The sequence below is a fragment of the Phacochoerus africanus genome, chromosome 5 (genome assembly GCF_016906955.1).
Source record: "Phacochoerus africanus isolate WHEZ1 chromosome 5, ROS_Pafr_v1, whole genome shotgun sequence".
Lineage (NCBI taxonomy): Eukaryota > Metazoa > Chordata > Mammalia > Artiodactyla > Suidae > Phacochoerus > Phacochoerus africanus.
The window spans coordinates 102,096,491-102,673,206 of NC_062548.1; the positions used below are offsets into that span (position 1 = coordinate 102,096,491).

At 41.1% G+C, this 576,716-nt stretch overlaps 5 protein-coding genes and 2 pseudogenes across 21 annotated transcripts in view; 4 read left to right on the forward strand and 3 right to left on the reverse strand.

The window, feature by feature from the left end:
* Positions 1-9,456: 9,456 nt before the first annotated feature.
* On the forward strand, positions 9,457-23,712 carry HAAO (3-hydroxyanthranilate 3,4-dioxygenase). 3 transcript variants are annotated; one of them, XM_047782183.1, is made up of 11 exons: positions 9,459-9,605; positions 11,604-11,682; positions 16,741-16,824; positions 17,081-17,187; positions 19,815-19,904; positions 20,238-20,281; positions 20,547-20,692; positions 22,339-22,407; positions 22,595-22,677; positions 22,787-22,897; positions 23,167-23,712. In XM_047782183.1, exons 1-10 carry the CDS (start codon positions 9,526-9,528, stop codon positions 22,863-22,865), a joined length of 861 nt encoding a protein of 286 aa, XP_047638139.1. In that variant the 5' UTR covers positions 9,459-9,525; the 3' UTR covers positions 22,866-22,897; positions 23,167-23,712. The 3 variants fall into 3 exon arrangements, with proteins under 3 accessions (XP_047638140.1, XP_047638139.1, XP_047638138.1); XM_047782184.1 differs by lacking the exon at positions 22,787-22,897 and having other exon boundaries at positions 9,457-9,605; XM_047782182.1 differs by having other exon boundaries at positions 22,787-23,712.
* A 6,683-nt stretch (positions 23,713-30,395) lies between these two features.
* Positions 30,396-259,523, reverse strand: MTA3 (metastasis associated 1 family member 3). 8 transcript variants are annotated; one of them, XM_047782187.1, is made up of 18 exons: positions 211,745-211,811; positions 210,042-210,109; positions 200,391-200,484; positions 151,100-151,226; positions 123,639-123,702; positions 120,268-120,385; positions 106,602-106,704; positions 102,422-102,521; positions 84,945-85,133; positions 70,200-70,274; positions 68,069-68,127; positions 62,554-62,678; positions 58,920-59,071; positions 57,734-57,956; positions 50,090-50,176; positions 46,900-47,046; positions 34,764-34,837; positions 30,396-33,762 (listed from the first exon to the last, which is right to left on the reverse strand). In XM_047782187.1, exons 1-17 carry the CDS (start codon positions 211,770-211,772, stop codon positions 34,821-34,823), a joined length of 1,776 nt encoding a protein of 591 aa, XP_047638143.1. In that variant the 5' UTR covers positions 211,773-211,811; the 3' UTR covers positions 30,396-33,762; positions 34,764-34,820. The 8 variants fall into 8 exon arrangements, with proteins under 8 accessions (XP_047638143.1, XP_047638145.1, XP_047638144.1 ...); XM_047782189.1 differs by lacking the exons at positions 34,764-34,837; positions 211,745-211,811 and adding an exon at positions 258,705-259,523; XM_047782188.1 differs by lacking the exons at positions 34,764-34,837; positions 211,745-211,811 and adding an exon at positions 214,027-214,051.
* Positions 259,524-259,642: 119 nt separating this feature from the next.
* On the forward strand, positions 259,643-314,485 carry KCNG3 (potassium voltage-gated channel modifier subfamily G member 3). 2 transcript variants are annotated; one of them, XM_047782193.1, is made up of 2 exons: positions 259,643-260,911; positions 313,557-314,485. In XM_047782193.1, exons 1-2 carry the CDS (start codon positions 260,247-260,249, stop codon positions 314,200-314,202), a joined length of 1,311 nt encoding a protein of 436 aa, XP_047638149.1. In that variant the 5' UTR covers positions 259,643-260,246; the 3' UTR covers positions 314,203-314,485. The 2 variants fall into 2 exon arrangements, with proteins under 2 accessions (XP_047638149.1, XP_047638151.1); XM_047782195.1 differs by having other exon boundaries at positions 260,102-260,878.
* Positions 314,486-334,654: 20,169 nt separating this feature from the next.
* On the forward strand, positions 334,655-335,107 carry LOC125126850 (40S ribosomal protein S13-like; annotated as a pseudogene).
* Positions 335,108-380,876: 45,769 nt separating this feature from the next.
* On the forward strand, positions 380,877-444,593 carry LOC125128129 (cytochrome c oxidase subunit 7A-related protein, mitochondrial). Of its 4 annotated transcripts, none has more exons than XM_047782203.1 (4): positions 380,877-381,025; positions 407,831-407,962; positions 408,584-408,746; positions 409,321-409,515. In XM_047782203.1, exons 1-3 carry the CDS (start codon positions 380,954-380,956, stop codon positions 408,707-408,709), a joined length of 330 nt encoding a protein of 109 aa, XP_047638159.1. In that variant the 5' UTR covers positions 380,877-380,953; the 3' UTR covers positions 408,710-408,746; positions 409,321-409,515. The 4 variants fall into 4 exon arrangements, with proteins under 4 accessions (XP_047638159.1, XP_047638157.1, XP_047638160.1 ...); XM_047782201.1 differs by having other exon boundaries at positions 380,879-381,025; positions 408,584-408,661; positions 409,321-410,222; XM_047782204.1 differs by lacking the exons at positions 408,584-408,746; positions 409,321-409,515 and adding an exon at positions 444,364-444,593 and having other exon boundaries at positions 380,880-381,025.
* On the reverse strand, positions 406,655-407,833 carry LOC125128128 (GTP-binding nuclear protein Ran-like; annotated as a pseudogene).
* Positions 436,229-576,716, reverse strand: part of EML4 (EMAP like 4) — a 147,904-nt gene continuing 7,416 nt past the window's right edge. The window contains exons 1-24 of one of the 4 annotated variants that reach the window (XM_047782196.1): positions 535,939-536,276; positions 526,078-526,260; positions 507,603-507,732; positions 503,793-503,966; positions 501,806-501,934; positions 501,019-501,044; positions 500,791-500,823; positions 494,069-494,192; positions 492,426-492,575; positions 489,290-489,359; positions 488,153-488,263; positions 486,294-486,389; positions 476,973-477,107; positions 476,723-476,858; positions 464,326-464,477; positions 462,863-462,988; positions 462,646-462,777; positions 461,878-461,945; positions 450,462-450,550; positions 448,394-448,491; positions 441,239-441,326; positions 440,657-440,755; positions 439,613-439,743; positions 436,229-438,986 (exon numbers count right to left, since the gene is read on the reverse strand). In XM_047782196.1, the coding sequence (XP_047638152.1) occupies positions 438,513-438,986; positions 439,613-439,743; positions 440,657-440,755; positions 441,239-441,326; positions 448,394-448,491; positions 450,462-450,550; positions 461,878-461,945; positions 462,646-462,777; positions 462,863-462,988; positions 464,326-464,477; positions 476,723-476,858; positions 476,973-477,107; positions 486,294-486,389; positions 488,153-488,263; positions 489,290-489,359; positions 492,426-492,575; positions 494,069-494,192; positions 500,791-500,823; positions 501,019-501,044; positions 501,806-501,934; positions 503,793-503,966; positions 507,603-507,732; positions 526,078-526,260; positions 535,939-536,005 (3,021 nt within the window). In that variant the 5' untranslated portion in view covers positions 536,006-536,276 and the 3' untranslated portion in view covers positions 436,229-438,512. Of the gene's footprint in view, positions 438,987-439,612; positions 439,744-440,656; positions 440,756-441,238; positions 441,327-448,393; positions 448,492-450,461; positions 450,551-461,877; positions 461,946-462,645; positions 462,778-462,862; positions 462,989-464,325; positions 464,478-476,722; positions 476,859-476,972; positions 477,108-486,293; positions 486,390-488,152; positions 488,264-489,289; positions 489,360-492,425; positions 492,576-494,068; positions 494,193-500,790; positions 500,824-501,018; positions 501,045-501,805; positions 501,935-503,792; positions 503,967-507,602; positions 507,733-526,077; positions 526,261-535,938; positions 536,277-576,716 lie in introns of those variants that run through there. The other 3 variants (XM_047782198.1, XM_047782197.1, XM_047782199.1) reach the window with 3 other exon arrangements.

Genomic DNA, 576,716 nt, shown 5'->3' on the forward strand with positions numbered 1-576,716 from the left:
AAATAGACACAAACTGCTTTCCTAAATGAATGTTTAGAATTTATGCTTTTTGCACTTTAAAATGGTTTATTTTTACTACTTTCATGGTTTTGTGTCTAAATTATGAGCTAAAACAGAAGGGTTCTGAATGCTTTATGCAAGTGCCATTCTGCAAATAACATGAAGTGGGTATGGCTAGTCTTTATTCCTAATAATAAAAGGCCAAATTGGAGATAATGATCACTATATTTTCTCTTTTTGATTTTTGTTTCTGACATAGAAGATAAACATTTTGATCAGCCGAAGGCAATTTGCACATCTAGTGAATGAAGATCATCTTGAGCCAAATTTGTAGAATTTTCAATTTATGGTCTTCTTTTACTTTATTTCAGCAAAATTTTTATATTGCCTATTTTTAGCCAATGTTCCATTTTGATTATACATGAAGGAGTATATGATTTTAAAAAGTCACTGTAGAGGAGTCAAAACACACCTGGGACCCACCTCTGCAACTGAGTCGTACGCACACCTCTGGTGTTCAAGGACCACTGCAGGTGCTGGGCAACAGGCATTCAGAGGCTCCCAGAGTGATCCATGTTCATGGGGCAAGAGGTTGTCTGAAGAACTATTTTAATTATTCTTCTTCTAAGCAGAAAGTGAAAAGATCCTCTGCCCCTGTAACAGTGAGGACCATCTCGAACAGCTTTCAGAACCCCTAGGATGTGGCAGCGTCTAAGATCCCTTCCTATCCAAAGAGTCCGTGACCCTCGCCAGAAAGGACCCTCTGTTTTTCCCTTCGGAGGAGAAAGCTCTAGGAAAGGGTGATGCAGATTTGAAGCAATTCTACATGAGCGTGGAGCTTGATGATAATTTGGGGAAACACAGACTCCCTTCACTCTGAATTGAAGCTTAAATATAGACACGGTGAGAGCCTGTCAGAAGAGAAAAAATTTTTAAAGATCGGCCGCACCCAATGTAGGGAATCGTGTGAGGAAATGGACATTGTTCAGTTTTGTTCAGTTTTGTTTTGAAGACAGTTTAGCAGAATCTATCGAATATATGTCATTTGACCCAACAGTTCCACTTCTAGGAATCTCCTATAGAGACACTCATGTGTGTGAACAAATATATAGTATTTCATCAACTCTAAGTTGCTCTAACCTGTAAAATGTATCATTATTTTGTGCAGCATTTTAAAAGTGTGCTTTCATGTCAGACGTTTTATTCTATACTTGTTAAAAGAGCTCTTTTAGATAGACTCCGACATACATTTTTAAAATTATATGTTGCTCTTGAGAACTACTGCTTTCAGCTCAGCTTTTCAGCCTCTTACTTTCTCCCACCTACGAACCGGCCAACGCTTCAAGAAGGAAGCAGCTCAGGCTGCCTCGCTCGTCTTAGTGCACTTCTCTTCTCCCCAAATCTTGGCCCCCCAACACCTGGCCTGCCTTCAAGCAGACCTGTGTGTTGTTGTGTTTCTAGCTACTATGGGTGGGAGGATTTGGATAGAAAATGATGTCAAGAGTTAGTGTGACCACGTACTGTATCCTCCGAACAGGGACGTGTTTGCGAGAGAAAGGGGGCGCTGTTCGTCACAGTGGATCCACGGGCAACCAGGAGTACAGGGCTGCCCTCACCACATCCCGCTTGGTAGCGCTCTGCTCTAAGTGCATAAATACGTAAATAGGAACGAGTCCCTGTTAAAACTTATTTAATTATGAGAACGACGCTGGGGTGTGTGCCAGCTGTTGGTGCTGGTCTGCTCTCCGTACACCGACTCTGCGCTGCTCTGTGACCCCGCCAGCCAGAGCCATGCTTTGGCCTCCCCGGGGAGGGGGCGGGAGGAACACTGCAGGGCCTTCCCCGCTGCTGCGCTTTTCTTGTGGCTCGTACAGCACAGCTGCCAGTGGGCGGCTTCCAGTCAGATTTTGTCATCACCCAGCACAGTCTCCTGCTTGCCAACCCCAGCTTGCAGCACCTCAGCAAACCTCTCTGCCATCCAGCAAGCCCCCACCACGCCCCTACCAATGAGTTGCGAGCCTCAGCTTTGGCGGGGAGGGAGCGCCTTTTCCAAGTTTATCCTTCCGTGGGTTCTTCTGTCATCTCTGGAGGTAGCTGCTGCTCCCTTTATCCCTTATTTCTGTATCCTTTAGGGTTCCACTTACCTCTCTTAACAGTTAGCCTCCACGTACTAGTTAGCTGTTCTTTATATTGAATTTTCCTTGTTCAAATTACTGGTGTGGTTTCTGCCTCCTGACTCGATCCTGGCTGGATCCAAAGTCTTTCTTTCACTTGCCATATAAGAACAAAACCTTTCGAGGAATAGAGAACATAGCAGTAGGTGAGTAAGAATTACACACTTACACAGTGCTTACCCTGTGCCAGGCACTGGTCTAAGAACTTTACACCTTATGGACTAATTGAATCCTCATGCCCACCCTATGGAGTAAGCAGTAGTAATATTTTCTACTACACATGAGGAAACTGAGGCACAACTACCCAAGTAAGTTGTAGAGCCAGGATTCAAATATAGATTGTGGTACTTAAGAGTCCAGGCCCTGGAGACCCGTGAAGGGTCACCCTCAGGAGAGGCACTGATCCCAGCTCACAGAGACACTGCATGATGATGGTCAACGGGTTCCAACTTGAACTATGGGAAAGATCGGACAGAATAAGGACCTCTAGAGAGATGACAATAGGATCCAGGTATGCTGGGGCACACAAACAAATGTCCAAACCCTCGTGTTGAGATGCAGTAGTTCCTCTGTCAGTTCTGGCAACAGCTGAATCCAAACCTATTGGACCAGGTACAGCATGGCAGGTCTTAGAGACGAAGCACTGATAATGATGGGGTTCTTCTCTTTGAAAGGAGGAAGAGTCTTAGCAGAGGCAGCCAGGGAACTCTGGTGTTCCAGTAACATTCAGGACTGTCCTTAGGTCAAAATTTTGGAGTAAGAAAACACACCCTGTGGGACTGAAGGAAGATAATGAACTGGAACCTTTGTTCATGTCTCTCTTTAGCCAACAACTGACTGAGTGGCTTCAATAATATTTCTTTACATGTATACACCACAGTTGGTTAGCCATTCCCCTGTTAATACGTCTTGGGTTATGTTCAGAGTTATTAGAAACAAAGCTGCTGAGAGCACCCTTGCACAAGTCCTCTGTTTTCATTTCTTTTCAATCAATACAGGAGCGGGATTCCTGGGTCATAAGGTAGGGTTTTGTATAGCTTTTTAAAAGCATTTTTTAATTGTAAAATATACTTCCGTTAAATTCACCATTTTAAATGTACAATTCAGTGGCATGAGGTTCATTTACATTATTGTGCAACTGTCACCACCATCCATCTCCAGAACTGTTTCGTCATCCCAAATGAAAATCTGTACAGATTAAACAATAAACTCTCCATCGCCCTTCCTTTAGGCCCCGGTAACCATTCTGCTTTCTGTCTCTACAAGTTTGACTATTCTAGGTAACTCATATAAGTGGAATCGCCACAGCATTTGTCCTCTTGTGTCTGGCTTATTTCACTTAGCATAGTGTTTTCAAGTGTTTCAATGTTACAGCCTGTGTCAAAATTTCGTTCCCTTTCCATTGTATGTACAGACCATATGTTGCGTATCCACTCATCAAGCAGTAGACACTTAGGTTGCTTTCATCTTTTGGCTATTGGGCATTATACTGCTATGAAGACAAGTGCACAAATATCTGCTCAACGTCCTGCTTTTGCATCTTTTGAATATATATCTGAAAGTGGAATTGCTGGATCAGGTAGTAATTCTGTTTACTTTTTTGAGGAACTATCCTACGTCTTTCACAGCAGCGACACATCTTTTACACTCCCACAAGTAGTGTACAAGGACTCCGATTTCTCCACATCTTTACCAAGACTTATTTTCTGTTTGTTGGGGGGTTTCTTTTTAGTAATAGTCATCCAATTGGGTGTGAAGTAGTATCTCATTGTGGTTTTACTTTGCATTTCCTTAATTATTAGTGCTGCTGAGCATCTTTTCATGTGCTTATTGACCATTTGTGTATCTTCTTTGGGGAAATGTCTATTCAGATCCTTTGCCCATTTTTAACTAGGTTGTTTGGTTTTTGTTGTTGAGTTTTGTGTTCTTTATATATTCTGAATATGAATCCCTTACTAGATATATTATTTACAAATGTTCTATCCATTTGTGGGTTCCCTTTTCATTCCCTTGATAGTGTCCTTTGATGCACAAAAGTTTTTAATTGTGATGAATTTCTATGTTTAGTTTTACAAGGAACTGTCAGATCCTTATTTCCAAAGTAGTTGTGCCATTTTATACTCCCACCAGCAACACTGAGCATTCCAATTACTCTACATCCTTGTCAGCGCTTGGTGTTGGCAGTCTTTTTCATTTTAGCCATTCTACTGGGTGTGTAATAGTATCTCCCTGTAGATTTAATTTGTATATCCCTGATGACTAATGGTATTGAGCGTTTTTTGACGTGCTTATTGGCTATTTGTAAATCTTTTTTTTTTCTTTCTTTCTTTTTTGTCTTTTCTAGGGCCGCTCCTGCGGCATATGGAGGTTCCCAGGCTAGGGGTCAAATTGGAGATGTAGCCACCGGCCTACGCCAGAGCCACAGCAACGCGGGATCCGAGCCGCATCTGCAACCTACACCACAGCTCATGGCAACACAGGATCCACCTTAACCCACTGAGCAAGGCCAGGGATCGAATCCACAACCTCATGGTTCCTAGCCGGATTCGTTTATCACTGAGCCACGACAGGAACTCTGAAAATCTTTGTGAAATGTTTGTTCAAATCATTTTGTTGGGGTTTTTTTCCAGTTCATTTTGCCTTTTTTGACTTTTGGGTTTTGATCATCCTTGAAATTAAGCTGTAGAAGTGGCTGATAATTCCTCAATTTCCTCACCTATAAGTAGCAAGTATGAATTCCCCCATGATACCTGGGCCACAAGAAATGCTAAGCTCAGCCACTGTCCACAGTGCCCTGGACTCTTAAATGCCTACATATGTCCACGCCCATCCAGGGCATGTGGGATCCATCAGGGGGATGCTGTGGGATGATGGGGGGAATGGGCCATGGGATGTTGGGGGGAAGGGGCAGTGGGATGGCTAACACTGAGTGATTTGAAGGGAGGTAGCATTCGTGGCCCCCAGCAAAGGGAGGAAAGAGACCTGTGATCTGTAGAATATTATCTCTACAGGAGGAAGGAGGGAGGAGAGGGAGGTGGAAGAGCCCCCGGCCCTGCAGCCAGAACAGTGGAAATGTAGCAGATATATAACCCAAACTGAAAGCTCCTAGCAGAGCTGGTCTGTGAATGTCTCCCCAAGGACTTTCTGCCCCGTGAGACGACAGAGAGACGTAAACTTCCAGCTCTATTTGCAGAGAGCCCTGAAAAGCGGACATCCCAGGGCCAACAGCCAACTTGGATCGCACTAAAGAGGCAGGATGTTGGAGAGTTAACCCCTTTTACTATTTGATGACCAAGTTTAGAACCTAACCCTCTTTGACTTGCAAATCACCACCACAAAGAAATCTCTTAATAAAGAGAATGAAGCTTATAAAAACATATCAGTCAGGAGACAGAAACCAAGCCATTATGTAACAGAGAACTGTTCACTACATTTAAAGTTGTAGTAAAGTCCAAAAAAAAAAAATCTGTAGTATCACAGAAGCGGTAAATGTAAGAAGCAATTACTGCCCACCTAGGGCTGAGGGAACTGAAAAAGTTGAATTACGAAAATCTGGAAGACGGAGGAACACGTCTGCAGAACTGAAACTCGGACCTCTGAGAGGACACACCAGCTGCTGGAACTGGTATCTCTGATGGGGTCACTTTTAAAGGGGATTCTGCCAGGAACTGGAAAAACTGCAAATTGGATTTGAAGGAGCCAAGGTGATGAGCCCAGAAGCCAAGGGAGACAGGGGACAGACAGGAAGGAGCAAGTCCCTTCTCCCTTCTCAGCCCTGCAGTCTCTCTCTGTTACCTCCACTTTGCAAGGCCTGATGGAACCATCTGGCAAAGCGTTAATGAAGTTTGCAGAATCCCAGCCCCTGCATCACAACGCAGAATACAGAAAGTGAGTTAGGAGCTGAGAGACAACAACTTAATAACTGGTTAATATGTTCAGAAACACATTGAGACATCTAGGTATTGCCTGGATAAAACTTTTAAATAATAATCTAAACAACATCGACATAGGAGTCGCGAGTAGGGAATTCAGTCTTGCCCAGATTCCTTTGTTCTTGACTTGGTCTTGGGGTGGATATAGGTGCTGATTAACAAGACACATTATTAGAAATCTATAAATCTAAATATATGTGTGTATTTAAAGACTAACTACTAGATACACAGATATAGAATGCAGAGGTGAGAAATGGGTCAAAAAAACTTGGTCAAGGAGTTCTTGTCATGGCTCAGTGGCTAACGAATCTGACTGGCATCCATGAGGATGCAGGTCTGATCCCTGGCCTTGCTCAGTGGGTTGAGGAATCCGCATTGCCGTGAGCTGTGGTGTAGGTGGCACACACGGCTCAGATCCTGCATTGCTGTGGCTGTGGCACAGGCCAGTGGCTGCAGCTCCGATTTGACCCCTAGCCTGGGAAATTCCATATGCCTCAGGTGTAGCCCTTTAAAAAAAAAAAGCAAAAAAACTTGGTCAAAAGCCAGGTGTAGTGGACCTGGCTCACTACCTCCCAAGCATCATTTGCAGCCTCCCAGTCATGAGCCAGTTTTGTGTGACTATCTCACCCCTCCCCCATGAACACACACTTTGGGGGAAGCCAACTCCACCTCTAGCTTCAAATACAGACTTTAATTTGACTAAATCAATCTGAGTATCCCTCTCTCTTCATTCCAGTAACTGCTGCAGGGGTGGGCATTTGAACCTTGTATTGCCAGTAACACATCTGGTTGTCACCTGGGGGCCATTCAGCTCCCCCTAGAGACATTTGGCAATGTCTGAAGACATTTTTGGTTGTCCCAACTAGGGGAGAGCTGATGGCATCTAGTGGAGAGAAGCCACAGATATGCTAAACATCCTGCAATGCAAAGGCCATTCCCGTAACAGATATTCACCCAAAGGGTCAATGGCGCCAAGGTTTGAGAACCCCTAGTCTAAAGGAAAAGCTGTGGCTAGTTTACATCCCTTGTCCCCTCGGGGCACTAGACTTGGGATGAAGCTGATGCTGCAGGGAGCAGATGTGAAGAATGGAAAGAACCAGGGTCCATGATGACACCGCTAGGTCACGGGCTCATTCTCTCTCCGGGTATCCAGTCACATATGCCTTTAACTTTCAACTGGTTAAGCCACTGGTTTAACTGGGGTCTTTATTATTTGCACCCATGAGCATCCAGATAAACTAGGAAAGAGAGAATGCTTGTATAACACAACAGGTTAAACTAATAGAAACCTTTAGAACTACATTCTAGGAGTTCCCATTGCGACTCAGCTGTAACAAACCTAACTAGTATCCATGAGGATGGGTCTGGCCTTGCTGTGGCTCTGGTGTGGGCCGGCAGCTGCAGCTTGGATTCAACCACTAGCCTGGGAACCTCCATATGCTGCAGGTGCAGCCCTAAAAAGAAAAAAAATAAAATAGAACTACATTCAAAGCAGAGACTATACATTCACAAAAATTGACGAAGCTGCAAAGGAAATTGTAACACCCCCCCCCAAATAATATGCAAACCATCTTCACTCACCACCATGCAATAAAATGAGAAATAAAAACCAAAACAAAATGATAGCCAAACCAAAAAAAAAAAAGTTCTAAATAAATAACTCAAAAAAAAATAAAAAAGGATCCTTCTGTGTAGCACTGGGAACTATGTCTAGTCACTTATGATGGAGCATGATAATGGGAGAAAATAGAATATGTACATGTATGCGTAACGGGGGTCACCATGCTGTACAGCAGGAAAAAAAAATTGCATTGGGAAAATAGCTATTCCAAAAAAAAAAAAGAAAAAAGAAAAAAGGAAAAAAAGGAGGGAGAAAGGAGGAGAAAAAGGGAAGTGCATGTGGAGAGGAAACAGAGCGGGCTCAGCAGCAGAGGGAGGTGTCGATTTGCCCCTGTATCTGAGGGTGCTGAGACACCCCACCCACCCCAGGCATCAGGGAGGGGCAAGATGAGATGAGAGCGAGGATCAGAGGAATTTCCATTTTTCTTTTTTTTGGTCTTTTTAGGGCTGTCCTCCAGCATATAGAGATTCCCAGGCTAGGGGTCTAATCAGAGCTGTAGCACCAGCCTGCACCACAGCCACAGCCACAGCCACAGCCATAGAAGCACCAGATCTGAACCTCGGCTGCGACCTACACCACAGCTCATGGCAATGCTGCATCCTTAACCCACAGAGGGAGGCCAAGGATGGAACTTGTGTCCTCATGGTTGTTAGTCAGATTCATTTCTGCTGAGCCATGACAGGGAACTCCCCAATTTCTCAAACTCTGCCGTCTGGATTCTGGTGCCAGAGCCTGAGCTCTGTTCCTTCTCCCCTGCCTCTCCCCTACTACCTCCACACTCCACCCTCTTCACACACACGCACACGCACACACACGCACACAGTTTTCCTAGGAATTGTGAGTCAGGAAGAAAGAAGAAAGTAGGGGAAGAAGAACTTAGGGGTCTGTGGTCCTTTCCCCCATTACGGCCTCTCACCCTGGGTTGGAATCATAGCTCAGGTTTGTTTGCCCTCCCCACTCTGAACTCCAGACTCCTGAGGTCCTAGTGTTCGGTTCTTCCTCTGTAAAACTCATCATAAATTGTCGTGTGCTTTGAGTCTGTCCCCAAGACATGGAAGGACATCAGTACAGTGCCGGGCACCTCGTCGGTGCTCCACCTGCCACTTGCGAGCGTGGGTGTGGGGACCGCGCCCTCCAGCCCGACCGGCCGGTCCCTACTGTGCATCCCCCAGGCTCCCAGCTTTGCTCCCACTGCTGCTCCTTGCGTCTTCTCCCAAACTAGTCACAGGCAGAGCAGAGGGAGCGGCACCTAAAAAATCTTCGGGCTTTGACAGATCCTCGTGAGAGGAAAGGGAACTAACATCAATCGGGGCCTATGGTGGCCGCTATGCAACCCTGAGATGGCTGTGTAGACGCTCCCAGTTTTCAGATGAGAAAACTGAGGCCTCAACCCAGCGCCATCCCCCTGTACTTTGGCGCTTGGGTTTCCAAACCCACCTTCTCCCTCTTACAGGTTTTCTTTGGGATCTTTCTGGGGCCAGGCGGAAGTCTGGAGACAGGGGACCAGGAAGGTTCTGAATCCTGTGTCTTACGCCTGGATCTGGCGCCCAACTCCCGCGCGGGAGGGCAGGGCGCCGGGTCCGTGCGGCAGGGAAGCAGGGCGCATGGGCCACGGGGCCTGGCAGGGGCAGACTGGGCGGGCCGGAGGACAGAGGGCTCTAGACCGAAGTCCAGAGAGGCCACAGCGGGTCCGGGGGCGTTGTCCCGCCCTTTAACCCCCGGGACACTGATTAACCAAGCGGCCAATAGGCGGCTGCGCGGAGCCGCGCCCCTCCAACTGCGCGGAGGACACAGCTCCATGGAGCGCCCCGTGAGAGTGAAGGCTTGGGTGGAGGAGAACCGGGCCTCCTTCCTGCCCCCGGTCTGCAACAAGCTCCTGTGAGTCCTATGCACGCCCCCATCCTCCTGCCCTCTGTCCTCACCTCCTCCATCTGCACCCCTCAACTCCAGCCCGGACTTCCTTGACCCAGACGCTTGCAGAAAGGGGAGATGTCATCCTCGTGGTATTCAGGGGAGGGTGAGGGCGGGCTGTTCCGGGTTTCACCGCCGTCGTCTGTTCCTCTTTCTGGTGACTGCTTGGAGATTGTGGCCTTGAGGATGGCTTGGTGACTGAGACCAGTAGAGATGCAGATGGCAGGTCGCAGCTCTGCGCCCCACCCTACCCCCCACCCCGCCCCGGGCTGAGAAACAGCTCTTCAACCCCCATTGACTCTCAGAAATTGGGGGGAGGGCAGGATTGATACCGCAGAATGGCAGTGGAACCCCAATCCCGCATCCCGACTCTGTCCAGGAAGCTGCAGGCCCAGGGAGACGTCAGAGATCAGCTCCCGTAGGAGGGTCTTGATTTGATTCTTTTCCCAGGCTCCCTTTTCCGAAGGCGAGCACATACTCCCACCCCGCCCCCCTAGCGCCTCTGCCCACAGCTCCCGGCAGGGTTGACCATGCACCAGCCTCCCTCTTCCTCCAGCCCACCTCTCAGTCCCTCCCGGGTGGCCCCTTCACCCACCGGGTGGCCTGGCCTCATGGGCTCCCCAAGCCTCATGGGTTCACAGGCTTGTGTTTGCCGTGCCCACAGAACCTCCCCAACCAGGCTCCCACCTCAGGGCTCCAGTCACTAACACCTTGTCAAGCCCGGGACTGCCAAGTGTTTTCACATCATCTCAAATAATTCTCACAGTCGCCCCTGAGGTGGGATTTTAACAAGTAACTTGCCCACAGTCATAGAGCTAGTGCAGGACAGGGTCCCAGGGTCCAGACCCAAGCTCATGCAGCAATTTGACTCCAAAGTCCACACTCTTGTCACTGCGCAATACCACCATGGCTAGTGGTCAGCGTTCCCCCCAAAAAACCTGGTCTCTTCTACTGTTCTTGTCGCCCCCACCTTTCCTCCACTTCATCCTCGTCCACAGTCTCACCCTCAGCCTTCCACTCCTTCCCCCTGATTATGTCTCACATCCGACTGCTCCTCTCCAGCCCCGAGGGCCACGGCTCTGGTTCCACCCCATCCCCCGTGGGCACTTCCAGGCTGCCTTGCCTCCAGGCCCCCCGTCCAGCCCTCCAGCACTGCCCCAATATTAGTACCCACAAAATGCAGGCCCTCCCTTTTCTCATTCAGCAGATACTCACTGAGCACCTGCTCCATGGCCAGGCACCATTCTGGACCCTGGAGGTACACAGGAAACAAACTGACAGCGTCCTTTCTGGTGGAGCTGACATTCTGGTGGGAGGAGGATGCCAATAAACATAAGCAAATGAGGGGTGCGGGCGGGCATGAGGGGGCCACAGGGTAGCATGGGGTCCAGCCTGCTGGGGCGGTGACAGAGGAGCTCTCCAGGCTTCTCCCAGCTCCTGGTGGTTGGGCTGTCATTTGCAGGCCGCTGCTGCATCACCCCAATCTCTGCCTTTATCCTCACATGGCTTTCTCCCCGAGAGCATGTCTGTGTCTAAACCTCGCCTTTTAATAAGGACACCAGTCCCAGTGGATTAGAGGCCCACCCTACTCCAATATGACCACCTCACGGCTTAACTAATTACACCTGCAGCTACCGTAGGTCCAGATTAGATCCTCTTCTGAGATCCTGGGGTTAGGACTTCAACACATGAATTTGAGGCAGGTGGAGGGTGTCTGTGACGCTGCCAGAGGGTTTTGAGCAGAGAAGGGGCCCAGGCACACGCAGTCACAGACACTCACACGTTCTCTGGGTTGCACATGGGCACCCTGGGAGGAGAAAGGCGACTGACACGGACTGTGATTCAGAAACAGCCCTTTCCCTCTCCCCACTGTCCCCAGGCTCCCTCCAGGCCCCCACAGGCCCCTGCACCTCTCCTGCCCTCGGAGCGGGTTCAGGACTCTCTCCCCCCTGCCATCCATTGCAGGCACCAGAAGCAGCTCAAAATCATGTTCGTGGGAGGCCCCAACACCAGGAAGGACTACCACATCGAGGAGGGCGAGGAGGTAGGCCTGCCCTGACCAGCCCCAGGGGAAGGGGACACTTCCCAGGCCAGAGCCGGAGCCTGTGGGCAGGAGAGAGGGGTGGTCAGATGGGCGATGGATGAAGGGGGCACAGCAGAAACCACAGGGCAAAACTGCTGCCCGAAGTTGCAGGAGCCCAGTGACACCCTTGACAGCGCCATCCTTGAAGGGACCCTGCAGGGAAGCCCCGGGGAAGAGCCCAGCCCCTGCAGGTGTGAGAGGCTCCAGCGGTTGGGCATCAGTCCATGGACACAGGGGCCGTCCCCGCTCCAGGGCCATGCCCTGTTCCCCGTGCCCCTAAACCTGAATATGCGAGATTGGCCTCTAAAATGAGGCCCAAAGGCTGAGAGGGACCTGGGTGCTCCACTCTGGTCCCAGGAGCCAAGTTCTCCGTGAAAGACTGGGCTGGGAGGCCCTCTCCTCATTTAGGGGGCAAAAGACACATCATTGCTAGGAGCTGTTTGACGGTGGGAGGGCGGGCAGGTGGGAGGGGAATTTGTACTTAATCCCTTTTGTACCTTGAATTTTGAACTGTATTTCTGCACTACTTACCCCAAAGTAAATAAACAAAAGTAAAATTAGGAGTTCCTGTTGTGGCTCGGCAGGTTAAGAACCCAACATAGTATCTATGTGGATGCAGGTTCGATCCCTGGCCTTGCTCAGTGGGTTAAGCTGTGAGCTGCGGCGTAAGTCTCAGATGTGGCTTGGATCCTGCGTTGCTGTGGCTGTGGCATAGGCTGGCAGCTGTAGCTCCAATTTGACTTCTAGCCTGGGCACCTCCATATGCTACAGGTGTGGCTGCAAAAAGAAAAAATAAAATTAAAAGAAAAAAGGTGGGCCCCCTTGAGAGACACAAGTGGGTTCCCAGCTATCAGAGTCTCTGGTGGCAAAAGATCAGAATGGGGCCCCATCTATCATCCTGGGGGTCCTGATGCTAGGGTTCGAGGTCCGGAGTCCAGCTTGGTCCCCAGCCTCCACCCCCACCACTGAAGTCTCTGCCACAGCTGGGGACGGGAGGGAACACAGGACGGTCACTCACTCAACAAGCATTTATTGAGCACCTAATGTGTCAGGGGCAGAGGGGTGAGGACCCCGGAGCCGCAGGGGCAGGCTGGGCAGAGCAGAGCCAGAACCAGCCAACCCCTCACCTCTCCCACGTCCCAGGCCCCGCACCGCTCCCGCCATCTACTTCTCACAACACACCTCGCTGGAGACCATTTTCCTTTGTGGAAAAAAATCAGCGGGAAAATGCAAAACTGCCGAGAAAGGATGAGATTAGATTGGGAGAGGTCACGGTGGGAGAGATGAGGCCAGTTACAGGGTCTTTCCTGTCTGTCTCAGTCAGCTTCAGGCCCATCACCTTGTGTTCTAGAGGCTTCCACTCTGTTAGCCCAGGTCTTCCTCCCCCCCTTCCTGCCCCCCTCCACCTCTGTCCCAGCCCCACCTCAGGGTCTCCCCAAGCTGCTCTGGTGGATGGTTATTCACTTAGGGGCCCAGCCAAGCCCTGACTTAGCTGGGTCACTGGCAGGTGAGGAGGGCTGGCTTGAGCAGGTGTCCCCACTCTGGAGGGACACTCAAGTGGCCAGGAGGAATTTGGCTAGAGGTGGGTTTCTGGCAGCCTGGTCCCACCTGAGGCAGGGGAGAGTGCCAACCACAGGCCCTGGGAGCCACAGGGCTGAGGGTCAGCGTCCTCTCTGTCCAGGCTCCTCCCCGGTGAGTGGACGGAGCCCACTTTTCCTCCTTGCTGAGCTCAGGCCTCTGCAACACCTTCGGGTGCCCAGGCTCCAGCTGCCAGCTTCTTACCAAGCATGTGATCTTGGAAGGTCCATCATGTTACCTCTCTGAGCCTGTTTCCTGGCAGCTCATGGGGGACAGCAGCCCCCGCCTGTAGAAAGATACACTGTGGGCAGAGTGTGTGGGCAGAGCCTGGCACAGAGGTTAGGTGCTTAGCACACATGAGTTCTCTGCAGCCCTGGCCCCGCTCTGACCTTGCCTGCCTGCAAGGCCTTTCCAGGCTGCGGAGGCCAGATTCAATTCAACAGCTGCCTGAGCGGGGACAGTTAATATTCTAGTTAGCCCTGGGCCCCAAACCTCCTTACTTCCAAACAGAGCATCATTCTTTTTGGATTGCCCACGGCTGTTTGGGATTTTCTGCTGTTCAGGATCTGCACCTCTGCTCCAAGCTAGGCCTGTCCGTCCTCATAGGGTGGGCCTCTAAAATCCCACTTCCTCTCTAAGCTTTTGTTTAATGGCCACTAACACCCTGCAGCCTCCCCAGAAAGGGCTTGAATTTGGCCCAGACCATCACTCCAACCCAGCCCTTGACCTTTCCCTGATACTCACAGCGTCTAAGGGCTATGGCCCCTCCCTAGAACTCTCTAGGCCCTTCATCCTCTCCTCTCACCATGGGCACCCCCCACATACACACCAGGGGCTTCCTCCCAGCTGAGAAGGGGGTTGGGGGAGTTGCAGAATTGCCCCCCAAGATGGCCTGGTAAACTTGCAGGAATTACTTTTGTTTATTTGTCTTTTTAGGGCCACACCAGCGGCCTATGGAGGGTCCCAGGCTGGGAGTCCCATCCGAGCTGTTGCCGCCAGCCTCCGCCAGAGCCACAGCAACACCAGATCCAAACTGCATCCTCGACGTACACCACAGTTCATGGCAACGCCAGATCCTTAACCCACAGAGCGAGGCCAGGGATCAAACCCACAACCTCATGGCTCCTAGTCAGATTCGTTTCTGCTACACCACAACAGGAACTCCTTGTATGAATTACTTTTAATAGTAAAAGTACCTATGGTTTATTGTAGAAAATGTGCAGAATATCAAAAGACAAATGTAAATATATACCTTATTCATAATCCCACCACTCAGGGGAGCCACTGTGAACGCTGCCTGGTTTATACATGTCTCACATAATTAGAATCCTGCCGGGTATAGTTTTGAATCTTGCTTTAGCATCGTAACTTTAACATTTTCCCATTTTATTAATAGCTATTCAAAAACAGTTTGGGGAGGGTTTTTTTGTTTGTTTTTTTGTTTTTTGTTTTTTTTGGCTGCACCTGAGGCATGTGGAGTTTTGGAGGTTCCTGGGGCCAAGGATCAGCCTGAGTCAAAACAGTGACAACACTGAATCCTTAACCCCTAGGCTACCAGGGAACTCCATAAGACACAGTTTTTAATGGCTGCCTAGTGTCCCCTATTCTGACTCCATCACAAAACAGTTACCTTTCCCCTAGTGTTATTAGCATCATTTCTGCTCCTCCTGCCTTCTCTAATATTAACAGAGGCTTATAGAGTGCTGACTGGGTGCTGGATACATTTGTGTACAGCATCCCAGGCAGACTTCACAGCAACCTTCTCAGTAGATACTGTCATTTTCTGGATGAGGAAACGGAGGCACAGAAGGGCTGAGGTGCCCAAAGGCACACAGCAACCTGGCTGAGCTGAGGGCCAAGTGATGCTGGATGCTGGGCTTTTAACTCCCTTGCCCCGTGATAAAACAGCTGTGTGTGTCTACCACGAGGCAGGGGCCTTTCTGAAGCCACTTTCCTAGAAATGAAATGACCAGATCAAGGTGTAAGGTGGCCAGCTGTCCTGGTTTGCCCTGGATTTTCCCTACTTCAGCACCAAAGGTCCTGCATCCCAAGAAACCTCTCAGGCCACCCCTCAGGGATGTGAGCTGGGAAGGCTCTTCCTGCCCTTTGCCCTTCAGAGCTGTCGTGTCCACTTACCCCTCGTGTCAGACGGTAACACACATCTGCAGTTTCCCTGCGCTTGGCTTGATGTCTCCTAGTAGATGCTGTGACAAGAACCTCTATCTCTTCTAACTCCTTACATGATAATAATAATTATTACTATTAATAACACCCCTTCAACTATTTGGCTGGTCCTTTTAACACCCTTGCAATGTGTGACTGGTAGGGGGAAAATGTGTCTGCCTCCTCCTCCTCCCAGTGCTGTGGGTGCTCTCAGTAAACACATTAATTAGGGACTTAGGATGGAATCAGAAAAATGCAATAGGAGCCCCGCAACCCCCTGCCTCAGGGAGAGAGCAGGAGGCAAGTGTTCCCATCCCCAAAGCCCCCAATTCATCCCAGCTTCCAGCATCGCGTCTACCATTCACCTGGCCATTTTCATGGAGGGATTTGGACCAGCACAGCTCACGCCACACAAGCGCCTCACTGTGTGGTCAGGGGAGCCAGCCCTGGCTCCAGAGCTACACACAGACGCAGGTCCAAACTGCTGCTCCAGAACTGTGACCTTTGGCAAGTTGCTTTATTCTCTGAGCCTCGGTTTTCTTTTTTCTTTTCTGCAGAATGGGGCTAATAATGTTTTTGGAGGTTGCGATAAAGATTTCTGCTAATGTGTAGGCATAGCTCAGAGATATTGCAGGTTTCAGTTCCAGACCACTGAAACGGAGCAAATAGCGCAATAAAGTGAGAGTCATATGAATGTTTTGGTTTCCCACTGCTGCGAAAGTTATATTTATTCTATACTGTAATCTATTAAGTGTGCAATGTATGTACTTTAATTTAGAAAAAAAAAATACTGTTGGAAAAAATGGCACTGATAGATTTGCCCGATGCAGGGTTGCCACAAACCTTCAATTTGTTTAAAAAAAAAAAAAAAAAAAACCCATGACATCTGGGAAGCACCATGAAGCAAAGGTCTGTCTGTACAGGAAAGTGCTTGCAGAGCCCTTGGGACACAGTAAATGGGGGATTCTCCTTGTCTGGCTGATGGGCCTCTGAATTCTCCAGTGAGCGTCTCAGCCAGCCTCCTGCCCCCAAGCCAGACATGAACTGTTGTGTCCTGGGCACTTTGGTCATCACTTTAGGGTCAAGATGTGATCCCCATGTGTCCCCAGCACTGTGTCAGGGGAAGCTGGGGCCTCAGAGCAGGAGTGAGAGTGATGGAGCTGCTCATAAACTCCTAGGCCTTCAGGAAGTTTCTTAGGTTTCCTGGTCAGAACGCAGGCCCAGGACCTGGAGGAGGAAGTGGGAGGGGCCCGAGCCTGAGCCTGTCCCGTTCCACAGGTGTTTTACCAGCTGGAGGGCGACATGCTTCTCCGGGTCCTGGAGCGAGGCGAACACCGCGATGTGGTCATTCGGCAGGGCGAGGTGAGAACGGGAACCCACCGTGTCCCCTCATCCTGGCTTTGGTGGGGGTCTTGTCCTCCCAGCATGCGCCTGCCCGACCTCCCCAGCCCCCTCTTCAAGGCTGCACATCTCGGCACAGCCCACATGCCCTGGGGTTCTGGGGTAGAGGCTGGGCAGAGAGGGGGCTGGGCTGGACCATGGGTCAGCTGGGGACGTCGGCCCACGAGGTCTCCGTGGGAACTGCAGCCTTACCGGCACCTTGTCCCCACCCCTGCAGATCTTCCTCCTGCCTGCTGGCGTCCCCCACTCTCCACAGAGGTTTGCCAACACCGTGGGGCTGGTGATTGAGCGGAGGCGGCTGAAAACCGAGCTAGATGGGCTCAGGTAAATGGGCCAGGTCTGGGGCAGAGATGGGGGGGTGGGCAGGAAGTAGAGGAAAGGATCCTAGGTGGACCCAAGAAAGCCACTCAGCCACTGGGGAGAGGGATGGCGGCCGTGAAGAGCCTGCATTTGCGGGCTGATGGGGAGGGGGTGGGGGTGCTGGCGGGGGGCGGGGGGGTGATGATTGGCAGAGACCAGAACCTGCGCTTTCCGCAATGACGTCTGCTGGGGAAGGGCGGGGGTGCGGAGTTAGATGCCACAGTCAGCCCCACCTGGCCCAGGGCGGCTGAAACACTGCTGCTTCCCCATCACCGACCCCAGAGTTCAGTCAGTCTCCACCAGCGCACCCGTCTGCTTGTTTCTCACCGCAGCTCGTTCCACATCCAGCACTAATATTTGCTGTGTGCCGGCACCAGGCGGGCTAAACCCTTTGTGTGTGTTTAGTCCTTTAATCCTCACAATGACCTACGGGGTAGGTACTGTTTGTTATCATCTGTACTTTACAGATGAAGAAGCTGGACCCAGGGAAGTTGAGTTTGCTAAGAAGCCGCTGAGCGGGTGTTAGAGAGAAATACGAAGTTATCTAGGCCAGCCTAGATGGGAACGTGAGCCAGCACCAGGGAGAGGACAAACATGGTGCAGAGATGGGCGTTCTGACTCCATAGCTGAATTGCCATCTGGTTCCCACTAGCCACCAATTATCATCCTCTGAGAGGAGAACTCAGCCTGTGGCTCAGGGGACCACAGATTTTTCCAAAAGCTATGGTTTTGGTGGGGTTTTTTTGTTTTTTGTTTTTTGTATTTTTTAACTAAGAAAATTTTACTTTCCCAATACGCTGTTGAAATCAGGACACTTGGCCCCACATTTTGGGTTTTAATGGACTTTTTTAAAAAGCTTCCCTTTTTCCTTATTACCAAAGTCATACACATTTGGTCTTGAAAGCTAGAAAAGAACAAGATAGCAAATTGAACAAGATTAAAATTGCTTTTCAAGAAAAGGGCAAATTTTATAGTACGTAAATGGTATCTCAATAAAAAAATAAAAATAGAAAACCCCCCAAAAAAGTCAACCCCCCAATTAAACCTAACAAAGCACTTAAATTTCCATCTCATCTTCTTTCTTGCGTATCAACACCTTGTCACATTGCAGTCTTATTGCAAGCATTGGTTTGTTTTGCTTTTTTATATTAAAAATTCATGAGTATTTCTCATACTACTAAATGATAAAAATCCCCCACAATGTTAATGATTGCATACTAATCTACTGCAGAATAATCTGTTGTAGAAATAGATGGCCTTAAATTCTAAAAGACATTTTTCTCAAGGGGATTTATATGGGGATCTTTATATGAGGAGAAGACGCATCTTCAGTAACATTTTTACAGCAAATTCAATAACAGATTTCATCTGGCTGCTTTTGACCTTTAATAAAAGCCAAGGGCTCAACATTAAAATGCCACTCTGAAGGCAATTCCTGGAGGACATCAGCCTCCAGATGTGAGGTTTTCTGGTGGCCAGCTCCATCCCAGCACAGAACGAAGGGTCTCAGGTGGGGTGGGTGCACTCTGCGTCAATAAACCATAAGTAGGACCACTTTTTTTTGCAGGAGAGGTGCTGAAGAGCAGGTGCTTGGGAGCTGAGTCTGGGGATTAGGCATTCAGTCAGTAGAGTGTCGCCCGCATGGGGGCCCAAGGCCAGGCCCCAGTCTGCCAGGCACTCCTCAAGCCAGTGGAGCTGCAGGCTGAGCCCAGCTGAGGGCCTGGCTGGGCTTCAGGGAGTCTACTAGAGGTTATGTGTACAGTCATATGGACCTTCCTACGGAGAAGAGAGGCCCACTGATTTGGTCCTTTTTTTTTTTTTTTTTTGCTTTTTAGGGCCATATCCACAGCATATGGAGGTTCCAAGGCTAGGGGTCAAATCGGAGCTGCAGCCACTGGCCTACACTACAGCCACAGCAACATCAGATCCAAGCTGTGTCTGACCTACACCACAGATCATGGCAACGCCAGATCCTTAACCCACTGAATGAGGCCAAGGATCAAACCTGCGTCCTCATGGATGCTAGTCACATTCGTTTCTGCTGAGCCATGATGGAAATGCCTGGCATCCATGATTCCAAAAGGAGACTGACTCCCTCATCTGGGGGGTGGGGGGTATCTTCTGTTATCTTCTGCATGTTGGTTCCTTCTGGTCCCGTGTGCCTGGAGTTCCTGCAGGCAGGAGGAGGTGCAGCTGCATGTCTGGATCAGGCTTAGCCTCGGCTGCTTCTTTTGGAAAAACACTTGTCACTGATGCTCTCTATGCTTCTAAGACTGTCTCGGGTCTGTCCTGCTTCTGCCACTTACAGGCTGTTGTAACCCCTGCCCAGCTGCCCAGCTTCTTTCTGAGCCTCAGAGTTCTAGCTACAAGCTTTGGGAACCAGGAAGCATGGGGTCGGTTGCCCTCCCACGATCGGGCGGCACAGGGAGAGCCAGGTGTGGGTAAGCACGCAGTGGCCACTAGGTTGCACTAAGGGTCAGCTGTGCAGGGCCAGCAGGGGCCCTGACATCCACAAGCACATCCAGGCCTGAGGGAGGCTGCCCTGAGTCTGCCCAGGTGGGGAGCTGGGTGCTCGTCCTTTGTTCTGGCAGGTACTACATCGGGGACACTACGGATGTCCTGTTTGAGAAGTGGTTCTACTGCGAGGACCTCGGCACACAGTTGGCCCCCATCATCCAAGAGTGAGCCCCCAGCCCAGCCCCTACCCCTTGCTTTCCTGAGGCGCCACACTCTGACCCAGAGAGCAGACCCAGCTCAGCAGTGCTTCAAGGCAGCAGCTGCCAGCCCGAAGCCATCACACCCAGGATTAAGGGAGAAAGTCTACCACTCTGGGGGGGGGGGGCGGGAAGGGGGGCTGAAAAGCCCCCTGGGAAGGAAAGGCTGGCAGATATACAGCCAATCCTGTGAGGACCCTGTGGGTGTGTTATGGGCTAGAATATATGAGTGTGTGTGTGTGTGTGTGTGTGTTCCTTTGTGCCTCACTAGCCTCTCCTCCTCCCCATTTGTCCCTGTAGGTTCTTCAGCTCTGAGCAGCACAGAACAGGAAAGCCCAACCCTGGTGAGGCCACTGGAACCACCCTCCCTCTCCCTCCCTCTTTTCCAGAGAAGGGTGGGTCTTGGCCCAGGGTACCGAGGAGTCTCCTTTGAAGTCCTCTGTCCAGTACTCAAGGCACAAGAAGATGGCACCAAATAGTGCCCCCACATGGCTGCTCAGTCCCAGAGCCCATTTCCACAATCGGGAGCTGGGACCCCTGGGAACTGGGCCCCCTGGGGTTGGGGGTCGGGGCCAGAGGACACTGACGGCAGCTGTGCTGTGGGTGCAGACCAGCTGCTCAAGGAACCGCCATTCCCCCTGAGCACACGGTCCGTCATGGAGCCCATGTCCCTGGAGGCCTGGCTGGCTGGCCACCGCAAGGAACTGCAGGCTGGCACACCACTCAGCCTGTTTGGGGACACCTATGAGACCCAGGTAATGCAGCCCTGGGCCACACAGGAACTAATCACATGGAGATACACGCACGCACACGCACACGCCAGTTTTGGAGATTGTAGACACAAGAACAGGCCTTCCTATTTCCTCCCTGATTCAGAGAATGAATGGCTTTGCTGTGAGTGGAAGCCCCTGGAGGCTACCTGGCCCCTAGCGATCTTTCTTTGCCTTCAGAGTGGGGGTTGCCCCATCCACAGATAGGTTCCTGGGGGTTAGGAGTCACCCCCCTGCCAGGACTTCTTGGGCCTTTGGCTAATCATAGCCTTAGAAAGAGATATTTGGGGGTGAGGGTTGGGTGGAAAGTCACACAGAGACCCAAAACAAGCTGGCCTCCTTTCATTCCAGTTAGTGAGTGCCTATTATGTTTCAGGCTTTGGTAGCAAAAGACGGTAGAGTCACTGACTCAGAACGTACAGTGTGGTAAATGGACAAGTTAATCAGCAGCTGCCACAATCATGTGATAATGTTCTTTGGTAGAGAAACTATAGGAAGCCATTGGAGGATAGAGGAACCCAGCTGTGAGGAAAGTCAGGGAAGGCTTCCTGGAAGAGGCGATGTATGAGCTGAGTTTTAAAGCTCTTGTAGGAGTTTGCAAAGGGAAGAAAGAGAGAGAAAGCATTTTAGGTGAAGGAAAAGCCTGAGCAAAGGCCCACAGGCTTGAAACAGACTGACAATACAAATAGCTGAGGTTGGGAAACCAGAACAGGGGCAATGAGGCAGTGGGGGCAATGGCTAGATGGCCATAGTAGCAGACAGTGCCCAGGCACTGGCAGCTCTCCTGGGCTGGATGAGGTGCAAGGGCTTATCCTTAAGACAGGAGTGCTTCACCCAAGTGACCAGGCTAGAGTGGTGTCTCACTGTAGCCCATGTGAGGACTGGATTAGGAGGGCCAGGGCCAGTGTGGTGATGAGGAGACTCGCTCAGGGCTCAGTTCACCTGCAGTTTGCAGTTTGAGTTAGAGGCCCCAACGGAGGCGTGCTCACAGGATGCAGACCTGCCCCAAGAGGCCCTCACACCCCAGAGCTTACGCAGGGCTGTGAGAGCTGGCGGACCCACTCAGCAAGTCCCTCCCACCCCATGGCCCTGCCTGCCTCTTTTTTCACACCCCTCCTCCTCCCTGCTTCCGTTTACTCCAGAAATATCTACTGAGTCCCACAGGCTCTGGGCCTGTGGAAGCGTGGCCTGCATAACAGCTGTGGGCTTCTGGGCTGGCACAGGTCAGAGCCGCTCAGCCTCCCTCTCCCTTCTCCCTCATCCCCTCCCATCTCCCTCTTTAGGCCAGACTCCTACCATCTCACGGAAGAAGGGAGGGGGGCATCCTCTGGGGGAGTTAATGTGTGTGCTGCACGGGTCTGCACAGTGCTGTGCACACACTCGTGCCTGTGTCCCTCCTCATGGGTCATCAGAGGGGCCGAGTACACTCTGTGATCCTGAATAACAGGTGGCCGGAGTGTGTGTGGGGTGGGGGGCTGTGTCCTGGGCAGCCTTCTTCTCCCAGACCTAGTCTCTGCTCTGCACATGGCAATGAGGCTGTCCCACACAGGCCTGGTGTCGGGGGCCAGGTTCAAGGCCATCTGCTGTGTGGGGCAGGATGCACCAGAGAGATTTGTGTCACTTCCCACCAGGTAATCGTCCATGGACAAGGCAGCAGCAAAGGCCCGAGACAGGATGTGGATGTGTGGCTGTGGCAGCTGGTAAGTGGGGTCCTGGGAGAGTGGCACAGCCCCCTGCCTGCCCACGGAGACTGGGCTGCTCCTGGGCCTTGGATGCCCACAGCCTGGACCAGCTCCCAGGCCTCCTGACCAAGGCCAACCCAGGGACCCTTGAGCAGGTGTTGAGGCCCAAGAGCATCCATTCGCTTCCCCTGCTCCTCTCTCCTAGGAGGGCTCCTCAGTGGTGACAATGGAAGGACAGCACCTGAGCCTGACCCCCGGTGACAGCCTCCTGGTGCCAGCCGGGACTGCGTGAGTACCGGGGCGGGGGGGGGGGACGGTTTACCCCCAGCTATGGGACTGCCCTCGTTTCGCTGGAATCCCAGGCTTGGCTGACCACTGCCCACCTGTGAATCCACAGGTATGGCTGGGAGCGAGGGCAAGGTTCTGCTGCACTGTCTGTGACCCAGGACCCCACCCGCAAAAAGCCCCTGGGGTGATCCTTGCACTGTGGGCCCAAAGCAGCCACAGGGTATGTCCAAATGCCACCCCTGCCAAATAACTCTCCCAGCCCCACCATTTCTACGTGTGCTGCTGCCAAGTGACTCAGCGTGCCCCGGGCTGGGTCCTGGACGTCACGGTCATCCGTCCTCCTCCTGCCCTCTTGGCCAGGATGCCAGGCTCCTGGGGACCAAGGCTCCCCTTCCCCCATCACAGCCCTCATCCCACTGCCTCTCATGGTCCTGCCAGGTGGACTGCTCCCCGAGGCCCCGCTGCCTCTCCATCCCTCTGTCCCCACAGGCTCAGCACTTGCCTGTGCCCAGAAGGTTCTTCATAAAGGCTTCCTGGTGGACCAGCGCCTGCCGGTCTGCACACACACAGGCTGTGGTCCATGGCAGACACCGAATGTTCCCGTGACTGTGTATATGTTGGGGGAGGGGTGTCTGGGGCACTGGTGACCATGGACGTGTGGGGGACCTGTTATGAGGTACCCCCGTTTGTAGAGAAGCACTCATGCTGTGTGGCCCCTCCATGCGTGCCCCTGTGTCTGTCCTGGGGGCACAGATGAGGTCATCCCTCTGCCTCTCTTTCTCACTTATTCAAGTAACTTAAAAAAAAAAAAATAGCACCTATCAAGGTTTTTCTCCTTAATAACAGAAGTGAAAATGTAGAAATACATGAAAACACAAAATCCCCCAGCCAGGGTTAACCAGTTAACCGCAGCCCTGGGCCAGAGCCTGACCACTGGGGGAAGAGAAGTCTTGCTTTAGAAATTGGACAGTTGCTTCTTCTGTAATCTCTAGTTTGTCTTTTTCAACACTAATAAACTTCCTTTTGAAAAGGCAAGGCTCCCTCAGCTGTTCTAAGGAAAACTGAATAAACGCTTTTGGGTCCATCTGGCCCTGGCATCAGTAAGGTTCAAAGTGAGTCCCCAAGATGAAAGGACACGCTGGGGACAGAGTGGGGAAGCTGTCCAGGGCGCTGTCCTCCAACATTGTTCCCGCAGCCCCAGTGTGTCCTTAAAGTCAGACCGCTTCCCTGGGAGAGGCCCTCGGGCTCGCGGGCTGGGTGGCCCTCCTGGTTCCCAGGAGGCCCTGCTCCTCTCCAGCTTCAGGTCCCTCTGCAACCCTCAAGTCCTACCCAAGGCCCCAAGGGCCTTGCCCTGCTCTCTTCTGGGATGACATGAGCCAGCTCCCCACCCTCCCCCAGGACCAAAGCCATTTGCCCACCTCTCCCCTTTTCTATCCTATTCCATATGCCTGGGTCAGGGTCTGAGACCACCTGGGCTAACCTATCTGTTGACCTGGGGCTTCCAGGTACAAGGCTTGTGCCTGGAATAAATTAGGGGTTTCTTTATGGGGGGAGGTGTTGGCCCTACTATCCACTGTGCAAGTCATGCGGGGGGAGGTACATGGCCTTCAAGGCTTCCAAAGGGCTATATGAAGGTCACTAAAGCCCCAAATCTGCACGTCCTGAATCCTCTGTCTCCAGCCCTGGCCACCTCACCTCAGGAGAATGAACTCCCCCTGACACACACACCCCTGCCTGCCTGGGGGGACAGAGGGCCTGGGACTGTTCTCCACTCGTGGCCCCAGCCTCAGATACAGGGTCTGATGATGGACCCCATCCTCTCCCTGGCCGTTTCTATCCTCTTAGTCCATCTCTCTCAGGGATGCCCCCCTCTGTGACGAGTCCTCAGGAATGGAGAGTGACCCATATCCCAGGAGCCGTGTGCGCATTGGGGTGGAAACAGAACGTGTCAGGCAGAGGGAGGTGGCTGGGGACCGAGTTGGAGGGGAATTAAAACCCATCTCCCTGTGGGTCTCCAGCCCTCTGCCCTTCTCCAAAAACTCATAAGCTGCTGTCAGAAACCACAGAGATACCTCAGAACCCAAGCTACGTGACGTGCTGCCTCCCCCCCCACAGGGACTCCTCGTGTCTCCCTGCTCCATTCCTCTGCTCTGCTGCTGCTTTTTCTCGCCTGCAGAGCCACTCATGGGAACTCCCCGCCTCCCCGACCTCTGCCACCACAGGGCCAGCCCAACCTCAGCCTGAGATTTGGATTTTTTTCCTTTTCTTTTAGGGCCGCACCGGCAGCATGTGGAGGTTCCCGGGCTAGGAGTCCAATTGGAGCTACGGGTGCGGGCCTACACCACAGCCACAGCAATGCCGGATCCTTAACCCACTGAGCAAGGCCAGGGATCGAACCCATATCCTCATGGATACCAGTGGGTTCGTAACCCGCTGAGCCACAGTGAGAACTCCTCCAAGTCAGACTTTTTTTTTTTGTCTTTTTGTCTTTTTGCTATTTCTTTGGGCCACTCCCGCGGCATATGGAGGCTCCCAGGCTAGAGGTCTAATCGGAGCTGTAGCCACCGGCCTACGCCAGAGCCACAGCAACGCGGGATCCGAGCCACGTCTGCAACCTACACCACAGCTCACGGCAACGCCGGATCCTTAACCCACTGAGCGAGGGCAGGGACCGAACCTGCAACCTCATGGTTCCTAGTCGGATTCGTTAACCACTGCGCCACGACAGGAACTCCCAAGTCAGACATTTTAATTAGAGGCCTGAACACCCCTGGAACCTGGGGATGGAGCCCTTTCTCATGGAGACCCTGACCCCCACCCCCACCGAGGGGCACTAACATGTTGCGTGTTGAAGGAACACCAGGCACCATCCCTCTCCACGTTTGTACTTGCCTGGCTTCAGAGCAGCTCTGGGGGTAGATGGGGCTCCATGTGCCACTTCCTCGGTCCTCTCCTCCCCGGACCCTCCCCCTCAACACCACCGCCACATCCTCCCACCCTCTCGGCTGCTGGCCTCATCCTCTCGACTGGAGTCAGAGACGTGACCTGTATGCACGGCTGTCTCTGCCCCTTGAGTCCCGGGGTAGATTGCTGGTCACAGGGACTGGCTCCTAATCTGCCCTGGATCCTCCTTGTCCTTCACTTTGGAGTTGAGGCCTGCTCTTCCCCCTGACAAGGCACTTTCCAAAAAGGGGTCTGGGTGTCCCCTCATGGGAAGGACGCAGGGCTTGGGGCTGCCTCCACTCCCCTGCCTGGAGGGACCCCCATGGTCCTAACCCACTGTACCTCTCTCCAGACTTAGTTCTCCATCTGCGAAATGGGAACAGTGATCCTGGCCCTTGTCCACATCCAGGAGTTGGAGGTGGAACTAACAGCTATGCCAGAGCGCTGAGCAAGGAAAGTAGTTATGATGGGGTGAGGCGGGGAGGAGGAGTGAGAGTGGGGCAGGGACAGAGCAAACTGCGTTGAAGTGCAGGGTTTTCTACAGATGGGAGGGTAATGGCTGAGGTGGTATAAGGTGAGCTAGAGGCAGGAGGCAGGCTGAGTAAAGACCCTATTTCTAAATAGCATTTTGGGAGTTCCCATCGTGGCTCAATGGTTAACAAACCCAACTGGTATCCATGAGGATATGGGTTCAATCCCTGGCCTTGCTCAGTGGCTTAAGGCTCCGGCACTGCTGTGAGCTGTGGTGTAGGTCACAGACATGGCTGAGATCTGGTGTTGCTATGGCTGTGGTGTAGGCCAGCAGCTACATCTCTGATTCGACCCCTAGCCTGGGAACCTCCATATGCCACAGGTGCGGCTCTAAAAAAAAAGAAAAAAAAAAGAAAAAGACAAAACAATTTAAAAATAAATAAATAGCATGTTTGTCCTAGGGCAGGCTTGCCCTGCTCAGTGTAAATGTTGGCCAGCACCTTCTCTCTGCTCTTTCTTATATGACTCACCTGCTGTCATCTTGAGGGACAAATGGCCCCCATGACTTTATCCCAGGGACTTGTGTACAGGGGACAAGCAGGCATGGCTGGCCTGATAGGCCCATAGCCACTAAGCCACAAAGGTGGACAGTACAACTCTGACCTTGAGCCCCTCCAGGCCACACCTGGGAGAGACAGATCTGCAAATGGATCAAATGTAACCCAAGCCAGTATAATCTAAGGATTTTCAGGTACTGACACACTGATGAAATCACAGGGTACAGAAGAGCTTAACTCTGCCCTGAGGGGGTGGTGACGCCTGAATGCTAAATCTTGCAGGATAAGTAAAGTAGTGATGGGAACGGCATCCCTGGCACAGGGAAGGGCATGAACAAGGGCACAGAGCTTTGAGAAGACTCAGTGTGCAAGGGAAGGCTGAAGAAGTCGCTGAGGCCAGAGAGGGAGAAGCCTAGGGACAGAGTTAGGAGACAGGCAGGCCCCTGCAGGCTCAGGAGCCTGGGGTGGTCCTGCAGACAACCCAGTATGGCGGGAAAGGGAGTGTGTGTGAGGTTCTTAAGAAGTCAAGGATGATCAGTCTGACGTTTTGATCAGTATATTCTGGCACTAGGGTGGACAGACTGATGAGGGGCGTGGGAGACAATCTGAGCAGGAAACAGTCTGTATTCCAAGCAAGGGCTTGAATGAAGGTGGCAGCAGAATGCAAAGGTGCAGATAGAGTGGTACAGCCCAGCTGAAGAAGAGGGGTGACTTTGTGGATGATGGATGGACAGTGACATACTGAAGTTACAGATGGAGGAGCAGATTCAGAGGAGGAGATTCAGAGTTAAGACAAGTTGCAGGGCTTGGTGGACCTGCAGGTAAACAGGTACATAGCACACCTAGGGTTGGAGACAGGACTTCAGAGTCTTCCTCAAACTGATGGGAGTAGAGCTTATGGGTATGGATGGGGTCACCTGGGAGGAGAGTGAAGAGGACAAAGAACCATCCTTTTAAAAATCCTCATAAGTAAGGGACACACAAAGGCAGACCCAGTGAAATGCCCAGAAGAAACCTTTAAGTAGGGAGAAAACCAGGAATATAGCATTAAAAAGGATCATGAAAGAAGTAACAAAAAAAAATTTTTAAGTATAGACTAGAGCTATCTTTGTGAGGGTGAAAGCCAAACATAAAATACCCAGACAGGCTGCAAAGTGCCTCATGCAAGAATGAAGCATTTTCAAAATTCCTAATTGCATGCTGAAGAAAGTTGATGTGAGAACTGAAATATGTGTCTGACGCTGTCTGGTCAAGCATCCTGGACTGACACCCCATGTAAATGCTGCGTGGTCTGTGCTATTAAAAATAGCTTTCCAATAAGTGATAAAGTGTCGGGGTTTCCACCATGGCTCAGTGGTTAATGAATCTAACATCCACGAGGACACAGGTTCGATCCCTGGCCTTGCTCAGTGGATTAAGGATCCAGCGTTGTCGTAAGCTGTGGTGTAGGTTGCAGACGTGGCTTGGATCCTGCTTTGCTGTGGCTGTGGCGTAGGCTGGCGGCTATAGTTCCAATTTGACCCCTAGCCTGGGAACCTCCATGTGCCTCGGGTACATTCTTAGGAAAAAAAAAAAAAAGACCAAAAAAAAGTAATAAACTGTCATTTGTGTAAAATTTAATTATATGTATGCAAAACATGTTCCATATTGGTTATGGATTCCTACATATGTACTAACTGTACAAAATCATGCATTGGGCTGAGAAATACCAAATTAAGGAAAGCGCTTGCTTCTGAAGTGGAGGAGCAGGGGAAGGGGTACATATGTGACTACCACTATGTCTGCAATTTATCTTTGTAAAAAAAAAAAATCTGAAAGAATGACTATGAGTAACATCTGAATGTTACTTAGCATTGCTCTGGGGGGAGAAGAGAGGGGTCAATGTAATGGAAAGGACAAAGAAAAGTACCATGAGGACAACAGCATCAAATGCTCAGGAAAGCTGGATACTAAAAATTGTAAATGGGGTCCCTGGTGACCTTATCAATGGCAGTTACAGTGAGTAGCTGGGGTGGGGGCAGAATAGAAGTCATAATGTACTACAACAGGTTGAGGAATTAATGACATTTCAAGGCATGGAGACAATTCTTCCTTTTTCCAACAAATTTGCTAGAAAAGGGAGAGAAGACAACAGCTTTGAATGATGCTAAGTACAGAACTTATGTGTTGGTGGTTTGACTGGTTTGTCAACTGACTGTTTTGTTGACTGGCTGGAGAAATTTAAATGTAGCAGTATGGGAGTTCCCTGGTGGCCTAGGGGTGAAGGGTTTGGTGTCACTGCAGCAGCTCAGGTTTGACCCCTGGCCCAGGAATTTTAGATGCTGTGGGTTAGCAAAAAAAAAAAAAAAAAAAAAAAGGAGCAGTATGAGGAGAAGGGAGAGGGGATGCAGATGAGGGGAGAGGGGAGAGAATGATGACAGAGTGATAGTACACACCCCATCCTGGGCCCCTGGCTGAGCACTCTTACACACACTAATTTATTTAGTCCTGCTTCCATCTTACAGAGGAAAAACTCAGGCACAGACATGTTGAATGACTTGCCCAAGGTCATCCAGCTGGTAAGTGGCAGTTTGGATTGAGTCAGGACACTCTCCTGCAAGGCCCTAAGCAGGGCTGGAGGAGGAATGGATCCAACTTGTGGGTGCCAGGAGGGTCCTCTAGAGGCCACAGGCTGGTGGAAGGTTTTGGAGCAGAGGGGAAGACAGATGAAGGGATTCTTAGAAGGCCTGGCTGTCAAGGGGGTGACAAAGGACTGGAAGAGTAGGTTCTGGGAATAAGAAAACAAGCACCTGAAGACATATAAATGGGCCAATTAGCAAGCAGCCCAGAGAGGCCTGGGGCTGGGCACTCACAGCTCTGGGGTAGCAGCAGTCCCTGAAGACTGAATGGTTTCTTCCAGTGACCCCCCAGCAGTCTAGGAGCAAGATCAGAACAACTGGAAGATAAAACTTTATTAGGAAAATACCTCTTAAGAAGTCTAACCAGAAAAACCCTGTCCTGGCAATAGAACTTAAGGCTGTTACACCCTGAGGGGCAGGGCACTCAACACTCTGCAGGTGAGCTTCCAGAAGGATAGAGGTTTTGAGTCAGGATTAAAAAATCTTAATAAAAAGACACACACACCCTCGGCTCACCGTGTGTATGGCCCAGCACACATCCCCACCACCCAGTTTAGGCACAGCCGTGCCAGAATGATGGATGGGGAAAGGTCTGACTGTTGATCCAGGCCTAGGGGACACAGCATCAAAAACCACAAAGTGGGAGTTCCCGTGGCTCAGTGGTTAACAAACCTGACTAGTATCCATCAGGACGCGGGTTCGATCCCTGGCCTCGATCCCTGGCCTCGATCAATGGGTTAAAGATCTGGCATTTGCTGTGGCTGTGGTGTAGGCCAGCAGTGAGAGCTCCGATTTGACCCCTATCCTGGGAACTTCCATACGCTTTGTGAGGCCCTAAAAAAGACAAAAGACAAACGACAACAACAACAACAAAACCCACAAAGTGGAGCAGTGTGGCTTCACGTCCTCAGGAGGTGACATGAGGCAGCAGAAGAAAGCACAGACCCTAGGAAAAGCCCTCTGAGCATCTCTGTGTGGCTGGCGGGGACATCAGACGAACCGGCCTGGCATCAGAGCTGTGGAGTGGGGGGTGGGGGAGGAAGCCCCCGAGGCTGAGGCTGGGGGCATGCCCCTGCTCGCGGCCTTACAGCTGAGCCACGGTCCCAGCCAAGGGCAGCATAAAACCAGGCAGAATTTGCAGAAATTTATTGGGAACACGATACAAATGGATTAGTAGAGGGCATCTACTTACAGACAGACGGTCCACACTGTAATATCACGCTCTGAATGAGTTATCCTGGGGAAACACTCATGAGCACGGATGCATGGTCTGGGCTGGTGCTCTCTGGCAGGGAAAACCAGAGACTGGGGGAAGAGGTATGGGGGGGGGGTCAGAAAATGGGGACACAGCTTTCCTGAGCGGAACACTAAGGTGGGGCTGCTAAATGGGTAAAATCCCCCAAAGGAAGACTGGGACAACTGTTCAGAATAACCCCCCCACCCCCGCCCTCTCACCATCACCTCCCCAAAGCACTTTCCTCTAGGCAGAGCCAAAGGGAATCCTCAAAAACCCAAGAGCGCAACTCCTCCATCTACCCTTACCAGGGGCTTAGGCCAGCATGGGGCCAAAATGCCAGGACTGGACATGACACAGCAGATGAAGGCCACGCATTTCCTCGGCTGCTTGCTTTCTGACCCGCTCCTCGCCCTCCCCCGCTCTTCTCTGAATAGTGGGGGGCTGATCGCTGCAGGCTGCCTGTCTCAGGCTCCTAAGTGGGCTGGCTTCCAGCTGGGTTTAGCTAACCAGAGGCACCTGCAGGAATCTGGCAGGCACGAGGAAGGGAGAAGCCTGGCTAGTTCTGCCCCCTCTCTGCCCCAGCGTTGGGAGATGTTTCTGGCAAGGCCCTTGCCCCCTTATGGCTCCAGCTCCCGCCACAGAGGCCCTTTGTGGTCCCAGGCCCCGCCCAGTGGCCCTGACCCCCAGGATCTGGTAACACAGCCTCTCCCCTGTGTCCCACCAGCTGCGGTTCCCCACCTCCAGACTGCCCCTCGCTCCCCTGTTTGGCATCTCAGCTCTTCTCGTTTCTGTGTAAAATGATTCCCTAGACTAAAACCCCTCTGTTTTAAATACACAGACGGGATCTGTTTTCCTGGTTGGACACTGATTTGGGAGCTGTGCGTGCAGGCTCTGGGTGTCACCCCACAAGCTCCCTGCTCCCAGTGGTGACACACCACTGACACCCACAATGGTGACACAGTGGCCCCAAGAAAGGGGGTGACTGGCAAGCCCTCTCGGCACCAACTGCTTAGACGGCAAAGGCCAACATAAGAAGCTCTTTGGCATCCTTCCCTGGAGCCTCGATGCTGGGGACTTTGCAGAGGTGAAGCGAGAGCATAAGATCTTTGTCAGCATCCTCTCCGGAGGAGGATGGGCCTGCAGACCCGGGAGCTTTTACTACCCAGTGAAGCAAATGCTGTCTGGGTGCACGTGGCTCAAAACAAGCTGCACCTGTCCCACTGCTGGATGTGCACGGGAACTGGGCTGGGTCTCCCTGTTCTCCCTTCATGCCCAGCCTGGCCCCAGTCACCAAGTCTCCTGGCATTGGAGTTGCAGGTGGCTGTTTCCATAACTGTGGTCCATAACCATGAGGGTCAGGAGAGGGAAGAGAGGGCGAGGGCACCAATCCACCTTCTGGGCCCATGTGCACAGCAAATCCAGGGCAGGGCACAGGGAAACGGCTTTGCTGGGTCTTTTTCTTTAGAGAAGAACGTGGCACGTGGCATGTGATGTGAGAGCCAGTTCCCTTCTCTCCTTGGGTATTTTCAGGAGCTTCTCTGCAGGACCCTGAGGGCAATGCCTGCCACCCTGCCCGTCTCAGGACCTCTGACACAGGCCCGCCCATGGGGCCCCAAGCCAAGACCCGAAAGAGCTCCAAGAGTTGGCAGTGGTGAGAAGGTCCCTGGGGTCACCCCGTAAGAGCCTAAGATGAGAACCAATACCTCCTGGGAAGAGAAGCTATGATGATGCCAAACTGGAAAGGGAAAAGGCAGCTCAAGCCCCAAGCGTCACCTTCAGCCATCACACATCACATGCTCTCTGCAGTCTCCAAGGATGTAGACACGAAGGGTGTCATCGTCATTCTGGGGATACCTCATTCTGCTGGGTTGGGGGGGTTCGACTCAATTGCAGCCACTCTGCCCCACAACCACCTGGCCATTTAGGGCACCTACTCTCAGCCACCCAGCTGCCTCCTGGCTGCAGGCTCCAGGGATGGCTGGGAGGCCAGACTCTGTCTTTCACACTGCCGTGACCCTGTGCCCTGCAGCCTGGCCCTGCCAACAGAGGCAGAGGAGTGGCCAGAGTCACATCTGCTTGGGCAGCCGGTGGGGGGATAAGTTATTCCTATCCCTGCAGCTGTGTCCACAGAGCGGCAGAGCAGCCTGCCTGTGATGCCAGCAAGGGTCGAGGGCGGACAGGAGGAGCCCAGGCCAGTGGAAACGGTGTCACAGGCAGGTTCCCTGAGGCACATGTGCTCACAGAAATGTGGGCTGGAGGGGTGGCAGGGCTCATGGTGTCGTACACAAACTCACCTGCAAACACAATGCTCTCACCTCACCCTTCTAGGCCAAACAGACTCCATCTGCTTAAAATCAACCTGTGTGAATGAGACTCACAGAAGGACCAACCTGGCTGCAGCTCCTTGTCAGCTGGCGGGGCTGTGAAGGAACAGGTACACGATGCTGGTCACAGTGACACACATGCCCTGCTCTTGCTGGAGCTCTAGGGGACCAAGCAGAGCTAGGCAGAATGCCAGCCTCTCTCCAATGACAAAATACAGATGCTATGAAGAGTTTACAGGTTTCCCAAAGACAACTTTCTTATCTTTTGTCAGAACCATGGGTAATTCTGTCCCTTGGAGGGGTGGAGGTGGGGGGTCAAATACAGGATGCAGGGGGTGAAGGACAAAATTTACACGTTAAAAAAAATAAGTATGGAGCCTACTGAGAAAAAGCTGAGTAACAGTGACAGCACGGGGCGGGGGGGGGGGGGGGGATAATAGCATGAACTGCATAAACACTGCCACATTGCTTAAGAAAAATCCATTCAGAAAGATGCCATGTCCCTCGTGTACACACTCATACAGCTGACGACAGAGCGGAGCTGACACATGCAGGGCAGCAGTGGCTCTGAGCCCACAGCAGCCGTGGTGCCTGGGGTGCAGAGCGTTGGAGAGGGGGTGATGCGGAGTGGCTCCCCCACCCCCTCGGTTCCCCAGGCAGGTCCCACCCTGGGACAGCGAGGTCTCTGAGAGGAAAGCGAGGTTACACTGATTCACACGTGGAGACGCAGCTTTGGGGACGTGCACTCCTACAGTTTCTTCCCCCGCCCCATCGAGTCTCCATGGGGCGCACGCGGAGGTCTCCCACTGAAAAGCACTGGGAACGGGGCTGCCTCCTTCCCAGGCATGGCTGTGAACATCAGCAGGACAGTGTAGCAAGTCTTGGATTATAGGATTAAACAGAGAGAGCTCAGTCTGACACGCAGCATGTGAGTTCTGGAAAAGGAAAGAAACAGGATCGAAGTTAAAGGAGTTCCCATGGTGGAGGCAAAGTGAGAGGAAGGATGGATCAGACCTCCCACCACCACCATCACAACCTTCAAGGAAAGGAGGTCGGGAGTTAATTCAAAAAAAGGCTTGCAATATAGTTTAAGGTTGGAACAAAGGAAAGTTTAATTGAGGCCAAGAAAACGGGCGAATGACACCAAAGTATCTTAAAAGTTGGCAGGTTTTGTGGTCACTGGCAAATGCTGACCCTTATCAGAGCAACATCACCCAGCATCTCTGACCGGATGCTGAGGCATGGGGAACATCACTGGCTGGGAGGAGGCACAGCTTGATCTGAGGGGACTATAACTCATCATAAAGACGTGAGCACTCTGAGGCTAGGGACACACTTTTCTCTTTTTTTTGTCTTTTTGCGGCTGCACCCTCAGCATATGGAGGTTCCCAGACTAGGGGTCTAATCAGAGCTGTAGCCAGCAGTCTATGCCAGAGTCACAGCAATGGGAGATCCAAGCCGCTTCTGTGACCTACATCACAGCTCACGTCAATGCCGGATCCTTAACCCACCAAGCAAAGCCAGGGATCAAACCTGCAACCTCATGGTTCCTAGTCGGATTCATTAACCACTGAGCCACGACAGGAACTCCGGGACACACTTTTCTGCAGGACCTCAAACACCCACGGTGTCACAGGGTCCCTCATTTCCACCCCCTTGACTGCCCCCCCAAAACTTCCACTCCCCTGACCCAGAGCTGGGCATCTAGAGACTCCTGAGAGAAACAAGTAAATGAAAAGCAGAAGTAGCTGGCAAAGTACTGGTGTTGCACAGTAGGTTGTGAAAACTTCACTCGGTTATGAGGACAGTGGCTAGGAGGGACGCGGGGGCTGCCTGCCAAGCTGGGATCAGGGGCTCGGCCGGCCGAGGCTGTGCTCAGATACTCCCCCCATCACACACGCCGCTCTGCCCCCAGGAGAGGATCAGGCACGCTCACCTTGACAGCTGCCCGCCATCCTGAGGAAGGTCTGCGGGATAGAGCAGAGCTGCGCCTTCACTTCATGAGCCTTTCTAGAATCGGGGAGATATATGCATACAGTCTGGTGTTTGACAGGGCTCAGCAGATACGTGTTAAATTAAAACCCAGACAATTCGTTTGAGGGCTGGGTTAGTAACTTGCTTTATTGGCAGGTCATGTGACTGTCTTAGTTAACTTTCACCGGAACCTTGTGAGAGTCAGAAAGGTTAGGAACTTGCTCAACGGCTCAGGGTGGGTAAGCTGAGGAATCAGGATCTGAACCCAGATCTTAATCCAGGTAAAGTTCCTACTATGCCAAGCTGCCCCCTTCTCCATCCATCCCAGTAAGAGCATACCGTCCTCTTCGGTGTCTAGGTTGAGGCTTATGTGTGCGTGTCAGCACCTCCAATATCTCTCAGAAGCCTCTCTTTTGGGGGTTAGGAGGGACCACTCTGCCATTCATTTGTCTAACCCATCATGGAATCACGCCACCTGCCAGAATCCTAAATAGTTTCCCAAGTTTCAGACCTGCCATAGTAAGTTTTGCTTCCTTCTATTTGCACTAAACTTACCTGCTCCAGATTCAAAAGCAATCCTCTCCTCCCAGAAGCATGGAATCTGGCATCCAGGTTCATACCTGCCTTCCCCACACTGGCCATGGCTTTAAGTTGCATTTGAATTTCCTTTCCGCATTCCAGCCTGAAGAAGCCCAGTGCTCACCCCCTGCCCTTGCACCACCTTCCTGTTTCCTGGCTCAAAGCTTTCTCAGCTCTGCTGTATCTCCTTGAAGCAGAGGACCAAAGCCACATGCAGGGTCCCAGACACAGAGGCCCCCAGCATGGCAGAGGACCCCAGGAAAAGGCCTACTCCCATTCTCAGGTCTCCTTCCTGGATAATGTACCAGTCATTTTCCGTTATGGTTATAAATAAATTCTCAAATGCATCAGTCTACATTCGCTACTTTTGTCTATACTAACCCTGATTCACAAGCACTTGTTTTGGTTTTTTGGGGATTTGAGGTTGTTTTTTTGTTTGTTTTGTTTTGGTTTTTTGGTTTGACTACTCAGAAGTACTTGGACTTGGAGACCCTGAAGTCTAATTTTTTTATGGTTTCCAGCTACTGGTGTCTGAGTTAATTTCCCTCCCTTCTGAAACCCAGAGGAGAAACCACTGTTAGGATTTGGGAGCCGGGAAAGCAGATAAACGAGTGATAATAGACCATATGCTCAAGAAAGCCAAACCTGAAGCTGGCAGTGTGAAAGCTGAGAATCCAATTTGTACAAAGGATCTTCAGATGGCTCAGGAATTGACACTAGACACTTCTGGAAGTGGAGGAAGGAGACTGAAGCAAAGATTAGTTGAAAGCTGTTCGAGAAGCTACTGCTCTCCTAGAAGCCCTCCTGACTCCATACCCCTAGGCAACTGCCCACCTCCCACAAGTCTGGATGTTTGTTCTCTGAAGAGGACTAAACAGAGGGTCTCAGGCCTAGGGTACACGGTCACCAAGCACAGTTGAAAACAGGGCTACCAGTCCCCAGACTGAGAGATCGAGTGGACATATGCCTATTGAATGGTGACACCTCCAGCCTTCTTCCCCTGGAGCTCCCAGAAAGCAGGTAGCCAAAACTTTATCCTCCGGAAAAGCAATTACACTGTGGTCTAAATGTCTATGTCCCCACAAAATTCATATGCTGAAATCCTAATGCCCAATATGCTATAACCCTCATGAATGGGATTAATGCTTTTATAAAAGAGACCCCACATGCTCCCTAACCCCTTCCACCATGTGGTGACACAGCAGGAAGACAGCAGTCTGCAAACTTCTCCAGCAAACATGGCCTTCATTGGGACCCAATCATGCCAGCCACCCCAATCTCAGACTCCCTGCCTCTAGAACTGTGACAAATTTCTGTTGCTTATAAGCCACCCATCTGTAGTATTTTGTTACAGCAGCCTAATGGACTTAGGTGGGAAGAATTTTTTCTGGGATATCCGACCATCCAAGGGAAAAGACTTAAAGATATTGGCATTTGGTGCCCCCAACAAACATCCCAGCTTGATCACCACACTGTGAAGTGCTCCACAGGCTCCAGCACAGAGCTTTCATCTGATTTTAGTCTCCTACTCTTAAATATTATTACACAACCGAAGGTCATCAGGAAAAGAAAACCTCTAACACAAATGTTGGAGACCAAAACAAATAAATAAGAATGCAAACTGGAAGAAAGAGATTATTCATGGAGAAGAAACCTCAAGAAACAAAAAGTACTCATTAATATCCTCAGAGAAGTAAAGAAAGATACAGTATCCATGAAACACAAACAGTATGCTATTAAAAAATAAACTGAGATAACCAAGGGAGTTGGCAGAAAGCCCATAGAAGGATTAAAGAGTTCTGCTTCCTATAATGGTGGGATAATTTATCACGGACTAACCCCCCCACCCCAGCCAAAAACAGTATTCAACTCTGTATAAAATATAAAAAGCAAGTTTTTGATGGTACTGGAGACCAACCAAAATTAGGCAAAAACTGGAAGAGATATGACTCTAAAAAAAGGTGAGACTAGATGAGATCCTCTCTTAATTGGTACCCCTGAGTGCCCTTCCATGCAGTACAAGAGAAATACAGTTCAAGCAGAAAGCTGCAGTCTGGGCTAAGGAATTAGAGAGCGATCAGAGTTCAGGGTTGCCCATGCAGCTGGAAATTGAGGAGGAGATCCTGGGAAGGGGGAGCTCCCAAATCTACATACATACTCCCCTCAAATCACTGGCTGATTTTGGAACCATGATGAGCTCCAACCAAGGAGCTCATCAACTAAAAGATTAAAAAAGGCTAAGTGGCAACCTCAGCAGCTGTCCAGTGCTGGGAAGATAAGAGTTTGGAATTCAAGTTCTGCAAAGTTAGAAGGATGGACAAACAACTTAGCCTTTCCATTGAAAGCTCATGGAACTAGGAGCAAAATTGAAAAAGACCAGCCCTAACAAATATTTAAAGTATATCCACAGAACTCACGTGATCTACCAATTTAACTGCTTGCAAGAGCAAAACTCAACACTGTACAGAGAAAAATAACAGAATCCAGAGTGTCTCTACAATTTATCATCCACACTGATCAGGATTCATTAAAAATTATGAGACCTGGAAAATAGGAATATACAATCTACAATCAACAGAAAAAATAGTCAGTAGAAGATGATTAGCAAATGATTCAGATGGTAGAATTAGCAGATATGGGCTTAAATATTTACTGTTAAGTACATTAAAGAATATAGAGAAAAAGGTGTGCATAATGGGGACTATATGGTATATTTTAGGAGAAATATAAAAGAACCAAATGAGGATTTTAAAACTGAAAAATACAATATCTGAAATGAAAATTTTATTGGATGGGATTAATAGCAGATTCAATACTGCAGAAGAAAGAATCAGTGGACTTGTAGAAATCTAAAGATTATCAAATTGACAAAGAGTACATACTGCATGACTCCATTTATATAAAATTCTAGAAAATGTAACCTTTTTTGTTTTGTTTTGTCTTTTTTAGGGCTGCACCCACAGCATATAGAGGTTCCCAGGCTAGGGGTCTAATCGGAGCTGTAGCTGCCGGCCTACGCCACAGCCACGGCAATGCTAGATCCAGGCCATTGTCTGCCACCTACACCAGCGCTCATGGCAATGCTGGATCCTTAACCCACTGAGTGAGGGCAGGGATTGAACTGGCATCCTCGTGGATACTAGTCAGATTCGTTTCCACTGAGCCACAATGGGAACTCCAAAATGTAACAATTTATGGTGCTCTAAAGCAGGTCAGTGGTCACTTGGGATGAGGTAGGGGTGACAAGATGGTGGATTATAGAGGGGTGCAAGAAAATTTTTGAGGGTGAAAGATAAGTGCATTATTTTGGTTATGGTATGGTTTCCTGGTGTACACCTATGTTAAACTTATCGAATTGCATATTTTAAATATGTATAGTTTCCAGAATGTCAATTATGCCTCAATAAAGCTGTTTTTAAAACAAACGATAATGGAAAAAAGCTTCACAAGATTTTCGAAATCTGTACTGGAACACCACATGCTGGCTTTGGAGATGCTATAAGAGTCATTCTGTTTTGAGTTTTATAAAATTAGGAAAAATTCATTTAAAAAACTAAAAACAGTTCCCATCACAGCTCAGTGATTAACGAATCCAACTAGGAACCATGAGGTTGCAGGTTCAATCCCTGGCCTTGCTCAGTGGGTTAAGGATCTGGTGTTGCCATGAGTTGTGGTGTAGGTCACAGGCCCAGCTTGGATCTGGCGTTGCTGTGGCTCTGGTGTAGGCCGGCAGCTATACCTCCAATTAGACCCCTAGCCTGGGAATCTCCATATGCCATGGGAGCGGCCCCAGAAAAAAAAAAAAAAAAGACAAAAATACAAAACAAACAAAACCTAAAAACAAGAGGAAAGGAAAAGTGGTGTGGTCATATTAACATCAGACAAAATAGCTGAATACTGACAGAAATGAAAAGGATCGTTTCATAGTGATAAGAAGGTCAAAAAGACCTAAAAATTCAAACTACGTATATACCCAATGACAGAATTTCAAAATTACATGGAGTAAAAGTTGTAAGACCAAAAGGGAGAAATTAGACAAATCTAGTTGGAACATAAAGTTGAGAAAAGTCTGCCAGAAAGTAAAGAGATATAGGGAAAGAAAACTGGAGAGAAATAAGAAGGAAATTATAGAGGAACTGTGCAGGAGGTCCATTATTCAACACCTGGATCCCTTTTTCTGTGGATTGTCTGGTCCCAAATCCTTACATGTAATCAGCCCTATTTCCCCAGGACTCACTCTTGGCCTAGCTCACTAACTGCAGCTCCAGGTGAAGCTCCATCAGACCACCCTGGAAAGAGTCTGCCCAGATATCTTTCTTAGGAAGCTCCATCTAGCAATTTTGCCTTCAAGCTTGCTCCTCAGTTTTTGGGTTTTGTTTTGTTTTTTGGGTTTTTTTTTTTTTTGCCTTTTCTGGGGCCGCTTTCCGCAGCATATGGAGGTTCCCAGGCTAGGAGTCGAATCAGAGCTGTAGCCTCTGGCCTACACCACAGCCACAGCAAGGCGGGATCCAAGCCGTGTCTGCGACCCACACCACAGCTCCCGGCAATGCCAGATCCCTAACCCACTGAGCAAGGCCAGGGATCAAATCCGATACCTAACCACTGAGCCACAGCGGGAACTCCATCAGTTTTATATGTCTAATAATTCAGGTATATGTAAAAACTCGCTGATAAATATTTGGTTGAGGGAAAAGAATGAATAGAATATAACTCCCTCGTTTTCTGAGCTTAAAGAGTACTCAGTCATCTGGAAGGGAAAACAGGAAACACTGAATGAAAATAATGAGCAGGGTTAGGAAGCTTAAAATGAACCCAATGGGAGTCCCCAGATCAACTAGGCTGTGACAAATCCTTCCATTTCGATGGCCCAGGGGGCTCTGCAGATTCAGAAGACATCACCTCATTTCCTCACTGGGATCCACAGAGAATGTGGGGAGGGGGAGCCTAAATCAGTTGGTTTCTGGAGTGGGTCTTGACTTCCCTGGGGCATCCAGATCTAATAGTGATGTCCCCAGGGCTTTCTCAGGTATCTGTGCCTGCTCTTGGGAAGAAAGAGTCAAATCTCTGCTGAGGAAGAGTTGTTCCTCAGAGACCCAATTCCCTCCCTCTGCAGTCTTCTTGCCTTTCCCTTCTCAAGCATCTACCCTCCACCCCAAAAAACTTGGGGCCCAGTTCTCAAGTCAGAGGTTCCCTTCCTTTCTCAGAGGTTCACCTTCTCTGTGTCACTGTGAACAGAGGTACATGAGGATAGGTTGGTAAATAAGGTTTCCTGTAATGACTCTTGCGAGTAAACAGAGACACTTACTGAGGAGGCCGGAATAGGCTCTCACAGTGAGGACCCTGGACCTCAGTCACTCTTCTAAGACCGTCATACTGCTAAGAGGGTCTCAAATTATGCCTCTTACAGGCTTGCGCCCTAGTATTTTCCTCAGGGACAGGATATAAGTACCCTCTGGGAGAACCTGTGAGATTTATTAGTACACCTAGCCATGGTCTCAGGGGTGGCTAATTTGGCATCCTTCCAGAATATGCCAAAACGCCAAGGTGTTGATTATTCATGCCTAATGTACTTTGGGCCTAATTCCTCTTCAGCCCCCACTCCTATGGCTTCAGTGTGAGAGAATCTCCACCACCCTCAGCCAATGCTTCAACAGTCCTTAAGCTCTGCAGACACATTTGGTCTGCTTCACATTCAACAATCTCTGGGGCCATCACGATCCATTCTAAAAACTGAAAAAAAGAAAAAAAGAAAAAAGAAAAAATCCTGGAAGGCACTTGATATACTTAACCAGGTTATAACATTACACTTTGAGACAAGGAGACAAGAGGTGAGTCTCAGGACACTCAATGTTCTTCCAAAAAAAATGTTCTGGGAGATTAAAAAAAAAAACAAACAAACCAAAACCAAAAACCATAGGCTTTTGAAATAACATAAAAATTTTGACAGAAGGCAGCCTGGGCCTAAGCATGCCTAGAACTGCCATCAGCTGCTCTTGGCAGTCTATTTTTACTGGGATTTGTGAAGACAGCAGATGCATTCCCAGAGCTCTCCCACTGGTATAATGGCCCTCACCACCACCCATTTCCCGGGGTTGGATGCAAACAGTTGGAGCTGTTGAATCACTGATTCAGAAAAAAAAAAAGTCATCAAAAGAAGAGTCTTCACACTCCAGATCATAATATTATACTTAGAGGGATCCACTTTAGATAGCCTCTGCCTGGAATCAAGACACTGAGAAATGATATTACTCCATGCAGAAAACAAATAAGAAAAATACCTAGATTTGCAGTATACTCACATAACCCAGGGGAAATAAGCCAGAGGAGAGCAGATTAAACAGAAGTTTATTGTACAATTCATCAATTTCCTCGGCTCAGATGACTCCATCCCACTGAAAACTCACCTCTCTTCTGAGCCTGCTGCTTTGGTTTTCCCGACACAATGAGTCCTACCTTCAGGAGTACCCCTGGGACAAAAGCCATGTCATCTCAGAGAAAGGTTAAGAGCACCTCCAGTGGATGTATCAACATATAGCAGCAGCTGTTCTCAAGGGTCCCCACTGGATAAAGATGGAGACATAGCAGGAAGTCCCCTCGTCCCTGTGCAGTGCAATGCAAGATCTGCTGCTTGACCTAAACTCAAGCATTTGACACTTGGTGGGAGGTGGGGGAGGATCCCAGGACATCTTCTTAGGGGGTCAGGAGAGGATGAGAGAGGCCTGTACAGCCCATCTGCTCCTCCCCTCCCTGGAGTCTTTTCTGATTCAGCTTTCACTTTGAAAAAGATTTTGCTGTCCCAGGATGATGATGTTCCGTCCCCTTTGCTGTAAGGTCTCTAATCACAGGCCTACAGGAAGCTAAATGAGGCCTCTTTACAAATCTAATTTTGTCTTTAACACTCTTATAAATAACTGAAACAAGGGCAATTTCTCTTTATAGATACTCGGCCCTTCTAATGTGCAAATATATACTGGAACATACTCATTTACCTTCAAGCAAATCCATGAGTCTTTTTTTTTTTTTTTTTTTTGAGAACCATACCTTTGGGTAAGAAATAAACGTAGTTATGAGGAAAATATTGACATTTTATTTACATACAATTCATGCAGGGCTACAAAAACTTTGGTTGATATCAATAATTTTCAAAATAAAACTTTAATAATAGCTATTCTTTAAAGGAGGGGATGGAATTTTAACACTTAAAGAACACCTACAATGGGTAAGAGTCAAAGCTGGAAACATCATATTAGTTAAACATATCTCACCTTTAGGTGATTGTGGTTTTTCTCTCTCTCTTCTCCCCTTTCTCGGACACTAACATAGCTCATGTACTAAGTTCCAGAAAACGGAGGGGATATGATATGGGTCAAGGGGCTTCCCAGAGGCAGGAGATGGAGATGATGGCTTTCATTAGACAAAATGGCTTATACTTCATGGTCTGAGCAAAGAAAAATACCCTCTACATTCCTCTCTATGTTTACAAACACAAAGCTATGTCTAATACACAGAAAACAGAAACATCTCTTGGGTACATGCGGCACTCAGCACACAGATCTGGGGTCCTTATTCACCCAGTAGAAACAACCCTGTATTCGGAGTTTAAATTTCATTTCTGCTACTTGCTAGCAAGTGTAACTTTGGGCATATCCCTTCACTTCTTTGAGCTTCGATTTTTTCATTATTAAAATGTAGGTTATAACACCTACCTCATAAAGTGGAAAACCAAGTGTTATAAAGTAGGTGAAAGATTTTAATCACTGTAACAACTCTGTTACGGCAAATGAAATCTATAATTTTCGGGCGGGGGGGGGGGGTGGCGCTGGGGCTGGGGTGGAGGTTAAAGAAACCAAGTGATTCACCCAAAACTAGAAAAGTCAGCAATTAATCCCATCTGACTCCAAACAGTCAGATGTGCTTTTTTCCATGGCACCGACAAATTCCACCTCCCTGCTGCCCTCCCTTTGGGGCTCACAGACAAAGAAAGTAATGCCTCTTCTATCCCCACTGATCTCCAGGCCTTCTCTCTTCACAGCCACTTGGGGTTAACCAAGTCAGCCAAATGTGGTAGCTATGAGGTTTGCTGGCAATAAGAATGTTATCCCAGTACCTGTAAGTCAGAAAAGGAGCCAGGCTTTGGAAAGCACCACAAGGGCACATGCACCACCGGACCAACTGCCTGACGGGCAAGACTGAAGTGCAGAGGGATGGATGCAGACTCCAAAAAGTAAGGCTTTTTGTGTAATAAGCAGATTGTTTTCACCCTTGGAATTTAAGCTCCATTAGGACAGTCACAGAGGCCTGCGTATGGCCTGGTGCCACAGGACTAAGAGAAACAGAGTATTGATTCCCAACCACCAGTCACACCAGGGCCTTTAAAGGGCCAGGGCCAGGGCCAGGGCCAGGGCCAGGTGAAAGACAGTGACTTTCAGAAGGTAATAAAACACTGTTCATTTTTTTGTTTTTTTCTTTTTTAAATGTCACATAAAATCCTTCCTTCCAGGAGAAATTCAGAGACTCTTTTCCCATCATGAAGAACTTCTAACTGAAGGTGGAGGCGGAAGCAGGGTTGGGGCGGGGGGTGGCGCTGAGCAGGGGACAAGAAGCCTTAAAGCTGAGAGGCCTGGATATTTCAGGACAATCAGGTTTTGTTTCCAGTTAAATTAGTTCTGTCCATCAACATCCTGTTTGGTGTGCTCATCTGTCTGACATGCTGATAATTATGTAGCAATGCTAATTAACTTTATTATTGGATCACAAATGGCAAGGCTTTTCCATGAATTTGTATCTATCAATTCCAGTGTATAATGGCATTAATTCTCCCCTGAAAACTCACTATTAGCCTAACATTTTTTCTTGTACTTTAGGTTCACCTTGGAAACTCCATTTACTTCAAGATTTCATATCCCGAGGAAATAAGAAACAGACCATTATCCCAAGGAAAGGTCCACTGGGAATACAAAAATGGGGCCACTTTCTACAATATTTTCTGTTATACTCTTGTCTCTCAGCTCCACATCTATCCACCTAAAATCAATTTTGTGACACTGGGTGGGGCTGGGACTCTACAAACGCATTTCTCCTTTGCCATCTCGCTCCCTGTTACACCAGCAGGGGGTGCTAGAGGGCGTCTGCAAGACTGGAAGATGGCAAGAGACTTGCTCCTTCCAGTTCCTGTCAGCGGCGCCCCAAGAAGCAGCAGCAGGTTTTTTCAGTTCCTATTTACTTCTCACTACCAGAACCAGCTTCATCACACTGCCCTAGAAATGCCAGCACCAAAAGAGCAGCGCCTTTTCCTCAAGGGTCTGAGGTCTAGCTCCTTGGGCTTCTAGCTGTGATTATCCCAACTTCTTCCCTTTGCTCTCCCAGCTCTAGTGATGGTGGCTGTTTCCTGTCCCCCACCCACCCCTTTACCTATTCTGTCCTCCAACATCTGTCATATTGTTTTCTTATATTAAATGAGCTATTAAAATAACTTATGTAGTATCTACTTTGCCAACTAATAAAGTGTATTTGAGAGCCACAACTTCATTTATAACAGTAGTTAAAAGAGCAGACTCTGAAATCAGTCACACCCGAATGGAAACCACTTATACAGTACCTAGTAACTTTGGAACAAGGAAAGAGACCTGTCTAGGTCTCTTTCTCAATCCCTTTCATTTATTCAGCTAACATTTACTGAGAACCTACCAAGCCCCTGGCACTGTACCAGGCAGTAGAGATACACTGTTACACAAAATAGTTAAATCTCCTGACCTGGAACTTTTGATCACCTGAATCAGATGAGATAATGCAGGGAAAGGACATGTCATCAGCCTTCCTCTCCCTACCATGACAGGAGAGCAGAGACAAATGGGTCTTGAAGAAAAAAGAGTAACAGCTAAATCTCTTCAGAAAATGAAACAAGGCCGAAGGTTTCAGTCAACATAACACCAGCGACTCTGTGTGCTCTGTCCATTCCTCCTGTTCAGAGCAGAGAAGTAATGACCTTGACGCAGCATTTGTTTAGAGGGAAATAGGACAGACAGCCCTTGGGAGGGAACTCTACATAGTGGCATGTTTTAGGAATTCCAGAGAGACAGGGACCTGCAATGCAAGGAAAGAATACCAGGAGCTGCAATGCGGGAGCAGGACTGGGGCCCAGAATGACCGTGACCATCGGGTGTGCCTAGAGAAAGATACTATAAAGTTGATAGTCCAATATCAGTGACAATGAGAGTCTTTTTACCATAAAGAATATATAAATATCAAATGAATAGGAACTTACTTTCTACTTTTGCATTAGGACTATACACGTAAACAGTCTAGGGAGGTGATACAAAGAAAAAGAGATTCCCGATTCCATTTAAGCCTAAATTTAAAGGCCCTAAGTTATAGGCAAGAAATCCAAACTCCACATTTTGACACAATCCTTCCTTGCACTTCTGCTGACTAAACATCAGGCATATTGCAGCAAGGATGGCCGATATTCTCATTAGCAAGGAAGCATTTCTGCAAGACTATTGTGTAGCTAAATTCTTGAAAGCCATGTCTACAAAACACTGATGTACTAAAAATGCAAACTAAACTCTTCACCCTCAATTTTTTATTAATTTTGACATCACTATGACCATCAAATTCACACTGAAGGAAAACAACCATGGGAAATTATTACTAGAAGGTTTATTCCACATCCTTGCTCTAGGGCCTCATTATAAATAATTTACTGTCACTGAAGGAACTTAGAGTCCCATAAGACATGAAAAGCCTGGAGAGAGTTTTATTCATAAATAAATGTCAGCATTTAAACAATCAAGACAGCTTCAAACTCCAGGACGATTGAAATGAACAATATATACTGCCTGGATGATTTATTATGCTTGTGTTTATAGTCCGAGTGGGAGGATGATTCAATTCAACCTGAAGAGTCATTACATGGCCAAGCCCAAGAGAAGTACTTTGGATAAGAGGTGATATTTCTCAGTTTTTCCATTTCAAACAAATTATCGTTTCTGTATTTAGGACATCACCCAGGCAATTCTTTTCATGACTTGTAGTACTCTTGAGCAATTAAGAAAATTTATAAGGTAAAAGCGGTAAGGGACAACTGCCAAATTCAAAATGCTCCACAGAACATTGAAGAACCCCCAGAGAGCACTGCTGTCTCAGCCATAAGGCAAAGTAAGGCCTTTGCTCAGGAAAACATAAATGAGCAGTGAGTGCGCGTCACAGCAAGAGCATTATTACCCAGCAGAGGCAACCTGCTAAATACAGACTTCATTTCCAAACAAGCCTCCTAACGGGATATGTCAGCACAAAGGTCCCTTCTGAGGAGATGCAGAGATAATCACTTGGCAAAATGTCTTCACTGTGGCACATGGCAGTCTTCCCTCGAATCCCCCTTTCCACACAGTGAGTTCAGTCAGGGGGTAGAGAACCTCTTTGTTATACTCCTGGACATGGCAGGTGACACTCTGGAGCAGCCAAGGGCAGAGAGGCCCTGGCCTATGGGATCAGCCCCCAGAATTCCTGGGCTTACATACCATCCAGGCCATTGTGATGACTGTAGTTTCTTTTCCCCAAAATGCTCAGAGACGTGTGATTCGGGGTGGTTAGCATCCGCTTGGTAGCTGGGGTTTGCATGCTTGGTGTAGATCGAATTACATTAGGTTTCTTCGAAGGATGGATCTCTGACAGGGGGAAAAAAGGTTTCTCAACTCAGAACATGCTATTAAAAAATCTGTGTGCACTTACATTGGCTAATAGGCACACATCTTATTTCTTAATGAGCTGAGGGCCAGTTCCTTATGAACCAGCCTGTTTTCCCAAGGACTTGCATAATGAATCAACTTCAAGTGCTGTTACCATGGCTTTATTTATCAAAAGGGAGCTGGTTCTTCCCCCTGCTAGCTGGAGCTCTGAGCTTCATATTGTGAGAACAAGGGGCCGGGGGGAGTCACTTCCGAAGGTCACTTAAAGATGAGATTTACTAAGGGAATAAGATATCTGACTCTTCGGGGAATTAGAAATCTGGAGAGGGAGCCCCAGAGAAAACTACCACTCTGCTCTCTCACACCAGATATAGCATGCCAGATACCTGGTATATGAGAGCTTTCTGAAGAAGCAGGATTCCTTCTCTAGCTCTGCAACCAGGATATAGGACCAGGGTCAGTCACTCCCAGCCCAGAACAGTTTGATACAGATGGAGTCTGACACCAAACCCCAAATACTAGAATTAAGAGGTGGCAGAAGAAAAGCTTTGACCAAGGACATATCACAAAACTGTAATGAGAGTGTGGTGTGTGTGTTTGTGTGAAGTATGTGGTGGTCAGTCACAAAGCCCAGAACTATTTGTGCTTTTTGGATGGGGTAGACAGACAGAAATTGCAGCACTGTAGAAACTGGATTTAAGAATCTCAGTCTATTGCTAATACTAGGCAATCTCTTCTCTACAGCTAAACCTGTTCCGATTCTGATTCAGCAGCCAGGATGTCGACCATGCACAAGCCGCTGTCTTCCCTGATGAGGGCCAGGAGAGCAGTCTTATTTACTGAAATTTAAGAAGAGCAATTAGGAGTGTGACTACATCTTGGTCTGATCAACATCCTCACACTTGCCAGAATTTAGGAATGGATCAGGTGCTAACCAAAATATAGTACTGGTTTTGTTTTGTTTTTTTCAACATGGTATCGAAGGTTTGCCACCTTACATTTCATTACAACCTCCACACTCCATGCTCCATCAGGAGCAGACAAACTGCCTTCCCTAATCCTGTTTTCAGGTCCTTGGACTCATGGAGTCTTTGTTCATCTAGTTCTCTTGGCCTTATAGAGGGAAAAAGATTCTTTTCCTATATTTCTATCTATTTGAACAGTACATGTATTTCAGTATTGAGATCAAATATTAATTGCCCTGCCATCAGAAATAACTACGCCATGGGAGTTCCTTGGTGGCCTAGGAATTAGGGATCCAGTGTTGTCATTGCTGTGGCAAAGGTTCAGCCCCTGGCCTGGGAACTTTTGCATGCCATGGGCGCAGTCAAAAAAACAAACGAACAAAAAACGGATAATGGATGCTTAAGATGACATTCAACTCTAGCAATAATAAATAATAATTAAAATAAGAAGTTAAAAAAAGAATTACCCTTCCTCCAAGTATCCAAGGCTTATTACCTGTAATTTTTTCATAAAAACCTAATCCTTTGCTCAATTGATCTTACCTGTGTACCTTCCCCACTAGACTAAGATTTTTGAGGGCAAGGTCATATTTATCTTGGTGTTCCCCAAATCACTTAGTGTCGTGTCCTGTACATAGAAAATACTCAGAAATACGCTGTACAGGGAAGTGGTTCAGTTAGTAAGGACCGCACAGCTTTGGGCTTATCTGGTAGGGACCCATTTGCCCACAGGAGGAGCACATAACTGCCTATGGAAATGCTGACTAATGTGCAGTGTTACATTCTATCTTTTATGATCGGAAACTATCCTTTGCAAGGCGGAGGGGCTTTAAGGATTAGCCTCTGCTAGGAAATACAGAGAGCGAACTTCAAGGACACGATCACCGTGACCTAGGTCACGCCTGTGTTAACCATGTGCCATTTTCAGAGATATCAAAGCAACTCTTGGGGCCCTTGGGACTGAAAGAGGAAATAAGGTGGCAAAGTAACATCAAAGAGGGAGCTAAGAGATTCTGACTCCAAGGATGCTCTGATGAGGAGCAGATAATATACCACGTTTAAGACTATACTTTGATTTTTAAAAGATTGGATGTCTAAAGTCTGAACGCTTCATAAGTACATATCTTTCTGACAGAGTAATAAGGTTCAAGGCAACTCTGAGAACATATTTCACTTCTACTGAGAAGATGAAAAGGCAAGAATATCAGAAGCACAAAAACATGCCATTATAGCTTCAAGGTATAGTAAGAACCATTTTAGAAAGCATTATTTTGTGAATTATTTATCCTGAAACATTGCAAAAAAAAAAAAGAGGTGATTGCCTAGTAATTTTATACTTTTTAATTATGATAGTTCAAAATGTAAATGGAACTATCCATTTTTTGGTGACTTCCAAGTTAAATAACATGATAAAAACCAGAAAGCAATACTAAAGCTCCCCTTTCAAAGTAACCTTAATTGGCACATCAAAACTATAATTATTTTTTAAAGAGTTTTATCTCTTTTACTCAAAAAAAGTAAATAAACCAGTTTTTCTCTACGGGAAGGGGTAAGATAGGTTTGAAATAGTAGGAGGATCTAAATGAAAATATTAAGAATATTCATCCTTAATTTTTTAATTACTTAGAGTGGTGAGAGATGGTAATTATTATGGTGATCGTCCCATAATGTCTATAAATGTTGATCACTACACAGTACACCTGAAATTAATATAACATTGTGAGTCAACTATACTTCAATTAAAAAAAAAGAATATTCATCCGCTAATAATGTAGTGACTCTTATTTTCCTCTTTCTGCTTAACTTGTATTTATATCCATTAATATACCTTTTTATTCAATGTTTTGGAAAAAAAGTAAATATATCTCCAACTCTGCATGTTTTGCATGTATATGTTTTTGTAATAAAAAGTTTCTGAAATAAAAAAATTGACTATACATATGAAGTTACCCAAGTTTAGCTACTTGAAAGGCTTGCAGTTAACTCAGGCATGTCAATTCTGAATAGCCAATTATAAGATACAGAAATTGTTGAGTCTTTCCTAAATTAATACCCACCTAAATACCCAATGATACATGCCAAAGGTTTCCTAGTGCTTTTGCTTTTCAGTGGACTTCCAGAAAGTTCCGCATGTCTGTCTGCATCTGAGGAGAGAGAAACATGGAGACATCCAGTGAGGCTGATTTCTCTGCCTATGCCACACACACACACTGCAGAAATAAAATATGCAAGTGGAAAACAATGCAAAATATCTGCCAGACGCCTCCATAACTTCCTGTGGAGCTTGAGAAAAACGTTTTCAGTTCTGGTTCCAAATTACCCAATGGGGTTTTACCTGGAGAGGTCTCACTTTAAAGTCCCTCATGAATGTAGCTAACACACATCTCACACACACGTGCTTTCTCTCTGTGTGTGCCTATCTGTAAGACCGGAAATATGCTTCTTTACTAGCCAAGGTATTTCTATATGAGAGTAGAAAAACTTCCTTAAAGTACGAGGTGGAAGCAGTCCCAATGTAAGATAAATCTGGCATGGAAGATGAAAATGACAGCCAACAAAGGCAGCACAGCTGACCATCCCCGAACTAGGATTGGGTCTCTACTGAGGAGTCTTCATCTATCTTAACTGAACTCAATTCCATTAGTTTCCCAAGGGTGAAAATGGGCCGTTTGGTTTTATCACTAGTTTTGTATCCCTTCGCATCCTGTCATGATGTCATCAGTGCTGAGATTTAAGAGGTTAGTTACCTGTATGCAGACAAGAGTACTTCATCCAACAGTCAGAACAGTAAAGTACTGTGATGGGTATTAGTTCCTAAAAGTTCACATCATGTTCCTCATAGCCTACCATATACATTTCACACAGAGAAAAATAAAGCACACAGCACAAACACAATCCACATTTTAATTAGCTGTCATTAGGATGGAAGAATAGATGTGGAACACGGCTGCCTCTCTTACCAAAGAGTTAAGTTATAGAGTTTGAAGCAACAACAAAAACATGTGTATTGAAATGTTTTTTTAAATTTGCAGATATTGTCATAAATCTTAACAGAATAGCTTTAGCAGAAATGATTCTGCTAAGTTGATGCATTTTCTTCACCTTCAAATTTTTGACAAAAATGTCCTACAGATTCTCTGTGGCTCAAACCATTTTTCTAGGCTACATAGAGGAAATTTCCTTTGACATGAGTAGGGATTCTCTGCGCTCTTAGTGTCAAAATGTATAATTCAATCTGGAACCTCAAATAATTTAAAATTAAAAATTAACTTTTTCATAAGCTCTAGCCCTTTCATCAAGGAAATTCTCATCTATTAACTATTAAACAGAAAAACATGGGAAAGTAGCATTTTAAGATATTGAAATAGACAAAAGCACATACAGTAGAGAGCCTGGAATGTGAACATGTATCCCAAGCACTGGCTAATTACAATGCAACCACTGGCAACTATAAGTGGCCAATTTCTTTTCTTCCTATTCAGCTGATTTCCTCTGCGGGGGAAAAAAAATTACTAAGCTATGAAACTTTTCACCTGTTGTTGAATAATAGTGAAGATACTGGCAGAAATAGAATAAGCATATTTTAGAGGGGTAATCTAAACAAACATTAAAAAGCAGCCCAAACCCTGTAAGGATCGAACACCTGTCACATCACTGTGAGTTAACACTAAATAACTCCTGATATTTCTAATTCACCTAAAATTCAAGTTCTATTTGGGAAGAGGACAAGAGAAAAAAATTTCTTTCCTATTGATAAAATAAAGCTTGAATGAACCATCTTAGTGTTTCCTCAATATTTTGGACAAAATCCATTACTACATTACTAGTAATAAGTTTAACTGTTCTTTGTTCCAGTCTATAAGTCCCAAAGAAAAAGTGCCAATGTGACTTCGAGTGATGAACTCCCACGTGACTGTCACCTTGATGATAATCAACAAACCCATCAGAGGAGTCACCAACACAATACCCAAAGACATTTCACTTTACCATACTAATCTGCTTTTAATTTCTCACTAAATTAGTAGGATTAATTATGCAATGTTCCAAGTGACAATTTACAGAGCACTTGAGTGGGAGATCAAAGCTCTTTAGAAGGATCCATGTTTCATCAATCCTCATTATATTTTAAAGGAAGCAGTTGGTGGCAAGAATTATCAGTCTCAACTATGAATAAATTAGGATGAAAGGTGGGTGTTAAGACTACCTCGTCACTGTTTAACATAAAAACTGCATCCATTCAGTGATTATACTGAATACAAACAGAAAAAAATAGCTTCTGTTCCTAGGGGATGGTCATCAACATAGGATGAGCAGGTCTGTACTTCAGTTGGTTAAAAAGAATCTTGGTCTGCACTCAAGACCAGGCCAGTGGTACCTTGTTTTCAAATTATTCATCTAACTCTATTTAAAGAGATAATTAATTAGTATGCATTTAAAAGCACACAGATAAAGAAAGCAACCTGAGAAATGCCCAAAGAAACCAGAATATATCAAAATCCACCCAGAGGGAGAGCATTTTCATCTCACTCCAGTCACCTGACTGAGCATGAGACACATTTCCCTGACTTCCTAGAGGATGATTGATCTGTATCTCTTTGAGGTAAATCTGGAAAAACTTATTATTTATTTATTTTGCAACTCATCGGCCAGCTTTCTACAGTAGTTTGGAAATATTAGGGGAATAAAACAGAAAACTTGCAAAATGTACACACTACATTAAAATTCACAAAAATATCTCACATGGGCCTTCAAAATTGCTATTAAAGGAGAACCATCCATAGAATTTTTTTTTCTTTTTTTGGCTGCACCCACGGCTTGTGGATGTTCCCAGGCCAGTGACTGAACCTGTGCCGCAGCTGCAGCCTGCACCATTGCTGCAGCAATGTGGATCCTTAACCTGCTCTGCCACAAAGGAACTTCCCATAGAATTTTCTTATGGGAATTACAAAGTCATTTCTAAACAAGACACAAAACTCATGTGCCATAAAAAAAAAAAAAAAAAGGATAAATTCAACTCCTTAAAAAAATCTGCTTGGTAAATACAACATGAACAGAATTTAAAACAAAATGGGGGAAATATCTGCATTAGAAATCAAACCTAACTTCCTTAAAATTAAAAAGTTTAAACAAGTCAGTAAGACTTTTTTTTTTTTTTTTTGGTCTTTTTGTCTTTTTACGGCCACACCCGTGGCATATGAAGGTTCCCAAGCTAGGGGTCCAATCGGAGCTGTAGCTCTAGCCTATGCCACAGCCACAGCAACATCAATGCCAGCAGCATCTGCAACCTACACCACAGCGCATGGCAACACCGGATTCTTAACCCACTGAGTGCGAGGCCAGGGATTGAATTCATGTCCTCATGGATGCTAGTTGGGTTTGCTAAGTGCTGAGGCACGATGGGAACTCCAGTCAGCAAGACTTTTAATAGAAAACATGCCAGGGGCAAAAACATTAGACAAAAAAGGCAATACAAACGTTTTTCAAACATATGCAAAAATTCCTACTTCATTCAAATGAGAAATGAAAGCTGATATAATTCACATGTCACCTGTCAACTAGTTAAGGGTTTCAGAGATGAATAACATTGCCGGTGAGGTTCTAGAAAAATAGGCACTCTCTAGACACTGGGGGGAGTATAAATCATAGTTTTTCTGAGCGCAACTGGGTAGTGACTATGAGAATTCAAAATGCACGTTACTTGACCCAGATGTTTGACTTTTAGGGAATCTATCCTGTAAGCTACATGCACATCTCACACATTAGTCTTAAATGATATCTGTACAAAGATTTTTGTTGCACACAATACGAATGGCGTTAAGATCTGTAAACATTTTCGTACCTTTAGGAAAATTTAAAGTATCCAAAGACAACTTATTATTAAAATAATAAACTACCAAAATAAGCTAAGACTTCTCTCCTAATGTTGGAACTTAAAAGTTTGCAAAATTTTATACAATTATTAGAAGTAACTTCTGTGGAGAAACTTTTGGAAAAACCTCATAAAATATATAACAAGTTTCTTTTGAATATGAGCCCTTGGGATGCTTCTGAAGTTGAATTAGCATCTTCAAACAGAAGAAAGGGGAGTTCCTGGTGCCTCAGCAGGTTAAAACGTTGTCACTGCTCTGGTGCAGGTTTGATTCCTGACCTGGGAATTCCAGCATGCTGCCAGGCCAAAACAAACAAACAAACAAAAAGCAGAAAAGGGGGCTCCAAGTTCCTCTTGAAGTTCATTCTGGGAAAGGGTGCTGCGATTCAAGTCTGGAGTGTTGTCAACTCAGAATCTGCTTAATTTTGCGTGAAAGCAACAGAAGAAGTAGCTTGGCCACTTCTCTAAGCACATTTCCTTCAACTATGCAATGCTGTTAATGTATACCTACTTCTATTTAACCTCAGTCTCTGGTCCCTAAGCACAGAAACCCTGTGCTCATGAAAAGATGGGCGATTTTACAGATCTTTGACGAGTCATCCAGTAACTCAGCAGTAATGTCTGATGACAAGAACAAGTGCATCATGGTTTTTTGTTTGTTTGTTTTACTGAGGGGAGGGGTGTCAAGGGGGAGAAGAGATGGGCTGTCTGAAACTTGATGCTGTGTTACAGCCATTCTACTGGTCTGCGAATCTTATCAAGGACTTTTCTTTATGCAATGTTTTGGTTTTTTGGTTTAGCAGTCCATTATTAATAATCACTATCTACATGGTAGAACCAGCTCAGGCACTGTACTGTTAGCAATTTTTAGCATGGACGTATATATTCACATATAAAGATATTTTTAAAATAAATAGGTATTTTGAGATTTGGTACATATATAGTGGGGTAAAACTAAGTAGACATATAAGTGTGTGTGTGTGTATATATATATAATATATATATAATTATAGTTTTTAACACAGGTTGGTCATACTACATACTTATCTTAGTTTTTAAATCACTTTTTTTTTTTGGCCACACTCACAGCATGCCCATATTTTGGGGCTGGGGATCAAACCCACACCACAGCAGCAACCCTAGCCACAGCAGAGACAACACTGGATCCTTAACCTGCTGAGCCACCAGGGAACTTCTTAAGTTACTTTTTAATAGGAAACATATTCCCATGACTCAAAATTGAAAAAGTTTAAAAGGATGAAGATTGTGAAATCTTCCCCACTCCTTTCTCTCAGCCTCTCAGCTTCTCTTTCCAGAGATTCTACTTCTTATACTTCCCTTGGAATACTTTATAAGTATGCAAACAAAGACTCCCTTTCTCACTAAACTGTATTCCTTAACACCAGTTTCTTAATGAAAATAAAGACCAAACTGCTGCCATAACAAATTAAAACCTCTAAACAAGAATTTGCAAGAACTCAAAGTTTTGACTATGCTCTCCCCTGTGTAAGAATTTACCTCCTCAGCTCCCCACTCCTTCACTCTCATGCACCTCACAAACTTTGGCTACGATATTGGACGTGATGGTGCTGCCAAGGCCAGAAGCCTTGGAAGGGGTCAACTTCTACTGTTCTTACAAGAGGATGAGTCTCAAGTTCACAGGGAAAAACTATTTCCCTCTTCCAATACTATGAAGAGTTACTCTAAATGCATTCATTGGAGCTCTTGATCCACCAATGTCTTTAGAATTAGGAATTTTCACCCGATCTGAAAGTGCATTCATTCTGCATCATAGTGATTCTTAACTTTTCAGGGGAGGTACGGGGCCACCAACGCCTTTGAAAAACCAAGGAAAGCTTACTTAAAAAAAAAAAAAAGAAAGAAAGAAAATATAGCTTTACCCTCCCAGTGGACCAAACATAGTTGAATATGGACATCAGATTATTAACACCTAGCTTCTTGCTAAAAAGCCAAGATAAAGGAATTTGCTAAAGAGGCTGTAACAAGGTAAGTATATAAGAAGGGAGAAGATAATGTAAGAAGCAATTAGATGCTAGGGAAAGAGTTCATTGTTTGTTTGTATGGCGGTGGCGGGGGGGGGGGGGGGGGGGGGAACTGGGTAGGGTGCTAAAACTTTATAATTTTAAATTTCAAGGTAAAATTATTCTGAAAATCTGATTATATGTTTAGCTTGATGAATGAAGTTAAATATAAAATATCCTCCTTTAATCTCACCACAAAAAATTACTCTGTTCTTCTATCATCATCATCATTACAGCTGTATGTTTATAGAAATAAAATACAGGTAATTTAATCTTGACCCATTTTTTTAGTAGCACAGCCTTTCAACTGAGAAAAATTAAAACGAGGTTACAAAAATATACATCATTGAAAGATAATCAAAATAAAGACAATCTGCAAATTAAGAAATTAACAGATGCTTAATGGAAACAGATGCTTCCTCAGAAGCCAATTTAGTTAGTGATGGTTTCTTTTCCATTCACAGGAACAAAGATGATCCTGGATCCTGGCCAATTTTAATGGAAGAATTTCATTCATTTTCTTAATTTTATTCTTCTCTAATATTTAAGAAATTTAAGTGTCTTAAATCAGCTAGGCAGTTTAGATGGATATAAATATTTTCCAGTTCCTTAAAATTATAAGAAAGTGACAACCACATAAACCCATCAACTCAGAAACGCTAGCAGAAAACCTCAATCTATTCCTAAATTCTCAAATACACATGAGTCTAGTGTAGCTAAATTTCCCCTCCACAGGACACAGAGATTACTTCCAATTTCTACTCCCTTGACAAAACACTTTTCTTCTTATAAAGCATTTACCTGTAGGTTTTAAAGGCTTTCAACTGTTCTGCTGGTAAATTATCTTTAGGAACAAAACATGGCATAATAAGAAACTCCTTATCTCACAGAAAAGTGTCTACTGAGTATCTTTAAGATTTCCTATCTGTTAAACCAGATAGCAAATTCTCTTATCCTTTAGGCGAAAGAAAGATTGCCCGGCTCTAACATGCTAACCAGGAATGTAACTAAAAGTAGCAAGATTAGAATCAGAGCTCACACACAAATTATAAACACATTTAGGTTGTTCATAACAACAGCCTGAAATTCACTGGTACATGTGACCTTTGTTCTAACAATAACAACAAAACATAAGCAAGACTGAATGTGTTGAAAATGAGAGTAATAAAGTCATGTAAATGGTGTGGTATTATATATGGTATATGATTATGAAATGGAAACCAAATTGGACAAATAGAAAGAATGCTCAACCACAAATTCAGACATTTAGCTTGAAAAAATTAAATGTGTGTTTTCAGAAAATTCACCCAAAAGACTTTAAAAGTTCATTTGTAATTTGCTAAATCTTCTAATTTGTTATGAAACACTGTGAATTTCCAGAATATGGTATGATAATTGTCAAAAATTTGTGGGAAATTGAGAGGTTTATAACAACATACAATTTCTCATTAGTGTACACTGGCAAATTTTATTCTACCTTATAGGTAAAAGTGGCTCCACAATAAGGGCTTCTAGGCCAATTCCATCACGAAACCCCACTGTATAGAATCACCTCCCACCAATCTTTTGCTGAGCACTGCTTTCTCATAAAGGCTGCAGAAGTTTCAATGTTTTCAAGTTGGTATGATACAAATGGCAGCAGACAAAACAATGTTAAAAAAAAATAAACCAAATAAAAGGCTGTACACAAGAACTTATGTTTATTGCAAACAAAAACAGAGAGAGAGAGAGAGAGAAAAAAAATGGTCAGAAGCACAACATAGAAGGTTAAGAATTTAAAAGCATCTTACATTCTGCCCTAATGGCAGCATAATTAATAGGAACAAACGGCCGTCTTGCTGCCTGCCGCAGCCGAAGGGTATTTTTGCAGACCTGACGAGCAAATTTTGTGAAATATGTAGTGTGAAGGAAGAAAGCTTGGCGGGTCTTCACTGCAGACTTTGGACTCCCAGTGTTTCGGACTGGCATCCCCTGCATGGCCTGGCGAGACATGTGACTTCTAACTCGAGGATCCTGCAAAATCAGACACCAGCAAACATGTGAAGAATAGAACTTGTCAAATACAGTACAACTTGCTTCCTGTCAAAGTGCAGTTTTTATGTCTTTCACTGGAATGTCTATAACTTAATACAGTGGGAGAGAATTTAAAAGTAAATACTTTTGAGAAGTAGAGAAGGAAATGGGGTGGAAGTGGGGGGTCCTATACTTTTTTCTTCTAAATTGACCTTAACAATCCAAAATCATATTCACAATAGTTTAAAAAAAAAAAAAATGGCCAGGGGTTAATTAGATTACTTTTAAAAAATTCTGAAGGGGGTCCTTAAATCTTATTAGCTCTCCAAAAGAATGTTCTCTCCCCCATAGACAAAGGTGCTTGATATTTGCCATCTGTGAGAATGTCACCAAAATTACACCTTAACTATTGCAAACTGTTTCCACAAAAGCCATTTAAACATTTAATTGGTAAACTCTCCACTCATGCTGACACCCCCCCCACACACATTGTTCTTCTTTTTTCTGAGTAATCTCACAAGCCAATATATATATTTTGGCTTTTCAGGGCTGCACTTGAAGGAGGTTCCCAGGCCAGGGGTCGAATTGGAGCTGCAGCTGCCAGCCTACACCACAGCCACAGCAATGCAGGATCCAGGCTGCGTCTGTGACCTACCCCACAGCTCATGGCCAAAGCTGGATTCTTAACCCACTGAGCAAGGCCAGGGATGGAACCTGCATCCTCATGGATACTCGTTGGGTTTGTTAACCACTGAGCCATGCCCGGGACTCCTGACCAATATTTTGAATACCTGAAAAAATTGGATTTGTCCCTACCCTCTCCATACCCACCCTAGACATTTCAGTACTATTAGTTTTATTTGTTTTTAAGTTATCCTATACTATACTTCTGTTTCCAAGGAGTGATCCAGCCGCTGAAAACCATGACATTTCTCAGCACTATAAAGATTACTGCTTGTGTACCTCTGTAGTTGGGCTGGGAGATAACTTCTCCTCTTCTGATTGGGTGGGCATTTTCAGGCCTCCATACTTCTTCCAATAGAGCCAACAGGTTGCACATAATCTACACTGCATATTGGGTGGGCCCCAAGAATACCACTGATGAGACTGTGTAGCTAAAGGTGGAGAAAAAATAAGAAAAAAACAAAAAATGCAATACAATTATAACATCATTATACATACAATCGAGTATTTCAAAAACATTCCAAAGCCATCTTTAGTTTTCAATGGTATTTTTCTTATCCTGATTTACCCAGCACACATGAAAGTCTAATATATACATGGATTTTTCAAGTCAGAATTCATTAAACCATTTATTCATGTATTCATTTATTAAGAGGGGCTATTAAACCATTTATTCATGTATTCATTTATTAAGAGGGGCTATTAGGTGAAGTGCCCTATATTATGTGTCCTGCTGCTGAAGAAGTTTTTGTTAGCTAAAAATATCCTCTATTGTGTATATTTGTGGAAATAAGTTATCAGAACAGTATTATTAAACTATTTCCAGGGGAGTTCCCGTCGTGGTGCAGTGGTTAACGAATCCGACTAGGAACCATGAGGTTTCGGGTTCGATCCCTGCCCTTGCTCAGTGGGTTAATGATCTGGCGTTGCCGTGAGCTGTGGTGTAGGTCGCAGACGCGGCTCGGATCCTGCGTTGCTGTGGCTCTGGCGTAGGCTACAGCTCTGATTAGATCCCTAGCCTGGGAATCTCCATATGCCGCGGGAGCAGCCCAAGAAATGGCAAAAAGACAAAAAAAAAAAAACTATTTCCAGGTTTCCAAACTTATGGTTCAGAAACTCCTTCAGGGTTTAAAGTGTTTAGATGGGATCTCACTGATAAAAGTAGAAGTCTGAAAGAAATAGTACCTGTTTTCCATTCCTTTATTTTAATCAATAGATAAAATAAATTTTTTCCCTTTTTCAGCTGTACCCATGGCCTATGGAAGTTCCCAAGCCAGGGACTGAATCTGAGCCCCAGCTGCAACCTAGATCTACACCACAGCTGTGGCAATGCCAGGACCTTATCAACCCACTATGCCCAGCAGGAACTCATAAAATAATGATGTTACTATTTTTCCTTTTAAAAACAGAATCCTGTTCCAGACTGTAAGTCCCTATCAAGTGAGCATGTACAGTGAGATGACAGCATGCTTAAGACCTGATAACTTGGTTGATTTATTCCTTAAACACTAAAACCTGTTATTTTACTCTGCAGTTTAAATTACTGCTATGTAACATTTAAAGTATTCCCACAATTGATCTGAAGTTTAAGACAGAAAACACAGACAATGAACATTAAGTTGATGAGGTACATAAAAATTACTGGAATCTGTGAGCATACCTAGGAATGAATATTCTTCTCTCCATCTGTAAATTACCTTCAAGTCAAGATGTTCAAATAGCACATCAAGGTGTCAACACACTTCACAAACCAGTTGTCAAGTGTCAAGAGGCAAAATAGTGATCATTATAATAAAACTGTTTCTTAGTTTATTGAAAATAATACTGTGAACCGATCATGTCTTATGGGGTGGGGGGAGATGGGACAGACACAACTCTTTGCAAATCACAGCTTTCCTCTTGTAATTTAAAACATATAGTAAAGATGATGAGTCAAGATGATTTCATTTTTAAACATCAATTTTAAGAATCCTAAATATTAGGCATGGACATATTTTGGATTCTGAATATAAAATTTCACTCATATTTAAATATACATTTTTACCCAAATTAGTCATGACACATCATTTTAATAATTTGTCAACAAATGCCTCTTTTATTTTTTCTTTTTACAGCCACACTTATGGCATGTGGAAGTTCCCGGGTCAGGGATCGAATTGGAGCTGCAGCTGGGGCCTATGATACAGCCATAGAACACTCAGCCGCATCTGAGGTCTATGCCATAGCTCATGGCAACATCGGATCCTGAACCCACTGAGCAAGGCCAGGGATCGAACCCCGTCCTCAGAGAGACAACATCAGGTCCTTAACCTGCTGAGCCACAATAGGAACTCCTCTCTCTCCCTCTCTCTTTTTTTTTTAAGTTTTCTTTTTCTTTCAAAGTTTAGGTTTTTTTGTTTGTTTTTGGCCATACTCTCCATGTGGAAGGTTAAGTTCCTGGACCAGGGACAAACCCACACTACAGCAGCAAACTCGAGCCACTACAGGGACAAAACTGGATCCTTAATCTGCTGTGCCATAGGAGAACTCCCAAACGACTTTCTCTTATATATAATTAACTCAAATTCAATTAAAGAGTGATAAATAGAAAACACCAAATTCAATCATTCTATAAAGATAATTTTTCTATGTATATTAAGATACAGTTTATGATAGATTATTTAATATATGGACCTAAAATAAATACTATAAAATTAAAATCACTTGTCATGCACATGTAAAAATGATGGAATAACTATTTAAAAGGATCTATGAGACTACATATAATGTGAAGGGGTTTGTAAGGCAAAAATAAGACACATTAAACCACCACCACCTGTCTTGCAGGATTCTTTTTATTTTCATTTAAATATAAATGAAATTCAAAATCTAAGAATTCCCAATTCAGAAACAGTTATACAATCTATGTAAAATTTCGACCAAAAGAATCTAATTTTCCATAAAGTGTTTCCCTTTGTTCCTCATAGGGTAGAAAATGGTTAGACATGTGCTATTTTTATGAAAATAGCAATCTGTCTAGCTCACATCTTCCTTGGTTGCAGGAAAGATAATTACATGATTTGGTTTTAAAGCCTTTTCTAAAGCCAAAGCCTGGTGTGGGATATGGAGCACAGTCACAAATGTCCTAAGTACAGCAGGCTACCTACCCCACCTCCCAAAGAGCTGCCAAGAGGGAAAAACTGGGCACCAAGTAGACTATTAATAAATATTAGTGTCCCTCCCTCTTCTACCCGGGGCCACTTTGCTTGGAAAGAAACAGATGAGTGTGTCACCAATGCCCCACTTAAGAGATTACATTGTTGTTTCAGGTTTTAAATAAATACAAAAAAAGTGTATTGACTACCTAACAGCTCATCTCAGCAACCCAGTTTAACATCCAGGGCAAGTATAATACTGCTGGCATCGGAAACATTTTTTATATGGATAAATGCTGGTAAACATACTGGGCCCCTGAGGCCAAAAGTATCATAAAACACTACCTTCCAAACCAGTACTCTAAGGGAACCAGGTATGAGGATTATAAACAGCAGTTTATCCACACATAGATCCTTCCTACAGAATTATTTCTAGCCTTTAATGCATCAAAATATACTGAGGAACTCCCAAAAGGGGGTTGGTTTATTTCCATGGGACCTTGGTTTGCACAAAGCTAGTAATAGCTCTGCACACAGCCTGGCACATACTACTGAGGAATAATCAACAGAGGACGCCATAGAAGCCAATCAAAGGAAACCCACTACTTAAATTTTGTCCAGGCAGAAGGGAAGCATGGGCACCTTTTCACTCTGAAACTGCGTTATTGTGAACTCTGCGTGGTTACTAACCTGCTTCACCTCCATACCTCCCACCCCACAGAGACAGCACAGATCCCCACCTTCGCCAACGACAGGCCATCCTGCTGGAGAAAACTTACCATAGCAGCTCTCACAGGCTCGCCCTAGGAGAGGATTCTGCGGCTGGAACGTGGTTCCCACGGCTCCATTCACAGCGCCAGGTTTGCCATTGCTGGTGGATATTTGGTTGGGATTTGGTTTGCTGCTTTCAATGAAATATAAAGTGAAGATTCGTTTAACAAGGCAAAAGCCTCTACATTTCATTACTGATTTATCTTAACTACACATAAACATTTGAATGTTCGGTGAAGAAGAAATACACTGGTCAAAGTAAGGGTTAAAATGAACCCAAACCATTTATCTTTACAAACCAAATCTATGTAAAAACCAATCTCTTAAGCATGACATTTACAAAATAAATACAGCCCTATCTCTTCTCCACCCAAGCAAAATTTCCTTAGGACACCCTCTAATGCTTTTGAAAGATACAAGTTATTAAGCTTTACCATTTATCATAAAATTCTCCTGAGAAAATAAAGTAATTTTCAGAGCAGATAAATTAGGCCAAAGGCTATGTGGTTGTATTTGTTTAGAGAAAACCACGGTCCCATTCTTGCTGCTGGTGTGACAGCTGTTGACTCCACGCACTGACTCTCAAGGGGACTGCACAAAAGCCACATGTTTAACAGTGACACCATGCATATCAACAGGGCAGGTCTCTCAGTCAGCACTTCAGGAGACTGACCAATCATAATTCCTACTACGTATGAATTTTTATGAGGAAGATTACACAGCACTTGAAATTAGAAAAATTAATACATGCATTTTGAGGTATTCCTTTTTAAGAGGAAAAAGGTAACATCTATCAGATTTCCAGAGGCCATAATTCCTCACTAACATGCAGCCCAGATTATCTTGGTATTTACTGTGCAAATATGGCTAACTTCTTCCCCTCTAGGGTAGGCTAACCCTCCTGCTTATCAGCCATGTCCAAGAACACTGCACAGGTGTACACAGTATGTCCTCAATACACTAATTCATTTAACATATATTTATACAGTGCCTAGCAAACAAAAGTGCCAGCATTAAACAGTTTTCATCCTAGAGGAGCTTTCGTGTGTGTTTCTTGGGCAGACGATTAAGCAAAGTAAATTAGTAAAGCATTTGTTAGAAATGAATGCTAAATGACTAAATGCAGACCATATTCTATCTTCCCATGGCCAGTGAAATAACAAGAATTCAGAACTACCAGGACGCTTGCAGTTTCAGCATGGAGTAGGCTCGTGGGTTTGATTTTTGCTGTTTTTCATTCTCACACTTACACTTACCAGTGAAGTCTAATATGTAAACTTGACCTGACTGCAAAATAAGATTTCTTTCTGGTGCTGTTAATGTAATTCTAAGGTGATACTCATCACACCAGAAGAAATTACTGTGCACTGAGGGTCCTATTGTATAAACAGGACTATTGTTTAGACTTCTATTCTGTGCCAGCAATGTTTTTTGAAGACAAATAGGCTTTTTTTTTTTTTTTTAATGGCCGCACCCATGGCATATGGATCCCAGGCTAGGGGTCTAATCGGAACTACAGCTGCTGCCAGCCTACACCACAGCCACAGCAACACGGGATCTGAGCCACATCTTCGACCTACACCACAGCTCACAGCAATCCCAGATCCTGAACCCACTGAGCAAGGCCAGGGATTGAACCTTTGTCCTCATGGATCCTAGTCAGGTTTGTCAACTGCTGAGCCATGAAGGGAATTCCCAAATTGGCTTCAAAAGCACATTTTAAAACAGAGATAATGTACTGGTCCTCTTACAGTTTTCATTTGGAAACACACAAAATTAAAAGTGGTGATTCAGAAAGACTACGATTTCCAAGGGTATGTAAAAAATATTTTTGATTTTTAAAAATCTCCTAACAGAAACGATGGCTCCTTAAAGTCAAATGGATGACAATGTCAGAAGGCCTTGTCCAAATATGAAAATTTCTAACAATTAACCTAGGGGCCAAATATATGTGTTAAAAGAGAGCTAATACAAATTTATAGTTGAGCTGCCTAAAAAAAGAAAGAGAGTAAAAACAACTTTAGTTGTTCAACTTAATCTAGAATGTTATTTGACTGAATAAACCACTGGCCTTAATTATAATAATCACAAAAGGAAAATGAGTGGGAAAATGAGTGCAAAGACTGAATACAGACAAGTGAACCACTTAAAATATGTTTTGCAAAACCAAATACCTACAGATTAATCCTCAGGAAACAAATGGTTGGTGTCAAAGTGACCATTTGAATAAACTTTTACTGTTAAGACAAACATTTTTTTAAAGTTTTCAAAGCTGCATTATATGATAAACATCAAGATCTTACTGTATAGCACAGGGAACTATATTCAGTATCTTATGATAAACCAAAATGGGAGAGAATATTTTAAGAAAAACAATGTGTGTGTGTGTGTGTGTGTATTGGATCAGTTTGCTGTACAATTTAACACAACAATGTAAATCAACTATTCTTCAATTAAAAAAAAATTCTGGCCCTATAAAAGGCAAAAAGACAAAAAAAAAGAAAAAAGAAATCTCATTTATAGTTTCAAACACAACACTCTATTCTGATGAAGCTCAAATTTGTACATCTAGCCCAGAACTTTCCCCTGAGCTTAAGACCAATATATTTGACAGTATATTTAACACTTCTTTTTGGAGAAAGCAAACTCAAAATAACCCAACCTGGGTCTCTGCCACAGCTTCTCACCATGGTGAATAGCCAGCAATCCACCTAGTTAGCTGTGCTAGCCAGAAACCTGGGACTCAATCTAAATCTTCCCTCTGCCCCTCCATACAAGTCAACCGCCTCCAAGTCGTGTACCATTTCCAGGCCACAACTCTAGGTCAAGTTACTATCATCTTTCTTCTCTAGGAACTTCGTAATTGGTCCCCTTACATCCATTCCCCAATTCCTGATACCGTTTTCCAAAATATAGTCAGGAATCTGAAAGTACACACAAACTTGATCATGATACTTTCTGGTTTAAAATCCATTTCCACTGTTCATCAGATGGGTAACTCTTGGCCCTCGCCCACCATGCTGGCCTCCCACAGCTCACCACTCTCTCCTCACAGCAGCCACATTGCCTGCCTCTCATAACTATGCTCCTCAACCATGTTCTGCCCCATCCCATCTCACCATCCCATTAGCCTGGAAAGCCTCCATCACCCGGTTAACCCTTCCTCTAGAGTTCACTCATACTCACTGCCACAATGTATCTTTCCTGACAGCATCAACTGAGTGTGATAACTCTCCCCCAGTATAAACTCTCACGAAAACTCTCCTCCATCAGAGTACTCATCCCACTGGGTGATTAGCTGTTTGGCACCTCTCTCCCACACAATAGAAGGTGGGCTCCAGAATGTCTTTTTAGGGCTGCATCCATAGCATATCCAAGTTCCCAGGCTAGGGGTCAAATTGGAGTGACATCTGCAAGCCTACACCACAGCCACAGCCACATGAGGTCTGAACTGCATCTGTGACCTACACCACAGCTCATAGCAACACCAGATCCTTAACCCACTGGGTGAGGCCAGGAATCAAACCTGCATCTTCATGGATACTAGTTGGGTTTGTTACCACTGAGCCACAACAGGAATTCCCAGAGTGTTTTTCTTTTTTTTTAATGAAGGGCTTGAGTCTAGGAGGAAGTTTTCTAGAATGTCTTAACTGATCTACCTCTAGTAGTGAACAGAGTGCTTTGCATATAGGAGACTGCCAGGCTCAAAAAGATAGCAGCATATAATAATTCTTAATCTATTATTTTAAAATAGCATTTCAGAGTTAATTGGGAAATTCTTCAAAGAACTCATATTCTTACCCAACTCAACAATACTGATTCAAACTTCTATTTACATATATGATTCATATAAATTTTGTAAAAGTATGATTAGAAACTCTATCCTAATCTCCAAAAATCATTCACTTGGATCAAGGGTTGGCAGAGTAAATATTTTAAGCTTCATGGGTATTATAATTTCTGTCACAACCACTGAACGCTGCCACTGCAGCACAAAAGCAGATGTACACAACATATAAATGAATGAACATGTCTGTATTCCAGTAATGGTTTATTTATAAAAACAGGTGGCAGGTCAGATCTAGCCCACAGATTGGTCTTTGATTTAGTCTTTGACTTAGATCAAGACTCCAAAGTCAATACAAAACAGAATAGAAACAATTGTCTGGGTTACTTGGTGAAAACTGGTTAAATGTGTTTTTCCTTTGATGTGACAACAATGCAAAGTATAAGAAAGCTGTTTTGCTTGCTTTTGAAAATCTAAGACACATGAATCACAACACTGTTTTCTTTGGGGAGTTGCTCTTTTATAAATTTAGTCAAATAAAATATATAATTTCCTAAAATATTAGAAATCACTCTGCAGAAGGGACAATTCAGCTCTGAATAAAAATTATGGACCCTATAAATTACATGCTCTCTCACTTGAGATAAAAGATTAATAAGAAATATCACAATTCATTGTCAATAAGGCCTGCTATATATAAGAATATGTATGAATATATCAAAATTCAGTAAACAAAAAGGCTAGGTATAAAACAACTGTACTGAGATCAAAAAGTGAAAAATCTTGAATTAATACACAGAATTTTGTAGCAGATTTCATTTTTATCCCCAAAGAAGCTAGGATAGCTCTATATACACGGGGCTCAATAAACTAAATTTTCCTAAACAAATGAACTGTCAAACTCAAGACTGTAAAAAAAGATAATTCATTTAAAATGTAACAAATGAAAAGAAAACTGGCATTCATTTTGATATGACAATGATATCGAAACCCAAAGGATAATAATGATAGAATGCTAGGCATATGAAACAATCAAAACCTATTAATTTCTTATCCAACATTTCAAAGTTTGGCTTTAATTACTTTTCCTAACCCCTTCCCCAAGCAACCAGTGTAAAATGCTCAACAAATAAACAACACACCTACAAATGGCAATGTACATTACCCAAACAAAAATTATACAATACAGAAGTTTCAAAATTTGTCAGCCTTCTGAAATACATGTGCTTCAAGTAACATTTTCATAGGTTAGCTTTCTAACAGTTTTCCTTCAGCTTTGATAGAAATTATGGTACATGGCATTTTTCATCTGGTCCTACGGTTACTTGGGGTTTTCTCCCACCAACTATTTTTCTTTCTTAAAAAATCCTTGTGGAGTTCTCACTGTTGTGCAATGGGGTCGGTGGCGTCTCTGGAGCCCTGGGACACAGGTTCGATCCCTGGCCGGGCACAATGGGTTAACGAACCAGCATTGCTGTAGCTGTGGCTTAGATGCAACTACGCCTTGGATTTGGTCCCTAGCCCTGGAACTCCATATGCCTCCCTAGCCCTGGAGGCCAAAAAAAAAAAAAATCATTGTAGTAGCCTTATAATGGAAAGCAAACTGTGCTATGTAGTGGAAGAAAATAAGATGTACAAAGAAATTCAAATTTGACTGAAACTGACCAAAATATACATATTTTATTTTTGACAGAATTAATACCATGGCAAAAACTGAAAAGATTTCCATTACTTACTAAGTTGGGATATACACTTGTTTCAGTTTACTCTCAGCTTCTGCTGCTTTTAGACGTTTCTAATTCAAAAGACAGATAAGATATTTTACACACAATGTCCACTAATTATTACCACTTCATTTATCTTAAAAATTCACAAGAAAACAAAAATATTAAAGCATAATTCAATAACTGCCTTTTTAAGATGAGCTTTTATTTCACGCACATATTCTTAAACTCCAGTAATTTGTAAGAAAAAGTCACTAGATTGTGAGGTATAGCACAAGTATTAATAACATTTTATACGTAAATTTAAAAAAATAAAGCATGAACAACATTTCCCATTTCTCCATGAGATGAGAGACAGAACTTATAATCATTTTTACTTTTCAAATTTAGCTTCTATTTTATTTCTTTTCTGCCTTTCTGGGAGAAAATGCATATAATCTTTGCTTTTAGAAAATTTGATTCAGAGATGATTCGTTTCCACAGTCCATGCAAAAAAAAGACAGTAACTACTCTAAGTCCAACTAAATAAGCATTTACCCTTAAATGTTGGGAAATATCCAGTGAACTTTAAAACTTGGCTGAACTCATGTCTCATTTTTAGGAACCAAAGAGGAGCCAAATACAGGGCAAGGAATGGGGGAAAGATTATATAATCAAAAACAGAGTCTGATCAACACAATGATGCAAATAGGGAGGGAAAATAATGAGTGGTAGATACTCAAAATGAAGACATGAGAATGCAAGGCAATCCCCCACCTTCTTAAATGAGAAGGAAACAAAAACATTTAAGGAAACAAAACTTTTAAAGGAGGAGCTGAAAGTTTGGAAATAATTTTATCCAAACATGTTTTCAACCTTCATTAATGCCATCATCGCCACTCTCTTCAGAGACTCTTTTTACTTCGAGTAACACAGCTTTCCAAGAGCACATGGTCTTCACATCTACCTAAGTTGTTTGAAACAAACACTTTGGGGGGGATGGGGGTGGGCAGGAATAGCAACTTTATTCTGAAAGCCATCAAAAGAGAGATGGTGCACTAACGTCCTAAAGAACCGTCTTGCCCAGGGTTTGAAACAAGCACTTTCTGAATTACACATGACGTTGACACTGGAAATTTTTCAACAAGCCATGGGCTATCTATTCATATCTATTCACCATCTCAATAACTCAATGTGCTAATATTTAAAGTGATCCTTAAACTGTATTTTTATAGCATCCAACACTTGCCACTGGGTGATCACATACTTAGGAAAAATAATGTCTGTGTTAAATATACTTGCATATTTACTTTCTTTACCAGTTCTAACATGTGACTAGAAAAATACAAAAACAAGTACTGACTGAGGTCACTTGAGAAAAATGTACTTTCCCCCCAAAAGTAATATTACTCAAAATAGATTAATTGAGAGATTACCTCAGTTTGGGACATTTGGGAAGGATTTTTAAAAATAAGTGGTTTCTTATTTTTAGAGATAATTTTGGGAAAAAGGTTATGTATCTACGTACAAAGCATCAAATTAGTAAAGACTAACTACTACAAGCAGATGTAAACTATTATCTATAGAAGGGATAAACAACAAGGTCCTACTGTACAGCCCAGGGAACTCTAGTCAACATCTTGTAATAAACCTTAACGGAAAAGAATATGAAAGAAGGAAAAAAAATATAAAACTGAATCATTCTGCCGTACACCAGAAACTAACACAGCATTGTAAATCAACTATACTTCAGTTTAAAAATTAATTAATTAACTACTACAGTTAAAGTCAAAGATTTAGGAGGTACAACCCCACAAATGTCACAGGAGGTTTCGGAAGACCTTTAACACATCCTAAGTCATTCCCATCAACCGTACTCACAAAGAGATGAATCACCAGGCACCTGCAAAGAAAATAATACCTCTCTAGTGGCATCTTTCCCTGCTGTCTTTCCAAAATATTTATCCTAATGGGTTCTAAAGTAAAGAAAATATTAAGACTAAAATCTTTATACGTTAAAGATATGAAATCATGTAGTTTAAAATGGTCTAGAAAAAATAAAGCAAACAAAAAATTTACACTAAGTATATTCTAAGAAACATTAATGTATAAATAGAAAGTTCATTTTGATGAAACTGTATTGACAGCAATATGAAAAAATTACCTGCTGCACGTATCTGTCAGTAGTTTTCCACATGTAATAATATTCAATGATGCTAGTCAATGATTTCCAAGGGAGCTGAAAAAATATTTAATATGATAATGAAAACAAGCTACTGAGAGAAACTGCTTTCCTTTAAAACCAGTTCTCTAAAATATCAAGGCAAATATCTACATGGAAGCTGCATTCTAGAAATGTTTGAGAAAACTGAAATTAATGACATTAACTCTTAGCAAAGGGTCCCCAAACATGTTCTATTCAGCTAGAGATGCTGATACAACACAGTCCATCTCTCAACTGCCATCCCATTAAAAATTATAAACCTTATGACTTATAATTGATGACTTATAGAAGTTTTTCTTGGGCTATAGGTAGAATTGAAGTACAATTTTTAGAAATGATATTTAAATCAATCTGGCCTGAGTTCTTTAACTTTCAAAGTTGCCACCTACAACTGAGTGTCATATGGTCTCTGCCATAATATTTCTCATTCTTTTCAAAACTGCACTATTTTGATCTTTCTGTTGTAAATAAAATGAAAACCTAAATATCTGAAAAAGAACATAAGTGTGGTACCTATTAGAAAAATAGGAAGCTTGCCTGCTATATTTCATAATTATTCAAAAAATGACCAAAAGAGCTTCTACCTACGAGACCTACAACCACAGTATATATTCATTCCCTCTGTGAAAGAGATCTGCTGGGCATCTAAGATGCAAATCAGGGCAGATCAAAATAGTGGCTGATAATATTCACGATTTTTAGCTATTGAGGCAAATTTTACAGATAGGTGACTCAGCAGCACTCTTTGACTCCTACCTGATCTGCCCTAATGCACCAGTGGGGCTGCAGTTAAAACAGTACTTCCCAGACCCCAGGGCAGCTAGGGGTCTGTTTATGACCCATATGTACAAAATCTATGCCATTCCCATCACCTCCACATTTAACTCACCTGTTTGGTTTAAAGAGAAAATAAATGGAGTTTAGAAAAAAGAAATTATTTTAAACTTAATTGGGTGGCAACTTCAACAAATGTAGTCTCCTTACAGGAACAGATTGGCACAGCTGGCATTTGGACTGCAGTTAAAGTAAATACAATTTTCTCCAATTTAACAAGCAATCTAATGGAGCTGAAAGTGTCAGAGGGATAGTGTGAGGAAATCAGCAAGACCTCACAGGACATCTGGGGCACAGTCTCTTAGGGTTTTAAGCAGGCCAAGATCTCTTTATTGCCTGACTATTATTCCTTTGGGAAAGAGCCCCTAGCATGCAATTTACCTAGAAGCCTGAGAAAGAAAACCAAGTGACCGTGTAACCCAAGCTTCCTCATAAGCCAGATTTTATCTAAGCCCTAAAGTCCTAATCAGCTATACCCCTGGCCTCTCATCAAGAAGTGTAGGTCAGGTCTCAGTGTGCCCACTCCTGATGCAGTATCATTTCTCCCTCAATCCTCACTCTGACCTTATGGGAGTTCCCTATGACACATCAATTGAGAAGGAAAAAATCTGAATGTGGCAGATGGCTCTGCATGCTGTACTGGCACCAACCAAAATTATCCTGCTGCAGCATTTTAGCCCCAAGCAGGAGTGACTCTGAAACACAGCAAAGGGAGATCCTTTCAGAGGGCAGAACATCAGAACGGACATGTGGTTTTCTACTAGGGTTTGAGTTGCAGAAGAGATGGCCAGAGGTACTGACCATACCCATGTAGTGACAATGGCTATTTACTTGTTACAGTTACCAGGGACTTGAAAGGACTGGTAACAATGAGTCTTAGAAAAGCAGCTGCGGGACAAACACCTGAATGTAGGCCTGGGTGTGAGAATTTCTGTGCCCCCATGCCCACAAAGGCGCCTCTGCAAAGGAGATTCTCACTTATCAGTTGCCTAAGATGGTCTCCTCTACGGCTATCAGCCACCCTCTTCCCCTGGCCGCCTAAAGATTGCTCAAAGGACACATAAAGTGGATGCCACCACAGGGATGTCCCCTCACAAATCTTGTCTGATCACCCCAAGTGTCTCATCTGCAAGGAACAGTGTACACTGGGCCTCCATCATGGCACCTTTCCTGGGAACATGTCAGTTAGACTAAACTCTCAGCATCCCAGAATAGCAGCTATCTATTCTCATTGAACAGACAATTATTCTAAATATGATTTGCCTTTTCTGGCTGAAATGCATTGGCTAGCAATACCACACACAGACTTACGAATGACTTATTTCCACAGAACACTGCTTCTAACCCAACCCAGGGCTCAGAAGGAGTAAAAGTTTGGGTCACTCCACCAGACTACAAACTCCGATCATCTAAGATACCAAGGGGGTGAGGGTGGGGTCTGTTTTGAATGACAAGCGAGGCCTCAGGAGGAGTTTCACAAATGGAGAAAGGAAGACTAAAGAAGCTATACTTCCTTCCTTGCTCTGTGTAACTATTTTTCTTCTGCACCCAATTCACTTTCTATTTTTATACAAGGTCTGTTGGTGGTGGGTTTTTTTTTTTACCTTTACAACTTAATGTAGAAGTTACAAGCTATAAAGACAGGGTTTTGACTAAAACCAAAAGAGGAAGAAATATCAACTAGAAATAAATGCTGTGATATTAAATTGAAGCCTCCCCATTTGAGGAAAGAGTACCATATTTTCTCATGATTCAGGGTAGTTACTACTGTTTAAAGGTTGACATATGGAAAGGAAGCATGTATAGAAAACAAGGATAGATGTTAAGTAGTCAAAGAAGCAGGTGATGGCAGAAACTATACACCCATTTTGAATCCACTTCTAGCTTATCTTCCTTGAAGCTTTAACCACATTCCCTGCCCCACCCCCTCCAAAAAATAAAACAAAACAAAACACCCTTTTAAACAAGACACAGACATATGGGTCAGGTTTATCCAGGCTGACAAACATGAATGACATTTAGATACAGAAGTGAGCAACATCAGTGCCATGTGATCCAGCAATCGCACTCCTAGGCATATATCCGAAGAAACTCTAATTTGAAAAGATACATGCACTCCAATGTTCACAGCAGCACTATTTACAATAGGCAAGACATAGATGAAACCTAATTGTCCACTGACAGGTGAATGGATAAACAAAATGTGGTGTATATCTACAATGGACTATTAGTCACAAAAAAGAATGCAACAATGCCATTTGCAGCACATGGATAGACCTAGAGATTATCATACCAAGTGAAGGAAGTCAGAAAGAGAAAGACAAATACCATATGACATCACTTATATGTGGAATCTAACATATGATACAAGTGAACATATTTACAAAACAGAGACTCACTAACTTTGGGAAAAAAAAAAAAAAAAAAAAAACAAACTTACGGTTACCAAAGAGGAAAAGGAGTGGAGGAGGGATAAATTAGGAGTTTGGGATTAGCAGATACAAATCATCATACATAAAACAGAACAACAAGGTGCTACCGTATAGCACAAGGAACTAGATTCAATACCCTATAATAATGGAAAAGAACATGAAAAAGTATATTCGGATTTTCTATATGTATATATAAAATACATATATCTGAATCACTTTGCTGTGCACCAGAAACTAATAATTATAAATCAACTATACTCTGATTATCAAGAAAGAAAGTCGGGAGTTCCCGTCGTGGCGCAGTGGTTAACGAATCCGACTAGGAACCATGAGGTTATGGGTTCGGTCCCTGCCCTTGCTCAGTGGGTTAACGATCCGGTGTTGCCGTGAGCTGTGGTGTAGGTTGCAGACGCGGCTCGGATCCCGCGTTGCTGTGGCTCTGGCGTAGGCCGGTGGCTACAGCTCCGATTCAACCCCTAGCCTGGGAACCTCCATATGCCGCGGGAGCGGCCCAAGAAATAGCAACAACAACAACAACAAAAAAGACAAAAAGACAAAAAAAAAAAGGAAAGAAAGTCGGGGGGGGGGGGGGAGAGAGAGAAACAATGGGCAACATCAGGATAAAGCTGCAAGACGGGAATCTGGACAGTGTGGCAAGAACTCTGGTAGAGATATCATGTTCTGAGGGCCCATGCACTGACTGTTCTGGCACCCACGTTTGACATGGATTCCAAGCACCAGAGGGAATGGGTGTTTGCACTGTTTCTATGGCATCCAAAGGCCTGGTTCTCTAGTCTTACCACAGATTTTATGAGAACCTAATAGCCTACATGCCTTTGGCTTAAATTAGATATAGTAAATTCCATACTTAGCAAATAAGAACCCTAACACATATAACCAAAACAAATATTCTTTATTCTAAAGTAGGTGAAGTTTCTTTCACTTATACTCCAATGTACTCTAAGACAAAAATTGGTAACAAGTGGAGTGTTCTAAGAATAGACCCTAAATACACGACACTTACTGATAGAGTCAGGGTAGAACAGAATCAAGCAAGATTTGTGGTAGAGACAGCAGAACTTGTATGCCAGAGTACTGCCATTTTGGGGTCAGTTGCTGTTCTCAGCTTCCCAAGTCCTGGCTGTGAAGCATCAAAACTTGGATCCCCAGCCCTCCTGGAGGTCTGGAGTCTTCTGATACACTTTAGAACTCTCTTCCTCTTCAAACTAGCTCACTCTGGGAGTTCTCTTGTGGCAACTCCACCAGGTTAAGGATCTGGCGTTGTCACTCCAGAGGCTTGGGTCTGATTCCCCCACCCAGGAACTTCCACATGCTGTAGGCAGAGCCAAAAACAAAAAAAAAACCCTCCCCCTAGTTCACAAAAATGGATTCTGTTGTCTCTAATTATGCCTTGCTCAGTATTCTTTCCAACTTCCTCCTAGTTTACTTTCTTATACTGCAAAGGCTAGAAATCCAAACATTGTTATTTCCAAGACTCTCTTGTGATTTATTTCTGCCAACCAGATGTATGTGTATAAGACCTAAATTCAGAAGCGAATTAAGCAGGCGTAGAGCTGATGGTGCACCAGGGATCCATTTTGCTGCAGTAGAAGTAGGAGGTGCAAAACTGTCCTAGAGCCAAAGGCTCTGCTAGAGTTTTCCTGATCTAAAAATCATGGCTAAAATAGTATGATCCTGGCTCATAAGTTAATCCAGCACCTTCTCAGTTTCCATATGGTGCAGAGGTAAGAGTTCAATTGTGGAACCATTTCTGTGGAACTGTTCTGAGGTCCAGCTTGAGCCTACTTCTCCAACCCTATTAATGATTTTAAGCGTCTAATTTCTAAAATTCAACCCTATTCTGTTTAAAATAGCTCCTACAATTTTGTTACCTGCAACTGAAGTCTAAATGATACAACAGCCAGGAAATAACCATTGCTGAAAGGAGTTTCTATGGCAAAGGACTCCATTGCATGAAGGGAGAAGAAAGACTGCTATTTTACACTTTGGATTTTTCAGGTTCCTCTGCATATTTCAGGTCCTGCTTAGGAAGAAGAAATTCACAAGAGAAGTCATCCCCATTCTAAAAATGGGGGGTGGGGGGGGGACACAACAACAGATAATTTACAAAACCACACCCACTATTTAGTACATCAGAGAGCTAAGATTACAAGACAACCAGATGAACTAAATACCTAAGTTGCTAAGCAAAGACAAGACTCATTAACTACTTTTACTTTGGCAGGGCATAGAAGAAACAGGTAAAATAAAGGCAGTAACAACAAAAAATTTACCAAATCATTAATGGCCAACAGTGGGCTGGGAAAACTGTTTAGGATCCCTGGAAGTTCTAGACATAAGGGGAATCCAAATACATTTGCCACAAGTTTCCATCAGAAAGAACTGAGCCAGAGCAGGAAACCTGAGAAATCCCCCACTGGCGATGAAAACTTGAATTTACACAAAGAGATGAAGAAGGGCAGAAATGAAAAAAATTTAAATAAATAAACTAACAATAATAAATATGGGGGAGGGGCGCAATCTTTAAAAGAGCATTGATTGCCTAAAGCAAGAAGTAAAAATACTGCACTGTGGGATTTCGAACATGGACATAAATAAAACGTATGACAACAAAAGCAAGTACAAGAACAGGGAGAACTACAAGTATATTGTTTCATGGTTCTTAAAATCTTTGTGATCTAAGTGGTATCAGATTTGAAGGTAAACTGTGGTACGTTAAAGCATAAATCACGAAACAAAACAAAACAAGTTTAATTAGTCAGCCACTACTAGAGATAAAAAAAATTGATCAAAAGGGTCAAAGAACAAGAGTTCCCATTGTGGCTCAGTGGTTAATGAACCTGACTAGTACCCATGAGGACAAGGGTTTGATCTCTGGCCTCGCTCAGTGGGTTAAGGATCTGGTGTTGCAGTGAGCTGTGGTATAGGTTGCAGGCTTGGCTCAGATCCCATGTTGCTGTGGCTGTGGTCCAGGCCGGCAGCTGTAGCTCCAATTCAACCCCAAGCCTGGGAACTTCCATATGTAGCGAGTATGGTTCCAAAAAGAAAAAGGAAAAAGAAAGGGAGGGCAAAGAACAATGGGATAAATGGAAAATTCATGATGATAATGGATTTAAACTGAGAAATATACGGTTAAATAATTAAAGATAAGTGGTCTAAATACACCAAGTATAAGGCAGAGATTGTCAGACTGTCTTAAAAAAAGAAAAAAAGATCCAAAGTTCCTGTTGTGGCTCAGCAGTAAAGAACATGACTAGTATCCATGAGGACACAGGTTTGATCCCTAGCCTCTCTCAATGGGTTAAGGATCCGGCATTGCCATGAAATGTGATGTAGATAACAGACTCGGCTCAACCTGGCAGTGCTGTGGCTGTGGAGTACGCTAGCAGCTACAGCTCTAATTCGACTCTAGCCTGGGAACTTCCATATGCCACAGGTATGGCCCTAAAAAGCACGTGCACGCGTGCACACACAAACGCACACGAAGATCCAACTGTATTCCGCCTATAAAAAGACCATTCTGAACATAATAAAAGGATGGAAACAAGATATATCATGTAAACAATAAAATAAATCTGGGTTGGAGTTATATTAATAGGAAAAAAATTAGATTCTGCCACAAGGAAGCTGCATAAATAAGTGTGACACAAAGATTAAAAGGGTTGGTTTATCATGAGAACACGACTAATCCTAAATGTGTATGTACCTAATAACAGTCAATGTATTTAAAGCAAAAACCTAATATAATTGAGAAGAAAAACAGAAAAATCTACAATTATAGCTAAAGTTCTTTTTTCTTTCAGCCATGCCTGTAGCACGTGGAAATTCCTGGGCCAGGGACTGAATTCACAACACAGTGACAATGCCAGATCATTAACCTGCTGTGCCACCAGGGAAGTCCTAGCTAGAGACTTTTAATACCACTCTCTCAACAATAGAACTGGACAGAAAATCAGTAAGGCTCCAGAAGACAACACTATCAATAAACTTGACCCAAGCAGGATTTATAGAACATTATACCTAACAGCAAAATCTGTTCTTTTAAAGAGTACATGGCCCATTCGCCATAACAAACCATATACTGGGGTCAGCGCCAATCAAATCTTCAAAATGTAAAATTTGTGTCTTTTTTTTTTTAAAAAAAACAAAGTATGTTTTCTGAATACAACAGAATTAAAGTGAAATTCACAAGAGAAAAATATATGGAGAGTTTCCTTGTGGCACAGTGGGTTAAGGATTTGGTGCTGTCACTACAGCGGCTTGGGTTGCTGCTATGGTGCAGGCTTGATCCTCAGCCTGGGAACTTCCATATGCCATGGGTGCGGCTGACAAGAAAAAAAAAGGGAGAGGAGGGGAGGAGAGGGGAGGGGCAAAGGGCAGTGGAGACTGACTGGAAATTTTTCACACTCAAGAAACCTACTGATCAAAGGCTACACAAGACAGAGACTGGTTGTGACAAGAGAGTTCTTCCCAGACCAGAACTGCTGTGGGAGCTCCAATGCTTAGGCTCAGGCACATAAAGCCTACCTAAGACTGGACTGGAGCAGGACAAATAAGAACCCCCATGTGCCCTCACCATGGACGTGCCACACTATTCTATCACAGGGGGAAGGGCAAAATGTGGAGAGAGGCTCTGTGGTGCATGGGAATTGTGAGCCCAGTAGGGGCTGTGGAAGTGCAGCTTGGTGTAACAAGAGGATAAGGTGTGCCCTGGTTCTGGAAGAAGGTTCCCATGGGAGGATGTGATTGGCTTGTGTGAATAAACTGTGTGCTGGCAGGGAAGTGCAATTCGTTAGGTTGAAGACTGGGTGGGGTGCTTGGCGAATTAGCCAAGTGGGGAGCCTTTCCTGATGGGTGAAGGATTTTATCTGGCAAAAAAAGGGAAACTCAGTTAAGCCTTTGCAGTCCTGTGAGGCTCAAAGTTTTGAAGGCAATACATGAAATATTAGGCCTTCCAATACAGTGGTACACTGAAGGTAGCCAGAACAATGAAATCCAAACCTGACCAACTAGAGACCATATTAATATACTAAAAGATCTAGTTGAACAGGCAGATGACACGCACAAATAGACAGGGAACTTAAATAGAAGTAAAAGCATAAAAATAGGAGTTCCTGTCGTGGCTCAGTGGTTAACGAACCCGAGTAGTATTCATGAGGACGTGGGTTCAATCCCTGGCCTCGCTCAGTGGGTTAAGGATCCGGTGTTCCCATGAGCTGTGGTGTAGGTCACAGACATGGTTCAGATCCCACGTTGCTGTGGCTGTAGCTGTGCCCGGCAGCTACAGCTCCAATTTGACCCCTAGTCTGGGAACCTCCATATACCATGGGTATGGCCCTAGAAAGACAAAAAAAAAAAAAAAAGGAGACATGGTACATTTTTAAAAAGCGTAAAAATAAAAGATGAATGTTAGAAAAAATGCTATCATATTTAAAGAATTCCTTTAACAAGTTTATCAGTTTACTGAACATAGCCCAGAAAAGAATTAGTATACTAGAAGATAAATACAAATTGTACAAATTAACACACAAACAACAAATCACAGTCCTAGAAAACTCAGTGAACTACAAGTAGATAATTACAAAGAAAATCCTATGGGACGTTTCCTTGTGGCACAGCAGGTTAAGAATTCGATGCTGTCACTACAGTGGCCTGGCCAGAGAACCTCCACGTGCCCAGGGTGCAGAAAAAAAAAAAGAAAGAAAGATAAGAAAAGCCTACTAAAGTACACTATAGTAGTATAAGCGCTAACAACCAAAAGTAAAGAGGAAATCTTGAGCACAAAGAAAAAGAAACATTTACATACATAGGAACTTCTCATCAGACACTACATAAGCCAGACAGAGTGACATCTTGGTAGAATACTGAAAGGGGGAAAACTGTTACGTCAATTCTATAAGAATGAAATATCTCTCCAAAGAGGGCAGTAAAGTTTTTCAGGCAAAAAACACAGGTCATTCTCAGCCAAAAGCTGAATTCATTGTCAGCCAAATGTATATTACCAATAAATGATGACACCTGAAGTAAAGTTTCAAATTAATGATCTGAACGCCAACCTTAAAAAAATACTAGGAAAAGACAAAGCACATAAGCCCAAAACAAGCTGAAGGAAATAAATAATAAACATAAAAGCAGAAATCAATGAATAAGCAAACAAAACAAAAAAATCAATTAAATCAAAAATTGGTTCTTTGCAAAGATCAATAAAATTGATAAACCCCAAGCCAGACTAATGAGGACAAAAAGAAGAGCTACATTAGCAGTATTAGAAATGTGAGAGGGGACATCACTATAGCTCCATCCCATAGAACTTAAAAGGATAATGAGATTATAAAAAACTTTACGACAACAACCTAGACAAAATGGACAGTGTCACCAGCAAGATAAAGGAGGACAAGCCAGATTTTTTAACCCCACAAGAAACAATAATTAGACAGCTATCAATAGATTAAAGTTCCCCTGGGAGGACTGCAAGAGTCAAATAGGAACTTACAGCAACACAGTGCAGAAAAAACTGGAGGATAACTGTACAGAAACGATCACTGAGGAGATGAGCATTAGCTGAGACATCTGAGAATGACTAAGAAGAGAGAAGGGGGGAGGCCATTAGTATAAGCCACATGGTGGACACCAGTGCGGTCATCGGTGGCCTGCTCTGCAGAGAAGCCTGGCAGTTCTGGTCACTGATGACTTCAGCAGCCCCCAAGACAGTGTGGAATCCCTTCATCTTGCACAGTAGAGGACTGTGTCGTGTTTGTTGACATGGACCTCAGCAGCCTCCTCCGCAGAAGAAATCCGCAGCTTCTGCCACCAAGGTAACCAAGAGCCATCGCTATTGCTGGCCTCCCAGGGAGGGAGATACTGCTGCACTGCTCCCAAAAGACATGCACACCTGGACCCCAGAGCCCTAGCTGCTCCACAGCGCTCACATCCCAGGCAACAGATCACAGGCTGCAGTCACCCTCTGAGCGCACACACTTCCCTCCTGGCTTTAAGGTTGATCCACACATACCCACACCTCAGGCATCACTGCCACCAACTGAGCAGTTCAAAGCAAGACCCAGCAACAAAAGAGACCCTTCACCAACGACAAATGCTGTGGGAGAAAAAGAATCCAGAAGGTTCCCCAGCAGCCTTTGCCACTGAAGATCCCAAAAGTCCTCTCTGCTGCTGCAGACCCCTGCAGCCCTGGTCATGGAGACCTCTGCAATCTTTACCAACACTGGCTTTGGCTGATACAGCTGAACATGCAAAGCCAATGGGCCTTCCCAGGAGCTACAACCATCACACCCCACTTAGCTGGCACCCTTGTACCCACTTGCAGGTAAAGGTCTTTCTCCGATAAAAGCAGTCTGTAAAGTCTGATAGAAGTGAGCGCTCAATCAAATGCACAGACACCAACACAAGGCTATGAGAAACATAAAAAACTAAGAAACATAACACCCTCAAAGGAACACAGTAATTTTCCAGGAACTGACCCCAAAGAAATAGAGATCTAGGATTTGCCTGGTAAAGAATTTAGAAGAATTGTTTTAAAGAAGTTGAGTAAGCTACAAGAAAACGCAGATAGACAATGAAATCAGGAAAACAATATACAAACAAAACAAGTTCAACAGAGAGAGGAAAAAAAATCACTTAGAAAACCCAAATTCTAAAGCTAAAGAATACAATGAATTAAATGAAATACAGAATACAGAACATCGGCAACAGACTTGATCAAGCAGAAAAATCTGTGAACTCAACAACAGGTCATTAGAGGAGTTCCCGCTGTGATGCAACAGAATTGGTGGCTTCTGTAGCACCAGGACACAGGTTCAGTCCCCAGCCAGGCACAGTAGATTAAGGGATCTGGCACTGCCACACTGCAGTGTGGGTCGCAACTGTGGCTAGGATCTGATCCCTGGACCAGGAAGTCCATATACTGTGAGGCAGCCAAAAAAGAAAAAAAAAGAACAATAACAAAAAAGATAGGTCAAGAGTTCCTGTCATGGCTCAGTGGTTAACAAACCCAACTAACATCCATGAAGACTCAGGTTCGATCCCTGGTCTTGATCATCAGGTTAAGGATCTGGCGGTGCTGTTAGCTGTGGTACAGGTTGCAGACGTGGCATGGATCCTGCATTGCTGTGGCTGTGGCTGTGGCTGGCAGCTATAGCACTGATTCCACCCCTAGCCTGGGGCCCTCCACATGCTGCAGGTTCAGCCCTAAAAAGCAAAAGACCAAAAAAAAAAAAAAAAGTCATTAGAAATTACCCTGTCAGAGGAAAAAATAAAAAAAGAATGAAAAGAGGGGCTCCTTGGTGGCCTAGTGGGTTAAGGGTCTGGCGTTGTCACTGCTGTGGCTTGGGTTACTGCTGTGGCATGGGTTTAATCTCTAGCCTGGGAACTTTGGCATGAGGCAGATGCAGCCAAAAAAATAAATAAGTAATGAAAAGACAGTGATCCCACTTAGCAAAAGAAAGGAAACAACAAAGACCAGAACAGAAATAAATGAAGTGGAAACAAGGAAATCAACAGAAAAGATCTATGGACTGAGTGCTGGTTTTTTTGAAAAGACAAACAAAATTGACAAGTCATTAGCTAAACTAAGAAAAAAAAAGAGAGAAGACTGAAATAAATAAAATCAGAACTGAAAGAAGAGACATTACAAATGATACCACAGAAACACAAAGGATCATAGGAGATTACTATGAACAATTAAACACCAACAAATTGGATAATCTAGAAATAAATGGATAAATTCCAATAAACAACCTATCCAGACTGAATCATGAAGAAACAGAAAATATGAGTAGAATACTGAATCAGTAATCAAAAACCTTCTAACAAAGAAAAGCCCAGGACCAGATGGCTTCACCAAAGATTTAAAGAAGAATTAACGCTAACTCTTACCAACATTTTAAAAAAACAATAGCCATCCTAACAGGTATCAGGCAATGTCTCACTGAATTTTGATTTGTATTTCCCTGATGATTAGTGATGCTGAACACTTTTTTGTGTACTTGCTTTTCACCAATGGGTGGAGGAGGGGAAATGTAAGTTTAAAAACACCCCAAACCCAAAGTTTAAAAACACAAACCCTTGGAATAGTTAGGCTCTTGATGTTCTATCTTCTTTAAGCTTTTTGACACTAATGATGAATTCCAATCTTCAAAGCACAACAAACCTAATGTGGATTGGCTCATCAACAAGCCCTCTAAACAACTTCAGAAAAAACTAATATACGTTGTGCTACAAATTACTAAGAATTTTGTTAGATCATAATCCTACAGCATTACTGCTGTTATACCAATATCCACAGTTATTTTACCTCCTATGAATGCCAGCTACTACCAAGGTACTGTGCAGCTTTTCCTAGTCCTTTATTAAGTGCCCAGAGTGCTGTGTACAAGATCCACACTTCAGTGTATACCGGTCAATTTGCTGCTCTCTCCCTTTGCCATCAAAGGTCCAGCTGCAATGCCAGTTAACTCTGTGAAGACAATCCTGGGTTGATCACCACAACTAATAGTTCCCTTCCCACCGCCTCCATAAAACTTGTTCTTATTACTGACAGAAATAATTACATTATTTTTTACTTGAAAGAATGTCTTTCAATCTCTTGATCTTGATTATGAAATAAGGATACATTAAACTTCTGTTGCATGCCGAGTGCAAACCTAAGGGCCTGGTATGTTGCAGGTGCTTAATAAACATTTGTTGAATTGAACCAAGTCGAAATGATTACTGGAACATAAAATGAGCATGTCACACTCAGTGCAGGGAAAAGTAGTATCACCTTAGTATTTCTCACCTTCTACTGGTTTATCAGACCTACAGACTTTGTTTTTTAGAGGGTTGTGTTTTTGCAGTTTCTATTTAGTGGTGGAGCTACACTATATCAATAACACTGTGCTGCTGTGATATTCTGACCACCTGAAGCTAAATGCTATCAATGCATTTTAAATTCTCAACTGGGAGTTCCCGTCGTGGCGCAGTGGTTAACGAATCCGACTAGGAACCATGAGGTTGCGGGTTCGGTCCCTGCGCTTGCTCAGTGGGTTAACAATCTGGCGTTGCTGTGAGCTGTGGTGTAGGTTGCAGACGTGGCTCGGATCCCGAGTTGCTGTGGCTCTGGCGCAGGCCGGTGGCCACAGCTCCGATTCGACCCCTAGCCTGGGAACCTCCATATGCCGCGGGAGTGGCCCAAAAAATAGCAAAAGGACAAAAAAAAAAAAAAAAATTCTCAACTGCATGTCTTATAAATTGACACCATGAAATATAACAATCTGGATATGAGTGACGTTTTGCCAGAGCAAATGCCAGTGACACTAATAGCTTTAATTATCATGTTTGGCATTTAATATATCAACACGTATTAATAAGTAAAATTTTGGGAGTTCCCATTGTGGCTCAGTGGTTAACAAATCCAACCAGGAACCATGAGGTTGCGGGTTTGATCCCCGGCCTCACTCAGTGAGTTGGGGATGCAGCGTTGCCATGAGCTGTGGTGTAGATAGAAGACGCAGCTCAGATCTGGCATAGCAATGGCTGTCGCGTAGGCTGGTGGCTACAGGTCCTATTAGACCCTTAGCCTGGGAACTTCCACATGCCACGGGAGAGACCTTAGAAAAGGCAAAAAGACCAAAAAAAAAAAAGTAAAATTTTCCTTCAGAAAAAAATTCGAAAAAGATGCAACAACATAAAAGGCAGGATATTAGCTCACATTAGATACTTCATAGTCTATAAAGAGTCTATTTTCATAATTTCTTATAGCAATGGCAGCTCTAGAAAGCTACTTCTCAAATAGAAATTTTTTCTCATTTCAAAGAGATTGTAAGCTTAATTACGGAGAGTGACTCCATAAATACAAAGGAAGCATATAATAGTAGACAAGATGACCTAGTATTTAAAATGCAAGTAAGGTCCTGCATATCATCAAGAAGAGTCAAAGACTGAAAACCCATAAAACAAATTCTCCTACTCTGCTTGGTACAGGTCGTTTCTATATTAGAGGTCTGCATCAATTCAGGCTCAAAGATTAGTAAGATAACTAGAAAAATCCTGAAGGTCTAAAGGAGAACAATAAGCTTAAAAAGCAGAGATCAGAAATATTTAGTGCAAGTGGTTAGAAAAGCTGAGCATATTTTAAACTTGGAACTCAGAGAGAGGCAACTCATACTGCCAAGGTTTACGGCAAGAACTCAGGGCCTCCTGACCCTGGGTCTTACTCACAATTACTTCTCAGGACAAATGTCAATGTCTCCCTCCACAAGACTGGCCTTCATTCTATGTTGAGCAGATAAAAATTACTAAGTCACAGGCTTGCTAGACGAATAGTGTAAGCTTTACTAAATTTTTAAAACAGATAAAATATTCCCACCCCAACACTTTATTTAATTCACAATTTTCTACTTACAAAATCTTGACGTATGTCATTGAAGTCTTTGCCATATTTTTCCAGTGCCTCTTCAAATAAACTAGCTTCAGAGGCTGACCATTCTTCCATTTCATCTCTGCATAAAACAGGTCCCCCAAGTGGTACTAAGACACTAATTGCACTGCTTAAATCATAGCTGTGCCTATACAACGTATCCATAGCATGAAACTACAAAAAAAGAGGAGAGAAAAGATCAGCCAGAAATGCAAACTTGCTAAATTATTTAAGAACAGAAATACTAAAATGCATAATGCACTAAATTAGCAATATACTAAGTATTTGATTTTAGGTAACACAATTAAGAAAAAAATTAGGGAGTTCCCATCATGGCATAGAGAAAATGAATCCAACTAGGAACCATGAGATTGTGGGTTCGATCCCTGGCCTTGCTCCGTGGGCTAAGGATCCAGCATTGCCGTGAGTTGTGGTGTAGGTTGCAGATGCAGCTTGGATCTGGTGTTGCTGTGGCTGTGGCCTAGGCCGGCAGCAACAGCTCCGACTGGACCCCTAGCCTGGGAACCTCCATATGCCTTGGGTGCAGCCCTAAAAAGGACAAAAGACAAAAAAGAAAAAAATTAAACAACAAATTACTTAATTACTTAAAATACCATTTATTGCTTTTAGGAATATGTTGATCTGTACCTTTTAAGGTCTTTTGGGTGTTTTTTGTTTGTTTTTGCCATGCCTGCAGCATGCAAAACTTCCCAGGCAAAGGATCCAACCCATGTTACAGCAGCAACCTGAGGCACAGCAGTGACAATGCCGGGTCCTTAACACAATGAGCCACCAAGAAACAAGGTGTGCATTTTTTAAAATGCATTTATTTGTTATAGCAACCCAGCCATGAAGACCTAAGACCTCCAGCTATTAAAATTAGAATCCAGTAAGTTTTACTATCCTTTTGATTAAAAATATCAGATTCAGAGTTCCCGTTGTGGTTCGGCATTTTAAGAACCCAACTAGCATCCATGAGGATGTGGGGTTTGATCCCTGGCCCTGCTCAGTGGGTTAAAGATTCAGCATTGCCATAAGTTGTGGCACAGGTTGAGGATGCAGCTTGGATCCCGAGTTGCTATGGCTGTGGCATAGGCTAGTGGCTATGGCTCTGATTCAACCCTTAATCTAGGAACTTCCATATGTCATGGGTGCGGCCCTAAAAAGACCAAAAAAAAAAAAAAAAGCCAGAGTTACTTCACTTCAGCTATTGTACAAGGTTGGCATAGCCTTCCTTAACAAGGGGAAAATATGAGTACATATCAAAGAGTAAGAAAAAAAATATTCTCATGTTGAATTAAGAGAATTATACACTAAGGAGAGATGAGAAAACAATGAAACTGAGAATGATGATTAAGACAAAATTACACATCCATGCTAAACATAACAAAAGAAACAAAACTACATATTCCCATAAAAATAGTAACTTGGCTTAAATTTTCTAAGACCAAGAATAGATGACTAGGCTTGCTTGGAATAGGCTAGGCCAGTGGGGGTACATAAATATTTTAAGGGCGAGTGATACGAAGAGTAATTTGAAAGGGGGAAAGATAGATTAGGATAATATAACTGGCTTTTTACAAAGTACCTTGGATCTAGCTTATTTTTTAAAAAATCCATTCATAATATGCATGCACATTTGCATGTGTAGCAGGAAACATGCAAAACAGGATGGTCAGCTCTGTGTTGGGGTAAGTATCTGGTGTGAGGCAACTTTGGTTGATGGGAAAATTTTGCCAAGTGAGAATTAGTTCTGTTTAAATTTTCTAACATGTGAAGTCTTACACCTTTTACACAAAGTATCTTTTAACAATTATTAAAATTTCATAAATGAGGTTAGAGTCCCATCTATGTGACAGAATGTTGCTTAAAAATTTAGCTTAAAAGCTATCCATCCCTAAATATCTGATAGGGACAGGGGACAGTTCCCTACAGGTACAAAAGCATAAAATAAGCTCTGATATCAGCTAAACTCTATTAAAGAGAAAAATTTATTAGCTAAAATACATATTAAAATATTTACACTGTGATACATTAAGATGCTGAATAAGGGTACAGAATATGAATTTGTTGACAGAGCTAAAAGCAGGGTTTGGGACAAGTTTATTAACAGTAACTCACTAACGGCTTTAACAAGGGTTGACATCTCACCTAAAATAAATCACTGGATTCCATAAAACAAAAGCAAACTAATTTCATAATCAATTTCCTAATTATAATCACAGCTAGGACTACACTGATCACATGTAGTCTCTTGCTGTATGTGTCACAATCATGGACGAATAACTTCAACTTTCAAGTGAATTTCTTCTTACTCTTCTGCAGCAGAGGTCACAAAAATGTTAGAATTGATCTTTATTCTTCCCTTGTGCTCTACAAACTTCAGAATCAACTAAATTTCGCTTTTCTAGCTAACCTCTCACTTCACAGGTTCTGTCATACACTCTTACGCCATCATCCCTGAAACTAAATAACTATTTAGATAACTGATCTATGAAAATGTAAAGATCAACAGCACTTAGGGATCCCTTCAATTAATAATATATTTCCATAAATGACTATTTTTAAAACTCCTAAAATTATAGTGGATAACTTAAAAAAATTAAATGATATTCTAAATCAACAATTATACAAATTTACTGTGCTGCTGAGATTGTTCAGGAGGTACAAGTAATTTTTATAATTAGCAGATGTGCTCTGAAATCAAAAATCACAAGTTTAAATGAGCTTTTTCTCAGTGGATATTATACCAACCACTCAACGTGTGAATGGATTTTCAGTCTTTTGTTCATGTTATATGAATAAAAATGTCTTACAGGCACTTTTAAAAATGATGATGGGCTTTAACTAACAAGGCTTCAAAGTACCAAAGTAGTATCCCAGGCTTCATTAAGTGACTGTGACCAAAATCCAAAGTGATCAGGTTGTTTTAAAGGTTCTGTTACTGGAGTTCTGTTGTGGTGCAATGGATTAATGATATGGCGTTGATGTGGTGGCGCCGGTTTGATCCCTGGCCTGGCACAGTGGGTTAAGGATCAGGTGTTGCTTCAATAGTGACGTAGTTGCAGTTGTGGCTTGGATGTGACCCCCGGTCCAGGAACTTCCATATGCTGTGGGTGTAGACAAAAATGGAAATAAATAAATAAAGGTTCTGTTGTGGGTGGGTGGTTGTTTGCTTCTGGCTGTACCTGCGGCATGCAGACGTTCTGGGGCCAGGGATCCAATCTGAGCCACAGCAGTGAAAATGCTGGAACTTTAACCTGCTGAGCCACCAGGGAACTCCCTCAAAGTTCTGTTCTTTACAGAGTATGTTTGTGTTGCTGAACACTGAAATAATAAGCATTTGCTTTTGGAAGACTAACTCCTGCGTTCTGTCACAAATCAGATGGAAAGAATGGGTCAGACTTAGGCTGAGTGCAGGCTATGAAACCTCCAAAGCCCACATTTACTACCACAGCCTAGAGGAGAGTGCAGTAATGATTAGTATGTAGAAAATAAAAATCCCATTAGACACAGGCATTGTGGAATGCCTAAGGAATAATTCTGTTAAAAATCAATGACCACCTTCACAAAAGAGGATCACATTATTTGCAAGGAGTCTGTATTAACTCCATCTCTCTAATACACATAGAAGATTCTTCTGAACAAACTTTTGTACAGTCCAATCCTACTGTAAAAAGCTACATAAGTAAAACACAAAATATACTTTCTAAAACAGAAAGACTCCAGTGGAGACTCACAGAAATAGGCTAAGAAAAGACATAGGAGTCTGACCTATAACCAACAACTTACTATTTATCAGTTAAGATTAAAGCCTCAAAGAGCTAGACATATAAGATAACATGAATTTTTATATGAATTTTGAGAAAAGTAACAATTTATGATAAGAGAAGTCAGAAATAATGAATGTTTTAGAAGGGGGTATCATTGACTGGGAAGGAAGATGAGGGAATCTTGTTTGTCATCTAGGTCTGAGCAATGGTTTATATGAACGTAAAAATTTTAAAGCTGTGCACCTACTTATAGGTATACCTCAATTTAAAATAAGATAAAGAACTTGAAAATGAAAGTCTCCAGATACTTTGCAAAGATACCATCTTTTCAATAGAAATACAGATACACACAAGATCCATTCAAATCTAAATTTTTAAAATCATAAGAACTCAGCACAAACTGTTCCTTCTGCCAAATAGTGGTGAAGGTGTTGTCACATTTCATCTCATCAAAACAGATGGAGATGACAAACAGAAATATTTTAGGAGAAAGACTGACAATGAAATCTTGGCAGTGGACTTCTCATCTTTTGTTCACTAAGCAGAATTACACCACGGTGAACTAGACTATTGTTCGGCAAGTGTTCACTCCCTCCCCGGGACTTCTGAGGGAGAGTATTCTTCCACTCCGTAGAGATTGTGACTGGCCATGTGACTCGGGTGGCCAACTGGATGTGTGACATTACAGAGCCTGGACATTATTTTGTGCATCTGGACTTGTGCTATTGACTTTTGTCAACAGAAGACAAGAGAGAAACAGACGAGATTTGGACCCAACCTGCAGCTTCACCCCTAAATCAGCCCAGTATAGTTTAATAGAACCCTAGACAATCTATAGAAATTAATGCTTGTTGTTATAAGCCAGTGAAATTCTGGGCAGTATAACAGATACTGTGTTTTCCTTTTTGAGAATTACAAGCTTATTCACCCAGTGCTAGAACAGCCTTCAGCTGTTGCTCCTCTCTAGACTGTCCTCAATTTAAGAAAGATTCATCCCCCAAGGTCACGCCCTCTTTTGGGGGCAGCCTGCATCCGATGATGCATGAATGTAAAGGCTGAGGCCTTTGTTCACACAGTGTCACAGCCCCCTTCTCCCTCTGTCCAATCCTGCCTCCTTCCCTTCCCTTCCACTGGTGTTGATCCCAAGGATACTCTCTAGTAAATTTCCAGCATGTAAATCTCCACCTCAGAATCTGTTTCCCTGGACCCAACCTGTAACATGTAACATTATTTTGGCAATGGCTAACTGATATGCACAAATACTCACTACTACTGACCTGCTCAGAATTCTATAAAAACTTTATATGTATAACTCCAGCACAAATTATAGCATTCGGAACAACAAATCTATTTTAAAATTAATGAGTGTGGAGTTCCTGTGGTGGCGCGGTGGTTACCGAATCCGACTAGGAACCATGAGGTTGCGGGTTTGGTCCCTGCCCTTGCTCAGTGGGTTAACGATCCGGTGTTGCCGTGAGCTGTGGTGTAGGTTGCAGACGCGGCTCAGATCCTGCGTTGCTGTGGCTCTGGCGTAGGCCAGTGGCTACAGCTCCGATTGGACCCCTAGCCTGGGAACCTCCATATGCCGCAGGAGTGGCCTAAAGAAATAGCAAAAAGACAAAAAAATAAAATAAAATTAAATTAAATTAAATTAATGAGTGTATGTTTTCTCAAGCAGAAATTTAAATTCTCATAAGTAAATCTCAAACCATGATCAAGGCAAAAAAAAGTTTATATAAAATAAGTATGCCATCCACTGTCGATTTTTGCTTCAATGCATAGTACCCCAAGCAAAATCCCCCATTCCTAATCAAATTTGTTAAGATTTACTGGTCCTTCACTCAAATCAACCTATAAAATACCCAGACCCGTGTTCTTATGTGTACTCATAGCTTCTGATTATTACCACCAGCAAGCTACAGGGGAGGCAGCCCTAATATCAGGTAACCCCATGGCCCTCTTATCATGAATATAATATATATTCTATTATATATATTATATAATTATTATAATTTTGCATATTTATGTTATATATTATATATAATTATAATAATATTATATATCTTATCATGAATATAACTGTGGGTTCCTCCCCCCTGGCTGCAATTCTAGACACAAACCAGACATATATAGAATATACCTCTGCAAGGACACTGGAGAACAGGTAATGCAGGCAAGGAGAGGCTAAGATACTTCAGGAAGAAGTATGAGAGGTGAGCCTGCACACTGACTCCAGCTTTTACTCTGAGGTTATTTTCTATGCTACAAGAGAGAACAGACCAAAAGCAAAGTTTGCTTCCTATTAAGCTGAGGTGAAAGTGGCTAAGACCTGTGCGCAAAATCCTTGGGAGGATTATATTCCAGGCCCTTTTAAAGGAAATCACAACATATTAAAATAACTGGTATTATAGATGGTCTCTGACCACAACCTCCAAACATGAACTCATTTCCTTGGAAACTAACTCCCAGATAAATGCAAAATTTTAAAGCAAATTAGGAAATAACAAGAACCAAATAATAATGAAAATACTGTACATTAAAATGTATGAGACCATGGGTGTGGCCATAAAAACAAGTAATTCAAAAATAAAGTGAAAAAATAAAATAAAATATATAAGATATAGAGGGACATTTAAAACCTTTTAAAAACATTTTTAAAATTATAGTTGATTTACAATGTTCTGTCAATTTCTGCTGTATAACAAAGTGATCCAGTCTTACATACATATATGTACACACATACAATTATTTTTCAGGACATTTATAATTGTAATTACTAATAATAGAGAAGTAGATAAATGAAATTAATGGGCCAAAAACTGGTCTTATAAAGCTGGGAAAGGAATATCAGGGTAAAGCCAAAGAAATTAGAAGGAAGAAAATAATAAAGAGCATAAATAAATTAAATAGAAAACAAACATACAGTTGTTCCCATCGTGGCGCAGTGGTTAAGAAATCCGACTAGGAATCATGAGGTTGCGAGTTCGATCCCTGCCCTTGCTCAGTGGGTTAACGATCCGGCGTTGCCGTGAGCTGTGGTGTAGGCCGCAGACGCGGCTCGGATCCTGCGTTGCTGTGGCTGTGGAGTAGGCTGGCGGCTACAGCTCCAATTAGACCCCTAGCCTGGGAACCTCCATATGCCACGGGAGCGGCCCAAGAAAAGGCAAAAAGACAAAAAGACAAAAAAAGAAAAGAAAACAAACATACAATAAGGAAAATCAACTAAACTAAAATCTCATTCTTTTTAGATACTACAAGAGAAATTTCTGGCAAAACTACCAAAAAAAAAAAAAGAGAGAGAGAGAGAGAAATGACGCATAAAAACAGAAATAAAAAGCTTTTGCCTTACATAGAACATTTTTTTAATTAAAAATAACTATGAAGAGTTTTCCACAGGGTTAAGGATCCGGTGTTGTCACTGCAGTGGCTTGGGTTACTTACTGCTGTGACACAGGTTTGGTTTGATCCCTGGCCTGGGAACTTCCACATGCTGTGGGAGTCCCCCACCCAAAATACTATGAAAGATTATGCTGCTAAATTTGAAAACCTGGATATGCAACAAGGTCTTTCTATATAGCACAGGTCCTATGATAAATCATGATGGAAAGGAATTAAAAAAAGAAATGTATAGAGAGTTCCTGCTGTGACACAGCAGCTTGAGGATCCAGTGTTGCCACAGCTGCAGCTCAGTTTCAATCCCTGGCCTGAAATTTCCATATGACACAAGTGCGGCCAAAAAAAAAAAAAAAAAGAATGGGTGTGTGTGTGTGTGTATAAAAAACTGAATCACAGCATTGTAAATCAACTTATTTCAATTTAAAACAAAGAAGAAAAAGAAAAAAATTTTAAACTAAGGAAAAATGGAAAATCTCCTGACATTACTAAAAAAGACTTAAGTATTAATAAAAACTTGTTCTAATTATTAATCAAATTATAACCACAACCCAATGGAGGGACATTCTATAAAGAAATGGCCTATACTCTTCAAAATGCCATGATCACAAAAGATAGAAACAACAAAGAACTGTTCGGGACTGAAGGAAATTAAAGAGAAATAACAACTAAATGCAGTAAGTGACTCTCTAGCAGATCTTTGATGAGGAAAAAAATGTTTTTCTATTATTACTATTATTATTTTTTGTCTTTTGACCTTTTAGGGCTGCACCCGTGGCATATGGAGGTTCTGTTTTTCCCTTCTTATAAAGGACACTGCTGAGACAACTGACAAACTTGACTAAAGCCTCTAGATTAGATAATAGTACTACAGCTATGTTCATTTCCTGAATGTGACAACTGTCTTGTGGGTACATAAGAAAATTTCCTTGTTCTTTTAGGAATACCTTCTCCTCCTCCTCAAATACATCCGAGAGCATGCAGGTTCGATTCCTGGTCTCGCTCAGTGGGTTAAGGATCTGGCATTGCCACAAGCTGCTTTGCAAGTTGCAAGTGCAGCTTGGATCTGGCGTTGCTGTGGCTGTGGCAAAGGCCAGCAGCTGCAGCTCCAATTCAACCCCTAGCCTGGGAACTTGAACATGCTGCAGTTGCAGCCTAAAAAGAAAAACAAAAAAAAAAAAGAGAGAGAGAGACTTCCATTCTGTAACTTACTCTCAAATTGTTTAGAAATAATGTGTATCGAGAAGGAATGATAAAGGAAATGTAGTAAATGCTAATATTTGAGGAATCTGGGTGAAGAGAATATAAGAAGTCTTAATGCTATTTTTATATCATTTCAAAATACAAAAATTACAAGTTTTAAGAAATTATAACCACAAGCCTTAACTTACACTTGTAAATCCAAATCTCTTCACCATTAACCCTAGATTAAGAAGTTAAAACAAATTTCATTATATTTCCCCATAGTTCAATTCTACAGTGATTTTCTAGTTCTTCTTATATTAGTGTCACAAGCATGGGATAAAAAGTAAAGTAAAAGGCGATGTATAGCCCCAACAAAAAAACAAAAACAAATTTAAGCTCAAATTTAAAAGAAACCATGGATAAACAGACCTTAACACATACAAACAATTCTCCTAGGACAGTTAGCACTGTCTCTACGGTTAAATTAACATCATTTTGAAATTCTTATCTGCAATAGGAGTTCCCGTCGTGGTGCAGCAGGAACGAATCCGACTGGGAACCATGAGGTTGCAAGTTCAATCCCTGGCCTCGCTCAATGGGTTAAAGATCCAGCGTTGCCTTGAGCTATGGTGTAGGCCACAGACGCAGCTTGGATCCGATTGGACCCCTAGCCTGGGAACTTCCATATGCTGTGGGTGTGGCTCTGAAAAAAAAAAAAAATCTTATCTGCAATAGATACACAAAAAGGAAGTATGCCTAATGTGGAATATTTTTGCCTTAAAGTTGTATTTTAGAAGGAAGGAAAAATTTCATGTTTCATTATTTTTTATTGCAGTGGCAGTCCACTAGTTCAAATTCTAATTTTACAGTCTTAGAAACAGGGATAGTACTCAAAAGTTTTAGCAAACTGAGTTTTCTTAAAGAAAAAGAAAAAAAAAATCACATGAATTCTCAATTGTATTCTCAATTGTATTATCAATTGAATTATCATTGTATATTCATTTTAAAGACCAGATTTTTGATATCTGTTGATGCCTAAAATATTAATCAAAAGATTTATATATTCTGTTGATTATAATTTCTTTAAATGATGTAATGACTATTATTTCCAATCCATACTCAATTCCCAGTACCCTCAAAGCCTTAAATGAAGCATATGATTTGAACCGGACTCACAAATAAAGAGAATGAAGTATATGGTTATTTAGCAACTAGCACTGTCACAAAAACTATCTGAAGAATAAAACTATTAATGGTTTAAATCAACTTTCTCTTATCAGGAAAACAAGTTCATTATTTTTTGTAAGTATCCTGATGTGAAAAACTTTATTGTAAAAATTACAGCTTGTTTTAAGGAGAAGATTTTAAACTATATAGTGATTTCCTTGTAACAATATACTGAAATGTATGGTTAATCACAGCATAATGACCACATTCAAACCTGATAAACTACTACAATGACAGTAAATATGGCATGCTAAAACCCCTTTTAGAGGATCAATAATACTAGAAAATCAGGGGAAAGTAAATGAAACTCAACAATGATGCATCATTGTTATCATCAGCTCAATAATAACAACTAATATTTATTGAGCTCTTAGATTGTCTCAGACACTGTTCTAAATGATTTGCAAGTATTATCTCGTTTAATCTTCAAGCTGATGCCACAGAGTAACTCAGAGACAGACTTTTCTGGAGGCTGGAAAAGGACACTGAAGCACACTTGCTTTCTCTCCTAGTGAGGATGACACCTCAGCATCAGAAGAGCCCAATATTTGTGAGCATTACTTTAAATGAAGGTGCATCAACTGCTGAATGAAATTTCTTCAGGGATATTGATGGATTTTAAAAAGACTTGTGACATAGCAATAAACTAGCTGCCATCCACTCAACCCAGATACCCAATGGCACAGTGAGCTCTATGCCCCTCAGAGAACCCAGGAGCCCACAAAAAACAGCCCCAAGGCATGCTCTGGAGAGCCTCTGCATTTCCATCAAGCCCTACGTGGTTGGCTACATACACCAGCAACTTAAAGGGATGTATCTGCACACCCTCTTCTTGTCAATACGTAACCTCCAGAAACGGGGCAGATAACTTTCCCTTGCAGATGAAGAAACTTGGACATAGCTAGATTCAATAACTTATATAAGGCTATATAGCTCCTAAGCGATAAATCTAGGGAGAAAAAAAAAAATCACAGAATCATAAAAGTATATTCATTTGTAAAACCTGTTCAAAGCAGGATTATTCACCAAGAGGAAAAGGCAGAAGCACCTCAAATTTCTATAGATATGGATAAACAAATGAATGGATAAACAAAATCTGATATGCACATATAAAGGATTATTATTCAGCCTTTAAAAGGAAGGAAATGCTGGAATTACTGTTGTAGCTCAGTTGGTTAGGAACCCAACTAGTATCAGTGACGACGCGGATTTGACCCCTGGCTTCGCTCAGTGGGTTACAGATCCAGCACTGCCACCAAACTGCAGTGTAGGTCACAGATATGACTCAGATCTGGCATTGCTGTGGCTGGTATAGGCCGGCAGCTGCAGCTCCAATTCAACCCCTAGCCTGGGAACTTCCATATACCACAGGTGCAGCCGTAAAAAGGGAAAAAAAGAAAAAAGAAGGAAATGCTGACTAATATGCTACAACATGGATGAACCCTGAAGACATTAAGCTAAGTGGCCAGTCAAGGGCAAATTTTATATGGCTCCACTTATATAATGCACCTAGAGTAGTCAAATTCATAGAGCTGCAAAGTAGAATGGTTATTGCCAAGGGCTGTTTTAAGGATCTGGGTTTTTATCCTAAATGCAATTAAAAGCCACTAAAATATATACAAGATAGGAGACAGAAAAAATAGGAGAAACATTTTTAAAAGATCAACTGAAATACACAAACTATAGACGTTCCAGCATGCAGTTTCCTCCCTACTAAATCAACACAGCCTAACCTCTCTCAGAACTACACTTGGCATCAGGAAACCTAAGTTTCTAATCTTACATGAGTTACTTAAACATTATCTCTAATACAAGGCCCCAAATAACTCAAAAAGCTTTTCCTCAAATCCTAACCTCCAACTTGTTTTAGTCCTCAAAGTCCAGGCAAAAGAGAAATCCAGTACCTATACAATCACCTGTCCTCTGAGAAGGAGGCTTCATTCCAGCAATAGCTCCCTAACAATGCACTCCACCCCTCCAATCACAAACAGGAAGTAACAGGCTACAACATCCACCAATAACAACTTAAGCACCTCAGGGTTTACTTTGTTCTAAGGAATTTTGTTTCCACAAGGGGCAGGGGTGGGGTGGGTAGGTGTAAGGATTACTGTAAACTGTTTGGTTTTTTTGGGTTTTGTGTGTGTGTGTGTGTGTATCGTACAGAGTACACTTTACATTTTAGTGAAAAAAGGGTTAAATCTATGAAGCCACCTTGGCTTCAATGTTTTAACAATTATAAATCTTACTACATGTCTTAGGACTAGCAACATTTTGAAATTCATAGCCCAGTGTATGTTTGTAACAGATCTCAAAATGAGGAAGTTAGATCCAGCGCTCCTGCAGGCAGCTTAATTACCTGCTCCCAAAATATTACTGGTGATTTGACAAGTGGCATACATTGCCTTAAACAGATGTGTCAGAGCAGGAATGCTGAAAGCTAAATGCAGTCTTCACAGGGCAAGCCACAAGGAGAATCACCTAGAACAGGCTACCCAGGCTCCAGCAGGTCCACAACCCAGCCCTCTCTGTGGTCTCCAGATCCATGGTCTGCTCACCTGATAGACAAAGGTACTAACTCATCTTTATAGGCCTGTAAACACTGAAAGAAAAATAAGAACCTGACTCTCCAAATTCAATTGAATGATGAATGAATCCATTTTCATTTAATGGCACAAAACAACTTAGCAGCCTTTCATATGTTCTGAAGACAATCTGCAAAACTCATTATCGACATACTATCAATTTTTAACCACTCCAGGCTTTTATAGAAGTGCCTTGAAATCTTATATTTTAACATCAAAGAAGAAGGCATAATATCCCCGGGCAAACAGGATTTATAGGTGTAGGTCACTGGAGTTCCCGCTATGGCACTAAGAATCTGAATGCAGTGGCCTGGGTTGCTGTTGAGGCATGGCTTCAATCCCCAGCCCAGTAGAGTGGGTTAAAGGATCTGGTGTTGCCACAGCCGCAGCCTGGATTCAATCCCTGGCCTGAAAACATCCATATGCCACAAATGCAGTCATTTTAAAAAAAAAAAAAAAAGCATTAAGTAAATAAATAAACATGTAGGTCATGGCATCTGAAGCAACAAAAGGTAATGACTTCCTGCTTTCAAGACTTCTAAAAGATGTCAATTTTATGCAACCAAAAATAATATAATCTTAACTCAAGAACATATAGAAAGAGTCCAAGTAAAGTTGCAACGAGACAGAGCAGGAAACCAAGGCACACAAATCCTGCAGACAAAAGAAGGAGCTCTTCAGTGCTGCCTGATCCAAGACAGCCAACAATGATATTTAAACCCAAGCCATTTGAACACGAATAAAACAGAAGAGGAAACCTGATGGAAAGAACTCTTCAGAAGGAGTCAAGATCCAAATCCTGTCTCTGAAAACCAGCTGTATAAACAAGACGAACGTAATTTCCTAGTGTCTGAGTATACTTTTGCTTTAAAGAACTATAATAAATATAATAAATTATTTAAGATACTAACATAATTAAAAAGTGACCGCACTGGGAACTGTGTCTAGTCACTTATGATGGAGCATGATAATATGAGAAAATAGAATTTGTACATGTATGAAAAAAAAAAGTGACCTACAGATTGCTAATACTAAAGGAAATAAAACAAGAGATGAAAACACTGGAGGGTATGAAAGTATCTGCCTAGAAGGAGCATAATAGCCAAGTATTACCAAAGACACACACGAAAGGATACTTAAACTAATTAAGGTATATAGGTGTATGCTCTCTTTTATGATGGCCTTCACTGACAGAAACAAATATTGAATCTTTAAACTCTGCCCTTTTCCCAAAAGAAATGCCTCCACTGTCCCTCCAGTTACCAGCAGTGGGAACCAGAGAGTCACTCTAGCTGCAACCTAGAGCCCACACACATCTGCTCTTCACCTATTAGACCCATTTTCAGGCAAATCAGCCCCAACTGTCACAAAAGCTCTGTCCCATCTCCGGAACAGGATTTCCACTCTGTTTTTTTTTTTTTTGTATTTAATTTTTTAAAATTCAAGTATAGTTGATTTACAATGCTGTGCAAATTACTCAGGATTTCCGCTCTTGCTCCTCAGTATAGAGGGAATTTGCTGCACTACTACAGGATAACATCCCGCTTTATGACCTGGGAAGCATTGTCTCATAAGAACAGTGTTAAATCACAACAGAGACTGGCTGCATAAGGAACAGTGTATCTATACAAGACAAGATCAAGAAACATTAGAAAAACCTGTAGACTCTTACAATGATATGAGAAAGTTTATATTATTAAGGAAAACATGGGGTAAAGGGGAGGCAAAATACAAAACTCTGTTTTAAATGACTTCAACAATGTGATAAAAATAAAGTACATGTAGGAATTGTCTTACCGGCTATCATAATTTATTACAAGGTGGTGTTTCCCACGGACAAATAGATCAAAGAAACAGAAGAGTACAGATTAAGAATCCTAAGCAGGAGTTCCCTGTGGCTCAGTGGGTTAAGGGTCTGGCACTGGCACGGGTTACATCCCTGGCCTAAGAACTTCCAAATGTCTGCTAATGTGGAAAAAGAGAAAGTAAAGAACCCTAAGCATATCTAAGACTGTGAAATAAAATAGAAGGGGAATTGCAAAATAAGGAAACAACATATTCAATAAAAGGAGTTGGGATAATTAATTTTCCATATGGAGAAAAATCAAAATTAGATCTCCACCTTACTCTACCCTGAAAAATAAAATCCAGGTATATTTATAGTCCTAAATGTGAATAAAGCTTTAAAAATATTAGAAAAAACTGAATAATAGTACAAGTGAAAAATGGGCAAAGGCTACATGAATCTAAAATACAAAGAGAAATAGAGTTTTCTTGTGGCACAACAGGTTAAGAATTTGGCATTGTCAATGCAGTGACTCGGGTCTCTGCTGTGGTACAAGTTTGATCCCTAGCCCGGGAACTTCTGCATGACACAGGTTCAGCCAAAAAATTAAATTAAATTAAATTAAAAAACAAAGAGAAAAAGACTGAAGAGTCAATATGAAAACATGCTTAGTCTCATTAAGTAATCAATGCAATACAAATTAAAATGAGGTAGCATCAGGATAGTAAAAAATATTAGTCTGAAAATACCGAGTGTTGAAGACAATGTAAGGAAATGGGTGAAGAAAGGAGAACAGTCATTAACTGCTTATAGGATTATAAATGTCTAGCATGATGTGCAGAATAATGTGGCTGCATGTGGTCAAACTGAAAATGAGCACTGCCCTATGAATCACTATGAGTAATTATTCCACTTCTAGTTATAGCCTAGAAAGCTCACACACATGCTTACAAAGAACATGCGTTAGAATTTTCAATGCAGCATTATGGGTAACAGCAAAAGAAAATGTTTTTAAAGTACTCCAGATGTTCATTCGCAATAAGAGAACATGTAAATAATGTAGTGTAGTATTCTATAAAAGAACACTACAAATACCTCTAAGTAGTTAAAATGAATTAACTAAGGGAGTTCCTGCTGTGGCGGAGTGGAAACGAATCTGACTAATGACCATGAGGTTGTGGGTTCAATCCCTGGCCTCTCTCAGCAGGTTAAGCATCTGGTGTAGCTGTGAGCTATGGTGTAGTTCACAAATGTGGCTCGCATGCTGCATGGCTGTGGCTGTGGCTGTGGCTGGCAGCTATAGTTTGATTTGACCCCTAGCCTGGGAGTCTCCATATGCCATGGGTACAGCCCTAAAAAGCAAAAAAAAAAAAAAAGTTAACTAGGTGCATATTTATTTACACGGCTACATCTCACTAATAAACAAATGGCAAAATGTTACAGAGTAAATTGAAGCATATGCAAAACAATGTTTATGCTGTTTTGGATATATAAAAACATAGTAAAACTAGAAAAACACAGACTAGATATACAGCAAATTGTCACAGTCGCTGCTTCTTGCCTCAAGGCAGGGACAAAGGGGTCAGAGGTACAGATGGAGGATGGAGAATAGGACTAAAGGGAGAAAAGTAGAGACCTCAACATTAACGGTTGAATACTTGTTTAACCCAAAGAATTAAAATATTAACATTTGCTTTAGGTGGCATTATATGGAGTTTAATTATACTATCCTCTGTACTATTATGTAATTTGCTATTATTATTGTTTACAATGCATAAAAAGTGGCTGAAAGGAAACGTAACAAAATAGTAAAAATATTCTATTCTGGATAACGAAGACAAAAATTTTTTTGGCTAATGCTATACTCTATTTTTTAATTTCTTCTGAGTAAGCATACATTAATTTTAGAACTGGGAAAAATATTTTGAATAGGAAAAAATACACAGGTAGCGATTAGACTCCTTGTAGTTCTGGTTCACATAAATATCTGTTGATGGGATTTAAGGTTGTTATAAATTGATTATGTATTCTTGCACTGTTAGAAAAGCACTCTAAAAGTCCCAAACAACCAAAACACAAACCTATTTTGAAATCTCGAAACTTCCACATAAAATATTAATCAACCAACGGAGAGAACAAAACTTGCTCCTATAAACAACATTCTAGCTTGGAGAAAGGACAGAGAAAGGGGTTCCTTAATAGCTACAGACTATTAATGCTTTCACTACTATCTATAATTGTACAAAAATACAAGAAAGCATTATAAGAAATAAATCTGTTGTGCCATTCCAATAGAAAGTTTTACATTATTGTGACAAAACATTTCAAACTGGAATATAATGAGAGAGCAATAAAACCTATCATTGTGGGGAGTTCCCGTCGTGGCGCAGTGGTTAACAATCCGACTAGGAACCATGAGGTTGCGGGTTCAATCCCTGCCTTTGCTCAGTGGGTTAACGATCCGGCGTTGCCGTGAGCTGTGGTGTAGGTTGCAGACGTGGCTCGGATCCCGAGTTGCTGTGGCTCTGGCGTAAGCCAATGGCTACAGCTCCGATTCGACCCCTAGCCAGGGAACCTCCATATGCCGTGGGAGCGGCCCAAAGAAATAGCAAAAAGACAAAAATAAAAAATAAAAATAAAATAAAAAATAAAAATAAATAAAAATAAAAAAATAAAAAAACCTATCATTGTATTCCATTCCATCAGAAAATAAAATGGGAACTTTTATTATATGTAAAGAATGTCAGTCAAACAACTTAAGCCTTGCCAAACCTCAGTTTTGTTCTGAAATGAGCATCCTACCATGCCCATCTCAAAGGGACTGGCAATTAAATACAATAAGGAATTTCAACAGGCAAAAGCCTACAGGTCTACTTTGCTGGAGAGTGCAAAGAAAGAAGCAAGGGGCAAGCCTGATGCCCGGCCACAGGAGGTATCAACGGTATAATTTCACTGAACATGGGAGGCCTCGTTTGATCACCAAGGGGAAAAGGAAATATTCTTAGAATACAGCAACCATCAGGAAATAATTTTAAAAAACAGAACCTTTTTCTAATGAACAGATACAAAAAGTTTAAATATTGATATTGAATAATGACATGACAAGAGAATAACTCCTATAACAATGGTTTCAAGAGATGGTCATTTTCACTTAAAAAAGCTGTAAAGCACTATGTGTGAGCTACAACTAGTAGTAGTACATAGGTAGAATATACCAAAAAAGCACAAAAGTGAAAACAGATCAATCAGAATGAACTGTTTCCCCCAAGTATTTTTTTTTTACCATTTTGTACCCACTCCATGAACAGTCATTCTTACTTGTCCCAGATCACAAACAGAGGGGGTAACTTAGGAATGAGACACCCCAGTAAACCAATCAGCCAAGCCAAATCAACCTAGCAGTCAGCAGGGCTTAGAGCTAGAAAGCTCTCATGTCTACAACATTGCTATACTGGCTTTTAAATTAAACAAGTAGCAGAAGAAAAAATATCCCCCAGATTTCAAAAGGTATCTTACCAGGGTGATGTCTCGAGAAGCTGCAGCTGCACTCATATGCAAGCTAGGCTGCCTTACAGAACTGCTGCAGTCAAGGGCTCGAGCGAATGTCCCAACAGCACTGGATAAATCATAAAAACAGAGAGGAAAGATAAAGGCACTTTTAAAAAAATCTTTTAAAAACAAACAAAAAAAGGAGTTCCCAATGCGATACAGTGGGATAAGGATCCAGTATTGCCTCAGCTGCGGCATAGGTTTCAGCTGCAGCTGGGATTTGATCCCTGGCCCAGGAACTTCCATATGTGGACAAAAAAAATGGGTAGTAAATGAACAATTATAAAGGAAAAGTCAAATTCTTGGATGTTTAAGAAGCAAATAATCAGATAAAAAATATTTTCTATATAATTTAAGAATTGACAAACCACTTTACTATACATATGGGTTAACTACAAAGAAAAAGTGGCTTGTGTGGCATAAAGAAGGGAAAGATCTATAATGAAATGCCATGAAGTAAACAATTTGGTATCCAAAGGTACTCAAAAAATAAGAAGTAAATTAGATGCAGGGTTTGATTATAAATGCAGAGCAATTTCTGACCACTGTTTTAGCTCAAATTGTTTCATTCCAGTAGTATTTTTTTTTCCTTGAAATGAGATATAATCAACTAGAGCAACCTCTTCCTTTGAGGAGTCAATATATAATAGACTTCCATTTAAAAAAAAAATTACAACAACAAAGATTTTCGTTTGATGGTTTAGAAGGCCTTCCCACACACACAGGACCCTAACTTCAAGAAATAAAGCATGAGTGGCTGTTGTACAGGCCAGCAGCTGCAGCTCTGATTCCACCCCTAGCCTGGGAACTTTGATATGCTGCAGGTGCAGCCCTAAAAAGAAATTTTAAAAAGAGAAAGAAAGAAAACATGAAATAAAGACTTGCTGCTCACAGTCTATATTATATTATATATATATATTTTTTTTATGGCTGTACTCTTGGCATATGGACGTTCCTGGACCAGGGACTGAATTCGAGCTGCAACTATGACCTATGCCACAGCTGAGGCAATGCCAGATCCTTTAACCCACTGAGCCGGGCCAGGATACAAACCCGTGCCTCTGCATTGACTGGAACCACTGCAATCAGGTTCTTAAACCACTACACCATAGCAAGAACTCCCTGGTGTCTATATTTTAAACACGTTAGCTAAGGAAGAGGGTTTTTTTAAATGTTTTAATTAAAATATAACACACATGCAAAAAGTACGCATCGTACAGCTACTTAGTTCTCACAAAGTCAATGCATCCATGTCACCAGCATCCAGGTCAAGAAACAGCAACCGGAAGACTCCTCATGTTCCTTCTCATCACTGTTTTCCCCCTTTCCCCCAAAGGGAACCACCATCCCAGATTCTAACACCAAAGATTAGTTTTGGTCAATTGAGAACTTACATAGAATCACACACCATGTACTCTTTTCATGTCTGGTTTCTGTTGTTCAAACTTATGTTTGTGGATTCACTCATGCTAACTGCTATAGCTGTGTCTGTTCACTTTCTTCCTATGGAGAATTATTCTGTATGATGTCTCACTCCCACCCCCACTCTAATGTTGATGGATATTTGTTTCCATTTGGGGGCAACCATGGGTAGTCATCTGTATACATATCTTTTGGCACACAGATGTGTACATTTCTGCTGCACACATATTTAGAAGTGAAACTTAAGGGATGTGTGCATTAGATAGCAGTAAACAGTCTTCCAAAATAGCTGTATCATCTGCACTACAACCAGCAGGATATTAGAGTGCTGGTTGTTCCATGTCTTCACCAACACTTGGCATGTCAATTTCTATTTTTTATTTATTCGTTTTTTAAATAAAGTACAGCTGATTTACAATGTTTCTTCAAGTTTTCTTATTTTATCCATTCTGGTAGGATGTGCAGTGGTACTTGACTGTGGTCTTAATTTGTATTTAGGTTTTTTTCTTTAAATAAAAATTTAAAAAGACACAAGGTGCATCTCCTTGTTGCCTCATATGCTGGCTTGAAGGAAAAAGAAAACATAGGGCCCTTGGCAACCAGGAAAATGAAAAAACTTGAAAATCAAATCTAAAGCTGCAAGGTTTACTAAAAAAATCCAAAATCCAGGTAATATGTCTAGAATCCTTAGGCCAGAATACCTACCAATGGTTCACTTCTACTCCCACATCTTAAGTCTCCTCATTCCACTGACTGGCTCCTCTCCAACAATGTACATCAAGTCTCTTCATCTAATCACTCAATGGCTAGGTATGTTGACTCTGAGTCTGAATGCCAGGCAGTATGATGTATGACTTTCCATGGTGATTGGCACTATGAAGAGTGTTATCCAAGGAGGGGCTAAGACCCCTCTGCCCTTTATATTACTTTCAACAGAAAATTAGAGAATTTAGGACTTCCCGTCGTGGCGCAGTGGTTAGTGAATCCAACTAGGAACCATGAGGTTGCGGGTTCGATCCCTGGCCTTGCTCAGTGGGTTAAGGATCTGGCATTTCCGTAAGCTGTGGTGTAGGTTGCAGACGCGGCTCAGATCCCGCGTTGCTGTGGCTCTGGCATAGACCGGTGGCTGCAGCTCCGATTAGACTCCTAGCCTGGGAACCTCCATACGCCATGGAAGCGGCCCTAGAAAAGGTAAAAAAGACAAAAAAAAGAAAATTAGAGAATTTAACAAAGACCCTTGTAATCATTCTAATATTTTGCCATGTTTGAAACAAGGAAATATAGTTATTATTTTGTGATAACTTTAAATGGAGTATAATCTACAAAAATACTGAATCACTGTTATACATCTAAAACTAATATGTTATAAAATCAATTACATTTTGATTAAATAAGTAATAATAATATTTTGCCATGTTTGGTACTTTTAAGAAATATAAATGTTGTTAGAGACCTCATACATATTACAGAACTCATACATATATAAAATGCATATGCATACATAAGCCCATTAATGAAATAAGATAATACCTGTACATCGTAAATTTTTGTTTTTTAGGGCCACACCTGCAGCGTATGGAAGTTCCCAGGCCAGGAGTTGAATCAGAGCTGCAGCTGCCAGCCACGCCACACCGTAGCCATGCCAAATCCAAGCCACATCTGTGACCTATGCCACAGTTTGTGGCAACACTGGATCCTTAACCCACCGAGTGAGGTTAGGGATTGAACTCGCATCCTCATAGATACCAGTTGGGTTCTTAACCCACTGAGCCACAATGGGAACTCCCATTATAAATTTTTTTATGTTTATGTATCCTCACTCAACATTGGTTTTGAGATTTATCTCTTTGTTACATATAGCCCTAATTCATTAAATTGTTTTAAACTAATATTCCATTACTAAGTATACCTCAATTCATTCATCAACAGCTTGCTACTGTACTTTTAGCATTTTTCCAATTTTTCTGCTCTTACAATACTACCATGATCTCATTTACTTTCTGCTGTTCAGCAATTCCCCCATAATCATCATATACTTTTATAATTGAAAAAATAAAAATAAACTTCTGCCTCATTCATTTTCTCAAGGAAAGGGGGAGTGGGTGTTGCAGGAAGTAAGCAAGACAGTCAGGCTTAGAACTCTCGAAGGACAGCCCTTTGCCTAGGAATAGACCTTACTCACATGTGGCTGCAATAAGAGGGACACGTTATTATTGACACTTGAATGATCCCTATCTAGAGCAAAGGAGCTTACTGCTATAATTAAAGATATGGATGTTTAGGCGTTGAATTTCTTCTTCTTCTTTTTTTTGGGAAGGGGAACACCTATGGCATGTGGAAGTTCCCAGGCCAGGGAGCAAAACCACACCCCAACAATGACCCAAGGTGCTACGGTGACATGCCAGATCCTTAACATGCTGTGCCACAAGAGAACTCCTGAATTTCTTTATACTTTTCCATTGTGCTTAAATTTTTACAAGGACCATTTTTAATTTCTTAATGAGTAAAAACTAATAAATCTGTTTTCATTTTTAAAACAGAAACTAATGATAATAAAGCATATTATTTAGGAATTAATATAATATATATTAGGCTTTCTCACACAATTAGAAAAATAGAACCAATGAAAAAAGTTAGAATATAAAGAAAGGAAAATGCATAAATGTTCTATAAATTCTTCTATAAAAAGCAAAGACATCTATTGACCCAACAGCGCCATACTCACCGTGCTACAACTAAAAACTGGTCAATCTGTCGATCTGTAAGTGGGCTATTTGGGTCCCAGACTTTCACTTCCAATTTGGACTGTTCTCTCTCATCTGATTCTCCTGTTCGAAAACAAAGGAAATGGAGTCTTGTTACTCACAAGGAACATACATTGTCATATATAATTGATGACTGTGGTCACCACAGCATTAAAAATATAAGGTAAATGTTCATGGTTTGGGTACATTCTTTCAGAGAGCAGACGTAGAACATTCTGTAAGGGAACACTGATGATAACACAACCAAGTCGGCCACATGATGTCTTCATTTAGTCACTAACATGTATTTCCTGAATATCTGTACATGCGACACACTAAGTCTCACGCTAAGGAATATAAAGACAAAAAAGCACTCCTGCTGCAAGATGCTCAAACTAAGATAGAACTTACACATAAAAACTCATGATACGAATGGAAAGAAACAGATGTCATAGAGACATATAGATATGATTGTGAGAGTCTTAAGATTCGAGAAATCACTTCAGTCTAGCTAGGGAACAGTGTGATGCAGGAGGTGGCATTTCTGCTAAGAACCAAAAGGCATGAATGTCCTCCAGGGACTGATGAACCCAGGCTATGGGCTTCTAACGTAGTCAGTCCTAGGATGGGAGCAAGCAGGTATCAAGGCTCAAAAGCAGACGGGGAGGGCAGAATCCACCATCCTACCTTCAGTTTCCTAAGTCAGTCACTGCTGTCAGTGACTGCTCCTGCTCCTTGTTTAAAGGCAGGTAGGAAACCAAAAAGTTAACTGCTACGCCCCAACATAAAGAAGTAGAAGTAGACCAGAGCAAAGACTAGTCCAAACACATCTAAAGTGTTTGAAAGGATTTCATTTTTCACTGTTTTTTCTTACAATGCATGCTGAGCCAAGATAGTCAACATTCAACTAGTTCATTTTTAAAAATCAGTTACGAACCCAAAAGCTTGTAACTTCATGAAATTTTTGAAAGGAAAATAACACAATTATACAGCCCTATATCTTCAAGAAATACATTTTAAGTAAGATAAATAGTAATGGTTTTAAAAAAAAATAAATATAATAATAGTAGAGTAAAAATAAATCTATATTTGAAATCTATATTTTTAAATAAAAAAGATAAAATGATGGTGCTATTCAGTACTAAGCTCCTACTCCAGAACGTAAGAGTAAAACTGATACTCACTTTTCAAACTAAGAACTCAGTATAAGGAGTTCCCGTCGTGGGGCAGTGGTTAACGATTCCGACTAGGAACCGTGAGGTTGCGGGTTCGTTCCCTGGCCTTGCTCAGTGGGTTAAGGATCCGGCGTTGCTGTGAGCTGTGGTGTGGGTCTCAGACGCGGCTTGGATCCTGCATTGCTGTGGCAAAGGCCAGTGGCTACAGCTCCAATTCGACCCCTAGCCTGGGAACCTCCATATGCTGTGGGAATGGCTCGAGAAATGGCAAAAGACAAAAAAAAAAAAAGAACTCGGTATAAGAATTCTAAATAAATTTGCTATCAACAATAATAAAACACTCCTGAATACATTTTCACTTATGCTTAAAACGGACAATACCATGGGATGAGAACAAAAATAACAAGAGCAAAAAAAGAATAGAGAAATGTTCTATTCAAAGTCACTCTAGAGAATTCCTCATTTTGTATTCATCATACAATTACATTTACGTCACAGTCTGATCACTTCTTCACGGGGGAAAGTGTTAAGAAGCTCTTGAATAAACTTATTTAGAGCCTGTATAACTAAATTCTCAAGTAAACTATCAGCAATCTGTAGGATGGTCTTGGGAAATGTGGTATGAGCCAGAGACTGGACCAAGATGAATTCTGTGCTCTGCTCATGCTCATTCCAGCCATTGCCAAAATGTCACTTCCCTCCTCCGTGTATGATAATCTGGGCAATTCCAATCACCTCTAGTCCCACACTAGCCCATGAAGATCTTTCTAGTCTGTGAATTCCTACAAAATGTATTTAACCACTAATTATATGATTATATACAGCATCCTATTAATTGCTTCATATGTTTCTCTTCATAATTTTGAATAAATGTAGATTCAGTAATGATCTTAAAAGTGTTACCCTTAACCCTTCAGCTATATTTTAAGATCTCTAGAAAATATTGACAAAATACTTCTTCATCCAAAGACTAAAGAACTAAGGCTGTAGGAAGCTGTCATACTACAGACCCTTTTCTGGCCAAGAAGAAACATTCTTTGTTCTAAACACAATTCATTTTCTTTGCAACAACCAACCGAGTACTATACTTTTTAGATTATATTTAATTCAGAAACGCATAAGGATGCCATTTATCACCATTTTTATTAATGTTCTGAAAGTTCTGGGCAATGTTTTAAGTCATGCATCAAAAGAATAATAAGTTACTAGACACAAATACTGTATGATATCACTTACACACGGAATCTTAAAATGCCAAACTCATAAAAACAAAGTAGAATGGTGGTTACCAGGGACTGGAGGGTGGGGAAAATGGGGAGATGTTATAAGGATACGTACTTGCAATAGTTAAGTAAGTTCTGGAGATCTAATGTACAGCATAGTGATTACAGACCACAATGTTACTATAAACTTCAAAGTTGATAAGAGATTAGATCTTAATCGTTCCCATTACAAAAAAGAAATGACACTTACATGACATGATAGAGATATTAGCTACTGCTATGGTGGTAATCAAATTGGAATCTATAAATGTATCAAATCAACAAATTAAACTTACACAGTGTTATATGACAATTACATCTCAATAAAAACAGATTTTAAGAAATTTCAAGAAAGGCACAACAAAAAAAGAAAATATAGGAGTTCCTTGGAGGCAAAGAAGCGTTGTCACTGCTGTGGCTTGGGTTGGATCCCTAGCCTGGGAACTTCTGCATGCCATGGGCATAGCAAAAAAGAAAAAGAAAAAAAAAAAAGGATAAAACTCATGACATTCCAAGCAAACAGGATGTAAACAGAAAATGTAAAACAAACAAAAAAACAAACACATGCATTGTGGAAACAAAAATATAAAATACTAAGAAATGAAATGAAGTATTTTTATATAAAATTATAAATTTTTCAGAGACTATAAAATGACGAGTAAATGAAGAGTAAAGAAGATTTTAAAATATTAAGGATATTATTTTTGAACAAGTTTCTTTCTTTCTGTATGTGTGTATGTATTTATTTTTAGCCAAACCTGCGCAGTGTCAGCAAATGAACTCATACCACAGCAGCAATCCAAGCTGCTATAGTGACAATGCTGGATCCTTAACACACTGCACTACAAGAGAACTCCAGGAGTACTTTAAATAAGTTGAATATAATAAAATTTAGTTTTGAAAGCCAATGAAAAATTCAAATATTAATCTCTACAAATCAAAAGATATTATTAAAGGAATAATAAAAGCAAGGATTACCTGGTTGGATTACAATACACAGCAATAGTAACTAATTAATAGTAATTAATTAACTAATTAAGAAGAGTCAATGAACAATTAACTAATTAATAGTAACTAATAGTAAGCAGTGTTGTATTAAGCAACCTAAATGTCCATTAACAGAGGATTGGATAAAGATGTGGTACATATATAAAATGGAGTAGTATTCAACCATTAAAAAAAAAAACAAAAAAACGGAGTTCCCGTTGTGGCACAGTGAACTAGGAACCATGAGGTTGCAGGTTCGATCTCTGGCCTTGCTCAGTGGGTTAAGGATCTGGCGCTGCTCTGAGCTGTGGTGCAGCTTGGATCCTGAGTTGCTGTGGCTATGGCTGCAGCAGCTATAGCTCTGATTAGACCCTTAGCATGGGAGCCTCCACATGCCGCGGGTACAGCCCTAAAAAGCCAAATAAAAAGAAAGAAATAATGCCATTTTCAGAAACATGGATGGACCTAGAAATTATCATACTAAATGAAGTAAGTCAGACAGAGAAAGATAAATATCATATGAGATCACTACTATGTGGAATCTAATAAATTATACAAAAGAACTTACGAAATAGAAACAGACCCAATGGATTTCACAACCAAACTTATGTTTACCAAAAGAGAAATGTGGGGACAGTGGGGAGGGAAAATTAGGGGGTTGGAATTAACATATACACAATACTATATGTAACAAGGACCTACTGTATAGCAAAGGGAAATCTACTCAAAACTGTGTAATAACCTATATGGGAAAATAATCTGAAAAGGAATGGATATATGTATAACTGATTTACTATGATGTACACATGAAACTAACACAATTTTATAAGTCAACTATACTCCAATAAAAATTATACATATAAAAAAGAAACCCAGGAATTCCTGTTGTGCTCAGTGGTTAACAAACCCAACTATCCATGAGGATGCGGGTTCAATCCCTGGCCTTGCCCAGGGGGTTAAGGATCTGGTGTTGCCGTGAGCTGTGGTGTAGGTCACAGATGCAGCTTGGATCTGGTGCAGCTATGGCTGCGGCATAGGCCAGCAGCTGCAACTTCGATTCAACCCCTAGCCTGGGAACTTGCATTTCCCACACATGTGGCCCTAATTAAAAAGAAAACAAAAGAAAAGAAAAACCATCATTGTACAAAATAAATAGTATCAAAAACAGAGTAACAGACCAGATCATATAATTCATATTTGAAAATTTAAATATTATAATTATGTAAAATATTAACTACCATTCATTTAGTGTTTCCTTATGTCCCAAAACCCCTTTATAGTAAGATTTCTCTGTAATAGTCCACACTGTTGACATTTTGAATCAAGTTGTTTGTTGTGGGAGCTGTCCTGTGCATTACAGGATGTCCAGCAGCAACCATGGTGTCTACTCACTAGATGCCAGGAGCATTGCCCCTTCCCCAGCTGTGACAACCAAAAATGTCTACAGACATGGTTTAATGTCCCATGGAAGACAAAACTGCCCTGAGTTAAGAACATCTTAAATGGTTGCAATCAATACCTGCTTAGACTTACTTGTTATATAGTCTACTATTTTTAAGTTAACATCCACCACACTATAGAAAACAGAATCTGCAAAACTACATACCTAAAATAATAACATTTATGGAAAAATAGGACAAGACTTTTAAAACCTATGAATTTGGTAACCATAGATAGCACTTAAAAAAAAAAAAGTAGCAATCATCATAAAAACACCAACACAGTTAAATCTCCACTGACATTTGCACCAAGCACAAAGGTCAGTCAATCCTTTATCTCCTTAAACCCTGGACTCATACTTCTTCCACTGAGATGTGGGTCACTCACTGTGTACAGTTTCAACAAAATTAAAAATAAAATCTAGAGTGCAGGGTTGTTTTTTTTTTTTTTTAACACTAGAGAAAATATTTTTTTAGCCCTTCCCCTGTAACTCTAAAATGCCCCATATAGTTTCAACACAGTGAAAAGTGCCACAGATTTTGAGGCCACTACTGGCACTGGATGAAGGCACTGCTATAGAATTTCCATCTTTATTTTCTCTTAAAGGCTCTTCATCTGTGAGAATAACTGCTTAGAAAAGCCTCAGATGAACTGACATAATTTCCACACTACACTGACATTTTTCAATGCAGTGACTACATATGAGCTAATTCAAGTTTTAATAAAAGCAGGTACTGTAGCTTGAGACTGTGTACTAACTTAATTATTCAACATTCAAAGAGAGATACATCTTAAATTCCCCAATACAGACAAGAGTTGCTTAATCAGCAGCGGTAGACAGTGGTGGACAGGGGAGAAGTAACTGCAATGGCTGACACTGAGCACCAGGGTGCTGTGCTAAATGCTTTACAAGACTTGCGTCACTTGATCATCAAAACACTATGACGTATGAACATACATTATTATTCCTTTACTCAGCTAAACATAGCACAGCCAGATTTCATCCAAAACTGAGAATCCAAAGTCACTTTAGTTCAATAATTTAAATTATAATATAATTATAATATATATAATACATATTTAAATTATATAATACTTTTACAACAGCTACAAAGTTTAATTTACTATATAAATAATTTTCTTAAAATTCCAGTATTACATCACAGGTAAATAATTCAAAACCGACTACATATGACATTTTTTTCTATGGAAAATTCTCTAGGTAATTTATTCTAACTCAATAAAGATTTGAAATCTCAAAAGAAACCTTTACCTTCCTTTGCAAGCTACACACTCATCTTTCTAGAGCTCAAGAGTTTTTTAGATGGGGGGTGACCACAGATGAATTTTAAAATTGTAAATCCACAAAAAAGAAATATTCACCAGCAAGACAAATGCTACAACAATGTCTTAGGATTCATCAGGACATATTCACAAAGAAGGCAAGCCTGGAATATATTCTGGCAAGGAGCTGATGCTTCCACCTACTTAGGATATTAATTCAAGTTCTACATCCCATGCCAATGCAAATTGGAATCTGTCCACTGGTCTACACGTACCCACTCAAGAGTATCAAGAGGGGTAGTAAGCACAGACTGCATCGTCGTAAATATCTGTTCTTGAACACGGGGTTTTCTACTCTGTAATTTCCCTGCAAACACGTCCTGGCCGTGTATGAAAGTTTCCGTGACGGCAATGTCTGTGGTTTACAAGTGTGGTTTAACTTCTGGTGTATTTCTCTGCCACCCTACACCTTCTCCTTAGAAAATACTCTAATCAGAAAAAAAAGGAGTCTTTAAATCTTGTGTTTATTAGTTGGTTGCTGACCACAAGTGAAAAGAAACAGTTTGTATATACCAAATGCTTTAAGTTGAAATAACAGTCCAAAGTTACTTTCATTTATAATGAAAATAGTGTTTTTCATTGGTAAAGCTGAATACCTACAGATAAAGCTACCAAGATATAAACTTAAAAATAAATTTCACAAGGAGTTCCCGCTGTGGAGCAGTGGCTTACAAATCCGGTGTTGTCTTTGCAGCAGCTGGGGTTGCTATAGGTTTGTTCCCTGGCCTGGAAACTTCCATATGCGCCTGAGTTATACCATGTTACAAAGGAACTTCATCATAAGCAACTTCTAACTGCAAAGACTGTTTGGGAATTCTGACTGTGCAATGAAGAGTTGAGATTATAAGAGATGTGGAATACTGACCAGTAGCCTTTTCTGAATCCTCAGGTTCCATAGGGTACCTCAAAAGACTCAATGGGGCCTTCTCCTCCACCTCACCCACAACATGACTTCTCTTATTTAAGGTCATATTCTATAATAAGAAAGGGTTCTACATAGGCAAAACATTCTCTGACATCAACCTTACACATGTTTTCTCAGGTCAGTCTCCCAAGGTAACAGAAATAAAAACAAAAATAAGCCAGTGGGACCTAATGAAACTGACAAGCTTTTGTACAGCAAAGGAAACCACAGGAGGAAAAAAAAAAAAAAAAAAGACAACCTACGGAATGGGAGAAAATAGTTTCAAACGAAGCAACTGACAAGGGATTAATCTCTAAAACATACAAGCAACTTATACAACTCAACAGCAAAAAAAACAACAACCCAATGGAAAAATAGGCAAAAGACCTGACTAGATATTTCTCCAAAGAAGGTATACAGAAGGCCAACAAGCACATGAAAAAATGCTCAACATTACTGATTATTAGAGAAATGCAAATCAAAACCACTATGAGGTACCACTTCACACCTGTCAGAATGGCCATCATTAATAAGTCCACAAATAACAAATGCTGGAGGGGGTATGGAGAAAAGGGAACCCTCCTACACTGTTGGTGGGAATGTAAATTGGTACAACCACTATGGAAAATAGTATGGAGGAAGCTTAGAAAACTAAGTACAGAACTACCATATGACCCAGCAATCCCACTCTTGGGCGAATATCCAGACAAAACTTTCCTTGAAAAAGACACATGCACCCACATGTTCACTGCAGTACTATACACAATAGCCAAGACATGGAAACAACCTAAATGTCCATCAACAGATGGACAGATGAATGGATTAAGAATACATTTTACGCACACACACACACACACACACACAAATGGAATACTACTCAGCTATAAAAAAAGAGCAAAATAATGCCATTTGCAGCAACCATAGATATAACTAGAGACTTGCATACTGAGTGAAATAAGTCAGAAAGACAAATACTATGTGATATTACTTATATCTGGAATCTGATATACAGCACAAAATGAACCTTTCCACAGAAAAGAAAATCATGGACTTGGAGAATAGACTTGTGGTTGCCAGGGGGCGGGGGGATAAACTGGGAATTGGAGGTTAATAGATGCAAACTATTGCCTTTGGAATGGATAAGCAATGACATTCTGCTGTATAGCACTGGGAACTATATCTAGTCACTTACAATGGAGCATGATAATGTAAGAAAAGGAATGTATATATGCATGTGTGACAGGGTCACCTTGCTTTACAGGAGAAAATTGACAGAACACTGTAAATGAGCTATAATGGAAAAGATAAAAGTCACTTAAAAAAAAAAAAAGAGGAAGAAAGAAAGAGGGCGTTCCTGTTGTAGCACAGCGGAAATGAAATCTGACGAGGAACCATGAGGTTGTGGGTTCGATCCCTGGCCTCACTCAGTGGGTTATGGATCTGGTATTGCCGTGAGCTGTGGCGTAGGTTGCAGACGTGGCTTGGATCTGGTGTTGCTGTGGTTCTGGCATAGGCCGGTGACAACAGCTCCGATTAGACCCCTAGCCTGGAAACCTCCATATGCCATGGGTGCCACCCTAAAAAAAAGGACAAAAGACAAAAAAAAAAAAAAGAAAGAGTTCTATTGCCTAAATGAATCTGTAAATCACTCACCCAGAAGATAACCAAGAGAAACAGAATGTTAAAGGAAATTAATACTTAATAATGAAATCTATTACATTAATAAATATTTAGTTACATATTCTAAATACAAAGAATGCCTTTGTCAGATAATTGGTATTACTCCCCAAGCTATTAAGAATCATTCCTTTTACCTGGAAGAAGAACCTCAAGGATCTTCCATCAAGGACTTCAAATTCAGAGTTCCCATTGTGGCTCTGTGGGTTAAGGACCTGACATACCATCCATGAAGATGTGGCTTTGATTGCTGCCCTTGCTCAGAGGGTTAAGGATCCAGCATTGCTACAAGCTGCAGTGTAGGCTGCAGATGTGGCTTGGATCCAGTGTGGCTGTGGCTGTGGCCGGGAGCTGTAGCTCTAATTCAACCCACAGACCATAAACTTCCATATGCTACAGGTGCAGCTGTAAACAAAAAACAAAACAAAACAAAACAAAAAAAGAGGCCTTCAAATCCTTATGGAGAAGCACTGTAGAATAAATTATTGCATTTTATGTGTGATTTTGTATCCTAAAAAATTTTTTTTAATTCTAAGCTAGGTAGATTTGCTTTCATAATTACACAACTCTTACCAGCTCTATGATTTTCAGGGGCACTATCATAGTTAATAGTTCTTCAGATATGAGGGAACACATGAGAGTCCATGATGTGATTTTTCTGCCCTTTGTTACTTGAAACATCCCACCTTTGTTACATGATTCAGCATTTAAATTTACGTGAGCAATAAACAAAATTTTTCTAGGCCTTCTATACACCTAGGCTTTATGTTCTCAAGAGAGAACACAATCAGTAGTTCAGGGCTCAGGGAGTCCAAAATTTTAAAAGTCAAATAACAAAAATAGCATGAAAGATTACATGAATGACACAGTCTAGACAGTCTGAAAAAGGGAGAGATCAGAGTTCAGGGAGGAGTAACAGTGGGCTGCTTGGGGATGCAGAACTTGGGCTGGGTGCCGTGCACACACAAGCACTAGGGTCACTCCTGGCTCCTGGCCTGTGCACACATGGACAGGCTGCACTATCTCACCAGGAACAGGTACATTTGTCAAAAACTCATAGAACTGTACACAAAAGAGGGTGAAATGTGCTACATATAAATTATACTTTAATTAAAACAAGGGGGAAAAATACCTGTAAATGATTACTTGGAAGACAAGTGGAATTTTACATAAAATTTCAAACACACATGACTTATGACTTAGAAATTCCACTTCTGGGAACATATTTTCCAATTATATCCAGAGTACGACATTATCTATTATTTAAGGGATACTCAATGCAGTACTATTTGTAAAATTTAAAAATCAAGTGTTTCTAAAAATAAAACATTTAGTGAACACTTAGGTACAGTGATTCAGGTCTAAAATCAAATGTTAAGGACTATATAAACATCCAAAATTATTTCTGGAAGACAAGCTGATTTGCACAGAGCAGAATATCAATAAATGCCATCTCTCAGCCTATAATAAACTGATTCACTACTTACAATCCTTTCCAAAAAAACTTCCAAACAGTTGAGTACAGACATGGCATTCTGTTCTCAAAGCCTAGTCATTACTGAGTGACCTTTCCTGGTATTAGGTTCATGAAAATGCAGAAGTCTGCAGTCTGGTTTTATTCACAGCCACCCTATCTACCCACCACTGAAAATATTATGGTTCACAAACTCTATCCTGAGTTGATTAAATTTTTGTGCATACATAACCACCTATAAGTAAGGCAAGGTAAAGAATGTGAATAACAAAAACCCTAAGAGAAAATATTTATAAATGCTAAACTTGTGTATGACAAATTCTAAATTTTTATATAACAAAAATAAAACATTTAAATTTAAAATCATTATTAGCACTTTTTAATACGTGTAATGCTCATAGACAAAGGCCAAATGCTTTTATATTGGTTTATCTTTACTAGGCAAAGCACTCTTGGCAATACATATAGAATATACACAAGAAATTTACAGAAGGACTAAAGATAACTAAAGGAAGCATAATCTTGGAGTTCTCTTGTGGCACAGTGGGTTAAGGAACTGGCAATGTCACTGCAGTGGCTCAGGTTTGATCCCCGGCCCAGATGCTTCTGCATGCCCTGAGTATGGCCAAAAAAAGAAAAACCAAACCAAACAAAAAAACCCCTCAACTTTTGAAAATTAAACAACAGTGAAAACAATGAAAAAACAAAAAACAAAGACAATACTATACCAACATGGGGGGGGGGGAATCCCTAATAATCTATTGGTGGAGGCATCTGGTTCTTTCATTCAAAAATGACTGGATGGAGAGTTCCCGTCGTGGCTCAGTGGTTAACGAATCCGACTAGGAACCATGAAGTTGCGGGTTCGGTCCCTGCCCTTGCTCAGTGGGTTAACGATCCGGTGTTGCCATGAGCTGTGGTGTAGGCTGCAGACGCGGCTCGGATCCCGAGTTGCTGTGTCTCTGGCATAGGCTGGTGACTACAGCTCCGATTCGACCCCTAGCCCGGGAACCTCCATATGCCGTGGGAGCGGCCCAAAGAAATAGCAAAAAGACAAAAACAAACAAACAAAAAAATGACTGGAAGGGAGTTCCTGTCATGGCTCAGCGGTTATCGAACCCAACTAGCATCCATGAGGATGTGGGTTGGATCCCTGGCCTTGCTTAGTGGGTTAAGGATCCAGTGTTGCCGTGAGCTGTGATGTGTGTAGGTCTCAGACCCAGCTCGGATCGTGCGTTGCTGTGGCTGTGGCATAGGCCAGCGGCTACAGCTCAGATTCAACCCTTAGCCTGGGAACCTCCCATATGCAGCAGCTTCGGCCCTAAAGAGACAAAAAGACAAAAAGACAAAAAAAAAAAGAAAGAAAAAATGATATGCAGCCTTTTTGAAGGGCAAAGAAGCATTTTCACTATCTTGCAAGAAGCTGTGCTTAAAAATTATGCAGCATAGGAGTTCCCGTCGTGGCTCAGTGGTTAACGAATCCGACTAGGAACCAAGAGGTTGCGGGTTCGGTCCCTGCCCTTGCTCAGTGGGTTGACGATCCGGCGTTGCCGTGAGCTGGTGTAGGTTGCAGACGCGGCTCGGATCCCGTGTTGCTGTGGCTCTGGCGTAGGCCGATGGCTACAGCTCCGATTCAACCCCTAGCCTGGGAACCTCCATATGCTGTGGGAGTGGCCCAAGAAATAGCAACAACAACAACAACAACAAAAATTATGCAGCATAAATATATGAACAGGTTTTTCTACCAGCATCATTGTAATATCAAAAAATGTAAACACCTAAAAGTTTATCAATAGGGTACTAGTAAAGGGAATAAATTATGGCGCATTCATGTAGACTTAAGAACTCTATAGTCACCAAGAAGAATAAAATCACTCTAACTCATGGGGAAAGATGCTAGAAATACACTATTAACTAAAAGAAGCAATTGCAGAGTAATACGCAACTGGCCACGGCACAAAGAGAATTCCTGAATGGAGATTCTGAGCCAGAACATGTACCAAAAAACCCAACCCTAAACAGTAATAGTAATTAAATATGGGTTTGGAATGAAGGCAAAGGGATAGTGTTCATTTTCTACATTATATGTATCCTTATTTTGTGAGTTATTGTTTAATGGTAAGAATGTTTTACTTTGAAATCAGAAAAATAAAGGGTTTTTTTTAGTTTGCTTTGGTTTTTTAATTTTATGGCCACATCCAGGGCATATGGAAGTTCCCAGGCAAAGAGTTGAACCCAAGCTGCAACTGTGACCTACACTGTAGCTAGCCACACCGGACACTTTAACCCACTGTACCAGGCTGGAGATAAAACTTGCGTCTCTGCAGCAACCCAAGCCACTCCAATCAGTTTCTTCACCCACTGCACCATGGTGGAAATTCAGAAAATAAAGGTTTTAAACATAAATAAACATAAAGTAATGACAGGAAAAAGAAAAATTAAGCCTTTCTAGGAAGATCTGTTTTTATTCATTTATTTTTTTGTCTTTTTTTTTTTTTTAGGGCAGCACCCACTGCATATGGAGGTTCCTAGGCTAGGGGTCCAATCGGAGATACACGCCACAGCCACAGCAACGAGGGATCCAAGCCACATCTGCAACCTACACCATAGCTCATGGCAACCTGCTGAGCAAGGCCAGGGATCAAACCCATGTCCTCATGGATGCTAGTGGGGTTCGTTAATCACTGAGCCATGACGGGAACTCCAGGAAGATACGTTTTTAAAATGCAGTTTTGAATCTCTCTACTATACACACTACTCAGATCAGCCAATATTACCACCAAAATCTAACTGTTCACTAAATTCCACAGCTACCTTAGATAGATGACATGAAGGCATTCAGGATCTCAAGGAGTGAGCATGTCACAACACAAACATTCTTAAAGTTGTATTTAAAAGAAAAACATAGGCAGAAAACTTACAAAAATATGAATTAAAAACTAACTGATCAGGAGTTAACAGTTGTGGCTCAGTGGTAATGAACCCGACCAGAATCCATGAGGCTGCGGGTTCAATCCCTGGCCTTGCTCAGTGGGTTAAAGATCCAGTGTTGCCATGAGCTGTTGTGTAGGTCGCAGACGATTCTTAGACCTGGTGTTGCTGTGGCGCTGGCGTAGGCTGGCAGCTGCAGCTCCAATTTGACCCCTAGGCTGGGATCTTCTATGTGCCACAGGTGCAGCCCTAAAAAGCAATCAATCAATCAATCCATCAATCAATAACTGATCAAACACATCACTTTTAGCTGCTGCTTGTTGTATTTCTAAAATTGGAAGACCTTGTTGTAATTTTTGAAACTGCCCTTGAAAGTTGTTTCTTCCATAGGAAAAAAATATCTTGAGTTTCAAGGTTGTTTTCACAGGACTTGGAACACAGAGAAAAACATACCTTCTAAGAGCATTTCTGGAATGTCTGCTTGATATCTAGGTCCCACTCTGATTTCACCTTTGTCAGCTAATAGTGTTTTCACTGAGGGATCATACACCAATGAGTAGAAAAAGGTATCCTGGGAAAAAAAGTAACAAAAAATATCTAGGTAAATGTAATTCCTTCTACTTTTTATAAAACAATAAAACCCAATGTCAAACCATAATACTTCAGAGTATAAAATTTCATTTTGGTGAGTAAATTCATAAATCTTTAAGAAGAGCATGATGTTACTATCATCAGGTAAATAATGTAAAATTAAGTGAAACCAAAATAAATAGCTTACAATAAAGATGGATAATAAAGTGTTGTTATTATTTGCTTTAGTCTAACAGAAAACCATTAACTGCTCTAAAGCTAAAAGCTAGCAAAGTTAAATATAAGTCAAAGGAAGACATCTGAAATCAAGTAATCAATTAAAGCTGTAAAACCCACACCAAACAGTAAGGATGCCTTCACAAACACTTGGCACTCCTTACTTTTAGAGTGTCCATCCCACATTTTATCAAAAATATTAAAATGCCCACATATCTCACATTAAACAAACTAGAAGAACTTAGTTTATATGTAGATTATTAATATGTCATATTGTGCACATTTAATGAACTATCTATTCACTATAATTCTGCAGTCCTCCTTTAAATCCTGAAACACTCATACCTTTATATAGATAGGCATATAATCAGAACTACACATGCTACCACCACCAACACACCCACCTAACTTTCCATGGTCCATTAAAGAGCAAATGTCCTAGTTACTGGGCCTCATGGATCAAAGGTCCCAAGGCCACCAGTCCTTGGCTGAAGCCTGCATAACCACTGGAGGTAATGTGAGCCAGGAGTCTTATCCCTGACCCCCACTATGATTCTGAGGTCACCAACAGCATGACTTTCTGTATTTTATCCTGGAAGGGCCTATCCCTAACAACACAAACTGATAAAGTATTAAAAAGCAAGTGTATAGGAAAAAAAATACTAAAGAGCTTTGCAAATTTTCTCTATTATAGTCCTTAGCATATGCAAATTGCTAGCCAATTAGAAGTCAAAAAACATCTCCTTTAAAAAAAAAATTCGACTCTCTTGGAGTTTTCATTGTTGGCTGAGCCGGTTAAGAGCCTTGGAGTTCTCATTCTTGCACAAAGAAAACAAATCACACTAGGAACCATGAGGTTGTGGGTTTGATTCCTGGCCTCGCTCAGTGGGTTAAGGATCCGGCGTTGCAACAGCTGCAGCATAGGTCACAGAGGCGGCTAGCATCTGGTGTGGCTGTGGCTGTGGCATAGGCCACAGCTGTAGTTCTGATTCTACCCCTAGCCTGGGAACTTCCATATGCCACAGGTGTGGGTGTAAAAAGGAAAAAAAAAGATTCCACTCTCTTAACAGAGAGAAAAATACAAAAAAAAATTCACTGAAACATACTGAATATTTCCTCTTTAATTTTATCTGTGAGCAAAAGCTAAATTCTGAGCATCATCATTATCCATGTGATTATTCATCATCCTGTTGGAGAGACAATAAACTCCAGCTTCTTTTTCTAAATTTCATGAGTATGAAAACTATAAACCTTTTTTTCTGTCTTGAATATTTATTTTCCTTTTAGTTTCTTTATCAGGTTTCTAGTGTGCAGTAGTTCTACATGTTTGCACTAATCTTTTGCTACAATGTTTGAGATAAGGGAAGGATACTTTTGTGCACAGTAAATTTTTTTTTTAACATTTGGAGATTATATACAAAGGGCTAATCTTAACATATTAAAAGCTCATTTGCTATACACCTGAAACTAAAATATTTTTTAAAAAGAAAATATGCAGAGTTCCCATTGTGGTGCAGCAGAAATGAATCTGACTAGTAACCATGAGGTTGCGGGTCCGATCCTTGGCCTCGCTCAGTAGTCAGTAGGTGTTAAGGATCCAGTGTTTTGTGAGCTGTGGTGTAGGTCACAGATGTGGCTCAGATGCTACGTTGCTGTGGTTGCTGTGATTTGACCCCTAGCTGTTGAGCTGTAGCTCTGATTTGACCCCTAGCCTGGGAAACTCTATGTGCCACGGGTGCAGTCCTAAAAAAAAAAAAAGAAAAAGAAAAAAAAGAAAAAGAAACTATGCCCCTTTAATTCCTCTTAAAAAATACATATATATGATAAAGATTTTGAGAAAACAAACACTATGAAACCATAAAGATTAAATACTGAAACATTATCAATAGTGAAATATTTTCCCCTCAATACAAATGATAAAACTACAAAATGTGGAATAATCTTAAAGACTTTCCTCTCTTCAAAGAAACACATATTCTAATTCAACTTGTTAAAAATGTTTCTCCTTGAAGTTTACAGAAAAAATATTCCTAGTTGACAAAGTTTATTAGGATTCTAGGAAAGAAAGCTGACACCAATGGTAAAATCTCATCTGGAAAGAGTCTAAAAGAAAAGCTATTTATTTAAACAAAAAACAAAAAACCCCAAAAAACAACAGGGAGGAGGACCAAGTACCCCTAAGTCATTTATTTCATTAGGGCAAAAACTGGAGTTCCCGTCGTGGCACAGTGGTTAACGAATCCGACTAGGAACCATGAGGTTGAGGGTTCGGTCCCTGCCCTTGCTCAGTGGGTGAACGATCCGGCGTTGCCGTGAGCTGTGGTGTAGGCTGCAGACGAGGCTCGGATCCCGCGTTGCTGTGGCTCTGGCGTAGGCCGGTGGCTACAGCTCCAATTCAACCCCTAGCCTGGGAACCTCCATATGCCACGGGAGCGGCCCAAGAAATAGCAACAACAACAACAACAAAGACAAAAGACAAAAAAAAAAATTTCTCCTGCTACCAATTAAATTGTGTGCTACACTTTATAAGCTTTTTTTTTTTTTTTTGTCTTTTTAGGGCCGCACCCGCAGCATATGGAGGTTCCCAGGCTAGGGGTCTCATCAGAGCTGTTGCCACCGGCCTACACCACAGCCACAGCATCACCAGATCCGAGCCTCATCTGCAACCTACACCACAGCTCACAGCAATGCTGGATCCTTAACCCACTGAGCAAGGCCAGGGATGGAAACCAAAACCTCTTGGTTCTTAGTTGGATTCGTTTCTGCTGCTCCACGATGGGAACGCCAACATAAGCTTTTCTTGACCAAACAAAACGAGAGAGACAGACAGGAGTTTTTGCCAACTTTTATCTCAGTTAACCAGAAAAATTAAGTTACCTAAATACATTTTAGTCTTTTACAATAATACTGCTATTACAGTGCAATAATTTGTTAGAAGAGGAAATAGTACAAAAGTATGGGCTTCATGTGAAAAAAAAAAGAGGGGAAAACACAAACAAGTGTTAATTGTGAATTACCTCTTTATCAAGATATGACAATACTGACTCTGTCTCATTCAGAAGGGCAACACTGCATTTCCCCCTGTTGAAAGAGGAAAAAGTGAATAAATATAAGAAAGGCCATCTCATCTTCACAGTAATGATTTATAAAATAAGGAATATTCAAATTGTAAAGTTGGTATTAAGAAACTAGATGGCAGAAACATCTATCTATGTATATATAGTTGGACTCTCTCTACAATCTTGGTGTTGTGTAACCTTAAAAATAAGACTGCCTTTGAGGACATTGACTGTGAGGCTAACCCAGAGAAGTAGCAGTGTTAGCCAGTAAATCTTTATAACATAAAAGACTTTATAGCGATTTCCTAAATTTTCAAGAAAAAGAGAAGAGTACAATGAAACCTTCAACTAAGAATCAGTTTCTGAACCTGTAAAGAATTAATATGAGGTAATGTTATATATACCAGGGATCTTCAAAGATATCACCGTGCAAACCAGTACCTAAAATAATCTTCAAATTTAAGCAGCCACTGCATATGAGAACCTAAAAATAATACACATTCAGAGCAGGATTAACTAACTTACCTTTATTGAAATTACTCTAAAGACTAGTTAAAATTTAAACACAAGTAACTTCCATAGAGCAAGGGGCAAATAAAGACCTACAGATTCATGGACCTTGAAGTCTGATGGCATTTACCTTTGCTCATAGCTGGGTATGAGTTTGGAAATGAAATGTCTATTTAAAAAGGCTTGTCTGGAACTGAGAAAAATTAAGGTTATCCAGGTAGTGGTATTTATTACAAGGACTTTTTAAAAGATCCTCACCAGCTTAAAAAATTCAGTATAGCTACAAATTTGACAAGAGAGTTTTAATAAACTATTCAGGTTATAGATATTGGTCAGGGCTCACAAAAAATGTTTTAAATGTCAAAATGTCATTTGAGCTTCTAAACAAAAATCACTAATTCCTCCCCACTAAATAACATGCAAAAACAAATAAATGACATATACATTACATAGGAAGCTAAACAGACTTGATGTTGGTTCAGAGTGAAATATGATTCAAAGGAAAAAAATTACCAACAGCAAAAGTAAAATATTAACATGTAGGTCAAAAATTACATTTTACTAAATACTTTCCAACTATATACTCATTAAATCAAAAAAAAAAAAAAATTTACCCTCATCAAAACATCTTTCTGTTCAAGTTTCTTCATGGCTCAGCAGAGTAAGGATCCAGTATCACTGCTGTGGCTCTGGTTATAACTGTGGTATGGGTTTGAAGCCTGGCCCAGGAATTCTTTTTTTTCTTTTTGTCTTTTTGCCATTTCTTGGACCGCCCCCATGGCATATGGAGGTTCCCAGGCTAGGGATTGAATGAGAGCTACAGCCACCAGCTTACGCCAGAGCCACAGCAATGTGGGACCCGAGCCACATCTGTGACCTACACCACAGCTCTCGGCAATGCCAGATCCTTAACCCACTGAGCTAGGCCAGGGATCGAACCCGAAACGTCATGGTTCCCAGTCGGATTCGTTAACCACTGAGCCACGATGGAAACTCCCTGGCCCAGGAATTCTTGCATGCCACAGACACAGCTATAAAACAAAACAAAACAAAAAAACCAAAAATATCTTTCTGTTAATTATCTTAGGTTGCTATTACTTCAAAAGACTTGTCTGAAAGCATGTGGTATTTCCATATTAGCCTGTCAAATCTCTAATTTTGTTACCCAAAGTTATAAAGGTTTTCTGTTTTTCTAATATATTTTATTCATACACATTACTGAAGCCGAAAAATTAACATTATTACTTCATTGAACATAACAACACTCAGCGTCAGTAATTACCTGACACGCTCTTAAAAAGGACAGAATTATGAGCAGGGAAACTGCTATATTGCTGTTAGCACATCTACAGCTGCCAGAGAAGAGCTTCTGTGACCAGTGAATATATGCTCACACATGCACGAGTGCTTAAGTAACAAATAGGATTTCCAAAAATAGCTTCATTTACTTTCCTTGCCTAAATAACAGCCGACAAAGCAGTTATTTCTAACATTTAATACTTAATCACCTAGAAAAAAAAATTAAGTTTGCTGAAGTCAGTTTTTCTTTTAACGGGGAGGAGCAGAAGCTGTGTTATTTTAAGAAACACCATTCGAATTTCGTGGGATAACAGACGCTGAGAATTCATACAAACAATACAGCATAAAGTTGTCATCAGACTCTCAAATGACAAAAGAATTTAAACTGAATCACTACACCATTATTTTAATAATTATATCATGAGATAAGAAAACATTGGTTATACTGTTTGAGAGACACAATATGATCAAAAACCAATAAAAGAATATTCCAATCAAATTAAATATAAATTATTTTTGGAACTATAGATTGTATGCAAAGATGAAAGGGTTAATAGGTGATTTCAGTTTTTAATTTTTCTTTAAATGTAGCTATATTGTACTTTTTCCTAAATTAAAAATGAAAATCTGACACAAATTTTCATGTACATATATTAACAGCTAACAAAGTAAGAGGTTGAGTCAGAATTATTTTATGAATTAAATATGAATATGTAATTAACACATGTACCAACACGCCAAGAGTTGTTGATGAAAGTAGTTTAAAATGAGATTTAAAGTGTTGGCTTCCTTTATGCTTGACAAATCCTGGCTCATAGAGAAAAAAACATGATAAATTTTCAGCTAACTGCACACTAAAGAAACTATTATCAAGTTATCAAATTCTAAATATGGAGAACCCAATTGTTTTATTCTGAACCCCAAGCAATAAACCTGTGACTCTTCCATAGTACTAGCATCCATGAGCACACAGGTTTGATTCCTGGCCTTGCTCAGTGGTTTAAGGATCGGCTGTGGTGTACGTCGCAGACAAAAGACCAAAAAAAAAAAAAAAAAGGAACAATCTTTCCCAAATGCAATGGGTATAAAAACATATCAAAGACTATAACATTCAGAAAGACCACTCCAGGCCCACATAATCATTCATATTGCTTTTCAACAGGCACAGGAGCACAGAATTTTTACAGAGATAACATGATTTCCCATAGATCATCCAAAAAGTTTTTAAAAGTATACTCTATTTCAAAGGCTGTGCAGAGTTCTGTTACAGAGAGAAATAAGAATAATTACAACACAACACAGTCTCATGTTTAATGGCAGGTGCTGATCAGCCAAGAATCTGCTATTTGCTTAAAGAGACATTCAGTTTAATCCCCACAGACTCAAAAACCATAAATGTGCACACAAGTTATTTCTTCTTTTATCTAAAGATGTTACCTATTTGTACAAATGAAGCAAAAGAAAGTTTAAATTTGCATCATTTCCCCACTACCTGAAGACTTTCCTTCACTCTGATACAAATGAAGCTTGTACAATAGTTCAGGACCACCATCTCTGCTTGGAAACACGAAAATTTCTTGGTGCCACATTAGACTTACTGAATCCAAGTATTTTGGGAAGGGACCCAGGAATCTACGTGGTTAACAAGCATGCTCCTTAAGCACACTGAACCTAAATTCTAAATTTTCCTTGTTCAATAAAAGCCATTATTTCTTCACTAAAGAAAGGCATTTTTCCATTTAAGAAAGAAAGAAAAGAATAGAAAAGGAAAGGAAAGGAGGAAAAAAAGAAGGAGAGAAAGAAAGAAAGACAGAAAGAAAAAGAAAAGGAAAGAAAGAAGGAAATCTTGCCATTTGGGACAATATGGATGGCTCTAGAGGGTATTATGCTAAGTGAAGGAAGTCAGACAAATAAAGACAAATACCGTATTATCTCACTTACATATGGGATCTCAAAACCAAAACAAACAAAAGGAAAACAGAACAAAGATGTGACTGTCAGAGGACATGCGGAGAGTGGAGGGGAGTAAGAGGTACAAACATCTAGTTAGAAAATAAATAAACCATGGAGATGTAATAATATACAGCATTAGGAAGATGGTCAAGGAGTTCCCTTGTGGCCCAGTAGATTAAGGATCTTGTGTTATCACTGCTGTGGCTCTGGTTACAGTAGTGGCATGGGTTCATTCCCGGACCAGGAACTCCAACATGCCCTAGGCATGGCCAAAAAAAAAAGGAATATGGTCAATAATACAGTAACAATTTGTATGGTGACAGATGGTTACTAGACTCACTGCAATCATTCCACGACATACACAAATGTCAAATCACTATGTAGTCACACCTGAAACTAACATAATGTTGTATGTCAACAATATTTCAATTTTTTAAATATGCAAAAAATCTATTTGTCAGGGTGAGGGAGGCTCTCAACATTCTTAGTCAACAGGAAAATGCAAAAATCAAAACCACAGCAAGATACACTTCACATAAAACCACAAGGATGGCTAAAAAGAAAAACACAGACAATAACAAGTGTGGATGAGTGAATGGAGAAATTGGAACAACAATACTTTGCTAGTGAGGATGTAAAATATTACAGCCACTTTGGAAAACAGTTTGGCAGTTCCTCAAAATGTTAAACAGAGTGGGCATCTGACCCAGTCAATTCCACTCCTAAAAGCAATACCATGGGAAAAGAAAACATACATCTATACAAAACTCATACACATATGTTCACCGAAGCACAATTCGTAAGAGCCAGAAGTGGAAACAATTCAAATTTCCATCAAAGGATGAATGGGTGAACAAAATGTGTGGTTTGAGTCCAGGAGTACTGATGTCCCAGCTTAATCAGGCAGAGTGTGAGAATTCTCCCTTCCTCTTCCTTTTTTGCTTCTTTTCAGCCCTTCAAGTGATTGGATGAGGGTCCCCCCACACTGGGGAAGATAATCTGCTTTACTCAGTTTACTGATTAAAATAATCTCTCCCAGAAACACCCTCAGGGTCACATCCGAATAATGTTTAAGCAGATATCTGAGCATCACGTAGCCCAGTCATGTCCACACATAAAATTAACCATCACGTAGTTCCTGTTGCAGTGCAGTGGAAATGAACCCAACTAGTATCCATGAGGACAATGGTTCCATCCCTGGCCTAACTCAGTACATCAACCATCAGGCGTTGCCGTGAGCTGTGGTGTAGGTCGATGATGCAGCTTGGATCCCGCGGTGCTGTGGCTGCGGCGTAGGCCAGAGGCTGTAGCTCTGATTCGACCCCTAGCCTGGGAACTTCCAAATGCCACGGGTGCAGCCCTAAAAAAGAAAAAAAAAATTAACCATCAAAACATCTCAACAAAATTATTATATGTACATACTATCCTTCAAAACTAGCAACAAGGAAAAGACTGCGATACCATCAAAGGCCATGTCAGGTTGCATTCTGAAACATAAAAAGGACATCAGAGAAAGACTGGTAAAATCTGAATAAAGTTTGGAGTTTAGTTAATAGCAATATAGCTATGTTAATTTCTTAGTTTTTATCAGGATGTTACGGCTATACAAACTGTTAACATTAGCGGAAACAGTGCAGAGTAGGTGGGAACTCTCTGTACTATATTTGCAGCTTTGTAAATCTAAGAACATCCCCTAATAAAATGTTGGTTTTTTAACACCCCCCCAAAAGGGGGGGGGGGAGCCTTGGTGTCATTGGTCTGATTAATCTTTTATCAGCCACAAACTGAATTCTCAACATTTTTTTTTTTTTTTTTTTTGCCACACCTGTAGCATGTGGAAGTTCCTGGGCCAGAGATTGAACCCAAACTATAGCACTGACCCAAGCTGCTGCAGTGACAATGCCAGATACTTAATCCACTGCATCACAGAACTGCTCTTAACTTCTTTAGTTTCAAAATATAAAGAATCGTGACTGGAAATTCAGCTAACAGGTTTCTATAGCATTTAACCTGTTGAATACAATAAACAAATTCTTTAAAAGCAATGAAGCTCAAAAATCCAAAATGCTTTCAGAAGATTACATTTCTCAACAGCATCACTGTAAGACAGGACAAAAGGGAAGATTCAAAATTCTGACGGGGGGAGTTCCCGTCGTGGCTCAGTGGTTAACGAATCCGACTAGGAACCATGAGGTTGCGGGTTCAATCGCTGCCCTTGCTCAATGGGTTAACAATCCGACATTGCCGTGCGCGGTGGTGTAGGTTGCAGACACAGCTCGGATGTGGTGTTTCTGTGGCTCTGGCATATGCTGCCAGCTAGAGCTCCGATGTGACCCCTAGCCTGGGAACCTCCATATGCTGCAGGAGCGCCCAAGAAGTGGCAAAAAGACAAAAAAAAAAAAAAAAAAAAAACTGGGAGTTCCCGTCGTGGCACAGTGGTTAACGAATCCGGTTAGGAACCATGAGGTTGCGGGTTCGGTCCCTGCCCTTGCTCAGTGGGTTACGGATCCGGCGTTGCCGTGAGCTGTGGTGTAGGTTGCAGACGCAGCTCGGATCCCGAGTTGCTGTGGCTCTGGCGTAGGCCGGTGGCTACAGCTCCAATTCGACCCCTAGCCTGGGAACCTCCATATGCCGAGGGAGCGGCCCAAGAAATGGCAAAAAGACAAAAAAAAAAAAACCTGACAGAAATTATTTCCAAACCAGGATTATATACCTAAACATATATTAGCCAAGTGTGAAAAACATTTTCAGATAAGCAAGGACTAAAATTTTTTACATTTTAGAAGACTAATCAAAAGGAAAGGGCAAAACAATTATTAACTCCAAGGAAACAAAAGGTTGCATAAGAAAGAATTATGTGAGGAATATTTACATATTCATAAAATATAAAGACTGATTATTGAGTTAATAAAATTATGATACACTGGAAACACAAAGGAAACAGAACAGAGAAGAGAAAGTAAGGAGACACTTCTAATAATGAAGATTAATCGTAGCACTATAAAAGTAGTATAAATGCCAAAGTCACTGTAAGACAAGTTGAAAATGATTGCAAAGTGGGAACCAGGCACATGACTGCCTTGAATATTATTAGACAGTTATACGCATATATATGACTTTTAAAAATATTAAAATATAGGAATTCCCACTGTAACATAATGGGTTAAGAATCTAGCCTAATATATCCAGACAAAACTCTACTTAAAAGAGACGCATGCACCCACATGTTCATTGCAGCACTATTCACAATAGCCAGGACATGGAAACAACCCAAATGTCCATCGACAGATGATTGGATTCGGAAGAGGTGGTATATATACACAATGGAATACTACTTAGCCATAAAAAAGAATGACATAATGCCATTTGCAGCAACATGGATGGAACTAGAGAATCTCATACTGAGTGAAATAAGCCAGAAAGACAAAGACAAATACCATATGATATCACTTATAACTGGAATCTAATATCCAGCACAAATGAACACCTCCTCAGAAAAGAAAATCATGGACTTGGAGAAGAGACTTATGGCTGCCTGATGGGAGGGGGAGGGAGTGGGAGGGATCGGGAGCTTGGGCTTATCAGACACAACTTAGAATAGATTTACAAGGAGATCCTGCTGAATAGCATTGAGAACTTTGTCTAGATACTCATGTTGCAACAGAAGAAAGGCTGGGGGAAAAATGTAATGTATACATGTAAGGATAACTTGATCCCCTTGCTGTACAGTGGGAAAATAAAACAAAAATAAAATTAAAAAAAAAAAAAGAATCTAGCCTAGCATTGTCCATCAAAATCATAGAAAAAGAGATCAGATATGTCGTTACCAGAGGTGGGTGGTGGACGGGAAGGGGGAATCAAATGAAAGCAGTCAAAACATATGAACTTCCAGTTATAAAATAAATAAGTACTAGGGATGTAATATACAATATGATAAATGTAATCAACAACGCTACTAATGTTAACTATAAGGTTATATACGAAAGTTGAGAGTAAACCCTGAGTTCTCATCACAAGGAAAACTAAATTTTTTCTTATTTAATTTTGTTTTTATATGAGGATGCATGTATGTAAGTCAAATCATTATGTTGCTGCACACCTTAAACTTACACAGAACTGCATGTCACTTAGATCTCAATGAAACTGGAAGAAAAAAAAAAAAAAAGGATCTAGTGTTGTCTGTGCAACAGCACGGGTTCAACAGCTAGCCTGGCACAATGGGTTAGGTATCCAGTGTTGCTGCAGCTGTGGCACAGGTCCCTGGGGAACTTCCATATGCTGCGGTGGGTGGAGCCAAAAAAAAAGGTTTTTTTAATTAAAATTTAAAGTGAAGGGGGATCCTAATTAGATAAAAGTGCATCAACTTGTATGAATACTATATATACCAAGAGAGCAAGAATTATTAATGATGACACTACATCAGGTTTTCTCAACCGTGGCATTTCCTTTTTTTTTTTTGTCTTTTTGCCTTTTCTTGGGCCGCTCCCGCGGCATATGGAGGTTCCCAGGCTAGGGGTCGAATCGCAGCTATAGCCACTGGCCTACACCAGAGCCACAGCAGCGCAGGATCCAAGCCGAGGGTCTGCGACCTACACCACAGCTCACAGCAACGCCGGATCCTTAACCCACTGAGCAAGGGCAGGGATTGAACCTGCAACCTCATGGTTCCCAGTCAGATTCGTTAACCACTGCGCCACCACAGGAACTCCCAACCGTGGCATTTCTGACTGTTAGAGCCAGGTAACCAACCCTTTGTTGTGGGGGCTGTCCTGTGCACACAGGATGTTTAGCAGTACCCCTGGCTTATACCTACTGGATAACAGTAGTAGTCCCATACTCAGCTGTAACAACCAAAACTCTCTAGACTTTACCAAATGTCCCCTGGGAGACAAAACTGCTCCTGATTGAGAACCAGTACTCTATACCACAGAGTTGATGAACCATGGTTTTCTTCACTATATCTCAGCAACAAACATTTAAGGGCTGCTTCTATAAGCAAAAGAGTTCAACTTTATGCATCTTTATAACACAAAGAGGAGGAGGTCAAAGAGCAGAAAGAAATCCGGAAATTTTCAAATATTTCTATACAAAGATATATTTTCTGGAGTTCCCTAGTGGCCTAGCAGCTTAACGATCCAGCACTGTCACTGCTGTGGCTCAGGTCGCTGCTATAGCAGGGTAATATCCCTGGCCAGAGAATTTCCACATGCCGTGCAGGTGTGAAAAACAAAGATATATTTTCTGTTGTTAATACTACTTTAACAGATGTTAACAAATAAAACTTTAAAGGAGACTCCCAAGAAAACAAAACAAAACAAAAACTGGAACATGTGTGTGAGTAAGTAAGACAGAGGAATGAAGAGCCAAGAGAAGTCTGAGCTTAATGTGCTACATCAATGGATTTCGTAAAGAGACATGACAAGAAATTTCTGGAAAGCCCCTTCCATTTCCAGCAAGTGGAGAGAACCAAAGCAACAAGGTATTAATCCATGATTCTGGAGATTTGATTACAAACATGAAAGACACTGTTAAAGAGGAATTCAAGGGGAAAAAATCCTCTCTTGATGTCACTTTTCCCTTTGATAGCTAGGAGAAAGTGGAATGTTCGAAAGAAACCACCAGGATTAGGAAGACCCTCTTCTCTAAGATAGGATGACAAACATATTGTTTTGATCACCAGGGAAATCTCACAACAGTACCTGGGACAATATGTAGGCTATACCGTGGATATAGCCCAATGCTTTTCTGCATTATGATCTGGGCTAGAAGAGAAAAGAAAACACTTCAACCCACAGGGGATAAGCTGATCATTTCAAAGGAAAAATTATATAGTAGAAACAAAACATTCAAGAAAAAGTGTGTTAAACATGCAGATGTTAAAATGTTAAATTATGGTATGACTTTTCTCTAGTTACTGTATTTTTCCCCTAGTTCTCCTTCTCCTAGCAATTCTAAGAGCCTAAGTACACTAAATAAATAACTTCGTTATGTTACATTCATTTCTTAAGGAGCACTGTTCATAGTCTCAATAGCACTCTTTTGGCTAATTCAAATTTTGTTTACAGATATCAAGAAAATTGCAAAAACCTAACATCTTAAAAATATTAACACAATAAAATGTATAGCAAGAAAATTGCCTTTATTTGAATTTCATTTTAAAGATTTGAAATAAGTTTCTTTAACATCAGTACCCAAACTGGAGACAGACTGCTAATCCACGGTGGAGAACTTTTTTTTTTTTTTTGGCCACTCCTGTGGCATGTAGAATTTCTCAGACTAGGGAATGAACTTCCCACAGCAGTGACCCAAGCCACAGCACTGACAACACCAGATCCTTAACCACTAGGCCACCAGGGAAATCCATGGAATTCCATTTTATTACTTATATACTTAAAAGTTAGAATTACCACTTATTTATCAGTAAACATAAGACCGTAAAAATTTGTTTTCTTTGAAGATTTAAAAAAGGCCTTAAGACAGACACCATAAATTAAAGTTACAAGTTACGAATCCTTTCAGTTCAATCTCCCTGCTTTGATCAGTATAGAAATACAAAGAAGGAAATGCAAACTACAGGAAGCATACTAAGATACTTCAACTATTCTGCCTGTTACAATTTATTCTATACACATTCTCACAATTATGCATGTACGAAATGACCTATGCACAAGTTTGTTCTTTGTAGCATTTATTTCTAATAGTAAAAGAGTAAAATGAAGCAAATATCCATCAACTAGGATTAAATAAATCAGAAAAATGAAACAGCCATAGGAATGAATGATGCAGATCTTTATATGATATGGAGCTATACCCAAGATATTTCTTTTAAAAAGCACAACATAACAGTATCATAATTTACTCTACAATTTACTTAAAGACCCAAACACACGCCTCATTGCTTCTATATGGATAAAATGTTTCTAGAAATAAATATACGATTCTAGAAACATTGATGGGCTATGGGACTGTACAAGAGCAAGACATTTTATTGCTTATTCCATATTTTGATTTCTGAACTATGTCAATATTTTATATTCCCCCCTGCCACCCAAAATGTTCAAATTTTTAAGAGGTTTTCTATAATCCTGACAAGTAAAAGGACTGCTCCATCATTCACTGCTTTTGGATCCCAGGTTACTCCAAGCATTAATCCAAACCAGGGAGAGCATTCCCAATCAGAGTTAACTCATAAACTCACAATGGCAATTATTCCCATCAACTCCTATCTACTAACTATAGCTTGGTAGCCTTTGGAACATTTTTTTTTCTTTAAAGAGTATAGCTGATTTACAGTGTTGTGTCAATTTCTGCTGCACAGCATAGTGACTGGAACATATTTTTGTTTTTAAAAAAGTGTACATAAAGCTAGGCATGTTCTGTTCATTTATTAGTTTCTGATACATATGACCACCTAAAGAAAAATTCTACCTTCAAAAATTAATAACTCTAGGTAAAGCATGAACCAAAAAATTTCCAGATTATACCTTCTGAAATGCATGGAAATGTTTTTTTCAATGCTGAATAACTTAGAGTCATAACACATTTTCAAAATAATTTGATAACTTAGTTTTACAAAGAGACACAGAGAGATAAATCCTAATATTGTAAAGTATTTTTTTATTCAGTGACCTTAAAGACGTTTAACAGCATTTCAGTGGTGGGGCAGGGGAAGATTTTTAGAGTTCCAACGCAATAATAATGAATTAGTGACAGGCAAAGGCCCAGGTGTTTATCACCTCTTTTTTAAGATGCCTTAACAGCAAGAGCATTAGAAACAAAAGAACCTAAAATCACTAAAATGAAACAACCATCAGCACATGAAAGAATTCAGAATTAAATAAAATTTCAGAAAATTCTGGAAGACAGAGACAGATAAGAGAGGCTGAGCACAGCAGACCAAATTCTAGGATGAACAAACAGTTCACTTAACAGGGAAACACTAGAGACATTTCCACTAAGATCAGGGATAAGGCACAAATGCCCGCTTTATACATCACTATTAAACATGGTACTGGTGGTTTTACTTTATACAATCAGACAAGAGAAAACAATTCTAAGACAAAGTCCAAACCATGCATCAAGAGAGCTGATGCTAGAGAACATGAAACTGATCTACCTAGCAGAGGCCTAATAAAACTCCAGTCTTGTCTATGACCATACCATCCAGAACATACCCAATCTCATCTGATCTCAAAAGCTAAGCAGGATTGGACCTAGTTAGTATTTAGATGGGAGATTGCCTTGGGAATACCCTGTGCTATAGGCTTTTTAAAAAGAGAAACAGGAGTTCCCGTCGTGGCGCAGTGGTTAACGAATCCGACTAGGAACCATGAGGTTGAGGGTTCGGTCCCTGCCCTTGCTCAGTGGGTGAACGATCCGGCGTTGCCGTGAGCTGTGGTGTAGGTTGCAGACGCGGCTCGGATCCCACGTTGCTGTGGCTCTGGCGTAGGCCGGTGGCTACAGCTCCGATTCAACCCCTAGCCTGGGAACCTCCATATGCCGCGGGAGCGGCCCAAGAAATAGCAACAACAACAACAACAAAGACAAAAGACAAAAAAAAAAAGAGAGAAACAGAGACAGAGAGATGGAAAAAAAAAATCCAGTCTTAAGAACAGAACCTAGAAAAGTCTGCTCCTGGAGTTCCCATTGTGGTTCAGTGGGTTACGAACTGGACTAGTATCCATGAAGATGCAGGTCCGATCCCTGGCCTCACTTAGTGGGTTAAGGATCCAGCATTGCCAAGAGCTGTGGTGTAGGTTGCAGACGTGACTTGAAACCAGCGCTGCTGTGGCTGTGGCGTAGGCTGGTAGCTGCAGCTCCATAATGACCCCTAGTGCGGGAATCTCCATGTGCTACGGATGCTGCCCTAAAAAGCAAAGCAAAGCAAAGCCTGCTCCACATTCTAATAGAAGAAGTTTACCAGCAGTCTGTCCATATAAATGTAACTTCCTGGTCAGCTTTTCTATTCCCTTAGTTTTAAAAAACTACAGACAGCTATGAATCATCTAACATTTGTGGAAAGATTAGAGCACAAAAGATAGATTAAAAAAAAATGAAAAACTGAACCTAGAGGAAACACAGGTGGTTTAAGCAATAAAGAGAACTTTGAAGATACAATCAGAATTTCTAAAAGATTTGTGAAAACAGTGCATTCATAAAACAAAAATAGAATGCATTGAAAAAGAACAATCAAGACAAAAAAAGAGGCTCTGAAATTTTAAAATATGGTTGGCACAATTAAATCACTAGAGGGACTGGAAGATAAAAGTCAAAGATTTAGCTCAAAACCAAAAACAAACAAACCAAACCAAAAAAAAAAACAAAAAAAAAACAGCAGACAGATAATCTAAAAGAGCTAGGATTAAGGCAATTAAAAAAAATCTTGATTAAAAACTGGGCAGAGATGGGGGAGGGATGGAGTGGGCGTTTGGGATTAGCAGATACAAATTATTATATGTAGGATGGAAACAAGGTCCTACTGTATAGCCCAGGGAATTATATTCAATATCCTGTGATAAACCACAACGGAAAATAACATGAAAAGGAATATACATGTGCAACTGAATCACTTTGCTGTATAGCAGAAATTAATAAAACATAAATCAAATATAAAAATAAACAAGTAAAAACTCGGCAGAGGGGATAAAGAGACATTTTTCCAAAGAAGACATATAGATGGCCAACAGACACATGAAAAGATGTTCAATATCACTAATTAATAGGCAAATGCAAATCAAAGCCACAATGAGATTATCACCTCAGATGTATTAGAATGGCCATTTTCAAAAAGGAGAAGAGGAGTTCCCGTTGTGGCGCAGTGGTTAATGAATCCAACTAGGAACCATGAGGTTGTGGGTTCTATCCCTGGCCTAACTCAGTGGGTTAAGGATCCGGCGTTGCTGCTGCTGTGGCGTAGGCTGGCAGCTACAGCTCCGACTGGACCCCTAGCCTGGGAACCTCCATATGCCACAGGAGCAGCCCAAGAAATGGCAAAAAAAAAAAAAAAAAAAAAAAAAACTGTCAGTGAGGATGTGGAGAAAAGGGAAACTTCATACACAGTTTAAGGGAATTTAAACTGGTGCAGCCACTATGTAAAATAGTATGGGGATTCCCCAAAAGTTAAGAATAGAATTACCATACAATCCAGTTATTCCATTTCTGGGTGGCTGTCCACAGAATACGAAAACACTAATTCAAAAAAAATACATGTACCCTGCTTTGTTCACTGCAACATTATTGACAATAGTCAAAACATAGCAATACTCAAAGTATCCACCGATGGATGAATGGATAAAGACGTAGGATATATAGGCAATAAAATATTAGTCATAAAAAATGATGTAATCTTGCCATTTACAACAACATGGATAGACCTTAAAGGTATTATGCTAAATGAGTAAGTTAGAGAAATACAAATACAGTATAATTTCAGTCATGTGTGGAATCAAACAAACAAAAACCAAAATAAATGAACAAACCAAACACACAGATACAGAGAACAAAATAGTGGTTACCAGAGAGGAAAGGGCCAGAGGAGGGTGAAATGGGTAAAGGAAACCAACTATATGGTGACAGATGGAAACTAAATTTCCTGGGGTGAGCACACAGTAGTGTATATTGAAGGTGAAATATAACATTGTATACATGAACATTATATGATATTAGACATCAGCGTTACCTCAAAAAATTTTTTTAAAAACTGCACTAGGAGTTCCCGTTGTGGCACAGTGGTTAACGAATCCGACTAGGAGCCATGAGGCTGTGGGTTCGATCCCTGGACTTGCTCAGTGGGTTAAGGATCCAGCATTGCCGTGAGCTGTGGTGTAGATTGCAGATGCAGCTCAGATCCCACATTGCTGTGGCTCTGGTGTAGGCCGGTGGCTACAGCTCCCACTGGACCCCTAGCCTGGGAACCTCCATGTGCTGGGGGAAGTGGCCCTAGAAAAGGCAAAAAGACCAAAAAACAAAAACAAACCAAAACACTACACTACATTAAAAAAAAAGACCAGGAGTTCCCGTCGTAGCGCAGTGGTTAACGAATCCGACTAGGAACCATGAGGTTGAGGGTTCGGTCCCTGCCCTTGCTCAGTGGGTTAACGATCCGGCGTTGCCGTGAGCTGTGGTGTAGGTTGCAGACGCGGCTCGGATCCCGTGTTGCTGTGGCTCTGGCGTAGGCCGATGGCTACAGCTCCGATTCAACCCCTAGCCTGGGAACCTCCATATGCCGCGGGAGCGGCCCAAGAAATAGCAACAACAATAACAACAACAAAAAGACAAAAAAAAAAAAAGACCAAAAATACTCAGAAAGAGAAAAAATGAAAGAAATATTAGGAAAAAAAATGGCCAGCTATAAAAGAAGATGGATATCTTCCAATTGAAATGGTCTAACAAACACCCTCACATTGAAGCATTACTAGTATTTCAAGATACAATGCGTAACAGAATTCTAAGATTTAAAAGAAGGAAGAAACAGGTTAATATGCACAGTATGGAGAATCTATATGTATAAGACTACTTTCCATGACAACAGATGTTTGAGGACAACGGGTTTAGTAAGTGAAATTATGTATTACATGTGTAATAATAAATTATCTATTAATTTCATTCCAGAATAGCATAGAAAAGTATTTTTTAAATATGTAAAAGATAGGTTGAGTCTGATAAAGCTGAGGACCTCTGCTGTAAGTTGTTATACACAAAAACATAAAACTAAAATTAGGAGTTTCCACTGCAGCTCAGCAGGTTAAGAATCTGACTAGTATTCATGAGGATACAGGTTAGATCCCTAGCCTCGCTCAGTGGGTTAAGGATCCAGCACTGCTGCAAACTACAGCATATGTCAAAGATGCAGCTTGCATCTGGCGTTGCTGTGGCTGTGGCATAGGCCCGAAGCTGCAGCTCCAATTCAACCCCTAGCCTGGGAACTTCCATGTGTCGCAAGTGCGGCCCTTAAAAAAAAAAGACCAAAAAAAACCCCTAAAACTAAGAATCAGACCCAAAAGCATGGAAGCCTTCCAACTACTATATGAAAAGGGAACATTATAATTAGAATATCATCACTCTCTAACAACTGTGATTAATGGAACTCCAGGCAATAAGCATCAAATGCCAGTAACATCCAAGAGATTATATACTTCCTAATATACACCACCACCTGTGAAGTTTTCCTCTCTTCTACTTCCCTCTTCCCCACAAAGGGAAGAAGAGAGAAAGAGAAGAAGGAAACCACATCCTCTATCACCAGTTCACAGGAAATATGAGGGACAGGGGAACATGGTTGAACACGAACACCACAGGGGTACAATCAGCAAAATCCAAACTGTGAGAAATGAAACTCCTGATTCAGCAACAAAAAATAGCAGGGGGGGGGGGGAGGAGAGAGACACACAAAGGAAAGCCTTCATTTATTTTCCCCTAGGGCCATCCAATTGATTTGGTACCGCATACTGAAAAGATCACCCTTTCTCCACTACATCGCAACAGTGCCTTCATCAATTATCAAGCTGTACCATATATGTGAGCCTGTTCAGGCTTTTCTACTCAGTCCCACTGGTTTATTTCTCAATCCGCCCACCAGTACTGCCTACATTAATTATTACAACTGAACAAGTGTCTTAATATCAAATTATATATATATATATATGCCTCTAACATTTTTGTTCTTCAAAACTGATATTATCAATGGTTTTCAAACTTTTTGGTTTCAAGATCCCCTGATCTTGATTATATCTATCAATATTTACCATGTTAGGGAGTTCCCGTCGTGGCGCAGTGGTTAACGAATCCGACTAGGAACCATAAGGTTGCGGGTTCGGTCCCTGGCCTTGCTCAGTGGGTTAACAATCCAGCGTTGCCGTGAGCTGTGGTGTAGGTCGCAGACGTGGCTTGGATACCACGTTGCTGTGGCTGTGGTGTAGGCCGGTGGCTACAGCTCCAATTCGACCCCTAGCCTGGGAACCTCCATATGCCGGGGGAAGTGGCCCTTGAAAAGGCAAAAAGACAAAAAAAAATTTACCATGTTAGAAATGAAAAATGATTTAAAAACTTATCTCTTGGAATAGACCGTGATGGAAGGTAATATAAGAAAAGGAACACATATGAGTGTATGACTAGATCACTGCTGTACAGCAGAAACTGGCACAACACTATAAATCAACTATACTTTAATTTTTAAAAGTAATAAAAATTTAACATTAATTTAAATAAAAATAAACATTTTACATTAGCAAATATTTGTTATGAATAATTACTATATTTTCCACCAAAAAATGAGAATGTGGCATTGTTTTACATCTTTGCAAATCTCTTCAATGCCTGGCTTAGTAGACAACTAGGTTTTCACATGAGCAGTTTACTTCATTTTCAAATAACATCCATCAAATACATCTAAATAACTATAGTCAACAGAATACACATTCTTCTCAAGTGCACATGGAACATTCTCTAAGATAAATAACTATAGTTCGGAGTTCCCTTCACAGCCTAGCAGTAAGGAACCCAACCAGAACCCATGACGATGTGGGTTTGATCCTTGGCCTCACTCAGTGGGTTATGGATCCGGTATTGCCGTGAGCTATGGTGTAGGTCACAGACGTGGCTCAGATCCCAAGTTGCTGTGGCTGTGGTGTAGGCCATTGGCTATAGCTCTAATTTGACCCCCAGCCTGGGAACTTCCGTATGCCATGGGTGTGGCCCTAAAAAGACAATAAACAAACACAGTTCATCTCTCAGTGGTTAGTTCAGGTAAAAATGGTGTTCCATGAAAAAGGTAGCCAGTTCAGTTCACATTTCAAATGAGCCCGTGAGCTTTTTCTCAAGATGACCATCCCAATTCCATATACAGTAAAGATTTACACATACTTCCCATTTCAGCACACAGAAACATTAAAAAGATGTGTGATTTCTTTTTTTTCTTCCAGTTTTATTGAGGTATAATTGACATACAGTGCTATATAAGTTTAAGGGGTACGACATAACAATGTGACTTAAGTACATCATAAAATGAAGATGTGTAACCTCCTGACACAAGGGAGAGGAGAGGGCTGCACAATGTTCAGTATACTGAATGCCACTGAATTATACCCTGTATACAATGGTTAATTTGATATTGTATGAGTTATTCCTCCTTTTAAAAAGAAAGGCAGTTGAGATTTATTAAAAGAAATAAATTGTACAGTTTTGCCAAGAATATTCTTATGTGGAATTTGTCTCTTTCCCCCCCCTTTTCTCTCTTTCCCCTTCTCTTTTTAAGTGCAAATGCATACGACTAATTTTTAAAAAGTTAGTGATACTGACTTTTCTCCTGCTAAGGTGCCAGCCATTTACCTACCTTGATTTTGCACATGACTTTTCATTTGCAAAATCAACACAGGGAAAAGGCAAATAAGAACTTACCATTGTTATGAAAATAGTTTTGATTTCTTCTAAATGGGTCTAGGGATACACTCAGGAGTATACAAAATAGGCTTTGAAAACTTGTTTTCACTGATCTTAGTCCTTTCCATTCCCATAAATTTTGGAATCAGCTTTTCTATTTACTAGAGAGAGAGAGAGAGAGAGAACCCTGCTAAGCTCTTCTTTGTAATTACACTGAATCTTTGGATCAATTTGGGAAAAACTGACATATTGTCAGGCATTTACATGTTTATGTGTTTAATTCCTCTAGCAATACTGGTAGTTTTTGTGTAGAGTTTTTCACATCTTTCCCCCTTTTGTAGATATCTTTTTTTAGATTTATTCCTAGATGTCTGATACTTTTTAATGATAGTATAAATGCTATCTTTTTAGTTTTCTAATTGACCCCTCTTGACACCATATACATAACACAGATTTCAATACAAAAGGTGAAACACTAAAACTTCAAGAAAACACAGACTATCTTCATGATCTTGGAATCTTCGCCCATTCCAAGACAGTGACACTGGGACTGGTTTCTGAATGAGCACTCTGTCTGAGTAACAAAGTGTTCTTCCTCTAGATTCATCCTGCTCCTTCGTATATATATATATGTCTGTTAATGTCTCAATAATGGAATTTTTCCAGACTTTATTTGAACTGTCCTCCTCCCCTTCTCCTGCTGTTCCATCATTCATTTTGCAACCATACTCTCACATATTTAAAAACAAGCCAATGAACCTAGAAAGAGCAAAGATGACAACAGAGGCACTGAAGAGTAAGCACTACTTAATAAGACAGGAAGCTGCACATAGCAGTATAGCTCCTCTGCCATTCCAAGTAAATGCCAACAATGCGTGGCCCAATGCAATGAATGCATATAAGGTTAGAAAAGAAAAACACTGAACACATAGCAAAATGTCAGTGCTGCTGGGTGGAGTGAGTGTGTGTGTGTGACGAAGAGTATGTGTCTGTGTCTTTTTTTTGTAATTTCCTCATTTCAACAATAAAATACTATTATTTCACCATCAGAAAATAAACAAAAGGTTTCTTTTTAAATTTTAATATGCAGTGATGTTAACAAAACAGCAAAACGGAGATATTCATAATATATTGCAGTGGGAATAGAAATTGACAAAATAATTCTTGAAGGAAATCTGGCATTTTTGCAATAAACACATCTGAAAAATGTACCCCTAAATTGGAAACAGGTCTTCTGTCAAATGGTAATAGTAGCTAATGTTACTACTTAACTACTACTGGTGAAGGAAGAATAAAGAAGAGTTCACTTTTTAGTAGACTTCCATTTATTCTGTCTTCATCAAAACCAGCCAGGATGTCAGGCAAGGCAGGGTAATTAAAATGAACGAAAAATAGCATTTTCCCTCTCTAATGTCCAAATGTGCAAATTTTTAAATAATATTTTTCTACAATATATCTAATGTGTTTTCATTTCAGAAAAAATGGAAATATAGAAAAGCCATGAAAATGAAAAGTGAAAGCTTACATTCTGATATTAAAACTTTTGTGATGCAGATTAATCCTTATGAATGAAAATGATCTCATTTACTCTCAAAAAAAATCATTAACTAAAAATAAAACAATTCTGCGATAAACGTATCAGTATACATATTTCTACATACTTGTATGAGAACCTCTACAAGATAAAATAAAAAATGTGGAATTGCTGGGTCAAAGGATACACACACATTAAAATTTGATTTTTCTGATTATACTAATACTCGAATCTTTGATGAGTTCTCTATTTCCCCACCCTTATCAACAATGGGTGTTAAGGAGTTCCCGTCGTGGCACAGTGGTTAACGAATCCAACTAGGAACCATGAGGTTGCGGGTTCAGTCCCTGCCCTTGCTCAGTGGGTTAACGATCCGGCGTTGCCGTGAGCTGTGGTGTAGGTTGCAGACGCAGCTCGGATCCCGCGTTGCTGTGGCTCTGGCGTAGGACGGTGGCTGCAGCTCTGATTAGACACCTAGCCTGGGAACCTCCATATGCCGCGGGGAGCGGCCCAAGAAATGGCAAAAAGACAAAAAAAAAAAATGGGTGTTAAGAACTATAGTGGGAGTTCCCTGGTGGCCTTGTGGTTAGAATTTGGCACACTCACCACTGCAGCCTGGGTTCAACCTCTGGTCTGGGGACTGAGATCCCACATCAAGCCATTGCCCAAAAAAAGGAGCAGGGAAGGAGACAACAACTATAGTATTCTGTCCCCTAAATACCTCTTGTTGGTTAAACACTTCCATTTCTCCCTTTCTCATGGTTGCTGTATATGGCTCATAAATTCATTGTGTTTGGTGATGAATAACACGTATACAAAAGAGACTTCCTGGAGTTCCCATCATGGCTCAGTGGTTAATGAATCTGACTAGGAACCATGAGGTTGCAGGTTCGATCCCTGGCCTTGCTCAGTGGGTTAAGGATCCAGCGTTGCCGTGAGCTGTGGTGTAGTTTGCAGACGCGGCTCAGATCCCGCTGGGTTAAGGATCCAGCGTTGCTGTGGCTGTGGTGTAGGCTGGCTGCTACAGCTCTGATTCAACCCCTAGCCTGGGAACCTCCATATGCCACAGGATCGGCCCTGGAAATGGCAAAAAGACAAAAAAAAAAAAGAGAGAGAGAGAGAGAGAGAGAGAGACTTCCTTTGTGCAGCCTAGACCTCAATGGAAAACCTTGATGTTGACTCTAAGTCATTCTCCCTCGGAGTCCTAAGCAACCTGTAACTCAATATATTAATCTTTAATTCTCAATCTCAAACTTCATTTAAGGTCAGCAATAATTGAGAGGAGATTATTCTACTATCTATTGCTGACTTTTGTTTCCTTAAAGAACAAAAATAATACAAAAACTACAAAAGCTTCAAATTCTGACTACCTTGGGTACCAGAGCAGGCAGGAAAAAGAAAAAAAAGATACTGAATTTCTAGAATCTTATACTCTAGATGTTTGACCTGAAGAATCTAGATAAGTTAAACACAAAACCCAAGATTTTTATAAGCTGCTCAACTCTTCTGAGTGAAGAAAGCTCCTCATTTTGGAGGTGAGGAGACAATGTAGAAGCAACACTGCATCACTTAAACCAAGAAAAGTTCACTGTGAGCTAGAGCTGCAAGCAGCATTCCATGGAGCAGTAATGGTGACTATGGTGATGATGATTACAATCTGGAACACCAACCTGAAGCCCTCTGCCATTAAGAGACTGCTTGAACACTATGTCCACCTATGTCTTTAAGACCTATTCTACTACTGACATTAAATTTAGGTTCTGGGAGGAGTTCCCGCTATGGCACAGTGGGTTAAGACTCCAACTGCAGCTGCATGGGTCTCTGCAGAGGAGGGAGTTATCTGACCTAGCACAGTGGGTTAAGGATCCAGCATTGCTGTACCTGTGGCTCAGGTTCAATCCCTGGCCCAAGAACTTCCATGTGCCATGGGCGTGGCCATAGAATTTTAAAAAAAAAAAATTTTTTTTTTTTGGTTCTAGAAGAGTTTCAACAGACTTTTTTAAAAAGCATGGTCAAGGGTAAGCAATGAGGAACCAGGATCCTCACTGGTGATGCCCTTAGCAAGTGCGAGTTCTAACAACAACCACTCACTCCTCATAACCAGACTTGGAGAACAAACCACTCAGTCCAAATGCCACTGCCGTAGGACAAAGTGAGGCCAACAATCAACAGGTACCTGAGGAAATGCTTTTAAGACACAATGAAGCATAACTTCAAAGGCTGTGATCCAGATCCCAAGGTTGGCAAGCAGGAAAAGATTGGCTCTGTTTAAATATGACTAACTAGCTGCACCAGAGGCTGTGAAGAGGCATTAATCAACTACACATACAGGGCTGTAATTAGCAGCTTTTAAAAAGCCAGGCTCTTTGTGTTCAAGACGAGAGAAAAAATGACACTAGACCACATATAAAACACATCCATAAACTTAGGCACCCAATCAAGTAGGTAGTTCCCTATATCTCCAACACTGTGTAATAATTAGTATAGTTTATATGCCTAAATCAGGCATTTTTGTTGTTGTTTTCATTTTTTAGGGCCATACCTGTGGCTTATGGAATTCCCAGACTAGGGGTCGAATCGGAGCTACAGCTGCCAGCCTAAGCCACAGTCACAGGAGCTTGGGATCTGAGCATCGTCCGCAACCTACACCACAGCTCAGGGCAACGCTGGATCCGCAACCCACTGAGTGAGGCCAGGGATCAAATCTCAATCCTCACATATACTAGTCAGATTTGTTTCCACTGCATCACAACTGGAACTCTGCTTAAGTCAGTATTAATTTCATTCTGCCCATTTGACTTGAGTAAATAGAAAAATGATGGAGAAAAAATAGAAAATCAAAGAACCTACCTATTCAACAAGCTACTGAACAGTTTGCTTCCTGTCTCTGAGGCTTTTAACACTTAATCATGTATATATCATAATTTGTATATTTGCAGGCACATAATTTGGATACAAATTTTTTTCTTTTTTTTAGGGCTGCACCTGAAGCATGTGGAGGTTCCCAGGCTAGGGGTCTAATCAGAGGTACAGCTGCTGGCCTACACCACAGCCACAGCAACACCAGATCCAAGCCGAGTCTGCAACCCACACCACAGCTCACAACAATGCCAGATCCTTAACCCACTGAGCAAGGCCAGGGATCAAACCCACGTCTTCGTGGATTCTAGTCAGATTCCTTTTTGCTGAGCCACGACAGGAACGCCCTGGATTCAATTTCTGAATCCTGCCATTTAAAAGCTGTGAGACTGACACATTATTTAACCTGTTTGTGCTTCAGTCTCCTCATCTGTTAAATGGGGATAATAACAGGACCTACATCACAAAGATTAAATAAATTACATGTAGAGCAAATTGGAATAACACCTATCACAGAGGTTTAATAAATGTCACAATTTTTAAAAGCCAAGTTCAATAAACATTGGCTCTATATAACTGAATACAGTATTTTACATATACAATACACACACACACACTGTGACAGGTCTAGCAGCTGGCATAATAATAAATTTTACAGTGCATGCAGCATATGATCTGTTATTAATGGCCTAAAGCACAATGCATGAAGCATACTCTTCTCCTCTTCCCCCTAAAAAAATGTTCCAAAGGAATTCTCATGTTCAAATCCTACCTATCTCACAAATAAGAGGTGAATCACTGATTCTACTCAGAACTGTACCAGTCATATTTGTTCTTTCCCAGTGGAATCACAAGAAAGAGCTGCCTCCCTGCCACTTTGAGAAGTTTGTAGCATCCAGTAAAGATTATAGCTCACAAACTACAAAGGACCTCAGGGATGCCTCAGTCAGGTTTTCTCCTCTATTCCATACATCACCAGTGAAATTCTGGGCACTTGATAAAGTCCCTGAGAATAAAAAGCCAGCATTTATCAAATTACCCCTCTTTGCTGCCAAAGAACAATGGGGCTTCAGTAATTTTCTCCCGTTAAAGCACAAATAGATAGGGCACAACTTCAACATTAGCAAAATGTCAAGATCGCTCCAACATGCACTTGTTCTCAGCAGCATGAGGGCTGGTTAGCACGGCTTCGTGCTTTGGCCAAAGAATTTTGCCCCTAATTCCGTTCAGCTGTTTCAAAATGAGAGCCACAGATGAGAAAATATGGCTCTGCACTACTCCCCCTCAACTTGGAGAACAACAACAACAAAAAAAACAAAAACCCAAAAAATAAAAACCTCAACAGTCTACATCTCTTCCTCATAATTCAAAAGAACTGCAACCTGGCAAACTTCTTAAGTTTACAAGCTGGGGGCCTTGCTGAATTTAACAAGCAGTTAGTAAACTCCCTAATTGAGAATATACTTGGGAAATGTGTTCAACGTGATTGAATGATCATGTATTCTATGTGATTTCTATGTTCAACAAAGGGATGTCTTGATAATTACATTTCAATATACTCTCTCAGTCCTTATGGAAGATGAAAAATACATTGCTAGTTTTTCCATTCCAAGCAATCTGTTAAAGGAAACCAACATTACTTATAAACAGATTCCAAGCTATCAGAAGGGTAAATTAAAAATATACTTGCGTATTCTGGATACATTTTTAAAACCATTTGTCAGATTCTTGTTCTGGCAAGAGTCTTATGACTGGCCACATAACTTCTTGAGCTTAAAATGAATCTTTATATTCTAGCCTCTTCCAATTAAATAATAAATGCATGTGGCTCTTTAGCATTTATTAGTTACATACATCTTTAAGAAAATTACAAAATATGTTTTCATGTTTCATCTCTTTGAGCAAAAAGATATCAGAATTTCTTTTTTCCCTATTTTTTCAGGGATAACTTGAGCCTCCTCAATGATATTTCTTGAAATATCCTTATTTGTTGTTAAAATGACTGTTCCCACATTACTGGCCTGCTTATCTTTTCTAGCAAAGGACCTAAGTCACACAGAACATACTAACTCGAGCCAATTCAAACAGTGTCCCCTAAAAAAACTAAATCAAGCAATGACATGATGTTAACTATTGAGGAGGATCAAGTTATCTCTGAAAATATTTGGAGAAAAAGGAATTATGGTATCTCTGTCATACATTTCCTGCCTTCAAAGATCTCTGTCTCCATTTCTTCTCTGCTTTTTTTCTTTTTTGGTCTTTTTTAGGGTGCACCCACAGCACATGGAGACTCCCACGCTAGGGGTACAAGAGGAGCTGTAGCTGCCGGCCTATGCCACAGCCAGGCAGGATCCAAGCTGAGTCTGTGACCTGCACCACAGTTCTCCACAACACCGGATCCTTAACCCACTGAGCAAGACCAGGGATCAAACCTGTGTCCTTGTGGATACTAGTCAGGTTTATTTACCAATGAGCTACGACAGGAACTCCTCTGTGTGCATTTCAGAAAAGAGAAGTATGCACAAAGGTCCCAGGAGTTGGAGTGTGTGTGTGTTATAAGGACCAAACCAGAGCTTTATGAAGTCTCCAAACCTTTCTGAGCCCAAAAAAGACAGACTTAAATACCAACATTCAGAGCTAAAGAAGAGGGGCCAATTTTTGCAAATAAACAATTAGTATGTTTTACTTCCATATACAAATAGCTTTTAAGATAATCATGACTAGTAAATAGCCAAATAAAAGAAGTAAAGATTGTGAACAGGAGCTCCCACTGTGGCACAACAGGATCGTCTTGGGAGCACTGAGAGGCAGGTTCAATCCCCATCATGGCACAGTGGATGTGGTGCTGCCACAACTGCAGCTTACGTCACGACTGCAGCTCAGATCTGATCCCTGATCAGATATGCAGGAGCTCCATATGCCACGGGGCAGCCAAAAATAAAAAAAAAAAAGTCTTAGAGTTCCTGTTGTGACTGAGTGGTAACAAAATCGACTAGTATCCATGAGGACTGGGGTTTGAGTCTAGCCTCGCTAAGGGGGTTAAGGATCTGGTATTGCCATGAGCTGTGGTGTAGGTCACAGACGCAGCTCAGATCCTGAGTTGCTGTGGCTGTGGTGTAGGCCAGCAGCTACAGCTCTGATTCAACCCCTACACTGGGAATCTCCATATGCCACAGGTGTGGCCCTAAAAAGCAAAAACAAACACTATAAAAAGATGGTGAGCAAAAGCTGAAGGAATTTGTTTTGTTTTGTTTTTTCAGCTGCAACTGAGGCATGCGTAAATTCCCAGGCCAGGGATCGAATCTGAGCCAGAGCCAGAGCCACAATCGCAGCAACGCCAGATTCTTAACCCACTGCACCAGGCCAGGAATGGAACCAGTGCCACCACAGAGACGAACCAGATCATTAATCCCCTGCGCCACAGCAAGATCTCCCTGAAGGGTAATTTTTCTTGTGAGGGGACAAAAACACTGAATCCCCGATACCCACCACCCTGGACACATGCTACTCTCTACACACATCTATGCTCACCTGTTCCCTTTACCTGAAACATACCCCCCCAGTCTCTTGAAGGCTGAGTAAATGCCAACTCCTTCTGCAGTTTTCCCTTTGAGTTCAAACATTTTGTTATACCTATTACAGACAGCACTGAGAAAGAGCTCAAACATATCTGTGCTTAAATCTTACTCCTTCCAGATCATAAAAGACCTCCACCATGCTCCCAAAACCACAAACCAGGGACTAGATTCCTCTTTTACATCTATTAACACATAAGAGATACAAGTGAGTGAGTTACAAAGAATACAGTTTTCATTCCAGAGGTCCTCCAAATATACAAAGCCTTATAGAGTTCCCTTGTGGTGCAGCAGGTTAAGAATCTGGTGTTGTCATGGCAGCAGCTCAGATTGCTACTGTGGCATGGGTTCGATCCCTGGTCTAGGAATTTGCACATGCCATGGGCACGACCGAAAAATTAAAAAATACAAGCTTTAGGAGTTGCTATTGTGGCTCAGCGGAAACAAATCTGACTTGGAACCATGAAGTTGCAAGTCCAATCCCTGGCCTCACTGAGTGGGTTAAGGATCCGGTGTTGCTGTGATGTAGGTCGCAGACATGGCTTAGATCTGGCATTGCTGTGTCTGTGGTGTAGCCCGGCAGCTGTAGCTCCAGTTGGATGCCTAGCTTGGGAACCTCCATATGCCGAGGGTGCAGCCCTAAAAAGATAAAACAAAACAAGACAAATACAAGCTTTGTATCCTACAAGGTTGAAAGACCTGCCTGGGAACCAGATCTTGAGCTCTAGTTTTTGGATTCTAATGACTAGATAATTTTCTAGGAATCTAGAGAAGACCAGCATTTCCCCAAATGGTGTCTACTAGGCACTGTTTCTGAGGGATGTTAACAGATACTTAAACAAATTAAGCATCTGGATTAAACCAAAGCTAACATGGTTACTTTACTGCAGAACATTTGCAGGGCTTTAAAATGTTAATACAAACTATACATTTCTAAGATAAGCTTACATAATGAAGAGCAAGACTGTGGGGAGGATTGTTCCAGTTTAGCTTTGCTTCGTTTTTTTCAAGCATGCACCTACAGCATATGGAAGTTCTTGGGCTAGAGGTTGAATCAGAGCTGCGGCTGAGGCCTACGTCACAGCCACACCAGTACTGGATCCAAGCCACACTACCTGCAACCTACACCACAGCTTGGGGCAACATGGGATCCTGAACCCACTGAGCGAGGCCAGGGATCAAACCTGCGTCCTCACAGAGAGACAAGTCCTTAACCTGCTGGAACCACAATGGGAACTGATGGTTTGTTTGCTTTTTTTCCAATAGGCACAATATTACTGAGTACTTCAAATCAACTTCTAAAAGATTCTTACCTGATATGTGTTGCAGGCAGAGATTCATATTGGCGTGACAAAAAGAGTTCCCTATGTTTCAACTGATGTTTCTGTTTATCGGTCAAGTCAGCCTCAATCGTTGTTTCAGATTCTTCCTCAACTTCTTCTACAAATAAAATTCAAAAAATTCATTACAAAGTTCATTTTCTATTTGGTTATTAAAGTAGATTAAATCACCCTTGCATTCAATATTTTCTTCCAACTAATTTTAAATTTACATATTTAATTTGAATTACAACCATAAAGCTACCCAGGCCTCAAAAGAAGAAGGGAGTTCCCATCGTGAAACAGCAGAAACGAATCTGACTAGTATCCACAAGGACGCAGGTTCAATCCCTATCCCCGCTCAGTGGGTTAAGGATCCATCATTGCTGTGGGTTATGGTTTAAGTCACAGATGTGGGTCAGATGTGGTGTCGCTGTGGCTGTGGTGTAGGCCAGCAGCTGCAGCTCCAATTCAACCCTTAGCCTAGGAACCTCCATATGCCCTAAAAACCAAAACAAACAAACAAAAAAAGAACTTCAATTTTTAAATGGCTGAACATATGCAAATATCTCCTCTTCCCCCATGAAACCACACCAAAATAACATCTCAATGACAATGAAGCAACAATGGAAAAAAGATCTTCAATAACAACAACAAAAATTTTAGCAGACGTGTACAATTAAAAAAAAAAAAAATGGCACACCTATCCAAGGGAAGGCTATGACAATCTCTATGCATACAGAGGGATGCCCTGGAGAAGGCAGACTCAGAGCATGTACTGAATTAGCCCTTGAAGATACCAAGTATTGTGAGAACGAAGAGTGGGGTGAGAGCAAAAAAGGAGGAAGGGGTTGAAAGTCTATCTATAAGATAGTAACAGAATCCCAGAATACTCCATATAAAGAGTATATAATCAGAAAACAAGAAATAGTATAACACATTTTAAATTTGATAACACAAATAAAAAATTAATAGAAGGCTTAGAACATAATGCTAATGAAATCTCCCAGAAATAAAAGATAACTAAAATCGAAAAAATTAAATAATTAAACAATGAACATGGTCCAATATCCCTCTAAAAAAAGTTCCAGGAAGAAAACAGATTCTTTTACCTCTTTTGGGGGGGGCAGGGAGGATGAGGGAAGACCTATCAAAAAATGATTCAAGAAAATTTCCCTTTACTAAGTATCCAGTGAGACTTGAGCATCCAGACAGAATTCCCAGCACACTTTATTCTTTTTAAGTGATAGCAAGAGAAGATCATAAATGTTTACAGGAAGTTTAGGCACAGGCCAAGAAACTACAGTCAGAGTGGAATCACAAAAGAACAGCAACACTGTGTGCGAAGACGGTCGAGCAATGCCATTCAAGAGGAAAAACCATATTCGACCTAGAAGTGCATAAACTGTCAAGTCTGAAAGTAGAGTTAAGATTTATAGTTCTTCCCTGAACAATGTGAGTTTGAACTTCACAGGTCCACTTATACGTGGACTTTTTTTCAATAAATATAGTATATTGGAAAATTTTTTTGGAGGTTTAAAACAATTTGAAAAAATTTGCAGATGAACCATGTAGCTTAGAAATATCCGAGAAACTAAAAAAGGTATGCCATGAATTCATAAAATATATGCAGATACTAGCCTATCCTTACATGGGTAATTTTTAATAAAAAAAATTAATCCCGTGCTAATTTGCTTACTGTTTTATAACTTTACTTTCAAGAATTACATTATCATTATCATTCATTATGTTATAGTGCCTCTCTCTTGTAATTGAAAAAACTGCTTATCAGCCTATAATCAGAGATAAGCGGTTTTTTAAAAGTGTAACAATGTTTCCAATAGTATATTATGAATATGACTGTAAAACTGCATGCAACAATTTTTTTTTTTTTTTTTGCTATTTCTTGGGCCGCTCCCGCGGCATATGGAGGTTCCCAGGCTAGGGGTCAAATCAGAGCTGCAGCTGCCGGTCACAGCCACAGCAACTTGGGATCCGAGCTGTGTCTGTGACCTACACCACAGCGCCAGATCCTTAACCCACTGCGTGAGGCCAGTGATTGAACCCACGTCCTCATGGATACTAGTAGGGTTGGTTAACCACTGAGCCATGACGGGAACTTCCACATTTTTTTTCATTTTTAATGTCTAATGTTAGTAATACAGATAACATCCACAGTGCTTTGTATTGTATAAGGCAATATTGATGTAGGTAGTGACAGATGACTCACTTATAATCAGATAACAAAATTATGGTATCAAACTGTAAATGTATTTTCTCTTATGATTTCAATATTTTCTTTTCTCTAACTTACTTACTAATCCATATAACATACAAAATATGTGTTAATCAACTGTCTATGCTATGGATAAAGGCTTCCAGTCAATAGTAGGCAATCAGTTAAGTTTTGGGGGACATGCAGATTTCCAACTGTGCAGGAAGTCAGGGCGCCAACCCCTGAATTACTCAAGGGACAACTGTATTAGGCACCCAAAAGAGGCACTACTCAAGGTGCTGGAGGCAATCAGTAAGCAAAGAAGTTTCTACTAAGAAGAAACAATTCAAAGCAACTGCCTTTGGGAAGCAGGACTGGAAGGAAAGGCCAGAAAAAAGGAGACAAGGCTTTTACCTGAGAATTTTTCGAAACACTATACTTAGTTTTCTTTTTTTTTTCTTTTTTTTTTGTCTTTTGACTTTTTTGTTGTCGTTGTTGTTGCTATTTCTTGGGCCGCTCCTTCGGCATATGGAGGTTCCCAGGCTAGGGGTCCAATCGGAGCTGTAGCCACCGGCCTACGCCAGAGCCACAGCAACGCGGGATCCGAGCCGCGTCTGCAACCTACACCACAGCTCACGGCAACGCCGGATCGTTAACCCACTGAGCAAGGGCAGGGACCGAACCCGCAACCTCATGGTTCCTAGTCGGATTCGTTAACCACTGCGCCACGACGGGAACTCCTTAGTATTCTTTTTAAAGGGAAAAAAAACGACTGGATGTCACTTACAGATCTAGTTCCAAATCATTTTAGATGGAGTTCCCGTCGTGGCGCAGTGGTTAACGAATCCGACTAGGAACCATGAGGTTGCGGGTTCGGTCCCTGCCCTTGCTCAGTGGGTTAACGATCCGGCGTTGCCGTGAGCTGTGTGGTGTAGGTTGCAGACGCGGCTCGGATCCCTCGTTGCTGTGGCTCTGGCGTAGGCCGGTGGCTGCAGCTCCAATTAGACCCCTAGCCTGGGAACCTCCATATGCCACGGGAGTGGCCCAAGAAATAGCAACAACAACAACAACAACAAAAAGGCAAAAAAAAAGACAAATCATTTTAGATAAAAAATTTTTATAAATATACCTACAGAGGCTCACAGATCCTCTGCAGCCTTACCTGAACCAGATCAGACTGTGAAGCTGTGGGAACAGCAGGAGCACTGAGAACTCAGAGTCAAGGAGGAGGTAGGTGGCTGGCTTCTCACTCAGGAAATGAAGCCCAAGGTTAGGCCTCAGAGGTCTTAATTTTTGGACATTGACTGGCAACTCAGGCACACAGAGCAACACATTTATATTCTTCATAATTCTTACAAATTTCTTACATATGGAACCAAAACCACAAAAGAGCTTTTATCATATGTGACATCCTAGTTGTAGTTCTTTTGAATTGTATGAAGGCAATGAATGAGCTAAATGTCAGCTCTTTTCTACCTTCAAACTTTTAAAATTCTGAATTGAAAATGAATCTGTAAAAATTAGAAACTGAGAAATTCCCATTGTGCTTCAGCGGTAATGAACACAACTAATATCCATGAGGATGCGGGTTCTATCCCTGACCCTGCTCAGTGGGTTAAGGACCCGGTGTTGCCATGAGCTGTGTGTGGTATAGGTTGAAGATGTGGCTTGGATCCTGTGTTGCTGTGGCTGTGGTATAGGCCAGCAGCTGCAGCTCCGATTCAACCCCTAGCCTGAGAACCTCCATATGCCGCGGGTACAGCCCTAAAAAGAAAAATAAATAAATAAATAAAACATAAAAATTAGAAACTGATTTAGAAAACAGCTCATCTAGCTCAAAAACAGAACGTGACTTAAAATTCCTTGAATGTTCTTTATAATGAAATACTCAAAGTGAAATACAGCACTAAAAGAACCATTTACTTGCAAGTCTAATAACATTTCACCAGTGGAAATCAATGAAGTTATTGCTGCATTGGCACTATTAGCACCAGCAAATATCACATACAAAATTGTACTCTTTACCTAATTAGGATTTGACAAACTGTTGTTCCATAAAACACAGCTAGCTGAATTCTAATGTGTACCCTATAGAGCTAACAGCAACAAGCTCTACAAATAATGGTAACAACAGCAAATCTTATTTTCTTGTACAACCTCTTGATATAGGTGAAAAGGAATAAAATCTCTGAATTTCAACACAATCAAACACAGAAATCATAATAGTGTCTGAAACTCTTTTTTTCTTTTTTGTCTTTTTTTTTTCTGTCTTTTCTAGAGCTGCATTTGTGGCATATGGAGGTTCCTAGGCTAGGGGTCTAATCGGAGCTGTAGCTGCCAGCCTACGCCAGAGCCACAGCAACACAGGATCTGAGCTGCGTCTGCGACTACACCACAGCTCACGGCAATGCAAGATCCTTAACCCACTGAGCAAGACCAGGGATGGAACCCGCAACCTCATGGTTCCTAGTTGGATTCATTAACCACTGAACCACGACGGGAACTCCTGAAACTCTTTTTTTCAAGTTTGTAAGTTAAATTTCATTTAAATATTTGTATAAACCTTACTGGCTTCTGAACAAGAGTGATTCCCATGCCATTAACATCCTGAAAACGTTAAACAACCACAATGACAAAAACGGGCAATTAGACAATGAAAAATTTAAAAAGACCAAATATAACTATCATCATCAAAAATCATGGTAATATATTTATATTATGAATTTAATACTTTTGTATTTTATATATAATTGGAAAAATTATGGTAATATATTTACATTATGATTTTTTTAACCAAACTTGGTGAAACATCAAATTTGCTGCCTTCTAGAAGTTATTGAAGCAGAAGTCCCATACAAATAGTGCAGTGATAGAAGAATTATTTACTGCACTTTCTTTGAGATTGAGTTTTTTAGCAATAGGTCACTAGGGGTATGAACAGGAGAAAGAATACAGAAGGACGCTCTACAAAGGGATTGCATGAAGTTTTAAGGAGCAATATAAACATCACTATACTTAACTGAGATGTGCTTTGGCAATATGTGGCATTCAATGCATGACCCAACAAGACTCTCACAAATTTCAGTTTTAGGCTACAGGATGAAAGAATCCATGGCCCAAGAGCTCAGCAAAGGCTAACTACCATGCAGGCTGAGGGGATGGGGTAAGGCTGTCCAAGAAGCAGGGCTGAGAGAAGAACTCAAAGTAGCTGAGTAATCCGAAACACTAGAGCATCCAGGTATAGGATAAAGATCAGTTTCAGCAGCAGGTTACAACCAGGAACTCAGGCAAAGCTTTAGAGATTGGGCATGTGATATATAATTGGACCAGAATAGGCAACTGATGGTTTAGGAAGCTGAGCAACAAGAGACAGAATCCAGGGAAGGTAAAGTCATTATTGATTGTAGGTACTTGACCTGAATTGGGTATTTCTCAGAAGAGATCAAAATTATAATCTCTACATGGTAGGTAGAATAGAGGGGGGAGAGCAGGCAGAAGGAGGGTTCTCCACAGGCTATTCTCAAACAAACTTAGGTCTCTGTTTTAATCAACTATCAACCAACACTGATAAGATGTAAGACGGTAGAGACCATACAGAAAAGCAAGTAGTTAAACAGTTGTCTATAGATGCATTTAACTAGCACCCAAATGTTTGAAGGCATATTACTGGAGTGAAAATAGCTCAGCATTGATGCAACTCAAGTCTGCCTGGTAAGAAAAAAAAAACCCTCAGAAAAGGAACAAGTAAATTGAGTAAAAATTAGAAGGATTTTAATGACAATTGTGATTTTAGGGAACTATCTGAATGAAAAGAAAGAAAAAGTTTGTCAGTCTAGAGGCAAATGATGGATAAATGAACATCAATGATAGCAATGAACAATGTGAATGCAATGAAAAATTCAACTCTAAGAAAATTTCATTTACAATAGCACCAAAAGGAAAAAATACTGATGAATATATTTAACAAATGATAAAACTTGTATACTAAAACCTACAAGACATTTTTTGCAAAAAAATTAAAGACTTAAAGGTAAAACTATGTTCACAGATTAGAAGATTTAATACCGTTAAGATGGAAATGCTTCCTAAATTTATCTATGAATTTAATACAACCCCTACCAAATTTCCAACTGCCTTTTTCACAAAAATTGGCAAATTAATCCTAAAATTCATATGGACATGTAAGCGACCAGAATAGCCAGAATTATTTTGAAAAAGCACTAATGTGATAGGATTCACATTTCCAGATTTCAAAGCTCACATCAAAACTACAGAAACCAAGGAGTTCCCACTGTGGTGCAGTGGGTTAAGAATCTAACTGCAGTGGCTGGCGTCAATCTGGAGGCAAAGGTTTGATCCCTGGCCTGGCACAGTGAGTTAAAGGATCCAGCACTGCTGCAGTTGCAGCTCAGACTTAATCCCTTGCCTGGGGAGCGTCCATATGCCTCAGGTGCGGCCATTAAAAAAAAAAAAAAAAAAAACCTACAACAAGCAAGACTATGTGACACTGGCTTAAGGATAGGCATAGATTAATTGAATATAACTGGGAGTCGAGAAGTACGCCCATACATTTATGATTAAATGATTCTGGATAAGGGTGCCAAGACAATTCATTTAGGGAATGAATAGACTTTTCTACAAACGCTGCTAAGAACTGGATATCCACATGCGATGAATAAAGCTGGACCCTCACACCACGTACAAAAATCAATTCAAAATGGATCACAGATCTAAAACTTAAATAAAATGATTAGAATAAAATATAGGTGTAGGAGTTCCCTGGTGGTCTAGTAGCTAAGGACCCATTGTTGTCACTACTGTGGCTCAGGTGACTGCTATGGCTCAGGTGCGATCCCTGGCCTAAGTACTTCTGCATGCTGTGAGTGCAACCAAAGAAATAAAAAATTTTAAATAAATAAATAAAACACAGGTGTAACTCTTCGTGAGACTTAGGCTGGGCAACAGTTTCTTCAACTATGGCATCCCTAATGAAATCAGAAGCAACCAAAGAAAAAAAATAGATAAATTAGAATATTAACTACTCAGCCATAAAAAAGGACAAAATAATGCCATTTGCAACAACATGGATGGAACTAGAGACTCTCATACTGAGTGAAGTGAGTCAGAAAGAGAAAGACAAATACCATATGATACCGCTTATATGTGGAGTCTAAAATACGGCACAAATGATCTATTTACAAAACAAACAGATTATGGACATGAAGGACAGACTTGTGTTTGCCAGGTAGGGGGAGAAAGTGGGATGGATTGGGAGATTGGGTTAGTAGATGCAAACTAGTGCATCTGGAGTGGATAAGCAATGAGATCCTACTGCATAGCACAGGGAACTATATCCAATCACTTGTGATGGAACAGGATGGAGGATAACGTGAAAAAAGAATACATATATGTATTTATACATATCTGGGTCACTTTGCCATACAGCAGAAATCAATAGAACATTATAAATCAACTATATTAAAAAATTTTAAGAATATTAAAATTTTTGTGCTTAAAAGGATACTCTTAAGAAAGCAGAGACAACCCATAGAAAGGGAGAACATATTTGCAAATCATGTATCTCATGAGGGTCTAGTATCTAGAATACATAAAAAACTCTTAAAACTCAACAACAAAAAGACAACTCAATTAAATAATGAGCAAAAGATTTAAAAAGACATTTCTCCAAGAAGACATACAAAGAAGCAATAAGTACATGAAAAGCTGTTCAACATTATTAGTCACTAGGAAAATGCAAATCAAAACTACAATGAAGAGAAAGACAAATATCCTATGACATCACTTATATGTGGAATCTAAACTACGATTCAAATGAACTTATTGGCAAAAGAGAAACAGACTCACACACACAGAAAACAAATTTGTGTTTACCAAAGGGGAAAGGCAGGGGAGGGTAAATTAGGAGTTTGGGATGAACAGATACATACTGCAGCATATAAAATAGACAAGCACTGCTATATATAAACAATAAATATAAGGACCTACTGTACGGAACAGGGAACTATACTCATCATCTTGTAATAACCTATAATGGAAAAAAATCTGATAAATCTGAAAAATAATATGAATATATATTCATATATATATGAATATATTTGCTGTGCACTTGAAACTAACACAACATTGTAAATCAACTCTACGTCAATAAAATAAATGAATAAAATATAAAATGTAAAAAAACTATACTAAGGTTTTTTACATTGACTAGAATGACTATAATCAAAAAGATAATAAGCAAAAATGTCGAGAAATTGTAATCTTTGTGCATTACTGTTGGGAATGTCAAACTGTACAGCTGCATTGTAAAACAGTTCAACAGCTCCTCAAATTGCTAAAAGCCAGTCCATTCTTAGGTATATACCCAAGAGAACTGAAAACATATCAACATGAAACTTATAAATAAATGTTTATAGTAGCATTATTTATAACTGCCAAAAAGTGGAAACAACCCAAATGTCTGACAAATGGATAAACAAATGTAGTATATCCATATAATGGGATATTTATCATTTGGCCATAAAGAGGAATGAAGGGCTGATTCATGCTGCGACATGGATGAACTTGGAGATATTATACTAAATGAAACATTACAAAAGTGAAAAACACAAAGCCAAATATTTTATGATTCCATTTATAAGAAAAACCCAGAACAGGCAAATCCACAGACAGGAAGTAAACTGGTGGCTGCCATATGAGTGAAGGGGGAGTAAAGGAGTGACTGTTAATGGGTACAGGGTTTCTTTTTAGAGTGATAAAAATGTCCTGGAATTAGGAGTTCCTGTCGTGGCGCAGTGGTTGACCAATCCGACTAGGAACCATGAGGTTGCGGGGTCGGTTCCTGCCCTTGCTCAGTGGGTTGACGATCCGGCGTTGCCGTGAACTGTGGTGTAGGTTGCAGACGCGGCTCGGATCCCGCGTTGCTGTGGCTCTGGCGTAGGCCGGTGGCTACAGCTCCGATTCAACCCCTAGCCTGGGAACCTCCATATGCCGCGGGAGCGGCCCAAGAAATAGCAAAAAGACCAAAAAAAAAGGTCCTGGAATTAAATAGCAATGGTCGTTACATAAATCTATGAATATTCTAAAAACCACTGAATTGTATGCTTTTTTTTTTTTTTGTCTTTTTGGCATTTCTTGGGCCGCTGCCAGCGCATGTGGAGATTTCAGGCTAGGGGTCTAATCGGAGCTGTAGCTGCCAGCCTGCACCAGAGCCACAGCAACGTGGGATCCGAGCTGCCTCTGCAACCTACACCACAGCTCATGGCAACGCTGGATCCTCAACCCACTGAGCAAGGCCAGGGATCGAACCTGCAACCTCATGGTTCCTAGTCAGATTCGTTAACCACTGCGCCACGACGGGAACTCCTGTATGCCTTTTAAAGGGGTAAATTACATATGGCCTTTGAATTATATCAAAAAGAAGACAAGCTAAACCTGAAATAAGGGGGGCAAGTGAAATGCAAAAGGTCAAAAGAAGAATGGATAAATTTCAGTAGAGCTAAGTAATGGAATTCTATTCAGCAGCTAAAAATTAATGTGTGAAACCACATACCAACATGGATAGATCACAAAAGCGTGATACTGATAAAGAAAACAATCTGTAGGCATTCCCATCGTGGCGCAGTGGTTAACGAATCCAACTAGGAACCATGAGGTTGCGGGTTCGATCCCTGACCTTGCTCAGTGGGTTAAGGATCTGGCATTGCCATGAGCTGTGGTGTAGGTTGCAGACTCAGCTCGGATCCCACATTGCCGTGGCTCTGGCACAGGCCAGTGGCTTACAGCTCCAATTAGACCCCTAGCCTGAGAACCACCATATGCCGCGGGAGCGGCCCTAGAAAAGGCAAAAAGACAAAAACAAACAACAAAAACTATGAATGTAATAAAATTCATTATTATAAAAAACTATATAGATAAATACACATCTATATAGCAAAAAATATAAATACACGAACAGAAAAAACACATCCAGGTTGAGACAGTAATTCACATACAGGGAAACCAGAAAGGCAGTGGGGTTGGGAAGAGATGCACAGAACACTATAAGAATCTGAAGCAAATATGTATATCATAATAAGGGAGGACAAAGTTGACTGGTAGGTTCATAATTACATTATTCTCTCTTTTCTGCTTCTTAAATACTTCAAAATAAAAAATGAATAGGGGAGTTCCCGTCGTGGCGCAGTGGTTAATGAATCCAACTAGGAACCATGAGGTTGCGGGTTCGATCCCTGCCCTTGCTCAGTGGGTTAACGATCCGGCATTGCCGTGAGCTGTGGTATAGGTTGCAGATGCGGCTCGGATCTTGCGTTGCTGTGGCTCTGGCGTAGGCCGATGGCTACAGCTCCTCCGATGTGACCCCTAGCCTGGGAACCTCCATATGCTGCAGGAGCGGCCCAAGAAATGGCAAAAAGACCAAAAAAAAAAAAAAACACAAATAGAACTCAATGGAAAAAAAAAATTTTTTTCCTTTTTTTTTTCTTTTTTTGGGCTGCGCCCACAGCATATTAAAGTTCCCAGGCTAGAGGTCAAATTGAGCTACAGCTGCCAGCCTACACCACAGCCACAGTAACACCAGATCCAAGCCGCATCTGCGACCTACACCACAGCTCAAGGCAACTCCAGATCCTTAAACTACTGAGAGAGGCTAGGGATCGAACCTGAAACCTCATGGTTCCTAGTTGGACTCATTTCTGTTGCACCACAACGGGAACTCCCGAAAAATACTTCTTTTGCCTGTAACTAAACTCTATTCCATGTTAAACTGTATTTTTCCTTAATGAGACAGCTACCAGAGTTGATAATCATTTTTTTACCTATATCTTCCTTCTCTCCATATCTTTGTATCACACTGCCAAAATAAAAATTTCAACTGGCATTCCGTATAACATTAATTTCTGAAATATATACAAATAAATACACATTATTATAAATATACAAATAAAATTTGAGTTTGAAGATTTAAAAAGGGAGGGAAACAAAAGAGAAAAGTGGCCCGTCTTGGGAGATCCAAAACAGGAAAGAACTAAAAGTCAATGTTTCTATAAGGGAATACATGAGACAAATAGGGAGAATACTGGAGTGGATGAAAAGTTACTAGAAGAAAGATGATCACATGTAAATTTGAAGAGTCTCTGAGATTTTGATACCTAATCCATGAGATTCTCACCAACCTCCAGGTGAAGGAGTCCCCTAATCTTTGCTACAAAGCAACACCCACGTAAGTTTAAGGTACTTGTCACAGTACGCTCTGCACTACAATCATGTGACTCACAGAATTCTTTGAAAACAAAGAAGGGTCAGGGAGTTCCCCTCATGGCTCAGCGGTTATCGAACTTGACTAGCATCCATGAGGACACGGTTCGATCCCTGGCCTTGCTCAGTGGGTTAAGGATCCAGTGTTGCCGAGAGCTGTGGTGTAGGCTGGTGGGTACAGCTCTGATTGGACCCCTAGCCTGAGAATCTCCATGTGCTGCTGGTGTGGCCCTAAAAAGACAAAAAAAGAAAAGAAAAGAAAACAAAGAAGGGTCATTTCTCTTCTATCAATGCTGTTTTCCTCATGGGGTAAAAGTGGTGGACCCTCAAGAAATGCTCACAGTAAATCAGCTGAGAATTTATCAGTAACACCCAAATCAGCTGCTGTGAAGATAGACTCACAAAGTGATGACAAACACTCCACAGAGTAACCACCAAAAGTTTACCGGAGGAGTTTCCCATTGTGGCTCAGCAGGTTAAGAACCCGGCATAGAGTCAGTGAGGATGAGGGTTCCATCCCTGGCCTTACTTAGTGGCTTAAGGATCCAGCGTTGCCTAAAGCTGCAGTGAAGATTGCATACATGGCTTAGATGTGGCTGTAGCATAGGCTGGCAGCTCCAGCTCCAATTCGACCTCTAGCCTGGGAACTTCCATATGCCACAGGTGTATGGAAGCAAAACAAAACAAAAAAAGCAAAACAAAAACAACAACAAAAAAATTTTTCTGGCAGAATACTTGTGCCAGCTGTTCTCAAGCATTTTAATCTCAGGAGCCCTTTATACTCTTCAATCCCATCAAGTTTAGTTTTACATGGGTTACATCTACCAATTAAAATGAAGAAATTTTAATTTATTTAGTCTCGTTAGAGCCACACCCGCAGCCTATGGAGGTTCCCAGGCTAAAGGTCTAATTGGAGCTGTAGCCACTGGCCTGCACCACAGTCACAGCAACGACAGATCCAAGCCTTGTCTTTGACTTAACACCACAGTTCACAGCAATGCCAGATCCTTTACCCGCTGAGCAAGGCCAGGGATCGAACCCGCAACCTCACGGTTACTAGTTGGATCTGTTTCTGCTGCACCACGATGGGAACTCCAAGAAATGTTTAAAACACAGGAAATCAGAAACACAATGCATTATCATGAGTGATGATGTCATCGCATGTCATACAGGCTAGAAAAACCACTATATACTCATGAGAGAATCAGAAGGACAATCAAATGACAGCTTAGCGTTATCATGAAAACTGCTTCCACCACAAGAAAAATTGACTTACACAAAAGAAATATTAAAGTCTAACCTGAGAAGAAACACAAGAACTGGCTGAAGCAAGGGTTTTTTAATTTATTGAGTTTCAGAAACCTGTCACAGAAATTTTATCTTCACATTGTGAGATACAATGACTCATAAGTTGTTCTACAGCAAGTTAGGATCCCATCAGAAATTTAAGCTATTTCTGCTTTACATTTATTTATTCCAAGAACACTGCATCTGGCAAAGGCTGCCCAATCTTATAATATATTCAAAGTCCATCTGGAATTTTATGCAGCCTTAACATGCCACCATGCATTTTTCCACTTGCTATCAATTTTAAAACTTAAAAAAAAAAAAAAAGAATTTAGAAGTAACCGAATTTTCCAGCACCACAAGACTACCATTCTCTCCCATTCATTACAGACAAAGCAGCCAGCATTCTCCTACAACACAACTTATTTCTCCCTTGCTTTGATTAAAAGAAAAAAAAAAGCCTCATGGTTTATAGATCTTCTAATGTTCTGCCCTGCCATATGTTTCACCTACTTCCCCCAACAACCACACTCCGCTCCGGTGGGGGGCGGGGGGGAGAAAAGAAAATGTACTGATGTGCCTGCCAACGTGTTCTAGAGATATCTGTGAGGAAGACATAAAAGTCCTGCCCTGATAAAGATTACAGATGATCCAGAATTACAGATAAGAATATATACTTCCAAGTGTGGTAAGAATTATAAGAGTATATAGGGTACTCTAGAAATATTACAGAGGAAACTAATGCAGCCTGAGAGGCCAGCTGGGCTTTCTCTGAAGAAACATAGTTTAAGATGAGACCTGAAGGATAAAAGAGGGAGAAGTGAGGGGGCCCTCACTCTTTTGACTAGAGCTCACAACCACCAGATAAGGCTGGCCCAGGTCCTTATCTGTACTTGGGCTTGGCTTGAACCTTGTGAATTTCCTGCTTTTACCTTCACATCCTGCTGACTAAATCAGCTGAGAGCCTCACTTAAGGTGACTGGAACTGTCCTGGTTTTAAAATCCAAAGTCCTATGTTCAGAGAACCCCTTAGTCCTAGGCAAACCAGGACGGCTGGTCACCCTAGCCCTCATATTACTAAACCTAAGAATTACGTTTGGGCCTACTAAAAGAAAACTTCTGGTCCTATAATGGCTAAACTTGAAAAAATGGAAAATGCCAAGTCTCATCAAGAATGTGGCCTGACTAGAATTCACACACATTGACAGAGGAAGTGAAAATTGGTTCAACCACCGTGGAAATCTGTTCAGCAATATCTACTAAGCTATATTTATATACCCACCCCATGATACAACAATTCCAATCCTCAGTATCTACCCAAAAGGGATGAGAGTTTGGGTACATCAAAAGAATGTCACAGCAGCTATATAACAGGAGCCAAAACTGGAAACCACTCAAGCCACCAGATAAACTGCTGGGCCAGGAAAAAAAAAAAAAAAAAACTGATACAAGCAATAATATAGATGGATCCCACAGACACTGTGCTGAGCAAAAAAAGTCAAGCAAAAAGGATAAATGCCCTCACAAAATCAAATACCTCGGAATACACCTGACCAAGGAGGTAAAGGACCTATATGCCGAGAACTATAAAACTTTAATCAAAGAAATCAAAGAAGATGTAAAGAAATGGAAAGATATTCCATGTTCCTGGATTGGGAAAATCAATATTGTAAAAATGGCCATACTACCCAAAGCAATCTACAGATTCAATGCAATCCCTATCAAATTACCCATGACATTTTTCACAGAACTAGAACAAACAATCCAAACATTTATATGGAACCACAAAAGACCCAGCCAGAATCGCCAAAGCAATCCTGAGAAACAAAAACCAAGCAGGAGGCATAACTCTCCCAGACTTCCAGAAATACTACAAAGCCACAGTCATCCAAACAGTGTGGTACTGGTATCAAAACAGACAGACAGACCAATGGAACAGAATAGAGAACCCGGAAATAAACCCTGACACCTATGGTCAATTCATCTTTGACAAGGGAGGCAAGAACATCAAATGGGAAAAAGAAAGTCTATTCAGCAAGCATTGCTGGGAAACCTGGACAGCTGCATGCAAAGCAATGAAACTAGAACACACCCTCACACCATGCACAAAAATAAACTCCAAATGGCTGAAAGACTTAAATATACGACAGGACACCATCAAACTCCTAGAAGAAAACATAGGCAAAACACTCTCTGACATCAACATCATGAATATTTTCTCAGGTCAGTCTCCCCAAAGCAATAGAAATTAGAGATGGTTCAACATACGCAAATCAATCAGCATCATACACCACATTAACAAAAAAAAAAAAGTCAAAAATCATATGATCATCTCAAAAAGGATAAATGCTTCACTGAGATGAAGTCAGAGACCAGGCCAAGCTAACAGGTGGTAGTAGACATCACAGTGGTTACCTGGGGAGGAAGAGGGTACTGATGACCAGGAATGGGTACAAAGAACCTCCTGAGGTATTAGAAAGGTTATGTACCTTGATCTGAGTGGTAGTAATAGAAACGAATACATGTGTGAAAATTTACTGACCAGCCCACTTACCTATTATAGATCTTCGTATCTTGATTTTAACCTATTTTTTAAAAGAACTGGGATTTCTCCTATCAGACAAAGGATATACCAAGGACCAGATCCACCCTCCTATCTGAAACAACCAAAATTTACAAACTTGGGGTTCTTACAAATTTATTCCCCCAAATCAAAAATTAATAAATTATTTTAAAAGCAGAAAAAACCCATAAAACATGCGGTCACTGGCACATCAGGCAATGAAGCACAGTGATCCCTGAGAAACGGGACACAAGCGAGGTGAGTCCTAAGCACTGGTCCTCCTCACTGCTGTGACAGTTCCCAGGCAACAATGAAGGTGGGGAGACTGAGGCAGAGTCTGGCAGATGCCCGGAGTCGAGGAGAAAATGGCAAGAGTCTAGGGAGACCAAAGCAACCAGAGTTGAGAAGACAGAGGACCAGAGCACAGAGAAAACCTGATAATCCTCGAACACAGCATCCACCCGTGAGCACGAAAGGAAACTGCCATAAACCAGGGAAAGCATCAGCAGGAACAGGGCCCAGGGCTCACGCGGGGCCATGAACAGTGCTTGTTCCCAAACAACCACACTGGTAAAACTCATAATTCACGGTGTATTGGGTAGAGTACACAAAAAGGTCGTGCCGAAGTAATGGGGAACAATTAAGCCCTAGACTGAGCACTGACTGCTCCGTACCCACTTAACAAATATACATTAAGCTATCAACGCAACAACCAATTTTGTTTCCAAGTAACTTAAGTGCATCCCAGAAAAAGGCTCAAGAAAATTTATAGAAATATAAAAATATCCAGGACATAAAAAAGTAAAATTTACAGTGACTGCTACATATCTATCAGGAGGCCTAAACTTAACGACTGACCACATGCAGTACTGGCAATGATGTGAGGGAACCAGAACTCTCCTACACTGCAGGTGGGAATGTAAAATGCTACAATCACTTGGCAAAGCGTTCATAGTTTCTTTCTTTCTTTCTTTTTTTTTTTTTTGGTCTTTTTAGGGCAGGTCCTGAGGCACATGAGGTTCCCAGGCTAGGGGTCTAATCAGAGCTACAGCTGCCGGCCTACACCAGAGCCACAGCAACACCAGATCCAAGCCGCATCTGCAACCTACACCACGGCTCACGGCAATGCCGGATCCTTAACCCTCTAAGCAAGGCCAGGGATCAAACCCAAGTCCTCATGGATACTAGTTGGGTTCATTACCGACAGGACTCCCTGTCTGCTCATTTGTTGACAGACATTTCAGTTGTTTACAGTTTTTGGCTATGTCAGATAAAGCTGCTGTGAAGATTTGCATACATGTCTTTACACATACATGTATTTTCTCTTGCTTTGTGGTGGAGTGGCTTTATCATATGATATGGATATTTCTAGACTTTTAACAAACTACAAACTGGAGTTCCCGTTGTGGCTCAGCAGACACTAATCTGACTAGTATATGTGAGGACACAGGTTCAATTCCCAGCCTCGCTCAGTGGGTTAAGGATCCAGCTTTGCCATGAGCTGTGGTATAGGTTGCAGATGTGGCTCGGATCTGGCACTGCCGTGACTGTGGTGTAGGCCAGCAGCTACAGCTCCATTTCAACCACTAGCCTGGAAACTTCCATATGCCACAGGTACTAAAAAGACCAAAAACAAAAGACCCTAAAAATTATACATGTGTTCCGATCTAATCATTCCACCAAAAAAGATAAATTCATGAGAATATATCTACTAGAATCATCACTGAAGCATTTTTCTACTCCTTTTCCCTGTAGACTGCTAAATAATCTGCAATAATTCTACAATGTTACACATTATTTAAAGTTGTGAATTATGTGATATACAAATCACCAATATAAGAAATATGAGCCACTTCATACTATAGGATATAATCTTATTCAAAGCTTTAAACAGTCTGGAAACCAAAGGTCAGAAAATTTATAGTTTGCCAGGACAAAATAGAAAGAAGAATCAATCATAGAATACAGGATTACAACTACACTTCTTACAAACATTTTCTGCAGAATAGTTCCTTCTAGGGGCCTTTCACTAATGAGCTTCATAATTTCTAAAAATTTCATACAATTCTGTCATCCTTTCCTGTCCTATTTATAACAATTAATATGAAAAGATAGATAATCCTAAACAAGTGTTTTAAAAGTCTTTTCAAAAATCATTTTAAAATAAAGAAATAAAAGTCTTTTCAAATAGGGGAGAATATGGAAAATATTTCTCCAACTGTATAGAGTACTGAGTAACCTGGGAGTTTCCGTCGTGGCGCAGTGGTTAACGAATCTGACTAGGAACCCTGAGGTTGTGGGTTCGATCCCTGGCCTTGCTCAGTGGGTTAAGGATCTGGCATTGCCGTGAGCTGTGGTGTGGGTCACAGACGCAGCTCCCGAGTTGCTATGGCTCCGGTATAGGCCGGTGCTACTGCTCCAATTAGACCCCTAGCCTGGGAACCTCCATATGCCACGTGAGCGGTCCTAGAAAAGGCAAAAAGACCCAAAAAAAAAAAAAAAAAGGATAGAATACTGAGTAATCTGAAAACAACCGCAACAAAAGAAGAAACGGATTTGCTGCTTGAACTATGAAAACCCAACAAAGGAGTCAACCATATTACAATTTAAAAGCAAAAAGATTTAAAAAAAAAAAAAAAAACAGGAAATCAAGAGCTACTCTTGTGGCTCAGCAGAAACTAATCCGACTAGTATCCATGAGGAGGTAGGTTCAATCCCTGGCCTCGCTCAGTGGATTCAGGATCTGGCATTGCTGTGAGCTTCGGTGTAGGCTGAAGATAACACTCAGGTCTGGCATTGCTGTGGCTGTGGCGTAGGCCGGTGGCTACAGCTCCAATTTGCCCCCTAGCCTGGAAACCTCCATATACCACAGGTTTGGCCCTTAAAAAAAAAAAGCAAGACAAAACAGGAAATCAGAGTTCCCATTGTGGCTCAGCAGTAACAAACCTGACTAGTATCCATGAGGAATGAGTTCCATCCATGGCCTCACATAGTAGGTTATAGAACCAGCATTACCATGAGCTGAGGTGTATATAGCAGATTCGGCTCAGATCTGGTGTTGCTGTGGCTAAGGTGTGGGCCAGCAGATGCAGCTGATTCAACCCCTGGCCTGGGAACTTCCATTTGCCACTAGTTGGGCCCTAAAAAGACACCCCCCTCCCAAAAAAAACAGGAAATAAAATATTTTACTTGTTATCTCAAGAGATGTGTTTAGTGCCCTAATCTTCAATGATTTTCTACCAGGTTGAAATTCATTCCCCTCAGAAACAGCAATTTCACTCACATGAATTATACCAATACTCTTAAATGTGAAACAAGTTTGGCTAACCAGCTATTTTTATAACCTTGCCACACAAAGACTCACAATTCCCAACAATGTAAAAATATTCATGCGGTTTTAAAAACTACTATAAGTATTATACACTGGGTCTGGAGGAGGAAAAAAAACTAAAACATGACAAAGCAAGAGATCATGGGGAAAAAAAACTATTAAGAAGGATGAAATTATAAAAATAATTTTTTTATGCAACGAAGCTGTTAGAACCAAGATATTGTATCAGATGGTATCTGAAACTATACTTTATTCCAATGTCTATAAACACTGGCCAACAGAAAGGTTTAGTTTAGCTGTGAAGAAAATGAATTATTCCAGTAAACTTTGGGGGTGGGGGAAGGGAAGCTATCATGCTCATAAAGCACAATCTACGGAAAGTAAATCCTTTAGGAGTTCCCATTGTGGCACAGCGGAAATGAATCCGACTAGTACCCATGGGGATGTGGGTTTGATCCCTGGCCTCACCCTATGGGTCAGGGGACCCAGCATTGCTGTGGGCTGTGGTGTAAGTGGCAGACATTGTTCAGATCCCGCATTGCTGTGGCTGTGGTGTAGGCCAGCAACCTGGGAACTTGCATACGCCCCAGGTGTAACCCTAAAAAGCAAAAAAGCAAAAAAGAAAGAAAGTAACCATTTAATCCAGGTAAGAACTCTATTATAACTATTCTTTTTTTTGTCTTTTTAGGCCCACGCCCTTGACAAATGGAAGTTCCCAGGCTAGGGATCAAATCGGAGCTGCAGCTGTCAGCCTATGCCATTGCCACAGCAATGCCAAATACGAGCCACATCTGCAACCTACACCACAGCTCACGGCAACACCAGATCCTTAACCCACTGATTGGGGCCAAGGATCGAACCCATATCCTCATGAATACTAATCAGGTTTACCATTGAGCCATGATGGGAACTCCTATAACTATTATTATTTGACCTACAGGTAAGATGCAATTTCTTCTCTTTCACTAAAGGGAATTAAAAAAATTAAAAACCAAGGAATTCTCCTGTTCAAGGAGTTTGCAATGGGATAAGGATCTGGCATTGTCACTGTGTGGCACAGGTTCGATCCCTAGCCCAGGAACTTCCACATGCAGTGGGCGCAAAAAAAAAAAAAAAAAAAAATCAAGAATTGATCTAATGTTCTGTATAAAATGTAGGACAAAGAAAACACAAAATAAAAGTAAACAGTCCAAACTAAGCCTATTATTTTCCTTCAAATCATATACCAATCCAGCCCTAAAAGTTCAAGATCTTCCACCAGTAAAAATATGGTACAGGAGTTCCCGTCGTGGCGCAGTGGTTAACGAATCCGACTAAGAACCATGAGGTTGCGGGTTCGGTCCCTGCCCTTGCTCAGTGGGTTAACGATCCGGCGTTGCCGTGAGCTGTGGTGTAGGTTGCAGACGCGGCTCGGATCCCGCGTTGCTGTGGCTCTGGCGTAGGCCGGTGGCTACAGCTCCGATTGGACCCCTAGCCTGGGAACCTCCATATGCCATAGGAGTGGCCCAAGAAATAGTAAAAAGACAAGAAAAAAAAAATGGTACAGGAGTTCCCATTGTGACACAGTGGAAATGAATCCAACTAGGAACCATGAGGTTGCGGGTTCATTCCCTGGCCTCAATCACTGGGTTAAGGATCTGGCATTGCCATGAGCTGTGGCATAGGTTCGGTAGCTGTAGCTCTGACTAGACCCTAGCCTGGGAACCTCCATAGGCCATGGGTGCAGATCTTAAAAAAAAATATATATATATATACATATATATATATATATATATATACACACACACACACACACGCACACACATATAGTACATATTTTACATTTTACATTTACATTTTACACTTTTGGAAGTTTCAAAAATTAATGCCATAAATTAATGCAAATTCTAATGTATATTCAAAAAAACACTGAAAAAATATTACATGGCATGCTCACTTTAATCAATCTATTTCTACAGAATTTGAATGCTCATTACATTCCTCTATTACCTAAGTAGAATGAGTCCAGGAATGGTTTTATTCTCCATTCTTTTACCAATTAAAAGACAAAAGGAGATAGGACAGGATAAATTCCTTTCACTAAAAACAACTTGGGAATACACATTTTTACAGTTTAAGTACTTCAGCCTTTTTCTCCTTCCAAACGATTCAAACTACAAAACAAGTTTACATCTAAGAAATGTTGAAAGTTAAAAAATACTATTAATAGGAGTTCCCGTCGTGGCGCAGTGGTTAACGAATCCAACTAGGAACCATGAGGTTGCGGGTTCGGTCCCTGCCCTTGCTCAGTGGGTTGATGATCCGGCGTTGCCGTGAGCTGTGATGTAGGTTGCAGACTTGTCTCGGATCCCGAGCTGCTGTGGCTCTGCTGTAGGCCGGCGGCTACAGCTCCGATTCGACCCCTAGCCTGGGAACCTCCATATGCCGCAGGAGCGGCCCAAGAAATAGCAAAAAGACCAAAAAAAAAAAACTATTAATAATGTTTGCCAAAGAGCATTTACAAGGGGCCTTTAAAAAAGGTGCAGCACAGGGAGTTCCCGTCGTGGCGCAGTGGTTAACGAATCCGACTAGGAACCATGAGGTTGAGGGTTCGGTCCCTGCCCTTGCTCAGTGGGTTAACGATCCGGCGTTGCCGTGAGCTGTGGTGTAGGTTGCAGACGCGGCTCGGATCCCGCGTTGCTGTGGCTCTGGCGTAGGCCGGTGGCTACAGCTCCGATTCAACCCCTAGCCTGGGAACCTCCATATGCTGCGGGAGCGGCCCAAGAAATAGCAACAACAACAACAACAACAATAACAACAACAACAAAAAAAAAGGTGCAGCACAAAGCTCAGAACAATCATTATGAGCATCAGTTAGAAGGTTTTCCAGAAAGGAAGGAAGGAGCCACCTGGAGGAAACAAGGCAATAGGAGGGCTTATGAAACACCGTAACTTCCACTTAAGCAGAAGCATCTTCACTAGGAATGTGTAACACATAATTGCTATTTGTTAATCTCTACAAGTAACTGCTATTCACATGGAGCAAAATATCTCTTCCAGCTCACCCATAGCTCTTTACCCTTGCCAGATTGGAGATGGTGGTGGAGGAGGGTACTGGTGGTGGAGGTAATGATGGAGGAATAGAAACATCCTCCAGGAACCATGGTGAGGACACAATGTTCTGTGTAGGGGTGATGCACCTGGCAGTGCCAACAACCAGTCTCATGGAGTCACTTCCCAAAGACACAAAGGGAACCCTGCTGACCTTCATAGCACACACTCCTCAATACCACTTTCTCTTGCGCATTTTCTGATATAATGGGACCCACATACTACGACCCTGAAAAGGGGAACGTAAGCATGAAAAGGAAGATTTTAAGCCCAACAGCCATTTACATGAACTGATGGAAGAGATATAAACATATTCAAAGCTATGCATCTTATTTCTTTGCCAAGTTATTACCAATAGCTGAACTGACTGTGAAAGCCTCCTGCACTAGAAAGGCAGAGGCTTTTGAGACATTTCTCACCAATTATTTGAGGGCCCAGTAAGTGGAGACAATGGCAACAGAGGAATAAAAGACCAGGGTCACTACCATCAGGAGCTCATATTCGGGAGTTCCCTGGCGGCTCAGCAGGTTAAAGATTTGGCGTTGTCACTGCTACGGCTCAGGTCTATGCTGTGGCATAGGTTGGACCCCTGGCCTGGGAACTTCCAAATGCTATTTGTGTTACCAATGGAGTTCCAGTCATGGTGCAGTAGTCAAGGAATCCGACTAGGAACCATGAGGTTGCGGGTTCAATCCCTACCCTTGCTCAGTGGGTTAAGGATCCGGCATTGCCGTGAGCTGTGGTGTAGGTCACAGACACGGCTAGGATCTGGCGTAGCTGTGGTTCTGGCATAGGCCGGCGGCCACAGCTCTGATTAGACCCCTAGCCTGGGAACCCCCATATGCCACGGGAAGTGGCCCTAGAAAAGGCAAAAAGAAAAATTTTTTAAAAATGTTATTTGTGTTACCAAAAAAAAAAAGAGCTCTAATTCAACTTAAAGTTGCTATGAGTTTTGCTAAGTTACTGACTTCTCTTTGTGCCACTGCAGAAATAGAGCTAATAATGGAAATAGGGCTAATAATAACCTAAATAACCCACTGAGCAAGGCCAGGAGTCCAGAGCTCCTGTTGTGGCACAGCAGAAACAAATCCAACTAGGAACCATGAGGTTGTGGGTTCGATCCCTGGCCTTGTAGGTGAGTTACGATCCAGCGTTGCCAGGAGCTGTGGTGTAGGTCACAGACGTGGCTCGGATCATGCATTGCTGTAGCTCTGGAGTAGGCCAGGAGCTACAGCTCTGATTAGACCCCTAGCCCGGGAACCTCCATATGCCATGGGTACAGCCCTAAAAACGACAAAAGACCAAAAAAAAAAAAAAAAGGCCAGGGATCAAACCCACGTCCTCATGGATACTAGTCAGGTTTGTTAACCTCTGAGCCACAACAGGAACGCCTAAAATCTCTTTTGATATACTATATGTTATCATCACATTTGCTGAAATGCAAGGCCTATTAACAAAAGACCAGATAAAACACCAAAATACTTTATTCATTTAATGCCTACAACAACTCTCAATGTGAGAGGAGGGGGAGGGTAAAAAGTTATTAACAAGAGCCTTGGCAAGGTACAAAAGCTAAGGCTCAGCAAGGTTAATTAATCTGCCCAATGCCACATGGTTACTAAGTGGTAGAACTGGCATTAATAAACACATCCAGGAGTTCCCATCATGGCTCAGAGGGAAAGAATCTGACTAGGAGCCATGAGTTTGTGGTTTCGACCCCTGGCCTCACTCAGTGGGTTAAGGATACGGCATTGCCATGAGCTGTGGTATAGGTTGCAGACTCGGCTCAGATCTGGTGTTGCTGTGGCGTAGGCCAGCAGCTGTAGCTCCGATCAGACCCCTAGCCTGAGAACTTCCATATGCCTGAGGTGTGGCCCTAAAAGGCAAAAAAATAAATAAATAAAACAAAATAAAATAAACACATCTGACTAAAACACTCATTTTTACACAGTGCCCAACTGGACAAACATAAAACGGGGTACAGCTATATTTATCTCCTCCAAAATAAATTTTAGAGATAAATAATACAAAGCATATAAAAACAGCAATCAGGCGTTCCTGTCGTGGCACAGTGGTTAATGATTCCGACTAGGAACCATGAGGTTGCGGGTTCAGTCCCTGACCTTGCTCAGTGCGTTAACGATCCAGCGTTGTCACAAGCTGTGGTGTAGGTTGCAGACGTGGCTCGGATCCAGCATTGCTGCAGCTCCAATTTGACCCCTGGCCAGGAACTTCCACATGACTACAAAAATGATACTCTTGCAGTTCCTGTCATGGCGCAGTGGTTAACGAATCTGACTAGGAACCATGAGGTTGTGGGTTCGATCCCTGGCCTTGATCAGTGGGTTGAGGATCCAGCGTTGCCGTGAGCTGTGGTGTAGGTTGCAGAGGCAGCTCGGATCCCACGTTGCTGTGGCTGTGGTGCAGGCTGGCGGCTACAGCTCCGATTAGACCCCTAGCCTGGGAATCTCCAAATGCGCTGGCAGCGGCCCAAGAAATGCCAAAAAGACAAAAAAAAAAAAGATACTCTTGCCAAAGCAATCCTGAGAAACAAAAACCAAGCAGGAGGCATGGCTCTCCCAGACTTCAAGCAATATTACAAAGCCACAGTCATCCAAACAATGTGGTACTGGTACCAAAACAGACAGACAGACCAATGGAACAGAATAGAGAACCCGGAAATAAACCCTGACACCTATGGTCAAGTAATCTTTGACAAGGGAGGCAAGAACATCAAATGGGAAAAAGAAAGTCTATTCAGTAAGCATTGCTGGGAAACCTGGACAGTGCATGCAAAGCAATGAAACTAGAACATACCCTCACACCATACACAAAAATAAACTCCTAATGGCTGAAAGACTTAAATATAAGACAAGACACCATCAAACTCCTGGAAGAGAACATAGGCCAAACATTCATGACATCAACCTTACAAATGTTTTCTCAGGTCAGTCTCCCAAGGCAACAGAAATAAGAGCAAAAATAAACCAATGGGACCTAATCAAACTGACAAGCTTTTGCACAGCAAAGGAAACCAAAAAGAAAACAAAAAGACAACTTACAGAATGGGAGAAAATAGTTTCAAACGATGCAACGGACAAGGACTTAATCTCTAGGATATACAAGCAACTTATACATTGCAACAGCAAAAAAGCCAACCACCCAAGTGAAAAATGGGCAAAAGACCTGAATAGACCATTCTCCAAGGAAGATACATAGATGACCAATAAGCACATGAAAAAATGCTCAACATCCCTGATTATTAGAGAAATGCCAATTAAAACTGCCATGAGATACCACCTCACACCAGTCAGAATGGCCATCATTAATAAGTCCACAAATAACAAATGCTGGAGGGGGTGTGGAGAAAAAGGGAACCCTCCTGCACTGTTGGTGGGAATGTAAGCTGGTACAGCCACTATGGAGAACAGTATGGAGATAGCTTAGAAATGTATACATAGAACTACCACATGACCCAGCAATCCCACTCTTGGGCATATATGCAGACAAAACTTTCCTTTAAAAAGACACATGCAGGAGTTCCCATCGTGGCGCAGTGGTTAACGAATCCAACTAGGAACCATGAGGTTGCGGGTTCAGTCCCTGCCCTTGCTCAGTGGGTTAACGATCCGGCATTGCTGTGAGCTGTGGTGTAGGTTGCAGACGCGGCTCGGATCTCGCGTTGCTGTAGCTCTGACGTAGGCTGGTGGCTACAGCTCCGATTGGACCCCTAGCCTGGGAATCTCCATATGCTGGGGGAGCAGCCCAAGAAATAGCAAAAAAAAGACAAAAAAAAAAAGACACATGTACCCACAACTTCATTACAGCACTATTCACAATAGCCAAGACATGGAAACAACCCAAAGTCCATCGACAGATGATTGGATTAGGAAGATGTGATATATATACGCAATGGAATACTACTCAGCCATAAAAAAGAATGACATAATGCCATTTGCAGTAACATGGATGGAACTAGAGACTCTCATACTGAGTGAAATAAGTCAGAAAGAGAAAGACAAATACAATATGATATCACATATAACTGGAATCTAATATACAGCACAAATGAACCTGTCCACAGAAAAGAAAATCATGGACTTGGAGAATAGACTTGTGGCTGCCAGGGGGAGAGGGAGGGAGTGGGAGGGATGGGGAGCTGGAGCTCGGGGTTAACAGATGCAAACTATTGCTCTTGGAATGGATTTACAATGAGATCCTGCTGTGCAGCATTGAGAACCATGTCTAGATACTTACATTGCAACAGAACAATGGGAGGAAAAAGTATGTATACACGTATGTGTAACTTGGTCCCCATGCTGTACAGCGAAAAAAATTTTAAAAAAATGATACTCATTCAACTATTCATGAAAATATAAAACCTGAAGTCATAACCTTGAAGCCCACAAATTAAGTAAAGCGAACACTCAGACCTTTAAAGCTTAAGAGGAGTTTTTCTTAGTGGTGCAGCAGGTTAAGTATCCAGCATTGTCACTGCTGCAGCTTGGGATGCTGCTGTGGTATGGGTTAGATCATGGGTAGGGAACTCTCACATGCCACAGACGAGTCTCCAACCCCACCCCCCCACAAATCAATAAGCTACGTAACATCAGGTTTTTTGTAACATCAATTTTAAAGTATTATTATAGTACCTGCTTTGTTTAAAAAGATAATAACAACCATTAACATTCAAAATAACAGATCAATAAGAAATATGTACCATAAAATGTAATTAACTTGTCAAATAATAAACCTCTGTAATATTTACAGTTGATAATAATCTAGTTAATGAGACAAAAACTTGCCATAACTGCTCATTATAAAATGTCATTTATAAAAATAAAAACATTATAAAATAGCAAGAGAAAAATGTCCTCATAAATGAATGTTTACTACTTTTAATGCAGTGACAGAAAATATACCTTTGTGCCAACTCCAATCAGCTGGTAGTAGCTGCCTGGAAAAGACTGAGAAGGCTCCCCAGGGGCAAAATTAGGATTCAGTGTCTCAGATTAGCCACATTTGGACCTCAATTCAAAAAAGTAGAGTATCAGACTGAGGTCTATGCACGTATACATTTTATACACTAAGAAACAACAGAACTATGGGTTATGTTCTCATAATGCCAAACTTCACAAGAAAATACAACAGACATCTAGAAATCAAATGTTTAGCTTTATCCCTGCTAATAAAATCTGCGGTCAAAGCACAAAAATTGGAAACAAAAAAAGTTCCTCAAATACCAGGGTGACTTTCTGTTGTTGTATTTTCCCTTCTCTCTTCAGTATTCCTCTTGGAAGTATTACAATTTCAACAACTGGGCTGAATGAATTCAGAATAGATACAGCTGTTGATCAAATAAGTGAGTTGGAGTATTATATTACATCCAAGAAATCTCCCAGTAAGCCACACAACAAAAGGCCTAAGAAATGAAACAAATGACATCAGTTAACAGAAGTCACAAACTTTTGTTACGAGGAATTCCATAAAAAGAAATAGAGACAACAAAGAAATAGAAATCTTAGAAGAAAACATCCCTAGCTGAAAATAAATTACAGATCCTCCCTCACTCCAACATACTCACCAAAAACACATAGAATGGTTTACTAAAGTAAGTCCAACATGTAGACATATTCAGGCAAGATTTCACAAAGGAGAAAAGGAGAAAAGTGTCCAGAGAGAAAAACATGTTACCTACAAATAATGAGAATCATATTACCAACAACATTGGATTCCAGAAAAAAATGGTACAATTGCTCCAAAGTTGAGAGAAAACTGTTTTGAACCTAGAATTCTATGAATAGCCAAACTAGCATGAAGTGTGAACACTTGGGAGTTCCCACTGTGGATTAATGATCTGGATTGTCTCTGCAGCAGCGAAGGTTTGTTCCCCAGCCTGGCACAGTGGATATAGGACGTGTGGCGTAGGTTGCAGCTGCAGCTCAGATGCAAACCTTGGTCCAGGAACTTCCATATGCCACAGGCTCAGCCAAAGGAAAAAAAAAAAAAAAAAAGGTAAATAACATAAAGAGTTCACAGAAAAAAGAAAAGTGGCTTTTATAAGAAAGCCACATTTTCATAAATGTGTGGGAGCAGACATTAAAAAAAAAAAGTGCACTAATATGGAAGGATCTGCAAGAGAAAAACAAGGCCCAGTTAAAACGGCATAGAAGTCTTTGAAAGGCGAGCACGAAACCCTCTAGGGGTACAGAAGACAACCTAAGGGGAACAATGAAACAGGTTTTTGGAGATCAACTTTTTTTTCTGCTACGCTAGCAACATGTGAAAGTTCCTGGGACAGGAATCGAACCTATGGCACAGTAGCAACACTGGATCCTTAACCCACTGCACCATCTCCTAACTCTGGAAGATCAACTTTTAGATCTAAATCCACATGTATTAACCTGACAACTAACTCTGGATCCCTCTTTTCTCATCTCTACCACTCCATCTCTTTTTCTTTTTTTCTTTTCTTTTTTGGCCACTGCGTGTCATATCAAATTCCCAGACCAGGGATTAGATCCAAGCCGCAGTTGTGACCTAAGCAGCAGCCACGGCAACACTGGATCCTTAACCCACTGTGCCACGGCTCCCATTCTGTCACAGTGGGAACTCCTCCACCACTCTGAAATCTTAAAGTGCAGCACAGCCCAAGGGAATAAAAACCTCCAGGGCACCAACAAAGAGACCACTGATGACAAAACGGAGACACAATGTAGATCCTCTTTAGCCAAGATAGCAGAAATTCACAAAATAGGGTTGTATATATCCTATGCGTACTTCAATTTCAGAGAATGGGGTATCAGAACTAGGATGTTGTGGCTACTATTAGCATGTTATGAATTCGGAAATATTTGAGACTACGGCATTAGATATCTACCAGTTGATTGATCGGTAGACAGATGAACAATTTTCATTCAAAGACTTCACTTTGTCCAACCCCTGAATGATGAGTTTAAAAAATATATACTACTCCTGGAGCTCCCAGTGGCTCATCAGGTTAAGGATTCAGCCTTATCACTGCTATGTCTCAGGTTTGATCCCTGACACAAGATCTTTGCCATGGGGGCAGCCAAAAAAGAAAAAGAAAAAACAAATTACCACTCCTGAGAAAACAGTCCCAAGAAAACAAACAATAGTCTGTAAAATATGCTGAAGCCCTCAGTCCATCACACCAAGTCTCTGGGTGTTATCCAGGAATCTATCTTAGAATGCAGAAGGAGATGGTTAATGCACATTACTTATTAAAATTGGAAAAAGAGGGAGTTCCCATCGTGGCGCAGTGGTTAGTGAATCCGACTAGGAACCACGAGGTTGCGGATTCAGTCCCTGCCCTTGCTCAGTGGGTTAACGATCCGGCGTTGCCATGAGCTGTGGTGTAGGTTGCAGACGCGGCTCGGATCCCGAGTTGCTGTGGCTCTGGCATAGGCCGGTGGCTACAGCTCCGATTGGACCCCTAGCATGGGAACCTCCATATGCCACGGGAGCGGCCCAAGAAATGGCAAAAAGACAAAAAAATAAATTAATTAATTAATTAAATTTTTTTAAAAATTGGAAAAAGAGACTGACAGAAAGTGTGATTAGCTGCCTGGTTTGTCAATAAGGGCTGGCTTCACTAGTAAAGTTTTACTAGTAGTCATTTCCCATTGAATAAATGAAATCCACAGTTCCAACAATCTAATGAAAATATTTAAATGGTTTGTATTATTTAAATATTTCCATTTACATGTCATACATATTTAAATATTTAAGTACGTACACAGTATAAGATCCAAACATTTTACCAGACCTAAATTTAAAATGCAAAGGTATGATATATATATATATATATATATATATTTTTTTTTTTTTTTGCCGTGCCCACTTCATGTCTAAATTCCCGGGCCAGGGATCAAATTCGTGCCACAGCAGCAACCAGAGCCACTACAGTGACAACACCAAATCCTTAACTGGCTGCACCACAAGACAACGCCTGCAAAAGTATATTAAATGAATATTATTTCAACTTTTCCAAACCATTCTGAGTATATAGGTTTAAATAACTGTGACGTTCATTTTGTGTGTCAAATTGTCTAGGCTAAATCCCTAGTTACACAAATTCTAATCTAAATGTTGCTATGAAAGTATTTTTTAGATAAGATTAAAATTAACTGTAAACAAAAGAATTATCCTCAATAATCTGGGTGGGCCCCTCCAATCAACGGAAAGGCCTCATGAGCAAAGCTGGAATTTCTGTGAGGAAGAAATTCCATGTGGTCAACCCCACAATCGTTCGAGCCAATTACTTGCAATAACTCTTTTCATATATTTATATAAAACAAGTGGAGATTATATATGCATATAGGAGATTATGGGTTTATAGAAGCAAAAAATCTCCAACTAGTTGTTTATCCGGAAGACCCTAAGTGATACAATCTATATAGGTGAATGTAATTAACAGTTATTTGTTGGGTCTTGACAAAGTCTTTTTACTGTGCTTCTCTGAAAACTAGACTGTGAATGACTAATGCCTGGTTAACAAACCTTTCCCAAATCTGTTGGTTTCAAATTCTCTCCTTTCAGCAGACTGAAGGAAGACACAATTGAATTGCCAGCTGCTAAATCATTAAAAATCACTTTTTTGGGGGGCCACCCCTGTGGCAAGTGGAAGTCCCTGGGCCAGGGATCTAACGTGCACCACAGCAGCAATCTGAGCCACTGCAATGAAAACGTCAGAACCTTAACCTTAACCTGCTGCACCACAAAGGAAATCCAAAAATCACTGTTTTTTTTTTTGGTCTTTTTAGGGTCACACTCGCGGCACATGAAGTTCCCAGGCTAGGGGTCTAATTAGAGCTATAGCTGCCAGCCTATACCACAGCCACAGCAACTAGGAATCCAAGCTACATCTGTGAGGTACACCACAGCTCATGGCAACGCTGATCAACTCACTGATCAAGGCCAGGGATCAAACCTGCATCCTCATGGGAACTAGTCAGATTGTTTTCCACTGTGCCACAATGGGAGCTCCCCCATTTTTGATGAAAAACTGCTATATGATTTTTCACGTACAATTCAGAAGAACAAAGAGATACTTATAAACTCTGAGGGCAGGGATTTCTGCTGTTTTGTTCAGTGCTTATCACCAGAGCTTAGAATAGTGTTCACAACATAGTAAGAGCTCAAAACACATTTGAAAAATGAATAAATGGGCAAACTTTACTATTTAGACAAAAAGATTTTGTCAGTACATCTATAAACACAAAAATCAGGAACAGAATCAATACCAAACCCTGTCTCATTCTAGCAATGAGTCACATTAATGCAAGAATCCATTAAATGGGGTAAGAAGTCCTACCCATATTGTTGAGATGATTTTTCAGTAAAAATGTATTATGGATTGTAATTATGAAAATTTTTAGTGTTTGTACTATAACAACAACAAATCAAAAGAAATTAATACTCTGAGCCTTATGAACTCAAAAAATACAAAGTGGAGAGTTCCCATTATGGCTCAGTGGGTAACTAGTATCCATGAGGACACAGGTTCGATCCCTAGCCTTGCTCATTGGGTTAAGGATCTGGCATTGCTGTGAGCTATTGCGTAGGTCACAGACGAAACTCAGATCTGGCGTTGCTGTGGCTGTGGCGTGGGCCAGCAGCTATAACTTCAATTCCACCCCTAGCCTGGGAATCTCCATATGCTGAGGTGCAGCCCTAAAAAGACAAAACAAAAAAAGGAAAGAAAGATATACAAAGTGGGAGTTCTCTTATGGTGCAGTGGGTTAAGGATCTGGTATTGTCACCACAGCAGCTCCACTGTATGCTGTACCATAGCTTCAATCCCTGGCCTAGGAACTTTCATTCGCTGTGGGTGCAGCCAAAAAGAAAAAAGGAGTAACCGTTGTGGTTCAGCAACAACGAATCCAACTAGTAACCATAAGGATACAGGTTCGACCCCTGGCCTCGCTCAGTGGGTTAAAGATCTGGTGTTGCTGTGAGCTATGGTGTAGGTAGCAGATGTGGCTCAGATCCTGCATTGCTATTGCTGTGGTGTATAGGCTGGCTCCAATTCAACTCCTAGCCTAGGAATCTCCATAGGCTGTGGGTGTGGTCCTAAAAAGCAAAAAAAAAAAAAAAAAAGAGAAAAAGAGAAAAAAAAGAAATACAAAGTGTTTTTAAATTTTAATGTACAGTAGGACTAGGTCACTTTGCTGTAGAGCAGAAATTGACAGAACATTGTAAATTAACCACAACTTTAAAAATTTTGTTTAATTTTAATTTGCATATAATTTTTGTTGGAAATAAGCTCAAGAAGAAAAAAAGATCATGTAAAATTTCAAACTGTTAAAGAAGAGCTTGTTATACACATTTTTTTTCTTTAAACTGTGATGGTGGCCATATTGTTACAATATTTCTTTCCTACCAGAATACTTAAAAATGTATATAGCAGAGTTCCTGTTGTGGCTCAGCAGAAACGAATCTGACTAGTATCCATGAGGATGGAGGTTCAATCCCTGGCTGAGTGGGTTAAGGAGCTGGTGTTGCTGTGAGCTGCGATGTAAGGTCACAGATGTGGCTCCAATCTGACCCCTAGCCTGGGAACCTCCATATGCTGCAGGTGCAGCCCTTTAAAAAAACAAAACAAAAAAAAAAACACTGTATATAGCCATTTATTTATTTGTTTATTTATTTATTTACCTACCTTTTTAGGGCCACATGGAAGGCATATGGAAGCTCCCAGGGTAGGGATTGAATCAGAGCTATAGCTGCCGGTCTACACCACAGCCCCAACAATGCCAGATCCAAGCAGCATCTGCGACCTACACCACAGCTCATGGCATGGCAATGCTGATCCTTAACCCACTAAGCAAGACCAGGGATGGAACCCAAGTTCTCATGGATACTAGTCAGGTTTGTAACCCACTGAGCCACAACAGGAACTCCAGCAATTTATTTTTATTTTTTTATTTTTTTGCTTTACAGGGCCACACTTGAGGCATACGGACGTTCCCAGGCTGGGAGTCCATCAGAGCTACAGCTGCTGGCCTCCACCACAGCCACAGCAACACCAGGTCCAAGCTGCATCTGTGACCTACACCACAGCTCACAGCCCTGCCGGATCCTTAACCCACTGAGCGAGGCCAGGAATTGAACCTGCAACCTCATGGTTCCTAGTCAGATTTGTTTCCGATGTGCCACGACAGGAACTCCCAGCAATTTATTTTTAAATGTCACTAATTGCAATACACTAGATATGATATCTTTTGAAATTATTTAAAACTTCAGATGTCAACTTTCAAATGTATAAAGAAGTAAAAGGTTTGAAAATTATCAGGGGAATTCTAAAGTAAAAAATATGAAAACCACTATACTGTGCCGTCATTTTTATAAAAAAAATTGGAGAAAATGTTTATATACATATGTATGATTTTCTTCTATGTACACTGATTTTCTCTGGAAAAGACACTAGAAAGCAGTAACAATGATGACTTCTCAGGGAGAAATGGATCTTTGGAGACCAATATTGGGGAGTTTTTACACTGAATATACTTTTGTACTTTTAAATGTTGACTCATCTTCAAATACTACCTTTCTAAAAACAAAATTAAAATATAAGTAAAACCGGAGTTCCCTTGTGGCGCAGCAGGTTAAAGGTCTGGCATTGTCACCGCAGCAGCTCAGTCACTGCTGTCACACAGGTTCTATCCGAGGCCTGGGAACTTCCACATGCCATGGGTACACAACCAAAAAATAATAATAATTAAGTAAAATAAATAAAAATGTGAAGGTAACCATTATAGGACTACAAATAGGATGAATATTTTCCTCTCAAATAGAAAACTTGGTGAAAATCAAAGAAAGGAAAGAGAAAACACAAACACACACAGACACACACAAATTAAAATATACTCAAATATGAAAGAATTAAATATCATCACTGAAGTTAAAGACTTCAGAACAGGTTTTAAAAAGACAGGAGGAGTTCCCACTGTGGCACAATGGGATTGGTAGCATCTCTGCAGGCCAGGTATAGGTTCAATCCCTGGCCCACACAGTGGTTTAAAGGATCTGGCATTGCCCCACCTGCAGGCACAACTGCAGCTTGAATCTGATCCCTGGCCTGGGAACTCCATATGCTGCAGGGCAGCCAAAAAAGATATTTAGTTATTTAACTAAAGAGATAGACCAGGAAACAAAAACAAAAAAACCAGCTATATGTGGTTTAAATAGACATAACATTCTAACAAACAACCTAGAAGTTTCTGCTATGGTACAGCAGGTTAAGAATCCAGTGTTATAGCAGCTGCAGCTCATGTTCAATCCCTGTCCAAGGAACGTCCATCTGCCACAGGTGTGGTCAAGAAAGAAAATAAATAACCTAAAATATTAAAGGATGAAAAGGATGTAAACTAGCCAAATGCTAATAAATAAGGTAACAGCAATAATATCAGAAAATATCAGAGAAAGAATTCAAAGTGAAAATCATTACAGATATTTTCTACTGTTTTTAAAGAGAATTTATAGGAAGAACAACCTTTATGCACCTGACATCCTGAAGACCATAACATGCTAGAAATGCAAGGAGAAACAGACCAATAAAGTAATTAAGGTTAGTAAACAACAGTTTAGACAAACTAAGCCTATCTGTAAATAAATATTAGGTTTTTTGCGGGTTTTTTTGGTTTTTGTTTTTGGTTTTTTTTTTTTTTTGTCCTTTTTAGGGCCACACCTGCGGCATGCAGAGGTTTCCAGGCTAGGGGTCTAATCAGAGCTGTGCCTCTGGCCTATGCCACAGCCACAGCATCGCCAGATCCAAGCGGCATCGTGGCAACGCTGGATCCTAAACCCACTGAGCAAGGCCAGGGATCCAACCTGAAACCTCAGAGTTCCTGGTCGGATTTGTTTCTGCCGCACCACAACGGGAACTCCAAATACTAAGTTTGTAAAAGATGTATTTACAATGTACTGAGATTTTACTTACGGTCTGAGGAGGATAAAGCAGTGTGTCAATAAAATAGGACTATGTTAACTAACTGTTGAAGCTAAGTGATAGTTAAATGGGGGTTCACTGTGCTCTTCTGCATTTCTGTTGGAAAACTTGGACTACTCAGAAGTGAACCAAGCTCTGTAATACCAGAAAATCTATGAGAAAGAACCATAGGTTCTCAAAGAAAAATATGTAATCTAAAAGCATTTATTGGAGGAGTTCCCTCACGGCTCAGTGGGTTAAGGATTGGGCATTGTCACTGTTGTGGCTCTGGTTACTGCTGTGATGAAGATTTCATCTGCCCAGGGAACTTCCATAGGTGAAGCTGAAGTAAAAAAATATACATATTTTTAAAAAGCATTCATTAGTAAACAAGAGAGAAGACAAATGAATTTGATTTTTCACTCCCAGTATATGATAGAATCATCTTGCCAAGTTCCATATGTAAGTCCAATTGGGATTTTGATCGGGATTTTATTAAATTTACAGATTAATTTGGCAGCAAACTCCTTTACTATATTAAATACTATTTTAAAGAACCAGCTTCTGATTCTGCAACTTCTACATTTCTCCCCTATTTTATTGATTTTTCCTTTGTATTTAATTCCTTCTTTTGAATTTATTTAGCTCTTCTACCCTTTTTTTTTTTTTTTGTCTTTTTGCTATTTCTTGGGCCGCTCCCTCGGCATACGGAGGTTCCCAGGCTAGGGGTCCAATCAGAGCTATAGCCACAGGCCTACGCCAGAGCCACAGCAACGCAGGATCCGAGCTGCGTCTGCAACCTACACCACAGCTCATGGCCGGATCCTTAACCCACTGAGCAAGGCCAGGGATCGAACCCGCAACCTCATGGTTCCTAGTCGGATTCGTTAACCACTGCGCCACGACGGGAACTCCTAGCTCTTCTACTTTTAATAATTATTTGTAGTCATTTTTTTTCAAGGGTTGCTCTGGAGGCTTTTAATTTTCTTATGAGTATCACTGTGGCCTCCTCCCACAGGTTGACATTAACACTTCTACCACCACTCTTTCTGGAATCATTCACAATCGCAGATTTTATTTCTCCTTCACCACAAAAACTACTTGGAAGCATGTTTTTTTAATTTCCAAATTGGATAGCAACACTGCTGGTTTTCCTTTTATTGTTTACTGCATTGTCATGTGGACAGAATATTATTTGTGTTATTCCTGCTTTTGGTTATTAAGATTTTCTTTAGGCCTCATTTATAGATGAACATTATAAATTAACACTCTCCCTCTTAACAGAAGAATTTATTCCATTCACATTTTTTGTCATTGATATGTTTGGACTTATTTTGGTCATTTTATATTTACCTTATTGTTATTTTTCCCTTTTCTAATGAGTTAGAGTCTCTTTGAGACAATTATAAAATCATCTATTAGACTAGTGATATAGATCAGGTAAAATCAAATGATTTATCTTTATCTTTCCATTGGTTATCCTTAAACTGAGAGATACAAGTAACATGAACTTTCTATAAACATAATAAATTGAACAGTACCAACTGAAGGAGTGCCAAAATTCTTGTATGTTGAAAAATACCTTTATGTGATCATATCGTTCCTGAAGTCTCAACTTTTTTTTTTTTTTTGTCTTTTTGCCATTTCTTGGGCCACTCCTATGGCATATGGAGGTTCCCATGCTAGGGGTCCAATCGGAGCTGTAGCCACAGGCCTACACCACAGCCGCAGCAACGCAGGATCCGAGCCGCGTCTGCAACCTACACCACAGCTCAGGCAACGCCGGATCGTTAACCCACTGAGCAAGGGCAGGGACTGAACCCGCAACCTCATGGTTCCTAGTCGGATTCATTAACCACTGCGCCACGACGGGAACTCCTGAATTCTCAACTTCAAAGAATCTGCTCTTCTAGTATGTGTCTAAGAAATCTGATCCTCATTTCTTGATAACCTCTCTTAAAATGTTAAAATTTTCAGTTTTTTCTTTGTGTTCTGAAATCGAGTATATCTTTTTACCAATTAATCTAAAGATTCTCATCCTTCATCTATGGGGAAATTTTCTTCTTTTTAGTAATTCCTCCCCTTCTCTCTCCTTTTTTTTGGCCGCGCCCATGGCATATGGAAGTTCCCAGGCCAGGGATCCAATCTGAGCCACAGCTGCAGCAATGGCTGATCCTTAACCCACTGTGCCAGGCCAGGAACTGCCAGATCCTTAACCCACTGTGGCACAGTGGGAACTACTCTCATTCATTTTTATAACTTAAATCCATCAATGTCTTTATCATTTAGCTCTTTAATTCATTATTTTACTTCAATAAGCATTTTAACTGTTCAAAACATTGCCCTATTCTGATTGTTCTTTATAACTGTTGTTGTTCTATAGAACTGATACATGTATGCTTGCCACATACACATGTACATATAAATTCACACATAAATGTCTATAAAATTTTACTTTAAATATATTTGTTTCACAGTTGCAGTCATATCTTGCACACTTTTCTAATTTTTTTCTTTCTTCTTTGGCCAGACCCTAAGTGTGCACTAGTTCCCAGGACAGGGATGAAACAGCAGCAGCCCAAGCCACTGAAGTGACAATGCTGCATCCTTGACGCACTGAACCACAAGACAATTCCTATCTAATTATTTAATTCAATTATATATTGTGCCATCTGTCTTGATGATATACATAAATCTGTTTTCATTTAAATGACTATAAGACATTCCAGAACATAAAGTTTGTTCAGTTCAATAGCATATTGCTGGACACTTAGTTTCTTCCTTTTTTTTTTTTTTCTTCCCCTTTTTTAGAGCCTTAACTGTGGCATATGGATATTCCCATGCTAGGGGTCAAAACAGAGCTGCAGACCTACGTCACAGCCACACCAGATCCCAGCTGCATCTGCAACCTAGGCTGTAGGCTGTGGCAACGCCAGATCCTTAACCCACTGAGTGAGGCCAGGGATTGAATGGGCATTCTCACAGACACTATGTGGGGTTCTTAACCTCAGTGGGAACTCATATTGCTGGACACGTAGGTTTCTCTGAGTTTCATTGTTATCACACATGCACTTTTCCTAGGGCACTTGTCTACAATTAGTATTCAGTAACAAAAAATACTGAGTTTTGGAGTTCCCTTTGGCTCAGCAAACCAGTATCCCAACTAGTATCCATGAGGACGTGGGTTCGATCCCTGGCCCTGCTCAGTGAATTAAGGATCCATCCTTGCCATGAGCTGTGTGTAGGTCACAGACGTGGCTCGGATCTGGCGTTGCTGTGGCTGTGGCATAGGATAGCAGCTGCAGCTCTAATTCTAACACTAGCCTGGGAACCTCCATATGTGGCAGATGCAGCCCTGAAAAGCAAAAAACAAAAAACAAAAAACTGAGTTTTGGCGTTTTGTACGTGGCAGGCTAGTGATCTGGCATTGTCACTGCCGTAGCTTGGGTGGCTGTTGAGGCACAGGTTTGATCCCTGGCCTGGGAACTTTTGCATGCCACAGGTACAGCCAAAATAAACAAAAAACTGAGTTTTAATTTGCTAGGTACTTCCAAATTCTCTTTTACATTCCAGATCAAGACAGTATGAATCCTAGCTGAATATAAATAATTTTAAATTTTTTATTACTTGGAACTTTAATCTCTAATTTGGAGGAATGAGAGAAAATTCAAGAGGTTCTTATTGGCTGCACCAGCATCACACACAAGTTCCCGGGCCAGGGATCAAACCTGTACCACAGCAACAACCTGAGCCATAGCAGTGACAATGCCAGCTCCTTAACCTCCTGAGTGACTAGGTAACTCCTAGAGTTTTTAAAAATTTGTACACACTGCATTACTTCCATATTCTTAGTATTACAATGAATATTAGCTTTTTTTTTTTTTTTTTCTTTTTAGGGCCACACCCACGGCATACAGAGGTTCCCAGGTCTAATTGGAGCTACAGCTAGGGGCCACAGCCACAGCCACATCAGATCCAAGTCGCGTCTGCAACCGACACCACAGTTCATGGCAATGTCAGATCCTTAACCCACTGAGCGAGGCCAGGGATCGAACCCACAACCTCATGGTTCCTAGTCAGATTTGTTTCTGCTGCACCACTACAGGAACTCCCAATATTAGTAAATTTAATAGTCAACAATAGAGACATAGTTTTTATACTATAAGTTTAGGACCATGGTTCTTGAATGGGTACTAGTCCACACCCCAAGGGGTCTTTTGGAAAGGGTGAAGTGGAGGGCAGTACTACCACAATGGAAAGAGTATAAACATTTCATAGATGTACAAAGATGTTAGATATCCCATAGATATATAGGTATATAGCAAAAGACAGTCCAGTACCAAAGAACTGATAATTTTTTTTTGGTTGGTGGGTGGTCACTCACAGCATATGGAAGTTCCCGGGCCAGGCATCAAACCCACACTAAAGCAGTGACTCAAGCCACTGCACTGACCATGCCAGATCCCTAGCCCACTGCACCACAAGAAACTCCCGCATGACTTCTAAATGTCCCTCTGGCTATTTATGTCAATAAAAAAATGATTATTTTATCTGGACTAGCGGTAATTCCATTTTATGTATGAGAACACAAAATATTTAGGGTGTAAATTTATACAACTGACTTTTTGAGCAATGCAGCCATCATATAAAAATAGAAAAAACTGTATTGTGTTTTGTTGAGAACTTACCAACAGTATCATTTAAAAAATCTCAGCAAATATTAGAGTTCTTAATATAACATATCAGTCTAATTTATAACTACTGTACTGCTAGTTATTCTATGCATACAGGCAAACATTTCACAATTTCATTACACCTTGTAGTATTGTTATGCCTCAGAATTTACACGTACTGAAATACGGTACATGTGATTCTAACATATATTCTATAATAGTTTATTAACCTCATCAATTTTTCCTTATATTTCAGTTAGAACATACTATTGAGTTTTAGGGGGTTTTTACACGTATAAGTTATACTATCAATGAATTTCACTTCAGAATAATAAAGTGGCATTTTTTCCTGACTTGTGCTCGATATGGCCAAAAAATCATTTATAAGGAAAACATTCAGTGTAAGGTATCAGGGCAAAATCTCTTCATTTAGTCAGTCTGTCAAAAGAAAATGAAGGTTACTTAAAGAAAAATAAGGGAGTTCCCTTGTGGCACAGTGGGTTAAATAAGGATCTGGTGTTATCACTGCAGCAGCTTGGGTCGCTGCTATGGCTCAGGTTCATTCCCTAGCCCAGGAACTTCCACATTCCCTAGCCAAGTGTGTGCCCCCACCCCCCAACAACAACAACAACAACAAATAGTTCATTAAATACTTTTAGTAAGGAATCAAAATCCTAGACATTGATTTTAAATTATCACTGAAAATACTCCAAAACAAACAAAAAAAAATCTATTATGGTCCTGTTCCAGTTACAACATCTATTGTTGAGTTAATAAATCACCCCAAAATTTAGTAGCACAAAACAAACATTTTATTTTGCTCACAGGTTCAGTAGGTAAGGAATTCTGACAGGCACAACACACAAGTCTTATCTTTGCTTGACAATAATTGGGGCCTCAAGAGGAACTCAAATGGCTGAAGCTGGTGGCTCCTTCAGATACATATCTGTCACCCGGACTCAGCTAGGACTGTCAACCACAGTACCTACTAATGGCCTCTCCATGTAGCTTGGTTTTCTCACATATCACACATGAGTTCCAAGCAGAAATATCCTGAGAGTAAACACTCAAAGCAAACCAGGTAAAAAGCTACATGGCCTTTTATGACTTAGCCTTGTGAATCACACAGCATTACTTCCACCATACTGTACTGGTCACAACCCCACCCATATGAAAGGAGAGAAGACGTGGACTCCACCTATCAATGGAAAGAATGTCAAAGAATTTGGGGACCATGTTTTAAAACCACTAACACAAAAAATAAAATAAAATCACCACAGATTTTTTTCAGTCAACCAAAATGCTAAAACAGAGTTCCCTGTCGTGGTTCAACCCAACTAGTATCTATGAAGACTCGGGTTCCATCCCTAGCCTCACTCAGTAGGTTAAGGATCCAGCATTGCCGTGAGCTGCAGTGTAGGCTGCAGACGAGGCTCGAATCTGGCATTGCTGTGGCTGTGGCATAGGCCAGCAGCTACGGCTCCAATTTGACCCCTAGCCTGAGAAATTCCATAGGCGATGGGTACAGCTGTAAAAGGAAAAAAAAAAAATGCTGAAATAGAACAACTGGTAGCCTAGTTGTTTCTCAAATGTGTTTCCCTGGTAAATTTAAAGCTACAAATATTTGCAGAGACATTATAATGAACAAGACACATTAAGGCTGAAAAGATGATCAAAACTGTGTCCCCAACATTAAATAACTTAACACTGAGCACTCAGAATGTACAAACTATGTGCTCAGGCCAGGAAAGGAAGCTGAAAAGGATATAACACATATGATCAAAACATCCAACTTCAGTACTTGGAAGCAACAGTCAATTGTGATTACTGGTTCTAAATCTTTTAAGAAAGATGCCAACTCTTATAAAATCTTTTAGTCCAAAAAGCCTATAAAACACTAAACATCTATATCTTGGGAGTTCCCGTCGTGGCGCAGTGGTTAACGAATCCGACTAGGAACCATGAGGTTGCGGGTTCGGTCCCTGCCCTTGCTCAGTGGGTTAACGATCCGGCGTTGCCGTGAGCTGTGGTGTAGGCCGCAGACGCGGCTCGGATCCCGCGTTGCTGTGGCTCTGGCGTAGGCCGGTGGCTACAGCTCCGATTCAACCCCTAGCCTGGGAACCTCCATATGCCGCGGGAGCGGCCCAAGAAATAGCAACAACAACAACAACAACAAAAAAGACAAAAGACAAAAAAAAATCTATATCTTTTTAAAATGCTGAATTGTGGAGTTCCCATTGTGGCTCAGTGGTTAACGAATCTGACTAGGAACCATGAGGTTGTGGGTTCGATCCCTGGCCTTGCTCAGTGGGTTAAGGATCTGGTGTTGCCGTGAGCTGTGGTGTAGGTCGCAGACATGGCTTGGATCCATATTGCTGTGGCTCTGGCGTAGGCCAGCGGCTACAGCTCTGATTGGACCCCCAGCCTGGGAACCTCCATATGCCGAAGAAGCAGCCCTAGAAAAGGCAAAAAGACAAAAAAAATTTAAAAATTAAAAAAATAAAATAAAATACTGAATTGTTTACTGCATGAATCTTAAAATATAAAGCTTCCAGAGTTCCCCTCATGGCTCAGTGGTTAATGAATCTGACTAACATCCATGAGGATGCAGGTTCAAGCTGTGGTGTAGGTTGCAGATACAGCTCAGATCCTGTGTTGCCATGGCCATGTTGTAGGCTGGCAGCTACAGCTCCGATTTGACCCCTAGCCTGGGAACCTCCTTTTTGTGGGTGTGGCCCTAAAAAGCAAAAAAAAAAAAGAGAGAGAGAAAAATATAAAGCTCCCAATATGCCCTTTGACACCAATCCATTTTGTAAGAACATAATGACTCAGACCAGGATATGATAAGAAATCACCTCACCTTTTAACTAAAACAAATCATAACCTTATTGTCTAATAATACCACATCCGGAAATATCTCATTATTTTCTTTTAAATGATTTTTATTTTTTCCATTATAGCTGGTTTACATCATTATTTTGAAAAAATGCTTTTTGGCCGCACCCACAGCATATGAAGTTCCTGGGCCAGAGACTGAACCTGTGCCACAGCAGCAACCAGAGCCAGAGTAGTGACACTGCTGGATCTTTAACCTGCTGAGCCACCAGGGAACCCTTATGATTTCAAATTTTAAGAATAGTGTCAACAGTGCTTTCTGATTCTACTTAAAATAATAATACAAAAACATCATGGAGTTCCCGTCGCAGCGCAGCGGTTAACGAATCCGACTAGGAACCATGAGGTTGCGGGTTCGGTCCCTGCCCTTGCTCAGTGGGTTAACGATCCGGCGTTGCCTGAGCTGTGGTGTAGGTTGCAGACGCGGCTCGGATCCCGCGTTGCTGTGGCTCTGGCGTAGGCCGGTGGCTACAGCTCCGATTCAACCCCTAGCCTGGGAACCTCCATATGCCTCGGGAGCGGCCCAAGAAATAGCAACAACAACAACAACAAAAAAGACAAAAAGAGAAAAAAAAAAAAACATCAGAACCATCAACAAATTGGTAAACTACATGACTAGGTCTTGATATAGGCAGGATTAGCTTCTCCCCAGTTTGCTACAATAGCTAATTATGCTTTTATAATTCTGAGTGAAAACAGGAGTTCCTGTCGTGGCACAGCAGAAACAAATCCAACTAGGAACCATGAGGTTGCAGGTTCGATCCCTGGCCTCGGTCAGTGGGTTAAGGATCTGGCATTGCCATGAGCTATGGTGTAGGCTGCAGACACGGCTCAGATCTGATGTTGCTGTGGCTGTGGTGTAGGCCGGCAGCTAAAGCTCCAATTTGACTCCTAGCCTGGAAACCTCCATATGCCGCGGGTGTGTCTCTGAAAATAAATAAATAAATAAATCTTCCTATCGTCTTTCTCTTCTTCTTCCTCAGAGTTCCAAGAGTGTGCATGTTGCAATGGAAAAGCACAGGGAAGCAGAATGAGCTTCAGTAAGTAAAAGAACTATTCTCATGTGTGCCATTTTTCCCGATGTCCCAACCTTAGCCCAGAGTAAGTGACACAACTGAAAAATTGGGAAAAGAATTCTAAGGAAGACAGCTCTAAGTATAGGAAATATTTTCCCTTTTGTCTACCAGGTTAAAAATGAAGGTGATACAAAATTTAATTTTCTAAAGCTTTACATTTTAAGAACTACAATATTAAAGTACTAAAGATATCAAAAACATCCAGGGAGTTCCCATCATGGCTCAGCAGTTAACAAACCCAACTAGTACCCATGAGGACACAGGTTCAACCCCTGGCACCACTCAATGGGTTAAGGATCCAGTGTTGCTGTGAGCTGTGGTGTAGGTTGCAGGCACAGCTCGGAACCCAAGCTACTGTGGCTATGGCATAGGCTGGCAGCTGCAGCTCCAATTTGACCCTTAGCCTGGGAATATGCCGTGGGTGGAGCCCTAAAAAGACAAAAAGATAAGACAAAAACAAAAACAACAGTATGTGAAAGGCCATAAAAAGTACTAATGAAATTCTTCATTTTCAGAGTCCATGAGTCCCAAGAACCATGTCCATCCCAAACTGGCACTACTCCTTTACTGTGAAATTCCATTTCTAATGGATTAAGGAAATCAAGATAGCATGCATGCATGCATGCATGCATTCATGTATTTATGTATTGCTTTTTATGGCTGCACCCATGGCATATGTAAATTCCCAAGCTAGCAGCTGAATCAGAGCCACAGCTACCAGCCTACACCACAGCCACAGCAACGCAGGATCTAAGCCACATCCGCCGCTCAGGGCAGTGCCAGATCCTTAACCCACTGAGCAAGGCCAGGGCTCAAACCCACATCCTCCTGGATACTACTCAGGTTCTTTGGGTTCATTACCACTAAGCCACAATAGGAACTCCAAGATTGCTTTTTAAAACACAAAGTATGTATATCAGCTTTTAGCTAAACTACCTTAGAAAAGAAGAAGGGTAACAAGTTCTCGAGTCCATGAGGATGCAGGTTCAATTCCTGGCCTCACTCAGTGGATTAAAGATCCGGCGTTGCTATGAGCTGTGGTGTAGGTCGCAGACACAGCTCAGATCCCTTGTTGCTACGGCTATGGCGTAGGCCAACAGCTACAGTTCAGATTCGACCCCTAGCCTGGGAACCTCCATATGCCAAGGGTGTGGCCCTAAAAAGACAGGAAAAGAAAAAATGTGTAAACTGCTTGATAACGCTAATGTTTACAGAATCCTAAGTGATCAATGGATGCTAAAACAAGTGGGTTAAAGTTTGACCAAGAAGATATTATTTACACGATTGCCAAGTATCTACCCCCAAATACAAGGGACCACCACCTTAACCAAGTCATCAAATCTAACATTACCATTATCAGGACAAATCCAATTACGTGGGTTTGTCCTAATACTGAGAAGAAAACATCATCACCTATATGGCATCCCTATAAAAAATATGCAACCTGAATCTAATTATGAGGAAACATCTAATTATGAGGAAACATCAAGTTAAGTCATATTCAACAAAATAACTGGCCTGTTTTCTTCAAAAATGTTAAGTTCAAAAAACACAAAGACTGGGAGTTCCCATCGTGGCGCAGTGATTAATGAATCCAACTAGGAACCATGAGGTTGCAGGTTCGATGGCTGGCCTTGCTCAGTGGGTTAAGGATCCCGCATTGCCTTGAGCGGTGGTGTAGGTCACCGACATGGCTCGGATCCTGTGTTGCTGTGGCTCTGGCGTAGGCCAGCGGCTGCCGCTCTGATTAGACCCCTAGCCTGGGAACCTCCATATGCCATGGGAGCAGCCCTAGAAAAGGCAAAAAGACCAAAAAAAAAAAAACACACACACAAGACTGAGGAACTGGTTCCTTATGAAGGAACCATAACAATAACTTACAATGTGTGTGCCTAAGTTTTACCTTTAAGAAAACATATACAACTATGCAGAACATTGTTGAGACACAAAATTTGAATAACGACTGTAAATGAGATAACAGTTTTGTGTAAATATTAGGTTTCCTTAGATGTTTACTGTATTGTGGTTATGGAGTTCCCACTGTGGCGCAACGGATCAGCAGTGTCTTTGCAGTGCCAGGACACAGGTTCCGTCCCTAGCCCAGCACAGTGGGTTAAAAAGGATCTGATGTTGCTGCACCTGCAACACAGGTTGCAACTGTGTCCAGATCTGATCCCTGGCCCAGGAATTCCATATGGCCACGGGGCAGCCAAAAGAGAAAAAAAAAAAAAAAAAAAAAAACTCTATTACAGCTATGTAGAAGAATTTCCTGGAGTTCCCGTCGTGGCGCAGTGGTTAACGAATCCGACTAGGAACCATGAGGTTGCGGGTTTGGTCCCTGCCCTTGCTCAGTGGGTTAACGATCCAGCGTTGCCTGAGCTGTGGTGTAGGTCGCAGACGTGGCTCGGATCCCGCGTTGCTGTGGCTCTGGTGTAGGCCAGTGGCTACAGCTCCAATTTGACCCCTAGCCTGGGAACCTCCATATGCCTCGGGAGCGGCCCAAGAAATAGCAACAACAACAGCAAAAAGACAAAAAAAAAAAAAAAGAATTTCCTTACATTTAGGAAAAACACAGTCATCTCCAACTTTCAAATGGTTCAGGAGGAAAAAAAGAAGTATATCAAGAATGATAAAATGTTAATTGCTAAATCTGGGTAAAGGGGTATACTGGAGTTTCTTGTGTATTTTTGGCATGCTCTTTAAGTTTGAATGAGGCCACTATCTTTTAGAAATACATACCAAAATGTTTACAGATGGAATATTAAGATTTCTCTAATGAGCTTCAAAATAATGGGATAATTAGAGGCCTAGGTGAAGTAAAAGGTCATGTATTAATGTATTAATAACTCTTAAAGCAGAATAATGGGAACATCAAGTGTCTTACACTAGTCTCTTTTTTTTTTTTTTTGTCTTTTTGCCATTTCTGGGGCCACTCCCGAGGCATATGGAGGTTCCCGGCTAAGGGTCGAATCAGTGCTGTAGCCACCTGCCTACGCCGCAGCCACAGCAACGCAGGATCCGAGCTGTGTCTGCGATCTACACCACAGCTCAGGCAACGCCGGATCCTTAACCCACTGAGCAAGGGCAGGGATCGAACCCACAACCTCATGGTTCCTAGTCAGATTCGTTAACCACTGTGCCACGACGGGAACTCCTTACACTAGTCTCTTTTAGAAGCTTCTGGTTTTTGGTTGTGGAAGTTCCCAGGCCAGTCAGTTCCTTGGGTCATAGCAGTGACAACTGTGGATCCTCAATCCACTGCACTGTCAGGGAAGTCCTGTACTTTTGTACATATGAAATTTCCTGAAATAAGAAGTTTTAAAGAAGTCCACGATGGAAAGATGAAAGTTCTTCAGATGGAAAAACTAAGGCTCAGGAAAATTAAGTGGCACTTACATTCAGGACTATACTTTTGAAATCTTTGTAATATGTATCTCTCCATTAATCCTCCCTTAATACCTCTTTTTCTTTTTTTTTTTCTTTTTTTGTCCGTTCCTGGGCCAGAGATCAAACTCGTGCCACTGCAGCAGTGACCAAAGCTGCTGTGGTGACAACGCCAGATCTTTAAACCACTACGCCACAAGAGAATTCCCAAAACCTCTTTATAAAGCATGAATCACTGAGGCAATTTTATTCTCCCCACCTGAAATTTTAGTCAATACCAACAGAAACACAGATGATACCTCTAACTCCATCATACACAGATAAAGAGTTACCTTTAAGAGTAAAAATCAATAATTGGGGAAGAAAAACAGTAAATGTAGACAGAAATAATCCACCCAAAGCAATGATCTACAAATGGATAAGGAGGCAGAAAAACTGACATTTATTAAGCACCATTATGAGCCATTCCTTAGGTCATTTAATCCTCACATCAATACTGGCATAATTTTTCCCTCAATTTTTTTTTGTTTGTTTGTGGTAAAAATATATATAAAACAAAACAAGGTAATCGTTTTCAACTTCATTTTAGAAATGAGGAGAAAGCAGAAGAATGAAAAGTTAAGAAATTTTCCCAAGGCAAACAGCAAGTAACCAACCAGAACTTGACCCCAGGTCCTTCTTTAAAGTACATGACTGCCATTATAGAATTTGATTGATTCTTAAGTTTCTTAAAATTTCATTTTTATGAGTCAATCCTGAGAGCCTAATTATTTCTGAAAAAACTAATTTTTGGGAGTTCCCATCATGGCTCAGTGGTTAACAAACCCGACTAGGGTCCATGAGGATGCAGGTTCAATTCCTGGCCTTGTTCAATGGGTTAAGGATCTGGCATTGCTATGAGCTGTGGTGTAGGTCACTGACACGGCTCAGATCCAAGTTGCTGTGGCTGTGGTGTAGGCCCGCAGCTACAGCTCCAAATCAACCCCTAGCCTGGGAACCCCCGTATGACAAAAGACAAAAAGACAAAAGACAAAAAAGGACAAAAGGCGGAAAAAAAAACAACCACTGATTTTCTACATCTCCAAGCCTAAAAGACCCAGCACCAAAAGACCCTCCATGAACAGTCAGCAGAACCCCTAACAATCTTTACACCCTACTACCTTTCCAAAAACAACTTTAGAAGCTAAATAAAATCCAAAAGTACATGAATACAAATGAGACATTTTTTCAGTTTACATTGTAAATGGTGAATAAAACCCAAATAATTTTGCATTGATACATTAAAAACACATTTAATTTATAGATTTTGGCTTTAGCTAAAACAACTGATTAGTGTGCCATTTTATTTTTTATTTTTTGGCCATGCCCACAGCATGTGGAAGTCCCCAGGCCCAGGACTGAACCTGAGCCACAGTAGTGAGCCAAGTCACAGCAGTGATACCACCGGATCCTTAACCCCCTGCACCACAAGGGAACTCCTAGTGTCTTTTTAAAAAGCAGTATTTTCGTCTCATACATGAGGAACAAATACGATAGCCCTGAATCTGTCAATATATAATTTGTAAATATTACAGAATCCATATCATAACTAACATTTTCTCTACAAAAATAGCAAGAAATGGAAAAACACTGAACTACAGCAGAAAATATAGCAGGAATTTAACTTATGAGACAACCAATCTGCTTGATTAAACTGGTGACACAGCAAGAAAGTCATTCCTGTGCACACCACAATCTCCCTCCCCCAATAATCAAAATACTTCAAAAGCTTCAGGATCCCCAAGACCAAAGTTTGACACATCACAATGTTAAAACTGAAAAATACACATACGTATGGTCCTAGTCTCATTACCTATTTTGTAGGATGAAAATGGCTTTCAAAATAAAATACTTATACTCCTTCTTAAAATTTAAATCACTTTTTTTTATGATTGTTGTTTACAAAAAATCTAAAGGGTTACAATATGTCAAAACTATTGCTGGGGGTAGGGGAGGAGCACATGATAAAGGTTAAACTACAAAGAAACACTCAGAATTGCTACCTACAGGAAATTTTCCATATCTACCACTTTCCACTTCTTTCTCTGGTAAACTTATTTTTTTCCATACATACCATATACTATAAACATATAATAAATACTCAGGATTTTGAAACTATAAATATAACCCAGTTGTTTTAGAGAGGAGAAAAAAAACAATAAAAAACTCCTCCGAAAAGCCAGTGATGTCTAAATTCCTCACATTCGAACCTTCAAACCACTATGGAAAATGACAGATGGCAAAACACTGCCCTGTCTGTCTGCTAAAGCCTATCTGCAAAGATTTCTATTTCAACATTTTGACTAATTAATACGTATACGATGCATCCTAAAAATACATAGACTAAATCCAAGCACCACCCAAAAACCTACTCCCATCTAAACTAAGAAGAAAATAAATGGGAAACCGAAAAGCTAAAGATAACAAAACATACTTTTCCTCATATCATGGAAAATGAAAGACTTAATACACGTTTTAATTCTCCAAGAAAAAGACAATTAACTTACTAGCATGCTTGTCTGCAAGCATTATAAGCGTGTTGGAAATATCTCGTCGTCTATAAAAGCACACTACTTTTGCTTCCACGTTGCCAGTTGCAGTCTAAGAAATAAGAAAAATAAAAGTCATCTGTACTGAACATTAGATTCAAATAGTTTATAAAAACAAAACGAGAGACAGCACAATTACAAGATCATTCTCATTTACACTGTGCCAACCACAACTCCAAGATAATCAGAGAGCTAAAACATTCAAATAAGGACAAGCAGAGTTCCCATCGTGGCACAGTGGTTAACGAATCTGACTAGGAACCATGAGGTTGCGGGTTCGATCACTGGCCTTGCTCGGTGGGTTAAGGATCTGGCGTTGCCGTGAGCTGTGGTGTAGGTTGCAGATGCAGCTCGGACCCCGCATTGCTATGGCCCTGGTAGAGGCCAGTGGCTACAGCTCTGATTAGACTCCTAGCCTGGGAATTTCCATTTGCCGTAGGAGCGGCCCTAGAAAAGGCAAAAAGACAAAAAATAAAATAAAATAAGGACAAGCAACATTTGTAAAGGTTCCAAGGGAAACTGAAATGTCAAACATAAAATAACTCACTAGTACCAATTAAACTAAAGTGATCAGACAGCTTTAATGACTAATGCCAGACATAGTTAAATCTGATTAAGCTTAAGAAACCAATTCCCAAATTTTAAAAAGCCACAAAGTAAGACAGTTAAACAACGGAGTTCCCATTGTGGCTCAGTGGTAATGAACCCGACTAGTATCCATGAGGATGTGGGCTCGATCCCTGGTCCCGCTCAGTGGGCTAAGGATCTAGCATTACTGTGAGCTACAGTGTAAATCACAGACACAGCTCAGATCCAGCATTGCTGAGACTGTGCAGGTGTAGCCAGAAGCTGTAGCTCTGATTTGATCCCTAGCATGGGAACATATGCCATAGGTTCAGACCTAAAAAGACAAAAAAATAAAATAAAATGAAATAAGATGGTTAAACAAATGTCCTCCAAACCAACTCCCAGAAGCACAGGCTAAGTGCAAAATCACCCAGCCCTCTCCTAAACACCCCACATTTGACTGGTGGCAAAGCTCTGCAGATGTAGTGCAGCCATCACACAGGGTGGACCAAACAACTTGGAAAGACATCCTCAGCCCAAGGGAGTATGAGTCCATAATGGTCAATATTCTTGGTAGTACTTAGCTCACCTTCACATATGAAAGCATTAAAATCTTAAGTTGTTGTGAACATTGAGGCTCTTATTTCTTTTTGACTACAGTCTAGAATACAATCAATATTCAGTTAGGTTGTAATTTACTGCAGCTGGGGCCCAAACTCCTGCTCTCTATTCTTTTTGAATTCTGAGAGCTTTCAAGATCAATCATTCACTACAAAATTCATTGTAAAAATACACAGATTACAATAAAATGCTATTGTAATTTCCAATTTCAAACATATTTGAGAAAAAAATTTTGTAATTTCTCTGGGCTTACAGATATATTCAGACAAAAATAAGAATATATATGTGCTGCAATGAACGTGTCAATTTCATGAAGTTCAGCGGCAGTATTTGAAAGTGAGAAATAATCTTGTAGAAATATTGCCCCTTAAAAATGAAATGATATTAAATCCTAACCAAAGTGCTTCTGTATTTCACAATATCGTGACCAAATACATCCTCCTACAGTAATCACCTAGCATTCTGCTATATGAATAGGCCAATATTTCCATGTAAATAAAATCTGTCAATGACTTCAATTATCAGTGCTTTACCTTTTTGGGGGGGTCACATCCTGGGCATGTGGGAGTTCCTGGACCAGGGAAGGAACCCATGCCACAGCAGTGACAACAATGTATCATTAACCCACTGCACCATGAGGGAACTCTTGGTGCTTTATCATTTTTGCCTTCTTGAGACAAAAGCATGTTAAAAACAAACAGCAAGGAGTTCCCGTCATGGCACAGCAAAAACAAATCCAACTAGGAACCATGAGGGTGTGGGTTTGATTCCTGGCCTCACTCAGTGGGTTAAGGAGCCGTGAGCTGTGATGTAGGTTGCAGATGCAGCTTGGATCTGTGGCTGTGGCGTAGGCCGGCAGCTGTAGCTCTGATTAGACCCCTAGCCTGGGAACCTCCATATGCAGCGAGAGTGGCCCTAAAATAAATAAATATTCTTTTCTGAACCATGTACACACTTAGCCAATAGGTATCTTATAACTACAGTATTCCTCTTCTACTACACACACACACACACACACACACACACACACACACACACACTCTAGACCATTCCTCTAAAGCTGAGCTACTGAAATTGGGACCCTGTTACTGTGTAATGAAATGAGTACAGAAATAAAGAACGAGTGTCATTGTATTTGAGAGTTAATTTTATATCTATTGAACCAATAATGAAAAACGGAGCTTGTATTTTTATAATCCTACTTTTTCCTTTTTCCTTTTCTTCGGCCACACCCGTGGCATGCAGAAGTTCCCACGCCAAGGATAAAACTCACACCACAGCAGTGACAATACCAGATCCTTAACCCACTGAGCCACAGGAGAACTCCTAATCCTACTTTAAATTTCATTTTCCTACTATCTTTTTAATTTTACAAAAGCAGTCTAAGTGAAAATTCTTAAAAATTCTCCACCACGAATAGTTTAAGAAGCACAGCTCTAAGACCTAGGTTAAACATTTTGTATATATATATGAAGTCTGGGTATTCTTTCAACTCACCAAATTTCTTTTGCACTCTATTTGCTCCAGCACCTGCAAAGCACTGCCCTCCTGGAGCCCCCACTCCAACAAGGATGCATGTTCACGTGTCATCAACTCTCCAACCTTCCAAAGCCCAGTTGTAATCGTACCCCTCATCTGGAAACCTTCACCAGTTCCCCGAAACTGAAGCATAAAGGTAAAACATTCCTGACAAATCCCCAGCAGTATTTTCCTTTACTCCTTCCTTTCCCTTCTCACTCATGGAGGCAGTAAGTACCACCTGCTGGGGGAAGGGCAGAAAAAGCTTCAAGGAGGAAAGGGGAGGCAGGGTCCCTAGTTGGCTAGTAAAGAAGGAGTCCAACAGATGAAGTCTGGAGGACCAAGTAGCCTGAAAAAAGGAAAGACCTGAACAAAACCCACAGGTAGAGAAAGTGGAGAGAGGTGTAGAGAAGAACCTACAATGAACAGCAAGTTCTTTCCTGTGTTCTTTTCTCCATTTAGCTTTCAGCCTCTTAAATCTCTATTCTGTCAAACACGCTTAGTAAAACATCCTCCAGCAATAAGGGGCGTTTAGTCAACCTCATACTCACGTTCATTTCCATCCCAGACTTAGAAAGTATACCATCAAAAAACAAAACAAACCACTTTACATTTTGCAAAGTCCATGGTTTTGCTCAAACAAAAGAACAAATAGAAAGGAATCATCCCAATTTCTGTCCTTATTCCCAACAGATCTTCAGGTCAGGAGGGGTCTTAACTTGGGATCCATAAAAGGGCTTTGAAGAGTCTCCTCAAATTATGTGCAAAATTACGTGTGGAAATAGAGTTTGCAGGTAGAGGACAGGATTAGGTGCTCAAAAAGTTAGTGGCTCCCCTCTCCCCAGCAAATAAAAAAAATAAAAATAAAAAAGACCCAAAACATTACAATGAATCTCAGAGCACAGTGGATGGCTAGTAAGACATACAGAATATGTAAGACATAGTAAGTGCTCAACATAACAAGCCAAAAAAAAAAAGCGAATAATATTAAATTTATCCACATTTTTTTCCTAAACTTCCTGAGACTGTATCCTCATTATCATGTACACAAAGCTTTCCTTCAACATGCATGCAGGCTAAATCTTTAGAAGAGCAACGCCCAACCAATTTTAGTGACTAAAATTTAGCAAAATGTTTTCTTTTTTTTTTTTTTGCCACACTCTCAGCATGCAGAAGTTCCCAAGCAAGAGATCCTTCCTCCAAAAAGATCATCTTCACTATGTCAGAGCACAAATTAGGGAGAGGAAAAGAGAGAATGTAAGATAAACAGTGTTGAACTGTGTTCATCGATATATTTCGTTTTGCAGAAAGTTCAAGAGAAAAAACTAATAGAAAAAAAATTTTTAGCTCAAGCAACTTTATTTATCTTTATTTATTTTTTTTGCTCCATATTTGTTTAATTAAAGTATAGTTGATTTACAGTGTGTCAATTTTTGCTGTACAGCAGTGACCCAATCTTATATATATGATGGGTCATACTATCTTCCATCATGTTCTACCCCAAGAGATTGGACATAATTCCCTGTGCCATACAGTAGGAGCAAAAATTTCTTCACTTAAAAAAAAAAAGAAGGAGTTCTCATTGTGGCTCAGTGATAATTAACCCAACTAGCATTCATGAGGATGCAGGTTCAATCCCTGGCCTCGCTTAGTGGGTTAAGGGTCTGTCCTGCCGGGAGCTGTGGTGTAGGTTGCAGACGCAGCTCAGATCCTGTTGTTGTTGTGGCTGTAGCATAGGCCAGTGGCTGCAGCTCCAATTTGACCCCTAGCCTGAGAACTTCCACATGCTGCACATATGGCCCTAAAAGCAACAAGCAAAAAAAATAAACAAACATGAAGGAAAAGAAATACAGTAGTCTTGCTTTCCAACTGAGCAAGTAACAGTTCAAATAGGATCTTTAAAAAAAAAAAAAAAAAAGCACCATCATTCTGTAAAAGTCAATTTTCTAATCATAAACTTATAAAATAGATTAATATCCCTTCTCTTGGCTTATCAATTCGAATATATGAAGGGCTCTTAAATTCAATTTTCAGATTTTCCAATCATGTTAACTTTCCCCACTTAGCCAACTTGACCTCTGACCCACTGAGAGCCTTTCTGGAACTTCCATGGCCCCTCTTCCCCGGCTCCCTCCTTTTCATCCTTCAAACTTTAATTTCAATGTCCTTAAAGTCCCTCACTCCCTATCCAAGGGAAGGGAACTCTTTCTCTACGTCAAGGCTCTTGCTTATTTCCTTTCAAGAAGTTAACACTATCACTGTTTTCTTTATACCAGTTAACTTAACCTTCCATGTGTCTCCCTCATGAGAATGTGGACTCCGTGTGGGCAGAGACCATGTCCATTTTGTCACTGCTGTATCTCTGAGCCTAGCATAGTGCCTGTTATACAGGAAGTGCTCAAGAAATATTTGTTTCATGAATTATTTAGAATGAGTTCCCGTTATGCCTCAGTGGGTTAAAGACCCAACACAGTGTCTCTGAGGATGCACTTCCAATCCCCAGCCTCGCTCAGTGGGTTAAGGATCCAACATTGCCTGCCACAAGCTGCAGCACAGGTCGCAGATGCGGCTTGGATCTGATGTTGCTGTGGCTGTGGATTAGGCCTCAGCTTCAGCTCTGATTCAATTCCACATGTAAACTTCCACATGCCGCAGGTGTGGCCATAAATAAATAAATACAATGAGATCTCTCATCATTCCTGCCATGGCACAGTGCGTTAAGAATCAACTGCAGTGGCTTGGGTCACTGTGGAAGCACGGATTCGATCCCTGGCCCAGTGCAGTGGGTTAAAGGATCCAGGATTGCCACAGCTATGGCCTGGATTAAATCCCTGGCCCAAGAACTTTTATATCCCCCATGGCTGGCCATTAAAAAAAAAAGAGAGAGAAAGATCTCTTAAAGTTCCCCTGTGGCATAGTGAGTTAAGGATTTGGCATTATCACTGCAATGACTCGGGTGCAGGTTCTATCCCTGGCCTGGGAACTTCCATATCTGCAGGTGTGGCCAAAAAAACAAAAATAAAATGTCTTTCACATCCCTTCAGAAAGAAAGGTCCCATGAAAATACATAGTACTGATTAGTCAATCACAGTTCCTTTTTACCAATACTCCATCCATTCAAACTGCCATTCTCTGAAATTACAGAGAATCTCCTCTCTCACAGTTCAGTCATCCCTAGTCACTTAAGGACTGTTTATTAATGACTCTTTGCTGAAAGCAGAGGGGCAGGGAGAAGGGGAGGATCTAGGGAAGGTGAGGAACTTTTGAAGTGAATGGTAATACAAAGAAAAAAGAGTGTCAGGAGTTCCCGTCGTGGCGCAGTGGTTGACGAATCTGACTAGGAACCATGAGGTTGCGGGTTTGGTCCCTGCCCTTCCTCAGTGGGTTAACGATCCAGCATTGCCGTGAGCTGTGGTGTAGGTTGCAGACGTGGCTTGGATCCAGCATTGCTGTGGCTCTGGCGTAGGCCGGCAGCTACAGCTCCGATTTGACCCCTAGCCTGGGAAACTCCATATGCAGCGGGAGCGGCCCAAGAAATAGCAAAAAGACAAAAAAAAAAAAAAAGAGTGTCAAATGATCCAAGTTCTAGCTAGACGTGTAACCCAGTCATTTCAGTTATTTAATCACCATATGCTTCATGATAATAATCCTCGATGCATCTACCTTAAAGGTTTAAGGTTATTGTGAGGCTCAAAAGAGATAACAAATGGGAATCCCCAGGTTATACCCTTCCAGAATACCATGCTCTGACATTTATAAACTTAGCACATATGCAATTTTCTTTTCTTTTTTTATTTACTTATTGGTCTTTCTAGGGCTGCGCTTGCGGCATATGGAGGTTCCCAGCCTAGGGGTCCAATGAGAACTGTGGCCTCTGGTCTATGCCACAGCCACAGCAACATAAGATCCGAGCCACGTCTGCAACCTGGCAACACCAGATTCTTCACCCACTGAGCAAGGCCAGGGATCCAACCCCTGTCCTCACAGATGCTAGTTGGGTTCATTAACCACTGAGCCATGACAGGAACTCCACAGAAACAATTTACCTTTTGCTCGTACGATCATTTGGTTGACATGCGTCTCCCCCACTACTAGATCTAATTTTGTTCATCCTTCAATTCCTAAAAGTGCATATCTAAAATTACCTGGCAGATGGCAAGCAGATCCTTAGAAATATTTGTAAGATGACTGAACCAAAGTACTTTGTAAAGAGTAAAGCCATGTACAAGTTTTAACATCAGGTACCTGAGAAATTCATTAATTCAACAAATATTTACTGAATGCCTTCACTGTGTGGCAGTCACTGTTCTAAGGCACTTGAGATGCATTAGTGAACAGAAAAGATCACTACACACATAGCTTACACTCTAGTTTGGGAAAAGAGGCAATGAAAATACAGACACACTTCATTATATTGCACTTTGGTTCACTGCACTTCACAGATACTGCAGTTTTTTTTAGAAAATGAAGGTTTATGACAACCCTGGGTCAAGCAAGTCTATGGGTGCCATTATTCCAACAGCATTTGCTCACTTTGTGTCTACTACATTTTGGTAAATTTCACAATATTTCAAACTTTTTCATTATTATTTTATTTCCTGGGAGTTCCCTGATAGCCTAGCAGTTAAGGATCCACTGTTGTTACTGCTGTGGCATGGCTTCGACCCCTGGTCCAGGAATATCCGCATGCAGTGGGTGCAGCCAAAAAAAAAAAACCAAAAGCCAAAAAAAAACAAAAACAAGTATTTGTTATGGTGACCTGTGATCAGTGATATACGATGTTGTGTTACAACTCGCTGAAGATTCAGATGATGGTTAGCACTTTTTTAGTAATAAAGTTTTTTTTTTTTTTTGTCTTTTTGCTATTTCTTGGGCCGCTCCTGCGGCATATGGAGGTTCCCAGGCTAGGGGTCCAACCGGAGCTATAGCCACCGGCCTACGCCAGAGCCACAGCAACACAGTATCCGAGCCCCGTCTGCGACCTACACCACAGCTCACGGCAACGCCGGATCCTTAACCCACTGAGCAAGGGCAGGGACCAAACCTGCAACCTCATGGTTCCTAGTCGGATTCGTTAACCACTGCGCCACGACGGGAACTCCAATAAAGTATTTTTAATTAGGCATGTATATCTTTTTTTTAGACATAATGCTTAATCGACTACAGTATGGGAACAAATATAACTTTCATATGCACTGCGAAACTAAGAAATTCATATGACCAGCTTTACTGGAATATGTGCTTTATTGCAATGGTCTGAACTGAACCCACATCTCTGAAGTATGCCTGTAAATACATTAAGCATATTTGAAGGTGATAAATGATATGGAAAAAAAAGCAAGGTATGGGTGATTGGAAACAATTACACAGTCCTAAGGTGGGTACTTGTGATAAAGAGCCAAGAAAGACTTTACTGCACTTAGAGCTCAATGAACAAAGCAGAGAGCCGCCAGAGAATAGAAGTTCCCATCCCGGCACAGTGGAAACGAATCCGACTAGGAATCATGAGATTGAGGGTTTGATCCCTGGCCTCGCTCAGTGGGTTAAGGATCTGTTGTTGCCGTGAGCTCTGTTGTAGGTCGAAGACACGGCTCGTATCTGGCATAGCTGTGGCTCTGGCATAGGCTGGCGCCAACAGCCCGATTAGACCTCTAGCCTGGGAACCTCCATAAGCCACAGGTGCGGCCCTAAAAACACACACACACACACACACAAAAAATACAAGTCTCATAGGCCAATATTTCCCTTTAAACTCTAAAATGATACTGTTATCTGTTAGGAGTTGCCTAAATTCTTATACTTTACATCAATAACATAAAAGAGAAGCACATCAGAACACCTCAACAGTTCCCACCCTCAGATCAATCTAATCCTAAAACCATTCTCTTCACTTGTTAGTGGTCTCAAACACCACGGAAGTTTTTCAAATGCAAGGTCCCCAGGGTATCCCCAAAAGCAAACCAAGATCTGGAGGCTCATAAGCCAGGCATGCCTTTGGCCAGACCTGGCTTCCTGGGACTCAGTCTCCAGATGGTGATTTTTGTTTGTTTTGTTTGTTTGTTTAGGGGTTGGCTTTTTTTTTTTTTTGGCTGCACGTGCAGCATACAAAATTTCCCAGACCAGGGGTTGAACCCAAGCTGCACCAGTGATCTTAGCCACAGCAATGACAATGCAGGATCCCCAACCTGCTACATCACCAGGGAACTCCTCCAGATGGTGTTTTTGGGAGAAAAGTATTAACTAGACAGCCCCAAACATTTTAACAATATGAATTCTCACTAGCTGCACAAACACTCTGAACCATCAGAACTCTATGGTCCATGTTGTTTATGACTGTTTGAGTGTCTCCATTGTAAAAGTTCAGCTACTGCCAACAGTCATAAGGCTTCTGATGTCCTGGACACCTATGATCAGGGACAAACCTTAATGTAAAAGTTTTATTTACTTGGGCATAAGGTGCAAAAAGCCACTTTACATTATACCAAAACTGTGTTCTTATTAGTTAGCCCAGTTTAGAATTTTATAAATTCCTTTCAGTATTATATTGCCTAACTCCTTCCTCTAAAGCTGAAAGAGGAAAAACTTAATTCACTAAAAAGGGAGAAACACAAATTATGACTCCAGTATAAAAAGGGACTGAGTTACAGCAGTGACCTGCTCTGAAAAGCTCCAAGCAATTTGAAGAAATCTGCAGATATTACATATTCAGTACCGACGTTTGATAGCGGACATAATTATAAAAAGCAAAGAATATTCAGAATCCTGCATAACTCTCTAATTTGAAATCTCTATTTTCAAAGAGTCTGGGATTGAAAGTAAAATCACCTCTTATGCCCTTTACACAACTATCTTTCAATGAAAAAATATTTCTTAATATTAGAATCAAGAACACTCAGTATATACCTTGTTGAGTTCTTCTATCCTTCTGATGAGGTATGGATTGCTGGAGGAATTCTCAAAGTAGACATAATCTGTAATTAAAAGAAGTAAAGAGCTTAATGTTTTCAACAGAAAGTTCACATTTGTCAATCTATGACTTTTTATATTAGATAATTCACATTCAAAATGAAGCACTCCTGTAATTCTAAAAGCAGACTTAAAATATTCTCTCATGTGCCTACCATTCAAAGGCCCTTATTTTCCTGGTATTTTCATTTAAATTAACGTTTTATTCAAGTTCTCCTAGACTTTTGTCCTACACGTGTCATTTCTTTAATAATAAGCAAAAAGACACCTCTTATCATTGAGTAGTTAGCGATAACTAAACATGTGTCTTTCATACTATAACTGCTTCCACATTTTTTTCACTCCAATCCAATCTGCCCTGGAGTATGCTTCTCACATAAAACTATTGACCTAAGACAAATTCAGAGCGTCTTGAAAGGCTTAGCAGCCCAAAGTACATTTCAATCACCAACTTAAAAAAAAAAAAGAAGAAAACAGGTGAGCAGAGCAGAGAAGCACACTGACAAACTTTTTTACAACTCTACCTAGGAAAATGAGGGAGGAAAAAGGAGAGGGGTCACTTTTTGAGAGGCAGAGATCTCCGGAGGTGATATCAGTCTTTTTAATACCATACTACCATATTTAATTCTGATCCAATTAGGGTCTTATAAGGAAATTGCTGCAGCCTTTCAACAAAAAGGATAAAAATTCCCCAATGGGCTTTTCCTCTCATCTAATAGGCTCACTGGAAACTTCCCACTGTGTGTTTATTTGAGAGGCTGGGCTGCATTGCTATTATCTATCTTAGTGCCTCTTTCCCTTCTCTATTCTGCAAAGTGGCCTCATTTAGCCAGGCCATTCCCACCACCATTCCACCATCCATCAAGGAGCTCGGCTAATGAGCAGAGAAGAGCAAGGCTCACACACAAACACGCCACTTATCTGAATTATTATTTTACCAGGAAGGAGGGAGGAGGGCGTCGTGAGTAGGGAGAAAGTTTGTTTGACCTTATTTCTCTCTCCTGCAGAAGGCTGGGAAGGAGGCAGACAGCAGAGCAAACGTCCAGGCAGAGCTCAACTCCCCACCCCTGCCTGCGGTGCCCTGGCCTCTCTAAGCCCCTTTCTTGGGGGATGAGAAACGGAAGGGAGAGTGACGAAGGGAGGTGCGGGGCCCTGTCCCCGCAAACAGGCCTATCCAGCTGTGCCCCTGGCTGGGCCCCCATCGCCCCCACCCACACCCCCAATGAAGGGGAGGGCTGGAGGAGGGGGGATGTCCCCCCACCCTCTCCAAACTCCCACTGCCTAAAAGCCACGCGGGGAAAGACCACCCTCTTAGGGAGCTCGACGGCCCCTACCCCCAAGGGGGTTTCATGGGGTGGGGGGGACGTCTGATAATTCATACCCCCAAGTACAGGCCTGGCCCTAAAACCCTGGGCGGGGTGCGAGGGTGTGGGTGGGCCTGGTCCCTCGCGGGCCACGAAGCGGGGGAGGGGGAGAGGAGGGTGGCGGGGGTGGGCAGCCCGGCCCCCTCTACGGACCCCCGCCCCCTGCACCCTCCGTCCGGGCGCCCGTGACTCCCAGTGATGAGGATGACCTCGCCCCGACCCCCCCACTCCCGGAGCCCGCTCCCAGACGGGCCGGGTCGGGCCGAGCCTTCCTACCTCCGACCCGGTACATGTTGGCCGCCATGTCCGCCCGCCCGCCCGCGGAGCCCGAGCCGAGCCCCGCCCGCCGCTGCCGCCGCCGCCGCCTCAGCCTCGGCCGCCGCCGCCGCCGCCGCCTCACCGCGGGGGGGGGGGGGGAGGGGAGGGAGGGAACAAGGGGAGGGGGAAGTGAAGGGGAGGGGACGCTGAGGGGTGGGGGCAGGTGCCCGCCCCCAGCGCCGGGCTAGCAAGGCCGGATGGCTGGGCCGGGGGAGGCCGGAGCGCTGTGGGGCCAGCAGGGAATTGGGGAGGGGGCGGTTTGGGGACCTTGCTGCAAGAGACGGGCCCTAGGGAAGGGGTCCTGGCCCAAGCCGAGGCCTGCACCCGCAAATGAGGTCCAGGGGCTATGAGAGAGTTGTGGTGGCGGCAAGGGCTCAGCCTCTCCAGAGCGCCTACCGCCTCAGCCAGCGTACCCAGGCACCTGCCCACCCGAGACGGGGCTTCCTCCCCGCTTGGGTCCCTGCAGAGCCCCAGACTGTGTGACCTCGAGCACGTGAGCCCCAGTCTCGGGGCAAACACTTGGATGCAAATAAGTGCTCGCAGCAGGGCGTCTTCCTCGTGGTGTTAGTAAGGCAGGCCTGGATCCCTCAGGCCCTGGAGCCAGAGGGACCACAGGTGCCTGCACCTTCTGGGGCAGAGACCTAGCTGGGGACAAGGCTAGAAAAATTGTCCACCTTCCAAGACCACCCTAACTGCACTGGCAGGTCTGACCCCAAAACCAGGCTGAAAAGAACCCACTCCCCCACACTTGGAGGCCTTGCCTCTAGACAGGCCCTATAAGCAGAGCTGCTGGGCTGAGAGAAGAGACCATTAGATGAGGGGGGCTTCCTTTGCCCTTAAGGGAACAGGGTCCTACAGTTCACCATCACCACGACCCCCTAAAGGAAGAGGTAGGCCTATCAGTTTGCTGTTGATGGATCGTTAACTAGTTAGTGCCTAAAGCTTTTCAAGTTATTATTTTCCCATGTGAATTCTCTAGACAGCCCCTTGTTTTCTCAGCCTTCATACCTTCACAGAAACAAAGAACCAAATAGAGTTGACGCTGAGCTGGCTCTCCCCCAAATGAACACAAACAACTTTCCTTAGAGAAGCCAATCGGTTCCAAACTACTCCCAGACATTGTTGTATAATAAACATGAAGATGATCCCTTACTGTTGTGGGTTGTTTAGAGTTTCTGGTGATTTACAGCTGTGTGTTGTTAACTCCATTTGGGGTCTGGGCAGGGATGGGGAGTGTCCCCAGAAAAGAAGATTGTGTTTTGTTTGTCTGGTGATGGGAGTTGTGATGGTCCATTATCACAAATTATTGAGGTGAAAAAATTTTCTAAATGGCTGAGGGAAAGTAAAAAATAGAATAAAAAATAAAGCACCTTTGCCTGAATTACCTTAATTGACTGTGACCCAAGTTTTTTCAAAAATGAGGACCCTAATTCCATTTCACAGGTGGGGTAAAGATCAGCTGTGATAATATCTTAAAATGCTTTGTAAACCATTCAGCATAGAACACTATACACATAACAGGTGTCCACTGCTTTTTTTTTTTTTTTTAACTCCAGGAAGTTTCAGATTTCTAAAAGTTATATACCATGAGTCAAATTGTGATCCTCTGTCAGCTCTTTTGACCTAGAGAAAAAAAGCAAAAGTGTTTTGTAGTGCACACTGCATAGCTGTTATTTATCATAACCCTTTTACTGGAGATGCCACAGAAAACATATTGTGACTTATCTGAAATCACTCTCTGAGCTGACACATAAGTAGGTTGAAAAATTTAGCTGGAGTCAAACCATAAAACTAGCAGCAGTATTGGGATAATTCAGCCCTTTCCTTGGGTCTAGAATTCCTAAACCAGGAAGAATTTCGCCACGTGAAAAGGCCACCTGGAACCTATTAGCTGCAAAGGAATAATAGACTGCAACCTCTAATAAGGGGTTTTCCCTTTTTTCTTTTTTTTTTTTTTTGGCTGCACCATGCAGAAATTCCCAGGGCCAGCAATTAAAGCCCATGCCACAGCAACAACCTGAACCTCAGCAGTGACAATGCTGAATCCTTAACCCACTGAGCCATGAGGGAACTCCAATTTTTTAAGTAAATGAGCAATTTTTTCCTCTTCAAAATATTACTGTATTTCTCTTAGTTCCGTGTCTGCCTGTCTCATTCCCCCAGTTTGGGGTGCCCTACTAGGTATTAACCATAATAAATGGGCAAAAAGTGCGAAGAAAACCTCCTCCATCCATACTTACCTGCTCCCATTAGAAACAGCCTTGTCTAGAAGCAAGATTCTCCGTGAAAGGCCTAGAGACTTGAGAGTGTGGGGGGAGGAGTAAGTAGCAGGAAGTAACAACGACAATGGTGGCAGAACCCAGACTCTTTCCTTTTTCTAGATTCTGTGTACTTAACCTCTTTCACCGCCAGCTGCTGCATAATAGGTGTTCAATATCTGAAAGCATAAGTGCCCATGAATGATGGGCTCCAATAGAGAACCAGTTGCAGAGTTGAAAGCAGGGACTTTGTGAAATGTTTAGACCTCCTAATATCAAAGAAGTATGCATGTAAGGAGGTTCTGCAAATATATGCAGATTGAAAAACAACAACAGCAACCAAACAGAAAAGTGAAAAAGTCTGTACTTCCAAATAAAATGAAAGTACTTCTACCTCCTCGGGCTGCATGGTTCAGGTCACAACCTTGTTATCAACCAGCCCAAACTTCACTCCTAGTTTGTCTGTTCAGCTTTAAGACCTTAAGCAAGTTGCTTAACACCTCTGATCCTCAAGCTCTACAAATTATAACTAGTAATTAACACCTATGGCAAAGGCTTGTGCGAAACTGAACTATACAGAGTGTTGGGCACGTGTTAAGCTTTACTTACTAGGTCCTGTCTATTGTCGCCATCCTCCTTCTTAAGGAGGAAGTGTCCCTCAGATCATACCAGAAATCCCAGAGAAAATCCAGCCTTCCCATGTGTAAAATTTCCTGGCATGGCTGTTGTGATTAAAGAACCATGATAAGGGATTGCCAAAGGGCCCAGAATGTTCGCTGTGTCATCCCCAGCTTCCCACAGCATAGCTGAAAAAAAGGAGATGCTACAAGAAAGCTATAGAAGAGACAGAGAGGTTTTGTCTCAACATCGGAATAGAGTTTTTATACATGCCAAAAAAAAAAAAAAAAAGATAAGCCTGGCCTGTCTGAGAGCTTTGTGATATTGAACTCAAGAAAGAAGCCTGGGGGTCTAGAATGTAATTAATCCGAAACCAGATGGTCTTTGGATAAAGTATGGTGTCTTGTCCTTTGTATTTTCTTTGATTTGTTCTCTCTCGCGCGCGCGCTCTCTGCCCCTTTTCTTTCATTACCTTATGTGGTTATTTAGCAAAGCTCTTCTGGAAAAAGACCTGTCTCAGCTCTTCCAAGGTGGTCCTGGGTTTTACAAGCAGGTGACTATATCCCAGGAGAAGATTAGCATGTGACTGCAAAAATCAAAGCAATGGAGCCCCTAAGGGAAAGGAAACCCAAGTCGGAGTTTCTCAGCTTCTCCAGCCATGGTGCTTCTCCTTCCATTGATGCCTTGTGCTAAAAACATGTAACCCAGGACCAGTCCTGGAAGGTCTTGATTTTTGGAAGTGTGTTTTAGGATTCCACAGGTCTCTCATGACCTCGAAGGGGCGCCAACCCAGACATTTTGTTGCATCCATAAAGAGGTTCCTTCTCTAGTGACTACTTTGCCTTCAGGTACCGGAAAAGGGACGGGAAGTCACAATGTGGTCAGAGATCAGCCCCTGGAAGGGTGACCCAATTCATCTAAATCCTTCCCTTTTTTGGCAGATGGAGTGCTAGAGCGCTGTGGATTTGAATGGAAGGTAGCTGAACAGTTTAGGATGTGGGGTCAGGAAAAAGAATCATAAGAGGCAATTGGGAAGTGTTGAAGGGATATAAGAGGAAGTGTTTGAAGGAATTACTCAGGCAGCAGCAAAGAGAGTGGATTGGAGAGGGTGGAGAGTCCAGGCCACGAGATCAGTTGGCAGGTGGATAAAAAGGAATTATGTGACCTAGGGTAGAGGCAGTGGGCTCTGAGCAATGTAGATGGGCTTGAGAGAGACTTAGGGAGGGGGAGCCACAGGATCAGGTGCCTTTGGGGAAGCTTGGAGTGAAAAGGTAGCATCGAGTTCTGAGCAGCTGGGTGGAGAGAGGTGTGATTCAATGAGTAGAAAGTACAGGAGGGGAGGCAAGTTGGGGGGAGAGGGGTGGTTGACTGGTTCAGTTGTAGACAGGTTGTATTCATGGTGCCTTTGAAAACATGCAGGTATATGCATTCTCTTTGGGAAAGAGGTGGGAAACAGGCCTGGAGTTGGAGAGACCTGGGCTAGAAAGACCCAATTCTGTGTCACCATCAGTGCAGAGCCTGGTCTGTCTTGTCTGCGAAGTAAACCAAACCCTGGCCTCAGGGGAAGAAGCAGGTTCCCTGAGTCCTTCAACCTGGGAGAAAACAGGTTTAGCCGGTCTGGGTTCAGGAGATCAGAGTCCAGGTCCAAATATGCAAACAGGCAGGGCATGGGCAGAGAGCCACGTAAGTCACTGACCAAGACAGATGGTGACGACAAAGGGGGGAATGCCCAGCGCCGACCATCCCACAGGCAAAATTCTCAGCTAAAGATAGAGAGTTCTGCTCCCAGCATGGAAAAAGCAGCTGGGGCGAGGGGTGGGGGGGGAAGGAGTGGGGGATGAAAAGAACAGGAGAAGGGAAGGAACACAGCCGAAAAAAAGCACATCTGCCTATTTCCTACCTCACCCTCTTGTCTCTAAGGTGGTAGAGTGGGTTGAATGGTGGTCCCCCAAAACATATGTCCACCTTGAACCTGTGAATGTGACCTTATTTAGTAAAAGGGGATTTGCAGATGAAATTAAGGATATGGAGATAAGATCATCCTGAGTTAGGGTTGGTCCTACATCCTCCAACTGTCCTTGTGTGAGACAGAAGAAAGGGCACAGAGTGCGGAGGAGAAGGCGTGTGGAGGTAGAGACAGAGATTGCTGTCAGGAGCTATAGTCCAAGCAATGCCGAAGATCGCCAGCAACTACCAGACACTGGGGGGAAGCATGGCCCCAGAAACAATCAACTTCACTGGCACCTTTGTTTCTGGCTTCTGGCCTTCAGAACTGTGGGCAACTTCTGTTGTTTGAAGCCACCCAAGTTGTGGTCATTTGTTACAGCAGCCCTAGGAAACTAATACAGATGGTAACCACCCCTTGATTTCACGTAAACATAGATTCAGCCAGAAAACAGTGAGCACTATAGGCTGAGAACAAGGGACATGGAAGCAACATAAAAGATTAAAGAGAGAAGCACAGAGAGAAAGGGGCCCAACACCACTCCTTCGAAGACCTGCTCAAACCCTTTAGGCAGAGCTCAGTTTATCTCGTCTCAGTTTGTCTCTCCTTCTTGCCGACATGGTTAACTTAGCACTAAGTGAAAAGAACACCCAGACGCTATGCCCCTCCGCTAAGGGCCAGTGGAAGCATCCCCCAGTTTTTGCTTCCCCAGCACACCTGTGGGATATCACACATTCCCATGAGCAACAGCAGATTGCCCATAAAGTAATGTACCAATTAACCCCTTAATTGGGTTTCTTTGTCAGGAAGGGCTCTGGCTCCTCAAATCCCAATCAATGCTTCTTGAGAGGTAGGGGGGCAAGTGGGGGAATGGTGGCTATGAAGGGTATAAGGCTTGTTCACAAAAATGCCCTTTTCATTCGACAAATATGTAATGAGCACTGTTAAAGGCATTGAGGACACAGCAGTGAAGGAGAATGACAAAGAACCTGTCCCCCTGGAGCTTGTATTCCAGTGGAGAAGACAGACAATGAGCAAGTAAATCAATCGATAGATATGCTAGTACACAATGATAAGTGTTCTACAGAAAGTAAATCAGAATAAGGAAACAAAAAGTGATGATGGTGGTCAGGGAAGGCCTCTTGGACATAGTAAAGAATGAAAAAAGAGACCTAATGATAGGATGGAGTGAACCCTGGGACATGTGGGGAGCAACATATAGGACAAGAGAACAGCAGGCACAAACTCCCCAAATGGAGATAAGCCTGGAGTTCCCTGGTGGTGCAGTGGGTTAAGGGTCCAGTATTGTCATTGCTGTGGCTCAAATCACAGCTGTGACACAGGTTCAATCCCTGGCTCAGGAACTTCCACATGCAGAGGATGCAGCCAAAAAAAAAAAAAAAAAAATTTCACCTAGAGAGTTCCCATCGTGTCACAGCTAAACGATTCCAACTAAGAACCATGTTTCAGATTCGACCCCTGGCCTCACTCAGTGGGTTAAGGATCTGGCATTGCCACGAGCTGTGGTATAGGTCGCAGACATGGCTTGGATCTGGAGTTCCTGTGGCTCTGGCAGATGCTGGCGGCTGCAGCTCTGATTCAACCCCTAGCCTGGGAACCTCCATATGCTCAGGGTGGGGCCCTAGAAAAGACAAAAAGACAAAAAAAAAAAAGACTGTTCTCTGGGCACAAGGAATTCAAAACTCATCAATCCAAAGTTTATTGTGATAGAAAACCAAAACTCCTGTGTTTCTTTTGATGTCATAGTGGAAAAGACTCTTTCCAACTCAAACTGTGGTTCTGAGACTTGTGTGCAATGTCTGTGAGAAAAATGGCAGCATAGACTGGCTACCTTTCTATTTTTATTTATTTATTTTTTGTCTTTTTAGGAACCCGCGGCATATGGAGGATCCCAGACTAGGGGCGTAATCGGAGCTGTAGCCACCGGCCTACACGACAACCACAGCAATGCCAGAACCAAGCCGCATCTGCAGCCTACACCACAGCTCAGGGCAATACCGGATCCTTAACCCACTGAGCGAGGCCAGGGATTGAACCTACAACCTCATGGTTCCTAGTCGGATTTGTTTCTGCTGTACCAAGACAGGAACTCCCTGGCTACCTTTTTAAATCCTGTACTAAAACATATTAGACAACATCCTTGTAAGCTATAGTTCCCTCTCACTCCTAATACTGTAACTTGGTTTTCCATAGCCCATTCACCTTTCATGTGAACCACCTCTTGGTCATAGGGTAAGACCAGTGAATTCCATGAATATGAGCCACTTACTGCATTTTTTCATCTCAAAGTTTCCTGGTTATACGTGATGCTGTGTATAATATCAGGGTCTGAAATAAAGCCTCTTAAAAGTTTAAAAAAGAAAAACACCAAAAATCACTTGGGCTGCTGTACAGAGGATGGGCTTGTGGGGAATGTAAACTCAGAGACTTATTAGGAAGCTAACGTTCCTCAAAAATAGAGAGATGACAAAGGCTTGGACTAAAATGACAGTACAAAAATTTTTGGGGGGTCTTTTTAGGGCCGTACCCACGGCATATGGAATTTCCCAGGCTAGGTTGAATCAGAGCTGTAGCAGCCGGCCTACAGCACAGCCACGGCAACACAAATCTGAGCCTTGCCTGTGACCTGTGCTGCAGCTTGTGGCAACATGAGAACCTTAACCAACTGAGCGAGGCCAGGGATCTAACCTGCATCCTCATGGATACTAGTCAGGTTTTTTTTTTCTTTTTTCTTTTTGTCTTTTTGCCATTTCTAGGGCTGCTTCTGCGGCACATGGAGATTCCCAGGCTATCGGAGCTGTAGCTGCCAGCCTACACCAGAGCTACAGCAACAAAGGATCTGAGCCGCGTCTGCGACCTACACCACAGCTCACAGCTCACGGCAATGCCGGATCCTTAACCCACTGAGCAAGGGCAGGGACCGAACCCGAGACCTCATGGTTCCTAGTCAGATTCGTTAACCACCACGCCATGACGGGAACTCCGTAGTCAGGTTTTTAACACACTAAGCCACAATGGGAACTCCATGGAGATATACTTCTAAGATAGAGCCCATAGCTCTGAAGGATTGGATGTAGGAGATGAGAGGACAAAAATCAATGGACATTAGTGCTTCCAGATGCTTGTAGGTATTTGTTTGGAGGTGTGAAATAGATAACTGGATCTGAGGTCTGGAGCTCAGCAGAGAGGCCCAGGCTAAAAATGCAAATCTGGGAGTTCCCACTCTATAGATAGTCCACGAAGCTGGGGACTGGTCAGATCATAGGGAGAGCATATGGAAAAGTGGGTAGAAGCCCGAGCCCTGGGCCAAGCCAGCATTGAGGGCAGAGGTCGTTTCTGCACCTGGCTGCACCAAGAAAACTGCTGTAATAATACCCAGGCCCCACCTTCAGAGATCCTGATTTTCAGTTGAAAAAAAAAAAATCCTGAGGTGATTTTAATGGGACTGAGGAAGTGATGAAGAAGCTAGGGAAAAAAACCTGAGGGGTAGAGCTCCCAAAAGCCAAGTGAAAAAGGGAGAGGTCCAACTGTGACAAATCAGAGCTACCAATCAACCCCTGGATTTGGCAAGATGGTGGCCTTTATTTATTTTTCTTTTTAGGGCCGCACCCACTGCATATGGAGGTTCCCAGGCTAGGGTTGAATTGGAGCTACAGTTGCTGGCCTACACCACAGCCACAGCAATGCAAGATCTGAGTCAAGTCTGCGACCTACACCACAGCTCACTGCAATGCCGATTCCTTAACCCACTGAGTGAGGCCTGCAACCTCATTGTTCCTAGTCGGATTTGTTTCAGCTGCACCACAAGGGACAGGAATTCCAAGATGGTGGTCTTTAGAGTTCAACTCCCCTGCCGCCTTTTCTTTCCCTTCCTTCCTTTCTTTTTTCTTTTTTTCCTTCTCTTTCTTTCCTCTTCTTTTTTTTTTTTTTTTTTTTTTTTGCCATTTCTTGGGCTGTTCCTGTGGCATATGGAGGTTCCCAGGCTAGGGGTCGAATTGGAGCTGTAGCCCCTGGCCTACGCCAGAGCCACAGCAACTCGGGATCCGAGTCGCGTCTGCAACCTACACCGCAGCTCACGGCAACGCCGGATCGTTAACCCACTGAGCAAGGGCAGGGACCGAACCCACAACCTCATGGTTCCTAGTCAGATTCGTTAACCACTGCGCCACGATGGGAACTCCTATTTTTTTAATAGCTGCACCTGCAGCATAAGGAAGTACCCAGGCTAGGGGTAGAATTGGACCTGCAGCTGCAGGCCTACACCACAGCCACAGCAACACCAGATCTGAGCCGTATCTGTGACCTACACCACAGCTTGCAGCAATGCAGGATCCTTAACCCACAGCAAGGCCAGGGATCTAAACTGCATCTTCAATAGGATTCTTAACCTGCTGAGTCACAGTGGGAACTCCCCTGCCGTCTTTTCTTTTGGTGGACCCTGACTGTCCAAACCCTAGGCAACTCGAAACAAATTGGTAGGGTTCTTGCCTTAGATGTTCTAAGGTGTAAATGACTCCAAGAGCAGAGAGGGGGGCTCATGAAATGCCCCAACCTCTCCCCCTTCACCTGACTGAGGGATGGAGACTAGAGTTTGCTCTTTTCTTCAGCTCCTTTTATCTTTATCCATAGGTTTGTTGCTGCTGCCCTTTCTAAAAGAGACTGAGGGAAGTTTATTTGCACTCTTGATTTCAAAAAGGACAGAAAATGTTGGAGGGCTCAAAGCGAAACTTTGAACTCCTGGGTAAATAAATAGTTGTTTATGTTTCCTTTTATCTCTGCAAAGTTTTGGAGGAAAAAAGCACAAGTAGCATAGAGCTGCCCCAAGGAGCTTCTTTTACGATGCCAGGCCTGGACCGTATTATTAGTGGCAACTAACACAGTGTTTCCCATTTAATTGCGCAGATCAGAGCACGGAGGACCTGGCTCCAAAGAGAGGGCACCTGGAGGTAGTTTAACCTTTTTGAGGTTTTGGAAAAAGACACCCAGGACCTGTCTTACAGGATTGCAACCAATGGGTTGCTTTTCTATAAGAGGAGACTAAGTGTCCGTCCCCTGGAAACGCTGATTCCCCTCCAACCACCCCTCTACCCACCCACCCCCACTGGCTTCTGGTTTAGTATTCTTGGAATAGAGGGTGGAGCCCATATTAGAAGCCAGAATTCTAGAGATGGAAGCAGGAAAGAAGGTTCCAGCATTTCACAGTGCCCTTGAATTCAGCTGCCTCCTTTTATCTGATGTCCCTTGCCTCTGCTCCACACTCACACAGAACCTAGGTTAGACCCTTTCTAGAGGTGGTCTGAAGTCTCCCATCAGGTCAGAACAACCTCCAAGGCTGAGTTTGAAGACTTTGGTGGGGTTGCTGTTCCCATCTCTTCCTATTCCTCCCACTCTCCCCACCAACATACACACATTCACACCCCTACGAGGTCTCTCAGACCTGGGCTGGAGTGAAGACAGCTTGCTCGTCACAATCAGTGCCTCCAGGAGGAGCTTTAAGGTGAAGCCTTCGAGGCTCAGAGTTCACATCTCCATTGTAGCCCAGCTTCTTCCAAAGCAGCTACAGCAGAGGGCAAGCCCTGAGAGTGGAAGGATGGAGTGACTCTCAGCCACTGGCATGTTGCTGGGATCTGATGCATTATTTATGATGCTGGTGTCAGCATGGCTCCCAGGCACCAGGGGAAATGGAAAAGGCACTTGGGCCTGTGCTGATTAAACTAAATATTTAAACAGGAATCAGGAATTGACGCAAAATCCATTTTTCTTCAGTAAAGCAGAGAGCGCCACAAATGACTTCAAGGCTGAGGCCTTGGTAAACACCACGCAGATTCTAAGGGAAAGCTGGGGGCCCCCCAGTTCCCTCCCAGTTCCCTCTCCAGCGAAGATCTGAAGGGTTTGCAGGGAGTTTAGACTCAGAGGAGGGGAGAGGAGTGTTGGACAAGCAAAGAAAAGGTTTAAGAGTCACATGGGAATGAAATTAGGAAACACCAGAACAAATTCCAGCTGGATGAATGCTTCTGGTGGCCGTTTCTCACTTCCCTGTCTCACAAGATCTGTTCTTCCCTGTTTTACGGGATCTGTTGCATCGCATCTGCCCACAACATCTCACTTACCTTCTAATTAGCTGGAAGGGGGATGCTGGGATGTTGGACAATCATGAACCAGCTCTCTTGTATTGCATTTTTTTTTGTCTTTTGTTTTTTTAGGGCCGCACCTTCAGGCATATGGAGCTTCCCAGGCTAGGGGGTCAAATCAGAGCTACAGCTGCCAGCCTATGCCACAGCCACAGCAACACGGGATCTGAGCTGTGTCTGCGACCTACACCACAGCTCATGGCAACGCCGGATCCGTAACTCACTGAGTGAAGGTGGGGAATGAACCTGCGTCCTCATGGATGCCAGTCAGTTTCCTTTCCTCTGAGCCATGACGGGAACTCCCTATTGCATCTTCTTATCCCACCTGAGACAGGTCCCAATTAGGAAACCGTCCTCCACCTGCTGCACACAAACACAGAGGTGACTCTACCCAGAGAGGACACAGAGGAGCAGGGCCCTCCCTTTACAACATCCAGAAATCTCCAGATTTGCGGAAAGAAGACATCTCAAAAGGTAATTTCCCGGTGAAAAGACAGAGTTGTCATTTGGCCTGCCCCCTCTGTCACTGTTTTTTTTCCTCTTGGTGGGGTCCCTCACTTGTATTTCCACAGCAGTATTTCCTGGTCCCCAGGGATGTGCTTTTCCCTAGACTCTGCTTGAACAAACGCCCTTCTCCTCCTTTCCTCTAAAGACAGCTGAGACAGGCTGACATTTTCAAAATTAACTTTTATGAGAACTTAGGAAAGGAAATAACTGCAGAAAATACAACTGCAGAAGTTCAATTCAGTTCAACATTTATTGAGAGTCTGTGCTTAGTATCAATTAAACTCGTGCTATACTCTGGGTTACCTCGATAGATGAAATAGATTTCTGATCCTCAAGGACTTCACTATCCAATGGAAGAGGCAGGCAATTTGTATATGATGAGTTATAATCTAATAAGATAAAAGCCATAATCACCCTGAATTGGTAGCAATTAATATGGTCTGCTGTAGGAGCAGGGCTGGTAAGAGAAGCCTTTGAGAGAAAGTGATATTTGATCTGGACTATCAATTAAGAAAGAAAAAAATCTTGGCCTGGTAGAGTCAAAAAGGACATTTCACACAGCGAGAGCAGCATATAGGAGGTACATGTGTGACACATGAGAACCAACTGGAAACTTGGTTCAAAGCCAGATTGTAAAGGCCTTAAATGCCAGGCTAAGGAGTTTGACCTAAAGCTATAGGGCATAGAGGCAATGGGGCACTAACGTGGCTATATTTGTATTAAGTAAGAAGGATAGGAGTTCCCGCTGTGGTGGCTCAGGTTGCAGTGGAGGCATGGGTTTGATCCTCAGCCCAGCACAAAGGGTCTAGTGTTGCCACAGCTGCTGCATAAGTCACAGCTGTAGTTCAGATAGTCTCTGGCCCAGGAACTTACATATGCTACAGGTGTGGCCATAAAAAATAATTAAATATACTGGCATCTTAATTTTTGTAACAGTCTCCTATAAGCTAGGTTGGCATAAATATATGAAGTTTCTGGACCTGTAGAGCTGACAATAGACTATGGGCAGCCATGCTGCCTACAAGATTTCTCTTTAAATTCAACAGAGGCATATATGAAAAGACAAAGGGTAAATTAGAATTCGTTGTATTAAGTTCCATTCTCTTTTATCTTGGTGTTATAGACTGAATGTTTTTGTTCCCACAAAATTCATATGCTGTAATCCTAACTCACAATGTGATGGTGATAGAACCTAGAACCTGGGGGTCTTTGACAGTTAATTAGGTCACAAGAGTGGAACATTCATGATGGGATTATAAAAAGACCACAGAGAGCTCTCTAGCCCTCTTCGTGCCATGTGAAGTTGTACCAGGAAGTCTGCAACCCGAATTTCCGATATGGCTCAGTGGGTTACGAACCCGACTAGTATTCATGAGGATGCAGGTTCAATTCCTGGCCTCACTCACTGGGTTAAAGATCTGGCACTGCCATGAGCTGTGGTGTAGGTAGCAGACACAGCTAAGATCAGGCGTTGCTGTGGCTGTGTTGTAGGCTGGGAGCTGCAGCTCTGATTCCACCCCTAGCCTGGGAACTTACAAATGTCGAAGGTGTGGCCCTAAAAAAGGAAAAAAATCTGCAGGCCAGAAGAGGGTCCTCACCAGGACCTAATCCTACTGGCACCCTGATCTTGGGCTTCCAGCTTCCAGACCTGTGAAGAATAAATTTCAGTTGTTTATAAGTTTCTAGTCTACAGTATTCAGTTTGAGCAATACAACCTGTTTAAGAAGCTTTGGAAAGGCAGAAATGACCCAAATGGGAGGAGAATCGGCATTAATGCCTGAGGACCCTTTGCGTGTATTGGCTCCCACGTTAGAAATCCCAAAGGTCTGAGGTCTGAGGAGTCCTAGAAGATGAGGTCACACATGCCCTAGAGAATTCTTGTCAGGGAGAAGCAGATAAAGGTTTGGGGGCTCCTAAGAGAGAAGATTATTATTATTGTCATTATTTTGTCGTTTTAGGGCCACACCCAAGGTATAAGGAGATTCCCAGCCCAGGGGTCTAATCGGAGCTGTAGTTGCCAATCGAACCTACGTCCTCATGGATGCTAGTCAGATTCGTTTCTGCTGAGCCATGACGGGAACTCCCGAGAAGCGATTATTGATGTTTAAGAACTTGAGGGAGGTTCAGGCCTGTGAGACTTCAGATGATAGGAATGTGGAGATCTGGAGTTCCTGCTGTGGCGCAGTGGGTTAATGATCCAGCTTGTCCCAGAATTTGGATATGTTTAGGCACCAGAAATCATTCAAATTTGAAAAATCTGAGGACTGAGTTTGCCCAGGCCTTTGGAAAATTAACTGAAGAGATAACAGATGGCAGATGATAACTAGTTTTTTAAAAGGTAAATATTAAGCAACTTAATGGAGTTCCGTTCGTGTTCAGTGGTTAAGGAACCCGACTAGGATCCATGATGATGCGGGTTCAATCCCTGGCCTTGCTCAGTGGGTTAAGGATCCGGTGTTGCCATGAGCTGTAGGTCGCAGACGGTGCTCAGATCCTGTGTTGCTGTGGCTGCGGTGTAGGCTGGCAGCTGTAGCTCCAATTGGACCCCTAGCCTGGGAACCTCCATATGCTACGGGTGTGGTTCTAAAAAAAAAAAAAAAAAAAAAGGGTAACTATTAAGCAACTTAAGAAATACTAGCTAAGGATTGACCAAAATTTATAACAGTCCCAAGGATATTGCCCTGTGCTCTCTCTGCCATCTCTCTCTGGGCACTAAAGACAGATTAGTCTATACCTCCAGGTAGAGGGGCCCTGATCATCTTTCCTGAATCAAGTATGGAAACACACATTTTAAAATTTATTTGGAGTTTTTTAGTGGTGCAGTGGGTTTGGGATCTGGTGCTATCACTATAGCAGCTTGGGTTGATGCTTTGGCTCTGGTTCAACTCCTGGCCGGGATACTTCCACGTGGCTCAGGAGCAGCCAAAAAGAGAAAGAAAAATGTATTTGTTCACAGAGATGAAGTTGGACATTTCCAAAATAATTTAAATGTCTAAGAAATTTAGAAAAGTGCCCAATCCCCCTACAAAAAAAAAAAACCCTAAGAAATGTAATATTAAGTGACATAAAAGCAAGCTGGATTAAAGTACATATGGTAAAATTGTATTTCGGAAAAACCAAAAATTAGGTATTTGTAGTGTAAATATATAGACATATATAGATGTATAGAAGATAGGCAGGAAAGAGCTGCACTCAACTGTAGTTACCTCTAGGGAGTGGAAGTGGGGGGCATGTGAAAATTAACTCAACTTTCTTCTCTGGATTTACATGTTGTTTGAAGTTTTCCACAATAAGAATGTATTACTATTTTATCAAATACATTTTTTTTGGCCACACCCATGGCATATGGAAGTTCCCAGGTCAGGGATTGAATCAGAGCAGCAGATGTGGCACAGCTGTAGCAACACCGAATCCTTAACCCACTGCACCACAGTGGGAATTCCTAAATACATTTTTTAATTAAGGAAGAACTTAAAAACCAAAGACATGGGCACAAAGTTATAGAATAGAACTTTCTTCTTCTTTTTTTTGGGGGGGGGTCTTTTTGCCTTTTCTAGGGCTGCTCCCTCAGCATATGGAGGTTTCCAGGCTAGGGGTCTAATCAGAGCTGTAGGAGCCGGCTACACTAGAGCCATAGCAACGCAGGATCCAAGCCAAGTCTGTGACCTACACCACAGCTCATGGCAATGCCGCATCCTTAACCCACTGAGCGAGGTCAGGGATCAAACCTGCAACCTCTTGGTTCCTAGTTGGATTCGTTAACCACTGAACCACAATGGGAAATCATCTTTTTCTTTTTCTTCTTCTTCTTTTTTTTTTTTTTTTTTTGCTTTTTAGGGCCACACCTGCAACATAAGGAAGTTCCCAGGCGAGGGGTCGAATCGGAGCTACAGCTGCCAGCCTATACCACAGCCTCAGCAACATCAGATCCAACCCATGTCTGCGACCTACACCACAGCTCACGGCAATGCCAGATCCTTAACCCACTGAGCGAGGCCAGGGATTGAACCCCCATCCTCATGGATCCTAGTCAGATTTGTTAACTGCTGAGTCACGAAGCGAACTCCCTGGAACACAACTTTCTGAAGTCAAGTTGATCAGTCACTTCTCTTGGGTGTCCAGCCTGCACCCATATTCCTTGCACCAAATCAACTTACTTTTTTTTTTTAAATTAACATAAATTTGTTTACATAAACCAGAATAAACAAACAAAAAACCCTAACTATTATAAGAAGATACCAGTCCATGAGTGCCTATGTACCCTGAGCTAAGATGAAACTTTATTATAATGTAGAGGCCACAGTTTTAAGCAAGGATGAGATAAGCACTTTAGAGAGATACCTCTTAGAAGCAAGAGAGGAGGACCAATCTGAGAAGGGCAAGACTGAAGCAAGGAGTCCAGTTACAAAAAGCTTTTTCAGTAGAACAAGTGAGAGATGGTTGTAAGACCAGCTTTATATTTCTGCCCTAAACATACTGATTGACTTAGATTCACTTGCATTCTGAATCATTCATTCATTTATCCAAGAGAGAAGGAAAGAATAATTGAATTTTTACAATGGCTACAGAACTTACACTATCCTATCAAAGAGCAAATGTGCACAAAAGCAACCTTCTCCACTTTTCCAGTCTCTCCACAATCAAGTCCAGATTCCTTAGCACAATATTTGAGGCTAACCCTTTACAATCTGGCCCCAACTTCGCTTCTCCCCGTGTACTCCACCAGCTTGGACCACCCTCCGCTCCTGAAACACGGCAGGAGCTTGCCTTGGCCTCATGTTTCCAAGACCTGGCCTTCCCTTCTTTCTGCTTCACTAGGTGAACTTCTTAGTTTATTATTATTATTATTATTATTTTGTCTTTTCTAAGGCAGCTCCCACGGCATATGGAGATTCCCAGGCTAGGGGTTGAATTGGAGCTGTAGTCACCGGCCTACACCAGAGCCACAGCAACGCGGGATCCAAGCCGCGTCTGCAACCTACACCACAGCTCACGCCAACGCCGGATCCTTAACCCACTGAGCAAGGCCAGGGATTGAACCCACAACCTCATGGTTCCTAGTCGGATTTGTTAACCACTGAGCCACAACGGGAACTCGTGAACTTCTTAGTTTAAACATAAGCTTCTCCCTAGACCCCCTTAGAGCCCTATCACACCATTCTGTTACAACATTTGGGCCCGTCCTTCCACCACACCATGGGCTCCAACCCTGGCTGATCATCAAAGCACAAGGCAGTTTGGTTTATTATAGTTGTGTTGCTGTTTTTCACTAGACTCCCAGAACCCACCCTGGAACTACAAAATCTGATTCTCTGGGGGAGGGGTCAGAGAATCTGTATTTTTATTTTTTTAATTTTTTTAGGGCTGCACCCACAGCATATGGAAATTCCCAGGCTAGAGGTCGAATTGGAGCTGTAGCCTCTGGCCTACACCACAGTCACAGCAACTCGGGATCTGGGTCACATCTGTAACCTACACCACAGCTCACGGCAACGTCGGATCCTTTACCCACTGTGCAAGGACAGGGATGGAACCTGCGTCCTCATGGATACTAGTCAGATTGGTTTCTGCTGAGCCACAACAGGAACTCCGAGAATCTGTATTTTTTTTTAAATTTTATTTATTTATTTATTTATTTATTTTGTCTTTTTTTTTTGCTGTTTCTTGGGCCGCTCCCGCGGCACATGGAGGTTCCCAGGCTAGGGATCGAATCGGAGCTGTAGCCGCCAGCCTACGCCAGAGCCACAGCAACGCAAGATCCGAGCCGCGTCTGCAACCTACACCACAGCTCACGGCAACACTGGATCGTTAACCCACTGAGCAAGGGCAGGGACTGAACCCGAAACCTCATGGTTCCTAGTCGGATTCGTTAACCACTGCGCCACAATGGGAACTCCCAGAATCTGTATTTTTTAAAGTCCTCCAGTGACTGTAGTCATCACTCAGAAGGGATGAGATCTCTGTGGCTCATTAAACTGTCAACTGATGAGTTCCTGTTGTGGCTCAGTGGGTTAAGAACCCAACACAGTGTCCGTGAGGATGGGGGTTCAGTGTTGCTGCAGGTAGCTCACAGATGTGGCTCAGATCCCATGTTGCTGTGACTGTGGAGTAGACCGGCAGCTCCAGCTCTGATTCGACACCTAGCCTGGGAACTTCCATATGCCTCAGGTGCAGCAATAAAAAGAAAATAAATAATTAAAAAACCCACAAACTGTCAACTGAAAAAAAATGCACAGCCCAAAAGATAAGAATTATGTTTTATTTGGCCAGACAAAACTGAGGACTTTAAGCCCAGGACACAGACTCTCTGGTGACAGGAGACATCATTGTAAAGCCTCCCCAAATGAACCCCACTGGTTCCAGAGCCCTTCACTCCCACTTCTGTGCAGCTCTTGCGGTGGGGTCCTCGTGACATGTGTCCTATTCTGCCATAATGTGTACTTACTTGTCTATGTGTTCCTCCCTGATCACATTCTGCCTCCTGTCTTCCTACATGTCCTACCTCCCATCCAAACTCGAGCCTTCGATGGCAGGGAACCCATCAGGGACCACAGAGTCCACGCTTGAGGGTGCCTGAGGACTTAGGCGTAAGGAAAAAAAGCAGGGAAAACTTCTGGAGTGCAATGCATGTGAGAAACTACAAATAATTATTTTCAAGTCTTCTTGGTTTGACTAGGGAAAAAATATATAATCAACAATCTGGTTGCCAGGCTGGACTGTAGGCGGCAGCCGCCCCTCCCCTAGAGTTGATTATATACATTTTCTTAAAAAAAAAAAACAAACCCACTGTGGTCCAGGAAGCGCAGGGCCTTGCTGCTGGTCCCAAAGCTGTATGAGGAAGGGGAAGCCATTCTAAATCTGAGCAAAGGACTGCTGCAGACTTCTGACTCAGTGAGGGACCAGGCCACACCCTTTGCTAATCTCCCGGTGGCCTTTGTTTGTGTGAAGCCACTTCATTAGCATATAACAATGGAGACGGCCAAGAGGCCTTCCCATTGCTATTTCCATTTAAGTGCCCAAAGCTATCACCACTTGCCTCTATTGTCATTGCTATTAGCTGAAGTTAAGAGTTTTTTATTAAGACTCTAAGGCGCCCTCCAGCTCTCCCCCTCTCCCCCAACAGGGTATCGACGGAATGAATTTCCCAAACATCCAATCACCATTTCAGGGGTGGCTTCCTTTAAGTAGTGCTATTGTCATTGTGATTAGCATCATCCCGAGCCTTCCTTTCCTATCTTGGAATCCTTCTGGGAAGGCAAGTTCAAGATTTCCCTGCTTCAAAGAATTTCAAAAACCAGAATTTCTAGTTGAAAGTACTTCCCTAGGCATAGAGGCTTCAGGCCAAAGGCCGGATCTGGATCTGGAGTCTCAACCCCACCCAGAACTGACTTGAGGGGGCTGGAAGCTCAGAGACTCCATTTTCACATCTGCAAGCTCACTGCTCTTGTACCCTACGCTTCTGAGAATCATATCATGCAGTCTTTGGGAAATGATTTATCAACTTTATACCCTTTTGAAAACCTGCCAAGCACCAGGCACAAAACTGGAAGCTGGACACATTTTATCTAATGAGGTAGGCTTTTTATTATACTCTTATCTTGCATCCAGGAAGCCAAACTCCTTCTTCATACCCCCCATTTTTTTTATTAACTCCAATGCATTAATTTTATCTGGGAACCCCTGCTCCCCACTGTATCCCAGGAGCTTGGCCTTCAGTGCCCTAGCTCTCATCTCACCCAGAGTATTTCTCTCCAGAATTACAGACAAAGCCTTGCATTTTCTTAGGTTTTTTTCTGCTCCCCAGAGGGTTCTCTTTGTCCTGCAGATTGTCTGAAGCCACTCCCCTAATATGCTCCACTGCCCTCTCCCCAGTTTAGCTGGGCTGGAACAATCCATTCCCTTGCTTCTGTCTCCCCTCCCCACCCCAACCTCTGCTACTCTGCAGAGATGCTAAGCAAACCCCTTGCTTCTTAATATCTTCCTTCCATCTTAATATCTTCTGCTGATCTTCTCCCTCTTGACCCCACCTGATTAGAAGTTCCTCTTCCCCAAGCATGCAGGCTGGTGGTTGCTCCTCTTCTGGGTCCCTTAGTTCATGCAAAGCTCCATTATGGCACATGAACAGAATGTAACTTCTGTTAACTCCCCTGGAATCTACATCTGACATCTAGGTTGGAGAATGCTTGTTTCAGGAAAGATAAGAAATTGACATTAATAGGGTGTAAGGAGGAGGTGAGGTATGATGCCTGGCACCTGATGGGAGATGAGGCTGGATGAGCAAAAGCTAAAACGTCTTGATTGCTAAGAAGCTTTGGGTTTCACTCAGTAGGTGATCAGGATTTTATGCAGGGTGCAACGTTGGGTTTAGTTTTAATGTTTTTTTTTTTCTTTCCTTTTTTAGAGCTACACTTGAGGCATATGGAAGTTCCCAGGCTTAGGGATCGAATCAGAGCGGTGGCTGCCCGCTTACACCTCAGCCACAGCAACTCAGTATCCCAGCCGCATCTTCGACCTACATAGCAGCTTGTGGCAATGTCAGATCCTTAACCCAGTGAGCGAGGCCAGGGATCAAACCTGCATCTTCATGGATATTAATCAGGTTCTTAACTCACTGAGCCACAGCAGCAACTCCAACATTGGGTTTTAGGTTTTTAATGAAATAATCTGATTCTAGCATGGAAAATGGACTGGAGAATGGAGAGAGAAAGTAGGGAAGTGAGTGAAGAGGCCATTGGAATTGTCCAGATAAGACACAAGAGGACTTAACCAAAGGGGATAGTTTTGGGTTTGGAGAAAGAGGACAGATGGAAAGGATACAGCCAGGCCCCAGCTTGGCAGTAGTTACAAGGAAATGTCATTGAGTGCTTGCTTGGTAATGTGGTAAGAGCAAATTTCTGGAAAAAGAGAGTTTTGTTTTGGTCATAACAAATTTGGAATATTTATAGCAATATCCAGTGCAAGTAGAAATTATGTCCAGAGCTGAATGTAAAAGGGAGGGCAGTGGTATAGATTCTATGGAGATGACAGTTAAAACCACACACAAATGGAGAGGCTCACTGAGGGGGAAATTGTAGAGTGAGATAAAAAGCTAGCATTTTTTCACAAGTCTCTTCTTTGTTTTCTTTCTTTCTCTTTCTTCCTTCCTTCCTTTCTTTCTTCTCTCTCTTTCTTTCTTTTGTCCTGCCCACAGCATGTGGAAGTTCCTGGGTCAGGGATCGAACCCAAGTCGCAGCAGTGACAATGCTGAGTCCTTAACCACTAGGCTACTAGGGAACTCCCCACATATGTCTCTTCTTGTTATATCATAAATCAAGTAATGTTAGTTAATACAAATGAGAATTCACTTTAATAACAGTGCTCTTTAGTTTTTTGTTTTTTCTTTTTATGGCCACACCTAAAGCATATGGAAGTTCCTGGGCTAGGGGTTGAAGTGGAGCTGCAGCTGTTGCCTATGCCACAGCCACAGCAACGCCGGGTCCAAACTGCACCTGTGACCTGTACTGCAGCTTGCATTGGTGCTGGATCCTTAACCCACTGAGCGAGGCCAGGGATCGAACCCAGATCCTCAAGGATAGTAGTCAAGTTCTTTACACACACACAGTACCACATAGGAACTCCCAAGATGGTGCTCTTTAGGATTTTAACTTCTGTCTTTTTTTTTTTTTTTTTTTTTTTTTTTGGCTGTCCTGTGCATATGGAGTTCCCAGGCAAGGGATCAGATCTGAGCCATGGTTGCAATCCACTGTGCTGGGCCAGGGATCGAACCTGCGTCCCAGGGCTCCTGAAATGTGGCTGATCCTGTTGTGCCACAGCAAGAACTCCTAGGATTAAAATCTTGATTCTTGTTGGTCAAATGACCAGGCTGTTTTCTTTTGCTGTCCTCACTGGACCTGGAATAGTAGAGACTTCAAATCTCTGTGAGACCTAAACAAACCATTCTGCTGATCAAAGAATGAGGCTTTCCAGGTCAGATATCTGTTGTCGGATACCAGCTGTTGCCAGGAGTTCCCTTGTGGTGCAACAGGTTAAGGACTTGGTGTTATCACTGGCAGCTGCTCAAGTCACTGCTGAGGGTTTGATCTCTGGCCCAGGAATTTCTGCATGCAGCAATTACAGCCAAAGAAAACAAAAACAAAAACCCAGCTGTTGACAGGAAGTCAAGCAAGAAATGGACAGAGAGGTCTTGGTGTTGAGTGCCACTCTCTTCACACTTGGGTCTGGAAAAGAAGTTTTCAGGAAGATTCTAAGGATGTCAGCCCAAGATCTGTATTCTCTGAGGACCGACCCACAATCCCAGCCCCCACACAGAGCTGGGACCAAGGCCATGTTTATCATCTGGGACTCTGTTCCCCTGACCATAGTTGACTGGAGTAAGGGAAGGTCCCTGATTCAAGTGGGCCAGTTACTCAAGAATCTGTGGGTGGGACGGGTGCTTGGGAGTCTGTGTAATTTACCTAGAAGCACACACACATTTTGGAATGGCGGGGTGGGGGGCAGCTAATTTCCTCATGGACGCAGAGAAAGTTCATCTGCAGAGAAAGTAAAATAAAACAGGAACTATCGGGAGTTCCTGTTGTGGCGCAGTGGTTAACGAATCCGACTAGGAACCATGAGGTTGCGGGTTCGGTCCCTGCCCTTGCTCAGTGGGTTAACGATCCAGCGTTGCTGTGAGCTGTGGTGTAGGTTGCAGACGCGGCTCGGATCCCGAGTTGCTGTGGCTCTGGCGTAGGCCGGTGGCTACAGCTCCGATTCAACCCCTAGCCTGGGAACCTCCATATGCCGCGGGAGTGGCCCAAGAAATAGCAACAGCAACAACAAAAAAGACAAAAGACAAAAAACAGCAACAACAACAACAACAACAACAAAACAGGAACTATCAGTGTAGCCTCATCGAGAGAAAGAGTGATACACACACTGAAACCCCCCCCCAAGTGTCTGGCTTGGCACCTCACAGCCCCCCACTTTCATTCCCTCCTAAGGCCAGGTTTTTATTTTTTTGTGGAAGTTCCAGAGCTAGGGATGGAACTCATATCACAGCAGTGACAACACCAGGTCCTTAACCAGCTGAGCACCAGGGAACTCCTAAGGATAGTTTATTTCGTTGTTTTTTGGCCACATCATCGGCATAGAAGTTCCCAGGCCAGGGATCAAATCCAAATATAGCTGCGGCAGCACTATATTATTCTTAACCCACTGTGCTGGCCTGGGGATTAAACCCAAGTTGCCACAGAGATACCAGGACCTTAGCCTGCTGCACCACAGTGGGAACTCCAAGGCCAGTTTTATAAATGCCTAAGTTCTGTCTTCCTTTTTGCTAAGACGACCTGAGCAGGCTTCTGTTGTTTACAAGCAGGAAGCCCTCATTAATTGACAGTAGCCATCTGGTAAGGGCCTCGATGGGAAAAGTGGCTAGAATAGCTATTACTGAGAAGACTTGGGAAATACTTAAATCCGATCAAAAGGCTGAAGTATATATCCTTAGGACTGAAATGGATTTGTGTGAAAGCTGTAACCTAATCAACTGTTACCATGACTAAAGAAAGAATACTGAAGGACACAGGAGTCTACTACAAAATGAGTGTTTGCAGTGTTTATTGAACAACTAAAACTAAAAGACAACCATCAAATTGGGGCCAAAAATTCACAACAAAGGGAAAAAACTTTTTCTACATATATGTCATCTTTACCTCTCATTTGAGCTAAGATTTCTACAAAGCTAACACCTAATATTGGCTGTCATGGGCATTGTTTTGTCCATCCACAGCTGGAGCCCCCTTCCTCCTTCTCTGGACTCACCCCCCGGTGACTGGACAGGGCATGCGAGGCACTCCAGACCAGTCAGATTCCTCTCATGGAATTTAAACATTTTTAGCTAGAGAGAGGGAGGAAGGTACAGCTCTTTTCTGGGGGTAGATGTGAGGCTTGGAATCTGACTTGGCAGACAAAAATTCAGCTGAGCAGAAGACGCCACACTTCAGCAGGTAGCAAAGATGCAGATAATGTAGAGAAAAAGTGGCATCTGAGTTGCCTCTGAGGCCAGCTGCCCTTGCACTTCTCTCAGTTTGGTTACATGAGCTAATAAACTCTGGTTGGGACACGTGCTGTGCTCGAACATGGGGCTTAAAGAACCACTATATATTCCTTTTTTTTTTTTGTCTTTTTGCTATTTCTTGGGCCGCTCCCGCGGCATATGGAGGTTCCCAGGCTAGGGGTCGAATCAGAGCTGTAGCCACCAGCCTACGCCAGAGCCACAGCAACGCGGGATCCGAGCCGCGTCTGCAACCTACACCACAGCTCACAGCAGTGCTGGATCGTTAACCCACTGAGTAAGGGCAGGGACCGAACCCGCAACCTCATGGTTCCTAGTTGGATTCGTTAACCACTGCGCCACGACGGGAACTCCCCACTATATATTCCTAATCATTCAGTTGCCACTGAGGCAGGATTGCCTTAGCGCTGGTCTATCACCTGCCCCTATGCACTTGATTTACTCTATGCCCCCTCCATTGTACGAGGCCCAGGGGGAGATCTTTGGAGGGTCAGTGCTCCCATGGCTTATCTTTTATCTACACGCCTCTGTTGAAAGTGGCAGGAACACTGGGAGAGTCTTTTCAGAGTGATGAAGGGAATCACCCTGTACCCAGAAGGTACCAATATGTTGCTTATGCCATTTCTTTTCCTCTCCCTTCTTAGTGGGAGAACCCTGATTTCATTCAAGGCAGCAATCCACCTGTCCAAAAGGTATTTCCCGTCCTTTCTTGAAGCTAGACCAAAATCTGGCCAATGACATGCAAGGAGAAATCTTTTTGGTACTTCTGGGGAGTCTCCTTAAAAGGAAGGAGAAGGTCTTATTCCCTCCCTCTCCCCCCTTTTTCTGCCTGGAATGTGAAATTCTAATAGCCCTGTTGAATTATGAGACAATAAATCAATGATAACTCCACTGCCATCCAGGACCTAGGTTCCTTCTATCTTGCTGTTCACTTTCATTAGCTCACTGTCTCATGGTCTGAGATGGCTGTTAGAAATCCATGCAACACTTCTCCACCTCCTGATAGGTTCAGTTGCACATAATAGACAAAGGGAAAACAAAACAAAACCCCCAACAATGCACAAACAAGATAAAAGTTTCTTTCAAAATGTGGAGGCTCCCAGGTCAGGAATTGAACCCAAGCCACAGCAGTGATTTAACCCATGGAGTGACAACACCAGATCCTTAACCTTCTGAGCCACCAGAAAATTCACCTCAACTTTTTTCATTAAAAGATAAATGAAGGAGTTCCTGTTGTGGCGCAGTGGTTAACGAATCCGACTAGGAACCATGAGGTTGCGGGTTCAGTCCCTGCCCTTGCTCAGTGGGTTAACGATCCGGCGTTGCCGTGAGCTGTGGTGTAGGTTGCAGACGCGGCTCGGATCCTGAGTTGCTGTGGCTCTGGCGTAGGCTGGTGGCTACAGCTCCGATTGGACCCCTAGCCTGGGAACCTCCATATGCCGCAGGAGCGGCCCAAGAAATAGCAAAAAGACAAAAAAAAAAAAGGATAAATGAAATTCTGTTGTTTGTGCTACTGTTTTATATTTATATATATATATATACACAGACACACATATATATAAATGTTCTGTTTATGTTACTGTTTTATATACATCATATATAATAGTATATGTATACGTTATATATATAATAGTATATGTATACGTTATATATATAATAGTATATGTATATGTTATATATATAATAGTATATGTATACATTATATATTTAGCCACACTCCCGCATGTGGAAGTTCTTGGGCCAGGGATCCAACCTGCACCACAGCAGTGGCCTGAGCTGCTACAGTGACAACACTGGGTTTTTCCCACTGCACCACGAAGGAACTCCCTGGGCTACTGATATTTTGAGCTTTGTGTGTTATATGCAACTGGACCTAATCCGTCATCAAGTAACCTAAGGTGGGAAATCCCTGGTGGCTCAGCGGGTTAAGGATCTGGTATTGTCATTGCTGTGGCTCTGGTTGCTGCTATGGTGCAAGGTTCAATCCCTGGCTGGGGAACTTCCACATGCCTCTGGCCTGCACTACTACTCCCCCCTCCCCCCGCCACCGCCCCCACCAAAAAAAAGAACTTGGGGACACTGGAGTGTATTAGTTAGAGTCTATGATGGGTCCATTTCTAGGCTGACTGGAGTAAAGGGTATTGCCCCATGGGAATTGGCTCCTCACCTTCAGAGTTCTCCCAAACTTGCTAGGTCCTTCCACCAAGCAAATTGAGTAGAGAGACTTCATCTGAGCTGTCTCTGAAAGAGGTGTTCCTCTTAACCTTTGCCATTTCATTGAGGGCAAGGCTTCAGGTTTCCTATAAAAAGGCCCATGCTTTGGAGTTCCCTCATGGCTTAGTGGGTTAAAGATCTGGTGGTGTCACTGCTGTGGCTCTGGTTACAGCTGTGGTGCCAGTTTGATCCAGGAAATTTTGCCTGCCTTAGGGGAAAAAAAAAAAAAAAAAAAAAAAGGCTCTTCTGTTTGTTTCCCCATCTCAGGAGATCACCTAGAGTCTAGTCTAGACTACCATTCCCCGATAATGTGAGCCACATATGCAATTAAAATTTTTCTAGGAGTTCTCTTGTGACACAGTGGGTTAAGATTCCAGCATTGTTACTTGTCCCTGCAGCGGCTTGGGCAGCTGCTGTGGTGTGAGTTCAGTCCTTGGCCCAGGATCTTCTACATGGTGCCAGCATGGCCAAAAAAGAAAAAAAGAAAAAAAAAATTTCTAGGAGCTGCATAAACAAAAATAGAAAGAGGTTAAAATCAATTTTTTTTGTTTTGTTTTGCTTTTGAGGGTCATACCTGCAGCTTATGGAAGTTCCCAGGCTAGGGGTCAAATCAGAGCTACAGCTGCTGGCCTATACCATAGCCACAGCAATGCCAGATCCGAGCCCCATCCATAATGTACATCACAGCTCACGGCAATGCCAGATCCTTAACCTACTGAGCGAGGCCAGGGATCGAACCTGCCTTTTTAATGGATACTAGTCAGACTTGTTTCCCCTGTGCCACAACGGGAACTCCCTAAGGTCAATTTTAATAATATGGTTTACTTAACCTGGATATACAAAGTATATCATTTTCAACATAAGCAATGCAATCGACATAAACAGAATTATTAAATATTGTACTATATCGAATGTAATCTAGGTAAAAATAATTGAGATAGTTTACATTCCCTTTTTTGTTCCATGTCTTTGAAATCCAGTGTGTATTTTATAGTTACAGTGCATCTCAGTATGAGCTAGCCACATTTTAAGTATTCAGCAGTCCCATATGGCTATGTAAGTGCCATATTGCATAGAACAAGCCCAGACTCTGCCTATTCTCTCCTAAGCCAGCCAGTTCCATATTCTTGTCTCTGGTTGTAATCTCATTGTGAGGTTATTGTCTCTTTGCCTGAATCCTTTGGATTGATGCATTTTTTGGAGTGCTTTAAAAGCTTTTAGACCTTTGCCTCATGGTCCATGTAGTTATGGACCAACCCATATCCATTCTTTGCCTGGTTTCAATGAGCCCAGTTGTTTGAAAGAGAAGTTCAGAGGAGTGAAGTTCCCTAGATGCTTCCCAAATACCTGGCCAATCCTTCACATAGCCAGTCTCTCACTACTGTTACCTGGTGCTAAGAGTTAAGATCTTTTGGAGTTCCTGTCGTGGCTCAGCGGTAACAAAACTGACTAGTATACTTGAGGACTCAGGTTTGATCCCTGGTTTCCTTCAGTGAATTAAGGATCCGGTGTTGCCATGAGCTGTGGTGTAGGTTGCAAATGCAGCTCGGATCCTGCGTTGCTGTGGCTGCGGTATAGGCTGGCAGCTGTAGCTATGATTCGATCCCTAGCCTAGGAACCTCTATATGCTGCGGTTGTGGCCCTAAAAAGAAAAAAGAAAAAAAAGAGTTAAGATCTTTTTTTTCTTTTGGCCGAGCCCTCAGCATGTGAAAGTTCCTGGGCCAGGGACTGAACCCATGCGACAGCAGCAACCCAAGCCACTGCAGTGACAATGCTGGATCCTTAACCTACGGCACTACAAAAGAACTCCATAAGAGTTAAAATCTTGAACAAGAAACAGAGTGGGAGGTAGAAACACCCAAGGAGTGAGTTTATTCTTGATGTCAATCACTTGGGAAACTGGCAAGTCCTCAAATTAGAAATAAAAACTGGGCTACAGGCAAGGTAAAGGCAGAAGGGCCTTTTCTCTTGGCCCGCAGTGGCCAAGGGCAGGAGGTTATTACACAGCCCTTGGCACCTAAAGATAGATGAGGTCCTGAAGCATGAGGCTGATGAAGTTGTGATAATTCCTGTGGGTAGAGCAGTAACCTTCAAACTGTCCTATTAAGTTTCCAGTTTGTGGAGCTCCTCTGAGGGCTGCCTGGAGTAATATACAGGGGGAGCAAAGGGTAGTACTCCAAGCTTCTTTTCAACCTGAACAGGGCCTCTTTTATCTATTTAAACATTAAAGTTTTATACTGTCTTTCTTTTTCTTCTTTTTTGGCCATACCTCAGCATGTAAAATTCTCCAGGCCAGGGATCCAACCCACACTACAGCAGCGACCTGAACTGCTGCAATGACAATGCCAGAGCCTTATCTTACTATGCCACAAGGGAACTCCTTTTTTTTTTTTTTTTTTTTTGAGCCTTTCATTTTTTAAATGGCTCCACTACCTAGTGAGTTGCTTGGTGACGCAGAGGGTTAAGTATCTGGAGTCGTCACTGCACGGGTTTGAGCTCTAGCCAAGGAACTTCCCCATGCTATGGGTGTGGCGAGAAAAAAAAAAAAAAGCAAACCAAAAACACAAAATGATTGAAAGTAGCTAAAATAGATGAAAAAACATGCTCAGAGAAGGTAGGTGATTTTCCTAAGATCATATAGCCAATGATTGATAAAGCTAGGATTCAAATGGCCAGATCTATCTCCTAAAGCTAATCCTTCTACAAGAGAAATAGGTAATTTCTTTGGCTGGCTGTAAAGACATTTGCTGCCTAGAGAGTAATGAAAGCTCATGCTATTTCAAGGAAGGATGGATCTTTTTTTTTTTTTGTCTTTTTGCTTTTTCTAGGGCCGCTTCCCGCGGCATATGAAGGTTCCCAGGCTAGGGGTCCAATTGGAGCTGTAGCTGCCGGCGTACGCCAGAGCCACAGCAGCGCGGGATCTGAGCCACGTCTGCAGCCTACACCACAGCTCAGGGCAATGCCGGATCGTTAACCCACTGAGCAAGGGCAGGGATCGAACCCGCAACCTCATGGTTCCTAGTTGGATTCATTAACCACTGTGCCATGATGGGAACTCCAGAAGGATGGATCTTTTAACATATAGTGATAGTATTCAGGCGTTATGAACTCCTGCTGAGAATGAAGCACTCACTAACTAGTATAGGAGGAGTGCCCTGATGGCTTAGCAGGTTAAGGATCAGACATTGTCACTGTAGTAGCTCTGGTCACCTGGTCGCTGCTGTAGCAAGGGTTCAATTCAATCCCTGGCCTACAGACTTCTGTATGCCGTGAGCATAGCCCCAAAACAAAACAACACAAAAACAAATGAAAAAACAGCAGGAGTTCCCATTGTGGCTCAGCAGGTTATGAACCCGATTAGTGTCCATGGGGATGTGGGTTTGATCCCTGGCCTCACTCGGTGGGTTAAGGATCCAGTGTTGCTTTAATCCGTGGTATAGGTTATAGACAGCTTGGATCCCACATTGCTGTAGCTGTGGCATAGGCCGGCAACTGCAGCTCTGATTTAACCCTTAGCTTGGGAACTTCCATATGCCAAGGGTGTGGGCTTAAAAAGAAAAAAAAAAAAAAAAAAGAGGAGAGGAAGACTTGGGACTTCACAAGAGAATTCTGATATTTTATTTATCAAGAAATGGCACTTTTGGACTTCCTTTGTGGCTCAGTGGGTTAAGAACTCGACATAGTGTCCATGAAGATGCAAGTTCCATCCATGGCTTCGCTCAGTGGGTTGAGGATCTGGCGTTAGATGTGGCTGGGATCTGTTGTGGCTGTGGTGTAGGCCTGTAGCTACAGCTCTGATTCAACCCCTAGCCTGGGAACTTCCATATGCCACAGGTTTGGCCATAAAAAGAAAAAGAAACCCAAAACCCAGCACTTTTTTATGAAAAAGAAAAATTGTTTGTAATATGTGATAAGACTGAACTTTGAGTTAACATACATTCTCTGGGCTCTTTAAGCCTCTATTATCTGTCTGTCTACCTGCAACTCCTGGGAGGCCAAGAGGACTTACGCCTTAAAGCGTTCACAGCTGCAGGTGAGCATAGTCTCAGGACAACATCCAGCTGTTCTCCTTCCAATCCAAACACTCAAACATGTTTTTTCAGTAAAGAGAAGGAAGGAAGAAAAGGAAGGACAGAGAGAAGAAGGGAGGCAGGCAGGAAGGGAGGGAGTAGATGGAATGACTCACAGGAGACAAAATTAGGCAGGGCTTCTCTGCGTTCCTCTGACACACTAAGCATGTCGCTGCCTCAGGGCCTTTGCACCCCTCCTTCACTGAAGTTTTTTGTTTGTTTGTTTTGCTTTTTAGGGCCGCATCTGCAGCATATGGAGGTTCCCAGGCTATGGGTTTAATCGGAGCTACAACTGCTGGCCTACACTACAGCCAAAGCAACGCCAGATCCTTAACTCACGGAGCAGGGCCAGGGATCGAACCCTCAACCTCATGGTTCCTAGTTGGATTCATTTCCACTGCACCACAATGGGAACAATGACTGAAGTTTTTGCTGAATGCAGAAGCCTTCCTTGACCACTCTATCTAAAAGAGCAAGCCAGCACACTGACCCTGCTTTTTCTTCATAGCCCTCATCAGTGTCTAACATGCTATATACTTATTTTAAGAAAAGTATTATTACATTTTATTTCACATTTTTTTTTTTTGGCCATGCTGGCAGCATGCAGAAGTTCCCAGGTCAGGGACCGAACCCATGCCACAGCAGCAAATCAAGCCTCTGCACTAGTAGTGCCAGATCCTTAACCCACTGCACCAGAGGCGAACTCCACAGTTTTGACTACTGGCAGGATTTTATATAATTACTTTTTTTAAAAAATATGGCTAGACCTAGAGCATACGGAAGTTCCCAGGCTAGGGGCCAAATTGAAGCTGCAGCTGGGGCCTATGCCACAGCCACAGCAACATGGGATCCAAGCTGAACCGTATCTGTGACTTACACTGCAGCTTGTGGCAACAAAGAGCAAGGCCAGGGATCTAACCCAAATTTTCATGGAAACAAGATTGAAGCCACAGCAAGAACACATCATTTCCTTTTCTCCCCTAGAACAAAAGCTCCCAAGCTACATATACTTCATTTTGTTTATTGTACTTTCAGATAACAGAACAGTGCCCAGCACATAGTAATTTCTCAATAAATGTTACATGAAGGAGTGAACAAAATAAATCATGATCCAGACACAGTGTGGGTTTGGAAACAAATTCTTGCACAGGCCATCTTTCTTTCCTTTCTTCCTTTTTTGGGGGCCACACTCGTGGCATGCAGAAGTTCCCAGACCAAGAATCCAACTTGTGCCACAGCAGCAACTTGAGCCACTGCAGTGACAAAACCCGCATACTTAACCTGCTGTGTCACCAGGGAACTCCCCAGGCCAACCTTCAGTGTACCCAGAGATGAGGGTGAATGTGCCTGTCCTCAGGGTGCCTGTCCTTTGTCTGGGTTCACATGGCAGAGCACACTGAGTGTTGGCAGAGCCAAGAGACATTCCAAGGAATGCGTTAGTCACCTTGGCAGGACCCTGGAGGCCTCCAGAGAATTGTGGGTCATAGGCAGAGCCATGAATCCTGGCCTCACCCAAAACGACAACCAACCAACAATGGAGGTTGGCAGTCACCTTTGCACCTGTCTTTCTCTGGGTGATAGAACACCTGGGTATCACATTCGTGTTATCATTGGTTCTGGGCAATGGTTTCTAGGTCCGGGTAGGTTTATCTGGCTGTGGACTTCTTTAGATGATATTTGGAGTCCTGGAACTCAGGTGGGCTGGGAAAACCTGGATTGATATGGCAGTTCTTTCTCTGTGGTAAAGGAGGGATTGACATTGAAATGTAGAACTAATAGGACTTCATGCACCTGCCATGCTGCCATGCCTTACTCTTAAGAGACCCAAGAGGGTTCAGGCTTTGGTAATTCAATTGCATGTCATAGAGTTAGGGGCCTTCAGGTTGAAAGTTAGCCTTTAGACCTGGAAGGTGGCCTTAGTGCAGGTGCTGCCTCTTTTTTTTTTCTTTTTTCTTTTCTTCTTTTTTTGCTTTTTAGGCGCACACCTGTGGCATATGGAGGTTCTTTGGCTAGGGGTCGAATCAGAGTTGTAGCCGCTGGAGATTCTAAGGATAGGGGTTGAGTCAGAGTTGTAGCCGCTGGTCTACACCACAGCCACAGCAATGCCAGGTCCAAGACATGTCTGCGACCGACACCTCAGCTCATGGCAACGCCAGAACCAACTGAGTGGGGCCAGGGATCAAACCTGCATCCTCTTGGATACTAGTCAGATTCATTTCTGCTGAGCCACAATGGGAACTTCTTCTTCTTCTTCTTTTTTTTTTAATAATAATGACCATATAGTTATTCATTTGTTTTTCTCTTCCACCATTACCAAAATATAAAGCTTTAGGGTCTTAGCGCTTGCTGATTCTTAGAGAGAGACCATAGCACCATCCCACATGCTGTGGGCATGGCCAGAACAATAAAACCCAAAAAACAAAACAAAATTAAAAGAACAAGGAAGCTGATTTCCCTCTTGTATAACATCAAAGATGAGTGTTTAGGTCAGCAGCTAACTCAGCTTGTTATGGTCTTTTAGGGGTCAGGTTCTTTCTTCTTGTGGTTCCTCCATCCCCTATGGCTTATCTCCCTGGTTGAAATGGGGGTCTTTGTCTTGTCTAGATTCCAGCAGCAAGGAGGAAGAGGAGACCCTGGGTCAGCGCACATTTAGCATTTTGAAGTCAGGTTCAAGGAATACAGATTCAACTATGAATCCCTTTAGGGTAAGGAGTAATTAAAAACTCATCTTTGCATCCCCAAATTCCCAGAGGCTAGCGCAGTAACTACATAGAGTACCTGATAAATATATGTTGAAGTTTGTGTTAATTAAAGTTCTTTTGATTGCAAGAAAAAATTGAGAATTTAGTGGAAAGCTTCTCTAGATATGAAGGAGCTAAGTAATCAGATATCAGAAAGAATAGGCTCTGGCATAGCTACAGGGACCTTGGCAGCCAGAGGTCACGGACACTTTCTCTAGGGCAGTACTCTGGATTCAGCTCCCCAAGCCCTCGGGCTTAATATTGATTCATTGAATGCTCCAGATTCACAGGCAGGAGAACGTGACTGTCCCAGGCTGGACCAGCTGTCAACCCTCATGAGCACGCCCCAGCCAGGAGCAGGGAGGAGACACAGAAATGACCCCTAGGTGCCACCCATATATTGAACCTGTTTCCAGAGAAGGGAAAACTGTCACAGGAATTATTATCCAAATACCTGGTCGTACCCTGGTTCAGGAAGCTTTACAAGCTTAAGTTTAAGTGCTGATGCCCAGCAGGGGAGGTGCAAAAACCAAAGAATAGGACAGGGCTATTCAAAGTAGCTGAGCCTTGGAAGTAGTTTTGAGATTGTGTACACGTTTGGAACACGCCTAGACAGTGGTAATCTTGGCAGAGTTCCAGCTTGCCATTTTATGCTTTGCAACATTCCCAGGAGGGAACTGCTACTAAAAGTGTCTCTAACACCCTTACCTTCCCTTTTTGAGACCTGTCATAAGCTCGCTACCCTGACCGGTGTTTGCATTTTTCTCGAAGCTCTACCATATTTATTTATTTATTGGCTGCTGCACCCACAGCACACAAAACATCCGGGGCCAGGGACTGAACCCATGCCACCATAGTGACCTGAGCCACAGCAGTGATGACGGTGGATTTTTAACCTGCTAGACCACCAGGGAATTCCCTCCAGTGCCCTGATTAAAGAATAAACTTTATTTTTAGAACAGTTTTAGACGTATGAAAAATTTGAGAAAGAACAGAGAGTTTCCCATACACTGCACAATCAGTTTCTCCTGTTATTAACGCCTTGCCTGGTACATTTGTTACAATTAATGAACCAATATGATACATTATTATTGACTATAAGTTCATAGCTTATTCAGATTTCCTTAGTTTTTTAGCCTAATGTCCTTTTTTCTGTCCCTGGATCCCATCCAGGATACCACATTGCATTTCGTTGTCATGTCTCCTTAACCTCTCTTGGCTGTGACAGCGTCTCAGACTTTCCTGGTTTTTGGTGACCTTGACAGTTTTGAGGGATACTTGTAGGGTCTTCTTAGAATGTCCCTCTATTGGAATTTGTCTGATATTTTTCTCATGATTAGATTGGGGTTGTGGGTTTTGGGAGGTGAAGTGCTATTCTCATCACCTTGTATCATTGGTGATGTTGACCTTGATCATCTGGCTGGAGCAGTTTGCCAGTTTTTTCTACCTAAAGTTATTCTTTTTTCTTTTTCGAATTTTTTATTTATTTATTTTGTCTTTTCTAGGGCCGCACCCGTGGCACATGGAGGTTCCCAGGCTAGGGGTCTAACCGGAGCTGTAGCCACCGGCCTACGCCACAGCCACAGCAACCTGGGATCTGACCCTCGTCTGTGACCTACATCACAGCTTACAGCAATGCCGGATCCTTAACCCACAAGAGAGGCCAGGGATCAAACCTGCAACCTCATGGTTACTAGTCGGGTTCGTTTACCACTGAGCCATGAGGGGAACTCCAAAAGTTACTCTTTTTTCCCACCTTTCTATACCGCACCCTTTGCAAGGATTTCACCATGAACAACTTGCAGTTAAGGAGTGAGGAGTTATGCTCTACCTCCTTTGGGAATGACGCACCTACACAAATTATTGGGAGATTTGTCTTTTCTCCTTATTTATTTATTTAATCCATCATTTATTTACATTAGTATGGACTCATGGATGTTTATTTCACTCTTGAGGTTATAATCTAATACTACTTTATTTTTTTGACTCCAGCTTGGGCCATTGAAAGCTCTTTCAGTTGACTTTTCTGTTGCTTTGAGATACCACCATCATTGTGATAGTTTCTGGGTTTTTTTTAGTCCTTCCTTACTTTCTAGCAGTATATGATACTTTAGGTTTATTGTGTATATTTTCTGTCCCAGCCCTAGAATCAGTCATTTTTCCATGGAGTCCTGGTTCCTTTTACTGGAGAATCATATTAGAAACCAAGTTCTGGGCACCAGGTGGGTTCAACTATATTTTCCTCCTTTACTATTTCCTGACCTAAGGTAAAGTGTATGATACATGTGCATAGGGCGAATTTTATTTCCATTTGACTTCTAATTTCTTTGTCTACTTTGCTCTCCATTCTCTCATTTCCTTCCTCTCTATATTTTAAAGCCGCTTAAATGGGCTTTGGCTGGACTGATGCCCACTAGATTTTCAGTCACATTTACTGTTTCAAGTCTAGACAAAAGCTCCTGCAGCCATTTTCTTCCTTCCTAAGAAAAGGGCATTGTCATTTGTAAAATAAAACTATTACATTTGCCTTGAGTTTGTAAGCCTGTAGAAATTAGGATTGTATAAAATCTTTGTTGGGGAAGGAGAGAAGGAGTCATCTGTATACCTAGAGCACTGGGTTGGGTGGGGACCCTACCCCAGAAAAGGATTGAGTTTCATGAAGATATGTGTATTTTCCATGCTTAATAGTAGTAATAATAATAATAAAACACCTGGACTGAAGGAAAGGGGAGCAGTATTTATGGTGTTTTTAATAATTTATCTTTGCTGCTGCCACCCTGAAAACCAAGCATAGCCAAAATATCCCTCACCCTTCAATTTAACAAACACAGACAGATTTTACAGAGAGAGCTCTTATTTTTAATTAAAAAAATTATTTTTTTATTTTTTTATTTTTAGGGCTGCACCTGCTGCATATGGAGGTTCCCAGGCTAGGGGTCCAATTGGAGCTGTAGCTACCGGACTACACCACAGCTCACAGCAATGCCAGATCCTTAACCCACTGAACAAGGCCGGGGATCGAACCCGTAACCTCATGGTTCCTAGTTGGATTCGTTTCTGCTGTGCCATGATGGGAACTCCAGAACGGGTTTTTAAAACACACGTGCGCACACACACGAAAATGTAAAAGTGTAGATTTTTTTTACAAATAATATAGAAATAGTGAGCTAGTGGTTGTGGTATAGGCTGGCGACTACACCTCGGATTCAACCCCTAGCCTGGGAACCTCCATATGCCAAGGGTGTGGCCCTAAAAATAGCAAAAAAAAAAAAAAGAAAAGAAAAAAAGAAAAGAAATAGTGAGCTAACGGAATGCAGCTTTCTTATTCTAAAATAACCATGATATGCCCAATTGTCATTATTGCCGACCAGGGATTTCATAAGCTCTCACTCTGCCTTTCAACCTGAGGTGGAGGAAGAGGGCAGCGCTGCTGGGTCTGATGGCAGTCAGATCCTTCCAGGGCCTTCCAGGGCATGAGTCCCCATTTGCCCCTCGGACCAGCCTGGGCTGCCTGGCTCTCTTGGTACTCCTCTGGCCCTCTCAGCTTCTCCTAGTGCCCAGCCCACTGACTCCAGGGCTTCAAGTCAGCAGGGCCTAATAGTCTAATATTCCTGATGTTCCTCCTGGTAGCCCTCTTTCTCTGCCCTGGAGGTTCTGCTTTTCTCTGTCCTATATGGCTATCTATAGACTGCTTCTCAGCGTCCTCATAAGCCTGGTTAGACTCTTCCATGGAGCCAAGGCTCTGGCTATCTTTAGGTTCAGTGTCATCATTGGCTGGGTGACCTCTGAGGCCGCTCCCTTCTTAACTTGGAGTCGACCCCCTTTCCAGGATGCTGTCACTGCTCTTTCCTTCCTATGCCTCCTAGTGGCCCTCTCAGGAAGGTTCATCTTTTAGCCTCTGAAATGCTCAGTTCTAATGATAATTGTTTTACCAAGAAGATTGACCTACTCAAGCTCAATGATTATAAATCCTTTCTCAGTCAATTTTTCTGCTTTTTAGGGCTGTATCCACGGCATAGTTTGTAGACTAGGAGTTGAATTGGAGCTGTAGGTGCCAGCCTACACCACAACCACAGCAACAGAGGATCTGAGTGCATCTGTGACCCACACTACAGCTCAAGGCAACGCCAGATCCTCAACCCACTTAGCTAGGCCAGGGATCAAACCCTCATCCTCAGGGATTGTTATACTGTGCCACAATGAGACGCCAAATTCTTTTTTTTTTTTTTTTTTGACTTCATGAGGCAAATGGAAGTTCCTGGGCCAGGGATCAAACCCATTGGATCCTCAACACACTGAGCCACCAGGAAACTCCCAGTCAAATTCTGAATAGGGACCAGTCTTCCAAGCACTTCTTACTTTATCCCTTATAATCCCGCCAATCCCAGTTAGCTTTTAAAATATACATCACTACAGTTTAACATCCAAAAAATACCTTAAACGTCTTACAAGGTGCTTGCTAAGGTAGAGGTGAAATGAGGTGTCCACTGAAAGTGTAGCTGGAAGTGCTAGCCTCTCCTGTGTGCCAAGTTGATTATTTAGCAGGTTAGAAGTGAGTGCAGAATAATTTTTTTTTTTTTGTCTTTTTAGAGCTGCACCAGCAGCATAGGAAGTTCCCAGGCTAGGTGCCGAATAAGAGCTACAGCTGCTGGCCTACAGCACAGCCACAGCAACTTGGGATCCGAATGGCATCTATGACCTATACCACAGCTCACGGCAACACTGGATCCTTAACCCACTGAGTAAAACCAGGGATTGAACCCAAGTTCTCATGGATACTAGTTGGGTTTGTTACAGCTGAGTCATGACTGCAATTCCCAGAGTAAACATTCTCCTAGGGGATCTTACGGTGACTGAATCAAGTAAAGTGGCACAATTATTTGCAGGCTTAACATTTTCTCAATCTGGGAGCATTGATCCTTAACCCACTGAGTTAAGTGGTTAAGGAACCTGAGTCCTCATGGATGCTAGTCAGATTTGATTCCACCGAGCCACGTCAGGAACTCCAAAACTAGAGTTTTCTTAAGGGTCCTCGGAGTAAGGGGATGGCTCAGTAATGTTTAATCTATACAGAATATAAATATCACTCTTGAGTTGGTTACTAGGGTGAAATCACAATGAGCTATATAAATTGAAAGTCTTGGAGCTCCCGTTGTGGCGCAGTGCTTAACAAATCCGACTAGGAACCATGAGGTTGCGGGTTCGATCCCTGGCCTTGCTCAGTGGGTTAACGATCCGGCCTTTTCGTGAGCTGTGGTGTAGGTTGCAGATGCAGCTCGGATCCTGCGTTGCTGTGGCTCTGGCGTAGGCCGGTGGCTACAGCTCCGATTCAACCCCTAGCCTGGGAACCTCCATATGCCGCGGGAGCGGCCCAAGAAAAGGCAAAAAGACAAAACAAAACAAAACAAAAAAGGCTTGACTAATTTGATTCAGTGGAAGTTGTCTTCACAATTTATCCCTTTTCCTTAAGTACCTGTCACTATTGCCATAGACCACTGCTACAGTCGTTGCGTGTTTGCTAAAACTTCCACATCCTCTAAGTTAAAGGCACACTGTATCTAGAGAAAAGAATGCCTTGTCATCATCAAAGGAAACCTAGTAAGCCTATTTTCTTCTTTCTTTGTAGATTTATGTGGACAGTTTGCTCTACTGCCATTGTTCTTGCAGTTTCATCCATCACAATAGAAGCTAGTGAAAGAGTATAAAAAGCTTCTCAGTGTCTTTTGTCACAAAGATTTTTATTTGTGATTACTTTCCTCTAAAAAGGACAAATCCTACTTGGAAGACTTAAGGTACTAACAAATCTTAAGCAGAGGGCAAGGTTCCTTGCAGGCAGAGGAAGGTCCTATGGGGACAGGATCTGAGGTTGCACATCTGCAACAGGCACATGGAGGTAAAGACGACACTTATTTCTGCATTTTCTGCTGAGCCATTGGCTCTATTCTCTGACCCAGGCTGGAGACAGGCTTATACCAACCTAATTGCATCAGCTCCAAACCTTCTTTTGAAACTGCAAATCTTCCAGATTGCTGTACCTCTTAGCTTTCCACTAAGAGCCATTTCTTTCTCTCTCTCTTTTTTTTTTTGCTAACGTGTGAGAACATGTATCTTAGGGAAAACCAAGGCAAATGCCTGGAGTTTTTTTTGCCATAGAAGGGTAATGGGATCACTCTCACCAGAATTGGATTATTTTATCTCCATTTAAGAACCGGAGGAAAATAGTCTGTATTTTAAATCCTGTACCTTGGAGAAAAATGCAATTGCTGTTGAAGAGTATATCAATTATTAAGTGTGGAGCCAATGCTATTTTGGTTGCATTTACAATGAGAAGATCATTTCCAGGAATGTCGTACTCTCCGCTTCAGTCAACCCCAGCCCCAATATTTCCTCTGAGGCAGAAATAATAGCGCTGGGCATGGGGGGTTGGAGGGCTGGGATTGTGAGGCAGGGAAACAGATTGTTATGGGGACAGAAGGATAAGAACAGCAGGTGTTTTTGAAGGCTGACTCCTAAACCAGTTAATTTTGGTTCATTAATGTTGATAAAGGCAGTTCTCCTCTTTGCAGAATGGATAGAACACAGCAGGAAACTTTCTATTCATTTTGAAAATGTCTTTGATTTTTCTTGTGAGTAGACTCCTCTCAGGCTGATTGAAGGTGCCCTGTGATGTGATAAGGGGCAGAGTCGGGGAATCCCTCTCTGCTTAGCGCTCCCACTTCCTGGCCATCTGGGCTCAAGACCTGCTTTGCTGGGAAGCTTCACTCCTGATCTTGAGCACCTGTTCAGGCAGCTGGGTCTCTGAGATGTCCATTGACTACCAGGGCAACATCCTTTTATTTATTTTATTTTTTTATTCTTTTGGCTGCGCCCACGGCATATAGAAGTTCCTGGGGGAGTTCCTGTCATGGCGCAGTGGTTAATGAATCCGACTAGGAACCATGAGGTTGCGGGTTCAGTCCCTGCCCTTGCTCAGTGGGTTAACGATCCGGCATTGCCGTGAGCTGTGGTGTAGGTTGCAGACACGGCTCGGATCCCGAGTTGCTGTGGCTCTGGCGTAGGCCAGGGGCTACAGCTCCGATTTGACCCTTAGCCTGGGAACCTCCATATGCCGCGGCAGCGGCCCAAGAAATAGCAAAAAAAGACAAAAAAAAAAAAGTTCCTGGGGACAGAGATTGAACTTAGGCTATAGCAGAAACAATGCTGGACCCTTAACCTGCTGAGCCACCCAGGGAACACCCAGGGCAACAGTCTTTTAAATTTCTTTGTTTCCTGTAATTTGTAAGCCAAGACACACAGAACTGCCTGGATCCACATCCAGTCCTTTCTGGACAGTTTATTTTTTGGTAACAATTTTATTGAGATCAAATTCTCAATTAGTCCATTTGAAGTTTTCAGTTCAATGGCAGACAGTTCTTTTTTCCTTGCAGCCCCTCTGCTCCTTTCACACTCTTCCCTTCCGTCAGGGACAGGTATGGATGAATCATCGGACACGATTAGAACTGATTCCAAGAACTTTTCTAACTAAAGCACCTGCTGGGTAAGGAGTAGGGTCATCCACTGACCCAGGGATGGGACTGGCTAAATGAGTAGGGCTTCTGCGGGAAGCTGGCATACACTGCAGTACAAGGCAGAAAATAGTGCCAAAATCTCTGCCAGCATGCCAACCATTTAGCAAAATTGAAGTGGTTTTTTTCAAAAAGAGCCTGGATTTCTCAAGTTGGTCAATTTCAGCCTTACTATATGCATACACTGATACTGCCAGTTCAGCGCTCAGAGAACATGCATTTTAATTAACAGTAATGGTCATTTATTCCTTCCTTCAACAAATAGTTACTGAGCTCAAACAAGAAGACTGGAGCTAGAAGAAGCCTGGGCACCTAGAATGGTGTCCACTATTCCAGGAGTTGTGGACAACATTGTGAATTAGACCCAGGATCTCTGCTTTCAAAAGGAATAAGCAGGAATTCTCTTGCGATGTAGTGGGTTAAGGATCCAGCATTGTCTCCGCAGTAGCTTGGGTCGTTGCTGTGGCACAAGTTCGATCCCTGGTCTGGGAACTTCTGCATGCTTCAGGTGTGGCCAAAAAACCCAAAAAAACAAAAGCAAAAAAAGGAGTGATCAGAGTCTGGTGGGGAGACAGATGATAACTAAGGAACAGGAGGATGAGCACGTTTTATTTGTTTGTTTGTTTGTTTGGCTGTGTCTGTGGCACATGGAAGTTCCTGGGGCAGGGATCAAACTCAAGCTACAGCAGTGACAATGCTGGATCCCCAACCCACTAGGCCACCAGAGAATTCCAAGAGGAATTTTATTTTACGGTGATAAGGAAATAAAAATGCTATGCTAGGAGTTCCCATCATGGCGCAGTGGTTAGCGAATCTGACTAGGAACCATGAGGTTGCGGGTTTGATCCCTGGCCTTGCTCAGTGGGTTAACGATCCAGCGTTGTCACGAGCTGTGGTATAGGTTGCAGATGCGGCTCGGATCCCGCGTTTCTCTGGCTTAGGCCAGTGGCTACAGTTCCGATTGGACCCCTAGCCTGGGAACCTCCATATGCCACGGGAGCGGCCCAAGAAATGGCAAAAAGACAAAAAAAAAAAAAAAAGCTATGCTAGAATGGTGGTCAGGGAAGGCTTCTGTGAGGAAGTGACATTTGAACTGAGACCTGACTGACAAAAAGGCATAGGCCATGTAATGCTCTGGACCAGAATGTTCTGGGCAGCAGGAGTGGTAGGGTGCATGGCCCCAGATGAACTGAGCAGAGGCGGAAGCAGGACACAGCTAGAATGGGCCCAAGAGAATTTGGTAGGAGGACATGTGCTGAGATTTTTCTTTCTTTTTAAAAATACTATTTTTTAAAACACTGAAAACATAATCTGTGCATTGGGTTAAAAAAAAAAAGACAAAGTGTTTATGATAACCAATAACAAGTAGGTCTTTTTTCTACCCTGACCTTTCCACTCCCTCACCAAGAAATCACCACCCTAACCGTATCTTACACATCCTTTCACAAATCTTATCATGTATCTACATCTACATCCAAATACATATTCATATATCTTTTTTTTTCTTTTGTCTTTTTAGGGCAGCACCCACAGTATATGGAAGTTCCCAGGCTAGGAGTCGAATCAGAGCTGCAGCTGCCAGCCTGCACCACAGCCACAGCAACACAGGATCCGAGGCACGTCTGCGACCTATACCACAGCTCACGGCAATGCCGGATCCCTAACCCACTGAACGAGGCCAGGGATCAAACCCGTAACTTCATGGTTGCTAGTCAGATTCGTTAACCACTGAGCCACGATGGGAACTCCTGCCCTTGATCATTTTAAATCAAATATCAGACATTTTATCATCTCCTGATAAAATATTTCAGGACATGAAAGTGACTTATGGATGATTAGTTATCTTGTAGAATGACCCACATTCAGGATTTGTCAGATTGCTTCCTCTGGTCTCACCTGACTCTTCCCTCCCTTCCCGGAGGTTTTTGATACTGGGTAGAGAGTAGAGTTGGTGGGGGGCCAGCTTGGGAGGCAAGAGAGCCTGCAGAGACCTTGGTTTCAGTAGTGGGTCTGGTACTTATTAGGAACTGTGGGTCTTTGAGCAAGTTGAACCTCTTGAAGCCTCATTTCCTCATCTGGAAAATGAGGATTATCATAAGAGCATTTTCGTAGAAAGCTGAGCTTGTGGTGCCACACAGAAAGGGCTCTTAGTCACTGTAAGGAGCAAGGGACCCTAAATGGTGATGGGAAGGGTCATCGCATCATAATGCAACATAGCAGCAAGATGGGAGTGAGGATGAAACTGGAGAGGGGCCATTGTGATGGCACCAAAAATGTTTTTGCTGTTAATGAAGAAGAGTAGCAGAATATGCTACCCCAAAATACATTACTTTGGCATAAGGATTATTTTGAGCTAAAGGCACTTATAAAAACATAAGTTGCTCTGCTATGTACAATAGCCAAGGCATGGAAGTCTTCTAAGTGTCCATTGACAGAGGAACAGATAAAGAAGATGTGGTATATATATATACAGTGGAATATGACTCAGCCATAAAGAAGAATGAAATAATGCCATTTGCGGCAACATGGATGGACCTAGAGGTTATCATACTAAGTGTAGATGGTGAAAGACAAACATCATGATATCCCTTATATGTGGAATCTTAAAAAAAGGATACAGATGAACTTAGTTACAGAACAGAAACAGACTCACAGACTTGGAAAGCAAGCATGATTACCAAAGGGGACAGGGGGTGGGGGGAGGGATGGACTGGCGGTTTGTGACTGGCTTATGCACACAGTGGTATATGGTATATGGAATGACTGGTCAGCGAGGATCTGCTGTATAGCACAGGGAACTCTACCCAATATTCTGTGATGGTCTATATGGGAAAAGAATCTGAAGAAGAATGAAATGTGTGTACATGTAGAACCGAATCACTGTTGTACAGCAGAAATCATCACAACATTGTAAATCAACTATACTTCAGTAAAACTTTGATTTTTATTTTATTTTTGCTTTTTAGGGCCGCCCGCACCTGCAGCATATGGAGGCTCCCAGGCTAGGGGTGGAATCAGAGCTGCAGCTGCCGGCCTACACCACAGCCAGAGTAACATCAGATCCGAGCTGCGCCTGCGACCTACACTACACGCAGCTCATGGCAATGCCAGATCCTTAACCCACTGAACAAGGCCAGGGATCGAATCCGAAACCTTGTGGTTCCTAGTCGGATTCGTTTTCACTGCACCACGATGGGGAACTCCACTTCAGCAAAACCTTTAAAAAGAAAAAAAAAGGAAAAAGAAAAAAAGAAAGAAAGGTGCTCTAGGAACTTCCCTAGTGGTCTAGTGGTCAGGATTTGGCGCTTTGACCACTGTGATCTGAGTTCAGTCTCTGGTCTGGGAACTGAGATCTTTTATCAAGCCGATGTACACTGTGGCCAACACCCCCTCCACTAACCCTCCCCTATTTCTTTCTAAAAAAGGAGCTAAAACTCTCATATGAAAGTTTCCTCCTTAAAAAGGAGGAAAGTAAAAAAAAATTTTTTTTAATTAAAAAAAAAGGAGGAAAGTGCTACTCTTTTTCTTTTTTTGGCCGTAGCCGTGGCATGTGGAAGTTCCCAGGGCAGGTATGGAAACAATGACCTGAGCCACTTGCAGTGACAGCTTGGGGATTCTTAACTCACTGCATCACAAGGGAACTTCCTGCATGTTTTTCTCTTGTTTATCTCTCTTGCATCAATCTAATTCTCAAGCTCAGTCAAAAACCCTAAGAGGGTAGAGGTAAAATTTTGCCTTCTCTGTAAAGACTACATAGTGACTCTCTCAAGGCTGAAGCTTTAAAGACAGTGTTCCTTTTGCTTGCAGGAGAGCATAAATTGTTGTGGAGCAGATAAAAAGGCCAGGGCTTTGGTTTGGGAGGGGGGTGACATGTCCCTCACTGGTTACTCACCTTTAAGAATGGGCTCGGTGTGGTGGGGTGGTTCTGAGGGCAGTTTATTGAAAGCTGTGGCTTTCCTTTCTCCAGAGGTAATTGGGTATAATAGGCAAAGTCATTAGAATCTTTCCTTTACATAAAATTAGCGACACTGGAAGACTACATTTCCATTCAAAAAGCTGATTCTTTAAAGCATCCACTGATGCTGCAGATGTTGAGAGATAAATTGGTGTAAACACAAAGACCTGGAAATAGCAATGAACAGCAGAGCAAGAGCTTTTCAAGGCAGAGTCGATAAGTAAACTGCAAGGACCAGTAGTGGCCACAGGGCATTTCAATTTATAAAATTTTGGGGTCAAGTGTTGGAAACCCTTCCTACGGGGCACTCACAAGCTCAGCTTTCCACAAACCCCTCTGTTACTCTCATTTTCCAGATGAGGAAATGAGGCTTCAAGAGGTTCGACTTGCTCAAGGATTTTGAATACATCTACTTGTACAGTACAAAGTGATGAAGGAATCCACGTTCAACCCAGATGAGCAATATACAGGTTACAACTTTTCACTGAATTTTTGATGTTTTGGGTTATTTGTCTGTGATTGGTCACATTTTTAGATGAATCAATTCATTTATCCAATTTGTATTTATTTACAACCCAAGAGTGAGAATGCGCATGGCTTGCTTGGGCTGGTGGCATATCCGAGGCAAGATTTTTTTCCCAGTGTCATGCATTGAGGTGTATACCACCCTTGCATCATCTCATTTAATGCTCACATCACCCCTCTGATGGAGCCATGGCTCTCTCCATTCTCGGGATGAGAAAACTGAGGCGCAAAGAGATTAAGGAACATGTTTCAGGTCACTTAGCAAATAAGTTGTGCAGCCAGGATTTGATCTTGAGAGGGCCCTAAGAACCAGTGAGGACTGTACTATAAGGACAATTTATAACTGTAGACCCTTAGTCCTTTTAGGTTCTTAAACTGGAAAATGACGATGAAAATAAAGAGAAGGAAGAGCTGTCTAGTGGCATAGCACAGGTTTCACAGATCGAAGAAAGAACTGGAGGGCAGAGATCAGATAGAAGGTTTTGCCAGCCGTGCAGGCCCTGGAGATGGAGTGACTAGTTTGGAATCAGAAAATCGGGTTCCAGCCTTGCCTCTACCGTGATGCTGCTGGATGCAGAACCTTAGGCAAGTTACAGCCACATCTTTGAAGCCTTGTTACTCCTCCCCAAATAACAAGCTTATCAACTGAGACTAGAAAATCGCTTTCAAACTCTAAAATTCTGCCTGATGCCTTTAAATTTTAACGCAGCCTAAAGATTTATATACAAAGACCCTAAATACATCCAGAATCCAGAAAAGAATTTCGATGTAATAATTCTCTACATAATCTTCTTTTCAAAGTACAAAGGAATAAAATTGTTTTTAAGAATACTTTCTAAACCAGATTATATTGAGACAAGCCACTCATTTCTGCATCTTATTGTCTTCTTTTTTTTAAGAAAAAGCTTTGGGTATTGTTGCTGCAGTAGTGGTTGATGATATTAAAATCAAATAAGAATATTACTCTTGAAACAAATGAAATTATTTAAACCTATCTAAGATATTTTATGAAAATATACCTAGGAGACACAAATTGTATTGTCATCAAATTAATATGTTTCCTAAGCTCAAATTTAATTTAAAGTATGATATTTCCTCAACTGGTTCACTCAACAGACTTTAAAGAGAGTTCAGATAGAGAAGACAGGAAATATAGTAATGTTGAAACAAATAATCGATGAAAGAGTTGTTCTGTGTTCTTTTGCCCATGATGCTTCTAGAAAGTATTTTTAACAACTCCTGGAGGAATTGGCTCTTGCTGGTGTGAAGCCAGGCTCTTCACTCTGCTAGCAGCTGCAAACTTTTCTCCATCCTCACATGCTATAAAAAATCCATTTCCAAGCCCTGCTGCGTCCTTTGTCTCAGTGTTTTTCAGAATTGACCCTCCTCATCTACAAAGATTTGGGAGTGGGGTTCTCATTCCCGGATTGCAGATATGGTCTTCTCCTTAGAATAACCCACAGGGCAAGAGGATCTTCCTGAAATAAAGTCAGCTCTATTATTAAAACCTTCAGGGATCCCGCGGGCTTACTGGATGAAATCTAAATTCTGTGAAGAGAAGGTGGCATCCTTGCAGCCAAGCAAATGCATTAGCTTTCTTTATAGACCAATCCTTCACACCTGAGATTTTGCTACTTGGACTGCTCTGCTCTGTCAGTTTATGACCATTACCTTCTTGGATTCTGTCTTGAAACTCATTTACTTTAGGATGTTATCCTGGTATAGTAGCTATTTTGCAAGTAAATAACTCCTTTTTTAAAAATTTTGAGTTTTTAATCACATTAAGTGCTTTTAAGAGAAATTATTCAAGTCAAAGGATAAACAACTTAGAGAGATTTTCATTCTTTTAGAAATCATCCAACAAGGACCTACTGTACAGCACAGGGAACTATATTCAGTATCTTGTAATAACCAATAATGGAAAAGAATATATATGTGAATATATATGTATGAATTCATATATGAATCACTTTGCTGTACACTTGAAATATTGTAAATCAATTACACTTCAATAAATACATACATGCAAAGTCACCTAGAGTGATTTTACTTTGTGAGAGAGAGCATTCCAATTTTTAGGTGTCTGTTTTTTCGCTAGGAATCCACACTAGAACCAGAGCAAAATGACTCTTTATGGTGACCTCTAGTGGGCACGGGACAATCCTACAAAATTATGAAAAGTGAAGGGCAAAGTAAAAATCCTTCCCAGTAACTAGCCGGGGTATTCTGAGGTCAGAGGACCGCGTCCTACCCCACCCCACTCTTTTTTTTCTTCCAGTACTTGTTTTGAATTTAGCACAGTTTGCCTTAAGGACTCACCTGTTTCGCCTCTGGCGGGTACTGAGCGGGCAGGGCTGCCTGTGTCGCGTGTCCTGTGAATTGCTGGGAGCAGTTTAAAAAAATCCCTGGCAGGTGGAACCCACTCCCTGGGCAGTTCGCTCTGCAGACCCTTAAAGGGCTCTTCAAGCTACGAGGGCCGGTGCTGCAGCCAGCTGGAGGTGCACGGGGGAAATCAAGACATTGTGAAAAGGAGGATGCAGACGAAGGCCACGCGAAATTCTGTTCTTGCCAGTGGCAAGGCGATTCTCCCCAGACTTTCACCCCACTCTACAGGAAGTGTCACGAGGGGGTCCAGGAGCGCTACCAGTAGGAGCTCTTTCAGGACCCGCGCCCCAGAAAGCGGGGGCTGGAGCCGCTCTTTTCCGGGAGAGGGCAGGCGGGAAGGCGGCACCGAGGCTGGGTGCTGGGGTGTGCGGCCGCCTTCGGAGCACGCGGTACGTGGGTCTCCGCGCCGGGAAAAGAAGAACAAAGTCGACAAGAAAAGAATTGCTGGGGTGCCTTATCTCAGAAATCCTTTGGGGCGATCTCAGACACCGAGCTGGGCTTCGTATAGTTTCTGGAAAAAGCTCTCCCAATGCCGTCTGTCCCCGCCCCTCAAATCCGGCACCCTACTCCTCATTCCTCCTTATCCTCCCTTTGGGGGCCATTAAAGGGGCCCTTGGGGAATTCCCAAGTCATCCCGATGGCTCGGGGGCGGGACGAGGGAGCAGCGACCCTGGCCGCGGGGCTTTGCTCCCCCTTCCACCCCGGGGCTCCGTGCTCGCCGCATCCCGCTCCACGGACCCCTACCGGCCACTGCGGGCGGGAGCAGAGAGGGAGGACGGCGTCACGAGGCGGGGAGCCCGAGGTCCAGGGCGGGGCGCCGGGGAATCCCAGCCTGAGCGAGGTGCGGGCGCGGGTGGGAAGAGGAGGGCGGCGCGCGGAGGGAGGTGAGCCGAGCGGAGCCGGGAGGCGAGGAGGGGGAACCGCGAGGAGGCCCCGCCCCCGCCTCTCGGAGCCGGCTCTTCGCCGCCTCCGAAGCCGCTCACTTTGCCTCTTGCCTCTGGACGGCGGCGCGGTGCTTTTGGAGCCAGGGCCGGAGGGAACGCCGGGGACCCGGAGCCATCCAGCACCAGCGCCTCCTCTCGGCGCGCACACCCCTTACGGGGGACAGCGCCGCCGCCTTCAAAGGGCACCCCGGCCTTGGAGGGGGCATCCCTGAGGCTCTAGGGGCGGCGGCGCTGGTAGCCTCGTTCCTGGCCAGTGGGGCGCAGCGCTGGAGCCGGAGGGGACTCCCGGGCCACCAGCAGGTACCGCCGCGCGGAGGGAGCATCGCTAGCAGCCAACGCTGGGCTGCCGAGGAGGCTAGAGCGGAGGGGCTTCTGATCCAGCGAAGGGCAGCAGCGGAGCCCGGAGGGAGAGCCCGCTGGACAGCCCGCGAGCACCGACGGCGCACTCCCCCGTCGGCCAACGGCAGGCAGGCCCCGCAAGGTAGCCAGGGGGGCGGCGCCCTCGGGCCTCGGGGCCTCTGGGCGGCCAGCCATGACCTTCGGGCGCAGCGGGGCGGCCTCGGTGGTGTTGAACGTGGGCGGCGCCCGATACTCTCTGTCCCGGGAGCTACTGAAGGACTTCCCGCTGCGCCGCGTGAGCCGGCTCCACGGCTGTCGCTCAGAGCGCGACGTGCTCGAGGTGTGCGACGACTACGACCGCGAGCGCAACGAGTACTTCTTCGACCGGCACTCGGAGGCCTTCGGCTTCATCCTGCTCTACGTGCGCGGCCACGGCAAGCTGCGCTTCGCGCCGCGAATGTGCGAACTCTCCTTCTACAACGAGATGATCTACTGGGGCCTGGAGGGCGCGCACCTCGAGTACTGCTGCCAGCGCCGCCTCGACGACCGCATGTCCGACACCTACACCTTCTACACCGCCGAGGAGCCGGGCGCGCTGGGCCGCGACGACGCGCGACCCGGCGGTGCCGAGGCGCCCACCTCCCGGCGCTGGCTGGAGCGCATGCGGCGGACCTTCGAGGAGCCCACGTCGTCGCTGGCCGCACAGATACTGGCCAGCGTGTCGGTGGTGTTCGTGATCGTGTCCATGGTGGTGCTGTGCGCTAGCACACTGCCCGACTGGCGCGCCGCGGCAGCCGACAACCGCAGCCTGGATGACCGGAGCAGGTACTCCGCCGGCCCTGGGAGGGAGCCCTCCGGGTAGGACGCACTGCTTCTTTGCCCGTCCCGTCCGTCCTGTCGCGTCTGTCCGTCCAGTCCGTCGGTCCAGTCTACGTCCTGTTTACCTCCGGGAGGCCAAGCCAGGACGAGTTCTGGGTCCAGCGAGGCCCCAGGCGCGGCCAGCCAAGGGGAGGGTTGGTCCTCACTACCGCCTCTAGCCGACTCCGGTCCACACAGCACAGGCCCCTTTTGAGGGCGAATCCCCAGCCGTGGGGAGGGGCAGATAGAGATAAACAAGACTCCCACCTTCGTAGCTTACTTTTGAGCAAAGAGCAACCAGTTAATTAGATTTTTCTAAACTTTTATTATTGGTATTTAACAGCTTGACCTTGGGCTAAGAGCAATTAGAATTATTTGCCAATTTTTTGATGGTTTTTGAAAAAATGAAGCCTTGTTATCGTGGAGTGTGGTCTGCTGTACACAGCCCACACACTCTATACGCTCTGCCTAACATGTGCTGTAATGGAATTGTTATAAAGGAGATTAATTTAGCAATAGACTCTAAATAATGGATGGCTGTGCCCTTTTCTCTCTTCTTTTCCTATCAAGTATAGAGTTAGCAAAGCACCTGTCCACTATTTGGTGGATTCACGCTGTGACTTTCAGAGGGATCTTCAGTCTAGGGAGGGAAAAATCCTTGGGAAAAGAGGAACATTTAAACTGCCTAAATCCAGAAACAGTATTCTAGTATTTAATGGTTTTTCTTTTCACTTTAGTAGAATGAAAGGAAAATATTTTGGTCTTTCCTTAGATGGTGCTTACCTTTCAATAGTGATAACATACTTGTGTTTTTAAGACTAGTGAGTTTATTTTGCATATTTGGTGGGAGGAATAAACAGTAAAGTTGGACTTTCAAGGGAGATAGTCTCTTTGGGCACAAACACAAAATTGTATAATCTGTTTTAGCGTGGATACTATTTTAAGATTCCTCCTCCATGTTCATTTTTTAAATTCCGTTGCTTGCCTGGTAATCTTTTCTTGATGGGCAATGTGCATGGTTCCAGTGGTGCTATGTGCCTTGATACTGGAGTGGATTACTTCCACGTAATAATCTTCCTTTGGAGAATAAAGATTTTTATTAAAATCTGAGAACTAAATAAAATTGTCTGGTACCATGGAATCTATTACTGGTATATCATCTTGGCATGAAATCCAAGAAAGGAAATTCATTAGGAAACTCATTTTGTTTAATATATTAGGCTCTGAGTTTTTGATTTACAGATAAGAATTACTTATTTGGTACTCCATCAATACAGTGAAATTAATTTATATATCTAAATACATAAGTGCCCCTGATTCTTTTAAAGGGCCATAAGAAAATGAGCCATAAATGTTTGGTCTTGAAATGATTAACTAGTAATTGTTGAATTCTAAGGTTAGTGAAGGTTCAAGCTACTTTAGGAAAGGGAACAGGAGACTTGAATTATTATTGCAAATATGGAGGGGAGTTGGCCAAGTCAGTATATAAGCAAAAACAATGAAATAACCTGAGTAATAATTTGGGGAGGATGGAGGGAGTTTTAGGAAGAGGGGGAGGCAGTCTGGACACCATTAAGGTAAAGCATTTGGAAAGAAATGAGATTCATGAATAATACTTTTAGGGGGAGAGAAAGAAACCAAAAAGGGAAGAGACAGATGGAAAAGAGGAAGACTGCGAAAGAAGTGAAGGAAGAAGATAAATGTTTAATTTGTGTATATGTATTTTATGTATGTATATAATTATTCAACTCAGAACTGTTTCCTAGATACGCAGATATTTCAGGCAAAAACATGTTTTTCTTGGCTTAATGGCCCAGTTTTAAGCTTCACTCTGAGTGTAGGTATATGAAAATCATTATCTGTAATCCCAAATAGATAAACTAAAGGATGACTGAATGACTGAGGAGGCTGCACATTACAGAGGGAGCCTCCCACAGGCTTCCTTCGACAGAGAACTAAGGTGGTACTTAGAGAATAGTGTCTCAAACCCTGTTTGCTTGTGGTTGCTGAAATTAGTCTTTCTAAAACATCATTCTCATCTTCAACCATATTTGGCATCTACTGAATAATGTCAGAACTTGACTGTATCTCTTGGTCTTCAAGACTCTTTACCACTTATCCACAGTCTGCCTTTGTTGATTTACCTAGCGTAATTTGCAAGCACCTTTTGAGTATCTGCTCTGTTCAAGGCACTATCAATGTTCTGAATCTTATAACTTTTTTTTTGGTGAAGAAAAAGTGTCAAGTTGGCTATGTAGGAGCAGAGGCATAATTGCTCAACGATTGAGTTGTTCTGGCAATGTCTTCAAGGTGGGAGAGAATGGAAACAAGCCTTCTTCAGAAGGTTGCAGAGGTTGTGCACTCCAACACTGGCAGGGGATATCATTAATATAAAGTACAGAGTTTGAAACCTGTACAACCATGTGTGCTCCACCTGGGAACAAAATAAGGAGACTTTTCCAGGTAAGAGCAACATCATGGGCTCAGGCATGACATTTGTACATTATGTTTAAGGAGTGTGAGTCCAGTAATGGAGTGAGAGGTGGAGAGAGAGCAGCGTTAGAAGGTGTGGAGTGAGAAGTTCCCATTTCGGCTCAGGGGAAACAAACCTGAATAGATTCCATGAGGATGCAGGTTGGATCCCTGGCCTCTGCAGCATTGGTCACAGAGGCGGCTCAGATCCTGCAGCTCCTCCAGCTGCAGCTCCAATTCTACCCCTAGCTTGGGAGCTTCCATATGCCATGGGTATGTCCCTAAAAAAAAGGGAAACAGAAAAAAAAAAAAAAGGAGGCCTTAAATGAGAGGGAGAATCATTTTATTTTGCAAGCAGTGATTAGCTGTTGGCAGGTTTGGGGTGAATGGATTATGCATGTAAAGTAACACATGTCTTGACTTGTGTGCCATCAGTTGGTGGAGATTGGAAACAGGAGGATGAGTTTGGAGATGTTTGCAGAGGGAGGGAATGAGAGCTTAAATTTGCTTGCTTTGAGATGGTGAGCATGGAGATGAAATGACATCTCTGAGAGATGTTAGGAAAAATCATAGTAAATCTAGGGCATTCGAAGTATATAGGCTCAAGGGCTGATTAAGTGGATTTCCAGGAGCTTGGAATGCTCCCTGACACCTGCAGGCTCCATTTGTCCAGGTGGGCCTGCTCACTTGTTCTTGAACCACCTGGATGTCCCTTACTGTGTAGTCAGTCCCTTGCTTATTCATATTGGACCACCATCCGTCAAGCCCAACTCAGATTCTATTTCTCTTTTGAAGCCTTTCCTGACTACACTAGTGGATGTGATGTTTCCTCTTGAGTTTCTTGAGGGATTGCTCACTTGTGTAACTTATTTGGCAGCTGTGATATCCTTCCTAGCATGGTGGTTATTTTTTTCATATAAACATATCTTAGCTCCCAAACTAGATGAGATGAAAAGCCCTAGAAGGCATTCAAATTCTCTTATACTATTTATTGTGATGGCGTCTTTCAGGCTCAATAAATATCTAATGTTTATATTACATTTCAAAATATAACCTTCCAGAAGTATATCATCTCTTGCATAGACTGACGAGCTGTGTGGGGTAGGGCTGAGGCCTTCAGGTGGTGGAACTCTTAGTTGAGAAGGATGGTCTCTGGAATGAGAAAAAAGTCTGTTAAGTCAAAGAATAATTATTTCTCAAGTACTATTGTGCAAAAGGAATAAAGGTTAGAATGTATCTTTTTATCAACCTCTGAAATTTTGTTTTTTCATTTTTGTCTTTTCTAGGGCCCCTCCCTCAGCATATGGAGGTTCTCAGGCTAGGGGTCTAATTGGAGCCGTAGCCACCGGCCTACACCACAGCCACAGCAATGCAGGATCCGAGACGCATCTGCAACCTACACCACAGCTCACGGCAATGCTGGATCCTCAACCCACTGAGCAAGGCCAGGGATCGAACCTGCAACCTCATGGTTCCTAGTTGGATTCATTAACCACTGCCGCCACGACGGGAACTCCTTTTTTTTAAAGATTTTTTTTTTCCCCCCAACCTCTGAAATTTTGGAACAGCACACAATCTAATGTTTGGAAGACATCTTGAGAGGTCTTCCAGATCAATAATTTGAAATCTTTTTGTGCATGAACATGATCCTTTTACATTGATTTTTGTGGGGGTGGTTAAAAATCACATAAATAATAGCTTAAGTTTAAAAGGTACAAAAGCAAGCCTTTCTCCATTCCCCAGCCTTTGATTTATTTTCCCTTAATGTAACCAAAGTTCCTGGCATTTTGTGTTTCATTTCAGAGACATTCTCTGTATTTACAAATATATCAGATATTTACAAAAACCAAACAAACAAAACCTCAATATTGTCCTGAAACCTGCTTTTTTAACTCACCAACATGTCATGGAGATTGTTCTGTATCAGTCTATAAAGAGCTGCCCAGTTCTTTTATGCAGCTGCCTGTCGTTCCATTGTATGGATGTCCCGTAATTTCCTGACACCTCACATTATTTCTTGTCTGTAGGAAATGCTGCCGTGAATATCATTGTACATGTACATTATTTTGCTTTCATGAAAGTATATCCGTAGGATAAATTCCTGAAAGTTAAGTCATGAATCAGCGGGCATTTGTGCTTGTCATTTCCATAGGTAATTCCAAATTGCTCTACAAAAAGAGAGCAGCACCATCACCAGCAATGTGTGAGAGACTGTTTCTTCATACTCTATAAAGTGTTATTTTACATATATTTTGTTTTTAGGGCCACACCCGTGGCCTGTGGAAGTTCCCAGGCTAGCTGTTGAATTGGAGCTGTAGCTGCTGGCCTACGCCACAGCCCCGTCTGCAACCTACACCACAGCTCACGGCAACGCTGGATCCTTAACCCACTGAGTGGGGCCAGGGATCAAACCTGTGTCCTCATGGATATTAGTTGGGCTTGTTACTGCTGAGCCACCACGGGAACTCCCGTTATTATATTTTTGATCTCTACCATGCTGTAAAGTGAAAAATGGTGTCTGGTAGTTTTATTTTGTGTTTGCCTTGAGTGAAGAAATGTGCATCTTTACATATATTTAGGAGTCATTTATCTTACTTTTCAGTGCACTGTATGTACCATTTGTGCATTTTGTCAGTGACTTTCTTAGCTGGAAGATTTTTGAAAAGAATTAAGAAATTAGCCCTTTGTTAATGATGTAAGTTGCAAATATATTGTTCTCTAATTTAGGACCCCATTCAAAGAAAAAACTCTATTGCTTAGAACACAGTACTAACTGTACACAGTACACAGCTGTACTTTTGACCTCTATTTGAGAAAATAAATGATTCAAAAATAATTGTAGGGCATTCCTATTGTGGTGCAGTGGAAGCTAATCCCCTGTATCCTCATGGATTGATGTATCCATGAGGACTTGGGTTCAATCCCTGGCCTTGCTCAGTGGGTTAAGGATCTGACGTTGCTGTGGCTGTGGTGTAGGCTGGCAGCTGCAGCTCTGATTCAACTCCCTAACGTGGGAACTTCCATAGGCTTCAGGTGTGGCCCAAAAAAAAGCAAAAAAAAAAATCGTATGAGTTCCTATTGTATCTCAGTGGGTTATGAACCCAGATAGTATCCATGAGGATGTGGGTTCGATCCTTGGCCATGCTCAGTGGGTTAAGGATCTGGTAGGTCAGAGATGTGGTTCAAATCTGGTGTTGCTGTGGCTGTGGTGTAGGTCACAGATGCGGCTCAGATCCCATGTTGCTGTGGCTGTGGTATAGGCCAGCAGCTGCAGCTCTGATTCAACCCCTAGCCTGGGAACTTCTATATGCTACAGATGTGGTTCCAAAAAACAAATTTTTTTTTTAGGAGTTCCCGTCGTGGCGCAGTGGTTAACGAATCCGTCTAGGAACCATGAGGATACAGGTTCAATCCCTGGCCTTGCTCAGTGGGTTAAGGATCTAGCGTTGCCGTGAGCTGTGGTGTAGGTTGCAGACGTGGCTTGGATGCCGAGTTGCTGTGGCTCTGGCGTAGGCCGGTGGCTACAGCTCCGATTCGACCCCTAGCCTGGGAACCTCCATATGCCGCGGGAGCGGCCCAAGAAATAGCAACAACAACAACAACAAAAAGACAAAAAAAAAACAATTTTTTTTTAAAAGCAAAAGACAAAACAGAGCAAAACAAAAATAACTGTAAATTCTAACCATTAATCAGTGTGTTTTTTTTTTTTTTGACTCCTATGACCATGCCAGGCATTGTGGATACAGAGGTACATAAACACAGGGTTTCTGCTCTCATGGAGATGGTGGACTAATGGTGGTTGTGGGAGAGGGAGACAGCCAGCAAAGTCAGAGACAAGTAAGAATTTCATGTAGTGAAAAAAAAGCAGAGTATAGCTTGCAGCAGGGGTGCTGTGTCATTTGCATAGGGTGTGAGGAGGTGACCTGAGCTGAGACCTGAGTTATGAGAGAGACTCAGCCTTGGGAAAGGGAGGGAAGAGTGTTCTGGATGGTGGGAATAGCAAATGCTGAGATGACAGTGAGCTTGGGTCCTCTACAGAACAGGAGGGAGGCTTGTGTGGGCTAGCGTTTAGGCCAAGGGAAGGGGCAGATGAGGTTTGAGGGGAGGCAGCGACCTCTCAGGCAAGGTCCTGTGTGCCTTGGGAAAGAGTTTGAATTTCATTCCAAATGTGACAGCAAAGCTTCGGAAGGTTTTAAAGCAGAGGAAAGATGTGACCTGATGTATTTTTAAAACATCGCTTGGAAGTTTCTGTTGTGGCTCATTGGGTTAAGAATCCGATGTTGTCTTCTTGCGGATGCGGGTTTGAGTCCTGGCTTGGGCTCAGTGGGTAAAGGATTTGGGGTTGCCCTGAGCTCTGGCATGGCTCACCTGTACGGCTCGGATCCCGTGTTGCTCTGACTGTGGTGAAGACTGAAGCTGCAGTTGTGATTCGACTCCTAGCTCAGGAACTTCCATATGCCATAGGAGCAGCCACAAAAAGAAAAGAAAAAAAACTACACTGATCTCTGGGTAGAGGATGGACTTGAACAGGTAGCATTGGATGCAGCAAGACCTGGCAGGCGAGAGAATGGGGGTTTGATCTAGAGTGGGGTTTGATCTAGTAGCAGTGGAAATGGTGAGAGTGATTAGATTTGAGTAAATATGTGGGGTTTGATTATGTTACGAACGATGACTCCATCTGCCAGTACTAGGAAGGTATATGAGATATTACATATTGAGTGAAGCAGTGGAAGGGCCCACAGGCATTGAGGTCCCTCCTGCTTACCTGCCTTGGCCCACATGTTGGAAGGTGGGAATCCAGTTCTTCTCTTCTCTACAAGGGTCTGCTTCCCATTGGGGGGTATTGTGAGAAGGCTCTGAAAAAAAGTGAGCTCCTGAGGGTCAATGGGAGAGAGAAATCATGGACATTTTCCATTCTGTTCAACCCAAACCATCATCTGAAGAGGACTGTCCCTTCTGTCAAAAGATCTTTGGTGGGGAGTTCCTGTCGTGGCGCAGTGGTTAACGAGTCCAACTAGGAACCATGAGGACTCAGGTTCGATCCCTGGCCTTGCTCAGTGGGTTAACGATCCAGCGTTGCCGTGAGCTGCGGTGTAGGTTGCAGACGCGGCTCGGATCCCGCGTTGCTGTGGCTCTGGCGTAGGCTGGAGGCTACAGCTCCAATTCGACCCCTAGCCTGGGAACCTCCATATGCCGTGGGAGCGGCCCAAAGAAATAGCAAAAAGACAAAAAAAAAAAAAAAATCTTTGGTGAACATATTCACAGCCTTCCTTAGTGAATAGTTCTGGTAACTAATCTTAGATTGGATGATATTCTTTGAGTTCCCATTGTGGCACAGCAAAAACAAATCTGACTAGTATCCACGAAGATGCGGGCTCGATCCCTGTCCTTGCTCAGTGGGTCGGGAATCTGGCATTGTCATGAGCTGTGGTGTAGGTTGCAGATGCGGCTAGGATCCTGTGTTAGTTGTGGCTGTAGCATAGGCCATTTGTAGCTCTGATTGGACCCCTAGCCTACGAACTTTCGTATGCCCTGGGTACAGCCCTAAAAAGCAAAAAAAAAAAAAAGCTGATATTCTTAATGTTTCCTCTAATTGATAAGACAAACTGTGGGTGTTTCAGGCCGTTTGCTTTCCAGTAACATCTAAGTGTCATTTCAACACTGCCAAAGGAGATTAATGTTCTTTTTGGCATTTAACATATAGACACAATCATCTTTTAAAATTATGAGGCACTGCTGCCTCTTTCATAAAAACATGCCGTTTGTGAAGTTCCCACTATGGCGCAACAGGATCCTTGGCATCTTGGGAGCACTGGGACTCAGGTTCCATTCCCAGCCCAGCACAGTGGGTTAGGGATCCAGTGTTGCCACAGTTGAGGATCTGATCCCTGGCCTGGAAGCTCCATGTGCCACGCCTACCCCCCCCCCCTCAAAAAGATGCTCTTTGTTGGTCAAAACTTCTAAAAGATGGACCAGATACAAAGTACTTGTCCCTCTTACTTTTTGGTCTTTCAGTCTCAGCAGCAGTGTTCTCTTTCTCTTTTGAGTTTTATATCTCTTTAGCATGCAAAGTCTTGCTGTAATTTTAATCTGTTCTATTGAAATCATTTCTGAAAGTTGCTTTGTGTTGCGGTGAGAATTTGAGGAGATGTAAAGATGTTTAAATTTTTTCGAGGTGTTATTTTAAGCCCAAGTTTAAAAAATGAAATCAAAATGAAACACGAGGTGATGGAAATTTAAAACATAATTGTATTATGTCTATTGCCTTTTAGGTCAATATTATATAAATTCAGTAGGTTTTTAAGTACTTTAAAAATAAAAAAGCAATATTTGAAACTGAAGATGAAAGTCTCGGTGCTTTTACTTTGCAGATAAGGTGGATGTTTTCAGAAGCTAGTAATTAATAGATCTCTGATAGGATTGAACATAACACAGAACCTCAGATAGAGTCTGTTCTTTCACAGTGGACTGTTTCTTTTAATGTGTATTCAGGGTTTTTCTATCTACTGCCAATTTTAGAAATCAGTGGAAACTTTCTTTTGTCAATACCTTTTCTTTAATCAAAGTGCTTTTTTTTTGGAAAGCAAGTAATTTTAAACACTATTCTTTTTATTTATTTATTTTTGTCCGCCCCTCGGCATATGGAGCTCCTGGGCCTGGGATCAGATTCCAGCCATAGTCTCAACCTAAGCCACAACTGCAGCAACACCAGATCCTAAGTGCACTGTGCCAGGCTGGGGATTGAACCTGTGTCCCAGTGCTTCCAAGATGCTGCTGATCCCATTGCACCACAGCTGGAGCTCCTCTGTTTATTTTTTTTTCAAATGAAAACTTTGCTCATTTGAAAAAAAACATATGGTTCTAAGTGTTACAAAGCGAAGAGTAAACATGCCTCTTTCTCCTCCATCCTAGTACCCAGTTTCTGAGTATTCTTCCAGAAATTTTCTTTGTATATATATATATACACATAAATGCACAATATACTCACATATATATGCATGTGTTTATGTGTATATATGTACACATATTTACATGCTTATATAATGGACATATACAGATGAGTTTTTACATTTATAACTGGGATCATTCTATAGCCTTGCTTAGCAGTTGGCTTTTTTTCACGTAAAATCTGGGAATTCTTTCCACATAAATTAATGTAAATATTCCTCCTTTTTCAAATCTCTGTAGAATTTCATTGTATAAATGGGGCATAATTCATCTAAGAAGTGTCTCTCCTGTGAACAATAGTAATTTTTTTTTCATTTATAGTGATTTTTATTTTTTCCATTATAGCTGGTTTTCAGTGTTCTGTCAATTTTCTACTGTATAGCAAGGTGACCCAGTTACACATACATGTATACATTCTTTTTTCTCACATTATCATGCTCCATCATAAGTGACTAAGCATAGAGTTCCCAGTGCTATATGGCAGGATCTCATTGCTTATCCATTCCAAAGTCAATAGTTTGCATAACAGTAATGGTTTTAATAGTCAATATTTATGGATACTTAATATGTGCTGGTTACTTGTTAAGTTCTTACATGTATTTTGTTACCTAAGTCTCATAGCAATCCTGTGTGGTAGCACCATTGTTATCCCCATTTTATAACTGAGATTTAAATAGATTAAGTTGACATCAGATTCACAGAGTGGGTAAGTCATGACCTGGCATTTGATTCCCAGGTCCCTGCTCTTAATGCCGTGGAATGGTTAGTTCAACTCTAAATTTTAGAAAATAAAAACAGAGGCTTAGAACAGTCTTTTTTATTTCTTTGCAAATCAATGTCAGTGTATATGTTGGATAAATTCCAAAGTGGAAAAATAGCTGGGTTAAAAGGATTGGGTTTTTTTGGTTTGATTTTGTTTTGGCTGCTTCCTTGGCACGCGGAAGGTCTTGGGCCAGGGATTGAACCCAAGCCACAGCAGTGGCCCAAGCTGTTGCAGTGACAACATCAGATCCTTAACTGGCTGTGCCACAAAGGAACTCCAAAAGGGCTGTGTTTACATGGCCCCTGCCCCCAGCGGCCTTGCATCAGGCTCCCTTCACCTCCACGCCTCAGTTCCCCCAACTGTGAGGTGGGGACAGGGCTGCACTGGGCAAGAGAGCAAGAGGTAGCGGGGGAGCCTGGACCACCGCGGTGGCCCACTATCTGATGAGGATTGTTTTTTAAGTGCAGTACTTGGTCCACCGGCTTCCGCTGCCCCCGTTGCAGTCACGCAATAACCAGCCTGTCCGTGGTTACCTCCCCGGAGCAGGCACGTCCACCTCCCTCCAGCGCCCGGGACCAGTGGTCCTGGCAGCGCCTGGGCATGGGGGTGAGGCAGAGGATCCCACCGCTGTGATGAATGTACTGACGAGCTGAGGCAGCAGCGCCCACTAACCCCCACGCCCCTCTTCCACGCAATAAACGACAGCATTAGCGCCCTCCCCCCCAAAAAAACAAAACGAGGAGTTCCCATCGTGGCTCAGTGGTTAACCAATCCGACTAGGAACCATGAGGTTGCGGGTTCCATCTCTGGCCTTGCTCAGTGGGTTAAGATCCAGCGTTGTCGTGAGATGTGGTGTAGGTTGCAGGCACAGCTAGGATTCCAAGTTGTTGTGGCTCTGGTGTAGTCTGGTGGCTACAGCTCTGATGAGACCACTAGCTTGGGAACCTCCACATGCCGCGGGAATGGCCCTAGAAATGGCAAAAAGACCAAAAAAAAAATGGAAGGATGGTGTTTAAAAAATTATTTTGATAGATATTGCCAAATTTTTAATCTAAAACATGAATGAGGAGTTCCTGCTGTGGCACAACAGGATTGGTGGCATGTTGGGAGCTCTCTTGGAGCTCTGGGATGCAGGTTCAATCTCCAGCCCTGACACAGTGGTTTAAGTATCTGGTGTGGCCTCAGCTGTGGCTTAAGGTCATCTCAGCTCAGATCTGATCCCTGGCCTGGGAACTCCATATGCTGCAGGGTGACCAATAAATAAATAAATAAATAAATAAAGCATGAATGAAATTCAGCACTGCTCTTTTTTTTTTTCTTGGCTGTGCTCATGGCATATGGAAGTTCCCATATGAGGGACTGAACCCATGCCACAGCAGTGACAATGCCGGATCCTTAACCTGCTGCACCACAAGAGAACTCCAGCTGCTCTTTATTAATAATAGCTGTTATAATGACAATGCAATTAATAATGAATAGAATACTAATATTAATAGTATTTTAGTAGAAAACATTTAGAAATAACTTACTTTAAAAAATAGCATTATTTATTTATGGGCTACACCCATGGTGTGTAGAAGTTTCTGGACCAGGGATTGAACCTGCACCACAGCTGCAACCCAGCTACAGTAGTGACAGCGCTGGATCCTTAGCCCACTGAGTCACCAGGGAACTCCAAAACAGCATTATTTAGATGTAATTCACATGCCTCAAAACGTATCATTTAAAGTGCTTATCCAGGGAGTTCCTATTGCGGCTCAGTGGTAGTGAACCCAACTAGTATCCATGACGATGTGGGTTCAATCCCTCACCTCACTTAGTTGGTTAAGCATCGTTCATTGCTGTGGCTGTGGTGTAGGCTGACAGCTGCAGCTCCTATCCGATCCTAGCCTGGGAACTTCCATATGTTGCACATACGGCCCTAAAAAGACAAACAATAAAAAAATAAAGTGTATATCCAGTGACTTTTAGTATATTCACAGAGTTATAGAGCTGCCCCCTTCCATATTCTTTTTACCTTTTTTTTTATCCTTTTTTGGTCCTACCCACAGCATGAGGCCAATGATTGAGTTCAAGCTACAGCTGTGATGTGCACCACAGCTGCAGCAATGTTGGATCTTTAACGCACTGTACCACAGTGGGTATTCTCCATCCATACTTTTTTAAATATTATGTTTTGATGGTGTGTTTGAAGGAGTATAAAAATGTATTAGGAGGAGTTCCCATCATGGCGCAGTGGGAGGGAATCCAACTGGGAACCGTGAGGTTTCTGGTTCGATCCCTGGCCTTGCTCAAGTGGGTTGGGGATCTGGCGTTGCCGTGAGCTGTGGTGTAGGTTGCAGACGTGGCTCGGACCCCTCGTTGCTATGGCTGTGGCGAGGTCAGCGGCTATAGCTCTGATTAGACCCTTAGCTTGGGAAGCTCCATATGCCACAGGTGCGGCCCTAAAAAGATAAAAGACCAAAAAAAAAAAAAGTGTTAGAAAGTTGGAGCACATAAATGGTTAAGAGGGGCACCCAGGCATTTTGGTTGAGCAGATGAATCAGACAAAGCAACTGGCCAAACACTTGTATTTGAATTCATTCATTCATGAACTTATGGGTCTGTTGGAGTGTTTGGCATATTTGTGTATATTTAAATGATTTTCTTACCCTTTGAGTAGCCAGGACCCCTCAGCTTCTGACTCTAAGGATAAAGGGAAGTATGTAATTGAGGCAGTCATCTGACTTTCAGCATGTCAAAAGGAAGACTGTGGTGGGAGTTTCCCTGTGGTACAGCAGGTTAAGGATCTGGTGTTGTCACACACTGTGGCTCTGGTTGCTGCTCTGGCATGGGTTTGATCTCTGGCCTGGGAACTTCTGCATGCCATGAGCCATGGCAAACAAACAAACAAACAAACAAAACCCCCCCCCAAAAAAACCATGGTGGAAAGATTCAAGGATTCAGAGTCAGGAGGCCACCCTGGACAGTTGGTTCACTGCCCTAATGTGAGCCTGCACCCTCATCTGTTAAGCAGGGATGTCACACAGAAGGGTCACAGGAGAGAATGAAGACAGCAGGCAGCCCTCAGCAGGAAGCTAAACTAACTTAGCTTTGTCTTTTCCTGTCTTAGGCCTCTTCTCACTGTCTGTCATTTCTCCCTTCCTTCTTTTTTCCCTCCCTCCCTCTCTCCTTCCTTCCTTGCTTTTTCAGGGCCGAACTCACAGTGTATGGAAGTTCCCAGGCTAGGGGTCGTACTGGAGCTACAGGTGCTGGCCACAGCCATAGCAACAGCAGCTTGGAATCCGAGCCGCATCTGGAACCTACTCCACAGCTCACAGCAACGCCAGATCACTGACCCACTGATCGAGGCCAGGGATTGGCCGTGTCCTCATGGATATTAGTCAGATTCGTTTGCACTGTGCCACAATGGAAACTCCTGTTTGTCCTTTCTTGATGTTGCTTGTATGTCTTAGCTTTTAGTCTAAAAGTTCTCTGAGAACAGAAATTCTATACTTCACAACACATAGTTCAATACCTTGTACACAGGTAGGCACTTAGTATGTGTTTTTCTTTTCTTTTTTTTTTTTTTTGGTCTTTTCTAGGGCCACACCCACGGCATATGGAGGTTTTCAGGCTAGGGGTCTAATCGGAGCTGTAGCCGCTGGTCTACACCACAACCACAGCAACGCGAGATCCGAGCCGCATATGCGACCTACACCACAGCTCATGGCAACGCTGGATCCTTAGTTCACTGAGCGAAGCCAGGGATTGAACCTGCAACCTCATGGTTCCTAGTCGGATTTGTTAACCACTGCGCCACGACGGGAACTCCAGTATGTGTTTTTATATGAATTATTCATGTGAAAGAATCATGAAACTATAACAGTTCTTCCTTCCCGCCTTCCTCCCTCCCTCCTTCCTTCCCTGGCCATACCCAGTGGCATGTGCAAGTTCCCAGGCCAGGTATGGAACCCACAGCAGTGACAATGCCAGATCCTTTGGCCACTAGGCTACCAGGGAACACCAGCATTTTCATTTTTTCATAGGAGAATGTATATTTATAAGTTGCCTTCACCATGTAAGCAGGTTGTATTTTATGAAATCAACTGCAGATTGATTTTGTGGCTTTCCAATCATTTATTCATTCAATTCAACATTTTTTTTTCTTTTTGTCTTTTTAGGGTTGCACCCATGGCATATGGAGGTTCCCAGGCTAGGGGTCCAGTTGGAGCTGTAGCTGCCGGCCTATACCACAGCCACAGCAACACCAGATCTGAGCCTTGTCTGTAACCTACACCACAGCTCACCACAGAGTCATGCTAACCACCATGTTAGTCCAAGTTGTGGTGCCAGGGTTTCCTTTCTTATTTTCTGGGTAAAAAAGATACTGTTCTAATTGGCCAAGCTTGTGTCTGACATCATTGTATGACGAGGGTCTCTGCTGTGCGCCACACACACCTTCCTTTGCAGGACTGGTGGTGGCCTGCAGGCAGGTTAGGCCCACTGCCTGTTTTTGTATAGCCCTTGAGCTAAGAATGGTTTTTACATTTTTAAATGGTGAAAAAAAAAATCAAAAGAAGAATACCGTTTTGTGACTCGTGGAAATTATCTGACATTCAAATTTCATTATCCATAAATAGTTTTACTGGAGCACAGCCATGGTGGTTTACGTACTATCTATGGCAGCTTTCCTGCTACTCCGACAGAGTTGAGTAGTTGCCTCAGAGACCATACAGCCCACAAAGCTTAAAACGTATACTTTTTAATTTTTATTTATTTTTTTAAGGGCTGCACCTGCAGCATATGGAAGTTCCCAGTCTAGGAGTTGAATTAGAGTCACAGCTTCCGGCCACAGCAATGCTAGATTCAAGCCCCATCTGCGACCTACACCACAGCTCACGGCAATGCCAGATCCTTAACCCACTGAGCAAGGCCAGGGATTGAACCTGTATCCTCATGGATGGCAGTCAGTTTCTTAACCTGCTGAGCCACAATGGAAACTCCACAACATTTACTATCTGGCCCTGTAGTGAAAACATTTGCCAACCCTTGGTCTAGAATGATCTTGTCAAGATCTGGGCTGGTCCAGCTGGGCACCTTCAGGCAAATTCCTTCCGTAAACTTGAGTTTGTTACCCACCCTCCCAAGTTGGGCCCCAACAAAGCTCCTCCTGCCCGGTGTTATTTGAGCCGTAGAATGAGACGAGTTAGGTTCAGAAGCAAAGAGAAGCTTTATTCCCTGATGAAAGAAGAAAGAGGTACACGCGTGCTTTCTAGCATCCACACTGTCCTGGACAGGCAGACAGCAGGACTGCTTTACAGGGATCTCCTTGGAGGGAAGCGGAGGAGCGCGGCTCTCCAGGGGAGGCACAGCTGTGCTGCTCTCAACTCCCACAGTGCTGGGCGCCGCGCAGCCGCACTGGGCCGGCCGCCGCCGCCATCTTGAATTGAGTGTCCCGGAGCTGCAGGCGGAGTCCTGTCGCGTCTCATCCGGGGCAAGGCTTCTGCACGTGGCACCCTGTGAGCAAGTGGAACTAGACCAAACACAAAGGGAAGGAGAAAGAGGTCAGACTTTATCATATCACCCAGCTTGTAGTTTGTTTTTTTTTGTTGTTGTTATTTCTTGGGCCGCTCCCGTGGCATATGAAGGTTCCCAGGCTAGGGGTCCAATCAGAGCTGTACCCACCGGCCTACGCCAGAGCCACAGCAACATGGGATCGGAGCCGTGTCTGCAACCTACACCACAGCTCACGGCAACGCCGGATCGTCAACCCACTGAGCAAGGGCAGGGACCGAACCGTTAACCTCATGGTTCCTAGTCGGATTCGTTAACCACTGCGCCACGAAGGGAACTCCCCAGCTTGTAGTTTTATTTCCCAGGTATTGTTAATGGGCTTTGCTTGGCTGGTGACATTTCCTCGGTTGTAAAATAAGGATAGCGATGTACCTGTGTTCCTGAAATCAAGGATCAATTGCTGCCCTTGCATCTCTGTGAGGCTCACCCTAACTCTCAGACTGTTCTGTTTTTCCAAAGGCCTTCTCCTAACCTGAGTTGATTGCTCAAGGTAGAGTGGGGGCTTTAGTTAGTATGAGTGGTTGGTGTGGGAAATCCAGTATTTGTAAATTAGGGGCTAGCTGTGTTAATTTCAGGTTTCGGATTTAGATTTGCTGATTTGCTCTGAATTGGTACACTTGGGAGGTGGTTGGGGAAGGGATGGATTATCCTAGCTTGGATTTGTGAGATAAGGTCTAATAAACCAGGACTGCATTTTTGTAACATGGCAAAAGTTTATGATTTCATAGGGGGTAAAATGAGAAGTACATTTTTAAAAAGAAAGTGAGTCCTATTTATTAATATATCGTGTTACTCGGTAGCCCTTGAGGCATAAGCAGGACAGCCCTTGCCCTCTCCTCAGAGGGGAGGAAGAGCCAGAGGGTCAGTGATGGTAAGAAGATGCAGCTGTGGAAGAGAGCACAGGTGTGGGAGCAGAGCTGGTGCAGCGAAGGGCATCATTTAAGTCTACACTGCATTCCACAGTGCCAGGCACATTTGCACAGTGGGAGTGGCACCAGACTGTTAGTTGTATTCTCCATCACTATGTACTCACAGTACTCACTATGTACTGGAAGCAGTCAAAATTATTCATTTTATTACATCTTGACCTGTAAGTATATATTTTAAGATATTCAGAGTTCCCTGGTGGTTCAGCAGGTTAAGGACCTGGTGTTGTCACTGCAGTGGCTTGGGTTGCTGTGTTGAGGGTTCTGTCCCTGGTCCGGGAACTTCCATGTGCCTTGAGTGTTGCCAAAGAAAAAGTTCTACATGATGAAATGGGCTGTTGCAGAAAGCACTTCTGCTGTCTCCTGAAAAACTGTGGCTGAGAGAGAGGACTTATGCAGTTGGATGAGTTATAAGCTGAACTAGCAGCTTTTTTCATGAAACAGCATTTTTATGTGAAAGAATGATTGACCAGCTATGGTTATTGGAACTTAAGTATGTAGCAGACATTTTCTCATGAAGAACAAGGTGAGTCTGTCACTTCAAGGAAAACAGTGGATAGTACTTGGTGTCAAAATTAGAGTTTTCAAGTAAAAATGAGACATTTGGAGAGTTCTCGTCATGGCTCAGTGGTTAACGAACCCGACTAACAACCATGAGGACTCGGGTTCGATCCCTGGCCTTGCTAAGTGGGTTAAGGATCTGGCGTTGCTGTGAGCTGTGGTGTAGGTTGCAGACACCCCTCGGATCCCGAGTTGCTGTGGCTGTGGCGTAAGCCGATGGCTATAGCTCTGACTCACCCTCTAGCCTGGGAACCTCCATATGCCACAGGTACGGCCCTAATAAGACAAAAGACACACACACACAAAATTAGACCTTTGGAAAACTTGAATTTGCTGCTATGCACTTGCCAGCCTCCTAGTAACTTAGCAACTTTTCTGATGATATTGGTGATGATATTAATATATGTGATTTTGAAAAATACAGAGTGAAAGTTGTTTATATTTGGAAGATCTCTATAATTCAGTAACCACTACAACCTAAATGACTGATGTGTGGTGTTACACAACCATGTGTGGGCAAAAGATCTATTCTGAGTGGTAGAGGGCCCAATGGGTTTTACTATAACTGAATGATATACTGAATAAATAAGTTCACTGGTAGGGTTTAAGTTTCCACATTGCAGCTAACCTTTAAAAAACTACCACTTTTGGAGTTCTTGTCTTGGTGCAGTAGAAACAATCCAACTAGGAACCATGAAGTTTCAATTCAATCCATGGCCTCACTCAGTAGGTTAAGGATCTGGTGTTGCCGTGAGCTGTGGTATAAGTCACAGACGAGGCTCAGATGTGGTGTTGCTGTGGCTGTGGCGAGTAGGCCGGTGACTACAGCTCTGATTTTACCCCTAGCCTGGGAACCTCCATATGCCACAGGTGTGGCCCTAAAAAGCAAAAAAAAAAAAGTCTTAAAAAATAAAAAACTACCACTTTTTGGTATTTATATATATATATATATATATATATATATATATATATATTTTGGCTGCAGCAGCAGCATACAGAAGTTTCCCATGCCAGGGATCGAACCCTCACCCCAGTAGTGACAACATCAGGTCCTTAATAAGCTGAGCCACCAGGAAGCTTCTGCTATAGTATAAAAGAAGAATCGGAAAAAAACTGTTAAAATACTTTTCCTTTTTACAACTGTATGTTTTTCTTTTTTTTCTCTTTTTACGGCTACACCTGTAGCGTATGGAAGTTCTCGGGCTAGAAGTGGAATTGGAGCTGCAGCTCATGGCACACTGATCCTTAACCTACTGAGTGAGGCCAGGGATTGAAGCAACATCCTCATGAATATTAGTCAGGTTCTTTACCAGCTGAGCCACAGTGGGAACTCCGAGAGAACCACAATTTTAACAGCACTCGTTTTCCAAGTCCTCACCTTCAGTGTGTGCACTTTCATAAAACCAGTCTGCCTGAGCACATGTCTGTGCTGAAGGAGTTATTCTCCTTTCACAATTCCTGCTTCCATTTCACAGATGGAGAACATTCCCCTTATCATACTAAATCTTAGTAAGGTGCATTGTCTCAAGGTGTAAAAACCTGTGGACACCAATGAAAGAGACCACTCCAGATATATTTTTTTCTTTTCTTTTTTATTATGTAAGTTTCCAGTGTATAGCATCAAAATTTGAAATCTGTATACATGGTAGAGTGGTCATCACCACAAGTCTGTAATTACCATCCATCACCATAGAGTTGACTCTGCCCCCAGCAAACAATTTTTCTTTTTTGCAGCTTAATGCCAGGGATTGAACCAGGACCTTAACAGTGAAAGCCCCAAATCCTAACCACAAGACTACCCACTAGGGAACGCTCCAAACATTCTTCTCTTAATGACCTTGACCCTGCCATGTAACAGTAAAGCAGAGAGGACATTGGTTGGCAATACCTAGAAGATCAATGGGATTCATGAGAAAGTATCCAGAAGTACTTTATTTCTTTCTCTTTTTTTTGTCTTTTTTTGCTATTTCTTTGGGCCGCTCCGTGGCATATGGAGGTTCCCAGGCTAGGGGTCGCATCGGAGCTGTAGCCCCTGGCCTACGCCAGAGCCATAGCAACGCGGGATCCGAGCCGCGTCTGCAACCTACACCGCAGCTCACAGCAACGCCAGATCGTTAACCCACTGAGCAAGGGCAGGGACCGAACCCGCAACCTCGTGGTTCCTAGTCGGATTCGTTAACCACTGCGCCACAACAGGAACTCCCCAGAAGTACTTTATTTCATCTAGGCAAGACTCTCGCAATGCTCAATCATCTTTCTTCCTTCCTTTCTTTTTTTTTTCTTTTTGTTCTTTTTGTCTGTACCTGTAGCATGTGGATGTTCCCGGACCAGGGATCGAAGCTGACCCACAGCAGCCACACAAGCTGATGCAGTGACAATGCTGGGTCCTTAATGCATTGAGACCAAAAGAACTCCCACCCTTCCTTCCTTTCTTCCTTCTTTCAGTTTTCTCTTCCCCTCCTCCTCTGTCTCCCTGTCTTTTCTTTTTCTGTCTATAAATCAAAAGTGAGAAGGTCATCATAGGGAAATATATTTACATATCATTTGAATTTAAAAAATCATTTTATTCCTTAAGAAAGTACATCTCATTTGAATGATTGAATTTTCAAAGTCAGTCCTCACTCTCAAACCAAGTACCGTGGTCTGCATTTTTCATAAAGTGAGCTGAGTATGCAGTGCCAAGGTTTTAATGAAAGTATATATATATATATATATATATTTTTTTTTTTTTTTTTTTTTTAATTTTCCCACTGTACAGCAAGGGGGTCAGGTTATCCTTACATGTATACATTACAATTACATTTTTCCCCCAGTCTTTCTTCTGTTGCAACATGAGTATCTAGACAAAGTTCTCAATGCTATTCAGCAGGATCTCCTTGTAAATCTATTCTAAGTTGTGTCTGATAAGCCCAAGCTCCCGATCCCTCCCACTCCCTCCCCCTCCCATCAGGCAGCCACAAGTCTCTTCTCCAAGTCCATGATTTTCTTTTTTTTTTTTTTTATAATGAAAGTATATTTAAACCACATGATAAAGTACAAATATTCAATTTTAAAATGTTGTATTGGAGTTCCCTGGTGGCTCAGTGTGTTAAGAATCTGGTGTTGTTACTGCTGTGGCTCTGGTTACTCCTTTGGCACAGGTTCAGTCTCTGGCCTGGAAACTTGCCGCAGGCATGGCCAAAAAATAAAAGTTGTATTGACAAAGATGTATTGGGATATTTAAGTATTCCAGCCCAGATGGCCAACAGGCACGTGAAAAAATGATCAACATCACTAATTATTGGAGAAATACAAATCAAAACCATTATGAGGTGTACCACCTCATACCTGTCAGAATGGCTATCATTAACAAGTCAACAAATAAATGCTGGAGAGGATGTGGAGAAAAGGGAACCCTCCTACACCCTTGGGAATGTAAATTGGTACAACCACTATGGAAAACAGTATGGAGGTACCTCAGAAAACTAAATATAGAACTACCACATGATCCAGCAATCCCACTCTTGGGCATATATCCAGACAAAACTTTCCTTGGAAAAGACACATGCACCTATATGTTCATTGCAGTACTAATCACAATAGCCAAGACATGGAAACCATCTAAATGTCCATTGACAGATGAATAGATTAAGAAGATGTGGTGTATATACACAATGGAATACTACTCAGCCATAAAAAAGAATAAAATAATGCCATTTGCAGCAACATGAATGGAACTAGAGATTCTCATCCTGAGCAAAGTAAGTCAGAAAGAGAAAGACAAATACCATATGATATCACTTATATCTAGAATCTACTATATGGCACAAATGAACCTTCCCACAGAAAAGAAATTCATGGACTTAGAGAACAGACTTGTGGTGGCCAAGGGGGAGGGGGAAGGAGTGGGATGGCCTGGGAGTCCGGGGGTTAATAGATGCAAACTGTTGCCTTTGGAATGGATAAGCAATGAGGTCCTATTGTATAGCACGGGTAACTATATCTAGTCACTTGTGATGGTACATGATGGAGGATAATGTGAGAAAATGTATATATATATATATATATATATATATATATATGTGACTGGGTCACTTTGCTGTACAGAAGAAATTGACTGAACACGTAAACCAACTATAATGGAAAAAATAAAAATCATTAAAAAATAAAAGTAAATATCCCAACCCTCTCTAATAGTCTCAGCTTTAGAACTGGTGCCTCAAAATAGCAGTTATACAGTGTGTTTATCACTCACTGGATAAGTAAGTCTTGGTCTAAGTGTTTTTTAGGCAGTACCTCCCAGGAAGTGAGAGAGTGAATGATTCAGATGATCGGCAACAACTCCTATTGCAAGTTAGGTGATTGTTAAATTTTGCTTCTAACAAATTTGAAGAACATAATTTCATAGCACATAAATCATCAAAAAAATATTTTTTCCTTTTTTTTTTTTTAAGTTGCACCTGTGGCATGCAGAAGTTCTGGGAAGTTAATAAATGCAGTTGCAATAAAATTTTACATTTTGCTTGATTAGTTGTATACTGGATTTTGTAATAAGTCGATGAAAAAAAGGACATTCTCAAATATGGTCCCAAGAAATTAAGAAAATTAAGATATAAGCACATTCTTTTATTGTTGCAGAGAAGTATGATAGGATATTAACATTTTTCAAGCATTAAACATACTACTTTAGAGCAAAATTATTTAGTGGAATGGAAGTAAAAGTTTTATGAAAAGAAAGTAAAGTGTATAATTTCTGCCAAAGAGTTTGTTAGTTTTTTCTTTTTTTGCTTCACCTGAGGCATGCAAAAGTTCTCAGGCCAGAGATTAAACCCGAGCCGCAGCAATGACCTGTGCCACAGCAGTGATAATGCCGGATCCCTAGCCTGCTGTGCCTCAAGAAAACTCCAGTTCTTGTTTTTTGTTGGTTTTTTTAAAATGAGAGTTAGTGGGTTGTATCAAACCTATAGTACTTGGATTCCTTGCTTAAAAAAAGTGATACAACAGTTTCATTTTTTAAAATGTCAGCATTTACAATATGCCAGAATTTGCATGCTTTGCAATGATTTTAATTTAAAAATGGTCATGTGTCAGAATAAAAACGTCAGGGGGGAATCTGTAGTTTTTCTAACTTTTTTTAAGAGTCACATGAACAAAATGTTAGGAGACTGCTGTGTTCTTCTAGTGTGCTGGAGACAGGCAAAGAGCTGCTGGGATGGTTTGGGGGTCCGCATTGCTCTAGGTCAGTAAGGAGAGATAGTGTCATGACCTGTCAGGAGATGAGGATTGTCAGTGGGGACGGGTGGTCAGGTCGGGCAGAAGCCTCTCTAGTGACAAGTTTAGTTGCTTGACCTTTTCAGGAAGGGGAGTAGATGTCAAGGAAGCATTTAAACCCTAAATAACAAGACAAATGCCTGGAAGACAACACCGAGCTTTTGGCTTTTATAAAATGCCTCTTCATAATAAGACAGTTCAAGACAGGGTTTTATCCACCCCTTGACTCATTTACTTAGCATGTGTGTTAATTTATGATCACTAAGGATGTGGTTGTATGATGTGATGTGTAATACCTTTCAAAGAAAAATAGAAACGTTTTCGTTTTTGTCACCTTAGAGCAAACTCTTTGAAGTAGTATGGCTCTTCTTCATGTCACCTTGTGAGCAGCCTTTGCCTCTTTGCCTGTTCTCTCATGTGTGAAATGAGAGTAGGAAAAATAAGTTTTATGGAGCTCCTCACTGTGTGCCAGCAACACATGAATTGCCTTATTTATTTGTTTTTCTTTCTTTTTTTTGGGGGGGGGGTACTCCTGCAGCATGTGGAAGTTCCCCAGCCAGGGATCAAACCCTTGCCACAGCAGCGACCCTAGCTGCTGCAGTGACAGTGCTGGATCCTTAACCCACTGCACCACAGTGGGAACTCCTGAATTGCCTTATTTAGACAAAATGCTCTGAAGCGATTAGTATACAGCAGCAACAGAGGACTTAGTGTGGGTCACAGGATGCGAGAGCTGGGAGTCAGCCTGGGTCTGGTTCCAGAGCTTATGTGCTTGGCTGAAACTCCATTGCTTTCTGTGTGGCAGCCTTTGGTTGTGTAAATGATGTGGGGAGTGTGGGGGGGGAAGGGGGGGACTTTGGCATCATCAGAACCAAATTAAGGCCCACATTGAATTGATAGTTATTTTTATATATGTCTTTTGAAAACAAGTAAATGCAAAGAACAGAATTTTTCAGTTTCCAGAAAGATAAAAATGAAGTTTTACTAGCTAACAGTGCAATGGACTTTAGAAACAAATTGTCCCTATTTCTCAATCTCTACGATTTATTTAAATGTTGAATGTTGGTGCTTTAACATTTTTACAGCAAGTGCTCTAAGGAATTTTTTTTAACCTAGGAGACTATTGAAAATAAAGCAAAATTTAAGCATTTAAAAAATGTGGAATTCTTTATGTCAATCAAAATATATTTTCTTTGAATACAATTACCAAAAACTTAAAAAGCAGAACAAATCAATCTGTGAAATAAAAGAAACATGTTTTACACACGCAGAAGAGGAAATTACGCATAAAACCATCATAATGTCTTTCAGGCATGTAAAGAAAGTATAGATTATAGAACATCAAATACCTGTGTGCCTGCTACCCAACCTAAGAAATAAAAACCAAAAAATACAATTGAAGACGACTGAGTGCCTCTTTCCCATTGAAATCCCTTCCTTTTCCAAAGAAATAGCCACTTTCCTGGCTTTGTTACCACTTCTATGCATTTAAAAATATTTTGAGAGTTCCTGCTGTCGTGATGCAGTGGGTTAAGAATCAGGCTGCAGTGGCTTTGGTTACTCTGGAGGTGTGGGTTTGATCCCTGGCTGGCCAGCGCTTTGGCTGGCTTAAAGGATTCAGTGTTGCTGCAGCTGTGGCCTAGGTTGAAGCTGTGGCTTGGATTCAGTCCCTGTCTGGGAACTTCCATGTGCTGCGGGTGAGGCCATAAAATAAATTTAAAAAAAGCTTTTGATGTATGCTTGTATATACATGTATACATTTACGCATAAAATATAGGGTTGTTTTGCATGTTTAAAATCTTTTTTTTGTCTTTTTGTCCTTTTTTAGGGCCATACACTCGGCATATGGAGGTTCCCAGACTAGGGGTCTAATAGTAGCTGTAGCTGCCAGCCTACGCCAGCACTATAGCAACGCCAGATCCGAGCCGCATCTGCCACCTACACCACAGCTCATGGCGACACCGGATCCTCAACCCACTGAGGGAGGCCAGGGATTGAACCCAAAACCTCATGGTTCCTAGTCAGATTTGTTTCCGCTGCACCACGATGGGGACTCCTAAAATCTTTTTTTTTTTTTTTGTCTTTTTGCCTTTTTCTTGAGCCACTCCCGCGGCATATGGAGGGTCCCAGGCTAGGGGTCTAATCAGAGCTGTAGCCACCAGCCTACGCCATAGCCACAGCAATGCGGGATCCGAGCCGCGTTTTCGACCTACACCACAGCTCATGGCAATGCCGGATCCTCAACCCACTGAGCAAGGCCAGGGATAGAACCCGCAACCTCATGGTTCCTAGTCGGATTCGTTAACCACTGCCCCACACGGGAACTCCCTAAAATCTTTTTATAAATGCGGTCATCAGTAGAATCTGTGGCTCACCTTTTTAGCTTAACATTGTTTCTTGAGATTTGTGCATGTTGATATCTCTAGGTATATAGCCCTTTGATCTTAACTGTAATATAGTAAGCATTGATTTATTTGTTCTGTCTGTGGAAATTTTGCTTATTATTATAGTGCTGCAATGAATAGTTTTGTTCATGTCTCAGTGCACATATAGGAGAATGTTTTTAATGTAGCTACCTAGGACTGGAGTTTGCTATATTGAAAAGTAGACACATCTCTTACATGTTGTTAATAGCCCTCCAGAGTAGTTGTACTGATTTATTGTCTTGTCTTTAGTGAATAAGAGTCCTGTTGCTCAATCCTTGTCATCTCTACAAGTCATCACACTTTATTTATTTTTTGGCTGGGTTCACGTCATGCGGAAGTTCTCAGGCCAGGGATGGAAGCGGCCCCACAACAGTGACCCAAGCCACTGCAGTGACAGCACTGGATCCTTAACTTGCTGTACCACAGAAGAACTCTGATTGTCAGACTTTACAACTTTGGTTGCATTGAAATAGTGTCTCATGTTATATTCTTTTAAAATCAGTTTTTATTGGAGTTCCTGTCGTGGCGTGGTGGAAACGAATCTGACTAGGAACCATGAGGTTGCAGGTTCTATCCCTGGCCTCGCTCAGTGGGTTAAGGAGCCAGCATGGCCGTGAGCTGTGGAGTAGGTCACAGACGTGGCTTGGATCCCGTGTTGCTGTGGCTGTGGTACAGACCCTCACCTATAGCTCCGATTAGAGCCCTAGCCTGGGAACCTCCATATGCTGCAGGTGTGGCCCTCAAATAGACAAAAAAATAAAAAAATAGAATCAATTTTTATTGAGGTATAATTTATATAAAATGAAATGCACCCATCTTAAGGATACAGTTTGATTGACATTTGACAAATTTATATATCTGTGTGATTACCATCCCAGTCAGGATATAGAAACTTTTTCACCCTAAAAAGTTTCCCTCTGCCAAACTGCCATAATCAGTGACTGATTTCTGTCACTGAAGTTTTAACATGACTATAATTGTATAGAATGTACTCTTACGTCTGGCTTCTTTTTATCATCATATTCATCCATGTGTTAATTGTATCCGTAGTTCACTCCCTTAAAAAAAATTAGATATAGGGAGTTCTCTCATGTTGCAGTGGGTTAACGGATCTGGCTTTGTTACCTCTGTGGCACAGGTTCAGTCCCTGGCCTGGGAACTTCTGCATACCATGGGTGTGGCCAAAGAAACTTTAGATATAATTCACATAATAAAATTTACTATTTTAAAGTGTACAGTTCATTGGTTTTTACTCTGTTCACTTTATTGTGCAATGTACTATGTCCGCACTGTTCCAGAATATTTTATCACCCGAAAAGAAACCTCCTACCTGTTAGCAGTCCCCTCTCGTATTATCCCCTGACAACCACTTTTGTACTTTCTGTTTCCATGGATTTGCCTATTTTGGACATATCGTATAAGTGCATTTATACAGTATGGAGCCTTTTATGTCTGGCTTCTTTCACTTAGCTTAATTATTTTCAAAATGCATCCATGTTGTAGCATTTGTCATCAGTACCTCATTCCTCTTTACGGTTGAATAATCTCTTGTATGCTTATGTCTCATTTTGTGTATGTATTTATCAGTTAATGGACATTTGGATTATTTCCACTTTTTAATTTTTATGAATAATGCTGCTGTGAACATTGGCGTATACAAGTTTTTGTGTGAACATGTGTTTTCATTTCTTTTGGGTAGACACTTAGGAATGCTTATATGGTAATGCTGTGTTCAACTTTTTGAGGAAAGCTTGTTCCTTTTTGTAATATTCCTTTATCTGAATATACTGCATTTGCTGTCAGTTCATCAGGTGATAGGCATTTGCACTGCCTTTTGTTTTTAGTAATGAATACGTCTGTTAGGAACATTCCTGTCCAGGTGTTTTTGTGGAACTTTTTTTTTTCCGTCTTGGACAGATACCTTGGAGTGGATTTTCTGGACCATAGGATAGATGTATGTTCAGTTTTTAAGATACTTACAAACGGTTTTCCAAAGTGGTTGTACCATTTTATACTCTGACTAGCAGTGTATGAAAGTTCTACTTGCTTCATATCCTCGCTAAAACTAGAAATGGTCAGTTTCTTTAACTTCAGCTGTTCTAGGAGACCGTATATCTCATTGTGGTTAATTTGCATTTTCCGACTGAGTGGAGTTCAGCATCTTTTCATGTAATTTTTGCTGTAGGGATTTCCTCTTTGTAAGCTGTATGTTTGTATCCTTTGCTCATTTTTTCTCTTAATGATTATATATCTTATATACTGATGTCTGTCACTTATGTACATTGCAAATATCTTCTTCCTGACTATGGCTTGTCTTTTGACTTTGTTTATGGTGTTTTTTGGTGTATAGAATTTGTTCATTTTAACATAAATTTATTAATACATTCCTTTATGGTTCGTGTTTATTATTACTGTTACTAAGAAAGCATTTCATATTTCTAAGATCTCATGGATTTTTTTTTTTGTCTTTTTGCTATTTCTTGGGCCGCTCTCGCGGCATATGGAGGTTCCCAGGCTAGGGGTCCAATCGGAGCTATAGCTGCCAGCCTACGCCAGAGCCACAGCAACACGGGATCTGAGCCGTGTCTGCAACCTACACCACAGCTCACGGCAACACCGGATCGTCAACCCACTGAGCAAGGGCAGGGACCAAACCTGCAACCTCATGGTTCTTAGTCGGATTCATTAACCACTGCGCCACGACAGGAACTCCTTTTTTTTTTTTTTTTTTTTTTTAATGGCCACATCTGTGGTATGTGGAAGTTCTTGGGCCAGGGGTTGAATCTGAGCCACAGCTGTGGTAATGCCGGATCCTTTAATCCACGGAGCTGGGTTATCTAGGGTATTGGGGACACTGCCACACCTTTTCCTAGAGAGCTTGTACCATTCTGTACCCTCACTCACAACATAGAATGGTTTCAGTTTTTCCATATCCTCACCGATATTTGATGTTACCATTCTTATTATTCTGTTAGGTGTGTAATAATATCTCACTGTGGTTTTAATTTTTGTTTCCCTGATGATGAGGGTGTTGATTTTCTTTTTCATTTTATTTTATCATGTGAAATGTTTGTCCAAATATTTACCTAATTTTTTTAATTTAATTTTTATTTTGAGAGTGAGTTAATTTTTTTTTCTTTTTTGGCCACCTTGTGGCACCTGGAGTTCCCTGGCTGCAGTTGCGAGCTGCACTACAGCTAAGCCAGATCCTTTAACCCATTATGGTGGGCTGGGGATCAAACCTGCGTCCTGATGCTGCAGAGACACCACTGATCTGTTGCACCACAGCAGGAACGCCTCCTTGCCCTCCGTCCCCCAAAATTGGGGCTTTTTGTCTTTATTAATAAGTTTTAGGAGTTCTTTATACATCCTGGATACCAGTCCTTTGTCAGATAAATATTTTATGACAGTTTTTCTCTTGTCTCTGTCTTGTCTATTTGGTTTCAGTGTACTAAAGTTTTAAATTTTGATGAAGTCTAATTTATCCATGTTTTCTTTCACGATGACTGCTTTTTATGTCCTTCTCAAGAATGTTTGCCCACTGCCAAGTCACAAAGATGATTCCTGTATTGCTTCTAAAATCTTTGTTGGTTTTAGCTTTTACATTTGGGACTATACATCATCTTTTTTTTTCTTTTTTCTTTTTCTTTTTGTCTTTTTTTGTTTTTTGTTCGTCTTTTTAGGGCTGCACCCACAGCATATGGAGGTTCCCAGGCTAGGAGTCAAGTTGGAGCTGTAGCTGCCGGCCTATACCACAGCCTGAGTAGCACTGGATCCTTAACCCACTGAGCGAGGCCAAGGATCGAACCCGTGTCTTCATGGATAGTAGTTGGGTTTGTTAACTGCTGAGCCATGATGGGAACTCCATCTCATTGTTTTTTTATGTGTGGTATGAAGTAAAGATTATAATACATTATCTTTAATTATTTATTTATTTATTTTTACTTTTTTTTTCTTGCTGCACTTTCAGCATGCAGAAGTTCCTGGGCCAGGGATTGAATGCTCCACAGCTGTAAGCAGACCCACAGCAGTGACAACACCAGATCCTTAACCCTCTGAGCCATGAGGGAACTTTATCTTGAATTTATTTTTAAAACGACACAACAAATACATCATTTTGTCCAAAAAATTTCATGTAACTGATAAAACAGCTGAACTCACTAATGATAAAATTTATGACACCATTAGTTTATTCAAACATCATATTTACTGAGTACCTATTAGGTACCTATTAAGTACCATAACTAGTCAATATAGTGATTTTAAAAAAAAGATAGGACTTCCCTGGTGGCTCAGCAGGTTAAGGATCTGGCATTGTCACTGCTGTGGCTTGGTTCACTGCTATGGCCCAGGCTCAGTTCCTGGCCCTGTAACTTCTGCATGCTTCGGGTGTGGCCAAAACAAACAAACAAAAGATACAGCCCACTTTGCCCCCTACTTGTGGAGACACAGGTAAATGTACAGCCAGGACACAGTGTGATGTGTGCTCTGCCAGAGATAAACACTGGCAGTTATGAGGAACTTTGTATGTGAAAAAATGTCATTTGTGTCCTAGAGTTTGCATGTGAGAATCTGTAGTTAGGCAAAAATAACTGAAGTTGAGCTCTGGACAAATTATTTACTTGTCATTAGAAAATAGGCAATGCTGATATTAGCATGAATTACCTTACTTTTAAAAATACCATTCTTGGAGTTCCCTTCATGGCTTAGCGGAAATGAATCTGATTAGTTCCGTAAGGACCCAGGTTTGATCCCTCACCTCGCTCAGTGGGTTAAGGATCCAGCATTGCTGTGAGCTGTGGTGTAGGTTGCAGATGCAGCTGGGATCTATTACTGTGGCTGTGACATAGGCTGGCGGCTACAGCTCCAATTTGACCTCTGGCCTGGGAACTTCCATATGCCATGGGTATGGCCCAAAAGGATCAAAAAAAAAAAAAATTCTTGGGGAATTCCACCATGTTGCAGTGGGTTAAAGATTCAGTGTTGCTGCAGCTGCTGCAGTGGGTCACTGCTGAGGTATAGGTTTGATCCCTGGCCCTAGAATTTCATATGCCTCAGGTACGGCTGGAAAGGGAAAAAAAAAAAATTCTTGGTGTTCCCTGAATAAGCCTAGTGGTTAAGGATCTGGTGTTGTCACTGCTGTGGCATGGGTTTGATCCCTGGCCTGGGAACTTCTGCTTGCCATGGTTGTGGCCAAAAAAATTTTAGAGTATCCTTTTTGGAAATTAATTTTTCTAGTAGCTCCATAGGTAAAACCTTTTTGTTATCAAAATGATAAAATGCCATATGTATACTAGTGTTCATTGTGGCCTTATTTATAATAGCCAGGATATAGAAGCAACTTAGGGAGTTCCTGTTGTGGCCCAGTGGTAACTAACCTGACTGGTATCTATAAAGATGTGGGTTTGATCCCTGGACTCCCTCAGTGGGTTATGTATTCTGCATTGCTGTGACTGTGGCATAGGCCAGCAGCTGCAGCTCTGATTCAGCCCATAGCTTGGGAACTTCCATGTGCTGCATGTGTGACCCTAAAAAAAAAAAAAAAGCTTTTTTTTTTGTTGTTGTTTCACCTATGGCATGTGGAAGGTTTCAGGGCCAGGGATCAAACCCATGCCACAGCAGTGACCTGAGCCATGGCAGTGACAACATGGGATCTCCAACTTAACCCACCAGGGAACTCCAAAAAAAAGAAAATCTTGCCATTTTTGACAACATGGATGGAGTCTGAAGGGTATTCTGCAAAGTGAAATAAGTCAGACAAAGACAAATACTGTATGATCTCACTTATATGTAGAATCTAAATAAAACAAAAAAAAAACCTAAATGAAAACAGACTCATAGATACCGAGAACAAAGTGTTGGTTGCTGGTGTGGGGTAGGGAGAGTGACATAGATGAAGGGAGTTAGGAGGTACAAACATCCAGTGAAATAATAAATAAGCCAACAGGGTATAATATACAACATAAGGAATAGAGTCGATAATTTCATAATAACTTTGTATCTGACATATTGTTGCTAGATTTATCATGGCAGTCATTTCATAATGTATACAGATATTCAAATCACTGTATAGTATGTTTGAAACTCACATAACATCGTATGCCAACTATATTTCAGTTTTTTGTTTTTTTGTTTTTTTTTTTTTGCCTTTTCTAGGGCTGCTCCTGCGGCACATGGAGGTTCCCACGCTAGGGGTCGAATCGGAGCTGTAGCCACTGGCCTAGGCCAGAGCCATAGCAACTCGGGATCCGAGCCGCATCTGCGACCTACACCACAGCTCTCGTCAGCGCCGGATCCTTAACCCACTGAGCAAGGCCAGGGATTGAATCCGCAACCTCATGGTTCCTAGTCGGATTCTTTAACCACTGAGCCACGATGGGAACTCCTATATTTCAGTTTTACAAAGACAAAATACTATTAAAAGAACTGAAGAGTTCCTGCTGTGCCACAGCGGGTTAAGGATCTGGTGTTGTCTCTGCAGTGGTGAGGGTTTGATCCTAGGCCTGGTGCAGTGGGTTAAGGATCTAGAGTTGCTGCAGCTGTGGCATAGTTTGCAGCTTCAGCTCTGATTCAATCCCTGGCCCAGGAATTTGATATGGGTTCAGCCAAAGAAAGGAATTGGTGTCAGTTTTATATGTTGATAATGTCTGAAGAGGAGGATGGTCTTGATATTCTTTCTATTTTTAAAAATTCTTTTACTAATAATTTGCCAACTAAATAAGAAGTAGAATCCATCTGGTAGTTATGTATGGAATGGGTACAGATTAATTCTTGCAACAAGTCGACTTTCTCATAGCATTATATAGATGGCTTTATGTTTCAATGGAGTGGAGGTGAAGATGCTGGGAGAAATTACTATACCTGCAGGATGAAGAGGGCCCACCCGGAGTGGAGAAGGCAGTAGACTGAGTGGGCACATGTTGATAGTCTAGGTCTCTACTGCTCTCCGGAAAAAAAAATTTTTTTTTTTTCATTTTTTTTGGGGGGGTAACTTTTTTTTATTCAATGAGGTTTTTTTTTTTTTTTTTAATATTTGTAGTTGTACAACTATCATCACAACCTAATTTTACAATGTTTCCATCCCAAACCCTGCTCATCCCTCTCCACCCTCCTACCTGTCTCCTTTGGTAACCCTAAGTTTTTCAAAGTCTGAGTCAGTTTCTGTTCTGCAAAGAAGTTCATTGTATCCTTTTTTGAGATTCCACATATAACTGATAGAGTATGATGTTTGTGTCTCACTGTCTGAGTAACCACTTAATTTGTAGATCTTTCCATGTTGCTCCAAGTGCCATTATTTCATTCCTTTTAATGGCTGAGTAATATTCCATTGTGTATATATATGTACCACATCTTTATCCACTCCTCTGTCATAGTCATTTAGGTTGTTTCTATGTGCTGCAGTGAACATTGGGGTAAATGTATCTTTTTGAATTACAATTTTCTCTGGATAGATGCCCAGGAGTGGGATTGCTGAATCAATCTGTTGTATTGTGGGATCAATCTATGGTAATTCTATTTTTAGTTTTTTGAGGAATTTCCATACTGTTTTCCATAGTGGGCACCAGTTTACATTCCTACCAACAGTGTAAGAGGGTTCCCTTTTCTCTACACCCTCTCCAGCATTTGTTATTTGTAGACTTTTTGATGATGGCCATTCTGGCTGGTGTAAGGTGGTACCTCATAGTAGTTTTGATTTGCATTTCTCTAATAATTAGTGATGTTGAACATCTTTTCATGTGTTTTTTGCCATCTGTATGTCTTCTTTGGAGAATTGTCTGTTTAGATCTTTTGCCTTTTTTTTTTTGTCTTTTTGGCATTTTTGGGCTGCTCCCACAGCATATGGAGGTTCCCAGGCTAGGGGTCTAATCGGAGCTGAGCTGCCAGCCTATGCCAGAGCCACAGCAACGTGGGATCTGAGCCACATCTGCAACCCACAGCTCAGGGCAGCACTGGATCGTTAACCCACTGAGCAAGGGCAGGGATGGAACCCACAACCTCATGGTTCCTAGTCAGATTCGTTAACCACTGTGCCATGACGGGAACTCCTTTTGCCCATTTTTTGATGGGGTTGTTTGTTTTTTTGCTATGGAGCTGCAGGTGATTATATATTTTGGAGATTAATCCCTTGTCAGTTGGCTCATTTCCAAAGATTTTCTCCCATTCTGTGGGTTGTCTTTTTGTTCTGTTTAGGGTTTCCTTTGCTGTGCAAAAACTTTTAATTAGGTCCTGTTTGTTTATCTTTGTTTCTGTTGTTATTACGCTAGGAGGTAGATCTGAGAAGATATTGCTGTGGTTTATGTCAGAGAGTGTTCAGCCTATGTTTTCCTCTATGAGTTTTACAGTATCCGGTCTTATGTTTAGGTCTTTAATACATTGCAAGTTTATTTTTGTATATGGTGTCAGGGAGTGTTCTGATTTCATTCTTTTACATGTAGCTGTCCAGTTTTCTCAACACTACTTACTGAAGGGACTGTCTTTTCTCCACTGTATATTCTTGCCACCTTTGTCATAGATTAGTTGACCATAGGGCTACTAAAGTGCATTGAATTCTGGGCTTTCTATCCTGTTCCAATGATCCCTGTTTCTGTTTTTATGGCAGTAACATACCATTTTCATGATCGTAGCTTTGTAGTATAGTCTGAAGCTAGGGAGCCTGATTCTTCCAGCTTCATTTTTCTTTCTCAGGATTGCCTTGGCTATTCTGGGTCTTTTGTGCTTCCAAGCAAACTTTAAAATATTTTGTTCTAGTTCTAGTATGGTAATTTGATAGGGATTGCATTGAATCTATAAATTGCTTTGGGGAGTATAGTCATTGACAACATTGATTCTTCCAGTGTGAGAACATGGTGTATCTTTTCATCTGTTTGTATCAGCTTTGATTCTTTCGTCAGCATCTTACAGTTTTCAGAGTACAGGTCTTTTGTCTCTTTAGGTAGGTTTATTCCTAGATATTTTATTCTTTTTGATACAATGGTAAATGGGATTGTTTCCCTAATTTCTCTTTCTGATCTTTCATTGTTAGAATATAGAACTGCAGTTGATTTCTGTGTATTAATTTTGTATTCCTGCAACTTTACCAGATTCACTGATGAGCTCTAACAGTTTTCTGGTAGCATATTTAGGGTTTCTAGTATAGTATCGTGTCATCTGCAAACAGTGATAGTTTTACTTCTTCCTTTCCAATTCGGATTCCTTTTATTTCTTATTTCTTTTTCTTTGATTGCCATGGCTAGGACTTCCAAAACTATGTGGAATAGTAGTGGTGAGAGCAGACATCCTTGTATTGTTCCTGATCTTGGCAGGAATTCTTTCGGCTTTTCACCGTTGAGAATGATATTAGCTGTGGGTTTGTCATATATGGCCTTCATTATGTTGAGGTAGGTTCTCTCTATGCCCAGTTTCTGGAGGGTTTTTATCAGAAATGGCTGTTGGATTTTGTCAAAGCTTTTTCTGCATCTATTGAGAGGATCATATGGTTTTTATTTTTCAGTTTGTTAATGTGGTGTATCACACTGATTGATTTGCAGAGAGTGAAAAATCCTTGGTTCCTTGGGATAAAGCCGACTTGATCATGGTGTACAATCCTTTTAATGTATTGCTGGATTCAGTTTACTAGTATCGTGTTGAGGATTTTTGCATCTGTGTTCATCAGTGATAGATATTGGCCTGTAATTTTCTTTTTTTGTGGTATCTTTGTCTGGTTTTGGTATCAGGGAGATGGTGGCCTCATAGAATGAGTTTGGGAGTGTTTCTTCCTCTGCAGTTTTTTGGGAATAGTTTCAGAAGGATAGGTATTAATTCTTCTCTAAAAGTTTGATAGACTTCACCTGTGAAGCCATTTGGTCCTGGACTTTTGTTTGGAAGTTTTTTAACTACAGTTTCTATGTCAATACTTTTTATTGGTCTGTTCATCTTTTCTATTTCAACTCGGTTTAGTAGTCTTGGAAGGTTGTACTTTTCTAAGAATTTGTCCATTTCTTCTAGGTTGTCCATCTTATTGGTGTATAGTTGCTTATAGTAGTCTCTTATGATCCTTCATATTTCTTTGATGTTGTTTGTCACTTCTTTTTCATTTCTAATTTTATTGATTTGAGTCCTCTCTCTTTTTTTCTTTATGAGTCTGGCTAAGAGTTTATCAGTTTTGTTGATCTTTTCAAAGGGCCAGCTTTTAGTTTCATTGATCTTTTCTATGGTTTTCTTAGTTTCTATATCATTTATTTTTGCTCTGATCTTTATGATTTCTTTCTTTCTGCTAACTTTGGATTTTGTTTGTTCTTCTTTCTTTAGTTGCTTTAGGTGTAAACGTAGGTTTTTTATTTGAGCTTTTTCTTGTTCCCTGAGGCAGGCTTGTATTGCTGTAAACTTTCCTCTTAGAACTGCTTTTGCTGCATCCCATAGATTTTGGATTGTTGTGTCTTTGTTGTCATTTGCTTCTATATATTTTTTAATTTCCTCTTTGATTTCTTCAGTGATTCATTGGTTTAGTAGCATGTTGTTTAGTCTCCACGTGTTTGTGGGGTTTTTTTGCAGTTTTTTTCCTTGTTGATTTCTAGTCATATAGTGTTGTGGTCTGAAAAGACACATGATATGATTTCAGTTTTCTTAAAGTTACTGAGTCTTGATTTGTGGCCCAGAATATGGTCAATCCTAGAGAATGTTCCATGTGCACTTGAGAAGAATGTGTATTCTGCTGCTTTTGGATGGAATGTCCTGTAAATATTTATTAAGTCCATCTGGTCTGATGCTTCATTTGGGGTCTGTGTTTCCTTGTTGATTTTCTGTCTGGATTATCTGTCCATTGCTGTAAATGGGGTGTTAAAAACCCCCTGCTATTACTGTGTTATCGTCAATTTCTCCTTTTAAGGTTACCTTATATATTGAGGTGATCCTATGTTGGGTTCATATATATTTACAATTGTTATACCTTCTTGGATTGATCCTTTGATTATTTATGTAATGTCCTTTGTTCTTATATTTTTTAAGGTCTGTTTTGTGTGATATGTGTATTGCTACTCCAGCTTTCTTTTGATTTCCATTTGCATGGAATATTTTCTTCCATCCTCTCACTTTCGATTTGTATGTATCCCTAGAACTGATGTGGGTCTCTTGAAGCCAGCATATGCATGGGTGTTTTTTGTTTTTTATTTTTTTGTTTGTTTGTTTGTCTTTTTGCCTTTTCTGGGGCCGCTCCTGTGGCATATGGAGGTTCCCAGGCTAGGGGTCGAATTGGAGCTGTAGCCACCGGCCTACACCACAGCCACGGCAATGTGGGATCCGAGCCGCGTCTGTGACCTACACCACAGCTCATGGCAATGCTGGATCCTTAACCCACTGAGCAAGGCCAGGGATTGAACCTGAAACCTCATGGTTCCTAGTCAGATTTGTTTCTGCTGTGCCACAACAGGAACTCCACCATGAAGTTTTGAAAAGGAGTCTATATACAAGGTTGTTTTAAGTTGTTGAACTCTTAATTGTAAATCCATCTCCAGTATCCTGCATTTGTACCCTTCTCATCTCATAATTTCTGGTTTTGTAGCATATTTGTGTGTGGATAATTTCCTATCTTTACTATATGTATGCCTTCACTGGTGAGTCTTGTTCATAATTGTTTCTAGTTGTGGTCTTTTCTTTTCCACCTAGAGAAGTTTCTTTACAATTTGTTGTAAAGCTGGTTTAGTGGTGCTGAGTTCTCTTAGCTGCCTGTAAAGCTTTTGATTCTCCTTCAAATCTGCATGAGAACCTTGCTGGATAGAGTAATCTTTGTTGAAGGTTTTTTCCTTTCATCACTTTAAGTATATCATGCCACTCCCTTTTGCCTGCCTTGAGTTAGCTGAAAAATCAGCTGATAATCTTATCAGGGGTCCCTTGTATGTTATGTGTTTATTTTCCCTAGCTGCTCTCAATATTTTCTCTTTATCTTTAATTTGTGTCAGTTTGATTAATATGTGTCTCAGGGTGTTCCTCCTTGGGTTTATTTTATATGGTACTCGTTGTGCTTCCTGGATTTGAGGGAGTGATTCTTTCCCTATGTTAGGGAAGTTTTTGGCTATTATCTCTTCAACTATTTTCTCTGGCCCTTTCTCCCTTCTCCTTCTGGCACCCCTATGTATGTTGGTATGTTTAATGTTGTCCCAGAGTTCTCTTAGACTGTCTTCATTTCTTTTCAGTCTTTTTTCTGTTCCATGTCAGTGATTTCCACTGGTCTGTCTTCCACCTCACTTATTCTTTCTTCTGCCTCCTATATTCTGCTTTTGGTTCCTTCTAGTGAATTTTTTATTTCAGTTACTGTGTTTTGCATCTCTGCTTGCTTAATCTTTACATTTTCTGTTTCTTTGTTCAATGTTTCTTATAATTTATCAGTCTTTGCCTCCAGTTTATTTCCAAGATCTTCAATCATCTTTACTATTGTTAGTCTAAAGTCTTTTTCATAGAGGTTGGTAATATCCAGACTGCTTAGCTGTTTTTCTGGTTTTTTCTTGTTTGCTTATCTGAGTCATAATTCTCTACCTTTTCATTTTGTGTAGACTTCTAGTTGATCTCCTTTTTGCAGACAGTAGGGTTGTAGCCTCTCTTGCTTCTGACGTCTGCCCCTGCCTCCAGCAGGTGGGTGAAGTTGATATGGGGGTTTGCTGCAGTCTTCCTGATGGGAGGGACTGGTGCCTGCCCACTGGTAGGTGGAGCTGATTCCTATCCTTCTGGTGGTTGGGGCTTTGTCTCTGGGTTTGATTAGAGGTGGCTGTGTGTCGGGGGCGGGGGGCTTTAGGCCCCTGGTTTGCTGATGGGTGTGTCTGCGTTCCCACCTAGTTTGTTGTTTGGCCTGGGGCTTCTCAGCCCTGATGAGTGGGGTATTTTTTTCCAAAATGTCCACCTCTAGAGGAGTTCACACTGATGATTATTCCTGAGACCTTTGCCTACAATGTCCTTCCCCCACAATAAGCTACAATCACACCCTGTTTTCTCAGGAGATCCTCCAAGAACTTCAGGCAGGTCTTACCTTACTCCTAGGGAATCTCTACTTTGCCCTGGTACCCAGTGCACATGAAAGCCTGTGTGCACCTCTCAAGAATGGAGTGTGTGTTTCCCCCAGTCCCGAGGAGCTCCTGCACACAAGCCCCACTGGCCCTCAACACCAAATGCTCCAGGGGCTCCTCCTCCCAGTGCCACGTCCCCAGGCTTGGGAACCTGACATGGGACTCAGAACTCTTGCTCCCATGGATGAGCCTTTTCGATAAAGTTACTTTCCAGTCTGTGGGCCGCCCACCTGGCAGGGGTGGGGTTTCTTCTATCACGTAACCTCCCCTCTTACCATCATGATATGGCCTCCTATTTGTCTTTTGGACTAGGATATCTTTTTTCGTAGTTTCCAGTCCATTTTTTCGAAGGCTGTTCAGCAGTTGGTTGTAATTTTGTTGTTTCCAAGAGAGAAGGTGAACTCCAGTCCTTCTACTCTGCTGTCTTAATCCTGTCCTTGGGAAGATTTTTAGTAGTGAGAGCCAGAACCACAGATTTGGGGTTGTCCATATGTATGTATATGTCCACTTAGAACAGGGTGGTTTACTAGAAAACGCCTTTTTCAGCATCTGGTGAAGAGAAGTTTACCTGGTTTTCCTGACTTTGAGAGCATCCGTTGAGGCATGCAGAAATGTGGACGGTTTCTTCTCTGAGTCGGCCCAGAGCCAAGTCCTCGATTAATGGGGAATGAACACAAACAGTGAAGCATGGTGTTGGTGAAATGCTTTACATAATTTAGCTCTGGAAAGAGGATTTCTGACTTTACATCTGTTAGGAGAATTAGGAGACTGGTTCAGAGGAGCCATCTCTTGTAATAAGATATATTTGGGTGGTTTTTCTCTTCTTTACCTGCCTTTTAGTTTAGGGATGACCTTGGGGCCTCTGCTTGGTTTCCTCTGAACAACACATCTCTCCGAGATCCAGAGTGGAGATGAAGGTCTGCTGAGTTCTGGGCGTCTGCTCACATCACTGTGCCTTTCACAGCCAGCCAGAGGCAGGGTCGTGTTGAAGTCTTCTGCCATCTATCCCATGTCATTTCACTTCATTTCATTTTATTCCCATCATCTGCTGCTGATCTGGACCTTCCACTTCTCTGGCCTGTGTCATAGCCTCCTGACTGTTTGCACCCTCCAGTCATCCCATAAACTCCTGCCTGATGCATATTCCTGCAGTACACTTGGCCTCTCCCCAGCTCATGGGCCTGGCAGCATGCCCAGCCCATAGTAACCTCTTAAAAAAATGCTTATTCAATGAATGAATCTACCTGTTGCCAAACTTTAATGAGTTCCCTTTGCCTTTAAAGCTGTAACTGAACTTTGGAAATCCATCAGCTTTCCCATAAGACTTCAGTGTTGCCATCAGGCTTCCAACCATAAGTCCTACAGATACCCCCTCTTCCCAGTGCTCCTCTCACTTTGCAGCCCAGGGAGGCTCCTTGTTCTCTGAGCTCTAGTGCTTTTCTGCACCTGTGCCTTTCTGACCTGGCCTCTCCTCTCCCTGTTATACTGTCGCTGCTTGGTTTCTGGCCTTTATTTTTGTTTTTGGATATTTTAGTAGTCCCGTAACCAGTCCTCCTGTTTTCAGTCTCTCCCACAGCAGAAATGTCCATGTGGCAAACCCATCACCTCAGCTAGGCCACTGACTTAGCTTGCAACTTGTTTTCTTATCTATAAAATGGAGGTAATACAATAGTTATGATCAGTTTGTGGACCCTGCAGAGTAATAATAATATATCCTTAAAAGTTATTTATTTCAAGAATCACATAGTTAAGAGTCGAATATATTCCAAGTGTAAACAGTTCAACTCTTGATAGATGTTTATGGCAAAAAATAAAAATCGATTCTTACTTTTACAATCATCTTCCTGCCAGTCTGCCTCTGTTTCTTGGGATAATCACTGTTAGCAAGTTGATAACCTGGCGCCTTTTCTGATAAATGTGACATGATATATCTAAAGAAACAGCCTCATAGCAGTCATTTCAATAAATGATACCCATGATTTTGCCATCAAATAAACTTCAGGCTTCAGTTTACCTTTGTATCTTTATCACTTGCTTTTGGATTTTTTTTTTAATGTAATTATTTTCATTTCTCCAAATTTACCCGGCACTTTGCTTGTGCTGGGCTTTCCATGACGAATTAAATCACCGCTTTCTCAAAGAAGCCTTCCCTAATACCCCAGGTGAAGGAAAACTTACTTTCTTCTGAAAAAATTTTTTTTCTTTTTTGGCATATGGAAGTTTGTGGGCCAGGGATCGAATCTGAGCCAGAGCTGCGACCTGTACCACAGCTGCAGCAATGCCAGATCCTTAATCTGCTGTGCCACAGGGGAATTCTGCTTTCTTCTAAACTTCATGTATGTTGATTATAGCATGTGTCACTTTCTACATTTTACCTTTGAGTTTATATGGGCAAGGTTGTTGTTGTGGAGGATGTATTTTTCCTTTCACTAAATTGTACATTCCTTTTTTAGGCTAAGTTCAATCTTTCTAAATTATTTTTTTTTAACTTTTTTTTTTTTGACTGTTTTAGGGCCACACTCCCAGCATATGGAAGTTCCCTGGCTAAGGGTCGAATCAGAGCTGTAGCTGCCACCTACACCACAGCCATAGCAACATGGGCTTCAAGCCATGTCAGCAACTTATACCATAGCTCACAGCAGTGCTGGATCTTTAACCCACTGTTCAAGGCCAGGGATCGAACCCGAATCCTCATAGATACTAGACAGGTTCGTTACCACTGAGCCAGGATGGGAACCCCCTCATTGTAGTTTCGATTTGCATTTCTCTAATAATTAGTGATGTTGAGCATCTTTTTTCATACGCCTGCTGACTATCCATGTGTTCTCTTTGGAGAAAGGTCTACTTAAGTCTTCTGCCCATTTTTCCATTGGGTCGTTTGCTTTTTTCTTGTTGTTTCCCAAGGGGGAAGTGAAAAGAGCAAGGAAAATTTCAGCGGAAGTGGTTACGGTAGAAGAAATCCACTATAATAATAGTAGCCCTGTAAAACCTCCTGAGGCAATTCACGCCTTCTGTAGCCAATCCCTCGTGCTGGAAGAGTGACCTTTCTGGTGATCCATATCTTCATCCTGCCACATATCCTAGAGAAATACCATCCAAATATAGGCATGAGTAAACAAAGTAGTATCAAGTGAGGAACATAAAATAATGTGTATGTTAATTATGGCTACAAGGAAATCCATAAATCCCGCCAGGATTCAATGTGTTACATAATCAATGAGTATATATTATTTATCTGCCATTTATTAGATGTGTGACATGAGCAAGTGACTTATCTTTGCTTCAGTTTCCTCATTTATAGGTGGGGAAAATAACCACATCTGGAGTTCCCATTGTGGTGCTGTGGTTAATGAATCCGACTAGGAACCATGAGGTTGCGGGTTCGGTCCCTGCCCTTGCTCAGCGGGTTAACGATCCGGCGTTGCCGTGAGCTGTGGTGAAGATTGCAGACACGGCTCGGATCCCACGTTGCTGTGGCTCTGGCATAGGCCGGTGGCTACAGCTCCGATTCGACCCCTAGCCTGGGAACCTCCATATGCTGCGAGAGCGGCCCAAGAAATAGCAAAAAGACAAAAAAAAAAAAAGAAAATAACCAAATCTGTTTTATTCAGTTGTGAGAATTAAATGAGTTAATAGGTGTAAATTTATAGAAAAATACTTGGTACTTGAGTAAGTGCTTAGTGTGTGTTTTTGTTTATTCTCATTATTGATCTGTGAAAGAATGGATTATTTTTTTCCCCTGTATAGTAATTAAAGTACATAAGAAAGTATCAAGCTTTTTGTTTTATAAATCCTGCCATTTTTCTTCCCACCGAACTTGTAGGGACATGAACGAGAATGTAGGTGAGGTGGTGGACATTGATGTGCAGTTTGTTGGGAAGTTTTATTGCACCATGTATCATTGCACATTCATACCTGTTGGAAATATGACTGAAAATGCCCCATATGTTTAAGTCTGAAAGCTTAGGCTAGGAAGGGTGCAATTTTTCTTTTTGTGCCACACTCGGGGGGTGTGCTGGTTGATTGAAGCCACTGACAACTCCACCATGATGATTGCTTTTCTAGTTGGGTATGCTTTAAACTTTTTCTTAAAAACTTTTAATTGGAAAAGTAATGTGTGCACATGGTAAGTCATTTAACAGTACAAAAGGCAGTAAAGCAAAAAAGCGAGTTTCCATCCTGCATCGGGCTCCCTCCCTAGAGACAGCAACTGCTATTAACAGTTTTTTGAGTATCCTTCTAACACACACATGTGCACACGTATACATGCACACAATTAGAGCATACTGTATGTACTGTTCTGTACCTGTATATGAAGACTGTTTCACATCTAAGTACAGTAACGTACCTCATTCCTTTTCGTGGCTACATGGTACAAGGTAGAGTACTAATATTTCCAATGTTAATTTCATATGAGTCAACCTAATAACTTTGGGAAATACATTTATATAATCGATCTCCTATGGACAGATGTTTATATATTTTTTATCCTTTTTTTTGTCTTTTCTAGGGCCATACCTGTGGCATATGGAAATTCCCAGGCTAGGGGTCTAATCAGAGCTGTAGCCTCGGGCCTATGCCACAGCCACAGTAATGTGGGATCCGAGGTGCGCCTGCAGCCTACACCACAGCTCACCACAACGCTGGATCCTTAACCCACTGGGCAGGGCCAGGGATCGAACCCGAAACTTCATGGTTCCTAGTCGGATTAATTTTCCGCTGCACCACAATGGGAACTCCTAATAATAATTTTAGACATAATTTATTGAACACTTACCATTATTTCATATTATTTCATTTAATTCTTATGATAACCTGAGAGGTAATCCTATTATTCTCATCATTTAACCATTGAGGAAAATTCAGAAAGAGATTAAAAGGCTTACCCATGGTTTCATAGGAAGTTGCTAGTGGAGAAGGGTTGCAAGCTTCAAGATCCTCCTGTCTTCTCCCCTATGCTGTACAGTTTCCCATACAAGTGGAGAACATATTTTTATTTTGGTTAAAAAATGATCTCAGTCTATATATATATATTTTTTTTCCTTTTTCCTTTTTTCTTCTGCCTGGGCCAGGGATCAAATCCATGCCATAGCAGTGACAGCACCAGATCCTCAACCTGCTGAGCCACAGAAAAACTCCTTAGTCTCTTATCATTTATCCTATACCTTTATGTCAACATATATGTATCTTCGAGGAACTTATATCATTGTCCCCCACACAAACTGTAAAGCTGAATCCTAAAATCCTATTCTAGGGAGTTCTCTTGTGGTGCAGCGGGTTCAGGATCTGGCATTGTCAGTGCAGTGGTTCAGGTTACAGCTGTGGCATGGGTTCAGTTCCTGGCCCAAGAATTTCCACATGCCACAGGCACAGCCAAAAAATAAATAAATAAAAATAAAATTCTGTTCCAATTTAGAAAGAAACAGTTGATGAGGTTTGAGTTCATGTAGTCTTTTCTTAATCATTGTGATATGGTACTTAAGTATAATTTCATTTACTTATATAATGTTTATATGTATACATATATTATGTGTATAATATATATAACATGTATATAATAACTATTACAGATGGTTTCTGTACTGTCATATGTTTGTGTCATTCATTTAGCTTTTTCCAGTCAGCTATCCAGTAAAAATATTCAGTCTTCGGCTTTTTTATATTTTAATCTTCGTAATTGTCTCTGTAATATTGAATTTTAATCAGGCTCTGTCTGGTGCAGATGACAAGAACAATCACTTTAAATCCTTCTGCAGTTAAGTAGAATATAATTCAATACTTTAGTGGCAGGATCTGTACCATTTTATTCCCCTTGACCCAGTGGGTAGCATGGCTGCATGGTGTAAGGGTCTGGGTTAAGGCTCTGGTCTCTGCAGTGACTCACATTGCTGCGGAGATGCAGGTTCAATCCCCAGCTTGGTGCAGTAGGTTAAAGGATCTGGCATTGCCATAGCTGTGGTGTAGGTCTTAGCTGTGGCTTGAATTCAATCCCTGGCCCCAGGTGTGACCATTAAAAAAAAAAAAAGGCTCCAGTCTCTTTGAGAGCATGGATTCAAATACCACTGCCTTCTTTTCTTTTCTTTTTTCTTTCTTTTTTTTTTTTGGTGGGCGGGGGAGTTCTTTTTAGGGCTGAACCCATGGCATAGGGAGTCGAATCAGAGCTATAGTAACAGGCCTATGCCACAGCAATGCCAGATCTGAGCCCCGTCTTCAACCTACACTACAGCTCACTGCAACATTAAATCCTTAACCTACTGAGCAAGGCCGGGGATCCAACCCTCATCCTCATGGATCCTGGTTGGGTTCATTACTGCTGAGCCATGACGGGAACCCTCTTTTTTATTCTTTTTTTTTTTTTTTTAATTGTGGCAAAAAATACATGACATAAAATTTATTATCTTATGAATCTGAAACTGCATTAAGTATGACAAATATGAAAAATGCTGCTCTATGGAGTTCCCGTCGTGGCGCAGTGGTTAACAAATCCGACTAGGAACCATGAGGTTGCGGGTTCGGTCCCTGCCCTTGCTCAGTGGGTTAATGATCCGGCGTTGCCGTGAGCTGTGGTGTAGGTTGCAGACTCGGCTCGGATCCCACGTTGCTGTGGCTCTGGCATAGGTCGGCAGCTACAGCTCCGATTGGACCCCTAGTCTGGGAACCTCCATGTGCCGCGGGAGTGGCCCAAGAAATAGCAAAAAAAAAAAAAAGAAAGAAAAATCTGCTCTAACACATAAACCATGGAGTCTAAGAGATTGACGTATGTCATTTAATATTAACAATGAATATTGTCCTAGAAATCATTAGCATTTCAAATGTTCCTTAGTGCTTCAAAGTCCAGTGGATCCAGGTTTTATTGCCTATGCCACTGTAGTTTCACTTGTGATCTTGAAAAAGATGTTTTAACTTTCAACCTCAATTTTGTAATCTGTAATATGGAGATATTAGGGAAAATACCCATTAAACAACTTCTCTTTTTCCTCTTCCCTTTGCCCCTGATAACCACCGTGCTACTGTTTCTCTGAATTTGACTACTTTGGATACCTCACCTAGGTGGAATCATACAGTATTTGTCTTTTTTGTGTGTTTATGATTGGTTTTATTTCACTCAGCATAATGTCCTGACGGTTCATCCATTTTTTAGCATGTGACAGGATTTCCTTCCTTTGTAAGACTGAATAATATTCCTTTGTAAGACTATGTAACTCATTCTATTTATTGATTTATCCATCAGTGGACATTTGGGTTGCTTCCACCTGTTGGCTGTTGTGAATAGTGCTTCTGTGAACACAGGTGTGTAAATATCTCTTTGAGAGCCTGCTTTAGTTCTTTTGAATATATACTCATAGGTGGGATGGCTGGATCACTTGAAAGTTTATTTTTAACTTTCTGAGGAACCTCCCTACTGTTTTTCATAGCTGCTGTACCGTTTTACAGTCGCACCAAAAGTGCGCAGAGATTTCAATTTTACCACATTCTCATCAACACTTGTTTTCTGGATTTTGTTTCTAATAGTGAGTGTGAGGTGATACCTTTTGATGGTTTTGATTTGCATTTCTCAGATGATTGTGATGTTGAACATACTTCTTTTTTCTTTTTCCTTCTTTCTTTTTAGGGCCACACCCCTGGCATATTGAAGTTCCCCCAGGCTAGGGATCGGATGGGAGCTGTAGCCCCTGGCCTTCTACACACCCACAGCAACGCCAGATCCCATCTCATCTGAAACCTACACCACAGCTCACAGCAGTGCTGGATCCTTAACCCATTGAGTGAGGCCAGGGATGGAACCTGTGTCCTCATGGATCCTAGTCAGATTCGTTTCTGCTGAGCCATGATAGGAACTTCTTGAGCATCTTTTCAAATGCTTGTTGGCCATTTGTTTTTTGGGTTTTTTTTTTTTTTTCTTTTTTTCTTTTTATGGCCACACCTGCAGCATATGGAAGTTCCCAAGCTAGGGGTAGAATTGGTGCTTCAGCTATAGCCTATACCACAGCCATGGCAATGCTGGATCCAAGCCACAAGTGCAGCCTATGCTGCAGCTTGTGGAAACGCTGGATCCTTAACCCACTGAGCAAGACTAGGGATCAAACCCATATCCTCCTGGAGACAACATAGTGTCCTTACCTGCTGAGCCACAACAGGAACTCCTTGTTGGCCGTTTGTATATCATCTTTGAAAAATGTCTATGCAAGCAAGCCCTTTGGTCATTTTTAAATTGGGTTGTTTCATTTTGTTGTTGTTGAGTTGTAGGATTTTGAGATGTATTCTGGATATCAACCTCTTATCAGATACATGATTTGCACATATTTCCCTCCATTTTATAAGTTGCTTTTTCACTCTGTTTGGTGTACCAAAGCTTTTAAGTTTGATGTAGGCTCCTTTGTCTATTTTTGCTTTCATTTTCTGTGCTTTTGGTGTTGTATCCAAGAAATCATAGCCAAGTCCAATGTCTTGAAGCTTTTCCTCTATGTTTTCTAGGAGTTTTTTCATTTGTTTTTGTTTTTTGCTCTTTAGGGCCACACCTGAGGCATATGGAGTTCCCAGGCCAGACGTCAGATCAGAGCTACAGCTTCTGGCCTATGCCACAGCCACAGCAACTCGGGATTCAAGCCACATCTGCCACCTGCACCACAGCTCACAGCAACACTGGATCCTTGATCCAGTGATCGAGGCCAGGGATCGAACCCACGTTCTCATGGATACTAGTTGGGTTTGTTTCTACTGTGCCACATGGGGAACTCCTGAAATTTATCATAATAAAATGTTGAGGGAAAAAGATAAGATAGCACCGATAGAGACTGATCTTTACCTCACCCAGTTATGTCTGTCCTAGTTGTGGGTAGGAGGGTATGGAGGTAGAACTAGTTAGCACTGAAAACATTAGTTCTCTTGTGGAGTCAGTTTCTGTACCTTTGAGTCATTCCCAGAAGTGCCTTCTGACATGAGGGATTATTTAGAGGAATTAGAATGACTGATGATTGCCAGCAATTTTGGAGGTCCTCCAGTGCCTACAGAAAGGAATACATTTTCCATTGTAACTTAGTACACAATTTTATGTAACTGAAACAAAAGTTTTATGAAACTATGTTTTGATGTGCTCTAATATTTCTGTTGAATTTCTCAAAAAACTCCATCAATTTTGATCCATTAACGAGTTAAGAACCAGCAGTATGAAAAATACTGCTCTGATACATAAACCATGGAGACCAAGAGATTGACACATGTCATTTAATATTAACAGTGAATATTGTCATAAAAATCATTAGCATTTTTAGATGTTCCTTAATGCTTCAAAGCCTCTTAGATTTGTTTTTTTTTCTTTTCTTTTATTTATTTATTTTTTTTTTGTCTTTTTGCTATTTCTTTGGGCCGCTCCTGCGGCACATGGAGGTTCCCAGGCTAGGGGTCAAATCGGAGCTGTAGCCACTGGCCAACACCAGAGCCACAGCAACTCGGAATCTGAGCCACGTCTGCAATCTACACCACAGCTCGTCAACCCACTGAGCAAGGGCAGGGACCGAACCTGCAACCTCATGGTTCCTAGTCGGATTCGTTAACCACTGCGCCACGACGGAAACTCCTGGATTTGGTTTTATTACCCATGCCACTGCAGTTTCTTAGTTGTGTGATCTTGGAGGAGATTTTAACTTTTCAGCCTCAGTTTTGTCATCTGTAAAGTGGAGATATTAGGAGAAATACACAGTTCATGGAGTTCCTTGAAAAGGGTTAAAGTGCTTAGCACCATGCCCAACAGAAAGGTCTCAATAAGTGGGAAATATATTTTTAGCTGTGAATTCAAACTTCTATATGTTCGAGCCTCAGAGGAAATCAGAATGGGCTTCAAAGATTCTGGTATCCTTCAATATCTTCTTCTGTTCTTTTTTCCAATTTGTTTTTTTATAGAAGTAGCCCTCGTAGTACCCAGTTATTTGCTGTAATGCTCAGTAAAACTGTACTTCATTTTCCAGCACTTGCCGTAGCTGGCATTGGCGAGGGTGCCAGTTGGAAACATGGGGATTTTGGCAGGCTTAGTGATGTTGTTGTTGGAGACTGCCTTGGCAGAGTCCTAGGTGAAAGAGGGATGCCTGGGGCTTCTCACTGATTCTTGCCATTAGTGTGGCATTCTGGAGAGACTGTGTCTGACGTGAGGGGTGGGCAGGAAGACCCCAGTGGGCCTCATTACAGATAAGCTTCCTTCTTTGAAATTCCCTTTCTGAGAGATTATTTCGCATCATTTGGATTTCCTCCTTTTTAATCTGAACAGTTTGGCTGCTAGTGGAAGTAATTAGCTGAAAATGTTCTGGTGTTTTGGGCACAATTAAAATTTTTACTCTTCTTAATTTAATAGAATCTTAGCATGCTATTGCTGGGAGAGCCCTTCGAAGATGAGAGTGGGAACAGCATCAGGTCTCTGGTCTTCATTCTCAGGTCCAGTGCTCTTGCTCATGTCTGGCTAGAGAAGAGACAGAGTAACCACACCTGGGGAACTGGTAGCCACAGCCCATCTGAGAAAACTGTCACTCTGACTGCTTTGTGCTCTGCAATTCCTTTTGAGTGTGCATCTTACATATTTACCAGTTTATTACCTAAGTTATTAGCAACTGACTTAGAAATCTTTTTTTTTTTGTCTTTTTGTCTTTTCTAGGGCCGCACCTGCAGAATATGGACCCCAGGCTAGGGGCCTAATCGAGCTGTTGCCGCGAGCCTACACCAGAGCCATAGCAATGCGGGATCCGAGCTGCATCTGCGACCCATACCACAGGTCACGACAATGCCAGATCCTTAACCCACTGAGCAAGGCCAGGGATCAGACCCACAAACTCATGGTTCCTAGTCGGATTCATTAACCACGGAGCCATGACGGGAACTCCGACTTAGAAATCTTGGTGGCTTAACACAACAATTTACTAATTGTTCACATATCATGTCCAGAGTCAGGGTGGGGAATGTATGTGTTTGCATAGATCCTTAGGGACTTGGGCTGGGACCCCACCATCTTGGAGCCTTTTAGGGCATATGCCTTCTGCGTTGCCATGGAAGTGAATTCATACTACTCTTTGATGCCTCTGCCTAGAACTCTAGTCATTTTGGCTGGTAGTTCTTTGGTTAGAACTGATCACGTGACCCTGCCTAATGGCAAGTGGCTGGGAATATTGGGGTAACATATGGAATATTTGATGAGTATTAGAGAGAGGGGAGTACATGGCATTATGCTTATTAAAACTGCATATTGAGGAGTTCCTAATGTGGCTTTGCAGGTTAAGAACTGGATGTTATCTGTGAGGATGTGGGTTCGATCCCTGGCCTCTCTCAGTGGGTTAAGGATCCCACTTCCTTGCTGCAAGCTGCAGTGTAGGTTGAAAGATGCAGCTCAGATCCAGTGTTTATGTGGCTGTGGCGTAGGCTGGCAGCTGTAGCTCTGATTCGACTCCTAGTCTGGGAACTTCCCTATGCCATAGGTGTGGCTATAAAAAGGAAAAGAAAACCTGCATATTGAACAAATGCAGCCTCCTGTTTTCTAGATCTACCAAGTTTCATTACCTTCCCAGTTTTCTAAGCCTCCAGGTTCATAGAAGCCATTACAGCAGCAGCATTTACCGATAGCCTGGTGGGGACAGAGAAGCAGCTACCAAACACAGAGTAATGGGGTCTGTGAGCAGAGTGGCAGATAATACAGTAGAGAAATACAGGGGCAGCTGTGACTTCATCTACTGACCTCCCTCACTGGGCAGGAGGTTAGTTTACTTTCACTGTAGACTTTCTCTTCCTGGCTAGTTTGTGTGTGTGGGCTGAAAAGTAATCCCGTTCTCCCTGCAAAAGATCAGGTCCTAATCCCTGGGAACCAGTTGGATTTTACCTTATATGTCAGATGGGATCTTGCCCATGTGACTAAATCAAGGATCTTGAGATGGAGGATTATCTGGGATTATCCCCAGGGGCTCTAATCCTTACAAGATGAGAAGATGGAATGCATTCATCTTTTCAAGATGGAAGCAGAGGAATATTTGATACAGTGACCACAGAGGAAGAAATAGGAGTGATGTGGCTCTAAGCCAAGGAATGGCAACAGCCATCTGAATCTAGAAGAGGCAAGGCATGGCTTCTTCCCAAGAGCCTCCGAAGGAACCGGGGCCCTTCTAACACTTGATTTTGGTCCAGTGATAATGATTTTTCACTTCTGACCTCTGGAACTGTCAAAAAAAAAAAATTTCTGTTGTCTTAAGCCACCAAGTTTGTGGTAATTTTTTACAGCAGCTGCAAGAAATTAGTATACTTAAGTTCTGAAGTTCCCATCTTGGCGCAGAGGAAACAAATCTGACTAGGAACCATGAGGTTGCAGGTTCGATCCCTGGCCTCGCTCAGTGGGTTAAGGATCCAGTGTTGCTGAGAGCTGTGGTGTAGGTCGCAGACACAGCTTTCATCTGGCTTTGCTGTGGCTATGGTGTAGGCTGGCAGCAACAGCTCTGATTAGACCCCCTGTCCTGGGAACCTCCATATGCTGCAGGTATGGCCCTAAAAAGACAAAAGACAAAAAATATATATATTTAAGTTCTCATTTTTTTTTTGTCTTTTTGTCTTTGTTGTTGTTGTTGTTGCTATTTCTTGGGCCGCTCCTGCGGCATATGGAGGTTCCCAGGCTAGGGGTTGAATCAGAGCTGTAGCCACTGGCCTACGCCAGAGCCACAGCAACGCGGGATCCGAGCCGCGTCTGCAGCCTACACCACAGCTCACGGCAACGCCAGATCGTTAACCCACTGAGCAAGGGCAGGGACCGAACCCTCAACCTCATGGTTCCTAGTCGGATTCGTTAACCACTGCGCCACGACGGGAACTCCGTTCTCACTTTCTTGGTGGTCAGTGGTTGTCACCCTTCTTACCAGAACCCTGAGGAATTGGGACTGGAGTGAAACTGGGGAACCGAGTGGCTGGGAGTAGGATGAGAGTGAGAATTTCTTCACCTTTTAAATTTAAATCATGTGAAGGTACTACTTATTCATGGATGCAGGTCAGATTTGTTTCCGCTGAGCTACGGTGGGAACTCCATGGTGCTACCTATTCAAAAAATAAATACAATTAACCTTTATGGCCCTGGAAACCTCTATAGTAGGTGAGCATGGTTAATTTTACTCACTTCCCTGAGTAACATCCAGTGCAATTGGTGGGTGGTCTGTGCAATGCACTTTGCGTAATTTCTTTTCAAAATGTGGCCCCACAGGCCTTACCATTCCAGCAGCTCCACTTTCTTGTCTCTCCATTGTGCTTCTGATGTTTGGGTCTAGGTCAATAGTAAGACAGAAATATGTGGAGGAAAATGAATGATGGTATAATAATGCTAACTTTTTTTTTGTCTTTTTTTGTCATTTCTTGGGCTGCTCCCGTAGCATATGGAGGTTCCCAGGCTACGGGTCGAATCGGAGCTGTAGCCGCCAGCCTACGCCAGAGCCACAGCAACGCGGGATCCGAGCCACGTCTGCGACCTATACCACAGCTCACAGCAACGCCGGATCGTTAATCCACTGAGCAAGGGCAGGGATTCGTTAACCACTGCGCCATGACGGGAACTCCCAATAATGCTAACTTTTCATTTGCGTTTTAAAAGTAACAATTATTTCAGGAGTTCCCATTGTGGCTCAGCGGAAGTGAATCCGACTAGTATCCCTGAGGATGCGAGTTTGATCCCTGGCCTTGTTCAGTGGGTTAAGGATCCGACGTTGCTATGAGCTGTGGTGTAGGTCGCAGGCGCGGCTCAGATCTGGCATTGCTGTGGCTCCGATTCGACCCCTAGCCTGGGAACTTCCATAAAAGCAAAAAAAGAAAAAAAAAATTATTTCAGAGTTACCTCTCACTCTGGATGAGGGCTTCCCAGCTCATGCATGTGCTGAGACTTAATTCCTTAGCCTTGGGGAGTGTGGGGCAAGGCTGTGATGTGGAAAGGTTGGTATTGCTCTAGGTAAAATGTGGCCTCATATTATAAAAATATACAATTGCATAAAAACAGCTGTGGAAAACAAACAAACTGGTTGGGTCTTTGGGAAAATCCCAGTGATTGTTTTGCTCTAGTTCAGGAATCCTCAGCTTTTTTCCCCACTGTGATGCTTATGATGAGGATGGTCACGAGCTGGCACTCTCCTGGTGAGGGCACTGGCCCTCCTGCAAAGTCCAGAAGGCAGGCTCAGATCAGTGTCTCCCACACAAGCCTATAGGAAAAAAATACAGTAATATTTTTAGGAAATGATCTTGAGTTCACTCTTATTTACCTAGAAACAAATCAATTGGGTATGCCCACTGTCTGTAGAAACCGAATCCTTCTGATCCACCTAATAACTTATATCACAATAAGAACCACTGTCATCACTGAGTGTTTCATAGGTAAGCAGAGCAAGCTGAGTATAAGTTAATTTCAAATCACTAAATAAGAGATAGGTTCTTCTTTTTTTTTTTGAAGTATTAGTGACAAGCAAACAAATGTCTTTTCAATAGTATTACATGCCGTGTATAAATAAGAACTTTATCAAGTTCAGTTTTCATTTGTTGAAAGATCTGTTGTTCTGTTGCATCCCAGTGGGTCTGATGATGTCAGTAACGCTGTCTGTTCTTTATGTTTTCTGGATAAGTAACTGAATAAGTATGTCAGTGTAGTACTATCTGAAGAAATCTGAGCTATTAAAATGCTTAAAAATAAAATGATCAATTCCTCTTTTGTTCTCTTGACAGGATAATTGAAGCTATCTGCATAGGTTGGTTCACTGCAGAGTGCATCGTGAGGTTCATCGTCTCCAAAAACAAGTGTGAGTTTGTCAAGAGACCCCTGAACATCATTGATTTACTGGCAATCACGCCGTATTACATCTCCGTGTTAATGACAGTGTTTACGGGCGAGAACTCTCAACTCCAGAGGGCTGGAGTCACCTTGAGGGTTCTTAGAATGATGAGGATTTTTTGGGTGATTAAACTTGCCCGTCACTTCATTGGTCTTCAGACACTTGGTTTGACTCTCAAACGATGTTATCGAGAGATGGTTATGTTACTTGTCTTCATTTGTGTTGCCATGGCAATCTTTAGTGCACTTTCTCAGCTTCTTGAACATGGGTTGGACCTGGAAACATCCAACAAGGACTTCGCCAGCATCCCTGCTGCCTGCTGGTGGGTGATTATCTCTATGACTACAGTTGGCTATGGAGATATGTATCCTATCACGGTGCCTGGAAGAATTCTTGGAGGAGTGTGTGTTGTCAGTGGGATTGTTCTATTGGCGTTACCTATCACTTTTATTTACCATAGCTTTGTGCAGTGTTATCATGAGCTCAAGTTTAGATCAGCTAGATATAGTAGGAGCCTCTCAGCTGAGTTCCTAAATTAATGCATTGCAAAGCAGTTCTTGCGTACAGTTCATTTGATAGAGTTGATGCCACTTCATATTCATGCATTTCTTACTGGGTGAGCACTGCAGTGGTACTGTCATCACCTTGGTAGTAAAAATTGTCCTTCCCAGCTGAAGGGATAAAACAGTTTACTTGTTATGGAGTAAATAGGATTGAGACTGCAAAGAAAAAATAATGATTCCTAGAGTAAATTTTAGGATCTTATTTTATTTAGGCTTGTCTCCTCCTTGCCTTGAACAATTATGCTTTTTGTGTTTGTTTTAAAGTATATTATTTGAACATTTTAAAACCAAGAGCTACTATTTTCCAAATGTTTTTCCATCTTGTGAATGTAGAAGAAGCTTGGAAGTTAGAGTGTTGTTTTTTGTTGGAGAGTAACATTTTCATTTCTAAATGTTTTATAATCTCTCATATCAATGTCAGAAGTATCCTGGAAACATATGTCAGATGCAGGAACTGTTTAACAAATACTTTAAAAATTTGGCCAAATTTTAAACTGTGTAATGGAACTAGTAGATACAAGCAAGAGTAGTATTTGAAAACCTTCTCCAGCACATTTCTCAACTATATGATTTATTTTTGTTCCTCTTATTCACCTTGTCCTATAGCTTCATGGAAGCTTGAATATGTTCTCCCTTTTCCATTTTGGATTTCCTTTATCTCCGTCCTGAAATGACTCAAAAGAGTATTGTATTGTTTATCATTTTATTGGAGTTCATTTTATTTCAATTCATTGCTGTTACTAGGTGATAATTGTCCTAACATTCAGATGTCCAAATAAGATTTCCAGCATTAAAATGACAATAGAAATAGTTTGATGTTACAACCCATATTTATCTTCTTCTGCTCTTAATATTTGCCCCAAACACTGTGGGTTTAATAAGACTTACCAAATGAAAGGATATTTATGCAGCTGTTTTATACCAAAGTCATACTTATACATTGTCACTGGATTATCATAAGAAAAGACATTAAATATTTCCTTACTCTTGGTTGCTATGTAGCCAAACCAATTTTAAGCCAGCTGAAAGCAATGAATATGTAATTATTTGATCTCATCTTCACTATTGTCAATTATAGCTGTGCCAAAACTTCTTATAACAATATTGAATAATATGTCACACTAATCTGGCTAGGTTAATAGGACTAGATATGTAAAACTGATGATTATTTAGTGCAGAATTTTAGCAGTCTGAATTAAGATTTTGCTTTGGTAACCAATTGCCATAAAGTCATCAGTATATACACACAAAAATTAAAGTCATAGATTCATGAATAATTTAATATTATACACTATAACTTAGTGGGAGTAGTAGTGGGCCAGGAGAGAGGATAGAAAGAGGACCTGGATATATTTATTGAAGAAAGGGTTACCAGAAGTGTTCATTAAAGGAGTATTTAGCCATCATCTAGTTCAAACGTCAACTAGTACAGGTAGAAAACCAGGGCAAGAGACAGTTTGCTTGTGGAGGAGTTGGGGCTAAAACCTGGATCTCTAGGAACCTGGCCCAGAAATGTGTATTCTTTTTTTTTTTTTTCCAATATTTTATTTTATTTTATTTTATTTATTTATTTTATTTGTCTTTTTGGTATTTCTTTGGGCCGCTCCTGCGGCATATGGAGGTTCCCAGGCTACGGGTTGAATCGGAGCTGTAGCCACTGGCCTACGCCAGAGCCACAACAACGCGTGATCCGAGCCGCGTCTGCAACCTACACCACAGCTCACAGCAACGCTGGATCGTTAACCCACTGAGCAAGGCCAGGGATCAAACCCGCAACCTCATGGTTCCTAGTCGGATTCGTTAACCACTGCGCCACAACGGGAACTCCAGAAATGTGTATTCTTAACACACCTCTGGGTTTTGAGAGATGCCTTGAAAAGCCACATTCCTTGGCTGTGCCACTGCTGAGCTAATAATAGCAAAACCACTCCTTTTTCCTAATTTCCTCTCCTGAGTTTAAGGTAATATTTTGGCCATTAAGACTCTCACCCCATCCTCCCTACTCTTGCACGATGGTGTGTTACTTATTACATACTCAAAATAAACTATTGTATATTTATTGTATTTTAATATACTTGAAATGAATAGCATGGATTTATTTTTTTCTTACCTGCTTTGATTATTAAGCCTTTGTGATTTATGCAAATAGTAGGCAGGAGATAGCACCCCTATGTGACTAATAAAAATAAGACAGCCATCAATTTTATCGGCACTGGGTACTCTTCATGAGAATATATCTGTCTTATCCACCTAGTTAACTATTTTGAGGGCTGAGACCCTCACTCTCACACACCTCCATGTCCCCACAGCATCCGTGATAGACTTGGGCACAAACTATTGACTGACTTGGGCAGAGAAACTTCTGTGTGAAGAGACAAGGGGGACGAATACACCTGTAAGTGTGTGTGTTGAGCCACAAATGTGAATATACAGGCCGACTTTGAGGCTGCCCTTTAAGAAATCTCTTGTTGGTGATGCCAGACTTTTCATAGGACTAGTTCTCATTAAGGAGCATTTTGGATAAATGTTAATGGCAGTTCAGCTACCCATGTACTAAGACTGATGATGAGACCTGATAGAATAGTAAATTCATAAGTGAAAAATATATATATATATATCATGGGTGTTGTAGTTTTTTAGGAACAGAGGAATTTTCTTATAACTTTCCCTCAGTGTTACTGCCTTAAAAAATAATAATTGAATAGGACTTCTTTTAGAGATTTTTTTCATAACTCAATCTTCATGGCAGAATGCCTTCATTATGACCTATATTATATATTAGTACCAGTAAGTCATGTATTACCTTAAATTAGACTAAGCAGTGAGGAAAGAGGAAGCCCAAATGTTTGTTCTCATTTTACCACACATGAGCTTATGTGACTTGATTTTATATATTACTTGTTTTGTATCTTCTGAAATGGGATGTTTCAGGATTAAAGATCCAGAATTAGGGAACATATTTGAAAGTGAACATACTCAGCTCAAGGACTTCTTTATCTTTTCTCTTTTATGACTCTGTTGTTATTGCTGGTTGCTACAGTTGCATTTGCTTTGCTCTTGGGTTTTGTAGTTACCTGTAAACACACATTTCTAAGTTCTTACTTTCTTAAAACTATAGAAATATATGCTTTCGTGGTGGCTGTTAGTCAAAATATTATTTCCTGTTTTTAAATTTTTGTCCAGATGTCCTGGGTCTCAAGTGATCTGGCAGGAGGGGAGATAGGATTAAGTTGGGTGTTGGTGTTGCAAGAATTTTCTCCATTGGCTTGACATTTTCTAGAAGCAGCTTATTTTTCTTCTTTGCTATAGGAATAAAAAATAAAAAACTGAAAACTCCCAGCTCTGTTTTACTATTAAGCTTATATAATTTCAGACTTAATGCACAGATTCATAAAATGTTTCCAGAGCCCACCGACCCTGCATAAATGTTCATTCGCTTGTGGTGTGCAATATACATTCCAGTCAGATATGGTGTAAATATTCCATAGGGTCATAATAAATTACAGCTAAGGAGCCCTGGAGACCTTCTGGTCTAACTTGTCTCTTCCAATGATGTCCTTCTTCCCATCCACATGTTATCAGTCAGGTGGCTGTGCTCCCAGTGGATTATGATTTAGCTGTCAACACCCATAGGGAGACCAGCTAGTCCTCATTTGCCTGGGACTTTCTTGGTTTTAGCACTAAGGGCACCCCCATCCTGAGAAATCCCACAGTGTCAGGTGAACAGGGACAGTCGGTTCACCCTAATCAGGTCAGGCCCCAGAAACCTGAAAACTTTTGATTTAGTACTCCTTGGATGTACCTTTTTTTTTTTTTTTAATTTTGTAACATCAGAAGGCAAGAAGGATTTTTCTTAAAAATCATTTTGGGAGTTCCCGTCGTGGCGCAGTGGTTAACGAATCCGACTAGGAACCATGAGGTTGCCGGTTCGGTCCCTGCCCTTGCTCAGTGGGTTAACGATCCGGCGTTGCCGTGAGCTGTGGTGTAGGTTGCAGACGCGGCTCGGATCCCGTGTTGCTGTGGCTCTGGCATAGGCCGGTGGCTACAGCTCTGATTCAGCCCCTAGCCTGGGAACCTCCATATGCCGCGGGAGCGGCCCAAGAAATAGCAACAACAACAACAACACAAAAGACAAAAGACAAAAAAAAATCATTTTGTTTGAGGAGTTCCCATTGTGCCTCAGCAGGTTAAGAACCTGAGATGGTGTCTGTGAAAAATATTTTCTTTGAGCTTTCGGGGTTACCTTTTATAGGTGAAACAAAAATCAGATGTTGCTTTTAGATGCTCTAGATGTCAGGAAGGAGGACCTGGGAGCAGTGTATAGGGAACTTAGACTTTCACTAGATTTTTGAAATTGTAAAACTTCACAGTTGCTCACTCATTCACATCTGTTATCTCATGGTGTATCATCGCATTATTTAGAAGGGCCAGGAGTTCCCGTCGTGGCGCAGTGGTTAACTAATCCGACTAGGAACCATGAGGTTGCGGGTTCGGTCCCTGCCCTTGCTCATTGGGTTAAGGATCCGGCGTTGCCGTGAGCTGTGGTGTAGGTTGCAGATGCGGCTCGGATCCCGCGTTGCTGTGGCTCTGGCGTAGGCTGGTGGCTACAGCTCCGATTCAACCCCTAGCCTGGGAACCTCCATATGCCACGGGAGCGGCCCAAGAAATAACAACAACAAAAAGACAAAAAGACAAAAAAAAAAAAGAAGGGCCAGGTTGAGAAATGTCATAGATGAAGAGGAAGTAACATGGGTTGAAGCTTTGATGGAATATTCTGGAAAAGTTCCGTTTTGGTCAGGGAAGGTTGCATGCACTCCTCTGCTCAGCATGCTTCGGTATGGTGTTTTGCTTCCTGCCTTTCCAGACCCATCTGTACTCAGAGGACTGGGCATATCAGTTCTGCCCCTGAAAGTAATCTCATAATTTGCTGCCCCCTGATGTGGATCCTTCCATAGACTTGTGAAACAGTCATCCACAAGCACAATTATATTGTCCCATTCTGTCATTAGTTTTTTTTTTTTCTTTTAGCAATTTCCCACATATGCCTAAACTTTCAGATTTTTTCAGTTCTTCCAGACATTCCCAATAAGCACTTAAACTTTTGACTATTGGCATAGCTCACCTATCAGGTTATTATTTGTTAGGGAATTGAACTGGATAATCTGCATTTATGCCATAATTTAAGCAAAGTAATTCTGCATAGCTTTGGGGAGAATCCTTTAATTTATGTTTTAAAATATCAACACTATACCAAGTATAATGAAAACATAAGTGACATTTAATAGATGAAAGCCAGAAGGACTATGTATTATTTGGATTTCACCTACCAGGACTAAGTAATGCTGTGTCATTTATGTGTGGAGTAGTGCTCTTTATTTATGCAACATCGTATTAAAACTAAAACTTCCCATAATTTTGTGTTGGATAGGCTTTCCCCCTTAGATATCAATTATTTTAATTGTTCTAAAATAATTCTATAACTCTACCCATGACAGAGTGGAGTCCATTCATAGTGTGTACTGCTATGAAGTGTTTTTTCTTTGTTTTGTTGTTAAAGCAAAAAGCATTAAGTAATGACAGCTGTTTTTGCTATAATAAAAATGATTTATTCAAGGTAACATTGCTTTTCAGGGCCACACTAGCAGTTCCCGGGCTAGGGGTCAAATCGGAGCTGTGGAGCTGTAGCTGCTGGCTTATGCCACAGGCACAGAAATGCAGGATCCAAGCTGTGTCTGTGACCTACACCACAGCTCAACACTGGATCCTTAACCCACTGGGCAAGGCCAGGGATCAAACCTGGAATCTCATGGTTCCTAGTTGGATTCGTTAACCACTGAGCCACGACGGGAACTCCGCAACGTATTGCTTTTTAACTGTATGTTACAAGCTTGATCTTGCAGTGCCAGAGAAATTCCATGCTTTCCTCCTCTACAGTACAGAGAATTTTACTTCCTTAGTAGAGAGTAGTGTTTGAGTTATAAATTCTCAAGTCTGATACAAGAGAAGTGTGTGTGTGTGTATGTGTAACCATAGCTGTGGGTTTTTTCCCCTCATTTTTTAAGCTGTAGTCACTCTTTTATATGAAACATTTGGAAGTAAAATGCAAAGTCATGAAATTGATGTAAAGCTTAGCTTTCAGGTCCATGTGAAAGGCTGTTTATTTTTGTTCATTGGACAGAGTAGAAAGTTTAGATCCTTAGTTTTGAGATAAACCTGTCTAACTTCTTATCTGTGTTTTTACTCATTCAGTAGTCTTTTACCATTGGGAGGTTTTTTTTTTTTTTTAAATACAAATTATATAAGTAGTATAGTTTGTTTGTTTGTTTGTTTATGGCCACTCCCGTGGCATAAGGAGGTTCCCAGGGCCAGGGGTTGAATCCCAGCTGCAACTGCAGCAACACTGGATCCTTTAACCCACTGCGCCAGGCTGGGGAACAAACCCACACCTGTGCAGCCACTCGAGTCGCTGTAGTCATATTCTTAACCCACTACAACACAGTGGGAACTCTGGTAGTGTAGTTTTTAAATCAGAAAAATGGGTCATGGTCCCCTTCTTGAGTTCCACAAAGGGAACTCCTTAAATTTTTTTTTTTTTTTTTTGTCTTTTTGCCATTTCTTGAGCCACTCCCACGGTATATGGAGGTTCCCAGGCTAGGGGTCTCATCGGAGCTGTACCTGCCAGCCTGCGCCGGAGCCACAGCAACTCGGGATCTGAGCCGAGTCTGCAGCCTACACCACAGCTCATGGCAAGGCCGGATCGTTCACCCACTGAGCAAGGGCAGGGACCGAACCCGCAACCTCATGGTTCCTAGTCGGATTCGTTAACCACTGCGCCACAACGGGAACTCCTTTTTTTTTTTTTTTTGTCAAATGTTTTTTATTTATGCATTTTTCTGTGCTTCAGTGCAAGGCAGAGATAGGAACACTGTAGCATGCAAGAAATAATTGGGTCTATTCATTTCTTTTAATAAAGAGGTTTTTAAACATATGCATTAAAAAGTTTTTTAAACTTCAGTATATTTCATATACACAATAATGGATGTGTACAGGAATTCAGTTAGGAGATCCTTTAAATTTGTGGGTCATTTTATGTTGTGTTACTATCTCCTGAAATACATGTTTTTTAAATTCCACTTTTCATATATGTAAGAATGATGTCTCTTGTGAATGCCATACTTGCATAGAGATCAGATTCATATCAAATTATTGAAAAGCTGCTGTGTGTGAAATCAGATTTGAGGAATTGTAACATTTTATTTAATGAGGATTTTTATCAAGTGGTAAAAGGATGTGATTTCCTGATCCTCTCAAAAGTTTTCTAAGGGGTAGCTGGGGATAAAGGGGTAGTACCTTCTTTTTATTACCTGTTCTAAATCTTTTCTGCCTTTCCTTCTCTGAGTTTAGTAATTCATGTTTTATTCTGCTAAAACCACACAGGTGAGGTTAAGCATGTCTTCTCTGTGACAAGAGGCAAGTGAGTGAGTAGGAAGGGGAGTGAGAAATAGTTACTGGATATTTGGTGGATTTGACCAATCAATTATTAGCATTGTGGTTTTGTTGATAAGCTTTAGGCTGTTTTGAAAGGTTAGTTTGGGGAGTTAAAAAGTATAACTAAGTAGGAGTTTCTTGTGGCTCAATGGGTTAAGGATCTCAAATCACTGCAGTGGCTGTGGTTACTGAAGTGGCATGAGTTTGATCCCTGGCCCAGGTTGTAGGTGCAGCTTACAAAAATGAAGCTAAATAAATATGAAGTGGTCCTAAGGATGTGGCTTATTACAAATTGAAATATAATTCACATAGCATAAAATTTATCATCTTAAAATATATAATTCTATGGTTTTTAGTATATTCACAGAGCTATGCAACCATCACCACTAAATGTTATAACTCTAGAGCATTTTCACATATCCCATACTCATTTGCAATAACTGCCCATTCCTCCCTTACCCATCTCTTTGCAACCACTAATTGACTTTCTGTCTCTATGGATTTGCCTATTGTGTACATTTTATATAAATGGAAACATATGGTCTTTGAGTCCATCTTCTTTTACTTAGCATGTTTGCAGGGTTCATCCATGTTGTAACATACATCCGTACTTCATTCTTTTTACTGCTGAATAATATTGTGTTGTATGGATATATCACATTTTCTTTATCCATTTCTCTTTTGGTGGATGTTTGTGTTTTTCTAGTTTTTTTTTTTTTTTTTTTGGTTGCACCCATGGCATGGGGAAGTTTGAGGGAACCCACTTCACAGAGGTGACCCAAGCCACAGCAGTGACAATGCTAAGTCCCCAACCACTGGGCCACTAGGGAACTCTAGTATTTAGCGAGGCCAGGGAAGAACTGGCATCCTCATGGATGCTAGTTGGGTTCATTAACCACTGAGATAGGATGGGAACTCCTCTTTGATCCGTTTTGAGTTAATTTTTTGTATATGGTGTGAGGTAGGCGTCCAACTACATTCTTTTAGAGGTAGATGTGCAGTTGTCCCTGTATCATTTGTTGAAAAGAACATTCTTTCCACCATTGAATGATATTGGCATTACTTGTCAAAAACTAGATGACCATAGATATGTGGGTTTATCTGGATTCTCAATTCTTTTCCATTGATCTGTATGTCTATTCTTATGCCAAAACCACACTGAAGACAGTAGTAAGTTTGGAAGTTAGGAAATATTAGTTCCTCCTCTTTTACAAGATTGTTTTGGCTATTTGGATTTCTCACATTTCTATAGAAATCTTAGGATTAGCTTGTCCATTTCTGCAAAAAAAGGCAGCTGGAGTTTTGGCAAGGATTGCACTGAATTTGTAGATCAATTAAGGGAGTTTTCCCATTTTAACAATGTAAGTCTTCCAATCCATGGGCAGAGATGTCTTTCCATTTACTGAAACCTTTAATTTCCTCCATTGTCTTATAGTTTTTATTGTACAAGTCTTGAGCTTCTTTAACTTACTCTTAAATATTTTTTCTTTTTGCTGCTATTATAAATAGAATTGTGTTCATTCTTTTTCATATTTTTCATTGCTAGTATATAGATACACAACTGATTTTTATATATTGATCTTGTATTCCGTAACCTTGCTTAATTTATTAGCTCTAATATTTTTTGAGGATTTTTAAAAATTGTTTTCTAGATACAAGATCATGTCATCTGCAAAGAGAGATAGTTTTTATTTTTTACTTTCTTTTTTTCCTTTCTCTTACCCAATTACCCTGGGTAGAACTTCTAGTACAATGTCAAATAGAAGTGGTGAGAATTGACATCCTTTTATTATTTCTGATCTTAGAGGGAAAACTTCCAGTCTTCTACCCTAAAGTATAGTATCAGCTGTGGGTTTTTCATAGATGCCCTGGATTAGGTTGAGGAACTTGTATTCCTAGTTAGTTGAGTGTTTTTATTATGAAAGGGTGTTGGATTCTAACATTGTTTTTCAATGAAGAGATGGGTATGTTTTGTTATGAGCTGAGTTGTACTGTCTGTGACAGGAAATACATTTTCTCGAAGCAAGTTGAGAAATCTATAGCAGATACTAATCAGGATGAAGCCATAGAAGTGCTTGTTGATAATTTTTACAGTTCGTCGATTGATACACATTTAATGGTTTCTAAGACTGTTAAACTGATTCTCTTCATTAACCCAAGTTAATTTGTGTTCACTTGCCTGAAGATACAGAGGCACACAGACACAAGAGAGATAATTTGTTTCTGTTGGTTGGTTTATTTTAATGCTTCTATATTACCTGGTTTTTTTGCTTATCAGACTTAGTTATTTCAGAAGTGCTAATAGAATGCCAGAGGTACAAGTATCACTGAATTACTGGGTTGGGGAAGAAGTCATCTCAAAAACACTTGATGGTTAATTAACCTGCAGCATTGCTATAGGAAAAATTATTATTAATCCTTTGTGTGCACATAGTAGGAGCTTTTGCCTGCTCCCACTGGACTTTGTGGTGTATGTGGAAATACCATCAGCTGGCCTCACCGTGGCATATGCCCTTTGGAAAAAACTTCCTATTCTGTTCAGAAGACCCATTCTAAGGTTCCTTCACACATTAACTAAGCCTGGGTTTTTTAATGTAGTCCCTTGCTGTGAATATAATCATTATGAAATTTCTCTCTAGGAAATTTTATGTTATGTTAATATTATGTTAAAATTTTATTTATTTATTTATTTTTGTCTTTTTTTTGCCATTTCTTGGGCCGCTTCCGTGGCATATGGAGGTTCCCAGGCTAGGGGTCCAATCGGAGCTGTAACTGCCAGCCTATGCCAGAGCCACAGCAATGTGGGATTCGAGCCGCGTCTGCAACCTACACCACGGCCACACCAACGCAGGATCCGAGCAATGCTGGGTCCTTAACCCACTGAGCTAGGCCAGGGATTAAACCCACAACCTCATGGTTCCTAATTGGATTTGTTTCCGCTGTGCCACGACAGGAACTCCTAAAATTTTATGTTGATAAAATAATTGGAGAAAAGTTCAATGTTATTTATAAATAACACTTCCCAAATGGTTTGGAAGATCACTTGCAAGTTCAGGTTTTCAAGGCCGATTAACTTTTAATGGATAGAGTCCTACTGACATTTTTTTTTCAGGAGTATATTGCTAAAGTACTTGAATGAATACTTACAAATCTCTGATTTTGTATATATACCTCAAAGGTCTTTGGTTAATGGTTATATCATGAATGTGCTGGGTGAATCTTTTTTATTATTACTATTTTTTAATAGTTATTTCCCCAATACAATTTTTTTTCTACTGTACAGCATGGTGACCCAATTACACGTACATGTCCACATTCTATTTTCTCACATTGTCATGCTCCATCATAAGTGACTAGACACAGTTTGGGTGAATCTTAATAATCTTCTGTGCAGATGTGCATATCAAACCTAGTGTAGTTATGATCCAAGATTTTGAGCACACTACATCTGTAATACTGAGTATTTACTAAAGACATTTAGGGAAAAAAAGGTTTCAAAGAGAAGTGTACTTTCCCACAAATGTATTCAGTACTATTCTTATCAACTATTCTTAGAAATAGTAGGATTCTCAGTTTCTAGTCATCTTGACTAATAGCCACATTTCCTAAAATCTATGGAGTAATGAAAATTACAGCAGCTTTTTCATAAGAAATAATGTACTAGTATTTCATAATTTTCTTTTTCTTTTTCTTTTTCTTTTTTTAGGGCCACTCCCGCGGCATATGGAGGTTCCCAGGCTAGGGGTCGAATCAGAGCTGTAGCCACAGGCCTACGCCAGAGCCACAGCAATGCCTAATCCCTAACCCACTGAGCAAGGCCAGGGATTGAACCTGCACCCTCATGGTTCCTAGTCGGATTCGCTTCTCCTGCACCACAATGGGAACTCTTTTTCTTTTCACTTAATGCTTTTTTTCTTTTTTTCTTTTTAGGGCCATACCTTTGGCATATGGAGGTAACCAGGCTAGAGGTCGAATCGGAGCTGTAGCTGCCAGCCTGCACTATAGCTCATGGCAACGCCAGATCCTTAACCCACCGAGTGAGGCCAGGGATTGAACCCACAACCTCATGGTTCCTAGTCGGATTCGTTTCTGCTGCACCATAATGGGAACTCCTCACTTAATGCTTTTATTAAGCATACTGAAAATAAATCTCTGACCCTAGTTGGTCATCCTAAAAAACAAAATTCTTAAAGAGAAAACAAAAAAACCCAAAAATGTATAACTAGCAGTATATACAGGGAACAACACATAGGGCACCGGAGGTAGTGGGTGGTAATTGTAAAGATGAATCAGCAGCTGCCTGACTGTGTCTGGCTATTCTGATGTCTTTCCTCCTGCCTCTCAAGGTTGGCATCACTCCCAGCAGTGTAGCGTCTCTGCATTTCTTCTAGTATCTTCTCTATTTATTGATTTCCACTGTTTGATTCTCTTCCTTTTTACGTGTTCAAACCCAGAGTAACATTAGCATAGCCTTAACGTCATCTGGGTTGGGGAGTGGCTTTCCAAGCTTGGGGAAACTGTCTCTTTGAGGTGGAATGTCACTGAGGGCAGGGCAATTTTGCCTGAGAAGGAGCTGTTGGATGGGCCATAGTAGGGTCTGCAGAGCCACTGCACAGAACCACATCGTGGGCCACTACATTTATGGCATTTTGCAGATTGGATGTGATGGACAGGCAGTAGCATTCACTTAGTGGTTGGCCTTGAGTCATGTACTCAAAGGACAAAGCTCCTCCAGAGCTCCAGGTGCAGTTGTGATTAGCCACAGATACAAGAGTAAAGGGGTCCTGTGGGCAGAAGCAGTGGCTGGTTGAGGCGTTAGGACAGTGAGTAACACAGGAAGGCCCTGTCTGCAGTGGAGGGAGCAGTGGACTGAGGTGGGGGTGGACTACAAGGAAAAAAGAAGCAGTGGCTGGCTTGTGGCTGTCTCCAGAAGTGTGAGTGTTTGAAGTCAGTGGTATGTTGGGTTAATTATTAAATAAGCAGGTTTCTAGAGGCATTCAAACGAAGAGCTTTTAACTTAGTATTCACACCTACCTCTCCTTTTCCCCCATCCCCTGCTGTTAACCAGGACGTTTTTGCAAAGAAGCAACTCAGGCTGAGTTTGGTGCCAGTGAAAATTTGAGGGGGCTTTGTGCTTGTTCCTGTAGGAATCGGCAGGAGATTCTACAACTAGATCTTGCCTGACATCACTGTGGAAGCGGAATTGAGATGTGAATCTTACTCTGTGTGTACCTGTTTTAATGCAAACTTCCCTTCTTCCATCCATAGTCTTAAATTCCTTTTGTTCATATGCCATCGAGAATGAGGTTACCAACATGTTTGCTCTTGAATTTTCCAAATTTAGGCCATTATTTATCACAATTGCTATTATTTATTCAATTACATAGCCTAATTTTTTGAATCCTATTTTATTTTTCTTATTTTGGTCTAATTTTGAAATTTAATAAGCACTTCCTGTTGAACTTCCCTTTAGAACAATGTTTTTCTAGAGTACTTGATTAAATTATTAGGTGAAAATAATTAAAATATTTTTTCTTTTAATGTCGCTGAGACTGACAGAGGAAGTGAATGCTATAATTGTCAAACTTTAAAAACATTTTTACATCATCATTAGTTTACCTTTGTGTTTAGGCATAATGAATACTGCCAATTTGCATTTTAAGGAAAACATGAACGTGAATAAAATTAGATTTTTTTCACTGAATGTCATTGCATCAAACTATTCAATAATTAAAAATACTTAGAGACTCTGTTTTTAGACTAGAGCAGAATTCTGGGGTGTATTTTTTTCCCCTTTTCTGTAGTATCAATCATTTTTTGCCTTTAGGGCCCCAAACTGATGACTTACATGTTAATACACAGAATGGCCTATGACTTAGATTTGTATTATCTCTCATTTTATACAGCCATTGACTGGAAATATCCAAAGATAAATTGTTATACCATTTCTAACTTGAAAGTAAAGAATAGATCTACTTTTGTAAAGGTCACAGAATGTAGAATTTTGAAGTATATGTACCAAGATACGGAGTATATTCCATTTAAATTATTTGTGTCAAAGATAAATGTGTGTCTGTTTTGCCCTAAAAAGTACCTTACACATTCAGTTTCTATCACAAAAGTTCAGTTAAAAAATGATTGTTGTACAGTTATAAATGTAATAAAATTCATTGAGTAATTTTGAAAAATTGGAAAAAAAATGATAGGAAAACTTTTTATTTGTTGTATTTTAAAATTTGATTTTTGCCTAAGTTTAGTTTTTCTCAATAAACTCATTGATGACGTCACTATCCCTCATGATACCAAGTTCTCTCTTTTCAGTTCAGAATAGCTTGAATTTTGGTGCACATTTTTTGCTGTTTTAAGACCAAGTTAAAGTAGCCTTATATCAAAGGTAGCCTTATGTGGAGAGCCTTATTGCAAAGATTTTAGAGTATTTAATTTCTAGTATTTTTTCTAGAATTCAGAATCTTGGGTATTTCTGGACATATGTGAACTTTGAGACGAGTTCTCTAGTTATGGGTAAAAATACGTTAAGCACACTGAGAATGTCTTTACACTTTCAGACATTTGTATTCGTGTTAAGTAAAGTTATACCTCAGTTTTTTTGTTGATTTTTGTACTGTCATATGATAAAGTTCACAAGTGGATAAATTGCTATGTATGTGTGTGAAGAAGATACTTGCCTTAAAATAGAGCACTTCTGTTTTGCAAACAGCCTATGGTCAAATCATCTTTCCAGTGACTCATATATCTGTGTGCCTGGTGACTGTAGGCCTGATAAAGTCCATGGAGGTGAAAAAGAAGATGAATGTCTTTTCAGTGTTAATATCTGAACCTGGATTAAAAAGTATCTTGAACATGTAAAGATTTTATGGAAAAAATTATATATGTGTTATGTGGCATTTACTGCTAAAGGTAGCAAATGATAGAACAGATAAAATGTCTGTTGGTTTTCACCATTATTTTCATTGATCCTATTCTCAACGGGAGCAGTGATTTTAAAATATGTGTATAGCCAGTTCTGCTATATGGTCTATACTTCTACTATGTATACGTAACTACTGCTTATTGTCATCATTAATGGCCATCGTGTATGTCACAGAGAGATCAGATTTAACATCTACCAGTAGGCACGGTAATTTGGATAGTGAAGATTATATCATAGTTTGGGATTAAAGGTAAAAGTTTTATTGTTTAGTAGCTCTTTTAGGAATGATGGTTTAAATGGACATTGCTTTTATCTTCTAATAAAAACATTCTTAAAATCAGCTCAATTTATGTGGCATTTTGTTTTCTACTTTAATAGGGGATTAGTAAAGTGTGTAATCATATGAGTCATAGCTTTTTTATTCAGCTATGTGACTTATGTATTTATGTCAGATCTTCAGTAGTACATATAAATGTGCATCAAATATTTAATTAGTGGTTTCTTTAGTCCTTAAGGAAATAGTATTTTATAAAAAATTTTCATTATGATAAACATGTATGTATATCTGAAAAAAATCTGTACAACCTGACCATTTGAATAGCTAATAAATTTTGACTTTGAGAACCACTTACAGCTGATACTAAATACATGTTCCTGTCTGTTGCATTGACTTTATTGATTAGTGTAATTCATTGTTGGCGGACTTACTTCCCTTTTGTTTTGAACCTAAACTTCACTTTGCAATAAACTAATGGTGGCTGAAGCACAAAAGGTGTCTCTTGGTTGTGATGATGCCTCAGATGGTCATGAGGCTTTGAATTAATCATTTGATCTCCCTCTGACCTGCTTTCACATTCTCTCTTCTCCCTTTTAACCACTCTTCTCTGAGGTAAGAACATAAATAATCTACACGAGGTAAGTTTCCAGGAGATGATGATGGGTACCTCCAGGCACGGAATATGTGTTGAGTTGTATAAAAAGTCTTGGATGTTGTTCCTTCTAAATGCTGTTCTTGTTTACAGTATGTTCTCAGTGATACAAATGCCTGCCAGACCCCCTCAATTTTTCTGTTGCAAAGGCCACACCACCTGCCCCACCTCCCCTTCCTCCCCCTCTCTCCTCTCCTCTGTGTAATTCTGGTTCTCACTGCACACCCCCAACTTCCTGGAGAAAGGGAGACTAGATTTGACATTTATGTCCTCCAGTGGCCCCTCTGCTTCAGATGATATTCTGGCTGCACTGGCAGAAGCACATTGTCCTGGCGTTGCCAACAGCCTGGCGGAGTCTTCCCCAGGATGGAGGCCAGCTGTGCCTCAGCAGGGATTTCCCGAGGGCAGAGGCCCTGCTTGTCTGGATTGTCCCAGCAGGCCCTAGCAAGGGGCTTCACTGGGAAGACCGCCCCTCCAGAAGCAGATGCCAGGACTTTCGAGGGCAGTGAAGTAGGTCCCTTCCAGGACAGCTGTTGAGCCTGCTTCCAACATTTCATTCCAGGGTCTCTGCTGATGAAGGGGGAAGCAGTCTAGTCAGCCCAAGTGTTTTATTGCTATTAAAGTTATTGCTTCTTGAGCTGGGCATAAACTACAAAAACAGTGGGGGTCGCAAGAAATTTGTTGATAATTGCATTTTAGATAGGAATCCATTTGTTAGGTAACACTTATGTGTTGTTAATCAGAGTGATGATTTCTAAGCCACAGGGTTTGCTTCTCAACTGAGGTTTTATGTTTTATTTTTGGAACTAATCAGGTCTTTGTTTTCTTTCAAGGGAAAATAATAGCAAATGTCAAACTGAACATTATATGGCTGGCTTATTTCTCACAAATTTAAAAGAATTACAAGCCAGTGTGCATGCTTGAAATTTTTGATATCTGAGAAGATAATTAATATTTTGGAGTAATTTTCAGAGGTTTTTTTTTTTTCCTTCCCCATCTTTCATTGATGTCTCAAGTTGACAAAATGATGGCTCTATCACTCAGAAGTTCCATTATCTCCATCCTCTTTACATCTTAGGTAGGTTCTCTGAATGTACCTCTTCATTTGTGTTAGGCTGTGAATACAGTGAGGGTCTGATGAATTTTTGGCCAAGAATGGGTTTTGGCACTCGGCTACTAGAGCATCGTAACCTTTTCAAGGCCAAGGAATTTATGTGTGTGTGGGTGGTCCTTCTGTCCGCCAAAAATGTTGAAGTAGCTGTTTCTGCTGTGCTCGGTTGTGTAGCTTGAGGTCCTGAGCCAGAGGAGTCTGGGAAAAGAGGAACTTGACTTTAATTAGGCAGCAAGTTCTTTTATTGGAGCTGTGTAGGAGAGAGTGGACACATCTTAAAAATGAACTGATTTTTTTTTTTTTTTGGTCTTTTTGCCTTTTCTTGGGCTGCTTCTGCAGATGTGGAGGTTCCCAGGCTAGGGGTCGAATCAGAGCTGTAGCCACTTGCCTATGCCACAGCCACAGCAACACGGGGATCTGAGCCATGTCTGCAACCTATACCACAGCTCGCGGCAACGCCGGATCGTTGACCCACTGAGCGAGGCCAGGGATTGAACCTGCAACCTCATGATTCCTAGACGGATTTGTTAAGCACTGCGCCACGACAGGAACTCCTTTTTTTCTTTCTTTTCGTTCGTTTTTGAAAAATGAACTAATTTTTAAAAACTGTATTAAAATAGTAAAATCCACATACTAGAAAATACAGGAAACAGGAAGAGAAGAAATAAGCACATAGTTCCCTATCAGTATAATAAGTTACTCTCATCACTTGGCTTTATTTTCTTCCTCTTGTCTCATTTTCTCTATGCTTCGCTCTAGACACGCGTGTGGAAGACATGCGCCCCATCCTTAAGAAGCTCCCATTGGGAAAGTGACTAGTCATAAAAACATTAAAGCAGTCTAGGGGTACAGTAAAGGTTATATGAAATGGCTGCTGTGGATCTTGGAGGATGGTCATTACATTCAGCTCAGGAGTCAAGGAAGGCTTCCTGGAGGAGTGATTCTTAAATTCAGTTCAGGGAAACAAGCCCTGGTGGATTTGCCACCCTTAAAGGGTTTACTGTGCACCAGAGCAAGAGCACATGGTTTATTCTGGGGATTGTACTTGGTTGGCAGGTGCACAGAGGCTTGTGTGAAGAGTACCGTTAGGTGGGCAGAGGCTAGATTAGAAAAGGCCATATGTGCCTGCCAAGGAGTGAAGCCTTACTCTGCAGGTGTAGTCGTTGAAGGATGCAGGTCAGGGGAATAGCCTTAGGGAGGATTGCTCTTCAGGTAAGACAGAGTGGAGAGAGACTGGGGACAGTAGGACCAATTAGCAAACTGTTGTGGTCATCATCCTGGCAGGAGGAAGTGTTTAGAGAAGACCATGTAGCAGAGGAGAGGCATGGAGAAAGAGTGAGTAGCTTTTGGTGGGAACAGAGAAAGTAACCTGGATTTGCCTCCAGGAGAATGCCAAATGGGGCATGAAGAAGAAAGGAGGTTGAGGTGCCCAGCAGGTAGGCTGGGCTGTTAAATAACTCTTGACAGTCAAAGTGAGCAGGAAAACTGAAAAGTAGTCATTGGGCTCAGCAACTAGGAGCTCCAAGTGACTCAGCTGAAATTTAATCCTAGGTCTTCTCACTCTGAGTCCTCATTTTATATAGACTGCATCCTGGTAGCGTGGGCATCTCTGGTTACTAATGATTGGCAGCCTTGTGAATTGAGCTGTCCTTGAAGTCACTTCTTGCATTTAGCCCTGAAGCACATGATTGTTGTCTAGTTTCCTTAGTACCATTGTTGGTTAGTTGTGAGTAGTAATTTATACTCTCGAAGCTACATGAACTAAATGGGAGATCGTCCTTCTAGTCAAAGGGCTGAAAGTTCAAGTTGTATTGAGTGAGATGGAAGTGGCTGGACACCAAGGCCAGGGCTTCCAATTCTGATTTAGCAAATCTTGGATCCAGTTTCTATTTCCCTGAGTCTGACCTTTCCCAAGGTTAGGAAGCACCATTTGAACTTTATTCTAATCACCTGGGAAATCCCAGCATGTGAGCCCTTCCCGTGGGCCTGTCTAGAGCAATGTTAACACAGTTTGAACAGCAGAAATCACAGGAGCATTTTCAATTAAAAACCAGGGGCAGTTCCCCGAAGGTGACATTTTACTACAAATGATATAACTGAAACTCAGTGTAGTCTTAATCACATTTAGACTCAGGGAATGTGGTACTGTAATAACCTTCAGCTTTGTTCAAAAGGGACTGTTGTTACTAATAATCATTAATCATTATGAGCCATAAAATCTGATCCAGAAGAATAGGAGGACAAAAGTGAAGAGTATTATGTGCAAGAGTCTCATTGAGTCATAAACAGTTCCCTGCAGTGTGATTTTAATTTTTAATAAATGCTCTTCATTTATGGCGATTGCAGCTGACTAGTGGATCTGTCCTGAGCTTTTACTAATAATTTTTCAAAACACATTTGCAATGATTTGTTATATCTCTTGTTCATCCCTCTTCTTATCATAAGGAAGCATTTATTTTTAAACCTTTTAGTTTTTAAAATTGTATAAAATTATTATAGCTAAATAATATTAGAATATAAAAAATGAAGAGTAAAATGTTTTCCCATTTTGTGTTGAACCTAACAGGCAGCCACTGATACTGGTTTATTGTGTAATATTTCAGGCCTTTTTCTATTCTAGCATGTTTTTGACTGCCACTAGATCAAGAAAGCACAGTGACAATAGCCATGAAGGTAGAAACAACTCAAATATCCATCAACATGGAGTTCCTGTCGTGGCTCAGTGGAAACAAATCTGACTAGCATCCATGAGGATGCAGGTTCAATCCCTGGCCTTGCTCAGTGGGTTAAGGATCCAGCATTGTCGTGAGCATGGTGTAGGTCTCTGTGGCTGTGGCGTAGGCCAGCAGCCACAGCTCCAATTCGACCCCTAGCCTGGGAATCTCTGTGTGCCATGGGTACACCCCTAAAAAGACAAAAAACATCCATCAACAGATAAGTGGATAAGCAAAATATGGGGTATACACACACACAGATGGTGTATTATTGATCCTTAAAAAGGGATGAAGTTCTGATATATGTTCCAACATGGATGAACCTTGAAAACATTATACTAAGTGAAGTAAGCCAGATGCGAAGGGACAAATATTGTGTGGTTCCACTTATGTGAGGTACCTAGAATACACAAATTCATAGAGAAGGAAATGGAGGTTACCAGGAGCTAAAGGTGAAAGGAATGAGAAATTACTGGTCAGTGGGTATAGAGTTTCTGTTTGCAATGATGAAAAAGTTCCGAAAATGAATAGTGGTGATGATTGCACAATATTTTGTATGTACTTAATGCCACTAAATTGTATATTTAAAAATGGTTCAAATGGTACATTTTATTATAAAAGTTACCATTTTATGTATATTTTATTATGATAAAGAGTAGCACAGTGATTTTGTAATTTTTGAATCTACTCTAAACACTTAGAAGTTATATAAAATGTGGAGTTCCCACTGTGGTGCAGTGGGATAGCAGAGTCTTGGATGCAGGTTTGATCCCCAGCCCGGTACAGTGGGTTAAGGATCTGGCATTGCCACAGCTTCAGTTTAGGTCAGGACTGTGGCTCAGATCTGATCCCTGACCCAGGAGCTCCATATGCCATGAGATGGCCAAAAAAACAAAAGTAAAATGTGATAAAAAAAATATTTAAAAAATATGATTATATTTGATGGCTTGACATTTGTATCAGTCACCTTGGGCTAAGTTATAATGTGATAAACAGTAACCCCCAAATCTTAATTTCTTACAACTACGAAAGCTTATTTTTTTGCTCATATTATGTGTCTTTCACAGTTTGGCTATGATTCTACGCTATATCTTCTCCAATTACTAAGCTAAAGAAAGTTGGCATGAACAATGTAATATTATATGTAACAATATAATACTAATACAGGAACTAATCTGTACAAAGGTTATAAGAACCACGTACTTTACACTTTACAGGAAACTGTTAACTTTTCACTGCCCTGATCACGCCCATCATGGGCTGCATTCACGCTTTCGGAAAGGGCCTGTCCCAGTGGGCCCTGCCCTACCGCCGCAGCCCCCCACCTAGCTGAAACCTGCCATCTGACGAAGTGAAGGAGCAAATCTACAAACTGGTCAAGAAGGGCCTGACTCCTTCAAACATTAGTGAGATCCTGAGAGACTCACGTGGTGTTGCACAAGTACGTTTTGTGACAGGCAATAAAATCTTGAGAATTCTTAAGTCCAAAGAACCTGTTCCTCATCTTGAGGATCTCTACCATTTAATTAAGAAAGCTGGTGCTGTTTGAAAGCATCTTGAGAGGAACAGAAAGGATAAAGATGCTAAATTCTATCTGTTTCTGACTGAGAGCCGTATTCACCCGTTGGCTCGATATTATAAGACCAAATGAGTCCTTCCCCCCAGTTGGAAATATGAGTCATCCACAGCCTCTTTCGTGGTGGCATAAACTTGCTGATTGTGATCAAGCAATATGATCATTGTTTAATTAGAAAAAAAAAGGAACGTTAAAATATTTCAAGAAAACCTAATAGAATTCGACAAATTTACAGTCGTGGTGGGAGATTTTAACACAGCTATCTAAAGAATTGGTGGATCTTTGTGTTTACAAACAGAAGATGGACTGCCAGAAGATGACCCTATCATTCAAGAGTCACACAAAAGATAAAATACTTAATCAGGGTTCCATTTGGGAAACCAAAACCACTCCCAAGTATTTCAAAGCACAAAAGGATATAAGGAATTATAGGCACTTCCAAAATCCTTGCCAGGGCTGGAAGTAGTGAATTTTAAAAAGTTGCATATACCAGCTTCTGGCAGCTGATATGTGCTGTATGAGTCCTTATTAGATAAAATTTGAAAAGATACATAAAGTTGAGGGCTATCATAGGATTAATAATTTCAAAGTCAAATCATCATAACCGTAATTCAGAGATCAGCCAGTTGTCACTGCTGCTGCCATCATGAATTCCTCATATCTTTACAGGTGATGACTACATACGGGGATATCGAGTTCAGGGACTGTAAACACTTGTGTCGGTCCAGCCTCACCTCCAGCCACCACAGCAGCATCCACAGGGTTTCCAACTCATTTCTACCTTCTTGCTAGTGTCTGTATGCGTATGATTGGTCAAAGCTAATTCATCTCCAGAACTCCAGCTGCCACAGTTGGGAACTGCAATTTTTTTTTTTTTTTTTTGCCCTTCAGCCTCTGTAATTGAGAAGGGAACAGATAATTAGGTGGGAATGAATGTCAGATGCCAACTGCTCTATCAATACCCAATACCAAATACCCAAGAATCAGCCTAATAAGAAATGTAGAAGATCCTTATGAAGAAAACTTTAAAATACTACTGAAGGACACCATAGGAGACCAAAATAGATGAAAAACATTCCATGTTCTTGCATCAGAAGCTCAGCATCACAAAGTTAATTTATTAAAGTGATGCAGGACCAATAAAAAATGCTAACTCTTATTTAGAACTAGAAATGCTGATGCTTAGATTTGCATAAGAATAAGAACAGTGTGGGAAACTGAAAAAGATCAATGAATGGGAAATAGCCCTACTAGATCTTAAAACCTCAAACTCTCAAAAATGAAAACAATGGAATTTTAATCAGTGAATAAACACAAAGCAATTAAACAGAATAAAAAATTTTAAAATATTAAAATACATAAACTTTATGTGTTAAAGAACTATCCCAAATCAGTGGGGAAAGAGGTAGATTATTCAATAAATTGCATTGAGGCAATCAGAAAGGCACCTGGGGAAAAAAAAAGTTGAATCCCTACCGCAAAGCATACACCAGAAAAGCTCCAAATAGTTAAAGATTAAAGATGAATTACAGGAATTCCCGTCATGGCTCAGCAGTTAATGAATTTGACTAGCATCCATGAGGACACAGGTTGGATCCCTGGGCTCGCTCAGTGGGTTAAAGATCCAGCGTTGCTGTGAGCTGTGGTGTAGGTTGCAGACATGGCTCAGATCTTGCATCGATGTAGCTGTGGCATAGGCCAGCATCTACAGCTCCGATTCAACCTGTAGGGTGTGGAGACTTGGGAGTCCAGGATCCAGCTCTGAAGGTATCTGCGGCTGCCCTGGCAGAAGCTGGAGTCAGAAGGTTGGGAGGCAGTGTTCGTATATCTTCCTGATCTTGAGTTGCAGCTGCTGCTGTGTGTTCCTGAATTCACCTGTCCCCATGGCAGCCTCTGGGTCCCCACCTTGCTAATGGTGGCGTAGTTGGCACTTCCTCTGGAGGGTCAGTTCTAGATGGCTCTGGGAGTCATTTCTGGGGGTCTCACCCAGAGCTCACTCCTCCAGCCCTTCCTCCCTGTGAAATCAAAGTCTTTCCAACTTTGATCATAAAGTTCTGTGCGGAAAAGGGGGAGGGGAGCAGGGGAGAAAAGAAAGAAGCTACTGTAATAAGCAAAACGAAGTTAAAAGACAAGTGAGAAATTAAGAAAAAACACTGACAATAAAACCCTATAAATTACACAAAATAATCAAACATTGAGGGATGCAGAGAAAGCAGTGCATTTAGTAGGAAAAAAGGAAGATAGAAAACATTATTTAGGGTTCGACTTAAGGCTAGAGAATGAAAAAGTTTGAGACTGAACCCAACAAATGCAGAAGGGACAAAGGGATAAAGATAAAAGCATAAATTGATGAAACAAAACAAAACAAAGAAGAGGATCAATAAAACCCAAAGCAGGTTTTTTAAAAAGAATAGGCAGATATCTATCAAACTGAGTGAGAAAAGAGAGAGGAGAGGCAGGGATACACAATCTTAGGATAATAGAGTGCACCCAACCACACATACAGTAGACAGTTTTAAAAATTATGAGATGGATTAGATATAGTCGATTGGCAGTTGGCAGTTATTTCCACCTCCATCAAGTGTGTCTTCCTGACTACAGAGGCCGGAAAGCTGAAAACAGCATTTCAACTAGCTTTCTAGATGAGAATTAGGTTTTGCCAGTAGCTGCACTTGTGTGAGATTTGATTGGCAGTAGGGAAGTAGTGGTCATGATCCTTTTGACTCCCTTTTCTTTGGCTGCCAGACAGGGGTGTGGAGACTTGGAGTCCAGGATCCAGCTCTGAAGGTATCTGCGGCTGCCCTGGCAGAAGCTGGAGTCAGAAGATTGGAAGGCAGTGTTCGTGTATCTTCCTGATCTTGAGTTGCAGCTGCTGCTGTGTGTTCCTGAATTCACCTGTCCCCATGGCAGCCTCTGGGTCCCCACCTTGCTAATGGTGGCGTAGTTGGCACTTCCTCTGGAGGGTCAGTTCTAGATGGCTCTGGGAGTCATTTCTGGGGGTCTCACCCAGAGCTCACTCCTCCAGCCCTTTCAACAATTTTATAAGCACACTCTTCATTATATTAAATTAGTGTTTCCCAGAGTTCCCGTCGTGGCACAGTGGTTAACGAATCCGACTAGGAACCATGAGGTTTCGGGTTCGATCCCTGGCCTCACTCAGTGGGTTAAGGATCCAGCATTGCCGTGAGCTGTGGTGTAGGCCGCAGACACGGCTTGGATCCCGAGTTGTTGTGGCTGTGGCATAGGCCAGTGGCTACAACTCCGATTAGACCCCTAGCCTGGGAACCTCTGCCGGGGGAGTGGCCCTAGAAAAGGCAAAAAGACAATAAATAAACAAATAAATAAATTAGTGTTTCCCATTCCTTGCACTCAGACACTAAAGTACTATCAATTTTTTTTTTTTTTGCTGAGAAATTTGAAAACTTGGGTGAATGCATAACTTCTCAGAAAATATAAATTACTAAAATGGACCCAAGAAACAATGAAAACCTGAATAGACAATAATAAAACTGAATTGGTAATCAAAACTGCTGGCTCCCCTTCCACCTCATACAAAGACTACTAGAGGCCTCAACAGTCCCATGGGCCAGTTTTCTAAGAAAAAATAATCCTTCTATCATGCAAATTGTTCTGGAGAGAAGAAAAATAGGGAAGGTGACGCAACTGACTTTGTGAAATATTGTATATAGCCTTAGTACCAAAACTGGGTAAGGAAAGAACAAGAAAAGAAAAGGTCCAATCTCAGGAACATCAATGCAAAAATTCTAATTAAATTAGCACATTAAATCTAGTACTGTATTAAAAAATTCATCATAACCATGCAGGGTTTATTTCAGGTTCTTAGAAAATATGTTAAATTAATTCACTATATTACATTACATATCTTTTTCTTGGTACCAATTTTAAATACAGTTGTATTGAAAACATTGCATTTTCCACTTAATAATATAGTGCTCATAAAGTACAATAGTACTTTCTTTGCTTGTGCACATATTCCATACTCAAAAATCAAGAATGTCCTATTTTTTTTCCAGTTTTATTGAGATGTAACTGACATATATCGCTGTATGAGTTTCAGGTTGCAGCATTAAGATTTGATTTGCATATATTGGGGAATGAGTACCACAATAAATTTAGTTAATATTGGTCATCTCATATAAATACAGTGAGGAGGAGAGTCCCCCTGTTGTGGCTCAGCAGAAATGAATTTGACTAGCATCTGTGAAGACACAGGTTCTATCCCTGGACTCGCTCAGTGGGAGTTAAGGATCTGATGTTGCTGTGAGCTGTGGTGTAGGTTGCAGATGAGGCTCAGATCTGGCCTTGCTGTGTCTGTGATGTAGGCCAACGGTTACAGCTCCAATTCAACCCTTAGACTGGGAACCTCCATGTGCTGCATGTGCAGCCCTAAAAAAAAAAATTAAAAGACACAGTTCCCATTGTGGCTCAGCAGGTTAAGAACCTGACTGGTATCCATGAAGATGCAAATTTGATCCCTGGCCTCTCTCCGTGGGTTAAGGATCTGGTGTTGCCACAAGCTGTGGTGTAGGTCACAGATGTGTCTCGAATCCAGTATTGCTGTGAGTTATGGTGTAGGCCTCAGCTGCAGCTCCGATTTGACCCCTAGCCTGGGAACGTTCATATGCCATGGATGCAGCTGTAAAAAGAAAAAAAAAAAATACAATGAAAAGAAATGGAAAATCTCTTTGTAATGAAAGCACTTAGGATTTATCCTCAACAGCTTTCCTGTATATCTTACAGCAGTCGTAACTGTAGCCATCATGTTGTACTTTATATCCCTAGTACTTATTTATCTCTTAACTGGAAGTCTGTACCTTTTGACCACCTTCCTCTGTCTTCCTCCTGTGTCTGGCCCCATAACCACCAATCTGGTCTCTTTTTCTGAGTTCTTTTTTTCCTTTCTTTAATAGATTCCATATATATATATAAGTGGGATCATCCAGTATTTGTCTTTGTCTGATTGCTTCACTTAGTGTAATGCCCTCAGGATCCATCCATGTTGTTGCACATGAAGACTATAGCAGCTCAGCTTTAAAGCTACTATGGAATTTGCTATGAATTTAGGTCCTTTGATGTTCTGTGTGGAACAATGTTCAATCTATACTCAGGTTGCCATAATCAGCCTCTTCTGTGGTGGACCCAGGGACGGTACCACCAGATGGAGCAGCTCCACCACCAGGGACGCCACCAGGCACTCCTGGCATGCCTTCTGCACTCCATACAGCTTAGTAATGATGGGGTTGCAGGCTTTTTCCAGCTCTTTCTGCTGATGTTCAAATTCTTCCTTCTCTGCCGTCTGGTTCTTATCAAGCCGGTTGATGATTTCATTGCATTTCTCAAGAATCTTCTGTTTGTCCTCATCATTGATCTTGCCTTGAAGTTTTTCATCTGCAACAGTTGCTTTCATGTTGAATTGTACAGGATTCAAGTAAATTCTTGGAAGACACCTTGTCCCATTGCTTATCTTTAGCTTCGTACTTTTCAGCTTCCTGGACCATATGCTCAATGTCTTCCTTATGGAGAAACACCATATGATTTAAAGTAGATTCAGAAAAGGCATTTAGCAAGATTCAACATCCATTCATTACATTTCTTGGCAAACTAGACATCAGAGGGACCTTCTTAACTTGATAAATCAAAAGACCACAGCAAATGTCATTCTCAGTGGCTAAACTTTAGAAGCAGTTCCACTGAAGTCAGGAACATAACAAGCACGCTTGTGCTTATTACTAGTATACAGCACTGTGCTAGTGGTCCTAGTCACACAATATATACCAGAGAACCAGGAAACCAGGAAAGTAGCAGAACTGATAATATTTGTGAGGTGGCTGAATTCAAGGTCAACACAAAGAAAGCAGTAACATGGAGTTCCCATCGTGGCTCAGTAGAAATGAATCTGACTAGTATTTACAAGGACACGGGTTCCATCCCTGGCCTCACTCAGTGGGTTAAGGATCTGTTGTTGCTGTGAGCTGTGGTCTAGGTTGCTGATGAGGCTTGGATCCTGCGTTGCTGTGGCTGTGGTGTAGGCTGGCAGCTATAGCTCTAATTTGACCCCTAGTCTGGGAACCTCCATATGCCATTTGTGCAGCCCTAGAAAGACAAAAAAAAAAAAAAAAAGCAAGCAATAACACTTCTTTGCTTGGAAAATAACCAATTAGAACATATGTAAAAAAATGGGAGAGAGGGAGAGAGACACATATTAGCAAGATAAATAAGATACTTAGACATGAAATGCAATGCAAACTCCTATTTAAAAACTACATAAGTATATGTAAAGAACACATAAGAAGAACTGAATAAATCACATTTATGAAAGGGAAGACTCAGTAATCTCAAAATGGCAATTCTGCCCAAATTGATCTATAAATTCAATGAAACTCTAACAAAAATTACAAATAGATTTTTTTGTGGCCCTTTGACAAACATTTCTTAAATTCATATAGATGAACAGCAGTGACAATCCAAACCCAATTCTGAAAAAGAAAAAAAATATCAGAAATCAAGGCAGTTTATGCCTAGCGTAATTACAGTGGTGGATTAATGCAGGAATAGACAAAGAGATCAGTGGAAAGCACAGAAAATCTATGAACAGAGAGCTCAAGTACTATGAGGTCTTGTATGTGATAAATGTGGTCTCACCAATCAGTGGGAAAGGGCAGATGTTTGATAAATGGTAGTAGGAAAAAAAAATTTAAGATATAAACAAATCCTGGAGTTCCCATCATGGCTCAGTGGTTAACGAACCTGACAAGCATCCACAAACTTGAGTTCGATCCCTGTCCTTGCTCATGGGTTGAGGATCCCGAGTTGCCGTGAGCTATGGCGCTTGCTCAGAGGGTTAAGGATCCTGAGTTACCGTGAGCTATGGCATAGGTCTCAGACACAGTGCAAATCCCATGTTGCTGTGGCTCTAGCGTAGGCCATTGGCTACAGCTCTGATTGGACCCCTCGCCTAGGAATCTCCATGTGCTGCGGTGTGGCCCTAAAAGACAAAAAAAAAAAAGGTATACACAAATCCACATCATACACAAGGAGAAAAAACAGTAAATGTAACATTGAAGTGTAAAATTCATACCATTATGCTGGGAGCTCTGGATCTAGTGCAGGCAAGACTCCAGGGCGTCTGTCCTATTGGCCCTGAGTCCCTGGAACCAGCCCCTTCTCCTGTCCCTCAGACACATGGGAACCTTTCCCCCCCATCTCCCATCTTGTGTGCATGTGCGAAGCTTCTTGTTATCGTGTGATTCCCCGCCCCCACCCCAGAGCAGAAGGGATATACCTACTCTTGCAAACTATATTGTTTCAAGGCCATTTCATTATTAATCACCAGATTATGTGTCAAAAAATACCCACTGCTTTAAATTGTAGTGGGGTTTCCTTTGGAAGCAGCTGCTACATTTCTTGGATTCTGTTTCTGTGTTCTTCATCTCTGATCTTCTGTTGGAGGATTGTTTATTTTAATTTGGAAGGTTATGATGATTTTCAAAGCTTTTCTGACTCTTCCAAAACGTGCGTCTCAGAAACTCTTCTTAGAACTTAGATTTGCCCCCAGTGGTAGAGCCAAGTCCCCGTTTTCGGGGAGAGGCTGGCGCCACAGGAGAGGACTGGGTGCTCAGAAGACGTGGCTGAGCAGAACAGAGGCCACTTGAATGATGGAGGCAGCCATGGCAAAGAGCATGATCTCAGGTCCAGTTCCAAAGTACTGTTAGCTCGCTTTGATGTTAAAGACAATGTCAAAAAAGAAAAAGAAAGGGAGTTCCCGTCGTGGCGCAGTGGTTAACGAATCCGACTAGGAACCATGAGGTTGCGGGTTCCGTCCCTGCCCTTGCTCAGTGGGTTAACGATCCGGCGTTGCCGTGAGCTGTGGTGTGGGTTGCAGACGCGGCTCGGATCCCGCGTTGCTGTGGCTGTGGTGTAGGCCGGTGGCTACAGCTCCGATTAGACCCCTAGCCTGGGAACCTCCATATGCCTCGGGAGTGGCCCAAGAAATAGCAAAAAGACAAAAAAAAGGCAAAAAAAAAGAAAAGACAATGTCTGCCTGTTAGAGTTGGTGTGAGAATTAAATGACAGGATATGTGTACGCGTGAACTGCAGGCTCTAACAAGGCTGTAGAAATGCAAGGTTTTCTAATACATAGCACAGTAAGCCACCTCTAAAAAATGCATTCTCTTTCTTTCCATTGTTAAATGGAAATTCTCTCCATTTAATCTAAAACTCCTTCAGATTCATGAAAGTTTTGAAAATACAAGCAAATAGAAAGTCCCACTATTCAGAGCAACCCCATAACACGAACGTCTGTCCTTTGGTCATTATTCTCTGCAAAGGTTTGGGCTTATTTTTTCATACTGTTGTAAAGCTCTTGTGTGTCACCTTTATACCTAATATCACAGGGCTTTCTCACAGTATTTCAGTCTTTGTAGATTTATTTTTTTCTTTTCAATGTAATTTTTCTATTATGTAAGCCATGACTACAAAGTTAAAACCATGTGGTGGATGTTTATATATGTAAGCATCCATCCTTTTCCTCACCCATCTTGTTCCCTCCTTCCCCTATTGGTAACCATTTCTATTTGTGTATAATTTGTCTTTCCAGGGCTTTACATACATTAGTATTTTCCCCTCCTTCCCACATGAAAAACATAGTATGTATACTGAAATTTTTTTTTTTCATTTAACAGAATATCCTGGAGACCATCCTACATTAGTAATCAGTTTTTCCTTATTTTTTTTTTTTTTCTTGGCTATACCTAAAGCATATGGAAGTTCCCAGGCCAGGGATTGAACCCATGCTGCTGCAGAGACAATGCCAGATCCTTAACCTGCTGTGCCACAGTGGGGACTCCTCATTGCTTTTTATGGCTGCCCAGTACTTTGCTGAGCAGCTGTATTTTAGTTTATTCAACCAGTTCCCTCATCAGTGTCACTTAGATTCTTTTAAATTTTGTGCTATTGCAAATAATGCCCCAGTGAAAGACCTGTGTAAATGTAATCTTGTTTACAGTATGTGCTTAATGTCATTTGTCCATCAGTTTTCAAAGCAGTCGCCTCAAAACCCATCCTCTCTCCTTCTGCTCTGAATTCTCTCTGCCACATTTTTTTTTTTTTTTAATTTTATGGCTGCATCCTCCACATATGGGAGGTTCCCAGTCCAGGGATTGAATCCAAGTCACAGCTTCGACCTACACCACAGCTGCAGCAACAGATCCTTTAACCCGCTGCACTGGGCCAGGGATAGAACCACACCTCCGCAGAAACCCTAGTTGCTGCAGTTGAATTCTTAACCCACTGTGCCACAACAGGAACTCCTCTCTGCCACATTCTGAATCATACCTGGGTGACCTCAGCCTCGGTCACCCCTGCCCTGAACTTGAGGCTTGGGCTCTTTAGGATTAGAACCTTGACTTTTCCATGGGTTTCAAACTGGTTCTTCCCCAGCTCTCACTACCCTCCATGGACCCAGGTAGAAATGCCTGCAGGAACCCGTTCCCCTCCTTCCCCTGCCTAGCTCCCTTCCGCAGGAATTTGAAGAGGTTATGCTGTGTTTGTTTTGTCATTCCTTGATTGTTTTTTGCTTGATTGGTTTTACTTTTCATTATGAAAATTTCAAACACACAAGAAAAGAGAAAGAAATAGACGATGAAATCCTAATACCTTCCCTCATCTGGATTAAAAAATGGTTAACATTTTATCATACTTGATTCATCTGTATATATTTTCCCCGAGCTATAGACAATCATGATGATTTCTAAATACTTATCTGCATACAATCCCCCAAATAAGGGCATTCTTCTCATACAGGAACATTATCACACCTATCAATAATAAACAATGATAAAAAAGTAAACTGAATTCCCTAGTTTCTAATATCCAATCCATAGTCAACTTTCCCTGCTTGTTCTAAAAATATGTAACTTATTTTATAACTTATATTTTCAACCAGGAGTCAATCAAGCACCACAGATGGCATTTGGTTGTTATGCCTCTTTTTATTTAGAACAGGTCTCTACAACCCTTTTTATTTTTCATCAGATTGACTTGAAGAGACCTGGTGGTTATTTTGGGATGTGCCCTGCCTCCTGGATTTATCTGATGGTTTCCTCGAGGTGTCATTGACCTTGTTCCCTTATCCCCTGTATTGCTCTCTCTTTCCCTTGAAGTTTTGCTCACCGAATATGGGCTCTGTTGTCTTCTTCTCTTTCCCATGAGAGATTTTCCTCTAATGATCCGAGGCTGATTAGAATCTCTACAAATTGTTGATTGTTTACTTTATTATGGGTCCTGTCCCTACTGGCTAGATTCTATCTTTAGACACACTCTGATGTCAGTAAGTCTCATTCGCCAAGAAGATGTGTCCAATTTCCTGCCTGGAGGGGGTACACCCGGGAACCAGCAGGGGAAGGAATTGGGGCTTTCAACATGCAACACATAGATATCCTTCAATCCCCCTGTGTTCCAACAGAGAACATGGTGCTGGTCGTTTCTCAGACCAGAGGTCCCCTATTCTCTCCAGAAAGCAAACCTCTAGTCTGCTGGGACAGGGGGGAGACTGCCACCTGGGAGAGGGGACCAGGGGGTCCAACTGCTTCTTAAACAGCCTTTCCACCTCCTTCTGCTTTGGGTTCCACCTGACCATTATTACCCACAGTACCTGCTGCTGCCAACCACTGAGCCCTAGGAGTGCACTGGGAAAGGGATTCCTGTTTGTTTTTTCCACCTGCTGCCTTATAATTTCACTCTCTTGGAACTGCTTAAGTCACTTACCACTTCTCCATCTGCTTTCTGGCTTCCAAAATGGTGTTGCTGTTGTCTTCTCACCCGTTCTCTTTGTCCTTGTGTGTTTGTATCCTTTACACATTCCTTTACTGATGCTTTGAGGAGTGTGAGGAGGGAGCAGGAGTAATACATGTATTTTATCCACCAGCTTTATCCAGTCTTTCACTTAGAAAATTCTTTGACTGGTCTGATGAACATTTTGACTTGCCCCCAGCCAGAGCAAGTCCCCCAGGCATTCACATATAGATGAGGGCAGTGCCAAGGGAAGCCAAATTGACCAGCGTCACACTGAGGAGAATTTTGAACTTCTGTAGAGAGGTGAGTGGTCGGAGACTAGGGAGAAAGGAGAAGATGTGAGAAGGGTGTCGGTGTGCTTGAGGTCTAGAGAGAGAGAGAGACAGGTGCTAAAGTGATGCAAGTAAGTTAGCACACGAGGAGAGAGAGGTAGCTGATGACAACTTCCTCGTAGGAGAGGCTGGCTGAAGAGCTTTGGAAAAGACTGACCCCAAATCCAGTTTTAGGTTGTTTGCCATGCTGTGATGTTGTGGCAGAGACGGTTTTCTCTCCCTACATTTATTCTTCCCTGTTTCATAGTTTTTAATCTGGGCACGTTGCCACCTGGAATAAAGAGCGCATTTCCCAGCCTCCCTTGCGGGAACTCAGGGTCACGTGACCCAGTTCTGGCTAATAAGACATAATCAGAAGTGTGACCAAGTTCAGGCCAATATATGTAAACTGAAGTGTTAGGTTGGAATCCCAAGAGGGCTAATTAAAGGGGAGCTCATTCAGCTGGGAAAACCTCTTTTTGCACATCTGCTTTTTGTCCTTCTTCCAGACTGCAATTTGGACGCAATGACTGGAGCTCCAGCAGTGAGCTATCTTGTGTTAGGGGGGAGAGGGGGAGGAGGGAATAGAAAGACAGGAGTTTGGGTCTAACAGTACCATGAAGCTGCCATACTAGCTCTGGACTGCTGACCTCTGGAATTTCGGTTTTTTTTTAACGTAAAAGAGAAGTACAAGTCTTTGGGTTCCCCTTTCCTGCCTCCACCTCTTATCACATGACGAGTGGTGTACTAAATGCTTGCCTTATGTACTAATCTAATCTTTATACTGCCAACCCTTTGAGGTAGGTAGGCACTATAATTACCTGTTTTACAGATGAGCAATGAGGCACAGTGAGATTAACTTGCCTAAAGTCACAGCTAGTAAAGACTAGTAAGCCAGGCTTGTAAGTACTGTTTCACACTGTGTAATTGTGGCCAAACCCAATCCTCACTGATAGGGTTGTGCAATACCACACCAGAATCTGCCACTCACCACACTCGTGTGTTCTGGGTGAATTTTCAGTATTCCTGGTGAAAGACTTTGAAGACACAAGGCCTACCCACCCCCAGGCCCTCCGAGTCACCTGTCCCCTGACGCTGATGGAAAGAGATCCCAGAGTTTCAGTTTGTGACCGTCACTGCAAGCAGAGGCCCAAGGAGAAACAGGTGTCCTGGAAGGGCAGGCAGACGTGGGCTGCAGGGTGGAATGAGAGCAGACTTCCCAAATAAATTAGGGGGAGGTGGCAGAGAGAGATGCTCGCATTCACGCCTATAAAGCATTTCCGATTTTTAGCTTCATTTCCTCAGGACTGATTCCCAGGCGTGGGCTTTGGTACATCTTGACTTCATCTGAATCAAATTGATGAAAGAATTCTTTAGCCAATTTCAGATGCTCTATTTGTTATAAAAATAGTGAGCCCCACAGATTCTGCTACATCCCTGGTAGGTAAAATTAGGGGCCAATTTCTAAGACACTAATAAGAGCACTTGGCACCATAAAACCATCTTTATTGATTGAGTTAATCAAAACCAAGAGATATAAAGTGTAAAAAGAGAGATGAGTGTTTGCTAGATATCACTCCTTTGATAAATGAGGATGCCCAGAGGTACAGCTTTCTCAGGAAGCTGTAGCAGGAAATTTGGGCTGTTCCTGTGCTGCTTTATCTCTCTGAAACTTCCAGTACTCAGGGGCATAAGTTCCAGTCCAGGCTGATTATAACTAGGCCAGCCTCCAGGACACCTTTGCAAGCTAGCAGGTGCTTGGGGCAAAGTTTGCACTCATGCTGATTAGCTGTGAGTCCTGGGGGCTGAGCTAGGTGCCGGTTTGTCCTGGGTCCTCAGGCAGTTCTCAGGGGCTTGTCTTCTGGTCACAGAAGTGAGGAGGGTGGAGAATGGTGGGCTCCATGAGAAGGGCGAAGGATCAATAACACCATCTTAGACACGCTCTTCTGCTCTGCTTTCCCCTCTCATTCTTAATAAAGAGACAGAATATAATGAGGCAAATGAGTCCAACATTTGGAAAGCAAATCTGGCTTGTAGAGCCACATCCTGGCAGAGCTGCCCTGGGAGGAAACAGTCCTAGAAGCTCTCGCTAGAAGAGTCCTCCTAGGAGACTCCCCAGGAGACACCTGAGCTCAGCCCACAGCACTTCCCCTCTGAGTGCAGGGGATGGCCATGGCCTGGGGGAAATCAGGAGGCAAAGCTGGGCTGCCTGGAGAAACAAATAGGTGTCCCCAAGGAATCTTGCTGAAGAGTACAAACTGGACTCTCAGAGAAAATGCGAGAAAATGAAAATATAAGCATAAGCGAATCAGTCATGGCTTCAGATAGATTTGGAGCTGAGATGATAACTTGGGCTATGAATGCTGGGCCGAGAATTGCTCTAAGAGGCGCTAAACATTTGTTAAGTTTTTGAGTCACCCCAGAGAAACAGGCCTTCCTAAGGAAGGAACAAAGACTCTCAGACGGTTCTGAGTCAGGCACAGAGCTGCTCCGCAGATCAAAACGGCTGTATTCAGAGGAGTCTGATAAACAATCCAGCAGTCTTTTCTTCTCTGCTTTTCTCTCTCCTGATCAGTCATGTATTTCAGGACTGCTTCTCCTTCAGTCACTTTTATCCCTGGGGATAGGGTCGTGGAGAAATCAGGGATGCATCCAAGGACAGGATGTTAAGGGCACCATCCTTGTTCTGCATTAAAGAGAGAACATTGTAGAGCCGTGGAAAATGAAGCCAATCATTCACCGAGGACAGCTCAGAATAGATCATTTCCCCGGGCTCTGCACCCACCATTCATAAGCAAATCCAGAGCTTTTTACAGGAGCTTAAAAGATTTTATTCCTAATCCATTTTTTTTTTTTCCTCTAGAGCTTTGGAAATATGACTCTGTAATTTAATGATTACAGGAGATGAGCAAAAGAATGAACTAAATAAGAGAGCATCAGCCTGCTTTGTAATGAGGGGGTAAATTTTCCAAATATAGAGCAAAATCCAATTGTGGTGTTGTTGTTTATGTTTCCAGCAGAGCATTGACATGAGAGACCCTTCGGGAATGCACGCATGTCCTCTCCCACATAAGGAGCCTTCCCTTTGGCTCTTTACAAAGTTGGAGGAGGAGAGCCACCCTCACGGCCCCGTACCACAGAAACTTGGCTGATGGGACAAGCACAGGCTGGAACGAGTCATACCCGGAAGTCATGAACAATAACCACTAGTGAGCATTAGAGATGGCATCCCCCCAAACACCAGGGGACTTTTCTGCCATGATAAACCGTAAGATTTAAAAAGTGATGCCACACGAAACACCAGGTGGTACTCTGGATTGAATCCTGGAATTGTAAGAGGTCCTTAGTTGAAAAACTACTGAAATGTGAATAAAGTCTGCAGTTTAGTTAATTAGTAATGTACCAACGTTAATTTCTTTTTTTTTTTAGAGCCACACCCGTGGCATATGGAGGTTCCCAGGCTAGGGGTCTAGTCGGAGCTGTAGCCTCTGGCCTACACCCCAGCCACAGCAACACCAGATCGGAGCCGCGTCTTCGACCTACACCACAGCTCACAGCAAGATCCTTAACCCACTGAGCAAGGCCAGGGATCGAACCCACAACCTCATGGTTCCTAGCCGGATTCGTTCCGCTGAGCCACAACAGGAACTCCCCAACGTTAATTTTTTAGTTTGGACAAATGCACCGTGGTTGAGCAATACGTGAACTTTAGGAGAACCTGGGCAAAGGGCACACAGACCACCCCACACTCGGGGTGATGCTTGCAACTTTTCTGTAGGTATAAATTTATGCCCAAATAAAAGATTTTTAAAACGGCAAGGCCACCTTTTCATTTGCTACTAGTGGAGTATAAATGGGGTCCATAAGGAGCCTGAGGCATAAGAAACATGACAACAGGTTCCCATGAAGGGAAGGCTCTCCGGGTGTACTGTCCCCTTGAAAATTCTTTTCCTGATGGAGACACACGTGCTGACACTACTCATCAAAGGCTTCAGAAATGCGCATACCCTCTGACCTGTCATTTCACTCCCAGGAGTTTGTCCTAAGGAAATTATCAAGGATATTCTTCCCAGCACTCTCTGTAATTGGGAAAGTTGGCTACAAACTCTAAGGCCAAAATTAAGGATCAAAGAAACCATGATGTAGCCATACTAAGGAATTTATGCAATTAATAAAAGCAATGTCTTGGGAGAACTAAATTTAATGATGTGGAAAGACCGTCACCTTTTTTTTTTTTTTTTTTTTGCTTTCGTAGAGTCGCACTCATGGCCTATGGAGGTTCCCAGGCTAGGGGTCAAATTAGAGGTACAGCTGCCGGCCTTTGCCACAGCCACAGCAATGCAGGATTCAAACCAGGTCTGTGACCTACACCACAGCTCACGGCAATGCCAGATCCTTAACCCACTGAGCGGGGCCAGGGGTTGAACCTGAATCCTCACGGATAATAGTCAGATTTGTTTCCGCTGTGCCATAGTGGGAACTTCCTCTCACCTTATATTTTTGAGTGAAAAAAGTAATCTGCATGATATGATCTCATTTTAAAAAATCTATGTGGAGTTCCCATTGTGGCTCAGTGGAAATGAACCCGGCAAGTATCTATGAGGATGGGGGTTCGATCCCTGGCCCTGCTCCGTGGGTTAAGGATCCAGCATTGTCATGAGCTGTGGTGTAGGTCTCAGGCACAGCTCAGATCTGGCACTGCTGTGATTGTGGCATAGGCTGGCAGCTGCAGCTCTTATTCAACCCCTAGCCTGGGAACTTCCATATGCCGCAGATGTGGCCTTAAAAAGGTGAAAAAAATAAAAATCAATGTGATTAGAAGAATGGGAGAAGAGATACAAAAATATGAAGAGTGGTTTTTTTCTAGGTGAGTGGGAGTGTGGGTGCGATGGGCTGAATTGTGTCCCCCTCAAATTCATATGATGAAGCCCTAATTCCCAGTGAAGCCCTAACTCCCAGCGAAGCTCTAACTCTCAATTCGGAGACAGGCTTTTAGAAGGTCATCAAGGTTAAATGAAGTCATGAGCGTGGGGTCCTAATTCCATTGGACTGGTGGCCTTACAAGCAGAGGAAAAGAGAAATCTCTCTCCCTGTGCACATGCAGTGGAGGAAAGGCCATGTGAGCCCACAGCTAGAAGAGGGCTCTCACCAGAACAAAGCATGCTTGCACCCTGACCCCAGACTTCCAGCCTCCAGACCCATGAGAAAATAAATGTCTGTTGTTTAAGCCACCCAGTCTGTGGTATTTTGTTATGGCAGCCTGAGCTGACTTAGACAGTAGATACTCTAAATTTTCTTGTTTTTGCTGTCTTTACTGTAGTGAATATGAATTGCTTTGTTATTTGAGGAATAACAAATGTGAAAATTTTATGCTTAGGGTTTCACTTCACTGTTGACAGAAAGGAACACAACTCCCTATGTCTCCATCAGGAAAAGTCTTTATGAGGGGACAGTGAAATCACCCAGAGAGCCTTCCCTTCATGGGAACCTGCTGTCAGCTTCTTATGCCTCAAGCACCTTATGGACCCCTTCATCCCAGTCGTAGCCAGTAACATCTAGTTCAGTTTGTGTGGTGCCTTAGAGTTTAAAATGCACATCAATGTATATTAACTCAGTTGACTGCCATGGCAGGAAGCAAGGCAGGTAATATCACTCCTCATGAGTGAGGTTTGGGAAGGTGACATGACATGCCCAAAGGTCACAAGCCAGTGCTAATTGAACCAGGACCAGGAATGGGGCCTCTTGACTCTCAAGACCTGTCTCTGTTATCAGTGACTGTCTAGCTCTTTGTTTTGTAGCAGTCTTGGGCCATCTCATGAGTAGGATTCAAAGAGCCAGCTCAGTCCTCCAGAGTCATTCTGCCTCCTACCCCCCAGCAAATTCTGGTCCTCATACATTTCATATTGGAAATAGAAAAATGTTACATTCTCCCACTTCCATGCCAACCATGAACTATTCCTGGGTCCTGTGGTTTCCAGAGCCTCAAAGGCTGCGCGCAGGCTTTGCTGGAGTCTGGAGCAGCCAGGCTCGATTTATCCTGTGCTTCCACCTGGCTGCAGGGTGAAGCCTGGACCCTGGGCCCCAGAAGGAAGGTGGCACTTTCTGAAAATGGTTCTGCTAGAGAAGGATAAGTCAGGATCCGTCAGCGTTGGGATCTAGCTTCAGATCTATCTATTTATGTATTTGTTCTACATTGGCAAGTGGGAACTTGGATAAACATCTTTAAATCCTCTTAGGGATTGTGCAGTTTTTGCATTAGTGAGTGAGAGGAGTTGCAGACATTGGCGCTCTTTGGTAGATCTCTTAATGTTCAGAGCGTTAAGTAAAAAATTTGATGACTAAATGGAAGAACCAGAAAGAATTTGTGTTGGCATGGGGATTGCTGCTGCTCTCTTTGACTGTGGAACTTAAAGTATCAGTTTAGTTATTAAGTAGGAAGATAAAAGAGCCTTGTACTATATGTACATTCAGCAGACATATTAGCCCTTGAAATGTGCAAGGCATTGTGCTAGGCTTCTAGGAGATGCAAATCTGCATCCAATAGAAAAATAATACCTGCTCTCAAGGTGTGTACAGTCCACTAGGGAGATAAACGTGTCTACACATTGTTGTCCCCAAGGCAGTCATGTTTTAATCCCAGAAGGTCGTTGGAAATGTGAGACGAATCATTACATTTTATTTTTTATGAGATTAAAAAAATTGAGGTATAATTGACATATAACATTATATTTGTAATAGGTATACAGCATAATGATTTTTTTATTTTATAGTGATTTTTATTTTTTCCATTATAGCTGGTTTACAGTGTTCTGTCAGTTTTCTACTGTACAGCAAGGTGACCCAGTCACACATACATACATACTTGTATATATTGCAAAGTGATCATTATAATCGGTCTAGTTAATAGGTAACATCAGTCACACTATGTAGTTACAAAAATTATTTTTTTCTTGTGATGAGAACTTTTAAGATTTTACTCTCAAAGCAACTTTCAACTCTGTGGTATTATTAACTGGAGTCACCATGCTGTACATTCAGTTTGTACATTTTGACCCCCTTCATCCATTTTGCCATTGCCCTCATGCACCATCTCCTTTGCCTCTGGCAACCACCAATCTGTTTTCTGGATCTATGAGCTTGTGGAGATTTTTTGTTGTTTTTTTATTTTTATTTTTATTTTTATTTATTTATTTATTTTGCTTTTTTATGGCCACACCCACAGCATATGGAAGTTCCCAGGCTAGGGTTCGAATCAGAGCTACAGCTGCCAGCCTACACCACAGCTCACAGCAACGCCAGATCCTTAACCCATGGAGCGAGGCCAGGGATCAAACCTGCATCCTCATGGATGCTAGTTGGGCTCATTACCACTGAGCCACGATGGGAACTCCCTGTTTTTTTGTTTTCAGATTCTACATGTAAGTGAGATAATATGGTATTTATCTTTCTCCGACTTGTTTCATTTAATGTAATACACTCAGGGTTCATCCATGCTTTTGCAAATGGCAAGATTTCATTCTTTTTTAAGGTTGAATACTATTCCATTGTGTGCATATACCACAGTTTATTTATCCATTGATGGACACTTAGGTTTTTTCATATCTTGACTATTATAAATAGTGCTGCTCTGAACATGGGTATGCATATACTTTTTCAAGTTAGTGTTGTCATTTTCTTCTGATAAATACCCAGAAGTGGGCTAGCTAGATAGTATGGTAGGTGTATTTTTAATTTTTTGAGGAACCTCCCTACTGTATTCCATAGTAGCTGCACCAATTTATATTCCCACCAATAGGGTCCAAGAGTTTCCTTTTCTCCTCATCTTCATCTATGCTTATTACTTCCTGTTTTTTTTATAATAGCCATTCTAACAAGTGTGGGGTGCTAGCTCATTGTGGTTTTGGTTTGCATTTCCCTGATGGTAGTGCTGTCGAGCATCATTCTATATACCTGTTGGCCATCTGTATGTATTCTTTGGAAAAATGTCTATTCAGATCTTGCACTTATTTTTAATTGGATTCTTTGGGTCTTTTGCTGTTGAGTTTTATGAATTCTTTATGTATGTTGGACATTAACCTCTTATCAGCTATATAATTTGCAAATATTTTTTTCCCATTGATAGGTTGCCTTTTCATTTTGTTGATGGTTTCCTTTGATATGTGAAAGCTTCTTAGTTTGATATTGTCTTACTTGCTCATTTTTGCTTTTGGTGTCCAATCCAAAAACTCATCACCAAGACCGATGTCAAGGAGCTTACTGCTTATGTTTTCTTCTAGGAGTTTCATGGATTTAGGTGAAGGGTATTATTTTAACTGTCATAATCACTGGAGGCCATCATTTGGGCAGATCCAGAGATGCTGAACATCTTACAATCTTGGGAAGAAGATCAAACAGTTAACAACATAAAATTGTCTGGCTCACAATGCTGAGAGTGCCTTGAGGGGGGATCTGGAAAAAGGACGAGCTAGGTGGGGAGGCTGAAGCTTCCGGGGGAAGGACACTAAGGTGATGCCTGTGGACGGGTGAGGTTCTGACAAGCACTGATGGGCACAGGGACATTTTATGTGGAAGGGCAAGGTGAGCTAAGGCCAGGAACACACAGGGCATCGTCTCAGAATGACAGGTATTCAGGGTTTGGGGAGTGGAAATAAGACTGAAACACATACTAGGTCATGAAGGGCCATGCTAAATAAGCACTCTAGATTTTGTTTTCCCAGGAGTGAGTAGGTTCTGGAAAGAAGTTCGTGAATGAGACTAGGAACACGAGCAAAAATGTGCTTAGGAAGGATGAATCTGGGCACAGTGTATGGGAAGGGGTGGAGAAGTCAGCCCTATCGCTTCTGGTGCTGGGGCTCTGGGCAGTGTGACTTCACCTCCCTTGGCCTGGGTTTTCTCATCTGCAATCAACCTAACATGCAAATTGTCATAAGGTTTAATTAAACAGGCATAAGGTATGTGAATCGCCCAGCACACACTGCACAAGCCCAGTAAACGGTAGTTGTTAATCATTTATGGTTTGGGGTTTAATTGGTTCCTGCCACCACCACTACCAGCTGCTGGCCAGTCAAGTTGACTGTAGATGTGCAAAGTGGTGTGTCTGGGCACACAGGTGTGTTAGGGATTGTGAGAGGAACAGGTCTGGCCTTTTCCTCTTGACTTGCCTTCCCACTGGGGCACTAGAAGAGGTCGAGCTGGAGCCCAGAACTCTGTCCCCACATGGGCTGTCCCTAGATCAGGATGGAGCACTCAGAGTGGGACAAACCTGAGTCAACTCGCTCAGCACTCTCGACTCCAGAAGAGGAAATTCAGACCAGAGGGGGACCAATCTGGTGTCACATAGCAGGACCTTGTGATCAGAGTTGGGATTGCTCCAGATGTTTGAATCCCAGTCCCCTGCCTGCCCCTGACCCCCAAACTCTCTCACTGGTGGGGAGAGAGCTGGAGGCTGGGCCTGACCCCCTCCTACTCTGCTCTCACACCCAAAGGGCAAGAAGGCCCTAAACCGGGGGGCAAGGGGACTGGAGTCAGAGGAAGCAGGGACCCTCCCCTCTGAAACCCCCCATGGCTCCTGATGGCTTGTGAGAGTCAGGTTCAGACTCTCCAGCATGGCCTCCAAGAAGCCCCACCTCGACCCACCACCTGACCTGCAGACACAGCCCACCTCTCCCTGTAATTCTCACACCTCAACGGTTTTCCTTGAAACCCTCCTGCGCTTTGCTGACACTGGGACTTTCTGCATCTCGTCCCCATGTCGTCTTCCTTCCTCTGCTGAATCAGTCCCGCTCAGATGCCTCAGCCTCTGTGGAGCTTCCCCTGTCCCTGCTTTGGGAAGGGCTCCCTCTGCTGCCTCGAAGCACTTGGCCATGGCCTGGTCTGTTCCGCCTCGCGTCACAGTTGACTGGCACCTACCATTTGTCTCTGGGGAGGTATGTTCCTTGAGGGTCAGGACTGCATCTTCGTCAGCATCTCAGAGGTGGGTGGCACTTGTGACATTCCTTTTGGCATCCTCAGGACCAACCTTGCATATCCTCTGTGAAGACAATAAATATTTTTTCACTGGGATGACACTTTTCTCTCCTCCTCTGATGCTTAGGAACTGGCCAGCAAATCTTTGTTGAATTGATTTGAGGAGGGAGTGAGGAAAGACTAGCGTGAGAGAGGCATTTGTTCCTCTAATTATTTACAAAAAATAGCCCAGGCCTGAAGTTATAAATGACACTGGCAGCCCAGCGATGGCCCACGTGTCCTGGCTTCCTGGAGTGGCAGCAGCAGCCTTGCTAATAACCACTCTCCAGAAACTGGCAAGGCTGGCGCCCTGTAGGCCTGGGGGGAGGCAGGTGGGCAGGAGAGAGGAAGGAAGCTTGAGCGCTGTGACATGCTGTCCCAACATTTCCTCTCCCAAAGCCAGTAATAGGATCACTGATGCTGGTTTTAATTTAGCCAGTCCCTTTCACCTGAGCAATTCTAAGGTTTTAGGACCAGTATGCAGATGGCCTGGTAGGTCGCTCTAATAACTTTATTTCTGCCAAAATGAAAGAAAACGGCCCCAACGAACTAGGAGGTGTTTAGACAACTGCAGAGGTTGAGCGATCCAACTCCAGCTCCCCATTACAGCAAACTCACACCGTTGCTCTGGCCTGTAGGTCTAGGAGTTGCTGCTTTTTCTTTTTTCTTTCTTTCTTTCTTTCTTTTTTTTGCTTTTGCTTTTTAGGCATATGGAATTTCCCAGGCTAGGGGTCGAATCAGAGCCACAGCTGCCGGCCTACACCACAGCCACAGCAGCACTGGATCTGAGCTGCGTCTGCAACCTACACCTCAGCTTCCGGCAACACTGGATCCTTATCCCACTGATCAAGGCCAGGGATCAAACCCGAAGCCTCATGGATATACGAGTTGGGTTCGTTACCGCTGAGCCACAACGGGAACACCCTAGGTAGTGGTGTCTGTATATTTGAGAACGAAGAAGCTGTGCAGTGTGCTTGCACAAAATTCTCAGGCCTTTGCCCTTCCCTAGGGCTGACCCCAGAGACCCTGAGGAGGAAAATATCGAGGAAGGCAGCTCGCTGACTGCAGTGGAACCCTGTGTGTGTCCTTGCCCAGGGTGTCAGGCCCGCCAGCGTAAGCTTTGGGTGGTTTTCTTTGCTGTGGAAGCACAGTCCATTCTCAGCCCTTTCCTGGTTTCCTTTGTACTGCAGCTTGGCCTGCCTCTGAAACCCAGGGACTTAGCCCACGCTGGGGGGGCAGGCTCTGTTTATCTGACCAATTGGCTCTATGTGGGCTGTGGAGAAAAGAAATGGGCTTAGGTCATAGAAACTGTCTTAGGTCAGCAAGAGGTAACCAGAGACCAGAGAAAGGACTGGAGGTGGGGCGGGGGTAGGTTGTGATTTCCAGCCTTCCCGCTCTAAGTACAGATACAGGGCAATGACAGACCCATGGAAGGGGCCCTTTAAATACCTTCTCTTGATTTCCAGCCCAAACTGGCCTTTTCCCCTCGAAAAGCCTACCACGCACTGCAGCTGCCTAGCTCAAGGCTGTTGGAAAAAGTCATTTGCTCTTTTTTTTTTTTTTTTTTAAATCCGTTTTTGAAGATGGCATTGCATCCCACCACCCAGGGCGTGTGTCGTGGAAGAAACGCGGGTCTTTGGGGCTCTGTTTCAGGCCATTAACTTAATGGCTCTGGTTCTTGGAAGCTCTGCGGAGGACAAGAGTCACTCTGTTACAGACACATATTCATCTGGCTGGAAAATGTGTGTTATTGTTTTCTGAGTAATGGTCGTTTGAAGTTAATATGTGTGTTTTTTCCCTTCTGATTATCGTGAATATTACTTAGGCGCCTCTGGAAAAATGGTAACAGCCCCCCATGAAACTTAAAGAACACCAGAATTTCCTTTCCTCCCAATCAGATTGGATATTATAACCGCCTTGTGGAAGTTGACGACTGGTACCCAGCCATCACTGCTGAGAAGATAATTAGGAGATAATGTCAGCGGCAGAGAAAGTTGTCAGAGCAGAGTGGTCTCCTGCCGCTCTCGGACTGCTAAGTGATGCTGGGGCGCGGGGAGTAAAATCCTTAGTGGAAGTAAATTTGGAGGAAGAGCCAACTATTCCTCTGCTGCTGAGGAGATGATCATCTTGCAGCAATAGTCTGCCTACGGCGTTTCCTACCAAATGCCCCTCTAACCCCCTCCCTTGAACTCCCTTACATAGATGTGGGCAGAGGTAGGGGTATCACTGGTTATTACAATGCACAGCTAAGATAAGGAGGCAGCTCATTAAATTTAATTTGCTGAAGAGACAACCAATTTTGTGCTGAACCTTAACTTCGCGATGGTAAATGTTTTGCACTGGTGCTCATCCTCTGAAAACTGAATGCCAATTGCAAGACATGGGCAGAGTGGTGGGCAGGCAGGGGACAGCTGGTGGGGACCTACAGGTTCTAGCCTGTGTTAGTGGGTTGGCCTGGTGCCCTGGCTGCCAGCGCCTGCTGCATGAGGGACACTGGCCTGAAAGGGGCCAGGGTCTGCAAGGCAGGCTTTGTCTTGAGAGTCCAGATACAAATTTAGATTTGCCAAAGTAAACAAAAACGCAACTGTCCTTCTCCACAGTATGTGACATGCCACGGTAGAGTATTCTGGAATGTGTGTGTGTGTGTGTGTGTGTGCGTGCGTGCGGTGTCTATTTATGGAAGCATTATATTCCTTAAGGTTTTAGATAGAACATGATATGCTATTTTTAACCTTGGTCAGCCACCAGCTGCCAGCAGTGGGCAATCGGCTGTGACTCCAGTGCTTCTCTTGTGTGGGGATTATTTGCTCCCTCTCCCCTTTCTCTCTGTTTTGTTGCATTTCAGAGCTGACCAGATAGCATCCCAGGCATTACATACTTTATTCCTCCTGGGAAAAGTAATTCACATTTAATTTTTTTTTTTTTTGTCTTTTTAGGGCCGCATCTGTGGCATATGGAGGTTCCCAGGCTAGGGGTCCAATCAGATCTGTTGCTGCCGTCCTACGCCAGAGCCACAGCAATGCAGGATCTGAGCTGCTTCTGTGACCTACACCACAGCACACGGCAATGCCAGATCCCTAACCCACTGAGTGAGGCCAAGAATCGTACCCGCAACCTCATGGTTCCTAGTCGGATTCGTTAACCACTGAGCCACAACGGAAACTCCTCACATTCAAAAATTTTTAAATTTTATTTTACTTTTGGCTGTGCATGCTGCATACAGAAATTCCTGAGCCAGGGTTTGAACTCACGCCACAGCTGCAACCAGATCCCCAGCAGTGACAACGCGGATCTTTAACCCATTAAGCCAAGGGGGAGCTCCAGTAATTCACATTTAACCTTTCCTTGAGTACTTAGCACAGTGCTTGGCCCATAAAAGATACTCTACAGGAATTTGTGGGGTGAAGAAGTTAAAAAAAAAAAAAGGATTTTCGTATTCCTTATCTTTTTCTTCAAGAAAATAGACAAGAAAAGTGATTCTAGTGCTTTTAGATTCATGAAAGCCTTATACACCTAAACCCAGGTGTCTCTGGGGAGAGCTGTCCTACATCTGCACCTGGAAGTGACCACAGGGACTCTGGTAAGGGACTGGCTATCTTGTCACCATGGACCCTAAGGGGACCCATAGAGCCTGGAAGTTCACGAGAGTTCTTCCTACACAGAAGGTCCTGTCACTTATGACAGCTAGTTTGACGGCCTTTTTGTTCATAGCCCAGCACTCCAGAAACAAGGCATGAATGCAGATGTTCACGTAGACAGGTCCCAGCGAGGGGTGCTCTTTGTCTGAAAACAGTCAGATAAAAACACAATTAATTATAGTAAGAAGATAAAAGAAAAAAGTTTATCCCAATAGAATGAACTCGATGAATGGATAATTACTGACATTTATTTTCTTTTGGGAAGAGCCAATTGATGATCAGAGGAACTGTAATGGGCAACTGTTAACCGTATAAAGATCGTGGCAAGCAAGGGATGAGAGAAAAAAGAGGATTTTCGAGAAAGTCAAGAGCCAGAGGAGTGTTCTCTGACCATATATATCAGACTAGGAGAATCAAGGTGGCAGCTGCTTTGGAGACTGAAAACTGATCATGCTGGAAGGACCCGACTGTAGAGTAGGATCTTCAGGGGTGCAGAACACATATGTCCTATGATTAGCTATATTTTTTTACAAAATGGAAGTATTCCTCTTTTAATAAAGTTTTATGACATTTTATTTTATTTATTTTTTATTAAAATAGATTTGATTTACAATGTTCTGTCAACTTCTGCTGTACAGCAGAGTGACCCAGTCATACATATACATGGATATGACTTAGTTTTCATTGACACAGGGGTACTGCACGCTCTCGGTGGAATTTCTTTTTTCCTTTTTTTTTTTGGTCGTCTTTTTGTCTTTTTAGAACCACACCTGCAGCATATGGAGGTTCCCAGGCTAGGGGTCCAATCGGAGCTGTAGCCAACGGCCTACACCAGAGCCACAGCAACATGGGATCCCAGCCGCGTCTGTAATCTACACCACAGCTCACGGCAATGGCGACACCGGATCCTTAACCCACTTAGCGAGACCAGGGATCGAACCCGAGTCCTCATGGATGCTAGTCAGGTTCGTTAACCGCCGATCCACGACGGGAACTCCTGACATTTTAAAATATTACAAATATAAATAAAATCAAAGGTGTACATCCAGGTAATCCCATCACATAGTAATAGCCATGTTGAACACACAAATTGGTCCTGCCGTAGTCCTTAAAGGCCCCCTCGGGTCACCTGCAAATAGGCCTCATACGCACAGCCCAAGCAAGGGTAATGAATGTCCCTGTAGATCCATCTCTGTGGGGTAATTCTGAGGGGCCCCCAGGAGGTCGGGTCCTGGGTGCCCAAATCACCCATCAACACACTCTTATGTGGCTTTATCCTTTCTAGTCTCATTACTCCACCCCCTCTCCATGCTTCCTGAGATCATCTCCCAAATAAAGTGCTTGCACTCAAATCCTATCGCACTCACATCTTCCTCCTAGATCTATACTGTCTGCACTCAGGACCCAGGGAGGGTCCATGGTTTGGGGCGTTCCTGCCCTTCCACCTCACTCTTTTCTCACCTACCCAAGCTTCTCTGCTCTGCTCCTTTTGCTGCTCAGAATTCTGGTCCAGAGCCCTTCTCTCTTCCCACCGAGTCACATTCTTACCCAACACATCTTTTTCTTGTTTATTTCCATAATATAAATACATTGTTAGAGAGACACCTTAATTTACAATTCAATGTGTATTCAATCAGCGTTTGCTCAAGCACATGTGTCAATCATCCTTGTGGTAAGCACAGGGCCGGCTTGAGATGAATAGCTCTTGTCTCTATCCTCAAAGCAGAGGAGTTGGGAGACAGAGACAGGCATTTGTGAAATAGTTATGGTTTAGAACGTCGAGTCCTCTCATACAGATGGGGGAAGAAAGTTGGCATTGGAGTTAGGAACTCAGAATACCTTTTGCAGTACAAACAACGTCATGCATGATGGCTGTTGGGCAGGTGTAATAGGTTGGATAATGGCTCCACAAAGCTGTCCTTGTCCTAATCTCCATAACCTGTACTTTTGTTACTTCATATGGTAAAAGAGACTGCAGGTGTCGTTGAATCATAGATCTTGAGATGGGGAGATTTACCCTGGATTATCCAAGCAGGCCCTATGAATCAGAAGAGTCCTTATGAGAGGGAGGCAGTTATGTCAGGGTCAGAGAAGGATTTAAGGATGCCTCACTGCCAGCTTTGAAGACAGAGGAAGGGGCTGTGAACCCAGGAATGAAGGCATCCTCAAGAAGCTAGAAAAGGAAACTGTCTTGCCAACACCTTGATTTTAGTCTGACCTCCAGAATTATAAGAGAGTAAATTTGTATTGTTTTAAGCTACTAAAATTATGGTAATTTTCTACAGCAGCAATAGGAAACTAATATCAGGTTAATAAAAAAATCTGTTACCAGATAAAAATATAGTACATCTGGAGTTCCTGTCATGGTTCAGTGGTTAACACACCCAACTAGTATCCGTGAGGATGCGAGTTCAATCCCTGGCCTCGCTCAGTGGGTTAAGGATCCGTGAGCTGTGGTGTAGGTCGCAGACACGGCTCGGATCTGATGTTGCTGTGGCTGTGGCTGTGGCTACAGCTCTGATTGGACCCCTAGCCTGGGAACCTCCATATGACTCTATATACATATTCTTATAAAACACCTAGTTAAATTTGAATTTCAGATAAACAGTAAGTAATTAAAAATTTTTTGATAAAAATATGTCCCATGAAATATTTGGGACAGGAGTTCCCGTGGTGGCACAGTGGTTAACGAATCTGACTGGGAACCATGAGGTTACAGGTTCGATCCCTGCCCTTGCTCATGGGTTAAGAATCCTGCGTTGCCGTGAGCTGTGGTGTAGGTTGCAGACGCGGCTCGGATCCTGCGCTGCTGTGGCTCTGGTGTAGGCCAGCGGCTACAGCTCCTATTTGACCCCTAGCCTGGGAACCTCCATATGCCGCAGGAGCGGCCCAAGAAATGGCAAAGAGACAAAAAGACAAAAAAAAATATTTGGGACATAACTTATACTGAAAAATTATTTGTTCCTTCTGAACTTCAAATTTAACAGAGTGTTTCATTTTACTATTTGCTAAACCTGGCAACCCTACTAGTAGCTGAACTGGGAAGTGGCCCCATCAAGGGTGGGCCTGAATCCCCAGGCCTCCTGAGACCCTCTTTCAGGTTCCCAATCCCTTGGCAGCTGAGCCCTTCTGACCCTCATTTCAAAGATTCTAGTCCTCTAAACCCAGCCATAGGGCGGCCCTGAGGGCAAAGAAGGGGAGGTCTGGATGGTGAGCAGTGCCCCCTAGAGGCACAGCTGTGGCAAATTCAGGTCCTTCTGGGCGAGCTCTGAGGAGCAGGCACCACCTCTGAGTAGGAGACTGCAGAACCCCTGTGAATGATTAGATGGGTGTGCGACCTTCACAATCTCACAATCCGCTGGCCAAATGAATACATCAGTGAGACTCCAGCAACACTCTTAGAAGAAATTGCAATAGTAATCTTAATGGTTTAAGAAATGCAAATGAAAACAACAACAAAGTATCATTTTTTTGCCTATCAAAATAGCTCAAATTTCCAAAAGAATAATGGCAGCTGTCTTTGTGGGGATGCTTATGATGCCCTAGGCATCCTGAGATGGATTCTCTGATGTAGCACCCACAGCAGCTCTTGATGTCTGTTGGGTCATCCTCCTTGCTGACAGGGGAATGAGGCTTCAGTGAGGCTAAGCCATGAGAGGTGACAGTGGCTGGGGCTCCACACCTCAGCCCACACTCCTCCCATGCAGCCTGGGGCTGGTGGGGGATGGAGGAATGGCTGCAGCCTTTCTAGAGGGTAACTTGATAATACCTAACATCGCTTAAATGCACATCCTCACCAACCCAGCTATCTCTCTTCTACCATGAGTATGTAAAGGCTCAGCTGCAAAGATATTTATTATAGCACCCTTTATTATGATAAAATATGAACAATTGTTCATCAGTAGGGACCTTATTTATTTATTAAAAAAAAATTTTTTTTTGGTCTTTTTTTTTTTAGGGCTGTACCCGCTGCACATGGAGATTCCCAGGCTAGGGGTCCTTGCTGCAGCTGCCGGCCTACACCACAGCCACAGCAACATGGGATCCTTAACCCACTGGGTGAGGCTAGGGATTGAACCTACATCCTCATGGATGCGTCAGATTCGTTTCTGCTGAGTTCTGCTGATGGGAACTCCAGTAGGGGCCTGATTTAAACAAACTGTGTCACATTCATACAAATGGGGGATATTGATAAGGGTTTATGTAAAGAGAGAGACTTTGATGACATATGAGTATCACTGAGAAAATTAAAGTTGAAGAACAGTATGACATCATTATATTTTGGTTTTAAAAAAGTATCTATAGCTGTATTTAATCACAAATTCTTTAATGAGCACAAATTACTTTTGAAGTCAAAACACCAACGTTACTATACTTCCTGTCTGATCATTTGAGTCTCACTGAGCTTGTGCCTCATTTCCTGCCAGGCATTGTCCTTGCTGCACCAGCATAGCCCTGCCTCACTTCACCTCAGGCCTTGAACCATGCTGTCCCCAGGGCCTGGAGCACTGCCTGCCTCCCTTCCCAGCACCCCCATTTCGTTCTCAGCCTTCGATGTCAGCTCAGGACCCACTCCTCACACCGCAGCCCCTCCTCCAGGAGATGTTCCTTGACTGTGGCAGACTCTGGTCAATTTTATCTCGAAAGTATTTAGATCACATCGACACGCACACTTTCCCACAATTGTCACACCCTCTGCGGTGCCCTCATGGTGTTTGATTTGAGCGGCAGCAAGACTAAGCTTCAGAAAAGCAGGCCTTGTTCCTCCCTTTGCCTCCCTGCAGACCCTTGGCAGGCAGAACCATAGAGTTATTTCTGCAGTGTCCTTGCCAAGGAGGATGCAGCTGAGCAGTAGAAGTGTTGTGTAACCATCCTCCCTCTCATGGATCATATAAAGTAAAACAGGATTGGAAAAGATCCCCCCCCATTCTCCCAGCGCTAAACCCTGTGAGTTAATGCTTTGGCACAAAGCAAGATTTTTTTCAATGTTTATGCTAAATGTAATGTCTCTTCATATTCATCTGTATATCTATCTAACTACCTATCTATCATCTCAATAGAAAGGCAAGCTTTTGTTCCCTCACTCTCAGCAGACCCCAAGGAGTTTATTTCTGCTCTGCTCCCCCCTTTATATTTGCTATCAAAACGCTCTGTGGGGAAGTTCCTGTCTTGTGCAGCGGGTTAAAGATCATCGCTGCTGGAGTTCCTGTGATGGCTCAGTGGTTAACGAATCCAACTAGGAACCATGAGGCGGGTTTGATCCCTGGCCTCGCTTAGTAGGTTAAGGATCCCACGTTGCCGTGAGCTGTGGTGTAGGTCACAGACGTGGCTCGGATCTGATGTTTCTGTGGCTGTGGCGCAGGCCAGTGGCTACAGCTCTGATTGGACCCCTAGCCTGGGAACCTCCACATGCCACGGGTGCAGCCCTAGAAAAGACAGAAAGACAAAAAAAAAAAAAAATCATCGCTGCTGCAGCTTTGCTGCAGGCCATTACTGCAGCGCCCGTTCCATCTCTGGCCCAGGAACTTCCATATGCCACAAGTGCGCTGGAAGAGGAAAAAGAAAAGCTCTGTGGAACATGAAAAGATGCTCAACGTCGTTAGTCATTAGGGAAATGCAAAATCAAAACCATAATGAGATATCACTTCATACCCATTAGAATGGCTATTGAAAAAAACACCACAACAACCAGGAGTTCCCACTGTAGCGCACTGGGTTAAGGATCCAGCCCTTTCTCTGTGCGGCTTGAGTTCCCTCCTGGGTCAGTGGGTGGGTTAAAGGATCTGTGGCATTGCTGCAGCTGTGGCATAGGTTGCACCTGCAGCTTTGATTTGATCCCTGGCCCGGGAACTTCCATATGTCACAATTATGAAACAAACAAACAAACAAACAAACAGAAAAAAAGAAAACAAGGGTTGGCAAGGATGTGGAGAAATTGAAATCCTGTACAGTGCTGGTGGGATTGTACAGTGGTGCCGTGGCTGTGGAAAATGATATGACAAGTTGCAGTTTGTTGATGATGAGAAAAGTTCTGCTGATGGATGGTGGTGATGGTTGTCCAACAATGTGAATGTATTTAATGCCATAGAACTGTACACTTAAAATGGTTAAAATGTTAAAATTTACGTTGTGTATATGTTCTCCTGCACTCCCATCCCCATCCCCAGCAGAAAAAGCTTTGTTAAGAGGAAGTCAAGTGTGGTCTGTTCCATAAAGAAGTGCAACTCTTCTAGTAATAAAACCTACTTTTGAGTCTTCGGTATGTGCCAGACACCTAGGTAAGCAGTTTACATGCATCCTTTTATTTTCGTTCCACAGTAGGTAGGTATTGCTATTATCTTCACTGTACAGAGCAGGAAACTGAGGCACAAAGAGGTCTAAATGACTTGTCAAAAGGCTCCAGCTAGAAGGAGCAGTGAGGATGGAACCCAGCGTGGTTGGCTGGAAAGCCCTGTCATTAGCCTTCATGATACATCCTCTTTCTAGGGGGAGACGAATCCATTGGCCGAACAGGCCTTAGCTCTTGGTAAGGGGCTTGAAGTGGTTCTGAAAAAGTGAGTACCCGTGGAGCCTTGATTTCATGGGACTTGGATAAATCTCAGGCATTTTGACCAGTTCTGGGTTTCCAGTCCCTCCACAGAAAATTTTCAGAGATGATGGTGTTTCCTGGAACTTTTCACAGCAGCTGTGTCACTACTGCTGTCGTCACTTCTCCCCAGCGGGCCCCCCTCCCTTCTCTTAGAACCCACTGCCTTTTTGACATGAAAAATGTACCGTAATGATTCTACTGGCTAATTAATTAAAAGGGAAAAAAACCCAATCTTCAAATATGAAATGATTAATTACATAAGCATTAATGCCTTTGCACACTCAGAACGGCATGTCTTCAATTTAAAACTTTTCCAGCACATTATTTTCTGCTGATGTGAGTGTTTTCTGCCCATACACGTCCGATTTCTCATACACCCTGGTCCATTTCACAGCAAATGGTCCCAAATGGTGTTTATCCTGCTCATTAGGAGCCTGTTTCAATTAGGCAGGCCTGGCCAAGCTCCCTGCCCAGGCCTGCATCTCTTGGGATGGTGGGTCAGTGTTCTTCCTACTCGAGGGCTGGCTGGGACATTCCACCACTCTCCCTGATACTTAGGGGTCCTGACGCTTTTCACAAGACCAGGGCAATGCAACTGGAGATTCTCAGATTAAGTGAAGTAAGTCAGAAGGAGAAAGACAAATACCATATGATAGCACTTATAGGTGGAATCTAAAATATGGCACAAATGAACCTATCTACAGAACAGAAACAGATTCACCGACATGGAGAACAGACTTGTGGTTGCTCGGGGTGGTGGGAGAGAGTGGGATGGACTGGAAGTTTGGGGTTAGTAGATGCACCCAATTTCATTTAGAATGGGTAAGCAGAGAGTTTCTGCTGCGTATCCACAGGGAATTGTGCCCACTCTCTCAGGCTAGGACATGATGGGATGAGGATAGATGGGGGAGGGAGTGGAATGGATTGGGAATTTGGGGTTAGTAGATGCAAACTATTACATTTAGAATGGATAAGCAATGAAGTCCTGCTGTACAGCACCGGGAACTGTGCCCAGTCTCTCAGGCTAGAACATGATGCGGGATGGTATGTTTTTATATTGTATGGCTGGGTCACTTTGCTGTACAGCAGAAATTACACAACATTGTAAATCAACTTAAAAAAAAAAAAACAACCCACAGAACTTAAAGAAAAAAAAAGAGACCAGGGCAGACCTCTGACATCAGAGAATGTTCTTATGTGGTGCTTGCACTTTATGGAATTTTAAAAGCTTATTGTCTGGCTCGGATATGCGGCTCCAAGCTGCCTGCTCACTGGTTCTTTCAGTTGTTTGTTTTTAACCGGAGCAGTTTCACCACCACCCCATTCCCCCATTTCCTCCACTGCTTCCCAGCTTGTGACCTGCTTGAGAAAACTTTGTCCCACCTCATTCGTACTTGGCCTTTGTCCCTTGCAAGGGGCGAGGCCTGGGCTTTAGGGCCTGCTTGGAAACGACTGCTGGGGCCTGGGGCTGTGAGTGGGCAGCAAGGGTCCTGTCCCTTTCCTGGTGCCTGCTGTCTGTGGACAGAGGCCACTTCCCATCTCGGGATTTGCCCAGGCCCAGGGGTAGCACTCAGAGCCACTGCCGTGAGCTGATGGCTGAACAGCCATCCGTACGCGTGAAACATTTCTCGGAGAAATAAGTGGTCACTTCACAGGCAGAGATGCTGAAAGGCAGTGAACTCTTGGATGGAGCGGTTGTCTAATTCAGGATGGGAAACCTGACCTGTCATTAGCAATAGAACTTGTTTATGCTTCGGACTATAAAAATCATACCATGATGTTCGAAGCCTACGGAGGCAAAGCTGCACGGGGCTAGAAGATGGAGAGATTAATGGTGGGCACATGCTAAGAGTGACACTTCTATTTTCCAGAAGCATAAAATGGTATTTTTCCCACTGAAACTGTGAAAAAGACGTTATTATGGTTCAACATTTAGACAGGCATTAAAGCACACTTTCAACACAAGTTGAAATTATTTTTTACTCCTGCGGCCTGAATTTATTAACAAATGAGTTGAATCTCTTTTTTCAGCTTTCGACAAACAGGGAGGTTTTTGTTTTTTGTTTTTTGTTTTTTTTTGGTCTTTTTGCTATTTTTTGGGCCGCTCCCACGGCATATGGAGGTTCCCAGGCTAGGGGGCAAATCGGAGCTGTAGCCACCGGCCTACGCTAGAGCCACAGCAACGCGGGATCCGAGCCGCGTCTGCAACCTACACCACAGCTCACTGCAACGCCTGATCGTTAACCCACTGAGCAAGGGTGGGGACCGAACCCGCCACCTCATGGTTCCTAGTCGGATTCGTTAACCACTGCGCCACGAAGGGAACTCCCTTTTTTTTTTTTTTTTTTTTTTTTTAATTGAGATATAGTTGACAAGAAGGTTGTTAGGGCTCCTTTCTCTTTCTCACCTTGAACCCCTTAAGCCTGTGCTACCCAACACCATAGCCACTAGCTGCCTGTGTCTATCCAAATTAAAATTAAAAGGACATAAAATTACAAATGAAGATCTTCAGTTGCACTAGCCACCTTTCAAGTGCTCAACAACCACACCTGGCCAGCCCAGACCAAGAACACTGCCATTGTCACAGGATTTCTGTTGGACTGCTAATCCACCTGTATTATCAAAGTTAACCGTGCCTTTGTTTTTTTGTCTCTTTAGGGCCACACCCAGAGGCACCTGGAGGTTCCCAGGCTAGTGGTCAAACCACAGCCACAGCCACGCCAGATCCACCTGCGTCTGCAACCTACACCACAGCTCACGGCAACGCCAGATCCTTAACTCACTGAGCAAGGCCCCGGATCGAACCTGCGTCCTCATGGATGCCATTCAGATTCGTTTCCACTGAGCCACAATGGGAACTCTGGGGTAATATTTATTGAATAGTGTTTTCATATCCAAAAAGTAATTTAAGTAACAAGTTAATGAAACATTTTGGTATTTTATCCCATTCAGTCTCCTCCTCCCTAAGCCCCACCACACATACAGACCTCACCGCCCTAATGGCTTCATGGCTACATGAAGTCATTTCTTTCTTATGTGGCCCTCCTTAGCAATGAAAACTTCTCCATGATTTTCTAAATCCTGGGTCTGCAAGCTCAGGTGAGGGCATAAATGTCCAATGGCCTTGAGCAGCATCTGGCCATCCCACAGCCAACTTCCTCACTGTGTCAGGTCCACTGTTGCTGTTCTGCCTCCCTGCCTTCTGAAGCCCCCCCCCACCCCAAGTTCCTAATTAGCACGACTCCACCTGTTTTCCCTGGGGGACCATCCCCTAATTAGTGGGACTGTGTCAAAGCAGTAGAAGCTTGGCCTGAGGCTGTAAGGGGGATATGGCCCTTGTGCTCACAGGGTGCAGTTAAATGGCTGTGGGTCTCCAGTGGCTGTTGATACAAGTTATGCGTGGCGTCACCAAGGGAATGTGACAGAAAGTGATTTCTCCACTGTAATATTTGCAATGGCTCTAAAAGTAGGTTTGGTCTTTTTTGCTTTGTTTTTAGTTCTGAAGCACAAAATCATCACGGAGAGTAGCTATTCTAGCATCATTAGAATCCTACCAGGCAGCTCACTCTGAAGCCTGCAGAATAAATGGCACTTTTACAACCCACCGGAAATTAAGTGCTAGTTGACTGACAGCATTACAGCTCTCGTGAAAAAGTCTGTGGCCACTGCTCTTACTTCTCTAGTTTGATCAGCTCCTGGAGTGGGCTTGGCTGGGGAACAGACAGCTCCCAGCATTCCCAAAGCTTGAAGGAAGTGGGACTGTTGACCTGGTTAACATTCCTGTGGTTAAGATGTTGTCCTGGACACTGACTCTTGTTTGAACAGGCTCTCAGCTCAAAAGGCAAAGGACCTCTGTGGAGCCTCAGGGAGAGAATGGTTTGGAGGGTCCACGGCACCCCAGAGAGCTGCTGGGTTTTCTCCAGGACCCACCCTGGCTTTGCTGCCGCCCTTTATCCCTTTCCAGGCTTGGGGAGGCTTCTCTGTACCTGTTTTTGTTGTGGATAGTTTGGATGAAAGCCTTCTGGAAATGCAGTTCCATTAGCCTATTGAAAAGCAGTAATGGTCTATTGTTTCTGAAAGAATCCTTGCAGTTAGAGCCGGCAGAAGAGACATTATTACCGAACTAAGTTATTAGATCCGTTCCACAGAAGATTTTTTAAAACCCAGACTCGTTTTCCTGAGAGAAAATGTAATGCAATCACTCCCTCTTTTAAAGCACCTGAGGCCTTTAAAGCACCCTTCTCTGCCTCTACTAGCAAGCTCGCTACCCAAAACAAGGGGACGTGGTGGTGATGTGCCACAGAAAACGTGGTTGGGGGCACGTCCCAGGCAGGACAACGCTGAGAAGCCAAGAACAAGAGAAGAAACAATACAGTGAGATGGTACACACAGCACCAGAGCTCAACAAACATACACACCCCCCTTCTAGGGTGGGGAAATAGGGAGCTGGCAGGCAGGTCTGTCTAGAGGTGGATGAAACTGCTGGGGGTCCAGGAAGCCTGGGCCACTGACCCGGGTTGTTATCACCATGTTAAGTGTGAGAGGCACCAGTTGTTGCATGTCTGCTATGTGCCAAGTTTGGGGGAGGGGTGTATCAGAGGAAAAGATTCATAGGATCTGGCAAAAGCCTACTCTGTCCCGTCTGCCCAGTTAGCTACCATTGTTGGTAACAACAGTAACTGCTATGGTTTAATGAATACTTACTATGTTCTAGGCATGCAATCCTCACAAATTAGGTATTACGCCCATTTTATAGATAAAGATACCGAGGCACAATGAAGTTACGTGAAGAATCCTGTGGCAGGTGCATAAACCACCCTGCTGATAATCAGTATCATGGGACTTTCAATTCACCGAGCTACCAGGATCCTCCTTGCACAGCGATGGAGAAAGGGAAGTGATTTTTATGACTTCGGAACAGTTGTTCTGAGGGTGGTAAAATAATAAACAATGTTCAAGTTCAGTTGTTACCTGTGTTATTCAGAAGCCTAAATCATTTATTTTGACCGAGTAAATGGAATTGGTTTAGAGAGAGACTTAATGTAACCTATTCTTTAAATTGGCGGAGATTTTCCTAATGCTCTCAATGTTTCTTTTTAGTGAGTGTGGGAGAGCTGAGGACAGGAAGGAAGGTGGGGGTATTGAAAGGCAAACATAGAAAAGATTCTCCATAAAAAAAGAAAACACATCTAGAGATGATTGCTCCATAAACAAAACATGAGTGCACACAGCAATTTCATGTTCTCGTCCACCCACTCGGTTGTTCTTAATGATTCAAGAACAGAACTGCCTGGGCAGATTTACAGGCTCGGCATTCCTGACATCTGTGCTGAAACAAGGCTGTGTGTGTTTGCTGAGCACTTGCTTCTCCTTGGGGGAGAAAATACAAACACCTTGATTTGATTTTTACCTTTATTATGATTTAAAAGAGATGCACTTAATTTGCATCTGTGGGCTGTTGGGATCTAAGAATGGGTATCAGAAAAGAGGACATAGTAGTTCTGAAGTCTGGGGGTTGACTGAAACGTGAAGATCAAACGTGAAGATCACACAATTACACGCCAACAATCACGTCTTCTGGTCCCTCCTCCCCACCCCCGCCCCCACTGTTAGAAAGCTGAACTTCAGCTGGAAACCTTTGGGTTGTTTGGATTGGTGTTGTAGCAAATTCCTCTGCTGGGTCAGAGGGTTGGAGTGTGGCAGGGCTTTCTGAGTTTGGGGAATGTCAGACTTTCTCCAGCCCCCTTTCTTTTAAGGGGGAGATTTACTTTCCATTAGACACTTTGCTCAGATTTATAACTTTCTCCTACTCTTTTTCCGTGGCCGTGCTTCCCAGACTGTCACGGTGACAGTCAGAGGACTGTCCATTTTTCTTAGAAGAAGACCCAGGCTGATGTCTCTGGCTGCCTCCTCAAGTCATTCCAGAAGTCTGAGATCACCTGGCAAGCTGTGCCCAGGTAGTAAGTAGCGGACGCAGGCTGTTAGGTTTGCTATCTCATACTGCATTGATAATCCTGTGATTTATTTATTTATTTAGTCTTTTTAGGGCCGCACCCGTGGCACTTGGAGGTTCCCAGGCTAGGGGTCAAATCGGAGCCATAGCTTCCGGCCTATACCACATCCACAGCAACTCGGGATCCGAGCAGCATCTGCAACCTACACCACTGCTCACGGCAACGCCAGATCCTTAACCCGCTGAGCAAAACCAGGCATCAAACCCGAGTCCTCATGGACACTAGTCGGGTAACTGAGCTTGTCGGTAGGAAGAGCTGAGATTCAAACCCAGGCTGGTCTGGTGATACAGCCTATGTACCCATCATCGTCCTCAGAAGGTGATCTGAAGTTAGGGCGGTGACTTTGGGTTTCTGGGTAGCACAGAAACTGAAGGAATGCCAAATTTCCTCTATGTAAGAATCTGAGGTGGAAGAAGACGCAGGTAAAAATTATGGATTTGACATTTGAAAATGATGTGATTTTTTAAATTTTAATGCTGATGTTGAAAGGTTGGCTATATTTTAGCGGGACATCCAACTCCTCTCTATGGCCTTTAAGATCTAAAACAAGGGGCTAAAAGACAAATAAATAAATAAATAAATATTGGAGTTCCCATTGTGGCACAGTGGAAACGAGTCTGAACACGAACCATGGGATTGCGGGTTCAATCCCTGGCCTCCATCAGTGGGTTAAGGATCTGGCATTGCCATCAGCTGTGGTGTAGGTCACAGACATGGCTCGGATCTGGCGTTGCAGTGGCTGTGGTGTCGGCCGGCAGCTGCAGCTCCTATTCAACGCCTAGACTGGGAAACTCCATATGCCGTGGGTGTGGCCCTCAAAAGACAAAAATAAATAAATACATAAAACAAGGGGCTGTTTTCCTACTGGGTTCCATCTGGTTGTCCCTTGGCCTTAACTAATATTTGCTTCTCCTGGGGAAAGGAGAAAGAGGGAAGTGCAAAAAGGAGAAGGGGGTAGGGGCTGAGGAAAGGGAAAGATTTTTAGCTTACAGGTTATTATAATAACCAGGTTACTTTACCAAATATGAACTCCATAGACTGAACGTTCTAATGCTTTATCTCATGCAAAATTGATTTCCGGCTTGTTATCTGTGACTACAGATCCACTTTTATTATTTTCATTTCATTATTACTTCCCATACAGGCTTTCATATATTTATGTATTTTAACTTTGCCAGCACCTATCATTTTATTTAATCCTTGCATATACCCTGTTAATTTGAAATTTTTGGTCTGTGGCCAAGAGAGGTTAAAGAACTAGCTTAAGGTCATAAATCTAGTGAAGATCTGCGGTCTGGACATATTGACTTCAATGGCTATGGAGCACCCCATGTTTTGATACTATATAGAGGTCAGATTTTTCTGAAGACAAAAAGTTCTATTATATCAAAAAAATAATCCATTAACATTCACCTTCTCAAGTCCAGAGTGTATGGTTCTCTTTTTTTTTTTTTGAGAATCACTATTTTTTAAATTTATTTATTTACTTATTTATTTATGTGGATGTTCAGAGTGTATGGTTCTTTTTTTTTAATTATAATTTTTTTATTTTCCCACTGTACAGCAAGGGGGTCAGGTTATCCTTACATGTATACATTACAATTACATTTTTTCCCCCACCCTTTCTTCTGTTGCAACATGAGTATCTAGACAAAGTTCTCAATGCTATTCAGCAGGATCTCCTTGTAAATCTATTCTAAGTTGTGTCTGATAAGCCCAAGCTCCCGATCCCTCCCACTCCTTCCCCCTCCCATCAGGCAGCCTCAAGTCTCTTCTCCAAGTCCATGATTTTCTTTTCTGAGGAGATGTTCATTTGTGCTGGATATTGGATTCCAGTTATATGTGATATCATATGATATTTGTCTTTGTCTTTCTGGCTCATTTCTCTCAGTATGAGATTCTCTAGTTCCATCCATGTTGCTACAAATGGCATTATGTCATTCCTTTTTATGGCTGAGTAGTATTCCATTGTGTATATATACCACATCTTCTGAATCCAATCATCTGTCGATGGACATTTGGGTTGTTTCCATGTCCTGGCTATTGTGAATAGTGCTGCAGTGAACATGCGGGTGCACGTGTCTCTTTTAAGTAGAGTTTTGTCCGGATAGATGCCCAAGAGTGGGATTGCAGGGTCATATGGAAGTTCTATGTATAGCTTTCTAAGGTATCTCCAAACTGTTCTCCATAGTGGCTGTACCAGTTTACATTCCCACCAACAGTGCAGGAGGGTTCCCTTTTCTCCACAGCCCCTCCAGCACAGAGTGTATGGTTCTTAATTTCCTTTTCTACTTGATCACCGATTTTCATGTCATCAGGGCACTCGTGTTAATAACTATTCTGGATGGTTGCTCATTTCAGTGTATGAAGATGATGTCCTTCCATCCTTCCCTTTCCTTCCTTCCTTTCTTTGCTTCTTTTCTCCAGCAGCCCTGTGAAGAACCACTATAATGTTAACTTTTCTTTTTTTCTTTTTCTTTTTTTGTCTTTTTAGAGCCACACCCACAACATATGGAGGTTCCCAGGCTAGGGGTCGATCCAGAGCTGCAGCTGCTGGCCTACACCACAGCCACCACAACGCCAGATCTGAGCCATGTCTGTGACCTACCCCACAGCTCACAGCACACCAGATCCTTAACCCACTGAGCAAGGCCAGGAATCAAACCTGAGTCCTCATGGATGCTAGTCAAATTTGTTTCTGCTGAGCCACAATGGGAACTCCAATTAACTTTTTTTCTTTCTTTCTTTTTTTTTTTTTTTTTGCTTTTTAGGGCCACACCCTTGGCATATGGAGGTTCCCAGGATAGGGGTCAAATCAGAACTGTAGCTGCTGGCTTACACTACAGCTCACAGCAACGCCGGATCCTTAATCCGCCAAACGAGGCCAGGGATTGAACTTGTGTCCTCATGGATGCCAGTCAGATTCGTTAACCACTGAGCCACCATGGGAACGCTCCAATTAACTTGCAATATTTATTCATACATTCATTCTTTTCTCCAAAACCCCTGTTGTGTTGTTCCCTGTTGGCTCAGCAGGTTAAGGATCCCTCATTGTCACTGCTGTGGGTCAGGTTGCTGCTGTGGTGAGAGTTCTAATCCCTGGCCCTGTGGAACTTTTGCATGCTGCAGGTACAGCCAAAAAACAAACAAAAATAAAAGCCCTGTGAAGAAGAACCATTATAGTATTAACTCTAATGGTCAGAATGGCCCTGGAGTGACCCTTGCTGTGGCTTAATACTTGTGGGCTGTCACTCAATAGGCTCCTCACATCTATGCAAGAGATGATTAAAGCATATTCTAAAAGAATTGGTTTGGAGTATAAGTGCATGGAGCCATTTTAAAATTCTTATTTTTATGCTTTTGGGGATTTTGTATTACTTGTCAGTGTGTATATGGATTTACAGGAGTCATACATGCTCATTGTAAAATACTTCCAACACTGCAGACATATGTGATGCAGAGAGGGAGAATCTCCAGGAATTAGGAACCACCCTCTGACCCCAAACTGGAGAAGGCCACTGCTAATCCTTTTATTCTATGCATAGGACATTACATATACTATATATATATATATATATATATATATATATATATATATATATATATATGTTTTTGTTGTTGTCTTTTTGCCATTTCTTGGGCAGCTCCCGTGGCATATGGAGGTTCCCAGGCTAGGGGTCCAATCAGAGCTGTAGCCACCAGCCTACACCAGAGCCACAGCAACGCGGGATCCGAGCCGTGTCTGCAACCTACCCCACAGCTCATGGCAATGCCGGATCCTTAACCCACTGAGCAAGGCCAGATATCGAATCCACAACCTCATGGTTCCTAGTCGGATTCGTTAACCACTGTGCTACGACGGGAACTCCATATACTATATATATATATATATATATATATATTTTTTATTACTCAAATTAATTTATCACATCTGTAGTTGTATAATGATCATAACAATCTGATTTCACAGGATTTCCATCCCACAGCCCATATACTATATTTTTATAGATGATGATCATGTAAAGTAGCACGAATCTCGTTCTGGATCTCAACTTTTTTTCTATGCATAATTAAGTGTATTTAAGATGATTTAAAATAAATTATGAGTCATACATCAGCCTTTCTTAACCAGCGAAATGAAATGTGATGTGTCAAAATTGAGTTAAATCCATAATCTCTGTGGATGTGCTTTTGACTTGCACATAACGAAAAGCGGGCAGGCAAAAGTGAGGCAGCTTCACACGCCGTATTGACATTCAACAACGAGAAGGTCAGAGCAGGGAGTTGATGTCAATATGTTCATCCTGTACTGCAATAAAGCTGTCCCAGCAACTGCAGTCCCAGCTGCCATTCCCCTGCCTTTGGGTGAGAAATGCATCGTTCAGACCCTCCACTCCTTTGCTATGAAACTACCATGCTTTGACAGAGGTTTAATTTTTTTTCAGTAATAGCAATATAATCTAGATTTCGGGTTTCAAATACAAACTTAAAATTTCCACACCAGATAGAGCTTTACTTGATACAAAAGACTTAAGGGATGACAGCTGAGATTTCTAATTCTGCCACACGAAAATTACTGAATAATTGCATGAATGGTGTCATCGTTCTGAGAATCATAAAGTGCATGTCGCTCTCCATGTTGGTTTCCAGTCTTTTACTGAGGATGTTTTCTTTAGGGATATCACTAGCAGTTTTAAATGCTAGGAAAATGTTTCCCCTCTATTGTCTTTCTTTTTTTGTTTTTAACCAAAGAGAGGGTAGACGCAGCCACAATAAAAAAGCTAACATGGAGTTCTTGTTATGGCTCAGCAGGTTAAGAACCCAACATAGTGTGCATGGGGATGCGGGTTTGATCCCTGGCCTCGCTCAGTGGATTATGGATCCAGCGTTGCTGAAAGCTGTGGAGCTGGTCACAGCTGTGGCTTGGATCTGGTGTGGCTGTGGCTGCGGCTGTGGTGTAGGCTCCAACTGCAGCTCTGAAAAAAAGCTAACACTACAGTATAACACGACATTATTATAGCCTGTTTTCCACCAGGGAAGCTACCTTTGAATGAGTAAAATCTACGTACACAAATGTACTTCCCCAGGCTGGAAAATTTCTCTGGTTTGCAGATTTGGCAGCCAAGAAATAGTTAAGTAGGGGAAAGCAGGGCCTTCCTTATCTGGGAGATGCCCTCCCCATGGTAAATCAGCCTGGAACAAATGCTCATCACTCATATTTCTGCTCTCAACTGGCGATGCCAAAGCCAGGTGATATATGAACACTTCTGAAGACAGGAAGGATTGAAGGAATCAGAAAGAGGGGCTTCCAGTGACCTCAGCAACCGTAGGATTTATGTATGTTAACTCTGCCAGACCCAGTGAGCATTGAATTTTTTTTTTTTTTGTCTTTTTGCTATTTCTTTGGCCCGCTCCCACGGCATATGGAGGTTCCCAGGCTAGGGGTCGAATCAGAGCTGTAGCCGCCGACCTAGGCCAGAGCCGCAGCAACGCGGGATCCGAGCCGCGTCTGCAACCTACACCACAGCTCACGGCAACGCTGATCGTTAACCCACTGAGCAAGGGTGGGGACCGAACCCGCCACCTCATGGTTCCTAGTCGGATACGTTAACCACTGTGCCACGACGGGAACTCCAGCATCGAATTTTTAAAAGTCAGTTCTGAGAAAATTGGAGAATTAAAAAAAAAAATTAAGAACTATTTCTCGGAGTTCCCGTCGTGGCGCAGTGGTTAACGAATCCGACTAGGAACCATGAGGTTGTGGGTTCGGTCCCTGCCCTTGCTCAGTGGGTTAACGATCCGGCGTTGCCGTGAGCTGTGGTGTAGGTTGCAGACGCGGCTCGGATCCCGAGTTGCTGTGGCTCTGGCGTAGGCCGGTGGCTACAGCTCCGATTCAACCCCTAGCCTGGGAACCTCCATATGCCGCGGGAGCGGCCCAAGAAATAGCAACAACAACAACAACAACAAAAAAAGACAAAAAAAAAAAAAAAGAACTAGTTCTCATGGAGGCATTCCTATCTACATTCAGTACAACCAATTTAAAATTTATATTGGTCTTCCATCCATTGCTGAGGGCTTTCACACAGCGACCTGCCATTAGCACACAGCCCTCACAAACGGAGAGGCAGCAGCATTCTGACTCCGTGGGACCCAGACTGGCATTTGCACTCACTCAAATCACTTGGTGATTGACAAGCCTCTCTGCACTATGAATTGTGGTCACTTCTCCTCAAGATAGGATCTAGGGAACAATCTGAAGGGACATCTTTCTTCATGATATAAAGAAAGATCATGCTTTGATGTTGGGTGGGATTATGCAAATAAGAATGAGAATAGGGTGCTTTAGTGCTGTCAGAGTGTGCTGCGTTTTATTTGGGAAATGAGACAAAATCTTCCTATGATCAGCCACTCCATGTGACATCCCAACCCACACTCTGCTACTGACATTTCATCTCCCACTGAACAGCCCGGCTGTTGTAACATTTTCAGGATTCTTAATTTATGTCTTGCAGGATCTAAAATCAGATGGCAGGAACTTTAAGAAAATAACCAGTGTTGACAGGCACCTTTATACTTCAAGAAGCTGTTACACCTTAGTTCTGCTGAAAGTTAGGGAATGTTCTCTAATTTTTTCTTCCAAAATATGTCTAGAAAACAGTGGGGGTAGAGATAGGGAGCTGTCCTAAATCATTTAATTTCTCTTTTCAATCTAAACTCTGTGAAGGACCTTTTTCTACACAACATAAGCTCATTCTCCTTTCTTGGTGGGAATGATTCCAGCACTTAATTAATTAAATTTAGAGTAATTAAGAAAAGCTAACCAGGATTCTTACGTATAGTCAAGACCCATGGAAAAGCGAAATGACTCGAAGGTAAGATCAGCAACATACCATGTGTGTAAGCTTTATAACCTACTGAACTGTTGATTCTCATAACACTAGTGAGGGAAGATATGATGATGATTCCTGCCTGACAGAAGACGAATCGAGGCTCAGAAAAATGTAAATGACTAGCTGTAAATCACTCAGCCTTAAAGAAATTGCAACTCAAAACCAAATCACACATTCTTTCTATTATATTGCAATGCTGCTTTGTAAAAGTAGTGACTTTGGATTGGTTGATCATATGAATAAAATCATCAAATATAAAATCTTTTCAGAGTCTTGTCAGTGCTGAACACTTAGGGCTCTTGGGCTTATACCTGTCAAAGCTGGGATGTTGGTGTATATCCTTGCTCTGGAATACTCAGTCTTCATCGTCCTCAGAGTGGATTTATATCTACTTATCTATTATGTAGTGCTTAATTAAGAGTGCAGACCCTTGAGCCGGATGACTGCCTCTGCCGCTAATATCTGACCTTTTCAAGTTACTTAGCTTTTCTGGGCCTCATTTTCCTGTACAGTAAGATGGAGATAACAGCACCTATCTCATATGATGGTTATAAAGATTGAATGTTTATTTATGGAAAATGCTATATACAGATTAGTATCACCCATCGGTTTGCCACATGCTTTCATAAATGCACTATGCATGCACCTGTAATATGCTTGTGAAGACCTCTGGTTAGATGATAAATTCAAGAAAAGCTTTGCTCCATTCCTGGAGGGAGGAAACTAGTATACATACACCTTTTACACAGTGCCTTGTACAGACTGGACGGTCTAAAAACAGTTTTAAATAAAACCTAAGTGGATATTACCAAAACTGTAACTGGTAGTCCTGATCTTTCAGGCTCAAGGTTCAGATTTTTCCAGCTAATCCACCTTCCCTACACTCCCCACCTCATTTATTTGGAAAGGCAGAAGCCAGGAAAAGGATGATTTTTATGATTCCAAAAAACTTAGATAAGACTAAAAATCAGTTTTGAGAACTGTGCAGAATTTATGTCCCTGTGCCTCAGGTTCATAGGTCACGATGTATTTCCTCTACACAGCCTAGGAGGCTATCTTTATATATTATTGGGGTGAAACCCCTAACAGCCCTTAGAACTAAACAGCTTGCAGCAAGTGTTTACAAATTTTATTTTTATTTTATTTGCTCCCCCCACTCCTAGACTGCCAGAGAGGCCTAGCCAACCCGCTTCAAGAGGCGACCTAGGAAGGGGAACAGTTAAGTTGGTAAAGGAGAAGAAACCCTCAAACCGACCACAGGCTCCCTCCCCGCTGGAAGTAAGAGAATTCGCCCAACCTAGCCCAGCTCTAGGCCGCTCTCACCAAGGCCCCGCCCCGAGGCCGCTCCCTCGACTGCAGCAAGCCCCTAAGCCTACGGCTTGATCCGTGGGGCGCTTGCGCAATTCTTAACGCGTCTTGGTAGTGCCTGAATCTGAACGTGGGTGCGGAAGAGGAATTTTCATATTTCCTATACACCGCGCCACGGCTTCTTTCCGCGCTCTTCTAGAGTCGCTTTTGCCTTCTCTGTCCCTGAGAACCTGGCTTATCGTTCCCTTAAGTGGCTTAAGAGGGCATGTTTTAAATTAGGCGATCTCTGGGCACCCCGGCTCCTGGCGCAGGGTCCTTTAGTCGAGCCTTGGGGCGACAGCGGGGAAGGCGGGGTCCTTTTCTAGGGCGGTCGCGCAAGCAGCGGCTGCGGGAAGTCGGACACTGGGCATCATGTATTACAAGTTTAGTGGCTTTACGCAGAAGTTGACGGGAGCATGGGCTTCCGACGCGTATAGCCCTCAGGTACGGGTGGCGCCGCGCCGCTTCGGTCAGGAGAAGGGACGGCCCGAGTTTCTGCTCCTGGTAGTCTTGGCTCTGGAGCCAGGCGAGGCTTCTGCCTGCTGTTCGTTTAGTTCGCCCCGCGCCTCTTCTCACCCCCTTGCCGCTGCCGTGGAGGTGCCGAGTTCCGCAGGTGCTCCCCCGGCTACGCTGGCCGGGTGTGAAGCTGGGCCTGGTACTTAGCAGGGGTCAAGGTGACCCCCGGGTTGTTGGTTGTGGATCGTGGGGTGTCTCATGGGGTCTGCGGGGCACAGAATGTGACCCGTCCTAGTCCGAAGTTTGGCCCCATCCTTTTTAGGGAGGTCCAACTTCCAGTCTCCTCAGTGCCTCATTGTCATACTACTGCCACGACCCAAAAGACAGCCTCATTCAAACACCAGATTTGAGAGCTGGGATGATGGCACCGACGGAAGCCATTGGGGCGGGAGCGGTTTTATGATCAAAATTAGAATATTTAGCTAATTCAAATATTTGGGTGAGCCTGTGCAGTTACGTGCAGAGAGCTGACGTTTTCGCCTACTGTAAAATGGTTGACGGTTGCTCTTATTCGAGTGGTCTGAAAAGTATTGCAGTTTCACTCAGATTTTGCCAATTGGAGTATCAGTTTCCGGCGTGTAGGTCAGGGATGAGGGACTGTAAAGTCCCACCCTCTTAATCTGGGCTTAGATCCTGGCTTAGCTGATTTAATTTATGACCTTGACTAAGTCATTTAATTTATTGTGAACTCAATTTGCCCTAGGTCACCTGTAGTTTAGATTAAATGAGGTGTGTTAAGTGTGTTAAGTGACTAGCAGTCAGATCAGGTGGCTGTTACTAGATAAGGGGTGGCTATTCTCTGGAAGTTAAGTCATAGATACCATGATATTCATTCCTTATCCTCAGAGTAATGTGGGAAGAGTTGATGAGTTTTGCAGTTGGAAAACTGGGATAGTAAGGCCCCAGGTGAGGCCTAAGGAATGCTCCTGCTTCATTGTTGTTACAGCCTTTTTTTTCCCTATGGAACTCTGTAACTTGCTCAAGGGGGAGGATGATTAAGAATGATTTCAATCTGGAATCCCCGCCGTGCTGCAGTGGGTTTAAGATCCAGCGTTGACACAGCTGCAGCTCGGATTTGATCCCCGGCTCGGGAACTTCCATATGCAGCAGCTGCCCCCGCCCCCCCCCCCCCCCCCGAAAAAAGAAAAAGAATGATTTCAATCTAAGATTGGATGTGTTGTTAAAACTAGAATAGGGAGGAGTTCCCATCGTGGCTCAGTGGTAAGGAACCTGCTAGTATGCATGAGGACGCGGGTTCCATCCCTGGTCTTGCTCAGTGGGTTAGGGATCCTGCGTTGCCGTGAGCTGTGAGCTGTGGTGTTTGTGCAGATGGGGCTCAGATCTGGGTTGTTGTGGCTGTGGTCTAGGTCAGCAGCTGTAGCTCCTATTCAACCCCTAGCCTGGGAACTTACATATGCCCTGAGCGCAGTCTTAAAAAGAAAAACAAAACAAGAACTAGGATAGGGAGGGCAAGAAAAAGGGCAGGTTTTTGGGAGGTGTGGGATTGGAGAGGAAGGGTCCAGGTTTATAAATACTGAGTTTGCGATATGTCATGTTTGGTTGCAGCTGGATTTATCAATATGGAGTTTAATAGTTCCAGGTGTCTTCAGCCCATTGGTGGTAGTAGAAATTGTGGTAGGGGGAATCATCCAGGGAGTGTATAGGGAAGAAAGGTGGAGTTATGATTACAGAGAAATGAAGAGAGAGTGGAGGGTGAAGATTTATTTAAAGAACAACCCCGGATTAGAAGGGAAAACAATGTGGTGTTACTGAAACAAAATTGGTAGTGAGCTCTAAAGAAGGAATTGATGACAGTGATTTGACAGATTATAAGAAGTAAACATTTTTCGATCATATTTGCTTCTATAAAGAAAGTATATTTTTTAGCTCATGGATCTTACATGTTACAATTTGAGTTTTGACCAACACATATACTCTGTAACTCTATTAACATATAGAAGAGTACATCACCCATAGGAAGTTCCTTCTTAATCTCACCTTGTCAGATCCCTGTCCACCTTCCTTTTCTGATTTTTATTGCTATAAATAGCCACAGCAACGGGGGATCCCAGCCGTGTCTGAAACCTACCCCACAGCTCACGGCAACGCCGGATCCTTTAACCCACTGAGCAAGGCCAGGGACGGAACCCGCAACCTCATGGTTCTTAGTCGGATTCGTTAACCACTGAGCCCCTTCCATCATTTTCATTCTTTTTACCTGTGGGGCCAGGAAAGCTGAATTATTGATAGTATGGTATAAAACATAGGAGGGTTTGAATCCCATCTTACTAATGGCACTTTTTTTTTTTGGCTTTTTGTCTTTTTATTTTTTTAATTTTATTTATTTTTTTATTACTCAAATGAATTTATCACATCTGTAGTTGTATAATGATCATAACAATTCGATTTCACAGGATTTCCATCCCACAGCCCAAGCACATCCCCCCACCCCCCAAACTGTCTCCTCTGGAGACCATAAGTTTTTCAGTGTCTGTGAGTCAGCATCTGTTCTGCAAAGAAGTTCAGTCTGTCCTTTTTTCAGATTCCACATGTCAGTGAAAGCATTTGATATTGGTGTCTCATTGTATGGCTGACTTCACTTAGCATGATAGTTTCTAGGTCCATCCATGTTGCAAAAAATGCTGGTATTTGATTAGGTCCCATTTGTTTATTTTTGTTTTTGTTGTCAATACTCTGATAGGTGGATCTGAGAAGATGTTGCTGTCGTTTATGTCAGAGAGTGTTTGGCCTATGTTTTCTTCTAGGAGTTTTATAGTGTCTGGTCTTATATCTAGGTCTTTAATCCATTTTGAGTTTATTTTTGTGTATGGTGTTAGGGAGTGTTCTAATTTCATCCTTTTCCATGTGGCTGTCCAGTTTTCCCAGAACCACTTACTGAACAAGCTGTCCTTTCTCCATTGTATATTTTTGCCTCCTTTGTCATAGATGAGTTGGCTGTAGGTGTGTGGGTTTAATTCTGGGCTTTCTATCCTGTTCCACTGATCTATATTTCTGTCTTTGTGCCAGTACCATGCGGTTTTGATGATTGTTGCTTTGTAGTATAGTCTGAAGTCCGGGAGCCTGATTCCTCCAGCTCCATTTTCCTTTTTCAGGATGTCTTTGGCTATTCTGGGTCTTTTGTGCAAAACACACAAACTTTGAAATATTTTGTTCGAGTTCTGTGAAAAATGTCCTTGGTGATTTGATAGGGATTGCATTGAATCTGTAGATTGCCTTAGGTAGTATAGTCATTTCGATAATGTTAACTCTTCCAATCCATGAGCATGGTATATCTTTCCATCTCTTTGTGTCATCTTTGATTTCTTTCATCAGTGTCTTATAGTTTTCAGAGTACAGGTCTTTTGTCTCTTTAGGTAGGCTTACTCCTAGATATTTTATTCTTTTGGATGTGATGGTAAACGGGATTGCTTCCCTAATTTCTTTCTATTCTTTCATTGTTACTGTATAGAAATGCTGTCGATTTCTGTGTATTGATTTTGTATCCTGTGACTTTGCCAAATTTGTGGATGAGCTCCAACAGTTTTCTGGCCGAGTCTTTAGGATTCTCTAGGTATAGTATCATGTCATCCACAAATAGGGATAGTTTTACTTCTTCCTTTCCAATTTGGATTCCTTTTATTTCTTTTACTTCTCTGATTGCTGTGGCTAGGACTTCCAGAACTATGTTGAAGAGTAGTGCGAGAGCAGACATCCTTGTCTTGTTCCTGATCTCAGTGGGAATTCTTTCAGCTTTTCACCATTGAGAATGATGTTTGCTGTGGGTTTGTCGTGTATGGCCTTTATCATGTTGAGGTAGGTTCCCGTTATGCCCACTTTTTGAAGGGTTTTTTTTTTTATCAGAAATGGGTGTTGGATTTTGTCAAAGGCTTTTTCTGCGTCTATTGAGAGGATCATATGGTTTTTATTCTTCAGTTTGTTAATGTGTATCACACTGATGGATTTTCGGATATTGAAGAACCCTTGCATCCCTGGGATAAATCCCACTTGATCATGGTGTACTATCCTTTTAATATATTGTTGGATTCAGTTTGCTAGTATTTTGTTGAGAATTTTTGCATCGATGTTCATTAGTGAAATTGGCCTGTAGTTTTCTCTTTTTTTGTGGGATCTTTGTCTGGTTTTGGTACCAGGGTGATGGTGGCCTCATAGAATGAGTTTGGGAGTATCCCTTCCTTTGCAATTTTTTGAAATAGTTTCAGAAGGAGAGGTATTAGATCTTCTCTAAATGTTTGATAGAATTCGCCTGTGAAGCCATCTGGTCCTGGACTTTTGTTTGTTGGAAGTTTTTTAATCACAGTTTCAATTTCAGTTCTTGTGATGGATCCATTCATCTTTTCTATTTCATCTTGGTTTAGTCTTGGAAGATTGTACTTTTCTAAGAGTTTGTCCATTTCATCTAGGTTTTCCATTTTATTGGCATATAGTTGCATATAGTAGTCTCTTGTGATCCTTTGTATTTCTGTGATGTCTGTTGTTAGCTCTCCTTTTTCATTTCTAATTTTATTGATTTGAGTCCTCTCTCTTTTTTGCTTGATAAGTCTGGCTAGGGGTTTATCAATTTTGTTGATCTTTTCGAAGAGCAAGCTTTTCGTTTCATTGATCTTTTCTATGGATTTCTTTGTTTCTATTTCATTGATTTCTGCTCTGATCTTTATGATTTCTTTCCTTCTACTCACTTTAGATCTTGTCCTTCTCTCTCAAGCTGCTTTAGATGTAAAATTTGCTTGTTTATTTGGGCTTTTTCTTGTTTCCTGAGGTGGGCTTGTATTGCTATGAACTTTCCTCTCAGAACGGCTTTTGCTGCATCCCATAGGTTTTGGAGTGTCGTATCTTCGTTGTCATTTGCTGCCAGGTATTTTTTAATTTCCTCTTTGATTTCTTCAGTGATCCATTGGTTGTTTAGTAGCATGTTGTTTAGTCTCCATGTGTTTGTGTGTTTTGCAGTTTTTTTCTTGTTGTTGATTTCCAGTCGTATAGCATTGTGGTCGGAAAAGATGCTTGATACGATTTCAAATTTCTTAAAGTTACTGAGGTTGGATTTGTAGCCCAGGATATGGTCAATCTTAGAGAATGTTCCATGTGCACTTGAGAAGAATGTGTATTCTGTTGCTTTTGGATGAAGTGTCCTATAAATATCTATTAAGTCCATCTGGTTTAATGCTTCATTCAGGGCCTGTGTTTCCTTACTGATTTTCTGTCTGGTTGATCTGTCCATTGCTGTAAGTGGGGTGTTAAAGTCCCCCACTATGATTGTGTTATTGTCGATTTGTCCTTTTAAGGTTGTTAGCAGTTGCCTTATATATTGTGGTGAACCTGTGTTGGGTGCATAGATATTTAAAATTGTTATATCTTCTTTTTGGATTGATCCTTTGATCATTATGTAATGTCCTTTTTTTTTTTTTTTTTTGTCTTTGCTATTTCTTTGGGCCACTCCCACGGCATATGGAGGTTCTCAGACTAGGGGTCGAACTGGAGCTGTAGCCCCTGGCCTACGCCAGAGCCACAGCAAAGCGGGATCCAAGCCACATCTGCAACCTATACCACAGCTCACGGCAACGCCGGATCGTTAACCCACTGAGCAAGGGCAGGGACCGAACCCACAACCTCATGGTTCCTAGTCAGATTCGTTAACCACTGCGCCACGACGGGAACTCCGTAATATCCTTCTTTCTCCCTTAAAATATTCTTCTTCATTTCATTTTAAGGTCTATTTTGTCTGATATGAGTATTGCTACTCCAGCTTTCTTTTGATTCCCGTTTGCATGAAATATTTTCTTCCATCCTCTCACTTTCAATTTGCATGTGTCCCTAGAAGTGAAGTGGGTCTCTTGAAGACAGCATATATATGGGTCTTGTTTTCGTATCCATTCAGCAAGTCTGTGTCTTTTGGTTGGGGCATTTAGTCCATTAACATTTAAGGTAATTATTGATATGTATGTTCTTATTGCCATTTTATTAATTTCTTTGGATTTGTTTTTGCCGCCTTTTTTCTTTCCTTCTTCTCTTGTTCTTTTCTGCCTAGAGAAGTTCCTTTAGTATTTGTTGTAAGGCTGGTTTAGTGTTGCTGAATTCTCTCAGCTTTTGCTTATCTGTGAAGGTTTTGATTTCTCCTTCAAATCTGAATGAGAGCCTTGCTGGGTAGAGTAATCTTGGTTGGAGGTTTTCTTCTTTCATCACATTAAGTATATCATGCCACTCCCTTCTGGCCTGCAGAGTTTCTGTTGAAAAATCTGCCAATAACCTCATTGGGGTTCCCTTGTATGTTTTTTGTTTCTTTTCCCTAGCTGCTTTCAAGATTTTGTCTTTAATTTTGGTCAGTTTGATTACTATGTGTCTCAGGGTGTTCCTCCTTGGGTTTATTTTATATGGTACTCATTGTGCTTCCTGGATTTGAGTGAGTGATTCCTTCCCCATGTTAGGGAAGTTTTTGGCTGTTATCTCTTGGAATATTTTTTCTGTCTCCTCTCTCTCTCTTCTCCTTCTGGCACCCCTATAATATGGATGTTGGTGCGTTTAACGTTGTCCCAGAGTTCTCTGAGACTCTCTTCATTTGTTTTCAGTCTTTTTTCTCTTTTCTGTTCTGCATCCGTAATTTCCACTAATCTGTCCTCCACCTCACTTATTCATTCTTCTGCCTCCTGTATTCTGCTGTTAGCTGCTTCTAGTGAATTTTTTATTTCAGTGATTGTTTTTTGCATCTCTTCTTGTTTAAGTTTTATATCTTGTATCTCTTTGGTCAGTGTTTCCTGTAAGTTATCCATCTTTACCTCCAGTTTATTTCCAGTGTCTTGCATCATCTTCAGCATCAACAGTCTAAAGTCTTTTTCCTGGAGGCTAAGAATCTCCTCCTTGCTTAGCTGTTTTTCTGGGTTTTTTCCTTTCTCCCTCATCTGAGTTATAGTTATCTGTCTTTTCATTTTTATAGGTTTTTGGTGTGATGACCTTCTTACAGATAAGAGTTGTAGGCTCTCTTACTTCTGATGTCTGCCCCCCTGTGGCTGAAGTCAGTGTGGGGGCTTGCTGTAGGCTTCCTGATGGGAGGGGCTGATGCCTGCTCCCTGGTAGGTGGAGCCGATTCTAATCCCTCTGGTGGGTGGGGCTTAGCCTCTGGATGGGATTAGAGGAGGCTGTGTGCCTGAGGGGGTCTTTAGGTAGCCTGTTTACTGAGGGGCGGGGCTGTGATCCCCCCTGGGTTGTTGTTTGCCCTGGGGCTTCTCAGCAGCTGACTGATGGGTGGGGCCAGGTTTTCCCAAAATGGCCACCTCCAAAGAAAGGCATGGCTGCTGAATATTCCCTAGAGCTTTGCTTTCAATGTCCTTCCCTCACAACAAGCCATGTTCACCCCTGTTTTCCCAGGATGTCCTCCAAGAACTGCGGTCAGATTTGACCAGATTCCCATGGAGACTTTACTTTGTCCTGGGACCCAGTGCACGTGAAAGTCTGTGTGTGCCTTTTAAGAATGGGGTCTCTGTTTCCCCCAGTCCCGTGGAGCTCCTGTGCACAAGCCCCACTGGCCTTCAATGCTAGGTGCTCCAGGGGCTCTTTCTCCCAGTGCCAGATCCCCACACGTGAGAGTTTGATGTGTGGTTCAGAACTCTCACTCCTGTAGGTGAGTCTCTGTGAACCAGTTAGTTTCCAGTCTGTGGAACTTCCCACCCGGAAGGTATGGGGTTGTTTATATCGCGAAACCACCCCTCCTACCTCTTGATGTGTTCTCCTCTTTTTCTTCTGGAGTAGGATATCTTTTTTAAGGTTTCCAGTCCATTTGGGTGAAGAGTGCTTAGTCTTTAGTTGTGAATTTTGTTGTTTTTAGGAGAGAAGTTGAGGTCCAGTCCTTCTATTCCGTCATCTTAATTCCCGGAACTTAATGGCACTTCTGAGCTTTGTTTTAAGCATCAGTAGCATGGGCTGATCATACTTAATTTGCAGGCTTGATGTGAAGAGTAGATTTAATTTTAAAGATTGTGTAGGAACCTGAAAAAAATTCCAATTATAAATGAAGAAAGCAGAATGTGGGATTTTGTACTGTGACTGTAAAGATATTCAAGTATGCTTATGAAAAAAGATTGGAGGAGAATATACAATTCATAATAACTGATGGGATAAGATATTTGGATTGTGGGTAACTTTAAATTTCTGTGTCCTAAACTTTTTATAATATTATAAATGGAAATATGGAATTATTGAAAATGTTAAGTTGATTGATACTCCTGTTTTCAGATGATCTTGTTCAAAAACTTTGCTGTAGTTTTGAATCACTTGACAGGTGAACAAACACAAAGCATTAGATATAATCCCATCTAAAAATGCTCTCACATTAGTCTTGTCAAAACATGAATTTAATTTCAAACCATTTTTAGAGTTGCTAGGTAGGAAGTGTTTTTAAAATTTTTGCATTCAAGGGGAAATGATCATTGGGAGAAAATATAAAAAGCTCACAGAATGATAAGGGCATGTTTAAAATTCTCCAGTTTAAAGAAAGATCTTTTTTATAGCTTTGCTGTATCTCTGTAGTTAGAGCCCCTGTTCCTATCTTTGACTTCTAAGTGTCTGAGTGTGTTATGTTCCAAATGTAGAATAACAGCTTACTAAGCAAACTTCCTCTTAGGTGGATTTGTTTGTTTGGCTTCACTTGTGGCATGCAGAAGTTCCTGGGCCAGGGATTGAACTCAAGTCATTGTAGTCACCGGACCCACAGCAGTGACGATGCTGAATCTCCAGCTGCTGGGCGACCAGTGAAGTCCCATATGGATTGTTGTTTTTGAGCAATAGTTGAGAGGAGGTAGCAGGGGCAAGTAGGTACTTAAATGCCAGGGCTCTGGACTTTGAGAGAATCTTGAGTTTCCACACTTGGCTCTGTTTTTTTTTTTTTTTTTTAAAGTGATTGCAAGCAAGTTACCCTCTCTGCTCCAGTTTTCCCCTCTGTAAAAAGGGAGTAGTAACATCTCCCTAGGGAGAGCTGTCTAGATGAAATGTAGTGATGCACATGAAATGCTTATTAATACGATGTGGGCACATAACAATGGCTTAACTGCTATTATTCCATAATGAAAATATCCATAAAGGTGGAGATTGTATAAGTCTTATTCATTATGTATTTTCAGTATAGAAAGTGCTCAGTAAAGTGTGTTGAATGAGTGAAAGGAGGACAGAAAAAAAGGCCATGATTCATTCTCTCTTATGGGTCTCTGTTGGAAGAAATAAAAGCCAAGTTTATTTATTGAGGTATAGTTGATTTACAGTGTTGTGTTAATTTCTGCTCTACAGCAAAGTGACTTGTTATAGATATATACATATCCATTCTTTTTAGGATTCTTTTCCCATACAGGTTTTCACAGAATATTGAAGAGTTCCCTCTGCAGGTCCTCATTGACCATCCATTCCATATATAATAGTGTGCTTGTGTCAATCCCAAACTCCCAGTCTATCCCTCCCTCCAACCTTTTCCTTTTGGTAACCACAGATTTGTTTTCAAAGTCAGTGAGTCTCTTTCTGTTTTGTAAATAAGTTAATTTGTGTCCTTTTTTTTAGATTACACATGTAAGTGATATGATATGTCTTTCTCTGACTTACTTCACTTAATGTGATAATCTCTGGTTGCATCCGTGTTGCTGCAAATGGCATTATTTCATTCTTTTTTATGGCTGAGTAGTATACCACTGTGTATATGTAGCACATCTTTATTCATTCCTCTGTTGATGGACATTTAGGTTGCTTCCATGTCTTGGACATTGTAAATAGTGCTGCAACGAACATTGAGGTGCATGTATCTTTTTGAATTACGGTTTTCTCTGGATAGATGCCCAGAGTGGGAATGCTGGCTCATATGGTAGTTCTGTTTTTAGTTTTCTAAGGAACCATTCTCCATAGTGGCTGTACCAGTTTACATTCTTGTCAAAAGTGTAGGTGGGTTCCCTTTTGTCCACACACTGTCCAGCATTAATTGTTTGTATATACATATTTTTTCTTTACGACCGCACCTGCGGCATATGGAAATTCCTAAGCTAGGGGTCAAATCAGAGCTGCACCTGAGCCCTGTACCACAGCCACGGCAACACTGGATCCTAGCTGCATCTTTGAGCCACATTGCAGCTTGTTGCAATGCTGGATCCTTAACCCACTGAACGAGGCCAGGAATTGAACACATGTCCTCACAGAGATAGCATCAGGTTCTTAATCCACTGAGCCACGATGGGAACTTGTATTTTTGTAGACTTTGTGATGATGGCCATTCCAGCCAGTGTGAGATGATACCTCATTGTAGTTTTGATTTGCACTTCACTAAAAATAAGTGATATCGAGCCATATTTTCATGTGTTTTTTGGCTGGCTGTATGTCTTCTTTGAAAAATGTCTATTTAAATATGCCAGTTTTTTTGATTGGATTGTTTGTTTATGATACTGAGCTGCGTGAGCTGTTTGTATTTTATTTTATTTATTTTGCTTTTTGGGGCTGCAGCTGCGGCATATGAAGGTTCCCAGGCTAGGGGTCCCTTTGGAGCTGTAGCTGCCAGCCTATGCCAGAGCCATAGCAACGCCAGATCTACACCACAGCTCACAGCAATGCTGGATCTTTAACCCACTGAGTAAGGCCAGGGATCGAACCCACAACTTAGTGGTTCCTAGTCGGATTCGTTTCTGCTGTGCCACCACAGGAACTCCATGTTTATATATTTTGGAGGTTAATTGCCTTTTGGTTGCTCTGTTTGCAGATGTTTTCTCCTGTGGGTTGTGTTTTTGTTTTGTTTATGGTTTCCTTTGTTGTGCAAAAGCTTTTATTAGGTCTCATTTATTTTTGTTTTAATTTTCATTACATTAGGAGGTGTATCCAAAAATATATTGCTGTAATTTATGTCAAAGAGTGTTCTGCCTGTTTTCCTCTAAGAATTTTATAGTATATGGTCTTAAATTTAGGTCTTTAATCCATTTAGAGTTTATTTTTGTGAGAGAATCTCATTCTTTTACATGTAGCTGTCCAGTTTTCCCAGCACTTATTATTGAAGAGATTGTCTTTTCTCCACTGTATGTCCTTGCTTCTTTAGTTGTAGATTAATTGACCGCAGGTGCGTGGGTTTATTTCTTTTATTTCTGGACTTTCTGTCCTGTTCCACTGAGCTGTACTTCTTTTTTTGTACCAGTACCATACTGTTTTGATGACCATAGCTTTGTAGTATAGTCTTAAGTCAGGGCGTCTGATTCCTCCAGCTCTGTTTTTCTTCCTCAGAATTGCTTTGGCTATTTGGAATCCTTTGTGTTTCCATACAAATTTGGAGTTCCCTTGTGGCACAGTGGGTTAAGGATCCAGTCTAGTTGCTGCAGTGGCATGGGTCACTTCTATGGTGTGGGTTTGATCCCTGACCTAGGAACTTTTGTATGCTGCTGGTACAGCCAAAAAAGAAAAAAAAAAATTTTTTTTTTCTAGTTCTGAGAAAAATGTCATTGGTTTTTTTGATAGGCATTGCATTGAATCTATAGATTGCTTTGGGTAGTATAGTCATTTTGACAGTATTGTTTCCTCCAATCCAAGAACATGGTATATCTTTCTATCTCTTTGTGTCATCTTCATTTTCTTTTATCAACTTCTTACAGTCTTCACAGTACAGGTCTTTTGTCTCTTTAGGTAGGTTTATTCCTAGGTATTTTATTCTTTTAGTATCCCATGGTAAATGGAATTGTTTCCTTAATTTCTCTTTCTGTTCTTTCATTGTTAATGTATAGAAATGCCAGAGATTTCTGTGTATTTTGTGTCTTGCAGCTTTACTGAATTCATTGTTGAGCTCTAGTAGTTTTCTGGTAGCATCTTTAGGATTTTCTATGTATAGTGTGTCATCTGCAAATAGCTATAGTTTTATTTCTTTTCTAATTTGGATTACTTTTATTTATTTTATTTTTATTATTCATATATTTATTTATTTTGCTGCACCTGCAGCATGCTGACATTCCTGGGCCAGGGACTGAATCCATGCCATAGTCATTACCAGAGCCACAGCAATGAAATGCCAGATCCTTAACCTGCTGATCCACCAGGGAACTCTTTTTTAAAATTATTAATTTTTTTGTTAGAGTATAGTTGATTTACAGTGTTGTGCCAGTTTCTTCTCTACAGCGAGGTAACCCAGTCATACATGTATATACATTCCCTTTCTTATATTATTTTCCATTATGGTCTATCCCAAGAGACTAGATACAGTTCCCTGTGCTGTACAGTAGAATCTTATTGCTTATCCATTCTAAATCTAAGAGTTTGCATCTACTAACCCCAAACTCCCAGTCCATCCCACTCCCTCCCCTCTCTGCCTTGGCAGCTACAAGTCTGTTCTTTATGTCTGTGAGTCTGTTATCTGTTTTGTAGATAGGTTTATCTGTGCCATATTTTAGATTCCACATATAAGTGATATCATGTGGTATTTGTCTTTTTCTGACTTCACTTGGTATGATCTAGTTGCATCCATGTTGCTGCAAATGGCATTATTCATTCTTTTTTATGACTGCGTAGTATTTCATTGTGTATATGTATCTTATTTAACATCTTTGTTAAAAATTTTTTATTAAAGTGTAGTTGATTTACCGTGTTGTGTCAATTTCTGGTCGCACACACACACATGCATACACACATTCTTTTTTCTCATATTATCTTCCATCACATTTTTATCACAAGATATTGGATATAGTTTCCTGTGCTATAATAGTAGGAACTCACTGCTTCTCCATTCTAAATGTAATAGCTTGCATCTACTAACCACAAATACCCAGTTCATCCCACTCCCTCCCCCTCCCCCTTGGCAACTACAAGTCTTTTCTCCCTGTCTGTGGATCTGTTTCTGTTCTCTTGATAGGTTCATTTGTACCACATTCATCTGTCAATGGACATTTAGGTTGTTTCCATGTCATGACTATTGTGAATATTGCTGTTGTGAACATGTGGGTGCATGTATCTTTTTAAATTATAGTTTTGTCTAGATATATGCCCAGGAATGGGATTGCTGGATCATATGGTATTTCTAGATTTAGTTTTTGTTTTTTTTTTGTCTTTTTGTCTTTTTAGGGCCACACCCACAGCATATGGAGGTCCCCAGGCTAGGGGTCTAATCTAAGCTGTAGCTGCTGTCCTACACCACAGCTCACAGCAATGCCAGATCCTTAACCCACTGAGGGAGGCCAGGGATCGAACCCGCAACCTCATGGTTCCTAGTCGGATTTGTTTCCTCTGTGCCATGACAGGAATTCCTCTAGATTTAATTTTCTGAAGAACCTCCATACTGCTTCCCAGAATTGTTGTATCATTTTACATTCCCACCAATAGTGTAGGAGGGTTCCCTTTTCTCCACACCCTCTCCATCATTTGTTATTTGTAGACTTATGAATGATGGGCATTCTGACCAGTGTGAGGTGGTACCTTGTTATAGTTTTGATTTGCATTTCTCTAATAATTAGTGATGTTGAGCATTTTTTCATGTGCCCCTTGGCCATCTGTATGTCTCTTGGAGAAAAGTCTATTTAGGTCTTCTGCTCATTTTTCAATCACATTGTTTGCTTTTTTGTTGTTGAATTGTATGTGTTATTTGCATATTTTGGAGATTAAGCCTTTTTTGGTTGTGTCATTTGCAACTGTTTTCTCCCATTCTGTAGATTGTTTGTTCTTTTTCTTTTCTTTTTTAATGGTTTCCTTTGCTCTGCAAAACTTGTGAGTTTAAGTCCCATTTGTTTATTTTTGTTTTTTATTTCAGTTGTTTTGGGAGAGTGACCTAAGGAAACATTTGTGTGGTTTATGTCAAAGCACCACTTGCTGAAGAGACTGTCTTTTCCCCATTTTATATTCTTGCCTCCCTTGTTGGTGATTAATTGATCATAGGTATCTGGGTTTATTTCTGGACTCTATTCCATTGATCCATAAATGGCTTTTCTTATGTTGAGATCTGTTACCTCTGTCCAGTTTGGTAAGAGTTTTTATCATGGATGGTTGTTGGATTTTGTCAAATGCTTTTTCTAGATCTATTTAAATGGTCATGTGGTTTTTGACTTTTGTTAATGTGATGTATTACATTGATTGATTTGTGTATGTTGAACCATCCTTGTGAACATGGGCTGAATCCCACTCAGTTGTGGTGTATGATCTTTTTTATGTGTTGTTAGATTTGGTTGGCTAAAATTTTGTTGAGAATTTTTGCATCAGTATTCATCAAATATATTGGCATATATATGCATATATTTGGCATATATATGTACATATATATGTATGTTTGGTAGTATTTTTGTCTGGTTTTGGTATTAGGGTGATGGCGGCTTCATAGAATGTCTTTAGGTATTCCCCTTCTTCTTCAGTCTTTTGGAAAAATTTAAGAAGGATGGGTATAAGTTCTTCATTGTATGTTTGTTAGAATTCACCCGTGAAGCCATCAGGTCCTGGACTTTTGTTTGTAGGGAGTGTTTTTATTACATACTCCATTTCATTTCTACGGTTTCAACTGTTCATTTGATCTGTTTTTCTTGATACAGTTTTGGTGGGCTCTATATCTCTAGAAAGTTGTCCATTTCTTCTAGTTTGTCAGATTTGTTGGTATATAATTGTTCATAGTATTCTCTTGTGGTTTTTTGTGTTTCTGCAGTATCTGTTGAGATTTCTCCTTTTTCATTTCTTATTTTATTTAGCTTTTCTCTCAGAGTTTTGTCAGTTTGTTTTTACCCTTTCAAAGTATGAACTCTTGGTTTTGTTGATTTTTTTTTCCTGTTTTTTTTTTTTTTTTTTTTTTTTGCTTTTTACTCACAGCATATGGAGGTTTCCAGGCTAGGGGTCAAATCAGAGCTACAGCCACAGCCTGGGCCACAGTCACAGCAATGCCAGATCTGAGCTGTGTCTGCAGCATACACCACAGCTCACGGCAACACTGGATCCCCAACCCACTGAGTGAGCCCAGGGATCAAACCCACAACCTCATGGTTTTTAGTTGGATTCGTTTCCACTGAGCCACGATGGGAACTCCTTTTTTCTGTTAAAATGTCTTATTTATTCATATCTTTTTTGATTCTTTGATTTCCTTCCTTCTGCTGACTTTAGGTTTTGTTTGTTCTTTTTCTGATTCTTTTAGGTGGTAGGTTAGGTTGTTGATTTGAGGTTTTTCTTGTTCTTTGAGGGAGGTCTTATATCCCTCTAAACTTCTCTGTAAGAACTGCTTTTGAGGCATCCCACAGATTTTATATGGTTGTGTTTTCAATGTCATTTGTTTCAAGGTATTTTTTAATTTCCTTGTTGATCCATTGTTTTTTTAGTAGCATGTTATTCAGTCTCCATATAGTCAGTTTTTTCTCATTTTTTTTTTTCCTGTGGTTGATTTCTTGTTTCATGTCATTTGTGGTCAGAGATGCTTGAAGTAATTTCTGTACTCTTAGATTTGTTGAGATTAGTTTTGTGCCCCAGTTATGTAGTCAGTTTTAGAGAAAGTTCCATGTGTACTTGAAAAGAATGTATATTGTTTTTTTTTTGGATGTAATGTCCTGAAAACATCAGTTAAAATCTAATTGTTCTGTTGTATCATTTAGGATTTTTGTTGCCTTATAGATTTTTTTATCTAGAAGATATGTCCATTGATGTGAGTGGGGTGTTTAATTCTCCTACTTTTATTGTATTCCCATGAATTTCTCCTGTTATGTCTGTTAGAATTTGTTTTATGTATATGGGTGCTCCTATAGTAGGGGCATATGTGTTAATGAGTGTAGTGTCCTCTTCTTGAATTGATTCTTTTATTGTTAAGTAGTGTCCTTCTTTAACTTTTTTTATGGCCTTTGTTTTAAAGTCTATTTTGTCTGATATGAGTATTGCAACTACTGCTTTCCTGTCATTTCCATTCGCATGACACATCTTTTTCTGTTGCCTCACTTTCAGTTTATGTGTATCTTTTGCCCTAATGTTGGGTCTCTTGTAGGCAGCATATTGTAGGCTTTTTTTTTTTTTTTTGTCTTTTTGCCATTTATTGGGCTGCTCTCGTGGCATATGGAGTTCCCAGGCTAGGGGTCTAATTGGAGCTGTAGCTGCCAGCCTGTGCCAGAGCCACAGCAACGCGGGATCCAAGCCGTGTCTGCAACCTACACCACAGCTCACAGCAACGCCGGATCCTCAACCCACTGAGCAAGGCCAGGGATCGAACCCGCAACCCCATGGTTCCTAGTCGGATTCGTTAACCACTGTGCCACGACGGGAACTCCTAGGCTTTTGTTTTTTTATTCCAGCCTGCCACTGTATGTCTTTTGATTCTAGCATTCAGTCCATTGACATTTAAAGTAATTATTGATGAATATTATGTATTACCATTTTAAACCTTGTTTTCCAGTTGATTCTCTGTTCCTCCTTTGTTCTTTTTTTTTTTTGGTTGGAGGATTTCCTTTTATTTTATGCTGTGTCTTTTTGTGTGTGTGTGTGTGTGTGTGAATGTATTGTTTGTTTTTCATTTGTGGTTGCCCTGTTTTTCAAGTGTGTTAACCTGTTCCTACATCTGCTTGCTTTAGATCAATGGTCATATAGGCTCAAACACATTCTAAAAAAAGTTTAACTTTTCTTACTTTCCTTCCCCACATTTTATGATTTTGATGTCTTGTTTACATCTTTATGTTTATCCTTTTGCTGTTATTTGTGTTTTTCATTACTCTCACAAGTAGGTTTTTTTTTTCCTTTATTGATCTGTGCACTGGCATATTTAAGTATTTACTTTCCCATTGTGATGTCCTCCATCCTATATTTTCTTCTTTTCTATTTGGAGGAGACTGTTCAATATTTCTTTTAGAATGGGTTTAGTATTGCTGTATTCTTTTAGTTTTTGTTTGAAAAATTCTTTATTTCTCCTTCTATTTTATTTATTTATTTATTTATTTATTTTTGTCTTTTTAGCTATTTCTTGGGCCGCTCCCGTGGCACATGGAGGTTCCCAGGCTAGGGGTCCAATCGGAGCTGTAGCCACCGGCCTATGCCAGAGCCACAGCAACGCGGGATCCAAGCCGTGTCTGCAACCTACACCACAGTTCACGGCAACGCCGGATCATTAACCCACTGAGCAAGGGCAGGGACCGAACCTGCAACCTTATGGTTCCTAGTCGGATTTGTTAACCGCTGCGCCACTACGGGAACTCCTCTCCTTCTATTTTAAATGATGATCTTGTTGGGTATTCTAGTTTGCAAATTTTTCCCTTTTAGAACTTCGAATATATCTTGCCACCTCTTCTGGCTGTAGTGTTTCTGTAGGGAAATCAACTGATAGTCTTATGGGGGTTTCCTTATAATTAGTACTTTGTTTTTCTCTTGCTGCCTTTAGAATCCTTTCCTTGTCTTTAACTTTTGTCATTTTTATTATAGTATGTCTTGCCGTAGGTCTGTTTGGGTTCATCTTGTTTGGGGCCTTCTGTGCTTCCTGTATCTCCATATCTGTTTCCTTCTTTAGATTTGGAAAGTTTTCAACCATAATTTCTTCAAATATATTTTCAATCTCCTTTTCTTTTTCTTCTCCTTCTGGAATCCTTATTATGCACAGATTGGCATGCTTTGTATTACCCCATGGATCTCTTATACTGCTTACATTTTTTTTTTTTATTTTGCTCTCTCTTTGCTGTCCTTATTGGGTGAATTTCATTATTCTATCTTCGAAGTCACTTACTCGTTTCTCTGCATCATTCACTCTGCTGTTCAATACCTTTAACTCAGCTTTTGTCTCTGCAAATGATTTTCTAATTTTTCTTGACCCCACCTTGTAGTTCCTAGTTTCTTTTTAAAGTAATCAGCATTATTGTCAATATCTAGTCTTAATTCCTTCAGTCTTTTCATTACTTCCTTTTTGAATTTAGCATCTGTTAGATTGCAGAGGTCTTTTTCATTGTTTACTCTTTCAGGGGAATTCTCCTGTTCTTTTAAATGGGAATAGTTCCTGTGCTTCTTTATTTTTGTTATACCTCTCTTACTCTGAGAACTTAGGGGAAACAATTATCTACTATAGTCTTGGAGGGCTATTTATATGTGGGAATGGCCCTGGGTAGTTGTGAGGGCTTACAGTTGTTTTTGTTTGTTTTTTGCTTTTGGCATGAGGGTTGCTTTTGGTTTGGATGCTTGCTGTCCGTTAATCCCCTTGATAGAGAGGGTGAAGGTGTATGGCCTGCCCGTGCTTCCAGGGAGGTGGGTGCAATGGGCAGTGCCTTCAGGTGGCACCTGGTTGCAGGGCCCTCGGCATGGGCAGTGACCCTCAGGGAAGCCCTTGGCAGCGGCAACAGCAGGGCATGTACATTCCCTTGGAGGTGAGGGAAATATATGGTAGACTGTTGCAGGGCCCTCCCTGGCAGTGACCCCTGAGGTGATTAGGACCACTGGTAGTGCCTCTTCACAGGACCCTGAGTGGTGGTGAGCTGTACCCACCTCTGGAATCTGAGATGGCTCAGTGTTTTACAAATGACCTGTAGCTCGTGCAGAAGGTGCCCTGCCACCTGAGAGCCTATGCATGTGCAGAGAAAGAAGTTCCTGTGGTGGCCTCACCCCTCCTCCTCTTCCCCTCCCCACCAATGGCACCTTGCTTTTCTTGCAGGCCCAGGCCTTCCCCTGTTCATCTGAGCCCACGGCTCACCACCCAGGCTGCTGCTTCTCCCTGGAACTGACCTCCATAGCTTGAGTCTTGGCACCCAGGCCCTGCCTGAATGTCTCGGACCATGGCGTGCCAAGTGGTAGTACCAATCGTCTGTGTGGCTCTCTGATTTGCCCTTCCCTGACTGGCTGCTGTGTTTTTCTTTGAGGCTCCTCTTCTGTCCTAGCTGATCTCCCCTTCAGTTAGGTGGGCTCCCAAGGAGTGGATTCCTTTCTCTCTCACAACTCCCTTTTAGGAGTGCTGTTCCTGTCCTGATTTCTTTATTTTTCTCTTTTTCCCTTTTGTTTTGTCCAGTTATGTGGAGGGTTTTTTGCTTCTTTCGGAAATCTGAGGTCTTCTGCCAACATTCGGTAGATGTTCTTTGTGAATCGTTCTTCATGTAGATGTGTTTTTTTGACATGTTTGTGGGAGAAACTGAGTGCCACGTCTTAGTCCTCTGCCATCTTGATCCTGCTCTCTCTCTCTCTCTTTTTTAATTTTTATTTTGGCCATGCCTGCAGCATGCAAATGTCCCTAGGCTAGGAATGTTCCATAGCAGCAACCCAAGCTACAGCACTAACAGTGCTGGATCCTTAACCTGCTGAGCTACCAGGGAACTCCTGACTTCCGTTTATTGCTTTTTCTTCCCTGATTGCTGTAACTAGGATTTTCGAAATTATGTTGAATGGAAGTGGCAATAGTGGATATCCTTGTCTTGTTCCTTATCTTAGAAGAAATGCTTTCAGCTTTTCACCATTGAATATGATGTTAGCTGTGGGTTTGTCATATGTGGCCTTCATTATGTTGAGGTAGGTTTCTTCTATGCCTACTTTCTGGAGGGTTTTTATCATAAGTGGGTGTTGAATTTTGTGAAAAGCTTTTTCTTCATCTATTGAGAGAATCATGTGGTTTTTATTCTTCAGTTTGTTAATTTGGTGTATCACACTGATTGATTTGTGGGTATTGAAAAATCCTTGCATCCCTGGGGTAAATCCCACCTCATCATGGTGTATGATCCTTTTAATATATTGTTGGATTCATTTTGCTAGTATTTTGTTGAGGATTTTAGCCTCTATGTTCATGAGTAATATTGGCCTGTAATTTTCTTTTCTTTTTTGTGGTATTTTTGTCTGGTTTTGATATCAGGGTAATGGTGGCCTAATAGATGATGCAGTTTCTTCCTCTGTAGTTTTTTTTTTTTTTTTTTTAATAACTTCAGAAGGATAGATGTTAACTGTTTTCTAAATGTTAGATAGAATTTGCCTGTGAAGCCATCCAGTCTTGGACTTTTTTTGTTGACTGCTGCTGCTGCTGCTTCTTCTTTTTTTTTTTTTGCATGCAGAAGTTCCAGGCTAGGGATCAAACTAGATGCTGGATCCTTAACCTGCTGAGCCAACAGGGGACTCCTTTTGGAAGTTTTAAAGTCACAGTTTCAATTTCAGTACTTGCTGTTGCTCTAGTCATATTTTCTATCTCTTCCTGGTTTTGTCTTGGAAGTTGTACCTTTCTGGGAATTTGTCCATTTCTTTTAGGTTGTACATTTTATTGGCATGTAGTTGCTTGTATTTTTGTGGCGTTGGTTGTACCTTCTTTTTCACTTCTAATTTTATTGATCTGAGTCCCTCTTCCTTTTTTTCTTGATGAATCTGTCTAAGGCTTTATCAATTTTGTTTACTTTTTCAAAGAACCAGGTTTTTTTTTTTTTTTTTTGGTCTTTTTGCCTTTTCTAGGGCCGCTCTCATGGCATATGGAGATTCCCAGGCTAGGGGTCCAGTCGGAGCTGTAGCTGCCAACCTACCCCAGAGCCACAGCAACACAGGTGGGATCTGAGCCACAGATCCGCTCATGGCAACACGGGATCCTTAACCATCTGAGTGTGGCCAGGGATCGAACCTGCAAGCTCATGGTTCCTAATCAGATTTATTAACCACTGAGCCATGATGGGAACTCCCTGGTTTTCTTGTTGATTTCTTCAGTGATCCACTGGTTATTTAGTAACATTGTTTAGCCTCCATGTATTTGTGTATTTTACATTTTTTTATTCCTTTGAGTTGATTTCTGATCTTGTAGAGCTGTGGCTGGAAAAAAAAATGCTTAGTATGATTTCAGTTTTCTTAAATTTACCAAGGGTTGCTTTGTGGCCCAGCTTATGATCTGTCCTGATGAATGTTCCATGTGCATTTCAGAAGAATGTATATTCAGCTGCTTTTGGATGGAATGTTCTATAAATATCAAGTCCATCTGATCTATTCTGTCATTTAAAGCCCATGTTTACTTGTTGATTTTCTGTCTGAATGATCTGTCCATTTTTGTAAGTGGGATGTTAAAAGTTGTATTGCTGTTGATTTCTGTTTATGGCTGTTAGCTTTTGCTATATATATATCAAGGTGCTCCTTTGTTGGGCACATAGATATTTACAATTGTCATATCTTCTTAGATTGATCTGTTCATAATTATGTCTTTTGTAACAGTCTTTCATTGTCTCTTGTAACAGTCTTTATTTTAACGTGTATTTTGTCTGATATGAGTATTGCTCCTCCAGCTTTCTTTTGATTTCCATTTGTATAGAATACCTTTTTCCATCCTGTCACTTTCAGTCTATATGTGTCCCTAGATCTGAAGTGGTTCTCTTTGTAGACAGCATATATATGGGTCTTATTTTTGTATCCATTCAGCCAGTCTATGTCTTTTGGTTGGAGCATTTAATCCATTTACATTATCGATATGTATTTTCTTACCGCCATTTTGTTGGTTGTTTTAGATTGTTTTTGTTGGTCATTTTTCTTTTTCTTTTTTTGCTTTTTAGGGCTGTCCCTGCAGCATATGGAAGTTCCCAGGCTAGGGGTCGAATCAGAGCTACAGCTGCTGGCCTATACCACAGGCACAGCAACATGGGACCCGAGCTGTGTCTGTGACCTATACCGCAGCTCATGGCAATGCTGGATCCCTGACCCACTGAGCAAGGCCAAAGATCAAACCTATATCCTCGTGGATACTAGACAGATTTGTTTCCACTGCACCACTATGGGAGCTTGGTCTTTTTTCTTTCTTCTTTTGTTCCCTTGTGATTTGATGTCATCTTCTTTTTTTCCCTGTCTTTTTAGGGCCACACCCATGGCATATGGAAGTTCCCAGGCCAGTGGTCGAATTGGAGCTGTAGCTGCTGGCCTACACCACAGCCACAGCAACACCAGATCTGAGGCATGTCTGTGACTTAGACCGTAGCTCATAGCAATGCCAGATCCTTAACCCACAGAGTGAGGCCACAGTTTGAACCTGTGTCCTCATGGATACTAGTTGGGTTTGTTACCACTGAGCCACAATGGAGCTCCCTTGATGTCTTTTTAGTGTTGTGTTTGGCTTCCTTTTTTTTTTTTTTTTTATTGTATGTGTATTTATTGTAGATTTTTGGTTTGATTTCCATGGGGTTTTGATATAGGAGTCTATGTACACACACAAATACACACATACAAAATTGTTTTAAGTTGCTGGTCTCTTAATTCCAAGTGCATCTCCAATATCCTGCATTTGCAGTCTCCTCTTCCCACTGTTGCTGGTTTTGATATCATATTTGTAGATGTGTAGATGTTTTTGTAAACACACGTAGACTGTTTTTCTACAAATAGAGATGTTTTTACTGTATGTTTGCCCTTACCAGTGAGCTTTCCCATTCATAATTTTCTTGCTTCTAGTTGTGTCCTTTTCTTTTTCATTTAAGAGAAGATCCTTTAGCTGTTTTGGTGATACCAAATACTTTTATTTTTTGCTTGTCTGTAAAGCTTTTGTTTTCTCTGTTAACTCTGAATGAGAGCTTTGCTGGGTAGACTATTCTTGGTTGTAGGTTTTTTCCCCCCTTTGATCACTAAATATATTGTGCCATTCCCTTCTGGCACAGTTTTTCTCCTTTAAAATCAATTGATAACCTTATGGAGGTTCTCTTGTATGTTATTTGTTGCCTTTCCCTTGTTGCTTTTAATATTTTCTCTGTCTTTAATTTTTGTCAATTCGATTAATATATGCCTTGGTGTGTTCTTCCTTGAATTTATCTGGTTAGGAGTCTCTGCACTTCCTGAACTTGAGTGTTTCCTTTCCTTTTCCATGTTAAAGATCTTTTCAACTATTATCTCTTCAAATATTTGCTCAGGCCCATTCTCTCTCCCTTCTTATCCTGGGACCCTTATAATGCAAATGTTGGTGTGTTAAATGTTGTCCAAGAGGCCTCTTAGACTGTCCTCATGTCTTCTCATCTTCTTGTTCTGTGCCAGTGATTTCCACCAGTCTGTCTTCCAGCTGCCTTATTTGTTCTTTTGTCTCATTTATTTTGCTGTTGATTCCTTCCAGTGTATTTTATATTTCAGTTATTACGTTGTTCATCTCCATTTGTTCTTTAAATCTTTCAGCTCTGTGTTAAACATTTCTTGTATCTTTTCAGTTCATGCCTCTATCCTTTTTTTGAGACCTTGGATCATATTTACTATCTTGATCTGAATTCTTTTTTAGATAGGTGGCCTATCTCCACTTCACTTAGTTGTTCTTCTGCTTTTTTTTTTCCCCTTGTTCTTTCATCTAGTACATATTTTGCTGTCATCTCATTTTCTCTAACTTCCTGTTTCTGTGTTCTCTATTCCTCAGGCTGCAGTATCATGCTTCCACTTGCTTCTGGTGTGTGCTCCCTGGTGGGTGAGGTTAGTCTTTGATCTTGTGCAGGCTTCCTGGTGGGAGGGACTGGTGCCTGCCCACTGGTGGGTGGAGCTGAGTCTTTTCTCTCTCGTGGCAACGCTGTGTCAAGTGGTGTGTTTAGAGGCAGCTGTGAGCTCAGGAGGACTTTACACAGCTTGTCTGCTGATGGGTGGAGCTGCGTTCCTACTCTATTGGTCATTTGGAATGAGGCATCCCAGCACTGGAGCCTGCAGGCTGTTGGGGAGCTCGTTCTGAGAATTTGTCACTAGGGCTTTGCCACGTGTGTCCTTGCTGCCACAGTCAGCTACTGCTGATCCCTACCTTTCTAGGAGACCCTCAAAGGCCCACAGGCAGGTCTGACCCAGGCTCCTGTGGAGTCAAAAACTGCTTTGCCTTGGGTCCCAGTGCACATGGGATCTTATATATTCCCTCTGAGAATGGAGTCTCTGTTTCCCTCAGTCCTGTGGAGCTCTTTCACTTGAGCCCCCTTCAAAGCCAAGTGCTCTGGGGGCTCCTTGAGGCCAGAACCCTAGGCTGGGGAACTTGATGTGGGGCTCAGAACTTTCACTCCTGTAGGAAAACCTCTGTGATATAATTATTTTCCAGTTTGTGGGTTGCCCACCCCATGAGTATGGGATTTGATTGTATCATGAAAGAGTCCCTCCTGTCATTTCATTGTGGTTGCTTCTTTGTTTTTGAGCGTACAATATTCCTTTTGTTAGGTTTTGGTCTTTTTTGTTGATGGTTGTTTAGTGGTTATTTGTGATTTTGTGTTTTCGTGAAAGGAGGTGAACTCAAGTCCTTCTGCTCTGCCATCTTGTTGTCTTCCTCCTCTCATTTTCCCATATAGTTAAAAGTTATCCTTATATACCTTCTTTTTAGATAGGAAAGTAATCATTTAAGAGTAATGGGTTTTCTAAAGAACTTTGGTAATCTGAACTGTAGTACAGTAGTATCTACATGAACAAAATATTTTTAAGATTTCTACTTGCTTCAGTATGATGTTGATGGGATCAGACTCAGGCAAGACTGACTCCGTTCATTTTTACATGTGGAAACCATACAAAGATAAATGTTTAATAAAGGTGTTAAAGTCTGCTTCATATCACTGAGAAGCCACTCTAAGCTCTACTTTTCTGTTGCAGCATCCTATTGTTTTGTGTCCTTGCACTGCCCACAAAAATTGGTTGGGGGGAGAAAAATCATCAAAGCTGTGGTGTGTCCAATGAAATCCTTAAACTTTGATATCTTTAAAGCTTGGGACTACTTGAAAACAGCAGGTAAACATGGAACATCTTCCTAGAATACCAACTTTAAACATGTAACATTAAAACAAAAAGCAAATGAATGCATAATTTATATTCATTTTTAATAGATGAGATGTTCCTCCAGTTCCTGCAGCCATTTAATGGTTTCATTGGACTTTGAAAAGCTCTACATTAGAACGTGTTACTTTTGTCATAAAAGCAACTCTGATTTTTTTTTTGATTTTTTTTTTTTAAACGACCACCTCTCACAGAGTCAATGTTGGGTCCTTAACCTGTTGAGCCACCAGGGGAACTCCTAATTCATTTTTTTTTGGCTGTGCTTGCAGCATGTAGAAGTTCCTGGGGGCAGTGATAATACCAGATCCTTAACCTGCTGTGCCACCAGGCAACTCCTGGAATGCCTAATTCTTAAGAAACGTACTTGAAGTATCTAAACCACATACCACTTATATTCTGACAGGTCATATAAATCTCAAACAGGCTCTTCCCTTGGTGACACTACCTATGCCAAAAGGCAGGTGTGGGGTAGGTATTATTTTAGCACTTACAATACTCTTGACCTGTCATTTTGTTTGTCCAAAATCATCCAAATGTACAGAAAATTAGAATTTAACCTAATAGACTTCAAATTTAGTGGTAATAGCAAAGGCAATTCAAATAGTAATACGGCACAATTTTCCCTGCTAGTAGTTTGGGTTTTTTGTTTGTTTGTTTAGCTTCGCCTGTGGTATGTGGAAATTTCCAGGTCAAGGATTAAATCTGTGCCACAGCAGCAACCCAAGCCACTGCAGTGACCACACCACATCCTTAACCTGCTGCGCCGCAGGGGAATCCCTCCCTGTTAATGGTTTTAAAGTGCTCATTTAAACAAGGAATGGAACAAGGAATTTGTTTACCTGCTTACGTATTTGAAATACAGCTTTATTTGGATTCTAAGTAAAAAGAATGGGAATGACAGTAACAAACAAGATTTTTAGCACTGAATATTGTGATGTGACTATAATGTTCTTACATTTGAAACTCAAGAAGGAAAAGAATCTGTGTTCCTAAACAGCTAAATATGCAGCCAAAAAATGAAAGTTTTTTTCTTTTCTTTTTTTTTTTTTTTTAACACATTCACTTTGAAGGCCCTTCATCTCCTTCAGCATCCCAAAGATTAAGCACATGTTCTGCTTAGCTATAATAATACCACTGACATCACAGGACAGTTGCCTATAAGATTAGACTTCTGATGCTGGTCTCCCGCTTCGTTTTCTCACGGTCATCATCTTTATCTGGAAGAGCAGGTGTCTGAGTTACCTCTAGATTTTGCTCATATTGCCCTGCCAAGTCTAGATCCATGACCACCTCTGGCAGTGGGGAAGCAGGTAGGGCGATAAACTCCAAGTTAGGGTCTCTGATCAGTTTTCTAGTTAAGCCAGGGGAAGGGCTTTTCACAGTTGTAGTTGCTTTTAGCAGAAATAGTACTGAAGGTTCTTCTTTTGGTGGAAGACGATTGACTTTGCCTTAACCTTTCTGTCCTTAATATCTGTACACTTTGTTGCCACACAACAGGATGGGGATGTTTTCACATACTTGTACAAATCACTGTGCCAGTCAGGCATATTCTTGTAAGTAACACTCAACGTTAGATGTTACATCAAACATTATAATGGCACATTGAGCTTGGATATAATAGCCATCTCTCAGGACACCAGAGTCCTCCTGACCAGCTGTATCCCATACACTGAACTGAATAGATCCTCTGTTGGTATGCAGCACAAGGGGATGGACCTCAACACCCAAGGTAGCTGTGTACTTCTCAGATTCACCAGTCAGATAACATTTCATGAATGTGGTTTTTCCTGTACCACCATCACCAGCCAATACAAATTTGAACTGGATTGGTTTTCCTTGGGCAGCCATTGTGATGTGACTTCCAGAAATATCTCTGTACCCATATGACTGAGCAGCAGGAGAGCTCTTGACTGGATTTGCTCTGGGAATGTGGGCTAGGGTGTTTGGTTGAACATTTAAGGACTTTAAACTTAAATGTTTGGTAATGCAGAGTTGGAGAAACTTTCCTTTTTGTGTGTTGGAATGACTACCTCCATTATTCCAGACTACTTGCTCCTGGAAAGGTTTGTTTAGATGCCCAGACCTACTTTCAACTTGACCTTTTCCTTTTTTCTTCAGGGATTAAGGCCTGTGGTTTCCACAGAAGCACCACCTATCATATTTGCCACACCAACTAAACTGAGTTCCAGTTCTACTGCATATGATTATGCCGGGAAAAACAAAGTTCCAGAGCTGCAAAAGTTTTTCCAGGTGAGAGAAGAAACTCTAGAATAGTGAAGGTTGTGAAGTAAATAGGCTTGAAAAAACCCTATGGGAGTACCCTGGTGGCTTGGTGGTCAAGGACTTGGCGTTGTCACTGCTATGGCAGGTGCAGCCAAAAACAAACAAACAAAACCAGCAACAAAACAATAGGAACAACAACAACCAAAACTATGAAACTGTGTCTTAATCTAGTTTGTCACCCACTTCCCTCTTTGTCTTTAAATAGAATTCTTCTGATTTTAGTTTGAGCCATGCACTTGTAGAACTTAATGTAGGCAGAAACTGATGAAGAGGGTAGAGTGATTAACTTCCTCATCAGTGTTTAAGGATATGCAGGTTTTCAAATTGCATATGTAGTTGTTGATCCTCCATTGGGTGACGGAAGCAGTAGCATGTATAATGTATACTAACACTTGCAGTCCAGTATATATTTGGCTTTGGGACACAAGCAGTAACTTTGGGCAATGAGTTTTCTTGTAATTGTTTTTTGTTTGCTTGATATTAAAATTCATGTTACTAGAAGTGGAGGAGGCTTTCTTGGGTTTGCTGATCAGCAGAGAGAAACCAGAATTGGACTTTAAAATATTATTAATGTTAATCTGCATACAGATAATTGAGAGGTCAGTGATCCGACTACATCTCAGGCGTCGTGGGAGTAGCAATAGCTCGTACTGCTGTTGCTGGAAGGTAGCTTCCCCCTCTTCAGAAATATGTCCAGATTCAGGACCGGCTTGAGGACTTTTGATCAATTTAATCTCTTTTTGTCTGATAAGTAAGACTTGAGTGGGCATTTGGGGTTTTGAGTTGCAGTGGGGAGGGATTTTGGAGACTGCAAAATAATGGATTAAAAATTTTATGGAGTCTCATTATTAAATAGGGGTTTAGCAGCTTAACAGAAAGAAGGTAGTTGAATATAAAATGGACTTAAAACCTATTAATTGACCTGGTGTGCTCAGACTTCATCCACTGATGATCAGAAGTCGGACTAACTGTAGAGCATCTCTTGTGCCTACAGGTCTTTGATTTGCTTCTGATTACCTTTAAAGAAAATTCACCAGTGCTCCTTTTGTAATTAAGCAATATATGATGAATTCCTTAGAATTTTGGAATTTGTTGTGTGCATGTCCTGAGGCTGCATTTTGGAGAATGACTTTGGACTTACAGGCTGTAGCTACATTTGTAAGAAAATATACCAGTATTTCAGTTAGCATTCTAGTGGATTAGGGCTTTTTCCGTTGTGGTGGGTTGATGGATTAGTTGTAAAGTAGAGGCATTTGTTCTACGTTAGCCTAAATTGTGAAATCTTTTTCTTATCCACCATGTCCTTGATAATTCTTTCTTTCAAGAGAACCGACGGTGTGCCCATCCACCTGAAACGAGGCCTGCCTGACCAAATGCTTTACCGGACCACCATGGCGCTGACAGTGGGAGGGACCATCTACTGCCTGATTGCCCTCTACATGGCATCACAGCCCAGAAACAAATGAGTTAGCCTGCAGAGGACTCGTTTGCTTTTTGGCAGTAAATCCTTTGAATTTTTATTTTTATTTTTCATTATTTCTGTACAATTGTTTCCTTGGGTTTTTTTTTTTTTTTTACATGAATGGTCTATTTAACATCTCTAAAAAAAAAACAAAGATATTAAGACAATATTTTGGTTTGTTTATTAAATGCACTTAGCCTATGAGAGCTCATTCAAAAGTTAAAAAACTGTTGTTTAAAGAAATGCTGCTGCTCTCCGATTTTGGGCTCCTGATTTCCCTGGAGGTTCTGAATGAAGGTTGCACACAGGCTCATTAACAGCAGTCTGTGCTAAGGTCCTTAGGGACTTGTGGTGGAGTTTTGAGCGTGGGGTGCAGAAGCCTTTCTGGATTTGGATGTGACTGAGGAAGGAAGACAGAAGCCAAGGCCAGGCTCATGAAATGAGAATTAGTGGTCACCTTAGGGATTTTTCCATCTTGCTGTAAAATGTTAATAGAAATTATTTGCAGCCTGCCTCTGTTCATTGGGCAGTTCGTTTAAAAGGGTTATTTGCACCATCTCAGATCTTTAGTGAAATTTTATGCGTGATTGTTATGTATTTATTCCGCCATGGGAACAGAGAACACCTGTTTAGTGTTGCACTTTAGACCAGTGTCTGTCCTATTAATTCAGCTCCGACACAGATTCTCCTTTACCTTTTAAAAATGTTATGGCTTTAAATTATGATTTATTTTAATTGTGGAATAAATACATGAATGAAAAAAAATCTCAAGTTTGAAGTCTTTTTAAACAAGCTTTCAAAATAATTTTAGAACACAACAGAGGAATCTTAAACGTGAATCTAATTTCTTTCTTTTTAATTAGACAAGAGATAATCTTTATAAACTGTTTTCTCAGAGTCAAGTAATAGGAAGCGGATGGCATCTTCATGATTACCATATAGTTCCTTATAAGAAACTGGCTTGCCCCTCAGTGAAATGTGCCTGTAACACACAGTTCATTTAGACAGTAATTTCCTGAGTTGTCACAATTGGTAGACTTCACATACCCCATGTTAATGCTGAAAAAAGGTAGAATTTTATTACATAATTGGTGGTCTGTATCTTGCCATAGCAATTAACAGAAGCCTCTTATCCTTAAGAGGATAAAATGTGGTGTGTTTTTGAAAATATTCAGTAGCATTCTCACAGGCTAGGAAGCCCTTACTTGCCTGTACAGTTCTAAACTTTATTCTTTCCTGTTATTTCCCCCAAGTTTTTATTTTGAGAAATTTTAGACTATAGAAAGATTGTAAAAATTTTCCAATATGTACCTGTATGTTCTTCACTTAGATTACCAGTTTTCAGTATTTTTGCTCCTCTTTGCTTTTTCTTGCTCTCTCCCAAACACAGGCACACAGTGAATGTATATACACACACATGCCTGGGTTCTCCTGGATTGTTTAAGATTAAGCTATGGAATTATGGTAATTCAACCATAAATACACTAGCCACTATCTCCTAAGAATAGGGACGTTTTCCTTCATAGTCATAATACAGTTATTATGCTCAATTTAATACTGATAACAATACTGCTCTCTAATAAATAGTCTATCACAATAATTATATCCTAGGTATCCCAGTATGTCCTTTATAGTTGGGTTTTTGAAAATAACTGGCACCTGCAGCATGTGGAAATTCCTGGGCCAGGAATAAACCCGTGCTGCAGTTGCAGCCTGTGCCACAGCTTAGGTGACACTGAATACTTAACCTGCTGTAGCACAAGGGAACATCCTAAAAATAACAGCTTTATTGGGATATAATCCACATACCAACATTCAGCTACTTATTTTTTATTTTTCTTTTTACAGCCATGAGAGTGGCACATGGACATTCCCATGCTAGAAGTCAAGTTGGAGGTGCAGGTGCAGTCCTGTGTCACAGCCACAGCAACACTGGATCCAAACCAGATCCTTAACCCACCAAGTGAGGTCAGGGATTGAACCTGCATCCTCACAGAGACAGTGTTGGGTTCTTAACCTGCTGAGCCACAATGGGAACTCCAATTCGCTTATGCAAAGTGTACAAGTCAGTTTTTTTTTAACCATTGAAAGTAGTTGTGCAGCTATTGCCACACTCAATTTAAAACATTTTCATGACCCTAAAAGGAAACTCTGTGCCCATTAGCAGTCATCTTCCTTCTCTCCCCGCACTACCAAGCCCTAGGTAACCACTAATCTGTTTTCTTTTTTGGACATTTTGTATAAATACAGTCATATAGTATGTAATCTTCTGTGTTGAACTTCTCTCAGTGTGATGACTTCCAGGTTCATCCATTTGTAGTATATATTAATACTTCTTTCCTTTTTATGCTAAATAATATTCCATTGCATAGATATACTACATTTTGTTTGTCCATTCATCAGTTAATGGATATTTGGGGTATTCCCAACTTTTGACTTAAACACTATTATGTTTCTTTCACATTGGTGTACAAGTTTTTGTATGGACATATATTTTCATTTCTCTTGGATATATACCTAGGATTGAAATTGCTGGGTCATATGGTAACTCCATGCCAGACTTTTTGAGGAACTGCCAAACTGTTTGCAGATCGTCTCTTCCAGTTTTTACATTCCCACCAGAAATTACAGGTGGTTTTTGCTTTTATTTTGGGTGCGTGATCCACTCAGGGGTTACACACTGCATTAATTCGTCACATCCCTTTAGTCTCCTTCTATCCAGAACCGTCTGCAGTGTTCTTTGTGACACTGCCCTATTTGCCACGCAGGGCAGGGTGTTGTAAAATGTCCTCCACCTTGGATCTATCTCCTCATGGCAGGATTCAGGTTAAGCATTTTTGTCAGGAATTCTTCAACATAGTATGTTGTATCCTTATTTTGTCAGGCAGCTCTTGATACCAGTTCGTCCCATTATTAGAGGTTTGAAGTTGGTTAATTAATGTTGTCTACCAGGTTTCTCCCTTAGAAAGATACCCTTTCCCCTTTGTAATTAGTAAGCAGTCTGTGGGGTCATGTTTAGATTGGGACTGTTGTGTTCTCAGTAGTTTGGCAGTCAGTGAAGTGTTCATTGGTGATTCTTGACTGAAGCATTTATTACTACAGTGGTTGTAAAAAAGTGATTGTCTCTCATTCCTCCTACATTGTTGACATATTTCAGTAAAGAGTACTCCCCTTTTAAGGGGTTTTAGTGTAATTTTCTCATTCAGTGTAATGAACAGCTATGTCATTATTCATGCTGATTCTCAAATTCGGCTGAAATTTGGCTTCTGTGTCTTGCTGATGAGCCCCTATCAGTCTTTGAGCATTACTTTTATTTTAGAGCCTTACCCTCAGCATATGGAGGTTCCCAGGCTAGGGGTTGAATTGGAGCTGCAGCCGCTGGCCTACACCACAGCCACAGCCACGTCAGATCCAAACTGCACTGGCAACCTACACCACAGCTCACAGCAATTCTGGATCCTTAACCCACTGAGCGAGGCCAGGGATTGAACCTACATTCTCGTGGATACTAGTTAGATTCGTCTTTGCTGAGCCACGATGGGAATTCCTGGGCATTACTTTCTGACATAGGATGATTTCCATGTTTACCTTGTATTTTCTCCATTCCAGTTTCTTCTGCTGACTTTCAGGTATGTTCCATTCATTTATATATAGATGTGTTTTCCTTCTCTGAACATTTTATTTTTGCCTAGCTGGTACTATACATTCCTACTTCTCAAATAGTTGGGAGATTATTCTTGATCTCATTTTTCTGAATTGTGTTTCATTTTATGAATACATTATAGTTTCTTTAGTCTCCTTTTGGTGATTTAAATTTTTTGCTTCTGTAAACATTGCCTTAAATGTATAATCTTCTTTATACATCATGTTACATATTGCTCAGTATTTGTAGAGTAATTTCTAGAGGTGAGACTTTTAAAGCAAAGAGAATGTGCATCTCCGACTTTGATAGCTGTTCCTCATTACAAGAGATGATGCTTCCGTAAGTTGCGTTTAGCCATGATGAGGGTGCCCGTTCGTCCTCTGCCGAGACCAGCTCAGCAGGATGGGGCTGAAGAATGGGTGCTGTGGAACTTAAGGAAAAAAAGTTAACATAAAACAAGACACAGGGACATTTATCTTAAGTAAAGGTGGGCACGGGGCGGGGGGGGGGGGGGGGGGGGGGGAGGAAGGGGGGGGAACACTCAAGGTCTCAGGGACCAAGAGCCCTGCCTCAAGAAACCACACTGCTTTTATTGTGCTCTTTAGATGAGATCAAGTGAGGAGTGGCCATGGGTGGATGATACAGGGTTTATTTACTATTATATAAGTTCTTTTACTATTTAAAAAGCCACTTAGGTGGTAAAAGGTTAAGCTCTTACTCTGACCTCTAGGCATATAACAGTTCTTAAGCTTAAGTCACTTATGCCTTTAGATCTTTGTTCTTAAGCTTAAGTCATTTACCAGCACAGTGATTGTTTTTCCAAGTAGGAAGATGGGATAAAGTAGGACAAGAAGATGGGATAAAGTAAAGAAGGACAAGATGGAGTTTTCAAAGAAACATGTTTTGCAACAGTCCTCCCTTTTGTCAGTCTGTTAAGTGATAAGATTTCTTTGGTTTAAATTGCTTTTCCAGTGTACTTAGTGATGTTGAATATCTTTCTTTAATTTAAAATTTATATTTAAAATATTTTAAATCTTTTCATTTTTAAAGGTAAGTTATATTTCCTTTTTGTGAACTATCTAATCATATTCTTGCCCTATTTAAACCCAGGTGCTTTTTGATAATGCTGTAAATGTTATTCATCCATCAGGCTGACTTCCTCAGAAACAGGCTCTACTGATTCCTGTTTGAGCCCAACATCTTCTGATTGCAAATCTCTAGAAATTTATTAAAACCAGCCAGTGAAGAAAGGGGGCCTTTCTGGAATCTGAATAGAGCTGGGCCTCACAAGGCCTATCTTTGGGACCAAGGTGACTGTCCTTTCTGTCCTTCTGTTGGCTGTGCAGCTGTTAAAGCTGGTCCACAGAAACAGAGTTAATGTCTGTGTCTTGTCCATATGTAGGAAATGGTTGTCTAGCCACCAAAACCAGAAGGGAGACTATCATTGGCCCCTTTTGGGTCAGGTGTCCCCTACTGGGCCAATCGCCTGTTTGGTGCCAGCCTGTGTGGGGAGATGCAGTGCAGGAGCTCAGGGTGGCCTGTTCCTGGGTCTTCACTGAAGGCTCAGAGTCTTTCACCATGTTCTTAGGATTATTCCTTCTAAGCATGGTACTTTGAACCCTTGCCAGGTTGGATTGTTTACTCAGAGGACCATCCTCCTTGTCAGTGCTGTCTGGATGAGATGCTGTCAGTGGAGGGACAGTCACTCTCCTCACTGCTTCCAGGTCAGTGGTTAGTCTTCACCACAGTGGTCTGAGCTCACATAGCCCTGGGGGTAGGAAGACTCCATGGAGTACCCAAGCAAGGATAGTTTTAAGGGAATCAGTTTTTAGATCTCAGCTTCCACTATACTTCCTAAAGCTGAGCTGCCTGAGAATACACCTAGCTTAAGGGGCCCCTTAAATCCTTTTCCAATCTACAAAAGGAGAGCAAACCCTCACCCATTCAGGTCAGGACCAAGATGTGCTGCTCTGCTCTCTGGGATGCCATAGGGATAATTCTAAATATAACTGTTGAGAATATGACTCTAATGATTAGGGGGAACAAATCCTTTTACAATTTAAAAGTTTTCTAAGTGCTTTTAACAAAATCGAAGGAGGAAGCAGTTGAGCTGTCAGTTGATCATTAAAAATAATTTCGATAATAGGTTACTGCATCACTTTGGTGTACAGGTTGGGAGTTCAAGTAATTCAGAGATGTTGCTATTACCGAACTTCCATTGCCATTGCCATCTATTTATTTATGAGAACAAGGTTTCTCAGGGCTCAATGTCTATAAAAATGAAAAACAGGAATGCAGTTGGTGCTGAAACTGCCTTAGCAGGAAGCAGGATTCATCCGTGGAGATAGGAACCCACACTCTCTCTGTAATTGGGATGCATTTCTAGTGAAATTTTGCTCATGTTTAATAATCAGTATTTATATTTTGTTGTTTTGCAATATGGCTAACAACAATCATAATCCTACAATCTAGGATAAAAATTTTAAAAACAATTAGAGCTTATGGTCATAGGAAATTTAACCAAATTTAGTATATTACAGAGAATTATAAGTGTGATCAATAAGAGACTTTCAAGGAGTTCTCATTGTGGCTTAGTGGGTTAAGAACCTGACTAGTGTCCATGAGGGCGTGAGTTCAATTCCTCGCCTCACTCAATGGGTTAAGGATCTGGCATTGCCGTGAACTGTGGTGTAGGTTGCAGATGTGGCTCGGATCTGGCATTGCTGTGCTTATGGTATAGGCCAGCAGCTACAGCTCTGATTTGACCCCTACCGTATTCTGCAGATGCAGCCCAGAAAAGCAAAAAAAAAAAAAAAAAAAAACACTTCCAAGCCTAAAAATATGTTACATTATGGTAAAACTTGGGGGGGAAAATTATAGATGGAGGACTGTAGTGGAGATACAAGTTCAAGAAGAAATTTCTGACTTAAATAGACATTTGTGTTTTAAACTAGATGAAGGTAGGTGTCAAATTGCAATGAAATTTACAATCTAATGGGTACATTTATAAGAGTGACTTAAAAGTTTAAGCTATTATTTACAATATGCCAGAAACTATATTCTTTGCAATATTGAAACTTAAAATGAAAGGCATTTTTTTTTTCATTTTTTAAAGTTTCATTGAATCATGGTTGATATACAATGTTGTGATGCTTTCTGCTCTACAACAGAGTGATTCTGTTACACATGTACACACATCCATTCTTTTTCAGATTCTTTTCCCACATATACCATCATGGAATATTGGATAGAGTTCTGTGTGCTATACAGCAGGTCCTCCTTGGCCAGTCATTCCATATACCCCAGTGTGCATATGCCAGTCCCAAACCCCCAGTCTACCCCTCCACCTACTATCTGTCCCCTTTGGTAATCAAAAGTTTGTTTTCAAAGTGTGTTAGTCTGTTTCTGTTTGGCAAATAAATTCATTTGTATCTTTTTTTTTTTTTTATATTCCACATGTGATATCATATGATGTTTATTTTTCACTGTCTAATTTCATCTAGTATGATAATCTCTGGGTCCATCTATGTTGCTGCAAATGGTATTATTTTATTCTTTTTTATGGCTGAGTAATACTCCATTTTATATATGTACCACATCTTCTTTATCTTTTCCTCTGTCAGTAGACATTTAGGTTACTTCCATGTCTTGGCCATTGTAAGTAGTGCCACAGTGAATAGTGGGGTGCATGTATTTTTTTGAATTATATTTTTCTCTGGATAGATGCCCAGTAGTGGTAGTTCTGTTTTTAGTTTTTTGAGGAACCTCCATACTGTTTTCCATATTGGTTACACCAGTTTACATCCCCACCAAGAGTATAAGAGGGTTCCTTTTCTTCACACCCTCTCTGGCATTTATTGTTGGTAGATTTTTTGATGATGGCCATTCTGGCTAGTGTAAGGTAGTACCTCATAGTAGTTTTGATTTGCATTTCTGTAGTAATTAGTGATGTTGAACATCTTTTTATATGTTTTCTGGCCATCTGTATTTTCTTTGGAGAATTGTCTGTTTAGATCTTCTGCTGATTTTTCTATGGGGTTGTTTGGTCTTTTTGGTATTGAGCTTCAGGAGGTGTTTATATATTTTGGAGATTAAACCCGTGTCAGATGCTTCATTTGCATGTATTTTCTCCCATTCTATGGGTTGTCTTTTGGTTTTGTTTAGGGTTTCCTTCAAGTTTTTGGTCATTCCCTGCAGAGTTTCTGCTGAAAAATCAGCCAGTGGCCCTATCAGGGTTCCCTTGTATGTTGTTGGTTTCTTTTCCCTAGCTGCTTTCAGTATTTTCTCTTTGTCTTTAATTTTGTCAGTTTGATTAATATGTGTCTCCAGGTGTTCCTCCTTGGGTTTATTCTATATTGTGTTTGTTGTGCTTACTGGATTTGAGTGAGTGATTCTTTTCCTCTGTTAGGGAAGTTCTTGGCTATTATCTCTTCAGATACTCTCTTTAGCCCTTTCTCTCTTCCTTGTCCTTCTGGTACCCCTATAATGCAAATGTTGGTGCGTTCAAAGTTGTTCCAGAGTTTTTTAAGATTGTCCTAATTTCTTTTCATTCTTGTTCTTTCTTTCTTTCTTTTTCTTTTTCTTTTGCTTCTTTAGGGCCACATCTGTGGCATATGGAAGTTCCCAGGCTAGGCGTTGAATCAGAGTGGCAGCTGCCAGCCTACACTGCCGCCACAGCAACGTCAGATCCGAGCTGCATCTGTGACCTATACCATACAGCTCACAGCAACGGCAAATCCTTAACCCAATGAGCGAGGCCAGGGATCAAACCCGTATCCTCATTGATACTAGGCAGTCTTGGTACCACTAAGCCACAATGGGAACTTCCTCATTCTCTTTTCTTTATCCAGTTACATGTCAGTGATTTCCACCAGTTTGTCTTCCACCTCACTTATTTCTTTTTCTGCCTCCTGTATTATGCTATTGATTCCTTCTAGTGAATATTTCATTTAGGTTATTGTGTTTTTCATCTGTGCTTGTTTAATCTCCTCCCTACCCCCCCACTTTATTTATTTATTTATTTATTTTCATCTTTTTGTCTTTTTCTAGGCCGCTCCCATGGCATATGGAGGTTCCCAGGCTAGGGGTCGAATCGGAGCTGTAGCCACCACCCTATGCCAGAGCCACAGCAACACAGGATCCGAGCCTCGTCTGCAACCTATACCACAGCTCATGGCAACACCAGATCCTTAACCCACTGAGCAAGGCCAGGGATCAAACCGGCAACCTCATGGTTCCTAGTCGGATTCATTAACCACTGAGCCACGACGGGAACTCCTCCTGCTTTATTTTTAAATTTTTTTTGGTCTTTTTGCCTTTTTTAGGGCTGCTTCTGCAGCATATGGAGGTTCCCAGGCTAGGGGTCTAATCGGAGCTGTAACCACAGCCACAGCAACATGGGATCCAAGCCGCATTTGTAACCTACACCACAGCTCACGGCAATGCCAGATCCTTAACCCACAGAGCAAGGCAGGGATCGAACCCACAACCTCATGGTTCCTAGTCTGATTTGTTAACCACTGCACCACAATGGGAATGCCTCCTGCTTAGTTTTTGTTTCTCAGGATTACTTTGACAATTCTGGATCTTTTATGGTTCCATATAAATTTTTGTTTGTTCTAGTTCTGTGAAAAATATGGTAATTTGATAAGGGTAATTTGATAGGGATTGCATTGAATCTGTTGATTGTTTTGGGCAATGTGGCCATTTTAACAATGTTAATTCTTCCAATCCAGGAGCATGGACTATTTTTCCATTTCTTTGAATCCTGTTTAATTTCCTTAATTAATGTTTTATAATTCTCAGCATATAAGTCACCTCCTTGGTCAGGTTTATTCCTAGGTATTTAATTTTTGGGGCTGTGATTTTAAAAGGTATTGTATTTTGATATTCCTTTTCTAATATTTCATTGTTAGTATACAGAAATGCAACCAATTCCTAGATGTTAACCTTGTATCCTGCTACTTTTCTGAATTCATTGATCAGTTCAGGTAGTTTTTGTGTGGAGTCCTTAGGGTTTTCTGTATGTAGTATCATGTCATCAGCATAGAATGACAGTTTCACCTCTTCTCTTCCAATTTGAATACTTTTTATTTCTTTTGTTTGTCTGATTGCTGTGGCTAGGACTTCCAAAACTATGTTGAATAAAAGTGGTGAGAGTGGGCATCCTTGTCTTGTTCCAGATTTTAGTGGGAAGGCTTTCAGCTTTTCTCTATTGAGTATTATATTGGCTGTGGGTTTCTCATAAATGGCTTTTATTACATTAAGATATGTTCCCTCTATACCCACTTTGGTGAGAGTTTTTATCATGAATGGATGTTGGATTTTGTCAGATGATTTTTCTGCATCTATTGAGATCATGTGGTTTTCGACTTTTTTTTTTTGTATGACTTTGATTTGCATTTGTTGGACTAAACTTGTGAACCTGGGATGAATCCCACTTGGTCGTGGTGTACGATCTTTTTTATGTGTTGTTGGATTCAGTTGGCTGAATTTTTTTTGAGAATTTCTATGTCTGTAGTCATCAAAGATATTGGCCTATAATTTTCTTTTTTGGTAGTATCCTTGTCTGGTTTTGGTATTACGGTGATGGTGGCTTCATGGAAAGTCTTTGGGAGTGTTCCTTTTTCTTCAGCCATTTGAAGAAGTTTAAGAAGGATGGGTATGAGTTCTTTGTATGTTTTTTAGAATTCACCTGTGAAGCAGTCTGGTCCTGGACTTTTGTTTGTAGGGAGTGATTCTATTACATATTTAATTTTGTTTCTAGTGATCAGTCTGTTTATTTGATATATCTCTTCTTGGTTCAGTTTTGGTGGGCTGTATGTCTCTAGAAAGTTTTCCATTTCTTCTAGGTTGTCAGGTTTATTTGTATGTAATTGTTCATGGTATCCTCTTATGGTTTTTTTGTATTTCTGAGGTATCTGTTGAGATTTCTTATTTTGTTTGCATTCTTTCTCTCTTTTTGATGAGTCTGGCCAAAGTTTTGTCAATTTTGTTTACCCTTTCGAAGAACCATCTCTTGGTTTCATTGAATTTTTTTTCTTTTCTGAATCTCTATTTTATTGATTTGCTCTCTGATCTTTATGATTTTCTTTCTTTTGACTTCAGGTTTTGTTTGCTCTCTTTTTCTGATTCTTTTAGGTGGTGGGTTAAGTTTTTGATTTGAGATTTTTCTTCTTTTTTTGAGAAAGGGCCTGTATTGCTATGAACTTCCCTCTAAAAGCAATGCTTTTGTGGCATCCCATAGATTTTGAATGGTTGTGTTTTCATTATCATTTGTCTTGAGGTATTTTTAAATTTCCTTTTGATTTCCTTCTTGACCCATTGGTTTTTTTAATAGCATGTTTAGTCTCCATGTAGTCAGTTTTTTCTCATTTCTTGCCCTATGGTTGATTTCTAGTTTCATGCCATTGTGGTCAGAGAAGATACTTGAAATAATTTCTTTTTTTTTTGTCTTTTTGTTGTTGTTGTTGCTATTTCTTGGGCTGCTCCCGCGGCATATGGAGGTTCCCAGGCTAGGGGTTGAATCGGAGCTGTAGCCACCACCCTATGCCAGAGCCACAGCAACATGGGATCTGAGCTGCGTCTGCAACCTACACCACAGCTCACGGCAACGCCGGATCGTTAACCCACTGAGCAAGGGCAGGGACCGAACCCGCGACCCCATGGTTCCTAGTCGGATTCGTCAACCACTGCGCCACGACGGGAACTCCTGAAATAATTTCTATACTCTTAAATTTGTTGAGCTTAGTTTTGTGCCCCAGTATGTTGTCAGTCGTTGAGAATGTTCATGTGCACTTGAAAAGAATGTATGTTCTGAATTTTTTGGGATATAATTCTTGAAAATATCAGTTAAGCTTAATTTTTCTTCCTATTATGTCTTTTAGGATTTCTGTTGCCTTTTTGGGTTTCTTTCTAGAGGATCTGTCCAAATATGTGAGTGGGGTGTTAAAGTCTCCTACTATTTTTGTATTCCCATCAATTTCTCCTTTTATGTCTGTTAGTATTTTTTTTTTTAATGTATTTGTGTGCTTTTATATTGGGGCATCTATATTGATGAGTGTAATATCCTCTTCTTGAATGGATTTTTTATCATTAAACAATGGATCCTTTTTGTCTTTTTGGCCTTTGTTTTAAAACCTGAGATGAGTATTGCAACTCCTGCTTTCCTGTCTTTTCCATTTGCAGGAAATATCTTTTTCCATCCCATCACTTTCAGTTTATGTGTTCTTTGCCCTAAGGTCAGTCTCTTGTAGGCAGCATATGTAGGCTCTTGTTTTTTTTTAATCTACTCTGCCAGTCTATTTTTTTTTTTTTTTTGGCCACTCAGTCCATTGACATTTAAGGTAATTAATTAATTAATTATTATTTTTTGTCTTCTTGCCATTTCTTGGGGCGCTCCTGCAGCATATGGAGGTTCCCAGGCTAGGGGTCTAATCAGAGCTGTAGCCGCCAGCCTATGTCAGGGCCATAGCAACGTGGGATCTGAGCCGCATCTGCAACCTACACCACAGCTTATGGCATCGCTGGATCCTTAACCCACTGAGCAAGGCCAGGGATCGAATCTGCAGCCTCATGGTTCCTAGTCGGATTTGTTAACCATTGAGCCATGACAGGAACTCCCATTTAAGGTAATTATTGATAAATATATATTAAACCTTGTTTTCCAGTTATTTTATGTTTTTCCTTTCTCTTTTTTTTTGGTTGGATGATTTCCTTTTATTTTATGCTTGTGTCTTTGTCTTTATAATTTTTGTGACTGTATTGTTTGGTTTTGATTTGTGGTGGTTTTGTTTTTCAAGTATGTTAACCTGTTTCTGCTTGCTTTAGCCTGATAGTCGTATACACTTAAACATGTCCTCTTTTTTTTTTTTTTTTTTCCTTCATAGGGCTGCATTTGTGGCATATGGAGGTTCCCAGGTAAGGGGTCCAGTTGGAGCTACAGTTGCTGGCCACAGTCACAGCCACAGCCACGCAGGATCTGAGCTGCATCTGCAACCTATACTACAGCTCATGGCAACACCAGATCCTTAACCCACTGAGCAAGGCCAGGGATTGAACCCGCAACCTGATGGTTCCTAGTCGGATTCATTTCCACTGCACCATAACGGGAACTCCAACTCAAACATATTCTTAAAAAAAAAAAAAAAAAAAGATTTTCATACTTTCCTTTCCCATACTTTTTGATCTTAATGTACTTTTTAGACATTTTCATATTTATCTTTTTGCTGTTCCTTTTGTTTTTCATTGCTTTCGAAATAGGTTTTTTCCCCCCTTTTAAATCTGTATCCTAGCTTATAGTGATTACTTTCCAATTGTGATTTTCTCCATCCTATTTCTTCTTACTTATTTTTTTATTTAGAGGAGTCCTTTCAGTATTTCTTTTAGAATGGGCTTGATATTGCTGTACTCTTTTGGTTTTTGTTTCTTGGAGAAATTCCTTATTTCTTGCTGGATAGAGTCTTCTAGGCTGTAAAATTTTCCCTTTTAGAACTTTGAATATATCATGCCACTCTCTTCTGGCCTGTAGTGTTTCCGTAGAAAAATCAGTTGAAAGCCTTATGGGGGTTCCCTTATAATTAACTGTTTGTTTTTCTATTGCTGCCTTTAGAATCCTCTTTGTTTTTAACTTCTGCCATTTTTATTATGTTTTTGTGTGGGCTTATTTGGGTTCAGCTTGTTTGGGGCCCTCTATTCTTCCTGTACCTTGATATGTTTCCTTTAGATTTGGGAAGTTTTCAGTCATAATTTTTTCAAATATATTTTTCAATCCCCTTTTCTTTTTCTTCTCCCTTTGGAATCCCTATTTTGTGTAGAATGGCCCAATTTATGTTACCCCATAGATGTCTTACATGGCTTTCATATTTTTTCAGTTGGTTTTCTGTCTGCTCTCCTCAGTGGGTGATTTCCATTATCCTCTCTTCTGAGCATCTCAGGCTGTGGTGTCCTGGGAGGTGGTACCAGAGGTCTGTGTGGCTCTCTGCTTTGCCCTCCTCATTCCAGCTGCTGCACTGTTCTCTGAAGTTTTTTTTTTTTGTTGTTGTTGTTGTTTTTGTCTCTTTAGGGCTGCACCTGTGGCACAAGGAGGTTCCCAGGCTAGGGGTCTAATCGGAGCTACAGCTGCTGGCCTACGCCAGAGCCACAGCAACGCTAGATCCGAGCTGCGTCTGACCTACACCACAGCTCAAGGCAATGCTGGATCCTTAACCCACTGAGCGAGGTCAGGGATCAAACCTGCAATCCTGTGGTTCCTGGTCAGATTTTTTTTTTCTGTTGTGCCACGATGGGAACTCCTCTCTGAAGCTTTGAGGTCCCTCTGTATCGGCTGATCTCCCTATCAGTTGGGTGGCTTCCCAGGGGGTGGGTTCCTTTCCTCTTTCACAGCTCCCTCTCAGGAGTGCTAGTCACGTCCTGATTCCTTTCTCTTTCTCTCTTTTTTTTCCCTTTTGTTCTACCCAGTTATGTGGAGAGGTTTCTTGCCCTTTGTGGAGGTTTAGGGTCTCTGCCAGTGTTCTTTAGATGTTCTGTGTGAATCATTCTATATGTAGGTGGTTTTTTTGGATGTGTTTGTGGGATAAGGTGAGCACCTCATCTTACTCCTCTGCCATCTTGATCCTACCCTTGTTTAACTTTTAAATCTTTGTTTCTTTGTTGAAACATTTCTTGTAGTTTGTAGATCTTCACCTCCAGTTTTTTCTGAGATCTTGGATCATCTTTACTGTCATTACTCTAACGTCTTTTTCATAGAAGTTGCTTATCTCCAGTTCACTTAGTGTTTTTCTAGGGTTTTGATTTATTCCCTTATCTGAGTCATATTTCTCTGCCTTTTCCTTCTTTTTTTTAATTTTTGTTTTTTCCGTTATAGCTGGTTTACAGTGTTCTCTCAATTTTCTGCTGTACAGCAAGGTGACCCAGTTACACATACAGGTATACATTCTTTCTCTTCCTTTTTGTTTTGTATAGTTTTTTTTGTGTGGTCTCTTTTTTGTAGGCTGCAGGGTTGTAGCCTGTCTTGCTTCTGGTGTCTGCCCCCTTGGGGGTCACGTTGATAAAGGGGCTCGTGGCAGGCTTCCTGATGGGAGGGACTGGTGCCTGCCCACTGCTAGATGGAGCTGAGTCTTCTTTTCTGGTGGGTGGGGCTCTGTCTCTGGGTGTGATTAGAGGTGGATCTGTGCCTGGGAGGACTTTAGGTAGCCTGTTTGAGAGGTGGAGCTTTGTTCCCACCCTTTTTGTTTGGCCTGTACTTCTCAGCCCTGATGGGTGGGGCCAGATTTTTCCAAAATGACAGCTTCCAGGGGAGCTCATGCCAGTTGTTATTCCCAGGACCTCCACTCCCAATGTCCTTTCTCCACAGTGAGCAGCAGCCACCCCCTGCTTTCCCAGGATATCCTTTAAGACTTGCAGGTAGGGTCTGACCCAGATTCTTATGGCGTTCCCTCTTTGCCCCGGGACCTAGTGCACATGAAACGCTGCGTGCATGCTCCAAGAATGAAGGCTCTCTTTCCCCCAGTCTTGTGGAGCTCCTGCACACAAGCCCCCCTGGCCTTCAATGCCAAATGCTGTAGGGGCTCCTCCTTCTCCTCCCCCTCCTCCCAATGCCAGATCCCCATGGCTGGGGAACCTGATGTGGGATTCAGAACTTTCACTCCTATTACAGAGACTCTGGGATATAGTCATTGGCTAGGCTGTGGGTCACTCCTGGCAGGTATGGGATTGCTTGTATTGCAAGAGTGCCCCTCCTACCATCTCGATGTGGCTTCTTTGTCTGTGGTTGTAGGATATCTTTATTGGTAGCTTCTGGTCTGTTTTACTGGTGGTTTTTCAGCCGTTCATTGTAATTTTGCTGTTTTCGTGAGAGGTGAGTTTGAGTCCTTCTAGTCTGTCGTCTTGCCTTTCTTACCCTTATAATGAAAAGCTTTAGATGTTAAGCTTACATAATACAAAGGGGTACACATCGTTTTTTAAAATTCTTTTAGGGTGAACAAGAGCAAGAAAGGTTGAAATGACTGCTTGACACTTTTCCTTTCAAAGAAGTGCCTGTTCACTCTTTTGTTTTCTGTCAGCCAAATTCCCTCTCCAGGTCTGATGAGCTTTCCTTTCCCTTTCTGGTCCTTCATCCACTAACTCCAGTGTGAAGCTGTCAGTGGCCTGGTGGAGGTGGGAGTGGCTTTTATAACAATGGCAGGAATTCTTTGATTTATACACTGTTTCTCCCCTTTTTGTGTGTGTAGCCCTGGGCAGGCTTCTCAAGCTTGTCCGATGTTGAGGTTCCTAATCTCCAAGTTTTCCTTTGGCCTTTTCCTATTTCTGGAAGCTGTGTACGCCTTTCACTCTCTGGCCTTTGATATTCAGTAACGAAAGGTTATACCAGTGTCAGTAATGATTGACTGCTTAGAAATGCTCATAGTATTTGGTCTCAGTGATGTCATCCATTTATTTGACATTTTGACCACACGTATCCTGGGTTGGAGCACTCTTTAATCCAGCACCAAAGATTGCCCATGTCAGGGTTGAGAAGTGGGGCCCTGTCCTTAGTGCTCCTCTTGTCAGGTTCAGTGGCCATCATCCTTGGTCATCCGGGGCACCTCTAACCCTTGGTCAATCATTAGGGACTTCCACCAGTCCTCTGCTTCTTCCAGTTATGTAATTGGTGTGCAAAAGCACGCACCGCTAGGCACCAGGGAACCCCAGATGATTCAGATACCTTTGCCTGTGTAAGCGAGGCATCGTGATTATATTTAGGGAAACTCCTTTAAGAATTATTTTTAGGTCCTTCTTTTCAGGTTGTCTCTTGGTCTCTTCGGGTTGGTAAACCATATGGTCCAGAAACTGTCTTGTTAGGGAGGAATGATGTGGTTATCCCTCACCTGTCCTATCTGTGAGCTCCGTGGGGCTGGTGGGTTTGGTTGCTTGAGGATAGGTTGCCCCTGGCTGGGTACGGGTGGGGGAAGCCCGGCTGTGGCTTCTGTTCTGGGCCCCATGTTGCTTTGGCTGTAGCAAGGTGGGCTCTGCATTTGTGAGGGATTATCAGCTGACCCTGGCTCTCCTTATACCAACAGAGCACCTGGGGTGGCTCAGCCACCTCCCGGCTGAGGATTGGAGGGGATGGTCATTTGCAGCTGTCACTTGCATAGGCTCGAGTCAGGAATCCTGGCCTTTGTGGGGCTCTGGGGTATGTGGGGTGCTGTGTTGACGCAGGATGTGTTGGGCTGAGTAGATTGAGAGCAGATGCTCCTTGCTCAGGGTCCAGAGTCTGTTAGAGCTGATATCTAAGGAAGCTGCTGCAAAATGCTAATGGAAACGGGGCAAGCAAAGTGGCTGGGAGTATCATTCTCTAGAAAAATAATTGCGGGGGTTGCTGTACCCGTGGCATGCAAAAGTTCTCAGGCCAGGGACTGAACGAACCCGAGCCACAGCAGTTCAATGCCAGATCCCTAACTGCTAGGCCACCAGGGAACTAGATTATTTTTTTTTTCCCTCAAGTTCTGACACAACCCTCCTAGACATCATGCCATCCCTTGCCCTGACCTTGTCCCTGACACTGAGTGTTGGCATGGTCATATGGCTCTACCTCAGGGACGACATGCAGGTCCTTCACACTGTCCGGCAAGTCCAGTCCGGCTTGCCTACTTGCTTGCCACTACTCGCCTACTCCAAATCCCATTCTGAGGGAAGCCGTCCGACCTGGCTCAAGCTATGAGTAAGAAGTGGTGGGATTGCCTCCTGGTCAGCAGGAGAACAGTTTTAGAAAGAAGCAGAAGCTCATTGCAGGAGTTCCCATTGTAGCGCAGCAGAAACGAATCTGTCTAGTAACCACGAGGTTGCAGGTTCGATCCCTGGCCTCACTCAGTGGGTTAAGGATCTGGCATTACTGTGAGCTGTGATGTAGGTCGCAGACACGGCTCAAATACTGCGTTGCTGTGGCTGTGGTGTAGGCCGGCGGCTACAGTTCCGACTAGACCCCTAGCCTGGGAACCTCCATATGCCGCAGGTGTGGCCCTAAAAAGCAAAAAAAATTAAAAATAATAATAAAAAAAAGCTCATTGCAAAAGGGACATGATATGCCTACAAAGAACAACTGACAAAATTAGGGGCATGTATTTTCAAAGGCAGAAAAAAAGAGGCCAGTACCTGGGGCCTGGGTGGAGTGCCAGAAGGGAGGTTGGGGAATGGGGGAAAAATAGGGGAGTTACCTGAGGGCCCCTAGCCAGGCAGTGAAGGTGTCTCCATGGCTCTTCACACATTTCTGCCCCAGGGAGGAGAGGGAGAGATGCAGGGGCAGGTAGGAGAGTGGAGTGGAGGTGGTCGGGCAGGGGCTGCTGGCTGGAGCTCCCCCCTTCAGGGTGTGGCTATACCAGGCTTATGCTCAAGTTGTTAAGAGAGTGGAGCCAAGGAAGGAGGCAGCTTGGTTGCCCAGCTCAGCCTGGGCCCCTCTCCTTAGGGAGGTCCTGGCACAGGGCTTGGAAGTGCTTTGCCACTGGAGGGGTGGGGGTTAAATGCAAGATGTTCCAGAGCTGGTTCATACCTGTCAGGCTCCAAGCCTGTCTTCCGCTCCCCGTCTCCCCTGCTTAGGCCACAAAACCTCTCTGTTAGACACCAGATTAATTTGAAAATTGAGTTGCGGCTAGATGAGCTGACGTCAGCTTCAAAGTTCAGTGGTGTTTAATTAAAGCCATCCAGAGACTAAACCTGCTCCCAGGAAATTATTCTGACCGAATAATTAAAGAGAATAAAGGTTAGATTTGCGTTTCTGGCTAAGTCTGTTTTGCATTCAGTATCTCCAAAACATGAATTCCATTAACCTTTCATGAACCAACATTAAATTGCTTTCAATTAGTTGTCATTCTCACAGAAGAGCCTTTGTTTATGCTTGGTGTCTGCTCCCTTTTCTTCTCTGGTATCGTGTCCTTGAAGAAATGGTCACTTGGGAAATCAGTTCATAACTTTATGTGTCTGCCCACCCCTCCCTTAGTCAGGTCCTGTTCACTGAGCATCAGGAAGAATTGCTCCAGGAAAAGTAGGCGCAGCCATAGCTGCAGCAGGAGGTCTGGGGTCGGTAATTCCTGCTGGGGCTGGGGCTGAGGTGTGTGATTGGCAGGAAATGCGTCCTGTGGCCTCAGGAGATCCAGTGAGGGACTGGTTAAGGTCGCGTGCCCAGCCCTGGTGTACTTGGCCTGTGGAGGTGAGGCCTGGTCTTCCTGGGAGGGGGCCGTGCTTGGGAGAGGGTGTGCTGCTGTCACCATACTATGACCTAACTCTCCCTGAGCCTTTACGGTTTGGGTTTGGGTGGCCTCGTTCCTGCTGAGTGAGAGGTCGGGTTTCTTCCTGGACCTGTGTCCTGAGGGAACCACTACTGCCAGGCTCCAGTCTGGCCTCAGCAGGAGAGGGGAGGAGGTGGAACTTACCTGTACCTCGTCATCCAGCATATTTTTTCTTTTTGTTTTCCTGCATGGTTATGGACATGAGGTATTGGAACCAAGAATCTCTAGGCCATCCCAGGATTCCTCAGAGTGGATCCTTCCAGGCTCCCAGAGTGCAGGACGAAGGGAAGGGGGATCTTTCTTCGGTTCCAAGTCTGGGCAGAGGTCTAAGGTGTGGACCGTCCCTGTATTTTTGTGTCTTGGGAATAAGAATTGTGGCAGGGCGTGGGGAGGGCTTGCTGGTCTTTGCCCACCTCGTGCTGTGATCTGGCCTAGAAGCAGCTCACTGTGGTCTAGGAAATGGGCCAGATGCTGTTAGAAACAGAAGGGGCCGCCTGTGTAGATGGGCATGCCTCAGGCTTCGGATCCAAGAGCAGCTCAGGCCCTGGGTTCCTAGTGCTGCCAGGCGACCTGGCCACTTCTGGGCTGGAGCAGGAAGTCTTGCAGGCTCTTCTTCTCTGATGCCCCAGCTTCCTGGGCTGTCTCTGGCTCCCCACAAATTTTCTGTTCTTCCTTGTGGGCCGCCGGCTGCCCTGTTGTCTTTTTCTACAGGGCTTCTCCGTGAACAGATCTGAGGTTACCTGAGGAGTGGCACCCCGTCTCCTTATCAGACTAGGGACTTGTCCCACCTTCACCGAGAGGAACCCTTACAGCCCACACCGTCCATTCTGTAATCACCGTTTTGTCAGACTCTGTGCTGGGCAGCAGAGACCAGAGAGAGGTGACACTGTCATTGGCTCCCAGAGCTCAGAGAATGATGGGCACAACCAAAGTGCAGCAGCGCCGTCCAGAGGCAGGGCCGGGGCCCTTGAAGGCAGGTGCGTTCTCAGAGGGGCGCTGTGTACATTGCACAGTGATGTGGAGGTGGCTTCCTGCTCAGTCCGGTGGGGAAAGGCAATTGGCCGAGGGAAGAGCACGTGCTGATGTGTGTGTGAGCATCTTGGATGTGTGGTGAGGAGGTGGGAAGAGGAGAGTGTTAGGAGCCAAAACAGGAGAGGGAGGCTTGGGCCAGGGGCCGGGCAGAGAGGGTGGGCTCTGGTTGGTGAGCAATAGTGTGTGTTTTGAGTGGATGGCTACAGAATCCGGTATCCTTTTGCTTCTTTTGAATCCATGGTGTTGCTATGGAGACAGATCGGAGAGGGAAGACGTGAGGCATTGGACTCTTAAGAGTTACTATGAGGAGCTCCCTGGTGGCCTAGCAGTTGAAGATTTGGCATTGTCACTGCTGTGGCTTGGGTTTGATCCCTGACTCAGGAGTTTCTGCATGCTGTGGGTGTGGCCAAAAAGAAAAAAGTTATTATTAGAGTTCAATTGAGAGATAATGAGGGCCTGGGGACCAGCGGCAGGGGCTGGGGAGAGAAGCATGGATCCCAGGGATAGTAGGAAGCACAGTGGATGCAAGCCGACGATTAGTTGGGCTTTGGAAGTAAAGGTGAGGTAGGCTTCTGGGTGCTTCCGGGGTGGCCTAGCCTGGCCCCTGGTGAATGGACATGCAAGATGGGAGGTGAACAGGACAGGGCATGTTTTGTTGGAAAAAATGGATTCCCTGTAAGCCCTCTAGGTGAAGAATTCAGTAGGCATTTGGGTCTGGAGATGAGGTCAGGGGTCTGGACTGGAGGGAACTGGAGAGGTGGTGGGATGCAGGGCGGTGGGAACCTGGTGCCGCGTGCTGTCAGCGGGTGTGTGGGCTGAGGAAGTAGAGGGGCAGATACAGGTATTTCAAGAGCAGGTGGGGGACAAGAGCTTGCGATGGCTCATAGGATCTGAGGACAGAAGGAAAACATCCATCATATTTTGTGGAAGAAGCAGACACAAAAGAGCCTACCTTGTGGTTGCATTTATATAAACGTCAAAACCGGGCCGAGCCAGTTGATGGTGATAGAGGACAGGACAGAGCTTACTCCAGCCACTCCAACGGGAGGGCCACAGGCAGCCTCCGGCGCAGCCATCATCTGGGGGGTGCGTGCACGTGGAGGCACATCACAGATGCCCTGAGATCTCTGCACTTGACTCTAAGTTATATCTAAAAAGTCATTAAAAAGTTAAGAAAGGAGTTCCTGTCATGGCGCAGTGGTTAACAAATCCGACTAGGAACCATGAGGTTGCAGATTCGATCCCTGGCCTTGCTTAGTGGGTTAAGGATGTGGTGTTGCTGTGAGCTGTGGTGTAGGTTGCAGATGCAGCTCAGACCCCGCGTTGCTGTGGCTCTGGTGCAGGCTGGCGGCTACAGCTCCGATGCAGCCCCTAGCCTGGGAACCTCCATATGCTGCAGGAAGCGGCCCTAGAAAAGGCAGAAAGACCAAAAAAAAAAAAAACAAAAAAGTTAGATGGAAGCATAGGGGAGGAAAAGTGATTCTCCCACCCTTCTGAGTTCTTGGCCAAGACCCCTGTAGTAAAAGACATGAACAGAGAAAAGCAGACGGAAATTTATGAACGTATGTACCTCGTGTACAGGGGAGACACCCCGGGAAAGATGTGCTGCTCCCCGAGGGGGCTTCGAATTCCGGCTTAAACCCTGGGTTAGTGGGAAAGGGGCAGGGAGGGAGGCCTGCTGGGGGAGAGAACCTGAGTATTAGGGCAGATGAGGGGCCCTTTGAAGAGCGGGTAGGAGGTGTGGTGGCTGCGACAGGTGTAGCTGGTGTGGAGTGGACTCCGGTCTCCTCTCCTGTGAGGAGGGTCCATCTCCCCTGGGGGATGAGACTCCAGGGAGAGGATCTGTGAGGATCAAGCTCCTTTGGGAGCGTCTGTCTGCACAGATGGGGGAGGGGGAGGGGTTCAGAGAAAGCCTCTCATTGTATCAGCTGCTTTTCTGGTGCCTCCAGCTCAAGGAACCCAACATACCAAAGTGGCATCTTTGGGGCTGGCATCTTCTGCTCTCCCTCAGAAGGAAAACGGGAGGAAGGGGAAAAGGGGAAAAGGGGAAGGAGGGAGGATGGATGGAAGGAGGAAAGGACCTCAGAGCTGCATGTATCTGGCGGGAAAGGATAGGGTGTTCAAGAAAGAGGACGAGGACCAGTGTCTCTCATGCGCCCTGAGTTCAAGCCCAGGCTGGGCTGGATCCCAGAGTGAGCGGCCTGGGAGCTGCCCTCCCAGTCCTCCCAAGGTCTCTAGCGTGTCTTCAGCACTGTTGAATGAGCAGCAAAACACAGACCCCAACCCTGAATCCAAACAGGGCAGAGCAAAGATCCTCAGGTCAAGGGCATACCTGAGAACTCTCCTGTGCTTGGGCCGCAGCTCCCCGCAGTGCAGGTGGCCACTCTTTGGTTGTCCTCCCAGCCAAATCCCGGTGTTTAAATTTGATAAGGTTTAATTAAAAATGTTATTAACTACTATAATTTAATTTAAAATAACTTCCTTCTCTTTTAATGTGAGGGTTTCCCATAGAAACCACTTCAGCCTCAGTGGCCATGAATGGCAGCTTTATTAATGGAACCATCTGCAGGCTCTCCTAACAGTCTGTCGCCCTGCTCGTCATACTTCAGTGCAAACATGGTTTATCATGATAGAGGCCCAGCCCGTCACCCGGAGGGAACAGCCTTCCCTGCACCCCGAGGTTGGAACAGCCCACCTGCTTCTTACAGCCCTTAGATGCCGGATTCCAGGGACTTCGAAGGCAGGTGGGGTCAGAGCCGTGCGCGCGCCACAATGTTTCTCTCCCATGAATCAGATGCTCCTGGGGGCAAACCCTTGCTCTCTCTCTCAGACGGAGACCAAGGAGATGGGGCCAAAACCTCGCTCAGCCCGCAGTGAGAAATGCCCTGTTGATCACAGCCTATGTCACATTCTTCACTTGGCCCCACAGAAGAGCTGACCCACCCTCGAGTGGGACTGGGGTGAGATCTCACTGGTGCTCCAGGGCCCTGTGAGGCTTTGAACCCTAACACATTCTTCCAAGACAGAAGGGGCTCTTGGCTCAACTCAGAATGAATTCATCTTCTAAGTGGAGATGTCAAGGCCTGGCAAACACTCCTGCTAATGATTTGGTGCTGAGATATTCATGGGCAGCAAACAGTGAGCCCCATGGAAATGGGTCTGCTGGTGAAACCAGGGGGCTGTCACTCACAGGAGAAGGCCTGATACCTCCTCTCGTTCTGCAGCAGTTTCACCAGCGTCTGCTAAAGAGTGGAATGCTTTTTCTTGTCACTTTATTAATTCTGAGTAAGGGGAGGTGATGCAGCCCGAACACCTGAGGGAAGGCAGCCATGGCGCAGCTTCAGAGGATATTTCCAAAAAAGGGCGTGAGCACCAGTGACCCTCCAGTCAGTCAGAAAGGAAGCCAGTGGGGACCCCGGAGGAGGGAGAAGGAGTGCAGAGCTCCCAGACCCAGTGAAGCGTAGGACCCCTCCCTGGGCAGAGCTAGGCATCGGCTGCCTCTCTGGGAAGCTTCTGTGCTCCCAGAGCCCAGCTTTACAGCCACACCTCTGATCAGCAGCGTCCCGGCCTCGCCTGGGGCTCCTCCAGGCCCACACTCTGCTAGGAATTCTCCCGCAGGCGCTGTGGGGCCGGAGGGCACTGTTTCACGTCAGCATCGTAGATGCTGGATCGTAGATGGAGGACCTCAAGTGCACAAGGACAGAACTTTTATTAAAAACTTGTGTTTTTGCTCGTTTTCTTTTCCATATTCCCTTTAAAAGCATAAAGAGGGAGTTTCTACATTTTTTTTGTTTTTGTTTTTTTTTTTGCTGTTTTAGGGCCACACTCATGGCACATGAGGTTCCCAGACTAGGGGTCAAACCCGAGCTGCATCTGCGACCTACACCACAGCTCACAGCAACAGTGGATCCTTAAGCCACTCAGCGAGGCCAGGAATTGAACCTGTATCCTCATGGATACTAGTTGGGTTTGTTTCCACTGAGCCACAATGGAAACTCCTATTTTTTTGGTCATGCCCAAGGCATGTGGAAGTTCCTGGGCCAGGGACTGAGCCTGCGCAATAGCAGTGATGGCGAGCCACTGCAGTGACAAGGGCGGGTCCTTAACTCCCTGTGCCACAGGGGAAACCTGAGGGCTTCACTTAATTAAGAAGTTATTTTTCCTTGCTAGGGCCCTTTCTTCTAGCACTCACGTTGTTTCTAGCTCCTTTAGTGCGATCCTGCAAAAGTGAAGTTTGCCAGGAGTTGAAATCAGTGGGTGTAATCCCACTGATATGTGGAGTCAAGTGCCAGCAGTTATGCACATTCATCTCTGTTTCTGGGCGGCTCCCTAGGAAAATCTATTTTCAGGACTGATGTTTACATTGCTGAGGGAGAGGAGAGGCAAGATCAAAGCCCCGTGGCCGCGCCAGGCCGGAGGACTAAGGGGAAGCAGCACTTGACCAGCGCAGTGCAAAGTTGCTACACTGCTTTTTCAGTGAAATGGAAATTGCTCAAAGGTTGGAAAACAAGGGAGCAGTGTCTCCACACTCCATAGGTTTAAACTGAACATCAGGAACTGAGGGCATAGGAGCCAAGAAAGGCAGCAAGGGCAGAGGGCAGGTGTCCCAGCACAGCCTGGAAACTCTGCCCCGTGCTCCAGCTGTTGGGGGATGAGAAGGGTCCCTCCAACTTTGTGACACTGTTCAGAGCCCAGAGGTGCCTTTTCCAAAGGCTACGACTTTCTGTCGTTCTTCTATATACCAGTCTCAGATCCTTCCTACCACTTTAACCTGTTTCTTTCTTGTTAGTAATAATCACTCAATTATTGTTGTGCAGCAAGCACCTCCAGTAAAGCACAGGGCTGGCCCCAGGGCGGAAGGACTTGCTGCTTGGCTTCTCATCTGTAGGTTTCCTTATCTGTAAAATGGAGATAAATTTAGGACTGTCGAAAGAATTGAATGAGTTAGTACATGGAAAGCACTTCAGTGTTACATTGTTAGCTCTTGCCATTATATAGCATTTAATTCTATGGATGTGCCATATTTTATTTTTGACCATGCCCACAGCATGTGGATGTTCCCGGGCCAGGGATCAAACTCGTGCCTCAGCAACAATCTGAGCCACAGTAGTGACTCGGGATCCTTACTTAACCTGCTGAGCCATACAGGAACTCCTGGATGTGTCGTATTTTAATCATTGAACCACTTGGGTTATTTGTCATCCATTTCTTGTTTTTGTCCTTTGAGATAGAGAAGTGGTCCTCTCAAGCTTGTCTGCCAGATCTCTGAATTGCTAACATTAAAACAAAACCCACAAATGTGTTCAGTTCAGCAAGCTGTGGTCTCCTGAGGATGTCGCCCGTGGATACAGAAATGAAACACACTGACGTCTCTAGAGGAGACACTGAAACTTTCTTTTGGGATTATTTCTCTTTTAGTTCTTTCGCTGTCTTTTAGATCAGAGGTTATTTTTGTAGGGATCTACTAATGAGGGTGAAGTAGAAATGCAGGTTTCCTTTGGAGAAGGTGAACTGATTAGCACAAAAGGTGTAACATTACCTGAGTCCCTGAGGAGAGCAGGAGCTGTCCCTTACAAAGGGTTGCACCCAGTTTTTGGGAAAAATGCCTGACTTCTTCTGTGGTCCTTGACACCAGTCCTTGGCCTCCTAGACATTGGTGTCATGTGTAGGGCCTGTTTCTGTGATGGTGACAGGACGGCAGCGCAAGGACTGAGATGATGTAGGCCCTCTGCTGTGTCCCATCTCCTTTCCACAGTGTCTGCACATCTTCGTTCTCGTCCTTTCCTTCTGTTTTTTTAAGAATGTCTTTCTTAAGAGCTTCAGCTTCGAAGTCACATCACACAAAGCCCTGGGGTGGCGGTCATCCCAGTAAGCGAATGCGGGCCTGTTCCTGAACCTCCCCTCCCACTCCTCGCCCACAGGCTCTGCACCACGGGCTCAGGGTGTCTGGGATGCTGGCCACACAGGGAGGCCTCCAGCGGCAGTTCTGCTCCACCCAAGGCCTGCGTGTCTGGTCTCCTTTGTCCTAAAACCCTGTTCTTGTCCTTAACAACACTCTAAACTCAATCCCAGATTTAAGCAGGAAACCCAGTTGCTTGTGGAAGTTACACTACCACTTCAGTGTGTTCACGATCTAATTCACTGTTATTTCCCCACGAACAAATTCCTTTTTTGGATCTTCTTTAAAAAAATCACTTTAGTGGGTTTGTATTGCTGCCTGTCAGCCATTTTTGTTTGCGAATTGGTGAAAGAGGAATTCCTGCCCCAAGACAGCCTCTCAGGGATCAGTACATGTGAGTGGCTCTGAACATATATTCTAGTCACTAGAGTGAATAAGGTGACGGTGAAAACCCTACATTTCCATGCAGAAACTGTAAACCTGGGGAGTCGATTGAAAAAATACTCAGTGTGATTCTTCATAAAGAAAAATTTGTAGCAGCTAAGTTGTGGTTGTGGTGTACAGGGGATGAAGCACCCAGCAACTCAGGGAGATCGGGGAAGCGGCGTCCTACTGAGGTCAAGCACTTCCCGCAGGCTGACACGGGGGAGGCGGGCAGTGGAAGGGGTCAGGCAGGTAACCAGGATCACCAGGTTAAACATTAGAGAGAGAGCACAGACATGACACAAATTAAAACAAAGCCGGGCCCTATTAGATGGAAGCATAAATCAGAAGTAATTTCCTCTAACATTATGCGATGGAGTCCATTACCAGAGCGCTGTATCCATGGCAGTGGTCAACTGATAAATGTGCCCTTCTGAACCGTAGTCATACGGTTCTGATAACTGGGTAGTCATGGGAACTAGCAGCATCAATGAAAAAAGACTCAAGACACACGTTTAGAGAGACAAATGAAACATTTTTTAATCTTCAAAATTTTCTGCCATGAGACAGGAATGCATGATAGAAATGGCTCAACATCTTCACATGAAACACTTGGATTCATTTTCATTCACAAGTTTTTCTAAAAACGTCTACAATTTCATAATCCCACCCACTTCCAACCATTATCACAGATTTCATTGACTGTTAAACAGTAGTTGCCAGCAATCGAGAGCTGGAGCTCCTTCTGCGTATTAGTAGTGTCTTGAAACTACCAGCCAAGAGTATCACGATTATAAATCTCATTGTACACAGCAACCCCAAAGGTGACGCATGTCCCCAGATAAACTCCCTGCTTATCATGGAGAGCGGTATCCCCCAGGTACTTAAGGAAATGCTTTTTCTTCTAGAATTACTTGTTCATCTCATAGTATTTTCCTTACAGGGAAGAGCACATGCTGACCTGATGACTTAATCACTACAGCTGATAGGCAAATATATGTGCCTGATACTGCTGCTGCTCTCTGATAATTATGTACAGACTGAAAAATGATGGGTTCCTTGGAATCTATCTCTTCTTTTGAAGAGAACTACTTTGAGGTTTTTTTTTTTTTTTTTTTAACAGTTTGTAAACAAAAGGAGAGAGATATACATGGACACAAAGACACACAGAGATACACGGAGTATTTTCAATGTGGCGTCTGTCTTCCATAGAGATACACACACAGAGTAAGTGTATACACTCACCCCTCACACATACACACACCCTTACACACAGCATGTGAATACAAATGTTGTGAGTGTCCTGGGGAGTTCACTGGAGTTTGTATATTACCAAATGGTGATGAAATACCTGATTTGTATTACTCCTGAGAAGATTCTAGAAGGGAATGACAGTTTTGATGCACTTTGGAATGGCACAATCACGTAAACACTTGCATACTTAAGACTTTTTAACTCATCCAAAGTTTCTAAACATGATCTAACTAAAAAAAAAAGATATCAAAACAATGCAGCAAGTTAAAAAATAAAACAAAGTTTTTTTATAATCAAAGTATAAACAAATATATAGGAAATGCATATTTGTCAGTAATTATTTTGAAAATAGGAAACATACACTTAAGGAAAACATAATCATCTGACAAAACTTAAAAAAACTATCCAATGCATAATAATACATGCACTGCCCAAAACAGCAGAGGACAGCCACATCAGAGTTGCAGGGCTTATAGCAAAACTCCATCAAAGAAAAAATCACCATACAGAGCAAGTCTGTTAAGTATGCAATTTATAAAAAAATTACTATTTTGAACACTCCTATAAAAAATTTGCAATTTGCTGAGTATTTTATCCCTCAATCTGTATAAAAATTATAACTAAACCAATGAATTTCAAGCACCAATTCAATCTTAAATTTACTGTATTAATATCTCTGTTACTGAGGGAACAAATTAGGATGAAGGCTAAGCTAAAATTAGCCAAATTTATTTAGCTTTATAGGCATGCGGTTTTTTCTCTTCTAGTCACTTGAATGCCAAACATCTGAAAATGTTTAGGCCGGTAAAGGAATCCTTGGAGGAATCCATTATTTCTGAGTATCAACAGTTTCATATACATTAAAAGCTCTTTAACAAACCACTGCTTTCTTAGCTCTAAGATAAAATATAGATATTTTGCACACAGGAAATAAAGGGACTATTCCTCACTCTTAGAAAAGGCAGCACCTACGCAGTACACTATCAAGCACATCTGGACATCTACTGGCAGGCTAAGGAAATGGTGGTGTTATTCAAGAAGGCAACACCACTGCTCGTGGCAAAACTGAAGTTTTTCGTAACTAAAAGGTTTTTTTGGTTTTTCTTTTTTTTTCCTGACTTCTTTTTTCAGCGTTAGGAAAAAAAAACATAGCATAGTCTGAGCCAGCAGATGAGTAACAGTGTCTGTGATGCCTCTGGTTGTTCCTGAAGAAAACCTGTTCTGATAGCAAGGGGTTTATATCTATACAACTGATGTTTTTGTTTCCAGTATTTACATCACACCACTCACACAGTAATTTCTGAGACATAATTGATGTTTCAGTCTTTTCCTATTAAGTTTGGTTAATTTTTAACACACACCAAACTGAACCTTTAGATCGACTGCATTTAAGAGACGGAAGATAAGACTATTGAAAACAGATTACGTGGAAACCAGAATCTCCACCAATAGTGACTCTCCATCACTTCCTGGCCTGTTACCTGAACTGTCACCAGGCCACATGCAGTTGAAGGAAGAAAGTGAACTGCACTGAAGCCCTGGTGTTAGGACAGGGGTGAGGGGTCTTGCTGGTCCTCAGGAAGAGCAGCTTCGCTGTGCTCCTCGCTTATCTCGCTGGCTGGCTCTTCACAGACAGGCTCGCCCAGCTCTTCACTGCCCCCCTCACTCTGCTCCTCGCTGCGGCCTTCACTGGGCTCCACAGTCTGTTCCAGGCTGTTCTCCAGAAGTGTGGGAGAACTGCTTACCCTACTTTCTTCTTCAGCTGTCTCATTTGAGGGCTGGGAAGGAGGTGGTGTGGGAGTATCGGACTGCATGATGCTCTCAATGGAAGAGATGGGGGCTTTGGTTAGCGTAGTATCCGCTACAATCTCATTTTGAGGCAGAGGTAACTTTTCCACAAGTTTCCACTGAATGATGCTCATGTCTTTTCCACCAGTTGAAATCAGGTGACTGTCATTGTGAGTAAAACTGACATTGGTGACATGGCTGCTGTGGGCACTGTACTTGTGACTGGGAGCCTACAGGAAGCAAATCCGGAAAATTAAACTCACTCTTTACGTGCCTGCTGACAGCAGTGGAGGTGACTGAGTTAGGGAGGGTCATTCAGCTTGTGAAACAGGTAATGCTGATCAAAAGGACAAGTCATTAACTCTGAGGAATAAAGCCAGCAGTAATTTCCTTTAATATCTATTCATATGGGAGAAAATGTCACTGGACAGGTATACCTTTAGACTTTGGGGAAAAAAAAAAAGTCTCTTTTGGATGTCAAGTTGGTATACTTTGTTAGAGTTTAGTTAACTCTCCTACTGAGATGACTGAGGGAGAATTCACTAGGTTATACATGATTACAGATGATTTAGGAGTTTTATATCGCTGATCATGTGTCACAAATACTTTAAAATGAACAAATTTGGATAATAAACAAAAATGAATAAAACACCACTAGCTGCCTTCTCTGTTGTCTCCTTCACCTCGAGGAAGGAAAAGACAAGTGCTGCCTGCTTGGATGCTCACAGATGGCCCCATTTTCTCCCCGTGTCTAGTATTAGACAGTCATCAGCAGCCCTACAGATCTCTTCTCACTACTGACACAAAATTACTCCCAAAGGCCCTATAACACTAGTCTTTATTAAACTGATTTTACCTTCGCTTTGGAGCAGGGATACTGAAACAGATGGACTTTGCAAAAGTCATCAGCCACAGCGATCACTTTTCTATTGTGGGAGCGCACGAGCGCATTGATATCTGTCCCATCGGATCCTTCTGGCCAGACACCTTTGATAGGGGAACATGGGGGCGGGGGGAGAAAAATTAGCCTGAAAAATACAACTGTCATGCTACATGTGTTTGTTTTAGAATCTTGCTAATTTTCATCTATATTCAAATTCTTAGCTGCTAAACTTCCTTATGGCTCCAAACTTCTTTCAGATGATGAGATTTTACCCCAAATCTAGTTAATAAACAAATAACCTCAAGATGGAAAATTTAAGACTTTACACTCATAAGTACTCACTGGTAACCAGCAGGTGGTGCTAATAAATAATTTTAGCTTTTAGCTTGTCTCCCCTGAGCATTAAGAGTTCCCTAAGTTTCTAGGTGGAGGGGAAATTCTCAGTTATTTCTGCAGCAAAGTGCAGAGACAATGCCACAGCCCTGATTCAGCAAAGTGGACTCTGGGTAATCTGTGTAGATCTTCTACACCTTTTCATTTGTCCTTTTCACATTTATTGGGGACCAAAAGTCTGCTAGATTCTGTAGAGAATAAACCTTGTATTGGTTCAATCATAATACATTTAACTTCTCTGAATTGGCCATTAAAAGTGATAACACTGGCAGTTCCCGCCGTGGCTCAGCAGGTTATGAACCCGACTAGTATCCATGAGGATTCGGGTTTGATCCCTGGCCCTGTACAGCAGGTTAAGGATCTGGCGTTGCTGTGAACTGTGGTGTAGGTCGCAGATGTGGCTTGGATCCTGAATTGCTGTGGCTGCGGCAGAGGCTGGCAGCTGCAGCTCTGATTAGATCCCTAGCCTGGGAATTTCCATATGCCCTAAGTGGGGCCCTTAAAAATAAAAAAAAGTGAACACTAAAGAACCCAGGTAGCCGATTTTTCATTTAGAAAGTTAAGCAAGCATTATATGTAAAGCCCCCACAAACCGCCTTTCCCCATCAAGGGTCGTGTCCTTACCGAAGACTTGAAAGCCTAGCACACAGGTATATGTTGTCCAATCGATGTCCTTACAGTGTGATCGATTCCTGATTAGTTTGCAGTTCTCTTTAATGTCCCCTTTAAATTTAGAAACAGGAAGTATAATCATAGTGCTGTGTACAAATATATTGGAAAATGCATTTTGATTCAAACGAGCCATGTTTACTTGTATTTATAATCCATACACCAAAAAACATTAAGGCATACTTGAAAAGAAAGTTATTTAACAGGGTTTATAGAACTACAAACCATTTCCCACCAAAGTTCCTTTTTCTTTAAAAAGCATAAATTCCCATCCATTACACTCCTTCCTCCCACCAGGAAAGGCTGTTAAGTACAGAGCCATTCACAGCAGGATCAGTCTCCCTGAATAATTTATGACATTTAAGTGAACTCATTACTTTCTTTGAGACTCTCATTCCTTAGCCAGCTCCAAGTAGCGCACCTGCTTCGTCAGGTTAGAGGGCCCAGTGTGCAGTGGCTGCACAATAGATTCCATGCAGCCTGCTCATTACCGCCCCGATAGACACATTTCTACAGTACGTGACCATTCATACTTACAGTACAGTATCTCATAGTCTCCCGAGTTAGACATTATATACTTGTTTTCTGGGGACCAGTCAAGGTGTGTGATATAGCTGGAATGTCCCTAGGAAGTAACACACACCGACTATTAGAAAGCATTTCAAGTTCTGAACAATACAGTTTCACAGTAGTCAATACCATCTTCTGAGTAGCCATTCACTGGGAATCTTTCAAGTACAGAGAACAGTATCACAGCCTCTGGAACTGAACAGGGCTCACAGCAAGTCTTTAGTTCTTCACACTATGTTCTTGGGAGCCAAGGAACTAAGGAGCTCTGACCACAGTGGAAGCATTAAGCACCTGGAACCTGGGGGCATCCTGCTGGTTTTTCCACTCAGATACCAGCATCAGGTACCACCTGTGCCCAGGACAGACAGTCTCTTAAACTTATGCCTTAGAAGACACTGCAACCTCAGTTACTAGTGTTTCTAATTAAAGTGACTTCATTTTTGAAAACAAAGTACTGGTTCTAGGTTGTGTATAGACTAGTTTTCTTGGGCTGCTTCCTTGGCACCCGTGGCACAGCCACAGTCACATGGAGATCGAGGGAAACCTATCTCCAAAGACTATTTTGGGGGAAAAGTTAACCAACATGGCACTCCCTCTGAACAGCTGGATGCAGTAATCATCTGACTCCTTAAATAAGACAGTGATCTTTTTCTTTCTTTTTTTTTTCTTAAATGAGAGTTGCAATGTTTATTTCAGGTTCTCTCTTGGTTTTTTTTGTATTTTTTTTTTTTTCTTTTTTGCCACACAGGCAGTATGTGGGAATTCCTGGGCCAGGGATTGAACCTACGCCGCACAGCAGCAACCAGAGCCACAGCGGTGAGAACGCAGGAGCCTCAACCCGCTAGGCCATCAGAGAACTCCCGACAGTGATCTTTTTCTGCCTAGGTTTTACTAACACTGGGAATTCAAACAAAACATTACTAAATGACATTTTGTTGGCTCCACATGTAAGCACTTGATGATATCCAATGAACTACTGCAGATAAATCACACAGGTCTAATAGTTTATACCAAAGTCAATGGAGACTCAAAATCACTCTTATCTCCTATAGTCTGTACTAAAACATATTTAATTTCTGTTGTACTTTTTGAATTACTGACTTTCTGCTCACATAGTTTTTAAAGTTAATAAATTTAAAATACCTTGGGGTAGTTTTTTTTTTTTAATGATGTACACAAAGTATTTTAATTATTCCAGTAGTCTGTCGAAGTCTAATGACATGTCCTAAAACCTCTTCAGATCCATAATCTCCACCAGAGTGCTGCATGCTAAATACCCATATTTATACACTTAAATTATTTGATTTTGAGAACTGTGAAGCTTCCTGAAATCACTGGCGATTAGGTGGTATGTTAGAAAACGGGTTGTTGGGAATCACTTGCTGGGCATGTGGGAAACCTCCCAACCTAACGAGAAACCAATTTCAATGCCAGAAAGATGCATGTGTTTCTTGGATATTTCCTGAATATGGCAGGAGGATGGGGATCACACAGTTTGTTTTCATAGTGTTCCCATGAGTCTGATGCCTGGCTCTGGCACCCAGAGAAGCCAGGCTTCTAAGATAAGAACACCGCTGTTACATGAATGAAGGATTTGACTGATTAATCATGGTAAATACTGACCTCCAAGAAGTATTCATCCTAACACAGAAGCATTGTTTGCGTCTTTGCGAAAAGACTTTAATAGCATTGTAAGGATATATCACATGTAATTCACATCAGTGTTGGACACAGAACGTATTTAGATGGTAAATCTATATAAAGTATTGTCAAAAGCAACTCTTGAGTAGGAAAGTCCCTAAATTTAGAAAAGATCTTGGTGAAGTTATCAATTCATATTAGAAAACAGAGTGAATATGTTTTCACTGGTAAGGAGTCCAATAAATAAGCAAAGAATAGATGCAGCCGCTTCTTGGGAGTCTATAATGTTGCCTTTCCAGACACTACCTCAGAGTGTCCTCGCCCCACCCAATGCACAGGCCATGAAAGCACATGCACAACTTGGGGCCTAAACCCTTAAACATCACCCCAAAGGCAAAGACATGGTTGGGGGCAAAAAGTATGTCTCCCTGAAGAGAAACAGGAGAGTATTCTAAGCTGGCATTTCATCACTGTCCTTAAGCAGCTGAATGGTGTAACCATAACAACAGTCCCAAGAGATAGTGCCTGAGAGTACATCCTGGAAAGTCAAGAAATATTTCAGCTAAATCTTTGTCAATTGCATAGAAAGTCATCCTCTAAAGGGAGGTTTGTAACCCAGGCTGTGTATTAATGTTACCTGAGGAATTAAGTCCAGAGGCACTGAGTCAGGGCATTTTTTCCTAAGCATGTTATGTAGCCAGGTGTCCCCTCAACCACCTAGGGTGGTGCTAGCCAATGGAATTTTCTGCAGTGATGAAATGCTGTGTATCTGCACATTCCAGTGCAGCGGCAACCAGTCACCTGTGGCTTCTGAGTACTCAAAATGTGCCCAGTGCTCCTAGGGAACTGAACTGTACTTAATCTCATAAACAAAGCTGTGGTTAGTAGCTGTGATGCTGGACAACGAAGGTTGAGAAGAGTCCATTGTTCCTCTATTGATTTGAAATACCTCTTTTATTATCTAGTAAATTTCCATATAAACCAAGGTCTGTTTTTGGATTCTCTTTTCTGTTCCATTAGTCTATCTGCCTATTCCCAGCCAACTCTGATAGTTTTGTGGTATGTGGAAAATTTCAGATGAACTTTAGAACCATTTTATCAAGCTCATAAATATCATGTCGAAAATTTAAAGAAGAATACATCACATTTAGAGAATACTTGTAGAGAACAGTTTTTTTTTTCCCCATGCCTATGGCATGTGGAAGTTCCAGGACAGGGATCAAACCTACACCACAGCAGCAACCAGTGCCACAGCAATGACAATGCTGGATCCTTAACTGCTAGGCTGCCAGGAAACTCCTTCTACCACATTTTTGATGAGCTTTGCTGGTTTGAGGGAAAGCTGATCTTTCAGGAAGACTCCAGAGTGTAACCTATAACCTATCCAATCCAACCTTTAGAGTGTTGACCTGCAGAGCATAGTTTATCTATTACACATTTTCTCCTTTTAGGTGCCCAGAGAGAACACTATATCTTAACCTCTGTTGCAACTACGGATGGCAGAAGTCACGGAGTGGAGCTTACAGGAAAACTTTAAGAGAACTAACTTAGGAGGAGGAGTGTCTTTTTCCCCCCTTGCTCTGATCCTTTCTTCCTGGAACCAGGATGTGATGACTGGAGTTCCAGCAGCACCTTATTGAGGATGATGGAGTACAAAGAAAGATGGATCCTGAGATCTTGATGACTTCTTTTATTCTTTTATTTACTTATTTATTTATTTAGTCTTTTTAGGGCCTCACCCGCAGCATATGGAGGTTCCCAGGCCAGGGGTTCAATCGGAGCTGTAGCCGCCGGCCTATGCCACAGCCACAGCAACTCAGGATCCGAGCTGCGTCTGCGACCTGCACCACAGCTAATGGCAACGTTGGATCCTTAACCCACTAAGCAATGCCAGGGATGGAACCTGCGCCCTCATGGATGCTAGTCAGGTTCATTAACTGCTGAGCCACAACGGGAATTCCTGATGGCTTCTTTTAAATGAGAGCATATCCCTCATTTGCAATATAATTCCTTACTGTTTATAGTAATGTTGAAATACATACTGCATTCATTATATGGGTTACTTTCTTGGAGATTTCTAGCAGAGTTTAAAAGTCTTTTCTCACTTTTTTTTTAAAGTTTATTTTGATTTACCAAAATCCTGACAAAAAGAACACTTAATTTACCAGCACCTCTTGGTTTTTCTAATAGACTTTGTAATGCTTATTAGTATCTCACTGCAATGTTAATACAGTGTATCTCCTGGGCCCAGATATTTGAGTAGCAGGGTTAAAGGGTATGCAGGAGTCTGAATCAAACAGAAAGCTATTATGTTGACATTCAGGGGTAAGTTTCAACCGCTTGGTTACAACTTATTTAGAGGGACACTTCCTAAAGTTCTAAGCCCAGTAGTATGCTTTTGAAGCTATGGGGTAACTTAAATGTTAACTAGTAACAAGAGATATTGGAAACAAAACAGAAAAAGGCATGTTTTTAGAACTCTAAGAGCAGTTCCAATTGCCACATTTTAATCTTTACAACAATCCTCTAAAAGTAGGATCTATTATAATCTCCAATTTTAAGATAGTAAAATCAAGACTCAGATAAGTTAATTAACTTGCCTAAAGCTGCAAACTAGTAAGCGGCAGAGCCAGCATTAGCCCAGTTTTCTGTGTCTTATGTCATAGCAGACAACAGATAAAAGTAGTTAATATGAGACTATAAGACAGCTGGTGGAAGCAGACAGCAAGGAGAAGTGAGAGCTGGAAGCAAAGCACAGAACAGAAGATAATTAGAAAAGTAGAGTGGTTGAGCCTTTCATTACAGCCTCAAAGTACTATAAACTTTAACAGTTCCTAAAGATATCTCAAAATACTTTCATATGCTCAGAAGATAAAAGCTGCCTAACTAGAGAAGGCCAGATCTCATGCCACTGGATAAACTGCCATTTCTCAACATTGCCAAGGTCACTCTCATATCCAGTGTCACACATTGCTCTTTCCTTTCTGCAGCAGTGGCTGTGCTGTAAGAGCACAGTACAAAAACGTATGTATTGAAAAAATTTTCCTACCTTGGGAAGTTTGCTTTACTAAGAGTTAGGGAGAACAGGGTGCAGGTCCCAGATCTGCCACCATGTCAAGATGTGACCAAGGACAAGTCATTTATCTTCTCTGAAACTCAGTCTCTTCAGCCGTAAAGTGAGGGCTGAGCTAAGTAAGTGTTACAGTGCTACCTGTAAAATTTTATGATTCCACAAGATTATATTTGATATATATCCTATTTACTAAGATGTGAACTTTTTAAAAAGGTTGAGGTAAAAAATAATTAAGAAAATTTGGTGCCTGGTAGGGTAAATGTTTAAATAATTTGAAAGTTCCTTTCAGTGGAACATTTCATTTGATCATGTACAGTGAGGCACTATTATACTCCTATTCCATATCCCAAATAGTAAGATAATAAATTGGTTAAAAGATAGATTTAAATAAATTAATGGATACTGATGCATAATTTTTGTCAAAAATTATTTTGGACAAAAATACAAATATTTTGGATAAATTCTGAAACAATAAGATGCTTATAGATCAGTTTATCAGCTAGTTTTAGCACACAGCACAAAATATGCCAAGAAAAAAAAACAAAAGTCTTTTCTATGAATAGTAAATGGCCTGGGTTTTATTTTTAAAAACATTTCTAAAAACTCAATTGGAGTATAGTTGACTTACAGAGTTGTGTTAGCTTCAGGTGGAGAGCAGAGCAAATCAGTTATACATATACATATATCCACATATATTCATTCTTTTTCAGATTCTTTTCGCATAAAGGCCATCACAGACTACCGTGACTATAACTATTGATTCTGCGTATAGTAGTGTGTATATGCCACTCCCAACCTCCAATTTATCCTCCACCTGCCCAAGGTTTCCCCTTTGGTAACTGTTTGGGTGGTTTTTTTTTTTTCTTCTTCTTCTTTTGTCTTTTTAGGGCCACACCCATGGCATATTGAGGTTCCCAGGCTAGGGGCTGAATAAGAGTTATAGCTGGTGCCCTACACCACAGCCACAGCAACGCAGGGTCCGAGCCTCGTCTGCAACCTACACCACAGCTCAAGGCAATGCCAGATCCTTAACCCACTGAGGGAGGCCAGAGATTGAACCTGCACGCTCATGGATACTAGATGGGTTTGTTAACCACTGAGCCATGAAAGGAACTCCCTGTTTAGTTTTAAAATCTTTGAATCATTCTTTCATTCATTCCCCTAAAGCTATTTTGTGATAAAGACTGTTAAAGGATCTGTGCCACTAATTCATCAAGAGTTAATCCTAAACTGATTGCTAACAGAGATAACAAACTGCCTCATGTTTTATAAAAATCATAGTTAATGTATACTGAATAATTCCTATTTGCCAAGCACTATTCTAAGCATTTTATATGCCTTAGCTTATTTTAATCCAGGGAAGTAGAAAGTACTATAATTCTCACTTTACAGATGAGAACACTGAAATAGGTTTAAATAACTTGCCCAAGGTCACACTTATGGGTAGTCAAACAAGAGTTAAAATCCAGATAGTCTGATCCCAAGTTTGTGCCCTTAACTACCGTGCTATATACTGCCTGCCTTTCTCGTTCTGTCCTCAGCTTGAATGTATACTTTTCTGAGGACAAGGAATAAATCTTATGTATATTCCCAGTACTTAGAACATTTTGCTATTTGGCAGACTGCCTGCCATAAAGTAAGTAACTCAGTATGTCTACTGAATTGAATCTAATCTGCACCTTACAATGATAATCAATTATAAATGCAACAAATTAAAGGAAATATGCTTCTATTAATTCTCTTAATGTAGGAAAATATCCATATAAATTGTGTTATTTTTTTGGAGTTCCCCATTGTGGCTCAGGGGTAATGAACCATGAGGATATGGGTTCAATTTCTGGCCTTGCTGTGAGTTGTGGTGTAGATCACAGAAGTGGCTCCAATCCTGAATTGCTCTGGCTGTGGAGTAGGCCAGCAGCTACAGCTCCAACTGGACCCCTAGCCTTGGAATTTCCATATGCTGCAGGTATGGCCCTAAAAGGAACAAAAAACCAAAAAATAATTTTTAGTAGTAGAAAGGTCACATAGGAAATTGCAGTACTGAGGGTGGGCAGGATTTGGGACATTGAGATGAAAATGTGAGAGACAGCCTTCCATTTCTGACCCACTCCATTTAAAGAAAGTGCTATTTTCTAAGGATCCTAAGGAAATCGCTTTGACTTATGAAGCTGCCTTAAAACTAGCAGTCAGAGGTAAGTATTAAACTCTCATCAAAGGAGACATCTTCTCAGAGCATAGAGGGCACTGCAATATTCTGCTGCCAGGTAATCTCAGTTTTCAAAGATAGAAATTAAAGTTTAAACCTGCGAAGTTTAAAGCTGATACCTCAATGTAAACATTTAACTCTCTTTTTAACAGAAGTGAAATTTCCTAACAAGTTTATAGATTTATTTCACTTCATTACTTACAGTGCACTTTCCATGCCTGCTATATTTTCTTCCATTTTCAGAGACCACATAGAGGTAAATAAAGTTGTCATGAGATCCTACAGCCAGGAGGGTGCCATCTAGAATGAAACAGGAAAAATGTTGTAGATAAATACACTGTTATGTTTATTTATTGTCACTTTACTGGTCCTATGCTAAATGATATTTTACAAACATTGTTAAGTATCATCAACTTAACTATTGTTTGGCATTTAATGAATGAATCCTTCCATCATTAAGCATCCTTGAACACCAAATGGTCATCCGGTCCAGTATATAATCCCTTCTTGGAAATGCTCATGGCCCAGGACTCTTCCCCTAGCCTCACCTCCTTCTATTTAGCTATGAACTGGCACCAAGGGGGTTAACCTGCTTCTATGTGTCTAAGTGTACAGTGTTCATATAGCAAGGTGAGTGTACAATTGCTCACTGCAGCCAAGAACCAGGAGGCAGCTCTCCTGGGAAGGGAAGATGTTCTCTTTTAAGGTCTCCACCATGGTTCTTTCAATGTAATTAACTGCTACATCTGCAGTAGTTATTTGCTATTACAGCGCTAATAAAAGCCAAACCCAAACAGAAAACCTTTTCTGCTGCAAAATAACTCCTGCTAAGCTTATAGCTTGAAGCAAATAGTTTTCCTTCCTTGTTTAACATAGAGAATAGCATTCCGGGCTTCCTTTGAAATGACTTAGAAATTATCAAAAAGATCATTTGGACTCTGGAATATATTTTCAAATATAAGAAAATGTCACTCAGATTAACTCTGGGGAGAACTATATGGATCAAAATCATATTAATAATGGGGGAAAGGGAATTGGAATATCATGGAAGCTTAATTAACATAAAAAGATACTGATTTATTTTCTCGCCTCGCCTGCAGCATGTGGAGGTTCTTGGGCTCGGGACTAGACCTCACCCACTGCAGTGACCACATCAGATCCTTAAAACCCACTGTGCCATAAGGGAAATCCTTAATTAAAATTTTGAATAGGAGTTCCTGTCATGGTGCAGTGGAAACGAATCCAACTAGGAGCCATGAAGTTGCAGATTCCATCCCTGGCCTCGCTCAGTGGGTTAAGGATCCGGCATTACCGTGAGCTGTGGTGTAGGTTGCAGATGCGGTTCGGATCTCGTGTTGCTCCAGCAGCAACAACTCCGATTAGACCTCTAGCCTGGGAACCTCCATATGCCGCTGGTGTGACCCTAAAAAGACAGAAAAAAGGAAAAAAATTTTGAATGAAGTTCAAAATGAATTCAAAATTGCTAAATTAACTGATCTAATTCTTTTTTTTTTTTTGTCTTTTTGCCATTTCTTGGGCCGCTCCCGAGGCATATGGAGGTTCCCAGGCTAGGGGTCCAATTGGAGCTGTAGCTGCCAGCCTACACCAGAGCCACAGCAACACAGGATCTGAGCCGCATCTGCAACCTACACCACAGCTCACGGCTACGCCAGATTGTTAACCCACTGAGCAAGGGCAGGGATCGAACCCGCAACCTCATGGTTCCTAGTCGGATTCGTTAACCACTGCGCCACGATGGGAACTCCGCATCTAATTCTTATAATGAGTTTCTAGGTATTTTATCTAATTGATAAACCAATGATTATTATGTAACCAGTAAAAACAAAAAAAAATTTAAAGAACTTGAAGGGCCTATAAAATTTATATATTTTGAATATTACTATAATTTATTTTATAGTATCTTATATGCAAAGAAAAGGTTGCTAAACAGATTAACATTCAACCTAATACCTATTCAAAATTCTAATTATGTGTAGTTACCCCCCAAAATAGGATTTGAATGCACTGTTTTCTGCTTTCAATTGCAAATGCAGTTGTAACAGTTCTAAATTTGTTTGCTTGATGATTTAGATGTTTAACTTTAGCAGACCTTCTGCAGTTTCCTGCAGCAGAATTTAATCTGAATATGTTGGGGGAAACATATTCAATACTTAACAGTAGAGAAAAAAGTAGTCAGCTTTATTGGAAATGAAAATACGCAATTACAGAGAAATGGTGTGACTACCAGGAGTGGGAGTAAATCTGCCTACCTACTGAGTAGCGCATCACAGAGAGCTGTTCATTCCCATCTGTGTGGATAGAAACTAGATCTCTGGTTTCTGCATCCAGAACAAACCACCTGTGAAGAAGTAAAAAAATCAAAATTTCCTTCAGATATTAGCATTTATAGGAAAAAAAAAAAAAAAGTGGTTGCTGACTTTTTCTCTCCTGCCCCTCTTTTTCAGCCACCCTGTGGCATATGGAATTCCAGGCCAGGGATCAGATCTGAGCTGCAGTTGTGACCTACACCACAGCTGCAGCAATGCTGGATCCTTAATTAACTGTGCTGGGCTGGGAATTGAATCTGTGTCCCAGCGCTCCAGAGATGCTGCCTATCCCTATGTGCCACAGCGGGAACTCCTCCCCCCGGCCAAAAAAATAAATTTTAATAATTAATGCCCTTAAGCTGGACATGTTTCCTTCTTCTACTAAAAGATAAATTCATTTTGCAAAATGTTGCTAGATATCATATAAATATATGGGCCTAGGCATGCCCTCACTTCTACTATTTAGGTATCCTGAATGTCAATGGTGTCTCTTTGCAAGGCACTGTCCAAATAGAAAATGATACGATGATTAGTGATCTTGAAAACTACACCAGAGCCAGGGAAAAGGAAATTAGCCAATTAAAACAAAGAACAGTTAAGTGCCAATCTCACCAATGGTGGCTACATATAGTAGAGAAACTCACAGAAGGAAAATGAATAGCAGACACAGAAAAACCTTTAGGGAGGATGTAGCCTATGTGTTTAGCTAAACACTGAGGCAGTTCAGGCAGGAGTGACAGCTGCACTGCTATGTGGAAGGAGTTTAAGCAGTATGATAGTGGGAGGGAAAGGCAGAGGGCCATTCATTTGGTGTGATTTCAAAGGAACCAGCAGGGAGCACGCTGCCTCTCCAATACCTCCAACTCCTGCACAGGCAAGTTCTAAGTTCTTTGAGAGACAGTTTTTCATTCACACTTATAGGAAAAGTCAAATGTAAAAATCCTCTTGATAGGTAAAAAACAATGACTTAAATCCAACTACATAATGAGTGACTCTAATTAGCCCCTTTTATAAGAGCACTTGAAGGATGAGATGGTGCTTCAGAAGAGCATGGAGCAATATGGGGTACAAAGCAAAGACTGGGAACTAAGGGAGGGCAACTAAAGGATAAAGGAGAAGGGAGCAGGTTACAGATAGTGTGCTAGTTGAAAGAGTTCAGAGTTTAGCACTCCCTGGCTCAGATCAGGCACTAAATAAATAGTTGTACAATAAACAAATGAACAAATAGAAAATAAATCTTTTAAGCAAGAATTATTTAATAGTAATGCAACATGCAGGAAGAAATGGTTGGGTAAAAAGAATGGGACAAGAATAGAAAAATAAAACCACTATCTTAATCTCATGGGACAAAAGCAGCAAATTTTGTTTTTAATTATTTAGATGGGAAAAAAATCTACCACTAAAATAAGTCAATAACAGGAATGACAGTGACAGTTACTTTTAATTTTGAAGCATTATAACTAATATCTGGAAGGAGACCACTATCCCTTCAGATAAAAGGAAATATTACTTATGAAAGTGCTTAAATGAATTTTTAAAAAGGCATGTTGCTTAACATTCCTTAGTGTATTCAAAGAAGAAGATAGAAGACTAAAAGATCCCAACTCTTTACCACTGAAATCCCTTTCTAATTAAACACATTCATGAGTGAATTAGTAACTTGTGACCTACGGGTTGAAACTTCTAGGTAGCTAACCTATTTCACAAGTTTTGTCTTTTACTCAGGTCAGGGAAAATGCTTCTATTTGTGAATATCTGAGTTTATTAAAAGCCAATCAGCAGGAAACTGGCACTTTGAACCTCTGGGCTGAATGTTTGATTATTTCCATTTCAAAAGGTACACAAGAAACATACTTTATTGCAAATGGACAGTACCCACTGACTATAGGTTTCTTCTGAGAATGTAATTCATTAATCAATTTTTATGGCTGCCACCATGATACTCCTCTGAGCCAAGAAATGCCAAAGCTGATGTCAAGTGGACCACCTGATTTTCAGAGTAAGGGAGCAAAATATTCCAACTTGGACTGAACAGACATACCTAAAGAATAATGAGACACAACACTGCTATGTATATATCAGGTTTCAAGTTTATAATGAGTTTATGGAAACTTTACTTTCGAAGGCATTTAAAATTATCAATTTTTATTTGGAGAAGCTCCAATTGATACTGTCTTAAGACTATTTCTAAGTCTGTTTAATCGTCATAAGAAAACTGCAATTTTATCTCTTTGGAAACTCCCTTGAAAAATAATAATAGTAAAAAAACCCCAGAATGTCTGTCAGTATAATATGTAGAAATGCAAAATTGAGTCATACTGGTTAGAGATGGCAGCTCTCAAAAAAGAAAAAAGCAAACAAAAAACCCTGCCTACTTTTTCTATTTTTAGTATTACACAGCAGAGAATAATTCTTCCACTTTTGGCAAGTAATTTTTAGTAATAATTATCTGTAGCAATAATTTGAAAGCTCCCACTCTTCTCATTTCATAAATTATGCTCAGAAAAGACTTTAGGGCTCAGGATCTCTATCCTTAACAAAAGTACAGAGAGGACCACAAACCCTCTAGCAAAGGGACTTTTCTAGGAATAAATATTTAAGTTTTTACTGTGCTGAACTGCACTCTCATTCTAGTCTAGAGTATATACATTGGAACCAGGCTTCTGCGTTAAGGTAATTTGGAAACATTATGGGACTCTATATGGCCCAAAAGACTTAACGGATCTTTACTTTTACCTTCTTTTTTTTTTCTTTTTTCTTTTTAGAGCAGCACCCGTGGCTTATAGAGGTTCCCAGGCTAGGGGGTCCAACTGGAGCTACAGCTGCTGGCCTACGCCACAGCCACAACAACAGATCCGAGGTGTGTTTGTGACCTACACGACAGCTCACGGCAACGCTGGATCCTTAACCCACTAAGTGTGGCCAGGGATTGAATCGGTAACCTCATGGTTCCCAGTTGGAGTCATTTCTGCTGCATCACAACAGGAACTCCCTAATGAATCTTTCTAAATGAAATGAGTGAAATAATGCCATTTGCAACAACATGAATAATCCTAGAGATAATCATACTAAGTGAAGTAAGCCAGACAGAAGAAGACAAATATCACATATCACTTCCTATGGAATCTTTAAAAAAAAAAAAAAAAGAGAGAGAGATACAAATGGGCTTATTTACAAAACAGAAATAGACCCGCAGTTATAGAAAACGAATTTATGGTTACCAGAGGGGAAGGGGGGATAAATCAGGAGGCTGGAGTTAACACATACACACTACTAAACATAAAACAGACAACCAACAAAGACCGAGAACAAGGAACTGCACTCAATATTTTGTAATAACCTACAATGGAAGAGAATCGGAAAAAGAATATATTTATATATATAAAGCTGAATCACTGTGGTGTACACCTGAAACTAACATTACATTGTAAATCAACTATATGCCAAAAAAATTTTTTTAAAAAGATTTAAAAATGTAATTGCTCAGCATCAGAGATGGGAAATCTTTGGCTGTAAACTTGAGTCAGGTACTCACACACAGTACCACTAGCTTGATGACTTTATAAAAAAGGTATTTCTGTATTTAGTGGCAAAAAAAAGAATCCTAAGATTTTAGAGCTGAAAGTATCATAAAGTCCCTATATGAATATATATCCGCCCATAATATGAGTTTAAAAAGTATTCATCATAATATCATGTGTCCTCCGGGTGGCAGGTTTGTTAACTTTTTCTCATCTGCTTTTATGAAGCTTCTACTTATAAGAATTGGAGTGTGGCTTTTATAACCAGAAAAACAAAAAATCAAAAACAGGGGGAAGAAAAGCCCAATCCAACCCTTTTATTTTACAAACAACACTGAAATCCTATGATGTCAAAACAGTTGGCCAATCATCAAAAGACTCATTAGTGGCAGAACCAGGACAGAGCTTCTGGCTCTTATGCTTTTCACTATATCACACCAGGGAAGGATGTGATCCTATGTAAAAATGTGTCTCTGAGATACACTAACACTTAGGATCCAGTTAGAAGTCAGCAAAGGAGGCAGAATAGGAATTTATCACCCAAATGGGGAGACGAGTAAGTTCATGAAGTGGTTAACAGTTTAAAGTAAAATGAGTAACACAAGTAAGGATTATGAAGTCTCAGAACAGGGAGTAATTACTGAGGATGTGGGTGGTCTAGGATTTCATCACATCAAATGTGGCAAGGACAGGTATGACATAGGTGGCGAGGAATCGGCAAGAAAGTACAGAAAGGGCTGCAGTGTATCTAAAGGACAACGATATAACCATTCTGACTGGAATGGTGAAGGAAAGACTTAATGGGCTTTAAAGGCCAGGCTAACAAGTTTGGATTCCACTGTTTACGTATCAAGCAGCCTTTAAGAACGTTCTAGTTCAGTTAGCTCGTAGTTTCTTACATTTGCGCCATCTATTCCTTCTGCTTGATATGAGCTCCTACCTCTTCCCTATCTCTTCAAGATCTCAGAACTCCTTCAAGGTAGGACCAATCCCAACTCTTCTGTAAAGCATTCTCTGACTCAGGCACATGGTAGTTTCTCTGTAGATCTTCAAGCATTAATATCTGTTATTCAAGTGATAGGAAACTACTAACAGGATATACTCTCCATCTTATGTAGTATCTGATTAGGTTATAAACTACTTGGGGTAGCATCCATGTCTCATATTTCTTTGTGCCAGTCACTGTATCTAGGGCTTTATAATTTGTAGGAGCTCAGAGTGACTGAGAATTAGAGTTATGACAAGGCAGAACTCAGGAAGATTGATGCTGATGGAATTTAAAGACACTGTATACCCTGGGAAGTGAACTCAGGAGTACTGATGGGCCAGAGGGAAAAAGCTATTCTAATTAGAAGTTTTCTCTTTTAATTATGTCAAAGAATAAAGTCTTAACTAGTGTGAATATGTCTTTGACATATACCTTTGAGCAGAAGGAGCATTTCTTATGTTCTGAACCTTTCTAGTCTATCAGGTTAGAATCTAATAACAGTACCTTTAGCTACATTGCTGGTTTGCCAAGGTTGCAGTCATCATCAAAGTTAAAGTAACCTTTAAAAATTGCATAAAAAATTAAAAGAAAAAAACCCAAAACATGTGTTAAAGCTGGATCACTTAAGTCTCTCCAGCTCTAAGGTATTGTGATTCCAAGTCAAAAGCTAAATCAAATTCTTTACCTACCCCACTTACCTAAAGGCACATTTTCCCACTATGCTTCCTTGTCAAAGCTATCACTATCCCTATAGACTAGAAACTTTGGGGTTCTCTTTGAAGTCACCTCTCTCAGTCTGCCCACTCCCCTTTCCATTCCTGTATGATTATATGTAGTATGTTCTAAATAGTGATTCAATTCCATGGATTTTTTTCTTTGAAACAATTTCTACCTTTAGCCTTTGTTTTTTAATTTTACCTATCATCACTTCAAGTCTATTGATCTAAGGTATCTCACCTCTATTTACCAGCCTATAAAATGACTATGCCAAATCTTTCCTTAAATACTGGATGTTGGTTTGGAAATAAAACTGTGTCCAACCAGGAACAGAGTAAAAAGCTCTGTGCAAACTGCTTAGGGAATTCTGTCTGAGCTGATACACACCTGACAACCTAATGGGATGTCAAATATGCCTGTGTTTCTCTGAGGCCTGGCAGTAGTATAAAGATTAAGTGCCTTTTGAGAAACTAGTTTCGAAAAAAAGGAAGGGAAGGGATGATTAACAGGAGTCTTGGAAACATTAAGCAGAATGTATTTTACCAATAATTCAGAGATTATACTTTTAAATTCACAATGGTTCAAGTTCACATGTATTATAAGCTTTATGAAGAACTTTAAATTCCACCAAGAAACACAAATTTAAAAAAATTAGAGGGAGTTCCCTTATGGTGCTGTGGGTTAAGGATCCAGCATTGTCGCTGTAGCAGCTTGGGTCACTGCTATGGCACAGGTTTGATGCCTGGTAGGCATGACCGAAAAACAAAAACAAAACAAAAAAAATGAGAAGATGAGAGAATATTATATTTGAAAATGTGTGATATGCCTGAATGTAGTTTTAATTAAATGGTTTACAGTTAATGGTTCAATACACTCTAAAATTTTGTTAACTAATGACTAACAATTAATAGTATGTACTATGTACTAATTTTTCACCACTTGTATACTTTAAGTCTTTGTTTTGGTTTAGGAGATATTAGTTTTATTTAAGTGAAGTGTCAGTATTATCCTGATACCAAAACCAGACAGAGACAAAACAAGAAAACTACAGACCAACTTCCCTTATCAATATAGATGAAAAGAATCTTCAACAAAATCCTAACAAACTGAATCGAGTAACATAAAATAGAGAACAAGATCAGGATGACCACTCTTGCCACATCTATTCCAAACTGTACAAGAGATTCTAATCAAAACAATCTGTCAAGAAAATGAAAAACAATTCAGATTAGAAAGAAAGAAGAGTTTTACAGGGTGCATAGTCTTATATGTAGAAAATCCTGAGGAATCCATTAAAAACTATTAAAACTAAGAAATGAGTTCAGAGGTGCAGGATCCAAGATCAATGTACCAAAAGCAGTTGTATTTATATATACTAGCAATGAATATTCTGAAAATGCAATTGAGAAAACAATTTCATTTAAAATGGCATCAGAGATACTTAGGTACAAACTTGACAAGGCGCAAATTTGTACCCTAAAAACTAAAAAACATCTTTGAAAAAATTAAAGATCTAAATAAATAAAGATCTGTTCATAAATTAAAGACCATATTAAAACAGTGACGTTCCCCAAACTGATCCATAAAGGAAAAAACAAAACAAAACAAAACAATTCTTATCAAAATGCCAGCTGGCTTCTCTGCAGAAACTGACAAGCTAATCTTAAAACTCATGTGGAAAATCAATGGATCCTGAATAGCTAAACTACCTTGAAAAAGAAAAAAGTTGTAGGACTCATACTTCCCAATTTCAAAACTTACTGCAAAACTACAATAATGAAGATTGTGGTACTGGCACAGGATAGACATATACATCAATGGGATATAACTGAGAGTCCAGATAGAAACCCATACGTTTATGGTCAACAGATTTTCAACAAGGGTGTCAATATCCTGCACTGGGGAATAACATTCTTTTCAATGACTGGATATTCACACCCAAGAGAATGAAGTTGGATATCTACCTCACATCATATACGAAGATTAATAACGCAAGATGAATCACAGACCTAAAGATAAGAGCTAAAACTATAAAATTCTTAGAAGAAAATACAGAGGTAAATCTTTATGACCAAGAGACAAGAGAAAGAATAGATAAATGGGACTATATAAAATTTTGAAGCTTTTGTGAAATAAATGTAAACATAAAGTGAAAAGACAACCATTGGAATGAGAGAACATACTTGCAACTCATATATCTGATAAGGTACTATATCCAGAATATATAAAGAACTCTTATAACTCAACAATAAAAACACAAATCAATTCAAAGACAGGCACAGGATATGAGTAGACACTTCTCTAAAGAGGTTACACAAGTGGTTGATGAGCACATGGAAAAGATATTCAACATCATTAGCCATCAAAGAAATGTGTATCAAAACCACAAAGGAGTTCCTGCTGTAGTGCAATGGGTTAAGAATCCGACTGCAGTGGCTGGGGTTGCTGTGGGGGCGCAGGTTGAATCCATGGCCTGGCACAGTCACTTAAGGATTCAGTGTTGCCACAGCTGTGCCATAGGTTGTAGCTATAGACTCAATCCCTGGCCTGAAAACTTCCAAATGCTGAGGGGGAAGCTGGAAAACACACACACACACACACACACACACAATGAAAAAGCACTTCACTAGGTTGGCTAAAATCAAAACAAAGTCAATGACAAGTGTTGACAAGGATGTGGAGAAATTGGAACCTCCATACTTTACTAGTGGAATTGTAAAATGGTGTAGCTATTGTGGGAAACAATCTGGAAGCTCTTCAAAATATTAAACACAGAGTTATCAGCAACTTTACTCCTTGGTATATACCTAAGAGAGTGGAAAACATATGTCTATACAAAAACGTATGTATGACTGCTCACAGCAGCATTACTCACAGTGGTCAAAAAAGTGGAAATAACTCAAATGGTCACCAAGTGATGAAGGAGGTATATTCATATAATGGAACATTTGCTGACAATAGGGATGAAATACTTATATATTCTGTACAACAGGGATGAACCTTCAAAAGATTAAGTGAAAGAAATTAGAAACAAATGACAATGTATAATATGACTCTTTATATGAAATGTCTAGAATTGGCAAACCCATAGAAACAGAAAAGTAGATCTGGAAGTAGGTGGGGGTGAGGAGGAGTGACGGCTAATGGGTATAGGATTTCTTTTTTGGGTTAATGAAAATGTTCTGAAATTAGCTTGTGATGAAAGCTGCACAATCCTGTGACCTTCCTAAAAACTAATGGAGAGTGTGTGTGTGTGTGTGTGTGTGTGTGTGTGTGTGTGTGTGTTTTGGCTGTGCCTGCCTGTGGCACAGAGAAATTCCAGAGCCAGGGATTGAACTGGTGCCACAGAGGCAAACTGAGCCACAGCAGTGACAACACTGGATTCCATAATGTGCTGAGTCACTAAGGAGCTCCTGAATAATATACATTAAATGGGTGAATTTTATGGTTATATGAATGATATCTCAATAACGCTGCTAAAAAGAATCCTTACTATGAGGATTAGCAATGTTAAGGAAGTACCATGTATGCATTTAATTTTTTCCCTCAGAAGTTACAGTAGTAATATATTCTTTTTTTTTTTTTTTGGTGTTTTTGTCTTTTTTTTTAGGGCCACACCTGAGGCATATGGAGGTTCCCAGGCTAGGGGTCCAATCAGAGCTGTAGCCACCACCCTACCCAGAGCCACAGCAACGCAGGATCTAAGCTGCGCCTGTGACCTACACCACTGCTCATGGCAATGCCAGATCCCTAACCCTACTGAGTAAGGCCAGGGATTGAGCCCATGTCCTCATGGATGCTAGTCGGGTTTGCTAACTGCTGAGCCATGAAGGGAACTCCGTAATATACTCTTTTAAAATGATTTTATCACTGTGATAATTTACTCACACTTATGCTTACTTCTTAATTACAAGACGTAGAAGATTTCTAGATATAGACATGAAGACATCTTTAAACATTTTGCTAGTCACCTTTTCTGCTTCCTGCACAACTTGGACGTATGCTGCATTAAGCTAAAAAAAATTCCTTGCCCTATGTGTGAGTTTTCAGGGTTAGGGTCAGTGGTAATAATCCAAATGGCTACAGTGAGGAATTTTTTAATTTTAAGCTTGCTAATGATAGCTTCATTAAATGTTAGAAGGTAATTTCAGTGAATTTAATCAGATCAGTTTTTCCTTAAAAACTGGCACTCTGCATGTATGTATACATTGTAGAGCCATCCAATGAAGTGGTGACTCTTAATGATTCAAGTCCTTCTAGCCCTTACTACTCTACTTGGTGTTTTAACTCCTTATACACAGTAAATTCTTTTTAAATACTATATCAGCCAGTGATTTAACCTTCAAATATAAACTTTCCTTATAATATTTCCAAGTAATACTATAAACACCATTAAGTGCATCTTAAAGAATACTGGTGGACTCATGAAAAAGAGACAAGCTTTGGAATCATACAGAACCTGAGTTCAAATCCCAGCTCAATCGCAAGCAACTCTATGGGCCTTGGTTTCCTATCTGTGCAAAAGAGATATTTGTTGCATTCTTGTGAAGATTTAAAGTAATACATAAAAATAATTTGGTACAAGGTCTTTCATCAGATATTGAATAAATGGTAGCTCTTACTCTTACATTATTTATTTTTTTAGGGCTGTACCTGCAGCATATGGAAGTTCCTGGGCTAGGGGTTGAATCAGAGCTATAGCTGCCAGCCTACACCATAGCCACAGCCACGGCAATAACAGACCCAAGCCAAGTCTGTGACATATACCACAGGTCACGGCAATGCCGGATCCTTAACCGACTGAGTGAGGCCAGGGATCGAACCTGCATCCTCATGGGTACTAGTCAGGCTGTTTCTACTATACCGAAACAGGAAATCCTCTATTTCACTGATTTTAGCATTTGTGGTATCTGTTCAGCTGTCCCCAAAATAGACCTGAAGTAAACTCCTTTGTGGTTTTCTTTCTTTCTTTTTTACTGGCTGTACCTGCTGCATATGGAAGTTCCTAGGCTAGGGGACAAATTGGAGCTATAGCTGCCAACCTACACCACAGCCACAGCCACGGCAATACCACATTTTAAAGCTTATCTTTACCTTAGAAAACTGTTTTTTCATGATTCTGAGCACTATATATGAGAAAGATTTTGAATGTTTTGATTTCCCAGAGGTGTTAATTTGCATCCAACAGCCAAAGGGGAAAATTTGCTACAAAAAAACTCTCCATGATTTAATTTAGTTAGAATTAAATGAAATGGCTGATTTGAAGTATTTGTTACATAAAAATATTTAAACATGTGTTCACAATAATTTCAGCTCAACAGAAATCAGCATTCCACATTTTTCAATGGGTTTAACTTTTGAAAACTGACTTTATATTTTTCCTCTGCCTCTTTAAAAAGGAAATTAAGTTATTTGTGATGAGGGCTATTTACTAGCAGAGGCAATAAAAAGGACTCAATTAAAAAATACAGATAATAAATACATATTATTTAATAATAATGGAAAGGTAGTATAGAAGGTCTGCAAAGACAAGTAATTAATAACAATTTCAGGAAACATACTTTTATTATCGACCTATGCAGCATTCAACAAAGAAAAAAGCTATGGCACAAACAAAAGGTCAACTTGGTTATTTCAGCTTCGATTTCCTTCCCTAACAGGTAATGACAGAAAATTTCACAAAGGAGGCTCAAGTCTACTGAACTGTTACCTTCCTCAATGAAGCTTATCCTGACCTCCCAACTTGTCATTTTGCAACTGCATCCTCTCCAGATCCCTCTTCCTATGCTCAACTCTCCCCCACAATAACTTTTTGTTAATCTTAGTTACAACGCTTACGTTTTATTCTGCCTCCATCCCTGACACACACTAAAATGTGGGCTCCACAAGAGCAGGGATCTTTGCTTCACACTCTGATGTAGCCGGAATGCCTACAATAGTGTCTAACAAGTGGTAAGTGCTCAAATATTTACTGAATAACTGAAGGAGTATGCATAACAGAAAAGAGCAACAAGCATATAACTGTGCCACTTAAAAGATTAATTCTCCAGATCAGATTGAGAACATTCCTGAATAATGGTTAAACATCCCACCACTTAGATTACTCAGCTCACATTTCCCTTAAAGACCCTACCTGCCTGAGTGCGTTCCTATGGCCACCACTGTGCCACTTGGATGAAAATCTGCACAGTGTCCTGGTTCCTAGAAGAGAGACAGACAGCTGTTGGGGAGTACATGAGAAAGTCTCCCTACACCTATGGGAATAGCGGCAAAACATAGTTGAAAATAACGTGTTTCACATAAACATGGAATCTCAATCAACTTTACTGTAGCCAATGGGAATACCACATGGATATGAGAGAAGGAAGAATTTCAGAGCAGGAAAAGGGAAAGGACAACCAGCTTGTGGCCAAGCAGTAGAGTAATAGGGATAATAACAAACATCTGTACAGTTCTTTAAAGTCTGCAAAGGACACGTATACACCTTTTAGGCTAGAAAAGGTGGATATCTGGGTGGGGTAGGGAGAAAATACAATAAGAGACCAACTCAAAAAGAAGATAGTAGAGTCTGTTAGTGAGCAGTATTACTGAACCACCACCAGAGGCCCAAACATTTCCAAAACAATTAATGCTCCATAAAGACATAAAATATTTTTTATTTTTACTGCTGATCAGTGACAGAAAAACTGAGCTTCTGTCCTATTGATTTGCTTCTCTGGAGTGGGTTCATGTTGTACTTTGTGACTAAACACTCTCCCCCCACTTACCCCTTCCCCTTTACTGAACTGTATAAATACACTTGGTTTTAACCAATGCTGAGTCCTTTTTGCTTTGTTGCTACCAACTGCCAGTTTAGGGAGTTTCTTGTGGGGAATTTACAATCACATTTTGCTTTACTTACATCTACGAGCCTGGTCCATTCCAGCTTGTGTTCCGCCGAGTTCCACATGCACACCTGTCTATCCTGAGCACAAGTCAAGAGCAAATCTTTGAAGGGATGTGTGGCAAGACCCCAAAGCTCATCTGTGTGACCCTGAAAGTGAAATGAACCTATTATTATAAGAAACAAAGGCTACCATCAAAAACATTCAGTTAATGGTTAAAATCATACAGCTTACCTGTACTTCTATTTGGAAGCCATCATTGAATGTTCCCCGTAAAATAAAGTTTCGTGATGTGCCAACTAAGAATTGATCTGCTTTTCCTTCCGCTACAGCTCTGATTGTTCCATACTGATCAGGAACCTAAAAAAAAAATTTTGTAAAGTCACCATACATATACTAACATAAATTACTACCTGAAGACCGCAGTTATAACTGAAAGCAATTATGGGGTAATAAATGACCCAATTCCAAATTTGAAAGTAATAATCTTATGCTAATAAATTATTTGTTCAATTACATTTTATTACACAGAAGTTATAATGCATTATCAACATTCTTTGCTTCAGTCAATTTTAATTCATATTTTCTACAATTTTCAGAGTTAATGATTAGGAGTGGGGGTAAAGGAATAAATTCTGGTAAATCACATGAAGACTGTGGTATGGTTTTGCTACTTCCTGGTTATATTATTTTGGATAAGTCATTTGATGTGAGACAAATTTATCTATGAGGATTTATTTTCTTGGAAATAAAACCCCAAAGCAGTACTATCAAAATACTCTTTTTATTTTTATTTTTTGTCTTTTTGCCATTTCTTGGGCTGCTCCAGCGGCATATGGAGGTTCCAGGCTACAGGTCTAATTGGAGCCGTAGCTGCCAGCCTACGCCAGAGCCACAGCAACGCGGGATCTGAGCCGTGTCTGCGACCTACGCCACAGCTCACGGCAACGCCGGATCGTTAACCCACTGAGCAAGGGCAGGGACCGAACCCGCAACCTCATGGTTCCTAGTTGGATTCGTTAACCACTGAGCCACGACGGGAACTGAAAATCTCTTTTTAAAAGAAGATTCTGTCTGCAAAGCATGAGTAGAAAGGACTGAGCATAAACTCAAAGCTAAAGTCACGAACAAATAAAAGTAATATTAAAATGAGATTTGCCTTTGCTCTGACAATTACTGATTTAAAATACTCTTCTTAACCATTTCACTTCTTGAGATCTCAATTCAATTAACAAACTTTCACTGAGCAGATAATACCTGTCGGGTTTTATGGATACACTGGTTCATGCCATGAAGCAGACACATAACATAGATAATTAGATAAACATTGAGCCTATTGTTTAAAAAATTATGTTCAAGTTTAAAAATTAAACTGGTCATTTTGAATACCTTGGAGTAGGATACAGTATTTGATGAATGTTTGTTAAATTTTGTTTGTATGGTTATATTTTTGGATCACTAAAAGGTAATCTCAGAAGTCAATAACAAGCAAGTTAATTATTGTGCCCATTTTTCTGATTCTTTCAGATTATTTTGTTTAGTGAATGGTCCTTTTTTTGTTTATTTTGAGGCAATGAAATGACAAGAATGTGCACCAAACTGCCCAGAAAAGTGTAAGTTATTTTAATGTGGGACAAAAGACCCAAGTTTAGAAGGTTCAATATTTAAACATTTTTATGTTGCATTTTTATCCTTACCTCTATTTCTCTTTCAGGATTCAGATCATGATCCCATAGAATTATTTTTCTATCTTTACCGCCTCCAGTTAATAACATCCCATTTCTCATGTGACAGAATGTGAACACACTGCCATCATGAGCTTTAATCTGTTTGCTGATCTGATAAACACCTAATATGAGGAGAGAAAGATAAAAATGTTAGTGATAACAGTTTCCACTAGATTTTGGTGTCTTTTTGGAAGAAAACATTAGCAGAACTACAGAGTGAATAATCAAATAATCAAAAGTTCTATGATTCAACATTCAAACCGTGTTTTCAGCAAGGCTTCCGAAAGGCAGGTAGTAAAACTTAATACAATTTATGCCTTTACGTGCATATTTAGTTACTTTGAAAATATTCTCACAAAAAGCTAAGCTAAGGTAGTTACATTGCAGAGTTCCTGTTCTGGCTCATCAGGTAATGAATTTGACTAACATCCAGGAGGATATGGGTTCGATCCCTGGCCTTGCTCAGTGGGTTAAGTATAATATGTTGCCGTGAGCTGTGGTGTAGGTCGCACACACAGCTTGGATCTGGCTTTGCTTTGGCTGTGGCCAGCAGCTACAGCGCGGATTTGACCACTAGCCTGGGAACTTCCATATGCCACAGGTGCAGCCCTAAAAAGGGAAAAAAAAAAATTAGTGATAATTCCATAGACAATGAAGGATATATCAATCTTAGGACTTTACTATCTTTTATAATAATCTTTTATGTTAATTAGTGTAAGTATGATTCTTCTGATTTTAGCACTAAGGATACATAGGTATAGAATTAGCTTAACCAACACCACACAGTTAGCTAGTGACAAAGCTGTGACTAGAATTCAAATTTTTTTACTCATTGTTCCTTTAAGTTAACAAAAAAGCCCTTGTTTCCTATTGAGGGCAACATTCATAATTTTTAATATTTAACCACTGTTGACCTGGAGACCTTTTGCTCTGTCAAGGATAACCCCTTTTATTTGCTGAGATACAGGGGGCTGGGGAAGGGATGGGGCAGTAGAGGCACTGGAGGCATGGAACAATGGCTTTTGACCAACCAGAGAAGTATTTTAAAAACTGATTCAGCTCTACGAATGAGATAACCCAGCTTCCTTGTATGCTCTGGCACTTCACAAGTATTCAGGAAGAGACAAGGCAGGTATAAACATATAATCAGAGCCTCTTTCTTAAGGGTGAAGATTAAGGTTTTAGTACTCACAACTTTTTCTTTGGCATTCATGATGCCTTACTCAGCGAAGCTCTTTATCCAGCTAGTGAAGCTGCTTGAGCAGGAGTAAGGCTATTTAGAAGATTATTATCCTACAGAATTAGTTACCAGGTTCAAAATGGCAAGGTAGAGCCTAGATTTAAATGCAACCAAAATAAGTCAATAAATGCAACTTAGATCCCTTGGAATCATGAAAAAAAATCACAAGCATAAAAATTCTTCAGTGGGGGAAATAGGTAAATGTGGTCAAAGGTACAAACTTCCAGTTACAAGATAAATAAGTTCTGGGAACTTAATGCACAGGGTGGTAACTAGGGTTAACAATATTGTATAGTATATTTTAAAGTTGCTAAGATAGCACATCTTAAAAGTTTCTTGTGGAGTTCCCGTCATGGCTCAGTGGTTAACGAATCTGACTAGGAACCATGAGGTTGCGGGTTCGATCCTTGGCCTTGCTCAGTGGGTTAAGGATCTATCATTGCCATGAGCTGTGGTGTAGGTTGCAGATGTGGCTTGGATCCCGCGTTGCTGTGGCTCTGGCGTAGGCCAGTGGCTATGGCTCCGATTCAACCCCTAGCCTGGGAACCTCCATATGCTGTGGGAGTGGCCCAAGAAATGGCAAAAAGACAAAAAGACAAAAAAAAAAGTTTCTTGTACAAGAAAAATTTATAATTACATGAGGTGATGGATGTTAACTAAATTTACTGTGGCAATCATTTTGTAATATGTACATATATAAAATGATAAGACCTTATACAATTTTATATGTCAATTATATCTCAGAAAAACTTCATTTTCTAATAAAATTGTTTATTAGGTGATAAATGGATAAAAAATGTGATATGTCCACACCATGGAATATTATTCAGCCACAAAAAGGAATAAGGTATCAATACATGATAAGGTATCACATAGTTGAACCTTGAAAATATTAAGGTTTGGGAGTTCCCGTTGTGGTGCAGGAGAAACTAATCTGACTAGTATCCATGAGGATGCTGGTTTGATCCCTGGTCTTGCTCCATGGGTTGGGAATCTGGAATTCCCGTGAGCTATGGCATAGGTCGCAGATGTGGCTCGGATCCCACATGCAGTGGCTGTGGCACAGGTCAGCAGCTATTTTCTGACTTGACCCCTAACCTGGGAACTTCCATATGCCATGGATGCCACCCTAAAAAGCAAAAACAAACAAAAGACATTAAGGTTCAACTGAAAGAAGCTGGTCACAAAAGACTACATATTGTATGGTTCCATTTATATGAACTGTTCAACAAAAGCAAATTCAGAGACCAAAAGTAGACAAATAGTTGCTAAGGAGGACTGAGGGAGGGAGGAATGGGAAGCGACTGCTAATAGGCACAGTGTTTCTTTTGGGGGGTGAGGTGATAAAAGTATTCTGAAGTTAGACAGTGGTAATGGTTGTACAACTCTATGAGTATATTACAAATTTCCTGAATTGTACATTTTAAAAGGGTGAATTTTTAGGAGTACCCTGGTAGCCTAGTGGTTAAGAATCCAGCATTGTCACTGCTATGGCTCAGGTGCGATCCCTGGCCCAGGAACTTCCACATGTCATGGGTGCAGCCAAAAAAAGTAAAAGAAAATAAAAAGGGTGAATTTCATGGTATTTGAAGTATATCTCAATAAAGCTGTTATGGAGATTGTTCATTTCCACTCATCTATTTGAGCTACCATTATATTGTTAAAATAAACCAAAATCTATAGGGTTGTAGTTATTAAAAAAAAAAATTATGCTACAGCTGACTCTCAAAATTATTTAACGTAAGGTTGCTAGTGGTAAAAATACTTAATAAATGGGTATATGTGTCAGGGAGAAAGGAAAGGACTTGCCCGCTTTGGAGTAGAGCTTGCCTGATTCAGCAGAGCTGGGAACAGAATTCCAGCAAACTTGCTATTCAGGTCAAATGCCTCAGCTCACATCAACATTCATCACCTAAAAATACTTTAAGCACTGAACAACACAACTGTGTCCAGTAGGACAACCAGCCAATTATCTATCATAGCTCTGATATGACCAAGAGAGAAAAAACATCTGAGAGATGTGACTTTTTTCTGAAAGTATTGCTGGCTTTATTTGGGCATTAAAAAAGTAAGGAGGGTGGGGAGGGCAAAGGGCTTCTTCTCACGCGTGGTCAAATTAACAGGAGTAGTCTAAAAGTACCATGGAACCACATTAAGAGATTACAAAGCAGAGGTGTGGCATTTCATAGCTCTCCATCAGAATGTAGGAAAGTGAAATATAATTTTTCTATTTTTAATTCAGTTTTCTATACTTCTAAACATGACAAATACCTTGTTAAATATTTAAGATCTTCCTAAAAAGATGGAATCTTAGAAAATAAAACTGAAAAATAAATGCTTCATCAGGAATAAAAATACTCTATATAAGTGATCAACACCGTTGAGACTCCCCCTTTCTACCTCCTACCCCAGGACAGTTATTTCCTGAGAAGGACCTATATTAATTTAGCTAAGAATATATCTGTGCTTCAAATTCAAAACAAATTATCAAAGCTTCCTTTAGTAATTTATCATAGTATTTACCTATAAAACAAATTTATAGTCTAAGATTCCTTCTCATGGGCCTCTATTTCTGACATTTTAATTTAAGCCAAATAATGTTTGAAATACTTGCCAAAAAAAATAATTATTCTTGTATTTAAAAACCTATTGTACCTCCAGGGACAATGATGGCCAAGTCTAATCAAGCCAAGTCTATTCAAGCAAATTCTCCCTTTCTTCTCAATGCTAACAGAAACAAAGTTTCTGTAAAACAGCAAGTTTACCTTAACTGCTAAAAAAAGATAGTTTGGAGGGCTTTCTGTGTTTAACTACAGAATCAAAGGTCAGGGAGAGCTTTGAAATTTATGCTATAGTCTTAGCAACCTGCAAATGGGCCCATGTTGATTATCTGGAGAGCAGGTAAAATGGTGGTATTTTTCAGTTCTTTAAAGGCAAAGATTTAAGAACAATGAACATTTTAATGGTGGTGTCCATACTCTCTCCACGCCCCTTCCTCCACTTAAAAGTTAGGAATTATTTCATATTAAGAAAAAGAAAATTCTGAACTATGTATGTAGGAGATAACGAATATCTTGTACCCACATAAGAAATAGAAAATATTGAAACAACCTGAGTGTCCATTAATGGATAAATGTATAAAGAAAATGTGGTGTACACACACACACACACAGGAATAAAAAAGGAGAAAATCCTGCCATACGCAACATGAAACATGAATGGACCTTGAGGACATTGTGAAGTGCAGTACGTCAGAGAGAGACAAATACTGTATGATCTCGCTTATATATAGAATCTGACAAAAATGAATTCAAAGGAGTTCCCTCATGGCTTAGTGGGCTAAGGATCCAGCATTGTCACTGACGGGGTTCTGGTTCAATCTCTGGCCTGGAAACTTTCACCTGCAGTGGGTGCAGCCCGCCCCCCACCCCGGAAAAAAAAAAGCTCAATACAAACAGAACAGACTGGTGGGAATATGCAAACTGGATCAATCTACCGAAATTCTGGGTGACAAATTAAAAATGGAAACTCTGAACATCTGTTCTGATCTGGGCTTATACATTTATTTCACTCAACTCACCAAATCCTTTTTAGTCATGCTTACATAACTGAAAACCCCAAATATAAAGGAAGAAAAAAGCAGTTCCCATCGTGGCGCAGTGGTTAACGAATCCGACTAGGAACCATGAGGTTGAGGGTTCGGTCCCTGCCCTTGCTCAGTGGGTTAATGATCCGGCGTTGCCGTGAGCTGTGGTGTAGGTTGCAGACGCGGCTCGGATCCTGCGTTGCTGTGGCTCTGGCGCAGGCTGGCGGCCACAGCTCCGATTAGACCCCTAGCCTGGGAACCTCCATATGCCGCAGGAGCGGCCCAAGAAATAGCAAAAAGACAAAAAATAAATAAATAAATAAATAAATAAAGGAAGGAAAAAAACTCTTAGTAAGTTTGCCCATAACAGAGTCAGCTCTGAGTCAATTTCATGTGTCCAGCAGTTTACAAGATTAGATTCTCTGTTTTCTGTTTGGGCACAAGTATATTTTCTCTGCACAAAGGCTAAGCTTCAAGTTTTCCAGACAAAAACCAAATAAAAACAACCTCAAAACTTCTCCCTGCCTCTCACCTCACATATTACAGCTGACGAACAGGTACATTTATACCCAGACTCTGCTCAGAGTGGTGTGTCAACAATTTAAGTTACTGTTCTGAAATACAGTATACAGTATATATGCTCTTCTTGGCATTTCTGATACCAAACGAATGTGCCCAAGAAAAAGAAAAGACAAGTAAATGGGGAGGGTAACTATTCTTACACACACACACACACACATATATATATATATATATATATATATATATATATATATATATATACATACACTATATATCTACTATTCTTTTTTCTTAAGCATCCTTGACCGCTGGGAGTTCCCATTGTGGCTCAGCAGGTAACAAACGTGACTAGTATCCAACAAACCTGAGTAGTATCCATGAGGATGCCAATTCAATTTCTGGTCTTGGTCACTGGGTTAAGGATCTGGCATTGCCTTGAGCTGTGATGTAAGCTCCAGACGTGGCTCCGATCCTGAGTTGCTGTGGCTGTGGTGTAGGCCGGCAACTGCAGTCCCGATTTGACCCCTAGCCTGGGAACTTCCATATGCCATGGTTGCAGCCCTAAAAAGGAAGGAAAAAAAAAACAAAAAACAAAAAAAAACCCCTTAGTTGGGAGCTCCTTGGTTGGCAAACATGTGGAGATTCAGGGAGAGGGATATCCCTGGAGAGGGCATGCGGGCTCTGGCGGCCCCCTTCCCATGCTTTGCCCTGTGCATCTTTTCCATCTGGCTGCTTCTGAGTTAACCTCTTTTATCATAAACTGGTGATCTTCTTTACATCACCCACAATGCTCAGGCCAGGTGTCAGGGAATTTGGTGTCCATCTGCCACAATACCTCAAAGTGCATGTATGGTCACTTGCTTTGAAGTAAAGGTGACAGTCAAATACCTGGAAGATCTTCAAAAATCAAATCTGAGAACTCATTTTAACTATTAGTTTGAGCTAATTAATAAATGTCTTTAATTCTTAGTTTTTGTGTATGGAAAAGGGGTACAAAAGGAATAAAGTATATAAATATACATAAATGTCACAAATATAAAAAATCTGGAATAGGTGCATGTTCAATACTGAACTTGCTCCCTCAGCTACTCCAACATAACATTAGTAAGTTTTTGTTGTTTTATTTCCACAAAAAGAAAGATCATTTAAATGATATTTTATTCCCTCCTCAGCATTTAAGTTTTTAAGTGAGGTAAGGAAGAAACAGAAAGCTGTATTGGGAAATTATTTTAAACTAAATTGTCAAGGCCCTAAGTTTTATCAGAAATGAGCAAATAGGAGTTCCCGTCGTGGCGCAGTGGTTAACGAATCCGACTAGGAACCTTGAGGTTGCGGGTTCCGTCCCTGCCCTTGCTCAGTGGGTTAACGATCTGGCGTTGCCGTGAGCTGTGGTGTAGGTTGCAGACGCGGCTCGGATCCCGCGTTGCTGTGGCTCTGGCGTAGGCCGGCCAGCTACAGCTCCGATTCAACCCCTAGCCTGGGAACCTCCATATGTCGCGGGAGCGGCCCAAGAAATAGCAACAACAACAACAAAAGACAAAAGACAAAAAAAAAAAAAAAAGAAACTCAGTTTTCAGTATAAAAAATATACAGATATTCATGCTGAACTTTTAGGAGTTCTGGGCTTTTTTTTTTTTTTTTTTTGCTTTTTAGGCCCACACCTGCAGCATATGGAGGTTCTCAGGCTAGGGGTCTAATTTGAGCTACAGCTGCCAGGCTACACCACAGCCACAGCAACAAGAGATCTGAGCCACGTCTGCCACCTACACCACAGCTCACAGTAATGCCAGATCCTTAATCCACTGAGGGAGGCCAGGGATCAACCCAAAACCTAGTGGTTCTTAGTTGGATTCATTACTGCTGTGTCATGACAGGAACTCCAATCATGCTGAATTTTTGATTTTACGTAAAAATACATATGATTTCTATCCACTAGTTTTTTTTCTTTCTTTTAAATCATGTGACTTTCCTTTGAGAGAACTGTTTTACTCCCAGCATCAACGAACTTGAAAGTGGCTATTTTTGTTTGGTGTTTGAATAAATGTGAAACAGCTCAAAAATGGTATCTTTATTAAATTTCTAGGCATGATATACTGCACAAATTAAATCTCCATAAACATTTGTTGATCAATGATGAACATATCTTACAAAAACTGTTTAGTAATTTTTTTTTTTTTTTTGCTTTTTAGGCCCACACCTGCAGCATATGGAGGTTCCAGGCTAGGAATCAAATCAGAGATGTAGCTGCTGGCCTACACCACAGGCACAGCAACATAGGATCTGAGCTGTGTTTGCAACCTACACCACAGCTCATAGCAATGCTGGATCCTTAACCCACTGAGCAAGGTCAGGGATCAAACCTGAGTCCTAGTGGATGCTAGTCAGATTCGTTAACTGCTGAGCCACGACAGGAACTCCCAGTAATTTTGATTTCTGAATACTAAATAATATTCTACACTTAAAAAATCCTCAACTCACTGCCATTCTTCTTATACGAGATTTTTTAAAGCTAAACTGAAACAGAGGCTAAGAATGCATAGCCATGATTGAGATCAGGGTCACTGATAATACAACATAAAAGATTTAAAAAAAATTTTCTCAACACATCTAATTGAACTGCCAAGCTTGGAAATTCAGGTGAATGGATATGGAAAACAGTAATCTATCATATCTCCTAAAAAATACAGTGTAAAACTTCACAATGATAATAAGACATGCACAATGAGATGTTCAAATTCCACATTTCAGTAAAAATAGCGCTTTAATCAGAACCACTCAGCTTACTGACACCCAAAGCTGAGATTAAAATAGCTTTCCTTAACAAATAATTTTCAAAACAGCAAATCACAAATGTCAGACACTGTGCTGTCCTGAGAAAGTCTATTAGGGAAGACACACATGTCAGCTGGGTCTTTCCTTCTAAGCAGGGGAGCAAGGATTCCCTTATTGCTAAATCACCTGTGATTTCCTGGTCTGATGCAGAGACCCCAGAAAGACAAAGAGGAGTTATTTCAGTGTTTAAGGGGAGGCAGATAAATAGGAGAAACCAGGTCATGCTGCTCTTCCAAGCCCCAGGGGAAAGTCTCAGGAACCCCAGGTTGGTTCCCCATCACCTCCTCCCTTTTTTGGTGGAACTCAGAGACTGATTGGCTTTACCAATTTTCTTTCTACTGCTACCACTAATAAAGAATCTGTCTCTGCTCCCAGCCTACTGATTCTAGAACAAGGTCTCCAATTTTTCTTGTATAACCTTCTACTCAGAAGGAAGTATACAGTTCTCTGCATATCTTTTCAGTTTTATTGTCCTTAAGCAGTAATGAAACAATGGGGTGGAAAAGGGCTATTTTCAATGCTTTTCCTCTAATTTTCTCATCTACAATAGAAAAGGGCAAAGTGGACCCGTGTATTTGGGTGCAAATGAGACTTAAATATAAAATATATGTGTTTTTGAAAAAAACCAATTTGAGTTCAAGATGAATGAATGCCAAGGCCCATTACTGGGGCTGGGAAGAGGGGCTGTAGTGACAAAAAGAAAAAGAAGAAAGGGGACTGTGAGTTTATTCTTTTTTTCTCCTCTCTCCCATTTCACCACATGGCTATGTACACTGCTCTCACAGGTACCTCCAGCCCAGGGAAGAGAGAATCCTGTAGGCTCTTGCTATAATGGGAAAAGGAGAGGAGAAAGGTAAGCAAATGTACACAAATAAAAAATTGGGACTATCTTTCTAAGTTACACCTGTTAACAAAAAGTTCTTGGAACCACCCTTTCGTGAGTTGATAAGGATAGTGTGTTATATTTGTTCTTGTTGCTTTCTAGGGCCATACCTACGGCATGTGAAGTTCCCAGGCTAGGGGTTAAATCAGAGCTGAAGCTGCTGGCCTACACCACAGCTATGGCAACGCAGGATCCAAGGCACGTCTCCAACCTACACCACAGCTCACGGCAACACGGGATCCGTAACCCACTGAGTGGGGCCAGGTATCGAACCCACATCCTCATGGATACTTGTTGGGTTCATTACCACTGAGCTATGATGAGAACTCCTATATTACTATTCATATATTGTCCATTAAAAATTAAAACTTTCAGGTTTTTTACCTAGAGCAATTTTGTCCACCATTTAGCCACATAAGATATCTGTCTTCCAAAGCTGTAGTCTCAGAATAAGATGTACGCTGCTGCTCTTTTTCAAGGATAATCTTTTTTCTTGTCACCATTCCAACTTTTTTTTTTTTTTGTCCTTTTAGGAATGCACCTGCAGCATATGGAGGTGCCTGGGCTAGGGGTTGAAATGGAGCTGCACTACAGCCACAGCAACTTGGGATCTGATAAGTGTCTATGACCCACACCACAGCTCACAAGCAACGCCAGATCCTTACCCCCCTGGGCGAGGCCAGGGATCAAACCCACATCCTCATGGATACTAGTAAGGTTCGTTAACCACTGGGCCATGACAGGAACTCCCAATCCAGCTATTGTTATCTAAGATTTTTCATCTTTCTTCCTTCATAATTCCCATTTTACTTTCAGGTTTTAGGCAACAGTAAGAAGACTACTGAGTGATTCTAGTAACTTTAATTTCCATTCCATTTTCAACTGGGATTCTCAAAATTCTCCATTTTAAAACTGGCTATTCTAAAGACATGGAAACAAACTAAATGTCCATCAAGAGAGGAATTGATAAAGAAGATATGGTACATTTATACAATGAATACGACTCAGCCATAAAGAAGAATGAAACAATCCCATTTGCAGGAACATGAATGGACCTAGAGATTATTATACTAAGTGAAGTCAGTCAGAAAGAGAAAGACAAACACCATATGATATCACTTATATTTGGAATCTAAAATACAACACGAACCTATTTACAGAACAGAAACAGACTCATAGATAGAAGAGAGTTGTGGTTACCAAGGGGGAAGGGGTTGGGAGAGGAATGGAGCGTGAGGCTGGGATTAGCGGCTGGAAGCTGTTATGCATGGAGGGGCTAAGCAACAAGGTCCCACTGCAGAGCACGGAGAACTATATTCAATGTCCTATGATAAACCATAATAGAAAAGAATATTTTTTCAGAGTTCCTGTCGTGGCGCAGTGGTTAATGAATCCGACTAGGAACCATGAGGTTGCGGGTTCGGTCCCTGCCCTTGCTCAGTGGGTTAACGATCCGGCGTTGCCGTGAGCTGTGGTGTAGGTTGCAGACGCAGCTCGGATCCCGCGTTGCTGTGGCTCTGGCATAGGCCGGCAGCTACAGCTCCGATTCAACCCCTAGCCTGGGAACCTCCATATGCCGCGGGAAAAAGAATATTTTTTCAAAAGTGTGTAAATATACATGTATGTACAACTGAATCACTTTGCTGTATGAAATTAACAACACTGTAAATCAACTATATTTCAATAAAATTTTTAAAAAAAGAATATAAAACTGGCTATTCTACACTTAGCGTTCCATGGCCTTAAAGTTGTATTGTAATAGCAAACTCCTAATGGTCTTTCCTTGGTTCTTATTCTTCCCGACCTCCCTATAGTACTGATGCTCCTGGGAACTCTCACCTTCCTTGCTCAGGAACATTAAACAAAAAGTTCTATCTTACTTTTTTTTTTTTTGGTCTTTTTTTTTTAGTGCTGCACCTGTGGCATATGGAAGTTCCTAGGCTAGGATCGAATTGGAGCTGTAGCCACTGGCCTACACCACAGTCACCATGGAGTCTAAGTCGTGTCTGCAGCCTACACCACAGCTCACAGCAATGCCAGATCCCTAACCCACTTAGCAAGGCCAGGCATCGAAACTGCATCCTCATGGATACTAGTCAGATTCATTCCTGCTGAGCCACGATGGGAATTCCAATTTTTTTTTTTTTTTAATCTCACTGCTGTAATCCTTGTAGGCTCTTTTCTGGTCATCTAACTGTGGGACAAAGGATCCCTGGCCTCATAGCTCTTCTCTCTTCCACAGTGAACTCAACCAGTTTTAAGGATTCTTGTGGATAACTCAGAAAATCTATATCTTTAATTCCTGTTTGAATTTTCAATGGTTTGGTACATATTAGTTTAACTTGATAAGGGGAACTGCAAAACATTACTATTTTTTAAAAATCATACTTCCTTCATGCTAGCTAGCTCCTGTTTCTCTTAACACATAACGAATTTATTCACACTGTCCAGATGTCTCACATTCGTAACTATCTTTCTCCCTTTACTTACACTCTTTCCCTACCTGGGATCAAGGATCCATATCTTTTGTAGTGTTGTACATTCATTATGGCTTAGCTTAAATACCATTACTTCTGTGAAGGCTTCACAAAACACTGAAGATTTGGATGATTTCTTTTAAATCTTTACAGTGTTTAAATTAGCATGTATCTGTATCACCTAATTATTTTGTATTACCACCTGTAAGGAAAGGTGTAGTGTAGTCAAAAGCAGGTTATATATGCTTCATAAATAAGTAAATAATCTGATTAAAAAAAACTATCTGGAGTTCCCATTGTGGCTCGGTGGTAACATATCTGACTAGGAAGCGTGAGGTTGCAGGTTCAATCCCTGGCCTCGCTCGGTGGGTTAAGGATCCATCGTTGCTGTGAGCTGTGGCGTGGGTTGCAGACGCAGCTTGGATCCTGCATTGTGGTGGCTCTGGTGTAGGCCAGCGGCTGCAGCTCCAACTAGACCCATAGCCTGGGAACCTTCATATGCTGTGGGTGCGGCCCTAGAAAAGACAAAAAAATAATAATAATAATAATAAAATTTAAAAAACTATCATCAAGATCCTTAAAAAGAGGAGTTCCTTAGTGGTCTAGAGTTAAGGATTAGGTACTATCACTGCTGTGGCTGGGGTTCGACCCCTAGCCTGAGAACTGCATGCTGCAAGTGCAGCCAAACAAACCTTAAAAACAAAACCTGTGTTAGTGACTCATACCATTTCCCTGCAGTTTGCTCTCCCTGGTCTGGGTGAGAGATGGGACTAAAATAGCAGCATGTGCAAATTAAAAATAAGGATTTTAATATGAGAATACTGTACCTTTTGGCCCTTTCCCAGGTGTGGGTTCTACAGTAGTTTTGTTCCATATAAGTATGATTCCACCTGAGTCTCCAGTAAGCACATCTCCATTCCCCAAGAATGCTAAACACTGCACAAATTTTGGTTTTTCATATTTCTACAATGAAACAATGAGAATTTTCAGTTCTCCCTTTGGCATGATGACTTTGTGCTTACCCAACAATTAAAAAACTAAAGTTTTATAATGAAGTTATAACATTCTGATCCTTACCCCAAAAACTCCCTGTTTTCTTGTTAGTGAATTGCCACTCCAGGTCCAGAAAAAAATATGAGATTTACCACATGTTATTATGGTATTTGCATCTGTTGGATGGAATTCCACAGCCAAAACGACTTCATTTGTTGTCTGCAGAAAGAGAAAGAAAGCATTAGATGAATGTTACGTCCTTATCTCCATTAAGTGCCAATTATAGGTACTGATAATCAAAGATGGGGAAAAATTTTAAGGAAATGCCTTTTTTTCCCCAAGATCTCTTCCCCTAAAAATTTTTTATACACACACACACATACATACAATGGAATACTACTCAGCCATAAAAAAGCACGACATAATGCCATCTGTAGGAAAATGTATGGACCTAGAGATTATCATATTAAGTGAAATTAGTGAAAGACAAACATCATATGCTACCACTTATCTGTGGAATCTAAAAAAAAAAAGGATACAAATGAACTTATCTGCAGAACAGAAACAGACTCACAGACTTTGAAAACAAACTTAGGGCTACCAAAGGGGACAGGTGGTGGTGGGAGGGATGGACTAGGGGTTTGTGATTGGCATATGCACACTGCGGTATATGGAATGACTGACCAACAGGTATCTGCTGTATAGTACAGGGAAATCTACCCAATATTCTGTGAGGATATATATGGGAGAAGAATCTGAAACAGAATGGATGTGTGTACATGTATGACTAAATCACTTTGTTGTACAGCAGAAAATATCACAACATTGTAAATTAACTATACTTCAACAAAAAACTTAAAAAATGAAAAAATAAATTTTAGTAACAAATTTTTAGAATGATGATTTAAATTTGATGTCTTTATTCTACTATCTTTCATGCTATCTATATATAGTAACTCTTCACTAGGAAGACATTTATAAGAATTTCAGTTTTAGATTGTTTTAACTTCTTGCACATTCAAGGAAAAGGACACCAAACTATCAAATGAAGGATTTCCCTGGTGATCTAGTGGTTAGGACATGGTGCTTTCATCCCCACAGCCTGGGTTTAATCTCCGGTCTGGGAACTGAGATTCCCCAGTGGGCGGTGGCCAAAACAAAAACAAAAACAAAAACTAGGAAATGAAATAGCAATGTACATTCTGTCTTAAGGACACTGCCAGTTTGGTCTTCAAAAACCCACCAATTTTATCTTTCTTTATACTATTATTATTAACCATTCATTCAAGAAAATATTACTGATTTAGAGATTCATCCTCAGGCTGAAGTCTTAAAAAGAAGATACAAAATGATCACCAATGAATCCTACAGAATGAAAAACCAAAAAACCAAGAGCTTTTATGCCCTTTCCTCAAAAAAACCTAGGAAATCTTTGTCTGGTTTTGGAATTAGGGTAATGGCGGAGTCACAGAATGTCTTTGGGAGTGTTCCTTTTTCTTCAACCTTTTGAAAAAGTTTAAGGAAAATGGGTATAAGTTCCTCTTTGTATGTTACAGGCCAATATCTTTGATGAATATATACGCAAAAATTCTCAACAAAATTTTAGCCATTCGAATCCAACAGCATATAAAAAAGATCATATACCACGACCGGGTGGGATTCATCCCAGGTGCATAAGGATGGTTCAACATATGCAAATCAATCAACCTCATACACCACGTTAACATAAGTCAAAAATCACATGATCATCTCAATAGATGCATAAAAAGCATTTGACAAAGTCCAACATTCCATTCATGATAAAAACTCTTACCAAAGTGGGTACAGAGGGAACGTACCTTAACATAATCAAAGCCATTTATGACAAACCCACAGCAAATGTAATACTCAATGGAGAAAAGCTGAAAGCCTTTCCACTAAAATCTGGAACAAGACAAGGATGTCCACTCTCACCATTGTTATTCAACATAGTACTGGAAGTCCTAGCCACAGCAATTAGACAAACAAAATGAATAAAAGGCATCCAAATAGGAAGAGAAGAGGGAAAACTGCCACTGTATACAGAGGACAAGATACTATATATAGAAAACCCTAAGAACTCAACCCCAAAACTACTCAAACTGATCAACAAATTCAGCAAAGTAGCAGGATATAAAATTAAATCCAGAAATCAGTCACATTTCTGTATACTAACAATGAAATATTAGAAAAGGAATACAAAAATATAATACCTACTAAAATTGCACCCCAAAAAATCAAATACCTGGGAATACATCTGACCAAGGAGGCAAAGGACTTATATGCTGAGAACTATAAAACATTAATCAAGAAAATTAAAGAAGATGTAAAGAAATGGAAAGATATTCCATGTTCCTGGTTTGGAAAAATTAATACTGTAAAAATGGCCATACTACCCAAAGCAGTCTACAGATTCAATGTAATGCCTATCAAATTACCCATGACATTTTTCACAGAACCAGAACAAACAATCCAAAAATTTATATGGAACCACAAAAGACCCAGAATTGCCAAAGCAATTCTGAAGAACAAAAACTAAGCAGGAGGCATAACTCTCCCAGACTTCAGGCAATATTACAAAGCCACAGTCATCAAGACAGTGTGGTACTGGTACCAAAACAGACAGACAGACCAATGGAACAGAATAGAGAACCCAGAAATAAACCCTGACACCAATGGTCAATTAATCTTTGACAAAGGCGGCAAGAATATAAAATGGGAAAAAAACACTTTATTCAGCAAGCATTGCTAGGAAACCTGGACAGCTGCATTGGAAGCAATGAAACTAGAACACACCCTCACACCATGCACCAAAATAAACTCAAAATGGCTTAGACTTAAATATAAGACAAGACACCATCAAACTCCTGGAAGAGAGCATAGGTAAAACATTCTCTGACATCAACCTTATGAATATTTTCTCATGTCAGTCTCCCAAAGCAACAGAAATAAAAGCAAAAATAAACCAATAGGACCTCATCAAACTGACAAGCTTTTGCACAGCAAAGGAAACCAAAAAGAAAACAAAAAGACAACTTACAGAGTGGGAGAAAATAGTTTCAAACGATGCAATGGACAAGGACTTAATCTCTATAATATACAAGCAATTTGTACAACTCAACAGCAAAAAAGCCAAAAACCCAATTGAAAAAGACTTGAACAGACATTTTTCCAAGGAAGATGTACAGGTGACAAACAAGCACATGAAAAAATGCTCAACATCCCTGATAATTAGAGAAATGCAAATCAAAATGACAAGACAACACCTCACAGCAGTCAGAATGGCCATCATTAATAAGTCCACAAATAACAAATGCTGGAGGGGGTGTGGAGGAAAAGGGAACCCTCCTGCACTGTTGGTGGGAATGTAAGCTGGTACAGCCACTATGGAGATACCTTAGAAATGTATACATAGAACTACTATATGACCCAGCAATCCCACCCTTCGGCATATATGCGGACAAAGCTTTCCTTAAAAAAGACACATGCGGAGTTCCCGTCGTGGCGCAGTGGTTAACGAATCCGACTAGGAACCATGAGGTTGCGGGTTCGGTCCCTGCCCTTGCTCAGTGGGTTAACGATCCGGCGTTGCTGTGAGCTGTGGTGTAGGTTGCAGACGGGGCTCGGATCCCGCGTTGCTGGCTCTGGCGCAGGGCGGTGGCTACAGCTCCGATTCGACCCCTAGCCTGGGAACCTCCATATGCCGCGAGAGCGGCCCAAGAAATAGCAAAAAGACCAAAAAAAAAAAAAAAAGACACATGCACCCACATGTTCATTGCAGCTCTATTCACAATAGCCAAGACATGGAAACAACCCATATGTCCATCAACAGACGGTTGGATTAGGAAAATATGGTATATATACATAATGGAATACTACTCGGCCATAATAAAGAATGAAATAATGCCATTTGTAGCAACATAGATGGAACTAGAGACTCTCCTACTGAGTGAAGTAAGTCAGAAAGAGAAAGACAAATACCATATGATAGCACTTATATCTGGAATCTAATATAAGGCACAAATGAACCTTTTGCAGGAAGGAAAATCATGGACTTGCAGAATAGACTTGTGTTTGCCAAGGGGGAGGTGGAGGGAGTGGGATGAATGGGGTGTTTGGGGTTAATAGATACAAACCATTGCCTTTGGAGTGGATTAGCAATGAGATCCTGCTGTGCAGCACTGAAAACTATGTTTAGTCATTTATAATGGAGCATGATAATGTGTGAAAATAGAATGTGTGCATGTATGTGTAACTGGGTCACCATGCTGTACAGTAGAAAAAAAAACTGTATTGGGGAAATAACTATTAAAATATAATAAAATCATAATAAAAAATTTAAAAAAACCTAGGAAAGACAGGAGTTTAAAAGAACTAAAATGAGAAAGGACGCAAACAATCAGGAAAGTCACAAAGGAATTACAAATACAGTTTTTTCACTGACATAACTGAACTGAAGACATTTTAAAAATAGTATGTGTGTGTGTATATATATATATACATATACACACATATATATTTTTTTTGTCTTTTTGCCTTTTCTAGGGCCGCTCCCATGGCATATGGAGGTTCCCAGGCTAGGGGTCTAATTGGAGCTATAGCCACTGGCCTACGCCAAAGCCACAGCAACACCAGATCCAACTACACCATAGTTCACGGCAACGCCGGATCCTTAATCCACTGAGCAAGGCCAGGGATGGAACCCGCAACCTCACGGTTCCCAGTCGGATTTGTTAACCACTGAGCCACGATGGGAACTCCTAAAAATAGTATATATTTCTAAATGTTTCCTCCTTAGTTAGAATTCAGGTTATAAGATGAAGGAAAAGGACAGTATCTTTTCTTGTGTAATTGTACACAATAATTAGTATAGAATTTTATACACCTAACAGGTCAAAGTAAACTTCAAAAATAATGTGCTACTTTGAAAAGACATATGCATCCCTATGTTCACTGCAGCATTACCTTACAATAGCCAAGATATAGAAGCAACCTAAGTGCACATCGATAGATGAATGGATAAAGAAGATGGATAAAGTTAACAATGGAATGTTACTAAGATAGTAAAAAAAAGAAAAGAAAAAGAATGAAATCTTGCCATTTGTACAACATGGATAAATCTGGAGGGTATTATTCTAAGCGAAATAAGTCAAAAAAAGACCAGTACTTTGTGCTTTCACTTATATGTGTAATTTAAAAAACAAAACAAATGAACAAACCTAACAAAACAGAAGCAGAGTCACAGATACAGAGAATAAATAGGTGGTTGCCAGAGGAGAGAGGAGTCGGGGAAGAGATAAATAGGTGACAGAGAGTAAGAAGTACAAACTTCTAGTTACAAAATAAATGAGTCATGGGTATGAAATCTAAGTGTGGTGAATATAGTCAATACTTATATACTGTCTTTGTATGGTGGCAGATCTTAACTAGACATCGCAGAGATCATTTTGAAATGTACAGATATACTGAATCACTCCGTTGTGTAAAAGGAACTAACAGAGAACTGTAGGTCAATTTTACTTCAAAAACAAACGCAGAAAAAGAGACCAGATTTGTGGTTACCAGAGGCGGAGGTTGGGGAGAAGAGGGTTAGGATAAAGGCAATCAAAAGGTACAACCTTCCAGTTATAAGATAAATAAGTACTAGGGATATAATAAATATTATATATAATAATATTTATTATATATTAAATATTATATAATAAATATTATTACACTGCTGTATTTATGTATGAAGCTTGTTAAGAGAATAAATCCTGAGTTCTCATCACAAGGAAAAAGACATTTTTTCTATTTAATTTTCTATCTGTATAAAAAGATGGATGTTCACAAAGCTTCCTGTGATAATCATTTCATGATGTGTGCACAACAAATAATTATGCTGTACACTTTAAACCTATACAGGGCTGTTATGCCAATTATCTTTCAATAAAACTCGAAGAAAAAAGAGAAAAGATAATGTGTAACAATATATATAACATAAATAACAAAGCAAAATTAGTTATCCCTCTTCCAGAATGATGTTGTCTTTAAAAACTGATTTTTTTTTGGTCTCTTTAGGGCTGCACCCATGGCATATGGGAGTTCCAAGGCTAGGGATCAAACTGGAGGTGTAGCTGCCGGCCTACACCACAGCCACAGCAATACCAGACCTATACCGTCTGTGACCTACACTGCAACTCACACAACACTGGATACTTAACCCACTGAGCGGGGCCAGGGATCGAACCCGTGTTCTCATGGATACTATGGGGTCTGTTACCATTGACTCACAACAGGAACGCCTAAAAACTGATTTCACAGTCCTTAGTTTTTACACAGACAAAAGGGAAACCACTAAATAGCTGGACCTTATGCTAAATTGATCAAGGATTATAACTAACTATAAATATTCTCAAGTATATAAATTCATGGTTCTAGTGGTAAGGTATTCAGTTTGTATCTCAAACTGAAGTAATCTATGAATATAAGTCACTTTGGGTATGAGTGTAGCCTTACAGGATATTTTAACTTTTTTTTTGTCTTTTTTTTTTTTGCTATTTCTTTGGGCCGCTCCCGCGGCATATGGAGGTTCCCAGGCTAGGGGTTGAATCGGAGCTGCAGCCACTGGCCTACGCCAGAGCCACAGCAACGCGGGATCCGAGCCGCGTCTGCAACCTACACCACAGCTCACGGCAATGCTGGATCCTTAACCCACTGAGCGAGGGCAGGGACTGAACCCGCAACCTCATGGTTCCTAGTCGGATTCGTTAACCACTGCGCCATGACGGGAACTCCGGATATTTTAACTTTTTACTGATGTATATACTATATTATCAGAAGTTCACAAATCCTAAGAACATAGCTTGATAAATTTTCACAAATTGAACACACCTCTGTACAGCATTCGAGAGAACATTACTAACATCCCAGAAACACCCAGAACCCCTTTCTACTCACTATTCCCTTCCCCTGCTGAACTAGGCATGATCCTCATTTGCATCAGCAAAGATTAGCTTTGTCTGCTTTGTTTAAGTGGAATCATCCATACTGTACGCCTTTGTGACTGGCTTATTTTACCAACACTAGATTTGTGAGACTCACTTCATGTTGGTACATATACTGTCATTTGTTTGTTCTAATTGCTGTATAGTATTCCTTTATGCGGAAAGACCACGTTATTGATTTATCCTTTTTCTTATTGATGGGCATTTCAGTAATTTTCTTTTTTGCTTCCATTATTTTTGATTTCTTGCCCTTTTGGTCAACATATATGTATACATACTTCTTTTGTGTTTATACCTGAGAGTGGAACAGGATGGGTCAGAGAGGATGCATGTGCATGTGTTCAACTTTACTAGGTACTATCAAACCGTTTTCCAAAAGAGCTATACCAATTCACAGGAGCAGAAGCAGTAAATGAGAGTTATAGTTACTTTACATCATCACCAACCTTAGAGATTTTGTGTACTCTTACCCAGTCATATCTCCAAATATATTCAGCTTGTCAACTTCTGTAAGTACCATGCTGGGATTTTGACCATGTTGAATGCATAGAGCAATACGCAGAGAAGGAACATCTTTACGATACTGTCTTCTATTCATTATTATTGTATAATACTTCAATTTCTGTCCACAAGGTTTTGAAGTTGCCTTACTGAATTTTAAATTTACATAAATTAACATGTAATGTATCAACTCCTCAAATTTTTGTGACTTAAGCAAGGCTAGAGTGCATCTGTACAAGTATAGAATAAGGTCAACACACAGGGAGATGCTAAGAGGAGAGAGAATCAGTGATCCAGTCCCTAAATCAAGTCATTCCTGAGGCAAAATCCCTCTCTGACCTTTACTAGAGGTTTTCTTTTCCTTCCTATTATGAGTCAATAAATTACCTTTAAGTCTGCTTTCACTGTTTTGAAGTTATTTGCAATGAAAGAGTTCTAATAAAGACATTTGGGATACAGAGTTGCAAGAACTTACTGACTGAATGGATGTGAAAAGTGAGCAAAAAGGAGTCATAAATGATGCCCAAATTTCTAGCGTGGACAGCTAAGTGGAATCTGACGTCAGTCACTGAGAGGCATAAATGGTTGAGGGCTAAGGAATATGTTCAACATATGTTGCTTATGACTGCAGATTGGGGCACTCAAAGATACCCAGCAGCAACAAGAAATACAGGTTGAAATCAGTGAGAGCGATCTGGGTTGGAGGTAGCTGATGTGGGACAAGCAGGCAGTAACTAAGACCATGGGAGCAGTGGGAGCAGCATATTGTATCAGTGGAAGACATGGGATGTAACTCTGGGGAACACCAACAATGGAGGTTCTGGAAAGGAGACCAAGGAGTGGCCAGGAGGAGGAAAATCCTAAGACTTCATCTGGCAGCTTACACTACAAAGGCCCAAAATCCACATACTTCACTTTGGTGTAATGTCCCTATGTTTCAATGTTAAATTACTATAAATGACAGCTGAAAGACAGTCTACCTTCATTTATACTTTGTAAAGTGTGAGGTGTCCCGACACCTTATGTTCAAGTACAATCAAATCTACTCTACTTCTTTCAAAAGATTAATTTACACTATTTAAAAGAAACAACCTCTTTTTATACAATGGCCGAAAGCTTGAAGCTTATACAAATAAAACTAAAAGAGAGAACAACTGAAGAGGAATATGATGTTATTTAAGAATGCAGCAAATATGTTATAGGCTTTTTTAAGTCATCCTGTCACTCTGAATCCATCTGAAAGCCTGTCAGAAGGAGGCCATTTCTGACCCACATGGATGCAGTAGCAATGCTAACCTCAATTCTCTCTTACAAGTTATAGCCTGATCCACAGAAAAGGATTAACAACATTCTATAACAACTATAAAGGCGGTTGCATTTTATGTAATAATCCTACAAACATAAATAAGAGCAAAAACCTCATATACGCTTTTCATTTAAGTCAGCCATATCCCTGAGGTTGACTTTTTCCTTTAGATTTTTTAAGCTTTTTTTGGGGGAGAGGGTTGTTGGGAGGGGCTGTGCCCCAGCAAAGACAATGTTGGATCCTTAACCCACTACTGAGCCACTAGGGAACTGATTTTTTAAGCTTTTAAGATTGAATAAAATAACACATTTTGTTAACGAAGAAGCCAAGTAAAATATTCAGTCTTAATTTTGAGATCAGACATCCATTCGCTTGGCACTTCAGTAGTACAATGTATTTGAAATATTACTAAAACTGGGTGAAGTTGCTAGACTTTTATCCTAAGATTACCATAAAAATGATGACAAATCAATAAATCTGATAAATTTGGCCAGTTGGTGCATTCTTGCGCCCTAAGGACATGCAATATATTTCCAAGGATCTGCCAAAAAAAAGTATTCTAAAAGATAATTCCCAATTAAGATTTTTTTTTACCTTTATTTCTGCTCCTTTTGATTTTTTCTGCCAATCCCATACAGTAAGCATGTGTTCATTGGAGTCATCAATAACACATAAATGAACACCTGAATCCTAAAGAAAAGTCAGTTTAAATAAGGCATTAAAAAATTTTTAGGTAATGCTAAGAAGAAACACCATATTATTAAAATTGCCACCATTAAGATAATCTGAAATCCTTTAAACTCACAGTTCCTTAAATTTAATGAATATATTAAGACTGTATTTTTAGAAATATAATATTCTTTAAAAATTTATATTTAAATTTTTTCCCTTAGGTTGATCTTCATTTGCAAATAATGAATTCTGAGGATACTCTAGTCCCTTCTGCACCTTATGCTTCCTTCATACTTCCTATATTTAATGTATTTTCCTTAAAGTTGATGTGAAATGTATATAATTTCATAACTTTGCTTCTAAATTTTGCTAATTTGATGGAACAAGCTAAAATTAATGGCTATTTTAAAATATGCCAATTTCAATTTTCCATAATATGCTTGATTTAATTAACATGAATAAACAAGATAAACAAAGAAAAACTAAGTTCCTATCTATATTCCTGAAACTATTTTTCATTCACATAATTTATGCTTCCTAGTTTAGGAAAAAAGAACTGTGGATGATATTAAAAGATTAATTTTTTTAGCAGAATTTGTGGTATATGCCTTATGATGTCCATGGAACCAAGAAATATTGTGGTGATGAGTGTGAGGTACTGAGGAAGGGCAGAGCTTACTCTTTATTTTTCTTTCATTCAATATTGGAATGAGTACCTAAACTAGAAAAAATTAAGAGTATGAGACAATCCAAGGCAGTCTTAATACTGTAACAATGGCATCAACAAAATCACAGCAGTTCCTGCTACAGACATACTAGGGGGTTAAAAGAAAAGGCAGTAAATGTATTTCCCTCTGTCCTCTTATCTAAATGCCTTTCTCCCAATTCCTGACTCATTAGACCCCTTGACATTCAGTGCCTTCAAGCTAGTAAAGTTCCTATATCCATTCAAATTTATCTGTCTGCTCTAAAATTGTCCCTTCCTCCTCCATGTCCCACAAAACACCCATAATCCACAATATAGCTGCTGATAGCTAGGAACTGAAGAGATAACGCAAATACATAAATATATTCTAAAGCATGAACAAGGCCCAATACAATCTGGAGGGATATTTGTAGTTGAAACTAAAAATTATGGATCTGAAAATATAGAAGTTCTCCTGTATACTCTATAATAATTACATATAATTCAAGAATAAATAAAATGCTTAAATGAGTAACATCTTATTTCCCCCAGAATAAAGCCTTAAGGCTTAGGTAAGATGTCTATACACTGAATTTTAAACTTAAATTTAAAATCATGTTATCATAAATTCATAACCAAAATAATTCATGATTTCAGTGAATACAAAGGTCTTTTTCTTTTGCTCCAACATGGCTTTAGGAAAAGGTGATTAATTGTGCAGAATTGGCCAAGTTCTATGCTCATGAATTTTTTAAATGAAACAGATTTCAAGTATAAGCAAAAGCACATCTCTTTGCTTGTTTCAACTGAACTATGCTATATGTATATATTCCTCTATTTCCTGCTCTTACACTGGAATCCTATTTCAGGACAGAACAAAATAAGTATAATTAAGTGTAATATCCTGGATCCTATCTAAACCAAAAAGTACTTCAGTACTTAGGTTAAAATGCTGCCCTCTCAGCTAACAACTCGTTTTCCAATTCAGAGCTATCACTTTCCATGAACACGCACACATATACACACACAAATGAGCTTAACTTCTTTTTTGGCATCTTTGTGCAGTTGGCTTACCACTTTAAAAACTGTTACTTACTGCTTTTGAAAAATCCAGGCATCCTACTCCACGCTCAAAAGTTCCAAGTCCAATAATCTGCAGTGTAGATAGACTAACTGAATCCCACACTCTGACATGGGGTTGCAAAGGCTGAAAAAACAAGGGGGAAAACACAAGATAGTAGGACTTCACTAGTATTTAGGTAGCTGAAAATAAATATCACTACCACAAGAACTGCTCATCATCTTAAACATCTAATAAAAGATAGCTATTACATTTACACACAGCCCTCAAAGAATCCTGAGCAGGTATTTTCTTCTTATACTATGAAAATAAGGAAATAACAAAAAAGATATGTATATTATTTGAGTATTTACTATGTGCTATACACTATTTTAAGTACATCACATGTATTAATTTATTTAACTCTCATAGACCTATGGGTTATATGCTATTATAACCACCATTTAACAGACAAGGAAATTGAAAGAGATTTAAATAACTCGCCCATAGTCATCCAGCTATTAAAAGGTGGAGTCAGGATTCTAACTCCAGCAAATTTGCTCTGGAAATTCTGCTTTTAGCATTACTTTCATTCCTGAGAAAATAAGACTTTTAAAAAATCACTGTCCAATAAACTGCTAAGGAAATGGTCCTTAAATAGACTTTAGAACAGGAAGGGTCTTAAAAGTCATCCAATATAACACCTTCAACTCCTTTTCTTTAAAGAAACAGAAGCCACAGAATGTCATGAGTACAGTCATATATAAGCTAATCAGTTATTAATATTCACTGTTGAATCTTACAAATAGGGGATTTTTAAAATGTAAGCCAATTTAATAGTATTTAATAATAACTGAAAAAATTTAAGGGTAATCAATTCTGGTCACATATAAAATCAAGGGGTCTATCAATTCAGGGAAATTATAGTTACCTCCTAGGAAAACACTGATAACTTATTCTATGGTTAACAAAAACTTTAACAAGCTCAGTTCTCTCATTTTTATAAGTAAATAGTGTCTTTAGGGAGAACACATTCCTTTTCCCCTGCTTACACTAGAAATCTCTTAACAGTTTTAAAAGAATTTTTAAAAAAGAGTTGTGCTTAAAATTATAATAAATTCTATTCTAATGCAGTATCACTAGGTACAGAATGCATAAAATTGTGCCACTCACCCTTCCATCCTTATCCACTCCAGCTATCTGTCCAGTTGCAATCCTAATTTTGTCAGGATGTATAGCAAGGCTAGAAAGTGGTATTAACAACAATTTTAAATATAAGAAAGATGTAAAACTGCAGATCTATGCCTCAGTGTATTTTTCAAGTCATTTTTAATCATAAAAAAAAAAATCTCACCGTGACTAATTTTTTAAAATTTTCTTCAGCAAATCAAATAGCCATCAATTACCTAAAGGATTTCTTTTCTAAGTTTTTTTTTTTTTTCTTTTTAGGGCCACTCCCACGGCATATGGAGGTTCCCAGGCTAGGGGTCGAATTGGAGCTGTAGCTGCCGGCCTACGCCACAGCCACAGCAATGTCAGATCCAAGTCTCATCTGCAACCTACACCACAGCTCACGGCAACCACGGATCCTTAACTCACTGAGCAAGGCCAGGGATGGAACCTGCAACCTCATGGTTCCTAGTCAGATTTGTTAACCACTGTGCCACAACGGGAACTTCTTTTCTAAGTTTTGAGCTGTACCTCTTCTTTGTTAAACTGAATAAATGACTGGAACACTAAATTTGAAGAAAATATTTACTCAAATATTATTGTGGCATGATAAACTGTTTTCATTTGTTCAAGTTCCTTTCTAGTCCTGCACCTAGGAATAAATATTCACACAGTTCTACTACAGTAAAGGTGCAATAGTGCATCATGTAATTTTACTTTATTAAAATATAAGCACTTTCCCATTATGCTACATAATCTTTACACATATTATTGACTTAAAAGCTCTTCTGCCATTTCTATTTTTCTACAAAGGAACACATCAAATCCTTAACTGCTAGGCCACCAGGGAATGCCTTTAATTAGTTTAGTTCTTAATGCTAATCTCTTCTAAGTCAAACTCTGGCAAGGAACTTTTAAGTACAAATTGAAAATAGCACAACATTTATGTTCACATTTCTCGTGACAAACATACCAGTGATAACCAAGATTTTTTAAGAAGACATCTTCATGTCCATATCTAGAATCCTTCTACATCTTGCAACCAAGGGGTAAGCTCAAAGTGAGAACATAGGGGAGTTCTCATTGTGGCTCAGTGGCAACAAACCCAACTAGTATTCATGAGGATGCAGGTTCAATCCCTGGGCTTGCTTAGTGAATTAAGGGATCCGGCACTGCTGTGAGCTGCGGTGTCGATTGCAGACATTGTTCGGATCCTGTGTTGCTGTGGCTGTGGCATAGGTCAGGAGCTGCAGCTCCGATGTGATCTCTAGCCTGGGTATTTCCATATGCCGCAGGTACAGCCCTAAAGAGAGCCACCCCCCAAAAAAGTGAGAATATAAATTTTTTGTTCTTGGTATGTATTGCTCATTACTCTCCAGAAAAGTGGTTATCATTTTAACTGCTATAAATAAATAAAAGTGTTTTAAAAGTTTCACTACAGGAGTTCCCGTCGTGGCGCAGTGGTTGACCAATCCGACTAGGAACCATGAGGTTGCGGGTTCGGTCCCTGCCCTTGCTCAGTGGGTTCAGGATCTGGCGTTGCCGTGAGCTGTGGTGTAGGTTGCAGACGCGGCTCGGATCCCGCGTTGCTGTGGCTCTGGCGTAGGCCGGTGGCTACAGCTCCGATTCGACCCCTAGCCTGGGAACCTCCATATGCCGCGGGAGCGGCCCAAGAAATAGTAACAACAACAACAACAAAAAGACAAAAGACAAAAAACAAACAAACAAACAAAAAGTTTCACTACAATTTCCCTGTATCTTTTAGAATGCCTTGATAATTTAATTGGTATAAATGGTATCATTTTAATTTCTCTGACTGCTAAGGAGGCTAGAATTTGTCAGTATATTTCTTTAATCCTATTTTCTCTTAAATAGTTTAAGTCCTCTATTGAGGTCCATTATATTAAAAATCTAATATTAACATTTTGCCATATTTAATGCAAATCTTTTAAAACACATTTTAAAAAGTAAAACTGCTATATTAGGAAATATATGTGCATGGTTCAAATGTCAAAAGCTATAAAAAGACATATTGAGAATAAGTGTCTTTCCTACCCTGCCCCATCTGGTAAAATCTCATCTACTTCACTACCTGCAACCCTGATTAATCACTGTGATCAGTTTCTTTTTATTAATAATTCTAGAAAATTTTTACTTAAGTGGAAGCCCAGATAAACATTTATTTTCTACCTCCTTTTATACAAATGGTAGTATACCACATATTTTCCCCTTTCTTTAAATTCTGTACCTAGGAGTGTATCTTAGGGATCTTTCCATAGCAATACACAAAGACCTTCCTCATTCTTGCTTTACAGCTGCATGGTAACCTATAGGTGCATCACAGTGTCATTAGTCCCAGCTACAAGATATTCAGGTTACTTCCAATCTTTACTATCACGAATGATCTCGTCAATAACTCTGTACATATATTATTGTTCTGGTAAAACACTCGGTATTTTAGTCAACTCTAAAAGTTTAATATCTATATAATATTTTAACATATATTAGAGTAATATATATTAGAGTAATTTTTTTCTAGATAAAGATACAGCTGCCAGAAGGACAGAGAAGATAAGCTTTTAAATACTGGAAAATAATGAATTTAAGCAACAAATAATTGAAGCTAAGAAGTAGTAAAATTAATTGAGTAATTTATAAACATGCCTAAGCATATAAAAAGAATTCTCACATTTTTTACAGTTTGACACCCTATGGGATACTTTGATCCTATTCAGCCATGATTTCTTCCTCCACCGCCCAAAATCCTCACTTCCAAAATTTATCTAATAAAGTAAACCCTCATTAAATATTTAGAAACCAATAATCACTGCCTAGTCTGGCCCACATGTACTTGGTGTTATAGGCCAGAGGAAAGACTATAAAAGATCACAGAAAAGAGAAGAGGTCCCAACTGAGATTTATAGGTGCTATGTTTTACTGCTGCAAATACCACATCAACCATTTTGGAGACCTTTAAGTTCTTTTCTTTCTTTTAAAACATATTCTTAACAATGCCCATAATATCCTTACGTTCTGAGTTTTCCTTAAGAAACCGTTTTCAATAAAAACCCATATTTAAAAAAATACAGAAGTAAGAACATGAAATTAAAAAATGAACAAATGTTAAGAGGATACCAACCATTTCACACAGTCTGTATGACCCAGGTAGTGTCGTTGAGTTCTCTCCTCATAATTAAATAGTACTACTACTGATGCTATGAAATAAACAATTTCCCCAGTAGGAAGAAGGTAAACATTAGCCCGACAGTCCTTTCCACGATAACCATATCTTAAAAGAAAGAGTCAAGGTTATTAATCAACATACTTTTCAAAGTGATAAATGAACAAATTTTTCATGGATACTGAGGCAAAACAGGAAGGTATAAGGAAAAGGACCAGACTGGAACTAGAAAACTCATGTTCTGCCACTAGCCTTTGTGTAACCTTGAGACTTTTAATATGCTTCAATCTTAGTTTCTGCATTCAACAAATAAACACATCTTGAGCTCCTAATGTGTGTCAGGCACAGAAATGAACAGAGTTCTGAACAAAACAAATGTAGGGTCCATGTCCCTGGAGTTAATGCTTTTGCAAAGGTGATGAAAATTAACCCAAATATATCATTAGAAATTATTGGAAGAAAAACAACAGGATGCTAGGAGAAAGCATAAAAGGAGGATATAATTTAAATGGAGGGAGAAGGAGTTCCCTGATGGCCTAACAGGTTAAGGATCTGGCTTTGTCACTGTTGTGGCACAGGTTCGATATCTGGCCCAGGAACTTCTGCATGCCTCAGGCACGGCCCAAAACCACCCCCCCCCCAAAAACAAACAACAAAACAAACAAAAAAACACCCCCAAAACCAATTTTTAAAACAAAAAAATGGAAACAAAGATATCAAAAGAGCTATCTGAGGAAAGAAAAATGAAGAGATAGAGATCAAAAGAGCAATCTGAAAAAGTGACATTTATGCTTGCCCTAAATGATGAATAAGAGACAGCCAGGCATTGTCTCATCCTGGCAGTGTCTGCTAAAAAGCTGTACAAAAAGAATCACAGGATTGGTGAGTTTTCTCAAGCTAATTTCTGTCAAAAGGAGGGAATGATTCAAAGGGTAGGGGAAGCGGATTTAAGAGATTGGAGGCAAAGAGCAGAGTTCAAACTATTAGCTCCCTTCTATTTAACTGAGTTTCTCAGAGGTTCTAAGAAAAGTAAGACTTTCTAAGTGAAATTAAGAGAGCTCTGTTTTATATACTCATTTTTTTTTTTAAAGTTTGGTGGTAAGGAAGTTAATTCTGGAATTAGAATCCACTTGCTAATCTGAACTCTTAATAAAAAATTCACATTATTTTCTAGGTTACAAGATGCTTAACTGATGTTTTCTTATTCAATTCTTATAATGGACCTGTGAGGTAGGGGTTATTAACCTCTTTTTTAAGTGAAGGAGGCAGGGCTAAGTGGGAGAGCCAAGACTCAAACACCAGTCTTTCAATTCTAGTCTGATGCCTTTTCTACCACACCGAAAGTACCTGCCTCCATGTTCACAGAACAGTGTTTACCCTATCTGATATTAATTTTGGTAGTTTTGAATTGCTAATAGCAAAATATATTTAATATATGAAAGAATTACAGATGACATCTCTTTACTTTCTTAAGTATCTTGCTATGTTTATTACATTACTTTTTTTGGTATAAAGACAATTTTGATAGAAGTTAGGTAAACAAATATTTCTTAAACTAAAGACGAAGCAAAGAGATTTGCTGTCATGACAGGAAAGGATACACCCACTCCAGTTTGAGCTTCTCAGGAGGCAGTTCTGTTCTGATGTCGTCATAGTTGTCAACATCAGAAGGAATGAACATTGTGATTGGCCGACCTCGCATAAACATTTTAATATATTCTCCTTCTGTTGAAACACAAGGAAAAAAAATGATATGTATTTGCTGAACGTCATAGAAAAGTGGATTATTAAAGTGATACAATAAAACAAGATAAAAAATAGCTATAGTTCTATTCTCATTACATATACTTGCTTTTGTCTAACAAACTAACCAAAACACTGGAGGAAAAACCATTGGTCACTTTCCTAAGTGAGAATAACTATTTTCATAATTAAAATATAAATTATCTGTATTTCATAATTAAAATATCAATTATCTGTAAATATTTCAACAAGAAGGCCAGGAAAGCTGAGGTGGAAAAATGCAAATGAAAATCATTTTGTGATGGAACTTTCCATGACAGATGAAAAGAAGATTATCAGGATAGACAACAACCATGTCCACCAGGCTACCTGATCAACCTACTGACATTTAATGACACAAAACACATGGCCTCAGAATATACCACGAAGAGGGGTCAGACATCTTCATAAATCAGGACGGGGATAAAGACTAAGAGCTCTTTTGCACAGGACAGTAAACAGAGCTGGGAGGAAAAGAGGACCAACTTCTCTCACTTCACAACTGTGCCTACCATCAGTCTTGAGTCTAAGCAACTAAATTCAATTATGATAGACTAACATTTTATTTTTTATTTTTTTGTCTTTTTGCCTCTTCTAGGGCTGTTCCCGTGGCATATGAAGGTTCCCAGGCTAGGGATCTAATTGGAGCCGTAGCCACCGGCCTACACCACAGCCACAGCAATGCAGGATCCGAGCCGCATCTGCAACCTACACCACAGCTCACGGCAATGCTGGATCCTCAACCCACTGAGCGAGGCCAGGGATCGAACCCACAACCTCATGGTTCCTAGTTGGATTTATTAACCACTGAGCCACAACGGGAACTCCAACAACTATTGATTTATATAAATAAAAGATATTTATGCTTCTGTGTTTATAGCTATGTTTCTAACTGGAAAAGTGTTTCCTAGCACTGTCTTTAAAATGTTAGTCTAGGAGTTCCTGTCATGGCTCAGTGGTTAACGAATCCGACTAGGAACCATGAGGTTGCGGGTTCGAGCCCTGGCCTCGCTCAGTGGGTTAAGGATCCGGCGTTGCTGTGAGCTGTGGTGTAAGTTGCAGATGCGGCTCGGATCCTGCATTGCTGTGGCTCTGGCGTAGGCTGGTGGCTACAGCTCCGATTCGACCCCTAGCCTGGGAACCTCCATATGCTGTGGGAGCGGCTCTAGAAGAGGCAAAAAGACAAAACAAACAAAAATGGAACAGTCTAAAATTAAATATGTTAAAAAGATAACTCCAGAATCAAATCACTATTCATTTTATACTTTTTACAAATGAAAACAATACTTCACTTAAGTGAACAGATGAGATTGTTTCTTATGTCTTAAAAAGCAATCCATCCCTGGCCCCAGCATCACGACCTATATATAGACAGGTTTAATGAATGTTGATAGTGGTTGTGAAATGTTTACAAAAGAACTTTTCTAAAAGGGAAGGAGAAAAGGGACTAAAACCTAAAAGAAAAGCACCTAAAAGGGACTGAGTACAAAAGCACAGGTAGTGTCTAGAACTAGCTAACTTGTCTAGCATGATATGAAAAATAGGATCAGAAACTGAAAAAGTGATCATCAACCAGAGGCTTCTACAACCTTAGGACCTCTAAAAATGACCTAAGGAGAAGAGTACGTAATAATTCAATAGTTTATGTAATGCAAACCATGAAAGAAAGAGGAAAGAGAAATTATTTGCTGAATGTCTCCAAGTGTTTCTTCAGAGTTAGATTTTTAAAATTGTGCTTGTTTTGGGTGAGAAGTTCAAGTTATTTTTATTACTACTCACAATGTGCTCGGGCTCAGGGTTTGATCTAAGAACAGGCTAAGACCTCCCACGCCATGGTTTTAACATCACATGATGTTATGTCTTTATTTCTTCTGAATCTAAGAGTGGGCTCTGCTTCCTGATGAGTTTTAGCATAGCTGGACTTTGATGATAACTAAATGACTGTCATCTGTAGCTATTTCCCTTTGGCAATCATCTTTATCCATATCTCCTTATCATTTTTTTGTATAGCTTACTTTCTTATAGGTGTCAATTTGTTACGTAGCTTTCCTCCTCCTCCTCTTTTTTTTTTTAAGAATAAAAATTCTTAAAAGGAGATATCCTGTGCTTTGGGATTTTTTTCCAAGATCAATAAGTGGTCTATAGCATAAATGCTTTCTGAATGAAAAAATAAAACATTTAATAGATGTTTCTATTACCAGTTAAAAGAGACTGTATGTCCAGCAAAAGGAATGGGTTAGGGATAGTATCAAAGGAAAAAAAGTACTCTCCTTTACTAGGACAGTTCAGAATACTGCAGTGACCCTTTACCAACGTAGTATAGACAGAGGAACTGGTGTTCCCATTACAGCTCAGTGGGTTAAGAACACAACAGTGTCCACGAGGATGCGGGCTTGATCCCTGGTCTTGCTCAGGGGGTTAAGTATCCGGTGTTGCTGCAAGCTGTGGAATAGGTCACAGATGCAGCTTAGATCTGGTGTGGCTGTGGTGTAGGCCTGCAGCTGCAGATCTGATTTGACTCCCTGGCACGGAAACTTCCATATGCCACAGGAGCAGCCATTAAAAAAAAAGAAAAAAGAAAAAAAAATCCAGTGAGAAGATTATTGGAGTAAGTTTAATAAAGCGACCATATGAAAAGGGAGTTGAAATTTTAAAAAAATAATAAAAGAAGAACTATGTATCTAGTGCCCACAAACTTTTCTATAAAATAGAAATGGCAATGCATGTTAGGATAAAAATGCCTTTCCTGCCTGTAAACTGGCAGTATATTTGTTAGAGGCCAAGTATATAATCTAGGCACTGCAAAAAACTTCCGAGACTAAGAGGGAGGCAATACACTACAATGGAAAGAGCATGAGCTTTGGAAAAAGACTGATTGGGATCTGAACCACAGCCTTACTCCTTCCTAGCTATGTGACTTTGGCCTCATTTTCCGAAGGGATCCGAGCCTCGTCTGCAACCTACACCACAGCTCACAGCAACCCGCCAATCGTGAGCCCACTGAGCAAGGCCAGGGATCGAACCCGCAACCTCATGGTTCCTAGTCATATTCGTTAACCACTGCACCATGACAGGAACTCCTAAATTCTGGAATTGCAAAGTTTCGGATACCATCTCAGAAAAAACAAAGAAACATTCTACCTGTAGCTCAATTAAGGGCTTTGGCTTTTTTGGTTTGTTTCCAAATGCACACCCTCTCAGCAGGCGATAAAATATGCCTTCTCTCAGTAGGTAACAAAATACAGAGACAGGGTCAGTAGGAACTGCCATCCTGTATTATTACAGGTAAATTTTACCTATTCTTTCAAACACAATGCTCAGTTTACACCGGTGTGATCAGGTTTTAAGACTGAACATGCCTTGAGCCAACAGGTCAGAAAACACAAGGCCCTGAACGAAAGAACCTGCATTGGAATTCTTTAAATGTAGATTAAACACGAGTTAGTGAAGGTATGGGGGGCTGTCCTCCAGTTTCTGTCTGCTACAAGAAAAAGCTTCTAGAAAGCACTTAGTGATGTCTAGTTTAAGTATTAAGTATATGTGAAGAAAATGAGATCTAAGGTCTCAAGAGTCATAGGGAAATTTTTATTATCAGATAAAGAATGTTTCTTCATAATTTACTTTGGCAAATGAAATTTGTAGTTTCTATCCAACCAACACTCATAATTTTGGTCCTTGTAGGATTCTGATTTTTTTTTTTCTTTCACTTTGAATGTATGAACAGTATTTTCTCTCTGGAGGAAGCTAAAATATATAGAAAATCTGCCCAGTAAGCTACAAGCATCATGCTGTAAATTCTAACTGTGAATAAAAATGCAAGAAAATTTATTTATTGTTTTGTTTCATTTACATAAATAAATAAATAAATAAAGGAGTTCCCACCGTGGCTCAGCGGAAACAAATCTGACTAGTGTACCTGAGGATGCAGGGTCGATCCCTGGCCTTGCTCAGTGGGTTAAGGATCTGGTGTTAACATGAGCTGTGGTGTAGGTCACAGACAGCTTGGATCTGGCATTGCTGTAACTGTGGCATAGGCCAGCAGATACAGCTCAGATTCGACCCCTGGCTCGGAAACCTCCGTATGCTGCAGGAACAGCCCTAAAAAGACAGAAAAAAACAAATCAAAAACAAAAAAACCTTATCAAATGAATAATATTGTACTAGGACCTAAGTACTACATCTAATAATAAAGAGTCTTACAGGAAAAATTATTCATAGTTTTAATTTTGATGTGCTAAGTCTATTTATCTTGTGATGGGAAAGAATCCAACAGACCTAGGGAAAAGAGTAATGAAAGGGGCTTAAGCTTCAAGGATATGAGTATAGACAAGGATCTGAGTTAGTAAGAGCCTCTTCTTAGTGGTAAAACATGTCCTTTTCCCACACCGAGCCTCATGTATATCTCATTCCACCTCCTACTGCTTTCAACCACGGTTTCCTTCCATCTAAGTGCTAATCACGGTGTGCAATGTACTGCTCTTCTCTGCTATACCTGAAGGACACAGACCTCTCAGGTAATTTTCTCTGCTTCCACTCATCTATATGTACCAAATGTAAATAGGCTTGTTTTCTATTCAAAACAGATGATTTAGAGCAAGTCACACATCTGTCAAAAAAGAGCTAAAGAAATTAATAAATCATATTTTTAAAAGACTGTCCAAAAATGACAGCTATTTTAGATTAGTAGTTCAAGTATAAGAAAATGTACTGTGAAATGTATTTTTAATGGTCATCTTTTCATCTTAACTCCACATATTTGAGTGCGAAGTTTTACTGTCATATATATTAGTAACTAAAATTTACTTCGTTCTATATGCCAAGTACTGTTTAAACACTTTATTATCTATAATTTTATAATAATCCTTTGAGGGTTTATTACTATCTCAATTATAGATGAGAAAACAAAGTCTTAAAGAAAGTGAACTAATCTGATTAAGGTCAATGGTGAAACCAGTCTCGATTCCAAAACTCATGTGTTGCCTATTTATACAACTCTACAAGTAGATTAAGCTGTATAGACAACTCAAGTGTAACTGTCCAACACCAAACTCTTTTCTACACATCTACTCCTCTTTGAATGTTCCTTTTTTTTTTGTCTTTTTGCCTTTTCTAGGACCGCTCCTGCGGCATACGGAGATTCCTAGGCTAGGGTCTAATCGGAGCTGTAGCCACTGGCCTACACCAGAGCCACAGGAATGTGGGATCCGAGCCGTGTCTGCCACCTACACCACAGCTCACGGCAAAGCTGGATCCTTAACCCACTGAGTTGAGAATGTTTCTTCCTGATTTACTTTGGCAAATGAAATTTGTAGTTTCTATCCAACCAACACTTATAATTTTTTGATATATATAATAGGAATCGCTTTTGTAAATAAAATTTGCATTTTTTTCTTTAAGGTATTTCAACCATCACTTAATCTATATTTAATTCTAAAGGAGAGAGAAAGTAATATATAATAAAAAGAGAATGGCGAAAATCAACTTTAGAATTTTTATATAAAAACAAATGATCCAAAGAAGATTGAACATGTTTTTCTTACTAGAATCAAAGAAAGTAAAAATCTAGAAACATCGAGTTAAATCTCTAACAAAAATTTTAACCACACTGTATATGGTTACCATAATAACTAGCGCAGAAAATAAAGATAACTATGATGCATAGAAATGAGCTGTAAAAAGCATGCACAGAAAGAACATGCTTTTACTTAGAAGAGCATGCTTCAATTAGATTTGCAGGCAATCAAAGGAGAATGTAAAACTGATGTGTAAGTCTTATCTACTTGGCAATTAAATTAAATACACATTTACAGAAAGTCTGCTCTCCTTTTTTGGATCAGAACAAGCCAACAACAGCAAGTAGCCAGAAATTACAAATAAATCAAAAGAAGAATTTTAAGAGGAAATGGATTTGCTAGACTCATATTTTAAGTCTTAGCTTTAAGAAATGGGTGATTATTTGCAATGAAGTTGGCAAGACAGGAAAATAAATTAAAACTTATAAATCTTTTAAATGGCTTTTCTTTTTTCCTTTCTTTTAGGGCCACACCTGAGGCACAAAGAGCTTCCCAGGCTAGGGGTCTAATCAGAGCTACAGCTGCTGGCCTACACCACAGCCACAACAACGCAGAATCCAAGCCACATCTGTGACCTACACCACAGCCCACAGCAACACTAGATCCTTAACCCACTGAGTGAGGCCAGGGATCGAACCCACAACCTCATGGTTCCTAGTCGGATTCGTTTCCGATGCACCACCATGGGAACTCCTTAAATGGCTTTTCTTAGTACACCTTTTTTTTTTTTTAAGGGTGAAATTCTCCTTAGTATTTCATACCTCTTTGTAATAATATACTTATTTCTACTGTTGACCTTGAATCTTCAGAGCTCATAGAAGATTTTTAGAGAAGTGGTTGGATTCACTAGTTCAAATTACCATATTTTCTTTATTAAGAGGACAGAAAGTATAAACAATGAAAAGCCAAATAAGAGATCCAAGAAAAAATTAACTTAGAAGGCGACCAACTGTGTAGCTTATTCTTACCTTGACTGTTTTTTTCACGGGTTGACATTTTTGCTGGTTGAGACAAAAATGACATATCTTACAATAAAAATTGGGTATTTTCTTTAAAGACTATAATAAGTACTTTTTTTTTTTAAAGCTGTGAGCTAATAAAGTACACTGAATGAAAATGTCAATATTCTTATCAATAGCAAAAATTTCACTGATGTAGAAAAGACAAATATTTTTTAAAAAGGACTTTCAGTTTACCTTGGTTGATGATGACATCTTTATGCCTACAAAAGGAATTCAAAGACATTTATTTTATAATTTTATTTGGCTGACCATCATAATCATCTGAAGAAACTGAAAAAGCTTCAATGCCTAGGCTACACCCCAGATAAATCTCTAGACATGAAATTCGGGCATCAGTATTTTTTAAGTTTCTCTCTGGTTTCAACTACTAATATATACTATTTCATAAAACACGAATATTCCATAAGCTCACCTAGGCAGTGAAAGCATAGAATTTATGAAAAATACTTAAATTTTTATGGGATTATTGAGATTTTTTATTTGATTTGAGAGGTATTAACAAGAAGATATAGCTTTTCTTTCTTTCTTTTTTTTTTTTTTTTTGCTTTTTAGTGGCATACGGAAGTTCCCAGACTAGGAGTCAAATTAGAGCTGCAGCTGCCAGCCTATACCACAACCACAGCAACATAGGATCAGAGCTGCATCTCTGACCTACACCACAGCTCACTGTACCACCAGATCCTTAACCCAGTGAGCATGGCCAGGGACCGAACCTGCATCCTCATGGATACTAGCTGGGTTTGTTACTACTGAGCCACAACAGAAACTCCCAAGCCTTTTTTTTTTTTTTTTTTTTAAGAAAAATACACTTAGAAGAGACAAAGAATAAATTACAATATAAATTTTAAGAAATGATTGAAACCAGGCATATAATTGTACATGCAAACATGACAGTGAAAGAATAAATAATTTTCAGATATAACTGAGATATAATCTGAGAATTTTCAGATATAATACTTACTTGTCTGTATTTTTTATAACTTTGGATATTAATTTTGATGTTGAAACTGCCTTGAATAATTTGTTACGGCTATCATCTGAATTTTCCCATGAATTATGTGACTTTTCAGCTGTTGCTGGTCGTTTTATGCTGCAAGAAACATATTAATTTCTTAGAGAAAGATTTTATATATAGCAATGACATGTAGTTGACAGTTAAAATAGAACATAAAAGCAGCAATTAACATTTTCTTAAAGCTAATCCAGAAAAGAGAAGGAAGGATTAGTTGAAAGTTCTGTGCCTGGATGAGTGTAGGAGTTAAACAAGGCAATTATCAAATCTGCTTTTTAATTTTCACTATTACTCAGAAGATTCACTAGAACAAATATTATTTGTTTAAAAAAACTTGCTTAAAATCAGAGTAATTAGTATCTCATAACTGGTGAAACTGTGTGGATTTTCGAAAAAAAAATCTACACTTTTTCAAAGTTATTACAAGGCTCCTATTTTCATTTTTATGTTCTCATGTAAATTATACATGGTACAAATGCCAATTACTAAATAAATTGTGGGACTAAAAGTAAACTCTTATTTATAACTTTTAGAGGCAATTTTACCCATGATCAAAAATAAACACAATTTAACACAAGGATGTTGTATTATCAGCACTGATTCCATATATTTACAACTGAAATATTTTGATTTATAAATGATTTTTTTTTTGGCTGCACTGCTAACTGTCCTACAACTCATCCAGTCTTCAATACTTTTTGTAACAGTATATCCAAAATTTAGAATGGCAAGCACATTTCCAGGAGACCTTAAGAAGCTGAAAAAAAGATCTGGGACAAAGAAGACGCCAAGTCAAATCAGAACCTTAAAGAGACTGATTATCAAAAAGCCACCTTTAACCACACACAATCCAAAGTTGCATAACATTAACAAGCTATATCCAAGGAAAACTCCCATGAGACCAGGCAGAAGAATTACAAACCATTTAGATAGCATAAGAATCTGCGTGAGAGAGACACACAAGCATTTTAAAAATGTTAAACATGCATCAATCAAATGAAGGGTGTTGTGTTTTCCCAAATTTCCATTAGAGTTGAGGCAAAATATTAAACTAATCAAATAAAAATATATTAAAATGTTTTAGGAATGGATGTCATTTATTTTTACTAAAATCCTAGCCAGTTCTAGAAATGATTTAATATTTCCCTAATATTTCCAAGCAGAAGTATCATGATAAAATATATCTATACCTAATCATAAAACTTGAATCAACATCCCTAAAGCAGGCACATTTCATAAAGATAGTCTAAATATTTGATTACAAGGCAGCTGTAGTTTGAACTCCCAGCATGCAGTTTAGATCCCCAATTTAGGCTCACACACATCGTTAGAATGTTTTTCCCTTCTCCCCCCTCTCATAACTTTAAAATATTAATTATTACAGACATAGAGAGAAGCTCTCGAGCAAGCCTTTAGCACTGAAAAGATCAGGTGAAACGGATTCTTACTCAAGCAAGAACTTATCCTCCCAAAACCCAAAACTGAAAGAGATGCAGTAGCAATGAGGAGGCATTTGTTGCGAAGGGCCCTTGCATGTTGAAGGTTGTAATGATGCCAAAATAGCGTGAGGATAATTACATACGGCAATTTTCTATCCATGGCTATGAATTTATGCATAGTTATATACAAATGTTTTAAAATTCTGTAATTTTGTTTATAAAAATGTTTTGGTTTTAGAGTAGGTTACTTTTGCCTTCCTTTCATCAAATTGTTTATAACTTAGTTTTTTCCCTCTGGTTTTATCTGATAAATTTGGACCTTAAATTTCCATTCCCCAGTGTGTTAAAATACAGACTACAGCAACGAAGAAGTGGGGAAAGAAAAGGCAACCAGGCTTTTCTTTTGGCATCCACAGATAGCCAACTTTTCCTCAAGTCACAGAATTTAGGTATCGTTACAACCATTCCCTAGCTCTGTACTTTGGGTCAGTTAAAACCTTTTGGTGGGAGTAGAATTCTTGCTTTCTTGAGTTTGTCTGTGTATTTGGAGAGGCTGTGAAGAGGGTTGGGGAGAAGGTGATGCTCGAATTTGTGGACTTTGATCATTAGAGTGAGATTCCTCTTTTTTTTCTCTCTGTCCTTGTGGTTTTTCTTTCTTTTTTTCTGTACCACTGTAAAATAAAGTATAACATGGAACAACACATATTTAAACAAAGATATCAAACGATGGAAAAAGTTGAATATTCAAAATCCTAAATCATACAACTAATACAATTTATGCTGCTTTCATTGAATAATGAAGATATTTTTTAAAAAACCCTGGAAGCTATTAAAATCTTCAGTGAAGAACTTACTATAATTCTAAGGCAACAGATCCTATGAAGATAGCCTCTTTGCACCAAAACGGCCTCTAATGAATTTTGCCATCTTGGCAGACTTGAGGGGGACAACAGAAGCCCTAACTGACTTCAATTTACTTAAATCAGAGCCTTAGTGATACTTTACATTACTTCTGTAAAACATAACTGACGCCCAAGGTACACTATTCATAGATTATTCTCTAATTCCCGTTTCTTCTGTATTCCTGCCAGTTGAATTTTAAACTTACCAAGAGTCCATTGTGTTTTTTCCCTGAACCTGCTTGTGTCAGTGTATTTTAATTATGTAAGTTAATAAAATACAAAGCAAATTAACAAAATGTACATAGAATTATAATTTCTATGTAAACTAAGTTGAATGCTTTGGAAAGACTCCATAAAAATGAATTACTAAAAAAAACTGCTCTTAAATCTTGTGTAGATGAAACAATTACAAAAGGTTGAGGAAAAAAAAATCAGAAAAAGAAATGGGTTCCAATTCATATTATTTTACAAGTTTGAAATTTCTTACTGTCTTAAAAAATGAAACTAAAAATTATAAAAAATGATTTATAGGCGTATTTTATGCAAGACAGTCAATAAAGAATCTAATCAGAGACGCACACTTAGGGGTGACTCATCCTTTCATTAAAAAGTTGACAAATGAACATTGTGAACATATTTTTTTTTTGTCTTTTTTGTTGTTGTTGTTGTTGTTGCTATTTCTTGGGCCGCTCCCACGGCATATGGAGGTTCCCAGGCTAGGGGTTGAATCAGAGCGGTAGCCACTAGCCTATGCCAGAGCCACAGCAACGCGGGATCCGAGCCGCGTCTGCAACCTACACCACAGCTCACGGCAACGCCGGATCCTTAACCCACTGAGCGAGGCCAGGGCTCGAACCCGCAACCTCATGGTTCCTAGTCGGATTCGTTAACCACTGCGCCACGACGGGAACTCCTGTGAACATATTTTAAGTTAAAATATTTAAGATATTTATGTATAAATTCTTACTATTCTACACTTTGATTCTTGAGTAATGAAGTATCTGCTACTCCTGATCACAATGGCTAAGAGTACTTATATTGTGTAAACACTTTTAGCAGTATTATAAAACAGACGGAATCAATGATTCCAGGGCTGAAAGGTATAAAACTACCAACTACTTAATCAAATGACATTTTTAAATTTGACAATAAGGTGCATAATCTACAAAGTATGTTTAAGAACATTCTAAACTAATATATGTAGTACATAAAACTTAATCACATAATAACAGTAATGTTAAAATATAATTTTGACAGTGACATTTTTAATGCGATTCATTCTGATACCTTCTGACTTGAAAATGGCCTTTGTGTTGTTCATATTCAACTTTTTAAAGTATGTGCTTGAGAAATACAATTCTACGTCAAAAATATCAGATTAATTTTGAAATTTCTCCTTGGTCTACAAACAATCCTGAATGCATATAGCACTAGGCCACTGGTCTTAGGCGAGCCCAGTAGAATCTAAAAGAGATATTCCTTCTGGGTTATTTAAAAGCAAAACACAAAGTAACATAAAGTAACATACTCATCTGGTTTTAGATTGCTGCCTCACTACTGTACACAGTACTGATCACTGCACAGAACTATAGCTATGTAAGAAAATGAGCTGGGAAAAAACAATGGAGTTCCCTGGTGGCTTAGTGGGTTAAGGATCCAGAGTTGTCACTGCTGTGGCATGGGCTTGATCCTTAGTCCAGAAACTTGTGCAAGCCACAGGTGCAGCTAAAAAGAAAAGAAAAGAGAAGAAAAGGAAAGAAAGAAAATGGGTTGAATCCAAACTACTACTGGACACAAAAAGGATGTATTATTACTAAAAACTGTATTAAAAATTTCCACTAAATGTTTTCCTAATTTGTATTTTTCTCTTGAAACTGGAGCACAGGTAATGAATTACAGCATGCTCTGGAAGAGAAAGTCTAGTTTCTGTAATAAAAATGACTTTAATGACTGAACTCTAGAAGGGGCTTTTAAAAGGCCTTAAGATCTTGTCATCTCTTCACCATTCCTACAGTCAAACGTCTGGTTAACACCTGTAAACTCACAATGATGAATAATTTAGCCACTGGTATTAGTTTATTGAGGCAGCCATTTTCTTTTTTCTTTCTTTCTTTCTTTTTTTCCCATTTTAGGGCCACACCCAGGGCACATGGAAGTTCCCAGGCTAGAGGCCTATGCCACAGCCACAGCCACCTGGGATCCGAGCCACATCTGTGAGCTATATCACAGCTCATGGCAACGCCAGATCCCTGACCCACTGAGCGAGGCCAGGAATCAAACCTGCATCCTCATGGATACTAGTTGGATTCATTTCCACTGTGCCACAGTGGGAGCTCTGAGGCAATCATTTTCCATCAGCACATTTTAAATATTATTCTATGAAAGTGTTTCCTTTTCTTTTTTTTTGCTTTTTAGGGTCGTACTCGTGGCATATGGAGGTACCCAGGCTAGGGGTTGAATTGGAGCTACAGCTGCTGGCCTACGCCACAGCCACAGCAATGCAGGATCCAAGCCACGTCTGCAACCCACACCGCAGCTCATGGCAACGCTGGATCCCCAACCCACTGAGCGAGGTCAGGGATCGAACCTGCAACCTCATAGTTCCCAGTCGGCCTCATCTCTGCTGCGCCATGACAGGAACTCTCTAAAGTTTTTCCTTAATCATTCTGTAATCAATCTCATATCTGAAGAAAACAGATATAAGATTATGTGGTTAATCTTTTATGGTCTCTCCAAACTATATGGAATAATCTGCTAGAAATTACACAAAAGCAGAAAAATCTTGAAGCAATTTTATTGAGTAGATTGAATCAATTAACTGATGAAAAGGACATTGGGAATGTTAATCTGTAATCCACTGAAACTTTTACAATTACAGTATTTCCAATGCCCTCCTGCCCACCATCCCCTAACATACAAGGACACAACATAGTACTATAATATTTTAAATTAAGCCTCAATTTTATAGTCATGGTTAAAGAATAAAAGTTATAATGGCATTTACTCTTCCATTAATGTAGATATATATAAAAGATTCTATTTCCTCTTTAAATATGTGATGATAAATTTATCACTTATAAAATTACATTAAATACAGTGATGCTTATCTCATCAACAAACGCTTATTTAAAAGAAACAATTAAAAAAAACCCAAACAAACCCACAAACCAGGAAACGGAACTGCTTGCTTTAGTAAGAAGTAAAAGCTTCCTCGTACAACTCCATAGGTATGATGAACATAAACTCAGTGAGTACAGGCTGGCTATCTCCACATTTAGAGGCAAAGAATTCAAAAGACATGCTCACCTGAATTCCATACAGCTCTATTTCATATTCTTTTCAAAAGTAGACTGAGTTATCATAGTCAGACAATTTTGCAATGTTAGCTTTTTTACAAATGGATACCTTTTAGCAGCAGATGAAAGAGTTTCTTTTCTTGCGATTGAGACAGAGCTGGTGTGACTTGGTTTTCTGTTTGAACCACTCCCGTTGGTTATACAGGACATGGAAATAGCTTCTCGAAGGCCTGGCTGGCCTAGAGATAGATGGTTAAGAAAAAATTATTTACACCAAATTTCAAAATATTCCCCAAAGATTAGAACTTAAAAAAAAAAAGGAAGGCCATTAGTGTTTAGACCTAGCAAGCAGATTGTTTCCCCCTGTATGTGCATGCAAAGTTATTGTCTGAAGATTTCATCTCATCAAAACAGACTTATAGAAAAGCCATGATAAATAAGTTCCTGAATTGCGGCTAGACTCATTCTCTAGCTAAATGATTTGCTCTTGACACAGCAGCTTTAAAGTACATGATTCAAAGGTGTGCCCCAAGTAAACCACAAATCTCTTAAACATCAATTTTCAGAAATAGGAACTCCCATTGTGGCTCAGTGGTAATGAACTCAACGAGTATCCATAAGGATGCAGGTTTGACCCCTGGCTCTGCTCAGTGGATTAAGGATCCGGCCTTGCCATGAGCTGTGGTCTAGGTCACAGATGTGGCTTGGACCCAGCATTGTTGTGGCTGTGGCATAGGCTGGCAGCTGCAGCTCTGATTCCACCCCAAGCCTGGGAACTTCCATATGCTGCAGGTGCAGCCCTAAAAAGCAAGGGGCTGGGGGGGTGGGGAGCTGAATCTTAGAATATTGTCCCATATAAATAAACTATAAGTATATAAAATACCTTGTTATCTTAATCTACACAGTAGAAGGATTGGAAAAAATGTGTAGTGGGTATGCTGGTAGGGTCAGGAAGACTCAAACTCACAAAAGAGCCACATCTACTAAGAGGAGTTTTTTTTTTAAATTTGGGACTAGAGAATAATTTTGAATTTCTGGGCTTAGTTTTCTCACATGCAGACAAGAAAATCTAACTTTTATAATTGGCCAATTTCATGTTTCTTTTTTTTTTCTTTTTGTCTTTTTAGGGCTGCACGCACAGCATATGGAGGTTCCCAGGCTAGGGGTGCAATCGGAGCTACAGCTGCCAGCCTACGCCACAGCCACAGCAATGCCAGATCCAAGCCACATCTTTGACCTATAGCACAGCTCATGGCAACACTGGATCCTTAACCCACTGAGCAAGGCCAGGGATGGAACCTGCATCCTCATGCATGCTAGTCAGATTCATTTCCGCTGAGCCACAACAGGAACTCATGTTCCTTTGTTTGCTTCTCTTTATAAAAACACAGAGAGCAAAACCCATTATATAGAGAGCCTAAAATATTTGGCATCCTACAGTGTTATGCACACAATGTATGTATAGCACTGCATTTCTGACAATAATAAGCTGTCGGGGACCACGTGGAATCATCTAAAGTGCTTACTTAATATAAAAACTTCTAGCCCCTACCTCAGATAGAATGAATCAGAAGAATAGAAGGAAAATTTTCACATAATAAGGTACAATAACCTCCAAATTATGCTAGTATCACTGGTCACTAGATTTAGTGCTAAACTGCCAAACATGTGACTTCTTGTTATAGGGACCTTTTATTTTTATTGTGGTAAAATATGTACAAAATTTATGATTTTAACTATTTGAAAATGTGCAATTCAGTGGCATTTAGTATATTCACAATATTGAGCAACCATTCCCACTACTCAGTTCAGAACATTTTATTACCCCCTTCCTCCCCCTGCCCTTGTCAACCATTAATCTGCATTGTCTCTATAGTTCTGCCTATTCTGAATATTTATATACATGGAATCATATAATACGTGTTTTTGTGTCCAGCTTCTTTCACTTAGCACAAAGTTTTTAAGGTTCATCCATGTGGCAGCAAGGTAAAAGCACTTTATTCTTTTTTATGGCTGAATAATATTCCACTGTAGGACTATGCCACATTTTATGTATCCATTCATCTGTTCATGGACATGTGGGTTATTTCCACCTTTTGGCTACTGTTAATAGTGCTGCATCTGCACCCAAATTTCTATTTGAATATGTTTTCAATTACATTTGGGGGTATATAACTAGGAATAGGATTTTTGGGTCACAGGGTTATTTTATGTTTAACTTATGAGGAACTCCAAATCTAGCACCAGCACCATGTTACAATGCTACAAGCAACATATGAAGCTTCCAATTCCACCACATCCTTGCCAACACTTGTTATTTTTCATTTTTGTTTGTTTTTAAAATTATAGCCATCTCAGTGGCTATGCAGTACTATCTCATCATGGTTTTGATTTACATTTTCCTAATAATGAGAATCTTTTTTTTTTTTTTTTGTCTTTTTAGAGCTACACCCTCGGCATATGAAAGTCTCCAGACTAGGGGTCAAATCTGAGCTACAGCTGCCAGCCTACACCACAGCCACGCATCTGCGACCTACCCCACAGCTCCGGGCAATGCTGGATCTTTAACCCACTGAGTGAGGCAAGGGATCAAACACACATCCTTATAGATACTAGTGGAGTTTGTTACCGCTGAGCCATGACAGGAACTCCCTAATAATGATAATCTTTTACTGGGCTTGCTGGCCATTTGTATATCTTCTTTGGAGAAATAGCTATTCAAGGTTTTTGCCTATTTTTCAATAGGATTATATGATGCAAATTGTTTAGAGTGCTCTCTTAAAATCCTTTTATTTCTGAAAGGTCTGCATTAATATCTCCCACTTTCACTTCTGATTTCAACAGTTTAAGTCTTCCTTCTTATTTTCGTATTCATTCTAGTTTGTCGTTTATCTTTTTAATTTTTTTTTAAAATCAACTTTTGGATTCACTAATTCTATTGTTTTTCTGTTCCCTATTTCATTTACCTCTAATCTTTACTACTTCCTTCCCTCTGCAAGCTCTGGTTTTCATTTTTTTTCCCTTTCTTTTCTCTTCCCTTAAGATTAAAGTTAGGCTATTGATTGAGATCTTTTTTCTTTTTTTTTGGTGAAGGAGAAAAAAACAGTTTTATTGCTTTGCCATGCAAAGAAGGCCATAGTATGCTAATGCCCTGAAGTGTGCCCTCCTTTTCTCTTTTATAATACTGGTATATACAGCTATAAATTTTCTTCTGAGCACCGCTTCTGCTAATCACTAGCTGATTTTTGAAATAAATATTTTTAAACTTGTTATGCAAAAAACCCACTAGCCACTATATTAAAAATGCATATAGTCTACAATCACTTCTTATGCTCTCTTTCAACGTTCTAAACTTCATCTCAGAAAACATACAGATGGCCAAAAAACACATGGAAAGATGTTCAACATCACTCATTATTAGAGAAATAAAAATCAAAACCACAATGAGGTACCACCTTACACTGGCCAGAATGGCCATCATCAAAAAGTCTACAAACAATAAGTGCTGGAGAGGGTGTGGAGAAAAAGGAACCCTAGTACACTGTTGGTGGGATTGTAAATTGGTGCAACCACTGTGGAAAACAGGATGGAGATTCCTCAGAAAACTAAAAATAGAACTACCATTTGATCCAGCAATCCCACTCCTGAGCATCTATCCAGAGACAACCATGACTCACAAAGACACATGTACTCCAATGTTCATTGCAGCACTACTTGCAATAGCCAAGACATGGAAACACCCTAAATGTCCATCAACAGAGGAGTGGATCAAGAAGATGTGGTACATGTACACAATGGAATAGTACTCAGCCATTAAAAGGAACGAAAGACCGGCATTTTTAGCAACATGGATGGACCTAGAAATTATCATGCTAAATGAGGTCAGCCATACAATGAGACACCAACATCAAATGCTTTCACTGACATGTGGAATCTGAAAAAAGGACAGACTGAACTTCCTCACAGAACAGATACTGACTCACAGACTTTGAAAAACTTATGGTCTCCAAAGGAGACAGTTTGGGGGGTGGGGGGATGCTCTGGGATTGTGGGATGGAAATTCTGTAAAACTGGCTTGTGATGATCATTGTAGAACTACAAATGTAATAAATTCATTGAGTAATAAAAAAAAACTAACTAAAAAATAAATAAATAAATAAACTTCGTCTCAAGTAAAAAGAGATCAATCACACCCATTAGGACGGCTGTTATTTAAAAAACAAAACAGGAGTTTCCATCATGGCACAGCAGAAACGAATCCAACTAGGAACCATGAGGTTGCAGGTTCAGTCCCCGGCCTCTCTCAGTGGGTTAAAGATCCAGCATTGCTGTGAACTATGGTGTAGGTTGCAGATGCGGCTCAGATCTGGTGTTGCTGTGGCTGTGGTGTAGGCTGGCAGCTGTAGCTCCGTTGGACCCCTAGCCTGGGAACCTCCTTTGTATGCCGTGGGTGTGGCCCTAAAAAGCGAAATTAATTAATTAATTAATTAAAAAACAAAACTAAACTAAACAAGCAAACAAAAATAACAAGTGTTAACAAGGATGTGAAGAAACCGGAATCCTTGTGTATTTCTGAGAGGACTGTAAAATGGTACACCTGCTGTAGAAAACAGTATTGGCTATTCCTCAAAAAGTTAAACATGGAAGTACCATATAACCTGGCAATTCCAATTCTAGATATATACACCCAAAAGAATTGAAAGCAGGGAGTGAAGAAAATATCTGTAGAGCAATATTCATAGCAGCATTATTTACAACAGCCAAAAAGATGGAAACCCCCCAAATGTCTACTGACAGATGAATGGTACATACATATAATGGAATATTATTCAGCCTAAAAAAGGAATAAAATTGTGAAACATACTATAACATGGATCAACCCTGAAGACACTATTCTAAGTGAAATAAGCCAGACAAAAAGGACATATATTTTATGATTTCAATTATACAAGGCACCTGGAGTAGTCAAATTCATAGAAACAGAAAACAAAATAGCAGCTGCTAGGGTCAGGGGTGTGGGGGGTGAGGAGTGAATGGATACAGAGTTTCAGTTTCGGAAGATGAAAGAGTTCTAGAAATGGATGGTGGTGCTGGTACACAACAACATGAATAAATTTAATGCCACCAAACTGTACCCCTAAAAATAGTTAAAGAGGTAAATTTTATGTTATGTATATTTTACCACAGTAAAAAATGTTTTTTTAAAAAAGAAATCAATACATGATCAATGTTTCTAGGTCCTACAGCTGACTGTTCAGCTCCTCATATGCTTTCAAGGTATCCTGTGGAATTATCATTTATCTTCACATGATTAGATGGTAGTGCATGACTCACAGTTTTGAACAGTCTTAGGAAGCTCAATTCACATCCTAGATACTTACTCTAGAAAGACTAGGTATCTTTTGATGTCTTGGCCATTTCAGGGCCTATATATAATGGCTTCCTTTTTATTATTTAACATACAGGCTTCCAACTATTGAGCCAGTTATAAAGTTTACTCCATAGAGTAGCAACAATTAAAAAAAACCTGAATTTTTTGTGCAATTATCTAGTCATTTTATTATCTTTATTATGCAAAATAAATGGAAAAGTAGAAAAATGAAGATGCTGATGTGAGTAAAAGGAAGGTCTCAAAGACATACTATATGGTGGAAAATTATTAAGTACTGTATGTTGAAAATGACAAATCTTTAACCTAAACTGACCTCTCACTGAATGTGGCTGAATGTATAGGCCCTAGTGAAAGAAAAATAAAAATTAGAAACACTGGAGAAATTTTGGAGCCACACCGAAGATGGATGGAAGTACAAATAATTTTATTATATTTTAAAATTTCTTTATCAAAACATATACATATGATGTATGTCTTTCAGGAATGAATTATGTGTAAATCTTGTGATAAATTGGAATGCAGCAGTGACACAGGTCATGGACCAATAGTCATTTTTGAATTTTCTGTTTTAAATTAGTTTAGATCCTTATACACAAATATGTAAAGAGAGAAAAGTTACTTCATGTTGTTTTACTTCAAGAAGAAAAGAAGAGCTTGTATTTCATACACACCAAGCTAGCAACTGTCTCCAACAGAAAAACAAACACATTCTCCCAGTTAGTATAAATGGGATACTCTCTTTTGCTTCTAAATATTCTGATTAGGATCACAATTTGCATGAGTAGTAAGTCCTCCGTAACTCATTTAGAATTTAATAAACTGTAGATATTCCACTTGCTAAACACCAAGTTACTGCTATTCGAAAAATATATACATAATTCTGTATATAATTCATAAACACATACAGCTGTCCCTTGGCATCCATAGGGGATTAGTTCCAGCACACCCCGAAACCCCCACAAACTCCAAAGATGCTCAAGTCTGCAGGACAATTGTACTATGCCATTTTACATCAGGGACTTGAGCATCCTTGAATTGTGGTGTCTTCAAGGGTCCTGGAATCAACAACTGTGGATACTAAGGGATGGCTATATACTCAAAGCAACTCCTTGATCCTGTATTCCCATGACCCCACCCTCCACCCCCTTGACATAGGCACTCACTCACCTCTATTACAAGTCTAACATTTGGAAAAGAGCCACCAGTCTTTACTTTCTATTTGCACCTCAACCTTCTGCAATCTGGCTGTCATCTAACGATTTCATAGAAACTTTCTTGCCAAGATCACCAATGACTTCTTTTTCACTAAATTCAATGGATATTTTTCAGTCCTCATCTTGCTCACATTTTCTTCAACATCTAAAATTGCTGATCACTCAGATAAGGATAATGTCTTTGGTTTCTAGAACACTGACCTTGTCTGAATTTCTACTTAGTTCTCACCATTTCTTCTCACTTTCATTTGCTGGATATTCTTTTTTTGCTCAGATTTTATTGGCAAGATAAATATCTTCGCTATTCAGATAGCCATCATACCCTTCTCATAATTTTTTATATCTAACTTCTATTGAACATCTTCCCACAAACTTGTTTCCCTCCTCCCACCAAAGAAAACAATTAAAACCTGGTACTCTGTGATTCATGGTGAAGGACACACCACCCATTTACTGTACAAATCAGAAAACAGAAAATCAGCTTTGATTCCTCCATTTCCTTACTGCCAACATTCAATGGGTGATTAATTCCTCTGTTGCTTCTATAACTCTTTGAAAAATCCCAATCCCCAGTTTTGTTGAAACTAATGTACAAGTTACACATATATAAAGTATAAAATTTACTAAGTTTTGACATACATATATGCCTGTGAAAGAATCACCACAATCAAGATAATGAACATGGCCATGATTATCTAAAGTTTCCTTGCATTCCTCTATAATCCATCTCTCTTTCCTCACTCTTGCTCCCAGGAAACCACTGATCTACTTCCTATCAGTATAAATTAGTTTGCATTTCCTAGAATTTTATATAAATGGAATAATGTAGTAAATATCTTCTCCGCCTGCATTTTAAAATTCAGCATAATTATTTTGAGATTCATCTGAGATGATATATGTATCAATAGATTATTTCCTTTTTATAGCCCAATGCCATCCCATTATATGGACATATATATAACAATGTTTTAAATCATTTAGTTACGTGTTTACACTGGATAGTTTCCAGTTTTCTACTATTACAAATAAAGCTACAATAAATATAAGTGTTTACAAATCTTTGGGTGGACATTTCTCAAAGGTAAATGCCTAAACTAGGTGATAAATGAATGCATAACTTTTAAAGAAACTGCTAGGCTCTTTTCAAAGCGGATGTACCATTTTATACTCCTGCTAACACTGTCAAGTTCCAGTTGCTTCACATTGTTGCAAACGCTTAGAATGAACAAACTTTTAAATTTCAGCCATCCTAGAAAGCATGTAGCGGCAATTCACCATAGTTTCAATTTGCATTTCCTTAATTCTAAAGGTGTTAAATATATTTTCATGTACTTATTTGACATGAACATATATCTTTTTTGGTGAAGTGTCTATTCAAATCTTTACCTACTTTTTTTTTTTTTTTTTAGGGCCACACCCAAGGCGTATGTAAGTTCCCAGGCTAGGGGTTAAATTGGAGCTGCAGCTGGTAGCCTATGCCACAGCCACAGCAACACAGGATCCGAGCTGTGTCTGCAACCTACACCACAGCTCACAACAATGCCAGATCCTTAATCCACTGAATGAGGCCAGGGATCAAATCCATGTACCCATGGATAGTGGTTTGTAACCACTAAGCCACAATGGGAACTCCCTTTTATCTACTTTCAAAATAAGCTCTTCCTAATAATTGAGTTGTAAGAGTTTTAAAAAATATATTCCAGTTAAAGTCCTTTGACAAATACATGTCTTGCAAATATTGTCTACTGTTACGTAGTTTGCCCTTTTATTTTTCAAGACAGTCTTTGGAATAACATATTTAAAAACTTGGGGAGGAGTTCCCGTCGTGGCGCAGTGGTTAACGAATCCGACTAGGAACCATGAGGTTGCGGGTTCCGTCCCTGCCCTTGCTCAGTGGGTTAACGATCCGGCGTTGCCGTGAGCTGTGGTGTAGGTCGCAGACGCGGCTCGGATCCCGCGTTGCTGTGGCTCTGGCATAGGCCGGTGGCTACAGCTCCGATTCGACCCCTAGCCTGGGAACCTCCATATGCCGTGGGAGCGGCCCAAAGAAATAGCAAAAAAAGACAAAAAAAAAATTAAAACAAACAAACAAACTTGGGGAGTTTTCGTCATGGCGCAGCAGAAACAAATTCAATTAGGAACTGTGAGGTCGTGGATTCGATCCCTGGCCTCACTCAGTGGGTTAAGGATCCAGCGTTGCCGTGAGCTATGGTGTAGGTCACAGATACAGCTTGGATCTGGCATTGCTGTGGCTGTGGTGTAGCCCAGCAGCTATAGCTCTGATTAGACCCCTAGCCTGGGAACCACCATATGCCCTAAAAAGACAAAATACCAAAAAAAAGGAGTTGCTGTGGTATAGGCTGGCAGTAAAAGTAGCTGCAGCTCCGATTTGACCCCTAGCCTGAGAACTTCCATATGCTGCAGGTGCAGCCTTAAAAGAAGAAGAAGAAAAAAAAAGATGAAGTTCAATTAATTGATTTTTCTCTTATTATTTGTACCTGTGTCTGATTTAAGACATTTTGCCAAACCCAAGCTCACTAAGATTTTCTCCTATATATATTTTCTTATAGAAGTTTTATGGTTTTAACCCTTACTTTGAGGTTTATAATCCATTTTGACTTAAACCATTTTTAAATATCTGTAATTCTATCTGGAAACCTTGTTTCATGACTCTTTTATGTATCCCTGTGTTTAGCACTGTGCTTGAATAACGGAAAGCAGTTAATATCTGAACAATTATATGAACTCGTCTTTGCCATTACTGCCTCAAATTTCTCTTCTGGATTATGATCAGTTTATCTATATTCTCCCTTCTTGTAGTATTACTCTGCTCTTAAAGCATTCTACACACTATGTCCAAACAGCTTTCTAAAACATGCTAATGTCTTTGAATTTAATTTGCCATCAATTGTAATATGTACTATTATCTTGAATACCACTAGAAAGAAGTGTTGCTTACGAGAACTGTAAAATACAATCAATTATAAGATGCATTGCAGTTCCAGAAATGTTAAAATGTAAGAAATATAGGTATCTTAGAATTAATGGATTAGTGTAAATCTACTTGTCATTCTTCAATTCAAAACTCTTTGATGGCTCTCCAGTGCCCTCAGGATAAAAATTAAATTCTTTAGCAAGACATAAGAAAACTTTTCACTATGGGCCCTACCAGTTGAGGCTCATTTTTTGACACTCCCAACCTCATACCTCATGTTTCTGTTTATTTTGAATGCCTAAACTAGTTTTGCTCCTTCCACACTCAGCAGTGGATAGTCCTTCTCTCTGCATGCGCCTGTCACCCCAACTTGTCTAAATTACCATATAACAACCAACTATCTACCCATCAAATATTTACGCAGGGCCTATTATGATCGTAGCCTTGTGTTTACAAGAGAGTACAAGGCAGCCACAAGCATCAATGAATTAAAATCCTGCAAGGGAATCAGGCTAGCAATGAAAATATGTGGTAAGTACAACAGAGGGATCTGAAGAGAGTATCATAAAAGTACATAGAAAAGACACATAATTCTATAAGGACGATTAAAGGCACAGAGTTCAAGAAAGGCTTCCTAGGAAAAACACAGAACAAAGTCTTAAAGAATAAGTAGGAGACAGCCAGGTAAGGAAGGTGATTAAGATACTGGGATCTTATGCCAGTGTGTGTAAAGAAACAGAAAGAAGATAACGGCAAAGTGGGGTGTGTAAGTGTATATGGCACTGGGGTGAGTTAGACAGAAGGTCTTTATGTGGTGAGAATGTAGAACAAGAAAGGGCAGAGTCCAGATGGCAGAGGAAAGTCTAGATGGGAGAGGTAAGCAGAAGTTGATCCTGGAGACTTTGTCTGTAGGGAATAGAGACTACCAAAAGGTTTTAAGCTGAGAAGATTTAGTTCAATTTATATTTAGAGAACCACTTAGTGGCTATGTGACAAGCAGATTTCAGGGGACTGTCTAAGCATAGCATGATGGGGACCTGAAATAAGAGATGGGTAGCATAAGTGGAAAGGAAGAGGTAGTTTTAAGAAATATTTAAGTCTGCAAAAGATGATGATATCAGTTTGGGGACATTTTACATTTATTCATTCTGAGGGATGTATAAGCAGAACAGTTAGTAATTAGACAGTTAATTCTTAAGTGCTCAAGTCTAGAATACAGGTTAGCAATTTGGGAACTGGCACCAATAAGTGGATGTTAAGACAGACAAACGTTGCTGTCACCTCCTACAAGGAAACTCCAACTTCAGTTCCAGTTAGGTGCTCCTACATCACCCTAAACTTACCTTTTTAATATAATTATCATGCAGTTTTATGATTATCGACTTATTTGTCTTCTCACTTTACCTAAAGACCTATGGAGGCAAAGTCAGTGTATTCTATTTCTTTAATCTCCAGCACCTAAAACTGTGCCTAGTACATTAAAAAGATGAAGGAAAGAGACAACTGTGAAAATATTAGGTGGTATGGAGTAATATTAATGATCAAGCACTTGCTGCGTGCTAAGCATTGTTATCCTAAGTACTTAGTAATTATTATATCCTTTAATCTTCACTATAATCCTTGAAAGGATTTACTATTACCACCCCATTTCTGCTGATAAAAAACTGAAGCCTAGAGAGATTATTAACATGCTCCAGGTTATATCGTAGTAGGGAGTGAAATCAAGATTTGAGTCCAGGCAGAAGAAATGGTAAGTAGAAAAAAATAATTGTCTTGTGGAGAGTGACATTTTGAGCCATGCCAGGATAACAGATAGGAATTCATCAGATGGAAGAGGGGAAAGGAAATTCTAACAGAGAATACTATTAAATCATCAAAATAACAGATAGGAATTCATCAGATGGAGGAGGGGGAAAGGAAATTCTAACAGAGAATACTATTAAATCATCAAAATACCCAGATACTTATGTAAATAGGAAGACAAGACTAAAAGGAGTTTTAGGTAACTCTCAGTACTGGGAATCCTTAGTATTTAGATAAAGAGTGGATGGCCTCCCAAGGTACAGGCAATGCGTTAAGTAAAGCAGATGCAGAAAACAAAAAGGAATTGCGAGCAAATGCTTATTTTTCAGCTGAAAAGTCAGGAGTGTAGTTTTGAAATTTAGAATATTAGGAGCAAAAAAAATGAATATTAATGGCTACTGAAATTTATAACTAGGATGCATCACTAACTACACACACGCGTTTGTATATATACATCCCTTTCCCTCAGGGCTCATACATTAAAAAGATGGATCCACAACTCTCTCAATGATTAGAGACTTCCTGCAAGACTGGAAGACTGAAAGCAATGTGACCTGTAGTAACTAAAGGTACAAAAGCAGTTCTATTTCTGATTAAGCAACCAAGCTGAAATAAGATTGTATTTTATATTATTTATTTCTTATTTAGGCTAAGAGTCTATAAACTAGGAAGGTACTAATTTAGTTTTCATCACAGTTTTAGTTTTATCCATCACAATGCCAAGGCCAATGATAAATTTCATACTTCATCTTACTTTATCGTGACATAAGAATACGAACCATTATGATTTATATATCTTGATGATAGACCCAAACAGATGACCTTTCTGATATCTTAGCCTGACAGTTCCTAAATACTAATGAATTTCACTGTACTCTAGATTCATACAGTAGGTTAGGACAAGATGGTGGAGTAGGACTAAAGCTCAGCTTCTCGCATGAAAATACCAAAATTACAACTGCTGAACAATCACCACCAAAACAGGTCACACAATAAAGTTATCACTAAGAACTGTTACATGCGTTGCAAATCTGAAATCCATCTTGCTACTCTTACCTGTAATATCTTATTCTTGCATCTGTCCCAATCCCTCCATCCAAAGAGCAATTTAAAAAATAACTTTGTTTCTATAAGTTTCTTCTTTCCACATTTAATTTTAAATTTAATTTAAATTTACTGAGTCATCCCAAGGCTAGTTATGTTAGTAAGAAATTGTCCCTGCCTTTAGATAGTTTATAATCCAGCAGAAGCAAAATTTCATAACATACATACACCAAAAGAGACACATAATGAAATTTTAAAACAGCTTCAAGAAGAGACAAAACATAGATCATTTTCAGGAATTAATTTGAGACCTTAAAGGATGAAAAACTTTTGATCAGAAGGATAAAAATGATCCATGAAGGAAGAACTTTACTCAAAATCTTTTTCTTTATCTCAGATTCCCTATCATATGCCCCACAGCTCCAACTGTATATCTCTTCCACTCTCTCCGCATTTTCAAGCTCCCTGCTACCTTTTGCAATGTCAGTTACTTTGCTTCATTCTTTGAAAAAAAATGGAGCACTACATGTACTTCATCAAATTTTATCTTTTCCATTTGGAATTTCATCTGTACTTTTCTCCTTTCCTTTTGTCTCATAGGAATGTGTACTTTAGTTCCCTTAACCGCTCATTTTTTTAAAGTATCTTTTGAGCAGAAATGACCAAAGAGCATTTGACTCTCATAGAGGAATGGAGCTCTGTGCTGCCTGGTCTGAGGCAATGTCTGCCCAGTTATTTTCATATACAAAGAGCAGCTCAGAAGTCTTTGATCTGCTGTCAAAATAATAAGACACTATCCTATCCCCTACCACAATTATGAATCATTTTAGCCCAAGGCCCCACCAAGGAAATTCACACCTTCTAACTGATTAATGTAATTTACTTATCAACAACGTTTACAGCAAACTCATGAGAATCCCTCTCTTGTCCCAAATGTTATCTGGAGTAAGAGCCAAATGATGCAGATCTGTGCCTGCACACTATCCCAGAGTCTACATAATTAGCAATGTTTTTTTGGGGAGAAATGATATCCTCTAAATTTCAATTTTGCCTCTGGGTTCTCTCATTTCTCAAGTGGCAGTTATAATGCTTGATATTTCTGGTTTACCAGCAGTTTCCTGGTTTAAAAAAATGACTGTTTCCCACCTTCAATTAATTTGACTCCTGTGCTTTTATACCATTGTGTACTAACAGCTTGTCTTCACATATTGCCAGTAGGCTGTATTCTCAAATTACATTCATTTGGTCACCCCAAGAGGTCTTAATGGGTTTCCCAGGCACCAGCTGTGACATAATTTGTCTTCCTGGCAGTTAAAACTGCCAGAGTGTTCCCTGGACCTTCCCTTCTGCTCCAAAGTACAGGTAATTTTTTTTTTCCTTTTGGCAGGGATTCAGCTGCAACTGGTGTATATATTATGAACATATGCCGTCAAAAGGAAAGAATTCTCCAACAGAAGAGAAGGTATATGAGAAATTTAAATGACTGGCCACCTTTAAAACTACTGGGAAAACTTTCTACCTTGTGTCTGATATAATATATTCAAGAAAAAAAATGGGGATTAGCTTTTAATACTGCTGGCACACTGGAAAGGATAAACTAAAAGAACAGAACTAAAAATACTGAAATGACTAGTTAGGTGTGTTTTTGATTTTGGCATTTACTGAATGGCAATACTACCATGAAATGACATAGACTGTCATTAAACCATTAGCAAACACATTTAGTTTTAGCGATACCTGAAGTCAAGTCATGTTTCCATATCACCACTATCTAGAACCATGTAATAGATGTCTTCAATGAGGAAGCTGACCTATACTTTTAACTACAGCTTTAAAAAAGGGTTCCACCTACTTATCCATGGTTTATAGTCTTGCCTCTAAAGAAAAATCCTCTAAAAATGCTAACTATTTTATGAAGATGGTAGTGATTATTGTCCTGTCAGTAATTTATGTGAGACTGAATACTACAAATTCTAATTTCACAGGGGACTAAGAAATTCACATACAAAACTTTCTTACAGTATCAGAAATGATTTAATTCTTTTAACTGAGGTATAACTGACATAATGTTAATTTCAGATTCTTTACTTATTAAGTGAAAGAAAAATACAAAATCCCTACAAAATAATTTCTTTTTAAAAAAATTTTCCTTGGTTAGAAAGTACTTTGCTTAAAATGTTTATTCCAAATATTTATATCATTAATATATTACTCCTATTTAATGTCAAAACTGATATTTGATCTTTTTTTTTTAGGTTATATACAAATGACAATAGTGAAGTTTCACTTATTTCTTTTCCAGTTACTTTCTGTAGTAAACCATATATAAATTTCAAGATAAAGCTGTTTAGAATTACCAATAATAAAATTAATGAAACTTTTAAAATGTACTTCTCAATGTTTTAATATCAAGAATAGAAAACAGGGAAATTTTTCCACTAATGATAGAGTTATTCTTAATGAGTTATGCTCATTTCTCAAATAATATTTCTCCGAAGTATTATATAATCAATCCTTCCATCATCGATCCATTTTATAGCCAGTAGTTCAAAGCTGGTGTCTACTGTAAAAAAGTAACTTAAAGAATAATCACTAGTAGAGTTCATTTCAAAATGTGAACCATATCAGCATATTATAAGAACACCAGCCAAAGCAAACTTAGGATGTAGAATTAATGGAAAGGAACTTAGTATCTCCCTAACTAATAAAGTTGTTACTAAGGATTAAGAGTTGGTACTATGTGGAAAGAAAAGGTTTCAATATAGTAGTTGCAGGTGGCTCTAGAACTGAAGAAATCTTCACTAAAGAGCCTGTAACAAAACTGATCCTAAACTCACTTTAGAGACAAAGGAATTATGAATGACAACTAGAAAAGCACGACTTACAAAAAGTATGTTCCTGGAGGATAGGTATTATAGCTATTTAACTGTATTTGTATTTTATGATACTCAAACAGATAGGTGCTAAGTAACTGATATGTCATACAAAATACTATCTATGTGCCAAATTTTAAAAAGAACAGTCTTTAAGTTTCTCTATAAATATTTATTTACTGAAATACCTTAGTAAATAAGAAAACACTAATTTTTCCCCAACACAAAATGACAATTTACTATTGTTTTAGCATAACAATAATTTTTTAAAAAACTACAGGTTAATACAAATTATTTAAAATAAGCTTTAAAAAATATTGTGGGAGTTCCCATTTTGGCTCAGCAGTAACAAACCCCACTAGTAACCATGAGGATGCCGGGTTCGATGGGCCTTGCTCAGTGGGTTAAGGATCTGGTGTTGCTGTGAGCTCTGGTGTAGGTTGCATGTGGTGGCTTGGATCCTGAGCTGCTGTGGCTGTGGTATAGGCTGGAGGCTGTAGCTCTGATTCGACCCCTAGCCTGGGAACTTCCATATGCTGCAAGTCCCGCCCCAAAAAAGCAAAACGAACAAACAAAAAATATCGTGGATAATAACCAAATACTACGTGATTTTCTCTTACAGTATTTAAAATACTTATAGAGCCAGAAGCCGAGGGTACATACAATAATAGAAGAGGATCTGGTTCTTCTCTTTATGCAGTTTACTTTCCCAGTAAAGTCCATACATATTAACTTATCTGGTCCCCCATTCTACTCTAATAACTCTAGAATCCTCTTATAAAAGTCAATCGAAAACCAATTAAAAATTTTTTTTCAGGCCACACCAGAGGCATATGGAAGTTCCCAGGCTAGGGGTCGAATCAGAGCTACAGCCTCCGGCCTACACCACAGCCACAGCAGCTCAGGATCCAAGCCACCACATGCAACCTACACCAGAGCTCACAGCAACACCAGATCCTTAACCCACTGAGGGAGGCCAGGGTTCGAGCCTGCATTCTGTGGACACTAGTCAAATTTGTTTCCACCGCGCCACAACGGGAACGAACGCCCAAATAATTTTTTTTCCCCCCCTGGCTTGATCTTGGCAGTCCTCAAAACTGGTTCTCAAAAAATTAAAAACTCACATTATAACATTATTAACCAAAGCGGTTTCAATCAAGTCTTTTGCCAAATTCTCAGATCCCTTGTCGCATGTCACTGACACATTTATCTAACTAACCACTAATGGAAAAGACCCATCCTGCCATCTAACTCTCCACTATTAACACCCAGGCCCAGAGAGCTGGAGGGTCGGAAGTATAAGAACAGTTATTACAAAATCAGGCAGAATGAATGCCCCCCACACTTCAGTACCCTCGGAGTCTTTGAGCATTTCTTTCACGTCTGTGGTCTTCCATTCCCCACTTTAACCTAAATTCCAAACAGTGACTTCCTTTTTTTCCCCACTACCCAGGAACCGTCTTACTTTCTTAAAGGGCATCAATGTCACCAGAGGAGAAAGTGATAAGGAATGAAACTCTCAGCCCTAACAACTGTGAATATATATCAACCTTCTCTTAGTTTTATCTTATCCATTGTATCTCAGAAGTAGCCTTTTTTTTCTTTTTTTCTCTTCCTCTAAGACTAACAGTTTTTCACCCGTTCTAACATGCTTTCTCAATCTCTCAGGAAACCTGCCTCAATCACCACCACTTCTCCCCCACCAATATCATTTCTGCTGCCTTTTTGTCCTCAATCTATTTTTCTTCTCAAGTCTATAAAATCTTAAAAAGTAAACATAATTAAAGCTAGGACTTCAATTTAGCATCCTCTTCTAGCTACTACCCTTTTCCTTCTAAGGCAAATTTCTTGAAAAGACTGGCTGTAGTTGCTGCTCTTGATTCCACAATTCTCAATTGCTGCTTCTGAGGCACAGCAAGTTAAGGATCCTGAATTGTCACTGCTGTGGTGCAGGTTCAACCCTTGGCCCAGGAACTTTCACATGTTGTGGGCAAGGCAAAACAAAACAAAATTACAAATAACAAAACAAACAAACAAACAAACAAAACTGCAGTAAGTTTGTAATCTTATCATCCACTAAAATTTCTTTTGAAGAGGTTTCTAATATTCTCATAAGTGTCAAATCAAATGGTCACCTCTCAGTCTTTGTGTTACTTAACCTCTTTGTAGCAGCTGGCAACACGAATCACTCTGCTCTTCACTATGCCGAAACCCTGGAGCTCCCAACAGGACTATCCTGAACTGCCTTCTCACTTTACATCCTCCTCCTATGGCTTCAGCTATCACCCACAAGCTGAACATTCCCAAATTCTTATTGCTAGCCATAACTAGCATAAGCACTAGACCTATAATTCAGTCATTAATATGTATCTACACAGCATATATGCCTCAAACTCAACATTCAAAAACTGAATTTATAATCTTTCTTTCAAATCTGCTCCACATATCCTGGTTAACTCTAACCTCTAGCTAAAATCTAGGAGTTGTGTAAGACTCCTCCCTAAGTTAATCATTGGTATTGACATATTACAGCAGAGAGGTAAGCTAATGAACCCATTCCTTTTCCCATTGCCGAATGGGGATAATCATACCAATGTCCATCTTCTTTACCATGAAATCAGTAAGCTATATAAAATGGCATGTTTGATTGTTTAACTGTGAAAGAATTTTTAATTCCTTCTTGGTGATCAGAGGAAGGTAAGAGCCTAACAACCTCAGACAAAGGGTCCTAATAACTGTTTATTTCAATCTGTAAAAATCCCCAATGTCTAGAAGTTAAAATTTTCATTGAACTGATGAGTTGGCAGTAAGTTTCAAAGTTTAAATTAAATTTCAAAGTTTAAATTAAATTCTTCAGGATTCTGCTGACTAATGGCAACAGAAGGCATAGAATGAAGCTATATGAACTACAGTCATTTCTTTAAAAGTATGAGTGCCTACCTGCTGTGTTCAAAGATACAATGCTAAGGTTATGGGAGACACCAAAAATGATTCAGTTCCTGCCCTCAGTAAATTTATTACCTAGCTGGAAGATACTAACTTAATATAAATAATATGACATAAAAGCCTGTAAGTACAATCAGTAGCATTACACAAAAACTTCCCAATTTAAAATAATAAATAATAAACTTTAAGAATTCCTTGGGAATATAGAAAAATGAAATGTAAAAGCAACTATAATCACAAGTTATCCAAAAGAGAAACTACAGTTTTATATTCCCAGTCTCAATGTCACTGATAAAATACACAAATTTAATACATTATTTCAAAGAAAATGTTACAAAAGGGCAAAACTCTTTCTACTTTATAACACACTTAATTACCTTTACTTGGGACTGATTTCTTCACTGAGGCTACATGATCTTCAGAGATTGCAAGACGCCTTAAAACATCAGCCAAAGCTGCCTTTAGCACAGTGATTTCATCTTCTTGTTGTTGAACTCTTAACTCAAGAGCTGAGAGGCGATCTTGAACATCAGAAGTACTTGCAGCAGAAATACTATCATCTATAAAGTAAAGAAAATACGGAATATTTTAAAGCAAACTGTCTGAATCTAATGACATTTAAGAAAAACTATACCAGAAAAGTCTTTTAAAAGATGAGAAAAATTGAAAAAAAAATTTACAGATTAACTTCTATTAAGATTTTCTTGCTGCATGAACTAATATAAAATAGAAAAAGTTAATACAGCTGGCATATAATTAAAATTATGAAAATTTTCCATGGTATAATTCTCTCTATATTATACTATCGCCTTAATTGTTTTTTCACCAAAATGTTCCCTGAATATATCACTTTGTAGAAAAATAGAAATCTGCAAGAGAGAAAACTATTCAAAGCATCCTTCTTATTGTGTATTTGTTTATGAAAATAAACAATGAGTCAGATCACTTCAGTATTGCTTTATGTATCAGCCTGGAAACCCCTCACCTTCATCATCAATGATCAGGGAGCATTCTCTACTTCTGTTTTTATCATTATACTCCCAACCTCCTACATAATTAGTAAAAGCCCTTTCTCTGCTCTTTTTCGCTTCCCAATGCCTCAACCTCTCTTTAAAAAAGGCCTGGTTTCTTAAAGTAGGGAGCTATTATTTGCCTTAGGTATGTAACAAGAACAACAACAAAAAGTAAAAGTTTAGTTATAACATAGCAATTACAAACTATTTCCAAAGCTATGTAACTTTAGAGTACACTGCTTTGCTGGGTCAACTATGTCTAAATGCATGAAAGATCAATTGTAATTGGCTAATTTACTACAAGCAGAAAAACTCAGGGGGGAAATGAGATTCTCACATTAATAGTTTGATCTGAAGAATATAAACTGGGTCAGTCATTCATGCAAAAAGGTATAGTGTGCCATTTTTCTCAGACTGAGAAAATGTGCCAGATTATCTTAAGTAGACAATTTTTTTTCTGAGAAAATGTGTGCTTTTTATATAATCATTTTTATTTTTTTCCATTATACTTGGTTTACAGTGTTCTATCAATTTTCCACTGTACAGCAAAGTGACTCAGTTACACATACATGTATATTCTTTTTTCTCACATTATCGTGCTCCATCATAAGTGACCAGACATAGTTCCCAGTGATACACAGCAGGATCTCATTGCTAATCTATCCCAAAGGCAATAGTCTGCATCTATTAACCCCAAGCACCCCATCCATTCCACTCCCTTCCCCTCCCCCTTGGCAACCACAAGTCTATTCTCCAAGTCCATGATTTTCTTGTCTGTGAAAAGGTTCATGTGTGCTGTATATTAGATTCCAGGTATAAGTGATATCATATGGTATTTGTCTTTCTCTTCCTGACTTACTTCTTAAGTAGACAATTTAACTCAAAGTTTGAGTTAAAAGCAACAACAAAACCCTCAACATTTAAAAACCAAAGTTATCAGAGTTCCCGCTATGGTTCAGCAGTAACAAACCCGACTAGTATCCATGAGGATGTGGATTCAATCCCTGGTCTTGCTAAGTGGGTGAAGGATCCAGCATTGCCATGAGTTGTGGTGTATGTTGCAGATGTGGCTGGGATCCTGAGTTGCTGTGGCTGCGGCATTGGCTGGTGTCTGCAGCTCCAACTGGATCCCTAACCTGGGAACTTCCACGTGCTGCAGATATGGCCCTGAAAAGCAAAAAAAAAAAAAAGTTATCATAATTTATCATGGAGCAGTAAACATATTCATATTTAAGATCTTACATGCCTACAGACATCTCAGGCATACATACGTACTCTCTTCTGTCTTTAGAGGTATTTAAATGACAATCTTTGAGAAAGGAATAGAAGGAAGAGTTGGGTTTATTTTCAATTTAGACTTCAACTTCTAGTTTGATAATTAGTTATATAATCTTAGGCAAGTTATTTTACCTCTTAGAACCTCAATTTCTCTGTCTTTAAGTATGATCCTTATGAGCAACATACCGGAATACATACCCAGAACATGTCTGACACTCAATAAATGTCTAACATACAACAGTAAAGTACAAAAGGTATAATTTGAGGGCATATTTATTACATAAAAGGCAGATATGCCAAACTACAAGACTTGTAAGAACGATTTAGCTTCTCATTTGAAAAATTTTTATATTTGAGGCCTTTTTCATTTCCACAGTGGCCTAGCTGAATTCTAGCTGATCCATACTCTTCAAGTGTGTTACACAGTGGTTACTATTATTTTTGTCTGTCCAGAATACTTTTCTGTTTTCCTTCCTGTGACAGGGGAACAGCAGCACCTCCATGAACTCCACTAGTTTTTGAAGTTCCATTATGGCTGTCAATCTATGATGCCTCATTCTCCTCTCTAACACCCTGCACTATTAATACATTGAATCATATGAAATGGATTTTTCAGTTGGTAAAAATATAATTGACTACTGGTAATTTCATATGGTTCAATCTAATACCACAGAAGTGGCTATAAGATATGGGTTAGGCCAAATGGAGTCCTCCCAAATTTCAGAAGTTGGGGTGGGAAGAGAGATGGAGACAGGTGTAGCCCATCCTTCTTGGTTTGTCAGCTATATGGACACACAGGGCTGTCAGTGATAGAGTCCTGAGTCCTGAGTTCCATTTCTAGTCTCTGAACCTCTGGTCCTTTGATTCTGAGCTATTCTAATATTCCTTTTAGCTAATCATGTAACCTAATAAACTCCTTTTCTATAAGCCATCATGTATAAGTCAAAGGTCTTAAGTTAGTCAATTATATGGATATGACTTACTAAATTGTTCTCAATTTATGGAAGATAAGTTCTATATCTAAATTACAATCACAGGTAAAATATTTATGTGATTTTTATAAACACATAATCTTCTTAATTCTTCTGGGAAAACAGCAAAGCCTAGTGGAAAGATGATCAGACTCTAATGCTAAGGGTATAGTCCTGGGTTTTAGTACCAACACAGTGACTAACTTTTATTTTGGTAAGCCACTTTGATTTTTTAAAAATGACTAAGGTTTTTGTGAAACTTGGACAGTCACATGAAAGGAGGTTCAGCTTGTAAAAATCCTACCACAACCTGCTAGATAACTTTGATAACACACAAGGACAGTATTTCAAAGCACACATCAAGCAAAAAGTTAATTATTAACCATGCCCTGCGTTTATACAGTAACTTTCATATTTATTGCCTCATCCCCCTCCTTGCTCTATCTATATTTTATATTTGAGGGAACAGCTCAAGAAGCCAGCTTGAGAAGGTTGGCTTTCCCAAAGTCACCGAACTAGTCTTGATATCTGAGACTCAGAGGACTTCTGACTCACAGTTTAAGTGCCTTTTATTTCATGCTGCATCTTAACAATAATCACAGGAGGACCGGATAAATACATTCTTTCATAAAGCTAGACAGGGTTTAAACTATAAAGTGATATAATCAGATTACAGTTTTAAAGAGGTTATTTTGGCTGCTGTGTGAGAATGGATTAGAACAGGATGAGAGGAAATGCAAGGAGACCAGGCTGGAGGTTAAAGCAGTAACCTGTGTGAAAGATAAAGGTGGCCTAGGCCTTAGGTTAGGGCTAAGACATTCATGTGTCTCAATTTGTCCAGAACAAACATGTCCACTATTGTGTAAAAATATTATCACAATGCTCCTTTCTTTCACTCTAAACTTTCCCACTTTGAATTATCAATTACAGGGTCACTCAAGCTAAGGCAGGAGTGGCAAGAGAGACGCAAAGCTGCACAGTTACTTGATCTCTACAGTTCCCTACAGCCCTAAAATCCTAGTATCTTCCTAATATCTTGGCCCATCTCCTTTGCAGGGGCAATAAAAGCTATGCTGGAACTGTGCATAAATTCTGGTGTTACACTGCCTGTATATATATGTTTGCTACTTACTAGCTCTGTGACTGGTTTCCTCATGTTATTTCTTCATGCTGATTAGTATTTATCTCAGGTTTGAGGTATCAGATGAAATAATGTATAGCACTGCCATAAAGTGAGGGGTCAGTAAGTTACTGTTCTGTGTAGTGGTGTTCTTCACTACACTGTTTATTATTGCCACAAAACTGGAAATGACCTAAAGTCCCTAGATGGGGTTACTAAGCCATGCTATGTTCACACCACAGAATACCATGCAATGAAAAATAATAAGGTATAAAAAATAAAGGTATTATATAAGGTAATATAAAATAATAAGGTATAAAATATTATAAAGGTATTGTTATAAGGTATAAAAATATTATAAAAATAAGGTTTACATATGTAAACCAGAAAGGTGAAAGATCCATAAGACAACTCAAGTGGAATAAGCAAACTAAGGAACAACATGAAACCAAACAATTTACTGAAACATATACACAGGCACCAAAATATACTTCTAAAAAAATAAACAAAAAACTTCACATTTATGTATGTATATAAAGTACACACTGAAGTCTAGAACCATACACATTAAACTAGTAATTGGGTTATTTCTGACTAGGAGAATGAGATTGGAGGGATAAGCGTAAAAGGAAATTTTTGCTTTTCAGTATAAGTATTTCTATATTTTTCAAATTTCACAATAAAAACATCATATCCTACTTTTCATATATTATTTAAACTTATATTTTAAGCTAAAACACTGTGATCCTGAAGCTTAATTTCTTAAAACAAATTTCCTCCAGACATAATATTCCAACTTTACAAAGGAACACATGAGAGATTAAGGAATTAACTTAAATTCACATTCACCAATTACAAAAGCTAAAACAAACTATTTTAAACATCAACAACCCCTCCTGCCGCTTTATAGATAAATAAACTAAGTCTGAAAAATCAGAGTTACTGAGTTACTCGTGCGCACACAGCAAACTGAGGTTAGAACTCCTTCCTCAGATGACTCCACAGAACCCGCTCTTACCATTTTCAAAACTTTGTTCTTATTTTTCTCCCAGTCTCTAATGTACCACACGCGCATTCACAATAAACTTTTTAAGAATACATCTGTTCGGCAGACAGAATATACCTATTTTCTGGTGGCTTTTTCTATTCCCCTTTCTTAATTCAAAGTACACTGATTCCTTTTCCTTATACCATGGTAACCTCTTTGCTCCCCTCTCAAAAAAACTTTCTAGCCTTGAGGGTTAAAATGTGAACTACAGACAAATTCCCAAGGATTCTTAAGTTCACTGGGGGGAGGGGGGGAAAGAAGGTCCATAATGGTCTTTTCCATCAGTCTAATCTATTTACTGGCATAAGTAAGTCTCTTTTATTAGAGGTCCAAGTTAATCTACATGTAACTGGTAAATTTTAATATCCAATATTACAGTTTTAAAACTGCAATGGTAGCCACTCATTATGCTTTTAGAACAGTGAATCATAGTTAATTTGTCTCTGAATTGTCAAGAAATATGTTTTAACTCTGCGGAGATAAATATACTGTGTTCTAAACATTTAAAAGCTGGCAACCCAGCATCCTATCAGAATGAAGCCCGCCTGTAAATTCTAGAACCTTTTGAATGTCAATGATTTTATGTAAATCTTTCTAAAATGGAACACTTACTTTCCTGTCATCCTAACAAGGGCATGTAATTATAACATAGCCCCTTCTAGATGACTCAGTCTTCACCGAAAATACTACTTTGCACTACAAGCACTGTGATAAAATGATGCCCCGGAGGCTTTTTCTAATTAAATAATTTAAGGTACTCTGTTTTCAAACTTACTGTCTTTTTTCATATCTTTTCTGCTTCTTTCTCTGCAGTATATATTAACTATGCCAGTCTATAGCAACATTCCTTTCCAATCTAATTTCCCACATTATGGGATACTGGGTAACCAAGCTTTTTGCACTATTTATAAGAAAAAAAAATCTCTGAGGTGGGAAGGGATAGGCTCGGAGTTTGGGATGGAAATGTTGTAAAATTAGGTGGTGATGATGGTTGTACAACTATAAATATAATAAAACTCATTGAAAAAAATCTCTGAAATTAGGATCTCTTTTAAAAAAGATTATATATGTATATTATATGCATATATATTATGTATTTTATGAATACAATTTAAACATAGAGGGAAAAAATGGACACAACCTAAGGTCCAATATTTATGTCCCTGGAGTCCCAGAGGAAGAGGAGAAGATTCTAACTCAAAAAAATGTGAAGAAACAATGATTCAACTTCCCAGGTTAAAATAAAATTTAACAATTCATTAAAATTCATTAAATTGAAGTCCCTATCTTCAGCACACCTGAAAATCAAATCCAAGTAGATTAAAGAATTAAAGGCAAAATTATAAGAACTTTGGAAAAATAGAGACTATCTTTAATTTCTACAAGTAAAGAGAATTATCTCTAAACAAGATACAGAAAGCACTATCCATAAGAGCAAATACTGATACATAACTGCATTAGAATTTAGAACATATGTTCCTAAAAGACAGTAAAAGGAAAAAGCAGTTCACAAACTAGGAAAAGATAGTTCTCACACCTGTAAGTGATAAAAGATTAGAAACTTGAATAAAGAATTTCCACAAATCAGTAAGAAAGACAAAAAAATCCTAAAGAAAAACTGGCAAAAGCCATGGCTAAACACTTCATTGGAAAAAAAACCATAAATGGCCAATGAACATATATGAAATGAGGCTCAAGCACCTCATTAATAATCTTGAAAGGGAGAAATTAAAACCACATGAAATACTATTTTAAGCTCACCAAACTGGTAAAAAATTGAAAGTGTGACAATATCAAGTACTCCCAAGGTTAAAGAATACAGTGAATTCTCCTTCGTTACTGATAGACCATAAACTGTTTCAACAATTTTGAGGTTAAAAAAAAAAAAAAAATCCCAACTCTGGCATCATCTGGTAAAAGATGCACATATGACCAGCACATATGACCAGCAATTCCACCTCCAGGTGTATATACCCTGACTACAACAGGACTGCCAATCTTTTTCTTTGAGGGCCAGACAATAAATATTTTAGGCTTCACAGACCACATAATCTCTGCAGCAACTATCCAAATCTGCCTTTGCAACACAAAACATGTAATATGTAAATTTTGTGTGTATCTAACACATATGTATGTAAATGACTAGGTACGGAAATGTTCCAATAAAACTTTATGCGGACTGCCAGGCACAGGTTCCCAATCTCTGCTCTTACATACATACATCAAGAGAAATGTTCAGTAGCATTCACAACAGCAAATTCACAAATGAAATGATCTGGAAATCTAAATGTCCACTGACGGTAAAATGTGTAAATTGCAATATAAACTTTCAACAGAATATTACAGAATGGTAAAAAAGAACTATGGCTACATGCAACATGATGTATAAATAAATCTCAGCAATATAGTAAGGAGTGTAAAAAGCAAGTCAGTCTTCACATGAAGTTCAAAAAATACAAAAATAAGTAACTGATTAGAATAAAAGCATAAAACAAGGAAATGATATACAGAAAATTTATGACAATAGTTACTTCTGATGATGTAGGGCAGAGATCATGGTAGGGAGGTGTCCACAGATAAAAGAATATCTACTTCATAAAGACAACTAAAACATATTGTATTACACTCTTTTTCTGAAGTGGAAGTTAGTGATTTTTCTCTTCTGAGAGGGGATGGGGAATGAAGATGACTACAGTGCATAATGAATTTACTCACTTTTTTTTTCAAGAATAGTGAAACTGTTTTTGCAAATTAAATCCCAAAATAGACAAAAACGGAGTTGTACTTCCAAAGAATCCTGAGGTTTTGTGTCATTAAAAACAACTAAAGTAGATGGCTTTTATGACTTTTTAGGGCTAATGCTATGACCCTAAGATTGTTACCTATGAACCTTTGGAAAAAAAAAAAAATCCATTTCAAAAAGGTGAGACATAATATCATCCAAAGAACAAATTTAAAAAAATTTCTTTTAAGTCTCTGATCTCACTTTCCTGAAGCACTTACATTAAAATACTGGGCAGGTCTTGTAGAATGGTCCTTGCAAATATCTGAAGAGCTAATATGGGTGAAGAACCATGAGGAGGCAGTAACAGTTACCATGAAGTGTTTATAGTTAGAAAAAAGTGAAGGTACTAGTCTAAAGAACTATCAATGGAGGAACTGGTTAAACAAATGGCTGTACTACTGTATACCATATAGCTCTTAAAAAGGATGATATATAGGGTTAGGGTTTATATAAAATCATAAACAAGTTAAATAGGAGTTAACAACATACTATGGAGAGGAAAAAAACTGCAGGCAACATTTATAGTGTAGTTGTGTCAGTCTATCCACAGGCATACATACACATACAGATGTATAGAGAGAATGGAGATGTGTCTCTGTGAAATGGGGTTTCAGAGGATTTTGCTTACTTATTTTAGATAAATTTGCTGCAGAAAAAAAATTCTCTGTAAACAAAAACAAATTATTTTCTCAGTAAAGGAAAGCTAATTTAGACTGTGATATAAACTTAACTTAGTAATGTACCCAAATTTTCTATATGTCTCATGATGTTCAAAAGAAAATATTCTCAGTCTAATAAGAGACACAAAAATCAATACAATACATCCAAAGGAAAACTGGGTCTTTAAACAGCATTTCCTTAAAAAACAAAACAAAATCACAATTGATTTGTCGCATTAATAAATTCCCATCAGAAGGCACTTGGCAACAAACATCTTGTTTTGTTTTGTTTTAAAATGGAATTGATTGTCTTCAAATATCACCACATAAAGACAAAAGTATTTAAGTATTACATCAAAAATGCACTATGCATTCTACGACAGCTAAATTTACCTTTGGAAATCAACCACAAGAAAATATACTCATAAAAACACAGTTCCTATGAAGAAATATTTATGAAAGAATTGAAGTTTCCTATTTATCTTAATATTCTACTTCCAAAAGACAAATTTTTATCTCAAAGAAGTTTTAAGTAAATAAGGCATTTTAACTGTTAAAGCTTGGATATTTTATTTCTTGGTAAATGATAATATTAATTACCTCCAGCTATCAATCTCACATAAAAATAAGACTAATTTCTCTCTTCAACTAATGAACCCAAATATTGATGTTGACTTATATTGTCTATTTTTAAAAACTAAAGTTTGGTTTTTTTTGTAAGCTATTCTTACTAAAAATCCAGCTACTAGCAAAAATTGTAAGAGAAATCATGTAAATAAAAGAAAACGTAAAACCATTTTTGCTGCAGTACTACTAAGCATGAAGAATTTTACTTCCATCTATCACTAGGATTCATTCACAATTAAGACTTTTTTCAAAGTCTTAATTTAGTACAGAATTAAAAAACAGATAATCAGATAATTCTTTAGATATTTTTAAATCAGACTTCATAGAAGCAAAAACTAAACTAAACTATACAATTCTCATTTCCTATTATATGGGAGAGGTGGGTTTTTTTTTTTTTTCCCTACTATTTCCCACTAAAAGCTGCCGTTTTTATTTTTTCCCTCACAAATAATAAAATGACCATCTTTAGAGGGGTGGGCAGGAAAAGAACAAGCTGGACAAAACCCATTCTGCCCTCAGAACAGGAATTTATCTGTTTATAAAGCGGGTACAGTCTTAAGTACTTTATAAAAATATGTAGGCAAATATTTATGCCATTGACACATACATTTAAAGGAAGGTTGGGGGGGTAGAGGGAAGGGATCCAGATTCATTCCCATGTCCTTGGACTTTTTTTGTCACGAGTAGCAAAGTTTGTGATACGGGTCTGAATTCCCAGGAAAGAAAAGATACGTTACCAGTGCAGAAGTTCGTAAGTGCAGAGGCAGCACACACTGAAGCGAGACCAGGCAAGCTGTCTTCCATTCTTGCCACTTACGTTAAAGCAATATAAACCAGTTCTGTCCACGTTTCCTGCTGCCTTCCCAGATAGTTCCAGAGCAAATCCCAGCTCTCTAAATCTCACGACATACTTTACATTCTGAGGAAATCCTCCCAGTCCAGATGGCCTACCACAAAGCACTTCTATGTTGGCACAAATAAAAACTTCTTAAGGGCTCTTCTCTGGCCCCTTTGCTCTCTGATCTAAAGAAAAGTTTTCTACTTATTTATAAAGAGAAACAAAGAAACTGAAGGAGAAAGAGCAAACAGAGCACGCAGGCAAAAGGAGGGTAAGGATACAGACAAAAAACTTGGGCTGCTTTTGGGAGTGGCTAAATTCCAGGCGCAGGCAGAAACACATGAATTAATGTACCACATGAATATTCACTACAATTATTTGTCCTCAGGCACTACTTTTTTGATCCTCTTTTAATTGGTTAAGAGTAAGGTACAACTGCTTCAAATATAAAACCCAGTTTTTGCCTTCTGAAACTGAAGCATAAAAGATACTAGTTTCTATAAATAACAGAGTTAAAACCCCCCCAGATGAGCATTTTTCTACTAGGAAATGAACAATGTGTGTGCAAAGTGGCAAGTTGCATTTCCTTTTTCCTTTTGCTTTTGTTTAAAATTAAATGAAATCCACATGAACTGTAAAGAAACTAAAAGAATGACCAGTTTTCATCAATTTAAATAACCTAAGTGTTAAAGACTAATATGGCTGATTTATTACAGACAGTTCAGTAAAGTAAGATAACAAATTTAATCAATAATGACAATAGTCATTTTTCTTAATTCACTTATTTTCCAAATTATTTTAAAATAATACAATTGTACTACTAAGTAACCTATAATAATTTACATCTGGTCAGATATTCTGATTTTAAGCCACATACGCTTACAGTAATAATGTAAAAGTATAAGGGAATTCAAATTATAAATATCTTTAGTCTCTTTTACAAAATCATGTAAAAGCAGATGAAAGTTAATGTATATGGCATTTATTCTTTTGATAACTACTTCTAAAGCTAATTAAAGAACAAATTAATAGAGATAAGTGTCAAAACAAAGCTACTGACAGATTATCTCTTCAACTTGTTGCTTTTAAACTTTATAACTGAGAAGAGTAAATTTAAACCAACTTAAGGTAAAACAGAAACAACAGAACTACTATAAACATACACAGACTCCAAAAAAATACTGTGAAACAGATAAAACCTAAACCAAATTGAACACTGAGGGCTATGCTACAAAGACTGAGATAAGGATAAGCAAAGCTGATAAAAGAGGAAAGAAACAAATTGATCTAGATTATATTTACAAAAGCCTAATTTACAGAACAAAGTGGGAACCATCAAAAGTGTTTCCTAAAGTGAAACTTGGGAAAGTACTTCTCTATAGATTAAAACCTGGTACAGATTCATCAAAACACAGATGCTACTTGGAAGATTAACTGGAGTTAAGTGGGTTGGGGAATGTGCAATGTGTCTGAAACAAACGACATTTAAGGGCAACCATGTAGGATGAATAAAAGCAGACAAATGGGAAATAAAACGACACAAAAGAAACTCAAGGCCAGGCACAGACTAGGATGGAGTTCAAGTTCCTGCTATAGATAGCTGAGGGGCTCTTAGGTAGACTCTAAGTTATTACATTTCTCTTTGATCACCAGACAAAACTCTTCTTTACAATAATGTAGCCCAATTAAATGGCTGACAGACTCCTAAGGTGAGGACCGTCAAGAAGTTCTGCAACCTAGTGCTTTCTCACCAGTATATAACAAAAGGTTCCCCTTACACACTGTATGTATGTGGGCTTCTTTTCATCACCTCCCATTTACAGACTGCTACTAATCTGTATGTCTTATACCTTGAACATTTCTTTCTTTTCAAATCAAAATCTGATTTCAGGCCAGACAGCACGTGGTTCCTAATCTCAGTTTAGTTTCTTGGCTTAAGAATCATCTCTCTTTACTATAGTCAAATAACTTCTCCAAAAGGCCTATTCATTCATTCAAGTATTTGAGTACTATTATGTACAGAAATCCCTCAGGATGCTGAGGGAAATTTTTTATTTAAAAGATTTTTTTTGGTTTGTCTTTTTAGAGCCGCACACGTGGCATACGCAAGTTCCCAAGCTAGGGGATGAATCAGAGCTATACCTGCTGGCCTAAACCACAGCCTCAGCAACGCCAGATCCGAGGCAAGTCTGTGACCTACACCACAGCTCATGGAAACGCTGGATCCTTAACCCACTGAGCGAGGCCAGGGATCAAACCTGCATTCTCATGGATACTAGTCAGATTCATTTCTGCTGAGCCACGACAGGAACTCCTGAGGCAAATTTAAAAGCAATTTTACTAAATAATTTTATAATTAGCAATTATAAATGAAAGGACACACTTAAGAGATGCTACTGATGATGTGGAATTGATGGGATATGGTTGCTGGTCAGATAAAGAAATGAAAAGTAGGAGAGGGTCTCCATGTTCTACTTGGAACACCAAGAAAATGGTTAGATAAGGTTCACTGAAATAGGAGTAAAGGAAAAGAAATAAGGTGGGGATGAGGGAGCATAATGATGAGTGGTTTGGGACCTGCTGAGTTTAAGGTCACTGCAACAAAAATATAACTAGGTCATGGGCTTACGATAAAGGCCTAAACTAGAGATGTCTATTTGGAAACTATATTAGGATATAAGTGATAGCTGGAATCATGAGAACTGATGACTGGGAGTGAGAGGAGAATAGGACCAAGGTTGTTTTCAGGGTACCAGAAGGAAAGGAATGTGCAGCGAACACAGAATAAAACTGTCAGAAAGATAGTCATAGATTAAGAATTTCAAGGACTAAAAAGACATCAAAAGAAAAGTATTGAAAATGGTCCATGGTATTTGGCAATTATTAGGGAACCTTTATCAGAGAAGTTTCAGTGGAGTGCTGGGGACAGAAGCATGGCTGCAATGTACTGAACTGTGACTGGAGCTAAAAAAGTCCTTTTAAGGAATTTGGTTGAAGAAGGAAAGGGGGAAAATGGAATGAGAGGTAGGGAATGAGTTGTGAGTTATACAAGGCAGCTGATATGGTTCCTGTTCAAGATGGAAGAGCAGTACATTAACAGGATTTGGGGAAGGAATCAATGATAAAGTGAATTACACTAACATGATAGGTCATACAGAAAAGCTCTAGTGTTACAGATGTAAAAATTGGGACCTGCTGTATAGCACAGAGAACTCTAGCCGATATTCTGTGATAATCTATGTGGGAAAGGAATTTGAAAGAGAATGGATGTGTGTGTACACAAATAACTGAATCACTTTGCTGTATAGCAGAAATTATAACATTATAAATCAACTATACTTCAATAAAAATTTAAAAATGAAAAATAAAAAGTTTGCCTAGGGTTATACATTTAGTAAATGGTTAAACCAGTTTTTTAATTCAGATATTTTGAACCCAGCATTATATTCTTAATTAGTATGTGCAAATTAAATACGCTTTCAATTATACATGAACTTTGTGTTCCAGGAACAATTTTTTTTTCTTTAAAGAAAACTTATATGGTAGAATATTTTTCTTAAAAGACATGCTATATTTTCTACCAAAGACCAGTGATTAACCAGTAGTGTGTGTGTGTGTGTGTGTGTGTGTGTGTGTGTGTGTGTGTGTGTGTGTGTGTGTGTGTGTATGAGAGAAGGAGAGAGAGAGATTGTAAGTTTAGGACCAAATACCTGTAGAAAGCTATGAGTTTGTCAGAGGAATCAGAGAAAGGAATAAAATGGATTTTTTAAAGAGAAATATAAGATTTTTAGTTCACTTACTTATGAAAATAATAAAAATCTAGTGAAATGGGTTAAGGCCCAGTAGCGCAAAAATATCTTTTTAGTTAGGCTAAAACTCTAAAACTGTGACAGCAGTAACAAAAATGCACTTCATTTCAGAATACTGTGGCAGAGAGGAGGTGGGGGAGGAAAAGCAAGGGTGATATGTAGGTAGGTAGATTGATAGGACAGACAGATGACAGATATATAGGTACAAAGAAGGAAAGGGGGATACTCAGAAAAAGAAGCCCCAAAATGAAGAAATATCTAAGGTTGTAAGGAAAGCAGGAGATATCTGTCTTTTTTACCATGCAGTCATTGGCTAAAATTGTTTCTCCCAGATCCTAAATCCACCTTCCTTGCCCGGGATCAAACCTGCACCCTTGCAAGGACCTGAGCCATCGCAGAGACAACACCGATCCCTGCTGTGCCACAGCAGAAACTCTACAATGAGAATTAAACAAACAAACAATACAATTGGGAGTTCCTGTCATGGCACAGTGCCTAAAAAATCCAACTGCCGTGGCTTGGGTCGCTGTGGAGGTATGGGCTCAATCCCTGGCCCAGCACAGTGTGTTAAAGGATCTGTGTTGCCTCGGCTACAGTGTAGGTTGCAGCTGTGGCTGGGATTCAATCCTTGGACCAGGAACTTTCATATGCCGTGGTATGGCCATAAAATAATAAAAAAAATTTTTTTTAATTAAAAAATTTTTTAAAAAGCAAGGTCTATATTCCCTCCTCTTGTATCTGGGTAAGGGCTTGTGACTGCTCAGAGAATGGCAGAAATGATACTTATGACTTCTGAGAGTGGGTTGTAAAAAGGATACAGCATTCTCTCTCTGGGAATGCTTGCTTGAGGAGAAATAAGTCACCATGCTGGGAAGAAGCTCACACTAGCCCTCTGGGAGAGACCACATGGAAGAACTCAGGTGGAAATGAGGCTCCTTGCTAAAAGACAGCATCAACAACCAGACAGAGAAGTAAATTAGCTTTCAGACGATTCCTTCCTTCTACTTTGCATCCTGTAGGCAAGGCATGACACAACATGAGACAGAGCAGAGACAAGCCTTCTGTGGTGTGCTCTATCTAAAAATCCCTATTCCACAAGATCCATATTTGAAATAAATGGTTGCTTTCATTCAGTTAAAAGCCGTATTAATTGGCTATGCAGCCACAGTAACTAGAACAGGCATATAACAAAACTCCAAAACTACATCGTATGTAATGTTGAAATACTGAAAGCTTTCCTTTTGAGACAGAAACAATAACAACAAAAAAACCAATGTTACCTACTTTTACCACTTCTACTATGTACTAAAATCCTACTCAGTTCAATAACACAAGGGAAATAAAGATTAGAAAAGAAAACTATTATTCACAGATAATACAATTAGATACATAAAATCCTAAAAATACAGATAGTTTATGAGAATTAACAGCAAATTTAGCAACATTGATGGACACAGCTCATCACCCAAACCAACTGTATTAGTGTGTTATAGAAGCAAAGAGAAAAAGAAAAAAAACTTAAGATACATTATTTCTTAAGGTACAATGATGTACATACATATCATTTAGAATAGTACTTAAAAAAATACACAGAAATAAAAATAATAAATTATGTTCAAGACCTCTGCATAAAAAACTAGTAAATACTATTGAGAGAAATTAAAGACCAAAGTAATTAAATAAATACACCATGTTCATGGATTGAAGACTCAATGAAAACAAGCTACTTTTACTCAAAGTCATCTGGAAATTTAATGAAATACGGAAAAAAATCCAATAATCTCTGTATGTGCTCATGTATATGAAATTTTATAAACATATTCTAAAGTTTATATAGAAAAGCAAAGGGTTAAGAATAACTAAAACCCTCTTAAATAAAAGGGAGGAGTTCCTGTTGTGGCTCAATAGTTAATGAGCCCAACCAGAATCCATGAGGACTTGGGTTCGATCCCTAGCCTCATTCAGTGGGTTAAGGATCTGGTGTTGCCGTAAGCTGTGGTGTAGGTCGCAGACACAGTTCAGATCTCATGCTGCTGTGGCTGTGGTGAGCCAGCTCTTATTCAGCCCCTAGCCTGGGAACCTTCATATGCTGTGGGTGCAACCCTAAAAGGACAAAAAAAAAAAAAAAAAAAAGAAAAAGAAAAAGGAAAAGGTAGGAGTACTTGTTCTATTAGGTATCAAGACTTATTGTAGGAATTCCTGTCATGGCTCAGTGGTTAATGAACCTGACCAGTAATGGGTTAAGGATCCGGCATTGCCGTAAGCTATGATGTAGGTCACAGACACGGCTTGTATCCCGCATTACTGTGGCTGTGACGTGGGCCAGCAGCTGTAGCTCTGATTCGACCCCCAGCCTGGGAACCTCCATATGCTGCAAGTGCAGCCTTAAAAAAAAGACAAAAAAAAAAGACTTACTGCGAAACTATAGTAATTAAGACAAAGATACACAAATGGATGCATGGAACTGAAAAGAAAATCCAAAAATAAACACATTCATATATGGATCAAAGGCAGTATTTCAGGGATCTGGAGAAACAAGAATTATGCCAATAAATAATGCTGGGTCACATGGAAAATTCCACACAGAGGAAAATTGAAACTTGATCTTTATCTCAAAACATATCCAAAATATCACTTCAGGTGGACTGTAGCTCTAAATGTGAAAGACAAAACAATAAAGCTTTTTAGAAGATATTTAAATAAGATACAGACACCACTATTAATAAATGAAAAGACTGATAGCAGGAGCACCTAAAACTGAGAATATCTATTCATAAAAGATAACATTAGGAGTGAAAAGGCAAGTCAGAATAGGAGAAAGTAGTTTAATATAACTAACAAAGGGCTCATATACCAAATATACAAATACCTACAAATCAATTAGAAAAAGGCAGTCTATAGAAAACTATGCAAATCACTTGACTAGGAACTTTTATTTATAAGAGAGGGCAGCCAAATGGCTAATAATAAATATCTAAAAAGGTACTCAACCTTATTAGTAATCAAGAAAATACAATTTGAAACCACATTAAAATACCACTGCATACTCACTGGATGACTTAAATTAAAAAGACTAACAATATCTAGTGTTGGTGAAGATGTGGGACAACAGGAACTCCTGGAATAGCTGGTAGGACTATGTACCGGTAAAACCACAATGGAAAACTATTTTAGCATTATCTACTATACTGAAATAAAAACATTTCCCACAACTCAACAACTCCAGTTCTGTACTTATACCCAACAGAAATGTGTACCAGGAGACATGTACAGGAATCAGAGTAGCATTATTCAAAATGGTCAGACTAGAAACAAACCAGCCATCAATATTAGTAGAGACAATTAAACTGTGGCATATCCATATACCCAAATATTATCCAGCCATGTTACTGAATGAACTACAGCTACATACAACAACATGGATGAATCTCACAATAATACTGAGCAAAGGAAACCAACCATAAAAGGATATATGCTTTATGATTCCATTTATATATAAAGTACAAAACCAGGCAAAACTATACTACATTGTCAGAAATGGAGACAGAAGATATTGTTGGGTATGTGAGAAGGGGTAGTAACTAGTAGAAACAAAAGAAGAGGGTATGTTCTCTCTCTCTCTTTTTTTGGCTGCACCTGTGTCATGTAGAAGTTCCCAGGCCAGGGATTGAACCTGAGCCACAGCTCTAACCCGAGCCCTTAACTGACAGGCCAGCAGGGAACTCCCGAAGAAATCTTTTAAAGTCACTTGTCCATTTTGTGAGAATCAGGTAATATGACAAGTAAAAGTACTTACAGAGTACAGGTAAATGGCAATATACGGAAACACATGCAGAGTGTATTAAAGAGCGCTCTAGTGTCAATCCCTGTTTAGTGTGGAACTCCTTCTGTGATGGATGTCTGATAGACTAAATGAGGAAGCATGTTAATTGTTCTATTCAATATTGGTAAGGCATAATTTCTTCCTATTTTGAATCTAAAAGGCAAATTTAAATTCTAATATTTTTCCTGTACCACCAAGAATCACCTCACAGACATTCTGAAAACCATTATCTTACAGGACAGCAGAAGAACAGCCAAATTGAAATTGCAATTTAAGTAGCTCATCCCTCTGGTTGCTTAATAGAAGATGAATTTAAGGCAAATGATAGGTTTGAGAGAGATGAGATCAGAATCCAGGCAATAGATAAAAGGCTGCTAGAACCATGAAGGTTAGAGGTAATGGTAGTCTATATAAGGTAGTGGAAACAAATAAAGGGGCAAAAGAGATTACTGTCAGTGGTGGAGCTAATGGATGGCTTTACCCTCCCTCTTCCCTTTATCTCTACCAACCTCCATATCAAAGATACCCAAAGAGTAACTTTCTTCAAATGACAAAGTATGTATCTGACGTGGACAACTGGCATTTTAAAATATATGCTACATATGCATTATATGTAAAAAAGATCATTTTTAGAGAAATTTGCTGCTTTAAATGATCTAAAACATACAGTGTGAGAGAAAATAATGTACTTATTGGAGTTCCCATTGTGGTGCAGTGGAAACAAATCTGACTAGTATCTGTGAGGATGTGGGTTCAATCCCTTGCTCAGTGGGTCGGGGATCCTGCATTGCTGTGAGCTATGATGCAGGTCGAAGATGTGGCTCAGATCTCAAGTTGCTGTGGCTGTGGTATAGGCTGGTAGCTTCAGCTCTGATCTGATCCCTAGGCCTGGGAACTTCCATATGCCATGGGTGCGGCCCTAAAAAGCAAAGAAAAAAAGAAAATAATGTACTTATTATGCAAAAACACCTTAAAAACAAATCTTCATGAAATTATATAAAGTGTAGAAATTTCAAAGAAGCTACTCTTAACTATTTTAGGTTTCAAATGCTCCTGCACCAAAACAAAACAAACCCCCAAACTTTAATTTTTAAAAAGCTCATGTTAAATGCAATCTGTCACTTTTTAATTTCTGAAGAAAAAATCAAATGTAAAATCTAAAAATTAGCAAAACTTGGAAATTTATAAGGTAGACCTTATAGTCTTATAAATATTCAAAGACATCTAGTATTTCCTCATGAAAAGGAGCTCTTCTTCAACTGATGCTGTTTCTCTGACAATTAAGCAATTAAAGGTCTACAACTAAGTTACTCTTGGCTTCAGAATTCACTTGTTTCTGTGTTCACTGTTGAGTTCCTCATTGCCAAGAGTACTAATTGCTTACATGATGTCAATGATGAACAAGGAAAAGTGCCTCAGTTAAATTTTTAGGAAAATATATGAATAAACATTACTGTGTTATACCTATAATAAAAGTTTCCAATGACTTTGAAAAAAAAAAAAAAAAGAAGAAGAAGCTGCTACCATTCTGCTGGCTGAAATTCAAAGCCCAAATATCCTTATTGTCAAAGTAAAGCACACTCAAAATGGAAAGGAGTACTTATATACTTTTAGTATGTAATTTTATTATGCTATCCAGATAGGAACCAAGTATAAAAGGCTGACATCAAATAAGTACAATGAACAAATTTAATTCTCCTTTCCTGCACCCTTCTATTCTCTTCACATTGATCCACATCAATGACAGATCCAAGCAGTAATTCTCAAGTGTAGAATACATGATGCCCTAGAACCCACTTTGTAGAGGATGATACAATCTTCTGGGATCACCCCCAGATCTGACTCAGACTCATAAATTAAACCCAGGATCAATTCTACATTCTAGGAATTTTCCAAAAGTGAGATGATCAGAGCCCAGATCAAACTCTCTATGTTATCCCCAAAGTAAATCTACATATTCAAAAGTCAGATCAAATCCAGGCCATTTTCTCTAGTGAGGCAATTCGTGTAATGTTTGATAGATCTGACACTTGGGTGTATGTTCTAAAAGCCTCAGCAATCAAGCAATGTAGTTCAAATTACCTAACTACTCATTAGGACAATGAATATATATACACACACAAACACGACCAAATGTAGTCCAAAAGCATATTTGAGGAATCCCCAGAGAACATCTCTTTCATGGGAGAAAGCTTTGCTTGGGTCTGTATTATGTAAATAACTTAATTCAAGCACAGTGAAGCCTAAAAGATAAATGTTAGATTTCTACAGATACTATATGAAAAACAGTAACCACCAGGTTTCAGAGAGTGCCAAACAAGATGAAATATACTCAATATACAACATGAAGAACATAGGTCTTAAATAGAGGTTCTTTTTTAAAATTGGTAAAAGTTAGTTCTAGGAAAAATAACTCTTGATAACAAGAACTGCTTTCTCTGAAAAAAATTTAATATAACAAGATTCAACTGCTTTGAGGGGTTAGGTATAAAACTATTACTGTAGAAGAATTCATAAAATACCTTATATAAGACTCTTGTTATCCCTAAGATTTCTGGTTCAATTGTTTGAATATCTAATTGGCTCATTACGTTCAAGCTAGGAGAAAATTTTGAAACTACTACTTATGATAGTGTACATTAGCAAGTAGCAGTGAATTCCTTACTGTTTTTTGTAATTCAGAGGAGTTCCGTAACAAGTAGGATAAAATTCTATATATATATATTTTTTTTGTCTTTTCTAGGGCCGCTCCTGTGACATATGGAGGTTCCCAGGCTAGGGGTCAAATCGGAGCTGCAGCCCTCGGCCTATGCCAGAGCCACAGCAAAGCAGGATCCGAGCCGCGTCTGCAACCTACACCACAGTTCATGGCAACGCCGTATCGTTAACCCACTGAGCAAGGCCAGGGACCGAACCCTCAACCTCATGGTTCCTAGTCGGATTCATTAACCACTGCGCCACGACGGGAACTCCTAGTCCTTCTATTTTGATACCAAACGTTTCTAATATGCTTAAACTTACAAGTAGACTTTAATTAGGAAATTCACTCAGCCCAACTATGAGAATAATGGCAAAAATGAAAATTTACTTAATTGACAAAAATGTTCCATCAAAGGTGGAAATAGTTTTTTTAACTTCCTTATTTGTTCCTGATTCAGTTGCAAAGTCAATCACAACTAAAGTTCATCTTTACTCCTTCTAACTTCGTTTCTCTGCCATTTTATCAGTTTCAACTCTTAAGTCTTGAGTCAGAGGAATGGGATAAATTTTGCATACAACCAATTTCACACAATAAGCAATACTATTTCATTGGGTTCACACAGCTTTTCTCAATTGGAAAGCAACTTATAATTGCCCCAAAGTGGCATGATTAAAAATGGTGACCCATCCATTAATGAAACAGCAAACACTCATGAATTATCAGGCTATATAACACAAAAATCTAAAAACTTTCCATATTTTAAAAAGAAGATTTAAAAATCATATACAACTGACCTTTGAACAGCACAGGTCCACTTAAACGTGATTTTTTTCCCCCCAATAATTACCTACTACAGTACTACACAGTCCAGGGTTGGTTGAATTCATGGATGCAGAAACTGGATACAGAGGAACCAGGGATACAGAGGGCTGACTTTAAAGTTATACACAGATTTTTAACCCTGCAAAGGTCAGTGCCCTTAACTCCCATGTTATTTGAGGGTCTGCTTTTCAACACACCAGCAAAGTTTGGCCGGATAAGTGAAGGCGGGGTGAAAAGTTGCCAATAGATTAAGTTCTCAGAGAGAGAGAATATATAGCAATAGAGAATCTTTATACTCCTTTTGTGGCTATCTTCAAAGGTAAAAAGGTCAGAAGGAAAAATTGACTTATATCTACATCTGCATACCAGTGCCTCTTAAATTCATCAGAAAGTAAGACAGACTGACGACGCGGTAACCCAAGTATAGCCAAATGTTAATTCTAGAATCTAAATGGTGGCTATACAGGTGTTTACTGTAAATTATTTCATCTTTTTTGTATATTAAACATTTTTCATAATAAAACAGAAGAATTAGGAGTTCCCGTCGTGGCGCAGTGGTTAACGAATCCGACTGGGAACCATGAGGTTGCGGGTCCGGTCCCTGCCCTTGCTCAGTGGGTTAACGATACGGCGTTGCCATGAGCTGTGGTGTAGGTTGCAGACGCGGCTCGGATCCCGCGTTGCTGTGGCTCTGGCATAGGCTAGTGGCTACAGCTCCGATTGGACCCCTAGCCTGGGACCCTCCATATGCCATGGGAGCGGCCCAAGAAATAGCAGCAACAACAACAACAACAACAACAACAAAGGACAAAAGACAAAAGACAAAAAAATAAAATAAAATAAAATAAAATAAAACAGAAGAATTATATCTGAGGTACATATATTTCTAGGGGAAAATAAAAATAAATTTTAGAGTACTCAAAGATTTTATAGGGAAATAAAAATATTAAGATAGCTGAATTTTATGAAAATTAGTTTAGGTTATAGGATTTGAATACAATTCTGTTTAAAAAGATAAGTTTTCTATATACTGTGTAGAATTATAGATTCTTAGATCCTATAGTTTAGTCTCCAAAAGCGATGCCTTCAGTAACCACACCACCCAGTATCTACACCCTTGTATAGTCTTTGAATCTGGGCTGGCCCTGTGACTTGCTTTTTGACCAACATAAGTTGCATAACTTTGAAGATTAGATGTTAATAAGCACTGCATATTCTAAGACTCTGGTTTCTTTCTTCAGGAGTACTGAATTGCCATTTAAGAAGTCAAACTAGTCTGAGACACCATGCCAGAAAGGCCTCATATACGTGCTCAGTTTGACAGTCTCAGCTAGGCCCAGCATGCCAGCCATTCAGACATGTAAATGAAACTGTCTAACCTTCTAGTCGAATATCACTGAGTGACCTTAATGTAGAAATACTGCCTAATTAAGTTCTGCCCAAATTTGTGATCCACAATAATGTAATATATAACAATGTGACTGCTGTTTTAAGGTGCTAAGTTTTGAGGGGTGCTTTTTAAAAGCCAGAATATATAATAAGGTACCTTAAAGAGTAAATATTTAGACCAAACCCTTCATTTTTATAAAACAATCCTTTCTCAATGTACTGAAAAAATAAAACTCTAGGGTAAGCAGTTGAGAATAAAAAGGTAAAGGGTGAAATATTGCTGACAAACAATATTCTCAATCTACTATACTTTAATTTTAAAAAAAGAAAAAAAGAGAAATATCACTGCCTAGCCTATTCTTATATACAAACCCCACTCACTGTATAATAAAAGCTCAGCTAAGCAACAAATAGCAGGCCATTTATAAACCATTAAATTTTTACATATTGGGTGATAGTTATAGAATAGCAAATGTTTTAGGTAAAATTTTTGCTATTTGGAGTTTCCGTTGTGGCTCAGTGGTTAATGAATCTGACTAGCATCCATGAGGACGCAGGTATGATCCATAAACTATTCCTTTCTTCCTGTAAAGGCAGCAGAGCAAGATTCAAATGGCTGCTGTGAAAAAGCAAAAAAGGAGACATTAAGCTACTTTTTAACTAGAAGCACTCATTTGTAACTTGAAGGCTCATTTAAACAGAACATAAAGGTATAAATTGTAAAGATTAAAGATTAAAAAAACAATCAGTTCTTAACTGTTTTTGTGCTTTGTTTTATTTTTTGCCTCACTCACGGCATATGGAAGTTCCTGGGCCAAGGAGTGAATCTAAGCCGCAGCTGCAACTTACACCACAGCTGTGGCAATGTCAAATCCTTAACCTACTGCACCGGACTGGGGATCAAACTCGTACCTCAGCAGCAATCCAAGCCACCAGAGACAATGTGGGATCCTTAACCCACTGTGCCACAGCAGGAACTCCAGAAGTTCTTAACCTTAATGTAGTTCATTTTTGTAAGATTAGTCCAACAGAAGATTTGATAAATCAGCTGTATATTTAAACAAAGAACCCCACACAACAATGAAAATGAACTACTATGTTATGATACACCTGAAAATTACTTACTATGGTGAATCAACTATACTGCTATTTAAAAAAATCTTTTTTTTTTTTTTTTTAAGGAAAATGGATTAAACTACAACTCTTCTTATCTTGCAAATGTAATGCTGAGGAAAAGAAGCCAGACACAGGAAGCCATACTGAATAATTTTAAGAACAGCCAAAATTAGACTATGGTGTCAGAAGTCAAGATAGCAGTTATCCTTAGACAGGGGAGGAAGAAGAGGGACTGGGGGTCGCCAAAGGGCTTCTGGGATTCTGGTAATGTACTGTGTTGTTATGATCCGTGTGCTTTTTCTGTATATATGCTATATTTCAATTAAAACCTTATATTAAGGGGAGGGGACAAAGCTATAAAAATTTAACTTTGTTACACCTGAAGCAGAGGTATTCCAACACTTTATTCTTAATACTTTGCACTACTATGCTCATTCATTTACAGAACCATGGTACAAAATGATATAATTATAGAAGGTGGCTTAGAGATCACATAAACCACTGAGAAGGCAGAAACTGATTTCCAATGTTACATAACATAGGACAGAACCCACACTAGAACACAGGCCTCCAAACTCCTATTCTTGTGCTTTACTACTAAACAATACTGTCAAAGCCTCTTTCTTTATTGGCTAGTTTAAAATATCTGCAGATGTGCTTTCTTATTCCCAAGCCCTGATCATTATACAATGTGGCCCTAGAAGAAACACTGGAAAATGTTATGAAGATACAGAAATGCATGAAAGGAATCATATTCTGCCTTCCTATGGGGCCGAATAATATACATACAGTAAATGTACCTATCAATGTCATGTTGATATATCTGTAAAATGGATAGAAAAAATTGCTAATGAGAGGAAAATTAAGATAGAATTTTAGCAGTGACCTGTTGCGGAAGAGAAGCTTTCTAAAAATGACTGCCCAAAAGAGTCTCAAACATTTATAAAACATTCTGATTTCTTGTGATAAAACTTACATAGCTAAAAACACCTACTGCACAGTCTATATTTTTGATATATTTCCCTTCCTTCTCTTTATTTATTTATTTATTTTTGTCTTTCTGTCTTTTTCCAGGGCCAAAGCCATGGCATATGGAGGTTCCCAGGCTAGGGGTCTAATTGGAGCTGTAGCCGCCAGCCTATGCCAGAGCCACAGCAACGCCAGATCCGAGACACCTCTGTGACCTATACCACAGCTCACAGCAACGCTGGAGCCTTAAGCCACTGAGCGAAGCCAGGGATCGAATCCACAACCTCATGGTTCCTAATCGGATTCGTTAACTACTGAGCCACGACAGGAACTCCCCTCCCTTCCTTCTCTTTAAAATGCTGAAGAAGTTAAATAAAAATTTTAAATGGATATTGAAAGGTAAACTTAGAAGACTAACATTTAATTTATTAAAGGTGACTTTAAATATACACTAGTTCAAATCTCAAACACTATATTTTACTCAGTACAAAATGCAATAAATTAGAAATTTTCATTAAGAAATTAAAATCAACAAAACCACTACAATCCCTGTAAATCAACTATCATAAAAAATTAAAAAACAAAAACAACCCCCATGGGGTTCCCATTGTGGCTCAGTGGTTAACAAATCTGACTAGGAACCATGAGGTTGTGGGTTCGACCCCTGGCCTTGCTCAGTGGGTTAAGGATCCGGTGTTGCCGTGAGCTGTGGTGTAGGCTGCAGATGCGGCTCAGATCCCGCGTTGCTGTGGCTCTGGCATAGGCTGGAGGCTACAGCTCCGATTCGACCCCTAGCCTGGGAACCTCCATATGCTGTGGGATCAGCCCTAGAAAAGGCAAAAAGACCAAAAAAAAAAAAAAATTCATACTCAAAAACATGGAATTCATGAAGTTTTTACCTTTCTCCCAAGTTCTAAAATCCATAGAAAAACATACGAGATATCTCTATTCTCAAGGAGTTTTCCATCTGGCTGAGATGACAAAGTAAACACATAATTATTTTATAAGAAATTTCACAAAGCAGTAACTGTCAATTTCTGACAGAGGCAGTAAGTGCTGAAATTTAGAGGGAAAAAAGATCATGATGAACAAAGTGGTCCTACTGAAAAAAAAGAGATTCAATTCAGGTCTTGAAGTCTAAACAAAGCCTGGCGAGGCAAAAAAAAAAAAGAAAATTCCAAAGTGAGAGAATATCTGTGGACAAGTGAGTAACAAATTGACTACACAGTCTCTTAATACTGGAGAATGCCAATCAAGGCTGGAAAGAAAGATTACAGGAGTTCCCGTTGTGGGCGTGGCACAGTGGTTAAAGAATCTGACTAGGAACCATGAGGTTGCGGGTTCGATCCCTGACCTTGATCAGTGGGTTAAGGATCCAGCGTTGCCGTGAGCTGTGGTGTAGGTCACAGATGCAGCTCAGATTTCGCGTTGCTGTGGCTCTGGCGTAGGCCGGTGGTTACAGCTCCAGTTCAACCCCTAGCCTGGGAACCTCCATATGCCGGGGGAGCGGCCCAAGAAATAGCAAAAAGACAAAAAAAAAAAAAAAAAAGAAAGGTTACAGCCAAATTATGGAGTGCTTTGAATCCTATCCCAAAGAAAACTGGATGTTATACTACAGGCAATAGCCAACCACTGAATGATTCTGACACAGTATTATTAATACAAATAATTTCTCCATTTCTGTCTAGAATCTGACTGATTCACTCAACTTGACAATTTCTAAAAAGAACCTGTCCTTTTGTGTGAACAGATCTTTTGATTCCTCCATTTGAATGCCTGCTGACACAGAATTTAGTATCACACAGGTACTGAATGTTTATTGCAGGTTAGGCAAGCCAGGGAAGCTTACTCAGCACCAACCATATAGTCCCTATAAATGGCCACTTAACACCAGTGAACCTATAACTGTTATAGGTCAAACTAATTAATTTAGTTTTAGTGTATCTTTTTTCCTTACCAAATACAAAAATGTAAATTTTTGCTGATAAACTTCATTATGTGAAGGAATGGATTTTTATTTTATCAGTGTTGATGTGTCAACACTGAAAGTTTTCATTAAGCATTTTAATTCAGAATCATTTATCAGTGATAACATCTGGAAGTTATTTTTTTTTAACATAGCCAAACCTATACTAAATTCACTCTGCAAGGTCAAGTTTATGACAAACTGTAATCTAAAACACCAATTGTGTAAGTTCTGCATGAATCATCTATTTTGACAACCTTTCATTACATTTCCAACACCCCTTTTGCTTAACAGAAGAATCAAATTACCTTAGCACCTAATACACAAAATGAAAAGGCCTAGAACCAAAGTTTTTTGAAGGTTATAGAATGAAATGGCAATTTAATAGGAATGACTAAGAGTTGAATATTTATGATTTCTAAAAGCATATGGTATGGTAACAGAAGAATTATAATATTAAAGAGTCTCATTTTTGTAGCGTTTCATCAATATCTGCACAAAAGAACATTTACCTAGATTCATTTCTAAATTGTAACTATACCTAACGATACTAGTTTATTCTAAAGAATTGTTAAGAAGACTTGTCCTGTTCTCTTTGGTGGGGAAAAGAACAATTATAGCAAGCTATTCTGCAGGGGTTGGCAAACTACTGCCCATAAGCCGCATCTGGTCCCATCACCTGCTTTTGTAGGGCCAGCTTACTAAGGATGATTTTTCACATTTTTAAATACCTGAAAAATGAACTCAAAGAACAGTATTTAAGGACCCATGAAAATTATATGAAATGGAGTGACTATAAGTAAAGTGTTATCACAATCCCACCCCTTAAGTACCATCTCTGGTTGACTTAAAAAACAGCAGAGTTAGTAATTCTGCCAGAGAACATGTGTCCCACAAAGCCTAAAATATTTACCATATAACCACTTACAGAAAATTTGCCAACCCCCGCTGCAGGGCAGAATAGACAAGAAATTAAGCTTCAAGCACTGAAATCAGACCAACCTGGATTCAAAATCTATCTATCCCACTAGTTATGCAGCTTGTTTCTTCATTTAATACTCAAAAACTCAGAATTATAAAATTTTTAAAAGACAGACAATAGCATCTATAAGACTATTGTGAAGATTAAAAAGGATAAACACATATAAAGTACTTAGCACTATACTAAAACACAGTAAGCACTATATACACATTAGATGATGTTATATTTTTATTATTACCGTCATCATATGATTACAGAGGAATCTTTATCAAACTGTTCGGAGTCCAGGCCTTCTTCTTACTATACATATGACACAAAAGTGCAGTAATTATCTCTGTTCTGATTTTTTTCCTGCTTTACTTCCAGGCAACTAAAACTCACACCAAAACACATAGAAAGGCCTTTATAAAATACAGGGTAGTTATAAACTTTGGAAACATAGATAAATATACCTAAAAAGGGTTTACAACATTAATCAGTGATATCAGACATCACAGTCACCCTGAACAATTGCTTCCATAGGCAATGCTACCATCCATTGTACTATGAAAACAATATAATATTAAAAAGAACTTTGTTATATTAACTTTAATTACAGCTATGTCAATACATTTGGTTTGCTTAATAATAACAAATCAAATTCATTCAAGTTCAGAAAACTATGCTATAGTTTTTATATAGTTAATCTATATATAATTTAGACTCAAAATATTTTTATTTCAGATCCTGTAACAAAAATGGACTAACATAGATGAAAAGATAAACTATGTTCATTGAACAATGAAGAAAAAAAGAACATACCTTTATATGATGTTTATGGAAAGTGTCACATCATACTTACAACTTGTATTTCAAGTTTTTAAAGGTTTAATAGTCTTAAGCTCAACTTTATAAACCAAAATAAAAACTGACATATACTGAGACTAGCTGTGTGACCCTAGGCAAGTTACTCAGCCCAAGCCTTAGTTTTCTCATCTATAAAATAGAGATAATAACACTAACTCCTTCTTAAGATTATGAAGATTAAATGAATCAATATATGTACAGAATTTGGAACAGAATTTGCTATAAAGTGGTGCTCAATAAAAGTTATTATAATCACATATTCATTTAATTAGACAAGCTAGGTTTTGATAGGAAGGCTTTCGCAGTTTTAATTCCTACTTGGCATGAAGCCAAGAAAAACATTCTAAAAATCAGCACAGGTCACAGAATCTTTAGAGATTCAATTCTACTGATGGGAATCAGTACAGGTATCTTTTGCTTAAAAGTAGTTTATTTATATGTACTTCAAACTTTAAGTGCCATCCTCCACCTTGGTTGGAACTTTGGGGAAAAATTATACCACCACCAAGTTGCTGTTACAGTCAACAATTAGTGTATGCACATCACTTCATTTACCTGGGTCATCCCTAAGAGAATAGCACAGGCAATCCACGAAGATGGGAGGTGGCAAAGACCTGTAGTAAACTATGCTGTGGTAGTTTGTGGGTGGGCCCTCATTTCCTGCCCATTTCCTCATCTCTTCCTTGCACAGCACTGTAAATTTCTGTGCTTTGCCTTAGGTATTATTTTCTCCTACCGAAGATTCAATAAAAGCCATGACTATATTATCATACGAATGTCTGCAAAAACTCTAAAAATGCCCCCCAAAAGTTACAACATTCCTTTATGCATGAATTTAGAACAGGTATGATGTTTAGAGCCAAACTGCTGAATTTGAGGATTACTGTCTCTACAAAAATAGTTTATGAATCGGAATTAGTGCCACAATTTCTGAAACTATCTTTTCAATTAGAAAGAATTCAAGCAAAAAACATAGCTTTTGATCCTCTCAATGACCAGGGAATAAGAATTAAATATATATGTTAAACGAAAGAATTAATTTGCTTGACAACCATAAATTAACATTTATCCATATAAACATTTACATTAAATTCACAAAAGAATGCTGTCTGTAGCCACTTGTATAGCAAAGGCCGTAAGTAATTACCACTGAAATTCTTACTTTCCCTGCTCGTGTCTGCACAGCAGTGGTATTTTTTTTATATTATCCTCTTTTTCAAAAAATTTCATTATAGTTGATTTACAATGTTCTGTCAATTACAGTGACCCAATTTTTACAACACACACACACACACACACACACATTCTTTTTCTTATATTATCTTCCACAATGACTGGATATAGTCCCCTGTCCTATACAGCAGGAGTACTGGTATTTCTATTCTCAACCTTAGCAACCTTATTTACTCAACCATTGTTCATCTCATTAAGGAATGATACCATACAAAATTGTTTTTTGAGACTGGCATAAGTGATGTACCATGTATTAATTACCACCTCACAGCAAATAGTCTCCACAATAACACACAGATCAGTTTGGTTTCCCTAACACATTCACCATCTTACTGGTAAATGACAGACCTCAGATTTCTGTAAGGCCTGGTTCCTTCCTTCTTGTTCCTACTCATCCTCTCTCCTGACAGGATGCCCTCCTTTCCAAAAGCTTTTCACTATGCCCTGTGCAATGCTGCTGCTTTTATGAATAAACTTCCCCAGACTCTGTACACAGGACCTCATTCCACCTACCTTTCTTTGCAATATTAGCATTTTCTTATCTTCTTCCTATTGTGGCACACATGATTACTCCAAAAGTCTCCTGTAACAACCTTTCTCCCTTATTTGTAATTACGATCTACCTTAATCATTATCATCAACCAACTCTCACTTCCCAGTCACTCTCCAACTTAACAGAGAGGTTTTAAAGCCTGTCTCCCTACTTCACTTTCCTTTATAGGCATCATCATCCTAGTACTTTCAGGTCCATGTGAATGTCCCAGCTGCTCTCCTCTAAGGAGTGAGGAGATAACCAACTACAGAGGTCTTTACCTCAGCACTCACCTAAACAATCGACCTCTACGACTACTCTCCATTTTATCACCCAGAACAGTTAGTCATCTGAAATCTTGAAATTCTTGACTTTGACCTGTAACCACCAGTTCCTATCCTTCAGCTCTTTCACAATTGTCCCCACCCCCAACACATTTTGCTCTTCAGCCTCATGGAAACTTCTGGTGATATGCTCCCCCATTTTCTCCCTATCAGCCCTATCCAGCCTAGACCCCGAAGATATACCCTTTCAACCATTCTCACTATAACACCTTTAATTTTTGGTCCCTGTTTCTTCTTACACCATTCTCCTTCTTTCTCAACTCTTGCCCCCATATTTACCAGCATGCTGTGGGGGAGGGGGGATGATACACACCACAGAGGCCACTATGAAATCCATGGCCATTAAACTCATCTGAGTCTGTACACATTTCTCAAGTAAACTCCCATTCCCATTAGCCTCTCTAACTATTGCAAACTTTCACAACTCTCTTTCAGCTTTCAACTCTACCACTTCTACCTCTTACTTACTCTCTGAAGGTGTCCTTATTTCCCTTAAAAAGAAAATAGTATACTTCAGGTGGCATCCTTACCTCCTTTTCTCTCAACTCAGTTAAACAGCTGTCTCTATAGTACACCCCCTACTACTATCTACAGAAAACTTATGTCCATCAGACATGGCCCCCTTCCTTCACATCTGATCTATCTACTGGTCATTTGCCCTCAACGATAAATATATTCACCATCTTTATTAACTCAAATCTCAATGATTCCAAAATTCTCAATTACAATACTCAACTTAATGAAAATAAAATATTCCATCTAAAAGTAGTCAAAAGTACGATATGAGGTATGATCAATATTTAAACTATTATTAAAGATACATCTGTCTGCCATGAAAAAGGAATAACTGATCCTATAACATTTGGTTAATGAAATACTAGTCTCTAGAATTCAGTATTGCAAAATAATTAACTTTAGTAATACTTGGGACAATAAAGATGAAAGAAAAAAAAAAATCTCTAATGACCTGATGCCTCATTTCTGTCCAGGCTTCCTGTTATAAATATGTAATGTTGCAATAAAACGCCTTGAAAAATGAGTCATCTTGGACCAAACATAATCAACAAGATAATGATTAACCAAAGGCTGGCACAAATCCTACCAGAGTAATATAATTCAAACTCAGTCTCTTAAAAGATAACTAATGTTTAACGCTGCTATCTCAGAAATGTAAGCCAATGACTGGGAAAAACTATACCACTATATATTGACACAAGTATATACAGAACTGCATTTAAAATTTTCCTGTCTTGGAGTTCCTGTCGTGGCGCAGCGGTTAATGAATCTGACTAGGAACCATGAGGTTGCGCGTTCAATCTCTGGCCTTCCTCAGTGCGTTAAGGATCCAGCGTTGCTGTGAGCTGTGGTGTAGGTCACAGATGGGGCTCGGATCCCGAGTTGCTGTGGCTCTGGCGTAGGCCAGTGGCTACAGCTCCGATTAGACCCCTAGCGTGGGGACTCCACATGCCGCGAGAGTGGCCCTAGAAAAGAAAAAAAAAAAATTTCCTGTCTTAAATTTTTTTTCTTTTTTTTTTCTTTTTGCTTTTTTAAAGGCCGCACCCACGGCATGTGGAGGTTCCCAGGCTAGGGGTCTAATTGGAGTTGTAGCCACTGGCCTACACCAGAGCCACAGCAACTCGGGATCCGAGCCGCATCTGCGACCTACACCACAGCTCACAGCGACGCCGGATCCTTAACCCACTGAGGAAGGCCAGGGATTTATTCTGCAACCTCATGGTTCCTAGTTGGATTCCTTTCTGCTGAGCCATGACGGGAACTCCAAATTTTTATAATTATCATAATTTACACATAAAACCTAACAAATGGACGTTACAGTGTCACATCTCCATTTCCCACTCTGCACAACTCTGGAAAACTATTTCCTAATTTTTTTTTTTTTTTGGTCTTTTTCTATTTCTTGGGCCACTCCTGCGGCATATGGAGATTCCCAGGCTAGGGGTCCAGTCGGAGCTGTAGCCATCGGCCTACACCAGAGCCACAGCAACGCGGGATCCGAGCCGTGTCTGCAACCTACACCACAGCTCACGGCAACGCTGGATCCTTAACCCACTGAGCAAGGGCAGGGACCGAACCCACAACCTCATGGGTCCTAGTTGGATTCGTTAACCACTGCGCCACGACGGGAACTCCCTAATGTTTACTAGAATTAATGTATTTCTGCTTATTTTAGTAAGGCACAAGAACTGACCATGCCACATTAGGCACTACATTACTATGAATACTGCAGCTTTAAAAAGTGTAATAGTGTACTTACTGTCTTTCACACAAAATTAAGTTAGTGAATTATCATGTAAGCCATATGCTCTAATGCTTTATCTGGTAGCACAATGGAGTTAGCCTATACCCTCTTAGTTCAGAACAATATAAATCTACCAAATGGTTAAAGCAGGTTGGAAATACATCTATGATCACAAAACAAGGCCAAGTTAACTGGGTCCTAAAGGAATAAATAAACCTTTAATACTAAACTCAGAAGCACAGTTTTCTATAATCAATGATCTAACTAACCATGAAACTATTGAAGAATTATTTTATTATGTAATATGCAAACCTACTAGCAAAATAAATCAAGGTCCAAAGTCTTTATTACTATTCATAAAAAATAATCTAGGAGTTCCCGTTGTGGCGCAGTGGTTAACGAATCCGACTAGGAACCATGAGGTTGCGGGTTCGGTTCCTGTCCTTGCTCAGCGGGTTAACGATCCGGCGTTGCCGTGAGCTGTGGTGTAGGTCGCAGATGCGGCTCGGATCCTGCTTTGCTGTGGCTCTGGCGTAGGCCAGTGGCTACATCTCTGATCAGACCCCTAGCCTGGGAACCTCCATATGCTGCAGGAGTGGCCCAAGAAATAGCAAAAAGACAAAAAAATAAATAAATAAATAAATAATCTTTATCCATTATCTCACACCACATATAGAAATTTGAAGTATAATTCATTCATCATTGACTTAAAAGTAAAAGCACTAACCTTAGGGAACAAATGACAAACCAGACTTCACCAAAAATTTAAAAATTCCTACTCATCACAAGACACCATTAAGAAAACAACTATGCAAGCTACAACGTGGAGAGAAATATTAACAGCACATATAGCTGACAAAGGATTTATAATCGGAGTAAATAGTACAACAAACCTAAAATAAAAATATAATCTAATAGAAAAAATGTTAACTGAAAAAGTAAAACTGAAAAATATAAAAATATATTTTGTACAATTTCATTTTAAAGGATTTGATTTCCTTCACTAAATATTGAGGGTATTCCAATTTTAAGTCATTAACATGAGGAATGAAAGGATTATGATAACTGTTTTTGTATATGTCTTTATGTACAGGTTATAAAAAAAATACATTACAAATATGATTTAAAATAAGACACGAATTGCCCTAAAAATGGTAAAAGGGAAATCTTACAACCATCTGACAATAAAGATCAAGACATTTAAAAACACAAATCTATTTAATAACTTTGTACAATAAAAATGAAAAAATGAAACAAAGTATATAAAAATACCCCTTTAAGAAATCTGAGATGAATAAAGGCCAAAAACTAAAAAGAATTTAAATCGTTTTAGTCTTCATTATAGCATTAGATTGGGTTTGGCCCTAAGAAATAAAATTTCAACAGTAATTTTTTTGCTAAGAAATTTTTCCACTGTCAGTTCAATTACACAACAGACAGACCTCTAAATACTTTCCCTCTTTTTTAATCCCCAAACCACCTTTCATTTATTTTTCCTTCAGTAGAATAAACTATCTGCACATTCTGTAGTATTTACCATGAAGCATGCTGTGATGTAGCTAAAGACCAAAGTTTAGCTAATGGTTCCAACCAGCTAAAACATGTCAATTTCCACAGCCTCCCAGACATACTCAGAGCTCTTTTACTACTACTGCTGGGTTTCACCTATCATTACTCTATTAGCAAAACCCCAAAGCTTTGTAAGATTCTCAGGTTCTCTAGATAAGGACTGGAGAAAACTGAAAATGATAGTGGAATCAATTATTCTGAAAACTCTCAGAGAGCAGCAACTGCTTTCTGGGCTTTTGAATTCTAGTAGAAGACTACTATGATAGTAAAATACACTCATATTTTAATGTAAGTTTCTAAATGATCCTCACTTATTTCTCACCTAACCCTGCATGTTGTTATAAAAATCAACAGGAGAGGACCAAGGTCTTTGCCATAAAAGCATACTGATATTTGAGGGATTGGAGTGGTCAGGAAAAAAACGGCAAGAGTATAAAGACTTTTTAAAAGAAAAGAGTAACTTTCGCTGAGGTAAAAGACCTAGACTCTTTTTTTTTTAATTTTTTTTATTATTCAAATGAATTTATCACATCTGTAGTTGTATAATGATCATAATAATCCGATTTCACAGGATTTCCATCCCACAGCCCAAGCACATCCCCCAACCCCCCAAACTGTAAAGACCTAGACTCTTAAGAGACAATCAAAACTAGGGATTTTTAAAATTCATTTTGAGGAGTTCCAGTCGTGGCAGAGTGGTTAACGAATCCGACTAGGAACCATGAGGTTGCAGGTTCGATTCCTGGCCTTGCTCAGTGGGTTAAGGATCCGGTGTTGCCCTGAGCTGTGGTGTAGGTTGCAGACACGGCTCGGATCCCGAGTTGCTGTGGCTCTGACGTAGGCCAGTGGCTACAGCTCCGATTAGACCCCTAGCCTGGAAACCTCCATATGCCGCGAGAGCAGCCCAATAAAATGGCAAAAAGACCAAAAAAAAAAAAATTTCAATTTGAGATAGTAATAAAACAAACAATTAAGTGGCAGTGAATACTAGAGTGAAGGAAAGAGAAGTGAGTGTGACACAGACAAGTAAATGAAAACAACATAAAATTAAATCCATAAATTAAACAATGATTGTAATAGACCTGATTTGGAATGGCTGTCCAGCTCATAATTCCCCCACGTGGCCTTGTGTGTGCTCTAACCTTTCTCTTCATTGAGAAACTACTCAAACCCCTTCTATTATTCTAGACACCTGTTCCAAAGGAGAACTGTAACCTTCTATACACAATGAAGGACCTTGCCCTTCCTACACACAATGATCGGCAGTGGGATGAAAAACGGAGGTAAGCAAGGCAGACCAAAGTCCCGTCCTTTGATTTTTCAAACTAGCGCTAAGGGAACAAAACTTTGAGAATGCAGTTCCAGAGCTACTGGGGTGACCCCTGCAGATGAAAGAAAGCTCATTTCTAAGGAAAGAACCAATATAAACAAGTGGAGGTAAGAGACAGAGAATTCCAACGATAATGTACATCTCACCCTCAAATACATACGTAACGTGTATATTTTATTTTACGTTCAGCACAGTAAATATTTCCCAGTGATTTTAAGAATTGAAAGAATAAAAAAGCACTTTGTAAACTTTACATTTATCAGGGCTTACTGAGATTATTCAGCACATTTGATCATTTGGGTTTTCAATAAAACTTAAATTGTATACATTTACACATATATAGAAAGAGCAGATAAAGAGCTATGAACAATTTCCACATTTTTAAATGTTCTGGGGGGAAATCAATACAAGAATATTTTGCAGTATGTGAAAATTTATTGAAATCCATGTTTCAGTGTCCATAAATAAAATTTTATTGGAATACAAGCACACCCAACTATCACATATTGTCTGTAGCTGCTTTCATTCTATGACAGAGTTGAGTAGTTGCCTTTATAGAAAGTTTGCCAACTTCTACACAAGACTGTAAACACACACCAAAACACTAAATGACTGTTAGGGAGATAAGACCATAAGTAATTTCATCTTGTCTCTATCTTCCCAGTCTGAGATGTGATACTACTTTCTATAAAAACTAAACTTCAAGCTAAAAAAAATATTTTTAAGGGCTTAAATAGCTTCTTTCTGATTTCTGTTCTTCCACTAACTCTTCCGATTCATCTAAGTTTTCCCACACCAAGTAAACAGCACCACCCAGTTGATCAGGCTAAAAAACTAGGAGTGGGTAATCAAAGAATAATTATTCACTCCTTTTCTTTCTTTCTTTCTTTCCTCTTTTTAGGGCTGCACCCGAGGCATATGGAGGTTCCCAGGCTAGGGGTCATTATCGGAGCTACAGCTGCCAGTCTATGCCACGGCCACTGCAACACGGGATCCAAGCTGCTTCTGCGACCTACACCACAACTCACCGCAATGTCAGATCCTTAACCCACTGAGCAAGGTCAGGGATTGAACCTGAATCCTCACAGGTACTACTCAGGTTTGTAAACTGCTGAGCCACGATGGGAACTCCCATTCCTTTTCTTCATCCCTAACGTCCATCCATCAGCACATCGACAGGCTCCCCCAAATACATGCCAAATGCTACCACTTCTTTTACTACCTAGGTCCCAATTGTTATCTTTTACCAGTACTCTTGCAAGGATTTCCTAACTATGATCTGAGGTTGTGGGGCTTGTGGAGGAAAAGGACTTAAGGTAATAAGCTTTGGCAACATAAGAGAATACTAGAGATACCTCACATGCTCACATAGTCTAAAATTTAAGTTTTCGTGTTCTCACTTTGGCAAGAATATCCTCAATTCTTTAAACAGTTCTTTGGAAGGAATTTTTCAGCTTTAATTTAACAAATCTTGTTGCTTTTCTCCTGCATTTCTAAATTTAAGATGAAACTATAAATACCTATTCTGGTTGTAAAACACATCACTGGAAAAAAAAAAAAAGATGAAGCCCAATTTTGACTTTTTAATGTGTCTTGTGATGTTGGTGACCAAGAAAATGGATTAACTATTTATAGGATTCTCCTATAGTTCTATACTTTAATTAAATAAAAATTTGAGTGATTGAATTTTCCATAAAACACATTCTTCAATATTCAACCTAAGAGAACATTAGCAAATGAAAGCAGTGTAGGAAAGCATACTAGATTTTTGAAGGCATAACATTTGGGCTTTAGTTCCTGCTTCATCACACTAACTGTACGATCTCAAACTAGCCCTCTTAAATATTATAGCTTGTTATAGGATATTAATGCTTGCTCTAACTCCTAAGATTGTTAGTGAATCAAGAGAGATCATGTTCTTGGGAGTTCCTGTTGTGGCGCAGTGGAAACGAATCTGACTAGGAACCATGAGGTAGCGGATTCCATCCCTGGGCTCGCTCAGTGGGTTAAGGATCCGGCGTTACTGTGAGCTGTGGTGTAGGTCGCAGACGTGGCTCGGATCCTGCATTGCTGTGGTATAGGACGGCAGTTACAGCTCCAATTCGACCCCTATCCTGGGAACCTCTATATGCTGCAGGTGCGGCCCTAAAAAAGACCAAAAAAAAAAAAAACAAAAAAACAAAAAAAAAGATGTTTTTGAAAGCAATTTTTAAAAATAAACTCTAAAATGCAAATATGAAATGTTAACAACGATCATTGAAATACATGATTTTCTGTCAGTCTACAAAGTTTTAAAGTTAAATTTATTTCCTCTCAATTATTTTTCAAGTATAAAAGGATTAATTTAAGTGTTTACTATACAAGTATAGTAAACAAGACAATGTGGCATTTACTTAATGCTAAACATAGCAATCTATGGAACAGAATAGAGTCCAGAAATAGCCTGACACATATGTGGTCAACTGATTTTCAGCAAGGGTGCCAAGGTAATTCAATGGAAAAGGGCTAATCTTTTCAACAAATGTTGCTGGAACAAAGGATTATCAATGTGTAAATAAATGAACCCTGATTCCTAACTCATTCTAAATGTAAAAATCAATTCTAAGAAGAGCACAGTTCTAAAAATAAAAGCAAAAACTATAAACTTCTGGGAGAAAATAATAGGAGAGAAATTGTGACATAAGAAATATATATTTGATTTCTGCCCCAAGTTCCTGGCACGGAACTCCTAAAACTCGTAGAATTTTCTAAGTAATAGGAGTAAAAGCCCTTCTAAACCATACCTGAGTTTACGTTCAAGAGGTACCTTTTGGAGGATGGGAGCTAGTTGCCAGAGGAACCAACCACCTGAAAGGGTTGGAACTTTCAGCCCACTCCTCAACCTCTGAGAAGGGCAGAGGGACTGGAGATTGAGCTCAACCACCATTTAATCGGTCATGCCTGTGTAATGGAACCCTCATGAGAATCCTAAATGATGAGGTTCAGAGAGCTTATAGGTTGATGAATGCATCAAGGCACTGGAAGGGGTGACATGCCCAGAGAGAGCATGAAAGCTCCAAACCCCCCTTCCTAAGTACCTTGTCCAATGCATCTCTTCCATTTGGGAATTTCTGAGCTGTGTCCATAATAAACCAGTACTAGTAAGCAAAGTGTTTTCCTGAGTTCTGTGAGCTACTCTAGCAAATTATCAACAAAGGAAAGGACCTGGGAATGACCCATTTATAAGTGGTTAGTCGAAGTACCTGAGGTCTGAACTTATAACTGGTATCTGAAGTGGGGAGATGTTTTGTGGGACTGAACCTTAATGTGTAGAATCTGCACTAACTACAGGTAGTTAGAGTGGCAGAATGGCCTGGTGTGGAAAACTCACACATTTGGCGTCAGAAGAGTTGTGAGTAAAGAAAGGTTTGGTTTGTTTGTTTTTGTTTTGTCTTTTTTTCTCCTTTTAGGGCCGCACCTGCAGCATACGGAGGTTCCCAGGCTAGGGGTTGAATCGGAGCTGTTGCTGCCAGCCACAGCCATAGCAACACTAGATCCGAGCCAAATCTGAGACCTACACCACAGCTCACGGCAACGCCAGATCCTTAACCCACTGATCGAGGCCAGGGATTGAACCCACAACCTCATGGTTCCTAGTCAGATTCATTTCTGTTGCACCGCGATGGGAACTCCAAGACAGGTTTCTTTTTTAAGAATATTTGTGACCTTAGATTAGGCAAAAACTTCCTAAATGGGACACATAATATATTATAAAAGAAAAAAAATTGAACTTCATCCTAATAAATTGATAAACTGGACTTCATCAAAATAAACTTTCTTCAAAAGAAACTGTTAAATAAGTGAAAAATTAAGTCACAAATTTGAAGAAAATATTTGCAAAGCACATAACTGATAAAGGACTTGTACCTACGGTATACAAAGAACTCTTAAAATTTAATAATAAGACAAACAACTCACTTCTTAAAAAATGAGCACATAGGAAAATTCATAGAGTCCGAAAGTCGATTAGTGGTTGCAGGGCTGTTTTCCAAAACTGACAACAGCTGTATTCATAATAGCAAAAAACTGTTAACAACTGAAATGCCCATCATCTGGTGAATGGTTAAAACTAACAGTGGTATATTCATATGATGTTATTCAGCAATAAAAAAATGAACACATTTTTATTGTTCACATAAAATTACTGAAACACACAACATGGATGCAACTCAAAAGCATTATTACACTAAGTGAAAAGCACAAAAGACCATACATTGTAAGATTCTAGCTATACAAAATATTAGAAAAGATAAAATATAGGGATAGAAAGCAGATCAGTGGTTGTCAATCACTGCAGGTAGAGGGAAAGGACTGACTGCAAAGAAGTAGCAAGGAACTTTAGGGGTAACATATGTTCTATATCTTGATTGTGGTAGTGAATACACAACTATATAAATGATATAAATATTTCAATTACACTTGAAATTGGCATAATTATTGCAGATAAAGCAGAGCTCAATAAAGCTGACTTGAAAAATTTTAAATCTCAAAACTATTCTCTAGTTCTGCTCTTTTTCACTAAAATCAAGATATGATAATGGAGGCATTCCCATTGTGACACAGTCGAAACAAAACCAGCTAGTGTCCATGAGGATGCAGGTTTGAGCCCTGGCCTCACTCAGTGTTTTGGAAATCTGGCATTGTAAGCTGTGGTGTAGGTCGCAGGTGAGGCTCAGATCCTGCGTTGCTGTGGCTGTGGTGCAGGCCAGCAGCTGCAGCTCCAATTTGAACCCTAGCTGGGAAATTCCATATGCTGCAGGTACGGCCCTAAAAAAAGCAAAAAAGATATGATAATGGAGTGTTCAATAATGTTTTAAAAACAAATGTGAGAATTCGCTATCAAGAATGCATTTAAGGAGGTCCCGTTGCAGCTGAGCAGTTAACAAACCCGACTAGTATACATGAGGACTTGGGTTCTATCCCTGTCCTTGCTCAGTGGGTTAAGGATCTGGCGTTGCCGTGAGCAGTGGTGTAGGCTCGGATCCTGAGTTGCTGTGGCTGTGGTGTAGGCCAGCAGCTGCAGCTCTGATTCAACCCCTAGTCTGGGAACCCCTAAAAAGACTCTCCCCCAAAAAGAATGCATTTAAAACAATCTTTTAATGCAAGTATAGTTGATTTAACAAAAACAACAAAAAAGAAAGCATTTTAGGTGTTCCCTGGTGGCTCAGCAGGTTAAGGATCAATCCAGTGTTGTCACTGCTGTAGTTCAGGTCACTGCTGTGTGTTGGGCTTGATCCCTGGCCCCAGAACTCCCGCATGCAGGAAAAAATCCCAAACCAAAACCAAACAAAAGAACACATTTTACTTGATAACAAAAATGCCAAATTCCCAAAGAAGATTTGGCAAAATAGCAGATTGGCTTATCCATGTTACACTAAATATCAGTGATGAGAGAGGCAGGAACAGATTAATAAGCAGGAAAAGAAAGTGATTTTCAAAACCTTGCTCTAAAGACACTTTCTCATACAACTTTTAGGAATGTCTTTATCTTATCTGTTGATTTTCAAATTCCCTAATTTTCCCTAGGGTATACGGCACTCTATATCTTATTTATGTAATCTATAATATAATAAATAATAGCATAAGAAGAAACAAGGTAGCAAGAAATGAGTTAAGGAAAGAATCTTAATCCACATAAGATTCCTCAAAAGGGATGAGACTGTTAAGCTAGTAAATTGGACCCCGTAGCCCATGCTAAGAGTTTAACACATAGAAATTGAAAACAGGAGTTCCCGTCGTGGTGCAGTGGTTTAACGAATCCGACTGGGAACCATGAGGTTGCGGGTTCGGTCCCTGCCCTTGCTCAGTGGGTGAACGATCCGGCGTTGCCGTGAGCTGTGGTGTAGGTTGCAGACGTGGCTCGGATCCCGCGTTGCTGTGGCTCTGGCGTAGGCCGGTGGCTACAGCTCCGCTTCAACCCCTAGCCTGGGAACCTCCATATGCCGCGGGAGCGGCCCAAGAAATAGCAACAACAACAACAACAACAACAAAAAAAAGACAAAAAAGACAAAAAAAAAGAAAAAGAAATTGAAAACAATAAAAAGTTTTTAAGCTGGGGAGTGACAATAAAAATACTGTATTGAAAGAATAATCCGGTGGTCATATGCATGATAAATGAGAGCAGGAAAGATCAAATGCTAAGACAAGGAGTTCCCGTCGTGGCTCAGTGGTTAACAAATCCAACTAGGAACCATGAGGTTGTGGGTTCCATCCCTGGCCTTGCTCAGTGGGTTAAGGATTCGGCCTTGCCAAGCTGTGGTGTAGGCCGAAGACGCAGCTCGGATTCTGTGTTGTTGTGAGCTATGGTGAGGGTTGCAGATGCAGCTCGGATCCTGCATTGCTGTGGCTCTGGCGTAGGCCGGTGGGTGGCTACAGCTCCAATTAGATCCCTAGCCTGGGAACCTCCATGTGCCTCGGGTGCGGCCCTAGAAAAAGAAAAAAGACAAAAAAAAAAAAGCTAAGACATTAATTTCTAGACATTAAAAGAATTTCCTACAGTGCGTCAGAACACTTAAAAGTACACCAATGGTTTTCAAACTACTGAAACAACTTTTTTGTTTGTTGTGACAGAGTTACACTCCGGTGAGTCCCACCCCAAAATCATCTAACATCATCTTATAGGTGCTACCACTAAACAACTGCTCAGAACACACCAAAAGAGCCCAAACCTCTTTAAGCACCAAAGTAGGTGTTAAACTCCGGAAAGAAAGAAGGCCAGAAGGTAAAAGAGGTGACCTCATATTGGTCACACAACCCACTGTTTGCCTCTACCATTACTACCACCCACAAACAGCTGTCTGGAGAGCTCCACAGCATCCTGGGAATTCTCCATAGTAACTCAATAGGGGTCTTAAATCCAGGTTAATAAATGCTGACATACAGTAACTAACATGGAGGGGGGGGAGATTTTATAAAAACACAATTTTTTCCACAAGGAAAAAATATTACAACTGAAAGATACACATCCAAACATAAAAGTACTATAGTAAACAACAAAACCATAAATATGAAACAAAAAGACAAATTAAGAATCTGAGACTGGATATCTAAGAAGTGTATATATACTATTCCAAAACTATCACATGATCAGATACAGTGACTAAGATTTATGATAACAAAGCAGCCTTAGCACAATTGTCAATGTTATACCTACCTGTTTATGCATCCCCAAAACTACTTTTCTCTAAGCTTATCTGACACAACCAAAATCCACACAGGCTACATTACCATCTATTCTATGAAAAAAAGATAGTATGTTTGTAAGTAACAATGCAGACTCACTGTTTATGCAGGAGTCAATCAGATCCTAAAAGTGAATAATGTAATGAAAATTGTTTACTATCTATCTCTCTTCCCTATAAGTTTCAGTAGGAATTTTTGTTTCTTTTGTTCACTGATATATTCCCAGTATGAAAGAAATTCCTTGCATCCAGCACTTGCTGAATATATACTTGCTGCATTATTAGATTTTCGTACTGGGAGTAACAGTTCATTTCAGCCACCAAAAGGCTGTCAGGAAAATTACTGTAATCACGATCCTCATACAAAGAGTTGTAATAACAGGTTCAGTTTTATTCAATCTACTTAAAAGTTACTCTTGAGGGTATTTTTTAAAACTGAAACTAACATTTTTTTTTTGCCATTTAGTTATCACAGTTAATTTATATAAAGTATATAACACAGTTCCTGAAATCATAAGTGAATAAATGTTAGTGCCTTTGCTTTGTCACTCTTTCAGAAAGTTATCCATGGGAACCTATTTCTTGAAATGTAGTCTATAAATTACTACATCCATGATTATTTCCTAAAGCAAGAATATTGAAGACCATAGACCAAATTACAGGACTCATACTCCAACAAAGGTACAGAAAAAGCAAGTATCTTAGAAAAGTACCACTTACACAGGTAACAGAGAGAGGACAGAAGTTAAAATGAATTCACTGATTTAAATTAGGATGACACCAGGAGGGCAAAGCTGACAATATTCTCTGAAGGCTTCAACTGCAACCAAAGTGAGCTTTATTGGTAGTTTTCTCAGGTGTATGAGAATAGGGAAAAAAAAAAAAGTAAATGTCATTTCTTTAAGCCATTTCCAAGAACTGGAGGATTACTGTGACCTGACCTCTATTTTTCTGCTTATACCTTGAAATAACATAAAAGGCTGGATAGTGGACTTTAAGATAGCCTTTTCCTTTTTTTCCAAAGCTTTCTATACTTTAACATCACAATTCTTATTACTCTGTATTTTAAAAGCCAACATCATAAGCTCCATAAGGACTATGTTTATAGCTGGAAGAATGCTGAGCCCATACCAAGCATTCAATAAATATTTCCTGAATAAATACTGCCTGAATACCCCACAGAATTATAAGCTTCATGAAAGCAGGGATATTGAGTGTCTCATTCACCAATTTCCACTGCACTTAGCACAAATCGTGATCCAAGGAAGCTAATCAAAACCTATTAAATTAATGAATGTGTTTTATGAAAAGGAAAACAGGAAAAAACAAGTGGACCATATGGGACTCAAACCTATAGCCTGAGCCCCAAGACAGTATGCACTAAAAAACCAAGGAGTTTTACAGTGCTAAAGTTTCAGTGTGAGTATAATCATTAAATTCCACTCACTAGCCTTCACAAAAATTTCAAGAAGTCAAATATTGATACTTTCTCTGTCATTCTCTTTACTCTAAACTTTGTTTCCCAATACCCTATCTCAAATGATCCAAGGTAACAGATCCTAAAAATCAAGAAAATGTTGTTTGTGCCAAACACACATCCACACTAATTATAATTGGAGAGGATTAGACATAAGATGAATGCCAAGAGGTACTCAAAGCAGTCAAAGAAAATCAAAGGCTATGCCCCATCTAATCTCAAAACAGGATATCCTTCAAAATTTTTTTAAAAAACAAACAAAAAACCCCTCCCACTCACTCAAAAACAGAAGTCAGTTATGACATTTTTCTGGAACAAATGGCTCAAAGAAAAACAAATTTTTTCATTTGCTCTGATGTGTCACTTAAAGATCAGCATTCTACTGTCACTTAATGATCAGTGTAAGCAGTTGTTCAAGACCAATATGCGAGAGTAAAAAAATGATTTAAAGAAAAATGTCAGCTATCAAAACTAAATAGAGTTTTATTTGAAAACAGAAAGTCATCTCAAATTTAGGAAGACGTCAACTTTGCAAAGTCAGAAAAAGTACATTATCTGGAAAAAATTTTAAAAAGAAAAGTGTACGTTATTATGGAATATGACAATAACATAGCATAACTTGACTCTAACATACTAACACATCACTGACCCTGAGATGTATCCTAAAAGATAAAAACAAAAGAAACAAAAAAAGATAATATTTTTATTTATTTATTTTATTTTGTCTTTTTAGGGCCGCACCCACAGCATATGGAGGTTCCCAGGCCAGGGGTTGAATCGGAGCTACAGCTGCCAGCATACACCACAGCCACAGCAACCTACCCCACAGCCACAGCAACTCAGGATCTGAGCCGCCTCTGCAACATACACCACAGCTCACGCAACGCTGGATCCTTAACCCACTGAGCGGTGCCAGGGATCAAACCTGCACCCTCATGGATACTAGTCGGGTTCATTAACCACTAAGCCATGACGGGAACTCCGAAAAAAGATGATCTTAACAAAAGAAAATACAGGGAGCATAAAAGGTTTATAATTTAAATTATATACAAATCATCAGGCTGTGAACTAAAAGCTCAGGTATTTTATTAAGAGACTTATTCAGAAATCTATTACTTTATTTTGAGGAACATCTGGTATTACGTTACTCATATACTACCAACATTAGCAATACTTACTGGGTATGATCCTATCCCTGTTAGGTACTACATTATACAATTTAAATTGGCATAGGCCTTGATCTCTGGGTTCTTTTTTGAGATCCAAAACAATTCTTATATAAGTCAAACCAGCTTTGTTATCGGGTTTCCTAGCCTACAGCCAATTTAAAATGGGAAATCAAAAGAAAGGCTAGACTAGAAACAATAATCAATCCAGTAACAATGAGCATCTCCAGAGCTTAGAGTACCATTTCCTGCCAAAAGGAACCACAACTTCTTAGACAAATAGCTGATTGCAAAATTGGAGCTGGAAGTGTAAAAGAAAAGTTTGAACATCTCATCACATCAAAAAGCAAGGAAGATGGATTTCCTATCATGGCTCAGCAGAAACCAATCTGACTAGCATCCATGAGGATGCAGGTTCAATCTCTAGCCTCACTCAGTAGGTTAAAGAGCCGGCTTTGCAGTAAGCTGTGTGTAGGTGGCAGATGAGCCTTGAATTTGATATTGCTATGGCTGTGCCATAGGCCAGTGGCTACAGCTCCAATTCAACCCCTAGCCTGGGAACCTCCATATGCTGTGGGTGTCGCCCTAAAAAGAAATAAAAACAAACAAACAAAAAAACAAGGACGCTAACAGAGCACTAGGACTAGGTCAAAGATGGGAAAATCTAAGCATCAAAATTTAGAAGAATAAAGGTAGCAGATCAAAATACATCAAAAATATAAAAATCTGTAAGTTTCAATTTAAAGGATAAACAAGAAACATGTTTAAAAAACATCAAAGGATACACTCAGTACTTGTGTTAAATGTTACAGGACAAAACTTTAACAAATTGCAAAGGAACAAAGGGAAGGGAAATGTAGAGATTAGAAGACTTAAGAGACAGCAACCAAGTGCAATGTATGAATCTTGTTTAAACCTTAAACAAATCACTGTAAAATGACACTTAGATCAGGGATATTTGCTATTAAGAAATTACTGTCCAATTTTAAGTCTAATTAATAATAATTAGAGTCCTTTCAAGAGATATAAACTCAAATATTATGGGTGAGATTTTTTTAAATAATAAAATGAGAAGGAAGGGTACAGTACACTGACACTAGGTGACAAACGATAGCAAGGAAGACAGTTTTAACTGTCTAGAGTCATTCAGTGTATGGAGCACACAGCCCTACACAAATAGCTCTAGGAGGCACCACTGCTATTACAGCGCAGAACAATGTCTAATGCTCATAATAAGCACCATCAGTCATCAATTTAACGTTAAGTTAAATTATGTTCTATATACACAGCTAAAGCAGATGTCCAAATAATGGAATACTATAAAGTTTATATATATACTTGCTGAGAAAGAAAGATGGTCACAATATTATAAGGGGGAAAAAAGTTGATTTTGCTGCTTAAATATATTTTCTCTAACCCAACCCCCCCAACACACACACCACCTAAGAGTATGTTGCTCTAAGGTAACTGTTGATTGTTTAAATATAGTAACAGAATAAGAACAAACATAATCCTGAATGTCTTCCCACTCAGCAAATACCTTCAAGCTAATTTACGTTAATGGTCTAGTTCTTGTGTTTAACATAATGTTTAAGCGTAAGATAAACTATTATGCAGCTACAAAATTACAAGAACTGTAAAGAATGTTCACTAACTTATAGTGACTTATTTCAAAATCTCACCTGAACCTTACTTAAAAAAAAAAAAAGGCTAGTTATTAGAAGCTGAATTGTACACCTGAATCACCTCATTGTGTCAAAAAGCAAGAGAGTCTTCAAAGAGTGATGGGAACATGTCAAAAGAATACAGAAGCCAGCATGAATGGTACTTACTAGCCAAAATGGGGCCAATTTGACCATGAAAATAAACAGTAATGGATTATAACCCACAGGAAAAAAATAAGATATCTGAGGCCACACAGATATAAAGAAACCAATAAATGGAAGGTGTGATGAACAACAGAATATTTACAAAGTTTTGAAGCACCACCTATAAAATACAAAGTTTTTTAAAAAAAGTAATTCTACAGTGGAAATGTCTGCTAGGCAGCACCTCAATAGAATGGTCAAAATGATCATTACTGGTAATGGGACAAATCAAAATTGTGTGCTACCTGTTAGGATGCAATAAGACAAAACCTTCACCTCTGTGGCTCTTGTGCCAAAAATATATAGCTTGAATCTAATCAGTAGGCAACATCAAATTTAGGGACATTGTACAAAATAACTGGCCTATAGTCTTGCAAAGCATAAAGTCATGAAACCCAAGAAAAGATTAAGGAACTCTGCCAGACTGAAAGAGACTAAAGAGACATGACAGCTAAATGCAATACTTGAGTCTGAACTGGATCCTTTTTTCTAAAAGACATTATTTAAACAATTAGCAGAACTTGAGTGAGTCTGAGGGTTAGTAATGTATCCTCATTAATTTCCTAATTCTCTTCTTTATGTGGTATGGTTACACAGGAGAATGTCCTTGTTTATAGGGTATACACACTTAAATGATAGCAGGCGATGGGTATCAATTCCACAACTTTATTCTCAAATGGTTTTGAGCACAAAGAAGAACCCCACCACCTCCGAGGGAAAATAAAGGCAGGAAATGTATGCCTATAGAGACCAGGAAATAAAGTAAATACCTGAAACAAGCTAGGTGAAAAGGAGAGACTGAGGCTGTTTACTCGACACACCACTTAGTATACAGATCATCTGGAATCCAAGTCCACAGAGGCAAGATTATTCCACTTTTCAAGAGAAACCAAAGATGCAGATTTTTATGTGAAATTTCCCAATTTTTAAACATTCAAAAGCGCCAAACAAAACATGTCTGTCGACAAAATTTGAACCACAGCTGCCTCTGGCCCAAAGGCATGTTTCTCAAACTGAGGCCTAGGGATAAAAGGAAACCACATGATATACATGGAACATATTTTGGAGCCGCAGTTTTATCCCAAGAGTTTGCCTGGAATTTTCTGGGAGAGGAGCTATTTCTCTATTTTTAAAATGCTATATTATGGAGTTTAATGCAAAGTTCATATGATTTTTTAAAACTTTTCATTTAAAAATAATTCAAAGCTTACAGAAAACCTGTAAGAACAAGGACAGTCCAAAAAATACCTGTACAACTTTTACCAAATTCACCAATTAACATTTTATTCATCTGCATTATCTGCACATGAGCATCCTTCCACCCTCCCTCCTCCTCTTTACACATACATACAAATATACACTAATGTGTAGCTATATATAGTACATATATGTGTATGTATATATAAAAAATACATATACATTTAACATACCTTTTTCTGAACCACTTGAGAATAGCATATATATATATATACCATGGCACTTAATTCCTAAAAACTTCAGTGTGTATTTCCTACAGGATAAAATATTCTTTCATATAACCTTAGGACAGTTACCAACTTCCATATATTTTACACTGATGCCCATACTTTAATCTACCATTCATATACCAATTTTGCCAAATGATCCAGTAATATCCTTTATAGCATTTTCCTCTCGTGTAATACAAGATCCATTCTAGGATCAGGTATTCCAAGTAGCTGCCATGTCTCTTTAGCCTCCTTTAATCTGCAACACTTCCACAGCCTTTCATTCTCTTTAAAAAATTAACATTAAAAAATGTATGGAATTCCCTTGTGTCACAGCAGGTTAAGGATCCAGTGTTATCATGGCAGTGGCTCAGGCTGCTGCTATGGCGTGGGTTCAATCCCTGGCCCAGGAACTTCCCCATGCAGCCAAATAAAAAAAAAAAAGTAAGTGTCCCACTCTTTTAAAAAATAGGTTGTTCCCCATTTGGAGTTCAGTGTTTCCTTATAATTATATTCAGGTTATGCATTCCTGGCTGGAGAACTATGTAAGTGATGTGTTCTTCACAGGGCATCACACTCAGAGGCACTCAATGTCTACTGGTGCTCTTTATTTCGATCATGCACTCAAGGTGCTGTCCAGTTTCATCACTGTATAGAGTTACTATTATTTTTCTCCTTGCAACTAATAAGCAATACATGGGGAGATATTAAAAGCCATGTAAACAATCTGCTCCTCATCAAAATCTCCCCCTAGACTGATCTATCAGTAATACCATCTAGACCAATATTTATTAAAATGGTTACAAATAATCATATAATTTTTTTTTTGGTCGTTTTAGGGCTACACCCATGGCACATGGAGGTTCTCATGCTAGAGGTCCAATCAGAACTGTAGCTGCAGGCCAACACCACAGCCAGAGCAACACCAGATCCAAGCCATGTCTGCAACCTACAGCTCACAGCAACGCTGGATCCTTAACCCACTAATGGAGGCCAGGGATCAAACCTGCGTCCTCGTGGATACTAGTCAGATTCGTTTCCACTAAGCCACCATGGGAACTCCAGTCATATAAATTTTTAAGTAGACTTAACTTCTGGCTACACTCCCAGACCCCTTAGGTATAAACACTCAGTCTCCCCCACTTTAGGAGCACTACGGGGCAAGGGTTTTGAGTACACGACTAGAATAATCAGTTGCAGTTTCCAGAAAATCAAGTGTGCTTGAGCCATGCCTTAGAGACTGGATAGATTTTTAAAAGCTAACGAGGTGAAGAACTAGTCAAGACACAGACAACTGCATCAGGAAAGCTGTAAAAAAGACAAACAATATGGCAAATCCTTTTGCAAAGTACATAGCAAACTCCAGCCTATTGGTTTAATAAAACTACATTTCTACATACTGTTTGTCTGAATTACAGTGATTCTAGAACTACAGATATATTTTGCTATTAACTATATTCTAATCATTATATTCATATTCTAAAAAGTTTACAGAAACAGAGCACAATTCATTATAATTACTTCTGATTGTTCATCCACTTTTTTATGTGTATGTCAGTCCTTCCACTTAGTCTCTCAAGACAGGGAATAGTCACTAAGAGTGTGTCTTTCTTCTGATTATGACCCCTGGTAAGAAGTAAATTTTATACTGCCATCTAATGCAAACATATAAAGCTGCTATTAAACAATTCTTGAAGCAATACCATGTGAAGAACCAATATTTTATAATCTTTTTTCTTCTTTCCCTCCTCCTCCTTATTCTTTTTAATATTTTTCCTGACCCCAAAGA

Excerpts from the sequence above, each read along its gene's own strand:
- LOC125128129 (XM_047782201.1), top strand. The coding sequence starts at position 380,954 with ATGTATTACAAGTTTAGTGGCTTTACGCAGAAGTTGACGGGAGCATGG. Across the intron at positions 407,963-408,583 it reads AGCTGCAAAAGTTTTTCCAG|ATAATTGAGAGGTCAGTGAT; the intron begins GTGAGAGAAGAA and ends ATCTGCATACAG. Across the intron at positions 408,662-409,320 it reads CGTACTGCTGTTGCTGGAAG|AGAACCGACGGTGTGCCCAT; the intron begins GTAGCTTCCCCC and ends CTTTCTTTCAAG.
- MTA3 (XM_047782185.1), bottom strand. The coding sequence starts at position 211,772 with ATGGCGGCCAACATGTACCGGGTCGGAG. Across the intron at positions 210,110-211,744 it reads CAACATGTACCGGGTCGGAG|ATTATGTCTACTTTGAGAAT; the intron begins GTAGGAAGGCTC and ends TTTTAATTACAG. Across the intron at positions 70,275-84,944 it reads ATGACATACGTCAAGATTTT|CTCCCTTGGAAATCATTGAC; the intron begins GTAAGTAGAAAA and ends ATATTTTTTCAG.
- KCNG3 (XM_047782193.1), top strand. The coding sequence starts at position 260,247 with ATGACCTTCGGGCGCAGCGGGGCGGCCTCGGTGGTGTTGAACGTGGGC. Across the intron at positions 260,912-313,556 it reads CCTGGGAGGGAGCCCTCCGG|GATAATTGAAGCTATCTGCA; the intron begins GTAGGACGCACT and ends TTCTCTTGACAG.
- HAAO (XM_047782182.1), top strand. The coding sequence starts at position 9,526 with ATGGAGCGCCCCGTGAGAGTGAAGGCTTGGGTGGAGGAGAACCGGGCC. Across the intron at positions 9,606-11,603 it reads CCGGTCTGCAACAAGCTCCT|GCACCAGAAGCAGCTCAAAA; the intron begins GTGAGTCCTATG and ends CATCCATTGCAG. Across the intron at positions 19,905-20,237 it reads TTGGCCCCCATCATCCAAGA|GTTCTTCAGCTCTGAGCAGC; the intron begins GTGAGCCCCCAG and ends TTGTCCCTGTAG.